This window comes from Homo sapiens, chromosome 14 (assembly GCF_000001405.40).
Source record: "Homo sapiens chromosome 14, GRCh38.p14 Primary Assembly".
NCBI classification, from domain to species: Eukaryota; Metazoa; Chordata; class Mammalia; order Primates; family Hominidae; genus Homo; species Homo sapiens.
Window position 1 is genome coordinate 89,700,949 of NC_000014.9, and position 552,619 is coordinate 90,253,567.

The 552,619-nt window shown below is 42.4% G+C and overlaps 4 protein-coding genes, 1 long non-coding RNA gene and 4 pseudogenes across 30 annotated transcripts, besides 21 other annotated features; 7 read left to right on the forward strand and 2 right to left on the reverse strand.

Moving 5' to 3' along the window:
- Positions 717-776: a silencer, noted in NCBI's record as "silent region_6002". NCBI's record gives its function as "represses an Ori minimal core promoter by ATAC-STARR-seq in GM12878 lymphoblastoid cells {active_cell/tissue: GM12878}" and the evidence as "EXISTENCE:reporter gene assay evidence [ECO:0000049][PMID:35858748]".
- Positions 11,563-11,802, forward strand: RN7SKP255 (RN7SK pseudogene 255; annotated as a pseudogene).
- CHORDC2P (cysteine and histidine rich domain containing 2, pseudogene) lies at positions 33,725-37,452 on the reverse strand (annotated as a pseudogene).
- Positions 66,235-66,504: an enhancer, noted in NCBI's record as "active region_8871". NCBI's record gives its function as "activates an Ori minimal core promoter by ATAC-STARR-seq in GM12878 lymphoblastoid cells {active_cell/tissue: GM12878}" and the evidence as "EXISTENCE:reporter gene assay evidence [ECO:0000049][PMID:35858748]".
- Positions 67,294-67,343: an enhancer, noted in NCBI's record as "active region_8872". NCBI's record gives its function as "activates an Ori minimal core promoter by ATAC-STARR-seq in GM12878 lymphoblastoid cells {active_cell/tissue: GM12878}" and the evidence as "EXISTENCE:reporter gene assay evidence [ECO:0000049][PMID:35858748]".
- Positions 72,352-72,964: an enhancer, noted in NCBI's record as "H3K27ac-H3K4me1 hESC enhancer chr14:90239644-90240256 (GRCh37/hg19 assembly coordinates)". NCBI's record gives its function as "activates a minimal SCP1, AML or CMV promoter by ChIP-STARR-seq in primed H9 embryonic stem cells {active_cell/tissue: H9 hESC(primed)}" and the evidence as "EXISTENCE:reporter gene assay evidence [ECO:0000049][PMID:30033119]".
- Positions 72,953-73,032: an enhancer, noted in NCBI's record as "active region_8873". NCBI's record gives its function as "activates an Ori minimal core promoter by ATAC-STARR-seq in GM12878 lymphoblastoid cells {active_cell/tissue: GM12878}" and the evidence as "EXISTENCE:reporter gene assay evidence [ECO:0000049][PMID:35858748]".
- Positions 93,721-253,829, reverse strand: EFCAB11 (EF-hand calcium binding domain 11). Of its 5 annotated transcripts, none has more exons than NM_001284267.2 (6): positions 253,785-253,829; positions 252,958-253,053; positions 249,149-249,194; positions 231,578-231,679; positions 230,593-230,683; positions 93,721-96,376 (listed from the first exon to the last, which is right to left on the reverse strand). In NM_001284267.2, the coding sequence occupies exons 2-6, from the start codon at positions 252,982-252,984 to the stop codon at positions 96,295-96,297; spliced, it is 348 nt and encodes a 115-aa protein (NP_001271196.1). In that variant the 5' UTR covers positions 252,985-253,053; positions 253,785-253,829; the 3' UTR covers positions 93,721-96,294. The 5 variants fall into 5 exon arrangements, with proteins under 5 accessions (NP_001271196.1, NP_660274.1, NP_001271198.1 ...); NM_145231.4 differs by lacking the exon at positions 253,785-253,829 and adding an exon at positions 253,638-253,782; NM_001284269.2 differs by lacking the exon at positions 253,785-253,829 and adding an exon at positions 253,407-253,588.
- Positions 181,092-181,211: a silencer, noted in NCBI's record as "silent region_6003". NCBI's record gives its function as "represses an Ori minimal core promoter by ATAC-STARR-seq in GM12878 lymphoblastoid cells {active_cell/tissue: GM12878}" and the evidence as "EXISTENCE:reporter gene assay evidence [ECO:0000049][PMID:35858748]".
- On the forward strand, positions 190,836-192,162 carry RAB42P1 (RAB42, member RAS oncogene family, pseudogene 1; annotated as a pseudogene).
- Positions 191,859-192,414: an enhancer, noted in NCBI's record as "H3K27ac-H3K4me1 hESC enhancer chr14:90359151-90359706 (GRCh37/hg19 assembly coordinates)". NCBI's record gives its function as "activates a minimal SCP1, AML or CMV promoter by ChIP-STARR-seq in naive H9 embryonic stem cells {active_cell/tissue: H9 hESC(naive)}" and the evidence as "EXISTENCE:reporter gene assay evidence [ECO:0000049][PMID:30033119]".
- Positions 210,197-210,814: an enhancer, noted in NCBI's record as "NANOG-H3K27ac-H3K4me1 hESC enhancer chr14:90377489-90378106 (GRCh37/hg19 assembly coordinates)". NCBI's record gives its function as "activates a minimal SCP1, AML or CMV promoter by ChIP-STARR-seq in naive H9 embryonic stem cells {active_cell/tissue: H9 hESC(naive)}" and the evidence as "EXISTENCE:reporter gene assay evidence [ECO:0000049][PMID:30033119]".
- Positions 210,815-211,430: an enhancer, noted in NCBI's record as "NANOG-H3K27ac-H3K4me1 hESC enhancer chr14:90378107-90378722 (GRCh37/hg19 assembly coordinates)". NCBI's record gives its function as "activates a minimal SCP1, AML or CMV promoter by ChIP-STARR-seq in naive H9 embryonic stem cells {active_cell/tissue: H9 hESC(naive)}" and the evidence as "EXISTENCE:reporter gene assay evidence [ECO:0000049][PMID:30033119]".
- Positions 211,697-211,991: a silencer, noted in NCBI's record as "tiled region #15055; HepG2 Repressive non-DNase unmatched - State 6:EnhF, and K562 Repressive non-DNase unmatched - State 24:Quies". NCBI's record gives its function as "represses a minimal TATA promoter and a strong SV40 promoter by Sharpr-MPRA in HepG2 cells, with weaker repression in K562 cells {active_cell/tissue: HepG2 | K562}" and the evidence as "EXISTENCE:reporter gene assay evidence [ECO:0000049][PMID:27701403]".
- Positions 212,188-213,073, forward strand: LOC124903358 (uncharacterized). The gene is made up of 2 exons (XR_007064300.1): positions 212,188-212,290; positions 212,911-213,073. It is a non-coding gene; the product is annotated as an uncharacterized LOC124903358 (long non-coding RNA).
- Positions 253,511-254,011: an enhancer, noted in NCBI's record as "H3K27ac hESC enhancer chr14:90420803-90421303 (GRCh37/hg19 assembly coordinates)". NCBI's record gives its function as "activates a minimal SCP1, AML or CMV promoter by ChIP-STARR-seq in naive H9 embryonic stem cells {active_cell/tissue: H9 hESC(naive)}" and the evidence as "EXISTENCE:reporter gene assay evidence [ECO:0000049][PMID:30033119]".
- On the forward strand, positions 254,020-343,816 carry TDP1 (tyrosyl-DNA phosphodiesterase 1). 22 transcript variants are annotated; one of them, XM_047431570.1, is made up of 17 exons: positions 254,020-254,729; positions 255,630-255,852; positions 262,160-262,725; positions 265,199-265,242; positions 266,419-266,474; positions 270,227-270,323; positions 274,833-274,867; positions 279,592-279,684; positions 283,568-283,735; positions 284,184-284,262; positions 287,957-288,142; positions 288,769-288,817; positions 290,969-291,035; positions 292,428-292,535; positions 318,368-318,470; positions 332,158-332,266; positions 342,122-343,816. In XM_047431570.1, exons 3-17 carry the CDS (start codon positions 262,167-262,169, stop codon positions 342,193-342,195), a joined length of 1,827 nt encoding a protein of 608 aa, XP_047287526.1. In that variant the 5' UTR covers positions 254,020-254,729; positions 255,630-255,852; positions 262,160-262,166; the 3' UTR covers positions 342,196-343,816. The 22 variants fall into 22 exon arrangements, 18 of the variants coding, with proteins under 18 accessions (XP_047287526.1, XP_011535244.1, XP_006720260.1 ...); XM_006720197.5 differs by lacking the exon at positions 254,020-254,729 and adding an exon at positions 254,979-255,330; XM_047431573.1 differs by lacking the exon at positions 254,020-254,729 and adding an exon at positions 254,979-255,330 and having other exon boundaries at positions 255,630-255,736.
- Positions 255,077-255,306: a silencer, noted in NCBI's record as "silent region_6004". NCBI's record gives its function as "represses an Ori minimal core promoter by ATAC-STARR-seq in GM12878 lymphoblastoid cells {active_cell/tissue: GM12878}" and the evidence as "EXISTENCE:reporter gene assay evidence [ECO:0000049][PMID:35858748]".
- Positions 257,037-257,545: an enhancer, noted in NCBI's record as "H3K4me1 hESC enhancer chr14:90424329-90424837 (GRCh37/hg19 assembly coordinates)". NCBI's record gives its function as "activates a minimal SCP1, AML or CMV promoter by ChIP-STARR-seq in naive H9 embryonic stem cells {active_cell/tissue: H9 hESC(naive)}" and the evidence as "EXISTENCE:reporter gene assay evidence [ECO:0000049][PMID:30033119]".
- Positions 261,928-263,127: an enhancer, noted in NCBI's record as "CDK7 strongly-dependent group 2 enhancer chr14:90429220-90430419 (GRCh37/hg19 assembly coordinates)". NCBI's record gives its function as "activates an origin of replication core promoter dependent on BRD2, BRD4, P300/CBP, MED14 and CDK7 cofactors, with strong dependence on CDK7, by STARR-seq in HCT116 cells {active_cell/tissue: HCT116}" and the evidence as "EXISTENCE:reporter gene assay evidence [ECO:0000049][PMID:35650434]".
- Positions 305,716-305,883: a silencer, noted in NCBI's record as "fragment chr14:90473008-90473175 (GRCh37/hg19 assembly coordinates)". NCBI's record gives its function as "represses an EF-1alpha promoter that drives an FKBP-Casp9 reporter gene in an ReSE screen in phorbol 12-myristate 13-acetate-treated (for megakaryocytic differentiation) K562 erythroleukemia cells {active_cell/tissue: K562(+PMA)}" and the evidence as "EXISTENCE:reporter gene assay evidence [ECO:0000049][PMID:32094911]".
- On the forward strand, positions 347,186-360,785 carry LOC124903406 (uncharacterized). The gene is made up of 3 exons (XM_047432048.1): positions 347,186-347,232; positions 359,454-359,963; positions 360,414-360,785. Exons 1-3 carry the CDS (start codon positions 347,186-347,188, stop codon positions 360,676-360,678), a joined length of 822 nt encoding a protein of 273 aa, XP_047288004.1. The 3' UTR covers positions 360,679-360,785.
- Positions 359,349-359,738: a silencer, noted in NCBI's record as "silent region_6005". NCBI's record gives its function as "represses an Ori minimal core promoter by ATAC-STARR-seq in GM12878 lymphoblastoid cells {active_cell/tissue: GM12878}" and the evidence as "EXISTENCE:reporter gene assay evidence [ECO:0000049][PMID:35858748]".
- Positions 359,987-360,488: an enhancer, noted in NCBI's record as "H3K4me1 hESC enhancer chr14:90527279-90527780 (GRCh37/hg19 assembly coordinates)". NCBI's record gives its function as "activates a minimal SCP1, AML or CMV promoter by ChIP-STARR-seq in naive H9 embryonic stem cells {active_cell/tissue: H9 hESC(naive)}" and the evidence as "EXISTENCE:reporter gene assay evidence [ECO:0000049][PMID:30033119]".
- Positions 360,489-360,988: an enhancer, noted in NCBI's record as "H3K4me1 hESC enhancer chr14:90527781-90528280 (GRCh37/hg19 assembly coordinates)". NCBI's record gives its function as "activates a minimal SCP1, AML or CMV promoter by ChIP-STARR-seq in naive H9 embryonic stem cells {active_cell/tissue: H9 hESC(naive)}" and the evidence as "EXISTENCE:reporter gene assay evidence [ECO:0000049][PMID:30033119]".
- KCNK13 (potassium two pore domain channel subfamily K member 13) lies at positions 361,046-484,905 on the forward strand. Its single transcript, NM_022054.4, has 2 exons — positions 361,046-361,591; positions 483,163-484,905. Exons 1-2 carry the CDS (start codon positions 361,258-361,260, stop codon positions 484,053-484,055), a joined length of 1,227 nt encoding a protein of 408 aa, NP_071337.2. The 5' UTR covers positions 361,046-361,257; the 3' UTR covers positions 484,056-484,905.
- Positions 388,474-388,974: an enhancer, noted in NCBI's record as "H3K4me1 hESC enhancer chr14:90555766-90556266 (GRCh37/hg19 assembly coordinates)". NCBI's record gives its function as "activates a minimal SCP1, AML or CMV promoter by ChIP-STARR-seq in primed H9 embryonic stem cells {active_cell/tissue: H9 hESC(primed)}" and the evidence as "EXISTENCE:reporter gene assay evidence [ECO:0000049][PMID:30033119]".
- On the forward strand, positions 406,664-408,355 carry GLRXP2 (glutaredoxin pseudogene 2; annotated as a pseudogene).
- Positions 458,216-458,717: an enhancer, noted in NCBI's record as "NANOG hESC enhancer chr14:90625508-90626009 (GRCh37/hg19 assembly coordinates)". NCBI's record gives its function as "activates a minimal SCP1, AML or CMV promoter by ChIP-STARR-seq in primed H9 embryonic stem cells {active_cell/tissue: H9 hESC(primed)}" and the evidence as "EXISTENCE:reporter gene assay evidence [ECO:0000049][PMID:30033119]".
- Positions 483,361-483,862: an enhancer, noted in NCBI's record as "H3K4me1 hESC enhancer chr14:90650653-90651154 (GRCh37/hg19 assembly coordinates)". NCBI's record gives its function as "activates a minimal SCP1, AML or CMV promoter by ChIP-STARR-seq in primed H9 embryonic stem cells {active_cell/tissue: H9 hESC(primed)}" and the evidence as "EXISTENCE:reporter gene assay evidence [ECO:0000049][PMID:30033119]".

Here is a 552,619-nt window from a genome sequence, read left to right on the forward strand (position 1 = left end):
TGTCTTTGTGAGTGGGTCTTTTGGCCAAGCGATCATTACACTAGCTAAATGGGTGTACGGTTAAATTTAATACTCCACAACTGAATTCTCCAATCGCAGCTCACTGCAAAAAGTGATTTAGAATAATGCAAATTTGAGTCCAGAATCTAGAACACCCTTCCAGGCACGGAGGTTTTCCGTTTAAATGGCCCTCGGGAAATAACACTGATTTTCAAAGTCGTTTTAAAAGGCAGCTTTTGGCAGCTGCTATCTTTTGCATATTCTCTTTCCGAGATTAAAGAACCTTCAGGTGACAACACCTAGGGTAAAAGGATGGGACATCAGGCTGCAGACGTGCGTATGCGTGTGTGCACACGCGTGCAGTCTTGACTAGGTGTGGAAAAAAGGTCCGAAGAGATTCCAAAATCAAAAAAATTCCCTTGGCCTACTCCGGCCCCGAAGACCAACTCAGACCCCACCAGACAAACTGGAAAGTCTCCAAGCTCTCAGTCGCCCCAGTCGGCGGGGGAGTGAGTGGGGCCGACCGGCCTTGCGGCCCTGCCACCTTTCGGGGCGACTCGGTTTCTCCACTGACACCCCCGGGCGCGAGGTCTGGTCCATCCCGGAGTGGGAGCTAGGCAGGGACGCCACCTGGCAGCCCACTCTGGGCCCCTGGCCCGCGTTTCCCGCAGGCGCCGGCGGCGTCGGGCGCGGCCGCCGCGCTGCCATGGCAACGGCGGTCCGCCCCCCCCCCGCTTCCCGGCGCCGGCGCGCCAGCGGGGCGGGGCGGGGCGGGCGTTGCTAGGAAACCGGCGGCGGGCCGCCTCCGCGGCGCGGTCTCTCGGCTTCCACCCTTCACCTACTTCCCCTGCGGGGCCGGAGTGGGGGAGGGTCGGGGGAGGCCATCGGGAAGCCACGTGGTGGCCCGGGGCCTCGCGGCTCATTCTGCGTTGCGCCGTCCCTTCCAGGTCGAGTTGACGGCCTTTTCCCCCTTGGCGTACAAGTATTGAGTCCCGCGCCCTGGGAGGGAGACGGCGCTCAGCAAATTTAGATGAATGCAACGCTTCAACGTGGGCTCTCGACCTCTGGTCCCCCATCCCCTGCCGGCTCTATTAGGACAATGAAGTCCCCAAACTCCACTGGAGGGTTCTTCACCCACTCTTCTTCCCCTCCAAAGGAACCATCTCTTGAACTTCACGAAATCCAGGAGCAATGCTAAGCGTTTTGTATACATCACCTCATTTTCAATCCTGTGAGGTGGGAGCTGGGAACTTCATTTTAACAGGAATAAAATGTGGCCTACAGCTGGTTGGGGTGGAGCCAGGACTTGAAGTCCAGTTGTGCTTATTAACTTCAAGTGTCTGCCTTTTTATAATGCTCAAGTTCGTCCTCTCAGCTGCCTCTTGGCTAGCCCAGCATCCCCCTTTGCTGTCCAAACACCCACACCAGCCAGGACACACTGTCTGGAACATGGTCTGACAAGGGGATTAAAAACTTGAAATCAAGGTTGTCCAAAAAATCTGGGGCATACGGTTTATGTTGATGTATCATTGATAATTTACAGATGTCCCACTCTGTAATGTACTACCAGAATAACCACTTATGATCATCAAATTCTTAGGAAATGAAAATCCAAACCAAAGACAATTGACTCATGGTAGGTACTCCATTCTGGGCTTTAACATTTTTTTTTTTTTTTCTTGTAAACCATAGCTGTTCACTAAGTGTTTTTTTTTTTTTTTTTTTTTCTTTATTTCCTTGTCACTGACTTGAAGCTCGAGAGTGTATTTTCTACTAGGGAACTGTCTTGGGTTGCCAAGGATTTGCGTGCAAGCAATTTATTAAGGAAGAGCTTCCAGGAGAAACTAGAAAGGGAAGCAGAATAGGAAAGAAGCAGCCAAGCAAGGGAGCAATTTAAGGTGAAGTTCCAGCCCCAGCAAGATCCCCAGCTAGTTCTGGAGCATAAATTAGAATTTATCCCAACTTGAGGCAAGGGAGCTGGGGTTTTCATAACCCTGCACCAATTAGTCACTGGCTATAGTCTTTCCTGGAAAGGGTGGGGGGACAAAAATACCTAGCACTTCTGGTTCTGAGGTGAGTCTGGGTGAGTCTAGGCACTTAATTTAGACGCGTTAAGTGAGTCTAGGTGCTTAATACCTCTTCTGCAGTGAAGTGGCTCCTATAGATTAAGGGAAGGAAGTTCTCTGAAGGAAGGGGTATGAACCTTTAGGAGTAAACCACTTAGAAGCTGGGGCTAGGGGCAATGAACTGGAAAGGGGGATATGAAGGGATCTGGGCAGAGCACCAACAACACCCATGACAGTCCACCCCCTGCACCACTTAGATCCACATGTGCATTAGTTCGTTCTCAGGCTGCTATAAAGAAATACCTGAGGCTGCAAAATTTACAGAGAAAAGAGGTTTAATTGGCTCATGGCTCTGCAGGCTGTACAGGAAGTATGGTGGCCTCTGCTTAGCTTCTGGGGAGATCTCAAGAAACCTTCAATCATGGTGGGAAGTGAAAGAGAAGCAGGTACATCCTACATGGCCAGGGCAGGACCAAGGAAGAGAAGGGGAGATGCTACACACTTTTAAGCAACCAGATCTTGCCATAACTCACTCATGAGAACAGCACCAAAGGGGAAATCTATTCCCATAATCCAGTTACCTCCCACCAGGCCCCCACCTCCAACACTGGGGATTACAAATCCACATGGGATTTGGGTGTGGACACAAATCCAAACGATATCAACATGCTTCTCACGTCAGTTTCACTTCATCATGTCACAGCTTATTCAAAAAAGACAGACCATAGATAGCCCTTGCTGCTGCAGCTGGTCCTAAGACAATAACATATTCATCATCTGTATTAGTTCCTTCTCATGGTGCTAACCTGAGACTGGGTAATTTATGAAGAGGTTTAATTGACTCACAGTTCAGCATGGCTGGGGAAGCCTCAGGAAACTTACAATCATGGTGGAAGGGGAAGCAAAGACATCCTTCTTCACATGGCTGCTGGAAGAAGAATGAAAGCTGAGTGAAGGGGCAAGCCCCTTATAAAATCATCAGATCTCATGAGAACTCACTCACTATCACTTGAATAGCATGGGGGAAACCACGCCCATGATTCAGTTACCTCCCACGGGGTCCCTCCTGTGATACTTGGAGATTATGGGAACTACAATTCAAGATGAGATTTGGGTGGAGACACAGTCAAATTATACCATAATCTTTCTTCCCTATCATCCATTCTAGATTCTCCTCAACCTCAACTAGCCCCCCATTTTTTTTTTTTTGAGACAGAGTCTCACTCTGTTGCCAGGCTGGAGTGCAGTGGCGCCATCTTGGTTCACTGCAATCTCTGCCTCCTGAGTTCAAGTGATTTTCCTCCCTCAGCCTCCCAAGTAGCTGGGACTACAGGCGCGCACCACCGCGCCTAGCTAATTTTTTTTGTATTTTTAGTAGAGATGGGGTTTCACCATGCTGGCCAGGATGGTCTCGATCTCCTGACCTTGTGATCCACCTGCCTCTGACTCCCAAAGTGCTGCGATTACAGGCATGAGCCACTGCGCCTGGTCCTCAACTAGCCCTGCTGCCAGTGTAGGTGGCTTGCCCAATGAAGTGACCCAAAACGTCATCTTTGAGGGATCTAAATTCTGTACTACCATGTCTTTATTAGGTAATGGTTTTTGAGTGGAAAAATGTTCCTCCCTGTCCCATTATGTAGCAGCAGCCCTACTTCCTTATAATAGTGGTCAGTTACCCCTACCATTATATAACTGCTTTTTTTTCCCCCTTCATGGAGTCCAAAATAGGACAGTAGCTGTAGTTTTGTTTAGTGGGACTCTTCTTGTGTCCACTGGTGCAAAGCATTTTCCTCCAGGAACTAGAACCTCTAGACCTAATGCTCTACAATTGTGAGGACAGGAAGCATACATTCCCCTAAGAAGTTCTCTGAGAGTGATGGTGAGCCAGGCTACTCCTATTTCCACCCTTTGCTTCCCAGACCCATGCACTCAACTCACTAGAGATGCAATATAGTATAATGGTTATTGGTTTAAGTCACATACTGCATCCTGAAGCATAATGCCCCAACCTCACACAGTATCATTTCTAAGTTTGTGCCTAGCTATGCCTTCAAAAAATGGTTATGATATTATCAGGATAGATGTTTCTGAATGGTGTGATATGTTGTGGGACCAGTGGATCTCACAGTTATGTGACTACCAACATATTTCCTCTACCAAAAAGTGAGGAAAAAAATGCTTTGTGGATTCTCTTAGTAAATCAGACATTCTGAGTCCTATATTAGATCTTGTCAAAGCACTGCAAGCAGGAAGGGCAAATCCATACACAGAATTTGTACCAATCCCAGTCAGAACAAAATGATGTCCGTTCTTTCCAGGATGAAAGAAGTCCTACTTAATTAACTTGCCACTAAGTCTCTGGTTGGTGTCCTCAAGGAATGGTCCTATACTGGGCACTCAGAGTCAGTCTATGTAATTGATAGATCAGATTTTTTGGGGGGGAGGGGGGAACGAAAAAAAGTCTGTCTTGTTCTGTTGCCCAGGCTGGAGTACAGTGGTGCCATCTTGGCTCACTGCAACCTCTGCCTCCTGGGCTTAAGTGATCCTCATGCCTCAGGCTTCAGAGTAGCTGGGATTACAGGCACACACCACCATGCCTGGCTAATTTTTGTATTTTTAGTAGAGACAGGGTTTTGCCATGTTGGCCAGGCTGATCTCAAACTCCTGGCCTCAAGCAGTCTGCCTGCCTTGGCCTCCCAAAGTGCTGGGATTACAGGCGTGAGCCACTGCACCTGGCCAGATCAGACATTTAGCAGTGGCAGTAGCTACATTAGCTATGGTGAGAAGAAGTTCATGCTTTTGGACTCATGCATAGCCTCCATTTCTATCACCATAGATACTACATTCATGAACCTATTGGGCAAGAACTAGGGTAGCAGCTAAAGACTAGGGTATCAGCAGCTGGCTGATATCTTCTGGATTAGTCATCATGTCTTAATGCCTCTTCTGCAGTGAACGCTCTCTGGTAGGCATTAATGTGCGATGCAAGAATCTGCATCCCCTTTGTGCCCACTCCTATAGGTCTTCTTCCCCCAAAACTCCTTGCCCCCATTTTCTAATTGTGCACCTTCCAGACCCAAGACCAACCAGTGGAGTCATTTGCTACTGGTATATTAGTCCATTCTCACAGTGCTATAAAGAAATACCTGAGACTGGGTAATTTATAAAGAGGCTTAATTGACTCACAGTTCCACAGGCTGTACAGAAGGCCTCAGGAAACTTACAATCATGGTGGAAGGGTGAATGGGATGCCAGCACGTCTTACACGGTGGGAACAGGAGGAGGAGAGAGAAAAGTGGGAGGTGCTACACACTTTCAAACAACCAGATCTCATGAGAACTCTCACCATGAGGCAGCACTAGGGGGATGGTGTTAAACCATTAGAAACCCACTTCCGTGATCCAGTCACCTCCCACCAGGTCTCACCTCCAACCCTGGGGATCACAATTCAACATGAGATTTGTGTGGGGACACAGCCAAACCATATCAACTGGGAAGTCCAAGATCAGCCCCAAGGTGCTGGCAGATTCAGCACCTGAACCTGAGGGCTGCTTTATAGACAGCCATCTTCTCACTATTACCTCACATGTTGGAAAAGACTAGCTAGCTCTCTGGGGCTTCTTTTATAAGGGCACTAATCCTAGTCATGAAGGGGGAGCCCTCATAACCTAAGCACCTCCCATCTTGGGACTAGGACGTCAACATATGAATTTTGCAGGGAACACAAACATTTAGTCTATAGCACCAAGCAAGGTTGTGAATTAAAGTGAAGTTCCAGCCTCAACCTGACCCCTTAGGAGATTTTGAGAATAAATTAACCAGGAGTTTGTCCTACCTGAAAGCAAGGGGGCTAGGCTTTTATACTCCTGCACTAGTAAGGAGTATATATAGGCCACCATGGGGGTTTGCGAGTTCCCAGACATTTTTGGTTCTGGAAGCATCTGCGTGAAGAGGTTCCAGGGTACCAAGAGGAGTCCTCTGAAGAGAACTGCAGATGTGAACTCTTGGGAGTAAAGCCTGTAGAAACTGGGGGATGGGTACACTGAACCAATTAGGAGGAAACTTTTGGGGATCCTGACAGAGTACCACAACTACTGAAAAAGCTAAGATTAATATACAGCTAACTGACATAGAGCTCCTTGCAACTGACAAAATGGTAAACTAACCTGGGCTTCTGGCTTCCCCCTCCTCCCCAGAATCTATCTCTGAAGAAACCACTGGGGAGACATAAAGACAGTGGATCCCCATGTGTGGGTTGGTGAGGGCACAGTGCATGACAGCTCTGAGCATCAGAGAAACAGTTTCAATGGAAAGATTCTGAGTAGACCATTACCTTTTGTGTCTGGGTTATAGAAGACTGTGACTTCCATGTTGCTACTAGACTCACTCTATTGTGTTGTTGGGTTGCATGCTTTGATATAGCGAGCAGCTTTACCAAAGCATGCAACTCCAGAACACAACGCTGCAGAGGCCCACATGGCAAGACGATGCAGGAGGCCTCCAGCCAACAGCCTGCAAGGAACTGTGCCCTTCAGCCCAATAACTCTTAGGAAACTGAAATCTGCCAACATGAGCTGGGAAGGGGAGGATCCTTTTCCGGGTGAGCCTTCAAATGACAACACAGCCCTGGTCAATAACTTGACTGTGGCCCATGAGAGACCCTGAAGCAGAGGATCTAACTAAATCATGCTCAGATCTGTGATCCACAGAAACTGTAAGATAATACTTGTATGTTGTTTTAAGCCACTAAGTTGTGGCAATTTGTTACACAGCAATAGACAGCGAATACAAGCTTTCTGCAGCTGGTCTTTAGGCTTGAGCATACCCACCCTGTGTATGGTTATCAGTGTACAGGTCTTAGCTACCTGCTAGAATATAATGCCCAACTTTGGATCTCCCTGCAGCACCTAGGGTCTTGCCCTGCACATTGGAAGTACACAGTAAATGATTCCTTTAAAGGAACTCCAGGCCTAAATACCAGGCATTTATAATAATAATAACAAGAAATGATTTACTTACTATCTGCCAGATCTTGTTCTAGGTCATTTAAAAATCTTAATTAATTAATTAAAAAAAATTTTTTTAAGATAGGGTCTTGCTCTTTTTAAAGGTAGGGCCAGGCTAGAGTGCACAATCATAGCGTACTACAACCTCAAACTCCTGGGCTCAAGTGATCTTCCTGCCCAACCTTCCTCGTAGCTAGGACTATAGGCATGTACCAAACACTGGGCTATATTTTTAATTTTTAATTGTTTTGTGGAGATGGGTCTAGCTATATTTTCCAGGTTGGTTTCAAGCAATTCTCCTGCCTCAGCCTCCCAAAGTGCTGGGGTTACAGGCATAAGTCACTGCATCCAGCCAAATTTTCATATTATTTAATCCTCATAGCCATCATATTAAGTAGGTTCTATCAGGACTTCCATTTCTTTCTTTCTTTCTTTCTTTTTTTTGAGACAGGTTCTCACTCTGCCACCCAGCCTGGATTGCAGTGGCGCGATCTCTGCTCACTGCAACCTCCGCCTCCTGGGCTCACGTGATTCTCCCACCTCAGCCCCACAAGTAGCCGGGAGTACAGGTGTGATCCACCACACCCAGCTAAATGTTGTATTTTTTGTAGAGACAGGGTTTCACCATGTTGGCCAGGCTGATCTTAAACTTCTGAGCTCAAGCGATCCATCCACCTCAGCCTCCCAAAGTGCTGGGACTACAGGCATGAGCCATTGTACCCAGTCAGGACTTCCATTTTTATGAGAAACACGAGGTTTATAGCAAACAAAGAACTCGACAAAGTCTGACATTGAGACTGGCTGAGCTGGGACAGTCAGTCTGAAACCCGGACAACCCAGTTTCAGAGTCTGTGTTGCCTGTTAGAATTGAGAAGAGATGGAGATCAGAACCACATAAACATTGTCATTTTCTGAAGCACCATTAAAAATTCCAACTCCTCAGCCACCTGTCAGCTATCAGAGGGCAGGATTGTACCTTGTTTGACATGAAATCACACCATTAATATTCAAAACACAGAAGTAGTAGGAGCCTTTAAAAATCGGTTGAATTAGTGAAGAATGAATGAATGAATGTGACGCCTTGAGTAGGATGTGGGGTGGAAAGAAAAGGGAACATATAGAATGTTCTATTTCTAGATATTACAGTAGCAGAATCACATGGCTCATTCCCACATGTTTCTGTACAGTTGTTATCAATATTAGCTCTCCCAGTAGTTATCTGATAGCATGAGTCAGGAAATATGGTGCATTTTTCTTGATTTGAAATTGAGAGCAGAAATAATTCATAAGAGGTAAGTGAAGTGGAAGGCAGTTATTGTCCCTAACAAATGTGTCTATTTCTTACTGGTGTATGTACATGTGCACACACCGAGAGTCCTGGATAGATCTAATTCTGCATTCATACTAGTCTATTGCCTGCAGGGATAAGTGAGGTTATGTAATGGGCTGGTTCAAAGAATGTGCTTGCTTATATATGCAAATATCTGTCTAAATTGCTTAAAACAACAAGTTTCTTAACACTCTAAACTGGGGGAATTTGGTTTGAAATGTTTAGACATTACCCCTCATTAGGCCTGCCTACTACAAATATATGAAATGAAAAATGGCTCCTTTCAATGCCAAGTTCCTTAGCCACATGATAGTTTTAGAGTAAAGGAAGAAGTTGAAGTCTTTTCTTATATTTCATTCATATTTTAAGTACTTGAGTCAGGATAATAATTGTATTCATTAACAATTTTTGGCTGGGCACAGTGGCTCACGCCTGTAATCCCAACACTTTGGGAGGCCAAGGTGGGTGGATCACCTGAAGTCAGGAATTTGAGACCAACCTAGCCAACATGGCGAAACCCCGTCTTTATTGAAAATACAAAAAATTATCTGGATGTGGTGGTGTGCACCTGTAATCCCAGCTATTCAGGAGGCTGAGGCATGAGAATCACTTAAACCCGGGAGGTGGAGGTTGCAGCGAGCCAAGATCGTGCCACTGCACTCCAACCTGGGTGACAGAGTGAGACTCTGTCTCAAAAAAACAAAAAACAAAGAACAAAAAAAAATTTATGATTAGGCTGCTTTGTTTATTTCACACAGACACAAAATGTATGGTAGAGTTCCACTAACTATGTGGTCATCCTCTACTTAGCAGAAGTGGACTCTGCTGTTTTTATTTACTTATTTAATCAATTTTATTTTTTTGAGACAGGGTCTCACTCTGTCACCCAGGCTGGAGTGCAATGGCATGAGCTCAGCTCACTGCAACCTCTGCCTCCAGATTCAAGCAATTCTCCTGCCTCAGCCTCCCAAGTAGCTGGGATTATAGGCGCCTGCCACCATGCCCGGCTAATTTTATATTTTTAGTAGAGATGGGGTTTCATCATGTTGGCCAGGCTGGTGTTGAACTCCTGACCTTAGGTGATCTGCCCGCCTCGGCTTCCCAGACTCTGCTATTTTAGGTGGTGCATTCTGCTCTCTAAGAAAACTAGGTGCAGCTAATTGAGCTACATTTTCTTGAGCTTTCTTTTGCCTTTCTCTTTTCTTTGATTGCCATCCTGACGGTGGCACACAAAGCTGGTCACACCGAGCCCTGGTTCACAGCTTTGGCTGACTCTCCTGGTCTCCTCAAAATAAAAGGTACAGTCCTTGGCCTGACCTTTCTGGCCTTTGTCATCCAGCCTCTACTCCTATCACTGACTTCATCTGTCAAAGGTTTCTCCCACTCTCCAGCCTCCATCTTTCTTCTCTTCTCCTCCATTTTCAGTTTCTCAAATTTTCTATGATTTCCAAAGCCTTTAGGCATTTGCACACATGATTCCCTCTGTCTTGTTCACCTTTCTTCCCCACTCCCTGGGTCTTGACTGACTCTTGGGCTTCCTGCTAAGATGTCAGCACCATTGAAGCACTCCCTCAGCTGAGGTTGGGTGCTGCATTAGTCTGTTTTCACACTGCTGTTACAGACATACTCGACACTGGGCAATTTACAAAAGAAAGAGGTTTAATGGACTCATAGTTCCATGTGGCTGCGGAGGCCTCACAATCATGGTGGAAGGCGAAAGGCATGTCTCACATGGAGGCAGACGAGAGAAGAGAATGAAAGCCAAGTGAAAGAGGTTTCCCCTTATAAAACCATCAGATCTCATAGATTTATTCACAACCACGAAAACCGTATGGGGAAACTGCCCCCATGATTCAATTTTCTCCCACTGGGTCCCTCCCACAACATGTGGGAATTATGGGAGATACAATTCAAGAGGAGATTTGGGTGGGGATACAGCCAAACCATATCAGATGCCCTCCTCAGGGCTCCTGTGGGTCCCAGAAGACACCCTGCTGAGGGCCCACTTCATTAACATTGTCCAACTCCCTGCTGGCCCATGAGCTCCTAGAGGGCTGGGACCCTGTACTGTTTGCTTCAGTACCCTGCACAGGGGCCTGGGTCATAGAAGAAATTTTAAAAACATAAAAGGAAAAAAATCTGTTAATGAATGTCCTCATTACTCTCCTGTAACCTTCGTTTTTCCCCTTTGGGGGGATCTAAACTGCAATTAGTACAGTTAGTAGAGTTTGTAAATTTCATTCCAACTGAATGACAGTTTAAGTAAAATAAAAGCTGTTAGCACAATAGAGAAATTTTTTGAAAGCAAAATTAAATTAACTTTGGAAATTTCAATCACATGAAATTAATTTCTATAATTTAAAGCACAAATTTGAAAAACAGCTTCTCAAATCTTGGATTCAAGCACTGCTTCTAAATCAATCTATTTTCAATGCTTGCAGACCCCCATCACTGTATGAGAATATGGCCATAAAGGTGATGCTGCCTCTCACCCTCCCTCGCAACTTTTCTTAGAAAGCGTGACATGCATTTTTTTTTCTGCTGGCATTATAATGAAAGGAAGGGTAAATATAGTAAGATTTTGCTTCATGTAGTGCTATAGGACATAAAAATAGATAAGGTCTAAAGAACTGTAAAATATAGTGTTTATGAACCAAATTGATTTTTATTTAGAACAGAATTCTCTCTGTGCAGTGCACACTGTTGCCTTTGGCATCTCCCCTGATATTACTGGCAGTAATAACAGTTTCACCAAAGTGAAGGGATGTAACTTTGATAATTTAGGAGTGTTCTCAATCAGGCCTCAACACCCTCCTAGATGGAATTGTCTTTAAAACTGGTGCTGGAAGTTGATAAAATCAAGGCTTTATTTTTACTGTAAAGGTTCTGATGGGCCTTGTTCTAAACTCTTTGTAAACTATAAATCACTATTAGAATTTTGTTTAGAGTCTGAAACTGCCTTTATCGTTTTGAATTTTTAGAGCCGGGGGCTGAATTTCCTGTTCGTGTACAACATGTAGCTCTTATTCTAGGAAAAACTCCAGTGACATTCTTGTTCAGTAAAGTGAAGTAGGCCTGATCCTATTTATCAAGACTGACTTCTTAGGTTTGCTGAAAAGACATTCAATGGCTCACCAGGCAAATCAAGAAATGAGAACAAGGATGTGAGGGCGATCTGGCTGCGACATCTGTCACCCCATTGATCGCCAGGGTTGATTTGGCTGATCTGGCTGGCTAGGCGGGTGTCCCCTTCCTCCCTCACCGCTCCATGTGCGTCCCTCCCGAAGCTGCGCGCTCGGTCGAAGAGGACGACCATCCCCGACAGAGGAGGACCAGTCTTCGGTCAAGGGTATACGAGTAGCTGCGCTCCACTGCTAGAACCTCCAAACAAGCTCTCAAGAAATGAGAACAACACCAAAAGAGAGCATAAGATAAAGGGGGTGTCTCAGTCTGTTTGGGCTGACTGATACCATAGACTGGGTAATTTATAAACAACAGAAATTTACTGCCCACAGTTCTGGAGGCTGGGAAGTCCAAGATCAAGGCAGCAGCAGATCTGGTTTCTTGTGAGGGCTCATGCCTCATAGATGGCACCTTCTATGTGTCCACACATGGTAGAAGGGACAAACAAGCTCTCCAGGCCTTGATTGTAAGGGCATTAATCCCATTCACTAGGGCAGTGTCCTCATGACCTAATCACCTCCCCCACCTCTTAATACCATCACAGTGGGGGTTAGGTTTCAGTGTGAATTTTGGGGGGACACAAAAATTCAGACCATAGCAGAGGATGTGTTCGCTTCTTAGGGCTGCCATAACACATTGCCATAAGCTTGGTGGTTTACAAAAAATGGTACCTATTCTCTTACAGATCTGGAGGCCAGAAGTCCAGAATCAAGGTGTTGGAAGGATTGGTTCCTTCTGGTGGCTATGAGGAAGAATCCATTCCACACCTCTTTCCTAGCTTCTGGTGGTTGTCAGCAATCCTTTGCATCCTTTGGCTTGTAGAAGCATGACTCTAATCTCTGCCTCCATCATCACAGGCCCTCCCACTTTGTGTCTTCATGTCTGTGTCCCACATCTCCTTCTCCTTTCTCTTAGAAGGAGCCCAGTCATTGAATTTAGGTCCACCCTAAATCCAGGATGACTTTATTTAAAGATCTTTAATTACATCTGCAAGGACCCTAATTTTTTTTAAGTTCTGGGGTACAAGTGCAGGACATGCAGGTTTGTTACATAGGTAAACATGTGCCACAGTAGTTTGCTGCACCTGTCAACCCATCATCTAGGTATTAAGCCCCACATCCATTAGCTATTTATCCTGATGTTCTCCCTCCCCCCAACCCCATGACAGGCCCTGGTGTGTGTTGTTCTCCTCTCTGTGTCCATGTGTTCTCATTGTTTAGCTCCCACTTAAGAGCGAGAACATGTGGTGTTTGGTTTTCTGTTCCTGTGTTAGTTTGCTGAGGATAATGGCTCCCAGCTCCACCCATGTCCCCACAAAGGACATGATCTCATTCCTTCCTTTTTATGGCTGCATAGTATTCCATGGTGTATATGTACCATATTTTCTTATGAGGTCACATTCACAGGTACCAGAGGCTATGACATGGACATATCTTTTTGGGGGACATAATTCAATCCACACTAGAGAAGGAAAATTCACCAAGGTAAAAAAAAAAAATCCTTGCTGCTTTGACCCTCTCAAGAGCTGTCTATATTTTGACCTTCTGAATTTTCTCCTCCAATCACTGAGGCTAACCCCTGCCCCTTTTACACAGTGTTTACAATAAAACCAGAATATGAGATATCATTGTGAGGAGAGCTTGAAGACTGAAAAAGAAAAATAACCAAGAAGCAAGGAAGGAAGACTGGTCTTAAAATCCTAAAAGATCAAAATATAGAACCAGTGACATACAACATGATCTCATTTTTTGACAAAAAGTAATTGCATATATGCTAAAAAGATATATGCCAAAAGTACACAGGGATTCACTGGGTTTTGGGAGTATAGAATCTTAAATTCCTTCTTTATGTGTATTTATATTCTATAACTTTATGTAATTTAAAAACATATTTTTAAACACAAGAACTAATTGTTTATTAAAAGATATGAAATCTGCTTGGTGTGGTGGCTGATACTTGTAATCCCAGTGATTCAGAAGGCTGAGATGGGAGGATCACTAGAGGCCAGGAGTTTGAGACCAGACTGGGCAACATAACAAGACAACATCTATTAAAAAAAATGTAAAAACTTAGCTGGGCATGGTGGCATGCACCTGTAGTCCCAGCTATTTGGGAGGCCCAGGTGGGAGGATTGCTTAAGTCCAGGAGCTCGAGGCTGCAGTGAGCTATAGTTGTACCACTGCACTCTAGCCTGGGCAACAGAGAGACTCCATCTCAAAAAAAAAAAAAAAAGATAATGAGATTCTAGTATCTTAGTCCATTTAGGCTGCTATAACAAAATACCATAAACGGGGTGACTTTTAAACAAGAAAAACTTATTTCTCACAGTTCTGGAGGCTGGAAGTCCAGGATCAAGGTACCAGCAGATCTGACATCTGGTGAAAGCTCACTCTCTACTTCATAGGTGGCCTCTCTTGCTGTGGCCTCATGTGGTGGAGGGGGCAAGGCAGCTTCCTGGGGCCTCTTTGATAAGGGCACTCATCCCATTCATGAGTGCTCTGTCCTCACGATCTAACCTTCCTCCAACAGCCCCTCCTTCTAATGCCATCTTGTTGTTGATTAGATTTCAACATATGAGTTTTGGGAGGACACATTCAGACCATAGCACCCAAGATGGCAAAGGATTACTCACCTGGTCTGGTCTTTCCAAGAGGCAGTTACTCTGAGTCAAGTAGAGAAGGTGGGACAGGAGTCAGTTGGCACCTTTCCCTGAATCTCCCTTTACAACTTCAACACACCATATCCTGGGGTTTGGCCACAGTCTAGATGATCTTACTGAATTGTAGATGTGAAAGCTGGAAGAAACCTCACAGATCAACCTCCTTATTTTATAGACCATGAAAGAGAGCCCTACAGAAGGTAACAGGCTCTCCCAAGGCCCCATGGACAGACATAGAGCTGAGACCAAACCCCAAGAATTGCATTTCCCAAGTGGAACTTCTTACGTTAAATGCAGGCAGCTGCTGTCAAGGTCTTGTCCATGAACCAGTGAACTAACACAAATCATAGTGCCCATTTCCAGTTCAACTTCTAATGAATACACCACATATCTGTGCCACTACTAGGTGTACAACATTTGTTAAGACTTACTCATAAAACTATTACTAACTACCTGCACCCCATCCAGTCACTGGGTAATAAAGACAGAGAGGCACATCTTCAGGATGCTACCTAGTTAACAAGAAACTGTAACCTAAATGTCCCAGGCCTAGCCAGGTTGTGAATACAAATGAGACCATTTTAATATAAAGACATATCTGTCTGTGACCGGAGTTCCCAACTGCTGTCTTGGAATTTTAACACCCTTGCAAATCCCTGCCCTGGTTATTTTAGGGAGTCTCAGGTCATAGGGATATAAAGGTTTGGGGTTTACTAGTGGTGTCTCACAGACATTCAGCAGTAGCTCTGCTCATGGTCCTCCCAGGGCCTCATCTGGGAAGTCAATGGTCCAAAAACTATTTGTGAAGATATGTTTGTTAATTTTAGGTGTTAACATAGCTATGTCACAGTACTCAGATATTTGGTCAAACAATTCTAGATGTTTCAGTGAAGATTTTTTTAAAGGTAAGATTAACATTGAAATTGCCAGGTGTGGTAGATCACACCTGTAGTCCTAGCACTTTGGGAGGCCAAGGCAGGTGGATTGCTTGAGCTCGCAAGTTCAAGACCAGCCTGGGCAACATGGTGAATCCCCATGTCTACCAAAAACAAAAAATAAAAATTAGCCAGGAGTGGTGGTACGTGCCTGTAATCCCAGCTACTTGGGAGGCTGAGGTGGGAGAATGGATTGAGCCCAGGAGATGGAGGTTGCTGTGAGCCGAGATCATGCCACTACACTCCAGCCTGGGCAATAGAGCCAACCTTGTCTCAAAAAAAAAAAAAAAAAAAATCGAGACCAGTTTAATATTGAAATCAGTAGACTTTGAGTAAAGCAGATGACCTTCCATAATGTGGGTGGGCCTCATCCAGTCAGTTGAAGGCCTTAATAGAAAAAAAGACTGACCTCCCTGGAGGAAGAGGGAATTCAGCCGGTAGACTCGGCCTTTGGACTCTAACTGCAGTGCCTCCCTGGGTCTCCAACTTTGCTGGCCTACTCTACAGAGTTTGGACTTGCCAGTCTCCATAGTCATTTTAAGGGCTAACTCCTTAAAATCAATCAATCTCTCTCACATCTATACACTTTTTACTTTTTTTTTTTAAAGTAGGTTTTGCTATTTGCCCATGATGACCTCGAACTCCAGGACTCAAGTGATCCTCTTGCCTGCCTCAGCCTCATAAAGTGCTGGGATTATAGGCGCAAGCCTCCATGCTTGGCCTATATACATCTCATTGGTTCTGTTTCTCTGGAAAACCCTGGCTAATGCAGGAGAAGACAACTGTCACTGTTAGTGCCAACCTAGAGAACCCTGTTTCCTTGACAGTCTAGTCACCAAAACTGCGTGGCTTCTTCACAGCCCCCATCAGACCTGCTGTTTGTCCTGAAAAGGAAATGAGAGGACCACTATCCTCAACTCTGTGTCAAACTTGCTAGTTAGAGGTTGGGCTCAGTGGCTCACGCCTGTAATCCCAGCACTTTGGGAGGCCAAGACAGGTGGATCACTTGAGGCCAGGAGTTTGAGGCCAGCCTGGCCAAAATGGTGAAACCTTGTTTCTACTAAAAAAAATTCCAAAAAGTAGCCAGGCATGGTGGCACACGCCTGTAATCCTAGCTACTCAGGAGGCTGAGGCAGGAGAATTGCTTGAACCCAGGAGGCGGAGGTTGCAGTGAGCCAAGATCACACCACTGCCCTCCAGCCTGGGTGACAGAGTGAGTCTGTCTCAAAACAACAACAACAGCAACAAAAACTTGCTAGCTAGAGCCCTGAAGCAGCTAATAGATGATAAAAAACCATAATGCCTATGGAAAAAGGACTCATAAATAACTTAAAGACATTTGTTACTAAAATAAAAGCACAAAGATAGCAAACTAAATAAAAATATTACCAACAATATATATAGATTGAAAACTAGTAATATATAGTACTGGATATTTTTCCATTTTCCAGCTTTTACTACCTGAACAGTTTTCAGGATTTGCCTTCCCTATGGTTTTAAAAATGTGCTTCTAAATCATAGATAACACACATGCTAAAATGTTTTTTCTTCTTTTTCGGGGGGAGGGGACAGTGTCTTGCTCTGTCACCCAGGTTGGAATGCAGTAGTTGCAATAACAGCTCACTGCAGCCTCCACCTCCCAGGCTCAAGCAATCCTCCCGCCTCAGCTACCATAGTAGCTGGGACTCCTGGCGTGCACCACCATGTCCAGCTAAATTTTTGAATTTTTTTTGTAGAGATGGGGTCTCCCTATGTTGCCCAGGCTGGTTTTGAACTCCTGGACTCAAGTGAACCACCCCCCTCAGCCTCCCAAAGTGTTGGGATTACAGGTGCGAGCCCCTGTGCCTGGCCCTGTTTTTCCTTCTATGTCTGATTCTTCGTGCACATATTGCATGTGCTTTGTACTTTTTGGAATGGAGTTGTTGGTTGTCTTGCTTCTCATTTTTCTATTGTGGTCCCAGAGGTGTGGAAGAGCTTGAATAAAACAGTACCATCATCACCTATTATGTGAGGAAGGCATTATTATCCCTATGGTGCAGAAATGGAACTGAGGATCAGAGATGTCAAATAATTCTCTTAATGTCACTCAACTAGATTGTCCCAAAGCTGGCCCTAAGCCCAGGGCTGTGTGACTCCAAGTTGACATTGCCTTTTTGATTGAGATGCTTTGAGTAATTTTTATCGAATTGGCTTAATATAGCTGAGTAGTGATTTGCCAAATTTGTGCCACCACATAGAAGGTTATATAGGTCCTTATCCATAAACACTATAGCCTAATGTCTTTGCCTGTGCTGCCTGCTCCTCCCACAGGTGACCCTGTTTCTTCCCTTCCATCAACACAGCTGGCTGTTCCATGGCCCTTGGCTACCAGCTCTCAGCTTCCTTGATCTTTTCCAAGGCTTCAGTGCAAAGCATCAGCTTCTTCTCTGCCTTCTGTTGCATCTCAGTTTTCTATTCCCCACTCCTAGATAGCCCCTCCACAAATTTAAAAAACCTAATTATTCCTAACACAAATGAGTTTAAAGCATATGAAGCAAATTTCTCACAGTTGCAAATAAAGGCACTGTACTCATTAGTACAAGTGACAAAAATCCAACTCAATCAGCTTTATGGAGTTAATTGGTTCATGTACCTGGGAAGTCTGGGGGTGACCACCTTCAGGCATAGCTGTATCAAGTGGCTCAAACAATGATAAGAGGGCTCTGTCTTTTGACTTTGATTGACTTCACTCTCAAGCAGAATCTCTCCAATCTCTCCAACACGGCTGCAAGGACCCCTGTCTGGCATCTTCAGCCTCCTGTGTTCTTTAGATCTCTGCATCCTAGGGCAAGGGAGAAGGACACTTCCCTCCACCCCTACCCCTACCCTTAGCTCTCAAGCAAACTCCCTATAATGATTTTGATTCACTTTGCTTGGGTTGCATTATATCGCAGCAATGGGGTGGGGTCACACTGTTGGCAGCCTTGCCAACATCACACAAAATGGGTGAAGTGGTCATTACCTTCAGATAGAAAAACAGGAGACAGGCGAGGCGCGGTGGCTCATGCTGTAATCCCAGCACTTTGGGAGGCCGAGGTGGGCGGATCATCTGAGGTCCAGAGTTCGAGACCAGCCTGACCAACGTGGAGAAACCCCGTCTCTACTAAAAATACAAAATTAGCCGGGCGTGGTGGCACATGCCTGTAATCCCAACTACTCCGGAGGCTGAGGCAGGAGAATGGCTTGAACCCGGGAGGCGGAGGTTGCTATGAGCCGAGATTGCGCCATTGCACTCCAGCCTGGGCGACAAAAGCAAAACTCCATCTCCAAAAAAAAAAAAAAAAGAAAAAGAAAAACAGGAGACCAGAGTAACATTTCACCTCGTCATGAACTTTCCCTGAGGGACTCTCATGACAGCAGAAAGAGGAAGCACGTGTCCTCTATCTAACAACCACAACCACCATAGTCTCATTCAGCAAGATTGACCCCCACCTTCCAGTTGGCCTGGGTTGAACAGGTGCCCAGCATTAGATCCAGAAGCCAGGAGAAAACAGCCAGATGCAACAGGCACACCCAGTCCCTGAAGCCCTCACTGGTCCCAACTACCCCAGGCCCTACCAGAAGTATCTGTGGAGAGGAGGGATGGAGGCGTTCAGCCCCCTTCTCCACTCCTAGACCCCCAGAGCAACTTCAGGGACTCATTTCAATAAGTATATTCCCAATTTATTTCTTTTTTTTCTCCCAGATCTAAATGATCATCATGATGGTGATGGAGGAAGCAGTGATAATGATGATGATGATGTCATAAAACTAAAATTATTGAGCACTAAGTACTGGTCAAGATGCTTTAGATACATCAGTTCATCGAATCCTCTCAACAACCTTGTTTTACAGGTGAGCGTTTGAGGATGGGTGATAAGGTCTCGCTGTGTCCATATCCAAATCTCATCTTGAATTGTAGCTCCCGTAATTCCCATTTGTGGTGGGAGGGACCTGGTGGGAGATAATTGAATCATGGGGGTGGTTTCCCCCAACTGTTCTCGTGGTAGTGAATAAGTCTCACGAGATCTGATGGTTTTATAAGGGGAAACCCCTTTTGCTTGGCTTTCATTCTCCTTCCTGCCGTGTTTGCTTCCCCTTCCTCCATGGTTGTGAGTTTCCTGAGGCCTCCCCAGCCACACTGAACTTGAGTCAATTAAGCCTCTTTCCTTTATAAATTACCCATTCTGGGGTAGTGTCTTTGCAGCAATGTGAGAACGGACTAATACAATGGGGAAATTAAGAAATGTACCCAAGGTCACATCTGGTAAAGGAAGAATGGGGCTTTGCACTCAAGCAGTTTCTTAACCAGTCGTGAAGATTCTTGTTAGTGGGGCACTTATGATGTGCCACATGCTTTACGTGAATTATCTCCTTTAACTTTCACAGTGGCCCAACAATACAGTGCCTATTATCATCCTTGCTTCATGAAGAAGAACACGAGGTTTAGGAGGGTTCACCCTCTCAGTCAAAGTCCCTGAAGTGCAGAACTTGGCCAACCCCACAGTGGACTGGCTTCTGCTAGGCAGTTGGGAGCCACTGCCATCTCCAAACAGCAGGAAGAGATGCTCAAAGCTGTGCTTTTGAAAAATCAATCTGGCAGTAGTGGAGAAGATACACTGTCTTTTCTCAGCTCAGCATACCAGTTGGAAGGCCTAACCACAGAGCCAGCAGGCGGCAGAGCTGGGGGTTAGATCCCACATCTACCTGATTCCAGCACCCTTGCTCGAATCCCCCAAACCTAGCTGCTTGAGGCCAGATGAAGGCTTCCGGCTTCACAAGTGCCCTTCCCTCACTGCGGGTGCATTGGCACCTCACTTCCTTGCCACACTTCCTCTTGTTTTGAACCACTATATTGGCTCATCTCAGCAGCAGACAGTTCCTCTGAATAGAGTATGCCCTGAAAAGTCAAAATCTACCACCAGCTGGAGCTGGTAAGGCTGCAGTACTTCCTGTTGAATCGGGTCTTGGGGCCAGAAACCACATTGTTATTTATACCCGAAGCTCTTTATTCACGGTGCTTTACAAAACAAAGAAGGGGCAGCCCCCTGTCTTATGGAGCCAGCAGACCCCAGAGATACAGAAGACAACAGACAATAATAAGCCCTCTCCCCTCTCCTTAAGCTGTAACTTCCATCCTGCCTGACCAGTCCCTGCCACTGCCCCTTTGTTTCTTCTATTACCTTCCTCTGAGCAGTCTTATTATGGAAATAGACTCCTAATTAACACATCAGGTTTCCGCTTTTCCAAAAAGTCTCTGAAATTGGCCCGTTTCATGATGTTGTTCACTCCAAACACCCCCTGCTATCTTTATTTTGTTCTGCTTTTCATCCTGGCTTATATCATTTATTTCTTTGTATTGAAAGCTTGTCAACTCATGGGACCTGGCATGTATTAATTAGGAGGATGGTCTGGAGCCCGACACAGCTTGATGGAAAGCCAGTCTGAGGGGGGAATTAGGCAGAGAATCAGAAAGAAGCTGAACCAAGCAGCAGAGGGGTAGATGGCTTAAGACCATGACCCAAATTTCAGACCCAGGGTGACCGACTGTCAGCCTTCTGGGCTGGGATTCTTCCCTTAAGCTAAGACAGTCTTCACTTTGTGCCATAAAAGTGCACGTCAGGTCTCACCTCTGTGCCGTTTGCTCAATGTGTACCCCCCTGCCGGGATGCCCTTCTTTCTCTTTTCTACCTACTAAGCTCTGCTGCTTTTCAAGGCCAAAATGAAGTCCCATCTCCCATAAAAAGCCTTCCGCGGCTCCTCCAGTCCTGAGCAACCTCCATTTTCATGACACTCTTGCAGGATTTGTAGCACATAATTTAGGCCTTGCTTATGTAGTCTTCTTAATGAGAACTGTCTTAGTCTCTCCAGCCACGTCAGAGAGAAACAGAGTTCAGGAAGACATAGGTTGAATAAGAAAGAAGCTTGTTTGCCCCTCTGGGGACAGCAGGAGGAGAGGGACAAGCTCAGCAGGCCCGTGCGATTGCACAGAAGCTGGCCTCCAGCGTTGCCCAGACAATCCCCAGCTGTTTTTTAAAAACATTACCAAGTACACAAATCTCTGCTGTTACCAGCTGGCTAGAGTTGCCCATGTGAGAAGCAGCTCAACTGGAAACCAGTGTCTGCAAGTTGAAGGGCGTGTCCTTGGATTTTGGACTCATATCTGAAACATTTATTCCTTGTTCTGCCCACAGGTCTTAATACGCATGGGGAACACTGTATTGAGGGGCTCTGTGCCCTCTCCTGAAAATCCTTTGTCCATTTCTGAGTGTCCTTCCCTTGGCTTCTCTCTTTTTTTTTTTTTTTTTTTTGAGACAGAGCCTTGCTCTGTTGCCCAGGCTAGAGTGCAGTGGTGCGATCTCGGCTCACTGTAACCTCCGCCTTTCAGGTTCAAGCAATTCTCCTGCCTCAGCCTCCTGAGTAGCTGAGATTACAGGCATGCGCCACCACACCCAGCTAATTTTGTATTTTTAGTAGAGTCGGGGTTTCACCACGTTGGCCAGGCTGGTCTCAAACTCCTGGCCTCAGGTGATCCACCTACCTCAGCCTCCCAAAGTGCTGGCATTACAGGCGTGAGCCACCAAGACTGGCCCCTTCCCTTGGCTTCTATGCCTGCTTCTAATGACTCTCTTCTAAAGACTGGTGACAGATGTACCTGGAAATTTGGGTCCTCCCTAGGGGGCCATTGGCCAATGGCTGACTGGTGCAGAATATGAAAGCCCAGCTCTGGGGTGCCTGGAGTTGGGATACAATCAGAGGTGTAACTTACACTCCACTGCTTTTTGTAGAGCCATGCTGAGGCTGGGACTTGGCCTGAAGTGGCTGTCTTGCTGGGCTCCTTTCCCTTCCCCATCCAGCCTGTTCCTCCTCCCACCCCCTCATTTCCCCTGGAGCACTTCATTTATAAACTCTGGCATACTAGTCCCCATCTGCGAGACTGTGTCTGCGAGACCCTGACCTACCATAATGCATATGGCACATCTCTTCATTGGTAGTCAGCCCACCATCACCCCCCACAAGCCCATATTTTAAGGCCATTTTATAAATTCAAATGTTCCCTCCAATACAGTGAAAATCCATCCAGTCATGCTCAGGTGATGTGATGATAGACATCTAGTCAGAAACTTATTTTTATTTATGTTGGTTACAAATTAAAGTCATCATTCATCCTCCTAGCACAGTAGTATCTTGCCCCTCTGTGACTTTGGATGCTGCCAAGGTAGTCACGAATAGATTTCATTCATCTTTCTAGATCCTGTTTTCTTGATATTTGTAGCTCAAGAATGATTCTGCACCACTGGCCCTGCCCCAAATCCTCCTGATAGGCTACTCTGAGTAACCAAGCAAATGAGAAGATGACTTTCTGTCCCAGGCCACACAGATCACTAAACTCTAAGTTTATTAAAACCTCTCTCTAGACTGGGCACAGTGGCTCACGCCTGTAATCCCAGCACTTTGGGAGGCCAAGGCAGGTGGATCACTTGGGGTCAGGAATTTGAGACCAGCCTGGCCAACATGGTGAAACCCCACCTCTATTAAAAACACAAAAATTAGCCAGGAGTAGTGGTGGGTGCCTGTAATCCCAGCTACTTGAGAGGCTGAGGCAGGAGAATCGCTTAAACCCAGGAGGCAGAGGCAGGAGAATCGCTTAAACCTGGGAGGGGGAGGCAGGAGAATCGCTTAAACCTGGGAGGCGGAGGTCGCAGTGAGCCGAGCTCAAGATTGCACCATTGCACTCCAGTCTGGGTGACAGAGCAAGACTCCGTCTCAAAAAAAACAAAAACAAAACCAAAAATCTCTCTCTAAACCCACCAGCACACTGCTACCTTTGCTGCTGCTGTACATATTCTCTTTGAACCCCCATTCCCCACCCCCAAGCCCCAAACCAGGTCTTATAATTCTTTGCCCCTTCATAGTGCTCAGCACAGGGCCAGGGGCAAACTTGTCAAATTCATCAGTCACATGGGAAGTAAAAGTCACAACTTTGAACCAAGCCAGGTAAACAGGGTTTGTGCAAGAGTCAACCTATTCATGGGACCAAGTACATTTCCAAGCTAGAGACAAAATTGGCCACCGAAACATATTTTTCTGAAATGTAATTTCTCCAACTCCTTTAACTATCTGCCCTCAGGTGCATTTGGTTTTTCTTTCTAGCGCTATTGTTCTGCAACTTGATCCCTTTTTCTGCCTCTCTGAGAAATTCAAGTTTTCCTGAACTTAGGGTTTTTAGTACTTTAGATTTCTAAGAAAGGCAGTTTATTAGGAAACCTTGTGTTTACTCAAGTTTGCAGCAGGTCCCGGTTGGCCAGCAGGCTCAATGTGATTCCTTGAAATTCTGTTCCGGGCATGGACTCCCGGGAGCTAAATGTAACATTTAGTCATCAATAGGATAATTTAGGTTCATTCTTTCTACTTGCCTCCTTAAGAAGGGATTGGAGTTCACGCTGGTATTCTCTAGAAAACGGAACTACCTTCCCACCCTGTAGAAGTATGTTATGATGGAAAGAGCCACCTATTTCCTGTGTTGGCTTCTTCTCTGCTTTCGGATTTAGGCACGGTGTCTTTTCAGATGTGCTGACTTTTTACGGCTTCAGCAAGGTAATACTGTATAAATGCCGTTGGCCGTTTACCATTTGGGATTCAACGCAACGTCTGGATCTTGTTATGTAGGCATTTTCAGAGCATTACAGCTCAGCTGTGAAAGCACTCTGGCTTAAAGCGAAAATGCAGTAGAACCTTGCTAATCTAACAACTTAATAACACTTGCCACCCCTTCACAGCAAGGACTTAATGGTAAGACTCAAAGTGAGGCTTCATGTTTTAGAATGCACAGGAATGCATCCCACAGATGACTGTGTTATCATCAATAATCTCCAACTTTGCTTATTAAAGCACATGCAGCAACGTTACTTTAACACCACGCTATCCTTTAATTCAGCCACCAAAGATAGCCTCAAAATAACGAGAACCTGCCTGAGACCTTCTGAGTTATGCTTTGCCTTCTCTCCTTCAGCACCAAGATTCTACGAAAAATGTGTTGTGGACCTAAGGCTTTTAGTTTCTTTTCTTTTCTTTTCTTTTCTTTCTTTCTTTCCTTCTTTATTTCTCTCTCTCTCTCTCTCTCTTTCCTTCTTTCTCTTTCTCTCTCTTTCTTTCTCTCTTGACAGAGTTTCACTCTGTCGCACAGGCTGGAGTGCAATGGCATGACTCGGCTCACTGCAACCTCCACCTCCCGGGTTCAAGTCATTCTCCTGCCTCAGCATCCCAAGTAGCTGGAATTACAGGCATGCACCACTATGCTGGGCTAATTTTTGTATTTTTAGTAGAGACGGGGTTTCATCACCTTGGCCAGGCTGGTCTCGAACCCCTGACCTCAGGTGATCCGCCCACCTCAGCCTCCCAAAGTGCTGGGATTGCAGGCGTGAGCCACCGTGCCCAGCTGGGCTTTTAGTTTCTTTAGGTGTCTTTAGAGGAATGTTCTAAACACGTTTTAGGTACAGGTATCCAAAACCCAGATTAGCTTATCTGCTTTTCTAAGGACTTTATTTTCACATAGCTAAGTCTAATTTTTGGTTAGAATGGGTTAGTCCATTTTCTTTCCCTGTGGGGGCGAGGGAAGCTTTCATATTCAAACTTAACTTGTTTCTGATGATCTCTAAATGATTTCTATGGCATATACTAGTTAAAATTTGTTTTCTATTTATATTTCTCTCTTCATAAAAATACTGTGTTTAAAAAATAAGCAAGACTAAAGAAGTGACCTATTTTTATTTATGAAATGTAACTGATCTCACCTAAAATTTTACTAACTCTAATAAAGATATTACAGTTGAAATTTCCCTGTGTCTGTGTGTCTAATATTGTTATACTCTTCTATCTGATGAAACTTTTTACAGATCTTGGAAGGCAGCCCTCAGTTAACCAAGTTTAATGGAGATACACAAGGGAAAATTGATGACCTGAATGTATTTACAAGTTCCCATGAAAATGACTATCAATCTCTTCAATGATGATGTTTTACGTTGAATATGGTGCTTGGAACTGGATACAATATAAATACCCTGTAAACATGGACGCAACCATTTTAAGCAACTTGAAAAACACACTGATGGTTCATGGGATGCAGATTTCCTGTGTGTGGGGCTTTAGAATGCCAAGTCTTTGGTTAATTCTTTTTTTTTTTTTTCTTTGAAGCAGAGTCTCTGTCACCCACGCTGGAGTGCAGTGGCATGATCTCGGCTCACTGCAACCTCTGCCTCCCAGGTTGAAATGATTCTCGTGCCTCAGCCCCCGGAGTAGCTGCAACTACAGGCATGAACAACCATGCCTGACTAATTTTTGTGTTTTTAGTAGAGATGGAGTTTCACCATGTTGGCCAGGCTAGTCTCGAACTCCTGACCTCAGGTGATCCACCCACCTCGGCCTCCCAAAATGGTGGGATTACAGGTGTGAGCCACTGCACCCTATCCAAAAATGCCAAGCCTTTGGTTAATTCTGAATAGGGTCTAGGAATGATCTGTATGAACTGCTTTGTGGAGATCCTTTATCTTTTGGCAACAAATTGCTGAAAGCTTCCAAAGTAATTGTCACTTACCCTCTCATTACTTCACGTAAATCTAGAGACGGCATTTGTCAAAGGTGGGAAAGATGCCTCAGAGTTTGCCCTAGCCCAAGTTGTCCCAAAGTCATGTCAGTTTAGTATCACTCCTTGTAAATAAGTTACCACATACCAGACTATTCTAACCCAAAATATTCTTCAAGAAAAGGATATTCTTCCATAGGAGTATATAAACACAGGTATTTCTCTTGTCGTAAAGCCAGCATCACTGAACGTGGCAGGAGAAACTTGAGCAGTAATACAATATTCCAAGTAATTGTTAGCTGATCTCTTAATCTTCAAGGGACAGAATTCCTAGAAAACCAACAGAGCATCTTAACTATTCTAAGAAATTTTTCTGGGTTTCATGATCATTATGACCTTGCCTGCCAAATTCTCGGGAATCTACAGAAAATCTGTCATAAATTTTAAAATTATCCCTTAAAAATGTGTGTGAGATTATGTCCCCCGCCCTGCTCAAAACACTATAATGACTTCCTATGACAATTGGAAGAAAATTCGGTCCTCACCACGCCTCCAAGGTTCCTCATGGGCTGACCCTGCCTTCACGGGTAGCATGCTTGCACTGTCTCCCTGGGCTGTGGCCACTGTGGCCTCCCAGACTCCAGTCTGGAGCCCATGTACTCACTGTGCCCCTGCTGGGAGCATCCTTCCACCACTGACTCACCTACAGCCATGACTTGTTCCCTTATTCAGAGCTCTGTTCAGATGTCTTCCTTCCTCAGAGGGGTCTTCCCTGACCCCCTTGCTAGGGGCTGAATTATATTCTCACCAAATTCCTATGTTGAAGTCCTAGCCCCCACTACCTCAGGATGTGACTGTATTTGGAGACAGGGTCTGTAAACAGGTGATTATGTTGAGTTCACTTGAGTGTACCCTAATCCAATAGGACTGGTGCCCTTTTAAGAAGAGGAGGTTAGAACACAGACACTGATGTACACCAGACGTGGGTACACACAGAGACGGCCAAGTGAACACACAACAAAAGGCAGCTATACACCAAGGAGAGTCTCAGAAAGAATCAAACCTGCCGACACCTTGATCTCGGACTTCTAGACTCCAGAACTGCGCAAGAATAAATTTCTGTCATTTAAGACACATGGTCTCTGGTATTTCGTTATGGCAGCTCTAACAAACAAATACACCCCTCAACCTGAGAGCTACTTCCCTGACTTTACCCTGTATCCTGCCGTATGTCTCCTCATAGCACATGATAATATGTTCCTATTTATTTATGCATGATCGTCTCTCTCCCCTGTGTACAATGAAAGCTCCTTGACAGTAGGCACTTGGTCTTGTTCTCTGCTGTATTCCCGTGTCTAAAGTAGTACCTGACACATAGTAGGCATTCAATAAATATTTGATTAACAAATTACTAAATATATATTAAATAATGCACTGTAGCTAACTCTAATAGGAGCTTTGAGCAGCATATACACAGATACTGAGGTCTCATGTTTAAATCAAATGAACCAACTTATTCCCTAAATGTATAGTAACTTGTATTGAAATGACTATAATCTTGGCAGGCACCTTGTAAATGACATTGAAATAGACCTAATAACTAGAGAGGCACTGAGAGGAAGCTGTGAATATGAAATCAAATTCAAGAACATATATGTATATTTTTTTGCTGCTTTCATGGTCATTAAACTATATTTGGAATAATTAGGAAAAAACACACCACAAAGAAGCTAATGTTCAAAAGGCAGAGATACTTGAAAGTCTTTGAACACCTCACTAGAAATAATTTAACCAAATAAGATTAAAATTCCAGATCAAAGGTAGCAAAAATAAAGGGAAGAAAGGCAGTTGTGAGACTTCCCATTCCCACACATGTTTAACACTATGCAAATGATGAATAGACATGGGGTTCCCATAGCAAATAATTCCATTTCCAACATCTATAAGGAATAGCGTTGCATCACTGTTCTTGGAAATATAGCTGGTAGTTTCCATCACTCATGATCTGAATGATCTAGGAGCACATAAACAATAGAGAAAAAGAATGATACTGAAGGATGAATCTTTACTATTGTGTAATAAATCAGCAAATATGTAGTGACTACCTGCTTCTATGTGAAATTCTATCCATGGTGTTATAGGAAAATCCACCATTATATTCAAAAGCTTCATGCAATTTACATAGTCAAGGAAATCTATACTGAATGGCACTGGGCATTAAGCCCCTTGCTGGAATGTAAGCTAGGGTCACGACACTGACTCACCTGTGTATTTCAAGATCCTTACACATAATTAGTGCTCCATTAATATTTTTTGAATGAATAAAATGAATATCAAAATAAAAGTCAACGTATGGCTGCACTTCAGAAATGTAACAGCAATGGCTCAGCTTCTTGAGTCATGAATTCAAAGCTGTTAAACAAACAAAACCAGGCTACTGGTCATCCAATTCAGTGACATAGATTACCTGCAACTTTGAGATCAGATAATATCCAGTGTCTACCATGGACGGCTCTCCTGGCAGTGACAGGGAATGTCTGTCATTTTTGTCTCCCTTGTATGTGTTCTGTCCTTCAAACTGAGGCGAGGGAACAGCATCTAGATTTCCCTTTCCACATTCTCGGGTCATATAGTTTGAGTGGAGTTGAACCCCTCCTCCAACCCCGGGCATGAAGACAGACACCTGGTACAGGCCGGGTCACCTCAACGGTTCCTTCCACTTGACCACAGGGGCCTGGCTTAGGGATGTTAATTGGCCCAGGACAGGCCCGTAAGACTCAATCCCAGGATTCATACTGGGACTTTTAAGGGGAAAAAAGTCCTCTCTTTCTACCAGACTTTAAACTTTTGGATATAGGCCTGTTGCTACTCAGTTTAACCATGTCAGCAGGGATGTGAACAGACTCCGTAGGTGGAGAATGTGTGTGTGTGTCTGTGTGTGTGTGTGTGTGTGTGAGAGAGAGAGAGAGAATGAATGAGAGAGAACCACCACCTCGTCACTTGGATACAGCTGTGCCTGAAACTGGAGATTCCCAGTGATCCCAGTTATGCCACCAACAATTTCCTTTCCTATACTCACTTCAGCAAATTTGAGTTGGCTTCCCATAGCTTGCTAGTAAAATAATTTGAACAATACAGCGACACAGGGCAAGCCTCAAATTAGTCTGTTTCTCAGTGGAACACTGCATGGTGAAAATAGTTGTCAAAAAAAAAAAGGGGTAGAAATTTATGGATGGGCCAGGTGTGGTGGCTCATGCCTGTAATCCCAGCATGTTGGGAGGCTGAGGGGGGAGGATCACTTGAGCCCAGGAGTTCGAGACCAGCCTGGCAAGGGTGAGACCTTGTCTCCACTAAAAAGTTACCCGGGCATAGTGACATGCACCTGTGGTCCCAGCTACTCGCCAGGCTGAGGCGGGAGGATTGCTTGAGCCTGGGAAGTCAAAGCTGCAATGAGCTGTGATCATGCCACTGCATTTTGGCCTGGGGAACAGAGCAAGATCTTGTCTCAAAAAAAAAAAAAATTATAGACGAACCCGTAACTGATTAGTTATCTTTGGATTCTCTGTTCCTCATCTGTGAAATGGGGATAATAATAAAACCTGCCTTGTGAAGGAGTAAAGAAATCAATATATCAAAATACTCCCAATGTTAACCAATACTGTTGTTAGCCCCATTTAAAAAATTATGTCCATGCAGAGTTCTGTCGTTCTATGTGAGGGTACTGCTTTGGCATCAGATATGAATTAGCACCAAGTTGAAATAATTATTCATGAGGTCTCTTCATTACTGGATACATTGATTATTCATTCTGTCTTTCAAAAAGGAAGTCCATATCTGAGTCTGGGATCTGGCCCGACACCCGAATCCACAGGGAACACCCATGGATAAACAAGAGGCCCCTGAAGGACAGGGTCCCTCATCACTGCACAGAGCCTATAAGGACCAGGGAACCTGTGGCTCCATCTGCACCTGTGGAACCAACCGAAGTTCCCATCTCTGTGGAATCCAATAGGGAGATGAGTATTTTTAGAGGAACCGAGGGAAAAGGATAATGGTAGCTTTAGCTTGAGTCTTGAAGCTGTCGCAAGAGAAAATAACAGTGTTGGTAATTTCTCCTTCCTGTTTAAGCACTTCAGCAAAGCGCCTTCCCTTAAATTAAACTGGGAAGTAAGAAAAACCTAGTTCCCATGCCAGCTTACAGACCCACAGGCCCACTTGGCCACAGACTTCTAGCACACAGGAGTTCTCTTAGAGAGTAACTGGGGAACTGGGCCAGACTGCAATATAAGAATTTCCCTCTTACGTGGAAAAAAAAAAAAAGAAATTTAATCATCCCAAAGAATGTTAATGTCCCCTTCCCAAACCCTTTTTATTATTTCTTCTTCTCTTTTCTCTCTCTTTTTTTTTTGAGATGGAGTCTCATACTGTTTCCCAGGCTGGAGTGCAGTGGCGCAATCTCGGCTCACTGCAACCTCCACCTCCCAGGTTCAAGCAATTCTCCTGCCTCAGCCTCCCAAGTAGCTGGGATTACAGGCGCCTGCCACCATGCCCAGCTAATTTTTTGTGTTTTTAGTAGAGACAGGGTTTCACTACGTTGGCCAGGCTGGTCTCGAACGCCTGACCTCACGATCCACTTGCCTTGGCCTCCCAAAGTGCTGGGTTTACAGGCATGAGCCACTGCACACGGTTTCATTGTAATCATTTTTAAGTGTACATTTAAATGGTATTGAATACGTATACATTGTTATGCAACCATCACCAGCAACCATCTCCAGGACTTTTTCCCCTTCTCCAACTGAAACTCTGTACCCGTTAAACATAATTATCTCCCAATTGCTCCCTCCCCAAGGTTCCTGGCAACCATCCTTCTACTTTCTGTTTCTATGAATTTGACTACTCTAGGAAACTCATATAAGAAGAATCATACAGTATTTGTTCTCTTGTGACAGGCTGATTTAACTTAGCGTAATGTCTTCAAGTTTCATCTATGTTGTATAGCTTTGTCAGCATTTCCTTCTTTTTTAAGGCTGAAGAATTAACATTTCACTGTATGTATGTACCATCTTTGGTTTATCCATTTATCTGTTCATAGACACTTAGGTTGTCCACCTTTTGGCTACTGTGAATAATGCTGCTACGAACATGGGTGTACAAATACATGTTGGAGTCTCCGCTTTCAGTTCTTTTGGGTAGACACCCAGAAGTGGAATTGCTGGATCATATGGTAATTCCTTGTTTAATTATTTGAGGAACTGCTCAAATAATTTCCATAGCAGCAGCTCCATTTTACATTCCCACCAGCGATGCATAATAATTCCAGCTTCTCTGCATTTTTATCAACACCTGTTATTTTCTGTTTTTTTAAATGATGGCCATCTAAATGGGTGTGAAGTGGTTTCTCATTGTGGTTTTGATTTGCATTTCCCTAATGATTAGTGGTGTTGAGCATCTTTTTATGTGCTTATTGACTATTCATATATCTTTTTCAGAGAAATGGCTATCCAAGTCCTTTGCTCATATTTTAGTTAGATTATTTGGTTTTTTCTAATTGACTTGTGGGAGTTCTTTATGTAGTCTGGATACTAATCCCTTATCAAATATATGATTTACAAATATTTTCTCCCATTCCATGGGTTGCCTTTTCACTCTGTTGATAGTGAGTGTCCTTTCATGCACAAATTTTTAGATTTTGATGTAGTCCAGTTTATCTATGTTTTCTTTTGTTGCCTATGCTTTTGATGTAATATCCAAGAAATTCTTGTCAAATCCAATGTCATGAAATTTTTCTGTTTTCTTCTAAGAGTTTTATAATTTTAGCTCTTACATTTAGCTCTTTGATACACTTTGAGTTAATTTTTATATATGATATAAGGTAAGGGTCCAAATTTATTCTTACAATGTGGAGATCCAGCTTTCCCAACACCATTTGTTGGGCAAGAAAACCGTTCAGTTTGAAAATCATCTATAATTGTGAATTAAAAATTTGTTCTCTTCTCAGTTCTTTCAGTGTTTGCTTTATGTATTTTGAAGCTCTGTGAATAGGCACATATACACTTAGGACTGTTGTGTTTTCTTAATGAATTGATCCTTTTACTATTGTGAATTGCCTTTTTTAATCCATGGTTATATTGTTTATTCTGAAGTCCACTTGGCCTGATATCAATATAGCCACCTCTGTTTTCCTATTATTAGTGTTTGTATAGTGTATCTCTTTCCATTCCTTTATTTTCATCCATTTGTTGTCTATATATTGGGTTTCTTTTAGACAACTCTGAATTGGGTCTTGCTTTCTTATCCAGTCTCACAATATTTGGCTTTTAATTTAAGTGCTGTTATTTAATGTAGCTACTGATAGGGATGGATTTAAGTCTACCACTTTACTATTTTATTTCTACTTGGTTATCTGTTTTTATTTTTTCCCCTCTTTCCCTGCTTTCTTTTGGATTGAGTATTTTTAGGTTCCATTTTTTCTCTATTGTCTTATCACCTATATCTATCTGTTCTATTTTTTAGTGGAGTACAGTATAGGGTTTACAATATGCATCTTTAACTTACTGCAGTCTACTTCCAAATTATAGTATATCTCTTATTATATAACCAAGAATCTTACAATAGTATATTTTCTTTCCTCCCCTTGGGTCCTTTATGCAATTGTTGGCATACATTTTACTTCACATAGATAATAAATCCACAATATATTATTGTTTTGGCTTTAAACATTCAACTCATTTTAAAAGAAATTTGTAAATAAGGGGGAAATATATTTTACATTTGCACACATATTTACCACTTCCAGTGTGCCTTCCTTTATGTAAATCCAATTTTCCACTTGGTATTATTTTCCTTCAGTGCAAAAAGATTCCTTTAACATTTCTTTTTTTTTTTTTAAAGAAAATTATGTTAATTCCAGGGTAAGGCATTGCAATGGAATATGTACACCATGATAAACTATATGCATATTCAGGGAGGTAAAGAAAGACAAAAGTTTTTAAAGAAAAAATGAGGAGAATTGCATAATTGTTTGAAGATACTTATCCTTGGCTATAAAGATCAATAATAAGAGTGACACTCATCTGATGCTAGACAGGCAGGTGTTGGGCAGATGTTCTTGCAGAAGCATTTTTTCATGTGTAAGGTTGTGATGGACTTTGTGCAATCCTTTAACATTTCTTATCTTGGAGGTCTCCTGGATGAAAAGTGTTATTTTGTTTATGTTTTTTTTTAAAGATTATTTTTGCTGGATATAGAATTCTGTGTTGACTTTTTTTTTTAACTTTTAGCTCCATGACAACACATACTTACTGTCTTCTGGCTTGCATTGTTCTTGACAAGAAGTCTGTGAATATTCTTGTCTTTGTTCCCTGTATGTAATATGTCTTTATTATCTGCTTTTAAGAATTTCTTTTTTATTACTGGCTTTCAGCAATTCACTATGACGTGTTTTGTTTATATTTTTTTCCGCTTGGGGTTCATTGAGCCTCAGAGCTATATATTTATAGTTTTTCATTAAATTGGGGGAAATTTTGGCCATTATTACTTCAAATAAATTTTTTGTTCTCCCTTTTCTGGGACTCCTATTTTTTATACATTAGACCACTTAATATTTTCCCAAGGGTCATTAATGCTCTTTCTTTTTTTCTTGAGACAAAGTCTCGCTCTTGCCCCCAGGCTGGAGTGCAATGGCACAATCTCGGCTCACTGCAACCTCCGCCTCCCAGGGTCAAGCTATTCTCCTGACTCAGTCTCCCGAGTAGCTGGGATTACAGGTGCCTGCCACCATGTCCAGCTAATTTTTGTATTTTTTTTAGGAGAGATGGGTTTTCACCATGTTGGCCAGGCTGGTCTCGAACTCCTGACCTCAGGTGATCCACCCACTTTGGTCTCCCAAAGTGCTGGGATTACAGGCATGAGTCACGGTGCCCGGCCTCTTTTTTTTTTTTTTTTTTTTTAAGAGAAACAAATCAATAAAGCATTTTTTATTAACCGATAGTAAAACATATGCTACCTGACAATAACTGTGTCCCTTTATGTATGAGTCTAAGATAAATATCATTCAGATTTTTATCTGGACAACAAATTCAAAGGCTCCTTAAGAAATAAGAAACAAAATACCATGGTTACTAATGTAACCAGACTAAATATAAAAGCTATATATATAAGTGTGTGTATATGTATCTTAAAAAATCAATGTATTGATCAATGTAACTAATCTGAGTTTACAATAACTCACTGCTTTAAATAATATTTCAATCACATATATCAGATTAAGATCCTGTTTGGGGAAAACAGCCTCAGAAGGAAGTATTAAAAAAAAAAAGGTGGCCTGGTGCAGTGGCTCACGCCTATAATCCCAGCACTTTGGGAGGCCGAGGCGGGCGGATCACAATGTCAGGAGATCGAGACCATCCTGGCTAACATGGTGAAACCCTGTCTCCACTAAAAAATACGAAAAATTAGCTGGGCGTGGTGGCGGGCGCCTGTAGTCCCAGCTACTCGGGAGACTGAGGCAAAGAGAATCGCTTGAACCTGGGAGACAGAGGTTGCAGTGAGCCGAGATCATGCCACTGCTCTCCAGCCTGGGCAACAGACCAAGACTCCATCTCAAAAAAAAAGGTATATTAATCATTACTTTTGATCAAACTAAGTATCAACCTTTCCCCCAACCCGTAAAGACTTCATGTCTCTAAATGGTTCCTAAATCATGAAAGATAACTTGAAGATTTTTAAGTAGATCTCAAGGTATTAGATACTTATACACACAATGTGGGCCCAACTTTTACTGCCCAGAGTTTCTTGTCATGGTAATGTAACGTCATGAAATTCTGGTCGCCAGATCTTTTTGTTTTTATTTGTAACACAGCTAAGCCTTTTAACAATTATATTAACTACATCTAAGTTATTTGCTAATGGTAGTAGAATGATATTTATGCTTTATTAACAAAAATAGTACTTCTGGAAATTTTTCTTTGTAAGAATTTCATAAATACCAAGGAAAAGAAAAGACTCAAGGGGTTTGGGAAATAAACCCCTTTTATTTTCTTTTTAAATCTATGTAAGTTTAATTTATTCCCAAACTTTCTAAGTTCTTCCAGAGTTCTGGACTTCATAATATTTCCTAATTTTTCTTCTTGAGTTCTGCACTGCTTCAGAACCTATCCAAACAATCTAATTCTGTGTTACCTATATTTAATATAAATAAAGTAAATATATAATCAACATTGTATCACTAGAATTGTGAAGCTCTTCATGAATTACTTTAAAAAACTCCAAAAGAATTAAGCTATTTTATTTAACATGTAATAGATAGTCATAAAGCAAGTCCATATATTTAGTTTTCTGATACCCTAATGTATTTCCACAAACCTTTTGAGTCTCCAATTTTATATAGTTTTCCATCAGGGAGGCAAGACATATATAATTTCTTTTTATATTTAACTAATTAAAGGTTTTAAGAGGGTTTAGTCTCTAACTAAGTAACAATTAGTCATAACACCATACAAACACATTTAAATATTCAGGAAAGAGGTTTTTAAGATTATTGCTTAGTCTTATAAAATGGTGAATTTTAACCAAATTGATACCTCTGCATTCTTACTTATGCTTCCTGTACACTTACATCATACTGCTTGGCAAGCAATGTAAGTTTTGACGTAATTTAAAAATTCAAGTAGTTGTAAACAAATTCTAATTTGCTAAACAGTTCATATATTCCCCTTTACTTACTACACTACCTTGGAATTAATCCTCCTTAAGAAAGTAATCATCCCACATAGAAAAAACTGCAGAGCTTCTCATCTCTTCCTTAAATATTTTCAAGTACTATAAGAACACAAATCCATGAAAAACTGATTAAAATTTGACATTTCATCTTGCTTTACTAATCATGGAATAATAGAAAGACATAAAAAACATGTTCCTTAATATTTCTGTGCTCAACCGAGAAATACAAAGAAATACTGCAATTACAGTAATGGGCTATTTCCAGCCTTTTCAAGTATAGGACACAACTATGGTTCCTACCAGTAAGGAGAAATTAATAATCAATCTTATATAACATAAAAGAAAGACGAGAGGCACAAAAAGACAAACTGACTTTGGCTTTTAAGAACCTAATGTTAACCCTGAAATGCCAGATTCAGTAACACCACAACAAAACAAAAATTAGGGCAGCAAGCCACCACTTCACACGGTATTAAGAATTCTGAAATACAGGATAGCCTTCCTCCCATCTCCCACTCAATCTGTTGTGTCTTCTTTCTGTTTTTCCTGCTTTTTCACTGCAGGCAGTTCAAGGCTTGCCCACTGCATCGGTTCAGCTTTTCTCATAGTGATCTCAATCTTTGTTGCAGTCAAAGTTACGTAACTTTGCTTTACATCAGTCACACCCTATAATTTCACATTTTGATCAAATTCCTTCTCTCCTTCAAATACAATGTGCACATTTAACAATGTGCTATTGCTTCTACTCGACTAAGTTCTGGAAGTGAATTTTTAGCATATGCTTGAAATGGTAAGTCCACCTCCAGTCTGATGCCAGTCATGTCTACATGGAACAACTTTTTTCCCAGAATCCTTTTATTTCTTTTCTCTTTCTTTCTTTTTTTTTTTTTTTTTTTTTTTTTTTTTTTGAGACGGAGTTTCACTCTTGTTGCCCAGGCTGGAGTGCAATGATGTGATCTCGGCTCATAGCAACCTCTGCCTCCCGGGTTCAAGTGATTCTCCTGCCTCAGCCTCCCAAGTAGCTGGGATTACAGGTATGCGCCACCACACCCGGCTAATTTTGTATTTTTAGTAGAGACAAGCTTTCTCTGTGTTGGACAGGCTGGGCTCGAGCTCCTGACCTCAGGTGATCTGCCCATCTCATCCTCCCAAAGTGCTGGGATTACAGGCGTGAGCCACCGCACCCGGCCTCCCAGCATCCTTTTTAGTCCGCATGTGTTCCCCTGTTGTACAGCCCCTCTTGGGCTAAGAATGTACTAAAATCAGAAGTTTTTCTTCTACAACAGCTCCAGTATTTCATCCCCTCACGGAAAATAGCTTCTCCAGAATGATATACTCAGACTTTTTCTAGACTCTCTAGACCCTGATACGTCTTTGAACACCCTCCATTCTTACATGAGGTGCCAATCTTAATTTCTTCATTGTCTTCTTTCTTATCTTCTTCATTCCCTGACGACAGTTTATCAAGTGCTTGTTTTGGGGAGGCAGATATTTTTAATTCCAAATTTGTCATTGGTTCATCTGGGCTTGGCCGTTTTATTGCTTCTACTGGCTTAGGGGCTTGAATGATGTGTTCCTGAAATTTGGGTTTCAATTCAGATATTTCCTTCTTCTCAGTAGTCTTGACTTCAGGTTTGACTGGTTCAGGTGGCTTCTCACTATTATGTCTACCTTTTGTGCAGTGTACAATGCTTAAGAAATCAGAAAAATCAGTTGTTCTTCTCTTATAGCAAGACCAACCCTTTAAAGCATCGTGAAAGACTGGAACACCTGGGTGGTATGTACAGGCATCATCGGAATTGGTCTCATGATCGAAGCGCTGACCGCAGCCCCAGCTGTAGCCCGCAAGGCCATTTCCTCTTCTCACCGTCGCAGGCAGGCAAGGTCCAAACACCGGGAACGGCAAGAGGATGCGTTAGCCACTCCCGTGTCGCTAGCACCGGTTTGACAACTGAGGCGGTTGCCGGCTTCAGGAAACGACCGCTCTTTCTTTTCTTTTTCTTTTTTTGTTTGTTTGGTTGTTTGAGACGGAGTCTCACTGTGTTGCCCAGGCTGTAGTGTAGTGGCGCGATCTTGGTTCACTGCAACCTCCATCTCCCTGGTTCAAGCAATTCCCCTGCCTCAGCCTCCTGAGTAGCTGGGACTACAGGTGCCCGCCACCGCGCCCAGCTAAGTTTTTTGTATTTTTAGTAGAGACGGGGTTTCACCATGTTGGCCAGACTGGTCTTGAACTCCTGACCTCAGGCAATCCACCTGCCTCGGCCTCCCAAAGTGCTGGGATTACAGGCGTGAGCCGGCGCCAGGCCTTTCTTTTTTATTCAGACTTTTTCTTTGTGTGCTTCAGTCTAGATAGTTTCTTTCTTTTTTTTTTTTTTTTTTTGAGACGGAGTCTCGCTGTCCAGGCTGGAGTGCAGTGGCGTGATCTCGGCTCACTGCAGGCTCCGTCCCCCAGGGTTCACGCCATTCTCCTGCCTCAGCCTCCCGAGTAGCTGGGACTACAGGCGCCCGCCACCTCGCCCGGCTAATTTTTTGTATTTTTAGTGGAGACGGGGTTTCACCGTGTTAGCCAGGATGGTCTTGATCTCCTGACCTCGTGATCCGCCCACCTCGGCCTCCCAAAGTGCTGGGATTACAGGCGTAAGCCACCGCGCCCGGCCTAGATAGTTTCTTTCATGATTTCTTCTAGTTCACTGACCTTTTGTTCTTCGGTGTCCAATCTCTAATTAAAATTTCCAGTGAATTTTTCATTTCATTTGGTTCCATTGAAATTCCATTGACTTTATGTTGATGGTTTGTATTTCTCTCCTCATATGGTCACGTTTTTATTTAAACTCTTGAGCGCATTCATAAGAACTATTTTAAAGTCCTCATTTGATTATTCCATTATCAGTCATTATGGGATGATTTCTATTGATTAATTTTTCTTCTGGTTATGAATCGTATTTTCCTGCTTCTTTGAATGTCCAGTAGCTTTTGATTGTGATTATTAATGTCACATTGTTTTGTGACATTGTGTCTGGATTTTGTTGCCTTTCTTTAAAGAGTATTGAAGTTTATTTTGACAGGCATTAACTTACTTGTGGATCAGCTTAATCCTTTCAAGCTTGTCTTTAGGCTTTGTTAGGTTGGGTCTAGAGTAGCCGTCACTTTAGGACTAGTTTATCATAATACTACGGCATGACTGTTCTGGGGTCTCTAATAAATGCCTCAGTGGTTATAGTAAGCAAAATTATTCCACCAAAGATGTTCACATCTGAATCCCCAGAACGTGGGAATATGTTAGGCTACATGACAGACGGGAATTAAGGTGGCAGCAGCTGGAATTAATGTTGCTAATCAGCATGCCTTAAAACAGGGAACTTATTCTGGGTTATCCAGGTGGGCTCAAGAGTCCTTAAAAGCAGAATAGGGATGCTGAAGAAAGAACCAAAAAGACAGCAGCATGAGAAGGACCTGGCTCAATGTTGTTGGCTTTGAAGATGAGGGAGGAAGCCATGAGTTAAGGAAAGTAGGTGGCCTCTGGAAGGTGAAAAAGGCAAAGAAGTGGATTCTCCCCTACATCCTTCAAAAAGGACAGCACCATGCGGTGATCTTGGCCCAGTGTGACATCTGTGTTGGACTTCTCATCCACAGAACTGTAAGATAATACATTTTTGTTATTTTAAACCACCATATTTATGGTAAGGTATTACAGTAGCCACAGAAAGCTAATACAATGGTCAGTGAGATCTCTCCACACCGACTGGGTTGTCTTCCACATCATCATGAATGCTGAGAATGTTCCAGTTTATAGCTCCCTGGTGGTTCTTTCACTCTGTTTTGTTTCCTTTGTCTCAGGAATTATACTTTTGCTGTCCAATATCTGAAAACAATTGTATCATATAATTTTCCAGTTGTCTAGCTGTTTACAGGTAGGAAGGAAACAAGTAGAACTGGTTATTCCAACATCGCTAGAGGCAGAAATAATACGTTCAGTTTTGCATATTGAGAAACAAACTTATATAGTATGACTTTTAAAAAACTTCCTTCAACAGAGCTGAAGATTCAACTCAGTTCCACCCTCCTCAATTATAGCACTGCCTTCTTTTGGTCTTAGCAGCCACCACTGAAGATAAAAGTAATACCCTGTGTCTTCACAGCAGCCTTCCCTCCGAGTGTGTCTGACTATTAATCTCTCCTTTTAAGGAGGCCAGTTTTACTGGTTTAGGGCACACTCCGGTGACCTCATTTAAGCTTAATTACCTCTTTAAAAACTCTGTCTCCCAATATAGTCACATTTTGAGGTATTTGGGGTCTTTGAATGCATGAATTTTGGAGGGACATAATTCAGTCCATAACAGTGCCCTTCCATGCTTAAAGTTACTGTTTCTTTTTGTTTTTGTTTTTTTTGAGACGGCGTCTCGCTCTGTCGCCCAGGCTGGAGTGCAGTGGCGCGATCTCGGCTCACTGCAAGCTCCACCTCCCGGGTTCACGCCATTCTCCTGCCTCAGCCTCTGGAGTAGCTGGGCCTACAGGCGCCCGCCACCATGCCCGGCTAATTTTTTGTATTTTTAGTAGAGACGGGATTTCACCGTGTTAGTCAGGATGGTCTCGATCTCCTGACCTTGTGATCCGCCTGCCTTGGCCTCCTAAAGTGCTGGGATTACAGGCATGAGCCACCGTGCCCGGCCAAAGTTACTGTTTTAAGAACACTGGGAATCTTTTTTTCCATTTCTGTGGCCCATTGACTGTTCTTCCTCATTTAAGAGCAGTAGCAAATATTGATTAAGAAAAACTTGATTTGGCCTGGCGCAGTGACTCACACCTGTAATCCCAGCACTTTGGGAGGCTAATGCAGGGATCACCTGAGGTCAGGAGTTCAAGACCAGCCTGGTCAACATGGTGAAACCTCATCTCTACCAAAAAATACAAAAATTAGCTGCGCATGGTGGTGTGCACCTGTAATCCAGCTACTCAGGAGGCTGAGGCAGGAGAATCACTTGAACCCAGGAGGCGGAGGTTGCAGTGAGCCAAGATGGCACCACTGCACTCCCTGCTGGGTGACAGAATGAGACTCTGTTTCAAAAAAAGAAAAGAAAAGAAAAACTTGATTTGCTGGACAGGATACCAGGATATGGTCAGGATACAGTTCTTGCCCTCAAGGGGCTTACTTTTTGTGGTGGCATTATATTTTTGATGTATAACAATCTTGGCTGTTTTTGTTGTTGTTGTTGTTGTCCTTAGTACTTTCTTCTACCCACTGACCCACAGACAGGTTCTCTGATACCCTGGACTCTCACACAAGCCTCTTTATATTTACATACCTATAAAGGGAATCGGAGCAGCTGAGCCCTGAACCAATGGAAGGGCCTTATAGTAAAGAATGAGTAAAAATCTCACAGTTAACTGACAATGAAATATCAAATAAATGAGGATGTCTCCATCAGTTGATGACATTAAAGGCCAGCTATGCCTCCACAAACCAGAACTTGGGTTCAAATAAAAAACATTAGAAAACCCCCAAACTAACTAGAATTTCTTTTCTGCTATCCCTGTGGCACAAAAACTCAAGAAATAAATTCAGTAAAGAAATGCATTTCTTGCACCTTGAAATCCATACCCACGGTATTGTCTAACTGGGGAGGTAGGACATTTCCATAAAAAGAGAAGCACTGATGCTTTTAGATGCTGAGGGTAAATAAGTTGTGTAGGAGACACTTTCTACAGTAGGTCAAAGCCTGTAGAGATGGAGAGGACGTTGAGAATGTTAGTGACCTTCTTGCAATATTAACTGACCACACTGGTTAGGGTAATGCAAAGTATCTCCAAAGCTAGCTGCTAGAACAAACACCAAATGTCAAAGGCTAACCACAAAAGAAGTTTACTGCTTGCATATGTAACAGTTTGATAGAGGCAATCCTGGTTGCTAGATGGCTTCCTCCACACAGTCGTTCAGGGACCCAGGCAGCTAGATCTCCCCAGAGCAAGGGGAACACTTTAACAACACTATAGGGCAGCGGATCCCAACCTTTTTGGCACCAGGAATTGGTTTGTGGAAGACAATTTTTCCATGGACTGGGGTCAGGGGATGGTTTTGGGATGATTCAAGCACATTACATTTATTGTGCACTTTATTTCTATTATTATTATATTGCAATACATAATGAAATAATTATGCAACTTGCCATAATGTAGAATCAGTGGGAGCCCTGAACTTGTTTTCCTGCAACTAGACAGTCCCATCTGGGGGTGATAAAAGATAGTGACAGATCATCAGGCATTAGATTTTCATAAGGAGCATGCAACCTAGATTCCTTGCATGCACAGTTCACAATAGGGTTTGCTTTCCTATGAGAATCTAATGCTGCTGCTGATCAACAGGAGGCGGAGCTCAGGTGGTCCTGTGAGTGACGGAGAGTGGCTGTAAATACAGATGAAGCTTCTCTTGCATGCCCACAGCTGACTTCCTTCTGTGTGGCCTGGTTCCTAACAGGCCATGAACTGGTACTGGTCATGGCCTGGGGGTTGGGGACCCCTAGTATAAGGCATTGCTATGAAAGGAATCATCCTAGTTCACATTCCCTGAGCACTTCCTGGGGAGCAGGCAATGTGTTGGGGCTCCCCATACAATCCTCACAATAACCCTGTGCTGAGGAGCCAGGTCCCGGAAAGGTTCACACCCAATTTTGGCCAAACCCAGCCAGATTCTTAATCTCTCTGCTCTACATCAGCCTCTGGATTTATGTTGCTCTTACATTCCTGAGATGTGCCAGTTAATTCAAAAACATGTAGAGCAAAAATGAATTTTCTCACAAGACACAAAGGGACAGCAAAGCAGGAAAAATGCTCTAGTAGGTTGCAAAAGACTCCAGCCACGTAAATGGTTTTGCCACATTGCATTAATATGAGCAGTAAATAAGCAGTTTATGGGGGAAAACTGAATACATTAAAATTTATTCATGGAATAAAACAAGAAAAAAACCGCCACTGACTGACGGCGTACTGGCCAGGGTAGCCTGCAATCGGTAGTATGCAAGTCTCCATTTGCTACTCCATCAGAATTCTAACATACCGAGTCTCTCATCATATTAGTGGTGTTCCCAACCAAAGGCCCCTGTTATTCTTGGTGGCCCTGCTGAAACTTGTTCTTAGTATTGTCACCTGGGTGAAGCCTGGGGCCAAAGCCTGTGATGATAACATGAAAGATCAAGCCCTAAGTGCTGAGGGCAGGCACTGCTGTAAACACATGCATCAACCCGTTTCATCTTCATGTTCACCCAATAGGAAGTTTCTGTTATTATCTCCATTTCATTGGCGAGGGAACTAAGACGCTAAGAGACTGAGCAACTTCCTGTGATGGTTACTTGTATGTGTCAGCATGGCTGGGCCAGATGTCCAGATATTCTGGATGTTTCTGTGAGGGTGTTTTTAGATGAGATTTACATTTAAATTGGTATGCTTTAAGTAAGGAAAATTACTCTCCATAATGTGGGGGATGCTCACGCGGTCAGTGGAAGGCCTGAATAGAACACAAAGATGACCTTCCCTGAGCAGGAGAAACTCTGCCTGCAGACAGCCTTTGAACTTCCTCTGCCGCACCTGCTCTTCCTGGTTCACCAGCGGACAGCCTTTGGACTTGAACTGTGTCTCTTTCGTGGGCCTCCACCCTAGCAGCTTCCCCCATCAGACTGTGGAGATTCTAGACATGCCAAACCTCCACCGTGATGTGAGCCAATTACTTAAAATAAATTTCTTCCTACACACACACACACAGACACACACACACAACTTATTGGTTTTGTTTCTCTGGAGAACCCTGATTAATACAGATTTTGGTACTGAGAGTAGATGGTGGTCAATGGTTTGGTTGGATGGTCAGGGGCTTGGAAGGAAAATGATTAAGAAATTGATGGCAAAGAAGTCTAGGAAAGAGTTATGTGGATAGACCTCTAAACAGGCAAAAAATATGAAGGTATTTGTGTCCCATGTGAGTGCTCACTAAAGGGTGGTTTCAGCAGAGGAGAACTTTAATAATCAAGCAGATAGGCTGACCGGTTCTGTGGATACCAGGAAGCCTCTTTCCCCAGCCACACCTGTCATCACCCAATGAGCTCATGAACAAAGTTGCCATGGTGGCAGGGATGGAGGTTACGCATGGGCTCAGTAACATGGACTCCCATTCCCCAAGTCCAACCTGGCTATCACCATGGCTGAGTGGCCAATCTGCTAGCAGCAGGAACCAACACTGAATCCCTGCTATGGCACCAATTTTCCAGGTGATCAGCCAGCTACCTGGTGTCAGGCTGATTACATTAAACCTCTTCTACCCTGAAAGGAGCAGCATTTTGTTGTTGCTAGAACAGACACTCTGGATACAGATTTGCCTTCCCCTCGTGCAGGGCTTCTGTAAAAGCTACACTCCACAGACTTACAGAATGCTTTCTCCACCACCATGGTATTCCACACAGCATTGCTTCTGATCAAGGAGCTTGCTTCACAGAAAATGAAGTGTGGTAGTGGGCCCATGCCCATGGAATTGGAAGGTCTTGCCATGTTCCCCACATTCCTGAAGCAGCTGGCTTGACAGAGGGTGAAATGGCCTTTTGAAGACTTTTAGCACCAGATAGGTGGCAGTACCTTGCAGGGCTGGGGCAAGGTCCTCCAGAAGGCCGTGTATGCTCTGAATCAGCCTCCAAAATACAGTGCTGTTTCTCCCCATAACCAGGATTAATGTATCCAGAAACCAAGGAGTTGAAAAAGAGTGGTGCCACTCACTATTACCCCTAATAACCCACCAGTGACATTTTTGTTTCCTGTCCCCACAGCTTATACTCTGCTGGCATAGAGGTCTTAGTACCAAAGGCAGGAATGCTTCCACCAGGAAACATAATAATGATTCCATTGACCTGGGAGATAAGACCACCACTCAGCTACTTTGGGCTCCTCAGGCCTCTAAACATCACGTAAGAAGGGAGGGACTGTGCTGGCTGGGGTGATTGATGCTGGCTGCCAAGGCGATTTTGGACTGCCATTCCACAATGGATGTAAGGAACAGTACGTCTGGAATACAGGAGATCCTTTAAGGCATCTCTTAGTCATGCCCTGTGATTAAAGTCAATGGAAAACTACAACAGCCCACTCCAAACAGGACCACTAATGGCCTAGACCTTTCAAGAATGAAGATTTGGCGCATCCTACCAGGCAAAGAACCACAACAAGCTGAGGTAATTGCTGAGGGAAAAGGGAATATAGGTAGCCATAAATACCAGCTACAGTCAAGTGACCAGTTATAGAGACAGGGACTCTAATTGTCCTGAGTATTTCTTCCTGATTTTGTTATGAATGTGTGTGTTTTCCTCTCTTACCTGCTTATCGTGTAACATAAGCTGTATTGACTTTGTATCATAGTATTTAAGTATTGTTACCTTTCTGTCATATACTTAAGCTACAGGATCTCAAGGTGAAGAAGAAAGATCATTCATGGACTTTGCCTCCTCTTCTGGGGAAAGGGTTAGTGGGTTTTTGGCTGTACACAGGATAGTTCTATCACGTTAGGCAGAGCTATAACCTTATGATTGTCTTTACTTGAAGATTAAGTACAGTTTAGGGAGATGTGTGTGGGTGCCCAGTTGACAGGAGTGGACTTGGGATGGTTAATTTTATGGGTCAATTTGGTGGTCCATGGTGCCCAGATATTTGTTCAAACATTATTCTGGATGTTTCTGTGAGGGTGTTTTTGGAGGAGCTTTACTATTAAATCAGTGGACTTTGAGTGAAGCATATTGCCCTCCATATGAGGCTTCTGCAGTTAGTGGAAGGCCTGAATAGAACACAAAGATGACCTCCCCTGAGCAAGAGAAACCCCGCCTGCAGACAGCCTTTGAACTTCCTCCGCATCATCGCTTTTCCTGGTTCACCGGCAGACAGCCTTTGGACTTGAACTGTGACTCTTTCCTGGACCTCCTCCATTAGATTTGGAGATTTTAGATGTGCCAAGCCTCCACCGTGATGTGAACCAATTGTTCTCTCGTGTGTGTGTGAATCCTTTTGGTTCCGTGTCTCTGGAGAACCCTGCCTAATACACTTGCCTAAGATTATATAGATGATAAACAGTAGAATTGGCTTTAAATCCTGCAGTTTGGTGCCAGAATCCACACTCTTGATGTATACCATTCTGTTAGCCTTTATCACTGTAATAGGTAATGTCCATTTGAGTCCAATAGTGATAGCTTTTTCCCATGTCTTCATATGAACTGATCATATTGGTTAAGGGGATTCCAAGTGGCTAAGAAGCTAGCTATTAGAATAAAAAACTCCAAATGTCAAAGGCTAATCACAATAGAAGCTTACTTCTTACATATTCGTCAGTTTGATAGAGGTAATCTTGGTTGCTAGGCTACTTCCTCCACACAGTCATTCAGGGACTCAGGCTGCTATAGGCTCCGCCTCCCTCAACATGTAGCTTCTAAGATCACCCTGGGCTTTGATTCCACTCTAGCCAGACAGAAGGGGAAAGGAGAATGGTAGATTAGGCATGGAAAGTTTTTATACTTACTACTGCTAAGGAATTTGTTTGTTTGATTTAAAAGGAAAGCAGTTTAAATTGTTTTATTCTGAAATTATTTTGTGTGTATATGTAGGTATGCATGTAAAGTTTCCAATCTCTCCTTCATTTTATTTCAAACTCCTTAAATTAACAGGGTATAAACAGAGAGGCAGGTGTATTTCTTCAGGAATCAACCAAATTGACTGGAAGAGCTGTTTTACATAGAGGATATTGAGAGAGAAGATTGGAGATAAAGTCGAAGCCAGATTGTGGAAGGCCTTGAAATGCTTGGCCAAAGGGCTTGGACCTTATCCTCTGAGAGATCTCAGGTTCTCTCTCTCTCCTCAACTAACTGCCCTTATTCTCTACACCAGCGAATCACAGCCTACATTCACCACCACGTGACGTGGTAATATTTAACTTGTCCTTTGTTTATTTCCTTTCTTACCCCACACCCATCACCTGGATAAACTGTATGCATCTCAACAGCAAGAACAATGACTTATATTTTTCTCAATGCTGCACAAGCCTAGGAGAGGGTCTCATATGTAATGTTTAACGACTACATTCTGTTGACATGCAAGAGGTATATGTCCCTACACCTTCAAACGCCCTACAAATTGTTGAATATAACAATAGCATATCATTTCCTCCCCAAATCTGGTATATTTTGACTGAAAAATGTGAATAATATCTTGAAGCTTCTAATGCCTTTATAAGCTACCACATTCTGATCAGAGTTCTTGGCAAAATGGCTTAATGAATTATGCTTCCTTGTTTTGAGATCACATCCTCCAACTGTTTTCATATCATAAAGCCAAGTCATCATCACATTTGACATTCTGTTCCTTGAAATTTCATTATTGGGCTAGGAATGTCTTTCTCAGGCCTCTTTATTTTCTCTTTATTTCGAACACTAGGACTAGCAGAACTGATTTTTTGACAAAGGAACACAGCCTCAAGAAAAAAAAATCACATTAAGCCAGGTGCAATGGCATGCACCTGTAGTCCCAGCTACTTGGGAGGCTGAGGTGGGAGGATCACTTGAGCCAGGAGTTCAAATACAGCCTGGATGACATAGCAAGACCACATCTCTTTTAAAAAAAATCACATCATAAAATGTACTGCATAAAGAACTACACATCGAGAACAAAACTCTGTTTATTTGACAGTCAGCTAGGATCACTCACTAGCTAAGAAATTCACTCCCGCCCACAAGCCTGTGACTCAAATTCATGGCTCAGCAAAATTACAAATGACTGTATATCATGGATCTGGTATTTATAAACAATCAACACCATACATGCTGACCATGCGGAAGGTAAGCGTTTATGATATAACAGGTAAATGTGACAATAGCATTGACCCCATCTCATTACCAAGCCTGAAACATGTCTGCATGAATACATATGCATACACACGTGAGTTTGGAGATATATATATTTTCATGTTCTCTATGATTACCTAAGACGTTATCTCAGAATAGTGGCTTACAACAACTACAATCATTTCTTCTCGTGTCACACAGTTCTAGAAGTTGACTGAGTTCAGCTAGGTGGTTCTCGCTCTGGGACTGGCCATGGTTGCAGTCAACATGTAGGGAGAATTAGAATTTTTTTTTTTTTTTCCTGAGATGGAATTTCACTCTTGTTGCCCAGTCTGGAGTGCAGTGGCGTGATCTCGGCTCACTGCAACCTCCGCCTCCCAGGTTCAAGCAATTCTCCTGCCTCAGCCTCCCGAGTAGCTGGGATTATAGGCTTGCGCCACCACGCCTGGCTAATTTTTTGTATTTTTAGTAGAGACAGGGTTTCTTCATGTTGGCCAGGATGGTCTCAAACTCCTGACCTCGTGATCCACCCGTCTTGGCCTCCCAAAGTGCTGGGATCACAGGCATGAGCCACCGCACCTGGCTGCTAGAATCATTTTAAAGGCCTCTTCATACACCTGTCTGGGGCCTGGACTGGGAAGACCCAAACAGTTGCAGGCTAGAGCATGAAGACAGGCGACTCCTTGGGCATCTCTCTCTATTTCTGTTTGGTCTCTCCATTTGGTTGTTCCACTACGGTGGCTTCAGGGTATCTGGACACTTACACGGTGGCTGGTGACTCAGGGCTCCAAAGGCATGTGTCCCAGGAAAGAGACATGCTATGCTCTAACATAATCACATGCTTCCCATCACCTTTGCTGTCTGCCGCTGATTAGAAGCACATCACAGGTCCCACCCGCCCTTGTGGGGAAGAGCATGACACAAGCTGTGAATACGAAGAGGCAGGGATCATGGCGGCCTCCTTAAAGTCTATCTGCCACACTTAGTAGAATTTAGCAATGTTGCCCCAGGTCACGTAGCTAGTGAGCAGCACAAACAGGATTTGACCCCACGCAGTCTCACTCCAGAGTCCCCATTCTCGAATGGTACCCTATAGGGCCACTCAGTATGAGTGACTATTTTTCAATAGTTCTCATTTTCATTTTAAATGAATACATTCTCCTCTGTGTCCTCAGTTAGTAAGAGACTACACTACTCCCGCCACACTGGCAGAATCATGCTTCTGGGTCTACAGAGCTGAAGACCAGACTCTGACACATGGCGACTTCATGCAGGTAATGCCGTACCCATCAACAAAGTTCCCTGCTGGCACCTGTTCCATGATCGTCCCCTCGAGTCACAAGAATATACCTAACATATTTGTACAAACTGAAAAAGAGATCTTGTCAGAAGACTATGCATTTCTTTAGAACATCATCAGGCCAGAAGCCCATGGGCAGGAACAAATGGGTAGTGGAAAAATGGAAAACAAGTGGGAGAAAGTTCTGTAGATGCTGGGACTTCAGCTTTGGAAAGGCCCCTGGCCACAGCTGATTTTCTGCAAGGCAACCGGCTGAAAAAATACATCTCTGCAAAAATAAAGAAAAGCCTAACCGAGTGCAGCCGCCATCCTCCCAGTAATGAGATTTGGAGGATTACTGCTGAGATGAATGGAAGATATCGTATGGTCACTGCTAGAAATGTTTGCCACCCCGGTCTAACTACACGAGTAGACACTAGAGTTCTTAGCAGGCCCACATATGTTTGATTTTAATTAAAACGTGCTGAATGAACTGTTAGCAGCACTGAAATAATGAAGAAAAGCAACGTAAGACAAATCGGCTAATAGACAACTCCAAACATTCTATTTTATACCCTTCAGTTATGTTAATGGAGGTTTCCAATATGTTCTAGCTGAAATAATCATTACACAAACACAGTTACATAATAATCTAAGGGGTAGATGAAAATATAAATAACTGCAGCAGCAAAAACCACAAATGGGTCAAAGGATTACAAATTCATTTTCTCAGTCTTTATTCGAAAACAATTTAGTGAGTGCTTATTGGTTATTATGTGCCAGGCACTCATGGGCTAATGCCTATGATGAAATCATCCTAGTGTTTCCAAATATACACTTTTGTTTAAGATAGCATGTTCTATGAGTACCAGGGTGCTGTGTAGAGTATATCTCCAACCACATGATGAAACAAAACAGCAAGCGACTCTTGAAAGGGAGAGACCATCATTTTAAGTCATTTCAAAAGCTAGTTCATATGAAGGCAGAGACTCTGGCCAAGATCTTAACAAATTACATTTTATTCAGTGCACAAGAAATTAGCACAGCTGCCTGAAGGAAAATATGTCCTGGGATTGTGTACACAGTGCAAGGCCAAAGGGCAGCCATATTCCAAGTAGACCGTAAACAGGAGGTTTATTGGAGGCCTTTCCAAAGAACGCGACCAAATTTCAGCCGTGAGATAACCAGAATTCCAGCCAAAATTGGGAGTGATGGAAACTGTCAAATGTCTTTGGATCTTTTGTGGAGATTAATCCCTTGGCTGTCCAGTCTCTGATGAATGAAGGAGAATAATTCAGAGTCACTGAACACCCTTGCTCTTAACTGGAGAGGCAGGATATCAACGAGGTAAGTGAACGCCAATGCATTTAGAGTTTATTTACAACTAAACTGCTAAAGCCTCAACTCATCCATATTCAATTAGAGAAAGTTGTGGTTCATCCAAGACAAGACGTGAGCCAAAATTTGGGGCGAGGGTGACATCATCTGAAAGGGCTGGAAATAAAGTGTAAATTTGAGTATCATCTGTATATAAGTGATAATTAAAGCTGTGCAACTCAACACGTGCCAAGAGAGAAGGTCAATAAAAATGAAGAACAACAGGGTCCCAAACCACATGTTACTTCTAAAATGAAGATTTATTTTTTTTAAGGTGGTGAGGGTGAGCTTTTCTTTCCTGCTGCATAATCTCAAAACAGATACAGATCACCTGCAAGGAAGACTCATTTCTGCAGAAAGTCACTGAATTACTTGAACATTGAGCTAAGGAGAGGGGCTTTTCTGTGTGATCTATATTGCAAGGAAGTAAGAAGTCATTCCATTTAGTTTGGGGAAGACCTCCCCAACCCCCTAAAATAGATCACTTTAGTAAATAATATCTAAGAGAACCACCAATTCAAGCTGATACTTGATTGTCCTTTTCAAGTCTGGTGTTAAATTTGGGCAGGAAACACAAGTTGCTTTTATCTGGGTGCTCGATAATTTCATTCATGCAGTGAAGAAATAGGTTCTTTATTCTCAGCTGTGTTTGAACACTTTAACAATGGGATAACTGAAGTAAGATGCAGCTTAAATCAAATGAAATGGAGACTTGCCCACAAGGACTTATTCATTATAAAAAAGGGCAGCTCTTGTCCTAATCGTTCCTCTAGAGATCTATGACTTAGGGCTCTTTTTATTTTTGACTACCAGCTACCTTTCCAAATCATGGAAGCTTTCTAAAAATACCAAGTTCCTCAGTAGCTGGAGCTGAGCAGGGAGTGAGCCTAACCATAAATGATGGGTGTTATGGGTTTAAATTGTTTCCCTCTCAAAATCATGTGTTGAAATTCTAACCCCCAGTGCCTCAGAAGGTGACCATATTTGGAGACAGTGTCATTAGAGAGGCAATTAAGTTAAAATGGGGTCACAAGGATGGACCCTAATGCAATATGGCTGGTGTCTGTATAAAAAGAGGAAATTAGAACAGACATGTACAGAGGAAGGACCATATGCAGACACAGGGATATGACGGCCATCTACAAGCCAAAGAGGGAGGTCTCAGAAGAAGCCAATCCTGCCAACATCTTGAACTCAGACTTCCATCCTACAGAATTGTGAGGAAGTAAATTTCTGTTGTTGAAGCCACCCAATCTACAGTACTTTGTTATGGCCACCCCAGAAAACTAACACGATGGGGCAAAAGGAGTAGAGCCAGGGCCGGGCGTGGTAGCTCATGCCTGTAATCCCAGCACTTTGGGAGGCTGACGTGGGCGGATAACCTGAGGTCAGGAGTTCGGGACCAGCCTGACCAACATAGTGAGATCCCATCTCTAATGAAAATACAAAAAGTTAGCCAGGCATGTTGGCGCGCACTTGTAATCCCAGCTACTTGGGAGCCTGAGGCAGGAGAATCGCTTGAACCTGGGAGGTGGAGGTTGCAGTGAGCCAAGATGGTGCCACTGAACTCCAGCCTGGGCAACAGAATGAGACTCTGTCTCAAAAAAGAAAAAGAAAAGAAATAGAGCCAGGCTGAGCACAGCGGCTCACACCTGTATAATATTCTGTGTATTTTTTTTTTTTGGTATACCTTAAATTTGTAAAAGAGTTTCTAAAAGCAGAAAGAATGGTCAATTCATCCATTCCTGGAGATACTTTGTTTAAATTTGCTTTTGAGTGAAGTCAAACCATGAATGAAGGAGCTGCAAAGTGGGACTTCATTTCACCTTGATCTCCCTAGAAAGGCCTTGCTCCTTCTTGCTGCATTTGAGTTTATGCAACTGTGGGCGCACTTTAGGGATCAGCCCTATGAGCCCCTCTTTGCATTTGTTAGAGGAAAGTGGTTAATGATCTTGTCTACTACTTCATACAATTTTTCCCTTACTAGGCCTCATTATTCTGAAGACACTTTTTATAAGCAGACACAAATCCTTTTAGAATAAGGAGGAGCATAAATAAATACATGATTATTATATCAAATGCAATAACTATCTCTGCTGGTGGATAACAGGCTCATGCCTCTAGAAGGATGAAAGCAACTTTTACTGAACTCCTACCGTGAGACAAGCCTTCTGCTACAGGCTTTAGACAATTGTCTGCCGAATTTTAATTTTCACAATCTTATGAAGCAGATTATGAGAAAATGTAGGTAACTTGCCTAAAGTCACATTGTAAATGACCAAACCAGAAAACCACAGTATTTTATGATCATAACAAAGAATGGAAGAGGGGAAGGAGAAAAGCTTATGTTAATTTGTTGAGAACCTACTTCCAGTGAACCAAGTATTTTTCATCCCAATTTAGAAATGAGGAAACTAAAGCTCAGAGGAATACATAAATGTATAAATATATGTAATATATATATATTAAAAATATATGTAATATATATATTAAAAATATGTTATATATAATATATATTTGCTCAAGGTGACATAATAGATGAATATATTAGGTAGGTCTATTTCTAGAATGAGAGGAGACATTTAAGACAAGGAGATTCCATGGAAAATACATAAGCTGGCTCTGTTTCTTTTTTTTTATTATTTTACTTTTTTAGAAACAGGGTCTTACTCTGTCACCCAGACTGGAGTGCAGTGTCACACTCATGGTTCCCTGCAGCCTCAACCTCCCCAGGCTCAGGTGATCCTCCCATCTCAGTCTCCCAAGTATCTGGGATTACAGACAGATGCCACCATACCCAGATAATTTTTGCATTTTTTGTAGAGATGTGGTTTCGCCATGTTGCCCAGGCTGGTCTTGAACTTCTGGGTTCAAGGGATCCCCCCACTTTGGCCTCCCAAAGTGCTGGGATTACAGGTGTTAGCCCCCGCCCCCACCCCGTGCTCAGCCAATTCCAGGGCATTTAAATGTTTACTCACATATAGAAGGGATTTCTGTAGGTCTGTGGGTGTGTTCCACGCCTCTAAGTGGTAGGTGGTATCATATGGTATGCACCATTATGCCTCATGCACATTCAACTCAACATTGCTTTCTGAGATGGAGACACTTTGTTATTCATGGATCTTACTCATTCCCTGTAGGGGCAGGGTTATGGGCTAAATTGTGTTCCCCTCAAAATTTGTATGTTGAAGTCACAATCTCCTAGTACCTCAGAATGTGACTGTATTTGGAGACAGTGTCTTTAAATAGACAATTAGGTTAAAATGAGATCACTAGGGTGAGCTGTAATCCAATATGACTGCTGTCCTTATAAGAAGGGGCGATGAGGACACAGACACAAAGAAAAGCCATGTGAAGGCTAACAAAAACAAGCAACAGGGAAAGGACTCCCTATTCAATAAATGGTGCTGGGATAACTGGCTAGCCATATGCAGAAGATTGAAGTTGGACCCTTTCACCGTATAAAAAATTAACTCAAAATGGATTAAAGATTTAAATGTAAGACCTCAAACCATAAAAATCCTAGAAAGCAACCTAGGAAATACTCTTCTTGATATCAGCCTTGGCAAAGAATTTTTGGCTAATTCCCCAAAAGCAACTGCAACAAAAACAAAAATAGACAAGTGGGACCCAATTAAATTAAAGCACTTCTGCACAACAAAAGACATTATTAACAGAGTAAACAGACAAGCTACAGAATGGGGGAAGATATGTGCAAATCATGCATCCAACCAAGGCCTAATATCCAGAATCTATAGGGAACTCAAACAAATCAACAAGGAAAAAATAAATAACCCCATGTATTAGTCCATTTTCACGTGGCTATGAAGAAGTACCCAAGAGTGGGTAATTTATAAAGGAAAGAGGTTTAGTTGACTCACAGTTTCACATGGCTGAGGAGGCCTCAGGAAACCTACAATCATGGAGGAAGGGGAAGCAAACATGTCCTTCTTCACCTGGCAGCATCAAGAAGTGCTGAGCAAAAGGGGGAAAGGCCCTTATAAAACCATCAGATCTCATGAGAACTCACTATCACAAGAACAGCATGTGGATATCTGCCCCCATGATTCAATTACCTCCCACCAAGTCCCTCCCACAACACATAGGGATTATGGGAACTACAAGTCAAGGTAAGATTTGGGTGGGGATACAAAGACAAACCGTATCATTCCACCCATGCCCCCCACCCACATCCCATGTCCTCACATTTCAAACCACAATCATGCCCTTCTAATAGTCCCCCAAAGTCTTAACTCATTCCAGCATTAACCCAAAAGTCCAAGTCCAAAGTCTCATCTGAGACAAGGCAAGTCTCTTCAGCCTAGGAGTCTGTAAAATCAAAAGCAGGTTAGTTACTTCCTAGATACAATGGAGGTACAGGCATTGGGTCAATACACCCATTCCAAATGGGAGAAATTAGCCAAAACAAAGGTGCTACAGGCTCCATGCAAGTCCAAAATCCAGCAGAGCAGACAAATCTTTAAGCGCTGAAATAATCTCCTTTGACTCCATGTCTCGCATCCAGGTCACACTGATGCAAGAGGTGAGCTCCCATGGCCTTGGGCAGCTCTGCCTCTGTGGCTTTGCAGGGTACAGGCTCCCTCTCAGCTGCTTTCATGGGCTGGCATTGAGTGTCTGAGGCTTTTCCAGGTGCACAGTGCAAGCTGTAGGTGGATCTACCACTCTGGAGTCTGGAGGATGGTGGCCTCTTTCTCATAGCCCCACTAGGCAGTGCTCCAGTGGGGACTCTGTGTGGGGGCTCCCACCCCACATTTCCCTTCTGCACTGCCCTCACAGAGGTTCTCCATGAGGCTCCATCCCTGCAGCAAACTTTTGCCTGGACATCCAGGCTTTTCCATACATCCTCTGAAATCTAGGCAGAGGTTCCGAAACCTTGATTCTTGTCCTCCATGTACCGGCAGGACCAACACCATTTGGAAGCTGCCAAGGCTTGAGGCTTGCACTCTGAAGCAATGGCCTGAACTGTATCTTGGCCCCTTTTAGCCATGGCTGGAACTGAAGCAGCTGGGATGCAGAACACCATGTCTCAAGGCTGCACAGAGCAGGAGGGCCCTGGGCCCGGGTCCAGGAAACCATTCTTCCCTCCTAGGCCTCCAGGACATTGATGGGGGCACTGCCAAAGTCTCTGACATGCCCTGGAGACATTTTCCCCATCGTTTTGGTGATTAACATTTGGCTTCTTGTTATTAGGCAAATTTCTGCAGCAGGCTTGAATTTCTCCCCAGAAAATGTGTTTTTCTTTTCTATCACATCATCGGGCTGCAAATTTTCCAAACTTTTATGCTCTGCTTCCTCTTGAATGCTTTGCAGCTTAGAAAATTCTCCCTCCAGATACCCTAAATCATCTCTCTCAAGTTCAAAGTTCCACAGAACTCTAGGGCAGGGGCAAAATGTGCCAGTCTCTTTGCATAGAAAGAGTGACCTTTACTCCAGTTCCCAACAAGTTCTTCATCTCCATCTAAGACCACCTCAGCATGGACTTTATTGTCCATATCACTATCAGCATTTTAGTCAAAGCCATTCAACAAGTCTCCAGGAAGTTCTAGAGTTTCCCACATCTTCCTGTCTTCTGAGCCCTCCAAGTCTCTAGGAAGTTCCAAACTTTCCCACATCTTCCTGTCTTCTTCTGAGCCCTTCAAACTGTTCCAACCTCTGTCTGTTACCCAGTTCCAAAGTAGCTTCTACATTTTCAGGTATCTTTACAGCATCACCCCACTCTCAGTGTTACCAGTTTACTTATGCAAATTAAAATTTAAAAATGGGCAAAGGACATGAACAGACACTTCTTGAAAGAAGACATACAGTTGGCCAACAAGCATATGAAAGATGCTCAACATCACTAATCATCAGAGAAATGCAAATCAAAACCAAAATGAGATACCATCTCACACCAGTCAGGATGGCTATTGTTAGAAAGTCCAAAAACAACAGATGCTGGCAAGGCTGCAGAGAAAAAGAAATGCTTATACGCTGTTAGTGAGAATGCAAATTAGTCCAGCCACTATGCAAAGCAGTCTGGAGATTTCTCAGATAACTTAAAACAGAGCTGCCATTTAACCCAGCAATCCCATTATATACTGGGTATATACCCAAAGGAAAATAAATCATTCTACCAGAAAGACACATGTACTTGCATGTTCATCACTGTTCTATTCACAATAGCAAAGACATGGAATCAACCCAGTGCCCATCAGCGGTAGACCGGATAAAGAAAATGTGGTATACGTATACACCATGGAATACTATGCAGCCATAAAAAGAATGAAATCATGTCCTTTGCAGCCACATGGATGCAGTTGAAGGCCATAATCCTAAGGGAATTACACAAGAACAGAAAACCAAATACTGCATGTTCTCACTTATAAGTGGATGCTAAACACTGAGCACCTATGGATATATATATATATGGGAAGAATAGACCCTGTGGACTACTAGAGGGGGCAGGGAGAGAGGGGCCAGGAATTGAAAAACTACCTATCAGGTACTGTGGTCACTATATGGATGATGGGATCTGTACCCCAAGTCTCAGATTACGCAATATTCCCAAGTAACAAAGCTGCACATGTACCTCTGTGTCTAAAATAAAAGTTGATTTTTTCTTTTGAAAAGGCCATGTGAAGACATAGGGAGAAGACAGCCATCTCCACCCCAAGGAAAGGGGCCTCCGAGGAAAGTAGCCCTGCTGACACCTTGACCACAGACTGCTAGATTCCAAAACAGTGAGAAAATAAACTTCTGTTGTTTGAGCCACTCAGTCTGTGGTACTTTGTCATACCAGCCCGAACAAATTAACGCAGGCAGCAAAGTATTCTACAGACCACAAACACCACACTATTTTAGCCAGTCTCATGGTGGACATTTAGATTGAAACTAAACAGAAATACACATCCTTGGACAGTGCTCTTGTGAGCACCTGTGGGAGTAAATACGTAGAAATGAAATTGCTGTTACAGGGGATGCATGTTTTCAAATTTACAAAATGCTGCTAAATTGTTCTCCTAAATATCTCTGTTGATTTACACTCCCAACAACAGTGAATGAGGGCACCATTTCTCTCACAGCTTAGCCAACATTTGATATTCTCAGGCTCAAGATTTCTGCCAATGTGATTGGTCAAAAAAAAAAAACCATATTGTTTTAACTGCACTTTCCTAAGTTTGCATGAAGCTGAATATTTTTTAATATACACATTGCCTGTTCTTATTTCCCCTTCTATACATTCTCAGTTCATATTTTTGGTCTGTTTTTCCTTTGGGGTTGTATGGCTTTTTCCACCTGATTTGTAGGGATCACATATGTTCTAGGTCACAATTCTCTGTCTGCTAGATCTTCTGCAAATACCTTCTCCAAGGCCCCCACTTGTCTTTTAATCTAGCTCATGGTGTGTTTTTTACAAAAGGTTTTAAATCAGGTATAATCAGATAGACCTCTGTTTGTAGTTTGTATTTTTTGTATTGTCTTAAAGAAAATACTTTCTGGCTGGGTGTGATTACTTACACCTGTAATTCCTGGAGGCTGAAGCAGGTGGATCACTTAAGGCCAGGAGTTCGAGACCAGCCTGCCCAACAAAGTGAAAACCCATCTCCTCTAAAAATAGAAAAAAAATAGCCAGGCATGGTGGCACATGCCTGTAATCCCAGCTACTTGGGAGACTTGAGGCATGAGAATCACTTGAACCCAGGATTTGGAGATTGTAGTGAGGCAAGATCGTGCCACTGCACTCCAGCCTGGGCAACAGAGTGAGATTCTATATCAAAAGAAACGAAAAGAAAAGAAAAGAAAAAACGTTTTCTCTCCAAAATTCAAAAAGGTATTCTCTTATAATTTCTTCTGACAGTTTTAGTGTATTTTCCCCATGTTCCAGTCTTTAGTACCTCTTTAATGTATTTCAGTGGGGGCAATAGGTAGGAATTTTATTTTCTTTACGATTTTTTTTCTTTTCTCTTTCATTTGAGAGTGAATTGTCCCAACGCCACTTACTGAAATATCAAATGCTTACTCCAGTCATTAAAAATATATATTCAGCAAAGCACCCACAGACCATCGCATTTTGAGTAGTCTAATTTCCTGATAAATCCTCCATAATGTATTAGGAGAAAAATGTACCCCTAGGTAAGTAAATAAGCTGATCTAAATGGGTATTTGGCTATGAGCCAAGCAAATGCTAGAGGTTATCTGCCAAAAAATGGTTTTGATATTGGAAGAGTTGATGTTAAGCCCTTCTTCCTGACAGTCATTGGATAGTGGGGCCAGGTGTCTTTTGAGGCCACTCTGAGTTCGTAATGATTAAACCATGTCCACGACATTTAGGAGAAGACTTGTCCTTCCATTGTCCCCACCAAGGGAATGTGCTTCCTGCCCAGCAGAGCAGTGGCCCCTGCACAGAAATCTCTGGAATGATGTGCTAAAGCCAGACACAGCGTTGTCTCCGGAGGATGGAAACAGGGTGTTTGTGAGGAGGGTAATTTTTCACTGAATTCCTTTTCTATCTCTTAACTTTGTTGACCATATGCATATACAATTGATTCAAAATAATAACTTTTTTTAAAAGCCAAAAAAAAAAAAAACCCTGCCAAGTATGTCACTAAGACACTAAGGAAAATCAAGAAAAAATACATTCCTGTGGCAGTCTGCTAAAAACAAACAACAACAAAAAAAAACAACGACAAAAAAACAGATATATGAGAACTTCTTTTGCAGGGGTAATTAAACTGGAAATTATGTTCCACCTTGTTTGAATAATTTACAGAATTGTTTTTCACATATTCCTTAGTCACAAGACACTTTGTTCAAGCTAGATCTTCCTCAAAGACCAACATATAAAATAGATGAAAGTACTCCCGTTTAAAAATGGGGATCCCCATCAGCGGCCTTTCAGGCAGCTCTGTGGGGGTCCCCAGGGCTCTTCTGAGTACATTGAGAAACTTCCTTTAAAGTCAATGTATTTGAGAGTTAGATATATAATTATCTTTTGCACCTTCTTCATGTAGTAATACTACACTCCACTTTAAAATTTACAGCATTGTGTATTTGCTTATGCTGTAAATATTGCTTGAGCACCTACTGTTTGCCAGACCCTAGAATAGACAGGAGGAGGAGGTGACTTAAACGTGGTAAGGTCTGAACAAAAGGTTGAAGTGTGAATAGAAAACAACCAGGAGGGCGTTCCAGGTCCAGTAGACTGCAGGGGAAAGCTGGAAAGCTGGGAGGAAGCAGCCTGGCAGATCGGGAAGATGGGGGTGGGTGCACTCAGTGTGCATAGATGCACGGGGCATCTGTTGGTCCTAGCAGGTGCTGAAACTGGAGAGGGAGGGAGCAATAAGTTATTACTGCCTGGTGGATCTTTCTAAGTTTGGACTTGGCAGGCCATGAGGAAGCGATTGAAGGGTCTTAGACAGGAGATTGACACAGTCATATTTGTGCTTTGGAATGATTGCTCTGACCTAAGTGAGCATTGCAAGGGGACGTGATTAAGGCAGTGAGACTGGGTAGGGAGGTCTTCGCAGCCACCCAGGGAGGAGATGATGATGGACAGACTTGAAGTCCTGGCAGAGATAGAGCAGAGGGGGTGACTAAAACGGAATTAACTGGATGTTGGTGGGAGGCAGAAAAGGGATGTGTCTAGGAAATTTCTGGAGTTTGGGCTGTATAACTGAGTGGGGTTGGATAACTGGGGCCATTCAACAAAGCAAGGAAGACGGGAGAAGGGATTTGGGCAATAGATGATGAGCTTCATTTGGCGGAAGGTTTTGATTGAAGTACCTGTAAGACATGAGGTGGAAATGTCCAGTAGGCAATCAGATAGCCGATCTGGGATGGAGGTGAAGGCCTGAGGTCATCCTCAGTGAGCTGATAATAGTAGTCAAGAAGATACTTGAAACCCCCAGGAGAATGTGAGCAGTGAGAGAGGAGAGGCCCACGCAGGCAGATCTGGGATGGAGAGGAGAGGCCCACGCAAGCAGCGGATGGTTCGCATGAAGCCGGCTAAGATGGCTGAGCAGTGAGGAAGGAAGAGAGTCAGGGAGAGTGGGGGTCAAAGAAACCAAGGAGGGAATTTGAGGATAGGAGGAATTATCAGCAGGCTCAAACCCTGCACAGAGAAGAAGCTTAGGGACTGGAGAACTCACTGGACATAGCAACTAGCAGCTCACTGGAGAGAATGAGGAAAGGCAGTTCCCAGAGACGTGGGCAGCGGGGAAGCCATACAGCAGGGCTTGGGGAGTGAATGGGCAGGGAGAAACTGGGGAAAAGTCGGGTATGACCACTCTCCAAAAACGGCGATGATGAAGGAAGTGTCAGCTACCTCCAGGTGGGCCTGCTTCAGTCCTCTGATGAGCAACACAGAATGACTGGACCCGTGCCTCTCAATTCCAGCTGCGCTTCTAATTCCAACCGCACAATAGAAGCACCTGGGGAATTTTTTAAAATAAAAAAGTACCAAAGCCGGGGCCACAGATTTAATTGGCCTGGGGTGGGGCCTGGGCAAGGGTATATTTTTAAAGCTCCACAAGAAAGTCTAATGTGCTGCCACCATTAGGACCATGGCTCCAGTTATTCCCTATTTTGAGCAACAAAGGATTGAATGAGCTTGCTTGGGGAGAAGTCAGAGGTGGTCCTCTGACATTGATCTGTCTTGTCGGGACACAAAGGAGAGGTTCGTGAAAGAAAGAGTCCCGCACATTTAAGTGTGCCTGTGTGGACCCAATTCTTTTCAGTAGAGTTAGGCCCTGAAATTAGGGGAGCACCAAAAATGTGTTCTCCATTGCTGGAGAGTAGGATTTCACTGGGCTTTTCTAGAACATAAGAGACCTGTCCCCCAAATCATTCTGAGTCTATACTTGCCAAACCTCCTTTTGATTAATAATTAAACTCTACCTGGTGATTTTTAAAATCATACCTGTTTTCCATAATTTCCAAGAAATACATGCATAGGATGAAAAGATAAAATGCTACAGAAGTAACCTTCTACCTCCCACATCGCCTCCACCTGCAGCTGCTTCCCAACGCCAACCGCTTGACTGCTTCTGTTTTTGTTTTTCCTGGTGGTTACCTCCATAACCTTAAATCATATGCTTACTCTTCTCCTTCATAATTTACCAATAGTATACATGATCTACCTATTTTGAAAGGTAAACATCTACTAACTCTGCCTCCACTTTCACTTCTCCCTTCCAAAGTTTGGTGGTTTTAGTATTATTTTTAATCCTTCCATTGGTTACTTACATAATTTTAAGTAATATACTTAAAATTCCAGTTCTCACTCCATGAACTTACCTTATTTATTTATTTTGAGACAGGACCTCATTCTGTCACCCAGGCTGGAGTGCAGTGGCGTGAACACGGATCACGGCAGCCTTGAACTCCTGGGCACCAGCAATGCTCCTGCCTCAGCCTCCCAAGTAGCTGGGATTACAGGCACGTGTCAACACACCTGGCTAATTTTTAATTTTTTCTTTTTGGAGAGATAGGATCTTGCTATGTTACCCAGGCTGGTCTCAGACTCTTGGCCTCAAGTGGTCTTCCTGCCCCAGCCTCCCAAAGTGCTGGGATTTCAGGCATAATCCACCACGTTTGGCCTCATTCCATGAACTTTCAACAATATTTCTCAACTCCACACAGTATGAGATGGAGATACCAGCTCCCCCACTTTCCCCTTTCAACTTCTTCCAGCTTGATCTTTGTTTTTCCATTGTTCTGATTGGTAACATTACATTCTGTTCTGCAAGCATGATGAGTCCTCTGTGCTTGGTCTATGGGTTAATTCTGCTAGTTTGAAGCCAATGAACTGCATTAACATTATTGTGAGCGGGTAAATATTGTTCCCTGGAGAGCCAAGGACTGCGTTAGGATCACATTTCTTCCTCTTGCATTCAATGTCACCACCTTTTGGGTGACTCAAAGGAGTATGTTCCCAGGAGCACAGCCGAATTGATTTTCTTTTATTACATCCCTGCAGTTACTCAAAATTACGATTCATTTTATTTTGCCTCTGTTTGGACCATGATTTTCTTGTACCTTTTTGAGTTCTTCCTAGACTTTTTTTTCTGTAGAAAGAAGAAACATATTTTGTCCTTGCCACATCACGAATATTTTCTAGCTTCTTACTCCTTCCATCTGAAGCATCGAATACCTTCAGTTTTTCTTCTTACAGAGAGATTTATTGGACCATGCTGACTTCCTGCCTTTAATTTGGACTTAATGACTTTTAGATCTCTACACAGCTACCATCTTTCCCCTGTGTTGATACTGGGAAATGAATATTAGAGATAACTAACACAAACTTTTTTTCCATCAACTTTTATCTTAAGTTCCAGGCTACATGTGCAGGATGTGCAGGTTTGTTACATAGGTAAACATGTGCCACGGTGGTTTGCTGCACACATCAACCCATCACCTAGGTATTAAGCCCAGCATCCATTAGCTATTCTTCCTGATGCTGTCCCTTCCCCCACTGTCCCCACACAGGCCCCAGTGTGTGTTGTTCCCCACCACGTGTCCATGTGTTCTCATCATTCAGCTCGCACTTGTAAGTGAGAACATGTAGGAACACAAGCATTTTGATCACTGCAAAGAGACAATCTCATTGTAAACAAATCCATTTGTCATGTATTCATTTGTCTTGTCTAAATTTAATTAGTGTGATTTGTCATAGAAAGACTGATCAGCTATGGACATATAAAGAAAATTCATGTTCTGGGCCTCAGAGATTAAGTATTAGACCCCGGAGGTAGCCACCCAACCACCCTGAGAAGTCTCACCATAACCAGCCAAAATCCTTCAATGCATCTGTAGTGGGAACTGGAACGTGCTGCTTGGAGACACAAAGGACTCAAAGGACTAAGGCACTCAGTCCCCTGCCTCAATCCCAGACATCTCTGAAGGACCAGCCATCTTCAGAGGTCCCCATGGGGTGAGCTGAGCCCTTTCTCACAATTGCCAAGAAGTTCAACTTCTTTCTCTGTCCAGTCCTTCCTTCATTCTCGTGCAGGTTTCCCCCAAAACTCTCCCCTAGAAACATCTATCTCAAAGTCTATTTCCTGAGGATCCATTCCTACAACCGCACCTTTATCACATACCCTAGAATTGTAATATCAACAAACACACAATAAAAGGTCAATTGCTGATGGGGATAATGAATTATTGTGGGAAGCGGTTGTTTTACAGGCAGGAAATGAGATGAGGATTGGGTTTCAGTCCTAGGGGAGGCAGGAGAGGCTGGGATCCAGGGCACCTAGGGAGGGGAGCAGGAACTAAGCTTTGTCAGAGGTAGGAATGGAAGACAGAGCGTGAGATGCAGATCATCACTGCAGGTATTAGAATGGGGTACGAAGCTGAGGAAGTGGTAATGATGGTTGTGACTCTGAATTTTCTTGGGGAGAAGAGCTCTCTGTTTGTAAATTCAGTTTTTCCTTCTATTGTACGTGTACCTTCAGACCCCGGTGGGTGGGTTGGTGGGAGAGTGGAAGGGATAGGAGTGGATGAGGACCTGAACTGAAACAACTGCAGCAATTACAACATGTTCTGGAATAGTCAGGTTGGTGAACGTGTTCGCGCTCATTCACTTAAAGTAACTTTAAATTCCTATTAATTCAAACTAGAATGAGTTTATATAGAATCTATGCTATAGGAAGGGAGTTGGGAGGGGCAGCCAGCCTTCTAAGGCCAGCATTAGAAAATGTCAGTCCTATTAATGCAGAAACGGAAATCCAAATACTGCATGGTCTCACTTGTGAGAGTTAAACATGGGGACACACAGACATAAAGATGGGAACAATAGATACTGAGACTCCAAAAGAGGGGCAGAAGGGAGGGGGGAAATGGCTGGGAAGACTTCCTATTGGGTACTATGTTCACTATTTGGGTGATGGGATCAACAGAAGCCTGAACCTCAGCATCACGCAATATACCCTTGTAACAAACCTGCACATGTACCCCCGAATCAAAAATAAAAACAGGCCAGGCATGGTGGCTCACACCTGTAATCCCAACACTTCGGGAGGCCGAGGCAGGCGGATCACCTGAGGTCAGGAGTTTGAGACCAGTCTGGCCAACATGGTGAAATCCCGACTCTACTAAAACTACAAAAATTAGCCAGGTGTGGTGGTGGGTGCCTGTAATCCTAGCTAGTCAGGAGGCTGAGACAGGAGAATCGCTAGAACCCAGGAGGCAGAGGTTGCAGTGAGCTGAGATCACACCACTGCACTCCAGCCTGAGCAACAAAGAGTGAAACTCCATCTCAAAAATATAAAAATAAAAATAAATAAATAAATAAAAACAAAAACCGAATATGTCGGTCCTTGCCAAGTTAGTTAAAATTAACTTCAGCTTAATTAGAAATGGTAGAAAACCTCAAATAATAACAAATTTAACAAGATACACATGTAATTGTCTAGTAGAAACCAAGTCTGGAAGTGAGCAGAGGGGAGACTGTCCTGGTATCTGGCAGTTTTGCAAACACTAGGAAGCCAGTCTCCATGTTCTCGCTCCACCAATCACAAGAGTACCCACCTCATGGTCTTTTTTTTTTTTTTTTTTTTTGTGAGACAGGATGTCACTCTGTCACCCAGGCTGCAGTGCAGTGGCTCAGTTATAGCTCACTGTAGTGCAGCCTCAACCTCCTGGCTCAAGCAATCCTCCCACCTCAGCCTCCAACGTAGCTAGGACTACAGGCACACACCCCCATACCTAGTTTATTTATTTATTTATTTTTTGTAGAGTCGGGCTCTTGCTATGTTACCTAGGTTGTTCTCAAACTCCTGGGCTCAAGTGATCTTCCCATCTCAGCCTCCCAAACTGCTGGGCTGACAAGCATGAGCCACCACCACGCCTGGCCTTCAAAATTCTTATGACACTGTGTGGACCAACAATTTCTGTAGATGCATTTATACTTTGGTTGCCCAGGCTGGTCTCGACTCCTGGCCTCAAGTTATCCTCCCACCTTGCTGTCCCAAAATGCTGGGATTACAGGCATGAGCCACCATGCCAAACCCACCTCATGGTCTCAAATGGCTGCTGGAGTTCCAGCCATTGCATCCCTACCAGAGGAAGGATAGTAGGAGAAGAAGGGCATGGTCACACTGAGCTGCAAGGGAGGTTGGTGGCCATGTGCCCAGTTATTCATAAAATTTGGGAGCTCTAGTACCAAGGCAGAAGGGAAGAACAGGCATTGGGGGCCATCCACAGCTTCTGCCACACCTGCCTCCCCTACTCCAGACACCTGGCATCACCTCTACCCTTCATCTGCCACCTCACCCCCGCTCTGGAGCTGACCGACTCCCACACAGAGCAGTCAGTGAGTTAATGTCCATGGTCATGCTGTAGGACTGCTGCTTGGCACTTCTGTGCCTGCATACCAGAGAATTGTACTTCTGAATCAGTTTCCCTCCCAGCACCCCTCTTCCATGATGGCGGCCTGTCCAGCTCTTGCCAGTGCCCTCTCTATGGAGTCTAGTCTCTCTCTGTCATGCCCTCAATCTCTCCAGACACTGGCTGGGGCCCTTTTCTGATGGACCCACCACCCAGATCCCAGTATCAGGCCACCCAGCTTTCAGGGTCACTTCCTGCCTAGATCTTTGCCTCACCTCTCTCTACCTCTTCACTGAGTTGCTCAAACTACACCTGAACTTGACATGCTTATTAGCTTCTCACCAATGATGACAGTGAGCAAAGTCTTTTTTTTCCTGGAAAGGACTAATTCCAAAAAACCATAATTCTTAGGAGCTATGTATTTTTCTTTCAAAATAAGAACTTGAATCCCAAGAGAAAATGTACACCCTTGTAGTTTAGATCACAAGGGCATGACTTGTCAACTCAGAGAGTGGCCTACAGCCTTGGTTCCATCTCTTGCTAGCTGTGGGACTTAGGCATATAACTTACCATCTCCGAGCTCTGGGTTCCACAACTGGAAAACTATCCTAAGCACAGCACCTACCTTTCAGCACTATAAGGAAGATTATGGAAGATTAAATGAGGTACACTGCCCGGTGCATGGCAAGCACAAAGTAAAGTTACTTATAATAATAATTGATTTATAATAACATGAATTTTAAATATCAGTAAATTGGCACTGATTTTTTAGTTGCTAAAATGTTACTGCCTGGGCTTTTGTGAGAAGTAGTTCAGTGCAGTCAGCGTTTCAATTTTTCATTCTGAAATCTTGTCTAACTCCTTACTTCCTCCTTTCCCTGGTGGACTCAAGCAGTGGAGGTCCCAGTGTGCCTTACACCTGAGGAGGTGTGGTGTGTACATCAAAATCAAGCCTGCTTCCTTTTGGTAAATAGTTACACCACACCAGGCGAGGGCCTGCCTACTCCAGTGTGGCCGATGTATTTTTCCAAACCCATAATCAACCCAGAGATCATTGGCCCAACCACATCTGCTGCCCTTGATATTACATCTTGGAGTGGCAGTTGAGGGCCTGGCCAAGTAGAGAACTTGTCTTTTGGGGATGAAGTAGCATTCTCCCCCAACTCTCACTTTCTTTTCTACACGTGGATTTCTTTCTGAGTCTCATTTTATCTTTGTCTTTTTGGCTTTCTTTGTCTACACAATTGTTTTATTTATTTATTTGCCCCATCCCCCTACTTTTTTTGCAATGGGGTCTCTATGTTGCCCAGAAGCATCTGGAACACCTGGGCTCAAGCGATCCTCCCATCTCAGCCTCCCAAGTAGCTGGGACTACAGGCCCGAGTTACCACATGCAGCCCCACGATTGTTCCTTTTTACATATTAAATAACCTATGCTTAATTTAGAAAATGCAAAAAATGAAAAGATGGGGAAAAAAACCAAACACGTAACTCCTGCACCTTGGTGTGTACCCATCCAGAACACTACACATGCACACAATTTTTGTTTTCTCGGAAATAAAATCATATGAGCTAGACCAGTGGTTCTCAATCAGGGTGATTTTTCCCCCACAGAAGACATTCAGCAATGTCTGCAGACATTTTAGGTTGTCAAAACTGGGGCAGGTGGTGATACTGGCATCTAGTGGTTGAGGCCAGAGATACTGCTAAACATCCTAAAACGCACAGGCCAGCCCTCAACAACAACAAATTACCTAGCCCCAAATGTCAAAAGGCCCAAGGTTAGGAAACTCTGGTCTAGACCACGGTTAAGCAAACTACTGCCCTCCTGGTTGGCTACCTGTTTTTATAAATAAAGTTTTATTAGAACACGGAGATGTCCATTCATTTCTATGTCATCTATGGCTGCTTTGACTTACAACGCAAGTGAGCAGTTGTAACAGAAACTGTGTGGTCACAAGTCCTAAAATAAATATGAGCCACATATGAAATTTCAAGTTTTTCTAGTAGCCACATTTTTTTAAAGTACAAAAAAAGCAGGGGAAATTAATGTTAGTAATATGCCCCAAATATTATCATTTCAACCTTGAATCAACATAAAAATTAATGAAATATTGTTATATTCTTTTATTTCCATATTAAGTCTTCACTTACAGCACTTCTCAATTCAGACTAGTCACATTTTTTTTTTTTTTTTTGAGACGGAGTTTTGCTCTCATTGCCCAGGCTAGAGTGCAGTGGCACAATCTCAGCTTACCACAACCTCCTCCTCTCAGGTTCAAGCGATTCTCCTGCCTCAGCCTCCCGAGTAGCTGGGATTACAGGCACGTGCCACCACGCCCGGCTAATTTTGTATTTTTAGTAGAGACTGGGTTTCTCCATGTTGGTCAGGCTGGTCTCGAATTCCGACCTTAGGTGGTCCACCCACCTCAGCCTCCCAAAGTGCTGGGATTATAGGCATGAGCCACTGTGCCTGGCCCAGACTAGTCACATTTTAAGTGCTCACGTTGCTGGTGGCTATTGTATTACACAATGCAGGTCTACACTGCATTTTTCACTAAACTGCTTTTTTAAATTATTTTACTTTTAATTTTATTTTATATATATTTTTGAGACGAAGTTTCACTCTTGTCACCCAGGCTGGAGGGCAGTGGCGCGATCTCGGCTCACCACAATCTCTGCCTCCTGGGTTCAAATGATTCTCCTGCCTCAGCCGCCCTAGCAGCTGGAACTACAGGTGCATACCACCACACCCGGCTAATTTTTTTTTTATTTTTAGTAAAGACAGGGTTTCACTACGTTGGCCAGGCTGGTCTCGAACTCCTGACCTCAAGTGGTCCCCCTGCCTCGGCTTCCCAAAGTGCTGGGATTATAGGTGTGAGCCACTGTGCCCTGCCACTAAAAAAAAAAAGTGCTGCTTTTTTTACTTAATGGAAATAAAAGTCTTCTCATGTCCACCATATATTTTTATATCTCTTTTAAAGCGTTCAACTTTTTTAAAAGATTCCAATTTTCTGGATGTTTATATTGCTTCTGAGTTTCACAATTATGAACGATTCTGCCACGAACATTCTTAGATAAAGCTTTTTCACCTCATCTGTAATTATTTCCTTAGGATAAACTCCCAGATGTGCGTCAAAGAGCAAAGAAACATTTTTAAGGGTTTTGAAATATATATATTTTTAAGAATAATACCTTCCCTACAAGATGATTACAAGAATTACGTTAGTACATGTAAATCAATTTTATTAATTCAAGTAAGGTCAATAAAACTTAAAATAGTAGGCTGGGCACAGTGGCTCACACCTGTAATCCCAGCACTTTGGGAGACAGAAGTGGGCAGATGACGAGGTCAGGAGATTGAGACCATCCTGGCTAACACGGTGAAACCCCGTCTCTATTAAAAATACAAAAAATTAGCCAGGTGTGGTGGCAGACGCCTGTAGTCCCAGCTACTCGGGAGGCTGAGGCAGGAGAATGGCATGAACCCAGGAGGCGGAGATTGCAGTGAGCCGAGATTGCGCCACCGCACTCCAGCCTGAGTGACAGAGCGAGACTCCCTCTAAAAAAAAACAAAACAAAAAAAAAACAAAAAAAACTTAAAATAGTAGAACCTGGCACATAAAGGCACTCTATAAATACCATCTATTATTGGTATCAGTATTGCTCCTGAATTTATCTCCAGCACTGTGGTTCTAATTATACTTCCACTAACAATGTCTAAGAATGCTTGTTTCTGGTATACTCTTTCTAATACTATTATTTTTATAGCCCTTGCAAATTTGATATACGAAATTGGCTTCTTGTTATTGTTGGTTTAATCTGACTGTAGTTCATTCATTTTCTTCGATTTAGGATGTTTTTCTTGGGTAGAGTTGTTACAAGCTCAGTCTATAGCCACATGTTTAAGGGTTGGACCATTTTTCACCAGAATGACCAGGACAATAAGTGACCATTTGTATCAGTCAGCTTTCACTAGGTTACATGTTGTAACAAGTGCTCCTAACATCTCAGTGGCTCACAATAACAAGTATGTATTTCTCACTCACATTGCATGTGACAGCCCAGGCTGAAAGAGCGGTGCCCATCGGGGACATGCCATTCCCATGGAAGAGGGAAAGGAATAAATGAGAAAGAAAGCAAGGGTGAAGCCTCCAAAGCTTCAGCTCCTACCCGCACAGACTCCCTTCCGCTTGCATCTCATTAGCCAGAGCAAGTCATGGTGCCAAGTCCAATATCAATGGAGCAGAGAAGTGTATTCCCACCATAAGAGACACTGCAAGCTACATAGCAATGTGTGGGAACTGAGATAGGGAGCAATCCACCAGTAAAATCGATGCAATTAACTAATTGTGTGCCTCTATTCGCCTCAAGTCAGGATTCCCCCTATATGATTCATTACAGTTCTCATAGAAATGATAAGCCCCATCCCCGCTAGCCACCGTGGGAACAGACAACAGATACTGAGCTGCTGTACTGCTTCCAATGGGCTCTAAAGACAAACTGGTCTGGAGAGACCCAGCCTAAACCAAACACGAGGACATCTCCCACTCCCTGCTTAAAGGGGCAAACTTGCCTATCAATGAAAAGAACTTTGTGCCTAAAGTCATCATTACATCACCGACAAGTAGGAAACAATAAATCTCTGATCTGATCTAACCGTCATCAAACAATCATCCATCATACACAGAGAGTGTAATGGTTCCTTAGAATAAAGAGGATGGGGTTTATACTGCAGTTGGCCTCACCTGTGAGATCAATAGTTGCTATCAGCAGCAGCAGTAGCATAGTCACCACCATCACCTCCAGCGCCTTTTAAGGTCAAGCCAGTTACCATACACCTGAACCCAGCCAACAGCACAGGATGTTTACAGATAAAAGGACCGACCCCTGTCCTAAAGAATTGAGCCCTTGGCTCTGCTAGCATGGCTGGTTGGAAAATTATTATGCTACTTGAATCCTCATAAAAATATATTCCTAAAATCCTAACACTAGACAGTTTTAGAATCAATAAATGTATATTAAAATTACAAGCTGTTCTACCCCAACCCTGAAAGAAACCATTCTAGAAACATGAAAAACAAAAAAGAGCAAGGCATGTTTCCTAAGGTAAGTCACTTCCTATTTGAATCATTTATTTATATAACAAGCCTTTCTGGACTGATTAAGGAAACTGCCAGTTACACTTACCAGCTGTTCCTCAGGTTGGGGAGAAGCATGGCGTTTTCCTCCTGCTTTACATGTGAGTGCCTGTGCTGGAGATTTTTGTCCTCGTATCCAAATTCTCTCCCTTTCTGTCAGTCTCTGGAAGGACTCGATGCTCAAAGAAAAACACTTCTCATCCTGAACCAGTGGCAAAGGGAAGAAAACCAACACGATCCTTTACATCCCCCTGGGCTGCTAGCTTCCTTGAGCCTTAGAAAATGATCAGGAATGAAAGTACGGTATTTTCTTCTTCATCCGTTTTTAAACTTTAGGTCTCCCAACGCCCAGCTCAAATCCTACCTGTCCTATGAAGGCATTCCTAACGACCTCAGCTGAGAATGGTTTTCCTTCCCTGAACCTCAATTGCAGCTTCCTGATTTTACCCCCCACCAGCACTGTCTTCACTGCCTGGTAATGTTGGTTAACTTCCCAAGTGGGCTGTAATGGCTACTGATTTTACAGGTTCATTCTAGTCTCCCTTCTTCTGAGGTTTGGAGTGATTGGTTCGGGGTGAGCCTGTAACCCCAGAGGGACCATTCTGCATTTCCTCTTCATAGTTAAGTATGCCTTGAGAGAGAGAAGCTCCTGTTTTCTCCTGGGTCATGAGCTAGAAGGGAATTGTGAGCCTGGAACTTCTCAAAGCCATCTTCCCTGGACTCCTGCAAGAAGCCAATGTTGGGAGACGGAGAATCCTAATGACATACTTTGAACCCCTAGATCCAGTTATGCCTGAAACTCAGCCTGAACCTCCCAATTATGGGAACAAATACATTCCCTTTTCTGCTTAAGTGAAAAGTCTGTCTTGTCTTCTTTTCTTTTTCTTTCTTTCTTTCTTTTTTCTTTCTTTCTTTTATAGAGACAGGGTCTTGCTGTCTCTAAAAGGAGGCAGGCTGGAGTGTGAAATGGCACCATCACAGCTCACTGCAGCCTCAAACTCCTAGGCTTAAGCAATCCTCCTGCCTCAGCCTCTTGAGTAGCTGGAACCATAGGTGCACATCACCATCCCTGGCTAGTTTTTGTATTTGTTGTAGAGACAGGGTTTTACTATGTTGCTTAAGCTGGTCTCAAACTCTTGGGCTTAAGCTATCCTCCCGCCTCAGCCTCCCAAAGTCCTGGGATTACAGACATGAACCACTGTGCCCAGCCAATTTCAGTTGGTTTTAATTTTTTTCCTTCCTTCCTCCCTCCCTCCCTCCCTCCCTCCTTCCTTCCTACCTTCCTTCCTTCCCTCCCTCCTTCCTTCCTTCCCTCCCTCCCTTCTTCCTTCCCTCCCTCCTTCATTCCTTCCTTCTTTCCTTCCTTCCTTTTCCTTCCTTCCTTCCCTCTTTTTCCTTCCTTCCCTCTCTCTTTTTCCTTCCTTCCTTCCTCTCCTCTTTTTCCTTCCTTTGTTCCTTCCTTCCTTCCTTTTTTAGAAACAAGGTCTTGCTGTGTTGGTCAGGCTGGTCTCAAACTCCTGACCTCAAGCCATCCTCCTGCCTTGGCCTCCCAAAGTGTTGGGATTACAGGTGTGAGCCACTGCATCTGGCCTCAGTTGGTTTTTATTATTCACGACCTAAGTGACTAAGAAGCTCACTCAGAACTCCTTAGGAAAAAAGAAGAGTACGATGCAGGTGCTTTAGGGTATAAAATCTCCAAGATCTCTCCATCCTGCTGCTTTGTTCTTGTCATCGTGTGGTTGAAGCTGGGTTGCCTCAGATTTGGGTTCCAGCTGATGGGAAGGGGAAAGAGCACGTGGAGGGGTATGCAGCTGGCGTCCACAGGTGCAGCTCTGGAGCCGGCACACCCACTTGCCCAAACATGCATGTGATAAGTAGCAGTGATACGGCCACCCCTAACTGCATGGGAAGCTGGTTCATGGCTCTGTCTGGGGAGCTGTGTGTGCAGCCACAGCTGTATTTCTGAAAGAAAGATGCGGATGCACAGCCAGCAGTCTAAAGCACACCAGGTGTTTGTGGATTTAAACAATTGCAATAGCACATCCAATTTCAACACATGCGAAGTCTGGAGTGAGGTGAAGAAAACACCACTTCACAGGTATAAAGTGCTGGTGAGCAGAGCCCCTCAGGGTCTACTGTGGGGGGCTTGGACTATGGCAATTTAGTGAACCTGGAACTACATTTTCTAGAGTTCCTTTCCTGTAGGGTTTCAAGTTAGGGCTGACCAGGAGAGAAATTTGCATGAGATATGGAAGGTGGAAGTGAAGCAGCAGCTCTCACGCTCCGCAGGTGGGTGCGGGGCACTGTGCATTGTTACTGTAGCTCCAGTGCGTTGCCACTGATCTGCTGACTCACCCGGTGGCGGCTCGGGGCAGCCAGCCCTGCAGTTCCTCAGCAGCTGCCCCATATCCCTCTTTAGCATCGCCAAATCCTCCCAGGTGCAAGTGTTCTTCAATGATGAGGGACAGCAACTCCTGCTTTGGGTTATCCCTTCACTGAGGGGGGCTGCAAGAGGCAGACATGGCTTATAGGTTGTGGCCTTTCTTCACATAAGGGTCTCTCAGCCTCAGCACTGTTGCTCTTTCAAGCCAGATAACTGTGGTCAGAGGCTGTCTTGTGCATTGCAGTGTTTAGCAGCATTCCTGGCCTCTTCTCACTAGATAGTCGTCACTCTCACCTAAGTTGTGGCCACCAAAACTGTCTCCAGGCATCAACTCCAAATGTCTTCTGGGGGACAAAGTCGTCCCGGGTTGAGAACCACAGCCTTCACATCCGGCTTTTTTTCTCAACTGCTGGCTTTGTGACCTAGGGTAACCTCAAGCCCATCTGCAGATACAGAGGTCTAGCAGCTCTGCTGAGACCTCTCCATCAGCTGCCACAGTCACAGAAAAGCCAATCCTTAGACTCGGTCCCTTATTCCATGTTACTCACAGCAGTTCTGCTCAGATGAATTATGACTTCTATGCGCTGAGCCACTTTGCCTTCATGGACCTTATTCTACTGTTAAAACATTTTTTAAAAAATTATAGTTTAGGCCAGCTGTGGTGGCTCACACCTGTAATCCCAGCACTTTGGGGGGCCGAGGTGGGTGGATCACCTGAGGTCAGGAGTTCAAGACCAGCCTGGCCAACATGGAGAAACTCCATCTCTACTAAAAATACAAAAATTAGCCAGGCTTGGTGTCAGGTGTCTGTAATCCCAGCTACTAGGGAGGCTGAGGCAGGATAATTGCTTGAACCTGGGAGGCCATTGCACTTCAGCCTGGGCAACAGAGCAAGACTCCTCCCTGCCCCCACAAAAATTACATTTTGTAATTATGTTGGTATAAAAAAATACTACCTAGGCTGGATTCATTATTATGTATTCACTATTATACTCATTTTCCTCCAATCTTAAAATAAATTATAATTAAAATTGGGCCCTGCAAGTATCCAGGGCTGTAGACATTGTGTGTCTGATGGAGAAGTCGGTCTTGGGTCTGCTCCTTTTGCCGAAACCCTAATGACACCTGCATTAACTTCACATGATTATCGTCTCTGTAATCAGAACAAAAACTCATGCAACAGTGATTTGTTGCTTTCAAGGCTAACCAGAGTTTGGGGAAATCACTCTGAGTACTCGGTGCTATATTCAATGGCAGCAGAGCCAAAGTGAGCGAAGACCCTTGGTGAGCTGGCAATGAGCTTACCAGCTGGGTCAATAGGAACGATAGTGGCTGTATAGGGAATTCAAGGGAAGAGATGAGTGTGAAATAAAACTCCCTTTAAAAAACACATCAAAGAAAACAAGTATGTCTCAAAATGAAATGGCAGACATGTGTTTTCGATGTATTTCCCATTAGATTCTTAATAATAGGATGTAAATCATCAACTGGAGTCAGACGGACCAATCCCGGGGCCCCGGTCCCCACCAAACGATGGCTGTTTCTGATTAGCTTGGAGCCTCCTATTCTCAGGAACAATGAGCGCTTCCTGGGGTCTGTGAGGGACAGGAAATTAAGCCATCAGGCTTCTTGCCTATTATTTCCACACTTTCCTCAAGTTGGAAATCCATCAACTTTGAAAGAAAGACAAATAAACTGTTCAAAGTGGAAGGAAGTTCGGGATGCAGTTTTATTCCACACTCCCCTTAACAAGCTTGTCCACAAGGGCTAGATATTCACTCCAGAATTAAAACACCTGCCTTACACCAGATGTTTTATAGATGGGTACCATAGTGGATGTTAGAAAGTTTGTATCAAAACACCAAATTTTTCCTGTAGCAAAAACTCTGCTTTTTTTATATGGAAATATCAGGAAACCATTTTGCAGTTGAACAACCAAACCAAAGGCAGTGGAGTTTAAGATAAATGTTATGAAAATTGCATAAAACATTATATCAAAACCCTTGGCAGTGTCGAAAAGCAAGATTTCTGAATCCAATGAGTAGCCGAAGAAGAAAATTCAATTCCATTTTTTCACTTTGCCTGCCAATTTTTATAGCACTTCATTTAAAATGGAATCTCTAAAGAATCAATTCAAATTAGCTTTACAGTTTTCCCCAAAGAATCCGCTTTAAAATAAATTGAATTGGAGCATGTGACATAATAAGTGAGAATAAAATTCATGTTAACTAGAGTCTGAAGGAAAAACTTTTCATAATAAGGAAACAAATAATCTCACTTGACTGAGCTAAAAATAGTCTTTAGATTGTCAGTTTCAAAATTGAACAAAAACAGGGGGAGTTGTTGTAATAATGACATGGCGCATTGCCCCCTAATGAAATGGCCTTGAATTTTGTAATAAATTACAAAAAGAGAATTCTTTGGGTGAAAAGGAGATTCCAGACATGAGTTCCTTTCATAAATACAGTGACAGTAATGAAAATACCTTCCATCTGGGACTGAGCAGCTTTGGCCATTCTCCCCAGAGGTCCCACCATCGAACCCAGGGCAGAGCTGGGATTAGAGTGGGGTTGAGCCATAACAGGCTGCTTCTCCTGTTCAGAAAATAGCTTTTGCTTCTGCATTTGTTTTATTTTGATGAGGTAGAGCTATCATAAGTTTTTACTTATGTTTTTTATAAAGTTTATTTAGATCTTAAGCTCCTTGAGGATAATGACTATATATATATATTTTTTTTTTTTTTGGAGAGGCAGGGTCTCACTCTGTCATCCAGGCTGGAGTGCAGTGGCATGATCACAGCTTAGTGCAACCTCAAACTCCTGGGCTCAAGCGATCCTCCAACTCCTGGGCTCAAGCGATCCTCCCGCCTCAGCCTCCGGAGTAGCTAGGACTACAGGCATGTGCCACCATGCCTGGCTAATTTTTTATTCTTTTAACTTTTAGTAGAGGAAGAGTCTTGTTTTGTTGCCCAAGCTGGTCTTGAACTCCTGGGCTCAAGTGATTCTCTCACCTCAGCCTCCCAAAGTGTTAGGATTACAGGTATGAGCCACAGCGCCTGGCCTGACGATATCTTATTTGACTTTGTAACTACCCAGTACCTATCATAGTGTCTGACACACAGTAGGAATTCCATTATCATTTGAGGGAGAAACACAAGACTGAATAAGCCAATGAATCAATTTATTGTTTAAATCAGATTAAACTGAGCTTTTAGATTATATCTTTTTTAAAAAAATCAGTTAATTTGGGAAATGCACAGTTTTTAATTAAGAAGGAGATAGTTGGGTTGTGGTGATTTTTTTTCCCCTCTATTGAAGTCAAGTGACAAATAACTTGGTTTATCTTTGAAGAAGTCTTGATGGAGATTACTTAAGGCTCTGCCTGAAAGTAACCGTAAGTTACTTATAAGTTACGTAAGATAACCAAAGTTTATCTTAAGGGGACTCAATATCTTGAAATGTAATTATGTTGTAAAGAACGGGCCATCTCCTCTTTTCACAATACCATTTGGGCTTCCTTGCATTTCCACTATGCTCAATCAATATAACTTAGTAAAGACCGTGTTTTATTTCCTACCACCTTTACCTATCTTTCCATCCTTCCACCTATCCATTCATTAGTCCATCCATCTATCTGATTATCCATCCATCAAGTAGTTAGAGACACAGTGATGAATAATAATAGCTAACATTTATTGAGTGCTCATTACATCCCAAGGACTGCAATAAACACTCTATGCTAATTAACTCATTTAATACTCCCAAAAGTTCTATTAAGGAAGTACAATTATAATTCAAATTTTGCATACAAGGCAACTGAGGCAAAGCAAGGTGAAATATCTTGCCCATATTTACACCACTAGGAAGCGGGGCAGTCGAGATTTGAACCCAGAGACTCTGGCTCCAGAACCACCTGTCTGCTGTGTTAATTAGACAGATATGGTCACCGAACATAGACTTTGCGTTCTAGTGGGAGAAATAGAATTTAAACAACTAATTATGTAATTTTAATAATAACAATTGCTTTGAAGGAAAAGTACAGCATGTTATAAGAGTCTATGAAAGATGGCTGGGTGCAGTGGCTCATACCTGTCATCCCAGCAATTTGGGAGGCCGAGGTGGGTGTATCGCTTGAGCCCAGGAGTTAGAGACCAGCCTGGGCAACATGGCAAAACCCCATCTCTACTAAAATCACAAAAATGAGCCGGGCATGGTGTTGTGCACCCGTAATCCCAGCTACTCTGGAGGCTGAGGCATGAGAATCGCTTGAACCCGGGAGGCAGGGGTTGCAGTGAACCGAGATCGCATCACTGCACTCCAGCCTGGACGACACAGCAAAACCCTGTCTCCAAAACAAACAAACAAACAAACAAACAAAAAACAAAAAGTAAGAAACACTGAGCCTAGTCTGAGGAAAGTGGGAAGACTTCCCTGCTGAGGAGGTTGACCCTTGGGGCTGAGATGGGCTGAGATGTGGCTGGTGGATGAGTAGTGAAGTATAAGCAGGAAAGAGTGTTCCAAGTAGAACGGCACATGCTGGAGAAAGAGGTATCTGTGTTGAGGAACAAAAAGTGGCCAAGTGGCCGTTAATGTCTACTGATGTCAGTGTGACCAAAACTCAGCTCAAACAAGGGCCTATTCTGGAGCTCTCGACCCCACTGACCTTCTGTACTCAGTTATGGAAGTCAGAATTCCAGGAGAGAACTGGTCATTTCCCCCCTCACCAGTGCCCACCCCACCTCACCTGTCACCAACTTTTGTCTCCTGGTGCCCCCCATATCAAATCAGTTGCCCCTCATAGATCTATCAAATCCACTCATTTCTTTCCGATCCTGTCCCACCTCCTGAATCCAAGCCACTTTCACTTCCTGCTTGGATGTCTGCAGCATTTCCCTGTATCTGATGCTCTGCGAAACGTCCCCCAGATCCCCACATGCCTGCCCTCCGCCCTTCAGCCAGACTGATATTTCCAACTCTGCCCTCACTTAGAAACCTTCAGTGGTCTTCCATTGCTCTCGGAAAAAGACGAAACTCCTGACCATGGTCTCTGAGGCTGAGCATGGCCTGTTCCCCACCTAGAAAGTCAGCTCTGTCCTGGGCCCCAGGCTCTGCCTCACAGAATCTCAGCTGCCGTGGCCTTCTTGCTTTGGTCTCTCTAGTGTGATTGGCCCCTCCCGCTGTAGGGCTGTGGCGCCTGCTCTCACCTCTTCCTGGAAGACACTTTTTCTCCTCTTTGTTTAATTTGCTCTTACTCATCCTCTAGATCCCCGCTGAACAGGGAAGCCTGCCTATGTACCTGCTCGGTTATCTGAGCTGTCCCCATTACAATCTCTGTCCAGCTACCTCTCTGTTATGGGTGAAATTAGGTTTCCCCCAAATTCCTATGTTGAAGTCCTAATCCCCGGAACCTCAGAATGTGACTATATTTGGAGATAGGGCCTTTAAAGAGACAATGTGAAATGAGTCAGCTAGGGTGAGCCCTAATCCAATGAGTAGTGTCTTTATAAGAGGAAATGTAGACTCAAAAAGAACCAACCCAAATGTCCATCAATGATAGACTGGATGAAGAAAATGTGGCACATATACACCATGGAATACTATGCAGCCATAAAAAAGGATGAGTTCATGTCCTTTGTAGGGACATGGATGAAGCTGGAAACCATCATTCTCAGCAAACTATCGCAAGGACAAAAAACCAAACACCACATGTTCTCACTCATAGGTGGGAATTGAACAATGAGAACACTTGGACACAGGAAGGGGAACATCACACACCGGGGCCTGTCGTGGGGTGGGGGGAGGGGGGAGGGATAGCATTAGGAGATATACCTAATGTAAATGACGAGTTAATGGGTGCAGCACACCAACGTGGCGCATGTATACATATGTAACAAACCTGCACGTTGTGCACATGTACCCTAGAACTTGAAGTATAATTTAAAAAAAAATTTTTTTTAAAAACCCTTTTTCTGTCAAAAAAAAGGGACCCTATGGATGGGTATGCAGAGAGAAAAGGCCACGTGAGGGCGCCATAAGAAGGCAGCCATCTGCCAGCTAAGGAGAGAGGCCTCAGGAGACACCAGCCCTGCCTGCGCCATGATCTTAGTCTTCTTGGCTCCAGAACTGTGAGAAAATAAGTCTTCGTGTCTAAGCCACCCAGCCTGTGGTATTTTGTTATGGCTGCCCGAGGGGACTGACATACTCTCTTTCACGGAACCGGTCACAGTTGTAATCTGTTTTATTATCATATCATCATCTTGACAAGAATGCAAGCTCTGTGAGGACAGAAACTGGGTCTGGTTTTGCTTGGCCAGCTGTCCCCAGTGCCTGGCATGGGGCCTGGCATGTAGTGGGTGCTCGATAAATAATTACTTCCTCACTGAATGAATGAATGAATGGACAAATAAAAATGTGTGAGTGGGCCAGGTGCGGTGGCTCATGCCTGTAATCTCAGCACTTTGGGGAGGCCAAGATGGGCGGATCACCTGAGGCCAGGATTTCGAGATTAGCCTGGCCAACATGGTGAAACTCCATCTCTATAAAAAATACGAAAATTAGCTGGGCATGGTGGCACGTGCCTGTAGTCCCAGCTACTCGGAAGGTTTAGGCACAAGAATCACTTGAACTGGGGAGGCAGAGGTTGCCAAGAGCCGAGATTGTCACTCCAGCCTGGGTGACAGAGCAAGACTCTGTCTCAGAAAACAAAACAAAACAAAAACAAAAACCATATGAGTGAATGGTCACTGAATGAATGAATGGACAAGTAAAAACATGAGTGAATTGATGAACACACACATGAGAGAAGCGATCATTACCGATATTAGTGGGTTTTACCTCCGGGAAGATTCACTTTAGGCCTGGCTTGCATCTAGAAGCAAGGGCACCTTGTATTGACTAATATGGGTATTAGTATGCATTTATGTAATTTCACCAGATACAGCCAATTCCTGGAATTTCAAGTTTTTAGCCCCTGAGAGAAATACTATTTAATGAAATTTAATCTCATGGATTTTATTTTTAAAGAGGCAAATCTCTCTCTGTAGGGTTAAAAAAGATCATTCTAACAAATTTAAGTCCAACATCTTCGCAACGGGAAGAAAATACAAAAGTGAGAGAAACGTCCTCATTTGTATCTAGCCGGGTCGATTTATGGCACGCTTGACTTTGGCTTGGAAAATGTCCTTGCTGGTTTCCGTGGGGGCAATGACACCGTGAGAACACTGCGGAATCACTAGGCGGGAGGGAGGGAGGGTGGAACACATATACGAGAATTTCTATCGAAGTCTTTGGAGGAACCTTCTTTTCTGAGAAACTCATTATTCACTTAATTATTCATTCTGTTTATTTACTGTATAGTTATTACACATAAATATGGTGCAAATCCCCAGAATCCTCAAACACCAGATGCCAGTTTCCCTCCACAGTCCCAAAAGACATAGCCAAGCCATCACTGTGAGAATTAAAACAACAACAACTAAAACCCAATTAAAATTGTGCCAGCATGTTCATTTCCAAAAGAAAAACCCTGCAAATGAATAAGCTTTAGTCACTCTCCCGACTGCTGCTGCAAAGAAACAAACAAACAAACCTTAACACGAAAACTGAAATATCATTAATATTTACATCACAGCTACATTGAACTTAGTATCTGCATGGAAAGGGCATTGGTGAAATCAATTTTATATCATTTCTTCCATTTTCTAAATCAGATGATTGGGAAAAAAATGCTGTTTTGCTTTTCAAACTTTCAGTGTGTCTGGCAAAGCCCAATGGTGGTGGAGAAGAAGCCAGGTAGTGCTACGTTACTGATGGGGTCTTGGGATTCTCGGGTTACACAACCCCTCCTCTTATTGATCTGAGATGGGATGAAATGGGTGCATCTTGCTCACCTGAGTGCATGAGCGGGCATCCTGAGGAGGTGAGCCTGCAACCTGAGCTCTTTGGACAAAGTCTAATGACGTATAAGCCAAATGCTGCCAGTCAAGGAGGCCTCCTGTGAGAAATGGTGGGAGGTGGCAAAAACAGAGGGCAGTGCAGGGCTGATGGCTGGGATGGAGGATGCATGTAGGTGTGGAGGGAGGAGGGGAGGGGTGTGTGTCGGTGTCATTGTTTACAAGTCACCAGTCCTCTGGTGACATTGGCTTCGTGAAGAACAAAGTGGTCTCTTAGATGAGTGTGTGATGGTGGCTGTCCCTAATCAAGAGTCATGCTGTACCTGGGAGATGTGTCTAGACTGTTCCACCCACACCAACATGTCTGCCTAGGGGGCCACTGATCAGACACACAGGGACCTTTGAGACACAGGCCACTGGTTCTGCTACTGGAAACACCTGAAGCTCCTCTAGATCTGTGGTGCCTCCCCAAACCTAGAGCTCAGACCTGAAAGGCCAGGGGTCTCCAGCCTCAGTGTTGAGGGTCTGGGGATGGACTCTGGGCCGGACTGTCCAAATTCAAAGCACCAGGTCTCCCATTTACCATTAACAGTCCTCATCCTGCCTCCTGAGAATCAAGACTGTGTCTTGATTCTTACAGTTGCCACAAGAATTAAATTCTATGGCCGGGTGCAGTGGTTCAGGCCTGTAATCCCAGCACTTCGGAAGGCTGAGGCGGGCTGATGACTTAAGGTCAGGAGTTCAAGACCAGGCTGGGCAACATGGCGAAACCCAGTCTAAAAATACAAAAGTTAGCCGGGCGTGGTAGCATGCATCTGTGCTCCCAGCTACTCGGGAGGCTGAGGCACAAGGATCACTTGAAGAAAAGGTTGCAGTGAGCTGAGATCGTGCCATTGCACTCCAGCCTGGGTGACAGAATGAGACTCTCGCTCTCTCTCAAAAAAAAAAAAAAAAAAAGGAATTACATTCTTCACATTACTTTGCACTTCATGCAAAGTGCTGAGAACAGTGTTGACCAATGGCAGGCATACAATAAACCAGCAGTCCCTAACTTTTTGGCACCAGGGATCAGTTTGATGGAAGAAAATTTTTCCACAGATGAGATGGGGGGATGGTTTTGGGATGAAACTGTTCCACCTCAGATCATCAGGCAATAGATTCTCTTAAGGAGTACACAACCTAGATCCCTTTGCACATGCAGTTCACAATAGGGTTCATACTCCTATGAGAATCTAACACTGCTGCTGATCTGACAGGAGAAGGAGCTCAGGTGGTGATGTCTGCTCATTCACTGCTCACCTCCTGCTGTGTGGCCTGATTCCTAACAGGCCATGGATTTGTACCAGCCCCAGGGGTTGGGGACCCCTACAATAAACATTGGTTTCTTTTTTTTAGACAGAGTCTCACTCTGTCACCCAGGCTGGAGTGCAGCAGTGCAATCTTGGCTCACTGCCACCTCCGCCTCCCAGGTTCAAGCGATTCTCCTACCTCAGCCTCCCGAGTAGCTGGGATTACAGGCACCCAGCACCACGCCTGGCTAATTTTTTGTATTTTTAGTAGAGATGGGGTTTCACCATGTTGGTCAGGCTGGTCCGAAACTCCTAACCTCAGGTGATCCACCCGCGTTGGCCACCCAAAGTGCTGGGATTACAGGCGTGAGCCACCATGCCCGGCCTAAACATTGGTTTTTAATAAGTTAATAAGTTCAGTTAATAAGTTAATAAGTTCAGTGCATGTGGCAATTTAGCACGGCACGAGGAAACCCTGTTTTTCCTGCTTTTTATCCAAAAGAGTTGACATGATTATTTGTGTTGTTCTTCAGCATAAGAATGTTGCTATTCCTGGCATCTCTGATTGAAATAAATTCAGCACCTCCTGTCCCACAATGCCTCATGGCCATTTTGGTTACCTGTTGCAAATATTCTCTATTCATGTAGCCTAATTTGGGACCTTTTTACTAAGAAGGCAAAAACATTTCCAATCTATCTGGCACCCATGTTATAAACTATCAGACCCACCAAAACACAAAAGGTCTTCATTAATAATACACGGAATATGAACTCTGTAGAATATTTCACTATTGCTTTCTTATTAACATACCATTATTAATCTGTTGCTGCTTTAAGAAATTCATATGTATGAAAGCCTTGTATATTAAGTTATTGCTCAAACTAGATATATTAAACTGACACCCATGAAACCATGAAAGAAATGTGGTAGAACTGAAAACATCAATTTTAAATTAAAATAAAATTATTCTCCCTGTCTTATGCTTTGATTTTCAAAGCAGCTGCTCTTTCAGATTAGCACCGACTTTACTTCTGTATCAGAGGTCAAAGGTAAATATGCATGCACCCCAGCCCTGTCTCTCCTGACAGACATGTGAAGTAGAGCTGCTCCAATGTCTTTTTTTTTGGGTGGGGCAGGGAGTGGAAAGGAGATGAGGAAGCAGGGGCTGACGGAGTGGAAGGTGAAGTGTATGGCTCTGTGAGTTCTTAGTTACAGCGCTGTCCAAGTCAGCCACAGGGACTGTAAGACTCTGGAAGGCATCTTCATAAAAATGCAGAACTAGAAGATTCTGCAGGGGTCAGCTAGTTAACCATTTCCCAAGATACGATCCATGGAACATCAGTTCTTTATGATGGCACTCTCTACATACACACACATGCACAGGCACCCACATCCAACGTGGTTCCATGGTTCATCAAATAAGTCTGAAACTCTGCACATTCTACTTATTTCTTGGAGTGCCATAATGGACTTCAGCATTTCAAAAGTTCTGTGAACCCCTGTATTAAAAAAATACCCATTTATCATCTTTGACCAAGTATTTCCCCAGCTTCCCTGGCCATGACACTTTCTGCTCATATAATGCTAATTCATGTATAATGGTGCAATGGAACAAATGTTTGTGTCTCCCGAAAATTGGTATGTTGAAATTCTAACCCCCAGTGTGATGGTATTAGGAAGTACGGCCTTCAGGAGGTAATTAAGTCATGAAGGTGGAGTCCTCATGAATGAGAGAAGGGCCCTTATGAAAGAGACCCCAGAGAGATCTCTCACCCCTTCTACCATGTGAGGACACAGTAGTAACCAGGAAGCAGGTCCTCCCCAGACACCTAATCTGCTAGTGTCTTAACTTTGGACTCTCCAGCCTCCAGAATTGTAAGAAATAAATATTTATTGTGTAAGCCACACAGTCGATGGTATTTTTGGTATAGCAACCCGAATGGACTAAGACAAATGAGCAGTGAGCAATCTTATCCAAGTCAACCACTTCACTGAAATTTATGAAGAAGAGGAAATTGAAGCCCAAGAAGTGGTTGACTTGCCAAAGAGTACAAGAGATAGGAATTGAGTGGAGCACAGAATTCTGGCTTTCTGATTCTTAGCTCTATACTGCACCATCTTGCAGAGAAATTTCCCTTTAATTCATCAACATACCAAGATCTGTCATTTATGAGGCACTGTGCCAAGGATTAAGGACACTGGTCCCCAGGGAAGCTGGGGAAATACTTGGTCAAAGATGATAAAATACAAAAAAGACACATAGCCTTAGCCTTTGGGAAGTTCATGATCAAGAGTCAGAGACAGATACGGAAATATGCCAATCACACTACAACATGGGGAGGACTCTGAAGAGGCTTCTGTGAGATTCCAGAAGAAAGTATGACCACCCTCTAAAGGAGCTAGGAGAGTTGTCCTACAGTGGGTGATGTAGGCATGGGGCCTTCAAGGATGCTATAGTTTGTTTGTCTCCTCCAAAACTCATGTTGAAATTTAATTGCCATTGTAACAGTATGAAGATGTGGGACCTTTAAGAAGTGATTAGGCCATGAGGGCTCCACCCTCGTGGATAGATTAATGCTGATATTTAGGGAGTGGGTTCATCATCAAAAAGGTACGTTTAACCCCCTTTTCTCGCTCTCTCATCCTCTTGTTCTCTGCCATGAAATGACGTGGGAAGAAGGCCCTCACCAGATGCTGCCCCTTGATCTTGATCTTGGACTTCTCAGCCTCCAGAACTGTAAGAAATAAATTTCTGTTCTTTATAAATTACCCAGTCTCAGGTATTTTGTTACAGCAGCACAAAGACAAAGGATGATCAGGCATTTTCCAGGCAGTTTGCTGCAACGTGTTTATCTCTCCCTCAATCCCTTTCTAAGGAGTTCCCACAATAGCTGTCTTATATGGGGTACTGTTTGCACACATCACCATGCTAGTACCACAGGACTCTGTCAGCTGATTGGACCAGGATGGGCTGCTGACCCCAGAGCAGTCAATCTAAAATCTGACTAGCATTGCGCGGGAGCACCTAGGGAGTGCTGTCTAGGCCAACAGAACTGGCTGCAGTGATGAGAATGTTCTATTCTGTGCTCTTCAGTTTGGCAGCCACTAACCACATGCAGCTATTGGACATTTGAAATATGGCTTGGGATATGGCTGTTCAGCAGTGAACTAAATTTTAAGTTTTATTTAATTGTGTTAAAAATTAAAATTAAATAATGACATGCACTGTTGGCTACCGCATTGGACAGCACAGCCTCAGACTGATCAACAGATTTACTTGGCGATTCTAATTTAAAATACAAGTTGGCTTAGATTTACGATTTTAAGTTGAAATCCAAGCTTACAAATAGTGTTGGAACATTCAAGAGAACTAAGACAATAGATTACAGAGTTTAATTTACTATTCTTAAAAACTTGTTGAAATACATGGGAAGATGTCTTTGTTCATTGAAGAACCAAAGGTCTTAAAAGAGAATTGATTGAAAGATTTGAAAGATTCAGAATAAGTCCTCTGGCCACAGTGAAATTAGCTAGAAATCACCAAAGAAAACTAGAATACCCACAATTTTTGAAAATTTAACATTTCATTTCTGAACAGCGCATGTGTCAAAGAAGCAATCACAACAGAAATTAGAAAATATGTTTTATGATAATTATAAAGAAGATAAAATGTATAAAAACTTTTGAGATGCAGCTAAAGCAGTACTCACTGGAAATTTATAACCTTAAATATATATATTAGAAAACAAATACTGGAAGTCAATGATCTTAATTTCTCAAGCAGCTAAAAAACAAAGAGCAAAAAAGGAGGGAAATAATAAAGAGCAGAAATAATGAAACAGAAAACAAACAGAAAAGCAACAAGACCAAAAGTTGGCGTTTTGAAAAGGTTAATAAAATTGATAAATTCCTAAAAAGATCAATCAACTAAAGTGTGATGGTTAATATTAAGTGTCAACTTGATTGGATTGAAGGATGCAAAGTATTGTTCCTGGGTGTGTCTGTGAGGGTGTTGCCAAAGGAGATTAACATTTGAGTCAGTGGACTGGGAGAGGCAGACCCACCCTCAACGTGGTGGGCACCATCCAATCAACTGCCAGTGCGGCTGGAATAAAGCAGGCAGAAGAAGGTGGGGGAAGCCGACTTGCTGAGTCTTCTTGGCCTCCATCTTTCTTCCGTGCTGGATGCTTCCTGCCCTCCTTGGAACATCAGACTCCAAGTTCTTCAGCTTTTTCACCAGTGGCTCTCGGGCCTTTGGCCACAAACTGAAGGCTGCACTGTAAATTTCCCTACTTTTGAGGTTTTGGTACTTGGACTGAGCCACGACCAGCTTCCTTGCTCCTCAATTTGCAGACGGCCTATCGTGGGACTTCACCTTGTGATCATGTGGATCAATTCTCCTTAATAAACTCCCTTTCGTATATACATATATCCTATTAGTCCTGTCCCTATAGAGAACCCTGACTAATTCAGAAAGATAACTGAATATATATTTTATACATGCAGGTAAAATGTATGGAAATGTAACAGAATTATGAAAGCCACCTTAGAGTGATTCATACAACTTTCCAGATTTATAAATAGAAGAATAGGATCTGTCTATATAGTAAAAGCTTAAAGGAAGAATTAGGCTTGTTAACCATTACAGCTTTAATGTAGAAAACATGTACTTTGTAAAATCAAATTAGTCCCTGAGTAATCTCACAATGACCATGCTGGTTTTCCGAGGCTGTGACTCAGTGCCAAGCTGAGGCCAAGCCACCAGGACTGCAGAGAGAACAGGGGGAGGGCTCCTCCCAGTATGCGGGTGTGCGCCACTCATTAGCAGCCCTTTCGAGACCTGCTGCAGGGTGAATCTAGGAACTACACCTTATGGGTGCATGGCACCTTACAGTTTTCTCAGCACTGTGAGAAATTACCAAGTTCAAAAGAAGTAGAAAGGCCTTTGTTTTCAATAGGTCCAAAGCTAAGGGATTTCTTTCCTTGAAACGTATATTGAAAGCAATATAATAGAAAGCTGGAGACTTTCTTTTTTTGAATGTTTTCAAAATGCAATTCAAACATACTTGAAACTATATGAGGTCTCTTCTTGGTCAGAAACCAATCCGAGTCATAGAAGAGGCTGTGAACACACTTCCCTACGGCAAAGGCCTGACCCTACTAGGGAGGCCATCGTTGAGGCTGCAGTCAGAGGGTCCCAAAAAGGTGCCGTAGGTGGCCGGGCGCGGTGGCGCACGCCTGTAATCCCAGCACTTTGGGAGGCCGAGGAGGGCGGATCGCCTGAGCTCAGGAGTTCAGGACCAGCCTGGGCAACATGATGAAACCCCATCTCTGCTAAAAATACAGAATTAGCTGGGCGCGGTGGCGCACGCCTGTAATCCCAGCACTTTCGGAGGCCGAGGAGGGCGGATCGCCTGAGCTCAGGAGTTCAGGACCAGCCTGGGCAACACGATGAAACCCCATCTCCGCTAAAAATACAGAATTAGCTGGGCGTGGTGGAGCATGCCTGTAATCCCAGCTACTCAGGAGGCTGAGGCAGGAGAATCGCTTGAACCCAGGAGGCAGAGGTTGCGGTGAGCCGAGATCGCGCCACTGCGCTCCAGCCTGGGCAGGAGAAGCAAAACTCCATGTCCCAGACAAAAAAAAAAAAAAAGTGCCGCAAGTGGTGCTCTACACGGGTTTTTTGCTAAGTATTCCATAACATTATTCCGAAAAGTTATGTACTCCTTTTTCCATATTTTTAATTGATACCTTAAACTTTTATTATAAATTTAAATAGTGGAAAGGTATAGAAGATCCACCATAAAGTAAGATCTGTTTTTTTTGTTTTTGTTTTTTTTTGAGACGGAGTTTCGCTTTTGTTGCCCAGGCTGGAGTGCAGTGGCATGATCTCGGCTCATCGCAACCTCTGCCTCCCGGGTTCAAGTGATTCTCCTGCCTCAGCCTCCCGAGTAGCTGGGACTACAGGCATGCACCACCACACCTAGCTGATTTTTTGTATTTTTAGTAGAGACGGGGGTTTCTCCATGTTGGTCAGGCTGGTCTTGAACTCCTGACCTCAGATGATCCGTCCGCCTCGGCCTCCCGAAGTGCTGGGATTACAGGCGTGAGCCACTGCGCCCGGCCAGATCTGAATTTTTTTAAAAATAAACTTTTTACTTTAGAACAGTTTTAGGTTTATAGAAAAATTAAGATAGTATAGAAATTAATACATATCACGCACTCAGTTTTCCGTATTATGAACATTGTATGTGTATGATACCTTTGCTGCAATTAATGAGCTAATGCTGGTACATTATTAATTAAAGTTCATACCTTATTCAGATTTCCTAGGTTTCCCACAGTGTCCTTTTCCTGTTCTAGGATCCCATCTAGGCTATTGCATTACATTTAGTCCCCATGGCTCCAGAGGTTCCTCTTGGAGTTTCTTAGGCTTTCTTTGGTTTTGATGGGCTGGATAGTTTTGAGGAGGATTGGTCAGGTATTTTGTAGAAGATCCATTCACTTCTTAAGAACATATCTCGGTTGCTTCTAGGTTTTGGTGATGATGAAGAAAGCTTCTATAAACATTCATATGCAAGTTTTTGTGTGGATGGAATTTTCAAACCAGTTGGGTAAATACCTAGAAGCTTGATTGAGGGGTCATGTGGTAAGACTATGTTTAGCTTTGTAAGAAACTGCCAAACTGTCTTCCAAAGCGGCTGTACCATTTTACATTGCCCCTAGAAACAAATGAGAGTAGAAATTATCCAACTGAAACAGGGAGAGAAAGGAGGAAGGGGAGGAAGAGCATGAAGATGTGGTGGAGAAGAATAGACAATGAGAGATGTGTCAGATAATATTATTGATATAAAGTATGTACAACTGGAGTTTGAGAAGGCCATTCTCTTCAAGATTGTGGTAAATGGAGTATTTGAAGAAATCATGGCCCAGAGATTTCTATGTTTGATGAAAGACATAAAGTGTTCTGGAATTTTGGTTTCAATTTGTAGTAAGGGGGAAAAATCTGCTCATAGAAGTTTGAATGTCAGCCAAGGAGCAGGTCAGATCGAATGAACCTTAGATGGTCCAATATATGCAATTCTAGGAATTAAGGAAGGAAAGAAGAAAGGGAACAAGGAAGGAAAAAAAGAAAGAAATGAACAAATCCTATCCCATGGGCCGTCCAAGACAAGTAGCAATAGTGAAAGCTTGGTAAGGAAATGGACTCAAGAACTCTCTCTGACACATTTGACCTTAGAAAAGTTATTTAAAATTAAACTTGGCTTCCTTATTTAAAATTAAAAAGATGTTCAAACCTCACTTCTACCTTAAAATGACTGTTGCTATGACAATACACACAATATATTTCCAGCCCCTTGGTCAAAATTTTTTTCTATAAATTCAATATTATTGGAATTGCTCTTTCTGAAGTCACATACTTTAGCCAACTTAGCTGTTTTGCGCTCTGCTAAAATTTTTTTCAAGGATCAGTAAAGCATAAAATAGGGAGTATATTTGGATTTCAGTTTATGTTTTCACATAAATTAATCTGCATTTTCTCTGAAGTTAGAATAAATTCTTTTTTATTCACATTTCTGAGTATTTCGTCAACTTAATAATCTAAGAAACATTTTGATTGGACACTCTATATTTTATTATGTTAAATTGTTTTAAGCTACTTTTCAATCCCTGTGGCCAATCCAATTTAAGCCTGTTTTATAAGAAAGGTTACTTTGTGAGCTGCTATTCCTAATGCCATTGAATTTCAATTTGTGTGTGTATATGAATTTTTTAACTGCCTAGTTCTGCAGTTCCAAACAAATTTCTCAAAAGTTATAAGCTACAGAAAGGAAAGTAGCCAACAGTTCATTTTTATTAATCCTAAATTACAATTCTGTAAGAGAGGTGTGAATACCAAGTAGGCTGATTGGTGAGATACAGTTTAGAATTTATATACATAAGTGAGCGTTGCCCAGTGGGAATGCACACCTATTTCAAAGATGCTTCAATTGTTCGCAGCATTTCTGAAACTCCTCTTTGAATACTGCCTTTAGAGATTGCAGCACATTTTAATCCTTGTCTTTTGAAAGTGGGTTTAATAACCCAAAGTAATTTTGGTTAAGTTTGGTGATGTGGAAGATGGAAAATAATTTTTTTTCTTTTTTTTTTTTTTTGAGACAGAGTCTCACTCTGTTGCCCAGGTTGGAGTGCAGTGGCACGATCTTGGCTCACTGCAACCTCTGCCTCCCGGGTTTAAGTGATTCTCCTGCCTCAGCCTCCAGAGTAGCTGGGATTACAGACATGCGCCAACACGCCGGACTAATTTTTATATTTTTGGTAGAGATGAGATTTCACCATGTTGGCCAGGTTGGTCTCGAACTCCTGACCTCAGGTGATCCACCCGCCTCGGCCTCCCAAAGTGCTGGGATTACAGGCGTGAGCCACCAAGCCCAGCTTGGAAATTAATTTTTCATACCTACTATGTGCTAAAGGCTTGTCTTGGATTGTCCAGTGAATCTGGGTAAATTCATTTTAGACTGAAAATGAAGTGTAACCATAGAATATGAATCAGTGTCATAGATGATTTTCCCACTGCAGGTAATAATGCAGCATCGTAGGAAAGGCATATGTTTTCGGTCAGGCTGATAGGTTTGAATCCCTACCCTGACACTCTTCTCCCGTCACCATCACTTAGCCTGAATCAAGTTACTTAGATTTTCCGGGACTGTTTCCTTATTTATAAAAGAGGATGACTAATATCTATCTCAATAATTTAAAAAATAAAACAAATATACAAAATACCTGGCATAATTAGTCCCCCTTCCCAGGGTGACAAAGTGAAGGGAAAAATACCCATTATGATGAAGATGATCCCGGATGTTTTTCAAAGTGAGTTTTATTATTTTATGGTTGCATTTTCCTATTATCTTGTCAGATATTAATTCCAAGAGTATTTGTTACTCCTCTATTTTGGGCAAAGATGTCTTGTTTTTGGTGTATTTAGGAGAAGGGACTGTGTGTGTGAGTTTACCTGGTTGTGGGGTGGTATGGCAGAGGTAGTTGTGAACAATGGGACTGAAAATATAAATTGATACCCGATTATGGAGGGCTTTGAATGGCATATTACAGGGTTCGACATTATCCAATAGAAAAGATGGCCACCGAAAGCTTTTGAGCAGAGACAAAGTAATTTTGTCTGTGCTTTGGGAAGATAACAGACATACTAGATTGAAATTTGTTGACAGCAGGGTTTACTTCTTACTTGCACATCTTTTACTCATCTTTATATAAATGAGTAGAAGAAAAAATGACTAGGTGGAAGGATGGAAAGGGGAATAAGGAAAAGGCAGGATGATCAGGAGGGGATGGAAGACAATGCTGTGAAGGGTTTACAGAGCCAGGCTCAAAAGGATTCAGCAAGTGTCTGGATGACGGAGCTAAAGAAGATGGGGGAGACTTGAAAAGAACTCTGCGGCAGCTGGCTTAGATGACAGCTCTGGGCGGGGGGTGGGGCGGCGGCTAGGAAAAAGAAACACAGAATGGGAAAATCATTTTGAAAATGAGGGGAACGATGAGTCTGATTTTAATTCAATGAGCTTGCATGGCAGTCCGATAGGCAAATGAAAACACAGGTCTGGAGTTGAGCCGAGGTCAAAATAAAGATTTGTTTGTAGAGTCATATCCATAAAGATAATAGCTGAAATCTTGGTGGTGATGAAATCATCCTTGGAGAATGTGTGGATCAAGAAGATTGGCCAAATACAGGGCCTCGGAAAATGCTAATACTTACGGGATGGCTGTAGGAGAGGAAGCAGGAAAAGACAGAGGGGAAAAAATGGGCACAGAAATACCAGGAGAGACCCATGTCATGGAAACTAAAAGGGAAGGATTTCAAAGGTGCAGCTGTCAGGGCAGACCCAGGAGAAAGGACAAGTATGATGAGGTTAGAGAAGGGCTGGTGCGTTTGGCCATTCATTAGCAGCTCACTGGTGACCCCTTTGAGAGCAGCTGCCATGGGGAAGATGGAGCTGGGTTACAGGGAGAGGGCAAGTCGGGGCAGGGGAATCGTAGAGAGAAGTGGGCAATAGCTTCTGCTTCTACCTTTAACTGCTTCTTCTTAGTCTCGTTAGAAGACTTTTCTCTGCTGTCCTAGTAAATGTTAACGTTGCCCAAGACTCTGTCCTTGGCTCGATGCTTACAACAGTTAGGGTTCTCTTGGTTTCAAATAACAGAAAGCAACTCCAGCTGGCTTGAGCAGAAAGATTTATTGGGAGGATACAGGGTTACCTCACAGGACCCAGAGGGTTATGACTGGGCCTTGGACACAAGCTTTAACCAGCAGCCAAACATCATGGGGCTTCTTGTCTCCTTTCCTGTTCTCCTCTCGGTGTCTTTTTCTTTTTTCTCCGCTCTCAATGCCAACTAGCTGCCTTGGGTTTCCAGGCCATGTGGTAGAAAACATGTGTGCCACTCACTCCTGAGTCAGACCCACTTACTCAGCCCCTCAGAGGGGCACTGCTCTCTCTCACTTATGCCCACTCTTGGTGTTTCCCAAGAGAAGAGATTGAGTTGGTCAACAGACGTCCACCCTTGGGCCACTCAACTGAAATCAGATCAACAAAGTCATTCTGCACAGACAGTAGCATGTGGACTGGGGACAAAGACAGGGACTAGGACCTGGAAGTGAGAAGCTGGGGAAAAAGCTTATGGGATGAGGATTTGGATTGGGCCCAGGGCAAGTGAAAAGAAGGGGAAGGTGACATGAGTGGCTTCTCATTCCCTCTTTCTGTATTCACCCTGAGAGCCTGGATCCTCCTAAGTAGCAAATCCGAGGAGCACTCTCCCTCCTAGACTACAGTTTGCAGCTAGATAGACATACAGTTTTCTTCTAAGAAAGAAAATGGGATGTCTGCTCAGATCTTACAAACTTCCCCTCTCTGCGACCAGCCATGGGTATACCTGGGCCAGTGCCCAGTTGGCCATGTCCATACCCCCTGGGTGAACCAGAGTTGATTGCTCCAAGGGGCCAGAGCCTCTATGTGGGGTCTCTAGACTTGGAACTGGATGAATCATGAGCCAATTCCTTTTCAGGATACTGTGAGGCTGTCCGTGACTACGGGAGAGAGGCAGAGTCTGAAGGTGCTGGTATGGTTGGTTCTAGTTATTCTGGAAACCCACTGCACCACTGCTGTCTCTATGTTAGTTCTATCAGATAGCCCAGTGTTTTCCAGTACATTCTCTTGCAGTCTAAGCTAGTTTGGGTGGTTTTCCGTCACTGAGACAAAAAAGAGCCTTGACTAGTCCAGGGTCAAGGGAGTTGCCCAACAGCTATCCCCAACTTGGCCTCTTGCCTGCCGCATCAACTGTAGGAAATGACCCCTCCCTTTCCCTTGTCATGTTTCCTGGGAGAAATGAGGTCCGAATAGTGACTGCAATAGGAGGTTATGGCTTTCTGGAAATTCTGAATAATGCCACTTTGTTCATGTATTACTCCAATTTTGATATTTTAAAAAATCTGAAGTATGCATCATTTATGTTCTGAGATCAGGAATCAACAACTCAATTATTCAACTTATGATGAAAATACTTGCTGAACAAAACTCTACCCAAAATCAGAAAGGAACAATTCATCAACTTTTCATCAACTGGAACAATTCGTACATAAACACAAAAGCTACTCAATGATACCATTGATCCGCTTTGTATTTGAAATAAGATTTTATTTTTACTTGATTTTCAATGTTTTCTTCATTTTAGATAAAGTTTAGTTTAACAGGTTTTGAATAAGACTTTATTTTTTAAATGAATTTTTAATTTTAGAATAGTTTTAGATTTATAGAAAAATTGTGAAAATAGTAGAGGGTTCCCATATACCTCACCCAGTTTCCCCTACTATTAACATTATATATGAGTAGGATACATTTGTTACAATTAATGAACCAATAGTGATACATTATTATTAGCTAAAGTCCATGCTTGATTTGTTTCTACTTAATGTCTTTTTTTTTTTTTTTTTTTTTTTTTTTGAGAGGGAGTCTCGCTCTGTTGCCCAGACTGGAGTGCAGTGGCACCATTTCAGCTCACTGCAAGCTCTGCCTCCCAGGTTCATGCTATTCTCCTGCCTCAGCCTCCCGAGCAGCTGGGACTACAGGCACCTGCCACCACGCCCAGCTAATCTTTTTTTGTTTTTTGTATTTTTAGTAGAGACGGGGTTTCACCGTGTTAGCCAGGATGGTCTCGATCTCCCGACCTCGTGATCCACCCGCCTCGGCCTCCCGAAGTGCTGGGATTACAGGCTGAGTCACTGTGTCCGGCCAATGTTTATTTTTTATTCCGTGATCTCATCCAGGATACCAAATGACATTTAGTTGTCACATCTTGTTAGGCTCCTCTTATTTGACAGTTTAAAACTTTATTTTTATTGGCCAGGCATGGTGGCTCACGCCTGTAATCCCAGCACTTTGGGAGGCCGAGGCAGACGGATCACTTGAGGTCAGGAGTTCAAGACCAGCCTGGCCAACATGGTGAAACCCCTTCTCTACTAAAAATTAGCCGGGTGTGGCGGTACACACCTGTAAACCCAGATACTCAGGAGGCTAAGGCAGGAGAATCACTTGATCCCAGGAGGCGGAAGTTGCAGTGAGCCGAGATCGCGCACTGTACTCCAGCTTAGGTGACAAAGTGAGACTCTGTCTCAAAAAAAACCCGCAAACGTTTATTTTTATTAAGGTTATCTGCTAATAATTTGTATGATAATGACGCTTAATGTTTCCATATTACAAATTTACAATTTTACTTGACCTTTAAATTTTAACACTTAAAAAGTGAATTATATTAAAAGTTCTTTGACTAATGTTCATGTTATGCATTCCGTACACTTATAAATAAGAGTACTGATACCAGTATTTTGGAATTACCTTCACTAAATGCTGAGTGTCCAGCATTGCTGTTCTTGCTCCAGTATAGCAGTTACTGGAGCCCAGCAGGACAGGCAAGGCATGGGGAACGTGAACACACATGGCTAAGTGTCTGGGTGCAGGACGTGACTGCTAGAAACCAGGGGGTATGGAGCAGAGGGCAGCTGAGCAGCTCAAGGCTTGCTTCTCCACAGTGAGACTCCCAAGCCTAGACCATCCTAAAGGGTTCTGCAAACATGTCTCTTGCCCCCAGTACCCTCATCACCCTGTTCTTCCTCTGTATATAGCCCGAGAGGGCTTGCTCATGTTAGCCCAAGCCGATTTCTTTGTCTTGCACAGACAGTGCCCTGGGACCACTTTACAGTGATGATTTGGACTCAGGGACATTATCTTAGAGAAGTCTTTATATGTTTTTTTTTAATTGAAAGTGTTTTTTTAGAGACAGGGTCTTGCTCTATCATCCAGGCTGGAGTGCGACAGTGCAATCATGGCTCACTGAAGCTTCAAACCCCTGGGCTCAAATGATCCTTCCACCTCAGCCTCCCAAGTAGCTGGGACTACAGGTACACACCACTAAATCCAGATAATTTTTTATTATTAATTTTTTGGTAGGGATGGGGTCTCGGTATGTTGCCCAGGCTAGTCTCCAATTCCTAGGCTCAAGTGATCCTCCTGCTTTGGCCTCCCAAAGTGCTGGGATTGTAGGCATGAGCCTATCTTAGAGAAGTCTTAAGCCTATGCTTCCCAAGGCCTGGCTGATTGCTTGGAACATAGTAAGTATTCTGTATGTGTAGGTGCTATTATTTGTTCAACCAATGTTGAGCAAATGAAGGAAACTGGCACCATTGGCAGGAAAAGTCTGCCCCTCTGCAGATATTAGGAGATGATGAGATTCAGGGTGGGATGGTGAGGACAATGAAGTGAGTGAGTAGAGCACCGTGGCCTGCAGTGTGGAGAGGGTAGGGGGCAAGAAGAGTGAGGAGGAGGAGGACCACCAGTGCCATCCCTAGCCCCAGCTCTAGCAATGGCGGCCTGACTCAGGGCTGCTGGCCACACAGAAGGAGACCCCCGGCAGCAACCATCTCTAGGATTCTGAGATGCAAGTCTATCATCAGCATCCAAAAATTATGATTAAAAATTTAGTCAATTACTTATTGCATGCCTGTGCCAAAATATCTCCCGTAACCCATATATGTGTGTGTATGTATACATATGCACCTACTATGTACCCACAAAAATTAAAAATTTTTAAATGTTTAATCACAAGTCTGTAGCATGACATCATTAGTAGAGTCGAGTCTGCTGACATTACAATCTATTGATCTCCCCAGAGTTACCAAAAGTAGTTCACAATAGTTAGGCTTCCTTCTGTCCATAGTTCAGGGCATATTCAAAGTCTCTAAAGCTGACGTGACCATCTGAATCTCGATCTACTTCCCTGGAAAATGAAACAAAAAGTCATTTACACATTATTCTCGTTAACACCTATGCACCGAGAGCACATTAGAATCTTTATTTATTTGCATGTCTGTGTGAGAGAGGAACCTATTTTATCTACTTGAAGGCTGAGATTGATGCCTGTTTTTTCATTGATAATAAAGGTTTGCAGGAAAGAAAGGGTATTTATTAAAACTTACAGAAATAATATATTCCACATATTTAAAGAGATGAAGCCAAATACACAGATTATATAAGAAAAAAAGAAACGGCTCTTTCTAATTATCTTACACATGTCTTTCTGTGATATGTCAAAAACATATGCAGGCCAGATGCAGTGGCTCACACCTGTAATCCCAGCACTTTGGGAGGCCAAGGTGGGTGGATCACCTGAGGTCAGGAGTTCTAGACCAGCCAGGCCAACATGGTGAAACCTTGTCTCTACTAAAAATACAAAAAATTAGCCAGGCATGGTGGTGGGCCCCTGTAATCCCAGCTACTTGGGAGGCTGAGGCAGGAGAATCACTTGAACCCAGGAGGCAGAGGTTGCAGTGAGCCGAGATCACGCCACTGCACTCCAGCCTGGGTGACAGAGCAAGACTCCATCTCAATTAAGAAAAAAAAAAGTGTGTTTGAAAGCATAACTGGTGAGTAGTGGTCCCAACTCCTCTTTGGGGGCATTCTAAAACAATGCCTTACAAGTAGCTTCTGCAGTTGATGCCAATTATATTTTGTTCAAACATCAAATTCGTATCAACCATGACATAGGACTTTTTAAAGCAAAGACTGGCCCAAGCAAGAGAGCCACTAATCACTGTAATAGTTTTAAAGCAGGCTTTTAAAATATTGAATTCTAAAATAAACTTTCTGAATATTTCATGCCAAAGTCTCTGAAGTCTATAATGGTTCTGGATAGAGTGATGATAATTTTTCATTCTTTTGAAGTAGAGAAAAATCCCTACTTCTCTGCCCCAGGGCAAAACCATGTTGCAGTGTGTTCATATAAAATGATTGCAGACTGCAGAGGCCATTATTCTTGTTACTTCTTTTGGTAAAATATACATGATGATTTCATGCTACACAGGACCAAAAGCATAGTGTCAGATCTCTTCTAAGGGATTAGAAATAATCAGTATCACGTTACTAACTACAGAATATAAATCATCCCTTTTATTAAATTAGATAATTGAGGATTCTTAATATTGCCTAAGTATTTTTTCCCAAGGAATTGGATTAGATAAACGGCCTTTTTTCTTTCCACTCTGAACTGGTATGGTTGAACTATAAATCTCAGAGGGTGAGTTAAGTGAATAACCTAGAAAAATAATGTTTAGAATAAACTGCTTCTGATAATATTTTGTGTGTGTGCGAGTGTGCTTATTCACTTATTGAGATGCTGAATGCTTGTAGAGAAGCAAATCCCTTTGCCTGACTTTCTCAGTAAACGACCTCATTGTTATTGTATTAACTTTTTGTTTTTTGAGATGGAGTCTCACTCTGTCACCCAGGCTGGAGTGCAGCAGTGTGATCTTGGCTCACTGCGACCTCCGCCTCTCCGGCTCAAGCAATCTTCCCACCTCAGCCTCCTGAGTAGCTAAGACTACAGGCACCCAGTACCACGCCTGGCTAATTTTTGTATTTTTTTGGTAAAGATGGGGTTTCACTATGTTGGCGAGGCTGGTCTCGAACTCCTGAGCTCAAGCCATCCCCCTGCCTCGGCCTCCCAAAGTGCTGGGATTATAGGCATGAGCCATTGTACCCCGCCTGTTATTGTATTAACTCCTAATTTTTCTTGCTGCCTTTGCTAGAGCTTTCCATCATAAAATGAGTATAGTAAAACCAAGCACTGTTAAAACTGGAAAGTTTATTCATAACGTGTGGGGTGGCATTTTATTCACATAATGAATGGCAGGGCATCATCATTTTAAATTCATATTTCAAATGAGACATGCTGAAATACTTAATGTCTTCTGACTTTTCGTCGTCATCGCATATATACAAGCAGGTCTGGTCATCTCACGGAGAGTGCAGAGGAAATTCAAGTTCAGAGCTATCATTTTAAAAGCTAACAAATACTGTTTTTCATTGCAGACAGAATTATTCTGAAGAAGGAAGGTCTCATAGCACCCACACTCAAATCACTGTGACAGAGAAGATGTACCGTGGGTAGAATTAGTGACTGGCTGAGGAGAGGAAGGAAATGTCATCAGGTTAAAAAGCCCTCTTGTTTCTGTTACAGCATTCAACCCTAACGTGAGTTTGCTCTAGTTTTGAAACTAGAATGCATTGTTTTGGTGTCATCAACAAACCCTCAGCACTAAAAAATTCAGCACCTCCCACCCCCCAACCCTGACTCGAAAGAAACTTTAGGAGGGCAAGACCTTTGTCTTCTTTGCTGCTGTGGCCCCACTTCTTGCCCCACAGCAGAGGATGAATGTCGAATGAATGAATTTGTGGAACAAATGAATCTGAGGAAACAGCTGATAATATTATAGAAAATCTATTACCTCCCAGGAGGTACTAGGGAATTAAAGAAAGAAACTATCACCTCATTGTTTTACCGAGTCTAAAAACGCTTGTGGCTGGGCGTGGTGGCTCATGCTTGTAATCCCAGCACTTTGGGAGGCCCAGGCGGGTGGATCACCTGAGGTCAGGAGTTCGAGACTAGCCTGGCCAATGTGGTGAAACCCAATCTCTACTAAAAATACAATAATTAGCCAGGCATGGTGGCAGGTGCCTGTAATCCCAGCTACTTGGGAGGCTGAGGCAGAAGAATTGCTTGAACCCGGGAGGCAGAGGTTGCAGTGAGCCAAGATCGGGCCACTGCACTCCAGCCTGGGCGAAAAGAGCAAAACTCAATCTCGTAAACAAACAAACAAACAAACAAACAAACAAACAAACGCACGCCTGAGAAACACCTTAGACCCATCATTCAGGGACCCGTAAGTAAGTCGATTACAGTTTCCATGCTCAACCACATTTTGCAAAACATAGACTAGGTACAGAGGAGACCACATGAGAGACAAGCTGTGGAAAATGAGGCTCAAAACATGGGGCAGTGGAGCGAGGGAACCCCCTGAATGTCAGGCTGAACAATTTAGAGTTAAGAAGCAGGAAATTGTGAACCAATGCAGAACACTGGGTACACATGGTCTAACCCATAGTCAAAGACCACCCACTTCAATCCAGTTAAGCAGCTCCCCTTTTACCAGACACAGGGACGTAGGTATAGACACATATACAGACTATCTCAGAAATGGCTTTTCAAAGGAATTAAAGTTTATGCAGATGTAAAAGAGGATAATTAACTAACAACAACTGCTTCTAGAAATGTAGGCCCAATGAAATTAAAGGCTTTTTTGGTGTGTTTGTTTTTGAGATGCAAAAGGGAGACCTGGAATTGATTTTGGGAGTAGAGACTCAAGAGAGCAGAACTGGGCTGGGTGTGGTGGCTCACACCTGTAATCCCAGCACTTTGGGAAGCTGAGGTGGGTGGATCACTTGAGGTCAGGAGTTCGAGACCAGCCTGGCCAACATGGTGAAACCCCATCTCTATTAAAAAGGCAAAAATTAGACAGGCGTGGTGGCATGTGCCTGTAATCCCAGCTACTCGGGAGGCTGAGGCAGGAGAATCACTTGAGCCTGGGAGACGGAGGCTGCAGTGAGCTGAGTTCACACTCCAGCCTGGGTGACAGAGCCAGATCCCACCTCAAAAAAGAAAAAAAAAAAAAAAAAAAGAAGTACTGCTCTGTATTACTTGGTATGAACAATTTAGGGCCATCTGGGAGGAAGGAGATGACAAGCCAAGACAAGAGAGGGTACAGGCACAGGGAGATGCCATATAAGAACAGTCATGAAATTCCCCAATGATGCGATGATCAAAAGTCCTTCAATTGACTGTTACGTTTCCTATGTACTTCCAAACTGTTTGTATTACCTGTTCTAACCTCTCCCCTATCTTCACCAAGGGAGTGCCAGGCACACACACACTGTGGGGGATGGTGACTTTGGGGTGTCAGTGTTGAGTCAGGGGCTGAAGATTGAGTCAGGAGATGAGCTCTGTCTGAACGTGCAGCAGAGAGCAGGAAAAGCAAGAAGGGAAAGGCAGGATGATCCATCCACTGAATTCTCTCAGAGAAATGAGAACTCAGAGCCATAAGCCTGCTAGGAATTTGCAAGAATCTTGGGAAGTGCTTCATAATCCCCCAGGTGTAGAATGGAGGTTCCAGGCAATACTCTATGGACTTCAAAGTACAGGAAGACCTCAGATGACACAGGATACATTCCAAATTTGCAGAACTGGACTCAGTCCATTCAGTTGAATTCCAACAGTTTTCAAATTTGTAAAAGTAAAAATATTTTGATTCATTGTATTAAAAAGTGGTTATAGGCCAGGCGCAGTGGTGCACACTGTAATCCCAGCATTTTGGGAGGCCGCGGCAGGTGGATCACTGGAGGTCAGGAGTTCAAGACCAGCCTGGGCAACATGGTGAAACCCCGTCTCTACTAAAAATACAAAAATTAGCCGGGCATGGTGACGCACACCTATAATCCCAGCTACTGGGGAGGCTGAGGCAGAAGAACTGGTTGAAGCCAGGAGCTGGAGGTTGCAGTGAGCTGAGATCGCACTACTGCACTCCAGCCCAGGCGATAGTGCGAGACTCTGTCTCAAAAAAAAAAAAAATGTAAATAGTCAATGTTTCTCACAAGGAGTAAATGTTTCTTGTATGAAAATGTTGACATCATAACAATTTCTTAGAATGTTCTGAAAGTGGTTATTTCTTGGAAAATCATTTTTCTTGTAAAATTATTCAGGAGTACCCCATGTCTAAGTCTCCAAAGCCAGGCTTCAGACTAGAGTACTTGCTTTTACCCAAGTTACTTAAAAAAAAAAAAAAAAAGAAAGAAAAAGGAAATGGTTTAAATTTTACTACATTGAAACGATGGAATCTTTTCTATTAAAATGACATAAAGACTATGAAAGTGATATTTTTAAGTGGGAGCAAGAATACAGAATGGTATCGCATCATCATTGCAATGTTTTCGTTTTTTAATTTTAATTTTAATTAATTAATTAATTTATTTAGAGACAGAGTCTTGCTCTGTCACTCAGGCTGGAGTGCAATGGTATGATCTTGGCTCACTGCAACCTCTGCCTCCCAGAATCAAGTGATTCTCCTGCCTCAGCCTCCCGAGTAGCTGGGATTACAGGCATGCGCCACCAAGTCCGGCTAATTTTTTGTAGTTTTAGTAGAGATGGGGTTTCGCCATGCTGACCAGGCTGGTCTCAAACTCCTCACCTCAAATGATCCTCCTGCCTTGGCCTCCCATAGTGCTGGGATTATAGGCGTGAGCCACTGCGGTCGGACCCATAATTGCAATTTTATAAACATTTATATTCTTTTGGGCAGAAGCTGAAGGTTATATGCTACGCAGAAACTTGTCTTATGAAGATGGTAGGGTTTTGGGTAATTCTGTCTTAAGATATTCCTTAATATTACTTATATCTTTTTCAACTGAAAAAATATTTTCTTTCAATTTAGTCTGAATTTTCCAAACAATTGGCCTTATTTCAAATTGTATAAATCCACAACAGCTAGCGCTGGGCTTCTCAACATCAGCACGATTGATATTTTGGACCAGACAATGCTCTGATATAGCAGAGAGGGGGCTGTCCTGGGCATTGCAGGACGTTTGGCAGCATCCCTGGCCTCCACCTGCTAGATGTTGGTAGGACCCTCTCCCACCCCTCATGCCCAATCGTGACAGCCAAAAATGTCTCCAGAAATTGCCAAGTGTCCCTTGGGGGACACAATCACCCCAGTTGACAACCATTGAGCCAGAGGAATCACAGTTTAAGGCAATCCTTTTGAACATTCCAGCTAAATCTACACTTACTAATATAATTGCTTTAAAGACTTTTTCTTTAAAAAGAAAATGATTTCAGGGTCAGCTGAGGCACATGTTTCTCAGATCATGCAGATGATTGTCCCAACACTCTAAGGTTTTGAAATGAGCCCAGAGAAGACCCCACTGGAGAGGCAAACTCTTGCTGGTGGTAATAGGGCGTGTGCCAGACATATCTGTGTTCCCAACAAACGCACTGACAGATAGTAATTATTTTGAGTCACTGTGATAATCACATGAGATTTTGAAAGTTGATGCCATATTTGATGCACCTGAAATGTGAATGAGAAATTTAATGTGGAGGCCAAGATTTAAGTGAGAAAAGTTTTCTTAGTGGAATTTTTGGGGTGGGGGAAAAGGGAGAGAGCAGCTTTTTCTCTTTGATTCTTTATGGAATAATTTAAACCAAAGTCAAAACTGCCACTACATTAGGGACAAAGCTGTCATACTGACTGAACAGTGAAAGTAAAAATTACCCTCCAAGCAAGGAGCCCCTGCTGGGGATGAGAAGACCCGCCAATTGAAGATGTAATGATGACAGCCTCTCCCGCAAGCAGCCTTCTCTTCTGAGGAGCCCGCTGCTTCTTCCCACTGGCGTGCTTGCCTCTTTGTTGATGAGAGTCCTGCAGGGCTCTACAGCAATTCAGCTGGTAATGTGTTTATTAATTTTACCTTTTTAAAGACATGTGTTAAGAAAAGCCATTCGGATATACAGGAAAGACTAAAGAGATATGCAGATGATTTCTGGTCTTTTCTAGGCTCCAACATGACTTTGGCAGATGTGCTGCATTCTCTTCGGTGTGTACTGGGGTCCCTTTGTGCCCGTCCCACGCTATGCAACCTCCTTTGACTCCAGCCATTGCTGGGAAAGCCTCACCCGAGCCAGTAGCAGTATCTTTTGCTGTTTGGGACTGCTCTGACACCTGGGGTGGCACCCCCTACCCCCCAAACGTGGAAGCATGAAAAGGAGTGTTAAGGCCTTCTTCATGCACAGAGCAGGTAGAACCCCTTGACCAGTTTACACTCCAGCTCACTCTGCTGTTCTCTCTTTCCTTCATTTTGCACGGCTCCAGTCTCAGGCTGGTAATTAACGCTTAAAAGCCTGTGCACGAATTATTGAATCAATGTACCAAAGGAGCACAGGACTGTTGTGAAGACTGCATCCTTATGGCAGGAAAATACCAAGCTTTACGTAGACAACTCTGAGGTCATTCTCTTGGCTCATCAGAGGTTCTGGTGGGATCAAGCTCCAATCGCTCATAGTAGTAATGAGCTTGGTGACAGACACTTGCATTCCCTCATTCTCTGTTTCACAACAACCTGTACACAAGCCCCCATCAGGCTCTGCTTTCAAGAAGAACCCAGGTTAAGACACAATGGAAAGTTTATTTTGAGAGATGAAACTTCACACAGAGCATTTAAATTGCCATCAGCAATAGCACGTCATATCAGATTCTCACTCAAGTAAAAGAGATCTCACTACTTCAAAGAGATCAGACTATTCCTCTACTTGCAAAATGCTTTTTTTGGGAGGAAATTAAATATTGCCTTTAAGAAGAGCTCTGAAGTTTGAAGTTCCAAGCAATTAAAATGCCAGGGTTAACCAGAAAAAAAACACTGCAGCAGTCTTCTTTTTACTGTCTAATATACATGTCTTATTAATAATATTTAGTCCATTAATAGTAAATAGTATTATTGGACTTTAAGTGCTCCTTCAGAGTGAGGACAAGGTATCCCTGAATATAAGATTCTTACAGGGTCCTTTTGGATGCAGAGGTATAGTTATCATCTGACCATAAGCAAGTGGTGGACCTGGCTGTTTAGGATGAACTGTGAAGGGTAAGAGAATGTCCAGATCAGGCCAGGAATAAAGAACGACATAAGCCAGGCAAAACAGTGGCCTCATTAGCACTCGGCTCAGCCTACTAGCCTAACAATTCCATGGACATTGTTTGCGTCTTCCCCAACTTCCATCTTACCTGCTCTGTGCCATGTAGCAGCTGTGTGATTGTGGGGGAACAGACCCCCACCCCAAGCTCTAGAAGTGGGAGCTCACTGGCCTTAACCAATGACTGTAATCCCACTCTCCTTACCACAGTGACTGGCTCAAGGATTGACTGGCTTAAGCCAGTTAACACATGTCATTCCTCCCCTGGCTACTACTGGTTGGTAAAGAATTGGTACAAACATAATGAAGTCTAGGAATTTTGCTTGCAAGTTGAGAAGCTCTTTCAATGTGGACATCTGAGATGCAGAGGTGAGGCTTGCTATTCCAACAGCCTTTTCCTACCATAAGGGTGCAATTTCCACAACAGTTCTATGCTCCAATGGTACATTGATTCGATAATTTGTGCACAGGCTTTTAAGTGTTAATTACCAGCTTGAGACTGGAGCTATATACAATGAGGGAAAGAGTCAGAGAACAGCACAGTGAGCTGGAGCCTAAACAAACCATGCCTGAAGCCTCCCCTATGTCAAGACTCTTAGTCACTGACCCAATAAATTCCCTGTGTTGTTTAAGGCAGTCTGAAATGGATTTTCTGCTACTTGGAAATGAAAGCATCCTGACATACAAAGGATTCTGTCTGAAATCTTTTCCAAACCTTGCAGTATTTGGAACTTGATGGACAGACAGCAGATACTCAATGAACATAGTATTTTTGAAATGATTATTCCATTTTAAAGAAACCATAAATAATTTAGATTTCTCCTCGGATGCTAGCTCAAGATTCTGGATTATTCTCCTCAGCTCTGCAATCTAAAGAGTAACTTGCTTGCTGTATCCAACAGAAAGTTCTGTTTATGGTGCCTTGTGATTCTTAATGCACTGAAGAGGCTATTGAGGGAACTAATATATATTTTCCCTAACAAGTGACGGAATAAATTCTCCAGTCCAAGAAAAAAGGAAAAATGGATGTAAAATACAGTCACAGCTTACCAAAGTGACTAACCATAAATAATGACTCACTTTTTCCTATTTACTAAATTTTAAGAATGAGGAATCTCATTGACAGCTAGACATATTTTAAAAGGAAGAAAATATAATTTCAGTATGTCATTTCGGATTATTGACTACTTGTAGACATGTGGATAAATGCAATCAACATATAGCCCAAGGCCCTGGGCTATATTTCCAGGAAATAATTTGATATTCCTTCTCTATCAAGTGCTTTAACAGAGCTGCTAATAAACAGGGATATGATCGTGTTTCTAACTTTGATTCTCTGGAAGAGAAATGACAATGTAAGAAAACAGCACAGATCAGACAGTTTTCAGGATAAAGTACAAAAGTCAAAGTGAACATCTTTGAACTAATCATAACAAATCTGTTTCCTACACTTCTGAGTCACTAAGATCTTCCATTCTTCCCCCCATGCCGTAAATATGCAACTACCACAGGCCCACTCTGAATATGGCAGGGAGACAGTGTGGTCCAGCAGAAACCCCCCAGGAGCGAGCTCTCTGCTCAGCTAGGCTGCTGCCAAGCCCTGGGCAAGTTTCTCAACTGCTATGACTTTGAAGCTCCTCACTTGTCAAGCTGAATGGCTAGGCTAGATGATTGCTAAGATTTGGTTCAGTTCTCAATTTTGATGAATCTAAGCCAGATCTTAGTTATACAACTAGTATCTTTGTATGCAGAAAATTGGAAAATGTAACCCAACTCCTGTTAGCCATGTTTAGCCTTTTAAAAAAAAGTAGTTTGAACCTTTGACCCCGTGGACATTTATAAGGAAACATAAGCATATATAAATATAAAGAAAAAAGATCCTACCATCAACAATATGAAATATGAATGGAGAGAAAGCCATTTCTATTTCAAATATATAATCACTTCAGCTGAGATACCCAGTATCATCTTGAACTTGATTATGAGATAAAAGAAATGGGACAGAGATGGCAATCATTTAATCTCTTAAGAACAGCTATTCTGAAGAGCTTTTCCCTCTATGCTCAATAGATTTCTAGCAGGTTATGATCTGGCTAGAAAGAAAGCATAATGATGAAGAAAATTATGTTTTCAATAACACAGGCTTTTTACAGTACAAGTCCTTCCACAAAGGAGGCAATAAAATGAACTCTGACCACTTTAACAGATGGCATAATGGCTCAGTGCACAGATGTGGCCTCTCTGAAAGCAACAAGTTCATCTCCTTGACTGGAGGTTTAGGAATGAGCTGAACTTTCAAGTGTAATGTAGGAAAGATTACATATTTCCATACAAGAAAGCTGAGTATTAGTGGGTTCAGAAGCTTGGAGAGATGGACTAAAAGAATAAGGCTTAATGAGTTTCATTTTGCTAATGCAACAAATAGAGTTGAAGTTGAAATGTGAACTATAAATATCAAGCCATTTGTAAATGCCCTCCTAATTACATTGTTAGCCATTGTTTAGACGGAAGCTTGCCTTTTAAAAAGCATACTTCCTCAGAGTCAGAAAATACCAGTTGTCAAATAATGCTTATTTTAATAGTATAATATTTTGAGTGGGATATATTTTTAATAATACATGATAGAAGGACTGTAGAGTTTTTTGTTTACTTTCTTTGGGAAATTTGATAAATCAAAAGTTTATCTGGGAAAATAAATATGCCATAAAATTCAAAATATTTTTAAAAACAATGTTATCAAAACAAAAGATAAATCCTCAATTCGGTAATTAAAAGAGTATGATTATTACTCAGGAATCAATAAGAATAATGTCCAGAAATATGTATATATAGGAATTCTGCAAAAATCAAATGAGGCAATTCAAACGAGTGGGGATGGAATAGGTTGGCAGGAAAAGAAGCCGGGATAATTGGCTATCCATCTGGGGATGGGTGGAGTTTGACTCCATGGTAGAGCCTGCTTTGTGTTCAACAAAATTTACTTCCCTCTCTTCCGGGGAACACAGCTAGACTACATTTCCCAGCCTCCCTTGCAATGAGATGCAACCGGGAGTCCTGGCAATGAATGTTAATAATATAATGATATAGGAACGAAGACTAGCCATTGCTCCATCTAATTAAAAGCGTAATATTTCTAAGGCCTGTATAGGACCTTATAATCACCCTAGGGGCTGTGACATGGCCAGATCCTGAAGGATATTCTCATACAGTGTTAGCAAATACTCACCAGTAAGTGAGTAATTTACTGTATAGATCTTGGTTATAGAAAAATTACTTTAAAATTCTGTGAAGATAGATTTTTTTTTCCATTAAATGAGAGTGCAGGAACTTATATAAAAATTAAGATTTGCTTTTAACAGCTTGTACTTTAATTTTCAATAATCCATTTGGGAAAATAAGATTTTACATCTCAGCCCATTTCTCATTGATGCGATGTGCATCACTGAGCCACTAGGAAATTTGGCCTTAGTTCAGCATGACTATAATAAATTATTTATGTTTTCATTTACAACATGCTCCTAGCATTTAAAACCTCTGGGTCTGTGGACAATAATACATGACATAAAAAATGAATAACATTTGATAATGAAACAATTCCCTCAAATTATCAAAAACACTCTATTAATGGAGTCCACTCACAATAAAAAAGTCACACCAAATGGAATGACCAAAAGGGCTTTTAACAAGAGAATTTCAGTCTAAAGAGATAAAGGTTCAGAGGGCCATATACAAGCATTTAGAAAATTATGAAATGCATGAGGAGTGTGAATATGGGCAAATCAATCAAATCCTAGGATTAAAACTCAGGGACTCCAAGTGAAAGTTCAGAGGGGACATTTGAGGACTCAAACCTGGAAGTGCTTCTTCAGCTAACAGTTAGAATTTGTTTTCTATCCCTGCATTAATTCTCAAAGTTGGTATGGAGATGGGAGAAGAAAAAGGAACATACCGTGAGGGAGGTCTTACAAATTGCATATGACATCCTCATTCCCCGACCCTGTCCACCTCTCTCCCTCTGCCCAGCACTAAGCATTACTCCCAAGACAGGTGACCGTTGTGCTGAAACTGGTGTGCCATTTGCCTTAGTGAGTTGGGGAGGCAAAGAGTCCTCAGAGGTTTCAGGCCAGGAACAGACACTGGCCACGAGGGATTTCAATAATGCGTAAATCACTAAGGGACATTAGGATGTTGGGGAGCTCTCCCTACCCTTGGGAAGAAACTGCTCTCCCATAAATTGCCACACTAATACCAATTTCAGGGATTCAAATTACTGGCCCAATCCAGCAAGACATTTTCTGCCCATTATCTAGTTTCTCCTGCCTCCAGGCAGGGCCACATCATTGATTACGGAGCATTTCAGCCACTAAAAAAGATCACGCTCATCATTAAAGACATTAAGTGTTGATCTGTGCTGGCTAAGTGACTTAAAAGGTTCGTGCCCTTCTAGTAACAACTCAAAGAGGCTATTTCAGGATATTTATTAAACAAATTAAGTATTTACATTATGCTCAAGCACAGACGCACAGTCACCAAGTGCAGAAGTGTAAGAAGACAAAACTAAGTGAATTTATGTTGGAGACAACTCGGCATTTTTAGTTCTTAGAAGTGGGGGCCGGGGAACCTCCAAATGTCTGAGAAAGAGAATGAATTGGGCAGGGAAAGGGTTCTACCTCCCTCCCCCCGTCAATGGCGTCCCAATGACCACCTCTTTAAAAGAGGATAAACAGTGATTAAAGACTGCAGAGACAATTTAGAAAATCTCCTTCAAGGCCTAAAGACTAAAGGAAACAGGTATATTAACCCTACAATTTCCCCCCACAATTTAAAATTTTAGGACCCTAATAATGATGACCCGGATTTTAGAAGTATTTTCTGTAGCCTATGGTACACACTATGGTGAAGGAACCCATGTTTTCTTGAATACAGCTGCAGCCCATGAATGCTGGACCATCAATATGACTGTGATTAGTGTTCCTCCTCACCTGCCTATGAACTTGCAGTGGGCAGAGGCCACCTATATCGTGTTCACTGTGCTGTTCCCAGTATTTGGCACAGTGTCTGGCACACAGTGGTGTTCAATAAGTATCGGCTGAACATACGAGCATGTGAGTGGGAGAGTTTGGAGACGGGAGAAAGAACTCACCACCCTATGATCTTACACCAATTGCTGTGAAAATGTTGGCACTTTTCCTTCCGTCAGCATAAGAACATTTGGATCCTGCTATTTAAATGTAAAACAGATGTTTCTCCCCATTGTTATAGTCTTTATAATTTTCATTTTTAATGGCCATATGCAATTTTATCAAATGGACTTATAATAAATTATTTTTTGTTGGACTTTGGAGCCAATCCAGTCTTTTCACTTTTATAAATGTATCACTGAACACATTGAGTAACTATGCAGAGGTGGGTGGATCACCTGAGGTCAGGAGTTTGAGACCAGCCTGGCCAACATGGTAAAACCCCATCTCTACTAAAAATACAAAAATTAGCCAGGTATGGTGGCGGGCACCTGTAATCCCAGCTACTTAGGAGGCTGAGGCAGGAGAATCACTTGAACTCGACAGGCAAAGGTTGCAGTGAGCTGAGATTGCGCCACTGCACTCCAGCCTGGGTGACAAAGTGAGACTCCGTCTCAAAAAAAAAAAAAAAAAGAAATGGATTCCTGAGTCCAGTTACTCATTCACCAGGCAAACACTAAGAGCCCACTATGGTCCACGCACAGTAGGTTCTGAAGATAAATGGGTGAGCAGAAAAGACAAGAGTCCCTTTGAGCTTTTATCCAATCCTGGGAGAGAATTCTATAAGCAAAATTAAATAATTCTATTAATACAAGCAAAATAATATTACCAGTGTACTAAGTGCCCTGAAGGAGTGACAGAAGGTTCTAGGAGAGGGTGGGACATAGGGGCGAGAACTGGGCAGCAGGTCAGGGAAGCAGGACCTGGCTGAAATCTGAGAAGCATGGAGCTAATAAGAGAGGTGCAGGTGGGGAAGAGTTCTCCAAGCAGAGGGAACAGCATGTGCAAGGTCCTTGTGGCAGGACAGAGCAAGGTACATTCAAGGAACTGAAAGAAGGCAAATGTAACCAGGCACAGAGTGAGGATGAGCATGGAGCCAAATGAGGCTCTGGGATGCATGGGCTGGAACTATTCAGGTCCTGGAAGTCTATGTAAGGACCTTGGTCGTGATGCAAAGAGCGATGGGAAGTCATCAAAGTGCTTCAAGAAGGGGGCCGATGTGCTTGATATAAATTTTGGAAGTTTATCTTTGCTTAATAACACCCCGCCCCAAAGGTATCCATGTGCTATCCCCAGCACCTGTGAATATGTTGTATTATGTGGGGAAGGAAAATTAGGGTTGCAGACAGAATTAAGGTTGCTGACTCTAACATGGGGAGATTATCCTAGGTTATCAAGGTGGGGCCAATGTAATCTTAGGGGACTTTAAAAGCAGGAGAGGGCGTACAAGAATCAGAGGAGCCAGAGAGATGTGAAGACGCTAAACTGCCAGCTTTGTTGATGGAGAAAAAGCCATGAACCAAGGAAGGCAGGGGCCTCTGGAAGCTGGAAACAGTAGACATGGCTTCTCCCCTTGAGCCTCCAGCAGGAATGTGGCCCTGCTGACACCTGGATTTTAGCCCAATGATGGCCATTTTGGATTTTGGCCTCCAGAAATGTAAGATGATAAATTTGTGTTGTTTAAAGCCACCAAGTCGGTGGCAACTTGTTATTGTGGCAATAGGAATCTAATACAAAGGAGATGATCATGAATTTAGTTTCGGATATTTAAGTTTTACAAGTCTTTGACACAAAGAACATGGACATTGGAAGTATTATTCATCTACAGCCACTCTCTTAATGAGTAATATGATCTTTATTTTACCTTTCGTGACTTCAGTGTTATCATATATAAAAAGAAAATAGATTTAAGGTTGGTTCCAGTTCTAAATCTCTGAGCTTATAAGCCTGGAAAGGAACAAATATGCTTTTCACTTAGATTTCTGTCAGAATTTGGCAATCCGTGGGGAAAAAGTGATATTAAAAATAGTGATCTAAACTAAAGGGGGAAAAGATTCCATTTTTAAAAAGTACCCAAAATATGAAATAACTAGAAATACCTTAATAAGAAATGTGTTGAATTTATATAAAGAAAACTACAGAATTCCTTCGAGACATATAAAAGGATATTTGAAAATGTGCAGGGACAAGCCACGTGTGTATTCCTGGATGGGAAGACTGAACATTGTAAAGATGCCAGATCCTTCCCAATTAATTTATAGGCTGAATGCAATTTTCATCAAAACCCCAAAGGGAGTTCTTGGAACTTCACAAAAATGATTTTACCATTCATCTGGAAAATAAACAGGCAAGAAGAGCTGAGAACAAATTTGACAACAAGAAACACCAGGTTTTAGAACATATTGTCAGAACTAGGGGCGGAAAGGTGTGTCCCTGGAGTAAGAATAAGCTGACCAAGGGAATAGGATAAATGTCCTGGAAAGGTCACCTTGTATGTAAAAGGAATCAGTACAGCACAAAGTGATAAAGGCATTATATATAAATGGGGATTACTTAACAAAGGATCATGGAAAAACTGGCTATTTAGAAACAAAAATGCTTAGATCATCACCCCATGCTATATACCAAAATAAGTTCCAAATTCGTTAACATGTTAGATTGTCCTAAAATTCAAACCAACCAAGAATATGGAAGCAAGGAAAATTTTCTTAGTACAAAAGCAATTGAAGAAATTGTGAAGGAAAAGATCAGAGATTTGAATACATGAAAACTTAAAATCTTTGCACATCAAAAATTATAATAAAAGAAAACAATAAGCTGGAAAAACAGTTGTAATAAAAATAGAAACAAGTAAATGTTTTCACTATAGAAGAGAAAATGGGCAAATGGTATGAATAGATAATTCACAGAAAAGAGAACAGAAAAGGCTAATAAACATGTAAAAATGTTCAAAGTTATTAGCAATTGGAGAAATAAAAAAATAAGATACTCTTTCCACCTATTAGATTCGTAAACATTTGAAAAATAATACTCGGTCATTGGTGAGAACAGGACGAGAAGGGCATATACAGTGAGGGGAGCAGAATTTGTTTATTAGGCAATTGGGTAAGAAGAACCAGGAGCTGTAAAAATGATAAAATAACTTCATACTCTCTGATACGATACCTTGATATCTAGGAACAGCTCCTAAGAAGATAAAAGTGAAGACAAATTTGTTTATTGTAGGGTTATTTATAAAGGAAAATGGCAAAATGATTGAAAAGCATGGTATATAAAACTCACACTCATCTTAACAAAAACAGAGAGAAACAGGGAAGAATCAATACCAAAATATTAATGATAATTATCTTTGGTTTGGTATGAATATGGTTGTTTGGTTTGTTTTTTTGTTTTGTTTTGTTTTGTTTTTCTTTCTTCAGACCTTTCTCTATTTCCAACATATTCTATGAGGAGCATTTGTTACTTCAGCCAGATCTCCTCCCAACCGTCCACCTCCCACCCCCTGCCCCACCTTCTACCCTCCACCCGCTATAAAATGCCTATGTGCTCAGCACACAACCACTTCTCTATTTTGTGAGTTTCCCATTGCGTGCAGCTGATAGCTGAGGGAAAATTCATGTTTGATAAAATCATTTTGTGAGTGATGGCCAACCAAGGAAAACCATTTCACACTTCGAGAGTTTACATAATGTGAGTTTATAAGAAAGGAATGAAAGAAAAGATGTTACGGGCAGAACTTTTAGAGAAACAACCGTGCTTGACTTCTGCGGAGAAGGAATGCAGTTCCAGGGTGCCCGGTGTCTGCGCGCATTCCTCGGCTGCTGCTCTCTTTCAGTGACTACATGGTCTGACTATTTGACTCGTTTGACACTCTTTAGTAATAAATATATCCCCATATGGAAGTTTTACTGAAAATAGCTCCCTGGGGGGAGAAAAAAAAAACTAACCTTTTTTTTTTTTTCCACTTTGAATCGAACCACAGGTATAAAATAACTCTGAACTTGGTGTTCAGCGCTACAACCTCTAGAGCACTGTACAGAACAAATGTCCTGAAGTGAGAACTTTTCATGTCTTCTTTTCTTCCCCCTTTGCTTTTCTGTCCCTCGCTGAAGGGATCTGTGGTGAGGGCTTCAGACCTGCCGCCTGCCAGCAACACACGGTCTGGTCCGCTGGGACAAAGGGCTCTACTGACCTGCCCACCATGCTTCCAGAGTCCAAGCCTCTCCCCAGAACAACGACACGTAGTCATTTTTCCTTCAAGGGACTTTAAAAATCACCCAGCAGGCCGGGAGCAGTGGCTCATGCCTGTAATCCCAGCACTTTGGGAGGGCGAGGCGGGCAGATCACCTGAGGTTGGGAGTTCGAGAGCAGCCTGACCAACATGGAGAAATGCCGTCTCTACTAAAAATACAAAATTAGCCTGGCGTGGTGGTGCATGCCTGTAATCCCAGCTACTCGGGAGGCTGAGGCAGGAGAATCGCTTGAACCTGGGAGGTGGAGGTTGTGGTGAGCTGAGATCACGCCATTGCACTCCAGCCTGGGCAACAAGAGCGAAACTCCCTTTCAAAAAAAAAAAAATCACCCAGCCCCACTCTTTCATTTTACAGATGGGAAAATGGAGGCTCAGATGCACGAAGCTGCTTTCCTACCTAGCATAGCAGAGCAGGTCTCTGGATTCATGGCACAGTCCTATGCCCAGCTAATAACTCTGGGCTTTCGGAGATTTTGAGGGTCTTTGCCAAAAACCCAGGCTGGTCCCATTGGACAAAGAAAGGAACGCCAATTTGTAATACACTGCCAACTCAAAGCTGTGTACACACTGCAAGCAGTACCAAGAACAAGACATTGGGACTCCCCATTTCAACTGCTTGATCATTTCCAGCTTATGTGGGAATATGGGATAAACTGTAGGATTAGGATGACTTTGGTGTGCAGTTAGCTTAAACTTTTCACAGTCACGCAGAATTAGGGGCTGAATAAGACGTGAAGATCTGTCCCTGGAATATGCGGCAATTATGACATCACAATGAACATCCTCCCCAGAGCCCTGCAGAATAGCCCAAGAGAACGTCCCCACAATTTGGGGGTGGGAAAAGAAGGCACAAAAACTTTTCAAAATATTAGTGTTTCAAAAATGTTGTCATAAGTGTACATGTGAAAAATTTGTTTAAGTTCTTAGTTAGGATTTCCCCCCACGGAGGCTGGGTTGGGCTTAAGAAAAAAGTCTTTCACAAAACCTGATTTTAATAGGAGCACTGGTATCATAATTAAAGGAATTTCATTATGAAATCCTTTTTTTTTTTCCAAGACGGAATCTTGTTCTGTCGCCCAGGCTGGAGTGCAGTGGTGTGATCTCGGCTCACTGCAACCTCCGCCTCCCAGGTTCAAGCAATTTTCCTGCCTCAGCCTCTTGAGTAGCTGGGATTACAGGCGCGCGCCACCACGCTGGCTAATTTTTGTATTTTCAGTAGAGACGGGGTTTCACCATGTTGGCCAGGATGGTCTCGAACTCCTGACCTCATAATCCACCCGCCTCGGCCTCCCAAAGTGCTGGGATTACAGGCGTGAGTCATCGCGCCCGGCCGAAATCCTTTCTAATTAGTACTATATAGATTGCTGTAAATTTGAGTTTTGGGCAATGGTGAGGAAATAAACTGATGGAAGAAAGTGAGTACTTCTGGAACATCCTAAAGATTAGGGTTTTGACTCATTTCTCGGGTTCAACTGGAAAAATAAAAATTAAGAAGAAAAGAATTTTAGCATTTTTTCCTATTTTTGTGAATAATGTCATTGGTATTGTGGTAGGCATTACATTGAATCTGTAGATAGCTTTGGGTGGTACTGACATTTTCACAATATTAATCCTTCCAATCCATGAGCATGGGGTATCTATTTTTTGTGTGTCCTCTTCAATTTCGCTTATCAGTGTTTTATAGTTTTCCTTATAGAGATTTTTTATTTCTTTGGTTACATTTCTTCCTAGGTATTTTATATTTTTTTTGGTAGCTATTATAAATGGAGTTGCTTCCTTGATTTCCTTTCAGTTTGTTCACTGTTGGCATATATAAATGGTACTGATTTCTGTAAGTTGATTTTGTATCATATAACTTTACTTAATTCATTTATCAGTTCTAATAGTTTTTTGGTGGAGTCTGTAGGTTTTTCTAAATATGTTGTCAGCAAACAAGGATAATTTGACTTTTTCCTTTAGGAACATGACAAAGTACCAACATTTCCTTAAAAAGAAAGTCTTTGAAACATTAGAGCAAAAGATTAAAAATTTGTGAACTAACATGCAAAGTAACCATAAAAGAAATATGTTCTTCTCATAATACAGTTAATTCACTCCTAGCACACTTTGCTGGCCCTCACCATTACTTGTATGTTAAAAGGCTTAAAAGGGAATTTTATAAAATAAAGCATACATTCCTAATCTTTAACTTCTGAAAACTAAACAAAGCAAAACCCTTAGTGGAGATACAGATATTAGTGGCATGTTTCCTAAAGCAAACTCAAAACAGAGATACTCTTTATTTTACATTTTATTTAGTAAACTAGAAGAGGGTCTTGCCACGGTGAAAAGGCAAGAAAAACAAAAAAGAAAAATTAATAGGAAAGAAACATCATTAATTGCTACAGCTGCGATTATGTAACCCAGAAAACTCAAAGGGCTCTACTAAGAATTTTAGAAGTAAAATAATGCAAGGATAATTATCATATAAAACATGCTCTAAAAATAATAACATTGCTTTTCAACAACAACTATCAAACTTTTTGTTTCAAAATTAGATTTCTCTTATAACAAGGAAAAAATATATCTGTATTTAATACACATTTATTGAGTACCTACTTGGTAATTAAACCAAGGTAGAATATATCAGTCCAATAATAAAAGTATAAATATTTTATAAAAGAAAAAATGAAAATAGGCAATACTTCAAGGTAATTTGTAGATTTAATACATTTCTAAATAAAATAATAATAGGATATTTTATTATGTAAAAATTCTGAAGTTCATATCAGACATTAACTGGGACAATAAGGGGCAACTTAAGAGAGATCAGAATGTATCAAAAAGCAACCCACATTAAAAGAAATAGGAGCACTGACTAACACCTGTAACCCCAGTGCTTTGGGAGGCCAAGGGGGGAGAACCACTTGAGGTCAGGAGTTCGAGACCAGCCAAAAACTGGGCAACACAGTGAGACCCTGTCTCTACAAAAAATAAAAAATAAAAAAATTAGCTAGGCATGTACCTGTAGTCCTAGCTATTCAGAAGGCTGAGATAGGAGGATCACTTGAGCCCAGGAGTTCTGGATAACAGTGAGCTATGATCGTACCACTGCATTCTAGCCTGGGTGATAGAGCTGAGACTCCTTCTTAAAAAAAAATTATAAATATAAACTTAGATGCTTACTTTATACCATAAAACAGAATAAATACATTGTAAAGAAAAATTTAACATACAATTTCCCAAAGGTAGACGAAAATAATAATATATTTATCCCAGGTAGGTATTTAGATTCACTATTTAAAACACACGAGAAAATTACAAGTAAAATGCAGTTGCAAGGCCAGGCGCGGTGGCTCACGCTTGTAATCCCAGCACTTTGGGAGGCTGAGGCAGGTGGGTCACTTGAGGTCAGGAATTCGAGACCAGCCTGGCCAACATGGCGAAACCCCGTCTCTACTAAAAATACAAAAATCAGCCGGGTGTTGTGGAAGGTGCCTGGAGTCCCAGCTACTCAGGATGCTGTGGCAGGAGAATCACTTGAACCTGGGAGGCAGAGGTTGCAGTGAGCCAAGATCACGCCACCGTACTCCAGCCTGGGTGACAGAGTGAGACTCTGTCTCAAAATAAATAAATAAATAAATAAATAAAAATAAAAAATTGCAGTTGGGGTAGGGAGTAAACCAAGATAAAAGGTAAATATGGATATGAAATTGTGATAAATATTATATGTAAATGTTGACATCTACAATACATGAAAAGCTCTTATAACTCTATAACAATAATTCAAAATTACCAATGACAAATGGTTAAAAGTTACAGAAGGAAAAATATTTTAAATACCAAATTTAAGTAAATGTTCAACTTGCCAGGTAAGTGAAGTGAAATATAACTGTAATGTCGCACTTTACACTCACCAAAATAGCAAGTAAAGACAAGTGAGAAAGACCAGAGTTGGCAAGCCTCCAGGGAACAACATACTATGATTCAGTGATAGTGTTTCAAATTCTTTGGAAGACAGACAACAAGTAAGTAGAACTACAAAAGAAAGAAGCAAGAGGGAAAGAGGACGTAGGGAGAAGAAGGGAAGGAAGGAGGGAGGAAGGGAGGGAAGAAGGAAAGAAGAAAAGATTAGGTTTTTGACCCATTAATCTTATTTCTGAAAATGTATCCAAAGAAAATATATTTTAAAAATTTCTGCTCTTCAACAAACACAGGTAAGGCAATGAACAGACAAGCTACAGCCTAGAAGAAAAATCTTTGCAAAGTACATACCTGATAAAGCAATACATAAAGAACTCTCAAAACTCAATAATAAAGCAAATACCACGTAAAAAATAGGTGAGAGATTTGAACAGATACTTCACTAAAGAAGATATGATGGAAAATACGCACATGAAAAGATATTCAACGTCATTAGTCATTACAAAAATACTGACTGAAACAACAGTGAGAGATACCACTACATGCCTATAAAAATGGCTAAATTTACAAAGATCGAGTGTTAGTGAGGATGCAGAGCACCTGGAATTCTCATTCACTGCTGGTAGAAATGAAAACAGGTACAGCCACTTCGGAAAAATTAGGCAGTTTTGTAAAAAAACTAGACATATAATACATCTACCACACGGTCCAGCCATTCCACCCCTAGCTACGTATCCAAGGGAAAAGAAAGCACATATCCATTCAGACTTGCACACCAATGTTCACAGCTGCTTTATTTGTTTAATGCCCCCAAACTGGAAACAAACCCAACGCCCATCAACATGGTACATTGTTACAATGTACTCAGCAATGGAAAAGGAATGAACTGTTGATACATGGTATCCCATGGATAAATCTCAAAATAATTACACAGGGTCAAAGAAGCCAGACCAAAACAAGTACATATTATATGATTCCATTTATATAATATTGTAGAAAATGAAAACTAATGTGCAGTGTCAGAAAGCTGTTCAGTGGTTATCTGAGAAGAGGGAAGGGGGAACAGGGAGGTGGGAAGGGGTAGGAGGGTGGGAGCAACTGCAAAGGGATACAAAGAAACTTTCTATCTTTTTTTTCTTCCTCCAGGCAAGGTCTCACTTTGTCACCTAGGCTGGAGTGCAGTTGCATGGTCACAGCTCACTACAGCCTAAAACTCCTGGGTTCAAGTGATCCTCCCTGGTCAGCCTCCAGAGTAGCTGGGACTACAGGGGACTACAGGGACATGCCACCATGTCCAGCTAATTATAAAAAAAACCCATTTCTTTAGAGATGGGGTCTTGCTGTGTTGCCCAGGCTGGTCTTGAAGTCCTGGCCTCAAGCAATCCTCCTGCCTTGATCTCCCAAAGTGCTGAAATGACAGGCATGAGCTACTGTGCCCAGCCCCAAAGAAACTTTTAATGGTGATGGCTATCTTCAATATTTGACTGTAGTGATATTTCATGTGTATACATACCAAAAATTATTCAAGTATGTTAAATTATTAAATATATGTAGTTTATTACACATCAGTTATATCACAATAAAAATGTAAAAAATAATTTAGATAAAAAATCATTTATACCATTATCTTTTACAATGGTAAAAATCTGTTAGGAAATCCCAATCCAACAATAGGAATATGACTCAGTAAACTATGGCTCATCAATTTACCATAAAGCTTTTCTGTTATTAAACATAATACATATAAAGACCACATAGACATAAACTTCCTCATAGTAGGACACAAAACCACATATACAATATTATTACAGCTATACAAAAGCCTAGGATTACATAAGGCTAAAGACTGGAAGAGGCTATAGAAAAACCTAACAGTTGTCATAGTAAAGAAAGGGATTACAGGTGTTTAAGTGCAGAGCTGTCGATTTTTTTTCTTTATTCACAAAGAATAGCATGCTTGTTTTTTAGAGGTTTAATAACATCTTTCTAAAGCTCTCTCCAAAGGAGTTGGGAAGTCCTGCCACCAAAGAGACAAAGAAACTTAAGGAAATTTAAATGCTGAATTCCCCAGCAAAATATTCATCATTTGCCTTTTTCCTCTCTCCTTCCACTCTTCTCCATTCCACCGCCCCCACCACTCTCACCGTTGGCCTTTCCCTGGACACTGTCTCACTCAGGTCCTTCTCATTCCTCCCCTAGCTACCATCTCAGTGCTGCACACTAGATTTCAGTCCCTACACTGCCATCTAGACAGGCGACATCACATATTTCCCTCATCAAAACGTTAGAAGACTCCCACTCGGCCCACATAATACAGTTAACTCCTTCACAAAGTCTCTCAGGAGCTACAGTAACCTCTACTTGCAGCCTTATTTAAACATTATTTCCTTATTCCCAAACTGCAGCCTCTTATTTGCTATTCCTTAATTCCTATGCAGTACTCAAAGTTTTAGGGGTATAAAAATGAGTAATAGATGTATGATGGTTAATTTTATGTGTTACCTTGGCTAGGCTATGATGCCCAGTTGTTTGATCAAATACCAGTCTAGACATTGCTATGAAGGTAATTTTTAGATTTTTAGATATTATATATATAAAATATGTTATATGTTTTATACATAATAACATATATATTTATATGTGTATGGTTTCTCTTTGTCACACAGGCTGGAAGGCAGTGGCCTGATCTCAGCTCACTGCCACCTTGAACTCCTGGGATCAAATGCCTGGCTAATTTTTTATTTTTTGTAGAGATGGGGGTCTCACTATCTTGCCCAGGATGGTCTCCAACTCCTGGGCTTGAGCAATCCTCCTGCCTTGGCCTCCCAAAGTGCTGGGATTACACCTGTGAACCACTGTGCTGGGCAGTGATTAACATTTCAATCAGTAGACTTTGAGTAAAGCAGATTGCGCTCCATAATGTAAGTGGACTCATTCAATTAGCTGAAGGTCTTAAGGGCAAAGACTGAGATCTCCCAAAGAAGAGGCAATTCTGCCTCAAGACTGCGGTAACAACTCTTACTTGAGTCTCCAGCCGGCAGCCTTCCCTATGAACTCTGGACTTGCCAGCCCCCACAATCCTGCAAGCCAGTTCCTTAAAACCAGTCTTTCTCCCCTTATGTATATAAATCCTATTGTGTCTGTTTCTCTGGAGAGCTGTAATACCATATGGCTCCTATGCTTATAAAACTCAGGCAAATCTAGGAAATAGGAATATAAACAAATAATAAAACCCAGTGTGGAGGGTACCACACTAGCCCTTCTGCCATAAAGAATGAAAAATATATTTTTAAAAATCACTTTCAGAGATTGGACAACAGAGAGTAAGGCCTGTGGTCCCTGAAAAGAAAAACAAATGAAGTGAGCCCTGGGATGGTCCTAGCTTTCTGCCTAGAGGCACCGTTTGGATGGAGGTGCGGGAGAGGGAAACTTGAAAACAGAGAACCTAACCTATTTCACACCAGGAGCACACCCTTTTTAAACACCTCCTCCTCTATGTGACAAAACTATTTTCAGCAACACTCATGTAATAATGAGCAATAATCATGACTTTCTTGATTTAGTCTCTGGTTTTAAAACACACATGAACAATCCAAAAAGGAGAATAAATATCACTTTACAAAATATCATTCAAATTTAGTAAAATCATCCAGGTGTAAACTACAATTTACACATAACAAACATAAACATTACACATGACATTTCCCACTTTCTCACTATTTTCCATTTTAAACACAAATTAAAACTCTGAAGTAGTCATATAGATAAAATTTAATAACTCGAGGTTTTTTTTATGTTTACAACCACTGTGTTATCATTGTTTACACCGAATCTATTGTTAAAACACTGGAGCTTCTGGTGCGACCAGAGATGAAAACACTAACTGCACCTAAAGCCAGTTCAAATGATTCTGAACTGTTATAAATGTATTCTCAAAATGAGCAAGTGTGGCTGCTAATTAAAACTAAGAAATAAAAGTGTACAATTTAAAGTTTATATATGTATTATTAAAACTCAGAGTAACTTCAGCAATTACTTAGAATGTAGGCGTATAAGCGTGCTTGTTTTCTTCCCCTGGCAGGAGTAGGTATTTAGAAACATGGTGATAAAAGAAGATAGACTTTGAGTCACTGTTTTAAAATTCTCTTCAGACAAATACTCCTAAATTTTCAGCACCTAGGTTGGATTGGTCCTCCCACCCCACCCTTGGCACTCCACTGGTTGGGAGAGGCTGAGAGTCTAGAATTTGTAGGGCAGAGTACAAGAGAAGGAGCTGTGCAGAAAAAAAGCTCCAGAAATTGGCCTCGGTGTCATTTGAGTCTGGTCAAATATTGTATGGACACACAGAGTGTGAGAATCCAAACCCATGGGAAAAGAACTTACAGGTACAGATCAGCTGGATGGCCACAGGACTTCACAGAGGGCTTGTGCATGCTGAGGTTCTGACTACTGAGAGTGGAGACCTCACTGAATACCTACATTATTCAATAGACACCACAAAGGCCATACCTCAGAAATAGGGCTAAATCAGTCACGGAGTAAAAGCTATTCTAGAACTATCCTAACAAAGCTTATAAACCAGCCTGAAAATATCAAGCTGATTTGCAAGTAAACTTAGAACCTGCCAGAATACATCGCAATACTCTTTAAAAGAAGACATCAAAATCCTGCTACTTGGCCATCATAATGGTTGTAATTGTGATAGGCAGAATTCCTAGGAATAACCCCCAAGATTACACATCCTGAACATATGAAAGTGATGAGCTATAACTCCTGTGATTGTTATATTACCCAGGTGGGACTAATCTAAACCTGTGAGCACAGAACTTTCTCCAGTGTGTAGTAAAAGAGGAGGTCGAAGAGACTCAAAGCCCAAGAAGAATATGACATACCATTGTTGCTTGAAGATGCAGAGGATCACATGAAAAGGAATATGGGCATCCACCAGGGCCAGAGAGTAGACCCTGGCCAACAGCCTGTAAGAAAATGAGTACCTCAAACCTACAGCCACAAGGAACTGGATTCTATTAACAACCTGAGTGAGCTTGAAAGTAGATTCTTCCCATGAACTTCCAGGTAAGAGCCCATCCCAACCAACACCTTGATTTTGACCTCCTGAGACCCTAAGCAAAAACAATGAGTCCACCATGCTGCGGACCTTCATAAGTGAAATGAAAATGGGTGTTGTTTTCAGCTGTTAAGATTGTGGCAGTTTGTCATGCAGCAATAGAAAACTAATATAATAATACTCAGAATCCAATCAAAACATTACTATACATGCTAAGAAGCTGGAAAATGTGACCAATAAGCAGGAGAAAAATCAGACAATGGAAACAGAATCAGAAACAACAAAGCCAATAGAATTAGTTGACAAGAACTTTTAATTATAAGTATGCTCTAGTATTTAAAGGAAGGCATGGATATAGTAAAGACAGAAATGGAAAGTATTTTTAAAAACCCAGTGGAACTTCTAGAGATGAAAAACATAATATCTGAAGTTAATAATTCATGGACTGGGATCAATGTCACATTAAATATTGCAGAAGAAAACTTCTGTGAATGTAAAGACACAGAAATAGAAATTCTCCAAACTAAATCTGAGAGAAAAAGAAACGAACAGAGGAATGAAAAGAGCATCAGTGACTTGTGGGGCAATATCACGTGGTCTAACATATGCATAATTGGAGTACCAGAAGGTTGAGGAAGAAGAAAAAAACATTCAAAAGAATGATGGCCAAACATTGTGCAAATTTGATGAAAACTAAAATTCTACAGATCCAAGAAGCTCAATGAACTCTAAGTAAGATAATGAAGAACACTATAAAAAACAACACCATAATCAAATTGCTGAAAACTGGCAATAAAGACAGTATCTTAAAAGCAGAGAAAAAGACATACTTGTTCAGAGAAAAAAATATATAAAAACTACCACTGACTTCTCATCAGACACCATGGGAACCAGTTAGAATTACAATGTTAAAGTGTGGAAATATATATATTTCAAAACAAAAGTAAAATAGAAACATTTTCAGACAAACAGAAACTGATAAAAATTTGTGGCCAGCAGACATTAAATTTAAGGAAGTTCCTTAGGCTTATGGAAAATAATACGAAATGGAAAACTGGATCTACAAAAGGGAAAGAAAAGTACTGGAAATAAAGGTAGAAAAGGGGGATAGAGGAAAACAAATGACAAATGAGAGAAATAGGAAATGTGAAGATGTAGACTTAGACCCAATGATATAAATAATTACATTAAATGTAAATATGCTAAATATTAATTAAAAATCAGGATTGCCAGAAAAGATGAAAAAGCAGACTCAACTGTATGCTGTCCTTAGGAAATTCACTTTAAATATAAAGACACAGATACGTTAATAGTAAAAGAATAAAAAATGATAATCACAGCAAAGAAAGAATAGCCACATCAATATTACTGCTGAACAAAAAATACTGGTGGAGATAATAAGAGACATTTCATAATTATAGCAGGGTCGATTAATCAAGAAGACATAATAATTCTAAACGTATACGTACCTAATAACAGAGCTTAAAAATACATGAAGCAAAACATCGAGAGAACTAAAAGGAGAAACAGACAAATCCATTATCATAGCCGGTTATTTTTAACATTTCTCTCTCAGTAAATGAGAGAACACAGAGACAGGAAATCAGTAAAAATAATATGACCAACACCATCAACCAACTTGACCTAGCTGACATTTATAGAGCCCCACTCCTGACACCTACAGGATATTCATTCCGTTCAAGTGCTCATGGAACATTTACCAAGATAGATGCTGGGACCAAAAAAAAAAAAAAAAAAAAAGTTGCAACACATTTGAAAAGATTGAAATTGAATAACGGAATGAAATTAGAGATCAATAACCAAAAAATTGGGAGAACTTTCAAATATTTGGAAATTAAACAGTACATTTCATAATAACCCATGGGTCAAAAAAGAAAATTCAAGAAAAATTAGAAAGTATTTGGAATTAAATGACAGTGAAAATCCAACATATCAGAATTGTGGTATGCAGTTAAAGCAGTCCTTAGATGGAAATATGTAGTTTTAAATGCCTACATTTGAAAAGACTAAAATCAATGATCAAAACATCCACCTTAAGAAGACAGAAAAAGAGCAAGTCAACTAAAATAACTATAAGAAATAACAAGTAACAATGGCAAAAGTCAATTAACTGGAAAATGAAAAAATCATAGAGAAAATAAACGAAACTAAAAGATGCCTCTTTAAAAAAATTAATAAAGTTGATAGCCCTGAGCTAGACTGATGGGGGAGGGGAGAAGAAAACCCACAAATCACCTATATCACAACTGAAAGTTAGAGCCTAGAGTCATTAAAAATATCATAAGGAAATAGTATATGTAATTTGTGCTAATAATTTTTAATTTAGATGAAAATATTCTTTTACATTTTATTTCTCGAAAAAAAAAGAGAAAGAGAGAAAGAGAGCGAGTGCAAGTGTGAGATGTGAAGCAAGTATGGCCATATGTCAAAATGTGTTAAATTTTGCTGGCAGCTATCTGGATGCTTGTTATAATATTTTCTGTATGCTTGCAATGTTTTATAACTAAAATAGTAAGTTAATTGAAAGAAAATTACTTCCCAGGATCATTCAATCAACAAATAATCATTGATCATCTACTATGCCATAGGTATTGGAGCAGGGTCCTGGGAATATAGTAGCCAATAAGACTGACAGGTTTCTGCCCTAATGGAGAGCAGGGTGGTGGGGGAGACAAACAAATAAGATCTCTCTTTCTCTCTCTCATATACATATATATGTAAGCTCTGTTATTATGTATGTATACATTTAGAATTATTATGTCTTCTTGATTAATTGACCCTGTTATAATTATGAAATGTATCATATATATATATAGTGGCAAGTGCTATGTAAGAAATGAATGCATGATGATAACATATTTACTAGAGGAAAGGGTTGAAGGTTTGCTTTAAATAGGGAGGGTTGGGGACCTAGGGAATATGAAATATGAAGGATGGGTAACAGTCATACATGCCAAGGGAAATGAATTCTAAGAAGAAGGAACTATAAATGTGGGAACTCCCAGGCCAGAGAGAGCTAGAAAGACTGGAACACAGAGGGGAGGAAATGGTTTGAGACGAAGTTGAAGAGGTTAGATTTTTTTTTTTTTAATGCAGTAGGATGTCATTGGAGGTTTTAGGCAGAGGTGTTGGCTTTATGGTATCTTGGTCACCCTCTAAGAAATGGACTGTAAGAAAGGGAGAGCAGGAAGCTGTCGCAAAACTTCAGTTGAGAAAATATGACTTATAGTAGGATGGTAGAGGTGGAGATAAAAAGAAGTGAAATAATTTGAGATTTGCCAGATATGACTTGAGCTGAGTGTTTAAAGACTTGAGCTTGTCATTTTTTTTTTCCATAAGAATGCCACTAAAGGCAGAATAGCCTCCCATTCCACACTTCTGACATCATCATTACTACTATAATGGCTAAGTGCAGCCGCCACTTGGTCCCTTAAGTTACTAGCTTCAGGCACTTCTTCACAATCAACCACAGGGGATAGTTTGATTAATCATGATGCCACGGCATGACCCGATTACTAACATTCCATTTCACATTGACAAGCTGCTCAGCACTGCATTTTGGGCCAAAGACACAATCAAACCATTCCCAGACCACCTGGGACCACTTCTGGTACCATTTATTATATCAGTTGGGATTCGGTTAGAAAATCAGAAACCACAGTGGTTATTTTAAAAGAGAGAATTTAATATAAAAGAAATAGGTTAGACAGGTATTGAAGAACAAAAAAGGCAAAAGAGGAATTCTGCAATTAAAAGGTAGTAACCATTAAAACACATGAAGCCTCTACCATCCTCAGGGCTGAAGAAACAAAGGGATGAGACTGAGGTTATTAGAACCTAGGAGGCTGCAGGAAGGTCCTGTGGAGCTGGAACCCAGACCCCTGGAGAGGGTGCTAGAGGCTGAAGCTGCTGTCTCTGAGGGAGGACACCATAGGAAAACGCACGAAACTAGAACTGCAGACAACTGGAGTGAGGAACTGTTATAGGAGTGAGCCTCACAGGAACTGCAAGAGGACAGGAAGGAACACTCGCCTCTCCCTTCTCTGGCCGCCCGGTAGCCTCTGTATCTCCGGAGGACAGGACCTAAAGGGAAGCAGCTGGGAAACGAGAGATGTGGTTTGTCAGGCAGGTCTGGCCCCACCATGCAGAGTATAGAAGGGTGAGTTTGGAGCCCAGAGACAGTTGAAGGACCAACATGCACTGCTTTTTCCATGACCATGTTTCATGAAGCAATTTTATTCACTCTTTTTTTTTTTTTTTTTTTTTTGAGATGGAGTTTTGCTCTTGTCGCCCAGGCTGGAGCGCAATGGTGCAATCTTGGCTCATTGTACCCTCCGCCTCCCGGGTTCAAGCGATTCTCCTGCCTCATCCTCTGAAGTAGCTGGGATTACAGGCATGTGCCACCATGCCCCGCTAATTTTGTATTTTTAGTAGAGACAGGGTTTCTCCATGTCGGTCAGGCTGGTCTCGAACTCCCGACCTCAGGTGATCCGCCTGCCTCGGCCTCCCAAAGTGCTGGGATTACAGGTGTGAGCCACCATGCCTGGCCTTTTATTCACTCTTGACATGCATCTTCATATAAACGTTTTCATGATCACCAGAGCCACTTTTTGAGACATAAAACTCTTTTCCAGGGCACCTGGAAGAGTTATCTGGAATACAGGACTTTGATTCCATGCTTAGTACTGACAGTAGAAATTTTTGCCTAAAGCCATTTAGTAGCCGTTTGCATAACATTATAATAGGTGTGTTTTTTCATTCAACCTGAGATGCATGTTTGTGATCTCTAATTAATATATAACCACTTATTGTATTGATATGACTGGTCTGTTAACTGTACCCTAAAAGTGTATAAAAACCTATGAAAATGTAAGCATTTATTTTTATGACTGACTTTATACGTTTTAATTTTTAATCAGAATTTTTAACTTTGTGGTTTAACATTATTAGCTGATTAGAGCAATAATATTTGTTATTTTCACCCTCAATTTATGGAGGTGAAACAAGCTTCACTGGACTTTTTTTCGTGAGAAAATACTTTTCTGAGTATGACAGGGGTAGAAACCAAATGATGACATGGAAGTGATTCTGAAGAAACCAAGACCCAAAGAGTTCATAGTGCTTTTCCCCAGAACTATGATCCCTAACATGCTGAGTTCAGTTTAAAGCTGTAATCGATGTTGACATGCTAAAAACATAGTGTTCGGTTTTTTGTATGTACTGGCTATGAAGCAATGAGACCATCAGAACTTATGGGGTGTTTACTTACAAAAATTCAGTTAAAAACCACAAGAATTTTTTGAAAGAAAGAATATTGGATTAAATAGCTTATGAAGCAGATGTTCAATATTTTACATATAAACATTAGGGCTTTACGGGCTTAATAAGAAGCAGTTCAGCTTGCCAAAATTAAGATCCATATACAGTTGGGGAGATATTAGTGAAAAGACTGTATCAAAGGTATTTACTTGGAAATATTGGGTGAATCTGCAGCAAAGAAGGTGGCTCAAGCACTACTTTTCAGTGCCACCATAGCTCAGCATATCCAGGCACTGGCTAACGATCCAGAAGGCTAACCCATGGAGCAGTTAAAGCTGGCAACGTATTTTTCATTGCAGCATGATAATTGCACTCACATTCCTGTTTATGTGCAATTGGAACATGATGGTGATATGAAGGAAGAGTTCTTTTTTTCAATTTTGTTGCTGACATACATAACTAAGTCTGAACTGTATAAAACTATGAAAGATTATATTGTCAACAAATGTGGTTTGGAGTTTAAATTTTGTGTAGGGTATGTTCTGACGGTGCAGGAAATATTCTGGAGGAGTTATCCTGACTAAGGAGCTTGTACCAGAATGTAAATCTATGTTTTGTTTCTCTCATGAGGAGGTCCTGCTATGAAAAGAAATGTTGGTGGAACTAAACAGTGGGCTTAATGTTGTACTAAAAATTATGAATTAGGTAAAGGCTAGTGCGTTAAATCTTAGATTATTCTCTTGTGTTGCATGATACTATGGAAGCAGATCATAACCAGCTGTTGCTGCATGCTGGGGTACGATGATGACCAATAGGCTGTGTTTGAGAAAGTTTGAACTACAAAACAACTCTTAAATGTTTCTGCAAAATAAGAAGACAATTTGGCCCCAACTTGTTGAAGATATGAATTGGACAAAGAGGATTGTTTATGCATCTGATATCCTCAGTAGTTTTAATGATCTTAATACTTCCATGCAAGGAATTAATGCAACATGTTTTTCAATGACAGGTAGAATCAAATGGCAAAAATGAAAGTTCAAAGCTTGGAAGAACAGTTTCTGCAGATTGCTATGACACATGTTCCAAAATGTAACAATTTTAAATGACATAGTGATGATTCTGATATTGCACATCAATGAAGAGCAAACACCAAACACCTTAAATTTGATAAAGCATTTTGAATTTTATTTTCCATCAAAAGAAGATCTATGTCTAAAAAATCCATGGATCTAGGATCCATTTATTTCACCAAAAGATAATTATATTTAATTATAATTTACAGGATATATTGCTGGCACTCAGGTCTGTTGAGGGATTGGAAGACTTTGAAAGCATAGTGGCTCTGGCTCCATCTTAGATAAAATTTTAAAATGAATAAACTGAGCTCACTGAAAATTGCTCTAAAATCTCTCCCTCCATTCCATTGTGAGACTGGTTTCTTTTGTATCATTATTAAAATAAAGCGTAGAAATTATTTAGATATACCTTATTCCCTACAAGTAGCCTTATTGGCAATTTTACCTAGATTAGGTAAAGTATCAAGTAGGAAGCAATCCCATTTGTCACATTAAAAACTTTAAATATTTATCCACATTGTGTTCAAAGTGTACAAATAGACATTTAATATGGGAATTCCATTTTCCCTTAAAATGAAGAAAACTTACAAGTGCAATAGCCTATTAATTGCTTACACGCATACTTTCAATGAACAAACACGAACAATTTTTGTATCTTTTTTCCTATACCCCAGTAATTTTTGCAATATAACTTCCTGTTTGCTAAAAATTACAACTTTTATTTTATATGTCTTTTTCAAAAATTTCATTTTTCTAGTAATTCACTTTTATTAATTTTTACAAAGTATCGGTTTGCAACAGACTGGAAATTTATAAAAAGTGGTTCTTTTCCACAGAGAGTTTAAGAAGCACTGCCTTATAGGATGTAATATAAAACGAGCCTTTCCTTCAATATATATCCCTTTGAAAAGCATTAGTTAGCTTATAAAGTACCTTCTACCACCAGACTTGCTTTCAGTTACTTTATTTTGAACAGTACTAGTTGAGCCTGAAACAACCTCAATCAATGCCAGGTTTTGATGCTTACAGAGGTCACCTAATGAAACTGGCAAAAAATTTCACAGATCTAGTTCTCATGCTTAGTGCTATACACTCATAATTGCAAATAGTGGCTATGGTTGTAAACAAACCTTTAAAAATCATTTTAAAAGCAACATAGTAAGTGGTTACATATTGGAGGTCACAAACATACATCACAGGTGAAATGGAAAAAAGAAAAAACTCCATACCTATCATAGGTGAGATGAGAAGGCCCCTCCTGATGTACATTTTACAAGGATCATTGCTGGACTTATTTATTGGGTGGAGAAGAGACCTGAAGTAGATTGATGGGGGCAAAGGCAGAATCCTGGAGCTGGGTAAGAGGCTGAGATGGTGGTGGAGGTTTGCACTGGGTGACACAGTGGAGGTGCTGAGAGGTGGTCAGAGTCGAGATTTGTTGACAGCTTGGATGTGGAGGGTAAGAAAAAGAAAGGAACTTGGGATGACTTCCAGGTTTCTGGCACAAGCAACACAAAGGATGGAGTTACCATTAATTAAGATGGCAGAAAACCATGGGAAAAGCAGGTTTTGGGGAGAAGATGAGGAATCTGGTTTTGAACATGGAGATGTCTATCTCACATTCAGATACAGAGTTTAGAGTAGAATACTCGCAGAAAAGATAAAAACAATTTCAATGTCACTAATAGGGACTGGTGAAATTATGGCACATTGATATGACTGCTGAAAGAACAGGAGTTACAAAGAATGTGATATCACTACAATAATATGAAATGTTGTCTATATAAAAAAGCAAGTTGCTGAATGGTACGACAGCATTTTAATTAGATATCTCTATATAGTCTATGTATGTATGTGCATGTATATATTAGTTTACATACTCAGAAAAATTTGGATCTATAGACACCAAATAATTTAGCAGTGTTTACCTGGAGAATGAGAATGGTGAAGGGAAGAATGGAAGGAAAAAATCGTACTTTATTTCTATATTGTTAGAAGTTTTAAAGAAAGAGCATGTATTACAAGTTAGTACAAATTAACAAAGATTGAAAGGATTGAAACCTTTTAAAAAGTGTTTGAAATGATGCTTGCTTCATATATAAGCAAATTTTCTCAAATACAAGCACATTTTGCCGAGGTTGTTCTTTGAAATGAAGTAGCATTTTTTGATTGCAGCTTTTATCTGAGGCAGCAAGTGGTCTAAGATATGGAGCGGGTGGTGGTGAAGAGTAGAAGAGAGAAAGAAGGCATGCAGAAAGGGGAATGGCAGGCAAGGGGCAGGCATAACTTAGAGATCTAAATCCCAAGCTAGGGGCTGGGCGTGGTGGCTCACACCTGTAATCCCAGCACTTTAGGAGGCTAAGGTAGGATGATCATTAGAGGTCATGAGTTCGAGACCAGCCTGGCCAACATGGTGAAACCCCATCTCTACTAAAAATATAAAAATTAGCCAGACGTGGTGGCCGGCACCTGTAATTTCAGCTACTTGGGAGGCTGAGGTAGGAGAATCACTTGAATCCGGGAGGCAGAGGTTGCAGTGAGCCGAGACTGCACCACTGCACTCCAGCACTCCAGCATGGGTGACAGAGCGAGACTCCGTTTCAAAACAACAGCAAACTCAAGCTAGGGGCAGTACAGGATCTCTGGCCATGTTTTTGCTTGGCTAGCACAGTGTTTTTAAATTTTTAAATGTGGATGTCTTTAGGCAACTTGGGAGCTCTCCAGTTTGCCATAAGCTCTACCACTCCTCATGATTTCGCATGACGCCTATGTCGCACATGTATGTTTCTGTAGGCAGTGACTCTTCCAGCCCTGCAAGCACTGAATTCTTACTCTGGGCTCAGCACTATACAGATGTTCCTTGATTTACCATTGTAAGTTGTAAATATCGTAAGCTGAAAATGCATTTAATCCACCGAACCTACTGAACATCATAGTTTAGCCTAGCCTATTTAAATGTGCTTAGAACACTTACATTAGCCTACAGTTGGGCAAAATCATTTAACACAAAGCCTAGTTTATAATAAAGTGTAGAATCTCATGTACTTTATTGAATACTGTACTGAAAATGAAAAACAGAAAGGCTGTGTGGGTACTCAAAGTACGGTTTCTACTCAACGCCTATCTCTTCAACACCACTGTAACGCTGAACCATCCTAAAAGTCACGGACCATTTGTATGAAATTCTGCCTTATACTGTCTTGGTGGCATAGGTAATGCCAGAAGATCAAGAGCATTAACAGAATTTTCCCCACAACATTTTCATGTCTCATCTATCCTCCTTTGAGCCATATCCATTTTCTTACACAACAATAAAAATTAAAATTGTTACCATATCATTTTTAAAGTTCCTACTTACGTTGCAAACAACGTGAAATACACAAATCATCAGGTAATGGAATCTTGACTTTTTATTTAATTTTGGCAATTCTTTCTTCTCTGGACCGACAAGAGTTTTCCCTATTTAAGTAGAGAGTAGCACATAAAGGTCACATGATGAATATTGTTATTAAAGTAACTGTGGCAGGAACAGATGGAATGAAATGATATGATCTTTGGAATCTCGTGACTGTGCAAAAAGTAGGTACTTCTGAGTAACACAGTCTGAAGGCTAGGACAAGAAATGCTGGCAGGTAAAGCCAAAATAAAGTCATAAATTCAGCATATATTTTGGCAGGCATCTTTTCATATATTACATAATATCCACTCTAAGATTTCTTGGAGTGACTGTTCACATAATTATTTGTCGGATGAATGATGAATGAATAAACAAAGGAATGTTCTATATGTGACATTTCTTCATTTCAATGAAAAGAGAGCCTTAAATAGTTCTCGCTGAATTCTTTCAGTGTCAAGATCTAATATGGCCCCTAGGCTGGTGTGTGGCACTCAAGTTCTGAGTATGGAACATGGAACTAAGTAAGAGAAGCTTTACTACAAGATATGAAAGGGAAAAGGCTATAATGTTTAATCAAATTTATCCAGGGAAAAAATTTTGAAAATGTTCTTTTCAATAATCATGGAACATCCATTGTCTTTTTAAGGTTTCTTTCTCAGAACTGCAGAAATCATTTAGTCTAGGAGAACACTGTGTGGCTTAAATTTATTTTCTTTCTCTCTAGACTCTCTGCCAAGAACTACAGAGCAAAATGAAATGATGGTGTGGGGAGACAGCTGCTAAGTAATCTCTTTATTGTATTTCTAATAAAATAGCTACACCACTTCTGTTGCTAACATATAGCCATATTAGTTCTGAAATAAGCTATTATGGTTTTTTCCCCTCAGTGGACTCCAGTTGCAATAAGTAATACATCATTTATAATTGGAAATGTGTATCCCTTAAAGAAAAGTTTGTGGCCGTGTGTGGTGGCTCACACCTGTAATCCCAGCACTTTGGGAGGCTGAGGCGGGCCTATCACGAGGTCAGGAGATAGAGACCACAAGGTCAGGAGATAGAAACCATCCTGGCCGACGTGGTGAAACTCCGTCTCTACTAAAAATACAAAAAATTAGCCGAGCATGGTGGCGCGTGCCTGTAATCCCAGCTACTCAGGAGGCTGAGGCAGGTGAATCGCTTGAACCCAGGAGGCGGAGGTTGCAGCGAGCCGAGATCGCACCACTGCACTCCAGCCTGGGCAACAGAGTGAGACTCCGTCTCAAAAAAAAAAAAAAAAAAAAAAAAAAAACCTTTTTGTTTAAACTTCTAAAGATTTGTGAGTCTACTTGCAACCGGCAATTGGATCTGCATATGTAATTTGATACTGACTGAGCCCCTTCTCCAGGCAAGGCACTGGGAGTGCAAGGAATTAGAAGGGAAGCCGCCTCCGGCAGAACTCTGCGGAAGACATTTGTGGGAAGGAGACTTGGAAAGCTGTTCGGGAAAGTAGGAAGGTGCATGGATCTCAGGGCAAAGAGCATGCTTAGAAGGTAGGCTCAAGAGTGCCCAATACTGCAAGGACTGAAGTACCCACGGATAGCAACAAAGAGGTTCAAGGCAGTTTCAGCAGAGTTACTGGGGCAGAAATAAAATCACAGTGGACTGAAAGAGATTTGGATATGAGAAGTAGAGAAGTGACTGCAGCTTAATGCAGAGCTTCAGACAGAGAAGATAATTGATGCAGTTAGGACCAGAGGAAGTAGAAAAGGGCAGAATCCAAAGCTATGGTGGAAGGATTTGTCTGGGGCTGGGAGATAGGAGAAATAGTACCCCTGCCATTGTGACCAGAATGAAGCGGGCAGTGGTTAGTGCTGAAGAAAGTTAGCCATCATCCCCCATCACCCTCATCCTTACCAACAGTGTATAGTAACTGCAGAGGGAAGCAGAAAGTAAAAGACATTATGCTTTGATGACTTCTATTTTCTTGGAGATATAGGAGGCAAGGCCATTTGCTGAGAGTGACAGGGAAAATGGGGCAGGAGCCTGAGAAAAGTGGCAAAGGTTTGAAAGTGCTTCTGTGGAAACCAGAAAGAGCTGCCTGAGAGAACACAGCAGGATGCCCGGAGGCAGAGGCCCAGCATGTTTACACTGCTGATACAGGCTGAGGTCCCTTATCTGAAATGCCTGGAACCAGAAGAGTTTCAGATTTCTGATTTTTTTCAGATTTTGGAATATCTGCATATACGTAATGAGATATCTTGGGATGGCACTCAAATGTAAAGACAAAATTCACTGATACTTTATAAACATATGTATAGCCTGAAGGTAATTTTATATAATATTTTCAACAATTTTGGTTTATGAAACAAAGTTTTGACTGCAACCAGTCACATGAGGTCAGGTGTGGAATTTTCCACTTGTGGCGTCAGATCAGCTCTCATAAAGTTTCAGATTTTGGAGCATTTTGGATTTCAGATTAGGGATGCTCAACGTGTGTGTGTGTGTGTGTGTGTGTGTGTGTGTGTGTGTGTGTGTGTGTGTGTGTGTGTTTGAGACGTTGTCTCACTCTGTTGCCCAGGCTGGAGTGCAGTGGAGTGATCTCGGTTCACTGCAACCTCCGCCTCCCGGGTTCGAACAATTCTCCCACCTCAGCCTCCTGAGTAGTTGGGATTACAGGTGTCCACCACCACGCCCAGCTAATTTTTGTATTTTCAGTAGAGACAGGGTTTCACCATGTTGGCCAGGCTGGTCTCAAACTCCTGACCTCAGATGATCTACCTGCCTCGGCCTCCCAAAGTGTTGGGATTACAGGCGTGAGCCACTGCACCTGGCCCAACCTGTATATTTTTATTGCAGACACTCAACAACCTAAGCGTAAAGCAAGAAGATGGAGAGTCAGGTTGGCCCAGGGCTAAGATTTTGCTAGGCAGGAGTGACGGATAAACAAGGGTGCTAGGAAGTTGACGGCATTGCTAGGAGTATGAGGGGCCATAGGCTCCAGGCTAGACAGGGAAAGAAGGGAGTACCACAAGAGGTTTACAGTCTGAGAAAACACAGATGGTCAAGGGACTACAGGTCTTGATGAAAATCAAGTGTAATGGGGCCCAGCATAAGACTCAGGACAGAGGCGACCCTACCCTGGGCCCTGCATTTTAGAGGACTAGGCTCAGTCTCATCTTTTGCTCTAGAGTCCTTCCATGGAGCAAGGACTCTATTGGACCAGGAGATATGTCCATCCAAAGCTCATACCCATTACCTTTTAGACCACATTCCAGGTACCTGGGACCCTAGAATTTCCTTCCTACACAGCCCTGAGGCTGCTTTTAGTACCTTTGCAGGCCTCTTCCTGAGGGTCTGCCCAGAGTGGTTGTTTGAAGGGGATGTGGATTAAGCATGGATGTTGGGGGCGGTGTGTCCACACAGTGTGTAAGGCTCTTCACCATGGGGAGCAGGGCTAGGGACCAGACGTCAGTACTCCCCTGTGCCATAGATGTTCCACATGAACCTCCAGGAAATTGATGAATCCCAAATAAAACCTCTCCCTTCTAGCTCATTATTAATGTACATCTGTCAGGGTAGAAAGATAAAACAGATTTTATTTAATAGTTTACCTTGATTTATAATGTTTAAATATATAGACATGGCTGGGCACAGTGGCTTACACCTGTAATCCCAGCACTTTGGGAGGCTGAGGTGGGCAGATCACTTGAGGCTAGGAGCTCGAGACCAGCCTGGCCAACATGGTAAAACCTCGTCTCTACTAAAAATTAAAAAATTAGGCGGCTGTGATGGCGCACGTCTATAATCCCATCTACTTGGGAGGCTGAGGCAGGAGAATTGCTTGAACCCAGGAGGAAGTGGAGGCTGCAGTGAGCCAAGACTGTGCGACTGTACTCCAGCCTGGGCGACAGAGCGATACACTTGCCTGAGAATCTGCACAGGTGAGGGGTGTGCCTGAATGATGGAGTCAGCTGCTAAGAGGCCAGAGGAGGGGTTTTTAGACTTCTGGTCAATATGGCAGAGTAAACACTTGCTGAAAATCCTTAGGCCTCTGCAACATACAGAAATAACAGATACACTATTTATTTAAACCACATAAGCCTTATACTATTTATTCTCTATTTGCATATCCATCCAATCAATTTTCTGCCTTGCCCTGTGCCCTTCTGGGTCACATTACCTGGGCTCCCTTCCAGTTAGGTTTGGCCAACAGAAGTTCCACCAAGAAACTGGAGTGTGGGAGAAGAGAGGATGGGATATTTCTTTCCTGTAGCCTCCCTGCTTCCTTCTGGTAATGGCTACTTTCCTCCAGATACAGCTTCTACCAGGCAGCCCTTCTCAATAGCTCCAGCTCTCTTGGGCTCCTGTAATAACATTTCCTCCCTTGCCCTTTAGAGCCTGCTGTTCTTAGTCTCTGGGCACCTCAAATGACCTTGTTGTATGCTTTATTCCTGGCCTTATATCTGTAAATAGTCCCTTCATTCAAATCTCTTGAATTTAGGTATCTGAATAACATTGTTTTCTGCTGGGGCCCTGACTGATAGAACCATTTTTAAAAACAAGAAAGAAAAGTCTCTGTGAATAAAAAACGATAATAAACCCATGCTGGTAGTGACGTGTAAGACTATGGCCATTGTGAGATTGGAGGTAGGGGCAGGTGCTGAAAAGACATGGGGTCTGAGGTTTCTACATCTGCAAAGGGAAAAGAATATGAATCCTGAGCATGACTCCACATAAATCTAGGGGTGGGGCGGGGAGCTGTGGGGGTGATATCAGTTTCTTTTTTTTCAGTGAGGGTCAAGGCCCCAAATTACCTATGATTAGAGATGAAGATAAGACACCTATATATAACTAGCTTCTGAGTCTGCATTTCACATGGGCATAGAAATCACTTCCCTGCAGTAGGATTCCCAAGCTATGCCTAACTTATGAATTGTTTCAGAGCTGAGGAATTCATAGGCCTGGGGTTGAGACAATTCCCAAAGAGAACCTTTATAGGGCAAATCTGTAGGGAAGTTAAGCTCTTAATTAAAGAAAATTACAAAAGGATATGCACCATGATTAAAAGCAGTTCAATGAATGAGGAGATTCATATCCGAGGAAATATGTACTACAGAACACTCTGAATAAAGACTTAAAAATCCTCAGTCATAATAGAGATTACTAGCAAGATTGTAAAATCAGAAAGTTGTGAAATAAAAAGAGGTAGAAATGAAAAGGAACCAACTGAAAGTCTTAGAATGAAAAATTATATAATTAGCAGGATTGACAGAGCTGAAAAGAGATTTGATGAACTGGAATGTATAACTGTGGAAATCTCCCAATATGCACTACAGAGAGATAAAAAGGAAAAAAAAAAACCAAAAAAACCCTGAAAGGAAAGTCAAAAAAACACAGAAGACACAAGGGAAAGTGCTAACATTAAACTAAAAGAAATTTCAGAAGGAGAGAAAATATTTAATGCTGCAAATATCAGATTAAGGGAGAAAAACAATAACAGCATTTCACATATGTAGAAAAATATTCAAAGAAACCCAACAGATATTTATAATGGAAAAATTGAGCAGATTGGGAATACAAACGCATTTTGCTTCCACCAAAACCCTACAGCAACATCATACTAAATGGTGAGACTTTAGAAGTATTTCCTTAAAAAGGCTAAAAGCACATAAGGATGTCCACTATAATTTCTACTACCCAACATTATATCAGAGATCCTGACTCATAAAAAAGAGTTATTTCAATGTGATATTTTAGCAAAGATGTGTTTCCTGGTAATGATCCAGGGTATAGCTAAGGAAGCAGGCGGCTAAAGTAACACAGATAAATTCACTAGAATTGATGATGTGAAAGAAATGAAAATCTAAAGGACTGAGTAGTTTTGATGATGGCAGGGCTTTGAGTTTTGGGGGAGGCTATATGTGACATAGGTGACTATGAGGTTAGTGGATGACAGTATTATGGACAGAGGACAAATCAGTCAGATAGCAGGATGATCAGAAGAGTAGGGTCTACAACAGAGTGGGAAACAATGGACTCCGAACAGCACTGTGCTTCTGGAGCAGGATTCTCTCACCTGGGAAAAGCTCTCAGGGAAGAGTCAAATTTCAGTTAAGGCAAGAAGGCAGGTACAATGTTCTACCATCCAGTTAAGGAGGTGGGTGTATTTACTATAAAAATAGGATTCCAGGAACATCTTTCACAAGTTTGAGAGAGGAAAAAGGTGGAGGCTGAGTGAGAACAAATAAAGAGCAAAGTAGAATGGGGATGGGACAACCAGAGAGAGGGGCTTCTTTTTCTAACAGAGTGGTCAGACTGTGAGCCTGGGGCATTAGCTGGTGTTGAGGTTGGAGGTCTCTCTGTTAGTCTGCCACAGCCCAGATACTTACAGGAGGATCCATTATATGTGTTAAGAAATGGAACATGAGGTCTCTTTGGGGTCATGATGGGAAGAATAAAAACAAGAGGGAAACAAGTGAGGTGGTTTGGCAGGCAGCTTGTATTAGTCAATTCTCACACTGCTATAAAGAAATACCTGAGACTGGGTGATTTATAAAGAAAATAGGTTTAATTGGCTTACAGTTCCACAGCCTATACAAGAAGCATGGTGGCTTCTGCTTCTAGGGAGGCCTCAGGAAACTTACAATCATGGTGGAATGCAAAGGGGGAGCCAGAACTTCACATGGCTGGAGCAGGGGGAAGAGAGAGGAAGGGGGGAGGTGCTTCATACTCTGTAACAACCAGATCTTGTGAGAACTCATTCGCTATATAGTACCAAGGGGGGATGGTGCTAAACCATTAGAAACCGCCCCCATGAACCATCACCTCGCACCAGGCCCCATCTCCAACACTGGGGATTACAACTGGATATGAGATGAGATTTGGGCAGACCCAAACCCTATCACAGCTCAAATGGCCTGGTTGAGTCAAAAGGCAACAAAATGAAGTCTGACCTCCAGATGAGATCCACTAGGCATTCCCCATAGATTTGCCACTTAAAAGTGCCCTTGTACTATACTGTAGTCTACGCTTACACATATTCAACACAAGTATATTCAAGTTTCTCAATATGAGAAATCTAGAAAAACTGCAATATGACATTAAAGCATGTTTCTAGAACAAACACCCATGTCTTAAATACAATAAATATTTAGTAGAGGGCTATAAACTTGGAATCTAGAAGTATTTTATAGACTAGGCTTATACTGAAGATACTTGAGATATTTTATTTTACAATTGCAATGAAGAAATTGTTTTGTACTTTGCATAATTAACCTTAGAGAAATAGATTTTGGACATCACTTAACTATCCCCCAAAAGCAATAATCTCCATTACATTTGCCTTATCATTTCCTCTGATGCAGAACACAGCATGTTCAAGTCTTAGGAGGCATCTCTTTCAGTAATGACCATTGAGGAACAAATATCAAAATAAGCAAGGATTGGCATCTGTTGGCTTATGAATCTGGAATGTTAATTATGTAAGACAAACATGATGTATTCAAGAAAATAGTACCCATTCATCTGCTTTTTTTCAAAATGGAAAAGCACTACATTTAATTTGTGGTTCTCTGCATTTTAAATAGGCAATTCAATGAAGCAATAAATGTGTTCATAATGAATAGATTTTTCTACATAGGGATCTCTTAATGGCAGCGGCGTAACTGAAGATTTAACCTGGTGAACATAAAAGTAAACAACAGAAACACATAAGAATAATTTGAATTGGTCAGAAAATGATGTTTTGGTTAAAAAGAATATTATTGTTGAGAATAAATTTTAGGTTGTGATAAAATGCATCATTGTGTAAAAAGATGAGACTGCTGTAATTAAGTTACCAATATCTAAAATAAGCTACAGCTCCCTGTACACACCTGTCTCCTCACAAAACTGCCATGCTTGGGCACTCTGGGGAGCCCCTCTGGCCTTCCAGTCTCCCGTGTCTTCTTCCTCACACTGCCTTGTGCTTTTTCTCCTTTAATCTAAATTCCTACTACTTTCCTCCTCCTGAACCTTTCCACTGAGTACCATGGAATTTCCATTTGCTAGTTAAACTATCATACATCCTCATCTGTCTCAGCTAATGCTCATTTCACCTCATGCCTTGATTGGAACTTGGTTTTTCGTTGGAGACATGGCTTCTCTCCATATTTTCCCCAATCCTTTCACCGCCTGACTCTTCTGGAACACCCCATTCTAACAATTTCCCCTTCTCTCTTATGTCTTCAGCTTTCTCTCTCTACTGCCTCCTTCCCATTGAGTGAAAGTAATCTCAACCTCCCTCTCTCCCCATCCTTTCTCTCTCCCCTACTGCCTTCATCTCCCCTCCCCCTCAACTACTCTCTTCTTCCCCGCCGCACCCCCAGTCTGCTATCCTCTCTCCCTCACTCTTTAACCTACTGGAGCGTGCCATTCTACTGATATTGTTCTGGAAGCAGTCAATGACTCAACAACTACCTCCTCGTTACTAAGTCAAAAAGACCCTCTTAATCCTCCTTGTACTTCTTGGCAGTACTTGTCACTGCTGACCCCGCCCCCTCCTTTCTTCTTGACTCTATTCCCCTTGCCTCAGTGCTCACATAGTCTGGATTCTGTTACTTCTCTGGGCACTGTTTACTGTTTTTCAGGGACAGTTGCACACTCTCCTTTCTTTAATTATCCCTTAGATGTTGGTACCCCCAGGGTTGTCTCTTAGGCAGTCTTCTCTTCTTATTCCAACCCTCTGAGGGTTCTCACTCAGCCCATGGCTTCAGTTACAGTTTGTGTGTTGACGGCTCTCTCCTCTGTGCCTCTAGTCCAGATGCTCTTTCTGAGCTTCAGAACAACGCATCGGAGTGCTGACCGGGCAGCTCCTCCTAGGTACCCTACAGGAACTCAAGTCAGATTCCTCCTCCTTCTCTCTAAACCTGCGCCGCCTGTGTTCCCTCTGCTGGTGAACAGTATCATGACTCCCAGGTGCTGAACCTGAAACCTAGATTCAGTCTTGATGCCTACCTATCCTTCCCTCTAGCCACACCCAACCATTTACCTAGTTCTGTAAACTTCTCCACACACCTCTCTCTGAAGTGTATGCATGTCTCTCCAACACTTCAGCCATATCCTAGTCCAGGTTCCATCAGCTCTCTGATTGCCACAATGACCCCTAGTGGGTCTCCCCTGCCTCTAGACATCCATTCCCTATGGCCAGAGGGATCTGTCTAAAATGTAATCTGGGCGGGGCGTGGTGGCTCACGCCTGTAATCCCAGCACTTTGGGAGGCCGAGGCAGGTGGATCACCTGAGTTCAGGAGTTTGAGACCAGCCTAGCCGACAGGCTGAAACCTCTTCTCTACTAAAAATGCAAACATTAGCCAAGCATGGAATCCCAGCTACTCAGGAGGCTGAGGTGGAAGAATCACTTGAACCCAGGAGGCGGAGGCTGCAGTGAGCCGAGATCGTGCCACTGCACTCTAGCCTGGGCAACAGAGTGACCCACTGTCTCAAAAAATAAATTAATATGATATAATATGATATGATATGATATGATATGATATGATATGATATGATATAATATAATGTCCCTCTCGTGTCTTAAAACGCCCCAGTATCTTCCAGTTCCCCTCAGAGGAGGTCCTGCCTCCTGAACTCACACAGCCCTTCGTGATGTGGCTGCTGTCCTCTAGTTCAGCTTCTGTCACACCATCCCCCTTTACCCTGTGCTCAAGCTACACTCCTCTTATTTCTGCAGTGGAGCCATGATCTCTTCCATGGGGCCCTCTGCACATGATTTTCCATATACCCAGAGGAATCACTCTGTTATTGCCTGGATAACTCTTATTCATCCTTTAAGAATCAGCAGAGAGACACTAATTCGTCCTGGAAGTTTCTAAACAGGGTGAGGTGCTCCCATATCACCCTGCGCTTTTCCTATCACAGCACTTACCACACTTTATGGGACTTATCTATTTAGCTGTAGATGACTTAGCTCCATGGGCAAGGTCCACTCCTGTCTAGTACACAATGCTATCTCTACACCAGCCCAAGCCCACTATATAATATTCTCTATGTACCAGAACGGTGGTTCTCAAACTTTTTGGCTTCAGGATTCCCTTATACTCTTAAAAACTGAGAACTCTAGAAACTTCTGTTCATATAGGTTATGTCAACAATATTTACTATACTAGAAATGAATATTAAAACTGAGAAAAATTTAAAATATTAATTCATTTTAAAATAAGTTATTTGTATTTTAACATAAACATATTTTTAAGAAAATTCATTTTGCAAAACAAAAGTAAGAAGAATATCATGATTTTACATTTTTGTAAGTCTTTTATGTGTATTCCCTAATAAATTATAGCTAGATTCTCTCCTGCTTCCGAATTTCCTTTGTAGAGATACGGCTGTAGTATATAAAGAAAAATATGGCCTCACATAGATTCATAGTTAAAAAGGGGAGGAGTATTTTCATAGTCTTTTCAGATGACTGTAGATACTCTTGTGCTACACTGTAACTCAGTAAGTGGTATTTTCTTAAAGACTAGCTGCAGTGTAGAATTTGAAAACATATCAATTAACTTTTCATACTTTATTACGTTAACATATATTGGGGCATCTTATACTTGCAATGGATCTTTTATCCAAGCAAAATTCATGATTTTGTAACATCTTACACTGGTCATCAAAAAATGTTTATTCACTGACTTAAACGGATCTTCTAAACGTTAGCACATTTCATTATACACTATAAAAACCATATTTAATATCACCACTGAACTCATCAGAAAAGCCTTCATGTATTGAGAAACTGTCAAGCTCACAGTGGTGAATACAAGTTTCTCAAATTCTAAATTTCACTTGAAAGCTTGAATTTTATCATTGGCAACAAATACTGTCAGTTGTTTTCCTTGAAATGACAGGCTCACTCCATTCAGTTTTGAGAAAATGTCGACCAAATACTAAAGGCTGAATAACAGTAGTTTGTCTGTCAGTCACTCTTTCAAATAAAAATGGTGTACCAGTAAAACAGTGGCCACTTCTGATTTCAACTTAAACAATCATGAAATCCTTTTCCTGGAGACAATCTTTTGTGCTTCTGCGTATAACAGAAATGCTGTATGGATACTTCCCAGAATATTAAAAAGATGTGCATTTGGGGATTGAGACAATAAAATTAATACTTTTTAATATTTCCTTTGAAATATTCTTAAGTGAGACTGACAATTGTTTTAAACTGTGAGGACAAGGGGGTGATGAATACAGTGATTACGACTACGGTTTTCACTACTGTCTTCATGCTAAAATTGAATGAAATAATTCATACAATTTTACCTACCATTGCCTTTGCACCATCAATGCAAATGTCAATGGTGCCTTAATATTGTGAAAACAGTTTTGACCTCACAGACCCCTGGCGGCCCTGGATCACATACAGAGAACTGCTGGGTGGATGAATGAATATAAGGAAGGCCATCACCACCCAGCTTAGATGCCTGTGACAATGCTGCCTGGGGCACTGGCCCTATGTCTGAAATCCAAGCTAAGCAACTTCTGCATGGCTAACACTTCCCCCAACCTTCCTCACTCTCAGCCTTCCCAGTCACTTCCTCCCAGCCACATCCCCACACCCGATACCTGGTTTTGGCTCAATCCCTGGGTGTTAACACCTAGGCCTTAACAAAGTCCTGGTTGGAACTTAATTTCCTGGCCTCATTTTTGTAATTCCTTCTGGGACTTGGCTTTGGGTATCAGCCCTCTGGCCTCAGGCCCCATGATCAGGAGTAAGGTAAACCCTCCTTGGTGTTGTTTCTGGAACACTATGAGGTAGACTGCCAGGGGCACTTCCAGCTCTGTATCTCGCACTGTGGGTGTGTTGGAGGAGGCAGTGAGGGGAGGGGGCGGGGTTATAAGGATTAGGTATTTGGTATAAATTGATATTGTTTAGGAATATATCTAACATTAAAAGTAAAAAAATCTGTTTTGTTGTTTTACATTTTGCATGATGAAGTGAAATATTATTTTACTCTTGCAAATAGGGGTTAAAAAGTCTTCATTTGGTTAATAAACATAAGCTAAAGAAATACCTAACATATTACAGTTTTTAAAATATGTGCTCATCCATTTCTCTTCCATCGGTACTTTCTGAATATGCATCATGAGTTCATCCAAGTAAACGGATCATTTAAATATAAAAGTTAGAGTTAGGCATACCACAGGACAAGGTATCATTTTCTGAAAGTAGCTTTCAGCAAATAGCAAATTAATTTAGAAACAAATTAATATGATTTTCAAGGAGGTCTTAAAATTAAGTTACTCATTTTATCATTAGAAATGCTTTCTTCTCCTTGCATACTTCTTATATTACTTTTCTGAGCATTCTTGAAATAAGGTTTCAAACTAAGATTTCGACGTCAGCACAGCAACCTCCTTGCACTTTGAACAGCCAAGAGCCATCACAGTGACGTGTCTATGTGAAACAACCCTCTGGTATTTCCAAGAATCAACAGTGGAATGAAACGGCTCTCATGCCATTCTTCAGCTCTCTTGTAAGGAGTGCCCAGAGGATTAACTTCTGCGGGGCTTTGGGAAGACATCTCATGCTGCCCCTGGCAGTGAAGGGCACTGTCTTAGGTGAGCAGTACTGTATGGGGTGATGGAATGCCCAAAGGACACTGTGATTCTGTGCTTTAGGGAGAAGCAGGCTGAAGATGGTCAACAGGGAGACGGATGTGCAGTCGGGAGTACTGGGTCGAGTGGTGCGTCTCTGGACAGGGGCCCCAGGGTGGCTGCTTTCCTCTTCCTTCACAAACAGGAATACACTAACCTCCAAAATGAGGCTGACTTAGGTCTCCCCAGCATCGACAGACAGTTTTACAGAGTTAGTATCTCAAGTTCTAGATGCAAATTGCCCGGATTTGAATATTGGCTCCATCATTTACAAGCTGAGTGACCTTGGGCAAGGGACTTAACCTCTCTAATCTTCAGAGTCCTCATCCATAAAATAGACACAGAAAGTGCACCTATCTTGCGGAGTTATAAGTGTATAAAGAGATAATCCACATAAAGTGCTTAGCGCAGTGGCTAGCATGTAGTAAGTGCTTAACAAATGACAGCTATTAGTATTATTAGCATTATGCTTCTGAAAGCGTAAGCTGTACATCCTCTGGAAGGAGAAGAAATGAACCCAGGACACTTCCCCTACCAGTCTCAGGATGAACATACTAAGAAAAAGTTGAAGATTCTATCAGATTTCTTGGACACCAATGAAAGAACGTCACTAACCATGAAGAATGTTTCCATCATAATGGGGAAGGACCTCTTTAGACATTACATTTGGATTATTAACAAAGTATTATTAAAAAGATGTAGTCTTACTAGTTGGGAACTCAAAAGGATACCAGTGCAAAGAGCTTAGTCCCTTCAGCTCTTCAATTCTGATGAATTCACCTTCACTCTGCTTCAACAATTGATCTCTGATGGCAGGGCCAGGGATATCATCAGCTACCCAGGCTTCTCTGTACATTAATTGATCAATATCAAGAATACCGTGCACAACTCCCTGTACTCACAACTCAGTTCTTCATTTACTCCCAACTTCTCTTCAGCATCTTTGAGACTCCCAAGACCTTGGCCCCTCTACATTCTCTAAGTCTATGAATGGCCTCCTGATCTTACTTATTCTCTTCCTAGTCTGCAGCCTACGATGCCATGACTTTGGTTATACTGATGACTGTCTTTAGTTCTCTGCCTCCTTGATCTTCTATCACACCCAACCTAAAAAGCCCAATCCTGACGTCAATCCAGTCATAATTCTTCTACCAGGCTTTGGATCCCATCTCTCCTATCTCCTAAGGAAGGGTCTTGCTTTCTTCAATCACATTCCTTCACTTCTACTATTTCTGCCCGATACATCTATGTCTTAAATATCTCCCTGGATTCCAAATAGCTTATTTAGCACCTCATTCTTCAAAAGGAATTTATACCAGTTTTCTCCACTTCATCATTACCAATTTACTTCTCAACCCAAAGCAATCTGGCCTTTGCCTTCCTTATCTTGCCCAAGCTGCTTTTGTTAAAATTACCAATCCTTTTCATATTGCCAAATCCAAATAACCTTTTTAAATTCTTACCCTTTTTGATCTCCTGATGGCATCCAAAACTGCTAATCATCCCCTCTTTCTCTAAATTCTTACCTCACCTTCAAATTCAGTGTTGCCCAGAGTTGCATCCTTGCCTTCTGCTTTTCTGATTCTATAGATTCCTCCAGTACCTCATTCAAACCTAAGACTTGAACCACTGAGAACATTCACAAACTGACACCATGTAGCTCAGATGTCTCTGCTGAGTGGAGGCCCATATGCACACTGATTAAGAATGCAGACTCTAGACTGGGTGCGGTGGGTCATGCCTGTAATCCCAGCACTTTGGGAGGCAGAGGCGGGCGGATCACCTGAGGTCAGGAGTTTAAGACCAGCCTGACCAACATGGGGAAACCCCATCTCTACTAAAAATACAAAATTAGCCAGGCATGGTGGCACATGCCTGTAATTCCAGCTACTCAGGAGGCTGAGACAGGAGAATCGCTTGAACCTGGGAGGTGGAGGTTGCAGTGGGCTGAGATTGCACCATTACACTCCAGCCTGGGAAACAAGAGAGAAACTCTGTCTCACAAAAAAAAAAAAAAAAAAGAAAGAAAGAAAGAAAGAAAAAAAAGAATGCAGACTCTGAATTCAGACAGACTTGCCTTCCAAATTGTCTCTGCATTTACCAGCTGTCTGGCCTTGAGAAAGATACTTAACTTAAAACTCAGTCTTCTCAGGTTCAGAATGAGAGCAATCATATCACTAATACCTACCTATACAGTTCTTTGGAAGATTAAACAAAATAATGTATGTAAAGCACGTAGTTAACAATCAATAATATTAGCTATTGTTGTTATTACAGGATTCTCTACCTAAGCTCCCCAAAGTAACTCAAACTTTACATATTAAAATATCAACTGAATGCCCTCATGCTTCTCCTTTTATTGCAGTAATAATCATAATAGCTCTCTCAAGGATTAATTTATATCATTATCCTGTAAGTTAAATATTAGTGACCCCATTTCACATATAAGGAAACTGAGGCTTAGAGAATTACTCTGCTTGAAATGGCAGAAAAATGGCAGTTAGGATTCAAATCTTGGTCCTCTGACTCCAAAGTTTATGATGTTTGGTACCGATATATGACTTCAGTGTTCAATTCCCAAGCCAAAACCCAGGACATTTATTTTGGATTTCTTCCCTCTCACTCAGCTACATCTAGTGGTGTGCTGCAGAACTGGCTTGAATGAAAAAAAATCCCTGATTTGTAGCATTTGCTGATTTCAAGCTATGAAGGTGACATTACTGAAAAGATGGGCAGAAATGTCTTGAGAGCCTGCATAAGTCAGCTCCAGCACGGCACTGGATCCAGTAAGCCCCCAAATCCTCTTAATTTGGGTATAGATCATTTGGTTGAAAGCCATTTGCCAAAACCAACTTAGTCCGAATCAAGTTGGTGAAAGCAACACTGTGTTAAAACAATCTGGTTGAGTCCGGGCACAGTGGCTCATGCCTGTAATCCCAGCACTTTGGGAGGCCAAGGCAGGTGGATCACTTGAGGTCAGGAGTTTGAGACCAGCCTGGCCAACATGGTGAAACCCTGTTTCTACTAAAATTACAAAAATTATCCAGGCGTGGTGGCAAGCACCTGTAGTCCTAACTACTCAGGAGGCTGATGCAGGAGGATCACTTGAACGCGGAAGGTGGGGGTTGCTATGAGTCGAGATGGCACCATTGCACTCCAGCCTGGGTGACACAGCGAGACTCTGTCTCAAGAAAAAATAAATAAATAAAAATGAAAATAAAGCATTCTGGTTGAAAAGGAATAACGTTCAGTGATAAGCTGCAGATTTTTTCTCTTTTTGTCTTTTATTCCCTCTACTTTTTCCCTAAATAAATTTTGGCCAATTAGTCCCCTGGATATCCAACTGTAGGCTATTAGTTCCAATGTTTTAATCTTGTGAACGTCCACTCCCATTACCCTTCACCCTCCATGGTCCAGCTTTACTGTACATCCTTCGGTTCTCACAAATGTTATGGTTGCTTCACCTCTAGGTCTGTGCCCAGGCAGTACTTCAACCTAGAATGTCTATCCCTCCACTCCACCATCTTTGCCTGGCTGACTCCTGTCCCTTCACTTTCAGTTTAGGCATCAGCCATGGGAAATTACTTGGAACAGACTAAATGTGAAACAATGGGAATTAGATTGGAAGAGTACAAATGTCCAACAATTGGCAGATTATGTAAATGAACTGTGCTGGTTTTCAAAACGTAGATGGTGTAATCTATTTTGGTAGGGAAGAATGCACATCTACATGGAAAAGAATCTAAAAAGTTAGTGTCTAGGGGGTTTTGCAGTGGTTTTCTAAATGTGAGTGGGATTGTGGGAGGTTTCTTTGCTTGTCTGTAGCTTCCGTAATAAGTATGCATTGCTTTTGTAACAAGGAAATCTGTTTTTTTTTTTTTTTTGGTAAGATACTCTTATTGCTAATATCTTGGTATTCCACCTGTTCATTATTATAATCAATTTGGGACAAGGATTACTGGCTGACTATTCACTGGATAGAAAAAGAACCTAGAAAATAATGGAAAACAGGTCATATTTAAGAACACGTAAGTCATCATATGGTGCACAAAAATGACCAGAAATGAAGAAACCAGATACCCAAGAGATTGACTTTCAACTGAAGTGTAATTTCAGCAGGATTAATGGGTTAACTAGATTATATTTAGATAAATTCTACGCTATCATTAATTCTACCACCTTGAGAACTCTAGTGAATCTTTTATTTTCTCTGTTCCATTTCTCTTGTTCTCAGGTTAGGAAAGCAATCCAATCTCTTGGAGTACACAAGCCCCCTAATTACCATCAGAGCTCTACCTAGATCTTGGCATCTCTTCTGCCACATGTTCCTCTCCTCCCCACCCCTACTAGACTACCCCCTGCCTCCCGGCCAGCCACATGCTCTCTGCTGCAGTGATGCAAACTTCACATTCCTGAATGTGTCATGTAGTTTCAATTCTCTAAGCCTCTGCACATACTATGTTCTCTGAAATGATTTTAGAACACATGGTCCTGTGCACACACACACACTGTGATACAGTATAATTAATATTAGCACACCATGGAGTATTAATATTAATCCTACCTGCCTTACAGACACCATGTGTCTTCCTTACCTTGGCATTCCGAATGTTTCTAGACTGTGCGACCCACAGTGTGGTCTGCACACCAGTAATATCATATGGGAGCTTGTTAGATGCTAATTTTAGGCCCTACCACAATATCTACCAAATCAGAAACTCTGAGGATGGAGCCCAGGAGGGACATTTTAAAGGCCTTCCAGGTGATTCTTATGCACATAAAGTTTGAGAGGTGCTGCTCTGCATAATTGTTAACATTGCCTGGATGAACTAATAGATGATTAAAAACTTGGGAAACTCCTTTACATTTGTTTTAAACCTACCTCCATTCTAAGCCCTTGCTTTTGTATGTGTAAGTCCAGATATGTATGTATGTGTGTGTGTATGAATTGATGAATCAATAACCAATCTTGTCAAAATGTCCAGTGAAATTTTACTTAATTATTTGATCACTGTAGGACATTTAACTTTCACCTCTAAAAAGGGAAAAGAGGAAGTTAATAGAGGATTTCACGCTACATGGCCTCATTTATTATTAGTTAGTTGGTTAGTGGCTTCTTGGGATTTAGTAAGCTAAATCTGTATTATAATTCCTAATTTTGGAAGGAGAAACTGAGCCCTAGGAAGTTAAACACTCAGTATCTTGCCTAGGACCACACATCAATTTAGTGGGAAGCCTAGGCCCAGGCTGAACAGACTCAGAATTCCAATTTGTTGCTCATCCACTGAGCCAACAGTGTTCATCTACCTTTAGTTATATTATAGGAATTAACTTACTAGAGAGCCCTTGGAAGGTTACAGTAAACACTTTATTTTGTAGTCAGGTAATTAAATGTGTAAAGGTCCCTTACCCTCTATCCAGCCATTACCTATAGGACATTCCTATTTGGCCAGAAGTGATTTATTGGCTTTGTAATATAGGCAGCCTTTGTACATCTCCCTCTGTAGCTGCTGAAATCTTGGCTTGCACCCAAATGCCCCACTTGGGTTTTGTTCAGAAAAGATTTCCTCCAGCTGCTTTATTTGTTCCACGATTACATGTATGAGCTTCCAGAATGTATAAGATCACAAGTCAAATGAAGGGCTTCAGCTCCCAGTTCACAAAAAGAGAGAAAATTTGAAACCAAGGAAAAAACAAAACTTGGCTAAATGAAGGGCTAAGCATAAATGAGGCTGAATAGTATTCCTGCTAAAAGGTCAGCACATGCTAAAATGCTCAAGGAAAACAGACACTATAGGGTAATCATAGGATCTTTGTGCTATATTTATGGTCACACTGGCAAAGGGATTCAGACTTCCACTTTAGCATTGACAATTTGGGGCAAAGCAAGCTGAGAGAAACGAAAAGCAAATTTGGATCTAACAATAAACAAAACAACCATATAAACAGGGCTCCTGTTTTAAGAATTGGAAGACTATATTCCAAAATGAAATTTAGACGTCCTGGAGATTGGCCATCATTCAAGTCAGGAGCTTTGGGATCATCATAAAGAGACGCGGGTCTAAGGCAAAAGGCTAAAGTAAAAGGAAGAGGGATGGCAGTTATTTGCAGCAGACGGAAGAGTCACCAAAGAACATGCAGAGAGAGACCTACAGGTCATAGGGCACGAAAGGAAGATGATCTCTAGTACAAAAGTGGAGAGTTTGCCAAAGGATACCATCGAATGCCAAAAGAGTCTTTGGAAATTTAAAAAGAAAACCTGAAGTTGGTTCCATGAATCTCAAAATAAATACTGGAAAATACTTAGGAGTGGACAGAGGCCCTAACATCAGTTGTGCTTCCAACACATCACACGTTTATTTGCTGTGATTAAGTTTACAGGATTCAGGAGAACGCAGTCTTGTTGTATCATAGATGGGACAACTGTCATATGCAAAGAAGATCAAATACAATGAGACCTTCAGAAGATTATGCATAAGCAGTGAAGATACTCTTATTTGAAGCAATCTGGACCAGAAGTTAATCAGTTAATCTTTAAAAGTCTGTTATAAAGGGAAAACCACACACAAAATGGAGACACACTGTTGTGGATGCTGTAGTGTACCACTCAGATCCCCCAGCTGCTGGAGTGTTACCTGCTGATTGTTCTCAGCTAAGAACCTCCTGAGACTCACGCTCAGCCAAAGAAGTTCGCCTTGTTCGAGGTTATGCCCCTCCCCTGGGGAGCAGCCCACATCCAAGGTCTGATCAACACAGGAGGACAAGTTCCAATGGCCTCAATCTCCATCTGTGAGTCTGTTCCCCAGGAGCCTAGCCCAAGACACGTACACAACTTAAATGTTTCATTTTAAACTTAAAATAAGTTTCCTATCTTGGTTTCCTGAAATTATGAAAACTTAACGACCACTGGGAAACAATCTCGATGTGGACTCTTTCTAGATGTTTTATTCCTCGCACACCTCAATCTTTAACAGCTATTTTATCCACAGCTAATGTGACATATTTTTAAAAGCTTTAACTGTATTAAAATATACATAATATAACATTTACCACCTTAGCCATTTTTAAGTCCAGTCACATTGCTGTGCAACCATCGTGCAACCCACCCATCTCCTGTCCCCTGTCCCCATCCAGAACTCTCCTCATCTTGGAAAATGGAAACTCTGTACCCATTGAACCCCAACTCGACATTCCTACCTTCTCTCCAGCCCCTGGCAACCACCATTCTCCTTTCAGTCTCTACAAATCTACAGGTACCTTAATGAGTAATATTTTGTTAAGTCTTTCCATAGCCTTCAAAGTTCATTTTCAGGAAAAAGCTGCTGTCTTTTTATACTTTTACATTCCATCTGTTTGCCTGATATTTAATTAAATTACATAATTACAATAACAAGTTCAACTGGCACAAATAGGCTTGGGAACAAACACAAGCAACAAATAACATAAACAGGTTTGGCAGCAAATAAAGTCAGCTAATTGGAGTAGAAGTGCCTGAGCATACTAGAGAGAAGCCAGTTACAGTTCACCACGTCGTGGGCATTCACTGGACTGCTCGGCAAAGGGTCTGGAAGCTTCCTTTAATCTGATGAATTGGTTAAGAAAGCTTCCTCTACTATATAAAAATATATATTGTTAGCATTTATTGAGTACCTACTATGTGCCAGGCATTGTGCTATGCATGTAACTTGCATTATGTCACTGAATGCCCATAATCCTGTGAGGTGAATATTACCATCATTCTCATTTCATGCACCAAGAAGCCTAGGCACAGAGAGGCACCTAAGCAACTTACCCAAAGTCACACCACTAGGAAGTGGTGAGGCTGAGATTTTCAAGGCAGTGTGACTCCAAAGCCTGTCCTCACTTCACCTGCCACACTGGCTCTTAAAATGAATATTAAATAAAAGGGATACCAAGAATAAAAATGCAGAAGTGATCCTTTGTTTTCTATGGCATCATACAAAATGACAAAATATGTCACATCCAATTTCTTTAAAAGACTGTAATTTAACAAACAAGGGTGTACTTACATCCTCACAACAAAAGAATGTAGGTAGTACAATCTGCAATTGTTATTTGTTTACATAGGAATGATTTTGGATAATTAAAGACAGAAGAGTTAGGCAATATTTGTAAGGAAAGAACTGAAGTCAGACATCTTAATTATGCTCTCAGATTAGCACAAAAAAGAGAATAAGCTACAAATGAAAAAATGGAAAGTTTATAGACTATAATAACAGCTAAATGTGTTACATCTCAGGACAACTCTTTGAATCAAAAAGAGAGAGAGCAAGAGTGCCAGCACATCTAAAATGATTCAGAGTCAGATAGCAAGTGCTTAATTAGAGAGGTCTCATTACAACCATCTGTTTCAACACCCATATGGAAAAAGCCAAACTATGGTTTTAGTAGAGGTATTTCCCCCGAGAAGATAAGCATGAATTTGCGGTTGTCTCTCAAAAAAAAAAAAAATGACATCTCAAAGCAGATACAAACACATTTTTTTTAAAGAGGCATTTAAGATTGCCAAATCCTAATGAGTAAAAGCAAGCTCCATGTAATGACCCATAGGAGAGCTGGGCAGAGAGAGGTGCCCGCATCCTACATACAGGGCAATGTGGTAGCTCCTCTCCACATCCACTAGCAAGAGGCTGCCCATTGCTCCCCTCCTCATTCAGGATACTAAGCTATAAAGACAGCAGCAGAGATTCCCAACAAAGCCGCACACAGCCAAGAAAGTCCTCTGCAGCAGTTGGCTCTCTTCAGTACCGGCAATCCATGAACTGGACATCATCAGATACATGCCTACGATCCAGCTGTCTCCCAGATGTCCCCAGACAGTTGCTCTTTCACGGAGCCATCTAACCTCAATGCACATTTCTTGATAAAATATCTTCCCTAATTGTCCAAAAGACGCCTTAAATACTTGAATACACAGCCCAAATTGCCCCCATAGTGAACCCCACACCTGCTCCTCCTCCCCTGTCCCCTGCCATACTGAATGGAGCTACCATTCACTCAGGCTCCCAGGTCTCCTCAACTTCTCCATGTCCATCCACCGTGCATCCTGTCACCACGATCCTGTAGATTTAGACATGAAATATTTGAATGCACCTGCTCTTCCACCACTACTTTAGCTTAGGGCCTAGACTCTTGCATTGGGGCCTCTTAAGAGTGATCAGGAAGTCTCAGTAGCTTGGTCGGGGGTTTGATACACAATCTCCTCATTTACTGAGCTCCAACTTCCTATCTAAATACGATGTTCAATTCTTGCATCACCCAGGTCAGAATCCCTGGAAAAATGGGAAAGAAAAAAGAGGACTTTCCCTTACTTAGCATTTTAGGCATGAGGAAATTTCAGTGTCCCACTTACAGAATGAAGAACATCAGGTAATACCAAAAGTTCTTTTGTAGCCTGAATAGGACAGCTTCTTTTTTTTTTTTTTAATAAATGTTAGGCCAGGTGTGGTGGCATGCCTGTAATCCCAGCACTTTGGGAGGCAGAGGCAGGAGAATCACTTGAGCCCAGAACTTCAAGACCAGCCTGGGCAACGTGGCGAAACCCCATCTCTACAAAAAATACAAAAATTAGCTGGGCAGGGTGGTGTGCACCTGTAGTCCCACCTACTCGGGAGGCTGAGGTGGGAGGATTGCTTGAGTCTGGGAAGTTGAGGCTGCAGTGAGCCATGATCGTGCCTCTGTACTCCAGCCTGGGCAACAGAGTGACACTCCATCTCAAACAATAAATGAATACATTGTATTGTGTATATTTAACATATACAACATGATGATATGGGATACATACCGATAGGAAAATGGTTACTATAGCAAAGCAAATTAACATATCCCAACTAACTATTGCACAGTTACCCATTTTTTTGTTTTTGTGGCAAAAATAGCTAAAATCTACTCATTTCACATGAATCCCAAATGCAGCACAATTTTATTACCTGTAGTGCTCATGTTGTACCTTAGGCCTCTAGGCTTGTTCTTCCTACACATCTGCTACTTTGTATCCTCTGACCTGTATCTCCCCATTTCCTGGCATGCCCCCACAGCCCTGGTAACCACTGTTTTATTCTCTCTGTATATTTGACTGGGTTTTTGTTTTTTAGATTCCACATATAAGTGAAATCATGCAATATTTGGCTTTCTGTATGTGGTTTATGTCACCTGGTATAAAGCCCACCAGGTTCATCCATGTGGTGACAACTGTCAGGATCACTTTTAAGGCTGAATAATACTCCATCGTATATATACACCACAGTTTCTTTATCCATTTGTCCAGCAATGAACTCTTAGGTTGTTTCTATATCTTGGCTATTGTGAATAATGCTGCAATTATCGGCAGATATCTTTACAAAGTGGTGAATTTTATTTCCTTTGGGTATATTCCCAGAAAAGGAATTCCTGAGTCATATGGTAGTTCTATTTTTAATTTCTCTCTCTCTCTCTTTTTTTTTTTTTTGAGACAAGATCTTGCTTTGTCATCAATGCTGGAGTGCAGTGGTGCAATCTTGGCTCACTGTACCCTCTGCCTCCCAGGTTTGGGTGATTATCCTGGCTTAGTCCCCCAAATAACTGGGACTACAGGCGCGTGCCACCACACCTGCCTAATTTTTGTATTTTTTTGTAGAGACAGAGTTTCACCATGTTGCTCAGGCTGGTCTCGAACTCCTGAGCTCAAGCAATCCGCCCACCTTGGCCTCCCATAGTGCTGGGATTACAGGCATGAGTCACCATGCCGTATTTTGAATTTCTTTAGAAATCTCCATACTGATTTCCATAATGGCTGTACCAATGTACATTCCCAACGGTATATAAGAGTTCCCTCCTCTACACCTTTGCCAATATTGGTTATCTTTTAACTTTTTGATAATAGCCATCCTAACAGCTATGAAGTAGCATCTCACAGTGATTTTGATTTGCATTTCCCTGATGATTAATAATACTGGGCACCTTTTCATGTACCTGTTGGTCATTTTTATGTCTTCTTTGGAGAAATGTCTATTTAGGACCTTTGCCCATTTTTAAATTGGGCTATCTGTTTTTCTACTATTGAGTTGTATGAGTCCTTTATCAATTTTAGATATTAACCTTTATCAGATATATGGTTTGCAAAAGCCAGCTTATTTTCAAGACCCTTTTATCCAATCAACAGACTGTTTCCTTTTGGCAGTCTCTTAAACTACAGTGATTCATTCTGGGCAAAGACAGAAATGCCTCCTAAGTAATTTCTCCTAGCTGAGAACTACAAGGATACTACTTGGGGCTCCCAACACAGTTCCCTCCTAGAGTTCTCCTGGGTGCATGTGAACTGAAGCAGAAAATATAGACCTGGCTTTGAAGCTCAAACTCTGCCACTTACTAACTATGGGCTGCACTCAAGTTTTCCAATCCTCTGAGTGTTATCTTTCTTACAGAGAAAAAGAAGATAATGGTATTTACTTATAGGCTTGTTAAACTCAACCACAAATAATAAAAATCAACTAAGGGCCAGGCATTGCCTTGCTCATCTGGATTCAAAGACGCATTTCACAGCTCTGCCCTTTGGGCACTCCCAGTCAAGTGGCAAACAGATACAGACCAAAAAGTGCTATAATCATGACGCACGAAGACGGAAAGACTGGTTGGAGGATGAAGAATTGAAAGAAAACTTACTTGAAATGAGGTAATTATGTAAAAACACGGTTCCCGATGCCTGGCTCACTTTATAAATGCCTTTGGGTTGATTTTTTTTAACACCCTATAGCTGTTACTGACCTGGTCTTTCTTTTTTTTCTGAAAGTTCCTATAAAAAAATCACCAATAAAATGCTGGATGGTCATTGGTTCCATTTTTGGAGAAGCTCCTGAGTAACTGTAAGATGCCTTCTCTGAAGCTCTGTCATATCTGGCACTTGCTCCTCTAATCCTAGGTGAATGCTGTGGAATTGGCCCTCACCAGTTCATCTAGAAACTGGGCAGCTTTCTTAAATTTCTTTCCACCTTCAATAAGAAGGCTTCTCAGAAACAATAAGTTCTGAATTATGGTCTAGACAGGAAAAGTTTGTAGTCTGGTGTGCAGAGAAAATGATATCTTTTTATTCTAATACTTCATGATTTTTTTACTACTGTATCTCATTATCTTATACAAGAGAATAAAAAGAAAGTAGGCCCTAGAAATAATAAAGTAGAAACCAGAAATTCTGATATCCAGCTTCTACTCATGGAGAAGAAACTACATAAATAACTTGGATCACAGATGCTTTCAGACCCTGGACAAAGCATCTAAGGTAGCAAACAGAATCTAATGGTACAGGCTGTGGCAGTTTTAAACTATGTCCACAAATGCTTTGATGTTCCTCCCTTCAAGAGTAGAGCCTGACAGCCTTTCCCCTAAACGTGGGCAATGGGGCTACCTCTAGGCTCTCCCTCTCCTGGCTCTCTTGCCATGTGGTGAAGACACTCAAGCTGCCCTGATGACAGGGCCATGTGGTAAGAAACTGAGGCCTCCTGCAGACAGGCACTAACTTGCAGGCATCTGAGTGAGCCACCTCGGAAGCCTTCAGATGACCAATACCTTGACTGTAACTTCGTGAGAGGACATGAACTAGGACGACCCAGCAAAGCCACTCCCAGATTCCTGACCCACAGATACTGGAGAGATACTAAATGTTTATTGTTTTAATCAGCTGAGTGTCAGGGAAATTTGTTACTCAGCCACAGATAACTAAAATGCAGGTCAACAGGCTAATAGGCTATAAATGATGAAGGGTTTGTTTTGTTTTTAGACAAGGTCTCACTCTGTCGCCCAGAGTTGAGTGCAGTGGCGTGATCATGGCTCACTGCAGTCTCAACCTCCTGGGCTCAGGTAATCCTCCCACCTCAGCCTCCCAGGCAGCTGGGACCACAGGTGTGCATCACCACACCCAGCTAATTTTTTTTTTTTTTTTTTTTTTTTGTAGAGGCAGGGTCTCCCTATGTTGCCCAGGCTGGTCTCCAACTTCTGGGCTCAAGCGATCTGCCTGCTTTGGCCTCCCACTTGAGCCACTGTGCCTGGCCAATGATGAGGTTTTTGTATTCAGGATGGCATAGTTTTCTTAGTTAAAAAACAATTATCTTAATTGCTTTCTCTGGAGCATAGAAATACGATATACATAAGAGTGGGTGGTGTGGCAACACCGAAGTTCACACTAGTTCTCCTTTATTCAGCACGTCACATCCCTCACCCCAAAGAAAGAAACTGTAGTTTAAAATACTAGAATTATATGACTCAAAAGAGTGGTGGATTGTCACTTATTAAGAAACAATTTAAAATAAGGCCTATGGTAAGGCAGTAATAATGAAAGCAAATATCTTATCACGAAATTGTAAAAATCAGGCAAATAAAGCAGAGTAGTCCTAGCCAAAATTATTAGATAACAATGAGCTCTGAATTTTATCAGATCTGGTGGTTTGGGCACTTACATAATTTCACTTATTTAAAACTATAACTTGGTATGGGTAATGTGAATTAGTCTTTAAAGGTCCAAGGTTTTAGATCTGCAAACAGAAGAAAGGGCATTTTCCTCTCATTTATTATTTATTACTTTTCTCTAGAGTTAAATTCTCTTATTCACAAATATTTCTTGTATATCTAATTTCTGCCAGAATCAGAATGGGAATGAAATGGCAGAAACCATAGTCTGCCTCCTCAAGGAACTCACGGAGGAGAGACTTGTGTTTCTCACATGAGCATGACCTGTGGCGGAATTTTACAGTAGGAATGTATAGGCCTGTTCCTACAAACTCAAATGCCAAAGGCAGGGGAGTAGGACCTGGAGATCTCTGTTTCTGATGTTTAGTCAGTGTGGAGAACCACCAGGGTGGACAATAATACAACACAGTCCATTTACTCTGTCATCAAATATTTATGGAGCACCTGAGCTGTACCAGAGGTGCTAGGTGCCAGGGATGCCACTGTATGCCAAAAAAACAGGTAGCCTGAGGTTAGGAGGGTAAGAGAGTTGGGCACATGAAGGGAGAAGTAAGGCTGTTCCATCATAGACAGAGGAAACAGGCAGAGGAGGGGGCATGAGGAACACTCTGATCACGTCTGCAAATGTGGAGTCATACCATGCAGTAGGCTTGATTAGTGGAAGACAGAATATATAGTATAGCCATGCATTCTGAGCTTTTTTATTTGAATGAGACCAAATTGGCCCTCTGATACCGTCTTCTCACTTCATTGCTGAGGAACTCTAGATGTTGATCTCCTCACAGTCAAGCCCCAAAGGAGGGAACAGAACCTAGGTCCTATGACTCTGGTTCTAACGTGCTTTTTCCTTTATTGGCTCCTTTTAGGACTAAAAGATATCTTCAGGGCCAGGTGCAGTGGCTCATGCCTGTAATCCCAGCATTTTGGGAGGCCGAGGCAGGTGGATCACCTGAGATCAGGAGTTTGAGACCAGCCTGGCCAACATGGTAAAACTCTGTCTCTACTAAAAACACAAAAACTAGCTGGGTGTGGTGGCGGGCACCCATCATCCCTGTTACTCGGGAGACTGAGGCAGGAGAATCGCTTGAACCCAGGAGGCGGAGGTTGCAGTGAGCCGAGATCGCACCATTGCACTCCAGCCTGGGCGACAAGAGTGAAAACTCCATCTCAAAACAAACAAACAAACAAACAAACAAATGTCTTCAGGAACCAGAACAAGGCCAAAGTACATTTCTCAACCATTCTAAAAAGCTTGTGTTGTTACTATAGGCATACTACCTCACATGCTGTCAATCTGGGGTGTTTTCAAAAAGATATAATCAACCAAGAAAAAGTAAGGTAGATGTGAAAAATGTCTTTGAAGATATTTCAGTTGCTACTGTTAGAAAATGTTTGAATTTAAACTCTACTAGGCATAAAATAAGCTTATAGAAAACATTAGTTTTGGAATCTGAATCAATGACCCAGAAATAAATCTTGGAGAGGGATAAGTGAAATTCTGAAAGAGTGGAATCAAAGAATATCAAACTATTATTTCCAAATGGTTTGTAAAAATAATGTTTCTGGGTTACAGTGTGAAAACAGGTACATTTTAAATCTCCAGGTATTAATAATATACTGGCATTTTGTAACATAATGCTAGTCAGTTAAGGAGTAAATTTCCTTCCAAGGGGTTTATTACTTGAAGTGACTGAAGGATCTTGTTTTACAGTCTCCCCAGTAACACAAATTCTTCTCCATTTTCAGGGCCTTTGCCATCTGGTACCCACTTCCACTACTTTTCTGAAGTTACTCAAAGGTCAACATTTTGTCCTTCTCCTAAACAAAACCAAACTCAGACCTCTTATTTCTTGACTTTTCTGTTCTTCTTGTCATCTTGAAACACTGTCTTCTCTTTGCTTCCATGAAACTGTAAGTTCCCGGTTCTCCTCTGACATTCCTTTTCTGGCTTTCCTCCTATCCACTGACATCCTCTAAAGCCTCTGCCTATTACACTTCTCTTTCTCACCATCCATTTATACTAATATGACACCATGATTCCCTACTCACCTAGGCTCTCCATCCTTGGAACTAACCTTGACAATTCTCTTCACATTGCTTCCCAATATCCAATAAGCTACTGAGGCTACCTGATTCTGTGTTAAGATTTGACCTTCCCTTTCTAAGATTTGACTTAGCCTTCACATGTCTACCTCCTTTACCCTAGAAACAAGACCTCATCACTTAAGCCTCGGTCAGTTACTTAGTTCTCTGGTATCTGCTGCAGCCTGCAAACAGATGAAGACCTTTCTCATCATGTCCCTTCCTTGCCCAAGAATTAGTACATGCCCTGCTGAACCCAATCCCAGTGGCCCTTACCTGCAATGTCATTCCCCTTTGCAAGTTGCTATGGTTTAAATGTGTCCCCCAAATTTCATGTGTTGGAAACTTAATCCCCAAATTTATAAACTGATTAGGAATGTGGTCTTTTGGAGGTAATTGGGATTACATAAGACCATCAGGATGGGGCCCTCATGAGAGGACTATTGGCTTTATAAAAAGAGGAAGAGAGACCTGAGCTGACATACATGCTCTTGTCATCTCTCCATGTGATGCCTTCTGCCATGTTATGATGCAGCAAGATGGTCCTCTCCAGATGCTGGTACCATGTTCTTGGACTTCCCAGCCTCTAGAACTGTGAGAAATAAATTTCTTTTCTTTATACATTGCCAAGTCTCAGGTATTCAGTTATAGCAACAAAAAATTGACAGAGACACAAACCAAATTTAATTCTTTGTCCAAAATTAAACATGAAATTCCTTCTTGGATGAATCTTTCCTTACCTAATCTCCTTCCACAGTGAATTTTAGTTTCCTTAGCAGTCACATCTGGATCACACTCTCTTGCACTTGCTGCAACTAAAAGCCAGCTCTTATAGAAACCATGGTATTGCGGGACCAGCAGAAGGGTCTCCACAAATGTTTGCTAAATTGAATTGAATTATATTGCAGCTCTGCCAAAGTTCACTTTTAATTATATAAAGATGGAAAGAAAATAGAAAGCACATCCTGTTTCAACTGTAACAGTTATTATTTTAATTTCTTAAACAGTAATAATAGAAACAGATACTAAAAGCATTTTTTTTTATTAGAAAAACCACTGGGACAAAAATCTTTTAAACATTTTTGTTAGTTTTCTTTCCTGTAACACTTTTGATATATTTTATCACTCTGAATATAGAGGGGATTTTTGGCACCTGAGGAGCTGAGGATTGATGACAATGGGCAGTCTCACACATGTGAAGGATGAATTGTGTCCAGAAAACTGTGGGTCAGAGACATATTTTCCAAATGGGAAATGAATTCTGACAGAAAGCTACCTGGTGGGAAATGAAGGATGACTTTGAAAAGCTAGTAATCATGATCAGATTTTAGTTGTGTTGACTAGTCTGAAATACACACATGGAACTACAACACATAAGTTGTTCTTAAAAGAACTGAATTATGCAGAAGAGGAACAAAAGATCTTGTAAAATTTGAGCATTCACATCATCAAACATGTTAATGTATCATAGATAACAACTCTGACTTACAAAATAACTGATGTCTGAGAGCACTTTAGTAGGTTTCTAAATCTTACCTCCTGGAGAAGGTAAGACAAAGTTAGCTCTGAGTTAGGTAAAACTAGCAGGAAGCTGCTATAAGAAGATAGATTGTTCAAAATCATAAGTAAAATTACAATTATACATATGTACTTACATCTAATTTCCTCTGCATTATTTCTTTCTACTCATATGTGAAATGTTTCCATACATTTACTAAGCATTTAATGTGCATCTTCTATGTGCCAAGCACTATCCAAAGCTCCAGGGAGTTGATGATCTCTGTCTAAAAGGAATTCACAGCCACCTAGGGGAGTTCACAGACTTAGTAGAAAAAAAAAATGAAGAGTAAAGGACAGGAAATAACTAAAAGGGAAGAAATAATATGAAATGGAAAATTTTAGGTTTAATCCTAAATTTATTAAACTAAGAATAATCCAACAACTCAATGTTAAAGAAAGCCAGCTAAGAACTCTGCCAACTTGATGATAGTCAGATTCAGAAGTGATCTATATGACCAACTCCTAACAATTCTACAGGAAATATTACACAATAAAGAAAATCTTGGAATTAAGCAGCATACTCCATAATTTTAAGAAAAATAGAATGAAATTCAACTGCAAAAGCAAACTTGTTTGACCACCTGGGATGTTCTCCCTTTCCTTGCCAACATCTGAGCCTCTCCCATCCTCTGCAGGCTTTCTCCTCTCACCCCAGCAACTGCTCCCCCTTTTCTAAACTCATTGTTGGTTTGCCTGCTGGCACTAGGTAGTGAATGAACTGCTACTTTTTATTTTCCATGTTATTTGCTTTTCTTCCCAAAGAGATCATATGCTGTTCCCTGAGGAAAGGAAGTGTGTCTTCTACTTCTCCGTATCCCCAGCAATGGGGATGCACCCTGCACATGATAAATGTTTGTTGAGCATATGCTCATTTTATGTTCATATATCTGTGAATATTAATGAATACAGTTGGTTGAGAAAAAAAGGACCTAGGATGAAAAATTGGCAATGCTACACATTTTGCCTGATTTTGAAGTATTTCTGAAGAATTCAATACAGCCTGTACTAACTAGTCAAGTAAAAACTAAAAAAAATCCCAGTATTTTTAAAACTGAAAATTCATGTATTCTGAATTTTAAAAACTCTTTAAACTTAGATAAGATAGCAAACAAAAGATCATCAAACTTTTCTTTAACCAATAACCCTTATTTGCATCTTCTTCCACTTCTCTCAAGCTTATTTATAAAATTATTCTAATATAACCAATGAGGAACACTACTTAATTTTTAAATAACTAGTTCTAAATAATGCATAATGGTCCTAAACAAACAGGATCTACATGTTTATGGAATTCCATCCCCAACACCCACATACTTAGCCAATTTTAAATGTCCTGGATCCAAGCTCAAATGCACTCCCTTTAACACAGGAGTATGTCAGAGGCAAAAATAATTGCATAACTGAGCCATACTAACAAATTAGTGATTATATGAATGAGTGTCATGGGCAAGGCTAGTACAGGAAGCACAAGTTTCAGGAACTGTTGGATGGCCTGACGGTCTACCCTAAAAACAATTCCTCTCCCATCTGTTTGCTGATGCCCATGTTTCTTTCTCTTTTTCCCTTTTCTTTCCTTTTTCCTTTTGTTTCCTTCCTTTTTTTTTCAGATGGGGTCTCACTCTGTTACACAGGCTGGAGTACAGTGGTGCAATCATGGCTCACTGCAGCCTTGACCTCCTGGGCTCAACTGATCCTTCCACCTCAGCCTCCCAAATAGTAGCTGGGACTACAGGTGCACGTCAACATGCCCAGATAATTTTTGTTTTGTTTTTTGTTTTTTTGTAGAGACAGGGTTTTTTCATGCTGCCCAGGCTGGTCTCGAACTCCTGGCCTCAAGTGATCTGCCTGCCTTGGCCTCCCAAAGTGCTGGGATTACAGGCGTGAGCCACTATGTCCAGCCACATTTCTTTAATATTAAATTAACAGACTAAATACTTAAAATACAAATATCCCTATGCGTCAGTGTTGTTTGGTGCTTCCCTAGAGCTGACTCAACCTTGTGCCCATTCTTGGTCTCCAGGGTCCCTGTGATTTGGGAGAGAAGGATCCACCCACAGCTCCAGAGATTATACTCCACCAATCAGCAGGATGCCCTCAGTGACTAGTTCTCAGATTATTAGATACTCCTGGACCTAATAATTGGCTCAGGGGTGTCCCACAACCTTAGAGAGAAGCCAAGGGCTTGTGACCGTCCTGAGTAGAGCAGCACTTTCAGCTCAGGTTGGTGAGGTTACGGGTGTGAGGCCGGGAGCCGCTGCAGTCAGTGCTGCATCCTTGGTGGGAGTCAGTCCAAGATCACCACTGACACGGGGCAAGGGCAAGGCTGAAAGAACATCAGAGACCTGCGGCCAGGGGCCAGATCAAATTGCACCAGAGGCAGTCCCACTTCTGCATGGTTCTGTTGTGAGAGTCAACGAATTCCTTTTATCACCTAAAGCAGCTGGAGTTACAATCAGCCATACATTATAACCTGGGAAAAGGCAACAGACTGATTCAAAATTGCATCATAAAGTTCATATAAGTCATATCCGACAGAGCCTCTCTTGAAATCAGGTGTTGATTTAGAGACTGACATATGAGTCCTGGGCGTCTGAAGAGGGAAGGGATGCTATGCGGGGAGAGAGAGAGAGAGATACTTTATTTGAAAAGGATGGCTGGAGGTCTAAAAAAAATTTATTTTTATTTTTGAGATTGGGTCCAATGCCCAGGCTGGAGTGCAGTGAAACAATCACGGCTCACTGCAGCGTCAACCTCCTGGGCTCAAGTGATCTTCCCACCTCGGCCTCCAGAGTAGCTGGAACTACAGGCGCATGCCACCATGTCTGGCTTGTGTTTATTTTTTTTGAGATGGAGTCTCACTCTGTCGCCCAGCCTGGAGTGCAGTGGCGCGATCTCAGCACACTGTGGCCTCCACCTCCCAGGTTCATGGGATTCTCCTGCTTCAGACTCCCAAGTTGGTGGGATTACAGGCGCCCACCACCATGCTCGGCTAATTTTGTATTTTTTTAAACTAGAGATGGGGTTTCACCATGTTGGCCAGGCTGGTCTCGAACTCTTGACCTCAAGTGATCTGCCTGTCTCAGCCTCCCAAAGTGTTGGGATTACAGGTGTGAGCCACAATGCCTGGCCTGAGATAGGGTTTTGCCATGTTGCCCAGGCTGGTCTAAAACTCCTGAGCTCAAGTGATCCGCCCACCTCAGCCTTCCAAAGTGCCGGGATTACAGGCATGAGTCACCGTGCCTGGCCTGACAAAATTTTTAAATATCCTGCAATTTTGTCTGATCCTGCTTGACTGTCAGAGGACTTGTGTTTTAAAGGAGATGAAGTTCAATGATAGGATTTTAGACACCGTCAGGGATGGTTGGAAAGACATTTTTGGGCAGGGGCCCTTCTGGGCACCCCTAAATGACACCGTATGGCAAGAGCCCCTTCTGTTCCCTTCAGATCTGAATTGCCCTCACCAATAGTAGATTCCCTTCTTTAAGCCCCAATTAAACGCATGGCCAGGGCCACACAGTAGAAGCTGTTGCTCCCCTGCTTAAAATTCCTAATGTCAGACCCCATGCCTTTCAGGTTCTATCCTCAAAACGTGGCCCACGAGGCCTGTGGGACAAAGCTGCCTCCTGGCCTCTCCAAGGGCCCCCTCCAGCACCTGCAGGTTCTCCCTCTTCAAGATTCACCAGCCACTTCTCAAAGGCACCAAGAGTGTTTCCTCCCCATGGTCTTGCACACCATGCGTCTTGCCTAAAATGCTCTCCTAAGCCCTGGGCCCACACCCTCGTCACTTGGCTGACCCAGCCTTGATCTCCTTGTCTAGGCTGAAACATGTCTCCCTCAGAGAAGCCACCCCCACTCCAGCTCAATCAGGCCCCGGGCTATAATCATTCATGATGTTCTTTGGTTTTCTATGACAGCAGGTAGAGAAATGTGTAATGATCTCATTTTTAAAAATGTTTTATTTATCTTTTTTTTATTTTTATTTTTTTGAGAGTCTCACTCTGTTGCCCAGGCTGGAGTGCAGTGGCACAATCTTGGCCCACTCCAACCTCAGTCTCCTGAGTAGCGGGGATTACAGGTGCCTGCCACCAAACCCAGCTAATTTTTGTATTTTTAGTGGAGACAGGGTTTCACCGTATTGGCCAGGCTGGTCTCCAACTCCTGACCTCAAGTGATCTGTCTTGGTCTCCCAAAGTGCTGGGATTACAGGCGTGAGCCACTGCGCCTGGCCTGATCTTGTTTTTAGTGTAATTATTTACATAAAGTCTATTTACCTGACTAGATTATAAACTGAGTATGAAGCCAGGAACCAGGTCTCCTGCCTCACCATCAGCAAATAGGACCTGAACTGCTGAATGATTCCATGATTTCTGGTCACTACTGGTGCTATACCTTTGTCTTGTTTTTTAGTCAGCGACCCTGCCTTATATAGGCAGTCCCTACATTTATTACTATCTGGCGTATTGGCAACTCAAACCTAAAAATCAGTCACGGATGACCTCAGCCAATCCCTGGTCCTCCCCAAACCTCACCTCAACCAATGGAGCTTCTGCTGGTGCCAACATCATGTTAATGTGTGGCCTTTTCCAGAATCCAGAAATTTAGAAACAGTATAAGGAAAGAGGTGATGAGAAGTAGGGTGGGCTTTGGAGAGCCAGCCCCAGGGAACAAGCTCCTCTTACGGCTGCTCTGCCTCCAGGGTGATCCTGCAGCCCCAACGCAACTGCCCTTGCATGGTCTTAATCTTTTATTTCACTTTATCCTACGTGCTAAATAATCTACCCTTGCTTGACTTAATATGCATTTAATAAGTATTTTGTTTTAATAATGCAAATGCCTCTGGGAAGATTAAGGAAGTTATCAGTTATGCACATGTTAGTATGAATTAGTTAAATCAAAATACTTCTGTACTAACATCTAACTGAGATCTGCTACGCCGAGGAAATGAGAGTTTTGCTGGGTTGGGGAAACAGGGAGGAGGCAGCTGGCGACTGTGGAGGACACTGGGAACCCCTGTGGCAGGAGGGCACTGAAGAAGGGGTGAGCTTAGCACCCAGAAAGGCAGAAGAAAGTTCCCCCCGCTTTTCTTTTGTATCTCAACCCTAACAGAAGCCTTAGACATCAAGATATGGATGAACCACACTAGCGATTAACGATGCCTCATGGGCGAACCTGGAAAATTAAGCGCCATTCATTACATTGTTGGGCGCCACATTCCAGGTTCCAGATTCAGCTTCCCAATCATTTGGAAACCAATCCATTCTTAATTGGGGGCTGTACTTCCTTTGTCTCTTGCACAGGGGAAAACCCTGAACTAAGCCCACAATAGGCATGCAATAAACACCTGTTTAACTGATAGATTAACAGTGTGCAATCTCATCATCAAGTCAAGTGAATATGGTCCCTCAAGAGAGACTGGCAAGACCAGTAGGACTAAGCTAAAATAAAGGTTTCTCTTGCTATGATATGGTTTGTAAGTTGGAGTGGTTTGCACTTCAAATTATGTATATTTAAACCACTATTACGTACAGGACTATGTGGTCCTCAGAAAGAGTTTATAAAGATACAAAACATTCCCATTAAAAGGAAAGATATGTCAATTTTGTATGAAATTCCATCAAATTAAGGCATTTACAAGAATACACCAAGATAAAATACTCCGTAGAATTAAGCAGAAAAACTATAAAAAGCTCTCCTAAAAAGATTACAACTGGGGGTCCAAGGTCTCTGCAGCACCCAGTGAGTACCTGTCTTCAGGGATGTGGCCAGCCTTCTGTACCTGGAGGAGGCCAGTTCTGGCTACTTTTACACTGCATTTCCTTGTTTTACGTGCTCTGTATGCCAGATTAATGTATTTACATTTTCTGTAGCCAAATAAAGACAAATCAGCAAACTAAGGATAAAGACACTTCATATTTTACCTTTGAAGCCCATTTCACATTAAGTGCTGTGACTTCCCTCATAGGTACCAATTATAAATCAGAAGGAAAATGACATATCCTTCGTGAGCATAACAGACACCAAAATACTATGCAAACCTGCTTTCTTACAGAAACAAATGTGTGCACACTAGGTCTCATCCTAGTATGTTAAAGAAATATAGCTCACGTCTGTAATTCCAGCACTTTGGGAGGCTGAGGAGGATCACTTGAGCCTAGGAGTTTGAGACCAGCCTGGGTAACATAGTGAGACCTCAACTCTACAAAAAAAAAATTAAATTAGCCAGATGTGTTGGTACACATCTGTGTTCCCAGCTACTTGGAAGGCTGAAGCAGGAAGATCACTTGAGCCAAGGAGCTCGAGGCTGCAGTGATGCATGTTCACAACACTGCAGTCCAGCCTGGGTGACAGTGAGACCCTGTCTCAAAAAAGAAAAACAAAAATAAAAATATCTCTAATGTACTTGGTCCCTCCTCCTCACACTTTAAAAATGTTAAATCCCACTTATTAGAAAATATTAACCATCTTGGTATCAGTGATATAGTTTTGCTGAAAAGTAGTAGCATGGAATTCACTTTAAAAGGGATAGTCAAATCTCAGCAATCTCTAATGTATTGGGGGCTCCTGCCTGGAGGTCACAGAGCTTGACCCACTTGTCCTTATTACATAATGTCTGATCACAACTGTAAGACATTCTCACTTCTATGAGGTTAAAAAAAATTCTATACACTCCTGTAATGTTACCAGAATTAAAGGATTAAATGACAAAGACCTGCCACTGTTAGAAGCATGAGCTATAGAATCCACAGGACCGAGTGTGCACTCTGCCTAAGAGGCCACAAAAAGTGACTTCGCCTCTTTCTAGGCCCTGCTTCCTCAGCACAAGATGGGGATGGTGACAACAGCTACCTTGGGTTGCTGTGAAGAGTAAATAAAGCAAAGCACAGAAAGCATTTGGTCTACAGTAGGTGGTAAAAACCTTCAGAGAGTATTATTTATGACAACAACATCCTAAGAGACCTCACAAAGAATCTAGTGTCCTAACTCCCAACAACAACTAGACCACACATCAAGCTCTCTTCGCAAGTGTGATAAGGGCTGGTGAGTCCCCAGAGGCCTTGTTTTGGGCTAAGCTGTCAGCAAGGAGCTGCAGTCATTCACAGGGGACACAAAAAGCACAGGATTCTCCTTAGAGTTTTGCCACCTGAGAAAGGCTTGAAGAATCCTTCTTTCTCCTGACCAGATGGAAGACAGAATTACAAAAGGAAATATGATGGCTTCTTCATTCCTCAAGAACAGTGAGGTTGGTAGAGTACATAGAAGATCTTCCCAAATGTCTCAAATTCCCAGGTAATGCCCCCTCAGCATTATAAACATAGGTGTTTAGCATCTGTTTTCAGAACTGATGAAAATTAACTGTATCTAGAATTAGACATTAAGCTAAAATAATTTTAAAATAATCTTAGATTAGGAAAATACCAGAGCACTTAGTCTGCAATAATTTCATGATCTATCTACTATCTAAGAAAGGTAAAACCTTGAACATCTCCAGTATTTCTCCCAGGAAGGTGGGGAGATAGACCATTTTCCTGTCAGACATTCTTGTTTGATATTACAGGGCTTTTACGGGAAGACACTACCCTCCACTCTACTAAAGCCATATAAGAATCCAACAGATGTTATATGACTCATAGCAATTCAATAATTCCAGTTATAAATGTCCCTAAGCTGATCCCAAAAATGTATTATGTAATAGTTAATACATACAAAAGAACATATGTGACTAATAGGTATATGATGAAGCATAATAAAACCAAAACTTGTGAACTCACCCCCAATGTCAGAACTAGAAAACTAACAAGATTACCATAGCTGGCTGGAAGCGGTGGCTCATGCCTGTAATCCCAGCACTTTGGAAGGCTGAGGTAGGTGGATCACAAGGTTAGGAGTTCAAGACCAGCCTGGCCAATATGGTGACACCTCATCTCTACTAAAAAAAAAAAAAAAAAAAAAAAATTAGCCAGGCATGGTGGTGGGCGCCTGTAGTCTAGCTACTGGGGAGGCTGAGGCAGGAGAACCGCTTGAACCCGGGAAGTGGAGGTTGCAGTGAGCCAAGATCGTGCCCCTGCACTGCAGCATGGTCAACAGAGTGAGATTTTGTCTCAAAACAAAAACAAAAACAAAAACAAAACATAGCTCCCGCTGTGTTCCTTCTTGATATGAGCCCTGTGCCACATCTTCTTAAGTAATCACTTTCCTGAACTTTTCATTTCTCATTCTCTTGCTTTTCAAAATATTTTTCTTCCAAATATGGGTCTTGAAATGTGGATTTTTTAGTTTGATTAAATCCTGTGAAAATCTTTGAGACCTTTAACTCCATGTGGGTCTGAAGTTGGCAGACAAGAGTGCAGGAGGGACTGGACTGAGATGGCTCAGCTCTCACCATGCTTCCCTAACAAGTATTACATGCCCTACCATCCATCTCCCAAAACAAACTTCTAATGATTCTCTGGTTTCTGCCTATGGAAATCATAAATTTCCCTACATTCTCACTCAATATAGGCATCTGTCTATATAACTATTATCTGAAAGAGGGTAGAGCCTTCTGCCAACCCAGGATGAATCTCTGTACAGTTGTTTCAATGGGTGGACCTGGGGCTGACCACCTCATTGGTGAGGAAGTCTTCCTGCCTGGAGGAGAGGTAGCAACCAACCCGGGCACTTTCTAGGCAATTATCTGTGAATCCACTGCAAGTCCCTCCCCAACTCCTCCTTATAAACAGGAAATGAAGCATCTTTACAGTGATGCCCCTACTTTGCATTATCCTATAATTTGCACCTTTTCCTCCCAAATCTGCCAGTTTTCCCATGTTACTAATGTACTGACCTCTCCTTTCTATTACCCAGTAATTTATACCTTTTCTTTAAGTCCATCATATTCCCTGCATTACTAACATACTGACCTCCCCTTGATATTATCCTGCAATTTACACCTTTTCCCCCTGACTCCATCAGATTTCCCATGTCACTGCTAATGTACTGACATCGTACAATCTGTGCTGCATTTCTTGCAATTTGTACTCATTTTTCAGAAAAGGTGGGGAAGAGCTGCATTGTTCCTGTGTCTAGGGTTAAAGAACAGAGACTGCTGACAGTGGGTTCTCCAGATCCCACTGCAGCCCTATGACGGGGCTCCGATTTGGGAAGGCTAGGCAGTGATTACATATGGAGAGATGGGCCCTGAACTAATGACTAAGTAACTGATGAAAAGGAAGATGTAAATTTTATCATCCATCCCTTTAAGAAAGTTTCAGGGGCTCCACAGAATGACAAAAGTCTGTAACAGCCTAATTTACATTACCATATTCTTTTCCTTTGTGTTCTTATGAACAAGATGCCTTCTCATATAATAATTCAACAGTTTCTCTCCATTTGTTCTATTGCTATTTGCCATGTTTCCTCCTGGCCACCTACGTTGGGTCTTAAACAATTCAGTTGATAAGACAAAGGGAGGCAGGGTTAAGAACATTCAGACCCAGAAAGCCACACGCGCAAAGGCACAGAGGTGCAGGTCTAAGCCTTTAGGGAAGCTGAAATACTTCCGCATGGGTGGGGCACAGTGCAAGTAGGAAAGAGTGCCTTGTGCAGGGGTCTGGGTAGATACTCCACTGACCCAAGGCTTTAAGCAGGGAGAGTACTGCACTGCTATTTGAATTCAGAATAACCTCTCTGACGGTGATATGGAAGATACGTCAGAATGTAGATGATACTGGAGGTATGGAAACAAAGTGGGAGAGTGAGCAATAAGCTCATAAGAAAATGAAGGCAGGTAGTACGGGCTGAATTGTGTCCCCCAAAAACTCATATGCTGAAGTCCTAACCTCCCAGCACCCTAGAATGTGACTGTAATTAGAGATAGGGTTGTTAAAGAGGTGATTACATTTAAGTGAAGTCATGCAGGTGGGCCCTAATCCAATATGACTGTATCCTTATGAGAAGAGATTAGGACACACACACACACACACAGACACACACACATGTGGAAGAATATGACCGTATCCTTATAAGAAGAGATTAGGACACACACACACACACACACAGGGAAGAATATGTGAAGATACAGAGAGAAGGTAGCCATCTGCAAGCCAAAGAGAAAGAGCTCAGAAGGGACCAACCCTGTTGCTTTCTCAGATTTCTAACCTCCAGAACTGTAAGAAAATAAATTTTGCTGTTGTTTAAGCCACTGTATTAGTCTGTTCTCACACTAGTATTAGTATTAGTATTAGTCTATGTCACAGATAAAGACATACCAGAGACTGGGTACTTTATAAAGGAGGTTTAATTGACTCACAGTTCCACATGGCTGGGGAGGCCTCGTAATCATGGTGGAAGGTGAAGGAGGAGCAAGGCACATCTTACGTGGCGGCAGGCAAGAGAACTTGTGCAGGGGAACTCCCGTTTATAAAACCATCAGATCTCGTGAGGCTTATTCACTATCACAAGAACAATATGGGAAAAACCCACCCCCATAATTCAATTACCTCCCACCAGCTCACTCCCATGATATGAGGGGATTATAGGAGCTACAATTCAAGATGAGATTTGGGTGGGGACACAGCCAAACCATATCATTCTGTCCCTGGCCCCTCCCAAATCTCATGTCTTCACATTTCAAAACCAAACATGCCTTCCCAGCAGTCCCCCAAAGTCTTAACTAATTTCATCATTAACTCAAAAGTCCACAGTCCAAAGTCTCATCTGAGATAAGGCAAGTCCCTTCAGCCTAGGAGCCTGTAAAATCAAAAGCAAGTTAGTTACTTCCTAGATATAATGGGGGTACGGGCATTGGATAAACACACTCATTCCAGATGGGAGAAATTGGCCAAAACAAAGGGGCTACAGGCCCCATGCAACTCCTAAATCCAGTGGGGCAGCCAAATCTTAAAACTCCAAAATGATCTCCTTTGACTCCAGGTCTCACATCCAGGACACGCTGATGTAAGAGGTGGGTTTCTACAGCCTTGGGAAGCTCTGCCCCTGTGGCTTTGCAGGGTACAGCTCCCCTCCTGGCTGCTTTCACAGGATGGCATTGAGTGTTTGTGGCTTTTCCAGGTACACGATCCAAGCTGTCAGTTGGTCTATCATTCTGGGGTCTGGAGGATGGTGGCCCTCTTCTCACAGCTCCACTAGTCCCAGTGGGGACTCTGTGTGGAGGCTCCAACCCCACATTTCCCTTCTGCATTGCCCTAGCAGAGGTTCTCCATGAGGGCTCTACCCCTGCAGCACACCTCTGCCTGGATATCCAGGTGTTTCCATACATCCTCTGAAATCTAGGCAGAGGTTCCCAAACCTCAGTTCTTGACTTCTGTGTACCCACAGGTCCAACACCACATGTAAGCCTCCAATGCTTGGGGCTTACACCCTCTGAAGCAATGGTTTCAGCTGTATATTGGCCCCTTTTAGCCACAGATGGGATGCAGGGCACCAAGTCCTGAGACTGCACAAAGCAGCAAGGTCCTGGGCCCAGCCCACAAAACCATTTTTTCCTCCTAGGCCTCTGGGCCTGCGATGGGAGGGGCTGGCATAAGGGTCTCTGACGTGCCCTGAAAACATTTTTCCCGTTGTCTTGGTGATTAACATTTGGCTCCTTGTTATTTATGCAAATTTCTGCAACCAGCTTGAATTTCTCCCCAGAAAATGGGTTTTTCTTTTCTATTGCACTGTCATGCTGCAGATTTCCAATTTTTTTATGCTCTGCTTCCCTTTTAAATATAAGTTCCAATTCCAAACCACATCTTTGTGAATGAATAAAGTGGAATGCTTTTAAGAGTACTCAAGTCAGCTGGGCGTGGTGGCTCACACCTGTAATCCCAGCACTTTGGGAGGCCAAGGTGGGTGGATCAAGAGGTCAGGAGATCGAGACTATCCTGGCTAACATGGTGAAACCCCGCCTCTACTAACAAAAAATTAGCCGGGCGCCGTGGCAGGCCCCTGTAGTCCCAGCTACTCGGGAGGCTGAGGCAAGAGAATGGCGTGGATCTGGGAAGCGGAGCTTGCAGTGAGCCAAGATTGCGCCACTGCACTCTAGCCTGGGCAACAGAGTGAAACTGTCTCAAAAAAAAAAAAAAGTACTCAAGTCACCTCTTGAATGCTTTGCTGCTTAGAAATTTCTTCCACCAGATACCCTAAATCATCTCTCTCAAGTTCAAAGTTCCACAGATCTTTGGGATGGGGGCAGAACGCCACCAGTCAGTGTAGTGCACATGCAGCCGTGGACATCTAAGGGCATCACAGACCTGTTATTGCTCAATCTCAGGTGGCTGAATGCCACTTGTCCCTCTAAGAAGTTGGGGGATGCTGACTGCTCGGGGTTCGCGTAACTAGTTAGCATGCCACAGTCTTGTTCGTTATCGGAATTAAACAGACAAATTACTCCATCAACTAAGAACTGCCATGCAGGGGAACTGCCCTTTTATAAAGACCATCAGATCTCATGAGACTTACTATCATGAGAACAGCACTGGAAAAACCCACCCCCATGATTCCATTACCTCCCACTGGGTCCCTCCCATGACACATGTGAATTATGAACCTACAATTCAAGATGAGATTTGGGTGGGGACACAGCCAAACCATATAGCCACACAATTGTGAGGTACTTTGTTACAGCCAACTAAGATAGCACGGGTCAAGAATGTTGAGGTGGAAAAAAATGGAGACAGATATGGGTGGTAGACGAGACAGAATTTGGTGACCAGTTGGTTATAAGTGGTCAAGAAAAGAGGTTGATTTAGAGGTTCCAGTTATGGGTAACTGGGTAAATGGTGGTATCATGAACCAAAGAAAGTTATACAAAAAAGGAGAAGGATCAGCAGGTTAAAGGTAATATAAACCATTTAGAATATGTGGAGTTTGAGGGGTCATTGAGGATACCCAGAGAAAGACGTTCAGTAGGAGTTGAAGATGGGGGTGAGACACTGAGAAAACCAAGCTGAGCTAAAGGAATGGAACTGGGAGTCCTCCATGTGGGAGTGGAGCCTGTGAGTGAAATATCCCAGAGAAGTATACTGGTAAGGAAGAGAAAATTGGAAAGGGCATGCAGGCAGAGTGCCATTCACCAAGGGAGAGTGGAAGCATTGGCTGTTAAAGGTCAGACTCGACCCAAGAGAGCAGTGTCAGATGCCAATGGAAAAGGGCATCTCAAGGAGGTCATTAGTTTGAATGTTGAAAAGGGTTCAAAGACTGAAGGGTGAAGGTTACATTTGGCAACTGGGAGGTTGTTGGTGAGCACAGCAAAATTATTTCAGTGGAGCTGGTAGAAGTGACAGCCATACTGTACTGAGTTCAGAAGTAGAGACTGTGGGGAAATGAAAACAACAAGCAGACTACTTTTCCCAGAAGCTTGGCTGAGTTAGAGCTAGAGAGAAGGCAGGGCCCAGAATGGGTTCTATTACTAGCATCAGTGGTGGTGGTGGTCGAGGAGGAGGGAGAAAAAGAGGAGGAGGAGGAGATGTTTCCGTTAAACAGATGAGGCTGTATTTAGATCACATCCTAAGGTCAGAGGGTGCTGGGCCTCTTGGTCATGCTATCTCCAAGACAGGGTCAAACATCATCATTACAATGAGTTATTCCTACTCCCATTTGGGTAGCTGATTAGGACGGGGGAAATTTCTATTCAAAATGTGCACATGATTATATATGTAAGATGTGTTTTAAAAAAAGTAAAAAACAAAACAACATGTGCATGGGTTCAGATAGTCCATTTGTAGAGAATTCTTGATGGGCTTCTGTGCAATGCAAGGCAGATTACATTTGTTTGATATTATGAAGGGTTCAGTTGGGGTCACAAGAAAAAAGAGGGGGGAAAGTAAATCAAGGAAGAGTTGAAGAGAAACTTTACCTCTTGGCAGCGCTGCCTGTCATGGCTAAAGTTAAGTGAATTCCAATCCCCGTTTATGCATCTGCTCTCCCAGACTGCAAGGTCCTTGCCTGCAGGACATGTCTTGTTCAGTGTTGTAACTTGGAGCACCTGCACAATGCCAGGCTCCTGGTAGAAGCCCAACCAACACTGAATGAAGAAGCTCTACAACGGCTGTAGGACCAGATCTTCATGAACTGATGCCTACATCCTGCTTACAAGGCAAGAATGAGCCCACGGACTATCCACAATTGATGTCTACATCCTCTCGTAAGGCTAGGATAGGTCAGAGAGGCATGTTTGACTGAGATAGTCAGAGTACTATCTACTCCCAGAGTAGATGACCAAAAGTTTTTTTTTTTTTGAGATGGAGTTTGGCTGTGTCGCCCAGGCTAGAGTGCAGTGGTGTGATCTCAGCTCACTGAAACCTCTGCTTCCTGGGTTCAAGCGATTCTCCTCCCTCAGCCTCCTGAGTAGCTAGGATTATAGGTGTGTGCCACCACACCTGGCTAATTTTGGTATTTTTAGTAGAGACGGGGTTTCATCATGTTGGTCAGGCTGGTCTTGAACTCCTGACTTTGTGATCTGCCCGCCTCGGCCTCCCAAAGTGCTAGGATTACAGGCATGAACCACCGCACCCGGCCAACCAAAAGTATTTTTGAGTGAAGTCAAGGTTACATGCAGTGAAATCAGGTAATGGGGCCAAGAAGAGGTTCTAAAAGGGCAGAATAAAGTACACTGGATAGGATTACTACTGGGTATAAGAAATCTAAAGATAATTCAGAACGAGGTGGCGAAGGTGCACATGATCTTATTTCCTTGCTTCTCTAATACCATTTTCCACAATTTAAAAATTTCTAAATTTGCAAAGCATCTTGCAATTGTTGGTATCTTAGCAGTGTGTCACAGTTTAACAGGCAGAACTTTTTCTGTCATTAGTGGTACATAATATGATGGTGCCCCTAGAATCAATGGTGTCTCAGATTTACTAAAATATGGTATTTTACTCCATGAAAGGGTTTGGCAGTTGTTTGGATCTACTGTTTTAATTAAAAGCACTCAGCTTTAGCAATGGGTAAATCCTAAATACAAATCAGAGTATCTCAAAAGGCACCCCTTCATATATTAAGACATTGGATAACTATTTTGAGAGGCACTGCACACTTTAATTTACCACTCTCAACCTCAAAACACTGAGCAGTAAGAACTCTGATTGGCAGAAGCACTGTGAAGCTTTATCATAAGTAATGACATGTAAGTCCCAAAACTCAATAATAAAAGCCTGATTATTACCACTTTTGTTCAATTGCTTCCACGTGTGTTATTAAATCTGTACCTTTCTTCCAACGCTACAGAACGTTGGTCATTTTCTCAAATGGATAGGGGAAAAAACAAGGTTTGAGATTCTATGATTTCAAAAGACAGATGACTAGGAGAAAAATTCTAGCTTGCAGGTGGGACGTACTAAAAGATGATCTGAGCAATGTTTTGAGACAATAATCCTTTCATTAGATGACCCCTGTGGTAGTGTGGTATGTGGGGTTTGTATTGCTTTTAGTTTTTACAAAGTCAAATCTAAAGCCATATAATGGAAATGCATTCTATTTTAACTGCCAGGTATGGGATGAATTAATTTACTTGTTTATTTTTAAATGCGTCTACTGGCCTTTAGAAGCTATTATTTATATAAAGGTACTTCTGAACTTTACAAACAGGTCAGATGCTACCCACTATTTAAATATTTACAATAAAGTATTAGAGATGTATAAAGCAACAATCCATATCCAAAACAAGAAAATAAAAGATGAAAATCATCTCCAAATGCCCTTCTAAATCACATTTAAATCATTTTTATAGATTTGTTTTATCATACTGTATTAAAATATATTTTCTCAAAATATTCAATTATATGAATGTCTAAATATATCTTCACAGCTTTATATATAAAGAATATGGAGTACATTTTACATAGCAATCAATATCTCTACTTTGAGCAGTTATTTTAATGATTATTATAATTCAGTATCTAACTTTTTTAAAAAACTGACCTAAGAGACAATAACAAATGTGGGTCATTTATCTCAAACTTCTTTGAGGTCTAAATTCATTTTCTTTCTTGGCTCTTCTCATTTTCATCTTGTATCTGACCACTTTACAAGACACATGTCTCTTCTTTTCCATAGTTCCTTTTTCATTCTTTTTTTTAATTGCTTGTTGCTAAGCAATGTGCATAACATTAGGCTATACATTTCATTATCTTAAAACAATGTCTACTTGGTATTATTTTCTTCTATTACTTTACCTTGTTTGAATTAACCCAAAATGTACTTTCTGCCTTGTTTTGACCTTTCTTTTGCCGAGACATGATCCCCCCATCTCCCTGTCCTCTGATCATTACTAAACTGCTATTGTATTCAATATTTAGCCCATTTTTTTTTCTGTTCTCCACTGTTTTTGTTAAGCTCTGGTGGACAAACTCTTACATCATATGACTATTTTTCTTTTTAGTGTACTCGATCCTACTTCCTTCTTTTATATTTAAAGGCATTAGAAAGACACCTTTTATGAAATTCAGTTCATTTCCTATTATTTTCCTTTTATCACTTTTGCTATTCTAGATGTTGGTTCCTTTCAGCATCATAGCCTGTGTTATTGTTCTTTTCCTGACACTTCTTCTTTATGTTAGTGATATTATTAACTATGCTATAATCCTATAAAACCATATTCCTTATTCAATTTAAATTTGTTCTATTTTTCAGTGACTTACAATGCATTTAATTTATCTGGCTATGGTAAGCTACACAAAAAAAAACATAAACATGCCACCCCTCCAAAAAAAAAATCAAGGACCAAACAAACAGAAAAACTCCCAAACACTTCAATTACTTACAAATATATACCATAATTTTCTTTTACATATGTCTGAATAAGTATTTTTGAAGAAGACTAAGAGCATACTTTACTTTTGCCAAACCAAGTTAATTTGTAGGCTAATTTGCACTGCTGGGCTCATATAGACTCTTGTTCCTATTATTATTCATGGAGACAATAATTTTTAAACGAGGGTATGGATGGTTTATGATTCAAGATTACCCAATATTCAGCTTGACCCACTCTGAGTATAACCTTATAAGCCTGCATTTTCTAATTATAAAAAGAGAAAAGTGATGCTTCTTCCCCTATTACAACACAGGGATGTTACAGAAAACTTTTAGCAAAATTCATTACGTATAAACTCTCCAGAACAAACCTGTTCTATCAAAAATGCCAAATATATGTGTGGGTACGCATGTCAGCATTGGTATATCCTCTTTTAAGATTTGGCCTATTAATAGTTTTTCAGTTTCCATTTATTCTAAATGTTGTGAGTATACCTTTCTTAGTATTTACTGTATGACTCGGCTATGTTCTGAACATTTGTGTCTCCCTAAAATTCATATGTTGAAACCTAATAACCAATGTGATGGTATTAGAAGGTGGGGCCTTCATAAGAGTAGGTCACAGGGAAGAGCCTTCATGAATGGGATTGGTGCCCAAGAGGCCCCAGAGCACTCCCTTGTTCCTTTCCACCATGTGACACACCATTCCATGAACCAGGGAACAGGCCCTAACCAGACACTGAATTTGCCAGTGAGTGCCCTGATCTTGGACTTCCCAGCCTCCAGAAGTGTGAGAAATAAAATTCTTTTGTTTATAAGCTACCCAGTCTATGAAGTTTTGTTATAGCAGCTCAAAGGGACTAAGACGAACTGCATTCTCCTGAATACTGGACTGCATAGGCAGATGAAGGTGCTCAAGTTAACTGATGTCATATTAAAAGAGTCTTAAGAATATTTCAAATTGATCCTAAACTGAGACTTCACTTCCGTTTTTCTTTTCTTTTGAAGGTGTTTTATAATTAGTTGAAAAATAATGAAATCGAAATAAAATAGAAAAAATAAATACTAATTACTTCACAGAAAAAAAATGATAAAAACACACCAGCTGTGTCAGTCTATAAGCTCTACGACCTCTTGAGAGGCAGTTAGTGTAGCTGTTAAGAGCGGACTTTGGGGTTAGTCTGCTTGGTACTTATCTTGGTTATTTCACTAAAATTAAACTAATATTACTTGTGGGACAGTACAGCACAGTGGTTAAAAATACTAACTCTGGAGTCATACCACCTGGGTTTGAATTCTCACTTAACCACTTACATAGATGCCTACATGCACATGGAAAGTTACTGTGCTTCTGCATCTCATCTTCCCCATCTATAAAATGGGGAAAGGATAGAAGTCAGAACCATGGTCCATCAGGTCCACTGATGGGTGGTACCACAGAAATCACAAACACACGTCACCCTCTCCTGTGGTCTCTGCAGGCACCCTGAAGTGACTATCCCAATTACTCTGCATTCTTATTACCCTATTTATTTATTTATTTATTTATTTTGCATTTAGAACAACTGGTGATTATATGGTTGTTATCATTGGTTTAGTTTACTTGATACTGTTTTGCCATTTAATGTTACAGAACAAAATTGTCTACTTCACACCATATCCCCAACTGCCTAGCTCAATGTAAGCAAGTAACAGTTGCCTCAATAAGTCCTTGTTAAAAGAAGTAAAAGGCTGAATAACTGAGCTCTTCATCAACCCCCATATTTAGAGATACACAAAAATCTCAGTTTCTCCAAAATCCACTCTCTACCCATCAATAAAATTTTTATCTAAACTATTTTTAGAGCTACTTATATTTTTGGTCTACTTTATGACTTGGCATATATATATATATTCTTTTTTTTTTTCTTTGTCACCCAGGCTGGAGTGCAGTGGTATAATCTCGGCTCACTGCAAACTCTGCCTCCCAGGTTCAAGTGATTCTCCTGCCTCAGCCTCCTGAGTGGCTGGGATTACAGACATTCACCACCACACCTGGCTAATTTTTGTATTTTTAGTAGAGGCGGGGTTTCACCATGTTGGCCAGGCTGGTCTCAAACTCCTGACCTCAGGTGATCTACCCACCTTGGCCTCACAAAGTGCTGGGATTACAGGCATGAGCCACTGTGCCTGGCCTGGAACTAATATATTTTCAAATTCTACTACCAACTATACAAAATCTGTTCTAAATTTTACTTGTCTTAAATTTTCCTTCATTAAAGAGTAAAGGTATGAAGTTGACAGTGTGCATGCACTTGAACAAAAATAATTTCAAACCTGGGTCTACAACCAAGATCAGTAGCATTAAACATAGGAGCATGTATGCTTAGGGTTACATAAGCAATGTAGTATTACTATAATCAATTAACAGAACTTTGACTTCTATTTATAATGCTTCCAAAAACTGGTTTGCTCAAGAGCACCTGTGTGGAGCTATACTGGTTTTCTAATCCCACTTCCCCTTTCAAACACCTTTTTTCTACTTTACAAAAGAAAGGCACATTTCTTACCTAACATGAATCTTACAATCATGCATTGCCTGAGTGTTGAAAAACTTCCTGGGTGCCAGAGGGACGAATAAAATATTGGTATCTGTGAAGACTTTATTCAATGCATTATAAACTCTTCATTGAGAGGTTCAAATACTACCTTGTCTTATTATTTGTTTCTGTTAAGGGTGAAGCACAATGGGAAATGTATGTGCGGCATATGTTGAGATGGTCTAAATTCAAATATGTTATAGAATACTGATCATTTTGATATAGTGACTTTGACTCTTTCCCCACCATGGACAAAGAATGCACTGCCCTGGGAGAAACTCCTACAAAAGGAAGCCAAGAGATCATCTGTGAGAAACCATCTGTGATGTTTCATTTCATCCAGGTGAAAAACCTACAGCAAGTTTCTATGACTTCTCTCACTCTCTCTCTTTTTTTTCTCTCTCTATCCATTCACTCATCTACTCACCTTAAAATAAGGTTGCTTAAGATTTATATAAGCAATGATGGGAAATACCGATTTCCTACAGAGTGTACCTTCTTTGAATTTTCACTGTTCTTAGGAACAAGAAAAGGCCTGGTGAATGTTCTACCCACCTCTCAGTCTGTGGCTCAGTTACATATAATATACAATTTAAAGAAGGCAGAGCTAAAAAGTCCTACAGCTACCGCTATGGTTTGGATGTTTGTCCCCTCAGACCTCCAGCTGAAATTTGATTCCCAGTGTTAAAAGTGGGGCCCAATGGGAGGTGTTTGGGTCCTGGGGGTGGAAAAGTGGGTCCTCATGAACAGATGAATGTGCTCTCTTGGGGTTGAGGGTGAGTGAGTTCTTACTCTATTAGTTCCCACCAGAGCTGGTTGTTAAGAAGAGCCGGGCGCCTCCCCACTCTTTCTTTTGCTTCCTCTCTTGCCGTGTGATCTCTGCACATGCCAGCTCCCCTTTGCCTTCCACCAAGAGTGGAAGAAATCTGAGGCCTCACCAGATGCAAAACGCCCAATCTTGAACTCTCCAGCCATCAGAATTTTTAGCCAAATAACCCTTTTACATTATAAATTATCCAGCTTCAGGTATTCCTTTAAAGCAACACAAATGGACTAAGATAGTTATCTTAACATAATAATATTCTAGTACATCTTTGAATAAAAGAAATTGATATTAGAGGAATGTTTTGTAGTTTCTTGAAAATTTGTTCAGACTCACAAAAGAAATACTGCCATTAAGCTTTGTCAAAAGGTGACTGAATATATAAATATAGTCATCGCTTGGTATCCATGAAGGACTGGTTCCAGGACCTCCCATGAACACTAAAATTCATAGATGCTTAAGTCTTTACTATAAAATATTGTAGTATTTGCATATAACCTAAGCACATCCTCTTGTATACTTTAAATCATCTCCAGATTATTCATAATGCCTAATACATTGTAAATGGCATGTAAACAGTTGTTATACAATATTGTTTAGGAAATAATGACAAAGAAAAAAGTCTGTATATGTTCAGCGTAGATGTAACTTAAAAAAAATATTTTCTGTCCTCAGTTGGTTGAATCCACAGACATGGAACTTGCTGATATAGAGGGCCAAATGTACATTTACTTTTTATTTGGACACAAATGCCAAGTCACCTGTCACTTCTAAACCACTTCTCTGTTCATTTAATTATTCTTCCCAAGTACCTGTTAGATATAGACAAATTTAACAGCATTGTGGAATCTACTACAAATAATGTCCATATAGTCAGGTACAGTGGCTTACATCTGTAATCCAGCTACTCAAGAGATGGAGGTGGGAGACTGCTTGAGGCCAGGAGTTCAAGACTAGCCTGGGCAACAGAGTGAGACCTCATCTCCAAAAAAGTTTTAAAAAACTAGCTGGGCATAGTAGCACATGCCCATAGTCCCAGCTACTCCAGAGGCGGAGGTGGGAAGATTGCTTGAGCCCAGGAGTTTGAGGCTATAGTGAGCCATGCTCTCACCACTGCACTCCAACCTGGGCAACACAGGGAGACTCTGTCTCTAAAAAATAATAAGAAAACAGTAATTTTTAAATGCCCTTAACAAAAAAAAATTATACAATTGTATATCCTCTAAGCCTCACATTTACTAATGGTACAATAGTTCTATTTTTACTATTGGTCTACTGCATATCATCATCACATTAACAGGGTAAAGGAGAAAAATATGATTATGGCAACATGAGCAGAAAAAGCATTTAATAAAAGTCAGTATTTATTCATGATAAAATTTCTTAGCAAAGCAGGAGCTCCCTTAATCTAATAAAGGTTATTTATCCCCTAAAAACATAACAAAACCCAAAAACCTATTGCATATTCCATAGTTAATGTGAAATACTAAAGTTTTCCCCTCCCCCCACCAAGATGGGGAAGAAACAGGATACCTGCTCACATAACTTTTATTTATCACTATGTGGGAGACCCTAGCTGATATAGTAAGAAAAGAAAAAGAAATCAATGACATAAGAATTGGAAAAGAAGAAATAAAACTACTATTGTTTGAAGATGACTTGATTGCATGCCTAGAAAACATAAAATATATACTATTACAATTACTAAGACGAAGTACTAGAATAAGTTAACTTTGTATTATGTACTGAATGTGTGTGCCCACTCCTGCTCTAAATTCTGTGTCGAATCCCTCACCCACAATGTGACAGTATTTGGAGGTGGTGTCTTTGGGAAGTAATTAGGTCATGAGAGTGGGACCATCATAAGGGATTAGTGCTCTTATAAGAAGAGCAAGAGATCCCCCACTCTGTGCACATGTCCAGGAAAGGACCCAGAAGCACACAGCCAGGCAGGCAGCCATCTGCAAGCCAGGAAGAGCCTCCTCACCAGAACCAGACCATGCTGGCATCTGATTGCAGACTTCGCAGTCTTAAGAACTGTGAGAAAATAAATTTCTGTTGTTTAAGCCACCCAGTCTATGGTATTCTGTTACAACAGACGGACTAGACTAAGACATTCAGTCATGCTGCTGGTGTAAGACCAGCATATAAAAAACAATTGTATATCTAAATAAGTAGAAAATAAAATTTAAAAATCTATATAACTACATAAAAACCAAATATTTCAGAATTATCTGATAAAATATGTGTAAAACTTTTACATTAAAACTACAAAACAGCAAGGAAAGTTAAATAAGACCTTTAAAAACAAAAGGATATACTTTATTCATGCACTGGAAGACTTAAAACATTTTGGCATTGTCAGTTCTCCCCAAATTGATCTAGTCTAAAGATTCAATATAAATTCAATTAAAAACCCAGCCAGCGGGCGTGGTGGCTCAAGCCTGTAATCCCAGCACTTTGGAAGTCTGAGGCAGGTGGATTACGAGATCAGGAGATCGAGACCATCCTGGCTAACATGGTGAAACCCCATCTCTACTAAAAATACAGAAAATTAGCCAGGCGTGGTAGCGTGCGCCTGTAGTCCCAGCTACTTGGAGGCTGGGGCAGAAGAATCGCTTGAACCTGGGAGGTGGAGGTTGCAGTGAGCTGAGATCGCACCACTGCACTCCAGCCTGGGTGACAGAGCAAGACTCTGTTGAAAAAAAAAAAGAGAGAAAGAGAGAGAAAGAGAGAAAGAAAGAGAGAGAGAAAGAGAGAGAGAGAGAAAGAAAGGAAAGAAAGGAAAGAAAGAAAGAAAGAAAGAGAGAAAGAAAGAAAGAAGACAGCAACTAAAAGAAAGAAAGAAGGAAAGAGAAAGAAAGAAGACAGCAACTTTTGGGTTTGAAGTTGGCTTCTTGTTTTTTTCTTTTTTTTTCTTTGGTGGAAATTGAAAAACTGACTCTAAAATTTATTTTAAAACACAATGGGCTAAAAATAGCCAAGATAATTCTGAAGAAAACACAAAGCTCTAGGACTTACACTGCCAGACATCAAGATTACAAAGTTATATAATAAAGAGAGTGTGATACTGGCACAAAGATAGACAAACAGACCAATGCAACATAACAGAGAGTCAAGGGAAGAGTTAATGTTGCAGCCTCAAATCTGAAGGCAGCCTGTGGGCAGAACTGCTTCTTCCCTGGGGGACCTACATGTTTTCTCTTAAGGCATTCAACTGATTAGATGAGGCCCTCTCACCTTATAGAAAGTGATCTGCTCGGTCAGGCGTGGTGGCTCATGCCTGTAATCCCAGCACTTTGGGAGGCCAAGGCTGGTGGATCACGAGGTCAGGAGATCAAGACCATCCTGGCCAACTCTGTGAAACCCCGTCTCTACTAAAAATACAAAGAAATGAGCCGGGCGTGGTGGCGGGTGCCTGTAGTCCCAGCTATTCGGGAGGCTGAGGCAGGAGAATGGCATGAACCCTGGGGGCGGAGCTTGCAGTGAGCTGAGATCGCGCCACTGCACTCCAGCCTGAGCAACAGAGCGAAACTCCGTCTCAAAAAAAAAAAAAAAAAAAAAAAAAAAGGAAAGTGATCTGCTTTACTCAAGATCTACTGATTTAAGTATATCTTAAAAATATCAAGACTGGTTTTTGATCAAACACTGAGGCAAATATGACAAATATTAAGACAAGATAAAGGGAAGTGGCTGAAATGCAAGTGTTACACCATATTATTCTCCATACTTTTCTATGTTTAAAATATTTCTAATGGACACAAAGAGATCAAAGTATGTATTTAGTATCTCGATATTTGGAAAGACTCCTGATTTATTGCAGTTTTGGTAATTTACAGCAGATACACAATTCTCAGAGACAGCCCAAAGAGTCAGAAAATTTAATCAGGCTTAGAGATTAAATATATCCATTGTTAACTTTTTAGTTAGCTAATTATTATAACCTAAACCTAAGGTCAGTCTGGATACCTTCTTCACATCCTAAATAATCCACAGAAAATCTTATAGATTTGAATTAACAAAGATCAAATACCATACTAATATAAACAGATTGTTTTTATAGTCTTTAATAAATTCATTAATTTATTCAACAAGTGCTCTGAACTAACCTGAACATCCAGAGGTATTCAAGAACAGACAACATCACTGCTCTCATGAAGCTTTATAGTCAAGCCTGACAGATAGACAATAAGGAAACAAAAACAAAAATCTTCCCTGAGATTTGCTAACTGCTATGAATGACATAAAACCAGGCAGCAGAGATTTACTGGGGATGGGAGATGGAGTGAAGTCACTTTGGATAGGAAAGGCCTCTCTGATGATGTGATATTTAAACAGGGAACTACAAATGCAAAGATCTGAAATAGAAGGTAGCAAACAACTAGATACACATGATCACATAGGAGTAATAAATTAGACATAAGCTTTCTAAGCCTATGGAAACACAGGGCCATTTATCATGTGTAGTTTGAAGTTTTGGAATTCTTTTTAAAAAGTAAAACTAGAAATAATTTGTTTTCTATCCATAAACATTTAAGTAAGTGTCATGCCTAGGTCATATAGCATGACTCCTTATGTGGTATTTAAGTAAAAACAGTACTAAGGTATTAAATTGAAATAAAGTAACACTGAAAATAAATAACAAGGAATCCTTAAGGTATTTACTGAAAGAAACCAGTAAAAGTCAACCTTTTTCTTACATATGTACCAACCATTTAGAAAAGACAACAGACTGTAAATATATTCCTGGGAACAGGTGTTATGGAATAAAGAAAGCAAACTTAGGCAGGGATCAAAAAAGCAGGTGACTATGAACAGTAAAATAATATTACAGTAAGACATTAAACATCTGTATCATATTTCAGCACGTGTTAACACTCGCATTTTTCTTGAAGCTATAATATATTTTCTTGGAAATGGATATAGCAAATAGTGAATCTTCTCATTTCAATTCTAAAAAAATAATCTAAAGTATACTTGTAGAGAGGCAAGCTCTTAGTTATCAGCTATATCCCAGATGGCCCTCTAGCAGCATTTAAAGGCCATGCCCTTAAGTCACTGTTCAACATACTGAGGTAGATAATACGGCCAATACAATGATGAGAATTACAAAGAAGGAAATAAAACAGAAAATGCTGTTGCTATGGTCTGAATATTTGTGCCTGCCCCAAATGCATATGTTAAAACCTAATCACCAATGTGATGGCTGGAGGTGGGGCCTTTGGAAGGTAATTAGGTCATAAAGGCTGAACCCCCATGAATGGGATTGGTGCCCTTATAAGGGGCTGAAGAGACTAGAGTTCTCTCCTTTCACCATATGAAGACTGTAGTAGGCTGTTCTTGCATTGCTATAAAGAAATATCTGAGCTTAGATAATTTATAAAGACAAGGTTTAGATGGCTTATGGTTCTGCAGGCTTTACAGGAAGCATGGCGTTGGCATCTGCTTGGCTTCTGGGGAAGCCTACAATCATGGCAGAAGGTAAAGCAGGAGCAGGCATGTCACATGGCCAGAGCAGGAACAAGAGTTGGAGCAGGGGAAGTGCTACACACTTTTAAATGGCCAAATCTCACAAGAACTCACTAACATGAAGACAGCACCAAGCCTTGAGGGATCTGTCCCCATGATCCAGACACCTCCCACCAGGCCCCACCTCCAGCATTGGGGATTACAGTTCAACATGAGATTTGGGTGGGAACAAATGTCCAAACTATATCAAGGACACATTTAGAAGGTACCATCTGTGAACCAGAAAGTGGGCCCTCCCCAGACTCCAGATTTGCCAGCTCCTTGCTCTTGGACTTCCCGGCCTACAGAAGTGTCAGAAAAAAATTTCTGTTGTTTATAAGCCACCCAGTTTATGGTATTTTTATTATAGCAGCCCAAATGGACTAAGACAGCTGTCCTGTCTTTGTTTATAAAACCATGGCGCTGTGATACTGTCTCTGTTTGCAGTTCTAATTGCTAAATTTCAGAAAATACCAAAAGGGAAATACAGAAAGAACCATGGCAGTAAATTAGTGGTCAAGGACCAGACAAATGGAAAAAACAATTCAAATTCTCCAACCCAGAAGAAACACAGAGGCAGAGAAAAGCCTATGAGATCAGGAAGGGTTTGCATGATAATTAGAATGATTTTTCAAATCTGAAAATTAAGAGCCATGAAACAACACTGAAGATTAAAAGGGGCTGTATGAAGACAATTTCTTCCTTTTTTTGACAATTTATTTTAATCACCATTTTAAGGAAATGTATGGAACATCTTATTCATGAGGTGAGACAAAATGAAAGTAATTTTCAAAAAAACCCAAATAAAGTATTGGATAAAATCATGGATTCGAAGCCTTACTATGAATCCTGTTTTACTACTTATTAGCTGTGAAATATGAGACAAATTTTTTAACTTCTCTATCCCTCAGTTCCCCATCTATGAAATGGTGATTGTGAGGATGAAACGAGTAAAGGGCTTAGAACAGTGCTTGCCAAATGGTAAGTGCTTAAAAAACTTCAGCCACACCTCCACATGTAGAAAAAAGTTAAGACAGCAGACCTGACTGCAATTCTGCTTACAAGCCTGGCCCTTGACTGGCATCTGGGAACTTGGATTTCAGGAAGGTTCCTACCACCATTAACTGGTAAGAGTTGATCACTGTGCTTAAAACTGTTTGTGCAGACAACATGGCTCCCACTGAATACTTGCTTTCCTTCTGCGAGTCTGAAATTTTGGCACATGCCAGACAGAGAATGCCAGTGTGATCAGCCCACAATTAAACCCTGGGCACTGAGTCTCTACTGAGCTTCCCTGGTTGGCACATTTCACATGTTTGGTCACAGCTTACTATTGGGGAATTGTGTTCTCTGTGACTCCACTGGAGGGGAACAATGGGAAACTGGCATCTGGTTTCCCCTGGACTTCACCCCATGTACCCTTCCCGTGTGCTGGTTTTGCATTGAATCCTTTCACTGTAATAAATCATAGCCATGAATACGACTGTAGGCTGAGTCTTGGAAGTCCTTCTAGTGAATCATCAAATCTAGCGTTGGCCCTTGGGGACCCATCAACACACTTGGACACAGTTAATCAATTATTTTGTCGTAGGTATAAGTACTATAAAATGCACTTTTATAAATATTGAGTTCAAGTTCAAGAAAAGTGATTTTTAGATATAATACCTTGATAAAAACAGAAACACTGCATGATTTCTTCTCATAAATAATGAATGCAATAAAAATGTTAAGCTTCAATGACATGATCACTAAATTACATCAGTATTTCCTAATACTATGGTTTTAGGTTATACGAAAATAAATATTTAGCTTACAACTTCTAAATGATATTCAATATAAGAGCAATAAAAGGTCAGAAATACTTGGTCATATTCTTTAAACAGCAATAGAAGATAAAGTAAAGCTAAAATGCCAGAATTACTAAGCTTTAGAAATGCATTACTGATTTTATATATTTTCTATATCTCTTACAAATAAGTGATACTCTTTTCTAACACTTAATAATTCTTATTGTCTACCTAATAAATCAATATTTGGAAAGCAGAATTTAGAAGGAAAAGTTTGGGAGACAAAGTATTTAAGAATTCACATGAGTTTCTGTTTTTGGATACTCAGATCAACTCCCCACTGCAAAAAACTAAAGATGCTGGATAAGACACTAAAACAAAACCACCTTAAAAGGACTGAAAAATTAAAAAGAGCTGCCAGGCCAAATTCTTGAGGCTAGCTTGAACCCAAAGAGGTTAGTGGAAAGAAAGTTGGCATCCCAAAGCCACCTTTGCCCTGAAGGCATTCACTCACATCGTGCACTGGGGCTGCGGTCTGGTAGCCTCATGGGGAGACGAGGCCAGAAGTGAAGATCCAGGACTTTGCCAATTTGGATCATCTCACAGGATAACTTTCCCACATTAAGCTGAAATCCAAAGGACTACATGAAAGTTTCCCTGGTGCTGAGCAAAGGAGTAAGAGAAAAATGAAATAAAAAACGATCATTCACCCCTGAGAAGTTATGAGTGTTGACTGACCCTCACTGGGAGAGTCCCTGGGATCCTAGGTCTAAACATACCTTGAGTGAATACAGAAACTTCCATCTGTGGATTTGTTTTAATATAGTCCTGTACTGACTGTGCTACAAGGAGCCTGGCAAAAACACATAAACCACTCTGATTTCATCCTGGACTTGTGGAATTCCTCATAAATTATTTTTCAAGGTCGGTGAGCTCCAGAAAGTTGAATACAAACAAGTTTACAGGGAAACTAGTCACCATGAGCAAGAACCAGCAGAAGCAGACATAAATAGACTTCAACTAGAGGTTCTATGTTTAAAAATAAATAACTTGAAGTGACTTCAGGGAATAGAAAACTATAAGATGTAACAGAGGATTTTAATAAATGTTTATAACCTTTTAATACCTTTGTACTTTTAATTCATTAAAATTACTTAAGAGTTTGAGATATTATGGTAGAAATCAGAGTTTTTCAAAGTAGCAGAAAACAATGTATTGTCAGAAGCAAGAGGTTTCTGATTATGTTTATAATTAAAGTTATAAAATTTCCAAGGCAATATTTTATTTATATTAAAATAGCAAAATCTGTACCAAATATAAAAAGAGGGAATTCTCCCTAATTCACTGTATGAGGCCAGTATAAGCTTGAAATGAAACAAAACAAGAAAGGAAAATTACAGCTCCATTTTAGACACAAACACACACACACACACGCACGCGCACACGCACACACCACCCTAAGTAAAATATTAGCAAACTGAATCCTACTGTGCATTAAAAAGATAATAGGATAGGGACGCGGCCATGGAGGCCGAGGGCTGCCGCTACCAATTTCGGGTCGCGCTGCTGGGGGACGCGGCGGTGGGCAAGACGTCGCTGCTGCGGAGCTACGTGGCGGGCGCGCCTGGCGCCCCACAGCCCAAGCCCGAGCCCACGGTGGGCGCCGAGTGCTACCGCCGCGCGCTGCAGCTGCGGGCTGGGCCGCGGGTCAAGCTGCAGCTCTGGGACACCGCGGGCCACGAGCGCTTCAGCTGCATCACCGGGTCCTTTTACCGGAATGTGGTGGGTGTCCTGCTGGTCTTTGATGTGACAAACAGGAAGTCCTTTGAACACATCCAAGACTGGCACCAGGAGGTCATGGCCACTCAGGGCCCGGACAAGGTCATCTTCCTGCTGGTTGGCCACAAGAGTGACCTGCAGAGCACCCGCTGTGTCTCAGCCCAGGAGGCCGAGGAGCTAGCTGCCTCCCTGGGCATGGCCTTCGTGGAGACCTCTGTTAAAAACAACTGCAATGTGGACCTGGCCTTTGACGCCCTCACTGATGCTATCCAGCAGGCCCTGCAGCAGGGGGACATCAAGCTAGAAGAGGGCTTGGGGGGTGTCCGGCTCATCCACAAGACCCAAATCCCCAGGTCCCCCAGCAGGAAGCAGCACCCAGGCCCATGCCAGTGTTGACTCTAGGAGAGAAAGGGTTAAAGCAGTCCCAGCCTTAGCCCACCTGGTGGGATGGGGAATGTTAGTATCTCTCTGGAGGACAAATGACAGAAGGGTTCATATAAACAGTATCCTGACACAGTCATGCTTCCTGGATTTTAGAGTCAAGGGTTTCTACAGAAAAGAAAGGTCTGATGGCCAGGCATGGTGGCTCACGCCTGTAATCCTAGCATTTTCGGAGGCCAAGGACAGCGGATCACCTGAGGTCAGGAGTTCGAGACCAGCCTGGCCAACATGGTGAAACCCCGTCTCTACTAAAAATACAAAAATTAGCCAGGCGTGGTGGTGCATGCCTGTAATCCCAGTTACTCCGGAGGCTAAGGCAGGAGAATCGCTTGAACCCAGGAGGCAGAGATTGCAGTGAGCCAAGACTGTGCCACTGCACTCCAGCCTGGGCAACAGAGTGAGACTCTGTTTCAAAAAAAAAGAAAAGAAAAGAAAAGAAAGGCCTGAGAGCCCAGATGTGCAACTTCCTGTCCTTGAGCCTCAGTGTCCTTATCTATCGATGGGGCTCATAAAAGATCCCACCTTGCAGGGAGGTGGTGACCACGAATGAGATAGTGGACAGGATGTGCTCACCCAGAGCCTGCCGCGCTGTGAACTGAATGACAAAAGCTCTCATTCCCACTCCCTTTTTCTTGGCTGTGATGTGCCCACTCTGGCAGCATTCCTGGGCTCAGACACTGAGAAGCCAGCGTCAGGAAGCTGCTGCATGAGCAAAGGCAGGTGCGGGAAATTCCAAGGGGAGCTTGGCTTGGAGGCTCCTTATGTCCTCAGGCTAAAATGATTCTGGGAATGGGATTAATATGTGATGTCAAACCCAGGGTTGCTGGGTTTGCCCCCACCCTAGGCCCAGGGGCTGAAAAATGGATGTTGGAGGCTGGGATGAACACGAATGTGCAGCAACTATGTTGGGCACACAGTGGCCACTGTGATGAGCCACCAAGATCCCCCTTTCTGGCTGGGGAACCCATCAACCCTCTCCCCAGCTGCTGAAGTGCCGCTGGATGATGGACTTCAGCTTGCCCCACTCTCTGGGAAAGGCCCTCCCTTCAGGGCAGCCCGTATCCAAAGTCCATCTCCTGGGGGGCCTTAAAGGCCTTTCCCTCTTGCCCCAGCTCTGGACAACTCTGAAAGTCAAACCCAACTTTATCAGTCTCTGTGGGCTTCATTGAGGACACTGTTGTGACATCATAGCCAAGTTATCCCCCTGCCCAATCCTGCTTCCTTTTCTTCCCCAAACAGGTATCCATTTCAAGAATATCCCCTAATAAACATCTGCACACTCGTCTCCAAAAAAAAAAAACAAACAAACAAAAAAAAAGATAATAGGATAGTAAACTTGGGTTTATATCAAAAATATAAAAGATGAATTGATATTAAAACTATACATACATATACACAGACATGTTATTCATCATATTAATGAATTTCAAAAAATAACATCTCAATAGATACAGAAAAAGCATATAGTGAAATTTAATGCCAATTCTTGATTTTTTTTTTCTTTTTTTGAGACGGAGTCTCTCTCTGTCGCCCAGGCTGGAGTGCAGTGGCGCGATCTCGGCTCACTGCAAGCTCCGCCTCCCGGGTTCACGCCATTCTCCTGTGCCCGCCATCACGCCCCCGGCTTATTTTTCGTATTTTTAGTAGAGATGGGGTTTCACCGTGTTAGCCAGAACGGTCTCGATCTCCTGACCTCGTGATCCACCCGCCTCAGCCTCCCAAAGTGCTGGGATTACAGGCGTGAGCCACCGCACCCAGCCTTGATTTTTTTTTTTTTAATTTAAGTTCTGGGATACATGTGCGGAACGTGCAGGTTTGTTACATAGGTATACAAGTGCCATGGTGGTTTGCTGCACCTATCAACCTGTCATCTAGGTTTTAAGCCCCACATGCATTAGGTATTTGTCCTAATGCTCTGCCTCCAGTTGTCCCCCCCACCTCCGCCCCCGACAGGCCCCCAGTATGTGATGTTCCCCTCCCTGTGTCCATGTGTTCTCATCAATTCTTGATTTTTAAAAAACTCATGATAAACTAGACCAGATAAGAAATTCTTTAATCTGAGAAAGGATCTAACCCCTACGGCTATGATCAAATTAAGTGATAAAATATTGAAATCTTTCCCTTTGAGTTTCAGAACAAGACACTATCACCCCTGTAAGTCCTAGCCAGTGCATATGTCAGCAAAAAGAAATAAATGATATAAGGATTGGAACGGAAGAAATAATTACTATTTTCCACTGATGTCATTATCTTTGTGGATCCTTAAAAATCTACAAAGTTAACAAGGTTGTTAGCTAGAAGATTAACATACAAAAAGCAATTTCATTTCTATTGTTTCTACAAGTAATTTAAAAAACATAATTTTCAAAAGCTACTATTTACAATAGCAACAAAAACGATAAAATATGTAGGAAGAAATCCAACAAAAGAAGAAAAAAAGCTGTGTGCAATATAGAGTAGTAATTAAAAGTATGAACTTTATATCCAAGCACCTTGGGCTAGAATCTTGCCTCTACTATTTACTAGCTGTGTGATCTACAGTGAGTTGATTAACCTCTCTGTGCCTCAGTTTCCTATGTGCAATATTTCATAATAATAGGATCTACCTCAAAAGACTGCTGTAAAAACTGCATACAAATAGAATGGGGGTTGGCATATAAGAAATACAGCGTAAGTGAAAACCAATGTGATTATGATGGTGACAGCAGTGTGATGGTTCAGAAAAAGAATTTTCTGAAATATCCAATGAAAAATATATTTATGAATAGGAAGACAATATTATTAAGATGTCAACTTTCCAGAAATTCATCTGTAAAGTCAATGTTAATCGAAATCTGAACAGTTTCTGGTTTTTAACAAGCTAGTTTCTGGAATTATTATGAGAAAACAAAGAGCTGGAAATAATCAACACACTGCTAAAGACGAAAAATAAGGAGGGAGACTTGCCCTACTGGTATTAAGATTTTATGAGGACAGTGAGAAATTGGTGCAGAGACAGATTAAGTGACCAGTGAAACAACAGAAAACACAGGAGCAGAGGCAGCAAAGCAGAACAGCAGAGAAAAGAGGGCACATTCAATAAACAAAGCTGAAAATACTGATTGTCCATATGGAAAAGGTGAAACTGGGTTCTCACACACGCCCTATTCATAAATCAATTCTAGAAGAATTACAGATTTAATTTTCAAGAGCAAAACTGTAAATTTTATGAAGAAAATATAGGTAATAGGTCTCTGACTTTGGGGGTAATGAAGGGTTTCTTAAACAGGACACCAGCCCTCTAACTATGACAAAGATTCATAAATTTAACCAAACTAAATTTACTTATGTCTGAAAAGTCACTTGAAGAAAGTGAAAAGACAAGTCACAAGCTGGGAGAAGATATTTGTTAACTAGACCGAATATTTGTACTGAGAACACATATAAAGAACACATTCAAATCAATAGAAGATGCAATCGAAAAATGGGTAAAAACCATGAACAGGTATGTCACAGAGGAGACTAGTAAATGTGAAGAGATAAGAGAGAGAACTCATCATCCATCAGGGTAATACAAATCAAGCCGACAATGAGATATTAAACCCACTCAACCGGGAAAGATTAAGAAGTCTGGCGGCCGGGCGCGGTGGCTCACGCCTGTAATCCCAGCACTTTCGGAGGCCGAGGCGGGCGGACCACGAGGTCAGGAGATGGAGACCATCTGGCTAACATGGTGAAACCCCGTCTCTACTAAAAATACAAAAAATTAGCCGGGCGTGGCGGCGGACCCCTGTAGTCCCAGCTACTCACTCACAGGAGGCCGAGGCAGGAGAACGGCGTGAACCCGGGAGGCGGAGCTTGCAGTGAGCCGAGATCGTGCCACTGCACTCCAGCCTGGGTGGCAGAGCGAGACTCTGTCTCAAAAAAAAAAAGAAGCCTGGCAAGAGTTGGAGAGGATGCCCATCAACAGAATATACTGTTGGTGGGAATGTAAATTGATATGAATTATTGAAAATATCATTTGGCATTATGATATTCCAGCACTATCTAAGTAAACATTCGTGTACCTTACAACCTAGCAATTCCATTCCTAAGTACATATCCAGAGAAGCATTGCACATGGGCACTAGGAATTATGACACAAAAGTGTTCATACAGTATTAATAAGAAGAGAAAAAGGAAACAAAGACAAACTGTGGTAAATCCATACAATGGAATGCTATACTATTTTATTTTTTTAGAGACAGGATCTTCCTCTGTCACCCAAGCTGGAGAGCAGTGGCACGAGCATAGCTCACTGAAGCCTCAAACTCCTGCATCTTCAAACTCCTGCAGGCCTTGAACTCCTGGGCCCAAGCGATCCTCCCACCTCAGCCTCCACAGTAGCTAGGGCTATATGTATGTGCCACCACACCTGGCTAATTTTTATTTTGTATTTTTTGTAGAGATGGGGTCTTGCTTACTGCTTGGCGAGTCTTGAACTCCTGGCCTTGACAGGTCCTCCCGCCTTGGCCTCTCAAGGTGCTAGTATTATAGGCGTGAACCACTGTGCCCAGCCGCTAAACACATTTTAAATGAGTGAATTATAGATAAAACAAGGATAAATATTAGAAACACTATTGAGTGAAAAAAAGCAAGTCACAAAGACTACATACATTTGAAATTCTTTTTTACAAAGTTTAAAAACAAGGAAGATTAAACATTAGAGAAACATATAGGTATATATATGTATATGTGCATTTTTTTTTTTTTTTTTTGAGATGGAGTCTTGCTCTGTCACCCAGGCTGGAGTGCAGTGGCGTGATCTTCGCTCACTGCAACCTCCGCCTCCAGGGTTCAAGCAACTTTCCTGCCTCAGCCTCCTGAGTAGCTGAGACTACAGGTGCATGCCACCAAGCCCAACTAATTTTTTCTATTTTTAGTAGAGACAGGGTTTCACTGTGTTAGCCAGATGGTCTTGATCTCCTGACCTCGTGATCCACCCACCTCGGCCTCCCAAAGTGCTGGTATTACAGGCATGAGCCACCGCGCCCAGCCGTGTGCATGTATTTTTAAAGCACGGGAATAATAAACACTCACTTCAGGATATTGGTTCCTATGGAAAAAGGCAGGAAGATAGGATGGAGGAGTGTGCGGGTATATGTGAGTTAATGGTAATATTGTAGTTCTCGGGTTGACTGCATTAATTTTATTGTTAAACACACTAACTTAAATAAAGCAGTCGCACATGGAAAAATTATGTTTAAAAAATTAACTATACACATTTACAAATTTACATCTAGTTACAATCTGATTCATAGTATTACACCATAGTTTTAATTTATGCAAACTTAATATGCCATTTTGGAATAATTTACCATAACATTTAACTTATTTATACAACCTGTTGGAAAGACTAGCATGTAAATACGGTTGAAAATAAGGAAGGAAAACAGTATACATTATTTCCATAAAGCTAATTTAAGCAAGTATGATGAACAGTTCCTTCAGTACTAAGAAACTGAAAAGATGTCATCAACAAAAAGCTAAAAGCACTGAAACCTATGTTTCTGTGAAACCTAAGGAATTCTAGCTAAGGAAATCTAGAAATGCACACCAACTTTATAAAAATAAAGAATAACATTATTATTCTATAATCCATTACAATGGAAAACACACTGTGCCAGGGGCCAAGAACCCTGGGTCCTAATCCTATTCCATGCCCACATTCACCCCCAACAAGGTGTGAGGCCTTGCATGGGTCATTTATCCTCGCATGTGTAAAATAAGAGACTGTACCACATGCTCTTTGAGGCTCTTTTTATGGTGAAAATCTATGCATGACCCTACAAGAAACTGTTCTTATGAAGAATTAGCAAAATCATGATGTGATTTTCTTTTTCTCGTTTTTGTTTTTGTTTTGTTTTGTTTTTTTGAGACAGGGTCTTGCTCTGTTGAACAGGCTGGAATGCAGTGGCACGATCTCGGCTCACTGCAACCTCCACCTGCCAGCTTCAAGCAATTCTCTTGCCTCACCCTCCTGAGTGGCTGGAACTATAGGCCCATGCCACCATGTGTGGCTAATTTTTGTATTTTTGGTAGAGACAGTGTCTCACCATGTTGACCAGGCTGGTCTTGAACTCCTGGTGTCAAGTGATCCACCCACCTTGGCCTCCCAAAGTGCTGGGATTACAGATGTGAGCCACCGCGCCTGGCCTCTTTTTTTTTTTTTTTTTTTTAAGGAGGCAAAGTATCACTCTGTCATCCAGGCTGGGGTGCGGTGGTACAATCGTAGCTCACTGAAACCTCCAATTTCTGGGCTCAAAGGATCCTCCTGCCTCAGTCTCCTGAGTAGCTGGGACTACAGGGGTGTGCCACAATGCCCAGCTAATTTTTTTTCATTTTCTGTAGTGACGGGGTCCTGCTATGTTGCCCAGGCTGGTCTTGAACTCCTGGCCTCAAGCCATCCTCCCACCTCGGACTCCCAAAGTGCTAGGATTCCAGGAGTGAGCCACCATGCTTGGCCTGCAATTTTCTTTTATAAGTATCATCATATGCAATTTAGTACTCAAATGCCTTCGGATGATGACAATGTCCACAAACTCTACGGAGAGAATGAAATATTAATACAGCATTGCCATCAGAATAGCTAAAATGCAAAAGCTGTGTTACACGTAGAGAGTTGCCAAGTGGTAGACAAATTTGCTTTTTGGTAGGTCACACTTGTTTTATGGTATAGCCTTTTCATGCAACTATACTGAGGCTAAAAAATCATAATTTAAGCAGTAAGCATTTAATTCTATAATGTAAAATAACTTGAAACATAATGTAAATCTTAGAGAAATATTCAAACTGGCTAATATAGAAAAAGAAAGATGAGCAACTGTTCAAAGTGAGTATTGCAATAGGCAGAAAATCACCAGGGAGACCCCATTTACATGCTCAAGTAACACTACACACATGCTCTCCAAAATTCTAGACTTTGGACATGCCAAACAGTCCCAGGCTTTTTTCTTTTTTTCACGTTCTCTCTAAAACCTCTGGGAAAATATATAGTCCTGTTATATATCAAAAGATAATCCCTCCCCCACAAAAAGTGAGGACAGGCCACAAGTGGGTAAAAATTTCTGTGACTCACACATAAGGAATAATTAGTACCCAGAATATGTAAAGAGCCCCTATAAATCATTTTAAAATAGACTATGCAATATTTTTTATGTGGGCCAATACATAAATAGGAAATTGACATTGAACAGGAAACCCAAAGGGCTAGGAGACATGATGAACTTTGTAAGTAATGAGAAAAATTAAAAATCACAATAAGATGCCATTTCACACCCATCAAATTGGCAAAAACTAGAGTTCAGTAACAAGTGCTGGTGAGTATATGGATAGAAAGGAATTCTGGTGCACTGAGGGTAATACTGTGAACTGGCCCAACCACTTGGGAAACAAGTCAACTGCTGATATGAATACACTAAAGACCCTGCCACTCCACTCTAAAGGGTAAACCTGCTTAATGTGGGCTGTATTTTAGCAAACCAATCCCTCCAATAGAGCTATGTCACTAAGAAAGCTGAAATTTCTATCTATTACTCTCTTGCACTTGGAGTCGAATTTTCAATTGATTCTGGAGGGGAAAAGAAGGTGCTGGTTATTGTGCCCCCTGGTGCCCCAACAGAATACTATACAGTAGGGAGAATAAATGAAAGACACATGGATCAATGTGGATAATTCCTAAGAATATAATAAGAGAAAAAGCAATATGCATTTATATAAGGTATAAAAATAAGCAAACCAATACTCTGTACTATTTAAGATATATAAATCCATGTCATAAAATATAAAGACATACACGAATGATTAAAAAAAAATCAGGACAGTGATGATCTCTAGGGCAATCAGGCAGGGCTACCCAGGGGGCTTTAACCATGGCTAGAATGGAATATTTTGTTTCGTAACCTGGGAGGAACATAAATGGACAAATTTTCTGACTTGAATATTTCATATATGCATCATACACACTTACATACCACACATACATCTATAAGAAAATAAGAAGCACAGCTGAAAAAGCCATGAGGGCTGCCTAAAATGTCTTGCCCTGTCACATTCAGGCTTTGTCAGCTGTTTTCCAGAACCTTCCGGAACACAGCCAGTGGGAAGGATTGGCCATGCCTGGAGATAGATACTAAATGTGGTACTGACTTCTACAATTTTATTCTAAACAGGAGGAAAATCTATTAAACCACAGAATCAGGGAGAGTTAGAAAGAATAAAGCAAAACAAACATCCAGGGAGTGGAATTAATATCAGCAAATCACAGAAAGACTTCTAGAGCTTACCTTTGCCAACATGAAAGGTAAATTATTGCTTTTTTTCTTTTTTAATAACAGTCTTTTCGTTAATTATCTCTGAAGGAAGATTCAATAACTGCTCTTGGTAATGCATTTCAACGTCTTATAAATCACTGGAAAGTTTAATTCGGTGGAAATTTTAAGTCAGTATATTATGACTACATATGGTATGAAGACACGGGGAAAGGAAATAGTCTACATTATTTCCTGATCCTCTAGTGTAAATCAGACACTCTGAATCATAACCATCATAACAGAAGATCTGTGTTGCCTCATTTAAAAGCATATATATTTGTAAACTTTCACATATTTTATTAAACTGCTAATTTTTTTAAAACTTCTTACCCCTACTCTTCCCAGAAGAGAGGTATTCAAATGATAAACACTTCTTGGTGTGATGCATAAGCAGGACTCAAAATCACTTTTTTATGTCTTGTATCGCCAGTGGAGAGAAACAAATGATGACTATGTTAACATTACATATCACTGCCATTTAGATTAGATATTTGGCCCTTATGATCATTTTACTGCTTGTAACCTAAGGATAAAAAAGATGGTACAAAAGATAGGTGCTCACTAATTGAAATAATAGACATAATCTAGGAAAGTTACTCTAAAATGAAAGCCTATCACAATTTCATCTGCATTCATCTGTAAAATGGCCCAAGTGGACTCATCCGTTTCTTGGGCCCAGCACGCACCAAGAAAATATCTGTTGAACTGAATTTAACTGACAATGGGAAAGAAACATGAAAAGAAGCTGGGGACCCCAAGCCAGGATACAGCAACCCACTAGCATGACTTTGTACACTGGGAATGCCAGAAAACCTACATATCTTGAGAAATCTAAGGTCTTTCTTTGACTCTTCATTTCCCTGTAAGGTACAGGGACATAAATATATAATACAATATAAATACACAACATGGTGTGAAATATGATATGACATAATGGAATGTAACACAATACAGAATATAATATGGGTTGAGTTATCCTTAATCCAGAATCTGAAATCTGAAAGCTCCAAAATCTGAAACTTTTTGATATTATACATGATATTCAAAGACAATGTTCATTGGAATGTATAAGATTTCAAATTTTCAGATTGGGCATGCTCAACCAGTAAGTATAATGCAAATATTACAAAATCTAAAAAAAAAAATCCAAAATCCAAAACACTTCTGGTCTCATGCATTTCCGATAAGGGCTACTCACCGTCATATAAAAGAAAGAGGTAGCACCCATGACTAACACAGCATCTTGCCCTGCCTACCTCTCAAATTTTGCTCAGACCTTGCTGCCTCTTGTTCGCTGCAACCCAGCCACTCTGGTTTTCTTTTAGTTTCTCAGTCCCTCTAGGCTTATACCCATCTCAGACCCTTTGCAACTGCTTTTCCTCTTTCTGGATGGCTCTTCGTCATTTAGGTCTCAGTTCAAATGTCAGCCCTCAAAAACATCTTCCCTAACTTCCCAATTTTAAGCAACCCCTTCCCCATTCAAACGTTTTCTATAATTTATTCTGTTTTACTTTTCTTGCAGTGTTTTATCTCTATCTGAAATTAACTTGCTTACTCAGTTATTATCTGTCTTCTCCCAAGGAAACTGTGAACTCCCTGACAGCAGGGACCTTGTTTGCTGTGTTGGTGGCTCTATTCTCAGCATCCAGAATGGCCCCTGGTGTACAGAAGGTGCTCCAATAACCACTTTCCAGTAGATTAATAAAAATATGCCAGCCCAATTTAAAATCCTTAATCTCAAGGCTTCCAAGAATATAACAAATGTGTTCCCTATTTTATCTAATTCATATTGGGTTTACTTAAAAATGGGGGAGGGCAGAGGAAAATAGAATACTTAGAATTAGATTATTAACACTTAAGATTAGATATTAGAGAGAGTTGATACCACTCAGAACACCACTGAACTAAATGCTGTTATTTAATTTACGTATTTTAATCATACTGATCTAAGCCATTCAAGACTAAAAATAAATCCTTTCACTATTTTTACTCTAGGCACTAATTTAATTATATTCTGTTACTAAAGCTATTACATTATTTTCTATCCAAATTACCTTGTACTTTTCTAGCAATGATATTAGCTATCTCAATACGTCACAGGTATTCTTGTAGTATAAGAGATAGCAAGAGGTGAAACACAATGTGAACATATTACTGAATAAAATGCTTCTAAAATGTGGTTCCTTCTCTCAGCCAGAAAAAGGAGACACAACACATTAGGTCAGTCATTAGGAGGAAACAGCCCCATGAACAATGCCGCATCTGCGTTACACATGAATCTGGCTCTCCTACATGTCTAGTAGAATTTGAATAACTGTGTTTTACTGAATACACATTTAAAACAGAAAGCTACCCCTTACAAAACAAATTCAAGAAGCGTTCAAACACAATTTTGCTGGCACAGTTTCAGAATCTAATTATAGTGAGATATTTTGTCTCAGATTTAAACCTCCTCATTTTTCAAGCTAACCTGTTGTAACTAATAGGTTTTAAAATAATGAACAACCACAGAACTATAAAAAATATTCCACTTTCATAAAGCCAAAGATCATTCTGTCTGATATGGTTTCATTTTGAAAACTTCACGCATTTGAAAAAAATTATATACTCCAGGAAGAAATGGTCATTTTCAGTGAAAGAAAATGTTACTGGGATACAGCTTTAGCACAAAAGTGAAATATACACTGCTAAGCAAAGGCTGTTTTGCTATTTGACGAATAGAGAACTTGTTTCCTTATAATGGGTAAAAGAGAAGGGGGGGGGCAATTCTGGGTGTTTGCAAATGAAGAACACAAGAATGCAAAGTTTTAAAAATAGATCTGAGAAAATATTAGCACTTTAAATCAATGTTAATTTTGGACTACGTTCAAGAAACTACAAGAGATAAAACAGAACTATGGTATCAGGGCATGTGAATAACCACAATTTATTATCTACCTTTAAGATCACTTCTTAGAAGTGCAGAACTTTGAAATGCATTAAAACTTTGGTTAAAGAAGCATCTCAAACCACATCTATCATATGTACACAATGGAACAAAAACTCAGGCGCTAATGTGGCAAAAGGCATGGCATCAGATGGATTCCTTTTTTTTATATATTTATACCCATATTTTATTAATTCTGTTCCTCTAGAGAACCCTAACACAAACATATCTGTTTTTTTAATTATTATTATACTTTAAGTTCTAGGTATATGTGCACAACATGCAGGTTTGTTACATAGGTATACATGTGCCATGTTGGTTTGCTGCACCCATCAACTCGTCATTTACATTAGGTATTTATCCTAATGCTATCCCTCCCCCAGCACCCTACCCCCTGACCGGCCCTGGTGTGTGATGTTCCCCACCCTCTGTCCATGTGTTCTCATTGTTCAACTCCCATCTATGATTGAGAACATGCAGTGTTTGGTTTTCTGTCCTTGTGAGTTTGCTTAGAATGATGGTTTCCAGCTTCATCCATGTCCCTGCAAAGGACATGAACTCATCCTTTTTTATGGCTGCACAGGATTCCATGGTGTATATGTGCCATATTTTCTTAATCTAGTCTATCATTGATGGACATATGGGTTAGTTCCAAGTCTTTACTATTGTGAATAGTGCCACAATAAACATACGTGTGCATGTGTTTTTATCGTAGAATGATTTATAATCGTTTGGGTATATATCCAGTAATGGGATGGCTGGGTCAAATGGTATTTCTAGTTCTAGATCCTTGAGGAATCGCCACACTGTCTTCCACAATGGTTGAACTAATTTACACTCCCACCAACAGTGTAAAATTGCTCCTATTTCTCCATGTCCTCTCCAGCATCTGTTGTTTCCTGACTTTTTAATGATCGCCATTCTAACTGGAGTGAGATGCTATCTCATGGTGGTTTTGATTTGCATTTCTCTGACGACCAGTGATGATGAGCATTTTTGCATATGTCCGTTGGCTGCATAAATATCTTCTTTTGAGAAGTGTCTGTTCATATCCTTTGCCCACTTTTTGATGGGGTTGTTGTTTTCTTGTAAATTTCTTTAAGTTCTTTGTAGATTCTGGATATTAGCCCTTTGTCAGATGGGTAGATTGCAAAAATTTTCTCCCAGATGGGATCCTTTGTTGGGGGTGGTCACCTAGACCACCCCTCAGGTTTTGAGATTTATTAGTTTTTTCTATGCTCTTTGCTCAAAGTAAGTCACAAGTCAGCTTTGATTTGGGGAGTGAAGAAATAAATTCTTCCTCCTGCTGGGAAGAGAGCCAAGTCACTTTACACAGGTGCATGCACAGGGATGGAAGGAGCTGTGACCATCTCTGCAAACAATCTACCACTGTATCCTATGAGTACATGTGGTCCCTTTCTAGTGAAATGGGTCTGAATAATAAGGCTTGGAGGATTCACAGGAGATCTCTTAAGTCAATGAAGTCAATATGTGAGATATTTACTATAGTTACCATAAAAATTCCTCTCCTTACCCATGCACACGAAGCATGAAGACTTGTACTTTCTAGGTATAGAACAATGTTCCACATGTTAGGGAGAGATCTAGACCCAGTCCTAACCACCACTAAGAGAGAGACAGATCACATTGATGAAGAGTTGTACAGCAATGCTAGTCAGGTGGCACGTGCTTAGTGCAAAATGACAGGTATAGAGCCTACTGTCACAAGCATTGAAAAGAAGGGATACTCACTGAGGAATGAGCTGATCAAAACACATCTTTCAGGAGAGGACCCAGTCTCATGCTGAGGAAGGGACAGGGCTCACGGACCAGGGAACAGGGGAGAGGCCATCTCAAGAGTTATCATTTGCATAAGGGGATGTAGAAAATGCGCACAAAGTATTTAGGTAACTAGTTCATCTGGAGAGAAGTAACAGGAAAAAGAGCCTAAAAGAAGAGGAGGAGTCAGAGAGTAGCCAGCCTTGAGGACCGAGTTATGGAGTTTGGCCTTTAGCCTGTACATTTAGTTGGGAGGCCTAGACACTAAGTGATGAGAAGAGGGCTGACAGCAGAAAGACACTGAATGAGGAAAGGGACTTGGTAATTGAATGGATTTAGAGCAAAGACGGAAAAGGAAAAATCAATGACTGCAAGAATGAAACAGAAAATCATGATATCACTGACGAAACAGAAAGAACAACAAGGGATGAGGATGATGACTTTCACTTTAAATATGGTGAACTCAAGGTGACAACAAGCAATGTGAAACATTTTCAGCTATTTAAAGTGTGGGACTTTGGGAACATTAACCTCTCCAAGCTCAGTTTTCTTATCTGTAAAATAGAAATAGTAATACTGTACATCTCATAAGGTTATCATGAGGATTACATGAAATACTGACAATGCCTGGCACTCATTAGAGCACTAAAATAAATAAATAAATAAATAAATAAATAAATAAATAAATAAATAAATTAAAGGTAACTTTCCCCATCATCATCATCCAGTTTATCATTTGACAAATAGCCCAATAACTCTTTTCTGTCACATCAATTCATGATTACCTGATATATCTGTTAATCAGGTTTGGTTTTGTTTCAATACAACTGAGATAATTTAAAATATCCTATTCTAATGGCAGTCCTTGTAAATTTCCTATAGCATTTGGGTTTGGGCGATTTATAGCTAGAAAATGGCTTCAATTCTATGACAAATTCATTACTGCAACTCATTGAAACTAGTATGTCAGCTGACGCATCTAAATTAGAAGTGAACATTTGATGTCTACGGTTTTTCCTAAGAAATATAACCTAGTAGGTTTTAAAATGTGGTTTTTTACATTGAAAAATTGAAGACAGAAAATTGTGTGTGATTTAATGATAATTTGCAACATGCTAAAAATCCCTTTGAGATGAAAGATTTTGTTTTGTTTTGTTTGGGGAATATGAAAATAAGATTAAAGAGTATAACATTTTATGGTAATGTTGTAGCCAGGAGGGGAACATTAGCAATGGGAAAACTGAGGGAAGGAAAATCCCAAGTCAGTTTGAGAATTTAACATTATTAGTATACTGGACTGTGAAACAAGTATTTATCATGCACATAGTAGGTGCTTAATGAACTTTTGTGAAATAATGTTAAATGAAATTAATGAAACCAAATTATTTTTTCTTCTCTATTTCTTACCATTAGATCACTGTACTATTAATTATAATATTCTTTAAAGAGTGAGTAAACAAAAGGTTTAGAAAGAGAGAATCAAGGTATTTTAAAGCTAGAAGTCCTTCAGAAGTAGAAACTGAAGTCCAGGGAGGTTAACAGACATCAGTTTCCCTACATCAGTTTCCCATGACAGATGCCTACATCAGTTTCCCACGACTATGACATTCAAACTTGGAAGAACTGACCAACAGCCCCTGCACATCCTACCACCCCATGATGGAGAAGAAAGAGTTACAGAGAAACTCAAGCCTGTCAATTCTGTGATTTGTTTGAGGGTCTAACAAAAGGTTGAGATGAGCAGGTGGATTCTGAGAAATGTAGACTTCAATTATTTAAGTCATAAATGTTTCCTATTATGATGATGTTTAAACAGTTCATGACAGTAAAAAATACAGATGTTTTTGGCCATTAACAGAGTCACATTTTACAGTATTGCAGTATGAGGTTTTTGATATTTTTATCAAAAGATTGTATGACCAAATTGCCAGAAATCAGGCATTTTATAAAAAGAATGTACAATTCAGCTAATGTGTTTTCATATATCCCCAACCTTAGGGCTATGAAAAGGGTTATGGTCATAGATTATATAGCTCTATTTTTTACTATGAAAATTTATATGCTGTCTAGATCTTTATTCTATTGAAACTGAACTGGAAAGGCCTTTAAATAAAATGGTTCCTTCAAAATTTACAGACTGTAATAGATCTGATTGATAAAGAGATTCAAAATCCCTTTTTAAGGGTACACCTGTGGGGAGAGAGAAAAAGGAAAGGCAAAGATCCTCCTTTACACGGTGGCTGTATCTATTTGTGTTTCCAATGTGGAGTCAGACTGTCTGGTCCAAGCCAAATTCCAGCAGTTAATGGGATCTTAGCTAAGTCACTCAGCTGCTTTGTACCTGTTGCCTCGTCAGTAAAATGGGAACAATCACAGTAGCCACCTCATGGGGTCGTTGTGCGGATCAAATGAGTTAAGGCAAGTAAAGCATTTAGAACAGGGCTTGGCACACAGTGAGCACTAGATATCAGCTAGCTATTTTTATCACTCCCTCACATCTATTTACTCACTGGAATAGCCCCCCAGCTGGGCAGGATGTGATACCACTGTCATCTCTCAATTATTCACAGTGAAGAGGAGGGGTGGACCTTTCAAGATTAATACCCATTTGTCTGTTGTCAAATATTCCTGAAGTCAAAAACCTTTTATGTTCTCCCACTTTCCCTAGGGTTAAGTCTAGACACCATAATAACAACATGAATAAGCAGTGAGAGCTAGTTATGGGCCAGGCACAGTGTTTGACAGGCATTCGCTCGCTTAATCCTCCAAACAACTCTGGTGTAAGTTCTCTTAATACCTGCAGTTTATAAATGAAGAAACTAAGGCACAGAGAAGTTAAGTAACTTGCCCTGGAAATCCAAACTCCGAAATGCTCCAAAATCCGAAACTTTCTGAGTACCAATATTACACCACGAGTGGAAAATTCCATACATAAGTATTTAAGACAAACTTCTTATGCACAAAACTATGAAAAATATTGTATAAAATTACCTTCAGGCTTTGTGTATAAGGTATATATGAAACTTAAATGAATTTTGTGTTTAGACTTGGGTCCCATTCTTATGTTATCTCATTATGATATGCAAATATTCCAAAATCTGAAAAAATAAAAAAATCTGAAACATTTCTGGTCCCAAGCACTTTGGATAAGAGATACTCAACCTGTAGCTGGTTCTCCTCACCTTACCTCAATCCATCTTATCGAAGGTATTGTTCTATGTAGGTATACAATGGAGATCAATTGTGAAGTATCTAGGATACTCAACTGCAAGTGGGAAAAGAGAGGGATTCCCTCAGCGGCAGGTTTGTTCTAGACTGGCTGAGCAGGAAGAGCCAACGTGTGAATGGCAATGAATTTCAGGGGTCAAAGGAGATCACTGAACTCAGGCTAGATCTAAGCTGGCACCAAAATCCCAGGGGAGCCAAGATAGTAGGCAAAACAACAGACTCTCTGGGCAATGGTAAAGCCTGGATCCAGTTGGTGCTCCAGATGACACATTTAGTGTAGAGTAAGAGCCAGCCCAGAGCTAGGGAAAAGACACAGTCCTGGCCTTTAAGACAGGAAGCTAGAGAAAGGGAGCTGATGTTTGAGATGAACCCTCATGCTAATCAGAAAAATGCATGCTGGGCTGGACAAACACTGTGGAGTTAAAGAGAAGGCTGAGTTGGGAAAACGGTCCCTAGGATCAGCCCAAATAGAGGCTATTCTTGCCACATTTTAATCCATTCTCCACACTACACTAGGAGAGATCATGTAAGTCTGATCACATCGGCTGGGCATGATGACTCACGCCTGTAATCCCAGCACTTTGGGAGGCCAAGGTGGGCGGATCACCTATGGCGAGGAGTTTGAGACCAGCCTGGCCAATGTGGCAAAACCTCGTCTCTACTAAAAATACAAAAAATTAGCTGGGAGTGGTGGCATGCACCTGTAATCACAGCTACTTGGGAGGCTGAGGCAGGGAGAATAGCTTGAAGCCGGGGGGGCGGACGTTGCAGTGAGCTGAGATCGCGCCATTGCACTTCAGCCTGGGCGACAGGGCAAGACTCTGTCTCAAAAAACAAAACAAAACAAAAAATGTCTGATCACCTCACTTCCCTACATTTCGATGGCTTCCCGGTATCTCAGGATAAAGTCTGAACTCTTACAAGACCCTCATCACCTGGCACTGCCTATCTCTCCAGTCTCATCACTCTGCATTCATCTCTCGTTCCACCCACCCACTGAAAAAAATAGGTGTATTTGATAGTAGGCTAACTATGCGTAACAACTCTGTTATTCATGCTCTCCCGCTGACCTCTGCAGATGCACTCTGTCTAGAATATGCCCTCCCTCCTTCCCTGGCTAAGGCGAAGTCAGGCAAATGGAGACCATCCTCCAGGTCTCACGCCGGCTATCACTTCTCTGATGTCAGCCTTGGTGCCCCCTCCCCAGTCTGCAGCAAGCGTTCTTCTTCTCCATAGTACTTTGTAGTCATCTTTCAGGATTAACCATCTTGGATTCTAACCACCTACATCCTCAACTAGACTCTAAGCTCCTAAAGGGCAGAGCAGTTTCTATCTTGTTCATTTTCATACAATCCCAGTATCTGCAATGCAGAAGATTCTAACAAATATGTGTTTCCAAAACAAAGAAAGATATAAGCCTGAGAATAAAAGAGCACAGGGAAAGATCTCTCTTACAGTGATTAGGGGACAAAGAGAAGGCAGGAGTGCATTTTGGCCACGTTAAGTGTGAGGTGAAGGCCACACATACAATCAGGGGTCTTGAGAGGATTTAAAATGTCTAGTGACCGGGTGCAGTGGCTCACGCCTGTAATCCCAGCACTTTGGGAGGCTGAGGCAGGCGGATCACTTAAGGCCAGGAGTTCGAGACCAGCCTGGCCAACATGGTGAAACCCTATCTCTACTAAAAATACAAAAATTTGCTGGGTGTGATGGCGGGCACCTGTAATCCTAGCTACTCGAGAGGTTGAGGCATGAGAATCACTCGAACCAGGAGGCGGAGACTGCAGTGAGCAGAGACTGTGTCACTGCACTCCAGCCTGGGCAACAGAATGAGAATCTGTCTCAAATACATACATACATACATACATACATACATACATACATACATACATACATAAAAATGTCTAGAGAAGGTCTAAGTTTCGTCACTGAATGTTTACTTACAAAAAAATGGGTGTCTTAGGGTACTCATGTCACTTGGAGTGTTGCCAGCTTCACTCGGAAGACAGGAGAGTCGGACGGGTTTTTATATTGTGGGAAGAAGCAGGAAGAATGGCAGAGGAGGGAGAACGAAAAGATTCAGAAAAGTTAAGCTACTTCTATCTCTTTAGAATTAACATGAGCCTAATGATTGGAGGACAGGGTAAAAAAACAAAGAGCTAAATAAAGAGAACTGGAGACAATGTAGTATAATATTCGGATGTACAAAGTACAAACCATAAAGTCTATTTTGTTTTAATAATTAACAAAGGTGCACCTAGTACACACACTATGGATCAGGCTTGGAGAAAACAGACAAATGAATCCAAGACTACTCATTTTGTGAGAGCTTAAAGCAAACAACTTTTAGCAGTATTTTAAAGCAAGCTAGTAAAATAAATAGAAGTGAAGTCCAAGGGATTTAAACATGAAAATTTGGGGAAAAAAGAACTTCGCAAAGCAAAACAGACAAAATACAAGGCTAACCAAACAAAGGCTAAATCAAATAAATAGGCATTGCCGTGTGCCCTGGAGAACTGCCAAGGAGAGTGAATTTCAACAAAGAATGCTTCTGCCACCAGTTAGGAAAACTTCAATTCCAGAAAGGCTGAAGGAATGCTGCAGGCACTGCCGAGTGACAAGGGGGGTTTGGGGGTGGAGAGGCAGTAGGTCAGACGTTATTTCAGACTACGCAGACAAACACGAGAACCTTCCTCAAGACAAGTAAAGGCAGCCCACTCCCTCCCAACGTGCTCCGCACACAGCTCCTTGTAAGAAACAAATCCAGGTCAAAGATGAGAAATTTGCATCTTCAAGGACTGCCTGTAGCAGCCTTCTCTTCTCAATTTGCAGATAAAAAGACCCCTGTAAATACTTCTCAGCCACCATCCTAGTATCCACAGTCTTGAGATGAAACAAGTCCATGTAGCCCAAGCACAACAAAGCACCAGCAATCATTGTGTGAGCCTGGATGCTGGGAACAGAGTCCTGCGGCTTTGGGGCTAGAATTGCTGTAGATCAACCAAGTATTATTCTCTAGGTCAGAGCACAGTTCTCCATTCAGTTGTGGCCTGTAGTAGTCATGGCAATAGAAACCACCACTGCCACGGCAGCAGTCCCCACTGACAGAGCACGTGTCCTGTGCCAGGCACAGGGCTGAGCAATTTGCATGAATTATCCCTGTTAAGCCTCCTAACAACCTGTCATTATCTTAATTTTATAGCTGTTCCCTCTACAGATGGGGAAACTAAGGCAAGCTGAGATACTTTTCAAAGGTCTCACAGCTAATAAGCAATGCAGCAGGGATTTAGATCCAGAGAATTGTTCTAGAACACGCTTTCTTAGCCAACAGAATGGCCAGAAGTCCACAAAAGAAGGCAGTGGCTAATCAACAAGCATTTATTCATTGTTGGTATGCTATAGACTATGAACTATGTGGGTTAAAACTGAGGTAAAATGGTTTCATTGAAAAAAGAAAAAACTAGAATTCCTTTTACTCCCACTTAAAAAAAAAATCCTGAACTTTATTGGCCTTTAAAGAGAAAAAGGATCTCTATTCTAACGTCTAGCATGTCTATCCAGCAAATATCTAGGTTGTTCAAACCGTTAAGGAGACTAACAAATCAAAACAGGAGTTGATGATACATAGCTCAGGGGCTTTTTTTTTCTTTTTTGATTGGCATTACCCAGGCTGATTTAGATCTAAACACTGGGGGACCCTCAGGATCTGAAGTTCCTTAAGGTTTCCTGGGCTTCCTGGGCTTAGTTAGCATTGTTTTTCCTTCAAATTTCTATACTGCTCTATTGAAATATCTGTACATTAATATATGCTTTTTTTACATGACCTATTTTTCCAGTGGGACTGAGGATGAAAATTACAAATGCATATTTAAAGCCATAGGAATATTTAAATTCTCCCTGTTTTTGTCATACGTTTTAGTACTTTCTATGTGCGACGAAAGATAAAAACTTGTGTGCATGATTAATTGTAATGATGAAAGAATGCTAGGCAGTTGCTTAAGAAACGGGAACAACAAAGGAATAAACTACTGCAGGCATCACCAGGACTGGAATGACACTGCTCTGTGTACTCGATTTCCATGGCAACTAGCAATGGGAAGATGAATGTTTCATAGTCACTCTGCTCTGCAGTACACGTCTATAAATCAAACTTGCATAAAGAGCACAAGATTTCTGCTGTGGGCTGTACTCAGAGCTGGTTTATTTTCCTGTTACTGTATAATTATGGAAAAGAAGCACAAAACAATGAGGTCATTTTTAGTGGGGAACAAACTCAGAAATTACTAATACACCTGCGGCATATGATGCCATTCATCTAGCAAGAAACGAGAAGCAGGCAAGGCAGGCGTGAATGAAAACGCTGCCTGCTTCTGTGGGGAACTCACTGGCTCTGGCTGAGAACTGCACATGACAGGCCTGGTGTGCCCTGCCTCCCCTCAGCTCAGCTCTGAGATGGAAGTAGGAGCACCTTAATTAACTGCCGAAGGTACGGCCAAAGTTTTCATTTTGGTAACAGGGCGGACATGATACTCCATATTTAGCATGAAAGTTTATTGAGATGGGACAAGTATATATTTATCTACTGAAAATGGCTCATTGTATAGGAGTTAGGATGGAAAAATAATGTCTTGGCATGGAGACCTGAGTTTTGATCCAGGTCTATGTAACCTTGGGTGAGTCACATACGTTTGTTTGACTTCCATTTTCTTAGCTAGAAAATAAGGGAGATGGCATATGTGATTCCTAAAGTCCCAGCCACCATCCAGTTCTATGATTCCGTAATCTCTAAATCTTAAGGGTCTGAATCTTTCAATCGAATCTAATCAAAGATGTTAGTTGTGCTATTCCTAAAAAATATATATACCTTATACAGTTGTATTTTAAAATTCTATACTGGGCTAAAGCTCCTAATTAACAGTGTTTTATGACTTTACCAACCACGCTGAAGGCTTCTTCTGATTTGCTCATTCTTCCAAACATGATGCTATCAAAAGCTTAATACAACTATCAGAGTTTTTCAAAGTTAAAATTTTTTTTACAGTCTTATAACTTTGTAAAATAATATTTTAAAAAATATTTAAATTTATCTTTCTTGCTCTTTCATAGATCAGGGCTGCTTATCAATTCCTGCCAAGCAGAAAGCATCCTGCTCCTTGAGTCTGCAGCTCTCAGAAGCATCTTCAGGCTCTCTGGGAATTCATCTTTGTATGCCGGAGACCCAGCAATAATAATGTTGAGTAAAAGTTTGTGGAATAAATGGATGAATGAACTGTTGGGGACACTGTTGCTACACCTGTCAGCAACCCTGTGCTCCCTTCTCCAATCTTAAACATTTAGGCAGATTCAGATCAACATGGAAACATCCCAGGGTAGACGGGCAAATATCTGAACACCACATATAGCTAACAATATGAGTATCTCTTTTGTGAGTTCTTTACAAAATCCTTGTGGAACTTTACAACCTGGAAACATCTTCTCATTAACGCAGCATGAGGCATCATCACACCCAAGGAGGGACTCCGGTCCTAAGGCCCTGGCTAAGAGCATGGGATGTGGTGGAGGCTCAAAAAGAACTGAGTCTGTGCTTAAACTAGAAAAGGACAGGGTGAGGAGCACTTAATCAGCACATCCGTTATCTCAGGTGATGTTTACTCCAACTCTGAGGGGAAGATGTTATTATCTCCATTTTACAAACTGGAAAAACTGAGCAGTAAAAAATCTGCATAAGTAATTAAAAGACAGTTATGAAAGGCTGGGTACAGTGGCTCACGCCTGTAATCCCAGCACTTTGGGAGGATGAAGCAGGCGGATCACTTGAGGCCAGGAGTTGGAGACTAGCCTGGCCAACATGGTGAAACCCCGTCTCTACTAAAAATACAAAAATTACCCGGGCATGGTGGTGCACACCTGTAGTCCCAGCTACTTGGGAAGCTTAGGTATGAGAATCGCTTGAATCTGGGAGGTGGAGGTTGCAGTGAGCCAAGATCGCACCACTGCACTCCAGCCTGGGCAACAGAGTGAGACCTTGGTCTCGAAAAGAAAAAAAAAAAAGAGAGAGACAGTTATGAAATATGTAGGGAAATTCAAAACCTGATCTCTCTGACTCCAAAGGCTGGGTTCTTTTGACTGTATCTCAGGACACATTCAAGCAACAGGCTACTGCTCCATTTGGACTTTTTCAGGGCTAAACAGTAAAGGGTTAAACAAACCTAGCCGCCCCCGCCCACACACACACAAAAAAGCAATGTTCCTGCTGTCACAGGAATATATTAATGGTTAAAAAAAAACACATAGTAATAATAACGCAAGTCAATATTTTTAAAGACCTAAATTCGACAATAAATATAGCCAGGAACATCACTCTTCTTCTCTGTACACATTATTATCATTTGCTCCTCCACTCTCCAGGCAAGCACACTAAAGGCTATTTCCAGGATGGAGTCAGATGTTACACAACTTTGCAATTTCCAATATGTGAATATTAACATAGACCAATGACATTATTACAGAAGCTTACTAGAAATATATTCTGCTGGTCACCAGAGGGATTAGCTTTGCTTCCTAACCTTAGAAAATGCGATAATTTGGGCATATGTTTTCAGTACAAATTTTTCAAAAACTACGAAAAATAACGCTTATTAAGAAAGGCTCCTGGTTAACCTTCTGTTCTTTCAATCAGTTTCTTAGCAGAGTTTTTGGCACCACCAACTGGTGAAAGAGGTGTACTGCAAAGGTGCTCGGCTCTCAATCTGTTTGGTTCATTAAGAGAGGATCATGCATTTATTTCATATTTAATTTACGGTGAATCAATTTATTTTAGTCACTAAATAAAATTAGAAATGCATTTCTTTGTCAGTCAAATAAATAATAATCCACTCTGGCTTTTTCACCTGAGAAGAAAGTATGTTTTGGTTAGTAAAGGTCATCAGAGAAAACTCAATCTACCCACCAAAGTTAATTTGATTTATTCTGCCATAAACTCACACTCAAAAAGCAAACACTGAGAACTACAATGAAAATTAGGAACTAAAAGAGAGAGCAAACTAAATGGTATCAAATACTATGCTAGCCTACAGTGTTTATATAAGACATTAATTTAACCGGAAATAAAAATGATTGAGGAGGTAATTTCACATTTGTTAAAAAATTGAACTTTTCCCACCAAGATTCCTGTCTCAAAGATGGATGCTGCCATTTGACATGTGAATATATATGCTATCTAGCCATCCTTCCTGTTTAATTGAGCCACACCTAGCAATGGATACCAGTATCAAGAGAGCAGAGCCAAGCCCTTAAGGCACAACTCCGATCTCTGCACAGTGAATCATGAAAATAAATACCCCTGAAGAACAGTCTAATTTTTCCCCCCAAAACAATTTGTGTTTTCTAGGGAGAATGGCTCAGAAAAAAAAAAAAGAAAAAAAGAAAAAAACAACAAATTTGTGGATACAAGTTGTCTATGAGAAGTACATCTAGCTACTTGTGATGATAAATTTGTAACCCACAGAATAAATGGCACCAACTCTATGACAAAACTGGTCATTGAAGAAACTTCTTTACTAGACAATGTGAAAGAGACAGAAAAAAGGAAAGAACCATCCAAAGAATCAAATTTGACTCTGATGGCAGGGTTTGGTTAAAAGCCATCTGACAGAGTTTAAAACTACTGTGACAATTTTGTGATAATAGCAGTTTAAATCGCTATACAAATGTGTACTCAATTCATATTTGTTAAAGCCTCCAAGTCTAAATCTCCAATTGAAAGCCTAGTAAAGAAGACCATTTGAAATAGGCCCAGAAAAAAGTAAGGGCCAGCAGCTGCTCTATCCAATTCAACACATAATTTGAACATGTAAACTTTGATCAGATTAATTCTATTCCTTCGTTCATTTCATTCATTTATTTGTTCATGTATTCGTCAAATACTCTCTCCTGCAAACAGAGTTAAATTTTTACAAGGAGAGAACAAGAGTGAGACCCTCCTGCCCCTTCCTCTCCTTGGACAAGAGTCTTGATATCCCACGGCAAGGATTTCTAATTGAAGTCATGACTGGATTATGAGGAATCCTAACAATAAGACTTGGGTTAAGAAAAGCATTTTTAAACTTTTATTTGTTTCTTATATCCTTTAACATGACTCATGTCATGAGTCTCACTAAGTCTGTGTAGACATTTTTTGAGGTATGACTGACAAAAAATTGTCTATATTTAAGGTATACAAGATGACGTTTTTATAAAAGTATACTTTGTGTAATGACTCACAGTCAAGCTAATTAGCATATCCATCACCTGACATGCTTCGTGTGTGTGTGTGTGTGTGTGTGTGTGTGTGTGTGTGTGTGTGTATGTGTGTGTTGAAAACACTTAAGATCTGCTCCCTTGGCAAATCTGAAGTACACAACACATTAACTATAGTTACCATGCTGTACACTAGATCACTAGAATTCATTCACCCTGTAACTAAAATTTTGTATCCTCTGACCGACATCTCCCCATCTTCCCCACTTCCCAGCCCCTGGCAACTACCATTCCACTCTTTTTCTCCAAGTTTGACTAGTTTAGATGTCACATATAAGTAATATCATGCAATATTTGTCTTTCTGTGTCTGGCTTCTTTCACTTAGCATAATGTCCCCAGATTCCTCCATGCTGTTGCAAATGGCAGGATTTCCTTCTTTTTTAAGGCTGAATAATATTCTGCTGTACACACATACCACAATTTCTTTATCCATTCATCCAGTGGTGGGCACTTAATATGGGTTTCCATATCTCGGCTATTGTGAATAATGCTGCAATTAACATGGGAGTGCAGACATTTTATTCTACCTGTAAATTCAGTCTACTCCATCATTATCATTACTAGGCAGTGGCATTTCTAAACAAGAAAATAACATTTTGAGGTTATGAAAACACTTGACCATTAACAAGTACCAGCAACATGATTATAATCAAATAAAAAATTCTGATTGCCCTAGGGGCTTGGTTCTGTGACTTCTTTGACCAAAAAAATAATAATAATTGCGAATTAGTTGTTTGGTTTGAATTGAGCAATAAAGGACTCTCAGCTTTAACTGTAAAATGGATAGAAATGCCGTTGATGTGGAGAGTCACTGTAAGGACTAAGTAAGGCAACACGTAGTTGGTAATCAATGAACGGGAAGCACTGTGACTGCAGTGGACAATACAGTGCAATGAAAGCTGGGGAAGAGCGAGAATCGAGGACTGGCTCTCCAGGCAGGGTGTGAATGCTGTGAGAAGCTGGCAACAATGAACCCTGAGAAAAAGGACAGGGGACAACTGGAGGTACTTAGTTGGGGAGAGCAGCTTTCTAGGATGGATATGAGTATATCTTCAGGCAGGGATAGGCATTATAAACAGAAGTGGGAATGGCTGATGGAGAAATGTCTTAGATCAAAAAAAGGGGAAGAGAGAAGACCAGAACAAAAGAGAGGAATTAGGAAAAAAAGAAGAGACCCCTTTTCCTCAGAAATAAAATTAAAGGAAGGCTGGGCGTGGTGGCTCACGCCTGTAATCCCAGCACTTTAGGAGGCCAAGGCAGGTGGATCACCTGAGGTCAGGAGTTCCACACCAGCCTGACCAACATGGTGAAACCCCATCTCTACTAAAAATACAAAAATTAGCCGGGCATGGTAGCACACGTCTGTAATCCCAGCTACTTGGGAGGCTGAGGCAGGAGAATCGCTTGAACCCAGGAGGTGGAGGTTGCAGTGAGCCGAGATCACACCACTGCACTCCAGCCTGGGCAACAGAGCGAGACTCCATCTCAAAAAAAAAAAAAGAAGAAGAAGAAGAAAGAAAATTAAAGGAATACAGAAAAGAGATGAAGAGAAGGCAGTAAACCCAGGAAGAGGCCATGATCCTCTCCATGAAGAAAAAGGCAAGATCACCTGCAAAGCACAGTAGTGGGAAAGGTTTGGTACAACCATCACAGAGAATACATCCTTACAGAGAGAGCAAGAGATTTGATCTCATATGACAACTCTAATGAGCTGGCTTGGGGTATTGTACTGAGAAGAACTCTGAGTTCTGCAGAAGAGGGCAGCCACAGGTACAGGAGGGGTCAGTGGCAGGCATGTCAACTACGTGCCATCCCTATAACAGGGAACTGAAGCCAGCTGAGTTACATTTCTCCTGGATAGCAATAGGGGTATTGTCTGACCTGAGTGACAGGCATACCAGATCTCTGCATGAAATGGAAGGCATTCTGGAATGACACAGGACCAGGGTGGGGGAACTGAGTACAGAAGACAGATTCTGGTAGCCCAAACACTTTGGTCACATAGAGATCAGTTTCTGCCTGTACTGTGACATGGTCCCATTCTGGGATCAAGGCCGGCACCAGGGGATCTAAGCAAGAGGATCCAGGAAGGTGGATAGCAGAGTTTAGAGATTTCTCAGACATCACACTTGATGAGAGAGAGAGAGAGAGACAGAGAGAGAGAGAGAGAGAGAGAAACACTAATTCACTGTGGAATGTATGATGGGGAGGCAGACACATTAAAGAAAGAAGGCAAGTGGTAAGTAAGCTTCAGATCTCAGATCGGCCAAGAGCAGGTCCAAGCACCTGAGCCCACTTAACAGTGCAGGCCCTGCAGTATGGGTCAGAACAAAGGGCGGGGGCCTTGGACAGAGGCCTAAGTGAAGATAAGGAGGAAAAAGTGGTGTCAACATTGATTCTTGGGCTTAATGGTAGCTAAGGAGACTAGAGGTGTGGCATGTGGAGGACATGGCACTGGGAGAAAGGAGGAGGGTCGGGAATAATGACAAGAGTCCAGGATTCATGTCTAGCCACCGGTAACCAGTCCTGGGATTTTAAAATTCTAAAAACTCCATGAGTGGGAGGCAGGTAAAAGTGAGTGATAAACAGGCAGAGTAGGGGGGAGAGTAAAGGGTATTAGTATTAGTACTTGTTCTGCCTTTCCTGGGGCTGGCTTAGGAAATGGGTGAGCCAGTCTACCAAAGGAGCCATCATCAGTAGCTTCAAGGGCTGGGGTAGGCAGAGGCAAGAGCGAGTGCAGGAACTACGAGGCTTCACAGTAAGTCTATAGTGGATTTAATCACTGCTTTGCCCTGATTTTCTCCAGCAGCAGGTTGCAACCAAGGAGAGAAGAAGAGCAGATAATGTGGCCCAGCTGGAATTTATAAAACACAATGCTAAACTCACAGTAACTGATTAAAGACTCTTCCAAGTGAATCAAAGTATAATCCTCCCTTATGAAGAGAAAGTCATGAATTTCGTTTAGCACTCCCACTCCAGTTAAAATTATGATAAAACTCCTCTCAGCAATTTTCAATATATTTGATTTTTATAATTTATTTGGCAAATCCTTTGGTCTTGTGATATAATTCCATAGGCAAGATGCGTAACACATGGGTTCCTATCAGAGCAATCTGAACTGGAATGCCTTCTACAGTTTGATGGATATAAATGTTGCATCAGCTTCCTTTTGTATATTTTTTCAAATGAAATCTCAAGTATAACAATCCAAACCAAACCACTTCATAGGAACAGGGAAAAGCCATATAATCATGCAACCAGTGCATCAAGAATGCTCTTAGGGCAGAGTGAATAGGCCTTGCTTCCTGGTGTTTATGCTAGGCAATGGAGGGACACAAAAGCATGCTTCCTACCTTCAGGGTCTCTAACGCTGTTAAAAGAAGTGAGAAAGGAATATGACAGTGATTAAGAGCATAAGCTGGAAAGGCAGCCTCCTTCGGTTTGAATCTTGGTTCCATCAGTCACCAGCTGGTGACCTTGAGCAAGTCTTTAGACCTCTCTGAGCTTTTCCCTCATGTGTAAAATGGGGACAGACGGAGCCCAACCCAAGATGTTCCTGTGAGGATCCGTTCAGCACAGTGCCTGGCACATGGAAAACACTTAGTAAATATTAGTTGCCAGTGGTGTTGCGGTTGCTACCATTAAATATGTCAATATGGCAAGTGTTATAGGAGTTCTACAGAAGAGGAAAGATATTTTGTGGGCTGGAGTGATAAAGAAAGGCTACATAGGGCCGGGCGTGGTGGCTCACACCTGTGATCCCAGCACTCCGGGAGTCCGAGGAGGGTGGATCACTTGAGGTCAGGGGTTTGAGACCGGCCTGGCCAACATGGTGAAACCCCATCTCTACTATAAATACAAAAATTAGCTGCGCATAGTGGTGGGCGCCTGTAATCCCAGCTACTTGGGAGGCTGAGGCAGGAGAATCACTTGAACCTGGGAGGCAGAGGTTGCAGTGAGCCGAGGTCGCGCCACTGAACTCCAGTCTAGGTGACAAAGTGAGACTCTGTCTAAAAAAAAAAAAAGAAAAGAAAGAAAGAAAAGAAAGGCTACATAGAAGAATGTTCAGCTAAGGAATGGATACCATTCAGATATGTGGATGGGGTAGTGGGAGGAAGAGGAAAGAGAGCAGTGAACCTGCCATAAACAAAAATGCTAGGAGAGAAATGAGACAGTATATGGCAAGAAGACCAGAAAGGCGGAGTAGGATGAAATACTGGGGGACATGCAAAAAAGGCACAGCCATTTCTGTCTATATGGCCTTGTATGTTTCTGTCTGTAGGGGCCTTGTATGTCAGGCTAAGGAATCTAGACATTATTTGGTAGGGAATAAAAAGCTATTGAAGTTAGGAAGTAACATAAATAGAGATGATAATTTACTCAAATTATCCAAAATTTAACTAGGGTAGGCCAGTGATTTTCAAACTTTAATGTGCATATGAATCACCTAGGAATATTAAACATGTCTGACTCAGTACCTTTGGAGTGGGGCCTGAGATTAGGCGTTGCTAATAAGCTCCCTGATGCTGATGCCACTGGTCTTTGGAGAACTCTTTGAATGTCAAGGATGCATTTATCTGAGGTAGCCTGATGGAGGAGAACGATGGGGTAGGAGGTAGGCAGACAAGATGGCCAGACATAAGGCAACAAACTCATAGGTTGCTGTCATCGATAAAAATGTAGTACTGGAAATCTTTGGTCTTGATTTTAGTCTATACATAAGGTGGACAATCAAAACTTTGATGTAATTCTTAATTCCTGGCCTACTTTGTCATGGCATTTTAAAACAATTGTTAAGTATCTCATAAAATGTGTATTTTATTAAATACAGATTTCTCTTATTTTATAAATATGACATTCAATATTACCAAAATTCCACCTAGAAGTTAGCTATCTACTACAAAAGAAAAACACGAGAAATTGATTCCTTTTTCTATAAAGGAAATGGCATGAATACATTCATGATGTGTGGCTATTAATAACTTCAAGGATGACTGAAAGGGTTAGCAACATTTGGTCATAGAAGGAAACCATGGCAGCAGTTTCCTATGTGACAGCTGAATTAAAAGAAAAATAGCCCTCATGCTATTACAGCAAGAACAGCATATTCAGCCATATATGTAGATGAGGAATTGGATACATCGGCCACAACACTTGCTATAGTGACATCCCAAAAACTAAACCCAGGGTTGGGTAGCTGTCAAACCCAGTAATTTCCTCTTGAGAACAGTCTTTGTCACACTGACAGACCACATCTATATTCATGCTGTGGTGGATTCTGAATAATATCTGTGGTATGCAGGGAAAATAAAGGAGACGGCCATGCCATTCTCCATGATAGATGACGCCACCAGTGAATTTCAGAGCTGGAGAAGCCTGCCAGATTGTATAACACAACACCCTTTTTTCTCAGATGACAGTGCAGTCCAGAGAGGTTCACTGATTTGTGGAAAAATGGGTCAGAGGCAGAGCTGGGCCTAGAACTCATCCTGGGGCTTGACTAGACTCCTGACCTTAACATGGTGCCAGTGTGGTATTTAAAGAGTAAAACAAATAATAGTAATAAAAAGCCTGTGGTTTTTTTTCCAATGAAATAAGCCATTCATTTACATAAGATGAAGTCATCTATTCAAGACCTACAAAACTGTGCTACGGGTGTGGGGAGTGTGATGATGAATACCCTACTATGCCTTCTCACGTTTAGCTTCCATTCTGACACTGGAAATAACACATGGGTACAAATAACTATGAAAAAGCATGAAGAAGAAAGATATTTATGAAAGATTAGGAGTTTAAAGCAGAAGGTGAAGACAATTTCCTTTTTGGGGGTTGCAAGGTGGCAGAGTAGGGCCGGCTTTCAAGATAAGAAATATCTTAACAGCTGGGCCTTGAAGGATGAATCGAATTTGTATCCGGATGGGTTTAACATGAGAGAGGACTTCAAAATCTGAGCTTCCTAAATGTGAAGAGACTAAATATTCCTTCCAATCTAATAATATATCCTTCATAAGTTAGCTTAAATGAAGAAACCAAAATAACATAATCTATTTGAAAATCTATGTAACAAAGTCATCTTCTCTACTTGCTTCCTGGTCCAGTTTCTGAGTTTCAATTCCTCCATTTCTAAAGTTCATACTGGTAAAAAGAGACAATCAAAATCAATTAAGAACCCTCTGAAAAATTGGTATTTTCTTAAAATGACTAGAACATAATTATTTCTATAGCTGAATTTTTAAAGTACAGTTTTATTCAATATATCACATGTGAAAATCCCTAGAAGTCCCTCAGAGAGGAAATTCTGAGGTCAGCTTGAAAAGCTTACACACATTCATACTCCCCATCTTATAAGCATGTGCAACAGGACAATCAGAAAAGGGAATCTCTGACAATATAATTTTGAAACAAAACCATTGAAATAAAAACTAAAGCATTTCCATTCCAGAGAAGACACAAAATTTCATGAAATAAAAGTTGGGACCTCAAGAAGTCTACTTCTTCGGTCATGCCATTCACACAGAAGGTATAGCTGATGACTGTTATCTATGTATGGCTACAAAGAATGAAATATGATTTGTAGGTGTTTTTATGGATGTTTCTATACCTGGAAGCAGGCAGATACTCAAAGACCAATAGTCATAGTCACTAAATTAGGTACTCATTTTAATAACTGTGATCTTACTGAAGTTGCATGATCATACACAGAATCATTCTGAAGCACAAAATAATGACTGGAAATTTTCTCTTGTTAGAGATGGACCAGGAAAATGATACTCCACAAGTTGGCTGCTGGCAGAAAGGAATTATGGGAAGCTAAAAATTACAGTGAGAAATAACATTTCAAAAGAGACGCAAATGACTTGAAAAAGTAAATGTTCTCTGAAATCACTTTCCTTTAGGCCCTCAGCTCTGTAAGACTCTTCCAATCAGCATAACAGAAGAGCCTATTTGTTTTACCCAAGCTGGTGACAGTCCTTACCCCTATAATGGCTGTGATATAACATCTATATAATTTTTCTGCCAAGGGAATATCCATCACTCCCTTTTACAATTGCATTCCTAAGACCCAGCCCCCACTAATACTCTGATTTTGAAAATATCTTATTCAACAAGCAATGACATTCTCATTTTCACCCAATTTCTAATATTCAAAAAAGGAGAGTTAGATGTCCTATGTCCTTTGACCTTCCCTTGTGTAATATGAAGAAAGGGATTCTTACACCAAAAATATCAGGATATAACTTTAAACGTCTCCAGTCATGATGGGAGCATTTGGTGCCTCGATATTGCCACTTTACATCATCATGTGGCAATCTGCCTGTGCACTCAGGATCTTGGACGCTGGGTCAGGGCATGGACCTTATGCACATTCACATTTCATCTCATGACTGGGAAGCAAAAGCAGCTTCCCAGAGCTTTTTGCCAACTGACAGGTGGTGGGAATGTACAAATAGCAGTGCTTACAATGAGATGGAGAAGGTTCCTAGGCATGGAGAAGTAAACATATCCATGCAGAGAAAAATGCCAGCCAGAAATACCACAGGGTGTTGATGGCAGGCAAAGTCAAGAAAGAACTTTAAGTCAGCTTCCTGATGACAGCCGAAGTTAAATCATGCACTGAAAATGCCTCTGAAATAAAGCAAAAAGAGACCACCAGAGATTAATTCATGAAAATCACATGTAGACAGAGGAAAATGGAAAGCAAAGCCACATGTGGCTATGAAGCTCCTGACTGCATTTTAAAGGACTCTTTCCTAGTTTATGAGAAATAAATTAAACCACGAAGAAAACAGAATTTTACTGTCACAGGGTATTTGGAATAAGTGGCAATGGACCAACGATTATTTATTAACTGCAGTGCAAAAGGCAACATGCCAAGGACAGTGGCGATTACAGATATAAGTCCATAAACTCAAAGAACTTGTACTAATTTATGGGGATAATCATAAACACTGTGTTTTCATTTATCAAGTAAGTGAATGAAAAAATACATAACAATAAATACTATCAACATTTAAGGAAAGAAGACTGTACAATGCAGAGAAAGAAAGGCTTTATTGAGGAGGACCTTTAAAGATGGTTTAAACCTGGACAGGTAAGAGTAGAGAAAGGCACTGCAAACAGAATGAAGCATAAATGCACATCACATAATCAAAGGAACAAGTACCACGCCAAGGGAAACACAGGAATTTGGGACTGATGTAAGATGAGTTTGAAAAGGGGACCAGATGTTGGAAAAGAGACCAGATGTTGGAAAGCCAGGTTAAAGAGTTTTAACTATACCCCTTAGAGTCACTGAAGATTTCTGAACATGAAAAACAAAAGATAGCACTACAAAATTTTCAGTCAGTTTTATTAGTGTTAAAGAGGAAAGATGTTTCTTACTTAACTTTTAATTGCTCAAAACACCCTATTATCTAACATTAATTCTATAGTACAAACAGTACTATAGTACAAACAGCTCTTATGTCTCTTGAACTTCTGCCATTTTTAATGGGTAGAAATTCTGACTAAAAATGAAACATCATCTTTGATACAGTACACAAACACACAAATTGTGACTACCAGCTCTAAGAGGAATACAAAGTTATGTTTCTTTCTTTTTTTTTTTTTTTGAGATGGAGTCTTGCTCTGTCACCCAGGCTGGAGTGCAATGGCGCAGCCTGGGCTCACTGCAACCTCCGCCTCCCGGGTTCAAGCGATTCTCCTGCCTCAGCCTCCTGGGTAGCTGGGTCTACAGGCACGTGCCACCACACCCAGCTAATTTTTGTATTTTCAGTAGAGACAAGTTTTTTTTTGAGACAGAGTCTTGCTCCGTCGCCCAGGTTGGAGTGCAGTGGCGTGATCTCGGCTCACTGCAACCCCCGCCTCCAAAGTTCAAGCAATTCTTGTGCCTCAGCCTCCTGAGTAGCTGGGATTACAGGTATGCACCACCATGCTGGGATAATTTTTTTTATTTTTAGTAGAGACGGGGTTTCACCATGTTGGCCAGGCTGGTCTCAAGTGACCCACTCGTCTCGGCCTCCCAAAGTGTTGGATTACAGGCATGAGCCACCGCACCCACCCGAAAGTTTTAAGTTTCAAACACTGAAAAAAGTCTCAAATTTTGAAATCCAAGTATTAAAGATTTTATAATATCTTTAGACATAACAAATGAGTAGCAATTTTGAATTTTGTATATGAGATATCCCTTGGTTTATGAAAGTAATTTGTTCCTCACAACTTTTCTCTTGGTAGAAAACTTGCTTTCATTAATTTATGTGGAAAAAGTTATAATTAGTTTCCCCCAAGCAATCACTCATTTAAAAATAAAATCTGAAAAATCACTGTTTCCCCTAATAAAACAAAGACCTCTATAAAACAAGAGCTGAAAGTAGGTAGGGGAGCTACTACAAAATAACAAGATACAGCAAAATAACAAAAGGATATGAGACATCAGCAGATACAGCTCAAGAAAGAAATGTAAGAGAAAAGTAAAACCAAAACAGAAAAAGAAAAATGCCAAATTGGATGCAGCACAAAGGAGAATAGATATTGTTGAAAATACACGAAGAGACATGGTAATATACTAAGAGCAAAGCAAGCAATTAAAATAAAAATTAGCAAAAAACTTAAAAGGACTTCCAAAATAGGCATAACCAATGTTCTCAAAGAAAAAGAATGTGACTCAAAAATGTTAGCATTCAATCCATTACATATTTTTATTCAAATACAATGACCCAGATAAGCATTTTTGAACATGAAAGACAGTGGGGAATATAATTCTTATGACCCCTACTTGAGGATAAACTTCAGCTAAACAGAAACCATAGCAAAAGGCCTGGAGGTGAGCTTTGAATTCATTCAACTGTAGAGCTATGACTAAAACAAAACAGGAGATTATGATTGCACAACAGAATGTCAACGTTATGAACCCTAATAATATGTTTTCTAAAAAAACACATTGCTTTCATTAATGATAAAATCACTAAAGTAAACATCACCAGAATACCTAGGCAACAATTCACAAACCTTACAAAATTATTTTACATTTAGTTCTCACTTTCAGAATTAATGAATGATACACCAGTGTTCTATTAAATTATAAAGTGAAATGATTCCTTGATGCCTATGTCCAAGTCTCTTTCTTTGGATTGTTTTTGTTGTTTGATTGGTTGAATTGCTGTTGTTTGGTTTGTAAAATTAAAGTGTAATACGGGCAAGTACTTCCGAAAGAGCCTACTCTTGATCTCTAGAAATTTCTTTGGGAAGAATCTGGCAGTCACTGAATTGAAGACTATAAAAACTTATTCAGTCATTCAAGCCACAGAGGACCCCGGCCTAATTAGAATTCTCCCTCTCTAGCTGCCTTCTCCTAGTGCTTTTCAGAGATCAGCTTTTTTTCTGGACCTGTGTAGTGAATTGTGGACCTGGGTAAAGAAACCCATACATGCTAGTCAATTAAGTGAAAAGCTACTCAAGCGTCTCAAAAAGTGAACGTCTAACCTTGGAAACATTAAATAATTTTGCATCACTAATAGCCTCAGCAGCTGATTTTTTTATTATTGAAAATTGTTTGCATGACTGAAATAAGGATATGTGTGATATGTTAGACATCTCTGTTTCTTTGGCCTACTTCAATTTACACAAACAGGAAATATTTTTCCAGTTCGCAACTTCCTTTAATATGTGTTATTCTTTTTTTTTTTTTGAGACGGAGTCTCGCTCTTGTTGCCCAGGCTGAAGTGCAGTGGCACGATCTCGGCTCACTACAACTTCGACCTCCCGGGTTCAAGCGATTCTACTGCCTCAGCCTCCTGAGTAGCTGGGATTACAGGCGCCCACCACCACGCCCAGCTAATTCTTGTACTTTTTAGTATAGATGGAGTTTCGCCATGTTGGCCAGGCTGGTCTGGAACTCCTGACTTCAGGTGATCCGCCCGCCTCGGCCTCCCAAAGTGCTGGGATTACAGGTGCAAGCCACCATGCCTGACCGTGTTATTCATTATTTAGTCTAACTTTGGGATTGTGATATTATAAAAATACAGTTGAGAGTTTAAAAAGCCCATATTCAGTCAACAAAGTATCTTCTTTGGCTGTATGTTACAGTGGTTTCCAAACTGTTTTGGTCTCACAACCCTAGGAAGTACAAGATTTGTGGGCATATACTCCACAACATGAATATACTTATTTATAGAGGAGCACATATGTTATTATATTAATATACTATGTACATGGTTAAAGTATAGAAATTTCTAAAGAATTAAAGATAAAATATTTTATTAATGGCAAATAACTTTCTGATGTCTCTAGAAATTATTAATACTTAACCAGAACAATGTACATTAATATACTCTATTATTTCTGAAAATCTTGGCTTAATATTTTATAAGTGAGCAATTTAAAATTCAATTTGTTTTGATACTTGGTTTTAATGGACAGTATAGGTACCTCATGTAAATACATAGATCTAAATGGGAAAAGCTCATCATGCCACTGACTCCATCCTCTGATAATGCAAAGGTTTAGGAATTTGAAAATTTGTTTTGTTTTCTTAAATTATTATTTTGTTGTTAATGCCAACTAAAATTCAGCTAGTAAAGTCCATCTTTCCTGATATCTTGCTATTGAATTATATATATAATTATGTATGTTTATATATGTTAATCATATATACAATTATTAATAATATATAATTCTGTTGTATATAACTGATTATATTAATTATATAATTATATATTGCATATATAATTAAATAAATGCAATTAATTATATATTATAGATTACATATATAATTAAATAATTATATATTACATATTACATATGCTTAAACATCTATAATTATATATTACATATATACAATTATATACATTTATATAATTCCAATCATAATTATATATTACATATATAGTTCAATATATAATTATATATATAATTCAATAGCTTTAATACATTTTCAAGATATACTCTAACCTATGGAAAGATGGACATATAAATACATACATATATATATATATACACACACACATATTTTTTTTTAGGAGGGTCTTGCTCTGTTGCCCAGGCTGGGGTGCAGGGGTGCAACCTTGGCTCACTGCAGCCTCGAACTTCTGGGCTCAAGAGATCCTCCCATCTCAGCCTCCCAAATAGCTAGCAGCTAGGACTACAGGTATATGCCACCATACCTGGCTAATTTTTGTATTTTGTGTAGAGACAGGGTCTCTGTTGCCCAGGTTGGTCTTGAACTCTTGGCCTCAAGCAGTCCTCCTGCCTTGGCCTCCTAAAGTGCTAGGATTACAGGCATGAACCACCACACCAGGCCGAATTTCTGTTTTTAATAATTGTGTGCTAAAATCACCACAACTTTACAGATTTTTGAGACAGAGTCTCACTCTGTCACCCAGGCTAGAGTGCAGTGGTGTGATCTCAGCTCACAGCAACCTCCGCATCCCAGGTTCAAGTGATTCTCCTGCTTCAGCTTCCCGAGTAGCTGGGACTACAGCGCATGCCACCATGCCCAGCTAATTTTTGTCTTTTTAGTAGACATGGGGTTTCGCCATGTTGGCCAGGCTGGTCTCGAATTCCTGACTTCAGGTGATCCACCTGCCTCGGCCTCCCAAAGTGTGGGGATTACAGATATGAGCCACCATGCCTGGCCAGGACATTCCATTTTAAACATACCAAACATGCAGATATGAATTTTAATAGGTGACATTATGTTTTAAAATAAAATAACATTTTCAAACATCTATTTCAAAAATGTTCTCCCTGTAGCATAGCTTTTCTTCTAAGAAGGTGTTACTTTCTCATTCATCGTTAAAACATTGCCTGTATCTTGAATGGCTATATTTAAAAACATTTTTCAAAAATCTCTATAAGGTAGTATCTACTAAAACCATTTAACACATAAAGTTCATCATATTTGGACAACTGGTCTTTTTGTAAAAAGAAAATGAGTATCAATTTTTAGTTCCTTTGTTAAAAACAACTTTTGTATGGTAGAAGTATATTGATATTCACTACCTATCTCATCACAAAATACAAAGATGCTACATTTTAAAGGATTTGCTTTTACAAAATCAGCTAAGTAATGTTTTCCCATAAGCATTTTGTATGCATCTGGCTTTAACTTCTTTGCTCTTCTTCAATAGCTTGCTCAGTAGCTTGCTTGTCAATGATGCAGCAAATGAATTTCATATATGTCACTGTTAATGATAATGACTGCAAATCTTCATTCAAATAACCTATTTACTAATTTCTATTGAGAAGGGCTGGCTCTGGTCATATTTCATTAAGTTACTTTTATCCCAAATGGGAACATCTGCCAGATGTCCCCCAATATCCATTCTCTCCCCCTCTTCCTTGGTATCAGAACCTCTATTCGTGGGCACATCATTGCCCAGAGCAAAGACTACATTTTCCAAAACCCTTCCCCCTTGCAGCTGTGCATGACCTTGGAACTAAGTTTTGGTCACTGGGTTGTAAGTGGAAATAATATATATCCTGAAAAGGAGTGCATACCTTCTACTTTCTTTTCCTCCTAACCAGCTGGAATTCAGATTTGACTGCTGAAACTTAATATTTGACTGCTGAAACTTAAGCAACCATCTTGAAGCAAGAGGGAGAAGCCAGGTGTTGATACAGCCAGAGCAACAAGAAAAGGGGCAATCTGGATCCTTCCCGACTGTGTGGTCAACATTCGCCCCTGGTTTGCCTATGTTTATATGGCAGAGAAATGAATTTCTATATTTTTTGAGTTTCCGTTCTTTTGGGTTTTCTGGCTCTCGCTGGTGTGCTGAACGCTAATGAATACACCTGTTAACAGGGTTGATGAAGAGCTCATGCTGGGAGTCAGAGAAGAGACAGCTCTGCTGTGTTCTCACGTCAGCATGTGTTTGCACTATTAATATTACCTTCAATCTGCAGTTTCCTAACAAAAACTGCTTTTAAGCCACTTGTCCATTTTGTCAGGATTTGTTCATAAGAACCACATAATATAATCTTTAAATCCACTTTATCAGGTATGTGTGAACAGCAACATGTGTCAGTAGCTTTGAAAGCAAGGGAACAAGGGGGCTACCATCAGGCAACTCCAGCTGTTCTCTCCAGACAACTCAAGAACCACATGTAACCTGTGTTTGTCTGAAATACAGACCATGTGAGGACACCAGCATCCATGCTAAATATTACTAAAGCTCCATTTTCCCTTGGTTCACACGTAAGTATCTGAAGAAGTTCTTTCTTCCTGTTCCTCTCCTGCCCCTACTCATAAGTGCTTGTATGCACCTGCCTGGTGTGCAAGCGCTCCCCCAACTTTACAGTTCACTGTCAGGGGCATGGAAGGACCCATAGCTAACTATAGATTTCCCTCCTGGACCATGACACTATGCTGCAAGAGAAAAATGTTCCAGACTCAAAAATCAGAATAAATAAGTTCTTTCCATAAAGTCAAAAACATGTAAAAGCAAATGGTAAATCAAAAGGTGGTGTACAGAAGGATTTTGATGCCTTACCTGAATACCTCAAGAACAGTCCTTTCCGGTAATTTGGGAGCCACCTGCCTAAATGCTTTTTTGAAATCTTCCAAAGTTAAAAATCCACGATCTATTTGAAAACAATAAAAAATATTCACTTACTTTAATAAGACCTATCAACTGTTACTTCAGCCATAACATTTGTGCAAAACTTATTTTAATATATTACTAGGAGAAAAGCAGTAGTTTACGATTGATTTCACAGATAAGGTAATCTGAGATTGTCTCATCGGAATAATTTAAGATTCTAATAATACTTTCCTTCAGTGCAGTCCCGGCTGATCTTGAAGGTCACTTCTGGCCCTATCATTTTGCTGATTCTCTCAGTACCAGAGATAGCACTATATAGAGACATGCACTCTAACAACGGTGTTAGACTTTGAGTCTTTGCGAGTTGCCAAAACAATGCAGTCTTCAAAATGCATGTTTTTTCCTTTGCGTGGTATTAGAATCATGAAATATTGCTATTTAGAAGGAAACCATAACAGCAGTCAAGACACTGACCCTAGACTCCATGAGTCTTTTCATTCTGTGTATGATCTGTGGGGCCTAGGGGGTCTACAGCCACCCACCCCTCTCAGCCACACCCTATGGGGGAAAACAATTCCACCAATCATATGTAGGTCAGAGCAAGAGTTGATGAAGAAGCCACACGGTCTCCCACACCTCCATAGGTGGCTCATGGCCTATATCCCCCAGGGCCAGTCCTTTTGCAGTCCCCATGACAATCAAGGTACAATATATTAGTACAACTATATAACTGTAAATACTATTTCATCTATGGTAAATGTCAAGAAATCACGACGGAGAAAAAAATGTGCATCAATACCTAAGGTAACAGCTAATGAATACAGTAATATAATCTTCCAAGTATATTATATATTTGATTTACTGGGTATATAATCCTATTTGCAATCCCTTAAAAGTAATTTTTTTTACATCAAAACACTTTAGAGACACTTACAGTAGGTGTCAAAGGCTGTGAAGATGTGTCTTACTTCGTTCCGATATCGTTGAGCTTCCTTCTTTTTCCTGACAATATTTAAAAACCCCTCGAGTAATATACCTAAAAGTTGGGGAAAAAACAATTTGTCAAAGATTATTGTCTTCCTCTTTAAGAAAAAATTAAACAGAAATGGACAGTAATAAATCTCACCAATAATCAAATTTTATCTTAATTTTGGTGAACAGTATTTACTCAAGATCTGTGAAGTTTCCTGAAGACCGAAAAAGGCATTTTGCTAAATGCTAACATTTAACAGATCCAACACTAGAAATCAATAGTGAAAACACAAGACACTTTTAGGGTTCACTGAGCTTTTTCCAGGGGTAAAGGAATGGTGACCTTGAAAAAACTGTAACACTCTTCCCTCTAACAGATCTAATAGGCATGAAACTACTTATTAAACAAGGTCTCATAATTTTTGTTTCCTTATGCTTCTTTGATCCCTTTTTTCCTAGCCAGATGTCACTATGGCAGGTTTTTTTCCAACTGGGAGATCGGGTCAGAGAAGTAGTTTCTTAAAAGTCAATACCAATTGTACACCACAGATAAAGGTGGGGAGAATATTACATAAACAATACAGCTGGCACCATCTCCAGCCCTGGATACGCCCCACAACGTGTGGAGCAGCCTCAGGCTCAGCTTCCTGCGACTCTCATCATAAAAGAGCCCAGCATGATAAAATGAGATTGGATACTGTGCTTACAATGTCTATTAAAACGAATTCTAATGTGATCTTTGTAGTAGGTTTAAAGAGCGAAGCCAAGAATTTAAACATTTTAGTGAACTGAGCTCTACATATATAAAAAGAGTGGTTCATTTTTATAACTCAGAATTTCCATAAAAAAATTATCACTGTTTTAAAAATAGCCTCCAAACATACAATAACCACATGCACATTTTTTCTTTTAGTGATGTAATACTAAGCTGTATACCTTTTCTAAAATAGTTCCAATCATTTAAAAAAATGTAGAAATGATTTTCTTAATTTCCTACATCTTTATTTACATTTAAAGATTTATAAACTGAAAAAGAAATCTGTCTCTTTTTAAATGATTCCTTTTAGGACCTACTATGGGCCAGGCACTGTATTAAGCTTTGGAAATAGAGGGGAAAAGAGAATACACATGATTCCAGTCCCAAGGGAGCTACTGATCTGGTGGGGAAGGCAGTCATTACACAGGTTCAACTGCAAATGCACACCTCATTACAAACTGTGGCATGGGCAATGAGGGGAAAGACAGGAGGTTGTGAAAAAGATTCACAGGAATCCTCATGTCAAGTAGACTCTGGTGACAGAGAGAGCCCTTCAAGGAGGAGATATTTAAGCCAAGACCTAAACCATGAGACAATACCAACTGCCTAATGTTGGGAAGAAGAGCATTGCTGGCAGTAGGAACAGCCTGTGCCGAGGCTGTTGTGTGGCAAGGTGGGAAAATGAAAAAAGGCTGCTGTGGCTGGAACAAAGTGAGCCAGAGAGAAGTGATACAAGATGAGGTTGGGGAGGGCAGCAGGGGCCAAAACTCACAGGCTCTTGTGGGCCACAGTAAATAATTTGGGTTTTATTTAAGTGGCAATAGGAAGTCAACAGAAGGTTTGAATTGGGAAGTTACATGATCTTTCTGGCTATTATCCTGATAAAAGGACGGAGGTGGGGGAGCAAAAATGTAAAAAGAGAGACCAGTTAGGAGCCTACTGGCAAGAGATGTGGTTGCCAGGTTGCTGGCAGTGGGGATGAGAGGAGTGGAAGGTTTCCAGATATATTTTAGAATCTAAATGACATAGCTTGATGAAGAACTAGATGTGGCAGGTGAGAAAGAAAGAGATGTCAAGAATATCCCGTAGATTCTGGCTTGAAGAGCTACTTAAAGAGAGGAGAAAGTCTGGGGGAAGAGCAAAATTGGGGCGAGATGAAGAGTTGCCATTCAGCTGTGTGAAGTGTTCAGTGCTCTGGAGACAACCAAGAGGAGAAGTTCAGGAGGTGGCCGGCTGTCTTCTAGGCAACAGGGCATATCTCCCTCACCTACCAGAGTGCCTGGCAGGTGCTCAATCATACGTACTGTAGCAAATTAGCATATGTAGCATTTTTTTCCATAGTTGTGGGGAATACATATTGATGCAGCTCCATTCTTATCTAATTACCCTTGTGACAGAGAACATAATGACAAATTGTTAGCTGAGGTTAAAATTGAAGTCTAGCTATGCCATGTGCCCATAAGATCATATCCATAACTTTAGCTTCATGAACACCAAAATCTAGTCAATTAAGTAGCATCTAGAGTAGCCGAAATTCTTGAATAATGTATTCACTGATAATGGCATGTCCTAGGAGACCCTTCAGAAACGTACCCCAGTCCACCTCTCAAGGCTTCCTAGTCAACTTCCTGGTGCTTCCCCAAGCCAAGAGGCCCTTTCGCACTCCACACCTTTGCATGTATAGAACACACTGCCTGGAATAATGCACTTTCTCCTTTTTTCTCCTAGTGAATATTTGTATCTCCTTCCAGATGCAACCCAGGCATCATCTCCTGTTTGAATATGTCTCTGATTTCTCTCAGCTAAGTCCTTTTTCTGTGACCCGACGGCCCTTTGTTCATCATGCAATCATAGAAGTGATTAGGATCTACGGTAATTATTTGGCCACATGTCTGCCTGAGACATGCTGAGGGAAAGCAGTGTATAGTGTTCTCAAAATTTTATCCCATGTTTAGCATGATGCCTAGCAGACAGTAGGCATTCATTACATGTTTGCTGAGTAAGTAACATTCAATGAATAATAACAAACAAGATGTTATTTCTAGTTTTTAGCAAAAAGCATTAAAATGCATGTGGGTTTTTTTTTTTTTTTTTTCCTAGAGACAGGGTCTTGCTCTCTTGCCCAGGCTGGAGTGCAAAGGCTAGTCACAGGCATGGCCACAGCGCACTGCAGCCTCAAAATCCTAGCCTCAAGTTATCCCCCACCTCAGTCTCCCCAGTAGCCGGAACTAAAGGCATATGCCACCATGCCAGGCTTAAAATGTGTGTTTTAGAGCAGGTATAATGGCTCATGCCTATAATCCTAACACTTTGGGAGGCCAAGGTGGGCAGAGAGGTTGAGGTCAGGAGTTCCAGACCAGCATGGCCAACATGGCAAAATCTGTCTCTACTAAAAATACAAAAATTAGCCAGGTGCGGTAGCTCACGCCTGTAATCCCAGCAATTTGGGAGGCTGAGGCAGGCAGATCACCTGAGGTCAGGAGTTTGAGATCAGCCTGGCCAACAAGGCAAAACCTATCTCCACTAAAAATACAAAAATTAGCCAGGTGTGGCGGCATGCACCTGTAATCCCAGCTAGTCAGGAGGCTGAGGCACAAGAATCACCTGAACCCAGGAGGTGGAGGTTGCGGTGAGCCGAGATCGTGCCACTGCACTCCAGCCTGGGTGACAGAGTAAGACTCTGTCTCAAAAAAAGAAAAAAAAAAACCCATGTTTTAAATGATCTTATAACTCTGTAAATGAATGCCAAAAAGTAGGTCTCTTTCTATTCACATAGCCAGCAAAATAAACTGTCACTTCAGAAACTCCAATTTCTTAAAACATATGATATAGTAAAAACCAAACAAAATTCAGAGAGAACTACATCGATAATATTTGCTCTTATCATTGCATTTGACTTAGAGAAGTGATAAAGGGAAAAAAGCACAATTCCTGGTTCATCGTGTAATTCACAAGGAAAAAAAAGGACCTGAGTGGTGATATCTTTTAAATTACATATTCAGATAACTCATGAGTATTTGGAGCTGTGAAGTATTCAGGTCTTTATTTTACAATATTGTAGGATAAAAACAAACAGTCTTTAGCTTTTACTAGGAGAAAATGTATGTGGATTTAAACTGTATGCCTATTACCACTTAAAAGGAAAACCCATCCAATAACAAAAATTACTCCGTATGTGTAATCAATTTCTTTCACACTATTTTCCCACACAATCATATGCTTTTATTTCTTAAAGTCCATACTCTAGGGGTTAAACTCATCAAGCATATATTGTGTGAACATATCCCCTCCCTTCTATGCCTTTAATTGTCTTAATCTTCTAACGCAACATTTATCCAAATACAAGACCCTTTTCTAAAAAGCACAGAGGAGTTTTTGTTCAGCTCGGCTCTCATGTTGTAGTAATATGATCACTTTCCAAAGCCAATACATAGTAACATGCTATTCCTGAAGCTCTGCAATGAAAACACATTAATGTAAGCTGTATACATCTAGCTCTTTAAATAACCTAGAAATAGAGTTCCTACTACTAGCTCCACCTGCTGTCACAACATTCAAACCTAAAATTACCACTTCACAAAGGCTTTCAGTAATTCTACTGACATCAGATTTCATACCCAATAAGAAATATATTACCTGTGTCCCCTCCCACCCCGCCTCCAGAGGAAGAATATGTTCAGAAAATTCTAATTTCAAATACAATGTTGAGTCATTTGTGCACACTGTTCCACTACTAATAGTTACCTAAACATCCTTTACCGTGGTTACAAATTAGCATCACAACCTTAGGAACCACACAGATCTATGTGTTTATCTGTGTTTATTATTAATATGTCTGCAGAAGGTATTCAGAAATTGCCTGGGTCATTAGACTCTATCAATAGTTGGCAAACTATTTCTTTTTTCAGCTGTAGGAAAGATTCTTCTTTATATGAAAATGGAAAGCCTCATGTGTAGAGGAGATGAAGGAAGAACTATTTGGTTTGAAGTGGGTGGGCTTCCCATTCTTCCCTATCCAACAGTGTCTTTGAATGTGTCCCCAAAGGATCTAGGATTGAGGTTTGTGGTTTAAAGACCACTGGACCAATGATCTTTACAAATCCTTCTTGACCCTGCAAGTCCATGCATTTTTTTGTACAACTGGAAAACATCTCCTTCCATTTTATAAACAATCCTTGGTAAAATGGACTCTCTTCATGTTCTATAACATATATATATATATTTTAGATGGAGTCTCACTCTGTCGCCAGGCTGAAGTGCTACAGCGCGATCTTGGCTCACTGCAACCTCCACCTCCTGGGTTCAAGCGATTCTACTGCCTCAGCCTCCCGAGTAGCTGGGATTACAGGTGTGTGCCATCACACCCGGCTAATTTTTGTATTTTTAGTAGAGACGGGGTTTCACCCTATTGGCCAGGCTGGTCTCGAACTCCCGACTTTGTGATCCGTCTGCCTCGGCCTCATAAAGTACTGGGATTACAGGCATGAACCACTGCACCTGGCCAACATGTACATATTTTTTAGTTTCCAAACTACTTAATACATGTATATATATCTATGACAGATATATATATAGAGAGAGAGAGACTAGAAAGATTATTTTTTTTTACTTGTTTGTTTTTAAGCAGTTTCTTAGGAGGGTAATCATCTTTCACCACAGGGGAAGATAAATTCAAAAAGTCTAACAAAACTATATAAATTTTTTACTTGAAAGTTCCATTAAGTATAGTTTTTTGTGGTTCACAGTTCTAAGCTTCAGGGTCAGTGCACACAGAGAAATCCTCTTGAAAATGAAGGAGTCTAGCATCTGGCTATCACAGTGAGCTCAACTTAGAAACTGCAATAAACCTGGGGAGAGTGAAGGAGAAAACAATAAAAATCGCAAGTTATTTGGACAGTAAGCCTGGTCCTAGATTTAGTAGAAAGGAAGGGTTCATGTTCATTGTGTCACATATTGATTTTTCCAGGAGTTAAAAAAATGCTTAAAAATTAGGGTTTAAAAGGATGAAGCAGTCTTTCAAAAGACATAATGCCTTCTCTAGTCTGAGACACAAAATTCAAATTATGACTTTTGGAGGCCATGACAGTGAAGGGGTGGGAGAAGGATATAATGTGTTCGCACAGAAAGACTGCAAGGATGGTAGGTGAAAGTGACTTCAAAAATAGTGAGTTGTCACCTATGATAAATGAATTCAGAGGATAATATTTTCTTCCAGCTTACTATGGATGTGTAGGGAAATAAAGAGAAAATAATCTACCTTAATGGAAGAAATCAAGTTTTACTATATAATTGGAGGGAAAATGAGTAAAAACAGTTAGAGGCCAGGTGTGATGGCTCACATCTGTAATCCCAGCACTTTGGGAGGCCACGGCAGGCAGATCACCTGAGGTCAGGAGTTAAAGACCAGCCTGGCCAACATGGTAAAACCTTGTCTCTACTAAAAACACAAAAACTAGCCAGGTGAGGTGGTGCCGCACCTGTAATCCCAGCTACTCAGGAGGCTGAGGCAGAAGAATCACATGTTCACCTCCAGGCTTGAACCCGGGAGGCAGAGGTTGCAGTGAGCCAAGACCGCGCCACTGCACTCCAGCCTGGGCAACAAGAGCAAAACTCCATTTCAAAAAACAAAACAACAACAACAACAACAAAGCAAAAAAAAAAAAAAAAACCAGTTACAGTAGAATAGAGAAATCTGAACCAATAAAATCTTATTTCTATCAAACCCAGGCAGGAATTGTTACTTTTTTATTATACACATCTCCTGCTCATAAAGCTTAAAAGGTTCCTCAGTGTCAAACACCACAAAGTCCTAATACCTTATTCTGGACTTTAAAGCTTCATCCTTCCTTCCGTGCACACCGGTCCTTAATCCTTCCCAGCTCTCATCATGCCAGCTGACTCGGCTGGACACAATTCATTTATAGTTACATACTATATTCCTTGCTGTTGCAGAGGTTAAAAAAAAAAAGTAAAAATCCAAGAAGAGTAGATTCTGTTAATGGGAGGACTGCATTAACAGCATGATAGCTGATATATTTAGGTATGCAAATCTGAGATGGGCGAGAGATTTGTAAAAGAACAGGGATCTAGGAAGAAAAGATTTCAGGCACTGACGTGGACAGCACAGAAGAGGGTCTCTGAAGAACTCTACACAGAGAGCACAGCACCAGCAACAGGAGCAGGAGGCGGGGCACACAGCTGGCACCTGCCCTGCATTCATTTACCGCCTCTTTTCTCCTTTGCTCCATCACTATTTCAAATCCCACCCATCCTTCAGCATGTCCAGCTCCAGGCCCACACCTCCTCTAGGGGGCAGTGCTGCCCTCCTGAACTCTTATAGGTTTTCTTGCCTATAATAGTAATATAACATCTGGCCGTAAAAGAAGTGGCAATATTTCTTTCATCTTCCCTATCACATAAGATATATACACATTTTTTGATGGAGTCTTGCTCTATCGCCCAGGCTGGAGTGCAGTGGCGGGATCTCAGCTCACTGCAACCTCCGCTTCCCAGGTTCAAGCAATTCTCCTGCCTCAGCCTCTGGAGTAGCTGCAATTACAGGCACCCACCACCACGCCCAGCTAATTTTTGTATTTTTAATAGAGACAGTGTTTCACCATGTTGGCCAGGCTGGTCTTGAACTCCTGACCTCGTGATCCACCTTCCTCGGCCTCCCAAAGTGCTGGGATTACAGGCGTGAGCCACCGTGCCCAGCCCACATAAAATATATATTTTTAAATGTCTTTAGGTCAGTGTCTGTGTCTCCTAATTCTTCCCCATCTGTATAGTGAAACATATTCACTGTTTTCTAAATGGGTAATTAAATAAACATGGATGGGTGAATATCTGTAGGAGATTCCATAAAATGCTACGATTATAATTTCAAAATAAGGTAACCTTAATGTGTATGCAGTTTCCTGATTATAGAAAAGAACTAAGAAGCCAATTGAAATCTGAAATCAACCAAAACCTTCATCCCTGCTATACCCTGATCTTTGTTCCATAGGAGCCAAAATAAAAAACCATACACAACAGCAGGTGTTTTATGACAGAAACTAAGACCAGAAAAAGGATATTTAAATTTAGAAAAATAATACCTTTAATAGTCAACTGTCTTGTTTAGAACAAGCCAGACAAGATATTAATAAATAAAAGCATGCAAGCCAACTGACCATTAACCTACTCATCCACAAATTATTTTTCAATTGGACCTTACACTGGATAGCAGTCACACAGTCCATAATTACTGCTATGATGAATCAATCGCTTTGATTTTTCCATCATTCAAAGTTGAGGGTTAAAAGTAAGTTCCTGGAAAGCTTTTTCAAGTATCAAAGTAGAATATGTTCATTAATTTAAAATGGCAATAGTATAAGGAAACAGAAAAGATGCTCAATCTAATCGCCTAGTGAAAACAAAATTCTGAAGTCCTTTTTTCTGGTTTTTAATCTTAGGCATATTTTACATAGATCCGAGATAATAACAAAGAGACAAATGTATGAGGATTCAGTGGGACAATGCTCATTCAGTTCTTATTTATAGCTTTTAGCATAAAGAAAAGCCCTGTAAATCTTAGCTGTTGTTATTTATATAGAATGATCTACAATTTATTCTGGAATAAAGTCAGACCACCTGAGATATGTATACTTGGAACACACAGCCTTTGCCCTTCATAGAATTGCCCTGACATTAAACACTGGTCTACATTGAGAAAAGATGAAGCAACAGCCTTACAAAATTCACTACTGCATTTATTGAACAGCTCATCGACACTGACATCCACTCAGCAGCCTCCCCTCCATGAGACATCACAGAAGAACTATCCCAGGGCAGGAGGACTTATGCCTCTCTAGAAAAATTGTTTTGTTGCATGGACCCTGACTGCAGCTGTGCTTGCTCGTGTTTTCCTATTTGTTCTGGATGCTAGGTAGTCCAGAACCAAATTTGAAATTAATGCCTAACAACTATAGAGAACATGGTGATTTGTTTTTCGTGTATTGATTCTACTCCTGACTTCAACTCATTGATTCATAAAGTTCCTTAGGGGAATGAATACTGGCCTCGATTTTGTCACAATTAGGAGTATGACCCATGGCACTATTAAAAATCAAAGGAAGGGCTCATCAATTGGTTAAGAGGGTGAGCTAGAAGGTCGGATCACGTTGGTCTGGTACTTACTAGCTACCGGTGCCACTCTGGGCAAATTATTTAATCTTGCTAGGCTTCTGGATTTATTTATTTTTTATTTTTAAACTTTTTAGTACTTTTTTTTTTTTTCAGAGATATGGTCTTGCTCTGTTGCCCAGGCTGGTCTCAAACTCCTGGACTCAAGTGATCTTCCCACCTCAGCCTCCCAAGTAGCTGGGAATATAGGTGCATACCGCCATGAATGGCCAGAGTTTTTTAACTTCTAAAATGGGGATAGCCAGGCACAGTGGCTCATGCCTGTAATCCCAGCACTTTGGGAGGCTAAGGTGGGAGGATCACTTGAGCCCAGGAGTTAGAGACCCTGTCTCAAAAATAATCATCTAAAATGATAAATAAAATATAATGAGGATAATATGGTTTGGCTCTGTGTCCTTACCCTACCCAAATCTCATCTCGAATTGTAATCCCTGTCAGGGCAGGGGCCTGGTGGGAGGTGACTGAATCATGAGGGCTGACTTCCCCCTTGTTGTTCTCACCAGATCTGGTTGTTTGAAAGAGTGTGTCAATTCCCCGTTCACTCTCTCTCTCTCCTGCCACCATGGGAAGAAGGTCTTTGCTTCACCTTTGCCTTCTGCCATGATTCTAAGTTTCCTGAGGCCTCCCCAGTCATGCTTCCTGTTAAGTCTGTGGAACTGTGAGTCAATTAAACCTCTTTATAAATTACTCAGTCTCAGGTAGTTCTTTATAGCAGTGTGAAAATGGACTAATACAGAGGATAATCATAATATCATAGTTACATTAAATATAACAATCATCACAGATGAATGTGCTCATCACAGATCTGCATGATAACTGTTCAGGAAATGATTGCTGCAATTATCTATAATAATAATAAATACTGTAAAAGGATTTTGCCAAGTATTTATTATTTTATTATTCCTCTATATCATTTTGTGATTCTTCTCTGAAGCCTAGGTTCCTCATTTTAAAATAAGGACAGATGACTGTTTTCCAGGTCTCTTCTAGTTGCAAGCTTCTTCATTCTATACACTTGGAAAAGTTATGAAGTGCATCACAGAGAATGAGGGTTATAATGAAACCCTCTGAAAGAGGTAGCAAGACTATAAATCAGAACCAACCTCAACTGTGATCTGCCGCTTCCTTTAACTAATGGCTTGATTTTTTTCTCCCACTCATATATTTCCTTGTTTCAAGCAGCCACAACAGTTTTTGCTTATATTCACTTGCTTGTTAGGTTACAGGCAATAAAAACATCATTAGCACCTTTCTGCTACTCACCCTGGCTGCCCTCAAATTCTCCCAGCATGTACACTTCTTCCAGATACTTTACTCTTATTTCTACTAGCTTTGACTTAACTTTTCACTCTTCTTAATTTTCACGAGGAAATCTCTATTGAAATGACCTACTTTTCAAGAGGATTCGAAGCCCTTGGGAAGCAGGGCCTGGGCATCCAGGTTTAGGTATAATCCCGAACCCAAAGTGCAGGGTGTCTAGCTTCCGGACTCTGGCCCTTCCTAAAAGCAGCTGAGTCTGGGCCAACCTAGAATGTGAGTCTGACCTTGCCCTGCAAGCTGGGCAGCAACTGGGCCCTGCAAAAGAATCCTGTGGATGGTGTGTTAGAGCCCTGTTCCGAAGTAAGAAGAACAATGGATAGCAGAGAATTCCCAAGTCACAGCTGTATTATACAGAACAACTTTGGAAAGTTGATTACCTGAATAAATAGTTCCCAGGAGGCCAAGGCCAGCATTTCAGACCTGTTTTTTTTTTTTTTTTGAAACAGGGTCTCGCTCTGTCACCTAGGCTGGCGTGCAGTGGCGTGATCATGGCTCACAGCAGTCTCAACCTCCTGGGCTCAAGCAATCCTCTACCTCAGCCCCCTGAGTAGCTGGGACTGGCATGTACCATCAGGCCTGGCTCATTTTTGTATTTTTTGTAGAGATGGGGTTTCGCCATGTTGCTCTCGCTGGTCTCAAACTCCTGGGCTCAAGTGATCCACCCACCTTGGCCTCCCAAATTGCATGGGACTACAGGCGTGAGCTACCACACCCCGCCAATTTCAGTTCTTCAAGATCCAAACATTAAGAAGAGAGATAATATATGTGGAAAAACATTTAATCTGCACATGTGCTCTCTTCCTTCAAGAGAAATAGCATGTAAAATTGACTCGTATCAATAAGAGGGAAAGAAGAAAAAGTGGATGGTTTGAAATTGGTTCAGTATTGAACAATTCTAATAGAAAAATTGCATGTTAGCAGCAATCAGAGTACAGCAGTGATTTCTTGCTAGGCTATTTTACTCCTTTTCTTGAATGTTTGTGGTCTTGAGTTTCTCCAAATAAACACACACACACACACACATACATACACACTCACACTAGAGTACAGCTGGGAGAATACAGGTGGGGACTGTATTCTTTCTTCCAGAATCCATACCTCTCTGCACATTAGAGAACTAGTTAAGGAAAGAAAACATTCAGTGTGAAGTCAAATCCTTAATTCAAAATCAGAGAACATACAGAAGAAAGAAAGTCTATGAGAATAATGAATGTTAAAATGCCTTCAGCAATAGTCACACTTGATGTATCAGAAAAGCCACTGTATTAATCTTTTCTCATGCTGCTGATAAAGATGAGACTGGACGATTTACAAAAGAAAGAGGTTTAATGGACTTACAGTTCCACACGGCTGGGGAGCCCCCACGATCATAGCGGAAGGCAAAGAGGAGCAAGTCATGTCTTACATGAATGACAGCAGACAAGAGAGAGCTTGTGCTGGGGAACTTCTCTTTTTAAAACCATCAAATCTCGTGAGACTTATTCACTATCACAAGAACAGCCTGGGAAAGACCTGCCCCCATTATTCAATTATCTCCCACTGGGTCCCTCCCACAACACGTGGGAATTATGGGAGTTACAAAATGAGATTTGGGTGGGGACACAGCCAATCCATATCAGTAACATAATAGAGAAACACGATATTATGACTAGGGTAAGATCTTCATCCAGAAAGAATAACTCACTGAATATCAGGGAACTCTTAAGAAAGAGAAATCCTATCAATGCAAAGAATGTGGGAAATCCTTTTGCCAGAAAACAAAACTCTCTGTAGATTGGAATATTCACAAAAAACCCTAATGAAAAAAATGTAGAAAAGGCTTTATCAAGAAGTTGTAACTAATGGAACATCAAACATTATTCTGAATATTTTGAAAGTGAAAATTTTCAACAAGAAATTTAAAACCTGGAGCAATTCTATCAAGTTAGCGATTATATCAAGAACATGTTCTCCTAGCAATAATCCTGAAAGTCTTATTTTAAATGTGATTCTAAACCTTGTACATAAAGTGTATTAGATTTTAATACAATATTAATAAATCTAATAAAATATTAGATTTTATTAGATCTAATAATAAATCTAATAAAATATTAGATTTTATTAGATCTAATAATAAATCTAATAAAATATTAGATTTTATTAGATCTAATAATAAATCTAATAAAATATTAGATTTTATTAGATCTAATAATAAATCTAATAAAATATTAGATTTTATTAGATCTAATAATAAATCTAATAAAATATTAGATTTTAAATCTAAATGTTAGTAATCCCTGCTCTCTTTTCCCCCCCCACTCAGTGTGGGTAGTAGTTTCTCATTTTTATTGATTACCTCAACAAAATCAGCTTTTAATTTTTTCTTGTTTGTCCTCTTTTCAATTTCAACAATTTCCATTCCAATCTTTACTATTTCCTTTCCTCCACTTATTTCGGGCCTTATTTACTCTTTTTTGTAGTTAAAGGTAGAAGATAATTAAAGGTAGAAGCTGAGGTCATCAGTTTGACACCTTTATTCTTTCCTAAACATAGAAAGTTAGTGCTACCACTTTCCAAGTATTGCTTTCAATCCATCCTACAAAATTTGAAATGTGGTCTTTTCATTCAATTCAAAATACTTCCTAATTTTTCCCTTTTGATTTTTTCTTTGACCTATGAGTTATTTAGAAGTGTGCTATTTGTTTGGAACTTTTAAACTTTTACTTGGAACAACTATTTGCAACTTTTCCAGACAGCTTTGCTATTGATTTCTAATGTCGTTCCATCACAAAGAACATACTTTGTACTTTAAATGTATTGACATGTTTAATGGCCCAGAGTATGACCAATTTTATTAAATATACTGTGTAGACTTGAAAAGAATGTGTATTCTGCTTTTGTTGGGTAGAACATTCTATAGATTACAATTAGGTCACACTGGTTGACAGTGCTGTTCACGTCTCCTATATCCTTATTGATTTTATGTCTACTTGCTTAATTATTGATAGGGGTGTTGCAACCTCCTACCATCATTATGGATTTGTCCATTTTTCTTTACAGTTTTATTAGTTTTTTGCTTCATGTATTTTGAATTTCCATTATTAGGGGATTTTTTTTTTTTATTTTTTTTTTTGAGACAGAGTCTTGCTCTGTCACCCAGGCTGGAGTGCCGTGATGCAATCTGGGCTCACTGCAACCTCCACCTCCTGGGCTCAAATGATTCTCGTGCCTCAGCCCCCCGAGTAGCTGGGATTACAGGCATGCACCACCATGTCCAGCTAATTTTTTTGTATTTTTTCGTAAAGACGGGGTTTCATCATGGTTGGTCTCAAACTCCTGGCCTCAAGTGATTCGTCTGCGTTGGCCTCTCAAAGTGCTGGGATTACAGGCTTGAGTCATGGCACCTGGCCAGGGGCATAAATGTTTAATTCCCTTAATGAACTGGCTCTCCTTATCCCTGGTAATATTTCTTCTTCTGAAGTCTACTTCATCTGATATTAACATGCTCACTTTGGCATACTTTTGGTTAGTGTTCAGTACAGTATATATTTCTAATCTTTTTTGCCCTTATGTTTAAAGTGGGCTTCTAGGCAACACAGAGTTAGTTGGTACTCTTTTATCTAATTTAACAGTATCTCCCTTTCAATGGGGCTGTTGAGATCATTTACATCTAACTAAAACATTAATGATTGGATTTAAATCTACCATATTATTTTTCTACTTGTCTATTTCCATCTATTTTTTGTTCCCATTTTCTTCCTTCTGTTGAATTAATTAAGTTTTTTAAGAGATGAGGTCTCACTCTGTCGCCCAGGCTGGGGTGCTGTGGTATGATAATGGCTAAGTGCAACCTCAAACTCCTGGGCTCAAGGGATCCTGCCTCAGCCTCCCAGGTAGCTAAGATTACAGGCACGTGCCATCATGCCTGGCTTTTTTTTTTTTTTTGCTTTTTTGTCGATTCAGAGTCTCATACTATGTTGACCAGACTGGTCTTGAACTCCTGGCATCAAGCAATCCTCCTGCCTTGGCCTCCCAAAGTGCTTGGATTACAGGTGTGAGTCACCACTCCCAGCCAACTGCTGTCATTTTTATCTTTGTTCCTATTCATATGTGTCTTTTTTTTCCCTAGATACACTTATGATTTTTTAACATACTAAAAAAGGAAAGATACTATTAAGGATGTTATTAGATCAACTGACAAAATATAGATGATAAATCAGATAAAACAGTATCAACATATATTTATGAATATGATAAGCATATTTTGGTTATATTCATTACAGAAGAGAAGGGGATAGTGGTAGAAAGTGCAAAGGAGAAGGAAGATGGTGTAAAATGTTAACAATGTCAATCTGGGTAAAAGGTATACCTTACACAGAGAGTAAGCTATTCTCTGTACTGTTTTATTTTGAACTTTTTGGAAGTTTTAAATTATTCAAAAAAAGGTAATATTTAAAAAGCCAATCTAACATGCTCTGGATCCTATCCCCTTACACAATAGGTCTCCTTCCCTCCCTCTCTCTCATCTTCCTTCCTCCTCTTCACTAGATCATTCTGCTAAGCTTGGAAACATGTTCTTCCATTTAAATAGAAACAAGAAGAAGCAAACAAAACATCTCTTGATCTATTGCCACTCTGGACTTAACAAAAGACTCATCTACTCACATTGTCACACTTCATCATCACTTTCCACTTATCTTCAACCCACTCTGCCCTCACCACACTTTGAAATGCCTCTTGCTAAAGTCATCAAACACCTCCAGGTGGCCAACTCCAAAGGATACTCATCAGTTATGCCACCTCACCTTTCAGGAGCATTTGATAGTGCTGACCACACCTTCCTCATTAAAATATCTACTTCTCTTGGCTTTTGATCAAACACTCTTGATTTTCCTCTTGCCCCTCTGTCACTCCTAAGTCTCCTTTGCCATTTCTTCATCTTCCACCTGACTTCTACTGGCTAGAGTTCTTAACATTCTCAGTCCACTCTATCTCTCTAGGTGGTCTCATTCATTCTCATGATTTTAAAATCTGTCTACAGGTTGATGACTCCCAATTTCTTCAGCCCAGAACTTACTTCTGAAATTCATCCAATCTGACTGCTTTGACATAGTAAACTAACACTTCTCAAACATACTCAAAATTGAGCTCTTAGTCTCCCTCACCCCCAGGTATTGCCTGCCCCCTGCTCCCACCCCACCGCCCCACCCGTCTGCCATCTTCTCTTTTCAGTAGGTGCCATGTCCATTCATCCAGCTGCACAAGTCAGAAAACCTAGTATCATTTTTTGAATGTTAAAATTATGAATGATATTTTTTCTTTATGCACTTCAACAGTTTAAAATTTCCCTGTGATAAACATATTTATAAATAATCAAAATTAAAAGAACCTCAAAAGAACACATACAAATGGCAAACAGGCATATGTGAAAAGGTACTCAATATCATTGATCAGAGAAATGCCATCAAAACTACAATAATATCATCTCACCACAGTTAAAATGGCTTTTATCCAAAAGACAGGTAATAACAAACGCTGGCAAGGATATGGAGAAAAGGGAGCTCTTATTAAACTGCTGGTAGGCATGTAAATTAGTACAATCACTATGGAGAACCATTTGGAGGTTCCTCAAAAAACTAAAAATAAAGCTACCATATGATCCAGCAATCCCACTGCTGGGTATATACCCAAAAGAAAGGAAATCAACATATGGAAGATATCTGCATTCTCATATACTGTTTGTTGCAGCATTGTTCACAATAGGCAAGATTTGGAAGAAGACTCAGTGTCCATCAACAGATGAATGGATAAAGAAAATGTGGTACACATACACAGTGGAGTACTATTCAGCAATAAAAAAGAATGAGATCCTGTCATTTGCAACAACACAGATGAAAATGGGAGGTCACTATGTTAAGTCAAATAAGGCACAGAAAGTCAAACACTGCATGTTCTCACTTATGGGATCTAAAAATCAAGACAATTTAATTCATGGACATAGAAAGTAGAAGGATGGTTACCAGAGGCTGGGAAGGATAGTGAGGATGTTGGGGAGAGTTATGGATGGTTAATGGATACAAAAAAAAAAAAATAGAGTAAGACCTAGTATTTGATAGTACAGAATGGTAACTATAGTCAATAACAACTTAATTGTACATTAAAAAATAACCAAAAGAGTATAATTGGATTCTTGGTAACATGAAAGATAAATGCTTCATAGCATGGATACCCCATTCTCCATGATGTGACTATTAATACCTAGTATTTGATAGCACAATAGGGTGACTAGAGTCAAAATGATAAACATTTTAAAATAACTAAGAGTGTAACTGGACTGTTTGTAACACAAAGGATTAATGCTCGAGGAGATAATTATCCCATTTCCCATGATGTGACTATTACACATTACATGCCTACATCAAAACATCTCATGTACCACCTCTCTATATATACACCTACAAAAATTAAAAATTAAAAAAAAATAAAAACCACCAAAACCTTTCTTTTGGACAACGGGAAACAAAATAAAGATGTGCTTAAATATAATGCTATATAGTTTTTATTTATTTATTTATTTGGAGACAGAGTTTCACTCTTGTCGCCCAGGCTGGAGTGCAATGGCTCAATCTCAGCTCATTGCAATCTCTACCTCCTCAGTTCAAGCAATTCTCCTGCATCAGTCTCCAGAGTAGCTGGGATTATAGGTGCCTGCCACCACGCCCAGCTAATTTTTTGTATTTTTAGTAGAGACGGTGTTTCATCATCTTTGCCAGGCTGGTCTCAAACTCCTGACCTCAGACGATCCACCTGCCTTGGCTTCCCAAAGTGCTGGGACTACAGGCATGAGCCACTGCACCCAGCCTAGTTTCTGTTTTTAATTTTCATTTTGTGAGTGTTGTTAGTCTGTTTTCATGCTACTGATAAAGACATACCCAAGGCTGGGCAACTTAGAAAAGAAAGAAGTTTAATGGACTTACATTTCCACGTGGCTGGAGAAACCTCACAATCATGGCAGAAGGCAAAGAGGAGCAAGTCACGTCTTACATGGATGGCAGCAGGCAAAGAGAGAGCTTGTGCAGGGAAGCCCCCCCTTATAAAGCCATCAGATCTCATGAGACTTATCCAGTATCATGAGAACAACATGCGAAAAACCCGCCCCCATGATTCAGTTACCTTCCACCAGGTCCCTTCCACAACACATAGGAATTTGAGATGAGACTGATGTAGGGACACAGCCAAGCCATCTCAGTGTCTAAATAAGGTACTAAAAATTAATATTAACTTTCATATTACCAGAAGTATTTGGATTTATTGAAGACATCACAGAATCCACTTCTATCTAGAAAAGAGGAAAAAATAATAGAACATGTAATTTTATCACGTTTTCACAGTGCAAGTTCTTAATTCTTCAGGTGGGAATAAGGATCTATTTTATGAGAAACCAAGTCTGTTGAACCAAGCAGACAAGTAATGATACACAATAGCTATAATAGTCATTTTATTTTTCCATCAACATCTATAAAATAGCAGACACTAATCTGCTAGTCCCTAATAGCCCCCAAAACTTTATTCCATTGACCAAAACAGTTTAAGAACAGAAAATCAATTTGGCTGTCCCATATATAATATAATCTAACAGGCAGGCAGCCTTTCTACTTTAGACAAATACAACTGTTATAATGGGCTCTATGGCTCTATTTTTAAGATTTTTTTCCTAATTATAAAAGTATCACATGATTGATGTAGAAAGCATGAAAAATACAAAAAATTATGAAGAAAATTAAAAAATCAGCCATCCAATGAAAATCATTGTTATCATTTTAGACTAATCAGCTTTTTTCCCCTATGCATCTTTAAACATTTGAGACTTTACTGTATAGAAAATATGAGGACCTGCTTTCACTAAATGTTAAAATATAAGCCCTTTACCACACTGTTACAAGGGCTTTATAAACGTTATAGTATTAGAGCCTTCGCAGCATCTGACATAATTTCTCCACTTCTGGTCTCGAACCCTTCCCAGTATTTCCTGCATTTTCCTGGTTCCTCTTGTTCCTGCCAAATGGTTCCCACTCCCACTTCTTCAAGTCCCCTCCTACCCTTAAATGCTTGTATTCCCTAACGTTCTATCCTCAGACCATGGCTCTTCCTATTCTGCATACTCTTCCTGGGCAATGCCATCCAGCCTCGTGTTTTGAGCAACCACATGGAAACCAAGGAGCCCCAAGTCTATCTCCAGCCCTATCCCCTCCACCCAATTTCAGATTGCTACATCTCAGGGAAGCAGTAAAATCTAACGGTGGATTTTCACCACCATAACCTCAATAGCCAGCATATTATTTAACGAGTGAATGCACCTGGAATGCTCATAGCTGCCTCAAACTCAATGTGTTCCAATCGAAACTCACTGACTTCCTCTGAACCTACTCTTAAATTTTCTCTTAATTGGTGGCATTGCTATCCCTTCAGTCCCAGTGGTCATGTCACTCTTACCACCACCACATCCAATCAGTCATCAGGGCCTAACTTGTCCCACCACCCACAAAGTGTTCCTAGATACTTATCAGAGTAGTCTATCTTCTCTAGTCTAAATGACCACCCAGACTGTTATAGTTACCACTAGAATTAGGCCTTCCTTCTTTGCTCCCTTCACTTTGTTTTTCAATCTCTTCTCTTTCTTGGTATCTATCACAGTTTTATGTCTTTCTATATTAAACTCTGAACTGCTTCGAAGTAGAGACTGTGTTTCATTCATCTTTATATCACTAGCAACTAGCAAGTACTCCTTTTATTAAATAGAAACAATAAATTTCATTGTGTATGGGTGGGCACAGTAGCTTATGCCTGTAATCCCAGCACTTTGGGAGGCTGAGGTGGGCGGATCACTTGAGGTCAGGAGTTGGAGACCAGACTGGCCAACATTGGTGAAACCCCATCTCTACTAAAAACACAAAAAAAAAAAAAGAAAAAAAAGAACCGGGTATGGTCGTGTGCACCTGTAGTCCCAGCTACTCAAGAGGATGAGGCAGGAGAATTGCTTGAACCTGGAAAGTGGAGGTTGCAGTGAGCCTAGATCACGCCACTACACTCTAGCCTGGGTGACAGAGCAAGACTGCATCTCAACAAATAAATAAACTTAATTATGTAAAAAACTGCATGAATGTATAAGTGATTTATTATATAAGTATTTTATTGCTTCATGACCTGCAGTCAGTGAATATTTCATTTGCTCAAAAGCAATATTAAAAAATTAAACCCCAAACCTCAACCTAGTCTAAAAAAATCTGTTGAATTTCACAGAAATTAAGTGTCACCTGCATAATAAAAGTTCATTGTACAAATGACTAAGTTTATAGGTGACATGCTATTAGTAAATACCGTTTAGTGACCTGCGGTTACTAAATAGTTCATTTGCTTAAAAAATAAAATAGAAAACCTCACCTCAATATGAAAAGTAAAATCTGTTAAATTTCATGGAGTGTATGTACAGTATGTTACATCACTGTATCTGTCATTAAATTCCTCATTCTAAAATTGAAACCAAATAGACTCAAGGGTGATAAAGGCAAAAATGAGACAAGATACCTTTCCAGGTGAATCCAAGTTAAATACAATGCTTCACAGGCTGACTCTTTTCAGCTGACCTGCTTTGTAATTCCAACTGAAATGATTACAGGTAAACAGGAGAGCTGCCATTTCTAAGAGTCAGCCCTGACTACTTCTCTGAGCTCCATAATAAGCTTCTCAGTAACTAGGCAGCCCCTCATAGCTGAGCCACTCTGAACCCACCTGAGCTGTTCATGCAACCTACTTGGGTCAAGAGAATATATTAATACTTATTGTGCATCACAACTTCACAGTAAGTATGTTCTGTTGACACAAATAGGGCGGAGAGGCATGACATCACAGGGTCCCTGGCTTTGCTGGGCTTTCAATCTGACAGAAAGGCACAGTCCACTCATGAGGAGAACAGCTGGGCCCTAATTAACTGCCAAGCTGTCTGGTCTAATGAGAGTGAGGGATGGCATTCCAGGCTGAGCTCTGAGTGCTTCCTTTGCTTGATGGTGGCAGCTCAATTTCTTGAATCTGGACAATATCTTGACTCTGACTAATTCCAGCTTAACAAGAAGGGTGTTGTCTCTCGAATGAATGTAACAGGAAAGCAGAAAAGCATAAAGACAGGGGTGAGCAGGAAACTTGCCCTACTCAAGCAGGAGGTTCATGGAGGCTCAGCTCAACTCTCATTATTGGTGAATTGGTGCAATCTTTTCTGGAGAGCAAATATCTAACAAAATTTTAAACGTACATATTCCATGACCTAGCAGTTATACTTCTAGGAACTTATTCCACAGATATACAGCCACAAGGACATAAATGTGTGTATCATTGCAGCAATGTTGGCAGAAAAAAAAAAAAAACCCCACCTATATAACCCCAGACAGGAACCTGGCTAAAAAGAATATGCAACCATATTTTAAAATGCAGTAGTGGTGTGTGCTTTTAGGTTGATATATTGTTAAATGAGAAAAGCAAGTTAAAGTAGGCACAATATTTACCCATTTATGTTTTCAATAAAAGACTATGCATATGTATGTCATGGATAGAAAATTTCAGAATTACACAAAAAAACTGTTAATGGTAATCCCCTAGGAGTGGGACCCTCTGGTAGGCGGCGAGCGGATTTTATGCTCAACTTTATACCTTTCTGCACTGTTTTAATTTTTTGACCGTGGATGTATTTTATAAACAAAGCAACAAAAGTAAAACGAGAAAGAGACTATGTCATGTCCTATGTAAATTTCTCCTGTTACCAACACTCCCCTCTCAGTCTTCCCTCTTGGCACCTCTCTAGCATCTTGTATTTATAGTAGTTATTAGCAGCCTGGTGGTGAGATAGGCTTGTGTAGACTCCAGTGGAAAAGATTTCTACTTCATCTCTGGGCTGAGGTGTTAAGAGGAAGCTAAAATTCAGCACTGGACACATCTCTGAAATTGCTTATAAAGCAATTTATAAACATCCTAAGCTAGCCCTGTGAACTTTTCTTAGGATCCATTCACCTTTGATCGTCTACCCCATCCCCAAATATATAAGAAAGCTCTACCTTGGAGGGCTTGTACCCAAACAGCATTACAACAGCAGTTTTAAAGTCCTCTCTGCTGAGATATCCTTTGTGATCTTCATCACATGCTTTAAATACCTGAAGAACATTAAATAGCTTTAGTTAATGAGACAGAAATGGTTTATTTTTATTACTAGTTTATTATACAGTTTGGACCTCGAAAATCTAAAACTTGGCCCAGCGGTAGAGTATGAAAATAGAATTTCATTATCCCAATATTAATTCTCAAGAAATCTTAAAGATGGACTGAAATTTTCTTAAACATGGGCTGAAATTTCCCTCAAAGTGCAAACGAGTTAACCGCTAGGTGACGCAAATTAATTCATTTAGGCCACTGAGATAAATTCTACCCAAAATTCAGTCCTGGAGTTAGGAAGGTGAGGCAAAGGGGCTGGCTTTGAAAGGCGGGAGAGATGCAGACTCAAGGTTACCATTAATAGACTATATAGAGAGAAAGGAGATGGAACTTGGAGGTAGCCGTAGTCCTGGACGGGGAGCCAGGAGCCCTGCAGCTCCAGGATCAGTCATTAACCACGACCCTTTGGACAGGCAGCCCAGGTCTTATCTGCACACCCGGCAGAGTGAGACCCAGACACGGGAGAGGAAGCGAGAGGCCCAGGCCAAGCTGAAGTCCGAGGCTCAGTCGCCCTCCGGAAACCTACTTCCACCCACTTCCTGTGTTCCGAGGGACTGGCTTCCCACGTCCGCGACCTGGCTCTGGCCTCGGAGAAGAACATCGCGACTACAACAACCGAGCCCCAGCAACCCAACCAGCTACCACCGCTTTCCCAGCCTGGCTGGCAGCCTACCGCGGCCACGCCCACCGCGGCTCAGGAAGCCGAACTTCACCGCGCAACTCCGACGTCTCCTCCCATTGGACAACCTGCCAGCCACTCGCGTTAATCCCGCAGGGCTATTGGCCAGAGTCTTTGTTTAATTACGTTTCCTTGGAGCCGCCCTGGCAGTGAGGCGCCCAGGCCTGCCCCCAGCACTTGGCTCCACCCCCTGACTGTCCCTTAACTCGTTGAGCGCGGCTGGAAATCCAAGCGCTTCTAGGTGCTGGTTCAATGCCTGGTTCATGATTTATTTCATTCTCTCCCTCCATCTTGCAATAGGTTACTTTTAATCATTTAGATCTATGACACTATGCTAAACGTTATAGGAGACAAAAAGACTGTGAACAAACAAGAAGAACCAAACGAAAAGAGCCAAGTCCAGGATTCTCGTTCAGATCAGCAAGTCATTGGGATCGAGCTCCTAGGGCAGCTACTACATCTGTTATGTCCTCAAGATAATCCCAGCACCTAGCACTGTGCCTGGCACAAAGTAGATCTTCAATGAAAGAACGAAACGAGCCGTTATATTTACACAGATGTATTTCACTCAGTCCTCTGGAAGAGATGCCTAGTGTGAAAGAGATTCCAAGAATAAATACCATAAACAGCACCGAGCCCAAATCCCACAGCAAACATCCTTATTAAAGGCAAGGAACGTGGGGCGAGTTCCTTTTCTCAGAAGATTTTACGAGAACGCAACTGTTGCGAAGAAGGAACAGACATTCGAGGTTCTGAGTCCAATGGGAACTCATTTAACTTTTTATTTTGCAGCAGATTTCAAAGTCTGCACCCAGCCCCTCCCAGGACACAGGTCTCCTTGCAGCTGCCTTTAACCTAAGCGTATCCTCTCTCCACTTTAAACCAAACGCCGCTGCATGGAGCCCTGGGAGCCTGAGCCATGAGAATCCTGTAAAGAGGGTGAGTCTTGCTATTAGTTAACTAGAGCGAAGTTAGGGGACGCCTTTCTGGTTCTCCTCTCGTTTTAAGAAGTCTCCAGGAAGTAAGCCAAGAGCTAGGAGAGACCAGGTTTCCCCAGCCCCGTCCTGGGTAAACACCCGGCGGGCTTTAGGACCCAGCGGTGGGCTCTCCGGAAGGGGAAGGGGCCGGGCCTCGAGGCACAAGCCGCTGCCGCCAGGGTTTGAACTGCGCGCATGCGCGGCGGCCGCCGAAGGGGCGGGATCCGAGGCAAGCGTTGGTTCTGTGCGCCTCAGGTACGTGTTGGGCGGCAGTGGGCGCGGACTCGGTGCGGTCTCTCGCGGGCTGCGGTCGGGCCCGGGATCCTGCTCCTGGCCGAGTCGCGGTGCGCGGGCTGCTGGGGTCCGGCAGGGCTGGAGGCGGACCGCGAGGAAGCGGCGCGGCCGGGAAGATGGGGCAGGGTCGCCTCGGCCCCGGGGCCTCGGTTTCCTCCGATCACAGCGCCTCAGGGGGCGCGCACGGGCGCTGCGGAGACCTGTGTCCTGCCGGGGCGCGGCGCTAGGGGCCCCTGCTCGGGTTTTTATTCCCAGACCTAAGCTTACAGGTGCGTGGTCCCAGAAAGTGAGTAGGAAAGCGCCCACCACGTGCCAGGCGCTTAAGCTTTCTGTGCTCGGTTTCCCAGTATAGGAGGACGGTCACGGTACGTAGTATAGAGTTGTCCTGAGGGTGAAGCGAGTTTACACTTGGTGAGGCGCTTCGAATCGTGCCTGGCCGGCCCCAAATGAGCACGCAGTAAGGTTAGCAGCTGCTGCCGTCACTTCCTCACGTTCTGAATCTGCTCCGTCCCCAACGCCTTCAGCAAGAGCCCTCTCACTTCCTTTGTCTTCAACCCATTCTCCGCAGAGTTGGAGCACACAGCTGTATTAAAAAGGCAAATCGAAGGCCGGGCGCGGTGACTCACGCCTGTCATCCTAGCACTTTGGGAGGCCGAGGCGGCTGAATCACTTGAGGTTAGGAGTTTGAGATCAGCCCGGGCAACATGGTGAAACCCCGTCTCTACAAAAATAGAAAAATTAGCCGAGCGTGATGGTGGATGCCTGTAATCCTAGCTCCTCGGGAGGCTAAGGTAGGAGAATTGCTTGAACCTGGGAGGCAGAGAGGTTGGAGTGAGCCGAGATTGCGCCATTGCGCTCCAGCCTGAGCGGCAGAGCGAGACTCTGTCTCAAAAAAATAAATGTAAATCGGACTCCCCTTCTTAAAGCCCTCAGTGGGGTCCCATTGATCATTGCATAAAATCCAATTTCTTTAACAAGTCTTCTCCCCTCACCCGCTTCGGACCACTGCCTGCCTTGCCTAAGTCCTTTCTTATGACCTCTTTCCCACCTCTGCCGGCTGGGTTCCCTCTACTTGGGAATGCTCTTCACCCCATCATTTAGACAGCAGGTTCCTTTTGGCCCTCTGGGTCTCATTTATATGTTACTTTTTAAGTATATTCCAAAGGTCACCCCTATTTTTCTGTCTCATACTTATAAAATGTAATGAATGTCTAACTCATCTTGGCTATTAAAATTTTTATGTGTGGGTCTGTCTCTTCTGCCCTGAAATTAGCTCTGCTAGGGTAGAAACTATATTGTTAACGCCTCATTCCCAGTTTTTGGTACATAATAGCTGCCCAGTAAGTTATTGAATGAATGAACTCCAGGGGGTAAGCATGATATCCATTTCACAGACTAAAAAACTGAGGCTCAGCAGTTAACTAACCTGCCCAAGTGCACATTTACTCCCTAGTCATGGCCGGGTTTGAGACAAGGGACCATGTTTGCCTATTACTGGCCACACAGGAACTCAATTGAGGAGCATGGCCTCCAGGCCCAGCTGATGGTCTTTAAGCTCAATGAGAAGGAGCAGCTGGAGGTGAAAGAGAAATGCCCCAGCTGGGTCTCATATAGTGGGGAGTGAGGAAACACTAGTAGCTCTAAATGGAGTACCCTTTTATATCCACAACATGTTTTAAAGTCCTTAATAAAAGTGCTAACAGTGTCCTGAGCTAGCATTTGGTGGGAAGATTTCTTAGATTTTTCATGTTAGTGCAGTGTTTGCCAAATTTCACTCACACTCACCTGCCTTCTCCCCAGTTTGCTTTATTCTCTTAACACATGACACAGGATTTATTTCAGGGCCGCTTTGCCAGCTGGAGACCTCCAGCCCTGGGCTGGCTGCAGGAGGTGCCCTGCCCACTCAGCCTGGCAGAATGCATTTGTCTTTCATCCCCGCCCAGATCCCGTGGCCACTATGACTGCATGCTCAGCCCGCGAGGAGTCGGTTTGTGAGTGAGTGAGCAAGCCTGGAGGCCCGGCTGGCTGTTCCAAGTGCTGGCCCAGTCACAGGCTCCATGTAGGGCTTGTGGATGGCCTGGGTGTATGGCAAGTGACTCTGGTAGCAGATTCTGGTGTCCAGACGAGGGGGATGCAGTAGTGCCCAAACACTTGGAGACACCAGGCAAATAGAGATGTATTAACAGCTCTTTTAGTCCCACCATCTGCAGCCCAATGAATGGGGGTGTGTGGCAGCCAGCAGCTCCCTCTCCCATTGCTTCACTAGCGGAACGGAGTGCTACAGGGTTATAGCTCTATTTGCACTCGCTGTTTAGCTGGTCCGAATTTCTTGTCCTGCGTCCAAGAATAATGAGGTTAGGCTGACAACCGAAGGGGAAAAGGGCGGAGGTGAGTTTTACTCAGTGATGAGACAGTTCTCAGCAGAGACGGGACCCCAAGTGGATGGCCCCTGCCCTGACCCCAAGGTGGGCAGTTCGCTGGTGTGACTGAGTCTGGGGCTTTTATGGGCTCAGAATGAGGGAGTGTGTGCTCCATGGTTTGTGAGTATGCAAAAAAGGCTAAAACAAAGGCACCACTCAAAGGTGGGCATGACAATGTAAAAAACCAATTAGGGAAGGGTAGATATATGTAAAGTAGGTGAAGGGTGGGGATTGATCAGAGGAAAGTGTGCCAAGTGGGAAGAGGGGTTATCAATCCGGTCCGTGGATTTACCCAACACTTGTAGCTTGGCTTTCAGGCTTTAAACTGTCTTTGGTTTGCAGGTGGGGTTTCACTGGGGCCCTGCCCCTATCTGCCTAGGGATTTGTCTGCCTCCTGCCGCTATCACATAGACTATCATATACTTAATATTTTTGTTTGAATCCAATCATTCTTTTACATAAAATAAACTTTATTTTGCTATTTCAAATATAACGTAGCCATAAGATACCTTCTGTTGATGGTAAACAAAATTGTTGGTGCCTGCAGAAGAGCCCAAACCCTGCTATTTGTTCAAAATCAAGATTAAAAGCATTTCTACAACACTACAACTTTCTTCTTGATTTAAACAGGGAGTTTGGATTGGAATGGAAAGGGAAGTACTTTCATAATGTCAGGTCCCAATCACTTCCACTTCAGGAAACACTGTGCCGTTCTGATTGAGTGCCAGGATTCAGAATCAACACAGCTATATTGTATTCTGATTCTTTCAGTACCACTTACAAAAAGTGTGACTTCAGATTTATGCTGTACCAAGCACTGCCCAGGCAGGGAAGACAGATGATAAACAATTGAAGGAAAGCTCTCAGGTTCTACATTTCTTAAAACTGTATGACTTGATTACAAAGCACTCTGAAATGCTGGGCACCAGAGCCTCTATGAGGGAAGTAAATTCTGTTACTGGTGACCAGTTATCCAAAGTAAAAGTTTGATATTGGTGTTTACTAGCAGTTCTTTTCCAACTGGGCGGGAGCCTTGATGTCATAAAGAGGTTGGTAAGCTGCTACATTTAACAACAAGACACAATTTTATTAGTCTGTTGCACTAAATTGTAACCCAATAAATTGTATTAGGTTGTAATAAGCAACTCAGGCATATTTTTGAGTTTCAGCAGGTCCAAAACTTTATAGAGCAGAACCCCAAAAAAAGGCTTTGTTCTCTAGAAAATGTCTTTTTTAAAGCTTTGTTTTATTTTTTATCCTCTTGTCCTACTTTGTTGGAGGGAATTCCACTTCCATATGGTTTTAGAAAATGGAGATAATGATAAAACTTAAAAACCTTTGAAATTCTCTAAATAATTCACAGAGTTGCTAAGGATTTTACCTTAGCAACTCTTAGTACATAATAATGTACTTAGCACAGAATTCTCAGTGTTTGGAAATTCCATTTTATTTATATAATGCAGGCAACCATATTTGTTATGGTAGCCTCTTAAGATTCTGCAACTGCTTCTGAGAGTGGAAGCTGAATCCTTTCTCACCAAAAACTAAGACCTGCTACTTACTTTAGAATGGGCAAGGTATCTATAGAGAACAGCCTGAGGACTGTAATGGAAGATTCTATTACTCACCGCCTTGGTTTAGAACTGTTGTAGAATTCAAAGGAACCTAGAGCTGACATTCAGAGAGTGGTTTTTCCTAAGGTGGTTCTTTTGTTCCTAGATAACTTTAAAGTCACGAAACTGTAGCCACTGAAATAGTTTCTTCAAAGTGTATTGTAACAGCTTAAATACCCCTATCCAGCAACTTCTAGACTCTAGAACACTAGAGGAACCTAAGGTTTTGTGGGTTTTTTTTTCAAACCGGAAGGATTAAAAACATTTAAAAAACCACCTCTGAGCTGCTTAAGTAGGTGTTGAGTAGTAAATCAATCTGAATCTCTTTCATGGAGGAAACTGGGCACTCAGACCCCTTTAACCATGACAATACAGTTCTACAAACCCAGTTATCTAGTTTCTTAACCCTTAGCAGATTAGAAACAATTTAGGGAAAATATACCTATGCTATGAGTTTTAACAACCCCTTGAAGTGGGCTGGACAGAGTGTAGAAATAAATAGAAACTTTTAGAAAGCAGATATGAGGGCTCAAAAGAGCCAGACAGTCTAGGGTCACTATTACAGGAGCAAGTGGCCCCAGCCCTCTCTACAGTCAATAAGGCTTTGGCTGTGAGATAGTGTGTTCATGCTGGGTAGGGTAATAATGACCCAGAGCCATGAAGAATGGGCCAGATTATTGTCTTGATGCATTCTTGCATAAAAGTTCCTTGAAATGTGTAATTTACAGAAGGCTTGCTTAACTTGACTGGTAGTTAATTGAAAAAGGTGAAGAGAGAAATTGTGAAAAGGGATAGATACCTTTAAAGTATTTCCAACCCTCCCCTGCCCCGCCCTGCTGTGTTCACTGAAAAAATCATGAGATCTATACATTTAGAAAGGAGAGCTTAGTTCTTATAAAGGGCTACAGCCTGCAGTGTGGCCTGACAGGCTGGGAAGCACAGCCTCAGGCAGAGACCTTTAATGGCATCCCAGGGAGGAGAGGGTAGAACAGAGATTTATACTGAATGGGTTGGCCAAGTATAGTATTCAACAGGTGTGGGAGGAGCTATGAATATTCACCAAGGGGGGACACGTGTGCATGTGTAATGAGCAAACGTGTGTTTTGTGCATCTCGTGTTCACTTTGGGATGGAGACTTAACATTTGAATGAATTACAATTAGGCCCTCTGTCAAAAGGTGAAGGAGAGACATGAAGGCACTCAGTGCTCAGCCTCTGAGGACTGGTCAGAACCAGTCTGTGGTTTCTTTTCAGGAGAAAGTTACTCCATTGTCCAATGACAGCTGCAGTCATGGCCTGTGGAACCAGAGGGGTCAGTTAGTCAAGCATCTGGCAGTAGGTGAGCTGCAATTGTTTAGATATTCCTTATCTCTAGGCCAGTGCTTATTTAGCTGCTGAAGAAAAAAGAACCTTGTGGAAGGTAGAACATAGTTTAAAGGTAGCAGTGTGTGATTTAACCCTTGCTTGGCATGGCCTTAGGTCTTGTTTATGATTTAGTGTCATATTGTCACAGAATCTATTCTGCCAGTCTTACGATCTCTGGTCAGTTGTGTTTAAACCGCAGAAGGGAGGGGATATAACAGGCATGTCTGAGCTCCCATCTCATCATGGCCCGGAACTCAGTTTTTAAGGTTTCTCTGGGGTCCCCTTAGCCAAGATTTTTATTTTTAGTTCTCATCTAGAGACATATGCATATGTATTGATTTGCAAATCTTTTGATGTAGAATAATGTTGAATTCTCTTTTTTGGGGAATGTAGGTTTTGTGAAGGGAGTGTCACCATCTTGGTTTACTCCACTCAATGCATCTTTTCCAGCCTCATTAAAACAGCAGAAACTCGAAGATACTGTTGATCTGAGCACAGACTACTGAGTTTTGTAATTTTCCCCTGGGTCTTGTGCTAAAATGTTAAAAGTATCACATTGAGGAACTGTTCTTTAGCTGTCTGGAAAGTCTACTTAGATAGTCCTTTACCACTGAATTGACAAGATTTGGTAGGTAACAGCAAAAGTGACTGTTTCGTGTACTTTCCTGTTCTCAGAACAAGAAAGTAGAATTTGACTGTGGGGCTTAAAAAATAAAAGTGTGTTGCTTCAGTACAAGTTATTTCTGTGTAGGTGTTAGTAGATTTATGATGTAGCCAATAGGATAATTATATCTTGATATAATTATATCCAACTAATTATAATTAGTTGGGTCCTCATGGAAGTAGTGTAAATAATGTACATACCTAAGTGGTCATTTGGCTTTCCTCTTGAAGACTTTGTTAAGCTTTATGGTAAATGGGTTGTCTTTTGGGAAGTAAGACATACATAATCACTGAAGTCCTGTGGGTGCCTGTACTTGGGTGAAGGCTAGGTTTGTAAATTCCAATTTGACCTTAAGCATTTGAACATAGATTAAATGGACCTTAATCCCAAACGCTTATTGGAAGTTTCGGGGTCAAGAATGAATGTTTGTTTTATTTTGGCATTTGTCTTGATGCATTCTTCAACCCCCTTTCCTAGGACATCTAAGAACAAAGTTTAGATTGAAAGCCAAGGCCAGGCATGGTGGCTTATACTTGTAATCCCAGCACTTTGGAAGGCCAAGGTGGGTGGATCTCTTGAGTCCAGGAGTTCAAGGCCAGCCTGGGCAACAATAATGAAACCCTGTCTCTACCAAAAAAAAAGAAAAAAAAAATTAGCCAGACGTGATGGCGTGCACCTGTAGTTCCAGCTATTCGAGAGGATGAGGCAGGAGGATTGCTTGAGCCCAGGAGGCAGATGTTGCAGTCAGCTGAGATTGAACCACTGCACCACTCCAGCTGGGTGACAGAGCGAGACCCTGTTTCAAAAAAAAAAAGGAAGAAAAAAGAAAGGTGACCAGGACTTTTGCTTGTGATTTGGCAGAATCTGATAGTGGATTCTGGTAATGTGCTTATAAACACCCAAAAAGCAGCTGATGTTAGGTGGTTCAGCCTCTGGAAGGTGTCAGCTCATCTGACAGGGAAGTTGAGAGCAATAAAGTTATTTTGCCAATGCCCTGATGAATGGGAAATGCTGATGTTTCCACTTTTCATTTCCAGGAGTATAATGTCTCAGGAAGGCGATTATGGGAGGTGGACCATATCTAGTAGTGATGAAAGTGAGGAAGAAAAGCCAAAACCAGACAAGCCATCTACCTCTTCTCTTCTCTGTGCCAGGCAAGGAGCAGCAAATGAGCCCAGGTACACCTGTTCCGAGGCCCAGAAAGCTGCACACAAGAGGAAAATATCACCTGTGAAATTCAGCAATACAGATTCAGTTTTACCTCCCAAAAGGCAGAAAAGCGGTTCCCAGGAGGACCTCGGCTGGTGTCTGTCCAGCAGTGATGATGAGCTGCAACCAGAAATGCCGCAGAAGCAGGCTGAGAAAGTGGTGATCAAAAAGGAGAAAGACATCTCTGCTCCCAATGACGGCACTGCCCAAAGAACTGAAAATCATGGCGCTCCCGCCTGCCACAGGCTCAAAGAGGAGGAAGACGAGTATGAGACATCAGGGGAGGGCCAGGACATTTGGGACATGCTGGATAAAGGGAACCCCTTCCAGTTTTACCTCACTAGAGTCTCTGGAGTTAAGCCAAAGTATAACTCTGGAGCCCTCCACATCAAGGGTAAGAGGATGCTGGGTGTCAAGGAGCTGTTGAATTGCCCTTGAGAGTCTCTCCTCCGTGAAACAAGGAGGGCAGCCTAGAATAGTTTCTGAGAACTCTTCTTTGTGTTCTTAACTACTTTCAGGAAAAAAATTCTTGACAGGCAAGTGCATTAGTATAACAGCAGACTGTTTACTTAACTCAGGCAGAGCGTGTGTTCTCAAAACCCTGTAGCTCAACCCCTTATATCACTTAGCACGATGTTTAGCATTATTTAACTTTTTAAGATGAAGCTTGATGAGTAACAGTTTATCAACAAGGTAGCAAATACTTGACAACAGTAGTAGTTCTCCATGGGCCCTGGACCAGCAGCCTCAGCATCACCTGCAACTTGTTAAAATGCAAATTCTCGGGCCCCATTCCCGATTCATTAAATTGGACTCTGAGGGTGAGATCCTGCAGTCTGTGTTTTCACGAGCCCTTGAGGGGATTCTACTGCCCAGTCAAGTTTGAGAACCACTGCTTAAAAGCCTGGTTTTAGTTCCTGGTGAAGAAGAAGAAGAAAAAACAAAATAGTGCCTGAGTGCAAATAGATGTTTCAGTTATGGATCAAAAGATGGCCTTAGTTTGCTCTCCTTATTCCTCAGGGAGCACCTGCAGGAGGAAGAGCAGGAGCTCTAGAATCTGCTTTCTGGCCTCACCACTCATTTGCTGTATGGATTGTTAACACAGGACCTAACATTCTCTGAATTTTAGTTTGCTCATCTTTAAACTGGAAATGCAGAAAAATGGGAGCAAATATATGAAGTAACCAGTGTAATATATTCACATGGCAGATACAATAAACATTATTACCCTTATTTCAGATTTTTTTCCTGTCCCATATTTAAGAATAGTAATGTTCACTGTCAGCAGTGTTGTTCTTTTTTTATATATCCAGTATATAATTGTATATTGTGTGTGATGTATACATGTTGGAGTATTTCATACTGTAGAGTGTTCTACAGGTTGTTTTCTTTTTGAGAATCTCTTATCTTGGTACTTTGTCAAGTTTTTTGTTTGTTTGAGACAGACTGACAAATATTTAGAGAATTTTGCCAAGTTTTGCTCTATATAATAAAATAACCGGCAATTAGCACCAAGGTATTGTGGTAACATGATAGGAGCTCTTACATATATTTTCTCCTTTAATCCTCAGGACAGTCTTATGAGTAGATGTTACAATCGTATTCCTTGGATAAATGATGCATCTGCACTTTAGAAAAGTGCCCAAGGTCGTAGAGCTGGTAATGACATTCTGGCATCAGAATCCATGCTGTTTGCTATAGCACTCTACCATGTGCCATAATTGTAGATGGCTTAGAAGATCTCATGGAGGAAGGGGGACTTCAAAAGGCCTTTGAAAGATGGGTAAAATTTAGAAGGGAAGAAATACATGCTGGTGGGGGCAAATGGAAGAATATTTGCAGTTTATCTCTGCAACTCTCCCAATAAGGTAGAACCTTCCTTAACAATTTTTTTGTTGTTGTTCTCTGAAAATCGTTCTACCCCAGCATCTAGCTCAATGTCCAGAAGATAGGAAGCACTCAGGAAATATTTGCCAAATGAATGAGCCAGTCTTAATTCTCAGAGGCAGTTTAGTGGGTATGAGCGAAGGTGCTGGAGCCAGACAGCCTAGGTTCAAACCCCGACTGTACCCCTTTCTAGCTGTGTGTCTGTGGGCAGCCTCCTAAGAAGGCTCCTCCGATATAAAATAGAAATAACAGACCCCACCTAGAAAATGGATATGAGGAGTAAGTAATGGATGGGAAGTGCCAAGAGTGCTGCCTGGCATCTAACAGGTCTCCACAGATGTGGCTGTTGTAATGGAAGGTCACGATGATGGTGTACTTGCTCTCGTGGTATGGTTTGAGAAGTGAGCTTTCAACTTACCTAACATAAAGCTTGAATGGGTACAAAGTGAGACTTCCCTAGAGATGACCAGGAACACCAGGAATGTGAGTTGATAATTGTGAGTGCCTCTGTCCTTTCATTCACAGGCCACAGGTGCTTTCCAGTCTTTCTGGAAAGTCTTTCTAAACTGTCCACATTTATAAAATCTTTCTAGAAAGTTTTTCTAGTCTTGAGTTGGGAGATTTCCTGGAGAGGGACTTGAATGGGTACTTGGAGGAGGTAGAAGTTCAGAGATCTGAAAAGAATATGTATCATTATTGTCCATATTGAGTTTCTAAACTTGATCAATCATTCAGTACTGAAGTTGTAGATTTTGGTTTTGCATTGTTTTATAAAAGAATGTATGATAAATATTAAATACCATAGGGAAATTTTTTTTGAATTTTATGAAACATTAAAGTCTGACTTTGTAGTAACTGTTTAGCTTACTGTGTTCTGAGTCAGATCTTGATTGTCAGTGACTGTTGAATGAGTTAGTAGTGATTATTATGACTAGAGGATTTTTGTGAGTGTGAATTTGATATATGTTTTGTCTTCTCAGATATTTTATCTCCTTTATTTGGGACGCTTGTTTCTTCAGCTCAGGTGAGTATACCTTTAAGCTGTTTTTTCTTTGGGTGAAAGTAGACAGGTAATTAAACAACTCCATAAGAAAATATGAGAGGCATAGTTTGGGGATCTCAGTCCTGTTCAAAGACTGAGATGGCACATACCTGGAGGCTGGCTCAAGTGCCACAGTAATGAGATCCATGGCCATCAACATAGAATGGGGATGTCACTATCAGGAGAGCATTTGACTCAAGTCAGCCTCCGCTGGCCAAGAAGTCACTTTGGACATTCCAGCTTGAAAGACTAGAATGGGACACTTCTTTTGGGGATACTGATTAACTCATGGGACTGAGTTAACTCTGGTGCATAGAGTGGTGAGGTATGGATAGAGTGGTGAAGGCCAAGTCAAGTTTGATTTAATTTAGAAAAATGTGAATTTTCATGTTCAGTGGCTCCTTCCTGACTGAGCTAGTCCCTTTGTCTTGATAAATCATGTAATGGTCCAGACCCACAAGTAAGTGGTCCAAAGGGCCCTGTCCCTGAAGAAAGGCAGGCTTCCTTTATGTTTGGTTTGGCATTGAAAGTCCTGGTTTCCATTTGGAAGGTGGGGAGCATTTGCAAATGCCCTGTTAGCTCGACTGAGTTACTAAGTCCAGGATTACCCAGGTATGGGGAGGAGCCTCCACGGGTAAGACCAGTACAGAACTTGCATTTAAGATGTAATTGTTAGAAGCCTAGTGAATGTCTGGTCCCAGGTGGCTGTGTACAAAGCTAGCTAATAAGTTAGCCTGAAAGGAAATGTTCTTTTCTGAAAGTCCTGGGATCTTTGTCTCCAGTATCTGTCTTTTTATAATCACCTAGGGGAAAAGGGATAAATTTATAAATCCTTTTATTTAAATTAATCTCAGGGCCATTAGACATAATGTAATAACACCCTGCGGACAAGTACAGATGCTGCCAAAACATGCAGAGATAATTTCCTGGGAACCTGTTATCTCATGTACTTGGCTCCATTTAGGTTCTTTTAACCATGCATTTAAGATAAATTATAGGTTTGTTAGTATTGCAGCATAACCCTCCAGGTTTATAAATAATACATGTAGTGTATCACTATTTTAGAGTTTCCTTAAATGTAATAACTAAACAATTCTCCTTATGAACTGTTTGGCAGAATTACCTATGGCTTAGTTACTCTTCTTTTCTCCCATCTAGTTTAACTACTGCTTTGACGTGGACTGGCTCGTAAAACAGTATCCACCAGAGTTCAGGTGAGTTCCTCAGGGTGACAGACAACACTATAAACTGTAAAGGGGCTTTGACACCTAAGATTTGTATTTCTCAGGTGAAAGCCACTCATCTTTTGAGTTTTTCTTTTGAAACTGTTGAAATCACACAGACATTAAGTTATATCCGGAAAACAGCATTCTTTGATCTATTTAATCCTACACATTCTTTTTACGGATTTTAGCATTTTCCTCTGTGCTCTTTCAGGAAGTAGATAAGGACAGGCTTTAACTCAAATAACAGAATTTCATGTCCAGTCTTAATATGAAGGAAAATACCATCTCCACATACCTTCTAGATCTGTGAATGTGCCAACATGCCGCCAACGTGCCATGCTTTCCGTAGCACATCAATTCTGTTCTGTTTTGAGGATCCCTTTGTGTTTCTGAGATGAGGAAAGGAGGCTTATCTGTGGCCTTCCCTTATCTAGGCTCTGGAGGTGATGGATTTTTAGGCCTTCTGCCTGCACTTCATCAGCCTCATGTTAGGCAATACAGACCAAATAGGGCATCACACAGGTGCCACCCTTCCCTATTTCTAACACATTTACGGGGCAGATTCCCATAACAGCAAGTAGGATGGAGGAAAACACACAAGAAATAATGATTGTCAGGGTCCTCAAAATTCTTGGTACATTTAGGGCATCAGATTGTGGAAACCTTTGACATTAACAGTAGATAAAATGCTGTTAAAATTTTTCAAGCAGCTTTGGCACTTGGGGCTTTTTTTTTTTTTTTTGACCTGTAACACACAGAATTAGTTTTAGCTGCATGTAAAAGAATATTCAAAATAACAATGGCTTAAATAAGACAAATTGTTTCCAGCGTGACACATTCAGATGGTAAACATTTATGGTCTAGATGGGGGCACCAGGGTTCTCAGAGACTTATCCACCTACCCTTTCTGTTCCACCATCCTTGTATGTGACTTCAGTTTTCAGAGTCACCTCGTGGCCCAGTATGGCAGCTAGAGCTCCAGCTTACTCATCTATTCCAGGTAGCAGGAAGGGGAAAGGAGGAAAAGGACAAAAAGGCCCACATTCTAGCTATGCCCATCTAAGCAGCCTTCCTGGAAGTCCCACACAACACCTGCATCTATTTCATTGAGCAGAGCTCAGCTGCATGCTAACCAGCTGTAAAAGAGGCTAGAAATGTCTTTTAGCTTAGCACACCTTTTCCTGAATTAGCCTTTTGTTAGGGAAGGAGGAGAGAATGGCTGTCTGGAGGCAACAAGCAGTTTCTGCCTTGGCTCCTCCTCGCAGTAGTATCCTTGGGTGTCACATTGGCATTTTCTGTTCTTCCTCCCTTTTCTTAAAGACCTTGAAATCAAACTGTCACCCCATTAGAGTGTTGGCAAAGTGCAGACTGCAGTTCCTTTGTATCTGTTATGAGTTAAATTATCTCACCCCCAAAAAAGATCTGTTGGAATCCTAAGCCTCAGTACCTCAGAATGTGATCTTATTTGGAGATAGAGCCCTTACAAAGGTAATCAAGATAAAATGAAGGCATTAGGATGGACATTAATCCAGTATGACTAGTGTCCTTATAAAAAGAGAAATTTGGGTGCAGAGACAGAGATAAGACCATGTAAAGACACAGAACGCCATTTACAAGCCAAGCTCCTAGAAGCTGGGAGAGAGGCTTGGAACAGATGTGCCTCACAGCCTCAGGAACCAATCCTGCCAGCACCTTGATCTTGGACTTCTCGCCTCCAGACCTGTGAGACAATATATTGCTGTTGTCTAAGCCTCCCAGTTTGTGGTGCTTTGTTTTGGAGGCCCTGGCACACTAATACAGTATCCACTGGACTCTCAGTAACTAAAGGGACGAAAGTGTCCTCCTTCTCCCTGCATCCCCTTATTGCCAAATGCATCTTGGGAAGGCTATTACGAGCCTTAGAAGGATGAGGAGTGACCTAAATGGTAAGTTTAAGTAACATCCAGAATTTGTATGTAGAAAAATTCAGATCATAAGGATTTATACCTCAGTATGCTATTGTTCAGGTGCCATCTTTTTGTAATAAGTCGTAGAACCAATAAATTTGAAAGAATTAATGAGGACTTCAGTTTCTATCAGTCATATTTAATCTTTTTAATAACATGACTTGATCTAACATTTTTTATTTCTAGGTGCTAGATGCACGTGTGTTTCTTACATTATTCTGTTTTTCTTACCTAATTTCTAAAAATCACAGGTGCGTGTTTCATAGTTTCATTTTACCTGTCATGTTAGAATAAAGCTATTGGGCAAGAGGTAGTGAGGTATTAGTACTGGAAATAGATGTTTCTCTCTAGTTGATTGTTGTTCCTTTGTGAATGGTAGAGAATCATTCTGCAGTGTGATTGATAAATGTGGAAGTGGGTCGGTTGTTTATCTTTCTTGATTGCTTATATCCAATTTTTGTTGTGTTGGGAGAGCTTGTAGAAATATACTTATTTCTTTTTTTTTTTTTTTTTTGAGGCGGAGTCTCGCTCTGTCGCCCAGGCTGGAGTGCAGTGGCGGGATCTCGGCTCACTGCAAGCTCCGCCTCCCGGGTTCACGCCATTCTCCTGCCTCAGCCTCCCAAGTAGCTGGGACTACAGGCGCCCGCCACTACGCCCGGCTAATTTTTTGTATTTTTAGTAGAGACGGGGTTTCACCGTTTTAGCCGGGATGGTCTCGATCTCCTGACCTCGTGATCTGCCCGCCTCGGCCTCCCAAAGTGCTGGGATTACAGGCGTGAGCCACCGCGCCTGGCCGAAATATACTTATTTCTAAGGATTATCTTGCTTTGAGTTAATCAGAACAAGAATCCCTCAAAAGCCTTTTTAATGTATTCTTGAAGAGTGTTTTTATATTATATTTGGAATTCAAAAATATAGCATTTTCAACGTAGCTTGGGCTCTGTTTCATTGAAATCTAACCACCCATTAGTGAAGCTGCGTCATGCTGTGGGCCTGGCCTGGGCCTGTTCTCTGTTGTATCCTGGGTCTAGCTCAGTACATAGCACACAGGAGGAGTTTGGTGAATATAGATGTGGTGTGAAATGAATCCACCGTGTGGTCCAAAAGAAAAAGCAAAAAGCACTATATTATATAATAATTATTATATATCTTTAATTTATTTGGACTTAAATATTTTAACACAGAACTACTTATGTGCCGTTTTGGGCCAAAGAAGATAATTATTCAAGGACTTTCTTGAGTCATTACCCCTCTGTATTACAACAGAGCTGCAGAATCAGGCCATGTAGCCCCATTATAAAGGTATCTGGTAAATGAACATTAGCTTTTCACTGCTCTGTGTTAGCCCTGTCTTCATTCAACTACAAAGGCCGGAAACATATCGAGTGATAAGGAAGCTAGCATTCCTTAATGAGGCGAGTCCAGCTTCATGAATGATGTATTTTAATTAATTTATTTATTTATTTATTTATTTTTGAGACAGAGTCTTGCTCTGGCACCCAGGCTGGAGTGCAGTGGCTCAATCTCGGCTCACTGCAACCTTCACCTCCCAGGTTCAAGCGATTCTCATGCCTCAGCCCCAGAGTAGCTGGGATTACAGGCACGCACAACCATGCCTTGTCTAATTTTTGTATTAGTAGAGACGGGGTTTCACCATGTTGGCCAGTCTGGTCTCGAACTCCTGACCTCAGGTAGTCCACCTGCCTCGGCCTCCCAAGGTGCCGGGATTACAGGTGTGAGCCACTGAGCCTGGCCATGAATGATGTATATTAAATACTAATGCTCTCTTTTTAGGAAGAAGCCAATCCTGCTTGTGCATGGTGATAAGCGAGAGGCTAAGGCTCACCTCCATGCCCAGGCCAAGCCTTACGAGAACATCTCTCTCTGCCAGGTAAGCCACTTACTGCCGTTGGAGAGCACGCGTAGTCTGAGTTAGAAGGAAACTTAGACATTTAGTCCACCCTCTCACTTAGTGCAGAAATCCTCTCTCCAGCATCAGTCATCAATAGATATTTGTCTAGCCTCAGCTTAAACACTTCCTGAGATAGAGCATCCCATTCATAGTACTCCTCAGGGTTGGAAAGGTTTTTCTTTTTGTGGGCCTGAAGTCTTCTTACTAATTTCTACTCATTGGTCTTAATTTTCCCCTTCTGGAGCCACACAGAATAAGTAAGTCTTTCATCTTACACATGTCAGTGATTCATATATCTAAAGTGATCTGTCCTGTCTCCCTTCGTTTTCTCTCTTTAATTCAAACATTCTCTTTCTTCAGTTTTACTCAATGTAGTATGGATTCTGAGTCTTTCCGCAACCTGCTAGTGCTCCCCTGGTTGCATGTAGCTTGTCAGTATGCCTGTTGAAACCTGGGTTTCAACACTGAATAGGTCCTCTGGATGTAGTTCAGTGGCTGTGGGTTTCTTTTTGTGAGTATCCTGTGAGTGCAACTTAAAACTTGTAGTTTTTTGTGACACCTTATGTAACTTATATTAGCTGCCATTGACACTTCAACGGTAGTCCTTCAACTGTAGTTCTTTTTTTTTCACATGAGTTGCATCTAAGGTCTAAACAGGAGAGACCCATAGATTAAAAAACTGTTAGGAAACTATGTGAGTCGTATGCTGTGTATGATCTAAGTCCAATGTGGAGACATTAAGTGGTCTTGTAACAGGCATATCCACTTGGTTTGCTAGGACCAAAGCAAAGCAGAAAAGAAAGCTATGTTAGTTTGTTCTTGCACCGCTATGAAGACATACCTGAGACTGGGTAATTTATAAAGAAGAGGGGCTTAATTGGCTCACGGTTCTGCAGGCTGTACATGAAGCATGGCTGAGGAGGCCTCAGGAAACTTTCAATTGTGACAGAAGGTGAAGAGGAAGCAGGCACATCTTACTTGGCCGGAGCAAGAGGGAAGAGAGGGGGAAGAGCTACACACTTTTATCAAACAACCAGATATCATGAGAACTCTCTATCACGAGAACAGCAAGGAGGAAGTCCACCCCCATGATCCAATCACCTCCTACCAGGCCCCTCCTCCAACATTGGGGATTATAATTTGAGATGAGATTTGGGTGGGGACATAGACCCAAACCATATCAAAGGCCAAGAAACGGTTATTGCCCAGTTTCTTTATATATTCCCATAATTTTGTCCTAATACTTTGCAGTTAGCATACAATGTGGCCAGTGAGTCTTGGACTTTCATTAGGATCCATTTCTTTAGACTCATCATCTAAAAAGATCTTCTATTACACGTGGCGCATTTTGAGCAAGAAACATGCAAAGTAGAAAGGAAAACAAGGAATACAGAAGAATTTCTCACATTTATGATAACTACTTCCTATAGAAATGGTGATTATGAAGTAGCTGGTGTAATAGTCACCTTTTCCTATTTCTTTTGGCTGTATTCGTTTGTTATGAGAAAACACGAAAGATGCTTTTTATAGCCCTTTTCTTTCCTTATCGTTAGCTTAGTGAAATTGGCAAAAGATTTCTGCTCTGCAAGTACAGAGACAGAGTGAATTACATCCTTTCTGGATTTTTTTTCTCATTTTCCTTCTAGTGTCTTTTTTCCCCATCCACAAAGATGTAAGAATTCCAACTCATATTGTATCACTCTTTTTCCAACTATATATGATATCTTTGTATTTTTTTAAGATTAATACAGTACAAGAGCTCAATCTTGTTAGTTTAAACATACCTCACAACATTTTCCTTATGATTTAACCCACTGCACTTTATAGAGTTGTCATTTTAAAAATGCCTTCTATCCAACATGGGCTCATCTCATGCCCATAGATGTGCCTTTGCTTCGCAGTTGCCAAAATTCCATTGTTTTGCTTCTATTTCCAGCAACATAAGAGGTTATACTGCAGTAGGATAGCTCCCATCAAACCTTATAGTGGGCAGAAAGTAAACTGACACAGAAATCCTGAAAACCAGTGACTAAATGAATGGAAATAAAGTCTTTTTCAAATATTACCTACCTGTGCTCGTTTAGGAGAGTGGTTCCTGTGCTTGATAGTGTGTTCCAGGCTGGCCACCAGAGGGCATAGTGAGCCACTTCTTCCAAACCTCTTGGAAAGAGCTGTGAAGAAGCTCCCAACTCTAGGCTGACGTACAGGATTGTGTCCTCCTGATCTCTTGAAGCACCTTTATACCTTGTCTGTAAGATAAAGTCTTTTTCTAGCAACGTGAGTCATTGAAACTGAGACACATTAGTCAGAGAATCGGTGGCTGCTGACCCTCTCCCATTTTGCAAATGTGGGACCTAAGGGCAGACATTGAGACCTTGTGGTGGTCAGAGTCACATTGCCTGGGCTCAGTCCCGGCTCTACGTGTGTGTATTAGTCTGCTTGGGTGCTATAACAAAATTACCTGGGTGACTTTTCTTGGACTTGGGTCGCTGAAACAACAGACACTTATTTCTCACAGTTCTGGAAGCTGGGAATTCAGGATCAAGGTGCCAGTCAGTTCAGTTCCAGGTGAGGGCTCTCTTGCCAGCTTATAGATGGCCACGTTCTCACGGTGTCCTCATGAGGGAGAGGGAGGAAGACAGACACATAGGCTGTCTGGTAGCTCTTGTATAAGGACAGCAGTCCTGTTGGATCAGGATCCCACCCTTATGACCTCATTTAACCTTAATTACCTCCATAAAGTCCCTCTCTGCAAATAGTCACATTGGAAGTTGGGGCTTCAACATATGAATTTGGTGGGGGACAGAAGTGTTTAGTCTACAACACTTATTCTGGGCTTGTCACTGGCTTGTCACCTAATTTCTTTATCTTTGAAATTGATTGCTAATGCTGTTCATCCTAGAGTTTACTAAAGGACTTGGTGCACTAGCCCAAAAACAGCACCCAGTAAACAATATCTATTGAAGCTATTATCCTTGTTTTTTGTGCTTAGACTTACCCAGAAGCATGTAACTTTTAGCAAACGAAACAAAAGCCAGGTCTCTTGACCATTGTTCTTTCTCAGCTAAATATCAGTTTATAGAGTGGCAGTCTTCCTTCTCATTTGGTAATTTTGAAAACATGAAATAGAGTTCCCTGCACTTTCTTCTGTGGCCAGAATGCACAGATGCATGCTGGTCTGTGAGCATCTCCATTCCAAACAGGAGCTGTGTTGTAACTCACCTGTGTATTCCAGTCGCCCATTACTGCCCCCAGCAAAGTTTCACCCATGTCATGTGGTAAGGAGGCTGGGGTAGGTAGTGGGGAGAGGTTGCAGTAGTGATTGCCACGATTATAGAGTGCCTATTGCATGCAGGCCCCCGTTGCTCAGCATTTTACATATGTGATCTCGTTCCTGACAACTCTGGATCTCAGAATGGTACCGTTTTAAAGAGGAGAAAGCTGAGGCATAGAGTTAGATGTATTTTCCAGAGTCATACAAAGTTGTGAAGGCAGGATTTGAGCCCATGTACTGCGTTCCTAATTGTGAAACTTTTACGGTTATTTAAACTCTTTCATAATCTGCATCTTGTGACATATTCTGCTTAACCAAGATCTGGCATTAGTGGGTATTAGATAACATGTTTTCTATATACATACCCTCCATTAGTTTGTAAAGGTGTCATTTTATAACATGAAAATGGATTTCATATGTTTTTATTTTCAGCACTTGCTATGCTAATATAAGAACATTTCTATTTTAATTTAACATCCTAAGTCTTTATGTTGCCACCACTTTCAGTGTTTCTTTTTTTGTTTTTGGAGACGGAGTCTCGCTCTGTCACCCAGGCTGGAGTGCAGTGGCGCTATCTCAGCTCACTGCAAGCTCTGCCTCCTGGGTTCACGCCATTCTCCTGCCTCAGCCTCCTAAGTAGCTGGGACTACAGGCGCTGGCCACCACGCCTGGCAAATTTTTTCATATTTTTAGTAGAAACGGGGTTCCACTGCGTTAGCCAGGATGGTCTCCATCTCCTGACTTCGTGATGTGCCCGCCTCAGCCTCCCAAAGTGCTGGGATTACAGGCGTGAGCCACCGCACCTGGCCTTCAGTGTTTCTTTTAAATATGCTCTGAAAACTGTGTACCATTAATTTCTGTATAAGCCAAATATCTAAAACTTTGCATAGAGACTCACTTGTTTTACTAGTTTTTTGTCAACTAAAGAATTTAGGCTTCTCAGTCCTAATTACTGTAATTAAAAATGTAGTATATATTCTGTAGTGTATAATCATTCTGGGTAACAAAATTTGTGTTTTTTTTTTTTTTTTTTTTAATGAGCGTCCCCAGATGCTATTATAAAAGCTGTCTTGTTATTCAAGGGCTTGCCTGGTAGAGATCAGTAAAAATAGTTTTAAAAAAAAAAGTTGACCTGATTGCTTTCTAATGTAATTTCCAGTAGATATGGATATTAGTGAGTTGTTTTTAAATAAATGACTTCTTTTTCATCCTAGGCAAAGTTGGATATTGCGTTTGGAACACACCACACGTAAGCACTTTTTGTGAAATAGGGGAACCCCTCAAGCATTGTCATTTGTCCATTACACGGTTATTCTTAGGAGAGACTGAGCATGGTAGGCCCACCTAGGATCTAGCACAGCGATGCTTAACTGAGCCTGGGGGAGCTATTCTTTTATTTAATGCTCTTATAAAAATTATTTGGTCTTTCCTTTTAATTTTATAGATCAGGAAACTGAGGCCCAGGTTTAGGTATGTGATTTTTCCTTGGGCCAGTAGTGGAGACAGGAATAGAACCTATTTATTCTAACTTTAATTAATATATACACACAATTTTTCAAGATGTGGTCTCACTCTGTTGCCCAGACTGGAGTGCAGTGGCATGATCACAGCTCACTGCAGCCTCCAACTCCTGGGCTTAAGCAATCCTCCCACCTCAGCCTCCCGAGCAGCTGGGACTACAGGCACACGCCACCATGCCTGGCTAATTTTTTTGTAGAGACAGGGGTCTCACTTTGTGACCCAGGCTGATCTCGAACTCCTGGACTCAAACAGACCTCCTGCCTTAGCCTCTCAAAGTGCTGGGATTACAGGCATGAGCCCCTGTGCTGGCATTAACTTTAGCTTTAAATTTGTTCTTGTTTGCTCATTGCTAAAATTTACCTTATTATTTCCTTTGGTCCATTCACCACTACCCCCTCGCTCCTACACACATACTTTGCAGGTTAAACTCAACAGAGCTCTTTTTTTTTTTTTTTTTTTTTTTTTTTTAGACAGAGTCTCGCTCTGTTGCCCAGCCTGGAGTGCAGTGGCACAATCTTGGCTCACTGCAACCTCCATCTCCTGGGTTCAAACGATTCTCCTGCCTCAGCCTCCCAAGTAGCTGGGGTTACAGGCCACTGCCACCACACCTGGCTAACTTTTATATTTTTATTAGAGACGGGGTTTCACCATGTTTGCCAGGCTGGTCTCAAACTCCTGACCTCAGGTGATCCACCCTCCTCTGCCTCCCCAAGTGTTGGGATTACAGGTGTGAGCTACCATGCCTGGCCAAGAGCTCTTAATTCAGAGTTTAAAATGCCTAGGAGGCTGGGCGCTGTGGCTCATGCCTGTAATCCCAGCACTTTGGGAGGCCAAGGTGGGTGGATTATTTGAGATCAGGAGTTCGAGACCAATCTGGCCAACATGGTGAAACCCCATCTCTACTAAAAATATAAAAATTAGCCGGGCAGTAGTGGGACATGCCTATAATCCCAGCTACATGGGAGGCTGAGGCAGGAGAATCGCTTGAGCCTGCAAGGCGGAGGTTGTGGCGAGCCAAGATCATGCCACTGCACTCCAGTTTGGGTGACAGAGTGAGACCCTGTCTCGAAAACAAAAGAAAATGCCTAGGAAAGTAATTACAGTTGAACTTTTCCCAATTAAGTATCTGTAGTTTACATTTTGTTGAAATGACATTATCTTGTAGAAGATTGAGCTCGTGTCTTGAAATTACTTTTAGTTGCTTATTTAAAAAAAAATTTTTTTTTTGTTGAGACAGTCTCGCTCTGTTGCCCAGGCTGGAGTACAATGGCGCAATCTCAGCTCGTTACAACCTCCGCCTCCCAGGTTCAAGCAATTCTCTTGCCTCAGCCTCCTGAGTTGCTGGGACTACAGGCGTGTGCCACCACGTCCAGCTAATTTTTGTATTTTTAGTAGAGATGGGGTTTCACCATGCTGGCCAGGCTGGTCTCGAACTCCTGACCTCAGGTGATCCACCCGCCTCGGCCTCCCAAAGTGCCGGGATTACAGGCGTGAGCCACCGCACCTAGCGTATTTTTAAAATGTTTTAAGAATTAAATACTTCTTATGTTCTTGACACAGCTCAAGAGGATATAGAGTTTTTATTCTTACAGCTTTTTCTTTGGTGAGAGAAGCAAGACAAACATGTGAATTAGAAAAGGAGAATCACCTTCCAGATCATAGTGATGGAGGGTAAACTGCCTTCCCCACCTCACAGGGTAGAGCTAGAAACAGTGAACGAGGCAGTCTTTGAGACTGCATACACTTTGGCACACAAGCCCTGCTCTGTCCAGTTTTGGTTGGATGCCATGCAATCCCGTGGTCTGTCTCACAGTGTTTTAGAATGGGAAAGCTCTTTGGTTTCCTCTAGAGCTGGGAGCAGAGTTAATTCTTATGGCTCCAAGAATCGATAGAGGGGAAAGAGAAAGCCAAAGCAGCTGAATGTCAAATATCCAGATCCAGGTGGTGGCCAGTAGCAAACCACAGGATGGGCGAGGCATGCCTCTTTCCACTAAGATCTGTAGTCAGGCCCCCACCATGCATCATTTAGTCCTCTTTCCCACCAAGGCCATGTCTCCCCCCACCTCACCTACCCCTGTACCAGTAGCATGAAGTGTTCACCGTTGCTGCCACCAGCCCTGTGAAACCATGTGTGGTGAAAGGAGTGCCCTGGCATCTGGCATTTGTGATCCCAACAAGCTCTTCCGCTGGCCCACTTTGTGACCTTGGATAATCCCTGTTAAATGTCCAGCTGTAGATTCCACAATTGTAGAATGAGAATAACTCCTCTTCTGTATTGCTGTGAAGACTTGGTGTGGTAACATACGACAGAGCTTCTAGGATGGCACCTGGTAGAGAGGTGCTTGCCATATGTTAGTTCTCTTCCCCCTTTGCAGGAATAGCTGCGCATTTGGGTTGGGTCCCTTTTGCTGCCTCACAGCTTAGCAGACAGTATGGCAGGTCAGCATTCTTCAAGGGAGATCTCATTCCTCACCCTTTTCTATCCATTTTTAACTGTGACCTTATTAACACTACCATTTTGTCTATGAAAAGATGAATATGGCTACTCTCAAGTTCATAATTCTATTTGATAGCATTCATTGACATTAGTGTGTGATTTGCCTGATAATCGATGTCTTGACTAATGGAAATATTTGTAAACGTTCTATCATGAATCCATAACTGACTTATTCTTAATTACAATCAGCTGCTGATTTGGCAACTGTGTATGTAAATTTGCCCAGATTTCAGGGAGCACATTTCACAAATGGAAAGAAGATGGCACAGCAGCTGTCATTTCTCCAGCTTTGCATTAATTTACTGTTTGCCAGCTTGGGTTAATTTCTCGTTTTGGCAAGAGCTAAATATCTCATTCTCTTGTCTCTTCTCGTACCCTTTTTCTTATCTTTTTATGATAATTTCATCCTGCCCAGATAATGTTCATGTTGTTTATTTGGAGAGAGCCAGTGGTTCACTTTTTTTTGCCATGTGTGAATTGAGTTTCATCAGTAAGTATTAAGTAGCATTTTGGCCTCAATAGAAATGATAAAATAAGTCAAGACAGAGTTACAGCCATGAGAAGTGACACTTTAGTTGGAGAGAGAGAACTTAGATTCCTGAAATATTGAAATAATCCTATTGAAAACAACAGGGAGATAAAAATCATCCATTATTAGATGAGAAAATAAAGCTGTGTACCAAAGGAGTAATAGGAATGTACAGGTGAGAGTGTTTCACATTTAACAATTTTTTTTTTTTTTTGAGACAGAGTTTCACTCTGTCACCCAGGCTGGAGTGCAGTGGTGCAGTCTCGGCTCACTGCAACCTCCGCCTCCCAGCTTCAACTGATTCACCTGCCTCAGCCTGCTTAGTAGCTGTGATTACAGGTGCCCACGACCACACCTAGCTAATTTTTATATTTTTAGTGGAGATGGGTTTCACCATGTTGGCAAGCCTGGTCTCAAACTCCTAACCTCAGGTGATCTGCCAGCCTCAGCCTCCCAAAGTGCTGGGATTACAGGCATGAGCCACCGTGCCTGGCAGCAAAATGTATTTTTGCATTTCACTCACAATAGTCCTGAAGTGGGGTTGATCCTTAGAGATACAAGTGGAAAACTGAGGCTCGGGGACATTGAATGGCTTACCTAGGGTCAAAGGGCTTCTAAATGACAAAGTCTGGAGCTCAGGTCTTCAGACTTCAAATGGAAAGCTTTTATCTATATCCTATTCCCTCTCTCTCACTGCAATTAAAATAAGAGAAATGTGTTCGACTAGAGGCCTGGGGAGGTCACATGGAAAAAGAGTGGACCCCACTAAGTCTGATTTGGGTTAATGAAGAATAGGCAAGACTTACCCCAAGCCCAGATAACACACTTTTGACAAGTGTGGCATCTATGGATACAAAAAACCACTAATGGTAATGAAGCATCTTTTAAACTTCTTAAAATTTCAACTCATAATAAGAAATACACTTTACATTTCAGTGTATTGTGCACTAACATACCTTTGTGCCAAAACAAAATTTCATGAACCAGTAATTAAATATATACAGTATACCAATTTATGCTATTTTAGTTGTTTAAAAAATGCCAGCCATGATGCAGCAAGAGGTTGTTGACCATACTTTGAATCTCAAACACCAGACCAGAAGGTTCCAACGGTCCCTAGTAGTAACAGGTAATGCTGAATAGATAATAAGGGGCCAGGCTGGAGGGATGTGAAGTGCCAGGACTGGCACTAGGGTTGAAAGTTCTTTTACCACCAAATACTCAACCTTTCTGAAAGGTTTTCATCCTATCACTTAGGCAGACTTTCATCATGGTAATGTATAGAAGGGAAGATTATAAATGTTAAGTTTGGGTAATATGAGAGTTTAAAAAAATTCCTTTAGCTATGTATTACATTTGCATTGGAAAGGTATTACATATTTTGAAAGTACTATTAATGCTTTTTGATCCTTTGCTGTTTTTAAAGGAAAATGATGCTGCTGCTCTATGAAGAAGGCCTCCGGGTTGTCATACACACCTCCAACCTCATCCATGCTGACTGGCACCAGAAAACTCAAGGGTTCGTAGGGGCCTGCTCACTTCCTGGCAGTGTGTGTGTTGATAAAGGTCAAAAGCCAGAACATTCACTTTATTCTTTTTTCTATTTTTTTTTTAAGTTGTAAAAATAACACACATGGCCTAGAAAAAGAGTTGTATGCAGAAAAAGTTACTGTATTCTTTTACTACCTGCCCCATTCTACCTTCTTGGGGTAACCAGTGTTAACAGGAGCATCATCATCCACAGCTACCTCTGCTGTACATGTAAACATACATTACTATTTACACACAGTAGTCTCTTCCTAGTTTTTAGAGAAGTGGCATCATATACACTCTACAGCTAAGTAGAGGGCACAGCACATGCAGAGATCTGAGGCAGAAAAGGGGTTACAGAATGAAAGATCTGAACCTATTGTTTTCCTAGTAGGATTTACCAGATAGCTTTTGTGATTTCTCCTTACTCATGTACCCACCTGTATTTTTGCTTACCACTTCCCAAACAGGAATCAAAGGAAAAGTTGGGGTAGGGCCTGGTCATGTTAATAGTGTGCTAAATATTTCCCCACTCCCCCAGTTGGTGTATTTTCTTTGAAACAAATTTAAGCTGGTGTCTTTTTAGAGCCTTTAGTGTGTTAATAAAGTTGTGAATCTCCAAGAGAAGAACTGAATACGAAAGCTTTTATGAACTTTTTAAACTACTAACCCTCTGTACTTGGTGCACATATGCTAGATCCAGGTTTTGATCCCCTTTTCAAGAGGGGTTTGCTTTTTAAAAGGGAGCTTTAGGGATTTGCTCAACAAGTTCAGCTATTGTTCTTGATTATGACTAACTTTAATTTTCTTTTGTTTAAGCCATTTTGTACATCTCTGCCTGTGCTAGAGAAGAGCTGGTTAACAAACAGCCTTCTGTGTTGGGAGAAACTCGGACGTTTGTCTAGCACCATTTCCAGGTTCACGTTTTCTCTGTCATCCTCCTCTGCCTCACCCTGCCCCATATCATTGCCTAGCTTGGGCTAGAACTCCTAATTTGGAGTGTATTACTTTCAGCTAAGCTCTGCTGAGCCCAGGTTACATCTTTGTTTTGTTTGTTTTTTTGAGACGGTCTCACTCTGTCACCCAGGTTACAATGCTGTGATGCGATCACGGCTCACTTTAACCTCAACCTCCTGGGCTCAGGTGATCCTCCCACCTCAGCCTTCTGGGTAACTGGGACTGCAGGCACGTACCACCACACTTGGCTAACTGTCTTTATTTTTTGTAGAGACAAGGTTTTGCCTAGTTGCCAAGTGATCCGCCTGCCTCAGCCTCCCAAAGTGCTGAGATTACAGGCATGAACCACCGTGCCTGGCCCCAAGTTACATCTTAGTTTGAGCTGAAATAGCTTTCCAGTTTCCTTCAACAGGTCTTGCTTCAACCTGAGTGCACTGCGCAGGACAAATGTAATCTCCCTCCCTTAAAGCAGTCCTTCAGAGTTTGAAAGGGAGTCTTGTTTCTGAGCCTTACATCTCTTGTTCCCTCCCCACTCCCTTGCCCCACCATAGCATGTGGCTTTGAGACCCCTAGCTGTAATTCCTGGTCGCTTTTCTATAAACATGTTATAATTTTTCAGTATCCCACTGAAAATATGCTTTTCAAAATGAAGTGTGGCTCTGACTGGTCCAGGGTTGAGGGGATAGCTGCTTGGTCTCTAAGTCTCAGCTGTAGCACTTTCTTGATCTACTGAATTTATGGTTAACTATGCCTTTGGTACCCCAAGAGCTTCTAAGCCAGTTCTCCTGAGCTGCCAGATTGGGTTTGGGGATTCATGTGGCCCTATCAAAAGGCAATGAGATTAATGTAGCTTGTTCTCATGAAACAATGTTACTAAAGGGATTTCTCAGGTTAGCTCTCAGCCTCACGTGGTTCCAAGAATCCCACCCTGGGCCTCCAGCTCCTTCTGAAGTTGGAAGCTTAGCTTACAGGCAGTAGTACTGTCTTGGGATTCTCTGGGGTGGTTGCCAGGAGGGAAGAGGCAGGGATAAGGGCTTGGGTGTTTCTTTTATTTAAAAAAAGTATTTTTTAATTTAAAATTTTGGAAAACTTATTGACTAGGTAGGAACGGTTCAAAACTCAGAAAGTACCAAGACTATGAAATCTTCCTCTGGCAGCCATCCTGGTGTGGGATCCTATTATTTCATGCTTGGCCTATATTCTACTCTCTAATGTTTTGCATTTCATGTTATTTGTGGTAATTTTAAAACTTTTGAAAGCAGTTTTTGTATACAATCTCACTTCATAATTGGTCTACTGTGGTTCTGCTAATCCCCTTCAGCTGCCTCATGATCCACCTGTTGATTTCTCACTTTTTAAAATTAGAACAAGAGTTGCATCCAAAGCTCACAGTAAAGAATAAAATAAAATTATTTGGCTCATTATAATAATTTTCTCATTTTGTGATGTGTTAAAAATGCCTCATATCTCAGCATCTTAGTTTAGAAAGTCATTTGTCTTGTTTCTCATCCAGAACTCACCTGTGAGTGAATCTCTGATCCAGGAGGAGCCTCACTCAGCCTGGGAACTTTGAGGTGCTATTGCAAGGGGAGGTCCTCCACGTCTGTCCAGCCCAACCTGGTCATTTTACACACGGAGGCAAAGGCCCAGAGAGATCACAGAGCTTACCCAAAATGGTATAGTCAGCTAGTCGATCTGGGTCCAGAACATGGGCTCCAGCCCTCATCACACCATGCTACCTCCTGTGCTAAGTGTCTCCCCAGGGTGGGAAGCAGGGGTATGAAATGCCCCTTGCTAGAAACTTGCAGAGTTGAGAAGATGTACGGCCGAGAGTCCTTGCAGTTCTGGATGCCTTCTGCCCTGGTGGCCTGCATCTTGCCAGTCTCCTTCAGGGGCTGCCAGGTGAAAGAGAAATTGGGCAGTTTCTCTTTCAGCTTAATAGATAGAACCCAGGGTGGGGAAAAGGAGAGTAGCCACAGAAGGGGAAAAAAGTAACACCTGATACTTTTGACTGCTCCTGTAAGTCATTGCTTTGCAACAGCCCAGTGAGGCAGCCTTGTTAACCCCACTTTTTTGCATTTGAAGAAACTGAAGCACAAGAGGTTTGAAGCCATTTTAGTAATCTACTGTGGAGCAGTTTATAGAAGGATTGGGATTAGATATGATTGTTTTCTATTTATGGATATAATGTAGAAGTTTTGGCAAAGAGCATTGTTTTCCTCTAGGGAAAAAGAATTAATGAAATGAAAGATGTCTGTAATGCTTCTTCAGTGAATTAAGTGTTGAAAGTTTGAGGTTATTGTAATGTCACTGAATGTGATATATACTTAATCCAGGCACCAGAAAGTATAAGACATAAAAATATGCTGCTATAGGACCTACGTTATGAAAATGGGTTTGTTAATTGAAAATAGATTTTTCACATGCACTTTTGGTATAGATAACACAATTCTTATTTCACATTTGGCTGAAGAGCTGCATTGATGCAGACAAGGGCAAATTCTTGCTTGGGATTACCACTAGTAGCATGGATTTGCTTTAACCGTTAAGAGTAGAATTCTTAACTCTTGTCATCAAGTCTTAGAAAGCAATATATAGGTGCAGAGGTAAGAGGAGCAATAAGGAAGGTTTGGCAAGTGAGAGGGAGCATGGAGGGATGTGGGTTGGAAGAGGTGGGCAGAGCCCAGGTCTTACTGAATCTTAAATTCATGGCAAGACATTCAGGAATAATTCTGAATGTGATGAGAAACCATTGGAGTGGTGTTCTCAGATTTATGTTTCATGTTTCCTAAGATTACTTACCATGTGGAGATACCGAGAATTCACCTCTTTCTTAGGATGAAGGCATAATCGATACAGAGATCATTATGATCAGTTGTGTGCCTGACTGTTAAAGGTTATTTTTTTAATTCCAGAATATGGTTGAGCCCCTTATACCCACGAATTGCTGATGGAACCCACAAATCTGGAGAGTCGCCAACACATTTTAAAGCTGATCTCATCAGTTACTTGATGGCTTATAATGCCCCTTCTCTCAAGGAGTGGATAGATGTCATTCACAAGCACGATCTCTCTGAAACAAAGTATGTGTCAGCTTATCAATTTGGGGTGCTTATGATAGGCTTATACCTTGGGAGCCTCATGAGGTCTGGCATGCAGGGGCCTGGAAAGAGGTGGGGTGAAATCTAGCCAAGCTTCAGGATGTGATGAGGGGATGAGCAGATTCTATCACATCTGTATCTTGTGGTTCTCAGGCATTAAAGTGACAGCCAGTGAATCCTCATGTTTACCTTAGCCTCCCACTGGGTTACTCTCACAATTATTGAGTTCTTTGTCTGGTACTTTACATCTTGTAGGCATTCCATCATTAGTTGATTTGCTTGAAAATGAATTTGAGAGTCAATTCAAGAAAATGGATTGGCTCTTAGATCATTTCTTGATTATATTAGTTTTCATGTGTATTTTGTCATTTTTTTTGGTGCCCAAAGCACATCACTATATTTTATAACTTGTGTTTTTATGTCTTTTTAGTGTTTATCTTATTGGTTCAACCCCAGGACGCTTTCAAGGAAGTCAAAAAGATAATTGGGGACATTTTAGACTTAAGAAGGTAACAGAACTTTTACTATTTTAACATTTTTAAAAAATTTAATGTATATTCTCTCTTTTAAAATAATTATATATTTTGATGCAGCTTCACAATATTTCTGCACAATTCTGGGCAAATAGATACTTGATAAATTGATAATTATAATTCTTAGTAATTACTGCTTTTTAATGTGTTTTGCCTCTTTTATAGCTGTAGGCTGTTAATGGCATAAATATATAGACCTTTTCTAGTTTTTATATTGTAATAAAGATAGAGGCTTCCTATTCATACACATACTGTAGCTTTGATTATAGCTTTTGATTGTTCAGCATATCAAGTTTTAAGATATAAATTCAACAAACAGAAAATGTTGAGTAAAGACTACAACTGAGCTATAATATATTTTGATTATTAAACCAGTGCCCTTAAGAAAACAAATTCAAAAATAATACTTGCTGCTGATATGAAAATGCACGAAGAAAGGTCATAAAATAAGTTGAAGATTAAAGTTTTTTTCATCTCTTTTTAGGTGGTTTACTGACCTTAATAAATTCCCTGGCCAGGTGTGGTGGCTCACGCCTGTAATCCCAGCATTTTGGGAGGCTGAGAGGGGCGGATCACAAGGTTAGGAGTTCAAGACCAGCCTGGCCAACGTGGTGAAACCCTGTCTCTACTAAAAATACAAAAATTAGCCGGGCATGATGGCAGGCACCTGTAATCCCAGCTACTCGGGAGGCTGAGGCAGGAGAATCGCTTGAACCCGGGAGGCGGAGATTGCAGTGAGCTGAGACCACACCATTGCACTCCAACCTGGGCAACAGAGCGAGACTCCGTCTCAAAAAAATAAATAAATTCCCTAAAGTGGCTTTCTTAAAAGCCTTAACCTCTTATTCCATAAACTATTTAAAGTCTAAGAATTTTCCCTTGGTTAATGAAACTTTTTATTTTAATTTCCTTTTATGAAATGAGACCACAGCTTAAAGCAGGCAAGATCTTGAAGACATCTTTATGTCTTGGCCTAGAGAGGAAGTTCAGCACATTGGCCTGTGCCCAGTCTTGGAGGCAGATATCCATAGCTGGGTTCAAACCCTGCTTTGTTATCTACAAGCCGTGTGACCTCGACTTGTTCCTTAACATACATCGGTTGTCATCTATAAAGTGGACATAATAATAGTACTTCCCTCCCGTGATTGTGAGGATTAAATGAAATGATGAATGTAAAATAGTACAGGGCACACAGTAAGTCTTCAGTGCACATACACAGTTGTTTGTGGACAAATGTCTAATGGTTTAGATAGGCTAGATAATAGCACGTATTATGTGTGATCACCATCTGATACTGAAAGTTCAACTGTATGTTAAGAGTTTTCAAACCACTTTTTACACACAGTTGCTCATGTTGCACCACAGCTTTCTTCCAGGAAGGCCGGCCGGTGATTAGGTGCCTGTTTCCACTGAAGTGTAAATCTAAGCCAGAGGCTTGTCCAGGATAGGGTGGCCCTTCAGGGGCTGAGCACTGCAGTAGAAACTGGGTGTTGTAAGTTGTCGGTTCAGCTCTGTTTCCTACACCATGCTGTACCCAAGGTGGACATGGAAACTTTGGGCTTTTTGGGAAGTGTATGTGTAAGTATTAATGCCTAACCTGTGTTAAGGAAAATAATACATATTAAATTAAACAAAACGTCAGTCAGATGAGCTACAGTTTATTTTTCTGCTCTCTCCAGCCCTCTAGGTAGGCATTCAGTACATATTTAAGTGGATACAGTTTCCAAATGTTTTCTTAATTGTTTCTGCAGCTTTGCATAATTATCAAAGCAGGAAATGCAGATCAGTCTTCTGCAGTGTTTTAGCTGGTATGTGTATGTAAATATTCTCTTTTATGTTTAGACCATCACAGCTGCCTGGAGCTCAAGTGTTAAACTATGACTGTTAAGCCTCTTTCAAATGATAGGAGTCAAAATATGTAATCCTTCTAGGTATTGTTTAAGTGTTGGTAGCAAAAAACTCACTTTGTTTCCTCTGCTCTCACACTACAACAGTCAACACAGAAAACTGTGACCAAATATGTGTGGGGTTTTCCTCATACACTAAGCAGGGGACACCAGCTGGGTGTCCTCTAATTCACTTCAGTTCTTATGCTGTCTTCCTGGAGATGTATAAAGAAAGTGACTTTAAAGAAAGTGATGATATAAAGAAAGTGATGGTATAAAAAAAGTTATTTTTTATTCCAAAGCTGGCTTAGAGGAATAAGTACAGGCTTCCTGTCTTAAGGATACTGCTTTGCTCTTGGAGCAGAAAGTGGACACTTTTAAAAGGGGCCTAGCATGAATGGCACGCAGAGGAGGAAGCAAGCAGGTGGATACTTCCTTACTTTCTGCCTTCTCTACCAGGCAGTCCATTTGGTCTCTTCCTGGGCAGAACTAGGTTGTAAAGATGGCTGAAACTCTCCAGGTGGGAGAGTTTCTTAGTGGGCATACTTTGGGTTGTAAATTTACTGCTGTCCCTCGAGGCAGTCCCCTGGTGGGAGAAAGTTCTGCTCTGGAGCTTCTAAGCACATAGATGAACTTGCCCTGTAGGGAGTGTCTAGTAAAGGAAAGGTAAAAGGTTATATTGTATTTCTAAAGGTCTAAGTAGGAAGTGGGGAAGGAGTTGGGGAATAGTAGGGAAAAAATAATTGAAAAAATACATTTTTTTTAAAGAAATATGGGGGTAGCCTCAGATCCCATAGATTGAGGGCTCCATCCCACAAGACTGCCCCTCTCCCTCAGACACCAGTTGCAAGTCTGGGCCTCCAGAACTTCTGACTGACCAGCTTCAAGTTGAGGTTCCCATGACCCTCTCTTTGGGCTTCATTTGCTAGAGCAGCTCGCTGAACTCAGGGAAACACTTAACATTTACTGCTTTATTATAAAGGATACAGATGAAGAGATGCATAGAGCAAGGTATAGGGGAAGGGGCACAGAGCTTTCATGCCCTCTCTGGATGCACCACCACTGTCCAGCAGCCCGCAGGTGTTCAGCTGTCGGAAAGCTCCCTAAACCCTGTCCTTTTGGGTTTTTAATGGAGGCTTCATTACATAGGCATGGTTGATTACATCACTGGCCATTGCTGATCAGCTCAACCTTTAGCCCCTCCTATCCCTGGAGGATGGGGGGTTGTGCCAAAAGTCCCAATCTTCTAATCATGCCTTGGTCTTTATCGTGACCAGCCCCCATCCTGAAGTTGCCTAGGGTCTGCCAGCCATCAGTCTCATTAACATACAGAAAGACTTCACATTGGAGATCCCAAGGATTTTAGTAGTTGCATGCCAGGAAACAGGGATGAAGACCAAATACATATTTCATAGCATCAAAGCTGCATTAAACACTTGTGATTTCAAGTAAAAAAAATCTAATTTCATATGACAAGTTGGTGGTTTATCTGAAATTTCTTCTGAAATGGGCCTTTTTAAACCTGTTTTTGCTTTTAGTACAAATCAAATAATTTTGGAAAGGAGAACTTCTGTCCATCTACTCCATTAAAAATATGTTTTTAGTATTTAAAAAAAATTTCCCAAAGAAGAAGTATGTATGTGTGGGTATGAAATTGATCACTAGTATTTTCAGCTTTTCTTGTTAATTAGGCTTTCCAAGAGCAGAAAACTGTTTTCAAATATTGCAGCATTTCTGTTAAGATTATTTGAGTCACTTTAACATTCACTTTTATTCTTTCCCAGCTTCTGAAAGACCATGCCTCATCCATGCCTAACGCAGAGTCCTGGCCTGTCGTAGGTCAGTTTTCAAGCGTTGGCTCCTTGGGAGCCGATGAATCAAAGTGGTTATGTTCTGAGTTTAAAGAGAGCATGCTGACACTGGGGAAGGAAAGCAAGACTCCAGGAAAAAGCTCTGTTCCTCTTTACTTGGTGAGTTCTCGTCCTCATTGAGGTAGTTTACTTTTATTCTCTACACAGGAGAAGAATTGAAAATTGGTCCTCTTTGTAATGGAGAGATGTTTTATTCTGTGATTCTTTTTTTTTTTTTGGCGTGGCGGGGGCGGGGTGCGGAAAGAGCAGTACATTAGCATCGTCATTTGTAATCAAGTTGCCTTTGCCTTAATATCCAGTGCTAAGAGCTTGCCGATTCGTTCAGGAGCTCCATTGCAGACACAGACTGGCCTGTGATTTTTCTATCCTTTCTTTCAGGTTGTTGAACCAAGGTAGAAAATATTTGATGTAGCACAGCCAGCAGAATTATGGGCATTTTAATTATTTAGAGAACTGTGAATTAATAATTAATTTTCCATTCAATGTTAACTTGAATTTCAAAGGAAAAAATACTCCAATTGAAGTATAATTTTACATCAAATATGGTTCCTGTTGTTTAATTACTAGTTCATTTTTTTCATAAGATGAGAACTTTTAAAAATTTAAAGCATATTTTCTAATTTAAAAGTATTTTTAACAGATTTTCATTTCCTTAAAAGCTGATTATCATTCCTTTTCTTCAACATGGTACATTCCGAGTTTTATTGTTTTCCTCTTATTTTTAGATCTATCCTTCTGTGGAAAATGTGCGGACCAGTTTAGAAGGATATCCTGGTAATTCTTGGGGAGACTGTCTTGATTGTGTTTTATGTATATTTCATGAATGTCCTGGTAAAGTTTTACTACTATTGCGTAGAAATTTGGAGATGGTTTTCACTTAACTATATAAGGATCATGAAAATAGGCAATATGAAGCTCTGCATTCCGCAGATGATACCCTTCAGTTTGGGTGTGTTATTAATCCTTACAGAAACCCTCTGCACAATAGTTTTCATTTTTACCAGTAAGGTAACCAGCAGGTTGGTTGTCCAGACAAGATAGCCAAATAAAATCAGCTTCCCCTTACTCTTCAATGCGTTTTCAGAGCTTATCCAACATACCTTCCTCTCATCTCTGCATATCCTCCCTTCCTGTGTTTGAGGTACCATGTGGTCCTTTTAAATGCCTGCTATAGATAACATTTAAGGTCCGGAATTTTTAAAATTTTGCCTTTGGTATAACTTTGTTGATATGTCTATTCTGTCAAGGGTGTCATCTGCAAATGCCTAAGATTTTTTGTAGGCATCTGTCAACGCTGTCCCTTTCCCTTATACTCATACCAGGCACTAAACCTTTATTTAGAATTCAGCAGCCCCGCTAGTTAGTGTAATCAGGAGATGTTAACTGAAAACCCACATAGTGGTTGTCTCTGGAAAAAGCAAAGTCTAATTGGCATTTGTTGATGGCTGAAAGCAGAATGCACTGAATTAAACTAATTTAGTCCATTTATTGCTTATCAGGCTCAATAAGAAAAATCTGCCAGGAAAATTTCGCTAGCGTTTGGAGTGTATTAGCCCTTTTTTTTTTTTTTTTTTTTTTTAATGGCAAAACCAAAATTACTTCACCGAGACCCAGGGATACAGTGGTGGTTTTTCTTTGGTACTCTTTTTGTGCCTCTAATAGGCTAGATTCATTCAAAGTGTACTTTTAATGGGGGAACAACATGGTATTTTTAACAAAGTTGTTTTATAACTGGCTTTGAAACTGAATGTTTTTAGTTATTTGAAGTTGAAGACAGGACATGCCCTATTTGATATGTCAGAGATGTTTGGATATAGATCTCTTTGGGTGTAGATCAGTGTGGAGAAGTTCCAGCATGTGTGTGGAAAGTCACTGATAATCCACTGTGGAGTTTTCTTCATTTTAAAAATGAGCAAGCATTGACTTCTAATTGTATTTCCACTTGGAACTTTCTTTATTCTCTTTGCAAGAATAAGGCTTTTAGAATTCCTTTTTTCAAACTGAACTGTTTACTGAACGTTTTGTTTTTTAGCCATTCTTTTCTGTTTGTCAGAATCTGCTCAGCCAGTACAAAGTCTGTTTGGAAATAGTGTGTAAAGGTGAAGTAGAAGGGGCACTGACATCTTGTCCTAGATTTTCCTCCCCAAGTCCCACGGTCTTGGGCAAAACAGAGGCTGTCCAGCTGTGTCTTATTTGCATAAGGAGGGTAGGATGGGCCAGGATTCTAACACTTCAGATCTGTGCAGGTATAGATGTTAAATTATCATCACCAAGTAATTCAATTATAATTTTTTGTTTTCAAAGTGTACTTTTAATGGGGAACAACGTGGTATTTTTAACAAAGCTGTTTTATAACTGGCTTTGAAACTGAGTGGTTTTAGTTATTTGCAGTTGAAGCTTTTGCAGGAAAAAGCTCTATTCTGCTTTACTTGGTGCGTTCTCGTCCTCAATGAGGTAATTTACTTTTATTCTCGACACAGAAGAATTGTAAATAGTCCTTACATTCCTGATGGGAGAAATCTTTTTAATGTGTTCATAATTCTTGCTCTGAATGTTGAATGGGTTTCTAAAAAGTGATTAGCGAGTTGTCATTAGTTTTCAGTATGTTTGTGTTACATGAGCCTTATTTAAAGGCATCCCATGACTATACTTCGTAAAGTATATGATCATCACTTACTTTTGCTTATAAGTCTGGATGTTTATAAGATTTGCATAAAGTTAATACTGAAGGAAGGAAACCTCGTTAAGAGAACATATCTAGTGCAACTATAGACATTTTCTTTCAAATAACTATTCTATAAGATGAAGTAATAGAAGTAGTTTTTTTCCTGTTACCTTCTTGCTGTTTATTGTAGATTTTCCTCTTAATGAGGGATCCTCAAATTATATTTCATAATTTTTATTGTTTTATTTTTCTTTTAAAAGCTGGGGGCTCTCTTCCCTATAGCATCCAGACAGCTGAAAAACAGAATTGGCTGCATTCCTATTTTCAGTAAGTAATTGGTTTAGACTGCTGCTATTGCTTCTTTAGGAATTAGAGTGTTATTTATGTCACTGGTTTGTTTTTTTTTTTAAAAGGAACTTTATGTAATATAGCTATATTCTTTCATCTACATATGTTAGTGATAGAAATAATTTAAAACAAGGTTTTGAATTTTTTTTGGAATAGGTTTTTAATACCAAAGAGGAAAATTTATTGCTGTGAGGTTTCTATTTAAATATTGGCATGCCAAGAAAGACAAATAGAAGATCATGTTGGGTAGTTTAGAATTTACATAAGCAGCATTTTAGTTCATTTTTCCAAAATATAAAGTATCATTATTCTGTCTGTACCGTCACACATGCAGCTGCAAGCTTGTTGAGGGCAGATTCTTTGCTGCCGTTTCCTGAGGATACAGGACAGTATCTGGCGTGTTGTCAGAGTTCAGTAAATGCTGAGTGGACAAGTGAAGGGAATGTCCTTCACCCTCCTCCAGCCACAGCAGTTGCACAGCCTGCATATGCAAGGCCAGTCTGTTTCATGCTTGTCTCAACAGGTGTTTGCTGTGCTGGTTAGCCAGAAATGAAAGCAGAATTACTTTGAATTATAGCTTTCAACTGTAAGTCAGTGTGTAATCCTAGAGCTTTTCTTTAGTGCTTTCTTGAGAGGTTTTTCCTTACAGAGGACATTTCTTTAAATTGAACTCATTTAAATATTATATTATTAAATTCACTTGAATGAAGACAGTGATGGTACCTACCTAAACCTGATTCTGTTTTCACAGACCATCTGTTAATCTGGAGGGACCATCCTCTTATATTCATAAGTAAAGATTGTTGCTTCATGATATAGGTTCCCATAGAACCATAGTCTGCAATATTGGAAACTTAGAAACCAAACTCAGATTTGTGAATGTCAGCATTTGACTAAAGTATTTCTGCCCTCGCTTTTCAACATTCATTTTTTTCATATACTGTTTGTATTTTGCCTTTTTTGTATTTTGTTTCATTCAACAAGCTTTTGCTGAGCCTCTACTCATAACACACCGTGGAAGCATGATTCTTCCCTTTAAGGAGCTCACAGTTCAGGCAGGAGACATATACACACATGCTGTTAAAAGCACAACAGAAATAATATGTATGCATGTATGTATGTTCATGGCAAAAATGGAAAGGCTATATGCTGAAAGGTTGCAGTGCTTCTTGTGAAAAGTGGGAAGTTTATAATTCTAAAATGGGCATGCGTTACTTGAATGGAGTTTCATAAAATCTCACAGGTCACAGAGTCGTGTAGCCACTGTTGATTTTTAGATAATAGGCTCTTTGTTTTCATGCAGTTTCCTAATATTAGGATTATGATCAATTTTATTTCATAATTAGTAACTTTTGTCTTTTCTGTCACTAGCAAATGGTCAGCTGAGACTTCTGGCCGCAGCAATGCCATGCCACATATTAAGACATATATGAGGCCTTCTCCAGACTTCAGTAAAATTGCTTGGTTCCTTGTCACAAGGTAAATAGTCCTTACATTCCTGATGGGAGAAATCTTTTTAATGTGTTCATAATTCTTGCTCTGAATGTTGAATGGGTTTCTAAAAAGTGATTAGTGAGTTGTCATTAGTTTTCAGTATGTTTGTGTTACATGAGCCTTATTTAAAGGCATCCCATGACTAATCCCTTTGTAAAGTATATGATCATCACCTACTTTTGCTTATAAGTCTAGATGTTTATCAGATTTGCATAAAGTTAACATTTACTTCTGTTATTTAATACCTCAATAGGGGTTATGCAAATTGACATTTGGGGTAAGTACAGAAGAATAATGAAATGTTAAAATTAATATTTTTTTCTTAATTAGTTTCTCCTTAGGTAATTGAAATCTGAAGCAATCAAATCTCTTATGTGTCCTTTTCTAAAACATCTTTAAGGTGTAATTCACGTACCATAAAATCTGCCCATTAAGTCTCTACTGTTTAATGGTTTAGGATAGTCACAGAATTATGTAACCATTACCATAATCTAAATTTAGAATATTTTCATCACCCTATAAGAAACCACCTACCTGTTGGCATTTTTGTGTCTATTTTTATAGGAAGATAAATTGCTATGCCCTTTGAAAACTAGAACTTTAGTTCCTGACTCCCAGGCTGAACCCAACGATTAGGCATCTCTTTATGATTCAGTAACATAATTAATGTCAATAGCAACTAATTAAAGTATCACAGAGTAGAATTATTTCTTTAAGAGAGGAACAGCACTCATGAACAAACTTTTAAACAAAAGAGCCACTTACATCTTCTTGGCGAGAGAGAAAGATTTATTTTAAGGAATTGGCTCATGCAATTGTAGGGGCTGGCAAGTCCAAAATCCATAGGGCAAACCAGCAGCTTGGAGATTTAGTAAGACTTGATGTTGCAATCTTGAGTCTCTTTCTACTTTATTGGAAAAGTTTAATTTAATGTCTGTTTGGGTGTTGTTTTCCCTCAAAGTGTAATAAAAAGGTGATGTACTTCACAGAAATTACGTATTATTGATTCTGTTTCAAGGGCATTAAGGGAAGTGGAGATTAAAGTAACCCTGTGAGTAATCTTTTTCTAAAGGCAAAGTTTTTGTAGTTCAGTTCAATGGCAGTGTGTGCTTGACTGTGGGAACACAAAGAGCCAGGAAGCACGAGCCCTGCCATGCATGTGATGTTGTATCCTAGTTGTTTACCTGTGTGAGGACCATAGTGGAAGCACTGTTAGAAATGTATTGCCTTGCTGGGGCAGAGGCAGGATCAAATGAGAGATCAGCTAAACTAAGTAAAGAGGTGCTATTGTAAGTAGGCCTAGAAGTAAGCCTGAGAGAAAACCCAGACGGATTAGAAGGAACTAGTGAGGACAAAGGCCATGGAGGTGGGAAAATACACAGGATTTTCAGGGAAAATCTGAGTGATTCCATGAGGCTATGTAAAAGGAAACACAGGTTCAGATACCTTTGGCATGTATTTTCTAAAGTTAAGTCAAAAAACATCCACTGTCAGTTTACTCATTTAATATTTGTCAGTTTTGTACTGTGAATATCTGCTTTAATGTCGAATGGCTGTTACTAAATTAAGCAAATTATAGTTATTTGAAGTTTATTGTAAGAATTTGAAATTTGTCATTATGGCTTTGTAGCTTCTAGTTTTATTCTGTAATAACTGGACTGAAAGCTGTATCTACTTGCCTAAATGTTTAAAGATGAATAGCAACAACATTCATTCAGTAATTTCAATATGCCAGACTGTTCTGGGTGAGCAATCATGTGTATTTACTTATTTAATTCTCACAACAGCTGCATGAGGACCAGGAGGCACAGAGTGATTAATAAGCTGCCTACTATCATGCAGTAATAAGTGATGGAACCCAGATAGGAGCACACCTCTCCTCTACTGTCTGATGCCCCCTCTTAATCAACATAGAGTTTTAGTGTGCCTGTTTTCTACAAAGACTAGTTAATTCCAAAGAAATTGTGTCAGGCTTTACTTTGATTGCTGTATAAAAGAGGAAAAGGACATTGAGCATTCCAATATGATTAAAGGATTTCTAAGAAACATAACTTAAATAACAACTTAGATACATAGAACCCACTCTCTCAGCCCTTCCATAATAAAGGAAAGTATAGTTTCCAAATATAAATGGCATCTACCAGTAAGGAGCTCCCTTGATTAGGTTTGGACATTTTGTTTTGTCTGTCACTTTTTCTGAACCTGTCAGAAAGAATGTTCCCAAACCGAACTCATGTAGATGGAGATTTCTTTTCCCAGAATTCTTCTTTGCCCTTGTGGCACCTGTCTCTTATTACCAAGCTTAAAGCCTGAATGTCTCTTTCACTATTCCCTCAAATGTTTGGCAAACATTTGCTGAGGTCCTCCTGTGGATGCCAGGCACTCAGGATAAAACAGAAGATTTAGATAGTGTCTTTTAGATGCTCACAGTCTCTGATGGAGGAGCCAGACACAGAAATAATTACAATAGGAAGAGACCAATTATGTGCTTGAGGTGGGCACATGGATGCTTTGGAAATAGCTGTCAAAGCCTATTTATCTTTGAAATGTTTCAAAAGTTTCCTCTTCCAGTCCTTGCAATTACCAGGTCAGAAACTTATCCTCTGGACTTCTGAAAGGGTTTCCTATCTGTTGTGTCATCACGTGGATGTTCTTCATAAGCCACTCATCCTGGTTGCCCATGCCCCTTCACCTTTCTGAAACATAGAGTTTCCTCATTGTTCCATGTTCAGAATTCCCCACGTCCTGTAGGCTAAAGTACAGATTCCTCAGTTTGGAAGTCATGCCCCAGCCACACCATTTTCACCATTCTTACCCATTAATCCCCAAGAGGAGCCTTGAGAAGAAGCCAGGCTAGCCTCCTTTGCCCCTGAAGTCATCCAGCCAACAGCCCATGTAGTTTCTTCTCCTGATCCTTTCATCCCTTTTCTCTCTTTCTTCAGTTGCTGTTCATCTTTTAAGAGTTGTGTTCAGGTCCCATCTCCGCCTGGAGCCTCTTTCAGCCTCTGCTGGTCCCTCCCTGTCCAGATCCTTAGATCCGTGTGCCACCAGTGGAGCTCACAGCTCCTACCTCACTATTTTGTCTCTCAAGCATGAGCTTTAACATTGTCAGACAGTACTAGATGAGATGGTCATGTCTACTATTGAACAAGTCTTGCCTTGGACAAGTTTCTTAACCTCTCTGAGCCTCAGACTTCTCAACTGCACAGCAACTATGAAGGTTTAAGGTGCCAACTATGGTGACCTGTGGGAGTAAGAAGAAAGGGGCAGGGGAGAGAATTGACCTGCATTAAGTAGCCACCATGTGGCAGACACTTCTGGTGCTTTACCTACATAGTAGTGTCTTTCAGTCCCCACAAGAGCTGTGAGGTGGCGTTATCCCCTCCCTCCACTCAATGAGGAATAAGGCGGCAGAGTTGAGGCAGTTCTACCCATTACTCAGCAAATATGTATTGCCCGCTGTGGCAAGAATAGAGTAATTAAGATGAGGTTCTCACAGAATTTACATTGGCATGAAAGAGATTTACCAAAGAATTCATTGTATACATATTAGTTAATTGCACTTGTAATGCTTTTTGACTATTCTACATAGGTGGGTTTTTAGCCAAAACATCACTTCTGGAGCCTGGTGGCTTCCATAATGCCCTAGATTCCTGCATTGTCAGCGTTCTTTCCCTATTCACTGTGGTTGCTTGTGTAATTATCTGGCTTCCCCTCTAGACTCTGTGAGGCCAAGTCCATGCCTGTCTTGTTCAGCATACCCTGGTGACTGGCCAGGTGCCTGACATGTGGAGGCTGATGAAGCCTAGGATTGAAGTGGTAACCATGAAAGCACTGCCTAGACTGCATAATGGAACATGGGAGGGCCCTCAAAGGTGATTCCTGAGTTTGGGGTATGTAGATGGGGATTGTCACTGATATCAGTATAGAAGTCAGGGAATGGAACTGGCCTACCACAGTGGGATGATGGTGAATTTGATTGAAGATTGATTTATCATGGTGGAGACTTCAGGTGGAATTGTTTGTTGGAGATGAACTTAAAAGTTTGGTGTACATATAGTATGTTTTGGAGTTTTGGTTAGTACTGATTGTTAACACCGTAATCCTTTGCGACTTCCAGAGGAGAATATAGCGGATCAACGCCTGGGCATTGAGGAACATACAAGAAATACATATCAGGTGGGCTTTTCATGCCTACCAGGTGTTCCATTGCCAAACAAATGAATTGGATTCAAGCCATCCCTCCTGGGTTGAAGAGCAACTGGTCACACATTCTCCATTACATAATTTTTCTTCTACCTAAGAAAAATGTTTTATATATATATTCTATTTTGGGTATCAGATTTAACCATTTATCCAGCACATAACTACTGAGCACCTACTATGCACCACACACTTTTCTAGGTGCTAAGAATGCAATAAACAATAAAACATCTTGACTTTTATGTTCTGGTGCTGGGAATTACACAAAAAGCAAAGAAGTGTGTTTATGTATGCAAATGGTGGTAAGTGCTATAGAGAAAAAATAGAATGATAATTTAGGTGCACAATCCTTTATTCTAAATTCTTGGTACCAGATGTAGTTCAGTATTTGGATTTTAGAAAGATAATATGGTACCTATACTGTCTGTTAATATCCCTAGTGGTATCTGGACCAACACTTCATAATACAACATTTTGGAAGCAAAGATCACAGGTAGCCCCATGTCATCTTAGTTCAACTTTTGTTGCCCAATGAGTTAAGATCAAGTTTTGCTATCAAATGAAATGAGTTAAAAGCTTTATTTCAAATTTGGTTTAGGTTATTGTTTTTAAATTTTCAGAGCTAACATGTAGTTCTTAACCAGCAGTTCCAGGCACAGTTCCAAGCACATTATATATATATATATATATATATATATATATATATATATATATATATATATGTATGTATGTATGTATGTATATGTATATGTATATATATGTATATATTAATTCATGTAATTCTTATAGCCGTTCTACAGTGTATCCATTAATCCCCTTTTCAGATGGAAGAACTGAAGCACAGAGGTTAAACAATGTGCCCAAGAATCCAGAGTCCCCACCCTCAAACACTGTCCTGTAGGGTGTGAGTGCTCGGGTTGGGGAGGGAGGCTGCTCCTTAAGGAAGAAGGTCAGGGAAGGCCTTCTGACGTGGTGACATTCATGCAGAGACCTGAAAGAAGTAGGGGAAGAGCCATGTGGATGGGTTGCTGAGGGACGCGGGGTGGGGAGTGGGAATATGCTTACTGTGTTTGATTAACAGCAAAGTGAGTGTTACTGGAGTCAATAGGATGGGAGGGTAGGTGAGTTCAGAGCAGTAGTGGGTGGCCAGACTTTGCCTTTTTACCTGCTTTCAGATATTACCGTTTCTTTGATGTCTCCGGGGTTGCCTGAGGCCTTATTAGTCGTTGGTCTATGGAAAGCAGTTCAATGAATGTTATAATTTGAATTGATTGGAATAATTGAGTGCTTTTCTAAATGCTTGTTCCATGAGATTTTCTAGAATAAGATGTGGTTTTAAATAGTCGACTTCAGCTTATACTCAAATAGTGTGTCTCTCAACAGGGCACTATTGTTATTTTGGTCAAGATAATTTTTTGTTATACAAGATTGTCCCATGCATTATAAGTTATTTAATAACCTGGCCATCACATATTAACTGCCAAGTCCTAGTGAAAGCTGAAAAAAATGCCTTATACATTTCTAAATATTCCCTAGATTTTATGCTCTGGTGGACAATATCATCATCCTTGAGAATAAATTCGTTATGAACAACTGATATATCCTTTCATTTAATATATTTACTTGCTTTAGAATAGTGAGGCAGGATTGTAGAGAGCACTGTGGATTCTAGTCCAAATGAAGTGCTCATGCCCAGCAAATCTAATGCTCTGTCAGCAAAGTAGCAGACATACTAGTTTTAAGAATTGGATTTTAGCCAAAGGTAAATACATCAAAAGCTACGTAAATTTAACTTTTGATATTTTTCTACTTTATTATTACTGATCCGTATTAATGTTTGGGTTTGGAATGAATAACCCACTCCTCTTTATTAAGTACAATAAAATTAAAACAAATTCCCCAGAAAAAAATTATAGGAGTAATAAGCACAGAGAATTATAGGCAATATGAATTTTGACTTTTAACATGATAGACTTTAAAAAATAATCTAGAGCTGCATATCCAAAAAAGTATTATGATCACCCTTTGAAAGTAGGTGCTTTGGCCAAAAACATTGCCATTGCTCAAGTTTTCTTTCCACTCTTCCAAGTTCTTTCAAAATAAGTTGACATGACACATTAACAAATAAGTATTGTTTCTTAATAGACATTCTTTGTTTCCAGCCTTGCATTAGTTTTCTGTTGCTATGTAATATATGATCACAAACTATAAGGGGGCTTAAAACAATACAAATTTACTATCTCATGGTTCCCGTGGGTCAGGAGTCTGGGCGTGGATTAGCTGAGCCCTCTGCTCAGTGTCTCACCAGGCTAAAATCAAGGCGTCAACCCAGCTGTGCTCTCATCTGAAGCTTGGGAGTCCTCTTTCAAGCTCACGGTTGCTTGTGGCTGTAAGCCTGACGTTCCTGCTTTCTTGTTGGCTGTCAGCCCGGCGTTCTCGGCTCCTAGGTGCTGCCCGTGGTGGTCTGCTGCATTCCTCATGGGATGCTTCTTGGAGACCAGCAGGAGGATCTATCTCAGGAAGGACCCAACTCAGGCCCACCCAGGATTGTTTCCCTTTTGAGTAACTTAATTAATTGATAACCAAATTATGCAAGTGAAACTCTATCATATTCACAATTCTGGCTTATCCTCAAGGAAAGGGGATATACAGGCATGTGCACCAGGGGCCATCTTTCGATTCTGCTTTCCACAGACTTCACTGATGGAGTTCCGCTCTTATTGCCCAGGCTGAAGTGCAATGTCACGATCTCGGCTCACTGCAACCTCTGCCTCCTGGGTTCAAGCAATTCTCCTGCCTCAGCCTCCTGAGTAGCTGGGATTACAGGCATGCGCCACCAGACCACGGCTAATTTTGTATTTTTAGTAGAGATGGAGTTTCTCCATGTTGGTCAGGCTGGTCTTGAACTCCCGACCTCAGATGATCCGCCCACCTCGGCCCCCCAAAGTGCTGGGATTATAGGCATGAACTACTGCACCTGGCCCACTGATATTTCTTTCCTGGTTCGATTTACCCATCTTATTCTCCAATTTTGGCTGGAATTAATTTTTTACTGTTTCCAAAATTGGGGTTTGTTTTTTGTAGTTAAGCAAAAGTACCCTTGTACACACTCAAAAGACTGAACCTCTGGCTCCAAAGCTCTTTGAGAAGTTCTGTACTTTCTTGGAGCCAAAAGAGGCAGCTGTACTGGAGTAAGGGACCAACCCCGCAGCATGACTGCTTTGGAGAACCATATTTACTTGGGTATGTAGAGTTGTTAAAAATAATAGTCCTATAAAAGATTCATAGAATCACAAAAGATCTGATTTCCTAATCTTAAAAAATCTCATCCCCTTAGGAAATGTATTTCGTATGGTTCCTATTGGGTCTACGTAATATCTTATTGCCTGTTATGTCTCTACCCATCATAAGTAGAGGATGTTGACTTCCTGATCATTTGGACTTTGTTTCATCCAGTTGACATTTCACAAATGTGAAAACTGGCTACAGAAGGTCAGGAATTGGAATCTTATAAAAATGCTAGCCTTAATATAGTTTTTAATCTTCCCTTTTATTATTTTAAATATAAATCATAGTTTTCATTTCCTCTCTTTCATTATGTGTTGTGATTGAGGTTCTGACTGAAAACATTTTTCATAGATCCTGGGTCACGTTTTAGTATATGGTTGCCATAGTTACCACGTCACCAAGAATCATAAAATCTGCACCAAAACCTTTTTTAATGAAGTTTCTGTTGAACTATCTGCATTAGAAGTTTCCTTTTACTGTAGAGAAAAAATGAGTTTATAATTATCATGCTTCATTTCCTACCAGAATACTCATTGTGATCTTTGGTAATTATTCTTTAATGTTTGTGCCTTCTGGCAGATTGGCTAATATAGTGCCTAGTTCAGTACCTGGCCTGTAGTGGCTCAGAACTGAATGAATGGTATCCCCCTTAATCTAAATGCAGTTTATTTTCAGACTGCTTCTCAGGTTTTATTTTTTTCTGTACTGTCTACAATAACTATACTTTTCTTTCAACTTCTAATTCAAATGCTCCCCTTAAAGTGAAACTTTTTCTAGCTCAGCAGGCATAATTATTTTTTCCTTTGTGTTTTCATGGCGCCTTTTGCTTGGTCCTTTTTTCATCTTCCCAGTTTATTTTATTTATTTTTTAATTTTTTGAATATCTTCTCACTGCTTCTGTAGGCATCGACCTGGTTGCTTCTTTATGGGTCTCTTTGCTTCCCTGTGTCATGAGCTTCAGGTGAGCAAGGTGCCTGATCTTACTCATCTTTTTCTGCTTAGCATCTAACACTGCATGGCACATGGTTACTGACCAAAAATTATTTGAATCAGTACCCTTTTAAAAACTTATTTTTTTCCAATAGGTAACATACACAATAAAATAAATGGTATATAAAGAAGGTATGTCTTCCCATTCCTGTTCCCCAGCCACCCTGCTCCTCATCCAGAAACCACTACTACTAGTTGCTTGGGTTTAATAGCTGTAACCCATCAACATTTTCAAACCCAGGGTCCACAGATGGTGACATTACCCAATCATCCAGCATATTATGGAGGAAATAACCTGAGATAGAGTCCAAAGATCCAAGTCCTAATTTGAGATTGCCACTTACTAGCCTTGCCACTTAAATTTTGGAAAACGCATTTATACCCTTGGCTTTTATCTCATTTATGGAATCCCAAGGATGATGATAGAAAACATGCGGTTGTTTCCTATTAAACAGTATGCTGTGTTTAATATTAGTTCACTGCTTGATTTTTCATGTCTCTCATATTCATTAGGCCTCTTAGGATTTAAGAAAGCACCTTATAAAGCCTTTATCTGTTTTGCCTGTGTAACACATCCATATAAAATATATGACCTTAAGACGTATTCAAGCTAGGTGCAGTGGCTCACACATGTAATCCCAGCACTTTGGGAGGCCAAGGCGATCGGATCACTTGCGCTCAGGAATTCAAGATCAGCCTGAGCAACATGGTAAAACCCCATCTCTACAAAAAAAAAAAAAAAGGCGGGGGATGCTTGGTGGTGTGCGCCTGCAGTCCCAGCTACTCAGGAGGCTGAGGTGGGAAGATAACTTGAGCCTGGGAGATTGAGGCTGCAGTGAGTCATGATGGCACCACTGTACTCCAGCCTAGGCAACAGAGTGAGACCCTGTCTCAAAAAAAGAAGATCTTTTCATAGATATATAGCCTTTTCTAAACTAAATATGTGGTTATTTTTATTTTATTTATTTATTTTTTTTGAGATGGAGTCTCGCCATTCACCCAGGCTGGAGTGCAGTGGCATGATTTCGGCTCACTGCAACCTCCGCCTCCCGGGTTCAAGCGATTCTTCTGCCTCAGCCTCCCGAGTAGCTGGGACTACAGGCGCATGCCACCATGCCCAGCTAATTTTTGTATTTTTAGTAGAGATGAGGTTTCACGGTATTGGCCAGGCTGGTCTCGAACTCCTGACCTTGTGATCCGCCCGCCTTGGCCTCCCAAAGTGCTGGGATTACAGGCGTGAGCCACTGCGCCCAGCCATATGTGGTTAATTTTTAAATTGGTCACAATTACTCTATTTAATCAGGACAAGTACCGTCAGCCAGATTTATACATTCAGAGAAACTCAAAATTAACAGTTCACTTGAACTTATTAGGATGTTATATTAGCTGGCGATTTCCTCTTTTGATTGGTTACTTTTATGGAGAGATATTTATGGTTTTAATAAGATTTCCCTCCCATCTGTTTTGATCCTACCGTAAAATCATCCCATGTTTGATGGGCAGCCGGTTGTTAGGGAAATTATTGGGACATGATGACAAATGTGGTATTTAAATTTTACCACAGGACTAAGCAGGAGGAAGATGAGGTTTAAGAGAAGCCTTGGCTAAGAGGATAGTGCCTAGGTGTAATTGGCAAACCCAATGAGAACAGTTACGAAAGTTGTGTATTGTGGGTGGTCAGAAGCAAGGTGGGTACCTAACACATGCTGGATCACTGTTAGAGTTGCCTAGCAACTGACAGGCAATGCGGATAGTCAGGGATGAGCAGAAATGTTGGTGCTGCCACTTCGGGAGAAAACGAGACAAGTGCTTGACTGCAAAATCACTGGCTTTTTGAGGAAACATAAAAGACATTCTCTCTCCTCTGCTTTTCAATATTACTATGCAGTACTCCTTCTCTAATGTCTGTTGCTTTGATTCTGAAACAAATCATCTCTTTTTGTTCTCCTTTGTCTGAGTATTTTGGTGAAAATAAAATTGGATTACACAAGAAAATACTTACAGATGTCATTGGGTAGACTTGCTTGCCTGGCCCTGTGGCTCTAAGATATTGGGATTAGCTGGTATGCTTCATGTGCTTTGTTACAAATGATGGTTATCAGTACTAACGCCTACAAGTGACTTCCTTTATACGATAGAGATGACTCAAGGTCATATTACTACCCTCACCTGCCTACATCTGGTACAAGCAGAGTGAAGACAGAGCATACCCCTTTCTGTACTCATATGAGAAAGTCTTGTGAGCATCATCACTGATGGAAAAAAGCTTGAGACCCCTGACTTAGTGCCTCTAGACCCTTTGTACACTGGCATTGCTAGTCACTAAGTGCACATCTGGCTTGAGATGAGGAGGTGCTACCTGGAATTTCCCACCAGGGACTGGCCTCCAAAGAAAGCCTCTCACAAGTAATATAGCAAATACTTGTATGGTGCTTACTATATGCTGGCCAAGCGCTTTTTTATACTAGCTCATTTAATCACCCAAATTGGGAGCTAGGTACTGCTACTATCCCCATTTTAGAGATATGAAAACTAAAGCATAGAGAGCTTAAATAGCATGCCCCCAAGTGACCCAGCTGGGAAGCAGGAAGAGCTAGGATTTAGACCCAGATAGTCTGATGTGACTGTTTCTTGTTTATGTGCCAGGTGCTATTCTAAGTTTTAGTTATAGATGATGGACAAGACAGGTGTGGTCCCTGCTCTCATGAACTTGCCTTCTAATTGATGTAGACCTATCGTCTCTCTGCTTTGGGATTGGCACAGAAACATTATTGCAGGAGAGTCAGCAGGATGGTGACAGGCTGAGAGAAGGAAGGGAGGAAGTAGGTTGCCTATAAGGTTGTGAGCACAGCTCTCTAGGAGAGTTAAACATGCTGTTAGGCTTTCTGGAGCTGATCAACAGCCCCAAGGAGGCTGCCCCTCCAGCTATCTCAGGTCTTAGTGGAAACCTTCCTTGTGCTATGCAGCACCAATGCTTCAGGCTCCAAAAAGACAAGAATCATTCCCAGGACACTGTGTACTATGGGACTCAGGAAAACAAAGGTAAGGCACCAGCCTTCACACACTTTATAAAGGAATCATCTTCAGAGAGCTTTTCAAGGTCTCCCAGGACCTTGACCAAATGCTGACCATATATTGGACTATTCAGTCTTACTGGCCATGTGAACAGTCCATCTGCTCTGCAGCCACACTCTTAAGACATTTGTTTCTGCTTTCTAGGCCCATTTCCCCATCTGTAAAACCAGGGGTTGGGCTAAATCAGTGGATTTTATGCTGTGTTCCTTGGAGCCCTGTGGGCTCTGGAAACCCCTTTCAGAAGCCACCACAACAGTGGGCAGAGAGAGATGAGTGCAAGTAATTCACCCAGAGATACTCGCCCTTGTTTGCTTAAAATGTTTCCTTTGAACAAAGGGTTCTCGAGGTTTAAAAAAAAAATTTTTTTAAATCATTATAATAGATCATCTCCCAAGGCCCATTCTAACAACCATATCATAGTTCTGTTAAAAGCATTAACCATTTCCAAACCTCACCTTTGTGAGGTGCATTAAAATTTACTAAGCACTTGCACCTAGATTATTTCATTCATTCCTCATTATAGCCCAGTGTAATGAGCAGATGGTGTTAAGTCCTTATTATAAGTGAAGAAATTGGTGACCTAAGTACTAACCACAAGGTAACAGAGCTAGCCAAAAGCAAACTCATATCTTACAAGTCTGTTGCTCTTTTCAAGTCCTTGTATTTATTGCCTTTCCACTATAGGAGATAGACTAAAACATTGGAACATTTCATTAGAAAATAAAACAGTAAGCAGTTTTTGGTTGTCACATGGGTTACTATTAAATATATACTCAAATTATTTGGTATAGTATTCTAAATACCAATTTTGACCTGAAATTTGAAAAGCACTTTTTTTATCCTTGGCAGTAATTTTTGTCATTTTGGATTATTGATGTGATGACTTCTAAAGTCCTTGTAATTCCATCTGTGGGATCAAGAATAGATGGATCCTTTTAAAGACTAGGTCAACAGGTAGGCTGGACTATGCCATCGGGCACCAAGGCCTCCATTTAGAGTCCAACATGGCTATGAAAGACTGCTTGTCGGGGGAGGGTCATGATAGGCCTGTGACTGAGGAACAAAGTGAGGTTGCAAGTAGATTTGTCCAAATCTATTTGGTGGTTTGTCAGACTTTACACTTGCAAAACCCCACACCCAAGTGTCTAATCTTCTTTAGTGTTTTGCTCTTATCTGCTTGAAAACATGCATCATAATCATTTTCATTTTTCTTTTCTTGCTGGCTTTTCTTTGTTAATACACTGTATCTGTAAGACCTGATAGCCACCCTGGAAACACAGCTGATGTGTTGCATCCTCTTAGTAGTTAATCTCCCAAGATTCTTCAACATCTGCAGAATTTTGAGATAGGATTTCACGCTGTCACTCAGGCTGGAGTGCAATGGCATGCTCACTGCTCACTGCATCCTTGACCTCCCAGGCTCAGGTGATCCTCCCTTCTCAGCCTCCCCAAGTAGCTGGGACTACAGGTGTATGCCACCATGCCTAGCTAATTTTTTTTGAGACAGAGTCTTGCTCTGTCACCCAGGCTGGAGTCCAATGGCATGATCTCAGCTCACTGCAACCTCCACCTCCTGGGTTCAAGCGATTCTCCTGCCTCAGCCTCCCAAGTAGCTGGGATTACAGGTGCCCGCGACCAAGCCTGGCTAATTTTTTTGTGTTTTTAGTAGAGATGGGGTTTCACCATGTTGGCCAGGCTGGTCTCGAACTCCTGACCTCAGGTGATCCGCCCACCTCAGCCTCCCAAAGTGCTGGGATTACAGGCGTGAGGCACCATGCCCAGCCCATGCCTGGCTAATTTTTGTATTTTTCATAGAGATGGAGTTTTGAAATGTTGCTCAGGTTGCTGTTGAACTCCTGAGCTCAAAACTCTCTATCTGCCTTGGCCTCCCAAAGTGCTGGGATTACAGGTGTGAGCCACCATGACCAGCTCCTCTTCCTCTTTATTATTCACCAATATTTTCATTCCACCCTTTTTTGGCTTTCAAAATTAGTCATTGTCATTATTACTTTACAGTCACTTCTTGTTTACAGTTACCCATAAGTTTACTCATTTCTTTGTTCTTTTTCTTCCCGGTAGCCCTGTCCTTTCAAACAAATTCAGTTTTATTCCTGAACTGTATCTTTTATAGTTATTTCACTGATGCCTTCTTACTGGCAATAAGCTCTTATTTGTTTTTCTAAAACTCCCTTTATTTTTGCCCTCATTTTTGAGTGATAATTTAACTGAATTTAAAATTCTTTGGCCGGACGCGGTGGCTCACACTGCCCATACCTGTAATCCCAGCACTTTAGGAAGCCAAGGCCGGTGGATCAGTTGAGACCAGGAGTTCAAGACCAGCCTGGGCAACATGGTGAAACCCTGTCTCTACTAAAAATATAAAAATTAGCTGGGCATGGTAGCTCACACCTGTAATCCCAGCTACTCAGGTGGCTGAGGCATGAAAATCGCTTGAACCCAGGAAGCAGAGGTGGCAGTGAGCTGAGATCGCTCCACTGCACTCCAACCTGGGTAATAGAGCAAGACCCTGTCTCGGGGCGGGAAACTGGGACAAAGTAACTGCCAACTAAGATTTTTTTTTTTCCTTTTAAGGCAGAGTTTTGCTCTGCCACCCAGGCTTGGTTCACTGTAACCTCCACTTCTCGGGCTCAAGTCATCCTTCCACCTCAGCCTCCCAAGTAGCTGGGACAGGTATGCACCACCACACCTGGCTAATTTTTTATTTTTTTTTAGAGATGGGGTCTCACTATGTTGCTGTTCTCACACTCCTGAGTTCAAGCAATCCTTCCACCTCAGCCTCCCAAAATACTGGGATTACAGGCGTGAACCACCATGCCTGGTCTTCCTCTAAGTTCCTTAAATATTTTTTTCCATTGGCTTTTGAGCTCAGTTGTTGGTATTGAGAAGTTGCCATCTAATTGTTGCTCCTTGTGGAAAAGCTGTCTCATCTCTGGCTGTTTTTAAGATTTTCTTTATATTTGGTATTCTTCAGTTTAGCTACGATGGATAAATAGGTATGGATTTATTTTTATTTAGTCTCAGCAGGGTTTGTTGTATTTCTTCACTCTAAAGAACTGATTTTTCAACAGTTCGGTAAAATTATTGGCTATTATCATTAAGCATATTGACTCACCCTCTCTCACTTCCTTCTTGCAACTCTTATGAGATGCTTGTCGGACCCTCTCATTCTATCTTCAGTTTCTTACTTTGCACCTCTTTGCCTCTGAGTTGCATTCTACCTAATTTCTTTAGATCTTTCTTCTGTTTCATTAGTTTTGTTTTCAGCTGTGACTCATGGTATTTAATTCATCAGTAGAGTTTTTAATTCTAGTGACTGTATTTTACTTTTGGACCTTCTTGGATACCATATGTTTCATGGTTTAGAGTTCAGCCCAGAGTCACGCTGCCTGAGTTCGAATTCTTACTCTACCACCTAGTACCTGTTGAAATCTTGGGCAAATGACTTCCATTTTCTCATCTGTTAAGTAAGTATAGTAATAGAATAGGTATCTAATAGTTAAGAATGAAAATAAATAGAATATATAAAGGTATTAAAACAACATTTGGCAGTTAATAGATGCTGCATATTAGCTGCCATTATTAGCAAATTTGTTTTATGCTTGTTTCATTATTTCTTTTGTATGTTGTTTACTTTGAAATCTTTTGTTTATTTTTGTTTTGTTTTTTGAGATGGTGTCTTGCTGTGTCACCCAGGCTGGAGTGCAGTGGCACGTGATCATAGCTCCTGGGCTCAAGCAATTCTCCCATCTCAGTCTCACAAGTAGCTGGGACTGCAGGTGCACACCACCCTGCCTGGCTAATTTTTGCATTTTATTTTGATATGGGATCTTGCTTTGTTGCCCTGGCTGGTCTCAAGCCTCTGGCCTCAAGTGATCCTTCTGTCTTGGCTTCCCAAAGCACTAGGATTACAGGCATGAGCTACCATGTCCAGCTCAAATCATTTTAAGTATACTTATTTTTAACTCGACATCTAATTGGTCAATCATCTGAAGTTCCTGGAGGTCTAATTATATTTTCTGTTGTCTTGCTCATGATGGATTTGGATTATTTTCCCTTTTATTTTAAAATTTGTGTCTTCACTGAAGCTTTAACTATAAAAATTATCTGTGACTTGAGTGGACAAACCTCTGTACCTCCAGATAGATTTTGTTGCTGCTGGTCTCTTCAAGAACCTGGAACCAATGTCTATGTTAATATCTTGACATAAGGTAGGGGCAGATACCTAGCATTCCAATATTTGAGAGATCAGGTGGAAGAAAAGGAGTGACCAGAGAGGTTGAAAGCAGAAAGGAAGCCACAAAGTGTAGCAGAAAACAAGGAAGAATAATTACAGTAATGTTTCAATTATGCCAGGGGATAAGAGGCACTGATGGTAGAAGTCTCATGCTACAGAGAGATTAAGATGAGAGTAAAGAAGTTTCCATTGGATATGGCAGTGTGGAGTGACTTTAAGTGGTTTCAGGATAGTGGTTTGGGGAAAAGTCTTATTGAAAGCACATAATAGATTGAAGGGTAAGTGTGGTTCTCTGCAGTATTGTACTGGAAGTTATAGCCAGTGCAATAAGGCAAAAAAATAAAAGACATAAAGATTATTAAGGAAGAAGTAAAACTATATTTGCAGAAGATATGACTGTGCATTTGTAAAACCCCAAGGAGTTTAAACATGATTTCAAGATTCACTATAAAAGCAGGGTAAGACTGTGATATCAGCATAACAATAGATAAATTGATGAACAGAACAGAACAGAGTCCAGAAATAGACACATATATCATCAACCATTTTTGACAAAGGCACCAATGTAATTCAGTGGATGAAGGATGTTCTTTTCAATAAATATTGCTAAAGCAATTGGATATTGATGCAGGAAAAAAAAACCTTAGCCTATCTTAGGACATAGACAAAATTAACTTCAGATGTATCATATGCCTAAGTGAGAACGCTAAAGCTATAAAGCCTAGAACAAGAATACCCTACAACCTTGAAGTAGGCAAGATTTAGTACATAAGACATAAAATGCACTTGCAAGAAAAGATTTACACATGTTTGGACTTCAGAATATTTTAAAACTTTATTTTGTCAAAAGACACCATTTTGGGATGGATGAAAAGGTTTTTCTGAGTAAGACCTCACACCCAGAAGCTATAAAGTCAAAAACTGCACCTTGGATAACTTCCTTCCTCGCCCCAAAATGGAAGAAAACAAGCAAAAATTACCTTCTGAACTATAAAGGTTTTCATAAACAAAGTTATAACTGGGCAAACATTTGCAACATAATTGTAATATATGAAAAGCACTGTGTGGTGGGCAGAATAATGGCCACCCAAAGATGTCTTTGTGTAAAATCCTCAGGGGCTGTGACTGTTAAATTATCTGGCAAAGGGGAATTAAGGCAGCAGGTGGGATTAGGTTTGCTAATCAACTGACCTTAAAATGGGGTGGTTATTGGGGGAGGGCCCAGTATAATCACAAAGATACTTAAAAGTGGAAGAGGGACAAGTCGAGAGAGAGAGCACTGCATGAAAAAGGACTCAGCTAACCTCACTGGCCTTGAAGATGAAGGAACAGAGACATTCCAAGGGGAATGCAGACAGCCTCTAGAACTAGAAAAGGCAAGGAAATGAATTCTTCCTGAGGGCCTCTGGAAGAAACACAATCCTCCTAAAACTTTAATTTTACTTTACTTTGTGTAAGATAATGAATCTTTGTTTTAAGTCATTAAATTTGTGGCATTTTGTTAGAGCAGCAGCAGGAAACTAATGGGCACTGCATATCAAGAGAAAAAAACAGTATCATAGTTTAAAAATTGATACTTCACGGAGGTAAACATCAGCGTTCAGTAGTGATATGGGCTGGCTGTATCCCCACCCAAATCTCATCTTGAATTGTAGCACCCATAATCCCCACATGTTGTGGAAGGGACCTGGTGGGAGGTAATTCAGTCATGGGGGTGGGTTTTCCTGTGCTGTTCTCATGATAGTGAATATGTCTCATGAGATCTGATGGTTTTTATAAAGAGCAGTTTCTCTGCACACACACTCCTGCCTGCCACCATGTAAGGCATGCCTTTGCTCCTCCTTCGCCTGCTGCCATGATTGTGAAGCATCCCCAGCCATGTGGAACTGTGAGTCCATTAAACCTCCTTTCCTTTATAAATTACCCAGTCTTGGGTATGTCTTTATTAGCAGTGAGAGAACAGACTGTTATAGTAAATTGCTACCGGTAGAGTGGGGTGCTGTTATAAGGATACCCAAAAATGTGGAAGTGACTTTGGAACTGGGTAACAGGCAGAGGTTGGAACAGTTTGGAGGGCTCAGAAGAAGACAGGAAAATGTGGGAAAGTGGGAACTTCCTAGAGACTTGGAGGGCTCAGAAGACAGGAAGATGTGGGAAAGTTTGGAACTTCCTAAAAACTTGTTGAATGGCTTTGACCAAAATGCTGACAGTGATATGGACAATGAAGTCTAGGCTAACATGTTCCCAGATGGAGATGAGAAACTTGTTGGGAACTGGGGCATAGGGGACTCTTCCTATGTTTTATCAAGGAGACTGGTGGCATTTTGCCCCTGCCATAGAGATCTGTGGAACTTTAAACTTGAGAAAGATAATATAGGGTATCTGGCAGAAGAAATTTCTAAGCAGCAAAGTGTTTGAGGTGATTTTGGGTGCTCTTAAAGGCATACAGTTTTATTCATTCATAGAGATACTCTTTGGAGTTGGAACTTATGTTTAAAAGGGAAGCAGAGCATAAAAGTTGGAAAATCTGCAACCTGACAATGCAATAGAAAAGAAAAACCCATGTTCTGAGGACTACAGAAATTTGCATAAGTAATGAGGAGCCAAATGTTAATTGCCAAGACAATGGGGAAAATGTCTGCAGGGCATGTCAGAAGTCTTCACGGCAGACCCTCCCATCACATGCCTGGAAGCCTAGGAGGAAATGGCTTTGTGGGCCAGGCCCAGGCCCTTGCCGCTTTGTGCAGTCTTGGGACTTGGTGCCCTGCATCCCAGGCATGGCTAAAAGGTGCCAACATACAGCTCAGGCCATTGCTTCAGAGGGTGCAAGCCCCAAGCCTTGGTGGCTTACACATTGTGTTGGGCCTGTAGGTACACATAAGTTAAGAATTGAGGTTTGGGAACCTCTACTTACATTTCAAAGGATGTATGGAAAAGCCTGGATGTCCAGGCAAAAGTTTGCTGCAGGGATGGAGCCTCATGTCATTAAGTGTTTATGGCTTTTCCAGGCACATGGTGCAAGCTGTCAGTGAATCTACAATTCTGCAATCTTGAAGGATTCTGGCCCTTCTCACAGCTCCAGTAGGCAGTGCCCTAGTGGGGACTCTGTGTGGGGCCTCCGACCCCATAATTCCCTTCCACACTGCCATAGCAAAGGTTCTCCATGAGGGCCTCGTCCCTGGAGCAAACTTTTGCCTGGACATCCAGGCGTTTCTATACATCCTCTGAAATGTAGGTAGAGTTTCCCAAACCTCAATTCTTAACTTCTGTGTACCCGCAAGGCCATTGCTTCAGAGGTGTGCTGCAGGGGTGGAGCCCTCATGGAGAACCTCTGCTAGGGCAGTGCAGAAGAGAAATATGGGGTAGGAACCCCCACACAGAGTCCCTACTGGGGCACTGCCTAGTGGAGCTGTGAGAAGAGGGCCACCATCCTCCAGACCCCAAAATGGTAGATCCACTGACAGCTTGCATGGTGGGCCTGGAAAAGCTGCAGACACTCAATGCCGGCCCCTGAAAGCAGCCAAGAAGGGGGGCTATGCCCTGCAAAGCTACAGGGGCAGAGCCTGTCCAAGGTCATGGAAGCCTACCTCTTGGATCAGCGTGACCTGGATGTGAGACATGGAGTCAAAGGAGATCATTTCGGAGCTTTAAGATTTGACTGCCCTGACAGATTTTGGACTTGCATGGGGCCTGTAGCCCCTTTGTTTTGGCCAATTTCTCCCATTTAGAATGGCTGTGTTTACCCAATGCCTGTACCCACATTGTATTTAGGAAGTAACTGACTTGCTGTTGATTTTACAGGGTCATAGGCAGAAGGGACGTACTGTGTCTCAGATGAGTCTTCAGACTGTAGACTTTTGAATTAATGCCGAAATGAGTTAAGACTTTGGGAGGCTGTTGGGAAGGCATGATTGGTTTTGAAATGTGAGAACATGAGATTTGGGAGGGGTAAGGGGTAGAATGATATGGTTTGGCTCTGTGTCCTCACCCAAATGTCATCTTGAACTGTAGCTTCCATAATTCCCATGTGTCATGGGAGGGACCTGGTGGGAGGTAATTGAATCATGGGAGTGGGTTTTCCCAAGCAGTTCTCTTGATAGTGAATAGGTCTCACGAGATCTGATGGTTTTATAAAGGGCAGTTCCCTGCACACGCTCTCTTGCCTGCCGCCATGTAAGATGTGCCTTTGCTCCTCCTTTGCCTTCTGCTATGATCGTGAGGCCTCCCCCGCCATGTGCAACTGTGAGCCCATTAAACATCCTTTCCTTTGTAAATTATCCAGCCTCGGGTATGTCTTTATTAGCAGCATGAGAACAGACTGATACAAGTAGATACAGTTAAAAATACTTGATATGGTTTGGCTGTGTCCCCACCCAAATCTCATTTTGAATTGTAGCTCCCATAATTCCCACATGTTGTGAGGGAGACACAGTGGGAGATAATTAAATCTTAGGGGCAGTTTCCCCCATACTGTTCTCATGGTACTGAATAAGTCTCAGGAGATCTGATGGTTTTATAAGAGGAAACCTCTTTTACTTGGCTCTCATTTTCTCTGTTTGCCTGCTACCACCTTTGTAAGAAGTGACTTGTTCCCCCTTGCCTTCTGCCATGATTGTGAAGCCTCCCTAGCCATGTGGAACTGTGAGTCCATTAAACCTCTTTCCTTTATAAATTACCCAGTCTTGGGTATGTCTTTATTAGCTGCGTGAGAACAGACTAATACAATACTTAATATCATTAGTAATCAGAGAAGTCAAATATAAATTAGATATATTTTGCCTATTAGACTTGTAAAACTTTTAATAGATACTATCCACCCAGTGTTCTCAAGAGTCTAAGAAAAGAATACTTCTATACAATGTTGCTAATAATCTAAATAGGATAGATGCTTGAGACAGAAATTGGACAGAATTTATCAAAATTAAAGATTATGTTCCTGTGTATACCTGTATACAACTTGAATCTTTTACAGTGAGAATATCTTTACATATCACTTGTGAAATGTCTTTTCAATCCATAAAACAGAGCCTAAGAGTAATACAAGAAAACCTACAGAGAATGCAAAATGGAAGGAAACCTACGATGTCTGTGTTTGTGGCACACACACTGCCGTGGAGTTTTAGGAAAGGGCAACAGCAGCATTGGCTGGAGTCATGGTTTCCCCTCCACGTCAGTACAGCTGCTTGGTCTCCATCTTCTCCAGCACACAGTTAACATTCTGTTTTATTGCAGCTGTCTGTGAACATGTCTGTCCCCTCATCCCTGGTCCTCTAGAAGTGCAGTGGCCAAAGCCTCAGTCTGTACATTGTCTCATTGTCTCTGTACTCTTTGTGCTGCTGCTGCTGCCTAGACTGTTAAGTAATTAATGATGAAAAAGAAATATTTTATCAGTGGACGTATGTTCCCATAACAGCAGTCACCCTTGGGGACTTGTACATCTTCTTAAAAAAAACTTAAAAGTGAATCTAATCAGCCACTCTAATTGGTGTTCAAGCAGGGATTGGTGATGGCAACTGTTCCCATTACCAAAGTTCAGGTTTTGAAAGATGCTTGGAGCAGGGCTTGGCCCAGAGGTCATCTTCATAGCTCCCCACTTCCTTTCTTAGGCAGTTGTTTCCCCCATGTGTTACCATGAACATCCAACAAGTACTCCACTCCCCAGTGGTAAACCTCCAGTGAAACTCAGAGATTTTACCTTAGGATGAGACTACATCACTGGAGGGGAACACTCTAGTTCATGTGAGCATGGGTGTCTCTCATCATTGTAGACTCTAGCCTGGAAAGGGATTTTTGGTCTCATAGGCTGACAGCCCTCATTCTGGATATAGGAACCTAAAGCCCAGGGAGGAGAGGAGTGGCTTAAGGAGTCACAGCTAATGGGGAAGCTGAGACATAAACTGCTCCTGATTCAGGGTCCAGGGCTCTTTTCTCAGCATGTGCCTGCCTGCCTTCTCCATGTGCCTAACATGCCATTCCTGTGCTCTCCTGAGATTTCCTGTACGAATTTTTTGTCATACGTTTTCAAGTTTACTCTTAAAAATTTAATCTTTGGGACAGAATGTTCATATTGGGGACTCAGGTCAAACCTGTAATAAGCAGTCACACCTCACAAGCTGTGGCAGGGTATTCTGCCACCATTTGCACTCCTTGTAGGCAAGGGGACAATAAACTGCCAAATGAGCAACATATCATTAGTCAGCTTAGCTGTGGTGGCTTGGTGCCTCATTCAGCTCAGACTGCTATACAGAGCAGCTTATAAATATATTTCATAGTTCTAGAGAATGGAAGTTCAATGTCAGTGTACCAGCATGGCCAGGTACCGGTGAGGGCCTTCTTCTGGGCTGCAGCCTGCTGACTTCTCACTGTGTCCTCACAAGGTAGAAAGAGGGCAAGGCAGCTTTCTGGGGTCTCCTTTATAAGGGCACCAGTCTCATTCATGAGGACCCCCTCCTCATGACATAATTAACCCAAAGCCCCTGCTCCTGACACCATCACATTGGGGGTTAGGATTTCAACATATGAATTCTGGAGGACACAAACACATTGGGGGTTAGGATTTCAACATATGAATTCTGGGGGACACAAACATTCAGTTCCTAACACTCGGTAATGGTCAACTTGTCTACCCTCAACCACAATTTCCAGAATTCCCTTTCTTGTATGTTTCCAATTAGGTGGGCCCCAAGGGAGATTCTTATATTTGGAGAGCAAATGTGAGACAGCAGCCTTTTTTTTTCTTTTTTTTTTTTGAGATGGAGTTGTTTCGCTCTTATTGCCCAGGCTGGAGTGCAATGGCTCCATCTTGCCCCACAGCAACCTCCTCCTCCTGGGTTCAAGCGATTCTCCTGCCTCAGCCTCCTGAGTAGTTGGGATTACAGGTATGTGCCACCACGCCCGGCTAATTTTGTATTTTTAGTGGAGACAGGGTTTCTCCATGTTGGTAAGACTGGTCTCGAACTCTCGACCTCAGATGATCCGCTGCCTTGGCCTCCCAAAGTGCTGGGATTACAGGTGTGAGCCACTGTGCCCAGCCGAGACAGCAGCCATTTTTATAACTCATGCGTTGTCACTGTGTCCAGCAGAAGCTGGACCTCACACCCTCCCAAGTCCTCCTTCAGCTTTTCTAACTCCTGGCCCTCACCAGGTATGTATTTTTTCTGTGATGAAGGCCCTGTCTTCTGCAAGACATCCACACCTCCAGTGCCAGAGGCACAAAAACCACATGGGTTTCCATCCTCACAGTCTTCAGTCCCTGCCTGTGGCTCCAGCTAGTTATTCTCCACTTTATGCCTGTCCTCCTCTGGCTTCTGCCTGCTCTGTAGACTTCTAGCTCCAGCATCAGGACAAAGATAACACCCTTATAAAGACTTTAACCAGCTCCTACAATTACATGATAATAAATTCCTTTAAGAAATACACACACACACACATATGTATACAATTTCCTAGTTATGTTTCTGTGATTGAACCCTGACTGATACACCCCCAGAAGCTACTGTCACTCAACATGACTTTAGTAAGGGTTTGGGTAGTGTTTCTGGTAGATGGTAGACCATGGGACCTCCAGAGTTCTACCCTAATGATCTAAAGTAAATTAAATACCCCACCCCTCTTTAGTGATGAAGCATCACTCGGTATCCAGCAGCAACAACACAAACCACAGCACTTGGGAGAGAAAGCAGCCCAGTCCAGTAGAAAAAAGAACAATGGAAGAGTGAGGGCAGGGGGAACAAAATGGTGAAAACGAGTTTTCAACAGAAGCCAGGACAGGCAGTGGACAATGGATTCCATGTGGAGAACAGAAGCTAGAACTCTTTGGAGTTGTGGGAGCAAGAGACCCCTGTGGTGTCGCTGTGCCTCATGAAAGACATAGTGCTTTTGCTGTACATGACGGGCGTGTGTGTGCACGCACACACACACACTCCCCCCACCCTCCCTGCCTCCCAACCCCACAAGAGTTTGGAAATACCCCATCTTCCTGGCTGCCCCAGGTGCCCGTGATTCAAAGTATTAACCCAGAATGTAAAAAGTTATTAAAGATGATATCTCAGGGAATGTTGATTTATCACCTAGACAACCTGCAAGTGACTTTCAGGCTCTCAGTGTTCACAGTAGAGTTTCTAAGGTTCCAAATGCTTAGAAATCTGTTACAAGCCAAATAAAAGGAGGGATTGGAGGAAGCCATCTGAAAGGCTGTCCTTGTGATCTCTGTTGAACATTACTTTGGAATAAGCCCTCAAATCTTGGAATGCTAAGAAAACACAACTCATGGGGAAAGAATGAGAACAGCCTTCCAGAAGATACCTCCCGTCTTTGTTGTCATGATACTGATAGTCAAGAGTTGGCCAGAAAGCGATCATCTAAAAACTGAGAAAAACACCTCAGACCCACTGGTTGGTTTTGCCGTTAGACTTTCCTCTTCGCCCAGGAGATGACCTGTTTTACTAACAGGTGAAAGACCTAAAAGCAAGATGTCATCTTGGACTTTTAAAAAAAGTTTTTTTCCTAGAATCATAATACCAGTTTATCATAAACATCAGCTTCCTCTTCACTTTATGTCTCAACGACGTTATAGACAGTGATGTTCATGATTGTGGTCCTTGTGCAAAGGTTTCCTGTCCTCAATATGGTTCATTTAGGAAGCCAGGAAAGCTTGTAAATAATGCTCTATTTGCTTAAGTCAGCCTAATCGCTTCAAGAGTTTTCCTTAGCTCTGATTTCCACATTCTTCTTTCTCTGTTCCCATAGAACCCTTAACAAACTTTTTTTTTTTTTTTTATCTTACTTGGTCGTTGTTTTTGTTTGACTCTCCAATTCCAGCAGACAATAGTTCCAGCACATAGCTCAGAAAACATACTTGGTGCACCAGTGAGTGAATCTCGAAATAGTCACAGTCATCCACAAAGTCAGGCTCTAAAGAGTTTTCTGAATAGCTGAGGTTTATATGTTTTAAAAATGAAATAGAACTTGGGTGAGCCTAACTGAAAAAATGTTTATGGTGGGTTTATGTTAGTCTCTGCCACATTCGCTTATAAAAAGAGTCTCTGAAGACGCCTCAGAGCTTAGTGGTCTCCATTCCTGAGCACCTTAATATGCACCTTGGCACCTCTTGCAAGTTCAGTGTCCAGTCTCCTTTGTCCTGCTGCAGCTTGATTTTTTTTCTTTTTCTTGAGACGAGGTTTTAATTGTCATCCAGACTGGAGTGTGGTGGTGTAGTTTTTGCTTGCTGCAACCTCCACCTCCCAGGCTCAAGCGATCCTCCCACCGCAGCCTTCCAAGTAGCTAGGACTGTAGGTTCGCGTCACCATGCCTGGCTAATGTTTTTTAGAAATGTGGTTTTGCCATCTTTCCCAGGCTGGTCCTGGGTTCAAGTGGTCCGCCCGCCTCGGCCTCCCAAAATGCTGGGATTACAGGAGTGAGCCACCATGCCTGGCTTGTACCATGATTTTTTTAGCCACAACTCTTTGAACATATAAAACATCATTCTGAATGTACCATTTATCTCTAGATACAAATAACAGTCTTTGCCCTCAGAGCTGTTTTCTTCACATTGAAAGTAGAAATTAGCACTACCTGGCAAAAAAACTGAAAAAGGAAATATGAAGCTTAAGATACTACTACATAAGATAATATTAACTTTCTTCTTAAATGCTAGTTTTATGTACAACAAAACCAGAAATCCTGGCTACTCCAGGATCGTGAAAAGAAAAGGGGCTTTAGAACGAAAAAAATAAAATCTAAGGAAAGATAATTATTTTAATAGCTGCCCTCAGGAAAATGCAGATGAGGGTGAAACTATCCCAAATTAGCAATTAGATAAATCTCGAGGATTAGAGAACAGCAGATTTTAAATTCTCTTTTCAAAAATGCAGCAACTCTGCTAGAAAATGAATGAATGTGATTGCAGCTATATATTTTTTTGACCGGTGCTCTTGCAGCTGTGGAAGTTTGACCCACACTGAGATGCCTCCCTGAGTCAGCCCTATCTGTGTCCTTGTCTCTGCAGCGCAAATCTGTCCAAGGCTGCCTGGGGAGCATTGGAGAAGAATGGCACCCAGCTGATGATCCGCTCCTACGAGCTCGGGGTCCTTTTCCTCCCTTCAGCATTTGTAAGTTTACACTTCCAACTGCACAGTGGGTCACATGGGAGATGAATTGGGCTTTGTGTTCTCTTCCTTTAGTCACAACAGCTTGCCTAAGGTAGGCAGGAAACAGTCGGGATTCTTACCCAGAGCCTGCACTCTTAACCGCTGGTCTGTACCTCTGAGCTTACTGAACACTCACCAGTCTGGGTGCAGTGGGATACCTGCTTTCAAGGCATGTACTTGATTAGGAATTGACTGTGTGCTTCCAGCGAAATTAATAACATTTAAAATAAATATTGTGAACTACAATGTGAAGATTTATCTCGAGGTGGTAGATGACAAGTCACCAAAGGAATGGCCCAATCAAGCACAAGTTGTTTTAGGTAGGGGTGACTGGAGGATGAAGTTGGGAAGCAGGAGAGCTTGGCAGAGTATTTGAAAGATGCTTAGGATGTAGGCTGTATAGAGAGAGGTGGGAATGGCATCAACGTTGGAAAGGAATTGGTAGTAGCACAAACTGGGAAGCAGAGATTGGTTCACATCATCGGCTAGAGTTTGGCTGGGCGGGGCCAGTGGGGTGGCACAAAGGACATGTGCTTCTGGCCCAGTAAGCCCCCTGGAAAAGCACCGTGTCGAACTGGTCTTTCGAGATGTCCAGCACAGCCAGCTTGTCTCCTAGCTCTGGAGCCACTTGAGATTTCTGTGTCCAAACACCAGAAAGAGTGGCTGTGTCCAAACACCAGAAGGAGTGGCTTGCACATAGGGGCTGGGGTGTACAAGCCATCTGTTTCTCTAAATGCTAGAATCACGCTTGACCCAGAGAGATATTCTCACCATAAGAGGCACATGGACTGAGATCTCCCATGTCACCTCCTTATACTCACTGTGGGTACACACACACAGAATACAGAATCGCCCACACAATGAGATGGCTAATGCTTTTTCCTTCCTTCCTCCCTTCCTCCCTCCCTCCCTCCCTCCCTTCCTTCCTTCCTGTCACTGTGGGCACACACTCAGAATCGCCCACACGATGAGATGGCTAATGCTTTGCCCACATGATCAGATGGCTAATGCTTTTTCCTTCCCTCCCTCCCTCCCTCCCTCCCTCCCTTCCGTCCCTCCCTCCCTCCCTCCCTTCCTTCCCTCCCTCCCTTCCTTCCTTCCCTCCCTCCCTCCCTTCCTTCCTTCCCTCCCTCCCTCCCTCCCTCCCTGCCTGCCTTTGTCCCTCCCTCCCTCCCCGCCTTCCTTCCTCCCTCCCTCCCCTGCCCTCCTCACTGGCTATAGTTGAATTTATGACAAACACACATGACAAAGCTCCATTGTGGACAACACCAACTGGACCAGATGATTTAGCTGAGGGGTTGGTGTGTGCTTGTCCTCAGACTTCAATCTGGACTAATCCAGTCTTTTTTTTTTTTTTAGACAGAGTCTCGCTCTGTCGCCCAGGCTGGAGTGCAGTGGCATGATCTCGGCTCACTGCAACCTCCACCTCCAGGGTTCAAGTGATTTTCCTGCATCAGCCTCCCTAGTAGATGGGACTACAGGCGCCTGCCACCACGTCCAGCTAATTTTTGTATTTTTAGTAGAGACGGGGTTTCACCATGTTGGCCAAGTCTCCAACTCCTGGCCTCAAGCGATCTGCCTGCCTCAGCCTCCCAAAGTGCTGGGATTACAGGTGTGTGCCACTGCTTAATCCAGTCTTAAGGCACGCTGGAGAGCACCCACCTTCCCAGCCCACCCCAGCGTCGTTCACTGTTTCTCACACCGTGCTCAGGTGAAGAGCTCTTTTCTCCCTTTCTCTCTCCTCTTCTCACCAGTCTATCCATTCTTTCTCTTTCTGTCTCAGTTTCACTACAAAACTATGTAACTAACCTCTTTTAGTTATAAGATTTCAGCTTTATCATACAGCTTGTGGGAAACAATGAAGTCACATCACTAGGAGGTGTGATTATAGTGACTGTGGCTTTTATAATAACTGTGGCTGGAGTTCTCTCCCAATAATAAGTAATGGAATAAATTCCACATCACTCCTGTTTGGCTTCTGTTGTCAGCATTTACAAAAGTCTGGTCCTTTGTAACTGTTCTGACCATGAAAATGCTGATCATGAAAATGCTAATAGGAAGAAATGTATTGCCCTTCCAGGTCCTCTAAACCCTTCTGAGCTATTCATTTTTTACCCCAGATATTCTTTCTCTGACTATCCATTAATGAAGGCTAATAGAGAAAAAGAAATAATCATTTGGAATCCCTAAACCGACCTTATAGGGGGGCTCTTCTATATTTTGGAATAAGAAAGAGCCCCATTATAGCACATTCCAGGTAAAATAGAGATTGCATTATTTATAAAGACCATCAGACAAGAATATAAAACAGATTCCACCCCTTCTAGACTATGCCAACTGATTCAAGAGCTAGGCACCAATTAGGGTGACGATGTAATTAACAGTCTAAGATTGTAACAGATTTTCCAAGAGTTTGTTAGCACATCTCAAAAAACAGAGCCTGGAACAGTGCTTTCCAGCAGGCTTCCGTCATGACCCTGGTGAGGCCCCACTCACTATACCTATCTTGTCATTAGTCATTGTCCCTTTGGTTGGGCTGTGTCCTTCAGTGAATCACAAATGACTTGGGCAGAGTGCTCTAATCAGGCATTGTGGACGGTACACAGAATGGCTTTACCCTTCCCCTCCCAGGGAGCTCATAGGCTAGTTGGGCAGGGTGGTCATAGAGTCAGATGGCCACCTGATACACCTAAGCAATGAGACAGAGACATCCTTCCTGGGTGAGAGCTGGGTGCTGAGATCTGAGGGAGGTGCCTACCTGAGTGAGCAGAGCCAGAGGACTTTGTTGTGCATTACAGAAACCAATTTGTGCCCACAGAAGCCCACAGATGGAAGGAGTTTACTGAAAAGATGCTGGGGGGATGTCATGGGATCAGAGGAGTTGCTGAGTAGCTGAGACTTGGGAGCAACGGGCCCAGGCCCTCTTAGGGGACTCAGCAGCGGCCCTTCTCCCTGGGTTCTGCAGCTAGCATGGCTCTGCAGCCCAGGTGCTGGCCAGTCCGCATCCCAGTGACACCTCAGGCCTAGATCTGCCTTCCATGACTCAGGACTCTCCCAGCTCCATTCCCGGAGAAAGAGCCTGTTTCCAGAGAAGGGAGGATGGATGTGAGCGAGGAAGTCACCCTAAGGGGTAGATACTACCAAGGGGTTTCACCCATAAGTGAGTTGATGTGCGTCTTGTCAGTCTGTAAAAAGGGTTGTTGGGTTATTTTGATATAGGAGACTTTATCTTAAAGTGCTTATATCACAACATCTATGTTGTCTACTGATATGTGAAGCTTCTGGAAAAAAAGTAGACCTTTGCTTGGCCTTCACAAAATTAACATTGATGGTTTTGACCTTGAGGATGACCCAGAGATTTGTGCCATGAGGTAGTTTGTCGTTTCGCTGAGTTTATACGTGCACAGGAGTGAGATGCTTAACTTGTGAAGGAGAGGCTGTCCAACGGAACAGCCCGACGGTTCCCTCCTCAAAGCATACCCCAGGCTCCTACCTGGACGTTCCAGTGGCCTGGGACTACCCACCTCCATACTCACTTCAGTCCCACACATACCCTGTGCCTGCTGTCTTCCAGGCCCCTGCGAAGAGAATAAAGGATGAAGTGGAGGCTTCGTTCTCTGGTAACGCATGGATAAGCTGAGGAAACAGACACTGGTGATTACAATATATGACAACAACTAGGGTGTGGGGCATTCAAAATACAGGGGCTCTGAGAAGAGGGACCATGTGGTCTGCCCGGGGGGCTTGGGAAAGGCTTTGTTAAGGAGGTGGCATTCGATCTCACTCTTGAGAAAGGAGTATGAGCTTAACTGCTGTCAGGGAAGAGGAGGCTTCCAGACAGAGATAATAGTGCAGGCTGTGTTTGGGAAAGAGCAAACAGTTCTGTGTGCTTGGAATGGGGATGGGGCGTGGGTATGAGAGGCTTGGAATTCCAATCTGAAGGAGACTGGAGAACAGAACACACCACTGGCCTTGGTTCCACGTGGATAGTAGAAAGGCATCAGTTTTTTAAGCAGGGCTAGTGGTCTTAGGCCAGTTTTCAGAGAATTTGAATCTTACAAAATATAATTCTGAAATTAGGATTATGATTTATACTATTTAAAAGGTACTTGAGGATATAGCACATTGCATGTATTATCAAAATCATCATCTTAGCCATGTAAACCACACTGTTTAACAAACCTGATTATTAATGAGTCACTGTTACTATTCACCTCACTCTCTTGGCACGTCTTTTCTTTTTTTTTCCTTTGAGACAGGCTCTTGCTCTGCCGCCCAGGCTGGAGTACAGAGCTGCAGTCTCCACCAGGCTCAAGCAGTCCTCCCACTTCAGCCTCCTGAGTAGCTGGGACTACAAGTGTGTGCCACTACACCCAGCTGACTTGTTAATTTTTCTGTAGAGATGCGGTCTTGCCATGTTGCCCAGACTGGTCTTGAACTGCTGGGCTCAAGTGATCCTTCTCAGCCTCCCAAAAGATCTTGTCATTTCTCACTCCTTAATGCTTCTTGATAATCTGTTCCCTCTGAACACCCCCGCAACATCACATGCTGGGCGAATCAGCTGTTACTGCCATGGCCCCCACTTCACCTCCCTGGGCCACATCTATGCTACTCCTCAGTCCACTGTGGGAATGGGCCTTGTAGACCACAGATCTGGTTTTGTTACCTGCTGGAGATCCTGTAAGGTAGAATCCAGCCTCCTTAGCAGGGCTTCTTTTCCCCTTCGTGCTCCGACTCCTAACCTCTCGTTCCTGGTACTTACTGTTTATGCTGTGCAGAACTCATGGCTCTCACTACGAGCCAGGTCCACCCTGCTAGCCAGCCATAATCTGTACTGAGAATGACACCTTTACGCCCCACCTCTGCCTGCTGCACCTGTCTCCACTCCAGGCACCCCTCCTCTGCATCCACAACTTTCTAGAACCTGGGGCTCAGCACATATCCCACCTTGCATTGTGACCTTTGACTCTTGTCTCCTGGACCAGAGTGAGCTGAATGGGTCATGTGGGAGGCTTTTCCTAAGTGTCTGTTAGTTGAAGTTGTTTCCTTTAAGTTGATCCATACCGAACAATGTGAGAAGTGTGTGAAACAGTATGGAGACTGTGATTTTGGTCCAGTGGGTATTGTGTGCAGTAGGTGCTTAAATATGTTCACAAACTGTGTTGTAAAGCAATTTGCAGTATGGAATAGCTCATCTGTAGCTGTCTTGAAATTAAAATACACATACGCTTAGGAGTCCACTGCAGTACTTACAAATGCCAATCCCTATAAATTAATTTAATAAATATCTTAAAGATTTCTGTATCATAATCCTAAAATGTTTACTGACAAGAATGCAGTTTATCATAAAATGAGGCCAGGAGTTAATATCTTTTTTTAGGTTTCCCTGTTCAGTACCAGCAAGACATGCCTTTTAGTGTTTTTGGCTTCATGTTTGCCAAATAGACTTACTTAATACAGAATTTTTTAGACATCCTTCAGACTGGACATCATCCAGAATTTACTTCCTTGAGATCAGCCCTCCTTCATATCTCTTGGGTAGAACTCTGTGTCCGCACCACCCACATGTCTGAGGTATCAGCAGCCAGAGTTGCCACTTTTGTCCTTCACCAGTAGGCCGTGTCACTTGCTGTGTTCTGAGGGGCTCATTTGGAGCCATTGTTGCAGATAGTCAAGCTTAGTGCCCAGAATGGCACAGTGTCACACACTGCAGAGGCCTCACCTAGAAAAGGAATCCTGCAGTTCTCTACTTCCCCACAGCCATGATTAGGACCTGTCACTCTGGAACCAAGTTGCCGTGTGATGTGACACTACTGTGAACTAAAAATACAGCAGGTGGAGAACCAGCATTTCCCATTCATGATAAAGATGCCATTTGAAACCTGGGATTGATCTGGAGGCTGATAAGTCGCTGGTACCATGTGTTCCTATTTTTTTTCTTGTTTTTTTAAGTGAATAAATCTGGAAATACATCCTTTTGAGAGAAACCTAACTTGTAAAGTATGTTGTCAATAGCTTCCCCTTTGACTAAGAACACTTTCAAGAGCTTTGGAGAGTCATGTCAAGGTACATTTGACTTTGTATGCCCAGTACTTAGTGATGTTTGGTGTATAGTAGTAGTAGTCGCCTAATAAAAGTTTGTTAATTTAAATCAAAGACTTTATTCTTTTCAGGTCTAAAATCAATTTATCAATTATGTAATGTTTTCTGGGTTGTCCCTTTAAGTGTATTTAACTTTTAAATTAGACTACGGTTCAGAAAGTCTCAATATAGGAAAGCTGTGATTATTTCAAAGATCAGTAGCTGTATTCCAAACCCAAAGGCCTCTGTGAATATATCAGGGAGGTACAAGTACTTCTCTCTTTGGACCTCATTCCTTTGGTGTTTATTGAGCACATACTCTGTCAGCCACTGAGTAGGCACTAGACTTGAGCCTGCCTAGTGCACTGTGGCTAGAATTCCTCCTGCCTCTGGGAATAATATTGCACATAAGCATCTGAGAAGCCTGGATCAGGGTCCAATACTGCTTACTTCCGGATGAAAGTAGCCCAGGTGTCCCTGTGCTGGTCTCAGCCTCTTCTGAGCCCCAGGGTCACTTGGTCCTGTGCTAGTGGGTTCCAAAAAGTCAAGTCTCTACTTTCTCTTTTCTCTGTTCTGTTTAAATTTTTTCATTGTAAACATGGTGTGTACCAAAAGTACATGCACTCTTATGATGTGGCTCTGGCTGGAAGAACTAATACAGTTTACAAGAGCCACCACCTTAACCCTCTCTTTGTCTTCTTCCTCCTGACACCAATGCTGCCTACCTGCCTTGGGCCCAGCCCATCTGTTATGGGTCCCCAGGGTTTCCCAGGAGGCCACAGCCGGGCAACAATTTGACATGGCGTATCTTGGTACCTGCTGATGTTCTCGCATCCAGCGAATAAAGCCACGGCCCTTGCATTCTACTCCTTCCTCTCACCTGTCCACATCCTATACCATCTGCCCTGGCAAGAATTTATTTTCTTTTTTTTATTATTATACTTTAAGTTCTAGGGTTCATGTGCACAACGTGCAGGTTTGTTACATATGTATACATGTGCCATGTTGGTGTGCTGCACCCATTAACTCATCATTTACATTAGGTATATCTCCTAATGCCATCCCTCCCCCTCCCCCTGCCCCACGACAGGCCCCGGTGTGTGGTGTTCCCCACCCTGTGTCCATGTGTTCTCATTGTTCAATTTCCACCTATGAGTGAGAACATGTGGTGTTTGGTTTTCTGTCCTTGCGATAGTTTGCTGAGAATGATGGTTTCCAGCTTCATCCATGTCCCTACAAAGGACATGAACTCATCCTTTTTTATGGCTGCATAGTATTCCATGGTGTGTATGTGCCACATTTTCTTCATCCAGTCTATCATTGATGGACATTTGGGTTGGTTCCAAGTCTTTGCTATTGTGAATAGTGCTGCAATAAACATACGTGTGCATGTGTCTTTATAGCAGCATGATTTACAATCCTTTGGGTATATACCCAGTAATGGGTTGGCTGGGTCAAATGATATTTCTAGTTCTAGATCCTTGAGGAATCGCCACACTGTCTTCCACAATGGTTGAACTAGTTTACAGTCCCACCAACAGTGTAAAAGTGTTCCTATTTCCCCACATCCTCTCTAGCACCTCTTGTTTCCTGACTTTTTAATGATCGCCATTCTAACTGGTGTGAGATGGTATCTCATTGTGGTTTTGATTTCCATTTCTCTGATGGCCAGTGATGATGAGCATTCCTGGCAAGAATTTCTCTGCCTGTTCCTACTGGTTGTCACCTTCTCTCTCCCCTGGATGAACTGACCCTTCCCTCCCTGTTTTCCCCATCTCAGGCTACTGCTGGGTTTCTACCCACATGTCAGGGTCTGTGTTCCTCTGCCCTTAAACCCTCAGCAGCAATCTTTGGCCCACGAGATGATGTCCGGACTCCTTTGTGTGACATCAAGGTCCACTGTGAGCTGGAACAGCATGTCCCCCAGGCTCCAGCCACCCACAAGTATTTGTTAGCATATTAATGCACGTAGGCTGTAGCAGCAATGGCCCCTTTTTACTAGCAGTGTGATCCTGGGATCTACTGCTCTTTGTCTCAGAGACTCTGAAGTAACTTGGTAAGAGAATATGGGGAAACACATTGGACAGATCCCTTAGGGACCTCAGATCTCTAGGAGCCAAAATGAGAGAAAGAGAATGAACTTTGAAGTGAGACAGAGAGGAGCTAGGATCCTGCTTACAAGCTGTGTTAGATTTGGCCTCCTTATTCTACTTCCGTAGGCCCCTTTTTCTCGTTGTACAATGGAAACAATGTAACTCATAGGATCTCATGTGAGATCAAGAGTTATAACCCATAAAGTGTTTACAACAGTGCCTGGTACTTAGCAAGTCTCAGTAAAGGTTGCAGTTGACATTAGCAGTAGCAGCAACAGCATATAAGCCACACAGTTCAACAGAAGGTTGAAAGCAGGGGCTGATACTCCATGGGTTTTCAGTCAAATCAGAATCTTGATGTCACTTCTGTGATGACGTTGCACTCTTTTCTTTCCTTCTGAACTGCATTCCCCCAGCCCCACACAAACAGCCCTTTGCTTATCAAAAACCCATCCTTCAAAATCCTGTTAGGTTTACACTTCTCCACAAAGCTTTTCCTAAGCCCCTAGCTGGAAGCACTTCCAGTTGTTGATCCTATACTGCCTTGCAGGAAAGATGCCACCACCTTCCTATAATTTACTTCCTTGCCAATTAGTTGGTCTTTGACTAAGTGTGCCCCTTCTGGGAAGTTCAGCTGCTATCACTGTTTTATCCAGGAAAGCCTGATGCCTTGTGTAGGGTTTTACCACTTGAGGTTGCTACTCGGATAGCTGCAAATAAAAACATAAATTACATCTCTAACTGAAACTGAAGCATGCCTCCTGTTCCCTATGATTGAGCTAAGCTGCTAAACATAAATCATCAGAGCGACAATCAGCTCTTTCACTCCCAAAGCTGAAGAAAGGAAAAGCCAGCAATTTCTCATGTGTGATATATGTCCACCCTCTCACCTGGTGTTTTATAAACGTATTGTCTTAACTGTCTTCTAAGTATCTGTGCCTGGGAGGGTGCCTTCCTCTGTTTTGTAAAATGCCAAGTGATACCACTGTGATATATAAATAATGATAATTAGAAGACAGCCTCAAATTATTTGACATTCAGATTGAAGGGGAAAGTAGTACTTTTTTTTGTAATAACCTAGAATTTGGATCAGAAATGGCATTCAAAATAAAAGCATATTGGTTTCTGTCAGACAGGGATAGTTCAAACCTTCTCATATCTGAGGTCGAATATCACAAAATGGAGTCATGGGTCGAGCACACAGCCTCAGATCTGGGCCCAGGCTGTAAAGAACCATAACCTGTGGCCACGATATATTTGAAAATATCAGGACTAATAGGAGCTAAAGAAGAGAGAAGTCATTTTTTACCTGAAACTCCATAAAAGTATAATAATCATTAACTTGGAATCACTTCCCAGCCACTAGCCTCTTTGTTTTTTAAAATGTCCAAATACCAGGGTTTCTAGAATTTGGCTCATCTTGACCCTGCCTGCCTTAAATTTTCAAGGAATTCTTCCTTTGTCATAGTTCCTGGTGGTGAATGTGAGACCATTTGTTTGCTTGGTGGAAGGAATGTAGGACCAAGAATCAGAAAGACGGTTTGATTTCCAGCCCTGCCATTATTTTTTTTTTTTTTTTTTTTTGAGACAGAGTCTCGCTTTGTCACCCAGGCTGGAGTGCAGTGGTGCCATCCTGGCTCACTGCAACCTCCGCCTTCTGGGTTCAAGTGATTCTCCTGCCTCAGCCTCCTAAGTAGCTGGGATTACAGATGCGCACTACCACACCTGGCTAATTTTTTGTATTTTTAGTAGAGATGGGGTTTCTCCGTGTTGGCCAGGCTGGTCTCGAACTCCTGACCTCAGGTCATCCGCCCGCCTCGGCCTCACAAAGTGCTGGCATTACAGGCATGAGCCACCGCACCCGGCCTTTTTTTTTTTTTTTTTGAGACAGAGTTTCATCACTGTCACCTAGGCTGGAGTACAGTGGCTCGATCTCGGCTCAGTGCAACCTCTGCCTCCTGGATTCCAGCGATTCTCCTGTCTCAGCCTCCCAAGTAGCTGGGATTACAGGCATACTCCACCATGCCTGACTAATTTTTGTATTTTTAGTAGAGACAGGGTTTCACTATGTTGATCAGGCTGGTCTCGAACTCCTGACCTCAGGTGATCCACCCGCCTTGGCCTCCCAAAGTGCTGGGATTACAGGTGTGAGCCATTGTGCCCGGCCTTGCCACTTTTAATAGCTGTGTGGCCTTGGGCAACTATTTAACCTCCAAATATGTTTCCTTCTCTGTAAAATAGGAGTGATTACATCACAGAGAATTGTCCTGAAAATACTTATAATTATACTCATTTGTTTCCTGGAATAAGTACCATGGGCCAGTCATTGTTAAATAACTTAAATATCCTCACAGTAGCCCTATGAATTAGGTGCTCATATCATCTTCATTTCATAAACGAGGAAACCAGGGCCCAGAAAGGCTAAGTAACTTGCTTAGAGCCACACAGCAAGTAAGCAGTCTGCAAAAGCAAGAGATAATTAGGGACTTCCTCAGATCCAGAGTGTGTCAAAGGTAACATGTGAGCAGGGAAACCTGGGGGCAGGTGCTGCCGAGCTGGCCTGCCTGCCCTCCGTGTCTTCCCTGTCCCCCTCCTCTGTGTCTTCCCTGTCACCCTCCTCTGTGTCAGTGCCCTCGCCCTCCCGGGATGTGCCTGCTCTGTGCTTTGCTGACCCTGCCTTTGATTATGCTGTTCTCACGCTTGGTATTCTTCCCTATCATCTCTCTGTTTATTAAAATTACACCAATTTTTCAAGCCCTAGCTAAAATATCCTCTACAAAGCCTTTCCTTATCCTTCTTGGATAAGGAAAATGACTAGAAGAAGGGCACTTCTTCCTATTCTGTCTAGAGTTTGTGCCTGGCATCTGCCACCTCCTGCCTTTCACTGTATTACTGATCACCATCTTCATCAGTGCTGTAACCCATACCTTTCTGTAGGTCTTGACATGCACAAAACACTTTCACACAGGTTGTGCCATTTGCTCTTATGCAGAAACTTATAAAGGAAGCAGGAAAGGAACTTTAGTTCCATTTCTACAGATCGGTATTTCTTGAACACCTACTATGTACCAGGACTTGTGCTGGGTGCTAAAGTTAGAAATGGTAATGTCTCCAGAAGCTTGATTATCTCATTTTTACTCTTTTTTTTTTTTGAGATGGAGTTTCACTCTGTCACCTAGCCTGGAGTGCAGTGGCGTGATTTTGGCTCACTGCAACCTCTGCCTTCTGGGTTCAAGCTATTCTCCTGCCTCAGCCTCCCAAGTAACTGAGATTACAGGCACACACCACCACTCCAGTTAATTTTTTTTTTTGTATTTATTTATTAGAGATGTGGTTTCACCATGTTGTCTAGGCTGGTCTTGAACTCCGGACCTCAAGTGATCTGCCTGCCTCGGCCTCCCAAAGTGCTGGGATTACAGGTGTGAACCACCACACTCAGCCTTTCCCACTTTTACAAACACAGAACATTTTTTTTTAAATTTTATTATTATTATACTTTAAGTTTTAGGGTACATGTGCACAATGTGCAGGTTAGTTACATATGTATACATGTGCCATGCTGGTGTGCTGCACCCATTAACTTGTCATTTAGCATTAGGTATATCTCCTAAAGCTATCCCTCCCCCCTCCCCCCACCCCACAACAGTCCCCAGAGTGTGATGTTCCCCTTCCTGTGTCCATGTGTTCTCATTGTTCAGTTCCCACCTATGAGTGAGAATATGCGGACAAACACAGAAATTGAAACCTAGGCACAGTGGCTCACACCTGTAATCCCAGCACTTTGAGAGCCTGGGGTGGGTGGATCACTCGAGGCCAGGAGTTCAAGACCAGCCTGAACAACATGGTGAATCCCTGTCTCTACTAAAAATACAAAAATCTGCCAGGCATGGTGGTGCATGCTTGTAATCCCAGCTGCTCGGGAGGCTGAGGCATGAGAACTGCTTGAACCCGGGTGGCAGAGGCTGCAGTGAGCCGAGATCACACCACTGCACTCCAGACTGGGTGACAGAGTGAGACTCTGTCTCCAAAAAACAAAGAAACCTAATAAAAGTGGCCAACTGTCCCACTCAACATCTGTTTTAGTCCCTGGGACCTGCCAGGCTCTTTGCCACCTCTGGGCCTTTGCGGATGCTGTTCCCTCCACCTGCAACATAATTCTTTCCACTCCCACCTGACCAAACTCTGCTCATCTTTCAGAGTTTAATAAAGGTGTTGCTTTTTTAAGAGAGGCTTCCACTGATCACCCGCTCCTGCCAAGTCTAAAATAGGCCTGCTATTCTCTTATGGCACTCCTTTGCTTTTCTTTGCAGCACTTAGCACAAATAGTAATTTTTATTTTACTTTTATAGATGTATTTTATGTCCCTCCACCAGACTGTATACTCCATGAGGACAAGGATATTGATGTTTATGTTAACTCTTGTACACTCAGTGCCTGGCACCATGCCTGACCCAGAAGAGGGACTCGAGAAATAAAGTGTCGAATGAACGAATGTGCAGACATCAGTCATTTACTCAGCTTAATAAATGCCAGAGAAAAGTCTAGAACCCAGATTATCTGAAGCCCAGTCAACACGGACCTCCCCATGTTCTTTGACACTGCCCATGACCAGCCTCCGCTTGCTAAGTTGCACCTCAGTCTTTGTTCTTTTTATGGGTTCCTAAGACATCAGCACTGTTGGGTATGTGCCTATTGAGGATTTGAAGGGTGGATATGTGTGTGGATGGGTGGACAGAAGGAATGAGAGACAGACGGACAAGCAGAATGCCAGGATGATCCACGAAGGGGCAGGAGTTGGTCAATGTATGGAAGCACGAGGGGGCACATCGGTCATGTGGTAAGCACCTGCACTGCGGCAGGCCTTGTGTTGGAAGGAAGTGGCAGTGTGAACATCAGCCTAGATATAGAACCTCCACTTCCACCCTGATTAAGATCTAAAATTAATACCCTATTCTAGAGTTCTTGGAATAAACCTTCCATTTTGATAGGTCTTAAAGAATTTTCATTTTTATACTTCTGTCACATTATATTGGAACACTTTCATTATACATGAAAGCAGCTTTTATTTCTTCTTACTCCAGGCAGCCTGTTACTATAGCAATGTTGGAAGTATTTTGAGGTATTTTTATACAGTGAGTTCTACAAACTCCCTGCAAACTGTACATAATGTTGGGTTGAAATGGGCTATCATATCCAAAATTGTCTCTCTTGTTTCTTTGTATCCTTTGAAAACTTTTGCAAACTTTGCTATAACTTAATTCCTGAAAATTAAAGCTCTTATGTTTAGAAAGGAAAATAATTTGGGGCGGGGGGGTTGTAAATATATTTGCCTATGAACATTGAAAATACCTCCAAAATAATTTGAATTTTATTTAGGTACCATAAAGATATTATTGCTTCTTGAGGCCTTCTGGTTTTTTTTTTTAAACCCAGAAAATGGGGTGCAATCATAGATTTCCTCTGTGTGTCTGCAGGGTCTAGACAGTTTCAAAGTGAAACAGAAGTTCTTCGCTGGCAGCCAGGAGCCAATGGCCACCTTTCCTGTGCCATATGATTTGCCTCCAGAACTGTATGGAAGTAAAGGTGAGACACAGATAAAGGAAAACCACGGGTGGATATGCATAAGAAAAACAAACAGAGCCCAGGAGAAGCCTTTGGTCTCAGTGGGATCCTGGCTCATGGAACCCTCTGGAAGCTCAAGTTTGCAGAGGGCCCTTTGCCAGCCTGTCTGGGGCCTTGTAGCCACTGGTTAGTCTTGGAATCCCTTTGCACTCCTATAATTACTATACAGATCCTTCCTGACTTACACTGGGGCTACATGCTGATAAACCCCTCATGAATTGAAAATATCATAAGTCAAAAATGCATTTAATGCGTCAAATCTACTGAGCACCATAGCTTAGTCTAGCCTACCCTAAACATGATCAGACCTCTTAAATTAGTCTACACTTGGGCAAAATAAATCAAAGACTGTTTTATAATAAATTGTTGACTATCTCATAGAATTTATTGGAGACTACTAAAGTACTGTTTCTACTGAATGCGTATCACTTTCACACCATCATAAAGGTCAAAAGGTCATTAAGTCTAACTATTAGAAATTAAAACCAAGAAATGTAACAATAATAAATCTATTGTAACGTACATTTATGCCAGGCACGGTGGCCCACACCTGTAATCCCAGCACCCTTGGAGGCCGAGGCAGGAATATTGCTTGAGGCCAGGAGCCCAAGGCCACCTTGCCCAACATAGCGAGAACCAGTATGTAAAAAAAAATTTGTTTTAAATAGCCGGGTGTGGTGGATCATGCCTGTAGTTCCAACTATTTGGATGGCTGAGGTAGAAGAATCGCTTGAGCCCAGGAGTTTGAGGCTGCAGTGAGCTATGATTGAGCCACTGCACTCCAGCCTGAGTGACAGAGCAAGACCCCAACTCTAAGGAAAAAAAAAAGTTCTTATGACAATTTCCAAAAAGAAGAAAATAGCAAGGAAAGTGGTGTTTTATGTTTTTGCAAGCCTCTTTATGTGCATCTTAAAAGGTGACACCTGAATTCTCATTGCTGTGTTCTCATTGAGGCTGTTGTGATATCACATCGCATAGCCTCTGTATACCTGTGTAAAAATGAAAATGAAAACAACAAATGATGGCTTAATACTACAATGAAAATAATGTTGACTTCACAGGCCCTCCCAACCACCATGCTCACAAACCCTCAAAAGGGAGGTCCCCAGGGGCTACACTTTGAAAACTGCATGCATTGAGTCTTAAGGGCAGTGACCAAGTATCTTTCACAGTAGAAACACAATAGGAATAGCTGCAGAAGGTTCAGTTGTGCTCAGAGGAAGGCTGGCTGGCATCAGTGTACCCACCTATGTCTGGCCTGCGTGTGTCCCAGCCTCACAGGCTGCTCTGCTGCTTTTATCAGCCCTGAGAATATCTGTCTTTAAGGTGGGTCCACACTTAGCAAACTCAGACAGGATGAGATATATAATCAAGACACACTTAATTTAAAATGGCAAATTACATCACCAAATCAGCATATTCTCCACTGGAAAGGAGAGGCCCACATAGCCAAATTATAATCTGCAGGTTTCTGAGCCAGTGTTAAATCTGAACAGAGAAAAGATTTTTTTTTCAATTGGCAAATTTTAATGACATCACTCATTGATACCCCAAAATCTCCAGTTCTTACCAAGCTTGGCCTTGCCCAGTGGTTCCTCTGTTCCCTCAACAATGTTTCATGGAATCTAACAACTTCCCTACCCACTAACCTTCTCAGCTTTCATGGTGAACCAAGCCTCCTCTGTCGCACTAACCTTCCCAGCTTTCATGGTGAACCAAGCCTCCTCTGTCCCGCTAACCATTCTCAGCTTTCATGGTGAACCAAGCCTCCTCTGTCCCGCTAACCTTCTCAGCTTTCATGGTGAACCAAGCCTCCTCTGTCCCGCTAACCATTCTCAGCTTTCATGGTGAACCAAGCCTCCTCTGTCCCACTAACCTTCTCAGCTTTCATAGTAAACCAAGCCTTCTCTGTCTGATGGGCCCTTTCTTAGATGGTGTTAACACATCTGACAAAGTTAATCCTATCTCATGCTGTCCAGTGTGCCATCCTGCCTCTTGCTGGTAACTTTGTATTTCTCTAATCAATAGTTTGATGCTAAGTTTCAGGAGGCATTCTTTTTCTCCTTTCTAAAGTGTGGAAATCCCCTATGCCTTTCTGTTGAGTCCTCTAAATTTCTTGTGTATTCATGCATATTTCGTTTTCGGTAGCAAGGCTATCTAGATTTTTATCAGAATTTAAAGCAGTCTGTCAGGATCTTACCTGCCACCAAAAAAAAAAAAACCCCAGGAAAACCCTGCTTTAAAATCAGGCCATGTTTCTGTGCCAACTCCACAACTTACTAAATAGACTTGGGCATTTAGTTACTTTCTCTAGGTTTTAGTGTGTCTGTCTACACAGTGAGGAACTGTGAGTATCTACCTTATAGGGTTATTGAAAAGATTAACTGAGATTATCTATAAAGTACTTATCTTCCCTCTTTTGGCTTTGTGCTACTTTTGTCTTTTCTCCCCTTATCTGTTCTTCAGGTTCCTTTTCTTCCTTTTTTTTTTTTTTTAACCCAAGTTCTCCTCCTCCCTGTTGGAAGTGGGGACTGACTGACTAGGCTTTATCTGCTGGGGTCTGGCCTTGGGCCCTGCACTTCCCACCCCCAGCCCTGCACCCTGGCTGGATTCCACCCCCTTCATTTCTTTAGTCCTAATCTTCAAAGGACTAAGAAGGCAAAAATGGAAGCACTAGAAGAGCCTGAAAAATGTTCCAAGGGCCCTTTCCTTCCAGTAAAGTAAGCATTCCCAGGAACTTAGAAGTTTACAGCTAGGTATAGTGTCTTAGACCATGGAATGAGAAATCTTTTATTTGGCCAGCAAGCAGAATGCTTTCCAATGTTTAAATGAGTTTTGTTTGTTTCTTCAGCATTTCTTTTGAAAGATACATATAATCTCAGGGTATGCTTAAGCTAAAATAATAATAATAAATTTTTTAAAAAATAAAGATACATACAAGAGAGACTGGAGCATTTTATTTAATATTGGTACTGTTTTGTCCTCTACACTGCCTCAGTTGCATGTAGGATAATGCTAGTAATTCAGTATTACCAGTTCATATATAGCCAACATTCCTGGGAAGCCATATGGACTATAGAAAGGCATTTACCAAGATTGAAAAAGTAAGTGGTTAAGAACATTTGAAAAGCACTTCATTTTAAAAAGTGATTTTCAAGCCATTGTAACACCTCTAAGATCTTGTCAGTGTTATTTTAAAGACAGAAGACTACAAAAAGCTTAGCAAAGGAATATACTGCTGTGAATGAAGTAAAGCTCAATGCAAGAGGCTGCCAGATATCTTGAAACCAAGAAAATGATCAAAGTAAAGCAAAAACTAAGACTCAGCTACCAGTATACCCTGCTTGGTGCAGTAGTTACTGTTTATTCATTCTCTCCACAGATCTATATTGAGAGCCTATTGTGTGCAGACACCATCTAGGTGCTTGGAATATGTTGGCAAACAAGACAGGCACAAATCCTTACTCTCATCAAACTTACATTCCTCTTCTCCTGAAAAATCAAACTTAACCAAACCCATTTTACTAATAGTAATTTTAAAAGAAGCCCCTCCCCCGCCCCTTAAAAAAAAAAAAAGATAGGGTCTCGCTCTGTCACCTAGGCTGGACTGCAGTGGCATGGTCTCAGCTCACTACAGCCTCAAACTCCTGGGCTCAAGTGATACTCCCACCTCAGCCTCCTGAGTAGCTGGCACTACAGTGCGTGCCATCATGCCCAGCTAATTTTTAAGAAATGTTTTGTAGAGATGGGGTCTCGCTATGTTGCCCAGGCTGGTCTTGAACTCCTGGGCTCAAGTAGTCATCCTGCCTTGGCCTCCCAGAGTGTTAAGATTACAAATGAGAGCCACCACACCTGGCCCAAAGAAGGCTTTTATAAAGCAAAATCACCAACTTTTAAAATCTAACACAGATTATTTCCATATGTCCCACTTGCTGTGTGACCTTGATTTTGAAGAGGAAGCAAAATAGACTGGTGTGTAATCTTAACCTTTCTTCCAAGGGCATCTGTTTTGCACTCCCTTCTTAGCTTATATTCACTTTGTTATCTTATATGCTATCTAGAGAGTAAAGGGTGAAGAAGTAATGAGCTAAGGGTGAAATAAAGCCTATCTTATTTGGACTTAATAAATTGTATGACTCCTTTAAGAAGTAACTGAACATGCAAAGCTTCAGAGGTACTAGTTATAGTCTATTAAGGAGGTTGTTTCATTTTTATTATTTTAAAAAAATACACATATGAGTACTTATATAGTATTTTTTTCCTTTCAAAGTTTTGGCATAATTCCAAATTTACAGAAAAGTTTACAAGAAGAGTACAAAGAATTCCTGCACACTCTTTACCCAAGTTCCTGAATGTCAATATTTTATCACATTTACATCCTCTCTCATATCAATTTTTCTCATCTATTTGAGAGTAGCAAACGTGATGTCCTTTTATCCCTAAATACTTTGATTGTATATTTCCTAAAAAGAAAGGCATTCTCTTACGTAACTACAGTACAGTGATCAATATCAGCAGTTAACATTGATCCAAAACTGTATTCAAATTTCATCAGTTTCCTCAATAATGTCCTTTATAGCAAAAGAGAAAGTTCATGCATTGAGTTATGTCTCTTTAGTCTCCATTAATTTGGAACAGTTCCACAATTTTTTGTTTCATGGCATCAACACATTGCATAGCATGGACCAGTTATTTTATAAACTCTGAGGAACATTCTACTTTGGGTTTTCCACTCACCGTTTCTTTATAATTAGACCCGGGTTATGTACTTTTACCAAGAATACCAAAGAAGTAATGTGTTCTTCCTGGTGCATCATATCAGGAGGCACATCCTATCGATCTGTCTGATTACTGATGATGTTAACTTTGATTGATTGGTTAAGTTGGTGTTTACCAGGTTGTGAATAATTGTTGACAAGTATAATTTCAAAATTTTTTTTAAAATTTAAGTGGCTGAAACTAAACTAATAAACTGCAAATGTAGTTAATAGAAGAGGTCCTTAAAAGCTGATTGGCACATGAGGTATGCATAATGTAGATTTAGCATATACATAATATACATAATCCTCCAAAAGGTTTTAAAACCATTTGTTCCTAAATGGTCTAACCATTCTCCCACTGCCTTATTAATTTTAAATAGCTCCCTACTTTCAGATAGTAGCAGAATAAACTTCACTAAACCTGTTAGAATTATTGCTAGAGTCCAGAATCATCAAGTATTTTTCTAAGGGAAACTAAGTTGATTGGATTATCCTTTCCAAATAAAATGCACAAAAGGTATATTGCTTTAAATTGTTGGTATGGCTGGATGTGGTGGCTCACACCTGTAATCCCAGCACTTTGGGAGGCAGAGGCGGGCAGATCACTTGAGGTCAGGAATTCAAGACCAGCTTGGCCAACATGGTGAAACCCTGTCTCTACTAAAAATACAGAATGTAGCTGGGTGTGGTGGCACATGCCTGTAATCCCAAGTACTTGGGTGGCTGAGACAGGAGAATCACTTGAACCTGGGAGGTGGAGGTTGCAGTGAGCTGAGATCGTGTCACTGCACTTCAGCCCGGGTGACAGAGCGAGACTCCATCTCAAAAAAAAAAATTGTTGATATGTTTTATTTTTAAGGACCTGTTTTTGAAAGATCTTCAGAAATGAAGTTTTTTTTTTTTAATGAAGTACCCCAAAACATTTTTTAGAATGATTTTGGCCATCTCCTTTAGTAAAATCTATTTTTGTTTCATAGCACAAACAGAAGGCTAAAAGTAAACTATGAGTTCAGCTTTTAAAATTACTTTGTAATCAGGAAGCTTAAGGAAATCTAGAATTGAAATTGATTCTTTTGAAATAAATAAGTACTGAATTTTCAGCAAGTTGAATTTATCCTCACACCAGTAAGATGGTTCTATTCTGCTGTATATAGTCACAGATTAATATGTGCAGTTCACAGAGAAAGGTGTTAATGGGTTTCAGATAACATTGATACCGTAATTACAAATAATTGCATTTCTACTAACTTGGTAAATCAGTGCAAAACACTTTGGAGCTCTCTTTGGCATTTCTAGCTGGCATGTCTCGTACATTCCTTGATTTCAGAGTAGGCTAATGTAAAATGGCATTGGATCTTTTAGGATAATTGGTTCATCTCTTTGGCATTCCACCCTGCCCCCACACCCTACTTTACTTATTCCTGGTATAAGAATTAAAAGTGACTGCTCAGGCGAAGACAGTGACAGTGGCTTCTGGAGGTCGTACATCAGGTTTCGCATAGAGATGACAGTGGAAAATGTATGTGTGGGTGTTCGGGCATGGGGGTGAGAGCAGAGTCATAAGTCCTTAACCCGTGGCCATTTCTTAGGGGGTTGGAGAAAAGACCTTATTACCTGGCTAAACAGGATTTTGTACGTCACTTGGATTTATCTGATTATTAAAAAAAAAAAAAAGAAACTGTTAAGACCTACATAGTACATAGGGTGACAATCCTTATCCTCTGTGAGTTGAGGGAGGTGAGTAATCTCAAAAGCAGCTAGCATTCATTAAGTACTTTTGTGTACTAGGAACTCATATGAGCACTTGACATGAATTAATTCATTGTATCCTCACAACCGCATGATGCAAGTACGATAGTACAATCCCCAATTTCCAGATGAGGAATCTAGGGCACTCAGAGTAACTTGGTCAAGGCCCCACTGGCAGTCTGGTTCCAATGCCCACACCCCCTTTCCCGTTACATGGTACTACCTCCCCGTGGAGAGCTAAGTTCTAGAGTTAAAGAGGCAGAAGAGGCACACAGTATGACCACAGGGAGAGATGGGACAGAGACTCTGTATATAAAGAGATCAAAACCACATGGGCTGTCATTTTCATCCTTCCAGCCATGGCCTTAATGTAGGCCTCCTCTTTCTCACCCAGCCTTGCTTACTTGTTCATCTTCCCAGTTCTGGTCTCCTCCCACTGGAAGCCATCCTCTACAGTGCTACCATGCACATCTGGTCATGACCCTCCCCTCTTTTAAATTCTTCCACTATAGTCCAGAAAAAAGACAGCTTCCCATCCCCGTAGCCTTGAATCCCAAACTCTGACTACATCAAGATCATCTTTAGAATTTGATAAAAATGCATATTGCCAGGCCACAACCCAGACCTACTGAAACAAGGTCTCTGTGCATGTGTCCTGGGAAAATGTTCTCTAACAGGCTGCCCAGCGTTTCTCATGTCAGCCAGGTTAGGGGACTGCTACACAGATGTGGAAAAGGTCAGAACTCCACCTCTGTGGCATGCCTGCTTGTCTGTCTTCCCCACTGGACTAGAAGCCCTGCGAGGTTTCATGCATGGCTTATTCCCCTCTGTCCATAGCACCTAGCAAATCTCTGGCACCTAGCCAGCATGCAACAAATGTTTTAAATACGTGCATGAATTATTACAAGGCAAGTTGTTCTCTCATGGGACAATTTAGGAGGATTGCATAAAGCAGGTTTTCCTCTCAACCAGTGAGTATTAATGCTGATTTCCAGGAGTGATGAGTTAAAAGAATCACAACCACCTTCTTTTCTCCTCCTATGGTTATTTTTCTAGCTTTGCCTCCAGGTAGTGATGGGCTTTTCAGCCAGCTATAGACATTCTACTCATTTAAACAGCAGAGTTTAGTTTTTGTATTGGAAAGGCTAAAAACTCAAAAAGCAGAGCTACAGGGAATTTGCCAACAGAGTGGTTACCAGGTCCTTGCTTGGTCATTTATGACCTAATTTTGAGGGAGAGGAGTAAATGCAACAGTGATATTTAAGTTACTGGCTGAGTGGTAAATGCTTGTATCAAAAATCCTGCATTGCTGAATAGTATGTCTAATAGCACTCATAGCAAGAATTGGGTGTCATTGGCCTTGGGAATGAAGCAGAGCTGATGTTACCCAACAGAACAGTATACAGGAAACGATGGGTAAATAACAGAAGTCCAAGCACAGATGGAGTTTCCAGTGGAAGAGAGCAAGGGCTTGCTGAGGCCAATGAGTGCAATGGGGAGTCAGATCTGTCAGCCCTGCCAGACCCTCAGCCTCTTAGGAAACAAGCATGCAACACAGACCCAGGTGTATGGCTCTCTAACAAGCTTGTTTAGTTAACAAAGAAGTGTTTGGTTTCATGCTTTCAGACCATCCCAAAGCCAGAGACAGACAAACAGCGTTCTGATGATTTGCTGCCATCTTTGGTATTTTTTCCTACCTATCCTGCTGGGTGCTGCTGTTCGTATGATGGCTCTGAACAAACCGTGAGGCTGCGAGAAGACAGCAGCAGATACCATTGTTTGTCAGACCTTCCTGTGACCTACCATCTGCCTCTGTTCAAGAGAAAGGGAAAGGTTGCCCCAGAGGCGAGTTCGCAGTTGGGAGACACTGCTTTAACTTGGTGGTCCATGCCAGACCCGCCAAGAAGCAGTTTACAATGTGCATTCTAGCCCCTTGAAGTTTCTCTAACACTTACCAAGACAATAATATGGGGAGTTATTTTTAATCCTTGTGATGTATTTACGGTCTACCCATATTATAGTTCTTTTGAAATGGTTTGACTCTAGCAGTGGCAATGTGTGGTAAAAGTGATCTGTTGAAATGTTTTCAATTTCTGAAACATCAGTTAAGATGAAGAAAAGTTCACATTTATTGAGCACCTACAACAGGAGCTTTCACAGATGTTCTCATTTGTGCTCCATAGTAATCCCTGCCAGTTGCTAAAGTAATTAATTCCCATTCCATAGAGGAGGAACTTGATGCCATAACCCACATGCCTTCCCTAGGGTATTAAGAGGGACGGAGGAGGTGGAATTTGACATGGTCCTCAGTGTCCTTTCCATTGTACCATACCCAGGCATGTTGTTTTCTTCAGCATTGGTCTACAGTTATTTATACAGAGGCCTTCATGTTTCATCAATTATTAACCCTTAACAATAGAACAAAAACATTTTATAAATGTGACTGTGGGCCTCTTGGTTACGTGTGACCAGCTGAGAGCTGCACCTGTGGCTGTACCAACTATTACTGTTGCTTTCTTCAGCTTCCTAAAAGAAGAAAGGAATTGCTGCCCTTTGTTAGGCCTTTTCTGTCTGCCAGATACAATGTCTATGTGGATTTTTCTCAGTCCTCGTGACAGCTCCACAACATAGGTACAGATAAGGAACCTGGGGTTCTGGTTAAAGTGATTTGCCAATGTGACACAGCTAGTAAGTGGCAGCACCAGGATTTGCCCCTGTGTCTCTGCCTGCCTCCCTGTATTAGTCTGTCCTCACACTGCTAATAAAGACATACTGGAGACTGGGTAATTTATAAAGGAAAGAGGTTTAATTGACTCATAGTTCCACATGGCTGTGGAGTCCTCACAATCATGGTGGAAGGCGAAGGGGAAGCAAGACACATCTTACATGGTGGCAGGCACGAGAGCACTTGTGTAGGGGAATTCCCCTTTATAAAACCATCAGATCTTGTGTGAGACTTATTCACTATCATGAGAACAGCATGGGAAAGACCCGCCCCCATGATTCAATTACCTCCCACCAAGTCCCTCCCACGATATGTGGGAATTATGAGAGCTGCAATTCAAAATGAGATTTGGATGGGGACACAGCCAAACCTTTTCATTCCCCATGTTCACTCACCTAGTGTCCTAATAGGAGCCTTCGCTAAAAGCTGTTGTCTGAAGGGGGAGAATCTTCTGGGCTTGGTTCAGAAAATACTCTACCACAGTTTAGAGAGTCAAGCACATAAGTGTTTTTATGCCATCAGGTGAGTGCATTTTCTACCATCCTATTCAAATAAATATTACGTAATGTGTTTTTCCCCCAGATCGGCCATGGATATGGAACATTCCTTATGTCAAAGCACCGGATACGCATGGGAACATGTGGGTGCCCTCCTGAGAATCTTGAGGCACTGTGAAATTTAAGTGTAAGACATTGAGCCACAAACATGGAATCTCTTCTTTGTACTGGATGTCCACTTCCCTTAAAGTCTTATTTGCACCCTTACAAAATCTTTCCAAAGGTCACTCTTATGAATGGATGTTGGTTATACTTTTAATGGACATTAACATTCCTAATAAAGTATTAGTTTCTTAATTCACTTTTATATGTTTTGGAAAGAAAATTAGTGAACTTCTCTATGTTAAAAATACGTACTGCTTGAGTATCCCCTGTCTGAAATGCTTGGGACCAGAAGTGTTTCAGCTTTTGGATTTTTTTGAATTTTGGAATATTTGCATAGCATAATGAGATATCTTGGGAATGGGACCCAAATCTAAACACAAAATTCATTTATGTTTCATATACACCTTATATACAATAACCTAAAGGTGATTTTATATGATATTTTGAGTAATTTTATGCATGAAACAAAGTTTTGACAGGCTTTTGACCGTGATTCATCACATGAGTTCAGGCATGGAAATTTTCATTTGGAGCATCATGTCAGCACTCAAAAAGTTCTGGATCTTGGAGCAGTTCAGATTTTCAGATTAGGGATGCTCAAATCTATATAGATATAAAATTATCCTCACAGTAACATAGAATCTCTTGGTGCTGTCAGCTGTTGGGAATTGAAGATTGACTTTGTGCTTCCACCCTCCATCCAGAAAGGCACCCTTCATTCCACCAGAACTTTACCCAGGAAGAACACGATCATTTCCTTTTTCACCGATGCCCTCTCTCAGCTTTCTGAGTACGTCTCTTGGGGTCGCTGGAGGTGATCCTAGGATCTGTCTCTGAGACCAATGTGCTGTTTCAGCCCCCTGCAGCTAAGAATTGTATTGACTGTCCTCACAGCGGCTTTTCATAGCTTTCAGCTTCAGCTTTACGAGGCTTCTCCTCTCTCCCTGGCACCCTGCTGGCTGCCTCACTGCTTACAGACAGGTCCCACCAAACCCAAACACCTGCCTAGGGTAAATGGGTCTCTCTTCTATCCCCAGAAACTTTCAGAGGAAGCAGCTCATAGAAACATACAAAAGCACACAAGTATTTTGGGAAAAAATCCTAAAAGGTGACTTAATTTGATGCCTTAAATTCACAAGTGAGGAAGCTAAGGCCTAGAAGGTTAAGGATGTCCCCAGGGTCACACAGTGAGCGGGGCTCAGAGCTTGAGTGTCTTTGTGCTTTGTGTACATTGTGTTCTCCCTAGGGTGCTTTAGACCCTGTTTGTTTTCTTCTGCATGAGGCTGATTTCCAGTTTGTCATCAACCTCTTTATCTTATAATTTAGGATAGAGTTGAACGTTAGTCTTGAAAGATTTTCTAAAGTAGTCTTTCAAACTGTTCCTCAGAGGCCTAGGATTTTCCAAAAGTACCTTAGGAACCTTGTAGGCTGCAGTGGGGGTGTGGCGATAGAGCAGGAGGCAGGGAGACAGGGCTGCAGGGCCTCCCACCTTCCAACAGACAGGCTCTGCTGTATCTGTTGTACATACTGGGATTCTGTAAAGGACATTATCTGGGGTGTTGTATGTATTTTTGTGTGTTCTGCTTTTTTTAAATAAACTTGAAAAGCTACTGAACTAATTTAACCAGTTGATTTTGCAGATAAGGCTTAAGCCTTTTGTGACCCTACCCTCTATGTACGAAAACATTACAACTCGACATCAGATGAGCTCAACAGCCATGAAAGGAAACAGGGAGAGCCCTGGGGCTGGTAGTGAAAGGCGACATCATGGTGGGGCTGGCCCCGCAGTTTAATCCGAGTGTCCAAAGGACCGTGGCAAAGAATGTGCGATTCTTACCATGCACTGGTCCCACCCACGTTGGGGCAGGGGCAGCATAGGCTTCCAGGTAATGCCAGGCAAGCCTCACAGTCAGCAGGGCATCCTCATCACAGCTGCAGTCAGTTGGCCTGCTCTGGAGCAGGACCCAGCCAATCAAGACAATGGTGGCAGATTGATAGCTACATGATGGCTATGTGGGGGTCACACGGGTACATTGCTTATCTGATCCACATAACAGCACAAGGAGGTGGATTGGCAAAATGGGTCAGAGCTCAGAGCTGGAGTCAGGTGGGCAGGGTTTGAATCTCAGCTCTGCCACTTACTGGCTGTGCAGCCTAGATCAGGTTATATAACTTCTCTGTGCCATGGTCCCCCAACTACAAAATGAAGGTGGTGATAATAATACCGTTTGTAGAGGGTTGATGTGTCTGGTGACTTAGTACATATAAAGTGTTAAGCCACGCCTGCACAGAATGAATACAAGTGCTTACTGCCGTCACTGTTACAGGTAGGTCATTAGGATTGTCTATGTTTTCCTGAAGGAAATTCAAAAGGTAAAATGCTTGTCCAAGGTCATACTTCTACAAAGTGCACTTTAGCAGCACCTGAACTCAGGTCAGACAGCACCTAAAGCCTCTTCTGTTAACTACTGGACTGTACAGCCAGAGCTCCAGGGCAGTGTGGTAGGCTGTATCTAAGGAGGTGGACTGTTTTTCCCAATCTATTGTGGACAGATGACATTTTTAGAATATAAAGTCAGGTGCTTGGATTGTGTCAACACTGTCAAATTGCTATGGAAGTCTCTGAATGCTTGCTTTGACCTTCTGAACTCAGCACCAGCCGGCCGTGCTGAGTCTCCATTTCCAGATGGGCCCTCCCAGGCCTAGAGGAGTACTACTCCAAGTCTGGCAGTAGTACTCACACTTGGAGTAGTATTCCTCTAGGCCCTGGGGGGGCCCCACCTGGAAATGGGGAGAGAAGTTCTGCAGAATGGGCTGAATAGATAACATTGAAGTCACATTAGGGAGAGTCCATGGTCAAGGAGTTTGCACTTGGTAGGTGTCCAGGCCCAACCCCTGACAGCAGTGCTGTGCCCCTTGCCAAGGTGAGGGGCTTAGGGAAGGGCAGGGCTGAGCCAGGCCAGTGGGGGGTAGGGTCACTACCCTGTGCTTTCTGGCACAGCTGATAGCACACATGGGAAGTAAAGTAACTCCCCAAAAATAATCAACACATGGGAACACAGAAAACAAGCAGTTCTACCCATTGGTCTTTTTTTTTTTTTTTTTTTTTTTTTTTGGGACTGACCACAACATGCCTAATGTTTTTGAGGAAACCATGCTTCCATCATTCTCCCATTGAGGTTTAACAATTACTTCTCCCTAACTGAAGAAACCCTCATCTCCCCTCTGTTGGCATGAAGCTGCGTGCCCCTGATTTGGAAGGCTGTATTTTTCCACCTAACAGTAACAGCGAATGTTTCCTGAGTTCTTCCTGTGTTTCAGTGCCTGTGTCTAAGTGCTTTACACTTAATCTTCACATCAACCTCCTGAAAAATGTACCATTATTAGCCCTTTTTTTTTTTGAGATACAGTCTTGCTCTGTCACCCAGGCTGGAGTACAGTGGCACAATCTCGGCTCACTGCAACCTCCAGCCCCCAGGTTCAAGTGATTCTCCCAAGTAGCTGGGACTACAGGCACCTGCCACCATGCCCAGCTAATTTTTGTATTTTTAGTAGAGACGGGCTTTAGCCATGTTGGCCAGACTGGTCTTGAACTCCTGGTCTGCCTGCCTAGGCCTCCCAAAGTGCTGGGATTACAAGCATGAGCCACCACGCGCTGCCTTATTACACCTATTTTACAGATGAGGAAACTGAGGTTCAAGGGAGTTAAATAACTTAAAGTCCACGGTAAGCAATGGAACCAAGACTCTGCTGTCTCAAAAGTGCACACCTTCCTGCATTGCACTACACACAAGTTCAGCTTGGTTTTCCTGGATTCTTTAGTGGAAGTTATATAGTTATCCCTAATATAAATTAATACAGTATTACGTGATTTCCAGTGTGAATATGGTACTAACACCACATTATGCCTAGGTCAGATCCTCTTATAAAATCTTTGACAAATTTTCCAAGTTTAGTAGCCCACTTATTTCAAGCAAATCCAGGACAAAAGAATACCATAAACTGTACAATTTCTTACTGTGTTTCTATCAACTAGTAAGTTTGGTGGCCATTGCTTATATAATAGGATTCACACATCCAAAAAATGAGAGATCAAAGGTGGTCTGTGGCCATATGCCCCTGGGAATGTCAGCAATGACATGACCAAGGCCCACCTGGAGGCTGGTGATCAACTCAGCCTGGTCTGTGTCCACTGGTCCTTGAGCATTAACATTGGCCAGCAAGCACTGAGCGCTTTGTGCCAGGAACTCTTCTATGGGTTTTGTGTTTATTTAAATTTTCATAACCTTATCAAAGACATACCACCGTCATCTCCATTTACAGATAGAGAAATAACAGTTATTTTTGAAAAGTCGCATAGCTGGCAAGTGGTGGAGCTGGAATTTGAACCCAGGCATTTTAGCTCCAGGGTCATCCTATACTGCTGTGAGGATCCAGGCAGCAGATGTTCCCAAGGTCCAGCCAAGGGGCAGGCTTTGAGATATGGCTTGGCTGTGTCCCCACCCAAATCTCATCTTGAATTGTAGCTCCCATAATCCTCACATGTTGTGGGAGGGACCTGGTGGAAGATAACTGAATCATGGGGGTGGGTTTTTCCCATGCTCTTCTTGTAATAGTGAATAAGTCTCATGAGAACTAATGGTTTTATAAATGGGAGTTTCCCTGCACGTGCTCTCTTTCCTGCCACCATGTTAAGATGTGCCTTTGTTTCTCCACCATCCGCCATGATTATGAGGCCTCCCCAGCCACATGGAACTGTGAGTCCATTAAACCTCTTTTTCTTTATAAACTACCCAGTCTCGTATTTTTTCATAGTAGTATGAAAATGGACTAATACACTTGGCATACGTGATATGTAACTATATATACAAGACTGGGTACGCTTTCATCCACTGTAACAGCAAATCGTGGTTGACATGACAGAACCAACTAGCAGCACATAAAGTCACCCACTAAATGTCACATCAGTGTGCAGGACTGAGCCATGGAATTATTAAAGCCAGACCTACAAGTGGAGTGGGCTCCTTTCAGGTAAGAGCATAAAGGGCTGAACACTTGCACTGTTAAGTATGATCTATTAAATTTTCTGAAACCTACCGTTTTTGTTGACTCAGTAGATCTAAAGCACAGAGCTGGAGGAATGAGGCCAATGTCAGAAGAGAAGGCAGCATGGGAGATACCAGAGATGGGGAGGGCAAGAGGCAGCCCACACTAGCGGGTGGTGTGCAGAGCATGCAAGTCTTGGTGCAACTCCTGTCCCGTATTTCACAGAGTTCCAATCAAGTCTGTTTTAAAGCAGAATTCAATCGATGTGTATAAATTATATTTTATTCACAGTAGGCCTAGAAGGAGCTCCACAGTCTGACCAACTTTATGGTTCATGTATCTAAGGCACATGTTGCAGTGTCTCCTGTTCCCTTTGTAGGAAGGTTTTCAAAGAGCCCCTTGCTATTTTTTGTTGCTGTTGTTGTTAAAGAGATGGAGTCTTGCTCTGTCACCCAGGCTGGAGTGCTGTGTGGCACGATCATAACTCACTGTGGCCTCAAGCAGTCCTCCTGCCTCAGCCTCCGCAGTAGCTGGGATTATGGGCACAAGCCACCACACCTGGCGTCCATTGCTTTTATCAAGAACTGGAAGGCATCTGGACCAGTCACCTTTTTCATTATACAAAAAGAGAAGCTTAGAAAGGAACGGCAAAGGGGAAATTGCATGCATGGGGCATTTATTACGGGTAACTCAAATCGTAATTTATGATCATAGGTATATACATCTTCACACAATGGGGCAGGTGATACTATCTTAATTTTATTATATAGAGGGAAAAATAAGGTTCAGGGTTACACAGCTGGTTAATGAACAAGATCTGTGCCCCATCTGAGGTGCTAAGTCTATCCTAGCTAAGCCAATGCTATCCCTTTCTGGACCTGAGGACATAGATGATGCTACTGTGTGTGCCCTGGATGGCTGTTTGCTCATAGGTTCTTTAGAAATTAACAGTTAAACTGAATGCTGATTTTGTTCTCATATAATTGACATTACTAAAATTTAAAAGCCTCAAATGTTTGCTACTCAATATTTTATGAATATTTTTATGAAAGAATACATTAGGTTTCTTTTATAGTTACAAGAAACCAGGTTAATTAGATTTGTACAATGAAAGAGACTTTAACAAAAGTCTGGCAACTGTGCTGGAGCCAGGGAATCCCTAATGTAACAGACTGTCTCCAACTTTCAGCTCTGCTTTCCAGAATGTGGGCATCATTCATTCTCAAGCAAGCTCTCCATACTTGGAGGCCAAGATTCCCCCGTGGCACTAGGATCCCATCTTTCTTCCAGCTCCTTATTCCAGAGAAAATACTCAACAACCCCAGGAAAAGTCCCTGGACGCATGGGATTGGCCATCTTGAGTCACAAGTCCTTTCCTGATCCAATTACTCCAGATCCTGGGGCTGCCCCTGATGGGGAGGGAGGGAGGGAGCAGATGGGAAGTTCTCCAAAGGGAGATGGAAAATGCCTGATGTCTCCTCCACAGTGAGAAGCGTCCCTAGGTGACCTATTAATATTGCACCACAGAAACCTATGCCTCTTAAATAATTTGTGCAAACTTGTAGAATATATTGAAAAGCAAAAGGAAACCAAGTAGAGAAATATTTTTTAGTTTCTTGAAAAAGTCACATAAATTAGTGAACCCTTGTGTCCTACAACAGTGATTTTTTAAACTATGGGTCACAACCCTTTAATGAATCCTGAAATCAATTTAAGGGTCATGACCAGCACTTTTGTTTTTTGAACCAGGGTCAGCACCGTTGCCCAGTCTGGAGAGGGCAAAATCAATTTAAGAGTCATGACCAGCACTTTTTTTTTTCTTCCTTGATACAGGGTCAGCACTGTCCCCCAGGCTGGAGTGCAATGGTGCAATCATAACTCACTGCAGCCTTCACCTTCCAAGCTCAAGCAATTCTCCTGCCTCAGCCTCCGGAGTAACTGGGACTATAGGCACGTGCCACCACGCCCAGCTAATTTTTTTTTTTTTTTTTTTTTTTTTTTTTTTTTGTAGTGACAAGGTTTTGCCATATTGCCCAGGCTGGTCTGGAACTCCTGGAGTGAGCCACTGTGCCCGGCCATGACCAGCACTTTTTAATGAAAATATCTGTGTGTAGCACACAGTAGACTTATTTTTGCTTCAATTTACATATCGATGAGTGTGTTCCTTTCCAGGTTCCCTCGTTCATCCACCCTGAATGAAGACAGATACTCACCTGGTAATGGCCTGAGATCTGACTGAAGCCTGAGAGGTGACTCAGCCACAAGACACTCAGGGTTCATTAGAATTGTCTAGTCCCAGGTCTGCTTCCTCCAAGCGGTGAGACCTTGAGGCATTGCAGTAACGCCTCTTGAGTCTTCCTTTTCTCATTTTAAGGACAGGACTAATACCTGTCCTGCCCTGCCTCATGGGGTTGTAATAATGATCAAATGAAGTGGTGCTCTTGACCAGTGGCAAGAACTTCAGAAATGTGAGTTGTAACAATTTGTATTTGTTAGCAGTAAATAAAAGTGCTTGGAACCGGCAGCCTCTGGGGCAATTAAATATAGAAGATAAAACCCATGCCTTTTGGAAACTAGCATTCTTCCACAAATACTGCTTCCAGACTACTAAATGGAAGTTGTTTCTGGAAGATGGATAGATTTAAGAATCTTGGCCACGGAGCTCCTTTTTGCATCCCACAGAAAGGGGCTCTGCTCACAAGGAAGTCTTCCTCCCTAGACTGAGCCTCCCAGAAGCACACCCTGAACAACTCTGCAGAGCTGAGCAGCATACTTCCTGTCCTACAAGTACTGTTTTAGTGATACCTGCTGCCTCCCAGAGAGAAGTGGCAGCATCTCATTGGTGGGGTTGGGGGAATTAGGGAATGCATGTTAATGTGAACCCCAAGAGTGAGTTGATAGCTGGTGAAGAGGGAGAAGGTAGAGGTGAGGGCCTTTAGGTTGGCCGGCTGGGCTTGCCTTGCAGTCAGTAAAGCCCCCTCATGCAGAGCCATTCATCTCCTGTTGGGAACGCTGACCTTTTGGTTCAGATGCCTGATATAAACTCACTGATATGGGAGGGGAGGATCTGAATGGGTAGGAAGGAAACAGGGAAAGTTACTAGGACAGACAGATTCTAAGGCTTCTCTGAAAGGAAGGAAGGAGTTGTGATGTGCTACCGGGGAGGTCCAAGGGAGAAGGGCCTGGGCAGTGTGCACCACTGGTGAGGGTGTGAAAAATGGGCTGGTGACTGGCCACCAAATGGCTTGGGGAGAAGTGGCTGGAGAGAGGGTCACCTGTGTGGTGGGAGGGATCGGACAAGTGTTTTTAGATGTTATGAGAATGTCTAAGTTTGACACAAGACACTCCTAAGTTTGCAAAGAAAGGATATACAGTCACCTTCCTTCAATATCAGAAACAACATGCTGGGGATTAAAAATAAATACTTGGCCAAGAACCTGACCATTTACCAGGTGCATCCATACAGTAAATATCTGAGTGTCTCTTACATGCCTGGCATGTCCCACTTCACCCACAGGAAGAAGTCCATTTTATAAATGAAGAAACTGGGGCTCAAAGAAGTATGTGAACCTAAGGTTTCAGTCTTCTTAAATCCTGCTTCTTGATCTCCTCTAATACCATAGCACACTCAAGAAATGAGCATCTTTAATTGTGCTTGGATTGGCAGAATCTGCCTTTAGCTGGAGGAGCAGACGTAATGGCTTTAATGAGCTACTTAACTACTTTCTAGAGACAACCAAGAGACACTTGAAGAGCCCAGTCTGAGACCTGGTTCCACCTTTCCATCCCTTCTGTGTCCCTGCCTCCAGCCCCCACCCCCAGGACACATCTGGCAGTGAAGGGACTCCAATTCCTGTTCTAGGGAGTGGCCCCCACTTGTGCTCAAAGTATAATTAAGTGGCTTAAAAGTAAGTGCAAGGGTCCGGAGAAGGACTTGACTGCATGAGGGAACTTTTAGAGGTTATAGAAATGTTTCTACCATAATTGTGGCATTGGTAACATTTAACAAAACTCCTTGAATTATATACCAAATTGGTAATTTTTATTGTATGTAAATTATAGTTCAATAAAGCTGATTTTTAAAATACTCAATGTAAATCCTGATATGTGCATTCATTGTATGTAAATTCTACATCAGAAAGGAAAAAACTAAACAGTTGTTGAATTCCAGTTAATGATATACATGCTGAAGTATTTAGGGGCAAGCATATAGATATCTGCAGTTTACTCTGAAATGCATAAAATGTAAGATATATTAATGGACAAGTAGATACATGATCAGGCAAGTAAATAAAAATGTAATTGTCCAATCTAAGTGGTCAATTTACAAGCTGCCATTGTAAAATTATTCTTTGATGTGTTTGAAAATGTCATTATACAATGTTGGGGGAAACCAGGTGACTTCAGGTTTTTGGCAGAGCCAAAGAGTTCCTATTGGACCAATTCTTTAGCAAATAAAAACTGTAAGCTCTGGAAAAAAACCTTCTTTAAAAACCAACTTCTTAAAGATACTGAAATAGACCAAAAGCAGGCAGATACCGGAGAGGAGTCAGTGGAGGAAGGGCACGGGACTGTGTGAGTTACCTGTTTTTTTACCACCGTTAGCCTGAGGCCAGGTGTCCGTGCACTGTGCAGGACAGGTAAGCCTCCAGTGTACAATCTACAGTCTCGCTGGCTTGAGGAACCAGAGTAGAGAGTTCAGAGCATCACAGCCTCTCGAGAGTAAAGGGGGAAATAACAGAAAAGCAAGCCAGAGAGGGGATTCCTAAATTCTGTATATAAACTGCTCAAATCTCTAGCTGACCACTGAACTATGCATGCAGAACTAAGGCTGAAAGAACTGAACTAAAAGTTGAACTACTTCCCACTGCAGGGGAAACAGTTTTGTCACTGAGTTCAACCAAGTTAACTGCATGTTTTAAAATAATTATTTTTCAGAGGAATATAAGAGAATCCTGAGTTTCTACAACACAATGTAAATTATACACTAAATACAATGTCTAGGATACAATCCAAAATTACTCACTATCTGAATAAACAAAAAAGTATGCCTCATTCTCACGAGAAGAGACAAAGGAGATCAACCCCAAGAAGTTCTAGTCAAAGCTATTAAAGCAGCTATTAAAACTGTGCAAGAATGTGAAAAAAGTTCCCATGGTAATGGCCGAAAAACTCCCAAATTTGGTGACAGACATAAAGTTACAGATTCAAGAAGTTCAGTGAATAATAAGCAGGATTAATACAAAGAAAACCCCATCTAGGTGCATCATAGTCTACTGAAGACCAAACTTAAAGAGAAAATATTGAAATCAGCTACAGGAAACTAGGGAGTAATGATTTAAATGACTGCTGACCTCTCTTTAGAAACATTGGAGGCCAGAAGACAGTGCAACATCATCTTTAACACGCTGAAAGGAAAAAAAAGTCACCCCAGAGATCTGTATCCAGCAAAAATATATTTCAAGAATGAATACAAAAAAAAACTAATATTTTCAGATAAAAGGAAACTAAGAGAATTTGCAGATCTAAATTACAAGAAATGCTAGAGGAAGTTCTTCAGGCTAACGGGAGATTTTACCAGAGGGAAACTCAAATCTTTAAGAAGGAATAAAAGCCACTGAAAATAGTAAACATCCGAGTAAATACAAAGGATGTCTTCTTTCTCCTCTTTAAACTGTGCATTACTGTTTAAAGTAAACAATAGGCAGGTGCGGTGGCTCACACCTGTTATCCCAGCACTTGGGGAGGCCAAGGCGGGTGTATCACGAGAACAAGAGATCAAGACCATTCTGGCCAATATGGTGAAACCTCATCTCTACTAAAAATAAAAAAATTAGCTGGGCATGGTGGCACATGCCTGTAGTCCCAGCTACTCAGGAGGCTGAGGCAGGGGAATAGCTTGAACCCAGGAGGTGGAGGTTGCAGTGAGCCGAGATTGTGCCACTGCACTCCAGCCTGGCGACAGAGCAAGACTCCATCTCAAAAAAGGCAAAAACAAAAACAAAAACAATTGGTGGGATTTTAGCATATGTAAATAATTTGAATGACAATCATGGCATAATAGATGCAGGGAAGGGAATAGGAAAGGATCCTATACAGTAAGCTATCTATATTTTATGCAAAGTGATACCATGTTAGTTAGCTCTTAACTGTGAAACGTTCATCCCTGGAACAACCACTTAATAATGTAGAGATAGAGCTAAAAAGCCAATAGATAAAAATGTCTGCTCTGAGAAAGACACCATTAAGAGAATAAAAAGACCAGCCACAGACTGGGAGAAAATATTTGCAAAACAGTTATCTGATAAAGCCCTGTTAACCAAAATATACAAAGAATTTTTACAATTCAACAATAAGAAAACAATGAGATTAAAAGATGGGCCAAACGAGGAGTTTGAGACCAGTCTGGGCAACAAGGAAAAAAAAAAAAAAAAAACTTAGCTGGGCATGGTGGTGCATGCCTGTAGTCCCAGCTACCTGAGAGGCTGAGGCAGAAGGATCACTTGAGCCTAGGAGTTCAAGGCTATAGTGAGCTATGATTGTGCCACTAAATTCCAGCCTGGGCAACCGAGCAAGGCTCTGTCCCTTAAAAAGAAATAGGCTAAAGACACCTCACCAAAATATACATGTGGCAAATACACATAGGAAAAGATGCTCCACACATCATATGTCATCAGAGAAGTATAAATTAAGACAATGAGATACCACTACACATTTATTAGAATGGCCAAAATCCAGAACACTGACATCACCAAATGCTGGCAAGGATATCGAGCAACAGCAACTGTCATTTATTGCTCATGGGAACACAAAATGGTACAGCCACTTTGGAAGACAATTTGGCAGCTTCTTATAAAACTAAATATAGTTGCCATATGATCTAGCAGTTGCACTTCTTAATATTTACCCAAAGGAGTTGAAAACTTATGTCCACACAAAAACCTGCACACAGATGTTTATAGCAATTTTATCCATAACTGCCAAAACCTGAAAGCAACCAAGATGTTCTTCAATAGGTGAATGGATAAATAAGCAGTGGTACATCCAGATAATTGAATATTATCCAGCGCTCTTAAGAAAATGAGCTATCAAGTCATGAAAAGGCACAGAGGAAACGTAGATCCACATTGCTAAGTGAGAGGAGCCAATATGAAAAGACTACATACTGTATGATTATACCTATGTGACATTCTGGAAAAGGCAGAACTTTGGAGACAGTTGAAAGACCAGAGGCTGCAGGAGTGGGGGTGGTAGGATGAACAGGCAGAGCCTAGAGGATTTTTAGGGCAGTGAAGCTACTCTGTGTGATACTATAATGGTGGATACATGTCATTATACATTTGTCCAAACCCATAGAATGTACAGTACCAAAAGTGCACCCTAATATAAACTATGGACTTTGATAATGTGTTAATGTAGATTCGTCAGTTATAACAAATGTACCGCTCTGTTGGGGGAGGCTACGTGTGTGGGGGAGCAGGGGTATTTGGGAAATGTGTACCTTCCTCTCAATTTTGCTGTGAACTTAAAACTGCTCTGAAAAATACTCTATTAACTAAAAAGACCCAGTTAATCCAAAAGAAGTCAGGAAAGGTGGAACAGAGAAGCCAAAAATAGTGGGGACAAACAAGACAAATAGTAAGATGGCAGACTTAAGTCCAGTCGTATAAACAACTACATTAAATGTAAATGGTCTCTATCTGCACTAAGACGGCAGCCACAGGCCACGTGCGATACTTGTTAATTGACATTAAATAAAATTTAAAAGTCAGTCTCTTCATTGCAGTAGCCACATTTTAAGTGCTCAGTAGTGACTCCCATATTTCACTAGTATATTGAAGAGCACAGATATAAAATATTTCCATTATCACGTAAATTCTATTGACCAGCATTGGTCTGATCAATCATGGAGATTATCAGAACTGATACAAATTCCCCCCAAAAAGACCCAACTGCATGCTGTTCACAGCAAGTCCACTTAAAATACATAAACTACACAGATAAGTTAAAAGTAAATGGATGGGAAAAGATACCATGCAAATGTCAAGCAAAAGAATGTGGTGACTGGATTAATATCAGATAAAGTAAACTTCAAGGCAAAGGGTATTACCAGAGATAAAGAGGGACATTTCATATTAATAAAAGGGTCACTACACCAATAAGATACAATAATTATAAATGCATATGTTTAATAACAGCTTAAAAGTACATGAAACAAAAAGTGACATAAAGGTAGAAATAGATGATTACACAGTTACAGCTGGTGATTTTAAATATTCCTCTCACCAATCAATAGAATAACTAGATCAAATGTCAGTAAAGATAGATCATAAAAATACCATCAATTACTTTTAACTGACATTTATAGAACACTACAGCCAACAACTGCAGAATACACTTTCTTTTCAAATGCACATAGTACATTCACTAAAATAGACCATCTGGTTGGACCATTAAATAAGTCTCAACAAATTTAGGAAGATTGAAAACATACTGAATATGGTTCTCTGAACGCACTGGAAATAAGTTAGAAATAAATAATGTGTCTTTTTTAAACTCCAGATATTTGGAAATTAAGCAACACGCTTCTAAATCATGTGCCCCCAAAAAAATCAGAAAATAATATGAATAAAATATGAAAATACAACATACCAAAATTTTTAGGATGCAGCTAGCACCAGGCTAACAGGGAAAGGTATAGTTTAAAAATACTAATGAGAGCCAAGTGAGAGGGGGTCGCTGGAGAAGCTCCAACCAGCCTGCCTACTGAGGTGGAGCTGGAGCCTGGGGAAGTTCACGACCCTTGCAGCAGGGAGGAGCCCGGCCCCTCCTCTTCTAGTGTGGAACCTGGGATTCAAGCTGCCGGCTGGAAGCGCTCTAGCAGGGACTCTGGCCTAGTAAGAGTCCCTGCTTCTCCCTTTTCTTCCCTTTCACCCAATAAAGCCCTGCGTTACTCACCCTACAAACCCTCTGCTAACCTAAATTTTCATGGCCGTAGGACGGACAAGGACCCCATCTTTAGCTGAACTAAGGAAAAGTCCAGCAACACTAACATTAGCAAAGAAGAAAGGTCTAAAATCGGTGATCTAAACATCCACCATAAGAAGCTAGAAAAAGAAGAGTAAACTCAGAAGTAGAGGAATAAAAAGAATAGAGTGGAAACCCCAAGTGCAACATATCCCAGAAATGCAAGATTGGCTTAACATTAGAAAGGCAATCAGTGAAATACAACATATTAGCAGAATAAAGGAGAAAACTATATGATCATCACCATAGATGCAGATATGGCATTTAACAAAATTCAGTACTCATTCATGCTTCATTAAAAACAAAAAACTCGGCCAGGCGCGGTGGCTCACGCCTGTAATCCCAGCACTTTGGGACGCCGAGGCGGGTGGACCACGAGGTCAGGAGATCGAGACCATCCTGGCTGACACGGTGAAACCCCGTCTCTACTAAAAAACAAAAAATTAGCTGGGCATGGTGGCGGGCGCCTGTAGTCCCAGCTACTTGGGAGGCTGAGGCAGGAGAATGGCGTGAACCCGGGAGGCGGAGCTTGCGGTGAGCCGAGATCGCGCCACTGCACTCCGGCCTGGGCGACAGAGCGAGACTCCGTCTCAAAAAAAAAAAAAAAAAAAAAAAACAAAAAACCAAAAACACCAGAAAACTAGAAACAACAATAAAAGGAAACTTCCTTAATCCGATAGTTTCTATGAAAACCCCACAGCTAACATTATATAAATGATGATAAAAGGAAAGTTTTCTCCTAAGATCATAAGACAAGGATATCTGCTTCCACTTCTATTGAATAATGTACTGAGGCTCTAGCCGTTGCAGACAAGAGGGGGAAAAGATGATAAAGATCAGGAAGAAAAAAGCAAAACTTGTAGATGACATGATTATTTACAAAGAAACTCCTAAAGGAATCAACAAAACATGTACAACTGATGACTAAAGTAGCAAGGTTGAAGAATTCAAGTATTTTTGCAACAATCGTGTATTTTTATGGACTACAGCAAACAATTGAAAAGTAAAATTTTGAAATTCCATTTACAATAACATCAAAAGAATATAAAATACTTTAGAATGAATTTACAAGAGATGTGCAAAATCTCCATATGAAAACTTGGTTAAGAAACCCTAAATAAATAGAGGAATATACCTCTTTCATGAATTGTCAAGATGTTCTTCCCAAAATAGATCCAACACAATCCCAGAAATCAAGATCCCACAGCTTTTTGGAGGAAATTAAGCTGATTCTATGATTTTTTAGTGGAAGTGTAAAAGTTTTATAACATCCAAAGAATCTTGAAAAAGAAGAACAAAGTTAGAGGACTCAATTATAGTCCCACTAAAGACCTACTATAGAGCTATAAGTATGTAAATCCTGTGGTATTAGCATAAGGGTGGGCAAATAATGAACAAATTAAATTCCTGAAACTCAGGCATATTTATCTTTTCAACAAATAGCATTGGAATAACTGGAAATCCACCTGGACAAAATGACCTTTGACTCTTACCTCATACCATAAGGAAACAAACTTAAATGGATCGTAGACCCAAATATAAAAGTGTGGGGAGACAGAAAACCTATGCAACCTTGAAGGAGGTAATGATTTCTCAAAGGGCACCAAACATACAGAAAACATATTTAAGAAAATAAATAGGCAAATCAGAGTTAGAAAATATTTGCAAGATATGTATCTGAGAAAGTACTCGTATCCTGCATATATAAAGGATCTCTATAATTCAGTAACAGAGAAACTAATTTTTTAAGTGGGCAAAATATTTCAACAGAAAATTCACAAGAGAAGGTACACAAGTGGCCAGCAAGCGCATTAGACATCAGGGAAATGCAAATTAAAACCACAGTGAGATATCGCTACATCCACCAGTATTTTTAGACATCAGGGAAATGCAAATTAAAACCACAGTGAGATATTGCTACATCCACCAGTAGTTTTAAAATTAAAATGACTGATACTGCCAAATGTTGACAAAGATACGGAGCATCCAGAACTAGTGTACACTGTCAGTACAGCTGCTTTGGGAAAATGTCGGGCAGTTTCTCATAAAGCAAAATACATACCTACCCTATGACCCAGCAATTCCGCTCCTAGGTCTTTACGTAAGAGATATGAAAACATATGTCTACATAGTTGTACAAGAATGTTCCTAACAGTTTTATTTATGATGACCAAAATTTTCTAACAGTTCTCCTTTCTATCAATAGGAGGAGAATGAATAAACAAACTATGGTATACCCAAACAATGAAAAACTAGCAATAAAGAGGAAGGAATTACTAAGACATATAACATGGGTAAATCTCAAAAACATAATGTTTTCCACCAAAGAGTACATACCGGCATGATTCCATTTATATGGAGATTTAGAACAAAAAAACAGTTCTATAAAAGCGAAAGTAATCGATGGTAGAAAAATTCTGAACAGTGGTTTTCTCTGGAGGAATGTGGGTAGGGAGTTACAGGGAAGGGACTTAGGGGGACCCTGTTGGTGATGTTTGGCTGGTAGGTTGGATAGGTGATTTGCAGAGGTGTACCCATTTGTCAGAACTCACCTAATGATACACTTAAGATTTGTGCATTTCATTGTATGTAAATTTTATCCGAAAAGGAAAAAAATTCTGCAAGTAAATATTGAACCCTACGTAGTGATATGCAGGCAGAAGTACTGGGGATGAGGGCGGAAGTGTACCAAGCTCTGCAACTTACTCTGAAATGCATCCAAACAAGATGGGTTGATGGATGGACAGAGGGACGGGTAGATATCTAATAAATCAAGTATAGTAACATGTTAATTGTAGAATCTAGGTGGTGGGTATACGGGTGTTCACTGTAAAATTCAACTTTTTAGAATGTTTGAAATTTTTCATAATAAAATGGATTTAAAAGGTAATTGCAGTACTCACCCTGGGTGTATACACATGCACCCATTCTCGCGATGCCCCTAAAGCTCTTGCCCCTCAGAAGGCTAGATGAAAGAGGGGCATTGGGGAGTGAGTAACAGAGCCGAGAGGACTGCTAACAGCACCAGGGTTTCTGATGAAAATGCACTCGCCAGAGCTGTGTTTCTTTATTCGAAATCACACGGTTTTACTCAACAGGGCTCCTAGCCCTTCTGTCTCTGCTCCTGGTGCGTAAGGGCGGTGTGTGGGGCTCTGCGCCTGAAACCGCTCTCTCGGAAGGTGGGAAGATGCCCACGTATCCATTCCTCTCCGCGTACAGATTCGCTCCCACACGCCCGGGCGGGTGATTCCGGAGGGCCGCGCGGGGCTGTGTGCGCGGGCGGGGGCGGGATGTGTCTGGAGGGGGCAGAGCGCCCTCTCCCGGCCCCGGAGGGCCCACGCGGACCGGCTGAGCGTCCCACCAGCCGGTTCTGCATCCACTACCCAGATCTGCGCGCCCTGGTGGGAGCACCGCAGCCCCGGGTCGGCCCTTCGAACGCCGAGCGTCTACCCGCGGAGACCAGCGCAGGAGGCGGGCCCGCGCGCAAGGAGGCGGGCGACAGGGTGGAGTCGCCGCAGCTGGCAGCCGCACGGCTCTACCTGTTGCAGCGTCGGAGCGCGCCCGCCTGAGAAGGCAGAGCGCGGTGCGGACCTGTGCTCCGCGCGCCGGCTGGCAGGGCAGGGCCGCGGCTGCCAGGAGGCCCGGGAACAGTCCCGACGGAGCGGCGCGGAGAGGGCGCTCCCCGGAAGGTGAGATCTGAGCGCGGCAGCGGCGCCAGCGCCCGCTACAAGGCGGGGTCTCGGGGAGGGGGCCCCGGCGGTTTGCTGGAGAGCCTTGCTACTGTTCTGCATGAGGTGGGGGATGCCTTCTGCGCGGACCCCGCGTCCAGGCAAAACTCTGGAACGCACTAGGCAGCCAAGCCCGGGGGGAAGAGATGGAACGCTCCAAGGTCAAGGTCTCCTGGCCGCGGAGCCCTTCCAGCCCCCAGTGTTTGGCCTCCTCTCCGGAAGCGGGGCTGGCTCGCGGTGCGCGCTTGGTCCGGGCGGAGCCTACTAGTAGGCGCAGAGGACGCCCCCGCGCAGGATCCAGAGACCAAGGGCGCTCTGGCATGGTCAAGGCGAGGGAGGCTGCCCGGGGGAGAAGCCCCTAACTTCCTTTGCTCCCTGTTCCAACCTCCCTTTCTGGTCTCCTCTCTCCAGCCCGTCCGCCCAACGGATGCGCAGCGTTGGGGCCCGGCCGGAGGTCGGAGCCCTCGGACGCCGCAGCCCTCGGACGCCGCTCAGCACAGCCCCTCTCTCCGTGCGCCCGCCCTGGACCCCCTCCATCCCTAAGCCCCGGCAGCCGATTCGGAGACTCGGGAGGCCACAGGCTCAGCGCGACACCACGACCACAACTAGGAGGCACCATCGTCGATCTACCTGGGGAGGCACCTACAAAGCCAGCAGACTGACACCCGTGTCCTAGCCGTCGGCGGCCTGCGAAGCGATAGTCAAAGGAACCAGGACCCAGGACCCCGGCGCTCTGCTTACCCGCAGACCTCCGGACCGCGCCCCCCCCCCGCCGCCCCGCCCCGCCCCGCCCCGCCCCGCGACCGTCTCTTTGCGGGAAACTCGAGTTGGCTCGAGCTTGCCCTGAAGACGCGCCACGCCCCCTCCCCTATCTGAGCCGGACAGGGAGCCGGGGTGGAAACTGCGCCCGCATCCCAGCGCCAAGCAGACGTGAACTCTGCGCCCGTTCCCCGGGACCTTCAGCGTTAAGGAGAACTCCGAGGAGAGCAGGGGGAGTGGAGGGGAACGGCGGCGACAAAGCGGATTTGAAACTAGGAGTCAAGGAGGACGTGGGGAGCTGGCGCCACAGGAGCTACCGAGGCGGCGGCCGGGGGAGCCTCGCGGCCTGCGGGAGAGCCCGGCGGTCATGGGCGAGCCGGCGGTGGGGCGCCCGGGAGCTGGCTGAGCGCCGGGGCCCTTATTTCCCGGGGGTGTGGGCGAGACTCCGCCGACGCCCGGTGCCGTGGGCCTGGGGGCTGCCCCCGGGGGCCCGGCCATGGCTGGCCGGGGTTTCAGCTGGGGCCCGGGCCACCTGAACGAGGACAACGCGCGCTTTCTGCTGCTGGCCGCGCTCATCGTGCTCTACCTGCTGGGCGGCGCCGCCGTCTTCTCCGCGCTGGAGCTGGCGCACGAGCGCCAGGCCAAGCAGCGCTGGGAGGAGCGCCTGGCCAACTTCAGCCGCGGCCACAACCTGAGCCGCGACGAGCTGCGCGGCTTCCTCCGCCACTACGAGGAGGCCACTCGGGCCGGCATCCGCGTGGACAACGTCCGCCCGCGCTGGGACTTCACCGGCGCCTTCTACTTCGTGGGCACCGTCGTTTCCACCATAGGTAAGTGTGCTGGCCGGACTCGCTGACAACCTCCGGGCGGCCTCCACTTCCTCCGGGGGGCAGGACCGACCCTCTCATCCTTTCATTCATCCATCTGGGCGCCCAGCCAGACTCCACTGACATGAGCTGTCGCCTGATCAACAGGTGGTATTGCCTCCCCGCTGCTCTAATGTGGTCCAGGCACCGGCAGCTTCAGCGTCACCTGGCAGCTTGTTAGAAATGCAGTCTCAGTCCCCTCTGCAGACCTGCCGAGTCAGAATCTGCATGTTAACAAAGTCCCCAAAGGATTGGAATGATCCTTAAATTGGAGACGCTCTGCTCTGGGAGATTTTCAGTCTAATGAAGGAGACACGGCTTGAGTTCATGGGGAAGAAGGCTTTTACAGATAGGGACAGGAAACTAAACATTTACTGAGTCAGTCAGAGGGGAAGTGCAGATTTTAAAAGATTCTGCCCTCGACTTCACACTTACCGAGAAAAAATCAGAACAGCAGACTGAAAGTGAGGAAGCAAAAGTGCCAATGACGGTTCAAAAGATGGAAAATTTTCCACCAGGAAGAACCAGGGAAGTGACCTTTGGGCTGAATCAATTCGTGTTAGGCATAACTTGGGTTTGGGAACTGAAAGCGCGGTTGCACTCTAGAGTAGGAGAGAATCGCACTCAGGGGCCCCATGAGCTGGTTGGAGTGGTGGAAGGAAGACTAGGAAGGTCTGCTGGCTAATGGGATGGAGGCGGGGGTAGGACCTTCACTGACAGACTGAGGAGCTGGAATTTACCTAGAGGCACCTGGGAGCCATTGAGAATTTTTTAGCAAAGATGTAGCACAGCTACAATCAGCTGTGTTTATTTCCCAGCAGAAGGAAAATGATTTGGGGGAGTCTGCGCCACACCCCTAAAGATTGTTCATCCTTGAAGAATAATCAAGTGATTAATGGGGGTTAGGGAAGATGCTGTAGAAATAAATTCTGAGGGGGGCAAAAAGAGACCTGGAGCAGGGGAGGGAGGTTGGAAGAGTTAGACGGAGAGGAAGTGGCCTCCAAGCTGCAAAAAAGGCTGGCAGTTGCAAACAGCCCAGGGTGCATGTGCTGAGCGCTCTGTAGCTACTGCCCCTGTGCACTCTAGAAGAGCTCGCTGGTGAGGTGGGGCGACAAGTTGAGCCTCCTTGAGGCTCCCACACATGGCTGTGCTACATAGACATTCTGCCAGGAGAAGCAGCACAAAAGACAAAAGAGATTGGCTTCAGGTCAGATTCATCATGAAAGACTTCCCAGGGCTAGTCCAGGAATCCAGGGCTTCAGCTGATGCACAGGAGGCGAGGCAGAGGACCAGTATGATTAGGGACACACCGGCTGTATCTGAAGTGCCTGGCTCCCAGCCCCCATCCCATCCCAGATGGTGCGGCCCATCAGCAGGCCATGATGGCACCACCATAACTGGGTATCAGGCAGGAAACCTTGCAGCAGACCAGAATGGGCCCAAGATTGGTGAAGGAGGAATAACACCCCCATGGTTCTCCCCCTGAGCCCACACTATCTGCTGGACTCTTAGCCGTGTTCCACAAGCCCCTCCTCACATCACCTCCCACGTCCCAGAAGACAGTTCCAGAATCTCCACATAGGCAAGACTTGGGATGAACAAACTGATTAGGAGGTGTCACTTTGGAAGTGACCTTGACTCTACTGTGTTTGCATAGCAAGTACAGGATTTTTTTAGATTGAATGGTAACTTAGGGTGGTTTTGATGGGAGATTTGATGGCTGAATCTTTCCCACCACCATGAAAAACCATCTCTTGGTGCTCCCAGTGGGCACAGAGGCAGGAAGGAGCAGAGTGTGTGTGTGGACAGGTGCATCCATGTAGCAGGAACTGAGAGTGGCATGGGTAGGTGGCCATATAGGAACATGGGCTTTGGGGATACGAATATGACAATGTGGCATGGAGGAGTGGAAAGAAACCTGGACAAAGAGTCTGGAGTGGGAGCTTTTCATCCTGCCTCTGTATCTTGGGCAAGCCTCTTAACTATTCCGAGCCCCATCCTTTTCTCATCTGAGGCATCTACAGAGTGCCCACCTTGGTATCTGGCACATCAGCTATTTGGTGAATATTAGTCCTGCCCCCTGCTCCCTCCGTCTGCGTAAGCCTGCCCCTGTCACAGGGTTCTTGTGAGGGACAATGAGCTCTTGTAAGTGCGTGCGTGTTAAAAGGTAAAAAACATGATGTCAGTGTGGGCTGATTTTTATTTCTCATTTGTAACATTTCCTTTTAAATTGTTTCACTAATTGTTGTAATAACAGCACTGGCTAACCTTTATCAGGCCCGTATTAGGCACATACTGTATGATTATTATGTGAATGTGCAATGCAGCTCATTGCTGTGTGACATTCACACTTCATTTCAGCCAACACAACTCCATGAGGTAGGCATAACACTCCCCCGTTATAGATGAAAAAGCTGAAGGTTCAGGTTTTTTGTAAAATAAAGTATAAAGAAGAAAAAAATCAAGTTATATGCAGTAATATCATCCAAATTAACCACTGTTCATGTTTTGGTCCATTTTCTTCTGGTCTCCTTTTTCCTCTGCGTATACTTATATACATATGCATTTTTAAAAATTAGAATTATATTCTATAAACCACTCATATCTTGCATTTTTATTGTAACATTACATGATGGTGTTTTTCCTCTAAAAATTAATTCCACCATGCTTTATTCTGCAAAGACTTTGAGGTAGCAGACAAAGTATACAGGAAAATAATCATAAAATACAAATAAAACTTCAGAACCAGGGAAAAGAAGAACAGAAATACGGGATGCAAGTGGAGCTACGAAGTTGCTAGAGAGGAACTTTGTCTTAGTTTGGGTTCCCTTAGAAGCAGAGCTTGAGCCAAGAATTTGAGTGTAAGCAGTTTGTTGGGAGGAGCAAGGGATACAGGTCGGTGCAAGGGAAAGTGAATCGAGGAAGGAAAGTAAGTTAATCCAGGATACGCTATTAAGGCAGGTGCCACAGTGGGCAACTGGTACCTAATCCCAAATGGAAGCTTGGAAGCAAAGCAAAGCTCTTGACCCAGATATCCCATGCAAGAAAGCTGGGATGTTTACACAACCACACCTGTCAGGAATTGGTTAAAAAGCTGTCTGGGGAGGATGAGAAAGGAGCACGGGGATGTAATTTCCAGGTACTTCTGGCCTTATTTTCTTTCATGGACAGCCCAAGGGTAGCCCTCACGCAGAGATAGGCTCTGCTGTTGGAAATGAGGCCAGTGTGCCAGGAAATGATAACACGATCCCAAGGAATGGTGGGGAATCCCATGGAAGGCAGAGAACCAGCAAGCTTCAGATTTGGTTTCAGGCTTCATGGCAGACAGAGTCATGACCCATACTAGAATTCTTAATATCAGAAACGAGGAAACATAAACCTTTCCAGTACCTAATTCTCCTTTTTTGAGACAGAGTCTTGCCCTGTCACCTAGGCTTGAGTGCAGTGGCACAATCTTGGCTCACTGCAACCCCTGCCTCCCGGGTTCAAGCAGTTCTCCTGCCTCAGCTTCCCAAGTAGCTGGGATTACAGGTGTGCACCACCAGGCCCAGCTAATTTTTGTATTTTTTTTTTTTTTTTTAGTGGAGATGGGGTTTTGACATGTTGGCCAGGCTGGTCTGAAACTCTTGACCTCAAGTGATCCTCCTGTCTCAGCCTCCCAAAGTGCTGGGATTACAGGTGTGACCCACTTTTTATTTTTTTATTTTTTGAGGGAGTCTCAATTTGCCACCCAGGATGGAGTGCAGTGGCATGAGCTTGGTTCACTGCAACGTCCGTGCCTCCCAGGTGCAAGCAATTCTCCTGCCTTGGCCTCCCAAGTAGCTGGGATTACAGGTGCAAGCCACCACACCCAGCTAATTTTTGTATTTTTAGTAGAGAGAGGGCTACACCATGTTGATCAGGCTGGTCTTGAAATCCTGGTCTCAAGTGATCCGCCCACCTCAGCCTCCCAAAGTGCTGAGATTACAGGTGTGAGCCACTGCACCTGGCCCCAGTACCTAATTCTCAAAAGTATTTTCTCTTTGGGATTATATGTAGGAGACATTGTGTAGGACAACAGATGATATTCACAAACAATATTTTCCTGGAAAATGCTATTGAGGATTTCATGTAGCTGTGATCTAATTGAGACTTTTGACTTAAAAGTCAGAGCTTAGAGTGAAAAACAGTTTGCCAGTTTCTCTACAGGTTAAACATAGAACTACTTTATGACCCAGCAATTCCATTTCTAGGTATATATCCAAAAAAAAATCAAAAGTAGGGATTCAAACAGATATTTGTACGCCAGTGTTCATAGCAGCATTATTCACAATATCCAAACAACCCAAGTGCCCATCAACGGATGAATGAATTAACCAAATGTGGGCTACATACAATGGAATATGATTCAGCCAAAAAAAAAGGAATGAAATTGGCCAAGCACGGTGGCTCATGCCTGTAATCCCAACACTTTGGGAGGCCAAGGCAGGTGGATCACGAGGTCAGGAGTTCGAGACCAGCCTGGCCAATATGGTGAAACCCTGTCTCTACTAAAAATAAACAAATTAGCTGGGTGTGGTGGCCTGTGCCTGTAGTCCCAGCTACTTGGGAGGCTGAGGCAGGAGAATTGCTGGAACCTGGGAGGCAGAGGTTGCAGTGAGCTGAGATCGCGCCAATGCACTCCAGCCTGGGTGACAGAGTGAGACCATCTCAAGAAAAAAACGAAAAGGAATGAAATTTTGATATATGCTGTAACATAGATGGACCTTGAAAATAATTATGCTTAGTAAAATAAGCCAGACACAGAAGGACAAATATCATATGATTCCATTTATATGAGGTACTTAGAATAGGCAAATTCATAGAGATAAATTAAAATACAGGTTACCAGGGGCTGAGGGACGGCCAGAAGTGGGAGTTATTGTTTAATGGGTACTTTCAGTTTGGGATACTGAAAACATTTTGGGTATAGATAGTGGTGATGGTTGTACAACATTGCAATTATATTTAATGCTATTGAATTGTACACTTTTAAATGGTTAAAATGATAAATATGTTAAGTATATTTGACTGCAGTAAAGAAAACCTCAGGGCAGAGTATTAAAACACAATTCAGAAATGTTGATTCTGAAAAAGGCTGGAGATCAGACGTGAAACAGGGATAAACTTAAAGTACTCAGAAAAGTAGAATGACAGTATGTCTTGTAAATGATCTTCTGTGAATATCTTTTCTCTGAAACTAGCTTTTGTTAGGAGCTTGTCCCCGTGTTTGCTGGTATATCTGTAGGTAGCTTCTGTCCCCAAAGGGTTTGAGGTACTCTGCATTTGACAGAGTCGGGGAAGGCTTAGGTTTTGCTGCAGTAACAAGCTACTCCCAAAATCTCAGTAGCTTAATGTAATAAAAGTGTACTTCTTACCCACACCAAGTTCACTGTGGGTGCTGGTGATGCTGCCGGGCGGTTGTCTCTGTGTTGCCCCAGCGCTTCAGGCCTCTTCTGTCTCTTGGCTCCTCTTCCTCAGCACATGCTTCCAGGATTGCTCTAGAAGGGGAAGAAAGGGCTGAAGAGTCAAGCACCAATGATTAAATGGCCACCACCACCTGCAAGTAGCACAGGTCCCCTCCACTCCCACATCCTTGGCCAAATCAAGTCACAGAACCACCACTCCCTACTTCAAAGGGTCAGGGAAACGTTATCCCATCCCCTTTGTGGCAAGTTGCAGAAGAAATGTTTCTTCCAGGCTAAAAAAGCACGTGTTGGGCCCAGCGGGGTGGCTCATGCCTGTAATCTCAGCACTTTGGGAGGGGGAGGTGGGTGGATTGCTTGAGGCCAGGAGTTCGAAACCAGCCTGGCCAACATGGCGAAACCCCATCTCTACAAAAAAAATAGAAAAAATTAGCCAGGTGTGGTGGTGCAGGCCTGTAGTCCCAGCTACTTGGCGGGCTGAGGTAGGAGGATCACTTGAGCCCAGGAGATTGAGGTTGAGGCTGCAGTGAACCATGATCATGCCACTGCCCTCCAGCCTGGGCAATAGGGCAAGACCCTGTCTCAAGCAAAAAAAAGAAAAGAAATGCAGACTCTCAGGTCAACCCCAGACCAACAGAATCAAAGTCTGTGCTTTAATAAGACACCCAGGTGAGTCCTGGGCACATTCAAGTTTGAGAAATCTGGAGTCTAGAGGGCCGTTCATGTTGTGATGTTTCTGACTAGGACAAGCCCTCCCATGCTTTAGAACATAGACAAACTGGTGGCCAGGCAGGTGTGGTGAGGAGGTGAGCTCACCTGCTGTCTTATGACCTCCTCGCCAACTGGAAGTCAAGTGCGCTGAGGGCAGGTTCATTACACACCATCCAGATGCAGGGATGTGCCGGGCTCAGGCTGAGAAGATGACCCGGCTCATGAGGACCTGAGATGCTCAGATGGAGAGGCTCAGCCTCGCCTCGTATGTGACTAGATTCTCAACAACAGTTTTTATTCTTTTTTTTTTTTTTTTTTTTTTTTGAGACAGAGTTTCCCTTTGTCACTGAGGCTAGAGTGCAGTGGCGCGATCTTGGCTCACTGCAACCTCTGCCTCCCGGGTTCAAGCGATTCTCTTGCCTCAGCCTCCTGAGTAGCTGGGATTACAGGTGCCTGCCACCACACCCAGCTAATTTTTGTATTTTTAGTAGAGATGAGGTTTCACCATGTTGGTCAGGCTGGTCTCAAACTCCTGACCTCGTGATCTGCCCACCTCGGCCTCCCAAAGTGCTGGGATTATAGGCTTGAGCCACTGCGCCCAGCCCTATTCATTTTTATTAAACAGAGATAATTATGCAAGTGCCCTTTTCTGTCCCGGGGTGTGGCCCATGATTGGCTCTGCATGGCTGTACTCTACAAGACCCCCATGGGATTCTGGGGCTCAGCTGGTAGGTGTCTTGTTGGCCCTGGTCAGTGTGTAAATCCATGTGGTGCTGAACTGAATATTGCTTTGGAAATCTTTTTTTTTTTTTCTCAGAGGAACAAGGCTGAGGAAAGAGCTTTTGAAATCAAAGTATATCAAGTCCAAACAATAAAATATTGAAAGTCACTATTTTACAGTATAAAGTTATAAACTGACATCAAAGAAGATGAGGCATTCAGAAAGAATAAAAATATCCCACGAATGCATTAATGATATACATTAATGGATGTTATGCATGGGTCAAGATTTAAATCATACATTGAACACTTCAGATGTTACCAAGCATTTGTGCACAAACCTTATGGGATAGGCAGGGAAGTTATTACTAATTCCATTTTGCAAGTAAGGAACCTGAGGTGCAGACAGCATAGATATCTTGCTTCAGACCACACAGCTATAAAGTGGCAGAGTTAGAATTAGAACCAAGTTTTGTTTTGTTCAGTGTCTAGTGACAAAATATATATTAATTTTGGAAGACTGGGAAAGTATAAAAAAAAAGTAGAAATCATCCATAATTCTACCAACCAACAACAAACACTGTAAATAGTCTGGGAAATCATATCATACATATTGAACCTAAAGTGCTATTTTTAAAATCTAAGCTGCATCATTATTTTATGTACCATCAAGAAAGAAACACTGCCAATTAAATTCTGACATGTTACCTGTTGTGGGATGCATCTCGATTTCAGAGATATTAAAATTTGGGGGAAAGGTGTATCTTAAAATCACTGAAATGTATTTTGTATCTCATTGCTTTCTATATAACCATTATAACATGAGCAGATTGTTGTAATTAGGCAAAAATGAATCTCCTTATAATTAATAGCTCTGATTTTCTATTAAAGTTGATTGATTCAAAATGTTGATTAAAAAATACTTACAGTTCATCTTCTCTGAATCAACTAATTCTTCCCCCATTTTTCTGCTGGGAGCAGGGGGAATGCTGTGTTAATCAAAGTGTCTGTGTGCTTTATAGTTTAAAGATTTCGACCCTGTCTAAAGACTGAATGTGTCATATTTTTCATCCTTTATTCTCTGCTCAATGTCTATAATTTATTATTTATTACTTAGATAGAGAAATGTTTTTCATTTCAATTCAGTTTCGTATTTCAGTCCTTTCCTTGTGCTTTCTTCCATTGTCTTCGTGCTTAAATCTTTTTCCATCCAGATTCCGTAAGAATGCAAGCTTTTCTTCAATATTTTTGCAACTGCTCTCCGTTTCCAGTTATAGCAGTGGCTTTTAAAGCACTTTAATGTGTTGTTTCATGCGAACAATGGCAGGTGCGTTTGGAATTATAGCTGAGGAGCAATGTGTGGTCGTGGGGAATGAGAAAACTGGAAGAGTAGCTGGTGAGAGCTTACCTCCACTCAGGATAGGGTGAGAGGGCCATACCTCTTCCAGCTTCTAAAATTTCGTGGGGAAGCTCAGACAGTCCATTCTGAGAATCCTGGATTTGTTCAATTATTTGTTTCCTGCTGGGAACATTTCAATATCTGGAAATTAGAGCTGTGTTGTAGGACACAGCCCTCACTCTCCATTGCCCAGCATTTAGTATTCATATATGCTCATCTTAGCCCATTGCATTAGAAATTCTTGTTTATATTATAAAATAGAATGGCTTCCTTTTCTTTTATCGTAAATTCCATCCAGTTCTCTCTTTCCCTCTATCCCTTTCTCTATGAAGGAGAGATGGGTTTGGTATGAGTGTTAACCCAAATAATTCTTGGGCTCCTTGGGGTCCTGTCCAAGAAGCTGTCTTCTTTTGAAAGAAGCATGGTCTGTTAGCCACAAATAATGAAAAATAAATTTGATTTTTGCTTGCATCTTAAAAGAACCTTAAAGAGTCTCCAATTTATAACCAAAGAAACTTCTTCCTTTTCTCCTCTCCCAGTCTCTCATATCTCAAAGGAGTTCTGGAACCTCTTATCCCTAAACTCCTCCCCAACTTTCTCCCAACCATCAGCCCTCTGTCTTTCTGTCCCTCCTGGTCCCATCTCCCCACATCTCTCTGTGCTCCCTGTTATCAGGATTGACTTCACTTCTGCAACATCATTTAGCTTTCTCTCAGCATATTTCCTGGATTCCCCACAGTAAAGGACAGTCCTGGTAGTTGACCCAGCAAGCAACAATCTTTTCCCCTTAGAAGGAAGGAGAGAATTGGGAGGCCAAGGTGGGCAGATCATGAGGTCAGGAGATCAAGACCATTGTGGCCAACATGGTGAAACCCTGTCTCTACTAAAAATACAAAAAATTAGCTGGGTGTGGTTATGCACGCCTGTAGTCCCAGCTACTGGGGAGGCTGAGGCAGGAGAATCACTTGAACCTGGAAGGCGGAAGTTGCAGTGAGCCGAGATCGCACCACTGCACTCCAGCCTGGGCGACAGAGTGAGACTCCATCTCAAAAAAAAAAAAGAGGGAAGGAGAGAAGAGTAGGGGAAGATGGTGATCATTAATTAAAGTCATTAATGACTTTACACCTGGGGAACATCTCAGCCATTAGAGGAGGACATTTCTGTGTTCAGACCCAGAAGCACGCAGTCCTGCCGAGGACGGTGGGGAAAATCACCTCATCAGAAGGCACCTCTGTCACAACCCGGCCCTCCCTTCATCCTCCAGCCTTTTTTGCCTCTTTTGGTTCAGCTGATGTGAATTGCCAGACATTATACCAGGACCTTCAGCATACCTACTGCGTCTTCCTTTGGCCAGAGAGTCATCCTTATAAGCCTAATTAGGTGCTCAGGGTATATTTTTCCCATTCTCTAATCAGCTCTCCTGTGTCTCTCAACGAATCGCCTCTCCTTGAAAGGGAAACACTGTAATCCATGAACTCAGGGGTCAGACCGTGAATGTAAATGAGTGTAACGGGGTGTAGGACATTAGGGAGCAGTAGGGCCTTGTGCCCTGGAGAGAGCAGCCCCAACACAGGCATTCAGAGTCTCACTTTGAAACAGCATTGTGCTGGCCAGACGGGTCTGATGGGTGGAGTCCCCCAGTTGAAGGTTTGATGATCATGAGCTCTGGGCTTCCTTATCTTTGGGAGGGAGGACAGGGAGCGCATAGCATCGCTCTTGAGTGTAGCAGAGCTTGCTTTTTATAGTTCACTTAAAGGACGCTTGTTCACAGAGGGTGAACCTTGCATGCACTTATTTCTAAAAGGAACTAAGGGCAGTTACACTCTCTTAAACTCTTCTGATTTCTGCGACTACACATAGTTATTGAAATCTATAAGTATGTATGGACTATTAGCTTTTTCACATTATTTCCTATACACTTTCTCAAGAATTCCACATGTTTATATGAATGCAGAATGGTTTAACTATCCTCAAAGAGTTGGACTTGGGGTTATATGTGATTTTTTTTTTACTATTGCATAAAATAAAAGTATGAAATTTTGGATTTCACCATGGTTAAACACAGTGCACATCTTTGTGTACGTTTAGTTCTAACAACAACCCCATAAGATTGGTACTATTAATACTCTCATGTTGCAAACAAGGATCCTGAGGCTCCAAGAGCTTCTGTGCTCCGTCTGAAGCCACCCAGCTGGAAGCAGTGTGGCATCTCCCTTCAAACCTTACACTCTGAACCACCACTTCTTTGCCTTTTCTTCCTTTAGGGTCCTCGTTGTGGGAAGGATCGCCAGTTAAAGTGACCACGTGTGGTCTCTTTTACAGTGTGGTGGCCCTTAGGTGACCTAGGATAGTCTAAGAAGACAGAAGTGGTCTGGTTAGCAGAATCTCAGGGGAGGCTGATGATGTCTGTGCTACTACGGGTGTAAGGTTTGGGTAGCGTGCTGCCTACCGCCCAGGAGTCCATGCAAACAGAGACTTCTGCCTCCCACCGGCAGTCCTCTCAAAGCTGCAACCTCTCTGCCATCACCATGATGAGGGGTACCCGCCCCCAGGACTTTCATCTCCAATTCAGACATATTTGATCCCAGATGTCACTTCCTGACTTTGCCTATTAACTCTTGGCATGTTGGCACCAAGGTTCTCTGTGTCTTGGGTCTTCTCTCCTTTTAAGCAGCTGATGAAGATCACAAGGCATGGGCCCTGAAGATCAGCCAGGGCTGTGGTTTTCGAACTGTGCTCCCCGGAGCCCGTGGGGTTCATGGTATTTTAAGGGCTGCCTCAAGGGCCAAGAGGACCCCTCAAGTTGTTGTGTTTTTTGTTTTTGTTTTTGTTTTTTCTGGAGACAGAGTCTCACTCTGTCACCCAGGCTGGAGTGCAGTGGCACGATCTCGGCTCACTGCAACCTCTGTCTCCCGGGTTCAAGCAATTCTCCTGCCTCAGCCTCCGGAGTAGCTGGGATTACTGGCACGTGCCACCACGCCCAGCTAATTTTTCTATTATTACAAAATAGAGATGGGATTTCACCATGTTGGCCAGGCTGGTCTCAAACTCCTGACCTCAGGTGCTCTGCCCACCTCAGCCACCCAAAGTGCTGGGATTACAGGTGTGAGCCACTGCGCCCGACCAAGATTTTTTTGTTTTTTTGATGGGGGGACGGAGCCCAGGCTGGAGTGCAGTGACGCGATCTTGGCTCACTGCAACCTCCGCCTGCCCAGGTTCAAGTGATTCTTCCACCTTAGCCTCCCGAGTAGCTGGGACTACAGGCATGCACCACCACACCTGGCTAATTTTTGTATTTTTGATAGAAACAGGGTGTCACCATATTGGCCAGGCTGGTCTCGAACTCCTGACCTCGTGATCCACCCGCCTTGGCCTCCCAAGGTGCTGGGATTACAGGCATTGAGCCACGCCTGGCCTCAAGTTTTTATCTATTTGATTGTTTCAGAGCAGAAGAACTTGATATATTTATATGTCTAAAATATTTATCTTGTTCAGCCACTTTTTTATTGGCTTAAATTTTTTGGTATGTAGAAAAGATTTTTATAGAGCCAAATACACTCACTTTGACCAGCAGCATGTTTTCTATAGCTTTTCATAAATTCAGGTCCCCTCCATGGTTGAGATAAAGATTCTTATCCATTCTCTGTTAAGCTCTTTAACTCATCTCAAATGTTATTTTGAATGATTGCTTTTAAAAAGGTTTTGTGAGATTGACTAGATAGTGATGCTTTGACTTATTTCTAAAATTATCACATAGTGATTTGAGAATATGCATTTTGCAGATTTCTCCTTTTTATTTGTTGTTTCTGTATATCCTGGTGTCTGTATTTATTTCAGTTGGTTTTTCTCTTATGTTACTGAATTTTGGACCTGGAGGAAACATTATCCACAACCACCCTCCAAACAGAAGACACACCCAAAATGGCATTTCATTGTATGTTTATGGGAATATAAATTCAGTGCTATTGCTTTTATCACTTGCATAATTTTTATTACTATTTCATTATAATCGTATTGCCTTTATTTACCTCTGAATGCTTTCTATGCTAATACCTATTTTTAAACTGAGATAAGATTAAATTTCTGCATCATATTAGCAGATACTTGCTGACTTTTAGACCATCTCTTTAGTTGTAATCTTTAGTAATTTTTTTTAAATTAACCACTTAACACATTTTTGTATTTTTATTTTATTATTTTATCTTTGTAGGGAAATTTGATGGACTTAATATTTGGTTTCATTGGTATTATCCTCCTTCATCCTATTTTTCTTATTTTTTAAGTCTGTTTTCAATTCTATATTTTTATTATGATGGCTTAGATGTTCTTTTTGTCATTTAAATGTGATCAGAATGAAATCATATCTAAACTATCTGAGGATAAAAACCATTTCTACCACTATTTTTTATGTTTATAAATAAAATTGAGACCTCGGTTTATTGGTGATACAGAATCTTTCAGCTTGGGGTTCAACCCATTTCCTCCAGCCTCCATGCCTCCCAGGTCCTTGTTGTATCTTTTTCTCTGGAAATGCTTCTTTAAATGACATTTTTACATCTTGGAATCTACCTTGTATCATCACATCTTTTAACTGAGAGCCCATGACCTCTTTAACCTCTCCAGTGGTTTATGGACTTTTCTTTTTTTGAAACAGAGTCTGGCTCTGTTGCCCAGGCTGGAGTGCAGTGGCACAATTTCGGCTCACTGCAATCTCCACCTCCCAGTTTCCAGTGATTCTCCTGCCTCAGCCTCCTGAGTAGCTGGGATTACAGGCGTGCACCACCATGCTCGGCTAATTTTTGTATTTTTTTAGTAGAGACAAGGTTTCCCCATGTTGCCCAGGCTGGTCTTGAACTCCTGACCTCAGGTGATCTGCCCACCTCGACCTCCCAAAGTGCTGGGATTACAGGCATGAGCCACTACAACAGGTCTAGACTTATCTTTTTTGATCTTCCCATCTTTCTCTCTAGTTTCATTCTTCTCATGCCTCTGGACCCTTAGGCTTTGGTTCATCATTCATTTAAACCCCATTGGATCTCCTCAAGCTTTGCTTGTGCCTTCAGACAGAAAGTAAAGGCAAAATAATGAACCTTTGAGAGAATGACTTTTCCTTTGTGATCTGAAAATGATGCCCCATTTAATACTTAGTGGAGTTGGAGGAAAGAGGAAATAACACCACATTTGTTACCTATTTCTTCTGTGTTTTCTGTCTGGTGCTTTTCTTACTCCTAACTCTTTAGCCACTTTTATTGGTACTTAGGTCTCAAGGTACTAGTGTTCCTTTTTGTTGCCTGTAGTACTGCTTCTTCAAAATGACAAGCATATTGACTGCAGGTTGCATTGGGCTGCATGTAGTAGGAAACTCCAATACCAATGGTTTAAACACATAGAAATTTATTTTTCTCATATAGCAAGAAGTTCAGAGGTCTGTGGTCCAGGGCTGATATAATAGTCCCACAAGACCACCAGAGTCCCAGAACCTTCTGTCTTTCTGTTCTGCCAGGCTTAGATGGTGTCTCTGTCTCTCTTTTGCTCATAAAACAGAAATTGTAAGCACTATCAAGACAGGAAGAGGGAAGGAAAGAGGTAAAAGGTGTGTGCCAGCTGAAAAGAACTTTCTGGGACAATTCCAATAACTCATTGGCGTGAACCATGTCAGATTGTCCCCCAACCCCCATCTGTACGTGAGCTCAATGCTATCTCATTGGCGCAAACCATGTCAGATTGTCCCTCAACCCCCATCTGCACGTGAGCGCAATGCTATCTCAAATGCAGCTAGAGTTTCTTTATTGAGACAGAAGGGAAGTCAATATTGTGTAGCAATGATAGTGTGTAGACAACTAACAGTGTACCTCCTGGAAAAATAAAATATTGTCTGAGCGTCTCTCTCTCTGGAATTGTTTTGGAAGGTACTCTGTGAGCAGTTAATGTCTTGCTCAATTGTTTTTCTATTCTGGAGATTAAAAAAAAATTTTTTTTTTATTTCTTAGAGACAGAGTCTGGCTCTGTTGCCATGCTGGAGTGCAGTGGCGTGATCTCCGCTCACTGGAAGCTCTGCTTCCCGAGTTCACTCCATTCTCCTGCCTCAGCCTCCCGAGTAGCTGGGACTACAGGCATCCGCCACCACACCTGGCTAATTTTTTGTATTTTTAGTAGAGACGGGGTTTCACCATGTTAGCCAGGATGGTCTCGATCTCCTGACCTCGTGATCCGCCCGCCTCAGCCTCCCAAAGTGCTGGGATTACAGGCATGAGCCACCGCACCTGGCTTTTTTTTTTTTTTTTTTTTAGACGAAGTTTCTCTCTCATTGCCCAGGCTGGAGTTCAATGGTGCGATCTCAGCTCACTGCAGCCTCCGCCTCCCGGGTTCAAGCAATTCCCCTGCCTCAGCCTATTGAGTAGCTGGGATTACAGGCACTCACCACCACGCCGGGCTAATTTTTTGTACTTTTAGTGTAGACAGGGTTTCGCCATGTTGGCCAGGCTGGTCTCGAACTCCTGGCCTCAGGTGATCCGCCCGCCTCGGCCTCCCAAAGTGCTGGGATTACAGGTGTGAGCCACCATGCCCGGCCAATCCTGGGAATTTTTCTTCAAATATTTCCTTAATGTTAGTTCAGAGAATCCCTGCATTTTTATCTTGTCATACTTATTATTCTCAAGTTGGGTATTCGTGTTTTAAAAAGTCTACTAGGTACTTTTGCTTTGTTTTCATCTATTTGCTTACTTTGATATTGTGGATTTGATTCTCTACCAGCTCACTAATTCTTTTCTCCATTGTCTGATGGCCGTCTGCTGACAGTGCTTTCAGCAGATACTATTTCAGCAGCCTACTGTGTGTCAGGCACTGGCCTGGCATTCCTCTTTGCTATTCTCCTGCTGCCATCCTTTTTATTATCATGTGATAGTTATTGATAGTATCTTATTGTGATCTCTCTCTTCTCTCTTAACATGGATTTTCTTCATTAAATCTTGCTCGCTTGTGGGGTTGCTTCCCTTTCAATTTCTCTGCCTGTTTACTATAAGCCACTCCCATTCCCAACAGAATCACGAAACCTTTCTTTAGGGCTCAAAATCTAAAAACTGAACTTAGGCTACATTTATCATTTTCCTCAGTAAAGCCTGTCTTATTCCTTCTAGCTGCTGATCCTTTTGGCTCCAGATGTTACATATCTGATATTTGGAATAGAGACACGCTATACTATTTCTCAACCTACCATATTTTGAGAGGACTTAGTTTCTTTAACAGACTGTGACCCAGTAACAGCAGCTGTATAAAGAAATGTATAAAAGGGCCAGGCACAGTGGCTCAAGCTTGTAATCCCAGCACTTTGGGAGGCCGAGGTGGGCAGATCACCTAAGTCAGGAGTTTGAGACCATCCTGGCCAACATGGCGAAACCCGGTCTCCACTAAAAATACAAAAATTAGCTGGGCATGGTGGCGCACACCTGTAATCCCAAATACTCAGGAGGCTAAAAGAGGAGAATAGCTTGAACCCAGGAGGTGGAGGTTTCAGTGAACCAAGGTCATGCCATTGTACTCCAGCCTGAGTGACAGAGCAAGACAGTCTCAAAAAAAAAAAAAGAAAGAAAAAAAAGAAAGAGAGGAAGGAAGGAAGGAGGGAGGGAAGGAAGGAAGGAAGAAAGGAGAAAGGAAAGAAAGAAAAAGAAAGAATAAAAGGCATGCTTGGAATACACAGTGATGTAGTTGTGCAGAAAGAAGGAAGGAAGAGAGAGAGAGAGGGAGAAAAGAGAAAGAAAGAGAGGGAGGGAAGGCAGGCAGGCAGGCAGGCATGCTTTGAATACACAGGGATGTAGTTGTGCTGAGAACTCAGCAAAGGGTGAGTTGATTTCATGGGCTAATGGGTGAAGACCGAGCTCCCGGAGCTGATAAAATAGCAATCATCACTCCTTCAATTAAGTAAGAACATTTTTCCTGGAGGACATGGGGCCTAGGGGCTGTTTGGGAAGAGATCATGACCTGCTCATTCTTTCAACAATCCTATGAGTTAGAGAAAGTCAGGCTCAAAAAGAGTGAGTAACTTTCCCAAGTCCACACAGCTGTTAAGGAAGCATATTGCTTAGGAATTTTGTTTGCCTTCAGTGTTACAAAGCCCTGAAAAGTAGCGAAAGCACACAGGGTTTTACTCTATCCCGTAGAAGAGGTCTGCCCTGCAGGTACTGCATGTAGGCAGTTCAGAGTTGCTGTGGGGACTGCACAAAGTCAACCAGGAGTTGGGCCTCTTCAGCTCGGTGGTGTAACCCTAGTGCTCAGGTTCAACATGGCTGCTGGTGTGCTGGCCATCACGTCGACATGCTAGGTAGTAGGATGGAGGAAAGGGAGAGCGAGGGGGTGTCCCTTCCCTTTTGAGGCACTGTCTTTGGGCAGTTTCTCTAAGAAACAGACTCTGGGCTAAGGATTTGGGAGGAAATGATTTATCAAGGAAGTGCTCCCAGAAAAAACTAGTAGGAGTGTGAGGGAATTGAGGATGAGAAAAGGGAATTGAGGATGAGAAAAGGGAAAAGTCAAATGAGGTTATTTTATGGAGCATAAATTACACCTTAGAATTTGGCCCACCTTGAGGCAAAGGAACTGGGTTTTTATACTCCCACACCAGCCAATCATTGGCTGTGGCTGGTGGGGTAGAGGGGCCTACACCACCCAGGTCTCACCTGTGTGCAGTCACAGGTGTGAGCCATTAGCAGCAGAGCCTGCAACTGCTGGGAGATGGACTCACAAGGCTCAAGGGGTTTAGAGGAATCTGGATGGGGCACAAATAGTGTCTCCTATAAGGGGCTTCCCAGAAATTCCAGTTACTTCCCCTTATATTTCATTGACCAGAACTTTGTCACACGGCTGCAAGAATGGCTAAGAAATGAAGTCTTTATTCCAGCTAGTAATGTGTCAGAAAGCAGTACCCAGGAACTCAGAAAGAAAAAGATCCTGGCTCCTGGAGCCCCTGAGAAGAGCTCTGCAGGCCCTGCCTGGGTCATGTTTTCATGACAGACACTTAATGAGTGAGGTCAAGGTCACACGTCCACCTCTGGTGTGAGCAGGGAGTGGGTGTGTTGGGAGGCACACAACTGAAAGTGGAGAAGGAAACAGGTCCCAAAGCAGAAGACTCTTTGCAGATGAGGGAGAGAAGGAGGGAGGGTTGTCCCTGGACACACACTAGTGAGAGTCACTTGGTGGACAATGCTATTGTTGTCTGAGGACGGGATACCAAAGTGAGGACGGCTGGAGGGATCCCTAGTTGAGTTTTGAAGGTATTGAATTTAGGGAGCCGTTGGGACCTTGGAATGGAGACATTCAATAAACAATTGAAGGCCAGGTGTGGTGGCTCACACCTGTAACCCCAGCACTTTGAGAGGCTGAGGCGGGCGCATCACCTGAGGTCAGGAGTTCGAGACCAGCCTGGCCAACATGGTGAAACTCCATTTCTACTAAAAATACAAAAAAATTAGCCGGGCCTGGTGGCGGGTGCCTGTAATCCCAGCTACTTGGGAGGCTGAGGCAGGAGAATTGCTTGAACCCAGGAGGCAGAGGTTGCAGTGAGCCGAGATCACTCTATTGTACTCCAGCCTGGGTGACAGGGTGAGACTCCATCTCAAATAAATAAATAAATACATTTAAAAAATTGGAAAAAAAGAAGTATGACGCTCAGGAAAGAGGTTAGGACTAGAGGTTCCAGATGTCAAAAAAAAATGTTTTATTGTTACTATCTTAGGAGGATGGGATCAGGAATAACAGGTTTTCAGACTTGCTTTTATATTTGCAGCCATCATCCTTTTAACAACAGCAACAGTAATAAAACTCAGTATTGTTTTTTCTCTTTCTTCTTTGTATCCCCAGCCCCAGGGTTCCCCGTTAGGATACTCCTCACCCTAGACTGTCTGGGATCACCTGTTTTGGATTCCCCAGGGCTAAGAGAAAGCCCTAAATAGCTAACCGGCCCATGTCCATTCCCTTAAAAAAAATCTGTGACCCTGGAGCAAGGTTTCTCCACCTCAACACAACTGGCATTTTGGACCAGAGTCTCCTCTGTTGTGGGGCAGTCCTGTGCATCCTAGGGTGCTTGGCACCACCCCTGACAGTGTGCCCCTAGTTGTGACAACCAAAACTCTCCAAATGCCCCCTGGGAGAGAATGACTGCCCTAAAGGGAACCAAAGGATGAGAATCTGCCAGAAGAAAGAGTCTCTTTGGTTCTCTTCTTTCCGCAAGCCTTTCAGGCACTGCGAAGGGCTCAGTGCTGAGCACTGGGACCAAAGAGGAATAAGTCCAGGTTTCAGAAATTGAAAATATGTGGTGATTTCCATTAGTTGGGAAGTTCTAGGCCAAAGGCAAAATTTGGAAACACAAGATTGTGAGTGCGTGGTCCTCTCTCCCCAAACTTTAACTTCAATTATTAACTGCAAGGTGGGTTTTCTTTTTAAAAATACTTTTTCCATTAAAAAATTCTTAATATGTATGCATTTGGATGCATTTTCAAATCATTTCAAAGTATTTAAAGTAAAAAACCAGTCTCCCTTTGCTCCCCCATCCTACTCTCCGGAAATAACCAACTCCAAGAGTTGGATGTGGATCTTTCCAGAATTGTTTTCTCATCCACAAACATGTAAGCCCAAGCACACACACATGAGGTCCTTCACACATATATGTGGTTCTTTATGTAGTTTTTGCAAATTCATTTTTTACACCTACTGATGGTTCTTCTTTAACAGCTTTATCAATGTATAATTCACATACCATAAAATTCATCTATTTAAGGTATACAATTCTGTGGTTTTTAGCATATTTACAGAGTTTTGCAACCATCATCACCATCAATTTTAGGACATTTCAAGTTCTGAAAAAAGAAACCTCATACCCTTTAGCGTTTGCCCCCTGTTATGGTTTGAATATGGTTTGTCCCCACGATAACTCATGTTGAGGCTTGGTCCCAGTGTGGCAGTGTTGGGAGGTGGCGCCTTGAAGGAATGATGAGGACATTAAGATCCATTAATGTCTTTCTCTCCAGACTGGGTTGGTTCTCTCAGGAATGGATTAGTTCCAGTGAGAGTGGATTGTTATAAAGGGAGGTTGCCTCTCATATTTTGCCTGTTTTCCTTTCCATTTCTCCACCATATTTTGATGCAGTGTGAAGCTCTTGCCAGAAGCCACTAGATTCAGTTGCTCAATCTTGAACTTCCCAGCCTGCAAAACCATGAGCTAAATAAACCTGTTTTCTTTTTCAAAACAGAGTCTCACTTTGTTGCCCGAGCTGGAGTGCAGTGGCATGATCTCAGCTCACTGCAACCTCTGCTTCCTGCGCTTAAGTGATTCTCCTGCCTCAGCCTCCCCAGTAGCTGGGACTATAGGCATATGCCACCACACCCAGCTAATTTTTTTTTTTTTTTTAGTAGAGACAGGGTTTTGTCATGTTGGCCAGGCTGGTCTTGAACTCCTGACCTCAGATGATCTGCCTATGTCGGCCTCCCAAAGTGCTAGGATTACAGGCATGAGCCACCGTGCCTGGCCTCCTCTTTTCTTTATTAATTATCTGGTCTCAGGTATTGTGTTACCTGAGCAACACATAATGAACTAAGACACTATCCCCTCCAGCCTTAGGCAACCAATAATCTACTTTCTATTTCTATAGATCTGCCTATTCTGGACATTTCATATAAATGGAATCATACAACATGTGGGCTTTTGTGACTGACTTCTTTCACTTAGCATGTTTTCAAGTGAGCCAAGTTGTAGCATGTATTAGTACTTCTCTCCTTTTTGTTGCCAGATAATATTCTGCTACATGAATGTACCACATTTTATTTATCAGTTAATCAGTTGATGGACATTTACATTGTTTCCACTTTTTAGCTACTATGAATAATACCATACAATGTCGAATAAGTTTATAAAAACGTATGTCCACAGAACACAAGTTTTCTGTGTGGACATATGTTTTCATTTCTCTTGAGCATGTAGGTTTGGAATTGCTAGGTCATGTAGTAACCCTATTCTTTATCTTTGGACAAACTTCCAAAATGGCTATAACATTGTATATTCCCACCGACAGTGTACAAGGGTTCCAATTTCTCCACACCCTTTCCAACACTTTACTATCTCTCTTTGGATGTGAAATAGTATAATATTGTGGTTTTGATTTGCATTTCTTTAATGACAAATGATACTGAGCATTTTTGTGTGTTTATTGGCCATTTGTATACTATCTTAAAAGAAAGATCTGTTCAGATTCTTTGCCCATCTTTTAATTGGGTTATTTGTCCTTTTATTACTGAGTTATGAAAGTGCTTTATATATTCTAGGTTCAAGTCCATTAACTGATATATGATTTGCAAATATTTCCCCCTTCTGTGGGTGTCTTTTCACTATCTTCTTGATGTTCTTTGAAGCACCAAAGCTTTAAATTTTGATAAAGTCCAATTTATTGGATAGAGTTCTATTTTTCCTTTTGTTGCTTATGCTTTTAGTGTCATATTGTAAGAAACCATTACCTAATCTAAGGTCATGAAGATTTATACTTATGTTTTCTTCTAAGAGTTTTATAGTTTCACTCTTACATTCAGGTTGTTGATCCATTTTGAGTTAATTTTTGTGCATGGTATGAAACATGGGTCTGCTGTGGTTTCAGTGTTTGTTTCCTCCACAACTCACATGGAAATTTAATTGCCATTATAACAATATAAAGAGGTGGGACCTTTAAGAGGTGATTAGGTGATGAGGGCTCTGCCCACTTGGATGGGATTAATTGTGTTATAAAAGGGCATGTTTGGCCTCCTTCTCTCTCTCCTTGCCTTTCCACGATGTGATGTATTCCCTCCTGTGATGACAGCAAGAAGACCCTTTCAAACTGTCAGTGTCTTGATCTTGGACTTTGAAGCCTCAAAATTCTAAGAAGTAAATTTCTGTTCTTTGTAAATTGCCCAGTCTGCGGTATTTTGTTATAACACCACAGAATGGACTAAGACAGGATCCAACTTAATTCTTTTGCATGTGGATATCCAGTTGTTCCAGCATCATTTGTTGAAAAGACTAGTCTTAGCCCCATTTAATTGTTTTAGCACACTTGACAAAAATCACTAGTCTTAGCCCCATTTAATTGTTTTAGCACACTTGACAAAAATCAATTAACCATAAACATGAAATTGACATCTGGACTCTCAATTCTATTCCATTGACCTATCTGTCTGTCCTTATTCTAGTGTCTTGATTACTGTGGCTTTGTAGTAAATTTTGAAATCAGGAAGTGTGAGTCCTCCAATGTTGTTGGTTTTTTTTCCCCCAAGATTGTTTTGGCTATTCTGGGTCCCTTGAACTTCATGTGAATTTTAACATCAGTTTATCAATTACTGCAAAGAAGACTTACATTGAATTAATTTGGGGAATTTTGCCATCTTAACAATATTAAGTGTTCCAATCTATGAACATGGGATGTCTTTCCATTTATTTTGATCCTTTAATTTATTTAAACAATGTTTTATAGTTTTTTGGAGCATAAGTTTTGGACTTTAAAAAAATTTCTTAAGTCATTCATTATTTTAATCCTATTGCAAATGAAATGGTTTTCTTGATTTTATTTTGAATTGTTTATTGCAAGTGTGTAGAAATGGAATTAGTTTTTGCATGTTGGTCTTGTATCCTGTGGCCTTGCTACGCTAATGTATTAACTCTAAAAATTTTCAGTCAGTTCCTTAGGATTTTCTATATACATGAATATGTCACCTGTGTGTCCAGATAGTTTTAGTTCTTTCTTTCCCATCTGGATTTCTTTTATTTCCTTTATTTCATGCTTGACTAGAACTCCCACTGCAATGTCGAATAGAGATGATAAGAGTGGGCCTCTTTATCTTATTCCTGATCTTGAAGGAAAGTTTCAGTCTTTCACTATTGAGTATGAAATTGGTTTTGTAGATGGCCTTTACCAGGTTGAGAAAGATCCCTTCTATTTCTAGTGTGTTGAATGTTTTTATCACAAAGAGCTGTTAGATTTTTGCCAAATTCTTTTTCCACATCTATTGAGATGATCATGTGGTTTTATTTTTTATGCTATTTATATAATGTTTTGCATTGATTTTTGTTTTTTATTATTATTCATTTATTTATTTATTTTGAGATGGAGTTTCACTCTGTCCCCCAGGCTGAAGTGCAGTGGCGTGATCTTGGCTCACTGCAACCTCTGCCTCCCAGGTTCAAGCGATTCTTGTGCCTCAGCTTCTGGAGTAGCTGAGATTACAGGCGTGTGCCACGACGCCCAGCTAATTTTTTGTATTTTTAGTAGAGATGGGGTTTCACCATGTTGGCCAGGCTGGTCTTGAACTCCTGACCTCAAGCAATCCACCCACTTTGGCCTCCCCAAAGTGCTAGGATTACAGGTGTGAGCCACTGTGCCCAGCCTAATTTTCGGATATTAAATCAATCTTGAGATAAGTCCTACTTGATTATGGTGTATAATTTTTTTAATATGTTGCTGCATTTGGTTTGCTAGTATTTTGTTTAGGATTTTTGCATCAGTATTCAAAAGAAATAGGCCGGGCATAGTGGCTTATTCCTGTAATACTAGCACTTTGGGAGGCCGAGGCGAGTGGATCACCTGAGGTCAGGAGTTTGAGGCCAATCTGGCCAACATGGCGAAACCCTGTCTCTACTAAAAATACAAAAATTAGCCGGGCATGGTGGCACATGCCTATACTCCCAGCTACTCAGGAGTCTGAAGCAGGAGAATCATTTGAACCCGGGAGGCGGAGGTTGCAGTGAGCTGAGATCCATGCCATTGCACTCCAGCCTGGGTGACAGAGTGAGACTCTGTCTCAAAAAAAAATATATATATATATTTTATTTATGTATATAAATTTATATATTATATATACTTATATATAATATATATATACTTATATAATTATATATTATATATTATATAAATTATATATATTATATATTATATACTTTATATTATATATTATATTATATATTATATATTATATATTATATAGATATTATATAAATATATAATATATAAATTTATATCTATCTATCTACCTTTTTCCTTTTCTTGTGCCCTTTTTCCTTTTCTTATGCCCTTTGTCTTGTTTTGGTATCAGGATAATACTATAGATCTATAGAATTAGTTGGGGCATGTTCATTCGTAGTTCTTGTATCTTTGTGAGGTTGCCCAGGATACTTAACTATGATATGGATATTCATTAATTTAACCATTCTTCCTATTGTAAGACATAGGTTATTGCTAATTATTTGCTAGCACAACTGCTTTATACACCATATTTTCACTGTAGTATTTAAATTTTAAATATTTTATAGGTACTGCCAAGTTTTGGAGAATTTTTAAATTTAAATATTGTCAGCTAATTTGCAATAATCTTATTCTCACTGCTAACATATACTATATTTTTCCTCTCCTGTGGTACTATACAAAGAGCTCTACATAGATAAACTTTCATCCTATGGGGTAGGACTATTATTTTCCCCCATTCTATAGGTGAGAAAACTGAAGCACAGAGGTTACATAGCTTGCCCAAAGCCACACAGCTAGTAGGTGGTAAAACTTTGTTTCAAACTTTGTTCAGCCATGATTTAAACTGGGAGAAGTGGTGGGTAGCCTCCAAGATAGTCAAAATTCTAGTGAAAACTGAAATAAAACCTATGGCCCCGGTTCAGTATTTCTTTTTGTCATCAGTGGATGTTTTTGTGTTTTATTTGATGTTACTGATGAATATATTTTGCAGGCTATTGCTTTGAAGAAACAGGGCTGCCAGGTTGTATACTAAGGAAGACGTCTGGGGGTCCCATGCTTGGTTTGAATGGTGTCTTTCTTCCCTGCTTATCTCCTTAGAACCACACCCAGCACTCATCCCATATCAAATGTAAACCTCAGTTTGGTTCAGTCAGAATTTATTGAGTTCTTACTATTGGCCCAACCTGACTGCAGGAGTTCTTAAGCCGGGCCCATGAATAGAATTCAGAGCATCTATAAATGTAGATGGTAAAATAATTCCATCTTTATATTTACTGGCATCCAACTAACCCCTGAGGGACTAACCTTGAGCATATCTTCCAATGATGAATGATGAATGTAGGTAACAACCCTGACATAGGATGAGCAGGGCCTGTAGCTTTGGCACCAGTGAAATCACAGATCCATTCCCTCCACCTGATAGTCAGGGCAGATCCCTTATCCTTCACCCTCACCACTACCTTAAAATCATGGTGGTTATTAGCCTTAATTTTATTATTTCATTTTATATATATATACATATATATATACATATATATATATATATATATATATATTTTTTTTTTTTATTGAGATGGGGCCTCACTATGTTGCCCAGGCTGGTCTCAAACTCCTGGGCTGAAGCAATCTGCCTGCCTCAGCCTTTCAAAGTGCTGGGATTACAGGCAAGAGCCACTTGCCCAGGCCATTATTTCGTGGTTTAATAACAAAGCACATTTAATGTGTCGCACATTTATTTCATTGTTTAGTAACTGTGTTTTAATACAGCTGCTTTTGTAATTTTATACATTTTATTTCATTCATTAAAAATAAATTATTCTAAGAAGGGACCAATACACTTCCCCAGACTGCCAAAGGCTCCGGGTAGCAGAAAACAGGAATTGAGAACCAGACCAAGGTTAGGCTAGTTTTGAATGAAGAGAAAAAGGGAACCTGCCACTGCCTCCATCCCCGCTTCTCATGATAGAGCATTCATCCACTTGTAGTTGTTTGAAAACGGACTTGCAACACTCTCGTTGCTCAATCACTGCGCAGCATAATCTCAGCTCTTTGTGATGATTCAGAAGCCATTTCAGGATGTTGCCAGGTGCTGAGGGTCATCATTGGCAGCATAATTTACCACAGTCCCTTAGAGCAGTGGGGGAAGAAGCAAGCATTTGGAAATGTCCTATTTATAGAGTACCCTTTGTACAGTGTAGGGGACTTTGTTCAGAGTTCCCGCCCTGCTCCCTTGTCTCTGCCTTCTCAGCTAGTGATGATGTCCTTCTGGTGCTTAGCCCACCACCTACCCTGTGGTTTCAGCATGCCATGTATACTTGGCTGTAAATGCTGATTTTGGAATATATAATATTGCTTCTTGGTGATTCAATGCTACTTCTTGCTTAAGTTTATTTATTTATTTATTTTTATTTTTTAATTTTTGAGACAGAGTCTCGCTCTATCACCCAGGCTGGAGTGCAGTGGTGTGATCTCAGCTCACTGCAACCTCCACCTCCTGGGTTTAAGCGGTTCTTACACCTCAGCCTCCCGGGTAACTGGGATTACAGGTGTGTGCCACCATGCCTGGCTAATTTTTGTATTTGTAGTAGAGACAGGGTTTCACCATGTTGCCCAGGCTGGCTTCTTGCTTAAGTTTAAATTAGAAATTGCCACTGGCCTTGGACCAAAGGCAACATGCTTTATTAGGTCCACAGATGTTGATGAGTTGGTAAATGTTTAACAACAAGCTTAAAAAGAAAGAAAGAAAGAAAGAAAGCTCTGATTCATAGCATTTGCCTATTTCTGTGGTGTAAATATTCCCACAATGGCTGGTTTCAAGCCATAAAAGTGAAGTTCCCGAAGGCAGAAGGCAGAATAGAGAAGAGATGTGCACAGTCAGCTCTCAGGCGCCTTTCCCAGCCAGCTCCACCTCACTGCTGTGGACCTCAGAGTGCTTGAGAAAACCTGAATTCACTGTCAACTTTTTAACATCAGATTTCCCAGTCGAAATATAGATTTCTGATTTCTCTTGGGAAAATGGAAAATCTGGCAATGTCAGGCCCACATTCCTCTGTGCCAGCCATTCACTGAAGATGAGCTACAGATGATCCCTTTGGGGAGTGATATGGTTTGGCTCTTACCCCACCCAAATCTCATCTTGAATTGTAACTCCCACAATTCCCACGTGTCATGGGAGGAACCTGATGGGAGGTTATTGAATTATGGGGTTGAGTCTTTCCTGTGCTATTCTCATGATAGAGAATGAGTCTCATGAGATCTGATGGTTTCAGAAACAGGAGTTTCCCTGCATGAGCTCTCTTTGCTTGCCACCATCCATGTAAGACTTGACTTCTCCTCCTTGTCTTCTGCCATGATTGTAAGGCCCCCCAGCCATGTGGAACGTAAGTCCATTAAACCTTTTTTTCTTCCCAGTCTCGGATATGTCTTTATCAGCAGCATGAAAACAGACTAATAGAGTAAATTGATACCAGTAGAGTGGGGCATTGCTGAAAAGATACTTGAAAATGTGGAAACAACCTTGGAACTGGGTAACAGGCAGAGACTGGAACAGTTTGGAGGGCTCAGAAAAAGACAGGAAAATGTGGGAAAGTTTGGAACTTCCTAGAGACTTGTTGAATAGCTTGGACAAAAATGCTGATAGTGATATGAACGATAAGGTTCAGGCTGAGGTGGTCTCAGACAAAGATGAAGAACTTGTTGGGAACTGGAGCAAAGATGACTCTGGTTATGTTCAGCAAAGAGACTCAAGGCATTTTGCCCCTGCCCTAGAGATTTGTGAAACTTTGAACTTGAGAGAGATGATGTAGGGTGTTTGGCAAAAGAAATCTCTAAGCAGCAAGGCATTCAAGAGGTGCTATTGAAGGTGCTGTTAAAGGCATTCAGTTTTATAAGGGAAATAGAGCATAAAGTTTGGAAAATTTGCAGCCTGACAATATGATAGAAAAGAAAATCCCATCTTCCGAGGAGAAATTCAAGCTGGCTGCAGAAATTTGCATAAGTAACGAGGAGCCAAATGTTAATCCCGAAGACAATGGGGAAAATATCTCCAGGGCATGTCAGAGGTTTTCACAGTAGCCCCTCCCATCACAGGCCCGGAGGCCTAGGAAAATAATGGCTTTGTGGGCCAGGCCCAGGGTCCCCGTGCTGTGTGCAGTCTAGGGATTTGGTGTCCTGTGTCCCAGACAATCCAGCCATGACTAAAAGGGGCCAAGGTACAGCTCAGGCTGTGGCTTCAGAGGGTGCAAGCCCCAAGCCTTGGTAGCTTCCGTGTGGTGTTGAGCCTGCAGGTGCACAGAAGTCAAGAATTGAGGTTTGGGAACTTCTGCCTAGATTTCCGAGGATGGTGGAAATGCCTGGATGTCCAGGTGGAAGTTTGCTTGAAGGGGCGGGGCTCTCATGGAGAACCTCTGCTAGGGCAGTGTGGAAGTGTGGGGTTGTAGCCCCAACAAAGAGTCCCTACTGGGGGCCCCTACTGGGGCACCACATAGCAGAGCTGTAAGAAGAAAGCCACTATCCTCCAGACCCCAGAATGGTCAATCCACCGACCGCTTGCACCATGTGCCTGGAAAAGCCAGACAATACCAGCCATGAAAGCAGCCGGGAGGGAGGCTGTGTCCTGCAAAGCCACAGGGGCAGAGCTGCCCAAGACCATGGGAACCCACCTCTTGCATCAGCATGACCTGGATGTGAGACATGGAGTCAAAGGAGATAATTTTGGAGCTCTAAGATTGGACTGCCCTGCTGGATTTCAGACTTGCATGGGGCCTGTAACCCCTTTATTTTGGCCAGTTTCTCCCATTTGGAGTGGGTATACCCAATGCCTGAACCCCCATTGTATTTAGGAAGTAACTAACTTGCTTTTGATTTTACAGGCTTATAGGCAGAAGGGCCTTGCCTTGTCTCCAATGAGATGTTGGACTGTAGACTTTTGAGTTAATGCTGAAATGAGTTAAGATTCTGGGGGACTGTTGGCAAGGCATGATTGGTTTTGAAATGTGAGGACATGATATTTGAGAGGGGCCAGGGCAGAATGATATGGTTTGGCTGTGTCCCCACCCAAATCTCATCTCGAATTGTAACTCTCACAATTCCCACGTGTCATGAGAGGAACCCAGTGGGAGGTAATTGAATCATGGAGGTGGGTTTTCCCATGCTATTCTCGTGATAGTGAATGTGTCTCATGAGATCTGGTGGTTTTAAAAACAGGAGTTTCCCTTCACAAGCTCTCTTTGCCTGCCGCCATCCATGTAAGGCATGACTTGCTCCTCCTTGCCCTCTGCCATGACTGTGAGGCCTTCCCAGCCATGTGGAACTATAAGTCCATTAAACCTCTTTTTTGCCAGTCTCGGGTACCTTTATCAGCAGCATGAAAACAGAATAATACAGGGAGCTCAGTGCTTCTTCTGGTCCCACCTGCCTAGGCTGAGTGTCACCTGCCATTCATCTCTATGTTTGACCTCTTTCCTGTCCCTTGGCTCAAGTGCCGAGGTTCCTCTTGTCTCTGAGATATGTGAACCAAGTGATCTTATCACCTAGATTTTTAATCAGAATCTCAAGAAAGAGTTAGAGGGCCCCACATGATATTATTTTTTTAAATTGCATCCAGTTTGATCATGGAGCAGTCAAGGTTTTCCTGATGGGGTGCATGGAGATTTTATTCCATTCTTGTTGATTTCCCTCTGGGTGTCCCAATCAGTAGGCGCAAGAGCTTTTCCACTTAGGATATTTAATTAATGAGAATCGAACCGGTAAAGAATGAACTCTATGGCTGGCTAAAGGTTTTCCTATGGGAAATTAAGACCCACTAACTGGAAATGGTGAAAAGTGACAAGTTCAGAGGAAACTCAGTACAGTCATTAAAAATGTATCAAGTCCTATACAGTAGCCAGTTGACACAGCACAGTCAAAGAAAAATAGCATCTCTAAGGTCTTGTTGGATACCATCCATGTTGATTTTGGATAATGCCCAAAAGCCTGTTTCTGGGGGAAAGGCTGCTCTTAAACCTGGAATGCAGAACACTGGGCATGCCAAATGCCTCATTATTTATGAGTTCCATGCAGACAGTGATGCATGAAGGGTAAAAGACATGCCAATACCCTCTTCTCGGTGGGGTAGAGTGCTCCTGAAGATGATTTAGGAAGTGAGGTTTGAAACAGAGTCTATGGAGAGAGTCCTGGAGTTACCAGTGCTGGCAGGGGAGAAGGAGAAGACCATCAGAAAAGCAGTGGTAGCTATGTTAAGAATTGCATTATTATGTACTTACCTAAACGTTGGCAAGAATGCTGTTATTTAAGAATAAAATCAATTTCATTTTGGGAAAGAGAACTCCTTTTTTTTTTTTTTTTGAGACAGAGTCTCACTCTGTCCCCCAGGCTGGAGTGCAGCGATCTCAGCTCACTGCAGGCTCTGCCTCCCAGGTTCACGCCATTCTCCTGCCTCAGCCTCCCGAGTAGCTGGGACTACAGGTGCCCGCCACCACACCTGGCTAATTTTTTTTATTTTTTAGTAGAGATGGGGTTTCACCATGTTAGCCAGGATGGTCTCCATCTCCTGACCTCGTGATCTGCCCGCCTTGGCCTCCCAAATTGCTGGGATTATAGGCGTGAGCCACCGCACCCAGCCGGGAGCTCCATTCTTAAAGACACTTTTTGCAAACATTTACCTTGCAAAACATTTGTAGTGACTCCTCTGTGAACAACTCCATGTTGATTGGGAGGTAGAGAGAAACCCACTGCTAAACTACATCCATCTGTGCAGGTTTTTCTTTCTAATAATTGATATTCCATGAAAAGAGGAGAGGCTTTGTCATGGGGAAAATGTAGGTTATGAAACACAGATGCAGTAAGGGCACACTTAAAAAGAAAGAACAACACTGAGGTTTGCAGGCAAGACATAAGGAAACATGGAGGACAGAGGTCAAAGGGAGCATTTTGGAGGAGCAGGAAAGCCCTCTAGTGATTAAGAGGATGGATGGGATCAAAAGATACAGAAGACCAGCTTTTCAGAATTGAGTGTTTTCATTTCTCTGCCTTTAAAGAAACATCACAAGGCCAGGCTTGGTGGCTCATGCCTATAATCCCAACACTTTGGGAGGCCAAGGAGGGAGGAGTTTGAGACCAGCCTGGGCAACATAGCAAGATCCCATCTCTGCAAAAACTAAAAAATTAGCTGGGCCTGATGGTGCATGCCTGTAATCCCTCTACTCAGGAGGCTGAAGTGGGAGGTTTGCTTGAGCCCAGGAGGTCGAGGCTGCAGTGAGCCATGACCATGCCACTGCACTCTAGCCTGGATGACAGAGTGAGACCCTGTCTCCAAAAAAAAAAAAAAAAAAAAAAGCATCACGATACTCAGAAACAGGCGAGGGAGACTAAACACCCACCATTTCTTAGACCCTTAATTTGCGCTGGGTGCTAAGCTTCCTCTGGGTATGGGGTGGACACTCCAAATAGGGGCCCCAATTCCAGTAATTAAATGTGTTGAGCCAGGCACTGCACTAAGTGCTAGTGTAAGTGCATCATCTCATTGGATCCTCACAACAACACTCCATGCAAGATGAGGAAACTGAGACAGGAAATTTGCTCCTCACTGCACAGCCAGCAGAAAGAGAGGCAGATCCGCTTGGCTCCAGGGACCACGCTTCTTCTAGATGTCTGTGTCACCCTCAAAGCCTCAGATTGTATTGTGAACTAATTAACTAGTTGAGCAGAACGTTCCCCAAACACATGGTGTAGAATTGCTATTGTTCTCCCAGCATTGATGAAGAAAATTAACTCGCAGTAATATCAGTTGGAGATGGAGTCAGTCCCATTTCCACTTGATTTTATTCTTCCTTGATAGTTTTCTGAATAACAGCCTGTTACTATTGCCCTGATTTCTCTTTGCCACCTCTACATTTTAAGCAAATCTAGGGCAAGTCAGGAAGCAGGATGGATGCTTTTGATGCTGTATTCCGAGGCACCCCTGGTCCTCCCCAGCGTGCCCAGCCTAAATTAGATGAAGTGGAAATGTTGCAAAAGGGCTGAAGGGGCCCCCATGGAGAGCAGATGGTGGTTGGGGTTATTTGAGGTTTCCTGTGGAGATTCTCTGTCTCCCATTCACTTGCAGAGAACATTATGGGCTGTCTCAGTTCCATAGGGTGGCATCCCTCCCAGCCATCCTCCCAGAGCATTCTAAAGTTTCCTTGTTCATGGGTGGAGATTTATGTCAAATCCTCATTCCTGGAACTCTGGAATACAGTCTGAAGTCTTGATATTTGGATTGCCTTGAATGTGCTTATTCTGTAACTGAATAAGTGCCTAGCATTTGGTAATACTGATTTATTATATAATTGACTTGCCATATTGGGATTTGTTTTAATGGGATTTGCAGGGGGTGCCATTTTCCACCTCTGGCCTCTTTCTCTCATGACAGCAGATCTCTTCTGCTTGAGCTTTCACTCCATGGAGAAGGGTGAGACAGACATCTCTGAGGTCGTGCTGTCTGCATGGAACCAGGAGCTCCTTGTCTGTCTCTATCTCATTCCCCTGTGTGTGCCTGCACCTTGCACAAGGCTGGCATGCCATAGGCCTCAGTAAATATTTCCTGAGTAGATGAATCAATGGAAACTACATCCCATCTGCTTTGACTATAATGTCCTTGCATTGTCTCCACTGAATGAGAACCAGGTATTCACATGACCTCCCAAAGTAATTGTTTCTTCTGACAGCCCCAAGTACTATGAGCCAGCCATAACACTTGTCTAGTGTTTGCTCAATTGAATTTTCACCAGTGAGGCAAATACGAAGGGCTTGGTTTTCATAATGAAACAGATTCTATTTCTTGTAATCTATGAGTTAACTTCAGAGTATGGAGTACTTGCTTAACTTGTTTCCTCTTCCTGTGGCTAAACCAGATCAAGTCCTAGCTCACATCAACTCAAGTCCTAGCTCCAGTCAACTGGAAGGAGACAAGACTCAGTCCACATGTCAGGGGCAGCACAGCACCACTGGGTTTATTTGGCACCTGGAGGATGATGGTCTTCATTATCAGGGACTTTTCTTTTTTTTCTTTTTTTTTTTTTTTTTTTTTTGAGATGGAGCCTCACTGTCGCCCAGGCTGGAGTGCAGTGGCGCGATCTCGGCTCACTGCAAGCTCCGCCTCCCGGGTTCACGCCATTCTCCTTCCTCAGCCTCCCGAGTAGCTGGGACCACAGGCGCCCACCACCACGCCTGGCTAATTGTTTGTATTATTAGTAGAGACGGGGTTTCACCGTGTCAGCCAGGATGGTCTCGATCTCCTGACCTCGTGATCCTCCCGGCTCGGCCTCCCAAAATGCTGGGATTACAGGCGTGAGCCACCATGCCCAGCCTATCAGGGACTTTTCTAAGAATTAAAGTTTTGTCTAGAATTGTGTGTTTGTCCCAAATTGTTTTTATCTTAACCATTTTGGTGAAAGCATTTAAAATAAATGGATTACGTGTTATCCCACCTCTTCAAAAAATGTGTGCCAAATATAATTTAAGCCCTTTTGGATGTTTGAAGTTCATCTTTATGGGCAGAGAATCACAGCGTCTCTGTCAAAAAAGGCAACACCATCAAGGAACCACTGCGGCTAGCTTTATTTGTCCCTACATTAATCTGTGATATCTAGAGTCCTTTCTTTTCTCAGATGTCCTTTTGTGCTGAGATCAAGTGGCTCTTTCTAACAGGGGTGCATGGTACAATCTCCTAGGAAACTAAAAAAAATGTATAACTGCCGTGAAGACTTGACTGGGCTTTTGATTCAGTAGCTCTGAGACAGAGCCTTGGTAGCACCATTTGAAACAAACACCAAAACTTCCTAAAGCGATTCTGATTTTTGCTCTTCCTTGAGAGTCAGTGTTATAGTCAACATATCTTCTGCTGCTTCTAATCAGCTATCTTATTTTTTTTTCAGATGTGTTTGGGTGAAGACCCCAGAAGGGCCTCTTTTTTCTTTTTCCCTACTAAGTTAGAGCAGTTATTCTCAAACTTGTTCAGATGGTCTAAGAGTGGAAAAACTTAAGCTGTTTTTTTTTCTATTCTCTCAGTCAACAACGATCAACACAGAAGGCTTCTGTGACCAGAAGTGTGAGGGTATTATCCTATATATCAAGCAAGCCAGCATCCTCTGCAGCAAACACCAGCTGGATGTCTTCTAATTCAGTTCAATTCTGACACTATCTATCTGGAGATCGAGTCAGATCTCACAGGTCGAGGGCTCAGTCCCTAACCTGCCCCCCACCTTCAGGTGTCAACTGCAGGCTCCGTGTTTGATCTGTGCTTCTGACTGACTGGCAATAAATCGGGTCCCACAGCTCCCTCCTTGGGTTTGCTTACTTTGCTAGAGTGGCTCACAGAACTCAGGGAAACACTTAGGTTTACTGGTTTACTATAAAGGATATTACAAAGGATACAGATGAAGAGATGCATAGGATAACACCTATAGGAAGAGGTGTGGAGCTTCCAGACCCTCTCCAGGGTGAACCACCCTCCAGGAACATCCATGTGTTCAGCAATCTGGAAGCTCTCCAAACCTTGTCCTTTGGGGTTTTTATAGAGACTTTATTATATAGACATGATTGATTAAACCATTGGCCATTGGTGATCAACTCAGCCTTCAGCTCCTCTCCCCTCCCTGGAGGTTGCGGTGTGGGGCTTTAAGTCCCAACTCTCTAATCATGCCTTGGTCTTTCTGGTGACCAGCCCCATTCTGAAACTACCTAGGGGCTGCCAGTCAACAGTCAACTCATTAACATACAAAAAGACATCACATTAGAGATTCTACAGATTTTAAGAGTTATACATCAGGAACCAGGGACAAAGACCAAATATGTATTTTACAATATCACAGGTGGTGAGATGCCTGAATTCTTAGTCCTCTTTGCAAAATACAATAAAACATAATAAATTATTCTCTTGTAAAAACTAGGAACAATTTTATTAGCAGTATATATGACCGTGTTTTCTGTATGATCTTAGTCAAGGCCCTTTTGCTTGCAAATATTAGGAACTCACCTGAATCAGCTCAAGACAAATTGTTGATTGTATTGTAAGGATACATACAGGGGTAGTTCATGGAACTGCAGAGCAGGAAGCAAATTTGAGACTCACAACAGTGCTAGGCCAGAAAGTGGAGAATCAGCAAGAATTGGCAGCCATTTTCTTGGGCTCTTGCCTTTGCTTCTCTCTTTCTTTTGCTTTTGACTTCTGCTTTCTGCTTCTTCTCATTCTTGGCTGCTGATCACCACCCCTCAGCCCTGAGTTTTTGTCCCCTCAGTTGAAACAACTAACGATGACTGCCTACTGTTTCTTAATCCCAAGTTACATTCCTGAGAGAATCTGATTGGCCAAATATGGGGGTCAGGTGTTTATCCCTTGTCCACTGAGGTGCATCTTGGGGGCTTGGATCCAGCAGCACAAACATGGCTGCCACACGAAGTACTCAGGGAAGGGGAGTGGGAGATGAAACTCAAACCTTGTTTTCTATATTTTGTTCTACCTCTTACCGTAAACCCTCCTTCCTATACACCCAGAAATGCCTCTGCCCAATAGAACCAGCTATCTTAGTTCATCCTGTGTTGCTATAACAGAACTGAGACTGGGTAATTTATAAAGAAAAGAGGTTTCTTTAGTTTATAGTTTTGGAGGCTGGAAGTTCAAGGGCATGACCCTGGCTTCTGGCAAGGGCTTCTGTGGTGCATCTTAACATGGTGAAGGTCAAAGGGGAAGCAGACAGGCATGAACCCCAGGGGTATTCTGGCTTTATAACAACCCACTGTCAAGGGAACTGATCCATTCCCATGGAAACTAATCCAGTCTCACCAAAGCGAGAACTCACTCAATGCCACAAGAATGACATCAAGCCATTCATGAGGGATCTGCCCCCTGTGACCCAAACACTTCCCTCTAGGCCCCACCTTCCACCACCACCACATTGGGGATCAAATTTCAGCATGAATTTTGGTGGGGACATATTCAAACCATAGCCAAACAATAGCACCAGCCATCTCATTGACTGCCACAAACTGTATTCCCCATCCCTGATGGGAGAATATTCAAAGTCCTGTTGAGCTGCAGCACGCAGAGGCTCACGCTCCCCAGATATGAATGCTCACCAGCTGCCATTTGTGGACTAAGCAATCAGATTAAACCATGCACAACACGCCCAGTATACAATACTGGAAGAAAAACAAGACAATGGCAATGAACCATTCCTCTTTAGAAAAAGAAATAGGGTATAGGAACCCCCATGTATCTCTCATCCAGTTATTAGCCATTAGTAATGAGTATATAATGAGGGGCAGAGGAAGGGGAAATGGGACTGTTTAAATCCAGACCTGCTCAAACTAACATAAGCAAACAGGGAGAATTCATCACAAGGATCCAGGTCTCTCTCTCTCTCTCTCAGTGTTCCAGGGCAGAAACTTCCCTCCTGGGGCGGGGATGACTCTGTCTATCTCTAGGCCTGCATCTCATGCATCTGCCTCATGTGTCTGTCTATATGCTCCATGTGCCACACATTCACCTGTGGGTTCCTCATAGACTTTAAAATGTGAATTCAGAAAACCTGGATGTTCCCAAGTACCACGGGGGCCACACATCATTTCCAGTAACACATGGAAGACAGTGTATTTTATTAATGACTATTTCATTGGCATTTATTATTTATTTCCATTTTTGTTTATTTAAGTGGCACACAAAAATAGTCTGATTTCTTGGCTCTCATTGCTTAGGGTGAAGTTAAGTTAAAGTTTTGAAGTGCTATAATTTATATAACAATATTAAGCACATGACCACCTAGGCTGAAGGTCAATGTGGTCACATCACAGAAAGTCCTTCTGGAGACCATGAAAACCCCATCTACGGCTGGGCATAGTGGCTCACGCCTGTAATCCCAGCACTTTGGGAGGCCGAGGTGGGCGGATCACCTGAGGTCAGCAGTTCGAGACCGGGAGTCCTGAGACCAGGAGTTATAACCCGGGAGGTGGAGGTTGCAGTGAGGCGAGATCATGCCACTGCACTCCATCCTGGGCGACAGAGTGAGACTCGGTCTCCAAAAAAAAAAAAAGAAAACACATTGCACTGGGGATGGAATTGTCCCCCTTAATTGATTTCTCTCTCATTACCAAGGAGTACTAGGATTCTACTGCGAATCTTTAGAAAATAATTTTATATTTACCGTTGAAATTAAGGAACAAGGCCAGGCGCGGTGGCTCACGCCTGTAATCCCGGCACTTTGGGGGGGCCGAGGCAGGTGGATCATGAGATCAGGAGTTCAAGACCAGCCTGGCCAAGATGGTGAAACCCCATCTCTACTAAAAATACAAAAATTAGCCGGGCGTGATGGCAGGTGCCTGTATTCCCAGCTGCTTGGGAGGCTAAGGCAGAGAATTGCTTGAACCCAGGAGGCAGAGTTTGCAGTGAGCCGAGAGTGCGCCTGCACTCCAGCCTGGGTGGCAGAGTGAGACTCTGTCTCTATAAAAAAATTTTTAAAAATTAAAAAAAAAAATCACCTATTCAGAGTGACCACTTACGTTTTTGTGCGATTCTTCCCAAACACTGTGTGTATGGTTGTAACATAGTTGAGAAGAGATATTTTTAAATATGTTAGTCCACTCTGCTTTCTCAGTCAGTCGAGGTTTCTCAGCGCAGTTGAACTTTCACGTGAGGAATGTTCAGGACTGTGCATTGCCTCTGACATTGTTAGGAGTAACGGCCGGTGTAGAGGCTGTCAGACATGGAACTCTTCACCTTTATTCAAGATACCCCTTGGTGGCTTTGTCAATGTCCCAAATAAACTCTGCTGCATCTTGTTTCTTGTTAATGACCTCTTTTTCCTACAAGTTGAGTATATGAAAAATTCCAAGAGAAATAGAATGCTCATGGATTTGGCTCCAGGAGATTGAGGATTGATTTATCCCTAGAGTGAGTTATTAGAAAGGTGTTTCTGGCTCAACAATTGGCTGTATATATAGCATCAAGTTTCCCATTTTGGACAACTAGGGAGAAAAGTGCTGATTGTTTAGGCAAATGTTGAGGACTCTAGATGGAAGTCATTGCAATTGCACAGCTAAGTAAACCCTGCGTAATTGAAGCAGCAAGCCAACAGCCGTGACAACCTGACCACACAGCAGATAAACAGACAGACAATAGGTGGGTGAGGTGTTTACAGAATTCTTCACGAGGATCTGGGACCTCTGCTCAAGGGGGAGGGTCCCAAAGCCACATCCTTTCTCATACCAAACCAACATAATTTTTTCTTCCAGGGGAGGTAAAAAGCAGGGCAGACTGTCCCAAATTTGTGCTTATTTGGTTTTGACATACACACAAAACTCACATCTCCTTCCCTGATGGAGACTAAGAACCCAACTAACCACGCAGCTCTGGACTCTTCTGAAGCTGCTGTTCTGTTTGCACATTACCTAAGGCTCAGCTTGCTCCTGCCCTTCCCATCGCAAGCCAATATTAAATTAATTTGTATGTTCTGTGTTAGGAAGTACCGAGGGGCCAGAATAAAGTTTTTTGGAGTCGATCCCACTTTGGAGTTAATAGCATAGATAATCTACACTTGGATAATTAGGGTTTGGCCAGAGTAAAAAATAACTCAATGAAACTAAAAATATCTTCATTTAAGAACCTTGATGTAAACACGTGAGTCCATGTTTCCACCCAAGAAACTCTATAATAGGTGCCGTGGCTGCATTTTGGTGACCTATTTATCACTGGCCAAGTCTCAAACCTCAGCAATGCTGGCCCTAATGACATCTAAACTGGAAGCTGATTCTGCATGAAATTACGTTCAACAAGCTACTTTTTGGCTGGTACTGGTGACCTCGGGGATATAAGGCCTACTTCTGTTTGCTGGAGAGAACATTGCCTACCTAATAGAAGAGGAAGGCCTAATCAGTCCCAAGGATGTTAGGGAGGCCGCAAAGTGTGAAGCAGTGGATTGAACAAAGGAAAGCAGTAATTTCATCAGATTAGTAGTGGCTATTTTTATAACTTTGATTTGTCCATGTGAAACAGAGGAATGACTTCGAAAAATAGTCTGAAGACCTGCAACTTTTAAAATTGCATTTGCATCTCAGCACTAGGTTGGTTGGTTTTTCTTGGGACGGGGCCTTGCTTTGTCGCGCAGGCTGGAGTGCAGCGGTATGATCACATCTTACTGCAGCCTCCAACTCTTGGGCTCAGGTGATCCTCCCACCTCAGCCTCTCCAGCAGCTGGGACCACAGGTGTGTGCCCACCATGCCTGGCCAATTGTTTTATTTATTTGTAGAGACAGAGTTTCACTATGTTGCCCAGGCTGGTCTTGAACTCTAGGGCTCAAGCAATCCTCCCACCTCAGCCTCCCAAAGTGCTGGAGTTACAGGTGTGAGCCACCGTGCCTGGCCAGCACGAGATATTTGAGTCAAGCAGATGCTTCCACGTGCTTTGCAACTAAGGAGGTTGCAGTATATGATGGAATTATGTCATTCGAGGTACTTCAATCCCCTGTTCAGTTTCTCAGTCTGTAACATGGGCTGATAATAATCACACCTCAGAGTTGTTCTGAGGAGTAGACCAGGTGACGTAGGCAGGGTGTTTGGAACCATGTCTGCTTCACAGTGAGCACAAAATACTCACTGTTGCCCTTGTTGTTCAGTCTCTCTCTGAAATCGCTTCTGGCACCAAATGGGCAGGAGATTTGATTTCTCTGAAATCTTGATCTGAAGTCCCAGCACGTCTCCACTCATATCTTGTCCCGGACCAGAGTGTTGTCCTCGTATGGCAAAACCAATACTTAGACGAGGGGGCAGGGGCATCACATTCAGAAATTCTCCCATGGGGTGCAACGCAGGAGAGGGATACAAGACTACAAATTGGGTTCAGGGTATGCTGCTCTGGTGATGGGTGCACCAAAATCTCACCAGTTGGCCGGGTGTGGTGGTATAATCCCAGCACTTTGGTAGGCCCAGGCAGATGGATTGCCTGAGCTCAGGAGTTTGAAACCACCCTGCGCAACATGGTGAAACCCCATCTCTACTAAAATACAAAAAAATTAGCTAGGTGTGGTGGCGTGCTCCTGTAATCCCAGCTACTCGGGAGGCTGAGGCAGGAGAACTGCTTGAACCCAGGAGGTGGAGGTTGCAATGAGCTAAGATCGTACCACTGCACTCCAGCCTGGGCAACAGAGTGAGACTCCGTCTCCAAAAAAAAAAAAAAAAAAAAAACCTCACAAGTCACCGCTAAAGAACTTCCTCATGTAACCAAATACCACCTGTTCCCCCGAAAACCTATGGAAATATTTTCTTTTTTTTTTAAACGGAGTTTTGCTCTCGTTGCCCAGGTTGGAGTGCAATGGCGCGAACTTGGCTCACTGCAACCTCTGCCTCCCAGGTTCAAGCGATTCTCCTGCCTCAGCCTCCCAAGTAGCTGGGATTACAGGCATGTGCTACCACACCCGGCTAATTTTATATTTTTAGTAGAGATGGGATTTCTCCATGTTGGCCAGGCTGGTCTCGAGCTCCCGACCTCAGGTGATCCACCTACCTTGGCCTCCCAAAGTGCTGGGATTATGGGCATGAGCCAACGTGCCCAGCCAGAAATAAAAAATTTTTAAAAAGAAATCCCCCCATTGAAATGGACTCCTTCAGATCTATACGGGCTCCAGGAATTCCCTTTAAGGCAGAATGTACAGCTGTGATGTAGAGCTGGTAACAACACCAGCCAGCATACAGAAAGCTCACTGGCTGCAGATTCAGTTCATAACTCTCCCATCAACTATAGTATCTTCATTAATTGATGTAAAATTGAAGCTTAGAAGAATCAAGTAAGAATCTTGCCTGTGCTGCAATGCTGGGTGGCAAAGGCAGGATTTGATCCCAGATGATTGGACTCTAGCACCCATCATCTCAATCCCTACCCTATGCAGCCACCTTCAGGATGTTGTCTTCTCTCCTGTTGCCTTCCTGGTTATTGGGAGTCAATGACACGGAGAGTAGAGTCTCTCCCATGACCCCCTATGAAATTCCTCCCATTATTCCTCATAGCCTTTGGGAAGTGCTTTTCCGCAGAGCTTCTCAGTCAGTATGGCTGTGCTGTCTCAGATGTTAACACTGACTTTCTGTCTCCCTGTGGGTTGCTGTCTTCCAGTTGAGTTGCCAAGCTTTCATCTGAGATATTAGACATTAGATTTGGGGGAATTTTAGTTCTGTTAACATTCTGGGATTTTTTTCCTCCAACTTTTATTTTAGATACAGGAGGTACATGTGCAGGTTTGTTACATGGGTGTATTGTACTCAGGTAATAAGCATTATACCCAGTAGGTAGTTTTTCAACCCATGCCTCCCTCCATCCCTGCTCTAGTAGTCTGCAGTATCTGTTATTCCCATGTTTATGTCTGTGGACGCTCAATGTTTAGCTCCCACTTATAAGTGAGAACATGCAGTATTTGGCTTTCTGTTCCTGTGTTATACACTTAGGATTATGACTGCCAGCTCCATCCACATTGCTGCAAAGGACATAATTTTGTCCTTTTTTAAGGCTGCATAATATTCCATGTTGTATATGTATAATACCACATTGTCTTAATCCAATCCACTGTTGATGGGCACCTAGGTTGATTCTATGTCTTTGTTATTGTGACTAGCAAGGTGAGGAACATACCAGTGCATTTATCTCTTTTGAAAAATGATCTGTTTTCCTTTGATATATACCTAGGAATAGGATTTCTGGATCAAACGGTAACTCTAAGTTCTTTGAGAAATCTCCAAACTGCTTTCCACAGTGGCCAAAATTACTTACATTCCCACCAATAGTGTACAAGTGTTCCCGTTTCTCTGCAGCCTCGCCAGCATCTGTGGGATTTTAAGGGCAATCTGAGTTATTTTATCTAGGACCTTTTCCCATGAAAAATAATGCAGGTATTTTTGGAGATTCAAACACACATAAAACTAGGGCATCCTGTCCACCCCAGGGAGACAGACAGGTTTTCTTTTCTTGGGGGACGGAGTTTCGCTCTTGTCAGCTGTAATGCAATGGCGTGATCTTAGCTCACTGCAACCTCCACCTCCCGAGTTCAAGCGATTCTCCTGCCTCAGCCTCCCGAGTAGCTGGGATTATAGGCTCCCACTACCTTCCCCGGCTAATTTTTGTATTTTTAGTAGAGACGGGGTTTCACCATGTTAACCAGGCTGGTCTCAAACCCGGGACCTTAGGTGATCTGCCTGCCTTGGCCTCCCAAAGTGCTGGGATTACAGGCGTGAGTCACTGCACCAGGCCCAGACAGTTTTTTGTTGTTGTTGTTTCTCTCTCTCTCCTGGACCAGAGAGATCTCTAAGTGTATCTCCTACCTCTAAAGACTTTGCCCTTTCAGCTTCCATTCTCAGCAGCTCAGTGAGACATGGGCCATACCCAGATGTATAAGATCAGTCTCTAGGCTTCCTGAAGACCCTGTCTTTCCTCTTCACATTCCTGTTGGGCAGGAGTCAACTTCTCTTGTCTCTTTTTCTCTCCTGATCTTACCCTTTTCTGAAAACTCACTCATCTCGCTCCTCTACTCAATTTTCCTTTGACATGAATTTTTCTCTTCTCAGCCGAGCCTCCTAATCTTGTTCTTCCTCAAGGACACCTTGGAATAAAAGCCTGGCATGTCCCTGAGTGCCTCCTCCTCCTGTGAATGCCTTTTGGCCCCTCCCTGCATTCTTGTTGGGTGTCAGGAACTGCGTGGTTTCTGGGCCTTCTCTCCAGACCCCTTTTCCCCTCCTAAAACAGTAACATCTTTGAAATCTATGATCATATAGGCCATTCTTTGATGAGTTTCTGGAAACCTCACTGAGAACACATTGTCTGGAGACCATTTTCTCTCTTGGCACAGCAGCACCCAGAAGGCAATAAGACACCTTGTCCCTGTCACACATACATTCCTATCTTTGGGGACTCTTGGGATTTGCTTGATAATAGTATCTTTTTTATGTCTTTGAAGGCTTTGTGTGATCACTTGATGAATCCTGCCAGAATTGTCTCACAAAGGTGATGTGCATTCTGTTTCTTTCCTGGGCCACATATCCTCCTGGGATGGTCAGATTAAGCCCAAGGGAGACGCCATCCTACCCAGGTTGGGCAAGGAAGGTGGAAGAGTCTCGGGGGTCCCTTTCCATATGAGGTGTCACTGTCTTGAACTTGGGGATCAGCTACTTTCTTTTCTTTTCTTTTTTTTTTTTTTTTTTGAGAGAGTCTCACACTGTCACCCAGGCTGGAGTGCAGTGGCACGATCTTGGCTCACTGCAACCTCTACCTCCCAGGTTCAAGCAATCCTCCTGCCTCAGCATCCCGAGTAGCTGGGATTACAGGCATGCACCACCATGCCTGGCTAATTTTTTGTTTTTCAGTAGAGATGGGGTTTCACCATGTTGGCCAGGCTGGTCTCAAACTCCTGACCTCCAGTGATCTTCACGCCTCAACCTCCCAAAGTGCTAGGATTACAGGCATGAGCCACCAGCCAGGATCAGCTACTTTCCAACTCCATTTTGCTACGTTAGGTAAATGGGTTACATAAATAGGGTGAGGTTGGGTCCATCCATCCATCCAAGGCATTCAGCAGCACCGTGTCTCTCATTCACGCTGGTCTCCTGTCTCCTGATTGTCCAAGCTTGTTTCTGCTTTAGGCCCTTTTCTTCTCTCAGCCCTTTTTTCTCTCAGCTTTTTATAAAACTGGGTCCCCATCTTCAGCCGCACCTGAAGACATGAGATCTTCTCTCACCCCCTTGGTGAAGTAGTCCTCACCTCATTTATTCCCTCTAGAGTCCTCGCCTGAAATCACAGATGTTAGAGGAAAAAGGGGTCCCTTGACTTTAATATACAGGATAAATCAAGTGACAGAACAACCAACGTTGGAGCAACCCAAGTTTTTATACAGTTGATGGGGACATTCTGTGTATGGAAACTAAGTACCACCAACCCTGTGGCCCTGGATTGTGGTCGTTGAGGGTACTAGGGTACTCATGGGTTAGAGTCCCAAGCTTTGAGTCTTTAACTACAAAATCCATTGTCTCCCCAAATCAAGGAAGTTGTTTTTTTTTTTCCTTTTGGCCATTTTTCTTGAAGGCCCTTGAATCCAACTCTAAACAGACAAGGACAGGCAGCAATTTGTGTCCAAAGAGAGCCAGGCACAAGGGATCTGTTTATTTTATAGCTGTAATTTCTGCATACGAAAGAAAAGGTCCTAGGTTAAAAATAATAATAACAGTCCGACAAAGGTTTTGTGCTTCCTAGTAAGACGGCATGATGTTCCAAATCATTGTCCAGGCCTTGGCAAAAGCAGGGGCATAGAAGGAGGTTTTCTGTGGAGACAAGGAGCCCTCCAGAGACTTGGGCAGGCTGAGCCGGCAGTGCTGGTGGCAGGAGGCCAAGTCCTGGTTGGGTCTGAATTCATGGCTGTCTGGTTCTTCTGAAACTAGTTATCCCTGTGACCTTGGGCATTCCATCTCCCTGGGTTTCAAGGCCTTTGAAAAATGAGGTGATTCAATCAGAATAGTTCTGCTCAACTCCTATAATACCTGCTAACTCCCTTTTTATGTCAAAAATAATTTAGGAGCTCGGTGCCATAAGGCCTCACAGTAAACACAGAACTTCTGAAGAGATCTCATTTTGACATACTCTACCATCTGAAATGTTTTGCACATCACATACTAATATGCAAAATAAGAAAGGTCCTGGGCGCAGTGGCTCACACGTGTAATACCAGCACTTTGGGAGGCTGAGGCAGGTGGATCACCTGAGGTCAGGAGTTCGAGACCAGCCTGGCCAACATGGTGAAACCCTGTCTCTACTAAAAATACAAAAATTAGCCAGGCATGGTGGCTCATGCCTGTAATTCCAGCTACTCAGGAGGCTGAGGCATGAGAATCATTTGAACTCAGGAAGCAGAGCTTGCAGTGAGCTGAGATCTCGCCACTGCATTCCACCCTGGGTGACAGAGTGAGACTATGTCTTCAAAAAAAAAAATTTATGATACTATCATGAAATTTTATAAATATTTATTATCCTGAAATGAAATTTTATAGATAAAATAAACTATACATATATTTTAGAAAGACATTATACTGCCCTAATTATAAAAGAATAAACAACAGAAAACATTTATAGTAAAATAATATAGGCTGGGTGCAGTGGCTCATACCTGTAATCCCAGCACTTTGGGAGGCCAAGGTGCATGGATTGTTTGAGGCCAGGAGTTCCAGACCAGCCTGGCCAACATGGCGAAACCCCGTCTCTACTAAAAATACAAAAATTAGCTGGGAGTAGTGGTGCACGCCTAGTCCAAGCTACTCCAGGAGGCTGAGGCAGGAGAATCGCTTGAATCCGGGAGGCAGAGGTTGCAGTGAGCTGAGATCGCACCACTGCACCCCAGCCTGGGAGACAGACTGAGACTCCATCTCAAAAAAAAGAAAGTACATAAATATATAAATGCTAGAGTCTGACTATAATGAAGCGCTCGGGTGTTTGTACCTGCGGGTAGGCTGACACAGGTGCTCTGTACCACACACCACCGCTTTACTGTCCATGATGAGATTGCCTGAGATGGTGCACATTTGGTTACTCTTAAAGTACATGTTGGCCGGGCATGGTGGCTCATGCCTGTAATCCCAGCACTTCGGGAGGCCAAGGTGGGCAGATCACGAGGTCAGGAGATTGAGACCATCCTGGCTAACATGGTGAAACCCCATCTCTACTAAAATAGAAAAAATTAGCCAGGCGTGGTGGCGGGCGCCTGTAGTCCCAGCTACTTGGGAGGCTGAGGCAGGAGAATGGCGTGAACCTGGGAGGCAGAACTTACGGTGAGCCGAGATGGCACCACTGCCCTTCGGCCTGGGCGACAGTGTGAGACTCCGTCTCAAAAAAATATATATATATACATGTTGAGCCTTCCCTCAACTTATAGGGCAGTTGCCTGCCTGGAAATTTCAGTAAACATTACGATTGTGCAAAAGTAAAGAGTGTGTTTATTTGTAAAACAAGAATTAGGTTTGGCTCAATACTCATGCAATACCTACAACTGAGGATTCTTCCCAGGGGGACCGCAGCCTGTCAGCATGGCTCAAGAGTGTGGGAACTACAAAATCCAGCCTGGGAAGGTGGTTGTGTTCATCAAGCCCACCTTCCCATTCTGCAGGAGGACCCAAGAGATCCTCAGTCAACTGCCCATCAAACAAGGGCTTCTGGAATTTGTCGAGATCACAACCACCAACCACACTAACAAGATTCAAGATTATTTGGAACAGCTCACGGGAGCAAGAATGGGGCCTTGAGTCTTTATCAGTAAAGATTGTATAGGCAGATGCAGTGATCTAGTCACTATGCAATAGAGTGGGGAACTGCTGACGCGGCTAAAGCAGATTGGAGTTTTGCAGTAACCACAGAGCAGGCCACACGCTGACTTTCCTCCTCAAGAGCTGGATGGCATTGCATGTGATGACAGCACTTCCTGGTGGATGAATTTGGGGGGCACAAACAGCTTTTTTCTTCTTTTGCCTCAGTATTTAAAAGTGGATCAACTTGCTCTTGACCACGGGGCCAAGAAGGTTGATGGGCCATCTTGGTTTTCTTCTTGATGTGCTCTTTGGTTTTCAGAAGATTGTGACAAGTTCTGGCCTAGGATTCGCTCACTCACCCTCAATTGTTCTTTCTCTTTGGCACGCGTTTCTTACTGTTCTCCACGTGTCGGCATGCCTCTGCCTCTAAGCCAGTGTTTTTCAACTATGTTTCTACAGACTCCTTCTCCACAATGATGAATCCTTGGTTGGTTTTCTGCTACTGCCCATTAGCTGAAATCATTTTTCCTCTTGACTTTGTGGAGTTGGTGTTATGAAATCAGTGGGTATTTTGAATGTGTTCTTTCAAACGACTGCATCTCTCCGGAGACACAACCCCACCCCATCCCATCCCACCTTGAGAATCACTGCTCTGAACCAGTGTTGTCCACCTTGTCCTCTCACAGATCTCATAGGAAATGTTCAACAATTCTGTGAAAGCTCTCAGGACTCAACTGGAGAAATCATATGAAAAGTTAAGCATAGTTGGTCTTGCTGTCATATGGATCAGAGGCACAAGTGCAGAGGCTGTGGTCGTGTAGAACACTCTGTTATTTAAGATGGCCATCCAGATAATCCTGAACACTGTGTATTTATTTGATTTAGAGTACCAGCAAAAATTAAAGCACAAAATGTAAAACATTGAGAAAACTTACAGCCCCCTACCCTAAGAGTGTATCTCTGAAAGAGCCCCCAATGCTTTGAAAACTAAGAATCCCTTGGGCCAGGCGCAGTGGCTGACGCCTGTAATCCCAGCACTTTGGGAGGCCGAGGCAGGCAGATCACGAGGTCAGGAGATCGAGACCATCCTGGCTAACACGGTGAAACCCCGTCTCTACTAAAAATACAAAAATATTAGCCGGGCATGGTGGCAGGCGCCTGTAGTCCCAGCTACTCGGGAGGCTGAGGCAGGAGCATGGCGTGAACCCGGGAGGCGGAGCTTGCAGTGAGCCGAGGTTGCGCCACTGCTCTCCAGCCTGGGTGACAGAGCAAGACTCCGTCTCAAAAAAAAAAAAAAGAATCCCTTATGAAGTTTGCCTCCTTCTAGACTTGTAAGATTATTAATTTCCTTCTTCAGTCTCTAGTGAGAATGTTTAATTTCTTTTCTAATAAAAAAATACCTATAGATGAAAAAAAAGAATTAGGTTCTAGGCTCAGATAAATGCAGACATGTATACATAAATATCCAGTGAGACATTTGGAAGTTGTACAGGATGCAGGACTTCCTTTTCTTTCCTTTTTTTTTTTTTTTTTGAGGCGGAGTCTTGCTCTGACATCCAGGCTGGAGTGCAGTGGTGTGATCTCGGCTCACTGCAAGCTCCACCTCCCAGGTTCACGCCATTCTCCTGCCTCAGCCTCCCGAGTAGCTGGGACTACGGGTGCCCACCACCACGCCTGGCTAATTTTTTTGTATTTTTTAGTAGAGACGAGGTTTCACCATGTTAGCCAGGAAGGTCTCGATCTCCTGACCTCGTGATCCGCCCACCTCAGCCTCCCAAAGTGCTGGGATTACAGGCATGAGCCATGGTGCCTGGCCCTTTATTTTTTTTTTTTTGAGAAAGGACTTGCTCTGTCACCCAGGCTGGAGTGCAATGGTGCAATCACGGCTCACTGTAGCCTCAGCCTCCCGGGCTCAGGTGATCCTCCCACTTCAACCTTCCGAGCAGCTGAGATCACAGGCATGCACTACCACGACAAGCTAATTTTTGTATTTTTTGTAGAGACAGGATTTCGCCATTTTCCCAGGCTGGTCTCGAAATCCAAGACTCAAGTGATCCATCTGCCTCAGCCTCCCAAAGTGCTGGGATTATAGGCGTGAACCACCTCACCTGGCCAGGATGTTTATTTAATGTGCTGGACATGTAACAGCCCTACCCCCTCCACACTAAATGCCGATCCTTGTGACAGCCAAACTACCTGCCCAACTCAAATTTCCTGAATGCCCTGTAGGGGCAGCGTTGCCCCTGTTGAGAACTGTCTTTAAGGAACCCAGAGGTGTGCTACTACAGCTTTAATGTGCGTGCAGATTACCAGCAAGACCGCATAAAAATGCACCTGAGCCGGTGCGGTGGCTCATGCCTGTAATCCCAGCACTTTGGGAGGCCAAGACGGGTGGATGACTTGAGGTCAGAAGTTCGAGACCAGCCTTGCCAACATGGTAAAACCCCGTCTCTACTAAAAATACAAAAATTAGCAAGACGTGGTGGCAGGCACCTGTAATCCCAGCTACTCGGGAGGCAGAAGTTGCAGTGAGTCGACATCATGCCACAGCACTCCAGCCTGGGCGACGGAGTGAGTCTTCGTCTCAAAAAAGAAAAAAAAAAAAAGCATCTGATTCAGGAGCTCTGGAATGGGACCCAGGATTTTGCATTCCAGGTGATGCCACTACTGCTAGTCTGGAGCCACACTTTGAGTAGCAAGGACATAAGGAGTCTCATAGTGCCTCCTGAGCTAAGTGTCTGTGGATTCAGGGCATGTCTTTCTAAAGTGGCATGTCTTTGAGAACCACATACTATTGAATCTTCTGGGGTACTTACCAGATATGCATATCCCTGGCCAAGTGCGGTGGCTCACACCTGTAATCCCAGCACTTTGGGAGGCCGAGGCGGGCAGATCACCTGAGGTCAGGAGTTTGAGACCAGCCTGGCCAACATGGTGAAACCCCGTCTCTACTAAAAATACAAAAATTAGCTGGACATGGTGGCAGGTGCCTGTAATCCCAGCTACTCAGGAAGCTGAGGCAGGAGAATTGCTTGAACTCGGGAGGCAGAGTTTGCAGTGAGCTGAGATGGCGCCATTGCACTCCAGCCTGGACAACAAGAGCAGGACTTTTGTCTCAAAAAAAAAAAAAAAATCCCTGAATCTCTGAGTCTCACTCTGAACCCCCTGATCAGGAACTCCCTGCATTAGCCTATTAATACTTAATTCCCTGAATGTTGCCTTAAAGCCACTAAGTTGAGAACTCCAACTTCATTTCTAGACATCTCCAGATCTTGCGGATCTTTGCAAAACAAAGCTCTAGTTCTCCGTCCAAATCTCAGATTCTGTGCAAGTCAAGAAACTGCTCTGGGGTGTCAGATAGAGGATGGAGAGTTGGCCACCCACTGAGGTTCTGGAAATTTTCTATTTCTTGACTGGGTATTAGTTACAAAGATGCTCAAGCCACTTATACATTTATTCACTTTTTTCCCCGAATGTGTTACATTTCACACATACACAGAGAAGAGGACCTCTCCTTATTGGCTCTAGGAGATGTGGTTGATTAGCTCAGGGAAAGAATGAGGGGAATTGTTAGTTGTTACTCAAGCCCAATTATTTCCCAGCTGTGCCCTTTTTCTGTGAATTTCATTGATTCTAGTCTGGCAGTGGGAGAGGACAGTATGGAAGACAGTGAAATGTTCGCTTTTGTTGTCCTGAGACCAAGCAGAAAGATGTTGACCTGCACTTCTTTGGAGAAGGTTATTTGGGGCATCTGGAGAAGGGTCTGAGCCCTTTCGTCTCTAGATGCAGAATGTCCCTCTCTGTGACAACACTGCCCCAGATGGCTTGGCCACAACAATAAAGCCACTTTCCCTCTGTGCAGGCAGTTGCTTACTATAGAGTATTACAGCTAAACCTTCTCTTGTGACTGTTTTTTACCTAAATAAATAAGGTGACTGATTTCTTCAGGTGAATCAACTTCTCTAGTAATATTCTGGCCCCACCTCTTCCACGCATCCCTCACAGGTGGGTCACTGGGCCACACTCCAGGCTCTTAAGAGAGAATCCACTCCTCCCGGGGAGTCTAAGGATCCTAGGCTAGTCGTTCAGCAGAAAATCAACCTTGGGGCTGGCCCCACCCTGACCTTATATCCCAATTCTGGGAGCTGGGACGTCTTCTCTTAGATCAAGGCTCTGCCTTAGCACCATGTCTGGTCCCTGTGTCTTTGCCTGGAATTCAGCCAAACATCCTGCTCTGCTCGTTCTCCTTGGCCCTTCTTACCTTTTTCTCACATTCCTGCACCGTCCTGCGTATCTCTAGCGATGCCATTTACATTGTGTTCCGTGGGTAAGGCGGTGCTGCTGACATGCAGGGACTCCCACCCACCAAGGGAAGCTTTTAAAAAGTTTTTTTAAATGAAGCAGATCATTTCACTCACTTGACTCATCATCTATTCTTGCTCTGCTGGTTCATGTGTGAACACAAACATCAAAAAGAACTGGATGAGCAATACAGTTGATTCATGCCGGCCAGTAGAGCATCTCTAGAGTGTCTGAGAAGAGCCATTCAGTTCTTCCGTGGCTCAACTAAAAACAATGCAAATCATCAATCTTGTAGTCGTCACTGCAAATATTATTGGTAGAAAAAACACAAAAGGAAATATAATAGTTAAAATTGCAAGTGATAAAAAAATTGTTGCAAATGAGAAACTACAGAAAGTAAACATGGTAAAGTTGAAAAGTACAACAACTGAACTGCAAAAAATTAAATGTGATAGAAAACTCAAATGAAGTAAAAGCAACAGAAGGAAAAATGCACATGGTAAAATTGCTTTTTTTAATCAATAGAAGGATCACATCTTGGCAAATCTGGATATGCAGAATTTGACTCAGGAAAATTGATCTTGGTGGAAATGTGATCATCCAAGGAAACTCAGATTGTCAAAAACCATGAGGGACAGCATTCATATAGACAAAAAGTAATTGATGAACCAAATATTTTTGGTAAAATTTATTGTATAAAAAAAGTCTGTTGAAAAGATTTTTTTTTTTTTTTTTTGAGACAGGGTCTTGCTCTGTCGCCCAGGGTGGAGGGCAGTGGTGTCATCACAGCTCATTGCAGCTTCATCGTTTTGGGCTCAAGCAATCCTTTCACCCCAACCTCCTGAGTAGCTGGGACCACAGATGTGTGCCACCATGCCCTGCTAATTTTTTATATTTTTTGTAGAGACAGGGTTTTGCCATATTGCCCAGGCGAGGCTTGTCTTTAACTCCTGAGCTCAAGCAATCTTCTCTCCCCAGCCTCCTAAAGTGCTAGGATTACAGGCATGAGCCATTGCACCTGGTTGAAAAGTTTTTTTTTTAAATGGAAAAACATGGTACTGGTTTACCTGCATGGAAAAATTGTTGAAAGAATTAAAGTAGCTTGTAATGGAATTCACTGAGGAAAAGACGGTCTCAATAAAATTTCTTCAGTGGTAAAATTCGGACGAAAATATATATTCATAAAGACAAAACAAAAATGTTTTTAAGTTTAAAGCACCAATTGAATCAAATAGAGTGTCTGAAAATGGTGGGGTACAAATGAAACCTGATGACTGAATCAATGCACCATCTTCAATTGGATCCTGGAGCAGAAAAAGGACGTTGATGAAAAATAGGTGAAATCCAAATGAAATCTGGAGTTTAGTGGGTAGTAACGTACTAATGGTGGTGTTTTGAGTTTTGACCCATGTGCCATGGTAATGTAAGATCTTAATATTAGAAGAAACTGAGAGAGGCCGGGCACGGTGGCTCATGCCTGTAATCCCAGCACTTTGGGAGGCCAAGCTGGGAGGATCATCTGAGGTCAGGCATTCCAGACCAGCCTGAACAACATGGTGAAACCCTGTCTCTACTAAAAGTACAAAAATTAGCCGAGCATGGTGGCATGTGCCTGTAGTCCCAGCTACTTGGGAGGCTGAGGCAGGAGAATCTCTTGAACCCAGGAGGTGGAGGTTGCAGTGAGCCAAGATTGCGCCACTGAACTCCAGCCTGGAGGACAGAGTGAGACTCTGTCTCAAAAGAAGAAGAAGAAAAAAAAAGAATGAAAGAAAAAGAAACCTAGAGGGATGTACAAGAACTTTCTGTACTATCTTTGCAACTTTTCTCTAAGTCTAAAATTATTCCCTTAAGTATGGTGGGGTCAAAATGCCCTAGACCAAAGAAAAAGCAAACTCAAATTTTCGTTGCAGCTCTTCCTTGAGTACCTTGGCTCACTTCCCAGTGGATCCCCTTAGCTGTGCCAATTTATTTCCAATTTCTATCTAGAGCATCATAGTTGTTGCTGCCCTTCGTGGACTTGTGTGTACTTCAAGCCATCTGCCCCTCCCCACGTATCTATACTCAGGCTCCAGACAGCTTCCTGTTGTTTCTCTCTGCACCCAGACCCCCTTGGACTTCTCTGGGTGTAGACCAGGGCGCTCAAACTTGGCTGCACATTGGAATCACCTGAGGAGCTTTAACAACTACTGACATCTCGTTGACACCCGCAGAGATTCTGATTTAAGTGGTCTGGGGCATGACCTCGGCTTTGGGATTTTAAAACCTCTGCAGGTGATTCTAAGGGGCAGCCAAGTTTGAGAAAATGGTGTCAACCTAACTAGAAATTCCTTCGTTCCTGGGAAAGCCCGGTTAAGCCTGGCCTTAATTACAGCAGACCTTCCCCATTCTCAGGACCACGGAGGTCACCTGCGTTCTAAGGTAGATGCTTGCACATGTATATTGCTCCCAATCTTTTTTCATGTATGTTAATTACAGCCTCTGGGCAGGGATTTTGTTCCATGCTTCTTTGTGTCTCCACCACCAGGAGGTGTACGCTCCTGATTCTCCGGGTGTTCCTGTGCATCATCCTTGAGAGTGAGACCTAGGTTGTTGGTTTCTCTCCTGGAAAGAGATGGCAGTGGCTGTCCTGAGGCATTTCATTGCTAGTTGAGCATTGCCAGTGCTCACCAGGTAGCAGCCTCGCAGTGTGGGTTTCCCCTTCTGCTAGGTGGCCCCTCTTTCTGCATGCAGGTGCAGGTTCACCTCACTTTCTTTGCAGAGCAGAGACTTTGGAGTGCCCTCCAACTGCGGCCTGGGCAAAACCAGCTCTCTTGTTTGCATTTAAATCCAAAGTCCGATCCAAATCACTTCTACCAACCCAATGCAGATTCTGGCAACCAGGAGGAATTGCACCTTCAAAATTTTGGGACTGGGACCTGGTCTCATTTCAGCTCCTGATTGTAAATGGTCCCAAACACAGAGAGGACTTTTGGGGTTTCGTTGTTTTGGGGTTTTGTTGGTTGGTTTGTTTATAACAGCAGTAGTTGGACCCTACCCCAGAGCGACTGAGTGTGAATCTCTGAAGGGTAATTACTGGGGATCTGAGTGGTAAACGTTCCTCACATGATTCTGGAAGAGCCAGCCCGCTCCTGCTGGTCACTGGGCTCCACTGGGAACTGCATCACCACAAAGCACCAAGGGCCCTAATTCAGAACCGGGGGATCCCCAAGAAAAATCTCCTGTGAAACTTACAAAGAAGTCCTGCCCAAGCCTCATCCTGGAGAGTTGGAGTCAGAAGGTTCCAGGTGGTGCTGAACATCTTCTTGTGTTTTATAAACTCCACATTCAATTCAGATGTCTGACCCAGGGGCCCTTTCTGTAAAGGGCCAGCCAGCAAATATTTCAGGCTTGCCGACTATATGGTCTCTGTTGCAACTGCTCAACTTTGCGACTGTAGCCTGAAAGCAGCCATGAGTTTACATAAATGAACATGGATGGGTGGGTTCCAATAACGTGTTATTAAAAAAAAGAAAAAAAACAGGCAACAGGCCGATCTAGGTTGTGGGCCATGGTTTGTCCACCCTGAAAAACCACCTGGGGAGCTATAATGTGTTCTTTTATGCCCAGGCAATTAAATCAGAATCTCTGTGGGTGGTGCCCAGGCATTGGTATTTATTAAAAGCTCTTCAGGTGATTTTCAATCAGCCAGGATTAAGAACCACTGCTGTAATGCATGGTCATTGCACTACTCATTCTAAGGAGCAGCTCTTGCTCTGATACAGTGTTTAAACTGCTCCAGAAGGTTCTGTGTTTCTTTGTGTGTTTGTTTGCTTGCTTTGTTTTCATTAAATGGAATGATTCCAAGCATATTTTTCTATGCCTGCCTGCCAAAAAAAATTTTATTGAGATATGACCCATATACTGTCAAGGATATAAATCTTAAGTATACAACTTGATGAATTTTTACATTTTTGTTTGCACTCTTCTTCACATATATCGTAGCCACATAACCACACAGATAGAAACATAAGAACACTCAAAGGAGTCCTTTTTTCCCTTCCCAGGCAATAGTCTCCTGAAGATGTTTGAAGCCTGCCTTTAAATCTGTCTTCTGTCTGAATGGATGTCACTAAGTCACCAAGTATTTGGCAATTTGCTCATAAATATTCTCGGCATTATGGGGGCAAAAACAAGCATGGCTGTGGTTGAGATTTTCTATTGCACAGTTTAGTTATAAACTATCGCACAGTTATAGCAATTTTCAGTTGCTATGGCAGACCGCATCCCTGAAAAGGAAGTTCCGTGTGCCCTGTTGGCTCATGTATATCAGGGGACAATGAGGGCTGTCAAGCAGCAAGCAGCCTGTAAGCAGCAGGCCCCGGCTAGGTCAGCTCATCAAACCTCCATGGATGCTTTGGGAAAGGAGACAAGCCCAAGTGGATTTAGACCGCTCATTACAACATAGCAGGCAGCGTGAGCTTCGGGTTTGCAAAGGTTCCCCTTGCCCCACAATTCCCAGGGGGTCATGCACAGCAGGCAAGGTGAATGCAGCATACCCCACGGGTCTGTGTCACAACTGCTCAGGAAATCCCCAGTCTTACAAGGGGTTGCAAGCAAATGCGCTCATCTTTTCTCCTACTGGGAGATATTACCCTTATTTTTTTAATTGAGGTGAAATGTGCATACATAAATTAACCACGTCAAAATACAGTAATTCCTCCCTTATATTTAGAGAATCTATTTCAAGACCCCAGGTGGATGGTTCAAGCCTCAGATACTACTGAACCCTATATGATACTGTGTTTCCTGCACATACGTATCTATAATAACATTTAATTTATAAGGCACAGTAAGAGATTAACAACAATAACTAAGAATAAAATATAACAATTATAACAATAGCCAGCATCACTACTGTCATGCTTCTGAGCCATTGTTAAGAAAAAGAAGGGTGACTTGATACAAGCACTGCAGCAGTGGATCTGATAGCCTAGATGGTTACTCATTGACTCAGGGGCAGCAGTGTATACAGCTGGACAAAGGGATGAACATGTCTGAAGTGAGACAGAGTGGGACAGTGAGAGGTCTCATCATGCTCCTTAGAACGGCACTCAATTTAAAACTTAGGAATTGGGCTGGGTGCAGTGGCTCACACCTGTAATCCCAGCACTTTGGGAGGCTGAGGAAGGTGGATCACCTGAGGTCAGGAGTTTGAGACCAGCCTGGCCAACGTGATGAAACCCCGTCTCTACTCAAAATACAAAAATTAGCCAGGCGTGGTGGCGCGCGCCTGTAGTCCCAGCTACTCGGGAGACCGAGGCAAGAGAATCACTTGAACCCAGGAGGTGGAGGCTGCAGTGAACCAAGATTGCACCATTGCACTCCAGCCTGGGCGAGACAGAGCGAGACTCTGTCTCAAAAAAAAAATTAGGAATTGTTTATTTCTGGAATTTTTCATTTAATATTTTGGACCATAGTTGACCACAGGTAACTGAAACCTCAGAAAGCAAAACCTTACGTAAGGGGGGACCACTTGTATACAATGAAGTGGTACTTAGTACATTCACAGTGTTGTGCACCCATTACCTCTATCTAGTTCCAAAGCATTTTTATTGCCCCCAGTGAAAACCTCATACCACTTGAATGGTTACTCCTCATTTACTCTTCCCTTCCGCCCCTGGCAACTACCAACTTGTTTTCTGTCTGTATAGATTTATCTATCCTAGACAGTTCTCATTAAATGGAATCCTTCAGTATGTGACTTTTGTGTCTGGCTCTGTTTCTTACCCACACAACAGGTGAGTTCGATTGCTTGGCCAGTGACAGCTCAATGACTACAACCAAGGAGGACTTAACAAAGAGATTTTATTACTTGCAGCAAGTAAGAAGAACATTGGGATAGTTCCCAAAGCAGTGCCTCCCCAAATAATAGTGAAAACAGGGCTTTTATTGGGCTGGTAGCTGAGTCATTGTACGTAAAGGTAGAGTAAATGCAGTGAAGGCACCGTTACCCATCATGCTTCTACATATGTGTACAGGAAATGGTGAATAAGCAAGCTCTTCCCTGGGAGGAGAGTTTAGTATGGTAATGAGGGGAGTTGGGCAAAGTTCATCTCCAACCCAGGCATCTCTGGATCCAACCCACGTTTGTTTTCTAGGGCTGAGTTTCTTCCTGGAACTTTTTAGAAACATCAAGAACTTAAGATGCAACAGTTACAAGTATGTTCTTTTTCACAGTGCATACCCAAAATTCCAGGATTCTGGGTTACACTTTCACTTAGCTTAATGTTTTCAAGGTTTATCCACATTGTAGCATGATTCAGTGCTTTATAGTTTATGGACATGTGAGTTTCCACCTTTTGGCTTTTATGAATAGTGCTGCTATGGACATTCGTGTACATGTATTTGTTTGAGTACTTGTTTTCAATATTTTTGAATATTTAAGAGTAGAATTGCTGGGTTATATGATAATCCTGTTTAACTTTTTGAGGAACTGCCATACCGTTTTCCACAACAACTGCAACATCTTACATCCCCACGGGAATGCACAAGAGTTCCAGTTTCCCTGCATCCTGGCCAACACTTGTTATTTTCATTTTTAAAAATAACCAAAATCAGACCTGAACTGGAGGAAAGTAGAGGCATGAAAAACCATTCAAAAGATCAACAAATCCAGGAGTTGGTTTTTTGAAAAAATTACTAAGATAGATAGTCCACTAGCTAGACTAATAAAGAAGAAAAGAGAGAAGATCCAAATAAACACAACTAGAAATGGCAAAGAGGATGTTACCACTGACCCCACAGAAATAAAAATAACAATCAGAAACTGCTTTGAACACCTGTATGCACACAAACTAGGAAACCTAAAGAAGATGGATACTTTCCTGGACACATACATCCTCCTAAGACTGAACCAGGAAGAAACTCATTCCCTGTACAGACCAATAACAAGCTCCAAAATTGAATCAGTAATAAATAGCCTACCAACCAAAAAAAAGCACAGGACCAGATGGATTCACAGCTGAATTCTACCAGATGTACAAAGAAGAGCTGGTAACATTCCTACTGAAACTATTCCAAAATATTGAGGAGGAAGGACTCCTCCCCAATTCATTCTATGAGGCCGGGGTCATTCTGATACCAAAACCTGGCAGAGATGCAACAAAAAAAGAAAACTTCAGGTTAATATCCTTGATTAACATTGATGCAAAAATCCTCAATAAAATACCTGTAAACTGAATCCAGCAGCACATCAAAAACTAATCCACCACGATCAAGTAGGCTTTATTTCTGGGATGCAAGGTTGGTTCAACATATGCAAATCAATAAATAATCATCACATAAACAGAACTAGTTACTAGAAAAATGCAAATTAAAACCACAGAGATATACCAGTGCATACCCACTAGGATGGCTGTCATTTTCTGTTTATTTATTTATTTAGAGACCAAGTCTCACTCTGTTGCCCAGGCTGGAGTGCAGTGGCATGATCTTGGCTCACTGCAAGCTCCGCCTCCCAGGTTCAAGCAATTCTCCTGCCTCAGCCTCCCAGGTAGCTAGGATTACAGGCACCCAACACCACGCCTGGCTAATACTTGTATTTTTAGTAGAGAGAAGGTTTCACCATGTTGGCCAGGCTGGTCTTGAACTCCTGACCTCAAGTGATCCGCCCACCTTGGCATCGCAGAGTGCTGGAATTATAGGTGTGGAGCACTGCACCTGGCCTTCTGTTTATTTTTTAACTTAAAAAAAATTTAGGTTCAGGGGTACATGTGCAGGTTTGTTATATAAGTAAACTTGTGTCACAGGAGTTTTTTGTACAAATTATTTCATCACCCAGGTACTAAGACTGGTACTCAATAGTTATTTTTTCTGCTCCTCTCCCTCCTCCCACTCTCCACCCTCAAGTAGGCCTCAGTGTCTGTTGTTCCCCTGTCTGTGTCCATGTGTTCTCATCATTTAGCTCCCACTTATAAGTGACAACATGCAGTATTTGGTTTTCTATTGCTGTGTTAGTTTGCTAAGGATAATGGCCTCCAGCTCCATCTATGTTCCCACAAAAGATGTGATCTTATTCTTTTTATGACTGCATAGTATTCCATACGTGATGTGTGTGTGTCTGTGCACTATTCCAGTGAGGATGACCAAGTCTCCCCACAAGAGTTTACTTTGAGTTTTATCTACTGTGTTAGTCCATTCTTACACTGCTATAAAGAACTGCCCGAGATTGGGTAACTTATAAAGAAAAGAGGTTTAATTGGCTCACAGTTCTAAGTGGCTGGGGAGGCCTCAGGAAACTTACAATCATGGTGGAAGGGGAAGCAAACACGTCCTTCTTCACATGGTGGCAGGACAGAGAAGTGAGTGCCAGCAGGGAAAATGTCAGACGCTTATAAAACCATCAGATCTTGTGAGAACTCACTCACTATCATGTGAACGGCATGGGGGCAACTGCCCCGCATGATTCATTTACCTCCCACTGGGTCCCTCCCACGATCTATGGGATTATGGGATTAAAATTTACGATGAGATTTGGGTGGGGACACAAAGCCAAATCACATCATTCTGCCCCCGGCCCCTCCCAAATCTCATGTCCTCACATTTCAAAACACAATCATGCCCTTTCAACAGGCCCTCAAAGTCTTAACTCATTCCAGCATTAGCCCAAAAGTCCAAGTCCAAAGTTTCATCCGAGACAAGGCAAGTCCCTTCCGCCTATGAGCCCATGAAATCAAAAGCAAGTTAGTTACTTCCTAGATACAAGGGGGGTACAGAATTGGATAAATACACCCATTGCAGTCTGTAGCTTGGGAGGTTATTGCAGTTGTTGAGGGAGAGATGGTGGTAGCATTGGCCATAGGAGAAATTGACTGACTGGAGGATGATTTGGAGTCCATTGTCACTAGGACTTGAAGGACTGAACATGACAATGAGGGTGAGGGAGGCAACCAGCTAACGTCTAGGTTTCTGGCTCACTACTGAGGTAGGAACTGCTATGGAGAGCATGCTGCAAAGAATAAGAATAATATTTGTGCCTTATCAGAATTGCCCGTTTATGTAAATATTGACTTTCATCGACAGGTTTCTGTTAAATTAATTAAGAAGAATGTTTTGTAACAGGGATAGAAGAGAAGTTGCTGAAGCAGCACTTGGCAGCCTCTGTCCTTTGCCTCCCTGTAAGCACCGTGGCTTCCTTAGGATGTGTTTTACACCCACATCAGGAAAACCTTCTGGGGAGGGATGTTGTTACGCCGTGGCAATGTCATTAGCTAAATGGTGTTTGATCATTCCCAAGCATTGTAATGGGATAGCTGAATCCTTAAGCAAAATAGGTCTCCTGGGTCCTGTTTCTGTTCTTTATTGTTGGCTGTTTTATATTAACTCTATTTTCTCCCATGATAAATGTAGTATATGCTCATTATAGAAAAAAGTCAGGAGCCCAGAGCAGCAAAGGTCAGGAGGGAAATCACTCATCGCCCACTGTTAAGGCACCCACTTTATTAGTACCTTGTTGGATTGCCTTTCAGCCTTACCTTTGTGCTTTTTATTTTATTTTATTTTTTTTGAGACAGTCTCGCTCTGTCGCCAAGGCTGGAGTACAGTGGCACAATCTCAGCTCACTGCAACCTCTGCCTCCCAGGTTCAAGTGATTCTCCTGCCTCAGCCTCCCGAGTAGCTGGAATTACAGGCGTGCAACACCACGCCTGGCTAATTTTTGTATTTTTATTAGAGATGGAGTTTCACCATGTTGGCTAGGCTGATCTCGAACCGCTGACCTCAAGTGATCTGCCCGCCTCTGCCTCCCAAAGTGCTGAGATTACAGGTGTGAGCCACCATGCCCAGCAGATGCATTTTTAGCCTGTATATTTTATATCTTTTTCTTAAGAAACTGCCATCATGTAAACGTTTTCCACAATTTTAATAGCTCCATCATAGTCTATGATGGGCATGTACTATATTTTATTTGTACCCCCTTACTGGACATTTAGATTTTCACTATTTTTTTCAGTTATATATAATGCTATAAGTAATCTACTTATGGATAAAACTATTTCTGTATTTAGCAGCTTTTCCTCAGAAGTGAGTAACAGAAGTGAATTTTCTGGATAACAGGGCATGAATATTTTAAAGACTTTTCACCCATAATTTTTTTTTTTTTTTTAGACAGAGTCTTACTCTGTCACCCAGGCTGGAGTGTAGTGGCACAATCTCAGCTCACTGCCACCTCCACCTCCTGGGTTCAAGCGATTCTCCTGCCTCAGCCTCAGCCTCAGGCTGAGAATTCCCGGCCTGTAGCTGGGAATACAGGTGCCTGCCACCACACCCGGCTAAATTTTTTTTTTGTATTTTTAGTAGACAGGGTTTCACCATGTTGGCCAGGGTAGCCTCAAACTCCTGACCTCAGTTCACCCATAATTTGACATTGCTTTGCAAAAGGGTTGTACTCACTTACTGTTTAAGGATGGAGTGTGAAATTGTTGAGTTTTGTTTGCGACACGATATTCACAAACTGGCCCGAGGCACTCAATGAACATGAAAAAAAAGGGAGAAACTAACTTGGAGGAGACCAAAGGTATTATAAAACTAATTTTTAAAATATAGCTGAGCTGATAGAAGAAAAGGTTTGCATGGTTTGCTCTGTGACATTGTTCATTCATTCAATACGCACCTAATAAGCCTTCATATCCAAATCAAAATCAGGCAGGCTGTGGAAAGATCTGGGTAGATTTCCCAGCACGGTTCCGTCACACACTATCTCAGCACTCTCATGGAGTGGCATTTTTCAGATGAAGACTCCGAAGCTTGTTAACTTAGCCGAGATCACATGGCCAGTTAGTGGCAGAGCTGGGACATAAGCCCAGGGTCACAGCTGCTTTAATTGTATTTATTGAACTATAGCTATATTCAAACAGCCTGATAAGCATCAGGGAAATGAAGGTGAGAAAGCAAGTCCCACCCCCAGGAACTTGCACTCACTGAGGAAGCTCAAAGGCACCTGGTACTTCCTTCAAATCTGTATCAGTTGGCTAGGGCAGCCATAACCAAGCCACTGGGTGGCTTAAACAGCAGAAGTTTGTTTTCCTACAGTTCTGAAGGCTGGAAGTTTGAGATCAAGGTATCAGCAGGATTGGTCTCATCTGAGACCTCTCTCCTTGGCTTGCAGGTGACTGCCTTCTGCCTGTGTCTCCATGTGGTCTTCCCTCCGTGTGTGTCTGGGTCCTGATCTCCTTTTCTTATAAGGACACCAGCCAGATTGGATTAGGGCCCACACTAAGGATCTTGTTTTCATTTAAGTACCTCCTTAAAGACCCTGTCTCCAAATACAGTCACATTCTGAGGTACTGTCAGGTTAGGACTTTGACACAGAAATTTGGGGTGGACACAATTTAGTCCATAACAGAAGGCAATAGAATGAGAAAAGTTGCCAGTCCTCGTTTGTGAGATATGGCTATTAGTAGTAGTAGTAGTATTTTTGAGACAGAGTCTCATTCTGTTGCTCAGACTGGAGTGCAGTGGCATGATCATGGCTCACTGCAGCCTCAAACTCCTGAGCTCAAATGTTCCTCCTGACTCAGCCTCCCATGTAGCTGGGACGATAGCCATGCACCACCACACCTGGCTAATTAAAAGAAAAATTTCTGTAGAGATGCGGTCTCACTGTGTTGCCCAGGCTGAGACAGGGCTAATTCTAAGCCAGTGACTCAACCCCAGCTTCCCTTTCAAATCACCTGGGCGGTTTTTAACAGATAGCAATGCCTCCAGAGATTCTGACTTAATTGGTCTCTGAGGGGCCTTGGCATAGATATTTTGTAAAAGCTCCTTGCTGATTCTAATATGTACCCAGGACCAAGAACCTTGTTTCACTGAAATGCCAAAGAGAAATCTGAGCTGCTTTCATTATCCTACACTGTCATGCTTTCTGCCCAGCAAACAATTAGTTTTTCATGGATAGGATACTTTCTAATCAGCAAAATATCAGCACCGCAGCAGAACTGTGCGTCTCCGGTTAATGTGCACTCAGCTCGCAGTGTTCTTTAGCTCTTTCATTCATTAAAGTCATTAGTCTTTTGTTGAATGCCTGTGATATGTAGACACTGTGCTGATGGAATAGGCCAAATAATGGCCCCTGCCCCAAGACAGGTTCCATTCCCTGGAACCTGTGAATAGGGAGATTATCCTGCATTCTCCAGGTACACTCAACTTAATCACATGAGGTCTTAAAAGCAGAGAATCTTTCCTAGCAGAGGTCGGAGAAATATAATAAAGGCAGAAGAGATTCAAAGCATGAAATGGATCACACCCACCATTGCTGCCTTTTAGATAGAGAAAGAGGATCCCCAGCTAGGGAATGTGGGCAGCCTCAATAAGCCAGGAACTGGAGCTGGCAACAGCCTTCAGCTGATAGCCCACAAGGAAACGGGGACCTCGGTCCTGCAACCACAAGGAATTGAATTCTGTGGGCAACCTGAATGAGCAAGGAAGTTATTCTCGCCTAAGATCTCTGGGAAGAAGCAGCCCTGCGGACAGCTTGGTTTTAGCTTGCTGAGACCCAGGTCAGACTTCTGACCTGTAGGAGTGTGAGATTATAAGTGTATGTTGTTTTAAGCCACTAAAGTTGTGGTCATTTGTTGCAGCAGCAATAGAAAATGAATACAGCTAAACTCTGAAAAATACAATAAGAAGACAATCTCTCTGTTGTCATGGAGCTTAGCAACTCAAATTTGCAAAATTTGTAAAAGTAGAAACAAGTGAAGTTTGTAGTAACTCAAGTGTTAGGCTGAAGAAGTTATTGAATGGAGGGTCCCTGGGTGTTAGGTGCTATGTGAGACCCAAGCTCCACGCTTTTTGATGGAAGTTCCAGCTAAAAGGAGAATGAAGAATTTTTTACTGTAGATGGAAGGAAAAGGGACGTTTTTGTAATAAAAATATAGAAAGAAATGATCATTTAGGAAGGATAGGCTTTTGTCAAAATAATAGTAATGATAGCTCCTCAGACTTCAAAGGAGTTCTTATCCTTCCCCATCCCCAACCCCCAGATCTACTTAATTTTTTTTTTTTTTCTTTTTGAGATGGAGTCTCACTCTGTCGCCGAGGCTGGAGTGCAGTGGCGTGATCTCGGCTCACTGCAAGCTCTGCCTCCTGGGTTCACACCATTCTCCTGCCTCAGCCTCCCAAGTAGCTGGGACTACAGGCGCCCGCCACCACACCCCGCTAATTTTTTGTATTTTTAGTAGAGACGGGGTTTCACCATGTTAGCCAGGATGGTCTCAATCTTCTGACCTCGTGAATTGCCTGCCTCGGCCTCCCAAAGTTCTGGGATTACAGGTGTGAGCCACCTTGCCCAGCCGATCTACTTAATTTTAATATGAAAGCTCATGGTAAAATCATATGTACCAAATAAGGAAGTGCGTAAACACACACACGCACACACACACACACACACACACACACGCGCACACACACACAATGATGGAGTATGTCAAAGAGACACAGGACTCAATTGAAAGCACTCTCAGTGGCCAAAGCTGGAATGATTTGAACAACAGAATAAGTAAATTAAAGTTGGGTCAGGCACAGGAGTTCACACCTGTAATCCCAGCATTTTGGGAGGCCGAGGCAAGTGGATGGCTTGAGCCCAGGAGTTCAAAACCATCCTAGGCAACATGGTGAAACCTCATCTCTACAGAAAAATACAAAAATTAGCTGGGCGTGGTGGAATGCACCTATAGTCCCAGCTACTCAGGATGCTGAGATGGGAGGATCACCTGAGCCTGGGGAGGTTGAGGTTGCAGTGAGCCATGATCATGCCACTGCACTCCAGCCTGGGCAACATAGTGAGACGCTATTTAAAAAAAAAAAAAAGTGGAATTGGAGTTGGAAAATAACTCCAATTATTGGAAAATACTTAATTGGAAAGTTGGAAAATACTTAAATATAAAGTAAATATCCCTAAGTCCACACTGATTTAAGTAAATGATTCAATAAATAAATGGAATAGAAACAAATCTCCTCTGAAGAAGAATTTAGTATAATTTTTATAAATTATTTCACCCTCAAGGAAGTGGGCCATGAACTCCCCACTCCTAAGTGTGGGCTGTGCATAGTGACTTCCTTCCAAAAAGCACAATATGGAAACAGCACGGGCCGAGGAATGTCTAACTTTGCAGTGGAAAAACCTGCCCAACGCTGCCTCACCTAGGAGCTCAAGGTTTTAGCCTCATCGGTGATAACTTATGTTGATAGTGTATCCCCTTGATGTGACGTGATGTGACGTGACGTGACGTGACGTGACGTGACGTGATGAGAATAGCACTTCCCCTCTCTGGCCTTCTTTCCCAAAACCCATGACTCTATTCTTGTTGTTGTTGTTGTTGTTGTTATTTTCTGAGATGGAGTCTCGCTCTGTCACCCAGGCTAGAGTGCAGTGGTGCAATCTCGGTTCACTGCAACCTCCGCCTCCTGGGTTCAAGCGATTCTCCTGCCTCAGCCTCTGAAGTAGCTAGGACTACAGGCACACGCCACCATCCCTGGCTAATTTTTATATTTTTAGTAGAGACTGGGTTTCGCCATTTTACCAGGCTGGTCTCGAACTCCTGACCTCAAGTGATCTGCCCACCTTAGCCTCCCAAAGTGCTAGGATTACAGGTGTAAGCCACGGTGCCCCGCCTCCAGTCTAATCATGAGAAAATATCAGGCAAATTCCAATTGAGGGACATTCTACAAAATACCTAACCAGTACATCAAGATTGTCAAGGTTATCAAAACCAAGGAAAGTCTAAGAAAGTGTCAGACCAGCAGAGTCTAAGGAGACATGACTAGTAAATGTAATGCAGTATCCCGGATCCTAGAAGAGAGAAAAGACATTAGGGAAAAATAAAGGAAGTCTGAATAAAGTATGGAATTTAATTAATAATATATCAATGTTAATTAGTTGCAACGAATGTACCATATTCATGGAAGATGTTAATAACAGGGCAAACTGAGTGCAGGGTATGATATGGGAACTCTGTATTATCGTCACAACGTTTCTATGAATCTGAAACTCTTCTAAAAATAGAAGTTTATTTTTAAAAAATGAAAAAAAAGTGTATGCACCTTAAAATGTTTTCTCCATGCCTGGCACCCTATATGTTTTGTAGCGTGAAAACAGCCTTTCTGTATTTTCTGCAGGGAATGAAACCTGTGTGTATGGATCTGAGCCGGCCCCCAGAGCAGTCCTGTTTTGGGGACAGGACATTTGTTCTTTGGGTAATTTAAAGGTAAAAGTGCTCACCATACTTTTTTTTTTTTTTTTGTACATTGGTTTCTCTGCCTCACATACAATTCATTCATCATAGTATATTAAAGGTATTTATGGCCAGACGTGATGGCTCATGCCTGTAATACCCACACTTTGGGAGGCTGAGGCAGGAGGATTGCTTGAATCCAGGAGTTTGAGACCAGCCTGGGCAACATCTCAAGACCCCCAACTCTAAAAAAAAAAAAAAGAAAAAATGAGTGAGGGGCAGTAATGTGCTCCTGTAGTCCCAACTACTCATAAGGCTGAGGCGGGAGGATCCCTTGAGTCCAGGAGTTCGAGGCTGCAGTGAGCCATGATTGCACCACTGCAGTCCAGCCTGGTAGACAAAGCAAGATGCTATCTAAAAAAAAAAAAAAAAAAAAAGGCTATTTAATGTTTCAAGAGTATGTTTCATCTAACAGAGTACATTCTGTGACCATTCTGAGTGTACTTTTGGGAAATAAGGAAGAATATATATTGTAGAAAACAGATGGAGCTTTGGTAGTTGCCCAGGTTGAAGGCAAACCTGGCTTGACCCCAGACCTATGGGAATCCAATTCTTGTCCCCTGTGTTAAATAAGACCATTTAGAATAGCTTTCCACAATAGGATTGGAGGCAATTTTAAATCAGTCTGCCCATGGAAATAAAAAATATGGACCCTCTGGCCTATGGAGGAAGAACAGGAATTGTGTATCTCGTCTTTAACACTGGATCAATGGTGCAAACATTTAAGTACTTTGTGTAGCAGTTATGTACTCCATCTTCAGTTGAAATGTATTCTTTCATTCCGGGAAAGATTTACAATTTTCTAAGCGGCAATTTACTTCCAGTCCCAGGGAGGATTCACTTGGTGTTTAAAACAAACAAACAAACAAACAAAACAAAATTTTTAAGTAGTAAAAACACCTGTATGTATTTAGGCATTTTTCAGGGGCCTCTTTATCCTTTTACCCCTTGGCCAGCCGCTCCCTTTCATTCCTGTCCTCACTTCCCTTCAGCTCATTCACTGCACTGACTTCTCACTGTGTGGCACGTGTGGGCTCTCAAGTGATGGGTGAATGCATATCCCAAACAAGCATAGCGGCAGAAATAAAGGGCCAGCCCTCAGCACCTTACCATCCTGGAGACAGAGGTACAGACGGAGGTAAAATAAGGAATCCTCTGTGCGTTTCAGCCTCCTTCATGGCTCACCTGTTCCTCTGAGGCCACAAACCCTTCCAAGCTGGCTCCACTCGAGAATTTTCTCAAACATCCTATCTCTCACCGAATACTTTTCCTGAGCAGCATTCTCCGAATTGAGCAAGAGATAGTGTGATACTTGGCAGAATTCATCCCCATTCCCCTTTTTTAAAAATCTGATATTTGATACATACAGAAGAATACGTGTAACATAAATGTAAGGCATGCATCCTGCTAATAAAATGGACACCTTGAGCCGTCCCCACCGCCAACCTGAGGACGGAGGCATTATCAGTACTATCCTATCCTGCGTCTTCCTCCCCGCCCCCTAAGAGGGACCACTACCCTGAACTGGGTAATTATCATTCTTTTGTTTTTTCAAAATTTATACTTTTATCACATAAGTAGGTAACTCTAAGCAATGTATTGCTTCACTTTTGACTTTGAGATTACAAAAGAAGCAGCATGCCACATGTGGTCAACTGCAACCTTCTTTTTAGTCTCAATCTTAGGTTTCCAAGATTCATCTACATTGTGTCTAAACTAGAACCTATTTATTTTTGCTTCTATATAATATGCTATCATATGAATATTCCACAGTTTACTTATTCCTTCTCCTGGTTTGGGGGCACTGGGGCTTTTTTCCAGGTTTTTGCCATTGTGATCAATGGCATAGTGAACACTCTTGGCAGATGTCTCCTAGAGGCACATGTGTGAGCGTTCCCTGGTGCAATTGTTCACAAGTGTGAGGTGGCATCAGAATTGCTCGGGAAGAACACATATGGCTGCGCCCCATCCCCAGTACTTCTGATTCACTGGGTCTAGGGTGGAGCCAGAGATGTTGCATTTTTCATAAGCTTCCAGGTGAGGCTGAAGCTGCTGCTCCAGACTCCACTTTGGGAACCACGGTCTAAGGTCTAGGAGTGGGATGGCTGTGCTGTAGGGTGTGTGTGCCTGCTTCACATTATAAAATAATGCCCAATCGTTTTACTATGTTGCTGTGACACTTTATTTTCCTATGACAGTATGAAAAGTTCCACTGAACCACATTTTCACCAGCTCTTAGTATTATTCATCCCCCTTCTCTGCATTCAGTGTGACTGAAACTTAGATAACTGAGACTGGTGTGTTTGCTGTTTTATTTAAAGAACATAGGGGACTTTATGTCATTTGGGTGTGTTTTTCCTTGGGCTTAACAAGCAGAAGAATGGGCTCTAACAGGTTTTCCAAGGAAAGTAAACAGTGAACAATTCAAATAACTTTAACAGATTGTCTTTAGCAGAGTCAGGGAGAGCCCGATGGTGTAGTCATTTAGGTCCATTTTAAGTAGCCATTACAAAAGCGGAGATGGTTCCTAACATGTTAGCCGAGACCATCAACGGACATGTTTTGTCTGTTCTTTCAATGGAATATAATGTTGTTTAATCAAAAGGCACTTCATTTTGAAAAGACTCAGAGGAGATGTGACTGAAATTGCTTGTGACAGATAAGATGATCATGGATTAATTTATCACATGCTAGAACTGGAAGAAGATGGAGAAGGACATTTATTTATTTATTTATTTATTTATTTATTTATTTTTCAGACAGGGTTTCACTCTCTCGCCCAGACTGGAGTGCAATGGTGCAATCTCGGCTCACTGCAGCCTCCGCCTCCCAGGCTCAAGCGATTCTCCTGCCTCAGCCTCCTGAGTAGCTGGGATTACAGGCACGCACCACCACGCCCGGCTAATTTTTGTATTTTTAGTAGAGATGGGGTTTCGCCATGTTGGCCAGGCTGGTCTTGAACTCCTTATCTCAAATAATCTGCCCGCCTCGGCCTCCCAAAGTGTTGGGATTACAGGCATGAACCACCACACCCAGCTAGAGAAGGACATTTAAATAAATAGGAGTGTTGGCCGGGCACAGTCGCCCATGCCTGTAATCTCAGCACTTTGGGAGGCCGAGGTGGGCAGATCACCTGAGGTCAGGAGTTTCAGACAAGCCTGGCCAAAGTGGCAAAACCCCATCTCTACTAACAATACAAAAAATCAGCCAGGTGTGGTGGCGGGCATCTGTAAGCCCAGCTACTTGGGAGGCTGAGGCAGGAGAATCACTTGAACCCGGGAAACAGAGGTTGTGGTGAGCCGAGATCGCACCACTGCACTCCAGCCTGGGCAACAAGAGCGAAACTCCATCTCAAAAATTAAATAAATATATAGGAATGCAGATTTCTTTGTGCAGTAAATGGTACAATTACTTGGCTCATGAGGTAGCAAAGTCGAGTATGGTGGGAACCGTATCAGCTTTCGTCAGCGAGACCCAAGTTTGATTCCAGCTCCTCTAGAGAAGCCCGAGTGTGAGAGAGGGCACAAGGTGCTTGGTCTCTCCTTAGCTTCAGCTTCCTCATCTATGAATTTGGATCACTCCTGTGTGCCTCGCAGGGCTGCTGAGTTTCCATGAGAACTTATGGAAAGCACCTGGCACATAGTAAGGCACTCAGTAAGTGTCATGTCTCCTCTTTTTCCATTCAAACACATTTTATAAGAACAGTAACTATTCCTCTTCACACCCATTAGGATGGCTGTTATTGTTATTATTTATTTATTTATTTATTCATTATTATTATGTTTTTTGAGACAGAGTCTCACTCTGTCACCCAGGCTGGAGTGTAGTGGCGTGATCTCAGCTCACTGCAACCTCTGCCTCCCGGGTTCAAGTGATTCTCCTGCCTCAGCCTCCCGAGTAACTGGGACTACAGGCACGTGCCACCACACCCAGCTAATTTTTGTATTTTTATTAGAGACGGGGTTTCACCATGTTGGCCAAGATGGTCTCAGTCTCTTGACCTCGTGATCTGCCTGCCTCAGCCTCCCAAAGTGCTGGGATTACAGGTGTGAGCCACCATGCCCGGCCATATTATTTATTTTTTCAGAAAGAGTGTCACTCTGTCATCCAGGCAGGAATACAGTGGCATGATCGTAGTTCACTGCAGCCTTGACCTCCTAGGCTCAGATGATCCTCCCACCTCAGCCTCCCAAGCAGCTAGGACTATAGGCGTAAGCCATCACACCCAGCGAATGTTTTGTAGATTTTGTAGAGGCAGGGTATTGCCCAGGCTGAGGATAGCTATTATTGAAAACAACAGCAACCACAAAAAGGAAAATAGCAAATGTCAGTGAGGAGACAGAGAAATTGGAACCCTTGTGCATTGCTTGTGGGAATGTAAAATGGTGCAACGGCTACAGAAAACAGTATGGTGGGTGCCCCCAAAATGAAACAGAGTTACCATAGGATCCAGCAATCCCACTTCTGGGTATACCCCAAAGAATCGAAAGTAGGATCTTGAAGAGATATTTATACATCCATGTTCACAGCAGCATTGTTCAGAATAGCCAAGAGGTGGAAGCAACCCAACTGTCCGTTGATAGGCAATTGGAAAAACAAAATGTGGTCTATACATACAATGGAATATCATTTAGCCTTAAAAAGAAGGGAAACTCAGGCACATGCCATCAACATTGAATGAACTTTGAGGACATTATGCTAAGTGAAATAAGCCAGTCACGAAAGGACAAAGAGTGTGTAATTCCATTGATACGATGTAACAAGAGGAGTCAAATCCATAGAGACAGAAAGTAGAATGGAGGCTGGGTGCAGTGGCTCAAGCCTGTAATCCCAGCACTTTGGGAGGCCAAGGCGAGAGGATCACCTGATGTCAGGAGTTTGAGACCAGCCTGGCCAACATGGCGAAACCCCGTCTCTACTAAAAATACAAAAAATTAGCCGGTGTGGTGACATATGCCTGTAATCCCAGCTACTCAGGAGGCTGAGGCAGAATAATCACTTGAACCTAGGAGGCAGAGGTTGCAGTGAGCCAAGATCTTGTCACTGCACTCCAGCCTGGGCAACAAAGTGAGACTCTGTCTCAAAAAAAAAAAAAAAAGAAAGAAAGAAAGTAGAATGGAGTTTACCTGGGTTGGGAGGAGGAGGGAATAGGGAATTATTTAGTGGGCCTATAGTTTTCATTTTGCAAGATGGAGGAAATGAGGTCTGCAGATGGTGGTGGTGGTTGTACAATGTGAATGTACTTAATGCCACTGAACTGTGCACCTAAAAGTAGATAAGATGGTAAGTTTCATGTTATGTATATTTTACCACAATTAAAACAAAAAGAATAGTAACTATCGCCATTTGTACCTCAGTTCACTGTTTACAAAGCCCTGTCCCATATCTAATTCTCATAACACCCTGAGAGACACTATTTCCATGATCCTCATTTCCTGCCACTTCACCTTTCCTGCCTTGCCTCACTGGTATTTGTACTGATACTCTGCCTTTCCCACTGTACACCATTTTCACGTTGGAACAGCTGTGTGCATGAGTCACGGCTTCATAGCTTATCTAACGTTTGGACGACAGGATCATTGTAGACAGGAGACATTTGACCTGTCCTCTTCCTTGGCTCCGCAAAGAGATGTCAGCAGGAAGAGATCTCACATTAATGAGAACTTACTATGGGCCAGATGTTTGACAAGCTTGATCTCATTTAAACTTCACCAAACAAATCTACCTCTGAGGTAGATTCAATTACTAGTCTCATTTTGTACGTGACAAATCAGGCACAGACCTCAAAAACATTATGCTGAGTGAAAGAAACCAGTTGCAAAAGACCATATACTGTGTGATCCCATCTATATGAAATGTCCACAACGGATAAATCTCTAGAGACAGAAGGTAGATTAGTGGTTGCCTATGGGATGGGAGTTTAAGAGGAAACGGGGAGTGACTGCTGGTGAGTATGAGGTTTCTTTTAGGGGTGATGCAAACGTTCACGGTGGAGACTGTAGAGATGGTTGCACAACTCTGAATATCTGAAAAGACATTGAATTGTGCACTTTAAATACATAAACTGTACAGTGTGTGAATTATATCTCAATAAAGCTGGGTTTTCAAATCTTATTTAGAACAAAAACAAAACAGGCAAAAAAAAAAAAAAAAACAGTTAAGAAATTGCCCAATGTTACAGAGCTAGCAAGTAACAGAGCTGGGATTTGAACCAGGCAAGTTGAGTTCAGAGCCCACACTTCTGGCTTTCACTCTTCCCTTTGTCTGCCTGAGAAACTCTTCCTGCTCCTTTGAGACACAGCTCAACTCTAATCTTCTGTAAGACTTCCCTGCTTTCCAGGCAGCCTCCATGATCCCTCTCCTGGGGCCTCGCTATCCAAAAAACAGCTCCTCTAGAGAGCTTTTCACAGTGCACTGTGAGGCAGTCTACCCATTTGCTTTCTCAGTATAACTCCATGGGTGCTTCTAGAGAAGAGAAAATGGATTCTTCCCATCCATATTCCCAGGGCCTACCTCGGGTCGGGCACCAATTATGTGTATCAAGTCCCAACAATGTGGCTGAAACCCTGGGACATAGGCCAGATACTTCTACCAAGCATCCTTTGGCACTAGAATCAAATAAGACTCCTGCTTGTGGTCCCAGTTACTCGGGAGGCTGAAATAGGAGGATCTCTTGAGCCCAGGAGTTCGAGGCTACAGTGAGCTGTGCGTGCCTCTGCACTCCAGCCTGAGCAACAGAGTGAGACCCCATCTCTATTTTGTGTAGCCTGTGCAGTTGGTAAGATGGGAGACTAGGTCAGAATGTATAGAATTTGGGGAAATGCATTGTTGCCTCTAGAAAAACATCTGCAAGTTCATGTCCAAGTGGTAGAAATAAACACTATTTTCTTGTACGCAGAGGTAACACTTCTCAACTTTTCTTATTGTTTGACTGTCTTTCTTCCTGTTGTAGTTTATGGAACATAGCCTTAGAAGATTAGTCAGAACTGAGCTGAAATTGGACATAGGTAGGAATTTTAAGAAAAATTAACTCTCCATAAGAAAGATCCAATGTTTATGAAATGTTGATGTTTGTAGACACACACACACACAAAGACTGAATGGAAACACGTCAAGGTGTTCACAATAATAGCAGCTCACGTTATTTAACTCTTATGTGCTAAGTGCTTTACATTAGTATAGGATAATCGTATGATAGATTACATTATAATCTCATTTAATCCTCATACTATTCTTCATCTCCCACTTTACTAACAGAGAAACTGAACTGCAGAGAGACGTGTGTGATCCCTTTTCTGAACGGTGAGATTATGAATGGTGTTTTGCATTTTCTGAATTTCCTACAATGAAGATATATTATGGTGAATAATAAATATGAAATGTTACTATAATCAAACGTTGTTAGAAACAAACCATAAGAAACAGGAACTACTGAGAAGAAAACACTTTCCTAGATGATAAGCCTCCCCTGAATTGGGAATTGTGGAGCTCACAGTAGCCTGCTCATCGTAGACATGACTGATTTGAGAGTTTTTACCCCGCTTCCAAGGTTTACTCAATTCATCTTACTTTCAGAATCATCAATAGATACTTTACATTGCACGTTGTTAAATCGCAGAGAACTGGGCCTAGTGGCCCACTTGGGGAACTCACACCTCCACACTGCTGACCCAGGTCTTCTAATAAAAACACACACATCTCTACTGAATCCTGCAATTGGGACTCATTCGAAAAGAAAACAAAGATAAGGTTGAAGTGGGTTTCATGAAAGAAAACTCTTTATGTGCTTGATGACTTTTTGGCAAAGGAAAGAGGGGAAGTGTGCTGCCGTCAAGCGTCTCCTTGGGCCGCCTCAGGGTCCAGCCAGCCCGACATGGCATGAGGTCAACATTTGTCTCACTGAGGACCAAGGGAAGGGAGGTGCTGAGGTTCACCGACATCTCAAACTGTTTCAAGGCTGATAAAGGATGCTGCATAAATGATTTTTCAGATTTCTAAAACATAAAAATGTTGAGGTTCCATTGTTTTCTGTTTGATGGCCACTACCCGATGTGGGGTCTCGAGAGGACCTTTTCTGCCTTCCTCGCCATATGGCAGATGATTTTCACAGGCCCGTGGACAGACGTTAGAGAGAAGATGGCCTGTAATGTCATTGGCAGGATGTGGCTCCCACATCAGGGTTGGGCATGAGAAGTGTCTGGCCTTGTTGGAGAGAGGTTGGAGGGTCTTCGGCTTGCTTTCAAGCTTTAAGCCATGCTGGTGCCCTCTTCAAGAAAAGGACTCTTTTTTGTTCTGTGTTTAAGTTTTCATTTCTGGTTGAGTGTAGGGATCTGGCATTGTTTGTAGAGTATTAAAGAAGTTTCCCAAAGGCTTGACCTATCAGAAGAGTTCACCTTCATGGTGACAGCCAGGATGTTGATAAGCTGCTTTTTTCCCTTCAACAGATGAGAACATGCATTCAGCTGTCATCACTTCTCGGGCATAAAGAAAACTCACTTCACAGGTGCTGGGAGCACCAGGGCACACCCAGCATCACAACACAATGTCTGCAAGACACACACACACCTGGCCCGGGCAGCAGTATGGTGGACAAGACCAGGGGATGGCATCCAGAAATAGAGATGTGCCACCAAGAAGGAGATTGGGCTGGGAGTCATGAAAAGTGGCCAGAATGTGGATGACAGCAGATGGGACAAGCAGAAGGCTGAACGTCAAGGAAGTTCATGCACATTGAGCTCACATTTCATGCCTCTGGCCTGCTGTTTCTGCATTTCCTGCAGATGAAATGGATGGAGTAGATGGTCCCTGGTCTATTTTACAGGTCTTCCATGTCCATCATGGTCCCTTCTAAGTGGGGACAGGTAGATGGAAGCAGGTGGCTGCTGACTGAGGTCCGGTGCCTGGGGATGAGGAATCTGGAGACTCTTGGCAAATAAATCCTGAGTCCAAGTGAGAAGAGAGACTCCTTTAATAAGGACCCCAAGGAAGGCAGAGCAGAAGTCTCTGCCTCAGAGCAGGGACACAAGTGAATTGATTTAAGGAGGAGGGAATTAAAAAAAAAAAAATCTTAGCAAAACCTGAACTGCCTAAGGTTTTATTGAAAGCAAAATAATCAATACCCATGATAGTTATTATTACAAGACAGCACACAGCATTGTGTAGTAAAATAGTTATTTACTGGCTTTCTTGCCAACTGAGTTTTGAGCTATTTGAGAGCAAGGAGTCCTTCATCTCTGTCCTGTTGTCTGGCTGGAATAGACATTGAATGAAGCTCCAGGACCCAGGGAATGGAGAAAGCCTGGCGAGAGAAGGAAAGTGCTCCATTCCTCCCGCCCCTCATTCCAGGTTGAACCGAGAGGGTCAAATACAGACCCAGTATTTGAAATAGCACTTTGGATGGCAAAAGGTTACCCCCACGAAGGTCTTTAAAGTCTCAAGGTGATGTTCATTAGCGTCGTCATGTGTATTTCTCTGGCCAAGACAGATAATGAAAGAAATGAAAGGAAGAACAAAGCAAGGGTCACTCAATCGCAAAACAGGCAGTGAGAGTGTAGTTTCTAGAAGGAATTACCCACAGGTCATGGAGCAGTTCACCAAGTCCTTCTGATTCATGTTTCTTCATGTTTGTGCTCATTTAAAAACAGCCAAAGTCAACACAGAAAAGTAGTAAACCTTCTGCCTTCGTGGCCTTTGATTTCCTTTCTTTTAAGGGGCCACTGCCTACTGCACCCCACTGCATTTCCTGCTAGTAACAAGGTACCTAGTGAATTTGGCAGCCTTTTTCTTTTTTCAACTTTTCTGCCTTTGGCCAGTGTTTCTACTCTTGATTTATTTTATTTTATTATTTATTTATTTATTTATTTTTATTTATTTTTTTGAGATGGAATCTTGCTCTGTCGCCCAGGCTGGAGAGCAGTGGCATGATCTCGGCTCACTTCAACTTCTGCCTCCCAGGTTCAAGCGATTCTCCCACTTCAGCCTCCCGAGTAGCTGGGATTACAGGCGCCCGCCAACACGGCAGCCTAATTTTTGTATTTTTCATAGAGAAGGGGTTTCACCATGTTGGCCAGACTGGTCTCAAACTCCTGACTTCAGGTGATCCACCCACCTCGGCCTCCCAAAGTGCTAGGATTATAGGTGTGAGCCACCGTACCCGGCCCCAGTCTTGTTTTAAAATGACACGTTGAGAACAAATGAAAGAAGGCTATTAGTTGTAAAGTTATTTCTAAAAATGGAGGAAATAAATGAGATGTAAAATTGTGAACAATGTAATTGACTCCCAGCTGTGTGTTCATCACATTAGAACTGCAAATGTCAGAATTTATTTTCCTACTCAGTGGTTTGATAAAATGGTAATAAGTTGCTTACACACACGATTGTGTGTTTAAAAAGGCTGTAGCTTCTTATAATTAGAGATTGATTCCACTGTTAGCCTGGCAAGTGGTCCAGCTTTTAGCGTGAAGACAGGATCGGTTCTCAATGAGGAGTTGCTGTTATCTATGGTGGAGTAGGGAGATATTCTAGGGCTGATTATTCACCCGTTGGCATCCTCTGACTTGAGTCATTTTGGTCATTTCCCTGCTTATTAGTACCCATAACAGAGAAAAAAATGTAGGGTCAAGAACCTGAAAGTCAAAGCAATTAATTTGACTTTTTACTTACAGCTTTTTATTTCCATGCTATTTTTTTCAAAATGTAAATAGCTTTATTATTATTTTCTGTTTGTAGAAGTAATATGTGCTCATTGTAAAAATATATATATGTAAACAATTCAGAAATATATCAAGTATAAAGTCCTATTGCAAATTTTACTCCCCCAAAATAACTACTATTAGGAGTTTTATCTCTATCCATACAGGTCTTTCTGTCCATGACTGAAACATGTACTACCATTTTGGTTTCCTAATGGGATCATATTACTTACAGAATTCTGTAACTTTTCTTTCTCCCAATGTGCTGATGTCATATGGTTGATAAAATGTGACAGTGTGCTTAAAGTGTTTAGCCCAGCACCTGTCACACAGTTAGGACTCAGTAAGTAGTGACATTTATTCAAGGGAGATTTGGAGGTTGTCTTTGGCTTTCATATCAGCATTCCCTATTTACCATGGATAATTGAGAATTTATATAAAATGTCAGAGAAGGGAGACTTACAGAAAGGAATCTAAAAATCCATTCAATGGGGCTTGACATAGGATCTCTGAGATCTCAAAAATGCCATGTACGGCTGTGTGATGTGTGCACTGCACAAAGGCCCCCAGCTGAGGGGTAAGCCCACCCTGCCTGCACTCCATAGCTGCACCCATGGGGCCTTTTTCTTCTCAGAGGGGAGTTTCTTTCCAATTTGCACAGATTGGTGCTATACCCACTAGTGACATCTCTTTGACTGCTGGTAAGAGGTTGCTTCTGGGGTTAATTTTCTGTTATATGGCCCAGAAGAAATGGCCAGGGGAAGAGTATGGCCAGAAAAAAACACATCGAGGCAGGCAGTGTCTAGAAGGCAACAGTGGGGCTCTGGGGAAGTCAGCAAGGTCAGCAAGGCACAAAGTGTTTTGTTCCGTTAATCAGGCACAGTGGGGCTCAGAAGGCTCTAGAAGGATAGAATCACATGGGACCAGTGTGGTTCAGACATCCAGTTAGCACTGGAGATGCTAACTGGTGAGGTCCGTCCTCTCACAGAGCTTTAACTTTATCATAAATTGCATAAATACATGAGAGGTTATTTGAGATGGGGCAAGTGATGTTGAAAGCAAACAAACACAGACTGTGATGATTGAATGCAGCTGGGGAGCGGGGCAGGCTACTCTTCAGGTGGCCAAGGGTCTGGGGAAGTGATATTGAAGCTGAGACCTGCATCCAGCAGTGTGAATGAGGAATCGGGGAAGAGCATTCCAGGCAGAGAGAATAGCAGATGCAAAGGCCCTGTGGTGGGCCAGCATAGCTAAGGCACAGTGAGCAAGGGGGAGAGTGTGATGAAATGGGGCTGGGGGTGAGGCAAGACTTCGAGCATGCGGGGGCCCTGTAAGGCAGTGAGGAGGTGGAGTTCTTTCCTTTTGTACAGCGTGGTGCCGTTGAAGGATTCTAAGCAAGGGAGTGATGAGATCCAATTTATATTTTTAAATGATCACTCTCATAATGAAACATTAACAATTTACTCTGACACTGGGAGGAAACAGTGTTGTACGTGAGCAAGAAAAGAAGCAGAAACATCCGATAGGGGCTGGGTGCGGTGTCTCATACCTGTAATCCCAGCACTTTGGGAGGCCGAGGCAGGTGGATCGCTTGAGCCCAGGAGTTCAAGACCAGCTTGGGCAACATGGCAAAATCCCATCTCCACTAAAAATACAAAAATTAGCCGGGCGTCATGGCACACGCCTGTAGTCCCACCTACTCGGGAGGCTGAACCATGAGAATCGCTTGAACCTGGGAGCTGGAGGTTGCAGTGACCCGAGATCACACCACTGCCCTCCAGCCTGGGTGACAGAGCGAGAGTACGTCTCAAAAACAAACAAAAAAAAATTCTGCTAGGAACGTGCACAGTGGTCCAGACCAGCAGTGAGGTCTTCGACTGTGGGGTGACTGTGCAGATGGCAGGTAGTCAGATTTGAGATTTTGGGATGCAGGACCCACCATTTCAGGGGAACCAGGCAAATTATCATGAAAGAGACTGGAGACGTAAGGGTTAAAACAGGCCCCTTGGCTTTGGGGTTCGATGTTGGAGTGTGGTTATAAGAACAGGGAGAAAAACCACACCTCAGAGCCTCTGAGCCATCATGCAAGGCTCCTTAAATTCAAGAGGTGGATTCTCCCAGTGCCTGTTCTCACCTATAAAAGATGTAAGAGACTTGTTCATTTCTTCTGGTTCTTGAAGTCCTACCACGCATCAAAAACATTCTGGTTCTTGAAGACCCATTGAGAAGCAATGAACATGAACATTTTAACGTACCGTACTACAAGGCAGTAATTTGATACTGGGGGAAGAGGGAACAAAGGAATGGTGCTATTAACTGTTCAACATTGGTGCAGGGCTGGGGACTGTGAGTCATCATCCCTTCCAGACGAGTCCCCTCTCTCTAAAGAGAGAAATCTGGTACTAAAACTGGACAAGCACGGAAATAAATTGAAACCCATTTCATTTTAATGTTGCGCCCTTGAAAATCCCACAGGATTCCCTGTAAGATCCTGCTGTACCCTCCGAATTATCTGAGGAAGATTAGTCATGCCCCGTAGAGTTTGCGGGTTAAGGATTTGGATGGGAACTGCGGATAAATGTGCCTGTGACTTCTGTAAGTTTTAAGTTCCTTGATGAGAAATAAATCAGCAAAGGTCATTGTCTCCCCGGGGCGCAGTGGATGTTTTAATGATCATTCCTCTGGCTACTTTTGGCAGAATTCAGATTAAGGAAGTAAATGATGGCAACTTAAAGGCAACATGTGGCAGAGGGGACCTGAGCCCCCCACAGCTCTCAGCCACCCACTCTCACATTAGGGGAAGTTACGTTGTTTCTCAGCTGACCAATTTAAGCTCCTACCCATAGCGAATGAGAAGGAAGGGCGTCACTCCGCCACCTGCCACCCCATCCCCTGGAAATGGGGGTTCTCCTGGACACTGTAGCTTCCCCAGGTCAAAACCAAGAGAGCTGGACCCTGCTAGCAGCCCTTCCTCCTCCATTACTTGCCTGTCCCTCAGGAAGTGACTCAAAGGTTGACTGCATTCCCAGGAGGGTTTGCCTTCAATGCAAACACACACAAGAAAGTGGCGTCACAGTTTGAGGCTTGATAGTATAACCAGAGCTATTTGTTTTAAACCATAGCTCTTATTTCTTGCAGCTTTCTTGAACTATAATTGACATACAATAGTCTGCACATACTTGACAATTTAATGAGTACACAAATGCATACAAATACATGCATTCCTGAAACCATCTAAGCGATTTAGGTAAGGAACAGATGCATCATGCCCAAGCATCCTTATGCCCTCTTGGGTTTTTTTGTTTTGCTTTGTTTTGTTTCTGAGATAGAGTTTCGCTCTCGTTGCCCAGGCTGGAGGGAAATGGCACGATCTTGGCTCACTGCAACCTCTGCCTCCAGGGTTCAAGCAATTCTCCTGCCTCAGCCTCCCGAGTAGCTGGGATTATAGGTGTGCACCACCACACCTGGCTAATTTTGGTATTTTTAGTAGAGACGAGATTTCACCATGTTGGTCAGGCTGGTCTCGAACTCCTGACCTCAAGTGATCTGCTGGGCTCGGCCTCCCAAAGCGCTGGGATTACAGGTGTGAGCCACCACGCCCAGCCTTATGCCCTCTTGGGTTTTTGTTTTGTTTTGTTTTTTGGGGGGGGGGACGGAGCCTTGCTCTGTCACCCAGGTGGAGTGCAGTGGCGCAATTTTGGCTCACTGCAAGCTCCGCCTCCTGGGTTCACACCATTCTCCTGCCTCAGCCTCCCAAGTAGCTGGGACTACAGGTGCCTGCCACCATGCCTGGCTAATTTTTTTTTGTATTTTTTTAGTAGAGATGGGGTTTCACTGTGTTAGCCAGGATGGTTTTGATCTGCTGACCTCATGATCCGTCCGCCTCAGCCTCCTAAAGTGCTGGGATTACAGGCATGAGCCACCGTGCCCAGCCTTATGCCCTCTTGTAGCTCACCCCTCCCTTCCCTGTCCCCAGGTAACTAGCGATCTGCTCTCTGTCACTACAAATTACTTTGCATTTTCTAGAATTGTACGGAATTGGAATTGCACAATATATGTTCTTTTTTGATTGGCTCCTTTCACTCAGCATAATCATTTTGAGATTTATTTATATTGTTACATGCATCAATAATGTGTTTTCTTGTTTTGGCTGTCCAATTCTTTTTTTTTTTTTTTTTTTTTTTGAGACGGAGTCTCGGTCTGTCACCCAGACTGGAGTGCAGTGGCATGATCTCGGCTCACTGCAAGCTCCGCCTCCCAGGTTCATGCCATTCTCGTGCCTCAGCCTCCCAAGTAGCTGGGACTACAGGTGCCCGCCACCATGCCCAGCTAATTTTTTTTATTTTTAGTAGAGATGGGGTTTCATCGTGTTAGCCAGGATAGTCTCGATCTCCTGACCTCGTGATCCACCCGCCTCGGCCTCCCAAAGTGCTGGGATTACAGGCATGAGCCATTCTGCTCAGCCTTGGCTGTCCAATTCTTTAAGCATCATTTGTTAAAAACATGTTTCATTTCCAAGTGAATTGCCTTGGCACTGTAAGGGAGGAAAAATATGTTTTCCCTGTATCCTCCTAGGTTCTTAAGTTGGTCCTGTAAATTAAGCTGACAAAAGACGGATTAAACAAACAGGTTTATTAACATGTGCTTATGTATGGGAGCATTCACTGGTAACAAGGTTGGTTAGGACTTGGGCTTACATAGCACCTTAACAAAAGATCAATATATTTTTAAAGAAGTGACAAGACACAGGAAAAGGACTATACGTTTCTAGGGGAGCAAATTGTGGGAAGGTAAATGTATGGGGGAACTAGTGGAAGATAAGGGCTAAAGGGCTAGTTAATAAGGTTTGTTACGTAGATTCCTCTGGTGCCAATTGCTGGGCTGATGAACATCTAGAGTTATCTCCTGTGAGTAAAGTTTGTCCTTCCTGGTAAGGAAAAAAGGTAGGGACACCTTTACAAATTTATGTCCCTGTTTTAGGAGAAGAGCAGAAACTTTCTTTCTTTCTTTCTTTCTTTCTTTCTTTTCTTTTCTTTTCTTTCTTTCTTTTCTTTCTTTTCTTTTTTTTTTTTTGAGACAGGGTCTTGCTCTGTCTCCAGAGCTGAAATGCGGTAGCGTGATCTCGGCTGGCTGCAACCTCTGCCTCCTGGGCTCATGCCATCCTCCCTCCTCAGCCTCCCAAAGTGCTGGGATTCGCAGCTTTTCATACATCTGCTTCTTCTCAGTTGCCTTCAACTCAGAATAATCCTTATGCCAAAGCAGCACATTTGGGAGTGGCATATTCTGCTACCCTTCAGCATCTTTGTAAAGAATCAGTTGACCACGTATGTGTGGGTTTATTTCTAGGCTCTCTATTGCGTTCCACTGATGTACATGTCTGTCTTTATGCCCTCACATTATCTAGATTATTGCAGCTGTATAATAAGTCTTGAAATCAAGTAGTGTAAGTCTTGTGAAAAGAAAAACTTTAGGCAAATTAAATTTAGTAGAGTTTAATTGCACAAAGAACAATTCATGAATCAAGCAGATCCTAGAACTAGGACAAATTCAATGAGACTCTGGGGCTGCTATGTGCATGGATAACATTTCTAACAGAAAAAGGGAAGAGATGTGCAGAAAACAGAAGCGAGGCAGAGAAAAAGAGCCCAGTTGGCTCCAGCATGGTGTTTGCCTTATTGAACATAATTTTGACAGTTGGCCGCCTGCAACTGACTGACACTAGACTGAGACTCAGCTATTTGTCACAAAGGCAAATTCCTATTTGCTTTTCAATTTGTTTATGTACTAAGTTAGGTTGCAGTTTGCTATGTAGGACTTGGACGGAGGCTTCTAAAGCCCAAATTTAGTTTAACAGTCTCTAACATTGTTCTTTTTCAAAGTTGCTTTGGCATTCCAGGTTCTTTGTATTTCCATGTGCATTTTATAATTGTCATTTGCTACAAAAATGCTGCTGGAATTTTGATTAGAATTGCATTGAATCAATCTGGGGAGAACTGACATCCTAACAAAATATTGTCTTCCGAGCCATAAACATGGCATATCTCTCTACTTATTTAGGTCTTTTTAAGTTTCTCTCAGTAATGTTTTGTAGTTTTCAGTGTACTGGTCTTGTACATCTTTTGTCAAATTTCCCTAAGTATTTCATATTTTTGATGCTATTGTACATGATATCTTAGTTCCATTTTTTATTGTCCATCGCTAATAGATAGAAATAGAATTATTATATTTTGTGTCCTGCAACTTTAACAAACTTAGTTATTAGTCTTGCTTCTCTGCTAGATTCCATTGAATTGTTTACATAGACAATCATGTCTACTGAGAATGAAGGCTGTTTTACTTTCTCTTTTTTTTTTTTTTTTTGTGAGATAGAGTCTCACTCTGTCACCCAGGCTGGAGTGTAGTGGGACAATCTCAGCTCATTGCAACCTCTGCCTCCCAGGTTCAAGCCTCCCAAGTAGCTGGGATTACAGGAGCCCACCACCATGTCCTAGAGATGGGGTTTCTCCATGTTTGCCTGGCTGGTCTCAAACTCCTGACCTCAAGTAATCTACCCGCCTCAGCCTCACAAAGTGCTGGGATTATAGGCTTGAACCACCATGCCTGGCCTCTGTTTTACTTTCTTTACAATGCTTTTTATCTCTTTTTCTTGCCTGATTGCACTAAAACCTCCAGCAGAATGTCGAATAGAAATGGTGAGAGTGGATATCCTACACTTGTTCCTGATTATAGGGGGAAAGCATTGTCTCTCATCATTAAATATAATGTTAATATTAGCGGTAGGGTTTTTGTATTTACCTTTTATGACACTGATGAAGTTCCTATCCATTCCTAGTTTGCTAAGAGTTATCACCATGAATGGATGTTGGATTTTGTCAATGATTGTTCTGCATCTACTGAGTGATTACATGGGGTTTTTTTTTAGTCTATTGATATGGTAAATTACATTGATTTTCAAATATTAAACAAATAGAAAGGTGGGGCACAGTGGCTCATGCCTGTAATCCCAGCACTTTGGGACGCTGAGGCTGAAAGATCTTTTGAGTTCAGGAGCTTGAGACCAGCCTGGGCAATATGGCAAAAAATACAAAAAATTAGCCAGGTGTGGTGGTGCGCGCCTGTAGTCCCAGCTACTTGGGAGGCTGAGGTGGGAGGATCACCTGAGCCCAGGAAATTGAGGCTGCAGTGAGCTGAGATCACTCCACTGTACCCCAGCCTGGGCGACAGAGCAAGACCCTGTCTCAAAAAATTTAAAAAGAAAACAAAACCCAGAATAGTCCTGGGATAAATTCTCCTTAATTATGATGTATTATCATTTTTATACATTGTTGGATTCAAACATGCTGAAATTATGTAAGAATTATTGTGTCTGTGTTCATGAGAGATACTAGTATGTACTTTTGTCTTTTTTTTCTTTATGTTGGAGTAATGCTGAACTCATAGAATGAATTGGAAAGCACTTCCTCCTCTTCTATTTTCTTTAAGTTTGGATAGAATTGGTATTATTGATTCCTTATTGATCCTTACTGATTTTCTTTCTATTTGTTATGTCATTTATTAAGAGATGGTTGGCCAGGTGTGGTGGCTCACACTTGTAATCCCAGCACTTTGGGAGGCCAAAGCTGGAGGACTGCTTGAGCCAAAGATCCAAGACCAGCCTTGGCAACATGACGAAACCCCATCTCTACAAAAAATTTAAAAATTAGCCAGGTGTGGTGGTGCATACTAGTAGTCCCAAATACTGGGGGGGTGGGGAGGTGCCGAGGTAGGAGGATCACTTGAGCTCAGAAGGCCAAGGCTGCAGTGAGCCATGATCACGCCTGGGTAACAGAAAAAGACCCTGTCTCAAAACAAAACAAAACAAAAACAAATACGAAAGTGAGAGAGAGAGATAGTTGTTGAAATCTTAAGCCCTAATTTTCAGTTATAATTGCAAATTTGTCTATTTCTACATACAGTTCTAGCAATTTTTGCTTCAAGTATGTTGAATCTCTGTTATTAGGTGCATAAACATTTAGAATTTTTATGTTCTCTGGATGATTTTGTCTCTTTATCCATTATAGAAGATCTTCTTAGAATTGATCCTCTTTACCATGGTAATATTCTTTGCCCTAACCTATATTTTTCTTTTGTGACTACCACTCCAGTTTTATTTTGGGTTAATGTGGAATATCTTTTTTAGTGGGGGGGCAATCTCGCTCTGTCACCCAGGCTGGAGTGCAGTGGTACAATCTTGGCTCACTGCAACTTTTGCCTCCTGGGTTCAAGCGATTCTCCTGTCTCAGCCTCCCAAGTAGCTGGGATTACAGGTGTGCATCACCATGCCTGGCTAATTTTTGTATTTTTAGTAGAGATGGGGTTTCACCAAGTTGGCCAGTCTGGTCTCGAACTCCTGACCCCAGGTGATCCACCCACCTCAGCCTCCCAAAGTACTAGGATTACAGGCATGAGCCACCTTGCCCATCCTGGAATATCTTTTTTTCTTCCTTTTGTATCTAACCCTTTGTGTCTTTATACTTAAAAATGGGTTGCTTGTAGGCAGCATATAGTTGAATTTGATTTTTTTTTTCCAATCTGACAATCAGTGCCTTCAAATTTGGTGTTCAAAGGTTTACACTTAATATGTTTATTGGTATGATTGTGTTTAAATATACCATTTTTTATTTTATCTTTTTCTATCTATTATTTGTTCTCTTTTTCCTCATTTTCTGCCTTTTTAAATAATTGAGTATTTTTATAATTCCATTTTGTCGTCTTTGTTGGCTTATTAGTTAAAATTCTTCAGTGTGTTATTTTAATGGTTATTCAGTAACCATTAAAGGTTTATAAGGTTATAACCATTAAAGGCTTAAGGTTTATAATATACATGTTAACCTATCACAATCTACCTTCAAGTATTATTATGCCACTTCACATATAATACAAGTATCTTAAGATAATGTGTTTGCATTTCTATGTGCTGCCTGCTGTCTGTGTCTGCAAACTCTTATTTCATATGTTTGTACATTGTTTTAGTTGTTTAAGAAAGGAGGGTATATCTAGTTCCTGTTATTCTATCATAGTCAGATGTGGAAGTCCTAAGAGATTTTCAGGCATATTTTTCTAATTTTTTCTTTTTCTAGAGACAGGGTCTCACTCTGTCACCCAGGCTGGAATGCAGTGGCACAATCATAGCTCATTGCAACCCTAAACTCCTGGGCTCAAGCGATCCCCCCTCAGCCTCCTGAGTAGCTAGGACTACAGACATGCTACCACACCTGGCTTGTTTTTTTGGTTGGGATAGGATCTTCTTTCTTTCCCTCCTGGTTTGTGATGTTTTTATCAGTTTGTGTACACTTAATATTTGAAAAATATTAACATTTTAATTATGGCAGACATCTTTTCTTAGATTTCTTAGATTGTCACTTGCCTTTTTTAATGTATAAGATATTTTGAAATTGATATATAGTCAAAGTTATTACAATATTTTCCTTTGAGATTTCTTCTGTTGTGTTGGGGCTTATATCTCTCATCTCTGTCCATGAGATATTTATGTTTAATTATCCTAGTATTTTTAGAGGTCAATATTCTTACATTTAATGATTTTATATACCTGTGATTTAATTAATTATATGCTGTGAGGTTAGGTTATACTTTTTAAAAATATTGAATGTTCCTGGCCTCACTGACTGCATAGGTCTTTCTTTCTCTCCTGTTTTGTGATGCTGCTTTTACCACTCATAAGTCTTATGTTTATAGGAGCCGGGCATGGTGGCTCAGGCCTGTAATCCCAGCACTTTGGGAGGCTGAGATGGGCAGATCACCTGAGGTCAGGAGGTCAAGACCAGCCTGGTGAAACCCTGTCTACTAAAAATACAAAAAGTATTAGCCGAGCGTGGTGGTGCATGCCTGTAGTACAAGCTATTCGGGAGGCTGAGGCATGAGGATGGCTTGAGCTCAGGAGGTGCAGGTTGCAATAAGCTGAGAGCACAGCACTGCACTATGGCTTGGGTGACAGAGTGTGACTCCATCTCAAAATATAATAATAATAATAACAAGTCTTAGGTTTACAGGGGTCCCTTTTGGAGCTTTTATTCTCTTTTATAATGTGCCTGCCCATTCTTGCCGTAGCACCACACTATTAATCCTATAAAACATAAATCTTATAAAGCACAATTATTCAGTCAGAAGTCCTTTCTAGGGCACCTCCCATGTTATACATGCCACGATGAGATCCTCTCCCTGCCTTCAAGGGCCTTACTGGCCCATCATGGCCCAGAAGGGGAGAATAACCTGCAAACAGATCATTTCATATGGATAATAAATGCTGCCACAGATAAGAAAGGAGCATTAACTCTGCCAGGAGAAGCTGAGCAAGGTTCCACAGAGAAAGTGGCCATTGAACTAGGCCTTGAATGGGAAGAAGAGGGGCAGGGTAGGCAAATGATGTACAGGGGCAGTACTCCAGAGGTGCAGAGTGACAAGGTGCCTTTGGAATAGCAGAAGCTCTGCTGCGCAGTGGGAGGGATCAGAAGGTGGCGGGGAAAGTTCAGATTCTGGCAGTCCCTTGGGACCCTGCTAAGGAACGCATATTTTATCGTATGAGCAGAAGGGTGCTAATAGAGAACTTTAGGAAAGAATGTAATAAATCATATTCGCTCTGCTAATCATCACTCAACTTGTGAGATGCTGGACAGACACAAATGAGTAACAACACACTGTTCTTGCTATCCAGCAGCTCCCAGTCAAATACAGGAGGTCAATATTTTGCACTGAATTACAAATACACTGTAAAAGTGCTATTGTGATGGTAACATCCAGTTGTGCCTCCCTGAAAGATGAATGAGGTCAGGAAAGGTTTATATATTGCATGGTGTATTAGTCCGTTTTCATACTGCTATGAAGAAATACCTAAGACTGGGTAATTTATAAAGAAAAAGACGTTTGCCCAGGCACGGTGGCTCACACCTATAATCCCAGCACTTTGGGAAGCTGAGGCGGGGTGGATCACGGGGTCAGGGGTTCAAGACCAGCCTGACCGATATGGTGAAACCCCATCTCTACTCAAAATACAAAAATTAGCCAGGCATGGTGGTGCATGCCTGTAGTCCTAGCTACTCGGGAGGCTGAGGCAGGAGAATCCCTTGAACCTGGGAGGCAGAGGTTGCAGTAAGCTGAGATCACACCACTGCACTTGAACCTGGGCTACAGAGCAAGACTCTGTCTCAAAAAAAGAAAGAAAGAAAAAGAGGTTTAATGGACTCACAGTTCCCCATAGCTTGGGAGGCCTCACAATCATGGTAGAAGGCAAAGGAGGTGCAAAGGCACATCTTACATGGTGGCAGGCAAGAGGGCACATGCAGGGGAACTGCCCTTTATTAAACCATCAGATCTCGTGAGATTCACTATCACAAGAATAGCACAGGAGAAGTATGCCCCCGTGATTCAATTACCTCCCACCAAGTCCCTCCCACAACATGTGGGGATTATGGTAGTTACAATTCAAGATGAAATTTGGGTGGGGACACAGCCAAACCGTTTGCCTGTTGCTGTGGCTGGGGACAAGCCATGAGGTCATCACAGCAGGCATGGTGAGTTGTGAAGAAGGTTTAAACCAAGGTGCTAGGGTCATGGTGATGGAAAGAAGAATTCAGAAGGCATTTTTAAGAAGCAACTTGAGTACACACTGAATTCAGAGACATGGGAGAGGGCAAAAGATGATTGAGGTTTCTTACTTAATTCCACAAATGCAAATAGAGCACTTACTATGTCCAGGCATTGTGCTAGGCACTGGAGACATAACAGCGATCAAGTAATCCACAGCCCTCCAACTGTTTAGCATCTAGTAGGTGAGACAGTAAAGTGAACCAGCAATTACAGTACAGAGCTATGGCTACCAGAGGGGTGTGTACATGTTGCTCACATAAAGATACATAAGCGCTCAGAAGAGGGACCCATAACCTAGTCTTCAGAGATTTCGTGGAATTGTAATGTTTAAACTGACTTGAAGTACGCTGTAGAAATTTCCCAGCCAAAGAAGGGAGTGGAAAACTGAAAGAGCATCTCAGGCCGAGGTACAGAAGCTGGAGAGGATGTGGCTTGTTTGGGGATGATAGTTAAGTACGGCTGGTTTTGAACCTGGGAAGTCTGGTTATACAGCCCATGTGCTTAACTACTATGCTCTCCTGTTAAAGGTAATATCTGGGCCAGGTGTACTGGCTCACACCTGTAATCCAGCGTTTGGGGAGGCTAAGGCGAAGGACTGTTAGCGGCCAGGAGTTCAAGACAAGCCTGGGCAACATAGCGAGACCCTGTCCAGACAAAAAGTAAAAATAATAAATGAAATAAAGGTAAAATTCTCAATCTGTCTCTCAAAGGTCTTCATGAGTGAGACACTCCAACCTGCAAAATCCAGAGACATATTTGATGAGGCAAAAACCAGCCACATCAGAGAAGGTCTGTCTGATGCACAGGAAGGCAGGTTTCCAGTTTCAGGTGTACATGCTAACAGGAACTTCTTCAAGGAAGCCCATGGTTAGCAGAGTGATATGGTTTGAATTTGTGTCTCTGCCCAAATCGCAAGTCAAATTATAATCCCCAGTGTTGGAGGTGGGGCCTTGGTGGGAGGTGATTGGATCATGGGGGCTTTAGTGCTATTCTTGTGATAGAGATGAGATCTGGTTGCTTAAAAGTGTGTGGCATGAGCCAGATGTGGTGGTGCATTCCTGTAGTCCCAGCTACTGGGGAGGCTGATGTGGGAGGATCACTTGAGCCCAGGAGGCAGAGGTTGCAGTGAGCCAAGATTGCGCCACTATACTCCAGCCTGGGTGATAGAGCAAGACCTTGTCTCAAAAAGAAAAAAAAAGTGTGTGGCACCTCCTCCCTTCTTCCTCCTGTTCACACTTTATGATGTGCCTGCTTCCCCTTCACCTCCCTGATTGTAAGTTTCCTGAGGCCTCCCCAGAAGCCAAGCAAATGCCTGTATACTTCCTGTACAGCTGTGGAACAATGAACCAATTAAATGTCTTTTCTTTATAAATTACCCAGTCTCAGGTATTTCTTTCTAGCAATGCAAGAATAGCCTAATACACAGAGCCTCAAAAGTAACCTATTTTATTTTTTCACATTCCCACCAACAGTGTACAAGAGTTGTCTTTTACCACATCAACGACACTTACCTTTTGGCAGGAATAGCCATCCTAACAGTTGTGAGGTAATATCTCACTGTTGTTTTAATTTGCATTTCCCTGATGATTAGTGATGTTGAGCATTTTTTCATGTAACTCTTGGTGATTTCTATGTCTGCTTTTGAGAAATGTCTGTTCAGGTCCTTTGCCCATTATTAAATTATCTGTTTTCTTGCTATTGAGTTGTTTGAGTTCCTTATGTATTTTGGATATTGGCCCCATATCAGATGTATGGAATAGAAATATTTTCTCTCATTGTACAGGTCATCTTTTTACTCTGATTATTTTCTTTGCTGTGCAAAAACTTTTAGTTTGATGCAATCCCATTTGTCTATTTTTGCTTTTTGTCGCCTGTGTTTTTGGAGTCATATCCAAAAAATCATTGCCAAAACCAATGTCAAGAAACTCTTCTGTGTTTTCTTCTAGTAGTTTTATAGTTTCAGGTCTTAATGTTTAAGTCTTCAACCCATTTTGAGTTGATTTTTATGTATGGTATAAGGGTCCAGTTTCATTCTTCTGAATATCAATATCCAGTTTTCCTAACATCATTTATTGAAGAGACTGTCCTTTTCCCATTGTGCATTCTTGGCACTTTCGTCAAAGATCAATTGACTGTAAATGTGTGGATTTATTTCTGAGATCTCTATTCTATTCCATTGGCCTATATATCTGTTTTTATGTCGATACTGTATTGTTTTGGTTACAGTAGCTGATATGGTTTGGCTTTGTCTCCACCCAAATTTCATGTTGAATTGTAACACCCATAATCCTCACATGTTGTGGGAGGGACCAGATGGGAGGTAATTGAATCATGGGGGCGGGTTTTTCCCATGCTGTTCTCATGGTAGTGAATGAGTCTCACGAGATCTGATGGTTTTATAAAGGGCAGTTTCCCTGCACACATTCTCTTGCCCGCTACCATGTAAGACATGCCTTTGCGGCCGGTGCAGTGGCTCACGCCTGTAATCCCAGCACTTTGGGAGGCTGAGGCAGGCGGATCACCTGAGGTCGGGAGTTCCAGACCAGCCTGACCAACATGGTAAAACCCCATCTCTACTAAAAATACAAAATTAGTTGGGCGTAGTGGCGCACACCTGTAATCCCAGCTACTCAGAAGGCTGAGGCAGGAGAATCGCTTGAACCCGGGAGGTGGAGGTTGTGGTGACCCGAGATCGCGCCATTGCACTGCAGCCTGGGCAATAAGAGCAAAACTCCATCTCAAAAAAAAAAGAAGGGCATGCCTTTGCTCCTCCTTTGCCTTCCACCATGATTGTGAGGCCTCTCCAGCCATGTGGAACTGTGAGTTCATTAAACCTCTTTTTCTTTATAAATTATCCAGTCTCAGGTATGTTATTAGCAGTGTGAGAATGGTCTAATACAGTAGCCTCATAGTCTATTTTAAAATCAGATAGTGTGATACCTCCAGGTTTATTCTTTTTGCTCAAGATTGCTTTGACTATTTGGAGTCTTTAATGGTCCCATATGAATTTTAGGATTGTTTTATAAGTAACCTATTTTAATTGACATAGAGTCTCCCCCTTCAAGGAGGTTTCATTCTATGGGTTTCTGAGGCCTAGGAGATCTGTAGCACAGGATCATGCTGGACTGCATTGTAGTAAGGGCCTGGTCTGGGCCTTGACATTTCCCTAGCTTTGCCCCTCTGACACTCAACTCTGCCCATCCCCATTGCCACCCTGCTGACACTTGCCTGAGCACACCATGCTCTTCCTATGCACTAGAAGTTCCCTGAGCCTGCATTGTTTCTCCTGCAACCCTACCTAGACCACATGTACTGATTCTTCTGGCCTCAGCTCAGACATCCCCTGCCTCCCAGGGGAAGCCTTCTCTGACCTCCCTGACTCTCCTTCCCCTGGCCTTCCCAGACCCTAGTCAGAATTAGGTATTCCTCCCACTGTACTCCCTAAAGCCCCAAGAATAAGTAGGGCTTAGTGATTAAGGCACATTCTTTGGAGTGAGAAAGACTGTAGTTCTCATACTGGCTCTGCTTCTTCCTAGCTGTGTGACCATGAGCAATTTCTTTTACCTCTATAAGTCTCTGTAAAATAGAAACTTAATACCAGTACTATCTATCTCACAGTTTCCTGAATAAAATGATCCATGTAAAAGTTTATAGCACAGAGCCTGGAACCCGGTACATGCTGGATAAATACTAACTGTTGCTGTTATTATCATCACCATAGTTTACTTATCCTTATTTATGAGTCTATTTTCACTATTGCACTTGCAGGCAGGAACTGTGTTTACTTTTTTGTCATGATCTAAGCATATAGCACATAATCTGGCATGCAGTGAATATGCAGTAAATATTGTGGTATGGATGAAGTTTCCATTTATGGAAAGCCCTTGATCTAATGTCATCAGGAGTACTGAAAAGGGATCATGAGAAGAAACATGGGCTGCAGTCTGAAGGCCTCTGAGCTGTGAAGATCAGCTTAGATCTCTCTCGACTTAGAGGCAGGGAGCTGTCTTCAGGCATGGCAGCCACAGCTCTATGTCCTGTGTGCCCAGCCTTTCTCCCAAGAGCGGTGACACCTGGCAGCCCCCATCTGCCCACCAAAGAATGTGCTTAGAGCAGGCCACCTAGCCTCTGTCCTGGCGTCACCAGGTGGTGGTGGGTGGGTCTTGGCATGGATCTTGCCCCCTGATGTGGTTAGTTCCAGTTGGACTCAGCCTCTTATCTGGTCTGCATCTCTGATTGGCCCTATGCTCTGACTTCAGTCAGGATTTTATCCTTTGCTTCTGCCTGACCCTAATTAGGCAGCATGTGCTCTATTTGGTTTGCTCTGAAACTATGAGAATGTTCTGCCCTTGCCAACAGTCCTGAATGATCTCTACCAACACTGAATGTGGGCTTTCCTACAACAGCACCACTTCTACTACCCACAATGCTGTGCTCTCCTACCCATAATGCCTGCTCTTCTACCCACAATGCCTGCTCTCCTACCCACAATGCTGTGCTCTCCTACCCACAATACCTGCTCTCCTACCCACAATGCCATGCTCTCCCACCCATAATGCCTGCTCTCTTAACACACAATACCTGCTCTCCTACCCATAATGCCTGCTCTTCTACCTACAGTGCCATGGTCTTCCACCCATAATGCCTGCTTCTCTACCCACAATGCCTGCTCTACTACCCACAATGCTTGCTCTCTTACCCACAATGCTATGCTCTTTACTAAGCATGTGCTCTACTAGCCTAGCCCATCCTGCAGTCTGTTTCCTGGTCAGCCTGTCCAGCTGCCATTGCGTGATTGGTTACAATGACAGGAGAGGATAAACAGGACCATTCAGACATACTCAGAACTATCAGAGGTATCAATAAGAATGGCTTATAAAAAACCAATCAGTTTGTTTACATAAATGGTTACTTGTAGGTTAAGGACATTTGTAAATCACTTATTCTCTAGATAATTTCAAAATTTTCCCTTGGACACTTGCTTACCCTATTAATTTTATTAATTTAATTAGCTAGCCCTTCCCCTGTGAGATATTGCATTGGCAAATTTAGGTGGGAATAATTGCAAAAGCTGTACAGGAAGAGGTGAAGTTAATCTGACTATGTACTGTATGTACAAATGAAAATAATATTTGTTGAGCCCTTACTATGTTTCAGGCATCATCCTAGGCTCTGAGGATACAGCAGTGAACAAGACAGACAAAAATCTCTGTCCTAGTGGAACATACATTCTAATAGGAGAGACAATAAATAAATATATAAAATATATGGTATATCATACTGGTGATATGTGCTGTAGAAAAATTACAGTAAAGCAGGAAAGAGGGATGGGAGTTTTGAGTTTTCTTTAGGGTGGTTGGGGAAGGCTTCACTGAGAAGGTGGCATTTGAGCAAACACATGAAGAGGTGAAAGGATGAGGCTTGCAGCTATCTGGGGGAAATGCAGAGGAAGCAAGAGGTGCAGCGGGGGCCTGGGATGGAGGAGGAGCAGCAAGGAGGCCATGGAGCCAAAGAGACTGAGTGAACAGTGGAGGGGCTGGAGAAGAATTTAGAGGTAGGATTGGGGAGGGGAAGATTGGGGCAGCTTTGTGGGCTCTTGGAAAGACTTTGGTTTTCACACCAGGTGAATGGGGGCCAATGGAGAGTTTGGGGCTACGGGGTGTGTGATCTGACTTGTTTCTGAAGGATGGCTCTGGCTGCTGCAGGCTAGGGAAGGATAGCTGCAGAGGGACCATTCAGGAGACTCCTACAAGAATTCAGGGAAAACAGAATATTTTGGACTGGAGAGGTAGCAGGAAAGGTGATGAGAAATGGTTGAGTTCTGAATATATTTTGGTAGGTAGAACAAACGGGATCTCTTGATGGATCGGATGTGTCAGAGGAAGAGTACAAGATGACTATTTTATTTTAGTCCTCAACAACTGGAAGGGGAAAGTTGCTATTTTTTGAAAAAAGAAAAACTGTGGGTGGATCAGATTGGAGGGGAAATAAAGGAATTCCATTTTGGACCTGTTAATTTGAGAATCAGTATTACATAGCCAAGTGGAAAAGTAAAACAGGCAGCTGGATGCACGAGTATGGAGTTCGGCAGAATGAGTTCAAACTAGAGATAAAATCTGGAAGACAGGCCAGGTGTGGTGGCTCACACCTGTAATCTCAGCACTTTGGGAGGCCGAGGCAGGCAGATCACTTGAGGTCAGGAGTTCGAGACGAGCCTGGGCAACATGGCTAAACCCCATCTCTACAAAAAATATGAAAATTACCCAGGCATGGTAGCGCACACTTGTAGTCACAGCTACTTGGGGGGCTTGAGGTGGGAGGATCACTTGAGCCCGGTAGGTCGAGGCTGCAGTGAGCCACGTTCGTGCCACTGCCCTCCAGCCTAGGTGACAGAGTGAGAGTCTGGCCAAAAAAAAAAAAAACCTAAAAGACGTCAGCATAGAGATGGTATTTAAAATCATGACACCAAATGATATCATCAAGGGAACGAACAGAGAGAGTGGAGAAGAGGCCCCAGGACTGAGGGATGGGGTGCCCCAATACTTAAAAGACAGAAATATGAAGAAGAGCTAGCAAAGGAGACTGAGAACGAGAAGACAGTGACTTAGGAAGAAAACCAGAGGAGACTTGTGTCTTGGAAACCAAATGAAAAAAATAATTTAGTATGCCAAAGGAGAAGGTTCGAGAATTGAGATGCCAGGCCAGGGTTTTGCAAGGGAGCAATTGATTCTCTGTGAATACTAAAGCCACATAGAATTGTGGCAGGAATAGTGTTGAAGAGAAGGACAACTGTGAGCCAGGGACTGAAATATTCAAGGAACGGGGGCCAAAACAAGGAGGAGCAGCAGGCACATTATATACTCCATTTCACTGAATCTGACCCCCAGTCCTGTGGGGTATTACGATCATCCCATTCCACAGATGAGGCATAGGGGAGGTTAAATACCATATCCAAGGTCCTCGTGTGCATGAGTGGCAAAAGCAAGATGTGAGTCCCTGCTTTTCCCCATGGTGCTCTTCTGCCTCACATGCAGGAGGCCACCTGCTCTCCTTCTGCAAGCTGGAGCCTTCTAGCCCTGACAATATATGTCTCAAGGGTATCTTTCCAGTTGGCTGTACTGGGGTCCAGTCCAGTGGTTATACTTTCTCGTGTTGCATAAATGCATAGGTTTGGATTCTGAATAAACCAGAGTTTATTCTAGGTACAAGTAAACATAGAAAGTGCACTTACTGGAATTCAAGCAGCAAGGAATTTCATATAATCAGACACTCCCATCAATGCTATTTCAAAATAATTTGTGCTTATTTTGATAATTTTGATGTACTGCAAGAATCTGAAATGCCATCTGGACCATCAAAGATAGTTTTAAATATAATCTGGTAAATTTGTGTGATGGGCACATTTTGACATACTTTGATAATTGCACATTTGTATCTACTATCTATTGTAATCCTCAGTTAACCAGAATATTAATTGAACCAAAATTCATTCTGGATAAAAATCTGCTGTACTCGTGCAGGCCCTTTTCATCCCGTTAGAGTCATCCTGTCTTAGTAGTCAAGCACGTTGTAACCACGAAAAAAAAGTGTCGGCATTTATTTAGTTTTTAATCTTTTAGAGATGGAGTCTCACTGTGTCACCCAGGCTGGAGTGCAGTGGTGCAGTCATAGCTCACTGCAGCCTTAAACTCCTGGGCTCAAGAAATCCTCTCGCTCCGGCCTCCCGAGTAGCTGAGACTGCAGGCATGTGGCACCACACCCAGCTAAGTTTTTAAATTTTTTGTAGAGACAGGGTCTTGCTATATTGTCCAGGCTGGTCTCGAACTCCTGGACTCAAGTGATCCTGCCTTGGCCTCCTAAAGTGCTGGGATTACAGGCATGGGCCACCATACCTGGCTTGGCTTTCCTTTTTTTTTTTTTTTTTCAGACAGAGTCTTGCTCTGTCACCCAGGCTGGAGTGCGATGGCCTGATCTCGGCTCACTGCAACCTCTGCCTCCCAGTTCAAGCAATTCTCCTGCCTCAGCCTCCCGAGTAGCTGGGACTACAGGCATGTGCCACCACGCCCGGCTAATTTTTGTATTTTTAGTAGAGATGGGGTTTTGCCATGTTGGCCAGGCTGGTCTCGAGCTCCTGATCTCAAGTGATCCATCCACCTCAGCCTCCCAGAGTGCTGGGATTACAGGTGTGAGCCACTGTGCCTGGCTAGCATTTATTTTTTCGAAGGATCAGATGGCAATGGCAATGAACCCCCGACCTTGGGAACTCCTGCTGGTGGTGCTTGGTCCCATGCCCTGGACTGAGCTGAACAAACCTTCAGGCTGATTGCAGGTTAGAAGGGAGGCGACCACAGCAGGAGCAGACCTGTCAATGGCCCAGAGCCATGGTTGCCCAGAGCTCCAGGGCCTCCTGTGAGAAGCTGGTGAAGATACCAGGGCTGGCCTGGTGTTCCATCTACCCTGACAAGACATGGCCCCAGGGACCACAGATAGACTGTGGGAAATGTCCCCGCACCCATGCCCTCCCAGCTGGTGTCCATCAGGGAAAGAGGTGGAAGAACAAAGATTATTCGTTTATTATCTGTCTCTGATAGGAGAGAGAAAAAAATATGGGCTAAGTCAAAATTCCTAAAAGGAAGCATTCATGACCTGGCCCAGGCCTTGACCTGTAACCGTGGCCACCTCTTGGCCAAGCACTGGGGACCAGAAGGGAAGGGGGGAAAACACCAGGATGGGCACAGTCCTACTTTTGAATGGTTTACAGCCTTGTTTTCATGTTTCTTTTTCTTGGCTCCCAAAAACTGGAGAAAAAATACATTTCAAAGAAGGCTTCCTGGGGTGCAGTGTTTGAGAAGTGAGTAGGTGGGGTAGAGGAGGGAGAAGGTTCCCTTCCTCCCTTCCTGCCTGCCTGCCTTCCTTCTTTCCAAATATTTGACAAACATTGTCCTCGAGTCAAGGTCTCTGTCCTCATGCTGCGTATGTCCTACTGGGGGAGACATGCAAATGTAACAAGACCTAACAAGCAACGTAACCACAGCCTGGGACAGGCCGTAAGAGGAAGGCCTCCTTAGAACTTGACAGTAGTGTTGATTAGCCAGGCTTGTGGGAGTCTGTGGGTCCCCAGTTGGAAGAGGGCACACTTGGGAGCTCCAGAACCCCTCAACCATCATACTGTCTTAGTCCGTTTGTGTTGCTATAACAGGATACCCTAGACTGGGAAGTTTATAATGAACAGAAATGGATTGGCTTGCAGTTCTGGGGCTGGAAAGTCCAAGGTTGAGTGGCTGGCATCAGGCAAAGGCCTTCTTGTTGCATTATCCCTTGGTGGAAGAGCAAAGAGAGGGTGAGAGAGAGCAAGAGATCAAACTCACAACCTCAGGCCCTTTTATAGTCGGCATTAATCCACTGAGAGTGGAGTGCTGATGACCTAAACACTTCCCATTCGGCCCCACCTCCCAACACTGTTGCTTTGGAGACTAAGTTTCCAACACATGTTTTTCCAGAGGTCTATGCAAACCATGACAATAGCTAAGACCTTTCTGCCCTGATTAGAAATCAGAAACGGAGCCAGGACTCAGGGCCTGCCTGTCCTCTCTTTCCAGGAGTCTGCTGCCCTCAGGGCCATAAACACAATCAATCAGGCAGATGGCCTGGGTCTGTCTGTTCTTGATAACTGGTTCTTGTCAAATACAAATGGAAATGCTATTCCAGCTGCAGGAGGGCAAAGGTGTGATTAGATGAGAAATCTCCCAAGGTGTACAATGGAAGACCCAATTAACAGAAAGTGTTACTCAGCAAACACGGGGGCTTGGCACTGTAGATGTCAATCACAGCCTCCCCTTAGAAGGGCAAACTCTTAGAACTCTAAGGCACATATCTAGTGTTTTATCTATATTAGGTTATTTAGTTCTCACAAAAGTCCTACGAGGGTGGTACTGTTAGTATCCTGTTTTATAGATAAAGAAACTGAGACACATAAGAGGTTAAATAATTTGCTTAAGGTTAGAATAATGACCCCACATTGCTGGGGTTTAAATTCCCCCTGTATCCCTTTCTAGATGGGTGTCCTTGGGTGAGTAGTGACAGGGCTGAGATCTGAACCCAGATAGCCTGACTCCAGACTTGGTATTCTTAATAATCGTGTGTGTGTAGGGGTGTGTGTGTGTGTGTGTGTGTGTGTGTGCACATGCATGCATACAGAGGGGGTTGCAGGACAAGCCTCTGCTCCCGAGGAGCTTAAAACTTAACAGAAAATACAAAGTTGTATTGATTAGGCCTTCAGGCTGCGGCAAAAAAGAATATACACAATTTAGAAAGAGAAATTACTTTTCTTGTGAGGAAAGTGAAAGAGAGATATATTCAAGTGTGTTACTGGCCTACAGTAAATACCTAGACATTGACAAAACAACCTGGCACTTTCGAGAAATTCACCTGCTTTCGTTGCCTCAAAACCACTTCTGCAAAGTTAATGGAGTCTTCCTGTTGCACCTGCCCTAACTCCCTTTTGCCTTTGTGAATAAACTCGTCTAGAAGACTCAAAAGCACAAAGAGAGAACCGAGTTTTCATGAACAATTACATGTAATAGTTTAGGGTATCTGGTGTGTGCTGAGCTCATGGCTAAGAGTTCATGAATGACTGTCCCTGTGAGGTCAGGGCCTGTACAAACAGAAAGGGCATTTAGCAAGGGCCTTGAAAGATGAGTACTTATATTTTGGGTGATTTTTTATTTTTGTGTTTGGGTAGATGGAAATGTTAATTTTTTTTCTAATTAGAAATGTAATACTCATGCCTGTAATCCCAGCACTTTGAGAGGCCAAGGCGGGTGGATCACCTGAGGTCAGGAGTTCAAGACCAGCCTGGTCAACATGGTGAAACCCCATCTCTACTAAAAATACAAAAATTAGCCGGGCATGGTGGCAGGCACCTGTAATCCCAGATGCTCTGGAGGCTGAGACAGGGGAATCGCTTGAACCTGGGAGGTGGAGGTTGCAATGAGCCAAGATCGCGCCATTGGACACCAGCCTGGGTGACAAGAGCAAGACTCCAGTTCAGAAAAAAAAAAAAAAGAAAAAGAAAGAAAGAAATGTAATACCTTTCCCCTGCTATCTGCCACTAATAATCAGTTGTGAAAAAATATTAAATATTCTTTTTTAATATGTACCCAAAAGAATTAAAAGCAGAGACTCAAACAGATATTTTCACACCCCTGTTCCTAACAGCATTATTCACAGCCAAAAGGAGGAAACAACCCAAGTGTCCATGGATGGATAAATGGATAAACAAAATGTGGTCTATACATACAATAAAATGTTATGCAGCCATAAGAAGGAATGAAATTCTGATCCATGCTATAACATGGATCAGCCTTGACAACATCATGCTAAATGGAAGAAGTCAGACACAGAAGGACAAAATATTACACGAGCCCACTTATCACTTATATGAGGTACACAGAATAAGCAAGTTTATAGATAGACAGTAGAATAGAGGCTGCCGCAGTGGGGCGAGGGAACAGGGAGTTACTGTTTATAAGCACAGAGACTCTGGGATAATGAAAAAGTTCTGGAGATGGCTAGTGGTGATTGTACACATCATGCATGTACTTACTGCTACTGAACTATACATTTTAAAATGGTGAAAATGGCAAATTTTATATGTATTTTACCACTATAAAAATCAATAATAAGAAAACAACCAAAAATATGTATGGTGGGAGAAAAGATTCCATCTGCAATATCTACAAAAGCTATGAAATGGGAATCAGTGTGACAAGATTTGTGCAGAATTCATATGAAGTAATTACAACATTCTACTAAAGCTCATTTTTAAAAGGTTTCTATAAATGGAGAGACACTGTGTTCCTAGTGGAAAAACTCGGTTTGGTAAGGATGTCATTTCTCCACAAATGAATCTCTAAATGTAAGGCAACCCTAATCACAATCCAAATATCTTTTCTGGAACTTAACCAAATGATTCTAAAGCTCATCAGGAAAATTGAACATGAAATAAGCAAGGGCATCTTTGAAAACAAAAAGGGAAAAGGAGGAGGAAGAGAAGAGAGGTGAGGGAAGAGCCCTCACAAGCATTAAGAAAAGGAGAACAGGGCTGGACGTGGTGGCTCACACCTGGAATCTCAACACTTCAGGAGGCCCAGGAAGGAGGATTGTGTGAGCCCAGGAGTTTGAGACCAGCCTGGGCAATGTAACAAGACCCCGTCTCTACAATACATCAAAAAACTTACCCAGACGTGGCAGTGCGCACCTGTGGTCCCAGGTACTTGGGAGGCCAAGGTGGGAGAATCACTTGAGCCTGGGAGGGCGAGGCTGCAGTGAGCTGTAATTGACCACTGCACTCCACCCTGGGCAACAGAGTCAGACCCTCTCTCAGAAAAAACAAAACAAAACAAAAACAAAAAGGAGAACTGTCTACATTTTTGGTACCAGCCCCAGCATAGGCAATGGATCAATTAAACAAAATATAAAATCCAGAAACAGATGTAAGAATTTTGTCTCTGATAAGTGACATTTCGGGAGAGTGGAGAAAGAATAGACTATTCAGAGATGGTGCTGAAGAGCCTACACATGAGAACTAAAGACACACTAGCACAAGTCCAACAGGGGAAAAGGAAAAAGATCATTGGATTGTATCAATGTCAATATCCTGGTAGTGATATTATGCTGTAGTTTTGCGAAATGTTGCCATTGAGGAAAACTGGGTAAAGTATAAACAGAATCTTTCTGTATTATTTCTTACAACTGCTGTCAGTCTGCAATTATCTCAATAGAAATTTCAATTTAAAATAGTGATAAGAAAAATAAACTTTTTAAAATGTTATGTGCCTGCAATTAACAAGGAATTAAATATTACATTGTTTTTGAAAAGCACAGCCATAAGTGAATACTGGAATATTCCTAGGGTAAGGAAGGAAAGACTTTACTCTCTGTGACCCCAAAAGCCAAGAGCCACAATAAAAGAAATTGATTTACCTAAACAAAAATTAAACTTTAGTGTAGCAGCAAAACATTTATGCACAAATAAAAGACAAACACAAATGGGGAAAATATTTGCAACATATATAGAAGACAAAGGGTTAACGTTCTTAAAAATATGTAAAGAGCTCTTACCAACCAATAAGAAAAACCATAAATACCCTAATAGGAAAGTGGGCTAAAAACATAAGCAGGCAAGTCACAGAAGAAGAAATACAAAAGGCCAGTAAACACATGAAAAATGTAGGCAATGAAGCAGAAACTGCTGGAGAAACAACATGCAAATTCTGGAAGAAATACAGTTTAAGGAAGCTGAGAGGTAATGTCTTATTTACTGATAACAATGAACTCCACATCTGGCATGTAGTAGATGCTTTACTAATGTTTGTTGAATGAATAAGTGGAAATGATGAACACAAATGGCTTGTCAAGGAGAAGGAACATTCCAGATGCAGGTAGGAGAGAAAAGTAGAGTCACAGAACAATCCTTAAGGAAGAGAAACGCAAGTTAGGTGAATTCATTTTAGAGCCTATTTTTGCCAGTAAAACTAGAAATTATGTCATCAGAAGAAAATCCCTTTGTCTCAACTCCCAGAAGCCTGCAGTGAAGACACTCAGATAGGAGAGCCTCTGAGATATGGTTCAGGATTTAAATCATTCTCTTCAGTGCCTTCTGTCTGCCTCTGTAGCTGCTCATTCCTCTTTCTGTTGCCCAATGGATAACAATGACTTCACCCTTTCTTAGCCACATGCTTGAGCCACCAAGTCGGACCCCACTGAGCATAACAGTGTGACTGACACAAAGCACATCAGGTGCAGGATGAACTTGAACTGTGGTTTGCACTGGGTGCTTCACACTTGCTAGCTGAGTTGGCAGTTCCATCTAACTTCACGTTTCTTATTTATTTATTTATTTATTTATTTAGAGACGGAGTCTTGCTCTGTAGCCCAGGCTCAAATGCAGTGGTGCAATCTCGGCTCACTGCAGCCTCCGCCTCCTGGGTTCAAGCGATTCTCCTCCCTCTGCCTCCCGAGTAGCTGGGAGTACAGGCATGTGCCACCACCCCCAGCTAATTTTTGTGTTCTTTTAGTAGAGATGGGGTTTCACCATGTTGGCCAGGCTGGTCTCAAACTGCTGACCTCAAGTGATCCTCTTGCCTCAGCCTCCCAAAGTGCTGGGATTACAGGCATGAGCCACTGTGCTCAGCCCACATTTCTATGTTTAAAAGTCACTTACCAAAGACTCTGGCATTTGGGGTAGCAGCCTGGAGTTCATGGGAGGTGTCTGTCTTCAGTCTCTGTTCCCTTTGTGGAAAAATAAATCCTAATGAATCAGCCCATCCTTTCCCCATGACTAGCTAAAATGCCATTGCGTTACAATATTTTTGAACTTTTCCTCTGCCAGCTCAATTATTATACCCATCCCATGTGTGCCACAAATGTCACAATGCTTTTAAAGAATGGATCTATACTGGCTTTGGCCAAAGGAAAGTTACAACTTCTTTCTGACACTAATAATACTAAAATTAACATTTTTAAGGAAAGGCCCCAAAAGAACCCCCTCAAAGAACCATTTCTTGCAGAACAGTGATTCATTTAGCTATGCCTAGAAGGCGCCTCTAAAAAGAATGAGGTTTCAGTTGTATCTCTTTAAAGACTCTTTTAAAGAAATGGAAGGAAGGGGGAAGGGAAGAAAGAGACTAGAAAAGAAGGAGAGAATGGAGAAGAGAGAAGAAAAACTTAATCTTCTACTAGGGTTGTTCCCTAGAGTTACTGTCATAGCAAATGTGAGGTGTGTGTCAAACATTTCTTGGAGTTTGTAGGTTAATGCAGTATACCTAGTGGTTCAGTAGTACCATAGGAAATTTCATGATTTTGTAGGAAAGAGCTACAGACTGAAAGAACACATACTGTAAATAACACATTTATTTCAAGTCTTTTTGATTCTGTCATTTTGTATCCCTGGGCCATGCTTTATTCTTGACACTTAAGTAAAACCATAAAAGGTGAGAGAACCACTAATCCTTTGTAGGTCTTTGACTTTCAAATGGGATTTCTGGAAGCATGAGGGTCCCACAAATGGGCCTGTATTAGTTTGTTTTTATACTGCTCGTTCATTTCTCACTGTATTTGTTCATTTCACACTGTTCATTTCGCATACCCCTTACCCATGGGTAATTTATACATGCAAAAGGATTTAATGGACTTACAGTTCCGCGTGGCTGAGGAGGCCTCGCAGTCATGGTGGAAGGCAAAGGGGAAGCAAGACATGTCTTACATGGTGGCTGGCAAGAGAGCTTGTGCAGGGAAACTCCCGTTTTTAAAACCATCAGATCTCGTGAGACTTATTCACTATCACAATAACAACCCAGGAAAGACCCACTCCCATGATTCAGTTACCTCCCACTGGGTCCCTCCCACAGCACATGGGAATTCAAGATGAGATTTGGGCGGGGACACGGCCAAACCATATCAGGGCCAAAGAGGCTGCCATGGGGAGAGGGAGAGTGCTGATCAGGGTGGGGCTGGGACCCACCCTAGGCCAAGAAGTACAGCTCATCTTCTTCTGCTTTTTACACCAACGGCCACCTCTCCAGAGGGGCCTTGTGTACCTGTCCTCTGCAGCAAGAAATTCAAAAAGGCAGGCAGATTCAGGTATACTTGGCCCAGAGGTCCATCAAAATAAAGACATAGTCATCATTCTTCAAAATGTCTCAGAGCCAGATTTTCTCACTCACGTTGAAGAAAAGGCACAAAGGCACCTTTCATCGGTTACATGCCTGTGTTGGTAACATTCTACTTAATTGAACCATTTCTTCTCAGTCTGAGGGAGGGCAATTTAGTTCAAGAGAGAACATAATTATATCTGCTTGCTTTTAAGGAATAGTTTCACAATTTTAGAAGTTAAGAAGCACTGGAATTGGGACACCTCCTTGAGATAAGTAAATCACATTGTTTTTCACCTTAAATGAGGGTAAAATCAGAAATAATGACAGCATTTATTGCTTCTAGCATTCATTCCAACCATCATCCTGGCTGACCGTGAGGAGGGAAAGCTTGTGAAAGCAGAAAACACAGCACTAAATGCCCCCAAGATGCAGTGACTCTCAGGGAAATGAAACGTTTTGAATTCCTCTTCGCAAGCTGATGCACTCTGATTCCCATGCAGCCGATTTTTGTTATTTCTGAGTGCAAGAACTACTGTGATTTGTAGTAATGCAGATGATTTAAAGAGTCTCTATTTATCATACCCTCGTTTTCAGCTTATACAGTTAGAATAGCTGTAATTTATTTTTCACTTATAAACTACTTGTTGCTGAAGAGTCTAGAAACATCCCCATAGTTCAGAAGTTACCTGGAAAACAGTTTAATCTGTGCTACATTCATAATCTTTTGTCAGAGATGCTTTACTGTTATGGAAATGAGAGAGGAGTCATAACCCTAAAAATATCAAATTCCAAGAATATCTGTAACTTTGGGAAGAACTGTATTGATAGCGGTAACCGCTGCAAAATGATAGCTCAAGCACAGAGTGGAAATACGTTCCCTTTGGCTTACCTGGCAAATTTTAATATGCTTTAAATCAGCCTGTAACATATTTTTTAGTTGAGAAGTGTTACAGATAGAAATTTTCTTTGGGTTGCCGGGCGCAGTGGCTCACGCCTATAATCCCAGCACTTTGGGGTGCTAAGGCGGGCAGACCACCTGTGGTCAGGAGTTCAAGACCAGCCTGGCCAACATGGAGAAACCCCATCTCTACTAAAAATACAAAAATTAGCCAGACGTGGTGGCAGGCACCTATAATCCCAGCTACTTGGGAGGCTGAGGCAGGAGAATCACTTGAACCTGGGAGGTGGAGGTTCCAGTGAGCCAAGATCACACCACTGCACCCTAGTCTGGGCGACAGAGCAAGACTCTGTCTCAAAAAAAAAAAAAAAGAAATTTTCTTATTTATTTGGGTAGACTGTGGGTCTACCTGCCTGGCCTGTGGAAGGAGAGCTGCAGAGGCAGGGTGAGTCCTCCCCAGAATCCTGGGATGATGGCATGAGCAGAATGAGCTCTGATTGGTGCCCTGCACACACACACCCAAATCACAGAATATTGACATTGGAAGGTCCTTAGACCTCATCTGGAACACCCTATCCTCATTTTACCAAAGGGACAACCAGAATAAGTTGTGGGCATGACACAGTGAGGTTATTAACTGGGTCTGCACTAGCACCCAGGCCCTAACTAGCTAGCTACATGACTTTGAGCAAGTTACTTAACCTCTGTGTACTTCAGATTTCTCAAGTGTAAAAGGGGGATGAAGGGTTCCCACCTCTCAAGGTTGGCATGAGGATTATGGGAAGCACCAAACTCAGTGCCTGGCTCTGAAAATCGGGCACAGACTGTCATCATGACTGTCCTCATTATGGCACAATTCTGACAGTCAAACAGCTTTGTGCTTAGGGACCTAGAGAGGTTTAACCCTCGTATCGCAGTCATGAACCAAAAGCCCAGGAGCGAAGGAAGAACTTCCCAAAGACGATCTATTTTCATTGCTTTTCTCACCACCAGGTAACACAGATATAAAGAGTACAGTTATCCTGGAAGCATAACATTTATTGAGTTACTTAATTGCCAGTCCTCCTTTGGTCTATTAAATCATGGAGCAACGCTGTCTTGAATGGAAAACTCCAGAACAGTGATTCTCCTGCTGTAGGGTAATCATTGTTCTAAATGCAGGGAACTGGATTCAATCCCAGACATGCTGATTTGTAGGTAAGGCTCAGGAATCTGCATTTAAACAAGTTCCTCAGATGGTTTTGATACCAATGGTTAAGGTGCCACACTAGAAAACACTGCCTAGAACACTGGGGACCCAGGCCTGCTCATTCGCTGAGGCAGTCCACCAAGCTAGCAAACACCCCTGCCGAAAGCTGGTTCGGAAGTGACTGCCTCAATCCTCTATCACATTGCTGCATCTCCCTCTTCCTCTGCTACCCCCACCCCCTGCCAATAATCCCAAACCTCATTTTACAAAAATAAACTGGGACTAGCACCTGCCTGGCTCACATGACAGGAGGTGTATTGGCTGGGAAGAAACACTTTCCTCTCTTCACTTCCTTTATCAACATGTAGGAAGTAGAAGGTCCTTGAATACTTTGGAAGTCAGTTCCATCCAAAGGAAGAGTAAGGAGCAACTATTTTCCTGTCGGCCACAAGGCCCCACGGTTAACCCAGAACTTCTGAAGACAGCTCATTTTACGTACTGTACCATCTGAAATGTTTTCTGCATCACATACTAACATACAAAACAAGTGAGGGGCGGGGTGTGGTGGCTCACTACTGTAATCCCAGCACTTTGGGAGGCTGAGGCAGGCAGATTGCTTGAAGCCAGGAAGTCGAAGCCAGCCTGGACAACATGGCAAGACCCCATCTCTATAAAAGATACAAAAATTAGTCAGGCATGGTGGTGTGTGCCTGTAGTCCCAGCTACTGAGGCTGAGGTGGAAGGATTGCTTGTGCCCAGGAGGTTGAGGCTGCAGTGAGCTGAGGTCACACCACTGCACTTCAGCCTGGGCGACAGAGTAAGACCTGTCTCAAAAAAAAAAAAGTGAGGGTTGCTTTTGCTTCCAGGACCCCAGAGATATTGTTATCCTTTGCTGGGTTTTGTTGGGGAATAGGGACACCATTCTTTAGACTCTTCCCCAGGCACACTTGACTTTTGTTGCCTTCCACAAACCAACACTGTCTACCCCAGTGCCATGACTCTAGCTCGTAGGTATTTCCCTGAGTGAGGTCTGTGGCCATTGCATCAGATCACTATTAGGCACTGGTTTAAAATGCATGTTTTCTGGTCCTACTCAACCTCCTGAATCAGACTATCTGGTGATAAGGCCTAGAAATCCCAGTTTTTAACAAGCTCCTCAGGGGATTTCTTGGCATACTAAAGTTTAGGACCTTTGTCCCAGGTGATCTAAGTTTCCTTCTACCTTATTCACTGACATGGTTTGTCTGTGTCACCACCCAAATCTCACCTTGAATTGTAATAATCCCCACGTGTTAAGGGTGGGGCCAGGTGGAGATAATTGAATCATGGAGGGGGCCATTTCCCCCATACTGTTCTCACAGTAGTGAGTAAGTCTCATGAGATCTGATGGTTTTATAACCTCTGGCCTGCCACCATGTAAGACATGACTTTGCTCCTCATTCACCTTCCACCATGATTGTGAAGCCTCCCCAACCGTGTGGAGCTGTGAGTCAATTAAATTTCTTTCCTTTATAAATTACCCAGTCTCAGGTATGTGTTTATTAGCAGCGTGAGAACAGACTAATAATACATTCACCTTTTATATGCAGTATAAAAGTTAATTTTTATAAACTAAAAAGTTAATTTTTAAATACTGCAAATAAAGATGTGATCAGATCTTCCATCCTCTCTGAAGCTTGGCAGAAGTTTTTATGAAGTTTTAAGAAGTTTTATTTTGGGCATATATCTTTGGTGTCATCTGCAGGTGACTCAGAAGAGGTGTTGACTTGATTTTGTACACTGCCTTGTGCAGGTCGCCTTCTTGTGTGTTATTTCTAGTACTTTATTTCCTGGATCAGGTTTGAAACTCCTGGAGGGCAGAAACTATCGTCTCACTACTACCTCCTCTCCTTGCTGTCAACACAGTGTTTGAAACCTACGGAATACTCAATGCTGCCTTATTTGATTGTCACAGCAGCACTTTCCTTGCATGCCTCTCTCAACATGAGAAACGAGGATTTCCCAGAGGAAGTCAGCTTTGATGGGGAACCCCTGCCCCTCATATGGTAAACGTTTATCTCTAAGCATTTTCTTTAGGATATTCATAGAACTTTATCTGCAGACGGGCTCTCAGTAGCCTGTGAAGTACAGATGCCCCCTGGACCTCTCCATGGGCCTCCTCCCTCTCCACATAACTCCTAGCATACATATCCCGAGGTACTTACTTGTCCCGGTCTCTCCTTACCTTAAGTTTCTTTAAGGGACTCTCATCACCACTCTGGCACTCCCAAAAGTTAGGTTTTTTAAAATTTCTAACATTCTGTACTTTCTTCTTCTGCCGGGGGCAGAGATGATTTTAAGGAACAGCCTCCAACTGAGGGCAGGGGTAGGAGGAAGAGAGCATTCTACTGTTGATAAATATTTGGCTGCTTCCCAAATTGGGCTATAAGAATAGTGTTTCCACAAACTTTTTTGTACATGTCTTTTTGAGATGAAGCAGGGATCCCTCTTAGGAGCCTGCTGGCCCACTCCCAAACCCACAAGCATGGAAATAAAAGAAAATAATTGAGTTCCTTCAGGGGAAATTCCAGGTACCTAGGTACCCCTGAGAAGTAAATCATCCAAGCATTTAACTAAGAGAAGATTTTACCCATATGATTGTCAATCAAAAAAAAAAATTACAAGCCTCAATCATTTTATTATTTATTTATTTTGAGACAGAGTCTCACTCTGTTGCCCAGGCCAGAGTGCGGTGGTGCAATCCCAGCTCACTGCAACCTCCACCTCCCAGGTTCAGGTGATTCTCCTGCCTCAGCCTCCCAAGTAACTGGGATTACAGGTGCCCACCACCACACCCAGCTAATTTTTGTATTTTTAGTAAAGACACGGTTTCTCTGTGTTGGCCAGGCTGGTCTCCAACTCCTGACCTCAGGTGATCCACCCGTCTCAGCCTCCCGACGTGCTGGGATTACAGGCGTGAGCCACCGCACCTGGCCTCAATCATTTTAAGAGATTTATTTGCCAAAGTTAAGCATGCGTGCCAGGGAGACAGGTCTATGCCTTTCTCTGAAGATGATTTTGAGGGCTTCAAATCTAAAGGGGAAGGGCGGGATATTGAGAAGTATACAATTTTCCTGTAAGAGTAGGATAGGGAAAAAATAGACATTCATGCCTTTGTCTGGCTCAATGAATCTGTATGTTTTACATAAGATGACGTAAACAAATGGGGCAGAGGAAAAATGCAGGGAATCTGCATTTTCTGTCAGATAGCATAGACAAAATGGGGCAGGGGAACAATCAGATATGCATTTGTGTCTGTTGGACAGGGCTGACTGCACCTGTAAAGATAAGCTATCAATTTGCATTGCTGTGGTGAAATTTTAACAGCTCACTAGGAATTTCCTTGTGGGCAAAATATGGGGGAGGATGTAGCTTTTCATCTTGTAGCCATCTTATTTAGGAACCAAAAGGCAGAGGCAGGTTTGCCGGACCCAGTTCCCAGCTTGACTTTTCCCTTTGGCTAAATGAGTTTGGGGTCCCAAAATTTAATTTCCTTTCACATAATCTCCTGGTAAATACCAGTTCACTTGCCTAATCGTGTCACCAATCCCTACAGCTCATTTCCAGCTAGGTGAGAAAGGAGACAGACCTGCTGAGCCCCTCCTTGGGGAGGCTCTTCTCTGTAGGGCTGAGACTGCTAAGCAACAGATTTATTCTGTACACAGGAGCCCCAAGGCACATGGGTAGACTATGAAGGAAAACTCATAGAGGCCAGAGAAGGCCAGTTTCACATCCCATTATTCCTTCTTGGTAATTTTCCAGTGGTGTTTGTGAAGAAGGAACGATGTCAAAGGAGAGATATCCTTACCTTGATTTTCATAATTCATAAAGACTGCTTTTTTGATTTGTATAAAGCAGATTATGATTGTGGACCCTGAACATGTGAGACATGTCTAAGTTAATTTAGAAAGTTTATTTTGCCAAGGTTGAAGACACGTGCCTGTGATGCAGCCTCAGGAAGTCCTGACGGCATGTGCCTAAGGTGGCTGGGGCACAGCTTGGTTTTATAAATTTTAGGGAGACATGAGACGTCAATTAATATATGTCTGGAAAAGTGGGACAACTTAAGCAAAGGCAGGAAGAATGGAAGTGGGGAGGGAGCTTCCAAGTCATAGGTAGGTGAGAGACAAATGGTTACATTCTTTTGAGTTTCCGATTAGCCTTTCCAAAGGGAAGCAATCAGATATGCATCTATCTCAGTGAGCAGAGGGGTGACTTTGAATAGAATGAGAGGCAGGTTTGACCTGAGCAGTTCCCAACTTGACTTTTCCCTTTAGCTTAGTGATTTGGGGGCCCCAAGATTTATTTTCCTTTCACATGATGAACACAAACATGGAGCAATGTGAAATTTCACAGAGACAAAACTAAGTTCTGTCTACTGGCATCATTCTGTCTTGCAGAACTCAGTGGGCAGTGTTCTTGATGGGAAAAAATTGACTTTATAAAGTTATAGAAGGGGCCAGGCGTGGTGGCTCACACATGTAATCCCACCGCTTTGGGAGGATTAGGTGGGCAGATCACCTGAGGTCAGGAGTTCCAGACCAGCCTGGTCAATATGGTGGAACCCCGTCTCTACTAAAAATACAAAAATTAGCTGGCTGTGGTGGCAGGTGCCTGTAATCCCAGCTACATGGGAGGTTGAGGCAGGAGAATTGCTTGAACCTGGGAGGTGGAGGTTGCAGTGAGCCGAGATAGTACCTCTGCACTCTATCCCGGGTGATGGAGCCAGAGTCTATATCAAAAAAAAAAAAAAAAGTGATAGAAGGGCTTGGAAAAGGATTTTGAGTCACCAGCTTGTACCCTTGCCTTAGATTTATAGGTGTACAGGAGTTCCTCGAGGGCGAGGTGACCGAAATTGTTAATTTCCTACGGAACATGTAAGCCTTTGGTGCACAACTATAGCTTTCGATTATAGGATCCAAACCCTGGCTTGTCAAATTTGAATCCTGATACAGTGTTAACATGAGCATGTTCTGGTGTTATTGTATTGTCTGAGTGGTAACTTAACCATAAAACACTTCAGTGTAAAGTGTTACACTGATGTGATTGTATTGTTCTGGTGTTATATGAGTGGTCACTTACCATAAAACACTTCAGCATAGAGTGTTATAAGTGTGTGGGTTTGCATAAGTTCACTTCAATTTATACCTGAGAGGCAATTGGCCATGCAAGTGTCTATTTTGGAATCCATTCTAAAGAGGTTACTATTAAGCACGATCAACATTGTCATCAGAATCTGCACCACAGAGTGAATTGGCTAGGGTAAAAAAAAAGCTAGAAATAATTTTCAATCAGAGAAATGAGTGTTGTGAAAGATAAAAGGCTGGCCAAGCAGATTGTGTGAAACCCACTGCCCTTGCATGAATGAGGCAGTAAATTCACCCAGCAAACCTGCCCCCTTCCAAGCCTCACTCAAGGCCTAGAGCTTCAATATTTCTATGTCACCTAGAAATCAATAATAAACAAGAGAAATGGCCAAAATAAGTGAGCAGGTGCTAAAGAGAATATTCAAATTACCGTGAAACCTATGAAAAGATGTTCAACTTGATTAGACATGAAGGAGATGCGAATGAAAACCACTATGTATCCACCAAAATAGTTACAATGAATATCAGCGAGAATATGAAGAATATACTAGGTGTGGTGGCTCATGCCTGTAGTCCCAGCTACTTGGGAGGCTGAGGCAGTAGGATCACCTGAGCCCAGGAGTTTGAGGCTGCAGTGAGCTATGATTGCACCACTGCACTCCAGCCTGCGTGACGGAGTGAGACCCCACCTCTAAAAATTCAAAAAGAATATGAAGAATATGAACTGAAGCTCAAACTTTGATGAGGGGAGGGTAAATTTGTACATCCACTTTGCTGAACATATTCATATTATGTGAGTCATCAATTGCATTCATAAGTGTATGTATCCAAGAGAAATATGTACATATGGTCACCAAAATGTTATCGAACTGAACTGGGGTCCACTTGCCAGGTGCAGTAAGGCCAGATATCCACACCAGGGTTTGAAATGGGGAGAAAGGAGGGTGTTTGTTTGCAGGGCACTAAACAAGGAGAATCAGGCAGCTCAGGCTTAAGACCCAAACTTCCCAATGGCTTGCAAGCAAGGGAAAATTTCAGGAAAGTAGAGGTTACAAGCAGAATTGTAAGTCAATACATGAAGATTATACATTGGTTTGGCCTAAAAGGGCAGGATATCTTGAAGCAGGGGCTTACAGATCATAGGTAGTGTATTAGTCCGTTTTCACACTGCTATAAAGAAACACCTGAGACTGGATAGTTTATAAAGAAAAGAGGTTTAATTGACTCACAGTTCTGCATGGCTGAGAAGGCCTCAGGAAACTTAAAATCATGGCAGAAGGGGAAGCAGGCACATCTTACATGGCAGCAGGCAAGAGAAAGTGCAAAGAGGGAAGAGTCCCTTATAAAACTGTCAGATCTCGGCCAGGCGCAGTGGCTCATGCCTGTAATCCCAGCACTTTGGGAGGCCGAGGCGGGCGGATCATGAGGTCAGGAGATGCAGACCATCCTGGCTAACATGGTGAAACCCTGTCTCTACTAAAAAAATACAAAAAAAATTAGCCGGGTGTGGTGGTGGGCACCTGTAGTCCCAGCTACTCATGAGGCTGAGGCAGGAGAATGGCGTGAACCTGGGAGGTGGAGCTTGCAGTGAGCCGAGATTGTGCCACTGCACCCCAGCCTGGGCAACAAGAGCGAGACTCTGTCTGAAAGACAATAAAAAATAAATAAATAAATAAAACCATCAGATCTCATGAGAACTCCCTCACTATCATGAGAACAGCATGGAGGAAACTGCCCCCATGATCCAATCACCTCCCACCAGGTCCCTCCTTTGACACGTGGGGATTATAATATGAGGTGACATTTGGGTGGGGACTCAGAGCCAAACCATATCACGTAGATTCAAAGATTTTCCAATTTGCAATTACTTAAGGAAAAGAAGCTTTATTTAAAAACTGGAGGTCAGGCCGGGCATGGTGGCTCACACCTGTAATCCCAACAGTTTGGGATGCCAAGGCTGGCAGATAGTGCTTGAGCCCAGAAGTTTGAGACCAGTCTGGGCAACATAGTGAGACTTCATCTCTACAAAAAATCCAAAAATTGGTTTTGTTTGGTATTGTAAACCAATAGTCCCAGCTACGTAGGAGGCTGAGGCAAGAGGATTGTTTGAGCCTAGGAGGTTGAGGCTGCAGTGAGCCGTGATCACACCATTGCACTCCAGCCTGGGTGACAGAGCAAGACCCTGTTTCAAAAAAATTAAATAAATAAATAAATAATAAATAAAATAAAATAAAAATTTAGGGTCAGCAGAGAAGAATGTTAGCTCTGGCTAATGGGCATAACCTCCTCCAGGATGCTCAGGAAGAACTTTAGAACAAAGGATAGCACTCAGAGTTCAGTCCTCAGCTCCCCCTTATCTGAGATGTACATGACAGTGGATCCATTTGGTGGGGGACCAGGTTTCTGAAAAACAACTCGGAGACATATATTAAGATGTTATCTTTAGTTTCTATAGGGAACCAAAAACCTTGTGACTTCAGCTTCCTTAGCTATTGTTTTAAGCTACTACTCCCTTCTTGGTCATCAAGTTGCTCATTTACTTCTCAGGGGTACCTAGGTACCTGGAATTTCCCCTGAAGGAACTCAAGATTTTCCTTTATTTCCATGCTTGTGGGTTTGGGAGTGGACCAGCAGGCTCCTAAGAGGGGTCCCTACTTCATCTCAAAAAGACATGTACAAAAAAGTTTGTGGAAACATTATTCTTATAGCCCAATTTGGGAAGCAGCCAAATATTTATCAACAGTAGAATGCTCTCTTCCTCCTACCCCTGCCCTCAATTGGAGGCTGTTCCTTAAAAATCAAACAGGTTCAACAGCCTGCTTGATTTACAAGTTGAACCTCCATTAAATTCCACATACCTTGCAAGGCCTCCTCTTGAAGCCCCTTTAAGTCCCTCACACCTAATTTTCAATGGAAAATGGAGCAGGGAGCTGAAGAAGAGGAGGAAGATAGAGGGAAACAGGTGCCTGTTGAAAACACTGAAAGTCCCAGACAGAAGATATTTCATTATCCATCGCTGTGTGGCAAACCTCCCCAAGTGAGTGGTTTGACCAACCATGGGTGTTTCTCACAATGCTGTGAATTTCCTGGGCTCAGCTGGCAGTTCTTTGGCTCAACTCAGTGTCAACTGCTGACTCTTGTGACTGCATCCAGCTGTAGCCTTGGCTTGGGCTTTACTCAGTACCTGGCACTAGGAATCCAGTCATCTAGGAATGGCTGGGCCTGTCTCTCCAGCTGAGTGGTCACCCTTCTTACGTGGTGTCTAGGGGATCCAGAGAGAGGAAGCTGAAGTTCCTAAGCTTCTGACAGCCTAAGCCTGGAACTAGTACAGCATCGCTCCCACCATATTCTGCTGGTCAGAGCAAGTCTCAGGGTCATCCAAGATTCAAGGAGAGAGGAAATAGGCTTCATCTCTTAATGGGAAAAACAGCAAGTGCTTACAAGGATGGGAGCAATTTGTTTGAAATCATCTTTGGAACCTATGTACCACAAGCAACAGGAGGAGAGGAGAGAAGTCTGCATTGCAGACATGGGATCTGAATTTAGCCAAGCCTCCACAACCTGTGAAGATTGCCTGGCTTATTGAAGCTTCAGTTTCCCCACCGATAACTTGAAAAGCTTGGACTAGAATGTCATGAAGTCTGTCCAGCTTTGAGAGTTGTGGTTTCATAATCCACATAAATACAATGGGCCCAGTGAGGACCCAGGGCCTCCTGCTGATCTTCTAAGTCTTCCATCATTGAACCCACTTCCCATCCCCCACCTCACCCCTCAAGAATAATCCACAGGAGTCTGTTCTTGCCTCCTTTCTTCATCCCAGTTGACATTGGAGGGGCTTTTTACCAAAAAAAAAAAGTCTGCCAATTCTTTTGTAGTTTCATCCCACATGAGAAGGCTTAAACTGTTAGCATCAAAAAGATTGTGGGAAAGTATATGCAAGTCAAGCTTTGGTTCCTCGGAGTATTGAGAAGAATGAATCAAGAGGTATGCTGCAGGTATCTGTGCAGGTGTTTGACTGCAACTTGAGAAAACCTGCTGAGAAACATATTTTTCTCAGTTTAAAAATAATGAAAGAGGCCTGGCTCAGTGGCTCATGCCTGTAGTCCCAGCACTTTGGGAGGCCGAGGCAGGTGGATCACGAGGTCAAGAGATCAAGACCATCCTGGCCAACGTGGTGAAACCCTGTCCCTACTAAAAATACAAAAATTAGCTCGGCATGGTGGCATGCGCCTGTAGTCCCAGCTACTCGGGAGGATGAGGCAGAAGAAGCACTTGAACCCAGGAGGCGGAGGTTGCAGTGAGCCAAGATCACACCACTGCACTCCAGCCTTGCGACAGAGCGGGACTCCATCTCAAAAAATAAAATAAAATAAATACAAGAATTAACCAGGTGTGGTGATGCAACCTGTAATCCCAGCTACTTGGGAGGCTGAGGCAGGAGAATCGCCTGAACCTGGGAGGTGGAGGTTGCCATGAGCTGAGATCACGCAACTGCACTCCAGCCTGAGTAGCACAGTGAGATCCTATCTCAAAAAAAAGAAAAGCAGTAATGAAAGAGGCTGGTCTGAAGGTAGTGAGTTATTTCAATTGATTGTTCACAGTTACAGATAGCACTCTTTGTTCTACTCCTTCCCCCATTCTCACTACTGCACTTGGCTAGTCTTTAAAAAAAAAGTAATGAAAGATAAAACATTAGAAAATAATTAAATCATTTGTGTTATCATCACCTCGAAATAACCTGATTGAAAATTTCGTGTATTTTTCCCCCCTTTTCTATGTATGTCCGTGGCAGACATTGTCATTTCTGAGGTCCATCTCTTCCCCCAAGGGAATCTGATGAATCCTGACCAGAGGAATCTTTCCTCTTATAGATAATTGGTTTTCGGAGTATGCATGTAACTTGGGCTGGTCAGTGGTATATAATGGCAATTTTGCCAAAGGATTTCTGGAAAGGATACACAAAGTAGGAAACCATTTTTCTGACTCTGGACACTGGTGTGTGAAGGAGTGGTTCCTGTAACTCTTGGTATGAAGGGAGCCAGCTGACATGGTGATGGGGCCAGAGCTGGGAAGGAGTCGGTCTTGATTCATGCATCATATTCTAAAGTCACCATATTAACCATCCCTGGAGCTGCCCTCTCTCTCAATTTCATGTTCTAGGAGCTAGCCCCTGCATGTTTAAGCCACCTCTATTTATGATTTGCTGTTCCTGGCAGCCAAAAGCATTTTAATTGCTGCAGTATATAGCTACATAAATATATTTTACAAAGTTTATTCCTTCATCCAACAAATATTTAATGAGGATGCCCCATATGTCAGGCGTGACTCATGCTGCAGACACACTGCAGACACACAAAGTTGCTCTGCTTTTTTCCACTTAACATTTTCACCAGTCATTGAGAACTCTTTAGATACACAATTTTAATGGCTACTTGATTTAGTCATTTCCCCATTATCTGATATTTAGGTTGCTGAGGATTTTCATCATTAAAAGTAAAGACATGGTGAACATCCATGTGCATAATTGGTCACATTAGTCATAATTTGGGAGACATATTCCTAAAAGCAAAAAAAAAAAAAAAAAAAAAAAAAGGATACCCTGATGTGATTATTATTATTTTTATTTTTTATTTTTATTTTTTTTGAGATGGAGTCTCGCTCTTGTTGCCCAGGCTAGAGTGCAATGGCGCAATCTCATTTCACTGCAAACTCCACCTCCCGGGTTCAAGTGATTCTCCTGCCTCAGCCTCCGGAGTAGCTGGGATTACAGGCATGTGCCACCACCCCGGCTAATTTTGTATTTTTAGTAGAGGAGGGGTTTCTTCATGTTGGTCAGGCTGGTCTTGAACTCCCGACCTCAGGTGATCCGCCCGCCTCAGCCTCCCAAAGTGCTGGGATTACAGGCATGAGCCACCACACCGGGCCTGATGTGATTATTATGCATTGTATGCCTGTCTCAAAATATCTCATGATACACCTACTCTGTACCCATAAAAATGAAAAATAAAAATAAATATATAAATAAAAACAGAAAAAAAGTGTCTGACACATATTCCCAAATTGCTTTCCAGACAGTTTATACCAATTTTTATGTCCTCGTGTAGCATTTGAGAGTTGCCTCTGCATATAAGAACACTCTTGAAATACACAATGCTTTTTTCTACCCTCAAGTATTTCTAGAAAAAAAAAACCTGATTAAAGTCTACAGGACACAACAAATCAAGGGCATACCAAATGAGAGGGGAGATTGTTAATGAATGAAAGAGGCTGAAGAGCTCTGCTAAATGTGGGTGCAGCCTGTTGGATCTTGATTCATACAAATCATCCGTAAAAAGATAATTTTGAGAAACCTGAATATGGACTGGGTATTATTTGATATTAAGGAATTAGTATTAATGTCATTAGGTATGGTAATGGCACAGTGGTTATGTTTGAAAAATAAAGGCCTTGGCAGTTAAAGATGTGTCTTTATTAATCAAAGAAATGGTATGTTATCTGGGATTAACTTTACAATACACCAGCAAATAAAGGGGATGGGTTGGGGTGGGATGGGAGAAGCATGGTTGACAGAATGTTGATAATTTGGAAAATAGGAGTTTATTATACTTTCTGCTCTGCCTTTGTGCCTGTTTGAAAAATATCATAATACAAAGCTTTTACTTTTTTTTTTTACCTTAATTGAATTTTGAAAAAAAATACGTAGTTGACAGCATATACATAAAAGGCTGGGAGACTATGGGCCTGCTCTTCATGGGCTGAGTGAAGTGTTCTGTGGGGGTGGACTGGGACCTTGGCAGTCCCTAGTAGCTTTATTCCTAGCCCCAAGGACAGCAGAGAGCCTGGGATTGGTCCCAGAATCTGCCCCAGAAATTACAAGCACATTAACAGAGGTCTGAAATGATTTAAAGGAACTAGACCAAATCAGCTGTGAGTTTCACTGGCCTCCAAGCCAATCTCATTCGCCGTTGGTTCTCGATCCACTCATCAGCTCCCAGACTCGGGCTGAACACCGATCAGATAACTTCAGGCTTGAAGCACAGGGAATATATTACGTATTGAAAGGTACCACCTGTGACTGTCAGTTTCATTTGTATACCTACAAAATATGGGGAGACTGAAATGCATGGGGCATAACAGCTTTTAAACTGATGTAATTATATCATTTGTTGGAAGAGACATATATACATTCAGAAATATGTTTTATATGTTTTGGTACATGAAAATTTTAAGGTTTTAGCTTGTGATGCCAGCCAAACCCTGCCCCCCCTCTCCGGTTTTGGTACCAGGTTTGGCAGCCACTGCGGTCTGGGTGTCTGTATAAAGCATTGAACTATGGACACTTGGCTAATTTCCTTCCCTCCGTTCTGCTCATGGCTTGTACCTTGACAGTGATGACAATGAGCTACACTCAGCCTAGTCAGGTGGAAAAAAGCACAGGCCTGGGAGACAAGATGATCTAGGTTCTGATTCTGGTTTTATGACTTTAGGCAAACCACTCAGCTTCTGTAGTTTTTTTCTCATTTGTCAAATGTAACTAGTAGACTAATAATACCCAGCTCCCCAGTGTGGGTGTGAGGAGTTGCTGACAAGCACACAGGCTGGCAGAGGAAAGGCCTTTGATAATAATCCCTGAGCCCTTTTCCTCTACCAAAAAAGGACCCTGAGGGTTATTATTCACCATCTGAGCCATCTTCAACTCTCAGCATTATGGGGCTCAAAAAAGGGGAGGGTTTCTATGGAAAAGCCTGCATTATTAGCTTACTTACACACTTTTCAGCGCTGAGAGTAGTAAAACCACCTCTCACACCTCCAACTGCAGACATGAGGAAGCTGTCTCCCTTTGCTTCCATAAATACCACCATTTGTACCATTTTCTGTTATTTTTGCTGATAGGAGAGATGGCAGTCATCCATCAAACAGTAGATAACCAAAAGTCATGATTATCCCTCCTTTAACAAAATTGAATATGTTAAAACCAAAAAAATAAGATAGAATCTAGAAATGTTAAATCTCTGGAACATGTCACTAGAAACCTCATTCACTGGAAAAATCAGCTCATCAAGTGTATCTGCTGGCATCAGCACTTCACTGTCTGTGCCTATGTCACTCATCCCAAAGTGAGGCTGCATTTGGGCCCCTAAACCCAGATAACTCCATGGTGCTTCTGTGTTGGCCTTTGACTCACTGTGGCTTGATTTTTTCTTTTTTTTTCAGACAGGGTCTCACTCTGTCACCAGGCTGGAGTGCGGTGGCGCAATCTTGGCTCACTACAACCTCCACCTCCCGGGTTCAAGTGATTCTCCTGCCACAGCCTCCCAAGTAGCTGGGACTACAGGCACATGCCACCACGCCCAGCTAATTTTTGTATTTTTAGTGGAGACAGGGTTTCACCAGGTTGGCCAGGATAGTCTTGATCTCCTGACCTCATGATCCGCCCACCTCGGCCTCCCAAACTGCTGGGATTACAGGCATGAGCCACCATGCCCAGCCCACTGTGGCTTGTTTTGTAGATAGTTAGTCTCAGCCTTGGATGCTGGGGTCAAGGACTATGTCTGTGTCATCTTCTTTGGCCATCTTAGTCCACATGGGCTGCTATAAGAAAATACTGAAGACTGGGAGGTTTATCCACAATAGAGGTTTATTTTTCATGATTCTGGAGACTGGGAAGTCCAAGATCAAGGCATCAGCAGGTTGAGTATCTTGCGAGAGCCCTGCTTCCTCATACATGGCACCTTCTTGTGTCCTCCCAGGGAGGAAGGAATGGATGAATCACCTCTTTTATAAGAGCACTAATCCCATTCATGAGAGCACCACACTCACCTCTCGCAAAGACACCACCTCCTAATACCATCACTTTATGGGTGATGGATCTCAACATATGAATTTGGGGGGCACATAAACACTCAGACCACGGCAGTGGCCCAGACATGTAGTGAGGGCCTTGAACTTAACAGGTGCTCAGTAAATTATTGCTATCACTTTGGCTGGGAGCAAATCCCTAGCAACTCCTGTAGCTCAGCTTTCTGAGAGTAGAATGACTAAATCACCTCTAAAACAGGTAAGGACTACCTGAGAATGTTCTTTTCTAATTGTCTGAAAGGACCCTCCCCCAGCCCACACATCTCTCTTCATGTTTCTGAACCTTCCCTATTTTCATTGACTTCATCCGGCTTCTAGAATAAATGGCCCCAGACAAATGTTTCCCCCTTTTTCTGCCTGTTTGCTGCATTCAGTTCCCTGTGTTTAGTAACTACAGAAGCAATACTCTCTGGTCTTGCAGCTTTGGGGTCTACATTGAGCCTCCACTGCCAAGAATTGCTGAGGGACTTTGATTTTGAAGAGTTCCCAGAGAAGAGATGATGGTCTGATTTTCTGTCTAGCATGAAGGGCCCTAAGTAATTCTCAATGGAACTATTCCCTGTCCCTCGATCCTCCCTTCCCAAATCATCCTGGCAATTCCTTTCCATCCCATCTAGCTCAAAAGCTATACTTGGTATCTTCCTCTAGTTTCCTGACTACATGCTGTTAATTTCTTACCCAAATGCAGCTCCTTGTGTGCTGAGAAAGGAAAATTGTATTTAGTTCTGAATGGTAATACAGTATGCACACCTGGATGTTTGGGAAAGGTGGCCCCTTGGCTTGACTTGAGCAGACCAGCAGGTCATAACCCCAAAAGCCCACACATTTCAAGGTCTGGTCTGAACACTTCCAGGGTGCACTGGGAGGCAGCCGTTGACCGAGCTGTAGCAACAAGGAACTATATCAGCTTGGTGACAAGTGGGGTATTATCAGGAGGGAGGATCATGAGAGAGCTCTTGTGATCCAAACGATGGGACCCAAGTTAGAAATTTGAACTTGAAAATAAGGAAAAACTGGGTTGGGTATGGTGGCTTATGCCCGTAATCCCAGTGCTTTGGGAGGCTGAGGTGGGTGGATCACTTAAGACCAGGAGTTCGAGGCCAGCCCAGGCAACAAGACAAGACCCTCATCTCTACAAAAATTTGAAAATTAGCCAGGCATAGTGTGCACAGCTGCAGTCCCAGCTACTTGGAAGGCTGAGGCAGGAGGATCACCTGAACCTGGTAGTTTTAGGCTGCAGTGAGGTGTGATTGCACCACAGTACTCCAGCCTGTGGGACAGAGAGCAAGATCCCATCTCTTTAAAAAAAAAAAAAAAGAGAGAGGTTTGATGGTTTGATTTTAATAAGAAACTGACTCAGGGAGGCATGCTCAGTATTCTTTTTATTTTTTAATGGTGTTTGTAGTCAGAGTGACTCTGATGCCAACCCCTCCACCCATCAGCCTTCTCATGTTTACTGAATCATTTGCTTGGAAAGAACCCTCATCCCTCTGATGAGAGTGGGCTGACCCTCATTGCCCTTTCATGAGAAATCCTGAATGTATCATTGCTCTCTTTTCTATTTCTGTTTTTCTTAGTAACATCCATTGTTCTACAATATGCATTCTTAATGGTATGCCTGTGTGCACAGGTAGAAAGGTCAGGAGGGTGGAAATGTGAACAGTTAGAGGCAAAGGCAAAATGAACGTTTTATAGTTTATCAATGTATAGCATCCAATACTTCTGTTATTATTCCAAAAGCATGAAGTGTGTGTTTGAAGAATTTTGTTTAAAAGATGGGTAGATCTTGAGCAAATTTCTCATTTCTATGTATGCTAGAAATGCCCATAATCCCAGTGCTTTGGGAGGCTGCTGTTTCTCTGCCTGGAACATCCCGACTTCTCCATCCCACCACCACCACACACATACACCCTTCTTGCCTGCCTAACTCCTCTTTAGCTTTTGGGTCTCCCTGCTTCATCTTTTCTAAGCCCCACTTCTTAGATGGGTTCCCCTCTTAGGAGTTCCCATAGAATCCTGTACTCCCTCTAGCACCACACTTACCACACAATATCATCATCATCTTACTGGACTAGGGCTCCATGAGGGCAGGGACCAGAACTGTCTTTTCCACAGTTCTATCCCCAGGTCAATAAGTGTTTGCAGAATAAATGAATTCTGATGAGTCTGTATAAGCCTCTTCTTTGTATGAGCCTTTGCTTCTCTCTCTAAACATGATCTGTTGAGTATGGTTGTTCAGGTTGTGGACTGTACAAGGATATCTAGCAGAGAAGGGAAAGGAGGCTGAAATCCAGCCCACATTCTTGTCACCAAGCCATTTTTTGCTGGCTGTGTCCACCATGAGGATGAGGTGCTATTCTCCTGATTTGCACAATAGCACCACACAGGCTTTCAGCAGCCTAGCTCTGAACAACACTTAGTGTCTTCAAAAGCAGGTGAGAATTCTCCTGCTCATTCCTAGAAAGACTAAGGCTGAGTGATTTTATGAAACTCTCTTTAGGTCCTTTGCCAGCCATCAAAGCCAAGACCTAGACCCCATTCACAGCAAAGATTTCTCTTACTCTTCTCTCATTTTTCTCTCCTGCAGGGTTTGGGATGACAACTCCGGCGACAGTAGGAGGAAAAATCTTTCTGATCTTTTACGGCCTTGTTGGGTGTTCCAGCACCATCTTGTTCTTCAACCTCTTCCTGGAGCGCCTGATCACCATCATCGCCTACATCATGAAGTCGTGCCACCAGCGGCAGCTCCGGAGACGAGGGGCCCTGCCCCAGGAGAGCCTGAAGGATGCGGGGCAGTGTGAGGTGGACAGCCTGGCCGGCTGGAAGCCCTCCGTGTACTACGTCATGCTGATCCTATGCACAGCCTCCATCCTCATCTCTTGCTGCGCCTCAGCCATGTACACCCCCATTGAAGGCTGGAGCTACTTTGACTCACTCTACTTCTGTTTTGTGGCTTTCAGCACCATTGGCTTTGGGGACCTGGTCAGCAGCCAGAACGCCCACTATGAGAGCCAAGGCCTCTATCGCTTTGCCAACTTCGTCTTCATCCTCATGGGTGTCTGCTGCATCTACTCCTTGTTCAATGTCATCTCTATCCTCATCAAACAGTCCTTGAACTGGATCCTGAGGAAAATGGACAGCGGGTGCTGCCCGCAATGCCAGAGAGGACTCTTGCGATCACGCAGGAACGTGGTGATGCCAGGCAGCGTCCGGAACCGCTGCAACATCTCCATAGAGACAGACGGGGTGGCAGAGAGTGACACGGACGGGCGCCGGCTCTCAGGGGAGATGATCTCCATGAAGGACTTGCTGGCAGCCAACAAGGCCTCGTTGGCCATCCTGCAGAAGCAACTGTCTGAGATGGCCAACGGCTGCCCCCACCAGACCAGCACACTGGCCCGGGACAATGAATTCTCAGGGGGGGTGGGAGCCTTTGCAATCATGAACAACAGGTTGGCAGAGACCAGTGGGGACAGGTAGAAGCCAGGAGTGGATGCTGGGCAGAGGCCAGAGTAGAATGGAGGATGATTGCCGCCCAGGGGACGAGCTCAGCCCTGCGCCTTGGCTCTGTTCCTTCTGGGAGCTGTTCCCGGGAGCCTCCGCAAGCATCTTTAGAAATCTGATCTCGGCTCCAACCAACAGCCACCTTCCAGGGATGGGGGGCCTGAAGCCTCGATGCTTGTCTCCTGATCCTTATTCTTTAAGTCTAAATTCAGTCTTTTCAAAACAAATCACAAAAGCAGCATTAGACATTGCCTTGTTTCATTAATCTTGTTTCAGAGCTTTAGCTGCCTGAGGAGATAGGTTTTCCTTAAGCCTTGATTTCCTGAAGCTCTCTCTGTTCCTTATTTGGGAACAAAAATTGCGAAGACTCATCTTTCCCTAGAACTCTGAATGGATGAATTTTTAAAAGTGGGGAGAATGTTTGGGGATGTGTCTGGGCTTTCTTTTTGCCAGGCTTCCTTCAAAGCATACCTGCCAATGGTGTCTGCATAGGGAAAATGTCTGTTGTACTCTTTATACCTGTTTCTGTTTTTTGTTGTCCCTTTCTTTTTATTTTTAAGGCCTTAATGCCTGGCTGTGGCGTCTGTGAGACCTCAATGTAATAAGAAAATTAAATTCAGCTTCAGGCCTTTAAACTGCAGCAAGATGGTGGTGTAGGGGTGTGGGACGGGGAGAGACTCACTTTTGTAACTAAAGAACATAGCTTAACATTTTCCCTTTGAATGGTCACACAGACCATTTCATTTTTACCAGGGCTTGGGGACCCAATGCAAAGATGATGACTATTTAATAAAATGGAAAATTTAATAAATCCTCATTTTATTAACTAAGATTCCATGAGTGCTCATTGTGGCCAGTGGAGGACAAGCACCTAATTAAACAGGCATTTATTGGACTCAGAGAAAAAGGAAATGGGAAATTGACCTTCACGGATATGAGCGTCATTTTGGTGTCTTGACTGGAGAAACATTCTAGGCCAGATAATGAAATCCGGCTTTTTTTCCTTTGTGCCTTCTGAGACTGTAACGATTCTAGTTTTATAACCTCCCTACTAGATTAATCATCCACACTAGGAACAAAGGCTGTTGACCTTCATATACACAGGAGAATGCATTTGGGGGGATGACAGCAGTGTTCAAAAATGATAGCTGTTGTTTTTCTAAGGTAAGAGTGGTGCAAACACAGCCCTTTCAGAATTGATGAGGAAAGGCCGGGCGCAGTGGTTCACACCTTTAATCCCAGCACTTCGGGAGGCCAAGGCAGGCAGATCACCTGAGGTCAGGAGTTCGAGACCAGCCTGGCCAACATGGGGAAACCCCCGTCTCTACTAAAAATACAGAAATTAGCCAGGCATGGTGGCATGTGCCTGTAATCCCAGCTACTCAGGAGGCTGAGGCAAGAGAATCACTTGAACCTGGAAGGTGGAGGCTGCAGTGAGCTAAGATCACGCCACTGCACTCCAGTCTGGGCAACAGAGCGAGACTCCTCTCAAGAAATGATGAGGAAAGATGGCCACCGTAAAGAAGACAAAGCTGAAAACCTATGCCTCGTGAAACTGAAATGTTGAGCAGAGAACATTAGAGCTGGTGGAGGACCCCTTAGAAACCATCTCATCCAGCCTCCTTGTTTTTGACACCAAGAAACAGGCACAGGGTTTGTCCCTTGTCTGAGGCCTTAGGGGTGGATAGTGTACAGCTGGGGAAGGAACCTAGGGCTCCTGATGGTGAAGTCCAGGCTGTTGTCCCCTACTCCACACAACCTTGCCCCGTTCCTCAACAGGTCCCTCTTCAGGCTCAGTTGCCTTTCCTTCCAGCTCGCAAACCCAGATATTTTCTTTACAGTACCAGAAGTGCCTGATAGAAGTTCGACAAGCAGCAACACTGGGCTTTGAATTTAGTGCTGCACGGCTCCAAAGTCAGAGATCTTAAAGTATTCTCTATATCACTCTTAAAGGGAAAGCATCCTGGAGCTACTGCAAAATGCTTGTTAGGAACCTGTGACCCCAAACAGAGCTTCTCATGGGCTCTGTACCGTACCAGGTGCTGTGGGGATGGAAAGAGGAGCACCTATGGGATTCCTTGATCTCCATATTTCTAGTACATGGGTTGGAGTAAAGCAAGTGGTTGCATCTCCAACACAGGTTCCTGGAGGCCCTGATGGTGTGCTGGAGGCCAAGGAACATCAGCATACCCAAGGCTCATCTTCCTAGAGGGTCAGTTGTACTAAGCAATTTTTGCAGAGAGATGTTATATCAAAACACATGACTTTCTTTAAATAAGATCCAAAATGGGCATAAACTTTTTTTTTTTTTTTTGTGGGGGGACAGGGTCTCGCTCTATTGCCCAGGCTGGAATGCAGTGGAGCAATCTTGGCTCACTGTAACCTTCGCCTCCTGGGCTCCAGCAGTCCTCCCACCTCAGCCTCCCAGGTAGTATAAGCAAGTTGTTTAGTAAAAGGAGGTGTTAAAGACATGCTAGCATCAAGCAGAGACTTTCTCTGTGATGTAACCAAAAGGACTGGAAGAGTCTTGCAAAGGCAATAAATTTCTCACTGTGTGATTAATTAATTCCACACTTGAGGGCCCCTAAAATCATCTCATGTTCTACCCAAATCATTGGTACACATCCCACATGTGGGGCAACAACATTCAAATCACAAAATACCCCAGAGAAAGCACAGTTTCTGAGGTCTGGCCAACCACATAGTGAAGAACAGTTCTTGGCGTCAACATACTTGGTTTGAACACCAGTCCTGATAGTTCCAATGTGGGAGAGGTTGGGCAAGTGTGTCAACCTCATTGTGCCCCATGTGGAAATGGTAACAACACTGGCTACCTCGCAAAGCTGTGGAGAGGGTCAAATGAGATGAGCCTCAGGGGAGGCTTTGTGAACCCCCAGGAAAGGCACAGACTGTGGGCACTGATGGGCCACATGCCGGGGCGACGGGGGGATGCTGCATCCAGCAGTGAAAGTCTTCGTTTTGTTCTTGCACCTGGTATCTAACACTAGCCACATGGTTTCAAGGATGGCTCTTGATTATTAAATGGTGCCACTCCTGGTGATACAGTTATACCAAACCACAAACTGCGAAGTATTTCTTTCTCTTCCACTGGGTCTTTTTATTTCAATATCAGCTGAGGCTATTGAACCATTTGACATAGTAAAATGTTTTGGAAAGGCTGTAGTAATATCCTGTATCTTACTAGCATTTTTACGGTTTTTAAGTCTTACCTGTTCATAATTATAATATTTTGACCTTCATAACCACATTGTAGATTTCTAGCCTAGAAGTAGGCAGGGCACTTATCTTCAAACTGCCCTTGATCTTTTCCAGAATAAGAGGGATAAATAATTATTTTATGTATGAGTTGACTGGGATTCAGATTGACAGTGGTTCTAGAATAAGCTTTGAAATTATTTACTGTGGTGTTTTACTGGTAATTTTCTATTTCCCTGATTTCTTCTGCATTTATTAATTGGAATTCTTCTGTGTGGAAGAGATTTTTCCTTCTCTATTGTTTTAAAACGTTAAAGAACTTTCTTCAACATTTCTCATAGAGTACGTTTTCTGGCAGTGAGTTCCCTCAGTTTTTGTTTGTCTGAGAAGGCCTTTGTTTCTTCTCTATTTTTGAAAGGTGTTTTTGATGGATATAGAATTTTGTATTGACAGGCATTTTGTAAAAATAAGCACTTTAATGATGTCACACCAGTGTCTTCTGACTTGTATGGTTTCATATGAGAGGTCGGCTGTAACTCCTTTCTTGTTCCTGTGAATGTAATATTCCTTTTTTCTCTGGCTGCCTTCAAGATTTTGTCTTTTGTTTTCTGCAGTTTGAATATAGTATGTCTAGATGGGTGTGTGTGTGTGTGTGTGTGTGCATATTGTAAAACCAAAGTAATAATTGCCACAAGCAAGATCCACTGATGGATGCTAAAATTAAGGGTGTAGAAGTTTAAGCCAAAAGGGATATTTGCAGTCTCAAAGGATCTCGACCAAAATAGTTGGTAATTACAAAGAGAAAAATAGTAACTTTACAGTGGAGAATTCTGGCAGATATCAAATTAATCAAGTGACCAGAGTTAACCTCGCCATTAGCACCTACCCATCATGCACCACCTGATTTGATGCATTGAGAAGGCCCAGCATCTCTGTGGAGTCCTTCACAAGAACTTCAATCTAATCACGGAAAAACACCTGACAAACCCCGAATCGAGGGGCATTCTACAAAGCAATCAATACTCTCTTCAAAAATCTCAACATAGGAGATATAAGTAAAGCCTGATGAACTGCTATAGATTGGAGGAGACTGAGGAGGCCCGATAAATGAGGCGGGGGCACCACAGGCCTTAATCATCAGCATATTCCATCTGGATTTTTTAAATGGAATCCGACAGCTCATTGACTCATTTTCTTAACATGGTGTCTGGGATTCAGTCCCAATACAGACAACTTGCATGTTGCAAAGAAAATCCACTTGATGACTGTAATTACCCAAACTTCTGACTCACCTTTTTCACTACCTTAAAACATGGCTTTTGCCACTAACCAAACACAATTCTGTCCCTGAGCTAAAGAGCCAGCTCCAGAGGGTGAACCAAGCTGGGGTTGGGGAGGAGGTCAGGCCTCTTTCCACACAGTTCTGGGTTTATTTTCCATGAAGCCTTCTTCTTCATTCAAGAAGAAAGTGGCCTTCATCCAAGGCCATTCCTAGCCCAATGACTGCAATCACACCCTGAGAGAGGCAAGCCCTTCTGAGACTATCTGATACGCTTGCTGTCCACAGAAATTGCTTGGAGGATTTCAGGAGCAGCTCCTTTGCTGCCATCACAGGAGTTTGGGGACATAGAGGACATCTACTACCTGGAGAGGGTGAGGAAGCAGAAATCTTGTGAGTGGCCACATCTCAGCCTGCCCAAAGGGTGTGTAATCCCAGCAGGTTAATTTTCTAGAACCCAAGAAGCAGGATGCATTACAGGCCCTCTGTTTTCCTCTGGGAGCTTTTACAAGGCCAAAACATCTGACTGAAACGATTACAGGCTCAGCAGCTCCCTGATTACACTCTATCCTGGAGCTCAGAACCCATTTCTATAGGACCCATGACTGGATAGTCTAGCAAACACTCCCCCAGAAATGTACCCCCAACCCATCAACTGATGATGGGATACATGAGAAGGGCATTACTTAGCATTTGCTGGCACACGAATATACCACGGGTAGGGAGGTGGTGAGAAGGAGAATGGAGATAGTTATTTTAACTCTCCCTTTCTTTTTGGGGAAAGAAATGATTTTTTTTAAGTCAAGTTACTGGAGAAAAGTAACACCTGCCTCCAAGTCTAAGTTAAAGGTCACAGAACATCTGAATCACATTTCCTTTTCTTCTCCTTTTCCTTCACCACCATGAGGGCCTTCTGGAAGGTTCTCCTCCATTCTGGGGCTATTCGATACTCCCTTTCCCAAATCTCCTGCATGCCCATTTCTGGCTATGGGGCCCCTTGTGTCCTTGATTGGGAGGCATTTGAGGTCAGTGCTTAGGGGGTTTCTTGATGCAAAGTCTTCAGAGCCTGGGGCGCCATCTAATTCCCTCTGAATGAGAAGCTCTATAGGTAGGCCTGGAACTCTGCATTTCTAGAGAACTTCAGAGGTGTTCTGAGAGGGAGCTGCTGGCCCGCCTCATTCAGCATCATCAGTCTGGATCCGGGCCCTGCTTTTGGCTCTGGCCTGTTCTTGCCACTGGCAAAGGTTTCAGTCTGGGTCCTTTTGAATGAGTTGCCTGAGTTGTGTTGAGAGATCCGGTCACCATCTCCATGCACTTGCCCCACCCCTACAGGCTGCCTAGTTTGGGGCCTGCTCATCCTCGTATGGCCTCTGTGTTACAAATTCCAACACCTTTGGCCTAACTCTCCTCCATTTAGGGTCTGTGCAGGAGCCTGTCCCACTAGTGCCCAATTCTCAAACACTGTCCCCTCCCCTGTGAACCCAAGCATCATCTAATTTTGCTCAGGCTGGAAGCTGCTCATGTTGTCAATGCTAAACAAGAAAGGGTCCCTGGAGCTGGCCAGAGCCAAGAGTATATGGATGGGCTGAGCTGAAAAAAGCAGACTGAACTCTGACGGAAGCATGACATCAATGGACTGACACAGCTAATCTGCAGAAAGAGGAGAGGATGGAGGCGAGTGGGGGCAGTGTGAAGTCAAGGGCTCATGGTAGAGGAGGAAGGGGCAGACTCAGGGAAAGTTTGGGCCCCCGTGACTTCCAGTGCTGGCCTATGGCTGGCAGCCCCGACACACAGGGCAAGTAGGACCAACCACATGAGCCACACCAGGTGGAACGATGCCAACTTATCGGGCCACTGGGCACACCCTGCTTCTATTGTCTGTCAACCTAACAAAACACCCTTTGCCACTTTCTTAAGTCCCTGGCTCCTGGACAATCACCTGGGCCTGCCCTATGCTCTCTGGGTAAACACTTTGCCAGCCTCCCAGCATCAGAGATCATGCCACTGTCTCCAAGAACCTGCCCCACCTCTAAGGGCTGCCTAGTCTGGGGCCCACGCCTCCTGTTCTAGTCTGCTGTGTTACAAATTCCAACACCTTCAGCGTAGCTGTCCCTCCTTGCAGGAGCAAGGAGAGGGGTCCGGAGCCAACAGACAGCCTCAGTCAGTCGTTTGTCATTCTTAGGGCCTCTCTGTGCCAGGCACTGGAAAAGTGGTGAATAAAACAGACCCAGGAGCAATCCTGTCCTCAGGCAGCCTGGAGTGTCGTGAGAGGGCAGCAACGGACCATGTAAATGAATATGGAACTTCTGCCCCTAACCAGTGCTGGGAACAAAAACGACGTGGGAGCCAGGTCAGGCATCTGGCATCAGGGAAGAGGAATGGTTTCTGCTGAGCTGGTCAGAAGCCCAAGGGACAAACATAATCTGGGGGACTTAATCTAGGCCCATCACTTAGATTAAAGGAGTGATGGGCCTCACTGGGGTCTTCATGGGCTGGACTGGATTCCCAGCTGGGCCACCTGAGAACCCTGGCCTTGAAACCTACCCAACTAAGGCACTGGGTGTATTTGTCCATTTTGCGTTGCTTATAAATCACCTGAGACTGGGTGATATATAAGAAAAAAGGTTGATATGGCTCACTGTTCTGCAGACTGTACAAGAAGCATGGTGCCAGCATCTGCTTCTGGTGAGGCTTCAGGAAGCTTTCATTCATGATGGAAGAGAAAGGGGAGCATGCGTGTCACATGGTGAGAGAGGCAGCAAGCCAGCGGGAGTGGGGGGCAGGAGGTCCCAGACTCCTTAACAACCAGATCTCATGTGAACTAACAGAGTGAGATCTCATTCATTACTGTGAGGATGAGGATGGCATCAAGACATTCATGATGGAACCACCCCCATGACCCAGACACCCCCCATTAGGCTCCACCTGCAACACTGGAGATCAGCTTTCATCTGGAGATTTGGAAGTGACAAATATTCACACTATATCACGGGACAAAAGGCTCAGGTCATCCTGAAAAAAATCCTTCAAGCAGAGGACAGGGGCAGGACAGGCTTTGGACAGGTAGGACGGGCAGATCCAAATTAGACTCCTGGTTCCCACTGGGAGGGCTTGGAAAAGTGGCCCCTGCTCTCTGAGCTTCAGTTTCACCATCTATGAAAATGGAACTGCACAAGGATGACACACCAATTCATGAGGCGTTCCATAAGAAAAGAAAGACCCAAGGAAGATGCACCCATTCTAACCAGAAAGATGCACTCCAGCCGGGCAAGATGTCTCACGCCTGGAATCCCAACAGTTTGGGAGGCCGAGGTGGGCAAATCGCTTGAGCCCAGGAGTTCAAGACCAGCCTAGGCAACATAGCACAACCCCATCTCTACAAAAAAAATACAAAAATTAGTCAAGTGTGGTGGTGGCAACTGTAGTCTCAGCTGCCCAGGAGGCTGAGGTGGGAGGCTCACCTGAGGCCGGGAGGTCGAGGCTGCGGTGAGCTGTGATCATGCCACTGCACTCCAGCCTGGGCAACACAGTGAGACTTTGTCTCAAACAAAACAAAACAAAAAAAGACACATTCCTTAGGAAGCCTGCTGGGAACCCCTTATGCATGGACTGACTCTCCACCCCACGTGTCCTAATGGTTGCAAGGGGTGGCACATGACTCTCCAAATCAGGGCAACTTGTCCACCAGGCACTGCTAGCACTATGCCCTGGGCCCACAAAACCAGTAGGGGCCTGCAAAAATGCTTTAACCTTTTTCAAATCAGAAGAGCAGCCTGGATGTGGTGGCTCATACCTATAATTCCAGCACTTTGGGAGGCCCAGGCAGGCAAATCGCTTGAGCTCACAAGTTTGAGACCAGCCTGGGCAACATGGTGAAACTCCATCTCTACAAAAAATACACAAATTAGCTGGACGTGGTAGTGCATACCTGTAGTCCCAGCTACTCAAAAGGCTGAGGTGGGAGAATGGTTTGAGCCTGGGAGGCAGCGGTTTCAGTGAGCCGAGATGGCACCACCGCATTCCAGCCTGGGAGATAGAGCCAGAACCTGTCTCAAAAATTTAAAAATTTAAAAATAAATAAATCAGAAGACCACAAGAATATGATCTGCCCTTGATAATATTTCTCTTTCTACCAATACAATCAGAAAATATAATTGTAATATGTTTTATAGAGAAAAGAGACCACAAAAATCATACCACGGCTCTGCTCAAAGCGCAGGTAATTGAAACTTCACTTTTAGTGATTTCTGCATTAAATGCAGGTCCCTGAGGGTCTGGGGCTTCCATGCTCCCTCGGGGTAAATGTCTGTCAGCCAGTGTTCCTAATAACAGTGGAAACAGCCAGAGAGGGCAGGGCACGGTGGCTCACACCTGTAATCCCAGCACTTTGGGAGGCTGAGGCTGGCAGATCACATAAGATCAGGAGTTTGAGACCAGCCTGGCCAACATGAAACCCATCTCTACTAAAAATACAAAAATGAGCGGGGCATGGTGGCGCATGCCTGTCCCAGCTATTCGGGAAGCTGAGGCGGGAGAATCCCTTGAACCCAGGAGGCGGAGGTTGTGGTGAGCCGAGATCGCTCCACTGCACTCCAGCCTGGGTGACCTCTAGGGGGCAGTGTTAAAGGAGGTAAGGAGTGGCTGAAGGTAGAGTCCACGATGTTGCTAAGGGTTGGACTTGACCTTAAGCACACTTGTTCTATTAGCTCCACTGGAACTGCCCTCAGTCCATGCTAATTGGATTAATAGTAAATAGCATAAATACGTGGGCAAACAGGTTAGTTTGAAATCATAAATGAAATTAAATGCACAGAGCCCTAATCTCTGGAGAAAGAGGCAAGATTGTAATCAGTGGAGTACGGCCAGGCATCCCCCACCTTCAGGGGGCTCACTGCCTAGAGAGAGAGATGCAGAAGGAAACAAATAATCACAAACTAATATTACACTAAAGGGACAGTGAGAATACAGAAGAGGAAAAAGTTATGCCTCAAAGAGTCAGGGATGATTTCATGAAGAGGCTACATTTACAATGGGTCTTGATAGATGTGTAGAAATTTGCCAGATGAAGAATCAATGTGAGAAAATGAAAGAACATGACATTTGGAGTCAAGCAGACCAATGCTCCAATCCCAGCCTTGTTCTTTTCTATTGATGTAACCAGAGACAAGTTATCTCGCCTCTCTGAGATTCAGTTTACTTATCCATAAGATACCTACCCTTTGGAGTTCCTTAGAGGATTAAAGGCAATAATATACATACAATACCTGGCACCTGATAGGCTTTTTGTAAATAGTAGCTACTAAAAGGAGAAGATGTGTTCGAAGCTGAGGGTTTGTACAAAGGTGTGTTGCAAGCATGAGTCACACAAAGATTGGGGAGAGGGTGGGCCGGAAGCGTGGGAGTCCAGAGAACCTGGATCTGAATCTCTTGCAGTCCTTGATGTATCAGCTGTGTGGCCCTAGGTGAGTTATTTAGCTTCTCTGCAACTGTAAAATGGGGTAATGACGGCACAGCCTTGGAGAGCTATTATGTTGGGACAATGAGTTAGTGCAAGTAAAATGCCCAGCGCAGAGTGAGCCATCAGCAAATGTCAGCTATTACTGCTGTTTCATCATCACCATTGCTTTTTTGTCATCATTGGAAACAGGAAGTGAGGGAATGGGCTGAGAATGAACAGATCGTATCTGGCCCTCCACTGATCTTAATATGATATATTGATTGGTTTATCATCCCTTCATTGTCTCTCCCTATTAGAATATAACCATCTCCAATGAGATGGGCTCGTTGTCTTGTTCACTGCTCTATGCCCAGTATCTAGCAGAGCACCTGATGCATAGGACAGTTGGCCCTCCATATCCATGGGTTCTGCATCCACAGATTCAACCATCCTCTCATTGAAAATATCCAGGTTCCGGTGCGATGGCTCACAGCACTTTGGGAGGCCAAGGCAGGCGGCTAACTTGAGTCCAGGAGCTCAAGACCAGCCTGGGCAACACGGTAAAACTCTGTCCCTACAAAAATATGCAAAACAATAATTAGCCAGGCATGGTGGTGCGTGCATGTAGTCCCAGCCACTGGAGAGGCTGAGGTGGGAAGATCACCCAAGCCCAGGAAGTCAAGGCTGCAGTGAGCTGAGCTGTGATCACACCACTGCACTCCAGCATGGCTGACAGAGTGAGACCCTGTCTCAAAAGAAAATATTCAGAAAAACAATTCTATGAAGTTCCAAAAAGCAAAATTTGGATTTGCTATGCACTGAGTGCATTGAATCTATGTAAATGAAGTGATGTGTAAGCATTGTATTAGGTATTAAAAGTAATCTAGAGATGATTTAAAGTATACTCTGCACAGGCTATATGAAAATACTGTGCTATATTTATATAGGGGACTTAAGCATCTGCAGATTTTCTTACCTAAGGGGTGTCCTGGAACCAATCCCCAACAGATACTGAGGGACAACTGCACATGCTTGATAAACACATGTAGGATGGATGGATGGATGGATGGATGGAGCTATGCTTGCAAGTGATAGAGACAGGAAATAGCCAAGGGTCCCTGGTGAAGCCCCGCCTTCAAGCCTAAAACAGCCTGAAGGGTGAGAAACCGGACCGCTAGTCCTGGATGACGCCTGCGCTTTCCTGACTGATTCTCTCTGAACGACACCCACCTGCACACTGGGAGGACGGGGTGGAGCCTGGGGAAGTTCACGCCATTTGCAGAGGGGAGGAACCCGGCCTCTTCAGTATCAGGGTGGTGACCTGGGATTCAATCTATGAGGTGGGAAACCTGCTAGCAGGACTCTTTTTCGCTTTGCTGAGAGTTATCTTTCCTTTTTCCTTTTCTCCCAATAAATTCCGCTCCTCACCCTTCTATGTGTCCGTGAGCCTAATCTTTCCTGGTTGTGTAACAAGAACCCGGTTTTAGCTGAACTAAGGAGAAAGTTCTGCAACACAAGAAAGGAAGGAAAGACAGCAACTTCTGAACCTAAGTGCAGGGTCAGCAGACCTTCAAGGGATTCCTTGCCAGCCCTCAGCCACTGGCCCTAGAGATCCTGGAACAGTGATACGATCACCTGTGCTTCAGTTTCTGCATCTGTCCCATGAACATGAGGAGACCTAGCTTCCAAATTGTGGTGAGGATTAGACATAAACAATGTGAAGTACTTAACAGTGCCTAGAACAGAGGAGGCACTCAACAGAGGTAGCTGCCATTATTATTACTATTACAATTATTAGTAATAATAAAAAGGTACTTCATAAATTGTTACAATCACTACTGCAGCCCAAAGGAACCTCTCTTTTCCACTGAACAGCATACAGACAGCTTCTTCTGGTTCAGCTGCAAAATTCCCTTTGGAGTTGCGGCCCATTTGAATCACCTGTGTTATTCTTTTTCCTGGCCGGCAGGGAGCTCTTGGGGCACATGCCTGCGTTCTCTGTCTCCATCACACACTCTCTCTCTCCCTCTCTCTCTCTCTCTGTTTCTCCCTCCCTTCTCCCCACCCTCTTTCTCCTCCTAATTCTACTCAGCCCCACCCACCACCACTATCATTAACCAAAAATGACCCTTCTCCCCCTCCTTTCTTTCTCCTTCTTCAGTCCTCTGTGGGTCTTTTCACAGAGCCTCAGTTTCCTCATCTGTAAAAATGGGTATGACACTACCATCTCACAGGGCTGTGGGAGGATTCAGTGAGATGAAGTAGACAAATTGCTTAGCCCAGTGCCTGGCACATAGTAAATGCTCAGTGAAATGAGAGCCATATGGTTATTTTCTTATTTCTATATTTGCACCTTATTTCCTTCACTTCATTGAGTTTTTTTGTTTGTTTGTTTTGATTTGGTTTTGTTGTTGTTATTTTTAGAGACAGGGTCTAGCTCTGTTGCCCAGGTTGGAGTACAGTGGTACAACCACAGTTCACTGCAGCCTTGAACACCTGGCCTCAAGCATTCCTCCCGCCTCAACCTCCTAAAGAGCTGGGACTACAGGCATGTGCCACCACACCTGGCTCATTGTTTGTTATGAGTCTTTGAGCCAGGGGTTGAGCTCTGGAACCATCTCTGCATGATTCCCAGTGTATATCGTAGGATTAGTTTGGAGAAGGAGCAAAAAAGGGGGAAAGAGTGGAAGGTCATGAGCTGTCCCTGCTCCCAGAGACAGTTCTCTTTCTGTTTGAAAGAGAACAGCCTGCTGAGGAGGGCTGGTGTTTAAAACAAAATGTGGTTCACACTTCTTCCTTCTCGTGAGATGAAGCCACCAGAGGGACATGCTTCTGCAGATGGGACTGGCACGTTAAGTTCAGGTGCATGGGGGTGGGTAAGAGCCCAGGATGAAAGAGCCCATGGCCTCTCCGGCCACACAGCTGTTAATGATGGGAGGTGCCTTTATGACATCCAGCCATTACCCCAGTGGTATGAGGTGGAGATAATTACCTACATTTCACAGATGAGGAAACGGAGGCCCAGAGAGGTTAATTAACTTGCCTAAGCTCATGCTGTGCCAAGGGGGAGCAGCAGGGACTCTAATCCAGCCCCAGCTATTTTTTAACCTATTAGTGTCACACAGAACAAAACTTGCATCGTGAATAGCAGCAAGGCGAAGAGCCCCTGACTCTTTGAGGCTTTAATGAAAAGCATCCCGGTACACAGGCAGAGCGCCCTCCTTCGGGGCCCCAGGCATTAGTGTGGGAAATATCTGGAAGATGGACAAAAACACGCGTCTTCAACCCACATAATAGGAGGCCTCCAGCCACTACATTTGCTAAGAAACTACCATTTATTGAGACCTACTATGCGCTGGCACTATTACAGTAGGTAACTAGTCAAGCATGAGCAGGGAAGGAGAAGAACTTGAACCCACCTCCCGACCCCACTCCCACCCCCTCTCCAACCAGGAATGTCAGGCAACCATCAGGTGATGGTCAGGCAGTTGTTAACTATCTCCCTAAAATAATAATTGGTGACAGCCAGCACCAGGAAAAAAAAAATTTCCCAACGGACAGAAAAAACCTGAAACTGGTGATCAGTGGCTTCCCGGAAGATCTCTGGAGTTGGGCAAGTGGGCTCAAGCATTGGAAAGAGGCAAAATGGCGGAGTTTAATTAATTAATTTAATTAATTAATTAAATGACTTAGAGACATTTGGTAAAGGAAAGACACCTCAAATGAGCATGCGTACAACTCCAGTAAACACACTGGGCATGCTCCCCCCAGGCACTAGCAGGCCACTGCGCATGCGGACAGCCCGCCGCAAGGCAACAACCAGAGGAGAAGGGATGCAAGACTGCAAGACTCCAGAAGGGTAAGACCCCAAGTCAAAGGTCAAACTGTGCACTTCATCTCTCAAGTCGCCCACTCGGCCCTCTTGCAAGTGTACCTTACTTCCTCTTGTTCTTGTTCTAAAGCTTTTTTTTTTTTTTGAGACAGAGTTTCACTCTTGTTACCCAGGCTGGAGTGAAATGGCACGATCTCGGCTCACTGCAATCTCCACCTCCCAGATTCAAGCGCTTCTCCTGCCTCAGCCTCCTGAGTAGCTGGAATTACAGGCGTGCACCGTCACGCCAGGCTAATTTTGTATTTTTAGTAGAGACAGGGTTTTTCTATGTTGGTTAGGCTGGTCTCAAACTCCCGACCTCAGGTGATCTGCCCGCCTCAGCCTCCCAAATTGCTGGGATTACAGGCCTGAGCCACCGTGCCGTGCCCAGGTTTTTAATAATTTTTCACTCCTGCTCTAAAATTTGCTTCCGTCTCTCCTTCTGCCTTATGCCCCTCAGTCAAATTCTTTCTTCCGAGGAGGCAAGAACTGAGGTTGCTGCAGACCAATATGGATTCACCACCACTAACAGTAGTATGCTAAACCCTTTTGTATATTTTATTTCGCTTAATGCTCAAAGCAATCCTAAAGGGAACTTTTTTTTTTTTTTTTTTTTTTTTTTGAGACGGAGTCTCGCTTTGTCGCCCAGGCTGGAGTGCAGTGGCGCAATCTCGACTCACTGCAGGCTCCGCCTCCCGGGTTCACGCCATTCTCCTGCCTCACCCTCCCGCGTAGCTGGGACTACAGGCGCCCGCCACCACGCCCGGCTAATTTTTTTGTGTTTTTAGTAGAGACGGGGTTTCACCGTGTTAGCCAGGATGGTCTCGATCTCCTGACCTCGTGATCTGCCCGCCTCGGCCTCCCAAAGTGCTGGGATTACAGGCGTGAGCCACCGCGCTCGGCCCAAGGGAACATTTTTTAATCCCATTAGACAGATGAAAAACTGAGACAAACTAGGTGGTCCAAAGCAATAGAAATGTATTCTCGCCCATAGTTTTGAAGGCTACAAGTCCTCTCTTTATAAGAACACCGGTCACACTGGAGTAAGGGCCCACCCTACGTTAGTATTAACCCACCCAACTTAATTAATTATGTCTAAGGTCATGCAGTCATTAGATATCATTCATGTGACCATCCTCTCAACCCCCAGGTTTCTGTGGAGGTTTAAGGGAACACCCTCACTGCTATTTCAGTCTCACTGTGTGTCATAGCTTCAAGTAACCAGTGTCATTTGCAGACCTGGATGTAAACCCTTGGGGGTTTGTATCAGTTTGCTTTTGCTACAGTAATCCTGCATAACAAAAAAGTCTCAAAACCTCAATGGCATACAACAATGAGCACTGGTTCGGCTCACGTGGCCCAGCTCTTGGCCAGGTGTCTCTCATCCTCCTAATGAGTCTGCAGGCTGCCTGGAGCATTCTTCTCATGGTGATGGCAGAGGCACAAGAGGGCAGGTAGAGACGCAAAAGATCAAGCATAAATGATTAACCATCACTTCCATCTGATTGCATTAACCAACACCAGTCACATGGCCAACCCAAAGTCAAGGGCAGGAAAACATATTCCACCCATGGAAATGAGGGGGCTGCGAGGTCACATGGTTACCAGAAAGGGGTCCCAATCCAGACCCCAAGAGAGGGTTCTAGGATCTGACACAAGACAGACGGGGCCAGTCCATAATGTGAAAAGCAAGTTTATTAGGAAAATAAAGGAATAAAGAATGCCTATTCCATAGGAAGAGCAGGGCTGCTGGCTGCCCATTTTTATGAATATTTCTTGATTATATGCTAAACAAGGGGTGGATTATTCTTGAGTTTTCTGGGAAAAAGGTGGGCAATTGCCGGAACTGAGGGTTCCTCCCCTTTTTAGACCATATAGGGTAACTTCCTGACGTTGCCATGGCATTTGTAAACTGTCATGGTGTTGGTGGGAGTGTCTTTTAGCCTGCTAATGCATTATGGTTAGTATATAATGAGCAGCGAGGATGGCTGGAGGTCACTCTTGTTGCCTTCTTGGCTTTGGTGGGTTTCAGCTGGCTTCTTTACTGCAACTTGTTTTATCAGCATGGTCTTTATGACCTGTATCTTGTGCTGACCCCCTATCTCAATGCGTAACGTCCTAGGAGGGCAGCCAGTAGGTCTCAGCCTCATTTTACCCAACCCCTATTCAAGATAGAGTTGCTATGATTCAAATGCCTCTGACAACATGGCAAAAGGTGTGGATTCAGGGAAAAGGGGAGATTTGTGGTCATTCTCTCTCCCTCTTCCTTTGTACCTGGCAGCATTTGGGGATACAAATGAGACATGGGAAGATCTCGAGTTCTCTCCAGAGGACAATGGATTTGCTGACTTCTCACCTCCCCCTCACTGGGATGAACTGGTGTTGCTTTGACTAGTCACACTTCAGTGTGTTGTGAAAAAGTATTCACTGTACTTTTTCTTCATTGTCTCTCATGATAATATTAATGATAATATAATTTACAGTTGTCCGGGTCTTGAAAGACTACAAGGCATTTATTGTCTTGCTGCTCCTCATATTACCCTGCAAAGCATGCAGAAGGGGGAGTGAGCCCATGATAGTATATAATTAATAACAACAGCAACAATAGCAGCTAGCACTTCGTCAGCTCTTGCTTTGTTCCAGGCACCGATGAACACAACTGACTCATTTAAGATAGAGTAATTGCTCATCACTGGGGCTCTGGAATCAGAATCTGCCCTGGAATCTCAGGGGGTCTGCTTCACAGCTGTGTGGCCTTGGGCAACTTACTTAACCTTTCTGTATTCATTTCCTAAAGCTGCTGCAACAAATCACCACCAACTTGGTGACTTAAAACAACAGAAATTTATTCTCTCCCACAATACTGAAGGTTAGAATGTGGAGTCCTGATGATAAGTAAGCAATAAGGAGGAAGGGGCCCCAGGTAGGGGAGGGCCCCAGAGGGGAAGAACAATGAACAATTGTTCTGAGAGACCAGCTAATCACAAATAAACTGCAGGCACCACAACTAAGTTCTGCAGGTAGCCCTTTTGGCACAGCCCCGTGAAACTTCCCTCCAGCCCCTGCCTCTTTGCAGACAGCCCCTTCTCTGCTGTGCTGCCCGTTGCTTGCTTGCTTTCTTTCTTTCTTTCTTTCTTTCTTTCTTTCTTTCTTTCTTTCTTTCTTTCTTTTTTTTTTTGAGACTGAACCCAGGCTGGAGTGCAGGAGCATGATCTTAGCTCACTACAACCTCTGCCTCCCAGTTTCAAGTGATTCTCATTCCTCAGCCTCCCGAGTAGCTTGGATTATGGGCGCCCGCCACCACACCTGGCTAATTTCTGTATTTTTATCAGAGACAGGGTTTCACCATGTTGGCCAGGGTGGTCTCGAACTCCTGACTTCAAGTGATCCACCTGCCTCGGCCCCGCAAAGTGCTGGGATTACAGGCATGAGCCACTGCGCCCAGCCCCATTGTTTTCTTGTAATGTATTTTCATACTGTCTCTAATAAATCTGCTTTTCTTTACCTACAACTGTCTTGGTAAATTCCTTTACCACTCATGCCACTGGGCCCAGCTAGTTGCTACCTATGACATAGAAGTCCTCTCTTTATAAGAACACCAGTCATACTGGAGTAAGGGCCCACTCTATGTTGGTATTAATCCACCCAACTTAACTAATTATGTCTGCAATGACCCAATTTCAAATAAGGTCACGTTTTAAGGTTCATGGGTTTTGGGAGGACACTAGCCAACTTAGTACACACTCAAAGCCTTGTTTTTTTCCTTTTCCATCTATGAAATGGTGCTGCTAGTAGGCTCTATATTAGAGGATTGATACAAGGATTGGGTAAGAAATGGCTGGACAGCTCTTGGTTCAGAGCCTGTCACACTGAAAGTGCTCGTCACATAGAAGCTGTCATAATCACTGTCACCATCATCTCCACTTTGTAGTTGAGGAAACCAGATCCAGAGAGGGAAAGTTGGCTGTGCTCCTCTGTGTGATGAAGCCAAGTTTTCTAATTCCTGAGCAAGTATGGCATATATACAGTAGATGCTTAATAAATGTTCCATGACAATGAAAACCAAAATTAAAATATGAAGCCCCTCCACCAATGGAATGGACCTCTCCTCTCAGCCAAGGCATTCCTAAACTATCCTGATGGGAAGTGGGGTTGGACGTGCCTCATTATACCCTCCTCCACTGGGAATTCAGGCACAGCTGACCATCTTTTAAAGACATTAAAACAGAGACCTTAAGGCTGACAAAGCAGACTCTTGGCAGCAATAAGATACCAACATGACAGATAGCAGGCCCTAGAAGAAATCAAAGCATTTTACCCCAAAATATATTTCTTTGACATATTTTGAAATGGCCTTGCAAAGCTGTCTCTTATGGGGAAAACCCTTCCTTTCCAGGAATTTTCCTGATCCAGTAGAGAATTAATTAAGAGTCTGCCACCTTTTAAAGTCTAATAAGAAACATTTACAATTTAGTCTCTCTGAAGCCTGCAACCTGGAGGCTTCATCTGCCTAATAAAAACCTTGGTCCTCACAATCCCTTATCTTAACCCAGACTCTTTCTTCCGTTGATTCCAGGTCTTTAGATAAACTCTTTCAACCAATTGCCAATCAGGAACTCTTTGAATCCACCTATGGCCTGGAAGTACCCCCTACTGCCCTTGCCACCCCTATCTGCACTTCAAGTTGTCCCCATTTTCTGGACAGAATCAATGTAAACCGTACATGCATTGACTGATGACTTATGTCTTCCTAAAACACAAAATCAAGCTGTAGCCTGAGCACCTTGGGCACATATTCTCAGTTTAACCACCCACTGGGTTCACCTTGCCTGCTGCCTAGACAGAGCCAATTTCTCAAGACAGGGGAATTGCAACAGAGAAAAAGTAATTCATGCAGAGCTGGCTGTGTGGGAGACCGGAGTTTTACTGTTACTCAAATCAGTCTCCACAAGCATTCAGGGATCAGAGTTTTTAAGGATAACTTGGCGGGTTGGGGGAAGCCAGTGAGCCAGGAGTGCTGATTGGTTAGGTAGGAGATAAAATCATAGGGAATTGAAGCTGTCCTCTTCATGAGTCAGCTCATGAGTGGGGGCCGCAAGATTAGATGAGCCAATTAATCGTTCTGGGTGGTGCCAGCTGATCCATCAAGTGCAGGATCTGCAAAATATCTCAAGCACTGATCTTAGGAGCAGTTTAGGGAATGTCAGAATCTTGTAGCCTCCAGCTGCATGACTCTTAAACCATAATTTCTAATCTTGAGGCTAATTTGCTAGTCCTACAAAGGCAATCTAATCCCCAGACGAGAAGGAGGTTTGTTTTGGGAAAGGGCTGTTATCGTCCTTGTTTTAAACTATAAACTATAATAACCTCTTCCCAAAGTTAGTTCAGCCTATGCCCAGGAACGAACAAGGACAGCTTGGAGGTTGGAAGCAAGATGGAGTTGGTTATGTCAAATTTCTTTCACTATCTCAGTGACAATTTTGCAATGGCAGTTTCATCAGGCCCTCCTGAGGCTGTGTCATGGGCATGTCCTTAACCTTGGCAAAATATACTTCTAAAATGATTGAGACCTGTCTTACATACTTTTTGGTTTACAGCAACAATCTGAAATCCAGTGAGCATGGAGCCCTGTGATCACTCAGGGTTGGAACCTAGAGGCCTGGAACGCAAGCCCTCTGACTATGAGAGCTTTCCACCTCTACCCCTGCTCCCTGGCTCTTCCCTGCCTTTAAAACCAGCTTTTTATTCCACTGCTCTCTGCTGGGGGTTAGGGCTGGCACACCTGGGTAATAATGTTTACCACTAATTTTGCAAATGGGTTTCCATTAATTAGCCAGCCTGTTGCTGTCAGCTGCCTGGCTGGAATTCTTTCAGCAGCTGGCTTTTTGGCTGTTAAAATGCCACAGGGACTTGTTGCTTGATGCATTTCCTCAGGGGGTTTGCTCTGTCAAGAAGGCTTTGCCAAAATAGAGAAAGCTAAAACTCCTGTTAACAAATTGCACCTAATCTTATCTCCATGTAGGCTTCCCTAGCTGATTTGTCCTGGGAGTTGGGGGAGCTTGTGGGAACACATATGTATGCACTGGAAGGGGGGGTGGGGGCTGCTGGCATAATGTGGGCAAGTTTGGGCAGAGCCAGGCCCAGGCAGGTTGTGGTAGAGACAGAGGTCAGCTCAGAGGTCAGCTCAGATGGGGCTGTTTGGCTCTTGTCCCAACACCCATCTGTATCACCCTCCCTCCATGGCCTCAGTTCTATTCTCTTGCATTTCCCCATACACAAGCCACTGGATCAGACTCAGGTCTCAGGAAACAGGCACAAAACAGACATGGCCCCTGAAATCTCAGCTCGGACAGGGGTTAAGGCAAACACAACCTCCCTAATTAAGTCAATGAATGAAAAGACTTTCAGAAAAGAAGGCAGGAACACAACCTGCCGAGAGGATCAGAAAATGCTTTATTGACAGGTGGCATCTGAGTGGGTCTAGAAGGTTGAATGGGAATTCAATGGCTGCTGGCAGAGTTACAAGTATGAGAAAAAGCAGGGAGGTGGGAATCCCAGGGCATATACGAGAAACATTGATTTCAACCAATTTGGCTGAAAAACAGGGAATTAGAAGCAACTACAGAGGTGATAACAAATAATAATAACAGTTCCCTCTGAGAAGTCAATCTGTAAATAAACAAGCTCTAGAAAATGTCTACAAGCTCATCAGAGTCCCAGTTTCTTAATGTGATGGGTGATCCAGAAGCTATTAGTAAGCACTCACCAAGGGTGTCCCCAAGGCTGTGACTAAAACACACTTCCACCCACAGCCCAGCCCCTGGGACTCCCCTCCATACATCCCATTCCATTTCATCCTCATAGCGCCTGAGGAGGTAAGATTATATGCCCACTCTACAGATGGGGAAAGTGAGGCCCAGGATTTTGAGGTAGGCAACAACATGTTCAGGGTCTCGTAGTGTGAAGTGCTTAAAAAACAAAACAAAACAAAAAAAAAACGGTGAATAAAGGAGGCAGATTTTTCCAATGAACTTACAGTCTTTTCAGAGTTTTCTTTAATAATTCAATGCATGTGTTCATTGAGGCGCTGGGGATAATAGGGTGACCCCAGGCTAGGAGGGGAACTGAAACATGAGCCAATGATTAGAGCAACACAGTGTTGCCATAACCTAGGGAATGGAAGGAGGGATTCCCAATGCTGCCACGGAGCTCAAGGATGTCTTCCATGGGAGGTGAAGCCTGACTGAAATCTGAAAGAATCTCATCCTGTGCAGAAAGATGGACAGAGCCAGGAATGCAGGTAGAGGGAACAGCCTGTGCAAAGGCACAGAGACACGAAACACAAATTGACTAGAATATAAGTTCTGTGAGAACAAGAGCTTTGTCTTCATCAATATGTCCAGGCCCTGACCATAATAGATGCTCTCAATGAATATTGAATACATGAATGAATAAATGTATCAACAACTGAATTTTATTAACTTTCAGGAAGAGTTCAAACCGCAAATTGTTTTAATCTTTTCCAACTTGTCCTTTCACCCATGTCTTGAGGAATCCTCCTTTCCACCCCTTAGGCAGATCCCAGCATGTCTGTCCCTTCTAATATTAAGAATAGTCGCATTTTTGGAAGACTCACTCTATTAAGAAGTTCACTCTAGTCCAAAGCATCCTCCATCCCCAGCTCAGACCCAATTCATGGCTCAAGACCTCACAGTGGGGAAGGGGCAGAGCCTTTCCTTATTCCTCTCGTCCTCCCACTCTGCTGCTTCTAATGCCCCAGTGTCATGGCATGGGGAGGAGGGATTTGAGGAAAAGTTGTAGTCTTTCATTGAATCAGCTGTCTGCAATGAGCTACACTCCATTTTGTTTTGTTTGTTTGCTTATTTGTTTGTTTTTCTTTTTTTTTTTTTTTTGGCCTGGCTTTTTTCTTTTTTATGTATTTGTTTATTTATTATTATTATACTTTAAGTTTTAGGGCACATGTGCACAATGTGCAGGTTAGTTACATATGTATACATGTGCCATGCTGGTGCGCTGCACCCACTAACTCGTCATCTAGCATTAGGTATATCTCCCAATGCTATCCCTCCCCCCTCCCCCCATCCCACAACAGTCCCCAGAGTGTGATGTTCCCCTTCCTGTGTCCATGTGTTCTCATTGTTCAGTTCCCATCTATGAGTGAGAATATGCGGTGTTTGGTTTTTTGTTCTTGCGCTAGTTTACTGAGAATGATGATTTCCAATTTCATCCATGTCCCTACAAAGGACATGAACTCATCATTTTTTATGGCTGCATAGTATTCCATGGTGTATATGTGCCACATTTTCTTAATCCAGTCTATCGTTGTTGGACATTTGGGTTGGTTCCAAGTCTTTGCTATTGTGAATAATGCCGCAATAAACATACGTGTGCATGTGTCTTTATAGCAGCATGATTTATAGTCCTTTGGGTATATACCCAGTAATGGGATGGCTGGGTCAAATGGTATTTCTAGTTCTAGATCCCTTAGGAATCGCCACACTGACTTCCACAATGGTTGAACTAGTGTACAGTCCCACCAACAGTGTAAAAGTGTTCCTATTTCTCCACATCCTCTCCAGCACCTGTTGTTTCCTGACTTTTTAATGATTGCCATTCTAACTGGTATGAAATGGTATCTCATTGTGGTTTTGATTTGCATTTCTCTGATGGCCAGTGATGGTGAGCATTTTTTCATGTGTTTTTTGGCTGCATAAATGTCTTCTTTTGAGAAGTGTCTGTTCATGTCCTTTGCCTACTTTTTGATGGGGTTGTTTGTTTTTTTCTTGTAAATTTGTTTGAGTTCATAGTAGATTCTGGATATTAGCCCTTTGTCAGATGAGTAGGTTGCGAAAATTTTCTCCCATTTTGTAGGTTGCCTGTTCACTCTGATGGTAGTTTCTTTGGCTGTGCAGAAGCTCTTTAGTTTAATTAGATCCCATTTGTCAATTTTGGCTTTTGTTGCCATTGCTTTTGGTGTTTTAGACATGAAGTCCTTGCCCATGCCTATGTCCTGAATGGTAATGCCTAGGTTTTCTTCTAGGGTTTTTATGGTTTTAGGTCTAACATTTAAGTCTTTAATCCATCTTGAATTGATTTTTGTATAAGGTGTAAGGAAGGGATCCAGTTTCAGCTTTCTACATATGGCTAGCCAGTTTTCCCAGCACCATTTATTAAATAGGGAATCCTTTCCCCATTGCTTGTTTTTGTCAGGTTTGTCAAAGATCAGATAGTTGTAAATATGCGGCATTATTTCTGAGGGCTCTGTTCTGTTCCATTGATCTATATCTCTGTTTTGGTACCAGTACCATGCTGTTTTGGTTACTGTAGCCTTGTAGTATAGTTTGAAGTCAGGTAGTGTGATGTCTCCAGCTTTGTTCTTTTGGCTCAGGATTGACTTGGCGATGCGGGCTCTTTTTTGGTTCCATATGAACTTTAAAGTATTTTTTTCCAATTCTGTGAAGAAAGTCATTGGTAGCTTGATGGGGATGGCATTGAATCTGTAAATTGCCTTGGGCAGTATGGCCATTTTCACGATATTGATTCTTCCTACCCATGAGCATGGAATGTTCTTCCATTTGTTTGTATCCTCTTTTATTTCCTTGAGCAGTGGTTTGTAGTTCTCCTTGAAGAGGTCCTTCACATCCCTTGTAAGTTGGATTCCTAGGTATTTTATTCTCTTTGAAGCAATTGTGAATGGGAGTTCACTCATGATTTGGCTCTCTGTTTGTCTGTTACTGGTGTATAAGAATGCTTGTGATTTTTGTACATTGATTTTGTATCCTGAGACTTTGCTGAAGTTGCTTATCAGCTTAAGGAGATTGTGGGCTGAGACAATGGGGTTTTCTAGATATACAATCATGTCGTCTGCAAACAGGGACAATTTGACTTCCTCTTTTCCTAATTGAATACCCTTTATTTCCTTCTCCTGCCTAATTGCCCTGGCCAGAACTTCCAACACTATGTTGAATAGGAGTGGTGAGAGAGGGAATCCCTGTCTTGTGCCAGTTTTCAAAGGGAATGCTTCCAGTTTTTGCCCATTTAGTATGATATTGGCTGTGGGTTTGTCATAGATAGCTCTTGTTATTTTGAGATACGTCCCATCAATACCTAATTTATTGAGAGTTTTTAGCATGAAGCATTGTTGAATTTTGTCAAAGGCCTTTTCTGCATCTATTGAGATAATCATGTGGTTTTTGTCTTTGGTTCTGTTTATATGCTGCATTACATTTATTGATTTGCGTATATTGAACCAGCCTTGCATCCTAGGGATGAAGCCCACTTGATCATGGTGGATAAGCTTTTTGATGTGCTGCTGGATTTGGTTTGCCAGTATTTTATTGAGGATTTTTGCATCAATGTTCATCAAGGATATTGGTCTAAAATTCCCTTTTTTGGTTGTGTCTCTGCCCGGCTTTGGTATCAGGATGATGCTGGCCTCATAAAATGAGTTAGGGAGGAGTCCCTCTTTTTCTATTGATTGGAATAGTTTCAGAAGGAATGGTACCAGTTCCTCCTTGTACCTCTGGTAGAATTTGGCTGTGAATCCATCTGGTCCTGGACTCTTTTTCGTTGGTAAGCTATTGATTATTGCCACAATTTCAGCTCCTGTTATTGGTCTATTCAGAGATTCAACTTCTTCCTGGTTTAGTCTTGGGAGAGTGTATGTGTCGGGGAATTTATCCATTTCTTCTAGATTTTCTAGTTTATTTGTGTAGACGTGTTTGTAGTATTCTCTGATGGTAGTTTGTGTTTCTGTGGGATCGGTGGTGATATCCCCTTTATCATTTTTTATTGCATCTATTTGATTCTTCTCTCTTTTTTTCTTTAGTAGTCTTGCTAGCAGTCTATCAATTTTGTTGATCCTTTCAAAAAACCAGCTCCTGGATTCGTTAATTTTTTAAAGGGTTTTTTTGTGTCTCTATTTCCTTCAGTTCTGCTCTGATTTTAGTTATTTCTTGCCTTCTGCTAGCTTTTGAATGTGTTTGCTCTTGCTTTTCTAGTTCTTTTAATTGTGATGTTAGGGTGTCAATTTTGGATCTTTCCTGCTTTCTTTTGTGGGCATTTAGTGCTATAAATTTCCCTCTACACACTGCTTTGAATGCGTCCCAGAGATTCTGGTATGTTGTGTCTTTGTTCTCATTGGTTTCAAAGAACATCTTTATTTCTGCCTTCATTTCGTTATGTACCCAGTAGTCATTCAGGAGCAGGTTGTTCAGTTTCCATGTAGTTGAGCGGTTTTGAGTGAGATTCTTAATCCTGACTTCTAGTTTGATTGCACTGTGGTCTGAGAGATAGTTTGTTATAATTTCTGTTCTTTTACATTTGCTGAGGAGAGCTTTACTTCCAAGTATGTGGTCAATTTTGGAATAGGTGTGGTGTAGTGCTGAAAAAAATGTATATTCTGTTGATTTGGGGTGGAGAGTTCTGTAGATGTCTATTAGGTCCGCTTGGTGCAGAGCTGAGTTCAATTCCTGGGTATCCTTGTTGACTTTCTGTCTCGTTGATCTGTCTAATGTTGACAGTGGGGTGTTAAATTCTCCCATTATTAATGTGTGGGAGTCTAAGTCTCTTTGTAGGTCACTCAGGACTTGCTTTATGAATCTGGGTGCTCCTGTATTGGGTGCATAAATATTTAGGATAGTTAGCTCTTCTTGTTGAATTGATCCCTTTACCATTAAGTAATGGCCTTCTTTGTCTCTGTTGATCTTTGTTGGTTTAAAGTCTGTTTTATCAGAGACTAGGATTGCAACCCCTGCCTGTTTTTGTTTTCCATTTGCTTGGTAGATCTTCCTCCATCCTTTTATTTTGAGCCTATGTGTGTCTCTGCCCGTGAGATGGGTTTCCTGAATACAGCACACTGATGGGTCTTGACTCTTTATCCAATTTGCCAGTCTGTGTCTTTTAATTGGAGCATTTAGTCCATTTACATTTAAAGTCAATATTGTTATGTGTGAATTTGATCCTGTCATTATGATGTTAGCTGGTTATTTTGCTCGTTAGTTGATGCAGTTTCTTCCTAGTCTCGATGGTCTTTACATTTTGGCATGATTTTGCAGCGGCTGGTACCGGTTGTTCCTTTCCATGTTTAGCGCTTCCTTCAGGAGCTCTTTTAGGGCAGGCCTGGTGATGACAAAATCTCTCAGGATTTGCTTGTCTGTAAAGGATTTTATTTCTCCTTCACTTATGAAGCTTAGTTTGGCTGGATATGAAATTCTGGGTTGAAAATTCTTTTCTTTAAGAATGTTGAATATTGGCCCCCACTCTCTTCTGGCTTGTAGAGTTTCTGCCGAGAGATCTGCTGTTAGTCTGATGGGCTTCCCTTTGAGGGTAATCCGACCTTTCTCTCTGGCTGCCCTTAACATTTTTTCCTTCATTTCAACTTTGGAGAATCTGACAATTATGTGTCTTGGTGTTGCTCTTCTCGAGGAGTATCTTTGTGGCGTTCTCTGTATTTCCTGAATCTGAATGTTGGCCTGCCTTGCTAGATTGGGGAAGTTCTCCTGGATAATATCCTGCAGAGTGTTTTCCAACTTGGTTCCATTCTCCCCGTCACTTTCAGGTATACCAATCAGACGTAGATTTGGTCTTTTCACATAGTCCCATATTTCTTGGAGGCTTTGCTCATTTCTTTTTATTCTTTTTTCTCTAAACTTCCCTTCTTGCTTCATTTCATTCATTTCATCTTCCATCGCTGATACCCTTTCTTCCAGTTGATCACATTGGCTCCTGAGGCTTCTGCATTCTTCACATAGTTCTCGAGCCTTGGTTTTCAGCTCCATCAGCTCCTTTAAGCACTTCTCTGTATTGGTTATTCTAGTTATACATTCTTCTAAAGTTTTTTAAAAGTTTTCAACTTCTTTGCCTTTGGTTTGAATGTCCTCCCATAGCTCAGAGTAATTTGATCATCTGAAGCCTTCTTCTCTCAGCTCGTCAAAGTCATTCTCCGTCCAGCTTTGTTCCGTTGCTGATGAGGAACTGCGTTCCTTTGGAGGAGGAAAGGCGCTCTGCTTTTTAGAGTTTCCAGTTTTTCTGCTCTGTTTTTTCCCCATCTTTGTGGTTTTATCTACTTTTGGTCTTTGATGATGGTGATGTACAGATGGGTTTTTGGTGTGGTTGTCCTTTCTGTTTGTTAGTTTTCCTTCTAACAGACAGGACCCTCAGCTGCAGGTCTGTTGGAGTACCTGGCCGTGTGAGGTGTCATTCTGCCCCTGCTGGGGGGTGCCTCCCAGTTAGGCTGCTCAGGGGTCAGGGGTCAGGGACCCACTTGAGGAGGCAGTCTGCCTGTTCTCAGATCTCCAGCTGCATGCTGGGAGAACCACTGCTCTCTTCAAAGCTGTCAGACAGGGACATTTAAGTCTGCAGAGGTTACTGCTGTCTTTTTGTTTGTCTGTGCCCTGTCCCCAGAGGTGGAGCCTACAGAGGCAGGCAGTCCTCCTTGAGCTGTGGTGGGCTCCACCCAGTTCGAGCTTCCCGGCTGCTTTGTTTACCTAAGCAAGCCTGGGCAATGGTGGGCGCCCCTCCCCCAGCCTCGCTGCCGCCTTGCAGTTTGATCTCAGACTGCTGTGCTAGCAATCAGCGAGACTCCGTGGGCGTATGACCCTCCGAGCCAGGTGCGGGATATAATCTCCTGGTGCGCTGTTTTTTAAGCCCATCGGAAAAGCGCAGTATTCGGGTGGGAGTGACCCGATTTTCCAGGTGCCATCTGTCACCACTTTCTTTGACTAGGAAAGGGAACTCCCTGACCCCTTGCGCTTCCCGAGTGAGGCAATGACTCTCCCTGCTTCGGCTCGCGCATGGTGCGCGCACCCACTGACCTGTGCCCACTGTCTGGCACTCCCTAGTGAGATGAACCCGGTACCTCAGATGGAAATGCAGAAATCACCCGTCTTCTGCGTCGCTCACGCTGGGAGTTGTAGACCGGAGCTGTTCCTATTCGGCCATCTTGGCTCCTCCTGTTTGTTTGTTTTTCAAGACAGGGTCTTGCTCTGTTTCTTAGGCCGAAGCATAGTGGCATGATCACAGCTCACTGCAGCACTCCTGGGCTCAGGTGTTCCTCCCACCTCAACCTCCCAAGTAGCTGGGATTACAGGCATGTGCCACTAACCCCAGCTAATTTTTTGTATATTTTGTAGAGATGGAGTTTCACCACATTGCCCAGGCTGGTCTTGAACTCCTGGGCTCAAGCAATCTGCCCGTCTTGGACTCCCAAAGTGCTGGGATTACAGGTATAAGCAACCACACCCAGCCTGCATTACATTTTGGAAGGGCCATTCTTCATTGTCCTGAACCGTTGCATACATCACGAGATGTCCAGCACCCCTGCTCACTAAATACCAAGAGCATCCTCCCAATCACTGGGACAGCAGAAAACACAAACACCCCCTCATGCTGACAAATGCTTCCAAGGGAGTGATATCTGACTCTGAGAACAGAGTCACAGCAGAGGTGTTTGCCAAGCTCTCCTGGCTGACCCCACGTGGTAAAAATGCCAGCTCTTTCTTGAAGCACACTGGGGTTCTAAAGAGGCTCCCTGTGGGGACCTTCACAGGCCCGGCCCCCTGAGTTTGGCCTTGAATTATCCAGATGACTTATGATCCTCGGTTCCTGCCCAGGGATACAGACCCTCTCCCTGCTGGGGCTCCTTCACACTGGCAGACAGCCTCTTGGTCGGGATCCATCAAAGGTTTGAGCCAGCTAATTTTCTGTGGCATTCATTTGTCCCAGGAGGAGTCACAGATATGCCGGCTGCCTTGTGGCTGCCCTGTCTTTTCAGCAGCCACAGCAAGCTGCCTTCATCATCATCTCTCTGCCAGTGAGGGACAGACATCAATCTCTGTCCTTGTGGGTATTGTCTATTCTCATACTGCTAATAAAGACATACCTGAGACTGGGTAATTTACAAAGGAAAGAAGTTTAATGGACTCACAGTTCCACATGGCTGGAGAGGCCTCACAATCATGACAGAAGGTGAAGGAGGAGCAAAGGCATGTCTTACATGGTGGCAGGCAAGACAGCTTGTACAGGGGAACTCCCATTTATAAAACGATCAGATCTCCTGAGACTTGTTCACTACCATGAGAACAGTATGGGGGAAACCACGCCCATGATTCAGTTATCTCCATCTGGCCCTGCCCTTGACACATGGGGATTATTACAATTCAAGGTGAGATTTAGGTGGGGACACAGAGCCAAACCATATCATTCTGCCTCTGGCCCCTCCCAAATCTCATATCCTCACATTTCAAAACCAATTATGCCTTCCCAAAGGTCCCCCAAAGTCTTAACTCATTTCAGCATTAACCCAAAAGTCCACAGTCCAAAGTTTCATCTGAGACAAGGCAAGTCCCTGCCACTTATGAGCCTGTAAAATCAAAAGCAAGTTAGTTACTTCCTAGACAGAATGGGGGTATAGGCATTGGGTAAATACACCCACTCCAAATGGGAAAAATTGGCCAAAAAGAAGGGACTACAGGCCCCATGCAAATCAGAAATCCAGCAGGGCAGTCAAACTTTAAAGCTCCAAAATGATCTCCTTTGACTCCGTGTCTCACATTCAGGTCACATTGATGCAGGAGGTGGGTTCCCATGGTCTTGGGCAGCTCCACCTCTGGCTTTGCAGGTTACAGTCCCTCCTGGCTCCTTTCACAGGCTGGCATTAGGTGTTTATGGCTTTTCCAGGCTCATGGTGCAAGCTGTCAATGGATCTACAGTTCTGGGACCTGGGGGATGGTGGCCCTCTTCTCACAGCTCCAGTAGGCAGTGCCCTAGTGGGGACTCTGTGTGGGGACTTTGACCCCATAATTCCCTTCCACACTGCCATAGCAGAGGTTCTCCATGAGGGCCCCATCCCTGCAGCAAACTTTTACCTGGACATACAGGTGTTTCCGTACATCCTCTGAAATCTAGGCGGAGGTTCCCAAACCTCAATTTTTGTCTTCTGTGCACCTGCAGGACCAATGCCACATGGAAGCTGCCAAGGCTAGGGGCTTGCACTCTCTGAAGCCACAGCCTGAGCTGTACCTTGGCCCCTTTTAGTCACAGCTGGAGCAGCAGGGATGCAGGGCACCAAGTCCCAAAGCTGTACACAGCAGGAAGACCCTGGACTCAGCCCAGGAAAACATTTTTCCCTCCTAGACCTCCAGGCATATGGAAGGGGCTGCCGTGAAGGTCTCTGACATGCCCTGGAGACATTTTCCCCATTGTCTTGTCAATTAGAATTTGGCTCCTTGTTACTTATGCAAATTTATGAGGCCAATTTGAATTTCTCCCTAGAAAATGGGTTTTTCTTTTCTATCACATCATCAGGCTGCAAATTTTTCAAACTTTTATCCTATGCTTAGAAATTTTTTCCACCAGATATCCTAAATCATCTCCCTCAAGTTCAAAGTTCAACAGATCTCTAGGGCAGGGGCAAAATGCCACTAGTCTCTCTGCATAGCAAGAGTGACCTTTACTCCAGTTTCCAACAAGTTCCTTACCTCCATCTGAGACCACCTCAGCCTGGACCTTATTGTCCATATCACGATCAGCATTTTGGCCAAAGCCATTCAAGAAGTCTCTAGGAAGTTCCAAACTTTCCCACATCTTTCTGCCCTCATCTGAGCCCTCCAAACTGTTCCAATCTCAGCCTGTTACCTGGTTCCAGAGTCACTTCCACATTTTTGGGTATCTTTACAGCAGCATCTCACTACCTAATACCAATTTACTGTATTAGTCTGTTCTCACACTGCTAATAAAGACATGCCCAAGACTGAGTAGCTTACAAAGGAAAAAGGTTTAATGGACTCACAGTTCCACATGGCTGGAGAGGCCTCAATCATGGTGGAAGGCAAAGAAGGAGCAAAGGCATATCTTACATGGTGGCAGGCAAGATAACTTGGGCAGGGGAACTCCCATTTATAAAACCATCAGATCTCCTAAGACTTATTCACTACCACAAGAACAGTATGAGGGAAACAGCCTCCATGATTCAATTATCTCCACCTGCCCCCACTCTTGACACATGGGGATTATTACAATTCAAGGTAAGACTTGGGTGGGGACGCAGCCAAACCATATCATTGTGGGTCCCCCAACTCCGCTCATATATGTTAAGTTCCACCAAAACTTCTCCCTCCCCATGTTGCAATCCGGTGCCCACCCATGTCTGAAACTTAGCAAACCTGTAGCCAGAGAACCAGATGCCAGACCCCTTTCTTAAAGGAACCCCAGCCTCAAAGATGATTCTCCTTGAGACTCACTCACTTAGCTTGGGACGGAGAAGGGAAAATCCGAACACTACCTACTTCCATATGTACTCTCCTCTCTACAATATCTAGTCATCTGTCATAGAGGTTGTTATGGCAGCTGGTGGGAGTTGGTAGGACTAAGCCCTGCAGGGTGCAGGGTATATCTGGCACCTATCTTGGCACATGGAAAAACAGGTTTTGACCCAATTTCTGAAACAGCTGTGAATGTCTCCTTCCATCTCCCCTTAAAAATGAGTGAATAAACACAATGTGTTTGGGGAACTGTAAGAAGTTTCTTGTACCTAGAAGTCAAGTTGCATATAGAGAAAAGAGTGAATGGGTCAGCTGGAATTCCAAAATGTGTACACTAAGTGTTTATTATATGCTCAGCTCTGCACTGTGGGCTTCCTATGAATTATCTCATTTAAAATCTAATTTTACAGAGAAAGAAACTAAGACTCAAAGAGGTCAACTGACCTAGCCAAAGTCATCCCAGTGAGGTGGTAAAGACCTGGGCTATGAACCAGGATGGTCTGGGGACAGCCTTATTCTGAAGTCCTGCTCTGATTAAAGTCAGGTTCTAGGAAGATCTATTCCACTTGACTGTAGCTGGGACCACAAACACCCATGGAGAGGCTCAGCCAAAAAACCAGAGGCTTAGTTACCTGAGTGTCTATTATACCAACAACCATCATTCTCAGCCTGCAGGAAGCAACACTGCCAGTTTAATAATAAATTAATCCCTTATAAAACCAGTCCCACTAAGCCATTCTTCTCCCCTCTACATCCTCTCCCCACACATGGGGTCAATATCTCTGTCCTAAGTCTCTTGCTGATGTCTGATTGTCAAATGTTGTCATCAAGATGCAAATCAAATGCAGAGTAAAGCTGAGAATCTTTCCAGTGATGCAGGACTTTGGGAAGCCCATAACAGTTATGTCGGGAACGTCTCCCATCACAAGCAAAAGTCTGGCCCAGGGAGGATCTGGTGGAGGCAGGTTAGTTAATGCACCAAGATGAGGACTTCAACAGGGGGTCTGGGAGTAGAGACACCAAAAGACAGTGATTGGACTGTGAGAATTTAGAAAGGCCATCTAGTATTAAGTTTTTTGCTAAAGTGACCTTTCTGCGTGTGCCGTGACAATCAATTGGGAGTGAAATATTTAGTATCAAACTCTCATATAAGCTTTTCAGAGTAATTACTCTAAGAGGCCATCTCCAAATAATCAATATCTGATTTATTCTTTCTTCACTTTTAGAATTCATGCAGAGAGCCATTACCACCTAAAATTTTGTTATGTGTTATTTTCATAATTATTAGTCTTGTTTTTCAAAATTGAGTCCTAGTCATATATTTTTTCTCTACTTCCACCTTCTATTTCATTTCAGTCCTTGCTTTAAGAGACTAATAGGATTAGGAAGGAGAGAAAAGACTGAGGTTACAGAGAAGTGAAAGGGGAAATGGAAAGAAGTTAGGAGACAGTTTGCATAAAGGAGACACAAAAGAGCCACAGCTTTCAAATTTCAACTGTGCCATGACAGAAGCAGTGAAGGTGGGAATGGTAGCTCATGAGGGGCATTACCAAATTTGGTGGATGTGGCATGACTCTAATGGGTCCGGGGAGGCTTCAGCCATTCCTTTATCCACATATATTCACTGAGTGCCTACTGTATGCCAGGAGTGGCACTGGGAACTCAGAAATGAAAAAGACCTTACACCTCATAATCTATTAGGAGAAGGAGATACATAAATAGGGCATTACTTTTTTTTTTTTTTTTTTGAGATGGAGTCTTGCTCTGTCACCCAGGCTGGAGTGCAGTGGCACAATCTTGGCTCACTGCAACCTCTGGCTCTAGGGTTCAAGTGATTCTCCTGCCTCAGCCTCCCGAGTAGTTGGGACTACAGGCACACGCCACCACACCTGGCTAATTTTTTGTACTTTTTAGTAGAGATGGGGTTTCGCCATCTTGGCCAGGCTGGTCTCAAACTCCTGGCCTCATGCGATCTGCCCACCTCGGCCTCCCAAAGTGCTGGGATTACAGGCGTGAGCCACCGCACCCAGCCAATCATTACTTTATAATGTGATTAGAAAGGAAGAAAGCTAATAGTCAATGACAAGGGAATTCTGTTGTTATGGGTTGAATTGTGTCCCTCTCCAAAAGACATATCTTGACCTCAAGTACCTCAGAATGTGGCCTTATTTGGAAACAGGGTCATTATAGATGTAATTAGTTAAAATGAGGTCATATTGAAGTGGATGGACCCCTACTCCCATATGACTGGTGTCCTTCATTTTTAATTTTTTTTTTTTGAGGCAGAGTCTCACTCTGTTGCCCAGGCTGGAGTGCAGTGGTGTGATCAGCATGCACCACCACACTCAGCTAATTTTTGTATTTTTAGTAGAGACAGGGTTTCGCCATTTTGACCAGGCCAGTCTCAAACTCCTGGGTTTAAGCAACCTGGCTGCCTCAGCCTCCCAGAGTGCTGAGATTACAGGCATGAGCCACTGTGCCCAGCCAATATGACTGCTGCCCTTTAAAGAAGATAGTTGTGGCTGGGCACAGTGGCTCACACCTGTAATCCCAGCACTTTGGGAGGCCAAGACGGGTGGATCACCTGCCTGACCAGCCTGATCAACATGGTGAAATCCCGTCTATACTAAAAACACAAAAAAATTACCTGGATGTGCTGGCAGGCCCCTGTAATCCCAGCTACTCAAGAGGCTGAGGCAGGAGAATCGCTTGAACCCAGGAGGCGGAGGTTGCAGTGAGCCAAAATGGTGCCATTGCACTCCAGCCTGGGTGACAAGAGCAAAACTCCGTCTCAAAAAAAAAAAAAAAAAAAGAAGAAGAAGAAGATAGTTGTGTGAAGACAGAGACACACAGGGAGATCACACACATGGAGACAGAGACTGAAGGTGTGCAGCTGCAAGCCATGGATCACCAAGGAGTGCCAGCAACAGCAGAAACTAAGAGCAAGGCATAGAACAGATTCTCTCCTGGAGACTTCAAGAGAGAGCATGGCCCTTCCAGAACCTTGATCTTGGACTTCCAGTCTTTGAAACTGTGAGACAGTATATTCCTGCTGTTTTAAGACACTTAGTTTGTGGTATGTTTTTACAGAAGTCCCCACAAACTAATGCATATGCTGAGTGAAGAAGAGACAAGAGCTTTCTATTTTTGCACAAAACATAAATAGAATTCAAAGCATACCATTACAAAAAATGGTCAAACCAAAGGAAGACAGCAAGAGAGGAAGAAAGAACCAAATTATCTACAAAACAACCAGAAAACAAATTATAAAATGGCAATAATAAATTCTTACTTATCAATAATTACTTTGAAATTAAATGGATTAAATTCTCTAGTCAAAAGACATAGAGTGGCTAAATTATTTTTAACGCACCAACTATATGCTGCCTACAAGAGACTCACCTCAATTTTTAAGGATACACAGATTAAAAGTAAAAATATGAAGAAAGATATTCCATGCAAATGGAAACCAAAAGAGAGCAGGGATAGCTCATATTTATGTCAGAAGAAATAAGCAACAAAACTATAAAAAAGAGGCAAAGAAGGATATTACATGATGATAAAGTGGTCAGTTTATCAAGATGATATAATAATTTTGAATATATTTGCACCTGACTTAGGGATACCTACATATATAAAGAAAATGTTTAAGAAACTGAAGGGAGGCTGGGCACTGTGGCTCACACTTGTAATCCTATGATTTTGGGAGGCCAAGGCAGGTGGATCATTTGAGGTCAGGAGTTCAAGATCAGCCTGACCAACGTGGTGAAACCCTGTATCTACTGAAAAATACAAAAAAATTAGCTGGGCATGGTGGCAGAAGCCTGTAATCTCAGCTACCTGGGAGGCTGAGACAGGAGAATTGCTTGAACCCAGAAGGTGGAAGTTGCAGTGTGCCGAGATTGTGCCATTGCACTCCAGCCTGGGTGACAGAGCAAGACTCCATCTCAAAAGAAAAAGAAAGAAAGAAACTGAAGGGAGACATAGATCTCAATACAATAATAGTAAGGGACTTTAATATCTCACTTTCAACAATCCAGACAGAAAATTAATAAAGGACCTGAAGAAATAGAAAATCTAAACAGATCAATAATGAATATAAAGATTGAATCAGTAATAAAAAGTCTTCCACCAAAGAAAGACCCAGGACCAGGACCTAGTGCCTTCATGAGTGAATTCTTTCCAATGTTTAAAGAAGAACCAATACCAAGCCTTTGCAAACTCTTCCAAAAATATCAAAGAAGAAATACTTCCAAACTCATTTTACAAGGCCAACATTACCCTGATGCCAAAGCCAGACAAAGGCATTATAAGAAAAGAAAATGATAGGGCGATATATCTGATAAACCAAGATGTGGAGGCCAGGTTCACGCCTATAACCCCAGCACTGTGGGATAATTGCTTGAGCCCAGGAGTTCAAAACCAGTGTGGGCAACATAGTGAGACCCTGTCACTACAATTTTTTTTTTAATTAGCTGGGCATGGTGGCACATTCCTGTAGTCTCAGCTACTCGGAAGCTGAGGCAGGAGGATTGCTTGGGCCCAGGACATGGAGACTGAAGTGACCCACGATCACACCCCTGTACTCCAGCCTGGGTGACAGAGTGACTATGTCTCAAAAAAAAAAAAAAAAAAAAAAAGATGCCAAAATTCTTCACAAAATACTAGCAAACCAAGTTCAACAGCACATTAAAAGAATCATTTACCATGATCAAGTCGGATTTATCTCTGGGATGCAAAGATTGTTCAACATATAAGATATAGTTTAGATATTTTCCCCTCTCCAAATCTCATGTTGAAATGTAATCCTCAGTGTTGGAGGTGGGGCCTGATGGGAGGTGTTTGGATTATGGGAACAGATCCCTCATGAATGGTTTGGGCTATCCCCTTGGTGATAAGTGAGCTTTCACTCTGACTTCACATGAGATCTGCTCATTTAAAAGCGTATGACACCTCCCCCTTGTCCACTTTCTGTTGCTCTCATTCTCACCGTGTGATGTGCCTGCTTACTCTTTGCCTGCCACCGTGATAAGAAGTTTCCTGAGGCCTCCTCAGAAGCAAATGCCACTATGCTTCCTGTAGAGCCTGCAGAACCGTGAGCCAATTAATCCTCTTTTCTTATAAATTATCTAGTCTTAGGTATTCTTTATAGCAATGCAAAAATGCCCTAATACAATATGCAAATCAATAAATGTGATACATCACATTAACAGAATGAGGAACAAACGCCATATAATCATCCCATTCGATGCAGGAAGAGCATTTTGGCAAAATTCAACATGCCTCCATGATAAAAACTCTCAACAAATTAGGTATAGAAGGAATAAGCCTCAATACAATAAAAACCATATTTGAGGCTGGACACGGTGGCTCATGCCTGTAATCCCAGCACTTTGGGAGGCTGAGGCAGCTGGATCACCTGGGGTCAGGAGTTCGAGACCAGCCTGGCCAACATGGAGAAACCCTGTCTCTACTAAAAATACAAAAATTAGCCGGGCATGGTGACATGCACCTGTCATCCCAGCTATTCGGGAGGCCGAGGCAGGAGAATCTCTTGAACCCAGGAGGCAGAGGTTGCAGTGAGCCAAGACCCCACCTTTGCACTCCAGCCTGGGCAACAAGGGCAAAACTCCGTCTCAAAAAAAAAAAAAAAAAAAGTTGAAAGCTTTTCCTCTATGATCAAGGGCAAGACAAGGATGTTTACTTTCATCACATTTATTGAATGCATACCAGAAGTCCTTGCCAGAGCACTTAGGCAAGAGAAAAAAATAAAAGGCATCCAAATAGGAAAGGGAGACGTAAAATTGTCTCTGTTTGCTGGTGACAAGATCGTATACATAGAAAACCCTAATGACTCCACAGACCAAAAAAAAAAAAAAAAAGACTGTTAGAACTAATAAAGAAATATAGTAAAGTTGTAGTATACAACTATCAACATACAAAAATTAGTAGTTCTTATACATTTAAAAAAACTATCAGAAAATCAAGAAAACAATCCCAGCCACAATAGCTATAAAAATATTAAATACTTAAGAATAAATTTAAATGAGGTAAAAGATATGTGCATTAAAAACTATAAAACACTGATGAAAGAAATTGAAGAGCCAGGTAGAGTGGCTCATGCCTGTAATCCCAGTTCTTAGGGAGGCAGAGGCGGGAGGATAGCTTGAGCCCAGGAGTTGGAGATCTCCCTGGGAAATATAGTGAGACCCTGTTCTCCACAAAAAGAAAAAAAAAGGGGGAGAAAGAAATTGAAGAAGATACAAACAAATGGAAAAATGTTCTGTGTTCATGGATTAGAAAATTAATATTGTTAGGCCAGGTACAGTGGCTCACACCTGTAATCCCAGCACTTTGGACGGCCAAGGTGGGCAGATCACCTGAGGTCAGGAGTTCGAGACCAGCCTGACCAACATGGCAAAACCCCATCTCTACTAAAAATACAAAAAAAAAAAAAAAAAAAAAAAAATTAGCCACGCGTGGTGGCAGGCACCTGTAATCCCAGCTACTCGGGAGGCTGAGACAGGAGAATTGCTTGAACCCAGGACGTGGAGGTTGCAGTAAGCCAAGATTGCATCACTGCACTCCAGGCTGGGGGACAGAGCGAGACTCTGTCTCAAAAAAAAAAAAAAAGAAGAAGAATTAATCTTGTTAAAATGTCCATACTACCTAAAGTGATATGCAGATTCAGTGCAATCCCTATCAAAATTCCAATGTCATTTTTTTACAGAAATAGAAAAAAAATCCTAAAATTCATATGAAACCACAAAAGACCGTGAATAGCCAAGGCAATTATAATAGGCTATAAAGAACTACCTGAGACTGTGTAATTTATAAAGAAAAGAGGTTTAATTGGCTCACAGTTCCAATGGCTGGGGAGGCCTGAGGGAACTTACAATCATGGTGGAAGGGAGAAGGGGAAGCAAGCACATCTTCACATGGCAGGAGTAGAAAGAGAGAAAAGGGGGAAGTGCTACACACTTTTAAGCAATCCGATCTTGTGGGAACTCACTCCCTATCACAAGAATAGCAAAGGGAAAAATCTGCCCCCCATGATCCAATCACCTCCTACCAGCTCCCTCTTCTAATATGTGAGGATTACAATTCAACATGGGATTTGGGTGGCGACACAGAGCCAAACCATATCAGCAATCTTGAGCAAAAACAACAAATCTGGAGGCATCACACTATCTGATTTCAAACTATATTACAAAGCTATAGTAATCAAAACATCATGGTACTGGCATAAGAAGAGAAACATTGCTCAGTGGAACAGAATAGAGGATACAGAAATAAACCTATGCATTTATGGTCAATTTATTTTCAACAAAGGTGCCAAAAACACACGATGAGAAATGAACAGTTTCTTTAATAAAGAGTGTTGAGAAAATTGAAAATCCACTGCAGAAGAGTAAAATTTGACTCTTATCTCATACCATATACAAAAATCAAGTCAAAATGGGTTAAAGACTTAAATGTAAGACATGAAACTGTACAACTGCTAGAATAAAAAGGAGAAAAACTATGTGACATTGGTCTGAGAAATGACTTCTTGGATTTGACCCCAAAAGCATAGGCAACAAAAGCAAAAATAGCATGGGATTGCATCAAACTAAAAAGCTTCTTGAAAGCAAAGAAAATGATGAACAGAGTGAAGAGACAAACTACAGATTGCGAGAAAATATTTGCAAGCCGTGTATCTGGTAAAGGGTTAGTATCCAGAATATATAAGGAACTCAAACAATTCAATAGCAAGGAAAAAGATACTCAGATTAAAAAATGATCAAAGGACCTGAACATACATTTCTCAAAAGAAGACATACATATGGCCAATAAATATATGAAAAAATGCTGAACATTATTAATCATCAGGGAAATGTAAATTAAAATCACAATGAGATATTATCTCACAACTGTCAGAATGGCTAATATCAAAAAGAAGAAAGATAACAAATGCTGGTGAAGATGCAGAGAAAAGGGAACTCTTATACACTGTTGGTGGGAATGTAAGTTAGTACAGCCATTATGGAAAACTGTATGGCGGTTCCTCAAGCAACTAAAAATAGAACTAAACTATGATCTAGCAGTTCCACTTCTGGGTATATATCCAAAGGATTTGAAGTCACTATATCCAAGAGACGGCTTCACTCCCATGTTCACTGCAGCATTTTTCACAATAGCCGGGAGATGGAACCCACCTAACTGTCCAACAGCTGATTAGATAAAGAAAATGTGGCATATATACACAATGGAATACTATTCAGCCTTCTGGACGAAGGGAACTCTTATTTGCAACATGGATGAACTTGGAGGACATTATGCTAAGTGAAATAAGCCAGGCACAGAAAGACAAATTCCACATGATTTCTCTTATATGAGGAAACTAAAACAAACTCACAGAAGCAGAGAATAGAATGGTTGTTATCAGAGGCTAGGGATGGGGGGAATGGGGAGATGTTGGTCAAATGGTACAAAGTTTCAGCAAGACAGGAGGAATAGGGAGAATTTTTTTTTGAGACAGAGTCTCTGTTGCCCAGGCTTCAGTGCAGTGACATATCATGGCTCACCACAGCCTCAAACTCCTAGGCTCGAATAATCCGCCTCAGCCTCTCAAGTAGCAGGGACTACAAGCATGTGCCACCACACCCAGCTATTTTTTTTTTTTTTTTACAGAGACGAGTTCTTGCTATGTTGTTTAATTAATAGATAAACTGATTCTCAGAGAGAAAAGAAAGGGAAATGGAGTCAGAGATTGACTGCAAAGGTAATGGGGAAGTTTTAGACACTATAAAGTGTTCTAGAACTTGATCATAGTGGTAGTTTCATGAGTATATACTTTACCAAAACTCATTAAACTATATACTTAATATGGGTAAATTTTATGATATATACATTATAGCACTAAAAAGGTGCTTTTTTTGGCCGGGCATGGTGGCTCATGCCTGCAATCCTAGCACTTTGGGAGGCCAAGGCGGGTGGATCACGAGGTCAAGAGTTCGAGACCAGCCTGACCAACATGGTGAAACTCCATCTCTATTAAAAATACAAAAATTAGCCAGGCATGGTGGTGTGCGCCTGTAATCTCAGCTACTTGGGAGGCTGAGGCAGGAACATTGCTTGAACCTGGGAGGCAGAGGTTGTGGTGGGCTGAGATCGTGCCATTGCACTCCAGTCTGGGCAATAAGAGTGAAACTCCATCTCAAAAAAAAAAAAAAGGTGCTTTTTTTTTTTTTTAAGACGAAATACTTAAGCAGACATGGCACTTCATAGAAGAGGCCATATAAATAGCCAGTGAGCCCATGAAAAAATGATCAACATCATTAGTCATCAGGGAAATACAAATTATAACCACAAATTATAACTACATTCCCACCAGATTGGCTAAAAGTAAAAGGACAGATAATACTAAGTGATGGAGAATATGAGGAGCAACCAGAACTTTTGTACACTGCTGATGAGAATGTAAAATTGTACAACTACTATGGAAAATAGTATCTCTTAAAGCTGTGACCCAGCACTTCCACCCAAGAGACATGAGTACATGTATCTACCAAAATATATGTACAGAATGTGCATAGAGATCTTATTGGTAATAGCCAATGGCCAGAAATAGCCCATGTGTCCATCAACAGATAGACGGATGAACGTGTTGGGGCATAACTATTCAAAGGAATACTAGACAACAATAAAAAGGGAATGAATTGTTCATACATGCAACAACATAGATAAATCTCAAAAAGTATATTGAATGAAAGAAGCCAAATACCAAAATGTATGTGCTATTTGGGTCATTTATATGAAGTTCTAGAACAAGTAAGACTAAGTGATGGCGTTTAAAAATCAGATCAGTGTTTGTTTCTGGATAGCATACATATAGACTAAAATGATGCATGAATTCCAGCACTTTCGGAGGCCGAGGCAGGGGGATTGCTTGAGCCCAGGAGGATCGCTTGAGCCCAGGAGTTGGGCAACATAGTGGGATCCTGTTTCTACAAAAAAAAAAAAAACAAAAACAAAAACAAAATGAAACAAAAAAAACCATGACGAGAACTTCTGGGGTACTGAAAGTGTTTTATATCTTGGTCTGCATGGTGGTGGCAGCACGTGGATATAGACATATAGATGTATACATGTACAATTTGTCATGCCGTGCAATTTATTTTTACTTATTTATTTTTGTACTTTATTGAGCACCTCAGTTTTAAAAGTCCAAGTTTTAGAAATAGCTAAAGCTAGGAGAGAAGGTGGAAGAAGCTGTGGGAGCCATCTTCATTGAGATGCTGGCTCAAGCCACAAGCCTCTCCAAGGGAGAGGACTTGGAGAAATTATCCAGTGAGGTCCACGGCTGACTCTCCAAGATGGCTGTAATTGGAGAGAAGGGAGCCAGGCATGAGGAGGGGCAGCCAGTTGGATGAGAGGAAAGTCTTAACAGAGTGTATGTCAGGGAAGCAATAGACAGGGAGAGATTTCAAGCAGGTTGGTGGTGTTGAATGCAATGCAGTGGTCTAGAAGGATAAGGGCAAATATCAGTATCTCAGATATTGTCCTATGAGAATCTCTAAGGTGCTTTCCACTAACACCTTCATATTCCCCTGGTGGGAGGTAGCCTGGTCCTGCCTTCCTCAAGGCAATTTGGAATATGTCAATGCTTTAAAAAAAGGCTAGGTGCAGTGGCTCATGCCTGTAATCCCAGCACTTTGCGGGGCCAAGGCGGGTGGATCACTTGAGGTCAGGAGTTCGAGACCAGCCTGACCAACATGGTGAAACCCTGTTTCTACTAAAAATACAAAAAATTAGCCAGGTGTGGTGGTGGGCGCCTGTAATCCCAGCTACTCAGGAGGCTGAGGCAGGAGAATCACTTGAACCTGGGAGGTAGAGGTTGCAGTGAGCCAGGATTGTGCCACTGCACTACAGCCTCAGCGACAGAGCTAGACTCCATCTCAAAAAAAGAAAAAAAATTGCTAACTTTGACTCACTCATTCTACTTCTAGGAATTTTTCCTACAGAAATTACTAAATGTGGGCACAAAGATTTGTGTACACTCACTGCAATAATAATAACAGTTAATTTGTGCTGAGTGTTTTGCATGTATTATCTCATTTTATCATCAGAAAAGCTCAACGAGATCAATGCTAATTTTATACTTATATTTAAAATGAGGAAACTGAGGCATAAGGGGATTGAGTAACTCATCAAAGACACACCGTATGTGGGCAAGTTTGGATTTTAGCTCTGATCTTTCTGACAGAGTCTCTGCTATCAAATATGAAACCAGTATAAATATAAAAAAAATAAGGTTAGTATAAATTATGGTATATCCAAGAGCCAAAGTATTGCTTTATCATATATTTCTTTCCCACTAGAAGGTCAGCTTTGTGAGGATAAGGACCTTGTCTGGCTTTTTCTTCAATGCTTAAAACAGTGCTTGGCACACAGTAGACTTTCAAAAAATATTTGTTGAATGAAGAGATAAGCCTACATAATAAAATATTGTGAGTTTTTTTGTTTTTTTGAGAAAGAGCTGAAATTGTGGAAAACAGACACTCTTATCATGCGAGTGGTTGACCTGCAATGAAAGGTGCATGCACAGCCTTGCCAGGCGTCTATTGTTAAAGGGAGGGCATTGACTGGAAAAGAATAGGACCCTGCAACTTGGAATGGGGACGTGTGGGAGGACCCTGATGAAGCTGGGGACACTGAGTTTATAAACTCTGATGCAACTTTTTTGCCAAAAGAAACAGTTTCCCCATCCCCAGTAGTGGCAACATCCCCTCCACAACGCACGCTGCCATCAGCCTTTCCACCTTTGAGGAGATAAACCCTGCGCTGCTTGAGGCAACAGTAATGGCCTCTCTTGAGGCAGTTGCCAGGTTGATTATGATAATATTGATTCTCCTCAGGAGCCACCCTCAACACCCCTGTCTGCTTCTAGACCTATAACTAGACTAGTCTAAGTCCTGTCGGGCCCCTAGAGATGAGGTTGAGAGTGTGACCCATGAGGAAGTGTGCTACACTCAAAAAGAACTGCTTGAGTTTTCTGATTTATATAAGCAGAAATCTGGAGGACAGGCATGGGAATGGATATTAAGGGTGTGGGAAATGGTGGAAGGAACAAAGAGTTGGATCAGGCTGAATTTATTGATTTGGGCCCACTAAGTAGGGTTTCTGCATTTAATGCTGCAGCTTGGGGAGTTTAAAAAAAAGGTTCTAATAGGTTATTTGCTTGGTTAGCTAAAATACGGATTAAAAGATGGCCCACTGTGAGTGAGCTGGAAATGCCTGATCTCCCTTGGTCTGATGTAGAGGAAAGGATCCAAAGGCTTAGGGAGATTGGTATGGTGGAGAGGATTAGTCACTTTAGACCTACTCATCCCAGCTGGGAGGGTCCAGAAGGTATGTCCTTGACCAATGTTTTACAAAATAGATTTGTGAGGGCACCAGCTGCATTTTTGAAGATCCCTGTAATTGCTCTTCTCTGTACGTCAGATCTAACAGTGGGAATCACAGGCACTCAACTACAAAATTTAAATGCAATAGGAATAATTGGATCCCGAGGTGGCAGAGGCCAGGTGGAGGCACTCAACTGTTAAAGGCAAAGTGGGCATCGCTACCGTAATGGACAGCAAAGGCAAAGCAGCAATCAGAATATTCTCACTCATGTGGCACTGGCTAATTAATTATGGTGTTCCTAGAAGTGAAATTGATAGAAAGCCTACTGCATTCCTACTTAATTTATATAAGCAGAAAACTTCCAGGTCAAATGGACAAAAGACTAATTTGAATTATAAAAACAGAGAATCATGGCCCCTCAATCAATTTCCAGACTTGAGCCACTTTACAGACCCAAAACCCCTTGAATGAATGGGAAGGCTGGGTCCCCTTGAGGAAGGGCCCCACTACATTATCGACAATTTATGCTGTTAATCTTTCTCCCATCCTCCCCCAAGGAGACCTCCAGCCTTTTACCAAGGTAACTGTGCATTAGGGAAAGGGGAATGATCAGACACTTCGGGGACTATTGGACACTGGCTCTGAGCTGACATTGATTCCAGGGAACCAAAATGTCATTGTGGTACTCCAGTTAAAGTAGGGCCTTATGGAGGTAAGGTAATTAATAGAGGTTTAGCTCAGGTCAGACTTACAGTGGGTCCAGTGTGTCCCTGGACTCATCTTGTGGTCAGTTCCCCAGTGCCAGAAGGCGTAATTGGCATAGACATACTTAGCAGCTGGCAGAACCCCCACACTGGCTCCCTGACTAGTAGGGTGAGGGCTATTATGGTGGGAAAGGCCAAATGGAAGCCATTATAGCTGACTGTACCTAAAAAAACAGTAAATTGGCTGGGCGCAGTGGCTCACGCCTATAATCCCAGCACTTTGGGAGGCCAAGGCAGGCGGCTCACGTGGTCAGGAGTTCAAGACCAGCCTGGCCAACATTGTGAAGCCCTGTCTTTACTAAAAATACAAAAAATTAGCCAGGTGTGGTGGCGGGTGCCTGTAATCCCAGCTACTTAGGAGGCTGAGGCAGTTGAATTGCTTGAACCTGGGAGGCGGAGGTTGCAGTGAGTAGAGATTGCACCACTGCACTCCAGCCTGGGCGACAGTGCCAGACTCCTTCAAAAAAAAAAAAAAAGTAATAAATCAAAAACAATATTGCATCACTGGAGGGATTTCAAAAAAAAAAAGTAATAAATCAAAAACAATATTGCATCCCTGGAGGAATTTCAGAGATTAGTGCCACCATCAAGGACTTGAAAGATGCAGGGGTGGTGATTTCCACCACATCCCCTTTCAGCCATCCCATTTGACCTGTGCAGAAGACAAATGGATCTTGGAGAATGACAGTGAATTATTGGAAGCTTAACCAAGTGGTGACTCCAATTGCAGCTGCTGTACCAGATGTGGTTTTATTGCTTGAGCAAATTAACAATCTCCTGGTACCTGGTATGCAGCCATTGACTCAGCAAATGTTTTTTCTCCATTCTTGTTGATAAGGCCCACCAGAAACAATTTGCCTTCAGCTGGCAAGGCCAGCAATATACCTTTACTGTCCTACCTCAGGGGTATATCAACTCTATGGCTTTGTGTCATAATCTTATTCAGAGAGACCTTGATTGTTTTTCACTTCCATAAGATATCGCACTGGTCATTGATGACATTGATGACATTATGCTTATTGGATCCAATGAGCAAGAAGTAGCAAACACACTGGACTTATTGGTGAGACATTTGTACACAAAATGATGGGAAATAAATCTGACTAAAATTCAGGGACTTTCTACCTCAATAAAATTTCTAGGGGCCAAGTGGTACGGGGCCTGTCAAGATATTCCTTCTAAGGTAAAGGATAAGTTGCTGTATTTGGCCCTTTCTACAACCAAGAAAGAGGCACAATGCCTAGTGGGCCTGTTTGGATTTTGGAGGCAACATGTTCCTCATTTGGGTGTGTTACTCTGGCCCATTTATCAAGTGACTAGAAAGGCTGTCAGTTTTGAGTGGGGTCCAGAACAGAAGAAGCCTCTGCAACAGATCCAGGATGCTGTGAAAGCTGCTCTGCCACTTGGGCCATATGACCCAGCAGATGCAACGGTGCTTGAGGTGTCAATGGCAGATAGAGACGCTGTTTGGCACTTTTGGCAGGCTCCCATAGATGAATCATAGTGGAGGCGTCTAGGATTTTGAAGCAAAGCTCCGCCATCTTCTGCAGATGACTACTCTCCTTTTCAGAGAAGCTCTTGGCCTGTTACTGGGCTTTGCTGGAAACTGAACATTTGACTATGGGTCATCAAGTTACCGTTCGACCTGAACTGCATATCATGAAGTGGATGCTTTCTGACCCATCTAGCCATAAAGTGGGTTGTGTACAGCAGCATAACATCATCAAATGGAAGTGTTATATACGTAACTGGGCTCGAGCACAAGCCCTGGCTGAAGGCACAATTAAGTTACATGAGGAAGTGGCTCAAATGCCCATGGTCTCCATTCCTGCCACCCTGCCTTCTCTCCCCCAGCCTGCACCAATGGCCTCATGGGGCGTTCCCTATGGTCAGCTGACAGAGGAAGAGAAGACTAGGGCCTGGTTCACAAATGGTTCTGCCTGATATGCAGGCACCACCCAAAAGTGGACAGCTGCAGCGCTACAGCTCCTTTTTAGGACATCCCTGAAGGACAGCGGTGAAGTGAAGGGAAATCTTCCCAGTGGGCAGAACTTCAAGCAGTGCACTGGTTGTGCACTCTGCATGGAAGGAGAAATTGCCAGATATGTGATTACATACTGATTCATAGGCTATAGCCAATGGTTTGGCTGGATGGTCAGGGACTTGGAAGAAGCATGATCAGAAAATTGGTGACAAAGAAATTTGGGGAAGAGGCATGTGATGGACCTCTCTGAGTGGTTAAAAACTGTGAAGCTATTTGTATCCCATGTGAGTGCTCACCAACGAGTGACCTCAGCAGAGGTGGACACCACTCAGCCTCTTTCCCCAGCCACCCCTGTCATTGCCCAATGGGCCCATGAACAAAGTGGCTATTGTGGCAGGGATGGAGGTTATGCATGGACTCAGCAACATGGACTCCCACTCACTAAGGCTGACCTGGCTACAGCCACTACTAAGTGCCCAATTTGCCATCAGCAGACACCAACACTGAGCCCTCAATATGGCACCATTCCTTGGGATGATCATTCAGCTACTTGGTGGCAGGTTGATTGTACTGGACCTCTTCTATTACAGAAAGGGCAGAGGTTTGTCCTCACTGGAATAGATGCTTACTCCAGATATGGACAGATATGGGTTTGCCTATCCTGCATACAATGCTTCTTCCAAGACTACCATCCGTGGACTCACGGAATGCCTTAACAAACATCATGATATTCCAACAGCATTGCCTCTGACCAAGGCACTCACTTTATGGCTAAAGAGGTGCAGCAGTGGGCTCATGCTTATGGAATTCACTGGTCTTAGCATGTTCCCCATCATCCTGAAGCAGCTGGATTGATAGAATGGTGGAATGGCCATTTGAAGTCACAATTACAATGCCAACTAGGTGACAATACTTTGCAGGCCTGGGGCAAAGTTTTCCAGAAGGCCATGTATGCTCTGAGTCAGCGTCCAATATATGGTATTATTTCTCCCATAGCCAGGATTCACACATCCAGGAATCAAGGGGTGGAAGTGGAAGTAGCACCACTCACCATCACCCCTAGTGATCCATTAGCAAAATTTTTCTTTCCTGACCCAGTGACATTATGTTCTGTTCGCCTAGAGGTCTTAGTTCCAGAGGGAGGAATGGTGCCACCAGGAGACACAACAACGATTCCATTAAGCTGGAAGTTAAGATTGCCACCTGGACACTTTGGGCTACTCCTACTTTTAAGTCAACAGGCTAAGAAGAAAGTTACAGTGTTGGCTGGGGTGATTGACCTAGACAATCAAGATGAAATCAGTCTACTATTACACAATGGAGGTAAGGAAGAGTATGCATGGAATATAGAGATCCATTAGGGTGTCTCATAGTATTACTATGCCCTGTGATTAAGGTCAATGGGAAACTACAACAGCCCAATCCAGGCAGGACTACAAATGATCCAGACCCTTCAGGAATTAAAGTTTGGGTCACTCCACCAGGAAAAAAAACAAAAACAAAAACAAACATGAGCTGCTGAGGTGCTTGCTGAAGGCAAAGGGAATACAGAATGAGTAGTAGAAGAAGGTAGTCATCAATACCAGCTATGACCACATGACCAGCTGCAGAAACAAGGACTGTAATTGTCATGAGTATTTTCTCCTTTTTTTGTTAAAAGCATGTTTATGCATGTATACACTTGTACTAAGAAAATATCTTCATTTTATTTCCTTTTTTTTTTTTTTTTTGAGACTGAGTCTCACTCTGTTGCCCAGGCTGGAATGCAGTAGCATGATCTCAGCTCACTGCAACCCCCGCCTCCCAGGTTCAACCGATTCTCATGCCTCAGCCTCCTGAATAGCTGGGATTACAGATGTGCACCACCACCCCCAGCTAATGTTTGTATTTTTAGTAGAGATGGGGTTTCACTATGTTGGCCCAGCTGTCTCAAACTCCCGACCTCAGGTGATCCACCCACCTCAGTCTCCCAAGTGCTAGGATTACAGGTATGAGGCACCTTCCCCTACCTCCTTTTTCCTTTATCATGTGACATAAGATTTATTGACTTCATATCAGCATTTAAGCATGGCTAACTTTATGTAATAGCATTTGGGCTGGGGATTGGTGCATTTCTGGTCGTACGAAGGATAGTTGTATCATGTTAGGCATAATTCTGACCTTATTACTGTCTTTATTTGAAGATTGTGTATGATCTCAGGAGATGTGTATGGGTTCAAGTTGACAAAGGGTGGACTTGCGATGGTTAATACTGAGTGTCAACTTGATTGGATTCAAGGATACAAAGTATTGGGTGTGTCTGTGAGCGTTTTGCCAAAAGAGATTAACATTTGAGTCAGTGACCTGGGAAGGGCAGAGCCACCCTTAATCTGGGTGGGCACCATCTAATCAGCTGCCACTGCGGCCAGGATATAAAGCAGGCAGAAAAACATGAAAAGATCAGACTGGCTTAGCCTCTCAGCTTATATCTTCCTCCCATGCTGGATGCTTCCTGCCCTCGAACATCGAACTTCAAGTTCTTCAGCTTTGGGACTCTGACTGGCTTCCTTGCTCCTTAGCTTACAGACAGCCTATTGCAGGACCTTGTGAACATGTGAGTTTAATACTCCTTAATAAACTCCCCTTTATGTGTGTGTGTATATATATATTCTATTAGTTCTGTCCCTCTAGAGAACCCTGACTAATACAGATGGGCTTACTGGGACATAACCCCATTGTAAGTCAAGGGGCATCTGTATCTAACATAGCAAGGAAAAGGGAGCAGGAAGAAAAAGCTTCTATGGGAAGAACAAATGGGTTTCTTTAGAAAGGACAAAAGGGTTTATAGGAGAACAAACGGGAAATAGAAAAGTTTGTGATTGTTTATGCAGAAGTGAGTGGTCTTTCCATTTTCTTCACGCCCATGGAACTCCCCCAGAGTGGGGATTTTTGGTAGGTTTCCTCTTGGTCTCTATCCTGGGAATAGGCCCACCCATGAAGAAGGAATTTCTGGCAGCTTTGTTTCCCAGAAGTTGCTGCTTTTAGTCAGATAAGGGAAGTTCCAAAAGGGCTTCTTTCTGCATCTGTTGACTCTCAAATGTCTTCATATAATCTTAGTAATAAATTAAAATAATCTTCATATCAATTCTGGGGTTCTGAGTAGTCCCCACCATGTTTAAGCTGAGACCTGAAAGTTAAGCAGGAGGAAGCCAGGCAGAAATGTCTCCAAGCAAAGGTTGTACCTCCCCACTCAGGGCTGGCTGAGGCATTGAGTACCTGGATGGGAAGTGGAGTTTAAGATACATCCCAATCAGCTGGGCGCAGTGGCTCCCACCTGTAATCCCAGCACTTTGTGAGGCTGAGGTGGGCGGATCACCTGAGGTCAGGAGTTGGAGACCAGCCTGACCAACATGGAGAAATCCCGTCTCTACTAAAAATATAAAATTAGCCAGGCATGGTGGTGCATGCCTGCAATCCCAGCTACTCGGGAGGCTGAGGCAGGAGAATCACTTGAACCTGGGAGGTGGAGGTTGCAGTGAGCCAAGATCGCGCCATTGCACTCCAGCCTGGGCGACAAGAGCAAAACTCGGTCTAAAAAAAAAAAAAGATACATTCCAATCCTAAAACTCTGGATTTCCTTGAGACAGAAAGAAGGAGATGAAAATTAAAATTGGGGCTCAACATTAGGCTTGGAGTCAGAATGTCTGAGTTAGACCTGACTGCCCATCAACTGTGTGGTCCCAGACAGGTCATTTAATGTCTCTGAGCCCCAATTTCTCATGTGCAAAATGGGAGTGACGCACCAACCTCAAAGCACCGTGGTGAGGTCGGATGAGCCAGTCTAAGAGAGCAAAGAGCGGGCATTCAGCAAGTTTAAGTGGAATCTGAAGTCTGGCTTTAGCTCATCTCTTGGTATCAAGTGCCCAAGTCATGGGCCTGGGGTCCAATGACATGGAGTGGTCTGGCTCCAGTCTGAAAGTGCCAGTCTCTCTCCAGCCAGTCCCGGGTAGCCAGGTGGAGCCTGGACAGAGAGAGGGAGGATGAGCCTGCAGATTGCAGAAGCAGCCCTGAAGACCAGGCTTTGAGCAGGATAGAGGCAAAATACTAGCCTTTCGGCCAAAGGGCTCAAGGGCCACGGTGAGAAAGAGCAGGCCAGCCCCGGGAGTGGGTGGGCAAGGAGCGTCCGGTCCGAGAGCGCCCAGGGCGTTTGGAGGCTCGAGGGGCAGACAAGTGCTCCACAGAGCACTTCTTAGGCAGGGAGGAACCGGCCCCTGCGCGGTATTTGGTATGCGGCGCCCTCTGCTGGTGAATATCTGAACTGCATGCACCTGTCAGAACCCGGGAAAATTCATTCCTTCTTCACAGGAAGCACTCAAGACAGTCACAGGCCGCCCGGGCTCTAAAGCTGAGTTTAGTTTTGGTGGCAGATTACCAAGCCTCAGGTCATTTTACCTAAACGCTTCATTTGAAAAAAAACTTTTAACAAACTTGCCTGCCGGGCACTGTTTTAGGTACATTACAAATGCCACCCAGCTTTTTATTCAAAGTTATGTGAGCAGGGTCTATTAGCATATCCGTTTTACAGATGAGGACACTGGTGCCAGGGCTTACACGCTGACATGTAAGCATGCATGTAAGCTGACATGCGGCAACCGGGGGGCACCCAGGAAGCCCGGCCACAGGGTGCCTGCACTTCACCATTCCAGTACCTGCCCCCCTTTTTTTTCTTTTTGATATAACAGCTTAATTGAGATATAATTCACATACCATACAATTCACCCACTTAAAACTCACAACTCAGCGGTTTTTAGTGTGGTCACAGGTGTCTGCAACCATCACCAGAGTACGTTTTAGAGCATTTTAATACCCCCTCCAAAAAGCCCCTTACCCATTTGCACTCACTTCCCGCCCCCTCCTTCCTACCCCCAGAAAACCACTAATCAATCTTTCTTTTTTCTTTTTTTCTTTCTTTCTTTTTCTTTCTTCTTTCTTTTTCTTTTCTTTCTTTCTTCCTTCTTTCCCTCCCTCCTTTCCTCCTACCTCCCTCCACTCTCTCTCTCTTTCTTTCCTTCCTTCCTTCCTGCCTGCCTGCCTTCCTTCCTTCCTTCTTTCTTTCTCAAAGTCTCTCTCTGTTGCCCAGGCTGGAGTGCAATGGTGCAATTATGGCTCACTGCAGCTTTGACCCCCGAGCTCAAGTGCTGCTCTCACCTCAGCCTCCGAAGTAGCTGTGTCCACAGGCATGTGCCAGAACACCCAGCTAATTTTTGTGTTTTGTAGAGATGAGATTTCACCATGTTTCCTAGGCTGGTCTCAAACTTTTGGGCTCAAGGGATTTGCCTGTCTTGGCCTCGCAGAGTGCTCGGATTAAAGGCATGAGCTACCTACCATGTCTGGCCCACCAACCTACTTTCTGTTCCCTATGACTTCACTTAATCTGAACGTTTCGTATGAATGAGAGCAAATAATATGTGCTGTTTTGTGACTGACTTCTTTCATGTAATGCAATATTTTCAGGGCTCATTCATGTTATGTAGGCATCATACGTCACTCCTTTCATGTCTGAATAATATTCCTATGTATGGATATACCACATTGTGTTTCACATTCCTCAACTGATGGACAGTTGGGTTGTTTGCACTCTTTTGCAATTATGAATAATGCTGCTATAAAATTTCATATACAAGTTTTGGGGAGACATATGTTTTCAGTTTTCCCAGGTATATATGTAGGAGTGGAAATTCTGGCTCGTATGGTAACTATGTTTAACCTTTTGAGAAACTCCTAGACTGTTCTCCTCATTATTCTTTTTAAAGGTAAGAACACTGAGTAAGGCCCCCAGATTCTCTTCCTACCTTCCCCCACCACCTCCACCCCCCAGGCAGTCAGGGGAGGGAGAAGCTTCCTGCTTACTGTGGGTGGTTTCTGTCGAATCTGCTTTCTATGTCCTGAGGTCTCACTGAAGCTTATGAAAGTCAAAAGCAGGCCAGGCACGGTGGCTCATGCCTGTAATCCCAGCACTTTGGGAGGCTGAAGTGGGTGGATCACGAGGTCAGGAGATCAAGACCATCCTGGCTAACATGGTGAAACCCGTCTCTACTAAAAATACAAAAAATTAGTTGGGCGTGGCGGCATGTGCCTGTAGTCCCAGCTACTTGGGAGGCTGAGGCAGGAGAATTGCTTGAACTTGAGAGACAGAGGTTGCAGTGAGCTGAGATCATGCCACTGCACTCCAGCCTGGGTAACAGAGCAAGACTCTGTCTTGAAGAAGAAGAAGGAGGAGGAGGAGGAGGAGAAGGAGGAGGAGGAGGAGGAGAAGGAGAAGAAGAGGAATAAGAAGAAGAAAAGAAGAAGAAGAAAAGAAAAGAAGAAGAAGAAAAGAAGAAGAAAAGAAGAAGAAAAGAAGAAGAAAGAAGAAGAAGAAAAGAAGAAGAAGAAAAGAAGAAAGAAGAAGAAGAAGAAAGAAGAAGAAAGAAGAAGAAAGAAAGAAAGAAGAAAGAAGCTCCCTGTCCTCTGCTTGGTGCCAACCTCCCCATCCCTTCCTGCAGCAATGAATCCAGGACAGCCCAGCTGAATGGGGGAGATGGCAAAGAGTAAAAGAATATGCTGGAGAAACAGCATTGGTGAGTATTTAGAGGTGATTATCCCACCATGCCACCTAATGGGGGAACAACATGAACAAAGAGCAAAGGCAGGCTGGGCACGGTGGCTCACGCCTGTAATCCCAGCAGTTTGGGAGGCCCAGGCAGGCCAATCACTTGAGGTCAGGAGTTTCAGATCAGCCTGGGCAACATGGTGGTATCCCGTCTCTACTAAAAATACAAAAATTAGCCGGGTGTGGTGGCAGATGCCTGTAATCCCAACTACTTAGGAGGCTGAGGCAGGAGAATCGCTTGAACCCAAGAGGCGGAGGTTGCAGTGAGCAGAGATCAAGGCATTCCACTCCAGCCTGGGCCAGAGTGAGACTCCATCTCAGAAGGAAAAAAAAAAAAAAAAGGAACAAAGGCAGGAGTGGAGCTGGAGAGGGTATAGGGGAAATCCAAGGGGCCAAGAGCAGAGAGGAGAGGTGATGAAATAAAAAAATGTGGAGACCAAGGGTGACTGCCTTAGACGCTGCTCTTGGAGGCTGCTTGTGGTCTCCAAGATGCTTGGATAGCTCACCCATGAGTTTTTTTTAAAGTTGAGCACCAAGTCTCATTTGCGTATGCATGTATTTATTATCTATATGTGTAAACAAATCCCCATATGTGTATTTATATACAGACGCCACCATAGAGGTCTTTCCACTTGGATATGCACTTCACTAGGGTCTGGGGATCTATTTCTTGTTCCTCAGTTGTCCCTGTGTTCTCTTTCCTAAAATTTGATCTGAGGACTAAGCTCTGATTTTTTTATCTTGCCCAAATTCCTACCTAAGGGGTCTAGGGAGTCATGCCCTACACCCCATAAATTCTTATCAAATGTGTTTTATTTGACCCTATACATCATGACTTACTTTCCAGTCTGACTTTGGAATAACATTATGAGACAAGGAAAAAATATTTAACCCCAAAATTATATTTCCTTGCCATACCTTGAAATTGCCCTGCAAAGTCTCTTGTGGGAAAAAATTCACATTCTATAGAGAATCCTTTTCCCCTTTGTTTACCTTCCTTTCTTTCCAGATCTAAGAGATAATCAACTAAGATCCAGGCACTCTTTTAGGGCTATTAAGAAACATTTTATAACCTACTTTCTCTCTGAAGCCTGCTATCTGAGATTCCTTTGCACAAACTTGGTCTCCACATCCTTCAGGTTAACCTGAACATTCCTTTCTATTGATCCCAGGTCTTCAGATAAACTCAACCAATTGTCAACCAGAAAATGTTTAAATTTACCTATAGCCTGGAAGCCCCTGCTTTGAGTTGTCCTGCCTTCCTGAACCAAACCAATGTATTTCTTAAATGTATTTGATTGATGACTCATGCCTTCCTAAAATATGTAAAACCAAGCTTTACTCCGACCACCTTGAGCTCATGTTCTCAGAATCTCCTGAGGGCTATGTCATTGGTCATGGTCACTCATATTTGGCTCAGAATAAACCTCTTCAAAGATTTTAGAGAGTTTGACTCTTTTCATCGACAGTAATCTGGCGCCCAACATGGGGCCTCTGAGAAGACTCAGGACCCTGAAGGAGTTGCCTGAAACTGGAGCTAAGGTACCAGCAGGGGCTCACTGAAACCTCACTGAGTTTGAGCTTCTCCTCTGGTGGGACTGGTAAGTCCTCCTGAGCCCTGGACCTCCCATTTTGGTTGATGGTCCTTGATTTATCCTGAGCTGTTTTTCTCTCTCTCTGTCTCTCTCTTTTCTCCTAGAAAGTTGGTTAAAACCTTAATTTTAGTTTCAGTGGTGCATTCAAAAGGGTCTTTATCCATTGCCTTTTCTCTCAAAATTAATCTCAATTGGCTTGTGGGTGCTCTGCGTGTGGAACTGAACAGTTATTTTTCATAAGTAAATGACAGACTGAGTTCCTCAGCTCCAAAGAGAAAGGGCATTTTGCTCCTCCCAGCCGAAAGTCACCTCAGGGTGACTGGGGGCCTTGTGGGAGTGTCTGGGGGGTTGACCAGCCCATGACTTGCAGCAGCCCTATAGGAAACTCCCAACAAATATTAATTTAAAAAGGCTTGTCCAGGAAATGTATGTAAGGGCTGATCGCCCAGCCTTTTAATCCCACTCAGAGGTGACAGACCTCTGAAGAGATAAACTGAGACACGTAAGAGGGTGGAAACGACTCAGTGGTGACACACAGTGGAGTCCTGCCCACAAGCAGCACATATCAGTCCACCACACAAAACCTTAGGCACAGGTCAGTTTTCTTTTGTTTATTTTATTTTTTATTTTTTGAGCCAATATCTCACTCTGTCACCCAGCCTGGAGTGCAGTGGTATGACCTTGGCCCACTGCAACCTCTGCCTTCTGGGTTCAGGTGATACTCCTCAGCCTCCCAAGTAGCTGAGATTACAGGCATTGCCACCATTCCCCGTTAATTTTGGTATTTTTAGTAGAGACGGGGTTTTGCCATGTTGACAAGGCTGGTCTGGAACTCCTGATCTCAAGTGATCTGCCCGTCTCAGCCTCCCAAAGTGCTGGGATTGAAGGCATGAGCCACTGGGCCTGGCCAAGTTCCAAAAAAAAAAAAAAAAAAAAAAGGAAAATAAACCCTCCAAAACAAGAGGAAAGGCAAGAAGAGTGGCCCCCTATGGGCACCCAGCTGGGTTTAGGTGTAATAATTGTGGCCTCTTTACTTCCAAGTATTTATGTAAATGGGCAGATCTTACTAAAAATGACCTAGGTCTAAGTTTCCAAAATGGGGAACTTTTGATATCCCTAAATTGATTTTCTTGCACTCCAGATTAGAAAAATTAGGCTACAAAATCAAAGAAAATGAATGGGAATTGTACTTTAGCTGGCACCTAGAATTGTCAAAAAGAGGGAATAATAAGCTTCCCTCCCTCCAGGAAGTTAATTAAAAGTTTTTCGAAACTGTCTCAGAATTAAAGAAATTAGTAGAAGCCACCTCTGAAATCAGGAAGGCTCCAGAAACTGTCTCTCCTTCTGCTCCTTTTGACCCTCTTCTCTCTGAACTTCCTTTTCTGGGCAATTTCATTTTTCCTCCTCCTTCCCCTACTCTCTTGCTTCAAGCCACAGAGGGACCAGAAATAGCTGGAGAAAATAACATTGTAGTTGTTCCTTTTAGAGTAAGACCCACAGGCAGAGGGGATCCTAACATAATGTATAAACCCTGGACCAAGTCAGAGTTAAAGGCCCTGGTATCTGGATTCCCCAATCCGAGTGAAGATCCCTTTGGATTTGCTAAGGAATTCCAATTAATGCTTTAGACTTATGATCCGGGGTTCTCTGACCTGTATCAGCTGATCGAGTTAGTGGTCCCCAAAAAAAAAACTGAAGAATGGTTTAGAGCAGCAGATTAGAAATAGCCTTTAGAAGATTTTGACAAAATAGATGCAACTGGAAGAGAGAGATGCAGAGAAGCTTTGCATTTGCCTCCATGAAACTGTATCACGGATATTCCCCAAGGTCATAGATTGGGCAAAGGTGCAACAATGTAAAATACGCCCAAATGAAACCGTACCTGACTTTTATATCAGGTTTGAAAAGACATTCAAACAGTTTTCAGGAATACCTCCTGAAAACTTTGAACGTGGTAGAAGTGACATCTTACTAAATTTTGGGTTTATTCAAGGTTTAGATAAGGAGTTAGCAACCCTAATAAAGAGGAACAATGTGGCTTGGGCTTCCTTGCCTACTAGCCACCTAGTTACCTTAGCTGACCAATTGTCACAAACAATCATTAAGAAAGAAAAGGAAACAGTCTCCAAAATTATGAGTTTACAACTAAAACAACTTAGTAACCAAGTTGGGAGCTTGCAAGGGTCCCATGGTCCCCAGAGATCTAAGCTACCCCAAGAGGAAGCAATTTGCCACCACTGCAAAAAGAAAGGACTTTTGTTGTTGTTGTTGTTGTTGAGACAGAGTCTCACTCTGTTGCCCAGGCTGGAGTGCAATGGCACACAGTCTGGCCTCACTGCAACCTCTGCTTCCTGGGTTCAAGTGATTCTCTTGCCTCAGCCTCCCGAGTAGCTGGGATTACAGGCGCACACTGCCATGCCTGGCTAATTTTTTGTATTTTAGTAGAGATGGGGTTTCACTGTGTTGCCCAGGCTCGTCTCGAACTCCTGAGCTCAGGCAATCCACCCTCCTCAGCCTTCCAAAGTGCTAGGATTACAGGCGTGAGCCACTGTGCCCCACTGTGCCCAGCCAAGAAAGGACATTTTAAAAAAGAATGCAAAAAACTTAAATGGGTGCTTACACAAAGGGGGCAAAAGACCCCAAAGGAAGGCACCAGAACAATTCAAAAATCAGAATAGGGATGTTCTGAGGGAATAGAGATGGCTTTCCTCCTACTTCTATCTAATGCTTTAGGAGAAGTAGAAATATTCATAAATGGGGAAGATACCAAAGTCCTTGTCAACACCGGCGTTACACTGTCAGTTTTTAACCCTACCTTGATTAAAGACCTTTTCCCTTGGAGTAAAGAAAAAGTCTAAATGGTAGGGGTTTCAAACTCTCCTATTGTAGCCTTTAAATCAAATCCCCTTCCATTTCAATCAGGAAAACTAGTGGGGCATCACGTTTTTCTTCTAGTAGATAGTGCCCCCTTAACACCTGCTGGGTTGGGATTTCCTAGTGACCCATAATGCTCACATCTCATTTTTACAGAGGGAGAAATGAAATGGTTCTCAACTTGGAACACACAGAAGACTTAGAAAAGCCCATATGTAATGTTATGATTGGGAAAGTTAATCAAGATTCTGGACAGGAAAAATTAGAACCTTTCTTATCTAAGGTACCAGATTCCTTATGGGCAAACTCTTCCACAGATATTGGGAGAATTAAGTCAGCAGTCCCTATAGAGATAACCATAAATCTATCCAAACCTCTGCCAAATGTAAGGCAATATCTCCTTAGACCAGAAGCCTTACTAGGAACCAAACCAATCTTTCAGGACTATTTATACAAAGGACTCATAATACCCTGCACCAGCCCTTGCAATACACCAATCCTCCCAGTTAACAAGCCAAATGGTGGCCGGGCATGGTGGCTCATGCCTGTAATCCCAACACTTTGGGAGGCCGAGGTGGGTGGACGACCTGAGGTCAGGAGTTCGAGACCAGCCTGGCCAATATGGTGAAACCCTGTCTCTACTAAAAACACAAAAATTAGCTGGGCGTGTTGGCAGGCATCTGTAATCCCAGCTCCTCGGGAGGCTGAAGCAGGAGAATCAGTTGACTCCGGAAGGCAGAGGTTGCAACGAGCTGAGATTATGCCACTGCACTCCAGCCTGGCCAACAGAGCAAGACTCTGTCTCAAAAAAAAAAAAAAAAAAAAAAGCCAAATGGGAAAGGCTGGAGATTTGTTCAAGAACTAAGAGTTATAAATAAAATAATAATTCCCAGACACCCTTTTGTTCCTAACCCCCACACCTTACTGTCCAAATTCCTATCACTTCCAGCCACTTCTCTGTAATAAGGTAGTGCATTTTTCAGCATACCTGTAAAGCAAAATAGCCAGTATATTGCTTTCACTTTGGAAAATCACCAATACACATGGACAGTCTTACCCCAGGGCTACTCTGAAAGTCCTATGTATATATATATATATATATATATTTTTTTTTTTTTTTTGAGATGGAGTCTTGCTTTATCACCCAGGCTGGAGTGCAGTGGTGCAATGTCTGCTCACTGCAACCTCCGCCTCCTGGGTTCAAGCAATTCTCCTGCCTCAGCCTCCCAAGTAGCTTGGATTACAGGTGCCCACCACCACGCCTGGCTAATTTTTGTATTTTTAGTAGAGACAGGGTTTAGCCATGTTGGCCAAGCTGGTCTCGAACTCCTGAGCTCAGGTGATCCACCTGCCTCGGCCTCCTAAAGTGCTGGGATTACAGCTGTGAGCCACCACATCCAGCCTCTTTTTTTTTTACTTTGAGTTCCGGGACAGATGTGCAGAACGTGCAGGTTTGTTACATAGGTATACATGTGCCATGGTGTTTTGCTGCACCCATCAACCCGTCATCTAGGTTTTAAGTCCTACATGCATAAGGTATTTATTCTAATGCTCTCCCTAAAGTCCTACTTATTTTTCTGAAATACTAAAGGCAGATTTAGATGACATTGAATTTCCAAATGAATCTACTCTAATTCAGTATGTGAATGATTTATCATTGTGTTCATCCTCCATACCAAAATGCAGAGACGGTACTGTCCACCTATTACAACAGCTTGCTCTTAAGGGACACAAAGTGTCAAAAGATAAATTGCTATTTTGCCTTCCCCAAGTTAAATATTTGGGACATATGATTTCCCCAAGGTGGCTATTAATAAACTGTGAGAGAATCTCTGCTGTTATGATCTTTCCCATGCCCAAAACTGAAAAGCAGTTAAGAGGATGCTTAGGGTTAACGGGCTATTGCAGGAGTTGGATTCCAAACTACTCCTTCATGACCGAATCCCTATATAAAAAACTAAACAGACCCAGCTGGACCCAATCCACTGGGAAGAGGGGGAAAACCAACACATAGAAGATCTAAAACAGGCTCTCACCCAAGCACTTGCTGTAGGCCACCCCAATTACAGCCTTCCTTTTTCCCTCTTTGTTCATTAAATAAATGGGAATGCTCTGGGAGTATTAACTCAAAAACATGGTGACAATCACAGACCAACTGGTTATTTCAGTCAATAGTTATATCCAGTTGCAAGGGGGTGCCCTCCTGATATGAGGGCTGTATCAGCTGCAGCCACCCTATGCAAAACAGGGAAGAATTTGTCCTAGGGTCCCCTCTGACCATCTATGCACCTCACTCTGTGAAATGTCTTCTTGTTTTATTTTTTGAGATAGAGTTTCACTCTGTCACCTGGGGTTGGAGTGCAGTGGCATGATCTTGGCTCACTGCAATCTCTGCCTCCCAGGTCCAAGCAATTCTCCTGCCTCAGCCTCCAGAGTAGCTGGGATTACAGGCAGGCACCACCACACCCAGCTAATTTTTGTATTTTTAGTAGAGACAGGTTTTCACCATGTTGGCCAGGCTGGTCTTAAACTCCTGACCTCAGGTCATCCACCTGCCTTGGCCTCCCAAAAGTGCTGGGATTATAGGCGTGAGCCACTGTGCCTGGGTGAAATCTCTTCTAAGCTCTCACCAGACTCAATGCTATTCTGTTAGCCACCTTGTCTCTTATGAGGTACTCCTGCTTTTTGCCCCCAACATCACTTTGAAGCACTGTAACACTTTTTTTTTTTTTTTTGAGACAGAGTCTTGCTCTGTTGCCCAGACTGGAGTGCAGTGGCATGATTTGGGTCACTGCAACCTTCACCTCCCGGGTTCAAGCAATTCTCCTGCCTCAGCCTTCTGAGTAGCTGTGATTACAGGCACGTGCCACCACACCTGGCTAATATTTGTATTTTTAGTAGAGATGGGGTTTCACCATATTGGTCAGGCTGGTCTTGAACTCCTGACCTCAGGTGATCCACCTGCTTCAGCCTCCCAAAGTGCTGGGATTACAGGCGTGAGCAACCACATGTGGTCGAAGTGCTGTAACACTCTTTTTTTTTTTTTTTACTTTACTTTTTTTTTTAAATTATTATTATACTTTAAGTTTTAGGGTACATGTGCACAATGTGCAGGTTTGTTACATATGTATACATGTGCCATGTTGGTATGCTGCACCCATTAACTCGTCATTTAGCATTAGGTATATCTCCTAATGCTATCCCTCCCCCCTCCCCCCACCCCACAACAGTCCCCGGTGTGTGATGTTCCCCTTCCTGTGTCCATGTGTTCTCATTGTTCGATTCCCACCTATGAGTGAGAACATGCAGTGTTTGATTTTTTGTCCTTGCGATAGTTTGCTGAGAATGATGGTTTCCAGTTTCATCCATGTCCCTACAAAGGACATGAACTCATCATTTTTTATGGCTGCATAGTATTCCATGGTGTATATGTGCCACATTTTCTTAATCCAGTCTATCGTTGTTGGACGTTTAGGTTGGTTCCAAGTCTTTGCTATTGTGAATAGTGCCGCTATAAACATACGTGTGCATGTGTGTTTATAGCAGCATGATTTATAATCCTTTGGGTATATACCCAGTAATGGGATGGCTGGGTCAAATGGTATTTCTAGTTCTAGATCCCTGAGGAATCGCCACACTGACTTCCACAATGGTTGAACTAGTTTACAGTCCCACCAATAGTGTAAAAGTGTTCCTATTTCTCCACATCCTCTCTAGCACCTGTTGTTTCCTGACTTTTTCATGATCGCCATTCTACCTGGTGTGAGATGGTATCTCATTGTGGTTTTGATTTGCATTTCTCTGACGGCCAGTGATGATGAGCATTTTTTCATGTGTTTTTTGGCTGCATAAATGTCTTCTTTTGAGAAGTGTCTGTTCATATCCTTTGCCCACTTTTTGATGGGGTTGTTTTTTCTTTTCTTGTAAATTTGTTTGAGTTCATTGTAGATTCTGGATATTAGCCCTTTGTCAGATGAGTAGATTGCAAAAATTTTCTCCCATTCTGTAGGTTGCCTGTTCACTCTGATGGTAGTTTCTTTTGCTGTGCAGAAGCTCTTTAGTTTAATTAGATCCCATTTGTCAATTTTGGCTTTTGTTGCCATTGCTTTTGGTGTTTTAGACATGAAGTCCTTGCCCATGCCTATGTCCTGAATGGTATTGCCTAGGTTTTCTTCTAGGGTTTTTATGGTTTTAGGTCTAACATGTAAGTCTTTAATCCATCTTGAATTAATTTTTGTATAAGGTGTAAGGAAGGGATCCAGTTTCAGCTTTCTATATATGGCTAGCCAGTTTTCCCAGCACCATTTATTAAATAGGGAATCCTTTCCCCATTGCTTGTTTTTTTCAGGTTTGTCAAAGATCAGATAGTTAGAGATATGCGGCATTATTTCTGAGGGCTCTGTTCTGTTCCATTGGTCTATATCTCTGTTTTGGTACCAGTACCATGCTGTTTTGGTTACTGTACCCTTGTAGTATAGTTTGAAGTCAGGTAGCATGATGCCTCCAGCTTTGTTCTTTTGGCTTAGGATTGACTTGGCGATGCGGGCTCTTTTTTGGTTCCATATGAACTTTTAAGTAGTTTTTTCCAATTCTGTGAAGAAAGTCATTGGTAGCTTGATGGGGATGGCATTGAATTTATAAATTACCTTGGGCAGTATGGAAGAGCTGTAACACTCTTACCCCTGCTACCCTGCTCCTCCTTCCAGGAGAACAAGAAGAGGAAGAGGAACATGACTGCAATCTGCTAACATCTTACTCTCCCCTAGGGAAGTTTTACAGGAAACTCCCATTGAGAATAAGCTGAATTAATGTGGTTCATGGCGGGTTCTTATTTAAGGGACAACCAGGGGCATTACAGGGCAGGATACGCCATCACTTCCGTAACAGACATAATTGAAAGTGCCCAACTCCAAGTAGTCAACTCAGCCCAGATGGCTGAATTAATAGCGTTAACTAGAGCTTGTAAATTAACTAAAGGAAAAGTGGCAAATATATGTACAGATAGCCAATATGCTTTCAGAGTGGACCATGATTTTGGCATGCTATGGTAACAGAGAGGATTTCTGACCTCATCGGGACAGCCCATATGAAATGGACACTAAGTCTCAGAGTTACTAGAAGCAATTCAGATACCAAAGCGACTTGCAATCATACAAATTCCTGGGCACTCATAGGATAACACTAAAGAAACAAAAGGAAATAATCTAGCTAATGCTGCAGCAAAGAATGCTGACCTAGGAAAGAAGTCCTGTCCTGTACAGGAATGTAACTTTCATCCTACAAATACCTTCACTAACATTCTTTTACAGTGTCAACAAGCATCTACCCGTCAAGAGAAACAAACCTGGCAGCCGGGCGCGGTGGCTCACGCCTGCAGTCCCAGCACTTTGGGAGGCCGAGGTGGGCAGATGACCTGAGGTCGGGAGTTCGAGACCAGCCTGACCAACATGGAGAAACCCTGTTTCTACTAAAAATACAAAATTAGCCGAGCGTGGTGGTGCATGCCTGTAATCCCAGCTACTCGGAACCCTGAGGCAGGAGAATCGCTTGAACCCGGGAAGGTGGAGGTTGCAGTGAGCCAAGATTGCGCCATCGCACTCCAGCCTGGGCAACAAGAGCAAAACTTCGTCACACACACACACACACACACACACACACACACACAGAAAGAAGAAAAGAAAGGAAGAAAGAAAAGAGAAACAAACCTGGCAGCAGAAGGGAAGCATGGAGGCATGCTCAACCCAAGTAAGGAATTATGGCTAGGGCCTAACAAAAAAACTGTAATTGCCATAGGTGCACAATTGCTTTTCCTTCCATTTATTCATGAAATGACTCACTGGGTCCCTGAAAAAATGGAATCATGGGGAAAACAATACTTTTGGAAACCATCCCCCATGGCAGCCCAAAATGTATACTCGATACTATATGCCCAGAACAGAACCCCGGCAAGCCGTTACATGGCTCCCAAGGTCATTTCCCTTTGCCAGTAGGACCTTTTGAAGTATGGCAGTTGGATTTTATCCAGATGCCGCCATCTCAAAATTTCAAATATGTGCTGGTCTTAGATTGCATATTTTCTCATTGGGTAGAAGCATTTCCTTGTCATAAGGCCACTGCCTTAACAGTAGGGAAAATTTTGTTAGAGAGAATCATTCCATTTGGGGAATTCCTTTTGAACTGCACAGTGATCGCAGGACTCATTTTACTGGATAAGTTATTCAATCCATTTGCAAAATCTGGCCCATAATACAACATTTCCATTCTGCCTACCATCCCCAATCCTCCGGGCTGGTGGAACGGACAAATGGCACAATAAAAACTCAATTAGCTAAGTTGATGAAGTCTTTAAACCTCCCTTGGCCAAAAACCCTCCCACTGGTCTTGCTTAATCTTAGATCCATTCTTTTTGGAAAACATTGTTTATTGCCCAATTAAATGATAACAGGGAGACCTGTGAGGCTGAATGAGGGCTCATACAGCCTTACTCACAGGGGAAATATTGCACTATTGCCAAGGGCTCCACAAAACCTTAACAAATAAAACAAAGCTGGTAACAGAATCTTTCCACAGTGAGCTCTCAGGGGCAGATGACCCCAAGACCATGGATTACAGCCAGGTGACTTTGTATATTGGAAAAGACACCAACTGAAGGATTCCCTACAACCCCACTGGAAAGGACCTTCTCAGGTGCTTTTTTTTTTTTTTTTTTTTTGAGACGGGGTCTGGCTCTGTTGCCCAGGTGCAGTGGCGCTATCTCGGCTCACTGCAAGCTCCGCCTCCCAGGTTCATGCCATTCTCCTGCCTCAGCCTCCCAAGTAGCTGGGACTATAGGCACCTGCCACCATGCCTGGCTAACTTTTTGTATTTTTAGTAGAGACAGGCTTTTGCCATGTTGGCCAGGCTGGTCTCGATCTCCTGACCTCGTGATCCGCCTGCCTCAGCCTCCCCTCAGGTGCTTTTAACCAAGTCTTGCACTGCAAAGTTAAAGGGAGTCACTTCTTGGATTCATATTTCACACCTAAAATGAGCACCTGGGCCAGGCACAGTGGCTCACGCCTGAAATCTCTGCACTTTGGGAGGCCGAGGTGGGCAGATCTGTGAATCAAGAGAACACGAGAGGCTCAGCAGGTATCTGGGGATACAAGGAAAGCCAACATGTTTCCAGAGATGCTGGATCAGGCCAGTCCTCATGAACTCTAAGATAACTCTCATTCTTAATTTTATTTCCCCACCCCCCAAATACCAGTATATGGGGCAATACAAAAGTGGTGAGAAAAGTTGATTTGTCCACTGTTAACAAGTCCTATGACAATTTAGACACTGAGGACCAGGCGTTCCTTGCATTTGATTTATACCTTCCTCAGGATGATATACCTGTAGCAATACATTGGCTGGAAGAGAGATTAAATTTATTGGATTCTGATATAGTGTTGGTCCTACAATCCTCAAATAAGATTTATCATAAGGTTCAAATGACCCTTGATAAGGAGGGTGAACACATTGTGAGTCTGACCAAAGAATATGATGATGCATGCAGCGGTTTTTTGGCTGGTTAGATTGTGGACTGCCCTCTGAACTCTACCTATAACCTTCTTGGATGCCTAATCTTTGCTATCTTTATGGTATGTATCACTGTATTAGCATTATATATCTCTTGTAAATGTTATGCCAGATACAGCAAAAGGAAGAAGGCACAATTAAAGACCCAGATCATGATAGCTCGCAAAATAGACATAATTCGGAATTTTTTTTAGACTAAACCCTAGGCCTGACTCCTGTAGCGGGGACTACAGGTAACTGCCACCACGCCCAGCTAATTTTTTCTTTTTTTGTATTTTTAGAAGAGACGGGGTTTCACCATGTTAGCCAGGCTGGTCTTGAACCCCTGACCTCAAGTGACCTGCCCGCCTTGGCCTCCCAAAGTGCTGGGATTACAGGCGTGAGCCACCAGGCCCAATCTTGATGACCTATCGTTTGCATAAAATGCATTGACATAAAATGCATCACTCTTGACAGAGCCTCCCTAGAGAGTAAAGCAAACAAGCATTGGTAACAGACACTGAGGCTGAAAATGACTTTTTAAAATGCATTTAAACAGGAGCACTTTCTTCAGCTAATCTCAATACTTGCCCTTAGGACAAAATGTAAATTAGAACAGCGGAAGCAATATTGGTTTGTAATAGTCTTTTCAGGGTAACTACAGGGTTTGCTGGGACTACTCGATATTTCAGACTGCTTTAGATAACAGAAAAACACATTGATTAAACCCTAACTTAATTTCTTTCAGATTTAGCAGGTATTATTCAATGAGGTTGCTAAAAGTTATTTTTATCCAGTCACATGAAATATTTATTCTGATTGTCAGAATAAATTGTCATCTTATTTCATCTTTAAAAATGTTTTTGTTTTCTACTTCCTATTTTTGAAATGTATTTGCCAGAAAAATTATTATTATTATTATTATTATTTTTTTTTTTTGAGACGGAGTCTCGCTCTGTCGCCCAGGCTGGAGTGCAGTGGCGCGATCTCGGCTCACTGCAAGCTCCGCCTCCCGGGTTCACGCCATTCTCCTGCCTCAGCCTCCCGAGTAGCTGGGACTACAGGCGCCCGCCACCACGCCCGGCTAATTTTTTGTATTTTTAGTAGAGGCGGGGTTTCACTGTGTTAGCCAGGATGGTCTCGATCTCCTGACCTCATGATCTGCCCGCCTCTGCCTCCCAAAGTGCTGGGATTACAGGCGTGAGCCACCGCGCCCGGCCGAAAAATTAAATTTTAACAATATTGTATATTTATTTTCTCTTCCCTGAAATGAAAATGTTTAATCCTGATGATGTCTTACAAAATTAATGTAATTATTCTGATTTTTATGCTCGATTCTTTTTTCTTTTTTTTTTTTTGAGACGGAGTTTTGCTCTTGTTGTCCAGGCTGGAGTGCAATGGCGTGATCTGAGCTCACCGCAACCTCCACCTCCCAGGTTCAAGCGATTCTCCTGCCCTTGCCTCGCAAGTCGCTGGGATTACAGGCATGCACCACCACGCCTGGCTAATTTTGTATTTTTAGTAGAGACAGAGTTTCTCCAAGTGTTAATTAAAAAATTCACACACACACATATTTACCCAAGAATACCATACATTTTATTATAATCCTTGCTTCACAGATAACTCATATTTCAGCTACATGATAATTGCACTATTAAAAATCAAGAGAAACAAATATTAATTTTTTCTTATATATAACGATAAAGTGAATATATTATTTTAATTTTATCTTAACTGTTTCTGATCATTTGTCTTATGAGTTGCATTCCATAATTTATCTCTGTCATTTAAAAAATAATATTTTTTGAATTACATATGAAGAGGTTTGTGTAATTGAAAAACAAAGTTGAGGGTTTTTTTTTTTTCCTCCCAAGAAATAAATCTGATTTGGCTCAATGGGTTGAAGTGGAGCACTAATTGTCAATTGGACATTTTTCAGAAATAGAATGCTCTAAAACTCTGCTGCTCCATGGTTTTGACAAAAATATATCTAAAGAAGGTTAACTTTTAAATTCTTATGATTTTAAAATCGTATGAAAAATGTCGTTTTTCCAGGCTGGGTGTGGTGGCTCACGCCTGTAAACCCAGCACTTTGGGAGGCCGAGGTGGGTGGATCACTTGAGGTCAGGAGTTTGACACCAGCCTGACCAAGATGGTGAAACCTCGTCTCTGCAAAACATACAAAAATTAGCCGGGCGTGGTGGCAGGTGCCTGTAGTCCCAACTACTCATGAGGCTGAGGCAGGAGAATGGCTTGAACCTGGGAGGTGGAGGTTGCAATGAGCCCAGATCATGCCACTGCACACCAGCTTGGGCAACAGAGCAAGACCCTGTCTCAAAAAAAAAAAAAAATTGTATTTCCAGGGGTATAATAAGATTAACGATAGTCAAGATTTTTCAGTTCTTTTTCAGGCTATTGGTTTAAACTCTGAGTGAAGGAGTAACAGGTCTTCATGGATAGTATTTGGTAGGTCGTGGGAAAGCCTTTTGGGTGCATTTCCCAGAAACTAAGAAACTGAATGACCCTAATGACTGGTGACTGAATTGTTTTGCACCTCCAATGTTTTCTAGTTCTTTGCAAACACATTGAAGACTTATTTCAAGTTATCATTAGTAATAGATTTTGTGGATCAATCACTGTGTGATTTTCTGTTTAGAACACAGGATTGGAAAGAATTGTGTGACATTTTCATTACAAAATTATTTCATTTCCCATTTATGTGAACGAGAATTCTCAGCCCAAACATCTATAAACAATAACTAATGAGACTAGAATTGGTGCTGAATCCTGCCTCATTCTGACATTGTCATATCCATCCATGGGTAGGTGAAATGAACACTAACTTAGCACAAACTGTATATCATCTTGATCAAGTGCGTACTAGTGGTAATTGATAATAATTCAAAATCCAGAAAACATTTTTAGCATGTAGGACCCAAAAGACACAGAAAATAGAATACATTAAAAATTTTTGACTTACATAAAACTTTTGCAAAAATGTGCGAGAGGTCAATCAATAAAATGTTTTCCAGCCTCAACATACATGATATTAGGATAAAAGTATGCATGATAAATGGAATGGAAATATTCGCTTCAAAGGGAAAAGAGATGAAAGCAAATATTTTCAATGCTAGAAAAGAGCCTGCGTACATAAGTTTGAAATGGATGAGATATCAAGCTATCATGATAGTTAGATTCCTTTGTGTATATACATTAAAATGTCAATACTTAAAACTTCCTGGCAAGTGGATCATTTGCAGCTATTTAAACTTATATGAAATTTAGATGCTAACCTAGAAATGTATCAAGAAATACATTTTGCAAATTACTTTCGAGAATGCATGAAGAAATGTGTTTGAAGATCACTGTACCACTCTACGAAGAGATTGTAAATTTTGAATGGGATACGGGACCATCTAATATATGCACAGAATGAGTGTGCCAATGGCAATTTGTATATTAACAAGAAATACTAATAAGGCCAGGCGCGGTGGCTCACACCTGTCATCCCAGCACTTTGGGAGGCCAAGGTGGGTGGATCACTTGAGGTCAGGAGTTGGAGACCAGCCTGGCCAGCATGGTGAAACCGCGTCTCTGCTAAAAATACAAAAATTAGCTGGGCATGGGGACGGGTGCCTGTAATCCCAGCTACTTGGGAGGCTGAGGCAGGAGAATCGC

What these genes read in the sequence shown, in the direction of transcription:
- LOC124903406 (XM_047432048.1), top strand. Translation starts at nt 347,186, where the DNA reads ATGGAATTATTAAAGCCAGACCTACAAGTGGAGTGGGCTCCTTTCAG. An exon ending in GTGGAGTGGGCTCCTTTCAG is followed by an intron (nt 347,233 to 359,453) that starts GTAAGAGCATAA and finishes CTCTCTCGGAAG; the next exon opens with GTGGGAAGATGCCCACGTAT. An exon ending in GAGAGGGCGCTCCCCGGAAG is followed by an intron (nt 359,964 to 360,413) that starts GTGAGATCTGAG and finishes TCCTCTCTCCAG; the next exon opens with CCCGTCCGCCCAACGGATGC.
- TDP1 (XM_047431570.1), top strand. Translation starts at nt 262,167, where the DNA reads ATGTCTCAGGAAGGCGATTATGGGAGGTGGACCATATCTAGTAGTGAT. An exon ending in CACGATCTCTCTGAAACAAA is followed by an intron (nt 283,736 to 284,183) that starts GTATGTGTCAGC and finishes ATGTCTTTTTAG; the next exon opens with TGTTTATCTTATTGGTTCAA. An exon ending in CAGTTTAGAAGGATATCCTG is followed by an intron (nt 288,818 to 290,968) that starts GTAATTCTTGGG and finishes TTCTTTTAAAAG; the next exon opens with CTGGGGGCTCTCTTCCCTAT.
- KCNK13 (NM_022054.4), top strand. Translation starts at nt 361,258, where the DNA reads ATGGCTGGCCGGGGTTTCAGCTGGGGCCCGGGCCACCTGAACGAGGAC. An exon ending in CACCGTCGTTTCCACCATAG is followed by an intron (nt 361,592 to 483,162) that starts GTAAGTGTGCTG and finishes TCTCTCCTGCAG; the next exon opens with GGTTTGGGATGACAACTCCG.
- EFCAB11 (NM_145231.4), bottom strand. Translation starts at nt 253,712, where the DNA reads ATGTTCTTCTCCGAGGCCAGAGCCAGGTCGCGGACGTGGGAAGCCAGT. An exon ending in TTGGGTACAAGCCCTCCAAG is followed by an intron (nt 249,195 to 252,957) that starts GTAGAGCTTTCT and finishes CCTCTTTTCTAG; the next exon opens with ATAGAAGTGGATTCTGTGAT. An exon ending in ACTGTTCTTGAGGTATTCAG is followed by an intron (nt 96,377 to 230,592) that starts GTAAGGCATCAA and finishes TTCATTTTCCAG; the next exon opens with GGAAGTAGATCGAGATTCAG.